The sequence below is a fragment of the Nymphalis io genome, chromosome 6 (genome assembly GCF_905147045.1).
Source record: "Nymphalis io chromosome 6, ilAglIoxx1.1, whole genome shotgun sequence".
NCBI lineage: Eukaryota > Metazoa > Arthropoda > Insecta > Lepidoptera > Nymphalidae > Nymphalis > Nymphalis io.
This window is the reverse complement of record NC_065893.1, coordinates 5813083-6386218: the sequence shown is the minus strand read 5'-3', so window position 1 is coordinate 6386218 and position 573136 is coordinate 5813083. Positions and strand designations below refer to the sequence as shown.

General features: G+C 32.2%; 14 protein-coding genes and 5 long non-coding RNA genes across 26 annotated transcripts; 12 read left to right on the top strand and 7 right to left on the bottom strand.

The window, feature by feature from the left end:
* Positions 1-2249: 2249 nt before the first annotated feature.
* Positions 2250-34201, bottom strand: LOC126768855 (intermembrane lipid transfer protein Vps13). 2 transcript variants are annotated; one of them, XM_050487208.1, is made up of 61 exons: positions 33896-34201; positions 33729-33815; positions 31880-32077; positions 31480-31703; positions 31118-31256; positions 30572-30770; positions 30058-30343; positions 29017-29131; positions 28690-28924; positions 28208-28341; positions 28010-28133; positions 27770-27922; positions 27493-27667; positions 27148-27341; positions 27000-27069; positions 26415-26565; positions 26021-26298; positions 25509-25646; positions 25328-25430; positions 24305-24537; positions 24066-24221; positions 23011-23250; positions 22671-22886; positions 22125-22394; positions 21879-22048; positions 21564-21703; positions 20786-20949; positions 20446-20595; positions 20040-20259; positions 19296-19442; positions 18939-19132; positions 18659-18796; positions 17353-17505; positions 17002-17088; positions 16783-16916; positions 16599-16707; positions 16233-16457; positions 15356-15512; positions 14994-15112; positions 14576-14800; positions 14203-14418; positions 12739-12780; positions 11048-11251; positions 10837-10974; positions 10610-10756; positions 10180-10328; positions 9765-9896; positions 9383-9598; positions 9123-9288; positions 8822-9044; positions 8137-8312; positions 7855-7974; positions 7647-7756; positions 7373-7568; positions 6761-6910; positions 6490-6579; positions 6149-6318; positions 4772-4898; positions 4469-4594; positions 3993-4115; positions 2250-3651 (listed from the first exon to the last, which is right to left on the bottom strand). In XM_050487208.1, the coding sequence occupies exons 1-61, from the start codon at positions 33993-33995 to the stop codon at positions 3577-3579; spliced, it is 9846 nt and encodes a 3281-aa protein (XP_050343165.1). In that variant the 5' UTR covers positions 33996-34201; the 3' UTR covers positions 2250-3576. The 2 variants fall into 2 exon arrangements, with proteins under 2 accessions (XP_050343165.1, XP_050343166.1); XM_050487209.1 differs by lacking the exon at positions 12739-12780.
* A 2745-nt stretch (positions 34202-36946) lies between these two features.
* LOC126769084 (uncharacterized) lies at positions 36947-39866 on the top strand. The gene is made up of 3 exons (XR_007669328.1): positions 36947-37105; positions 37988-38518; positions 38940-39866. It is a non-coding gene; the product is annotated as an uncharacterized LOC126769084 (long non-coding RNA).
* A 2615-nt stretch (positions 39867-42481) lies between these two features.
* On the bottom strand, positions 42482-49258 carry LOC126768913 (CTP synthase). The gene is made up of 10 exons (XM_050487335.1): positions 48889-49258; positions 48631-48801; positions 48270-48487; positions 47594-47758; positions 47113-47234; positions 45661-45915; positions 45135-45427; positions 44579-44807; positions 44327-44415; positions 42482-44195 (listed from the first exon to the last, which is right to left on the bottom strand). Exons 1-10 carry the CDS (start codon positions 49061-49063, stop codon positions 44098-44100), a joined length of 1815 nt encoding a protein of 604 aa, XP_050343292.1. The 5' UTR covers positions 49064-49258; the 3' UTR covers positions 42482-44097.
* Positions 49259-50014: 756 nt separating this feature from the next.
* On the top strand, positions 50015-50778 carry LOC126769049 (U1 small nuclear ribonucleoprotein C). The gene has a single exon (XM_050487599.1). The coding sequence runs from the start codon at positions 50174-50176 to the stop codon at positions 50666-50668; it is 495 nt and encodes a 164-aa protein (XP_050343556.1). The 5' UTR covers positions 50015-50173; the 3' UTR covers positions 50669-50778.
* A 2907-nt stretch (positions 50779-53685) lies between these two features.
* LOC126768865 (uncharacterized) lies at positions 53686-111012 on the bottom strand. Its single transcript, XM_050487239.1, has 7 exons — positions 110411-111012; positions 62164-62254; positions 61835-62012; positions 61505-61707; positions 61186-61389; positions 58198-60743; positions 53686-55546 (listed from the first exon to the last, which is right to left on the bottom strand). The coding sequence occupies exons 1-7, from the start codon at positions 110697-110699 to the stop codon at positions 54039-54041; spliced, it is 5019 nt and encodes a 1672-aa protein (XP_050343196.1). The 5' UTR covers positions 110700-111012; the 3' UTR covers positions 53686-54038.
* Positions 111013-116926: 5914 nt separating this feature from the next.
* LOC126769026 (uncharacterized) lies at positions 116927-275792 on the bottom strand. Its single transcript, XM_050487564.1, has 7 exons — positions 275726-275792; positions 246304-246474; positions 136393-136470; positions 135824-136005; positions 121854-122052; positions 118580-118686; positions 116927-117975 (listed from the first exon to the last, which is right to left on the bottom strand). Exons 2-7 carry the CDS (start codon positions 246347-246349, stop codon positions 117853-117855), a joined length of 735 nt encoding a protein of 244 aa, XP_050343521.1. The 5' UTR covers positions 246350-246474; positions 275726-275792; the 3' UTR covers positions 116927-117852.
* LOC126769015 (uncharacterized) lies at positions 177417-180569 on the top strand. Its single transcript, XM_050487553.1, has 3 exons — positions 177417-177602; positions 179056-179634; positions 180285-180569. The coding sequence occupies exons 2-3, from the start codon at positions 179056-179058 to the stop codon at positions 180498-180500; spliced, it is 795 nt and encodes a 264-aa protein (XP_050343510.1). The 5' UTR covers positions 177417-177602; the 3' UTR covers positions 180501-180569.
* LOC126768992 (uncharacterized) lies at positions 202001-216602 on the top strand. Its single transcript, XM_050487523.1, has 2 exons — positions 202001-202207; positions 214604-216602. The coding sequence occupies exon 2, from the start codon at positions 214604-214606 to the stop codon at positions 215594-215596; it is 993 nt and encodes a 330-aa protein (XP_050343480.1). The 5' UTR covers positions 202001-202207; the 3' UTR covers positions 215597-216602.
* Positions 220627-221720, top strand: LOC126769083 (uncharacterized). Its single transcript, XR_007669327.1, has 2 exons — positions 220627-220715; positions 220935-221720. It is a non-coding gene; the product is annotated as an uncharacterized LOC126769083 (long non-coding RNA).
* On the top strand, positions 222953-226329 carry LOC126769069 (uncharacterized). The gene is made up of 2 exons (XR_007669291.1): positions 222953-223061; positions 226032-226329. It is a non-coding gene; the product is annotated as an uncharacterized LOC126769069 (long non-coding RNA).
* Positions 228383-231469, bottom strand: LOC126769072 (uncharacterized). 2 transcript variants are annotated; one of them, XR_007669295.1, is made up of 4 exons: positions 231415-231469; positions 231207-231290; positions 231045-231120; positions 228383-230654 (listed from the first exon to the last, which is right to left on the bottom strand). It is a non-coding gene; the product is annotated as an uncharacterized LOC126769072 (long non-coding RNA). The 2 variants fall into 2 exon arrangements; XR_007669296.1 differs by having other exon boundaries at positions 231411-231454.
* LOC126769018 (3-oxoacyl-[acyl-carrier-protein] reductase FabG-like) lies at positions 235739-370622 on the top strand. 2 transcript variants are annotated; one of them, XM_050487556.1, is made up of 2 exons: positions 235739-235743; positions 369757-370622. In XM_050487556.1, exon 2 carries the CDS (start codon positions 369759-369761, stop codon positions 370533-370535), a length of 777 nt encoding a protein of 258 aa, XP_050343513.1. In that variant the 5' UTR covers positions 235739-235743; positions 369757-369758; the 3' UTR covers positions 370536-370622. The 2 variants fall into 2 exon arrangements, with proteins under 2 accessions (XP_050343513.1, XP_050343512.1); XM_050487555.1 differs by lacking the exon at positions 235739-235743 and adding an exon at positions 368181-368242.
* On the top strand, positions 253419-254479 carry LOC126769217 (craniofacial development protein 2-like). Its single transcript, XM_050487854.1, has 3 exons — positions 253419-253591; positions 253755-253987; positions 254079-254479. Exons 1-3 carry the CDS (start codon positions 253419-253421, stop codon positions 254477-254479), a joined length of 807 nt encoding a protein of 268 aa, XP_050343811.1.
* Positions 280544-351837, top strand: LOC126768936 (forkhead box protein O). Of its 2 annotated transcripts, none has more exons than XM_050487408.1 (9): positions 280544-281465; positions 283124-283335; positions 335577-335759; positions 335858-335958; positions 336917-337162; positions 337495-337691; positions 337826-338013; positions 338283-338801; positions 348443-351837. In XM_050487408.1, the coding sequence occupies exons 1-8, from the start codon at positions 281237-281239 to the stop codon at positions 338463-338465; spliced, it is 1539 nt and encodes a 512-aa protein (XP_050343365.1). In that variant the 5' UTR covers positions 280544-281236; the 3' UTR covers positions 338466-338801; positions 348443-351837. The 2 variants fall into 2 exon arrangements, with proteins under 2 accessions (XP_050343365.1, XP_050343366.1); XM_050487409.1 differs by having other exon boundaries at positions 280545-281465; positions 336920-337162.
* On the bottom strand, positions 356462-360756 carry LOC126769025 (dnaJ homolog subfamily C member 8). The gene is made up of 6 exons (XM_050487563.1): positions 360481-360756; positions 360174-360365; positions 359386-359514; positions 358759-358866; positions 358362-358496; positions 356462-358099 (listed from the first exon to the last, which is right to left on the bottom strand). Exons 1-6 carry the CDS (start codon positions 360532-360534, stop codon positions 357974-357976), a joined length of 744 nt encoding a protein of 247 aa, XP_050343520.1. The 5' UTR covers positions 360535-360756; the 3' UTR covers positions 356462-357973.
* Positions 362461-365169, top strand: LOC126769058 (uncharacterized). The gene is made up of 4 exons (XM_050487610.1): positions 362461-363021; positions 363487-363696; positions 364167-364278; positions 365055-365169. The coding sequence occupies exons 1-4, from the start codon at positions 362961-362963 to the stop codon at positions 365080-365082; spliced, it is 411 nt and encodes a 136-aa protein (XP_050343567.1). The 5' UTR covers positions 362461-362960; the 3' UTR covers positions 365083-365169.
* Positions 370623-373539: 2917 nt separating the features above from the next.
* On the top strand, positions 373540-374007 carry LOC126769088 (uncharacterized). The gene is made up of 2 exons (XR_007669333.1): positions 373540-373677; positions 373869-374007. It is a non-coding gene; the product is annotated as an uncharacterized LOC126769088 (long non-coding RNA).
* On the bottom strand, positions 373788-376573 carry LOC126769017 (uncharacterized). Its single transcript, XM_050487554.1, has 5 exons — positions 376422-376573; positions 375470-375552; positions 374865-375084; positions 374454-374726; positions 373788-374016 (listed from the first exon to the last, which is right to left on the bottom strand). Exons 1-5 carry the CDS (start codon positions 376455-376457, stop codon positions 373849-373851), a joined length of 780 nt encoding a protein of 259 aa, XP_050343511.1. The 5' UTR covers positions 376458-376573; the 3' UTR covers positions 373788-373848.
* A 30044-nt stretch (positions 376574-406617) lies between these two features.
* LOC126769039 (uncharacterized) lies at positions 406618-572900 on the top strand. 4 transcript variants are annotated; one of them, XM_050487582.1, is made up of 7 exons: positions 463697-463763; positions 465165-465402; positions 502121-502174; positions 511417-511446; positions 561162-561255; positions 570758-570920; positions 572026-572900. In XM_050487582.1, exons 3-7 carry the CDS (start codon positions 502123-502125, stop codon positions 572188-572190), a joined length of 504 nt encoding a protein of 167 aa, XP_050343539.1. In that variant the 5' UTR covers positions 463697-463763; positions 465165-465402; positions 502121-502122; the 3' UTR covers positions 572191-572900. The 4 variants fall into 4 exon arrangements, with proteins under 4 accessions (XP_050343537.1, XP_050343538.1, XP_050343539.1 ...); XM_050487580.1 differs by lacking the exons at positions 463697-463763; positions 465165-465402 and adding an exon at positions 406618-407077; XM_050487581.1 differs by lacking the exons at positions 463697-463763; positions 465165-465402; positions 511417-511446 and adding an exon at positions 406620-407077.
* Positions 572901-573136: the final 236 nt, after the last annotated feature.

Below are 573136 nucleotides of genomic sequence, written 5' to 3'. Positions count from 1 at the left end.
AATTCAAAAATACTATATCCACCGAAGAGAGACTTGTGATAACGATAAGGTAAGTAATATAAACACATTTAGTATTTTTATAAGTATTTATTGCTACTCTTAAACAGATCCGATAGAGATTTTAATGATTAATGTTTTCTTTTTTGTTGATACGCACGCATTTATACTGTGTCACCATCGCTAAAAAGATCTTCATATAAAGTAAAATCAGAATTCGTTGATGTATTAGACATAGGTGATTGTTGTTGTAACTCAGTAGACGAAGCATGAGCCTGACTACGATGTTCGGAAGATTGACCTGTGTAGTAACCTGTTGTTCATAATAATCAGCGGCATATGCACTTGACCCGACGTATTTTCTTATGATTCCAATTATCTCGTATTTAGCATCCATTTTGCGATGTTCCGGATTTTTTTTAAAATCATTAAATGATTGAATGACAAATGAATGATGAATAACAACAAGAAATATCTATCGCCGTCTTCAAAATTGTCTGCATTTGCATTGTTTTTGTTTTGCATTCTTTCAGCAAGAAGTTTTAAAATCTTATTAGTCTCATCGTTGCTCGAAGATGCTTTTTTAATTTTTGATGACGATGCTATTACAGAAGAATCGGTTTCAGGAGAATCAGATTGCTCGTTGGTACCAGAGTTGGAAGGTTTTGATTCATAAAGATTAGACAGAAACTGAAGCCGATCAAAATATACGTACTTCTGATGATTTTTTCCAACAGATCCACTTTTTAATTGTCGTCGCTTATTCAACTCTCGTGTATAGGAATCCCTAATATTTCTCCATTTTTTTTGGAGTAACAAGGCTGAAATAAAGTTTTCTGTTATTATTTTCAGATATTTATCAACTGGCTGTACTATGACTGATCTGCATCACTCTTACCAACATGGCGCCTCAACAATTAGTGGAGTTATTAAAGATACATGTCAAGAGATATACAAAGTTTTGAAAGATATCTGTATACCTGATCTTAAAAAGGAGGATTGGTTACAAATAGCTCAAGGGTTTGAAACAAAAGCAAATTTTCCTAATTGCTTGGGAGCTATAGACGGCAAACATCTGAGAATAATAAAACCGACAAGAAGTGGATCGTTGTATTACAACTATAAGCATTTCTTTTCTATTGTGTTGTTGGCTATTTGCGATTCTAATTATAAATTTAGCAAGTTTTTTTAGCAAGCTAAAAAACAATAATTTAGATATACCAAGTCCTGCCCATTGTCTTGTATTGGTACAAGACAATGGGCCACCACTACCTTTTATTTTTGTTGGCGACGAAGCATTTGCCGTCAGCAATTTCATACAACGGCCATTTAGTGGAAACTTTATGGAGGGGAAAAAAAAATTTTTAACTACCGCCTGTCACGTGCACGCCGGTACATTGAGTGTACATTTGGTATTATGACAAATAAATGGCGAATATTACATCGGCCATTAAATGTGGAAATATCGTTTGCAACAGATATTGCTAAGGCTATTTGTGTTTTACATAACTTTGTTCAACGCGAAAATACCACTATGCATGGTCAACCAATTCGAGTTAGGCCAGTTCAGCCACAAAGTTATCAGAATTTGTCAGCCACAACAGTCCGCGATATATTTACGGACTATTTTGTTAGCCCAAGAGGACAAGTATCGTGGCAAAACAATAAAATATAAATAATACTAATTGATTACATTATAATATAATAAACTGTTTATTGTTGTACCTGCAGTATTCTTTTCAGCTGCTTTTTTAGTTTTAAAATCGGTAATAAATTTTTCACATAAAACATCCCAAGCCTTTTTTTCTCCAAGCGATTTGAATAGTTGTCACATTTAGAATCCCAAACGGCGGGCTGCAACTCTATTTCATTTATAAAATCTTCTGTATTTAAATCATCCATAATTAGGTAGGTATGCACGAAAACGTCTAAGAAACACGATGCGTTAACAGCACTAGCGAACAACGACTGAGACAGGTTGTTGCCGTTCCGCCAACGGACGTGCGCCGCACTGCTGTCGCACGACTTTGCGTCGATACACTTTGTATGAAAAATCATAACCGCCCGTGCGCAGTACGATACCCGGACTGCAGCAGTTCGGCACCAATCGTCTAAATTGAAAGCGCCCTAAGCCCTAATCAATATTAAAATGTATATAAAAATGAATAAACGCCTTTTTAAAACTCATAATTGACATAAATACACAAAAAGGCTGATTACAAAACTTAAAATTAAAGGGTATGAAAAAAGTATATTTTTAAATCATTTAATATCAATCAAAAGAATTATACATAAGCTTGGATAAGACAAAACTATTAGTAAAAAGTAAAATGCTTAAAGCAAAAAGTATACAATCTCAGATTTGATAGACATCTGAACACCCCCTCAGGGAACGTTTAGGCAAACATCGATAGAATTCTGTCTAGAAGTGAAAAAAACGCACCGTCGTCTAACATCCCAAGTTCGCTTTATCTAGCAAGTAAACATTTAAAAAAATATAAGTATTATAAAAATTAAAATATCACGTCTCGAACTTTATAGTTCTATCCAAGTTAGCAAATACAGCCAAGTGCTTATAATCACATAAGTCCGCCAACTATATAAGTAACGTGGTATAGAATATTCAAATAACAAACATAGATAAAAAAGAATAGAAATCCGTTAAATGTTTATAATCATCAACAAACACAGTCGTATTCCACAAGACTTGTACGCACTTGTTATAAGGCACTGACACTGGTACATAGTCAATGAATGTGTTTACCAAATTTTGTATTTTTTTTTAATATACTTAACTTCTCACAACTAGATTATTTAACAAAAAATTAACTGAACCTTATAAAAACAATATTATAACAACGATAGCTTTTTAAACATATTTAGTTTAATTTATCTTTAACTTTCCATAAACATAGAAACTATTTGAAATTACAATGTTTCAAATACAATTTATATTGTTTATTACGTTAATATCTATAGCATTTTCTCTTAATTACAACTAAATGCGATATATTCATGAATTAAACGCAGTTATCTGTAACAATTAAATGGACAAAAATATTATAACGATGTATGATGGTTCCGTTGAACATATTTTTATATTTAAAGTCAAAATAATATATATACAAAATTCTATCCGACATAATACAAACAAATATTTAATACAAGAAGTACAATCAACAGGTTTGGGACGGCGGGGTAATCCAACATAATAAGAATCTAACAACAAATTTTATCAATTTTTTCCTTTCTAGAATTCTCGCCCAATTTCAATAGATATTTTATCATAGATCATATATTATTATACAAAGAACCTATTTATGTTTCATAAATATGTTTTCCTTCAATATACAGTTATCTAAAAAAACGAAACATCTATAATGCAAAATATATTTCGCAATACACGTATAAGAGTGACTCGTAATACTGAACCTCGTCGGCTCAGGGGAAACCTTTAGGACCGAAGTGGTGCAGATTAAAGTGATAGGCGAGAGTAAGCAACGCGGTGCGGTAATCAAATATAAGTAGAAAGAATTCTCCGAGCCATTCGGCCGGAGTCGTTCTTTCTACAATCTCATGTCAACGAGTCCGCATGAGGCGCTGGCATTGTGCGAGGAGAAACTGCTTCTGCTGCTCGTCGTACAGGAAGATGACCTGTTACGAAATAGTTATAGTAAACATCGGGTACGTAAAATTGTCTTTTTTACAATTAGTACATATGAACATATCGGTAATCTTGATGGCATAGTGAATTGTACTATCAACTACCCTATTCCAATCTGTAAGTGTATCTACTAACTATAAAGTTGCTGTTAAATGCATCCATCAGTATAATTTAAAGCTTCAACCAACCACACGGTGGTGAAAAACCAATCCACCGCCAAAAGCATACCCAAAAAATGTTGATATCAGTTTTTTTGCAGTGTAATAATAAATTGTTTAGGATAAAAGCAACGCCAACATTGATATAGTCAGCAACTCCACAAATAACAGACCTTGCCCGAGCCGGAGCTGGGGAACATGCCCAGAACCTTCCTCTTGGCGGTCGGCACGTACACTCCCTTGGCCACCGCTGTCGGCACGTCCGGGATCTCCGCCCACAGGTACGTCCACAAGATCTGCATCAAACATTAAGCACACGGTTAAACTTGACACGGAGTTTTATCAAAAACTTTAGACTTACTGCGGTCTACACGTTTTAACCGATGATATACAGTATCTCAAATAATGATGTATAATACGAAATAATTTAAATAAAAAAAGGAAAATATGGCTTTACCCATTTAAGGTTAAACAGAATAATCACTTAAAAATCTCGATAATTACAAAAAAAAATATATATAAACGTATATATAACGTAGTAACTAGTAGTATGTAACTTTTAAAAATCATTTTCTTATGCCATATATTATAGTTTATTTATTATATTGCCAGCAATTGGGTACTTCATCGATGAAGGTTCTTAAATTACCTGCCAACCACCAAAAACGTTGTTCTTTTCCAAATAGAGCAGTCGCTTGTCAGTACACATAACCACTTCCTTGGAAGGAATCACCCACACGTGCGCTTCGTATGTGTCCGTGCTAACAAATTTACCCTACAGTAAAAAAAACACATCCATTAGTTTTATAGTTAAACTTGAAGCAAATAATATTAAGCCTACCAAGTTTAACATTTTTTATTAAAGTTTATAACCTATATTCTAATTCTTATGCCTATTAAACTGATTAGTTATTATAGATCTTAAATATAAACATATGTAAAACACAATTACCTTTTCAAGTTCGGATAGCATTTTGTACCCTTCAGCCTGCAGTCTGGAATAAGGCCTGACGCCAGCGTCGGCCGCTAAGTACCGCGCAGCTCTGCGCTTGGTCACTTCCTCAGATAGGTCCGCCGCTCTTATGTTGTACATAATGGTATATTAATAATTTTTCAAATTTTAAAATCGCCGTCTACGAAATTCACTAGCAATATTTAAGAAAATTAGTATATGAATAATATTATGTCAAATATAATTTATATAATAGTGTATCTATTACATAAATTATATTATGTTTGTAACATTTATGTTAATCTTGACATTTACCACCACCACCAAACATTAGTTTAATCTAATAATACACAAACCAATGAATATGCATTACAAATGTACATTGCTTAGATTATTACACCCATAGGTTAGTCATTGGTTAAATATCAAAAAGGATAGAGGGTTAGCTGTATATTAAGTCGCGCAAAGAATGAAAAGCCAAAGATCTACCGAAACACCATCTAATGTAAGTTTTGTGTCGTCTAGTTTTATACCGTATCAAACAACTGAAATCTATTTAAGTAATACTAAAATACCCTATGTATCTAATCTAACTCGGATGATTTCGTAAAATAGTCCACGTTCATTAGCAAATTGTACACGTTCTAAAGCCGAGTCTTCGGCGGTCGCGGCAACCTTCTAACGGAGGTGAGCAGCCCGGATGTGAAGTCTACGAAGCCGCCGACGGGCCGCACGAGCAGGCCGACGGCGCCGTGGCCCAGGCCGCGCACGAAGCCGCCCGCGCCGCCCGCCTGCGCGCCCGCCAGCGGCCGCGACACCACGCCGCGCACGCCCTCCACCACGCCCTGCCGCGCCACACCGCTACACTGCTTGGATACCTACCGGCCTGCCTACACGCCTCATCGCGACTGGCGCACCTTAACGACCGAGTGCCGTGAGTTTTTAACTCGCAATTATTAACTTTCTGAATATTTTATATCAAAATACTAGAATCATATTCATTTTTAAAGCAATTATCATTCTGTTTATCATTTATAAATTTCAGTGATAAATAAAGAATATATAGTTTTAATTTTAAAATATAGTTTTATTTTTATACATTTATAAACATGGCAACTCTCAAGCCATTTATTTAGAAAGAACGATACGTTGTTATATGCTGTCAATAATTATATGTAAATGCCCTTTTACCTCTAATATATTTTAATGCACTATCACAAAATCTAGATTAGGCCACTCTGAATTTTCGCCAACACATAATAAGCGCCTCCCAAAATGCATAAACTAAAAACAATCCACTAAATAACACCAAACAGCGAAGCCAAGGCGTCATGCGTAGACAAAGCATGCATAGATCGAGGCGGACGATCAGATCACCTCTTGACGGCATCGAAGGAGCCTGAAGCGAAATCGACGACGCCTGCGGTGGGGCGTGCCACCAGCCCCACGGCGCCCATCCCCAGGCCCTTAAAGAACCCTTCCACTCCCTGATCGCGGGCGCCCTCGAAGGGCTTCGTGAACACGCCCGTCACGCCGTCCACCACGCCCTGTTTGTGTTTATATGTTCGTAAACACGGCGTGTGAGCTCCATGCGCACCCGCAGATGCGCACGCAAACAATTGTAACAAAAGAGACATACCGTCTTTTTTTGTAAAAAAATAGTCATAGCCTTTGCGATTGAATTGAGTCAAATATTTAAGAAAATTTTCGATTCATACCATGACAAGTCCTTTTCCGCTTCTAGCGAGCCCCTCTTGTAAATTCGCGGGTGGTTTGTTGATATTGTCTCTGCGACGTCGCTGATAATCCTGAAAATTAATATATTTAATTTAATTATTTATATCAAGACTGTAATATTCACTGTATCAACAAAAATTTTCAATAGTTTTATAATAAGTTGGAACGTTTGAACTCAATATCATAAAATTTTAAAAACAAGGAATTAAGGAATGTCAACAAGTTTTTTTACAATGCGCAAAGAGCGAGTACCTTGTCGAGAGAGAGCGCGGCGAGCCCGTGGCCCATGGCGCCCGTGATGCGCGACACGGCGCCCGCCGCGCCGCCCACGGTGTGGCCCACCAGCGAGCGCACGCCCAGCATCAGCCCCTCCGCGAACTCGCCCGGGCCCTGGATCGCTCCCTGCCGACGCGAACGCGCTTTAATACGCCGCCACTACTACTGTTAGCCAATAAAGCCGTGACATACCCTTATTTATTTAGGTATTGGATGAATGTAGTAGCGAATACGATTCATAAATAAGTCATAAAAAATACAAGTCGTAAAAATTAAAAAATATTTTTTTTACTATAACGCAATATAATACGGGTTGGTCAAAGATACTTTACGTTAAATGCATTATTTCTCTTCACAAAATAAAAATAAAAGTTCAATATACGGGTAGTAATGTATAACGTAAGTACTGGGCTCTTCTTATCTTCATTACTAATACAAACTTTATGCTTAATCTAAGATGAAAATAGAAGTAATATTCGTAATTCATAGAAAGGAATCGTTACTAATAAAGTAAAAGTAAAACAGAACACAGGTCTGCATGACAGATTATTTTCCCTTTCAATCGTGCTAATGAATATTGTCGCTAACCTGGAAAGGCTCGTAGAATAAGTCCTCTACACCCTTTTTAAGTCCGATGACTAGCCCGTACGGATTTCCGATCACATCTAACCCGAGCACCAGAACATAAAGTTGTTTCAGAGCTTGTCCCGTGTAGTGGCTCTGAACTTGACCGATCAACTCCTTTTGCGATAAAAATTCATAATTTCTTTCATAATATGACAATCTATAAAAAAAAAAAATACTTGTTTTATTTCATATAATCATTAATTTCGAATCACCCGTAAAATACACGAAAGCTTACTTGAAAACAACGTCGTTCATATCTGTCAGAGTGACACCAATACTCTGTAGTACTGTTCCTACGAATGTAGGTAGTTGCGTCGCTCCACCCAATGAAAACGACACGTGCACCTACAGTATAACGTCAATATAATTAACAAATAACTATATCTTACACACAAATGAAATAACAATTAGTATTGAATCCATATTACGTATTCTTTAATTACCTTAAGCGGCGATAAATGTAAATCATCATAGAAGTTTTTCAGATCTGACGCAGCACCTATCGCAGCCAGGGCCTCTAACGGTTGTCTTGCTTTTTCAATATCCAATTGGAAGGCATCCAACTGCAAATTATATTCTTTAAATGAGAAAATCATACATATGTATAATATATGTATATTATATATGCATAACTATTAATTAAAAAAAAAAGAGATTAATTAGTAATAACAAATAAAAGTTCGTATCATACATACAAAGATAATTAGAGCATTCAAATAACTTACGGCTTCCTGTTCCGTGAGCAATCTCTGCGGGAACATTCCCATGAGGGCATTGATAAGGCCCATGTCGACTTTTACGTGGAATTCCTGAATTAGCACTTTATAGTACTTGTACTGCCGCACGCTCGTGTGCTCCATAATACGCTCCACTATCGACACTTCAATGAACGGTTTCGTACCTACCGAGTAAACGAATTCCTCAAACTCAATTCCATTTAAATAATATTTATAAATATTGCGGTATTAATCTCCCATGTAAATTGTTGGCGGTAAAATTTTGCTCCTCTCATCAGGCAAGATCAGCAGTTGTTTAAAGTCAATTATATCCATTTAAAAAAACAGAACATTAGCAATGATCGTTTTTTAAGGAATTACTAATATTTCTATATACCCCTCCAATTAAGCGTAAAGCTTGAGTTAGAAGTGAGGACAAAAATAGCCTAAGGGGTCAGATTAACAACTGCGATTTTTACATCGCTAGGCGGCCAGCAAACATTGCGCAATTGACACACAATTCAATCCAATGGAAATACAACTAGCTATTGCAAACTATAATAGCACTGAGCTATACATTCTAACGGTCATATTCAGCTCTCGCAAATACTGGAATTTAATTACAGTTGTAGGATTGCTGTCTCTAGGTTATCCTAATTATTTCTTGTCAAATTATTATAGTCGCGCTCGGTACCGGACGGGTCGTCGTTAGCGACGGACTTGGGCGGCGGCACGGGCGCCAGCACCACGGGGAAGGTGGGCAGCGGCAGCTGCTGGTCCACCTGCAGGCGGTGCAGGCGCGCGTGCACGCGGCGCGAGTGCGCCGTGAGCCCCACGGCCGCCCACACGCCCGGCTCCTGCGTGCGCCGCACGAGGCGCGCGCTCGGCCGCACCAGCCGCATCTCCTCGAAGTCGATCTGCATGTGTTTGGCGCAAATACATGTGTAGTAATTGTCGCGACACACGCGAGTCACTATTAATAAGGTGTTACCTACCTCAGTTTTATCATCAATCTTTACTCGTGGCGGCACCCGAGTATCACTAACTATTTTCTCAGCGAGATAACGTTGGTACGCCTCCTCGAACTGTATAGCTTTAGGTCCTTCGATTTTTTTATATCGTCGTGCGCCAATTTTACACTGCTCCCATATTATGCCTGAACTATAAAATTACAATAATTAAATTATGTAATATAACGTTTTAAAAAACATTCGAACGTATTGCCTATTCATATAGGATCAACAGATGAACGTACTTGGATATGCTGACGTAGAGTATCTCCGTGAGCTCCGGGTCGTTGACGAGCGACAGTCCGAGGCCGTGTATAGCGAACACGAGCTCGGTGTGCACGGGCTCGGCCTCGCCGATCGTGTGCGCGCCGCTCGCCAGGATGGGGTCCTGCGTGAACAGCACCACGCGCTGCAACCCGTCCAGGAACGACACCCACCACACATGCTGGTTTTCGTTAATCCTGTACGACATCATATTTTTAAGGAGGAACTACATTACTCTACCAGTAGTGATAATATAGTTATATTATTTGTTGTTTAAAGGTTATATAATAGTTGTTAGATCATCCTTATAAGGATAATGTTCTGCCTCAACACTAATACTATGTAAAGTATATTTTTACTCACATAAAATCACCAATTCCATCTTTTCTCAAATCATTTTCGATTTCTTTCTTCTTATGCGCTTCGAATATTAGTATACGTGGACCGGCTGGATTTTCCCAAGTATATAGCATTTGATGCATCGCAGGTATTTTTCTAAAAAAAACATATTATAGATGATAAAACTATTAACATGACAAGTACATTCAATAAATTAAAATTATAACGGTGACATATTTTTTAATTTTATTGGAAGGTAGACAAGGAAATGGGCCACCTGATGATAAATGGTTAGCGCCCACGTTGGCGGTATAAGAAATATGATATATCATATTTTTTTATACCTACACTATCAATGCGCCATAACCATACAATAACCAACGGAAAAGTGACATATAACCGTCTTCAAACGCAAGCAGTCAGTAGAGGAGACGCTCACCGCACGTTGACGTTCTCCTTCTCCAGCACGTCGAGCGCGTAGGGCGAGTAGTTGACGAGCAGCGCGGGCGCGTGTCCGGCGCGGTACTGGCGCACCGTCACGTACGTGCCGCCCTCGCTCAGCTGCACCTCCACGTGCAGCCCGCCGTACTGCGACAGGCGGAAAGGACGTAGACTACTTTTGTGATTCGGTTATGTTTAAAGGTCATTTAAAATGGCTACGTACGTCCTTATATCGGACATCAAACTAATCAGGATAAATCGGTCTGTAGCAAATTGTGTTTAGAAATCGATTGGCTCAATCATTTTAGAAATATATCATGTATGTAATTCAGAATTACGCTTTTACGCTATATTTATTCCAGTTTGAAAAATGAATATGAATAAAAGTCGATTATTTTCTATTTATAATAATTTAAAATAAAAGTCACCTCATTGTTAAGCTTCAAACAAACACTGAGTTGCTCAGTGTACAAGAAAGGTGCGGCGTGCTCCTTGGAGCCCGACACTCGCAGCAATAGCAATTTATCCTCTCTTTCAATCACGGGCCAGAGAGGTGAACTAGAGTTTTGTTCCACCTACGGAATAAAATAAATATTTTTAAATTATTTAACAATATTCTAAAATAAAACACGGTTTTAACATTTCATTGTCCTACCTCTTGCCAAGGATCCCCTGATCTATGAAGTTCTTGATATTGAATTGGGAACGGACATTCATTAATAATAAGGAAAAATGGGGTAAATATAACCATTTTCGTCAAGCTGTTGAACGTCAGCTGGTTGGTTACTGCCACCTGGGAAAATAATATGATTTAAATTACACCCAAAATTATAAGCTAATAAATTAAAAACAAACTTTTAATAAACCTCGTATGTTCTTCCTTCGTTTTTGCACGTTACAACACCAGAACTGCCAGGCACGTCTAGTGAAAACTTATCTGACCACTCTCCAAACTCCACTCGTATTGCGGCCTTCTTTTTTCCAAAAAAGTTTTTCGCTCGGAATGAAAACAGTATCGGTTCCTTGTAGTCTTTCGGGTGAAAGATTACATTGCCTGTTTCGTCAACGTTCTAGAATATAAAAAAAAAATAACTTTAAAAAAAATTGATAACGTTTTGAAGTCTATTCCATAACCGTTTTATATCAAAGACTTGATGCATTATTATTGATATATTATTATTGTGCAAAAGGATTTCCATTCATTTAAAGGCCAAAAAATATATATGCACTCCACCATGAAGTTCCTATAATTTCTTATAACATAACACAATATTAAGTCACGATGAAAAAAAAAATGAAATAATCACATTGTATTAAGTTCATACGGGTTTTAAATAAAGGCATTAAAGAAAATCTTCTTCTTTCATCATAAACATTATGACAATGTAAACAAAGAAGTGTCAATATATATAGTAATAATAAGTAATTGCAGACAGAAAATAATAACAAAAGATAGCGACTTTTAAATAAAATATTTGATATATACTAAATATATATGGGGTCGGGAAGTGTTATGTGCAATAATAAAATTTGTTTATTTTTTTTTTCAAATTACTTTAAAAGTTTTATTTCGCTATAATCATCAACTATTTTTAGTTAACATTGTTAATATATATATACAGTCAGTTTTTAATATGTGTTTTATTTATTATTTATTTTAATAAGACTACTGAGCACATGAGCCACTTGGCGGTAGGTGGACTTAATAACTTATTGTAATAAATATAAACCAATATTTATACCGCTAATGTGCACACCGATGTAAGATATTATGTCTCTTATCTATAATTACACCAGCTCACTCACCCTTTAAAAGAATAGATATGAAACAATGTAACAGGGTATTAACGATTGTCGGTGGAATGCTGTCACCACTAATGTGTTATGATTGAAGTATTATGTTTATAAATTGTGAAAACGATTAAACAAGCAAAACATGCGGTTACTAAATCAGATAAATAAAATATACATAAAAAAAATAAGTAAGGTCATAACTTCTAGAGTATTACTTAAAATTTGGTGCAAAGTCGACAAAAGGTTATGTCCAGAAACAAGAATTGATTTTTTTTCATAGTGTAACAGTGTTTAGTTCGTTTTAAAACAAAAACCTTACCTATACGCTAAATTTCTAAATAATCTAGTAATAAGCTTAATTTTGTTTGCACTCACCGGCAAACATGACGCGCGTCTAATTAATCTACTGCAACGAGAATGTTTTATCTGTAATTTAGATATTTACATACTCTACAGATAGGTTGAAAAACATTACGAATATATTGGGGACTACTTAAGTTTACAAGTACACAATAGATGAAGTATGACCCTACTAACCATGCATATAAGAAATAATCTACACGTATTAAAAGTTTTCTACTTAATAACTCAACTAAAAGTTGATGAAGATTAAACAAGTTAGAAAGAAAAACATTATATAAAGAATTGATATCTAAGTAACAATTGTTACAAGCGATAATATATTAAAATTAATCGTAAAGTAAAAGTCAAAGCATGTTACAAATACTAGTTGCAGATTATTTCAAACCACGTCTAAAGGTACCTTGTTGGGTGTGCTGGAATCTTTTTCTGGTTTCTTTGATTTCTGCAAGCATTAATTAACATGGCCCTTGTATTATTGTTCCCACCAAAAAGATAAAAGATACAACTCGTCCTATCTTTCAAAACCGGTTCTCTCCGTATCTTTTTTTTTTATAGATTAGGAAGGTGGACGAGCATATGGGCCACCTGATGGTAAGTGGTCACCAAACGCCCTTAGACATTGGCATTGTAAGAAATGTCAACCATCGCTTATAGCCAATGCGCCACCAACTTTGGGAACTAAGATTTTATGTCCCTTGTGCCTGTAATTACACTGGCTCACTCACCCTTCAAACCGGAACACAACAATATCAAGTATTGCTGTTTTGCGGTAGAATATCTGATAAGTGGGTGGTACCTACACAGACGAGCTTGCACAGCTCTTTCTTGTAGAAATAGCTAGTTTTTTTTAATAACGACTTCAATATTTGCTATATAATATATGTATGTTACATTTTTTCCTTGAAAATATATAATAATTTTCCAGAACCAATACTAATGAGAGAATTTTAAATGAACCTATAATTTAACTTAGTGAAGTAAAATATTTTTATTTTCTCAAGTAATTAAATTTATTGAAATGCTTCTAACTTAAAAGTCAATGCAAAATATATATTTTATATATGTATTATAATTCGCTATATATATCTTTATGTAATTTTACTTATAAAGCTTGGTTATTCCTTCGGAGATGACTGATAACTGTTTATCTGTTTGTCTTGTTTATCGTTTATTCTTAATATCTTCATTGTATGCCAAAAATATGATCCCGATAACGTTATTTTAAGTGAATTCAATAAAATCAATTGCAAGATATTTTTTGTTTTTCAGTTTTTTAACTTTTCAGTTTATATATTTTTCGTTTACCATTGTATAAGTTGTGTAGGTAGTTATAATTTTTTAGAAAAATATATATTGCTTTTTTATATGTCATTGCTTCCATTATTCATACTTATACTTATTTCATTTTTGTTATTATATTCGCTAAGCAGACTGACAAGTCGGCCGTCTGATGGTAAGTGGTCACCACCGCCTGTAGCTGCGCTTCAAGAAATATTAACCACTCAACTGAGGAACTAAGATGTTTTGTACTTTGTGCCTTTAATTTCACTGGCTCACTCGCCGTTCGAGCCGGAATACAACAATACTAAGTATTGCTGCTTGGCGCTAGAACATCTGATGATTGGATGGTACCTACCTAGACATGCTAGCACAAGGCCCTACCGCCCCCCGACTTGAACTTGGGAAAAGAAGTAGAAAGAAAATAACAATCTAGAGCAAAAAATATCATTAGAAGGTCATTAAATTATAGCTGAACTACTGTACTAATAAATTGTTTAGACATAATAAATAATAGTACGGATAGGACAGATTAGTACCGCTAATAAGTTACATACTAAATGAAGAGAGGGTTATATTTACGTACTCGGTAACAGAGCGTGAAGCCGGTCTTGTTGAGCATCCAGAAGGGGCAGTAGAGCGACAGCATCTGCGTGCCCTCCAGGTCCGCGCTGTGCACGCCCAGCTCCAGCGTCATGACGGACGGGCTGTCGTGCGACTCGAACGACCACACCGACAGCTCCGTGTCCTCGTCGGGCAGGTTCTTGGTGCATACCCAGCATTTGTCAAGGTAGCTTTGTATCTGTATGTATGTAACGCGATGTGTTTGATTTGAGACATCACAAAGTGTTCCTGCCTAGTGTGAAAGTAACTTCCTCGAAAGCACAGACATTTACACCTAAATTATCTTAGTCAGACAATAACAGCACTTTGTCTAAACAAATTTAGTAGGAACTTACCATAATAACAACGGAAGCTCGATTAGGTGCCAAATGTGACAAATGGAACATCTCGCCGGGACTGAAGAGCTGCGTCCGTCGTAGGCCAAGTTGCGACACCAACACAGGCACCGGCAGACAGTTTTGCAGTTTGACGGCAGGTTTCAGGACGATGTCGTAACATGATGATGCGAATGTGTGACGGTTCGAGTGCTCGAAAAATACTTGCTCCATAGTTCCTACAGCCTGCAAGCACAAAAACATGATAGCAAAAATAAATATATTAATACTACTGCATACACAAAACATCACCGATCAGATCAATTCAGAATCGAATCAAACATACCTTTTTAATAAATTTAATATGTGATAATGTAAAATTATCAGAAGTTTAGTATATATATCGTATATTTTATGTTTTAAGTTAAAAATAAATTACCCGTAAATAGAATTTTTCTCCACTATTTTTATCTTTAGAATCGCATTGTAACAATTTCGATAACTTCACTTCCTGCTGTAGCTCGCGCCATATAAACGGCGATACCGAAACGGTGAATCCTAAAACATATATTCAGAAAATAAGTTTAAATTTATCACAAAAGTATAAACATCAAGGAAAATTATTTTTAATCGCTATGTTGTCATTTACTCGTGTCTATCATAAACTGACAACGTGAGAAAGCGATGAATGCAAAATAAATTTTAACTAATCGCTAACTAATAATATATAAATAGCTAATAAATTTTAACAGTGTCGCTCGGTCGTACGCTTCAGTCAGTAATGCGGTGCTAGGATCAAACCTTCGACGGAGAAGAAGATCTCGGCAGTGGGCGTGTGGACGGCCTGCAGCGGCAGGCGCAGCGTGTCGCCGGGGCACACGTCGCCCAGCAGCCGCACCTCGTTGCCGCTCAGCGTCATGTAGTACACCGACACGTTCACCGACAGCGTGTTCGTTACCTACGATCAATACCAATCATTATAATATTTGTAAATACTGCAAACCATTGCTTCAGTTACCATTCTAAAGACCAGTAAATCAATCTGTGTATGCAATTTAAAAGATACATAAAGACAAAAGGTAAAATATACCAGTAACTTAAATGCTGAGATGAGCAAAACTAAAACAAAACAACGAAAATTTATGTATATCGCGGATAACTTTAATAATCATATAAACGTATATATGTATTATATAATTACATTTGTGACACAAATCTGTTTTCGTATATGACGGCGAGATCGACGGCTGAGCGATACTGCTGTCTCCATCTTGAGTAGGTGGTACAGGGTCCATTGCGTAGTGGCGAAAATGATAGTGTATACTTCGTATAACCTTACTTTAATTTCTTTTAAACACAATAAACACAAACAAAATTAAACTAGGTAAACCGACAGTTTCGTTTTGGAGAAATGACCTGGTCGGCGTTCCGAATCGTAATGTGCCGTTTCAATTCCTCACTTTCCAACACGACTCCGTCCACGTGCCGCCTTTACAATAACAAGTGATGTCACGATGTTTATCCCTTCTCTGGTACTATGGTACTCAAATCGGCAACTTAATATTAAACGATATCGCTTACCACGATATATACATTAGATAGATAAATCTATTGCAATAATTGAACAAGTTGTACCACATTATAGGCAGGGATATCGTTTTGTGGCAATGATACGCACCTGCACAATACTGCGCAAGTAGATGTGCAGCGCGGCGTCGTGCATGACGATGTCGGAGATGAGCCCGCGCGGCTCGGTGGCGGCGGCGTGCGGCGCGGCGGGCGACGCGGGCGTGGCGGGCGTGGCGGGCGGGGCGCGCTCGCCGGTGTGGCGCCTGCCCAGGGCGAAGTAGCGCTTGTCCGCACGCTCCACCGGTATCACGATCTCCTCGTTCATCTCCAAGATCTGATCGAAATTACAATAGATTTTTAAGTTGTGATAAATTGATATTGATCGAACATAATAATTAAAATGCTATATTTTCAAGAAAATACACTTCTAAACATCGTTGTCGCGATAATTGGTCATTTGTTATATATTACTGACCTTTACGTTAAGTTTAAGAGGCGGCGGTGGCTCATTAAGCTTCATAACATTAAGTCCGCCATGTTTAAGTTGCAGAGGAACACAAGCACCGGGCTCCAATACAACTTCCCTGTTGAAAATAAAATTGCGAATGAACATATTTTATTGAATTAATACATCAATCTATATATTTGAGATGAAATACCTGTAATCGGAGACAGTATATTCTTCGGTGAGAAACACGGAGAAGTCGTCGTTGTTTTGTAGTGTCAGTTTAGCTGTTAGTCCCGTACAGTTGTGTAGCACGTAAGGTGCACCCAAATATTTTTTACTCGAGGTCTGTTAAACAAAAAAGATAAATAAATTTGTTGTTATACATTCAACAGTTCATGAGTAATTAAAATAAATAATGTAAAATTCTTACATTTTCTTCAACCTTCGCTTTAGCAATAATCGACGTATCTGTGTCTCCCATGGCAGCAGAGAAAGAGTTGCCCAATTGTGTTAAGACCTGAAAAATAAATATTTCTTTGTGAAATTTTCAATTATAAATTATTAAAAATGTAAATTAACTCGTATGGGTAGGGACTAGGGTCAGTACGGTGAGTTCAGTAAGTAATACGGTCAAAAATTATAAATCAATGATATTGAAAAAAATATATGTACAACATACTATCATAAAATACAGACATTTAAATGAAACAATGTAAGCTAAGTCGCATTTGTTACGATGTATAAATATATAGTCATCGCTCAGAGTACTCTCAACGTGTACCTCCATGCCGCTCCTGGTGACGGTAATCTCCAGCGGCTCGCTGCTAGACACGGTGACGGTCTTGCTGGCTTGTCGCTGCGCCACGGCCTGCATGTTGGCGGCCTCGTCCGTCGTGTCGATGGCCTGAGAGGTCTCTTGCGGGCGCATCACCACCTGCAGCCGGCACAGTATTACGATAATATTAATAATAATAATCATTTATTTGCATAAAATGTTGTTTTACAAATGTTATTATTTCTTTATAAGTATCTAATACATTTCGCCCACGATAGGCACGCAAATATATTTGTTAACAAGTAATTAATATTAAATATAGATCACATCAATTATACATTAAAATAATTATATTAATATATGTATAAAATGATAGGTACATAAAATAAAAATTGGTTTAAAATTTAATTAATTAATTTAATTTTACACCAAGGAATTTTCTATCATTGTTTTCTTCAAGTTCCGTTCCACGATAACCAATTTTTAGTTTTATTTTTTTAGTTTTAGAATTTGAAAATTGGACAATTCGCGTTTTTGATATATTGGCACATAAATCATTTGATTCTAGCCAAGACAACACTGATTCTATAGCTTTATATACATCATCCTCAAAGGCGACGTTAGTTTTAGTATGAGGTACAGCTAACGCTATGTCATCGGTAAATAAAACACATTGATATTTTATAACATTGGGTACATCGTTAATGTACAATATAAATAACATTGGACCCAAAACGCTACCTTGTGGGACGCCATAGTTATTTTGTAGATTGAGAGTTTTATAAGTAGTTAATTCGGATTTGTTGTTTATTTTTGATATTTCTACATGTTGTGTACGGTCTTTTAAATAGATATTTATCCAAATTAGAGCGGGTCCTCTTATGCCGTACTTTTCACATTTTATGAGCAGTATTTTGTGATTCACAAAATCAAATGCCTTTGGCATATCAAAGAAAATACCAACTATAGGCACTTTTTTGTTAATATTTTCTGTTATAGTGTTTACAAGGTAAAAAGCTGCTAAAGTCGTTGATTTGTTTTTTTTTTAAATCCATTTTGTTCTTCTTTTATTATGTTATTTCTATTTAAAAAATCTGGAATTAATGTAATTGATCACCTTTTTTATATATTGGATTTATGATAGATATTTTTTAAATTATCTGGAAAAATTCCCAAATTAAAGAAAAAATAGTTTAATTGAATTAAAAATTATATATAATTAAAATTGTAATTATATATAAGTAATATAAATTTATATATATTTTTTTAATATTAGTTCTTTTTATTGACATAATCGCCAAAAGATAATCACCTCCATTTTGAGCTCCCAGGGAACGTGTTTGTATTGCGAGTCTTTGAGTATTTCCACGGGCTCTATGAGAGGTTCCCACATTGCGCGACCGATGTTGTAGTACGATACTTGCATCGCCCACGTCGACTCCATGTAGAACTGAATTATTTATTTATTAACTTGTTACATTTATTAACTTTATTTTAGAAAATGTTAAAAAATCTACTTGAGAGAGAAAAGTGTTATTCAATTTTTCTGTGATGCAACTAATACATATATATATACATTTTTAAACACTTACATCAGAGCTCCAGTCTTTAACTTGGGCAGTAAGTGAAGCTTGCAGCACAAGGACAGGAATGGTCTCATTACCAATCTCCATTTCCAAGGCCACGACTATAGAGGGGCTAGACATGAGGCATATTTCGCCGACTGGCGGTTTTGTTACCACTTCTTCTGTGTCTTCTTCCTCGTCGATCGCTTCTATGCCTTCCTCTGTACGAAAAAAGAAATGTAAAAAATAAATTACATACATCGCAAAGATTAGGTTTTAAGCATTGAAAAACCATATTTTCTTTTGTTATCTTATCAAACTCAATCTGAAGAATACTAATAAATAAATAATAATAAAACTTTAGGCCAGCCATTTTTTTCTTACCTGTTTTTAGGAACCAATATGAACTGGGTTTAAACGGTTGAATTTCCCATAGTTTATCATAGAATATTGGTTTGTTTTCCAGTTCGATGTTATCTTCCTCACGACTAGTCACCGTCGCTAGCGCACGGTTCAGCAAAGCTATGATCTCTGTTTATAAAATAAATAACATGACATCAACCTTGTAACAATTACTAGCAAATCATACTTTAATATTGTAAAGAGTTCAACTTTAATTGTTTGTTTATTTCGATTTCACGGAATTACTTTTGATTTGATATGACAGCTTTCGACGTATATATTGAACATTTTTTTAGGTAGAACTTATTACACCAATGTTGTCACTGGAATAGCCGGGTCGGACCTGGTGTCTTCTAAGCAAATACTCCCAAAATCATAACAGATACATAAAGATTCGTATGAAAGACTTTTTTATCTTCGAAATACTACATAGTATAACATATTATACACTTGAGCATCTATATTAAAAAAATGCAAGTAATATCTTGCAATACAAAACAAGGTACGCCGTTTAATATCCAATATTTATAAAAATGGACCAAGTAAAACAACAAGCGCGGTATTCAATCTCATCGGGTCTGTAGTTTAAGAGATATTGTATAATTACTGCGTGCGGTAAGATATGTTAGCACAGGCGGGTAGACCGTTTGGCTCGACATCGACTATCGATATCGATAGATATTGTGACATTCGTGTGTATCGGAGACGGCAGGTTCGAGGCAGTACCCGGCGACACGGTGATCTTGATGTCGGTGAGCGCGATGTCGAGATGCATGCCCTGCCCGGGCGGCTGCGCCAGCGCCAGCGACAGCGTGGCGGGCGCCAGCAGCCAGCGCGCCGCGCCCGCCGCCGCGCCCAGGCGCCGCGCCGCCACCTGCAGGCCCGACACGCCGCCCTCCGCCACCATGCGCTCCTCCGTCTTGCGCAGCTTGAAGCGCGCCTCCATCTGCCGAGCGACGCACTGTGTCACACTATGTAATACTAAGTATATATACTACGTTTTAAGCTTGTCAATGATTCAACGGCGAAATCGATCCGAAAGAAAACTGAAATCTAAAATATTTTATATGGAATGTTTCATGTTATAAATAACTTTATATTTTATGGATAATATTTACAACTGAATACTAACATTTAAAACCAAAGCCTCACATTCCTTCTGTTCCAGAGACTCTACCAATATGATATCCGGCTGTTCGATCTTAATGTTGACAGTCATCATGGAAAGCTTCTGCGGCTGCTCTGTTAACGACGGCGCTGATACCACTGACACTTTTTTCTTCTACAGATTTAAAATATTAAATTATTTTTTTATATATCATTTAACCTTTAAGTGTTGTTAGAAGAGTGATTACTTAATAATGCAAAATGAATGATAGCCAGAAAAGGAAAATCGGTGTTTGGCTAAGCACCCTTTACATAATATTTATAAGTACTACAATAATTAAGTATTATTATTATTATTTACTTACCGTTACAGCTTCTGAAGATTTTTCAGTTTGTGAACGAACAACTTTTATTTCCTCCTTAGGTTTATCTGGAGTATCATCACTTAACCCCGTTGTCATGAATTCAGCTATCTTGTTAAGGAAATCAATAGCTAAGATTAGGTTGAAGCTGAATATTCTCATATCGACTGAAATAAAAATGAGAAGTTTTTACAATAGAATATATAAAGTAGAAATACTTTCACACTTTTTAAATATCCTCCTGCTGAGCAAAACCCTCCTCTCCTCTTGAGAAGAAGGTTTGGCGTTTATTCCACCATGTTGCTCAATAGAGCTCAAATACATTACATAATTCAGCTTAAAATTAGGGTGACAGTGATAGTGATAGTACTATTCAGTGAGCAAAGGCGGTATTAATGATATAATCTTCTCTTCTCCTTCCTGCCCTTATCGGCACAACGTGTATTTTCCTTCTGTCACTTGTCATCTCAGCTCTTACCCCTTTCATGCACATATCCTTTCTTACCTAAACCATCCACATTTTCTTCGGCCTCCCCCGTCCCCTATATCCATCAACATTCGTACTCATCACCCTTCTAGTAACATGCTTTTCATCCCTCCTCATCACATGCCCATACCACGCTTATATATTATGATATAATATTATGCGAAAAATAAAACTAAGTACATTAAAATATCAATATTTAAACATTGTGGAAATACTCTTCAATATTTCGATGGGTTTCGATACATATATAATACTTTAAAAAAAATTGCGTTATGAAAAAAGTGTTTAACTAACTGAATGTATCGCCATTTTTCAGGGTATAAGTAATGTCGATCATGCTGCGTATTTTGTCGGGCTTCTCCATGATTGCGACTGAATTTTCATCAGATTGACTGAGTTTGTTTTCCTGTTTGTCGCGACGTCTTTCTAAATACCTAGTTATACAAAGAGCTTATGTTAAAATAAACAAATAATTAAAAATATATATTTAACGATTCGTTACATGTGAAGATTATGTTCCATTTATAAATATTTGACTACTAAATTTGAGCTATTAGTTTGTTTTAAACAATCCTATCTATCTGAAACTGTTGAGTAAGCTGATGTTACCTTGTTATTTTAGCCCCTCTCCCAGGCCGTGTGTCATCTAATGTGCAGTCAACTAGCAGAACAGATGTATGCATCGAGCCGTCAGAGAACATTCGTCCCTTTACCGACAGTAAGGCCAAACAAAAGCGGGCTAACTCCACATCATTAACAAAGATCGAATCGTCGGACGACTAGAATTAAATAAATGCAAATTAAAATATGTCAATACTAATTAAAAACAGCCTTAATTAAATAAATATATCTTACGCCATGTGTGTTCATGAGGTCGATAAGAAAACTGTCCATGGTGAATGAGAACTTTATCGTAGTTCTTGGCATTTTCGTCTCAGTTGGGGTGAATACTGCTACTGTTGACTTCATTTGGACTTTACTTGTTTGACTCTTGAAAGTGGTTTTAGATGTTGTTTTCGAAACAGCTGGTTGAGGTTTAATTTCTTCCGTTTTTGCTTGACCTTCTTGAAGGTTTTGATTAAGAATTTTCATGATGCTTTTGTAGTCGCTGTGGCCTACTGTTATCTAATGAAGAAAATTCAAAACATTATTAAAATATATCTTTGTTTATTGTTATTGTTTGTATATTTTTATCACAATAACAAAATTATACTCATATATAACAAACACATGTGGAATCTGTGATTCCTCACTTTCATATTTCGATGTAACGGCAATTAGACACAACTGTAGAGTTCAGGTGCAAAACCAAAGACCCTGAATAAGCTGCCGTTAGTATAATAGCTAGGGTTTAATTCAAATTATTAATTATTTGAAAGTTTTTTATACAAATATGCTTACCGCAATAGTTTTCATTCTTCCTGATATGTCTAAATCGGGAAGCGCCTCATACCACGAGGAGAGACTTCTCTTCACGAAAAGTTTAAAGCTGGTCGGTCGCAAGAGCTTACGTTCATATAATATTTCTTGAAAGTCTTCTTTAAACGTCACACATGACACTTTCATATCTTCCAGATCGAGCATCAATTCGTCTACTGTAACTTTGTTACTGACGTCCTATTGAAAGAATTACGGCATACAGAATCATGTTATAAATAAGTTGCGTTTATAGACGAAGTATAAAAAAAATCGTAAAAAAATGAAAAAAAGGGATTAATAAATGGCTTTACTAAGGACTGACCGCGACGGGCAGGTCCACGAACTGGTTGTTGAGGTGCATGCGGCCGAGGTCGAGCAGCAGCGCGCTGCGGCTGGCCGAGTTCTCGGGCACGAGGATGAGCGGCGCGGCCAGGCGCACGCGCAGCGCCAGCTTGGTGGAGTTCTCGTACGCGCTCTGCACGTTGGCGCGCGCCGCGTCCGCCGCCTGCGACGACGCCGACAGCAGCGCCGAGCGCGCCGCTTGGAAGTTGTTCAGGAACTCCTGCGGACACGATCAGAACATATCTACGCGTCGCTACGCAGGTATCCTTTTTGGGAACAAGATTTTTTTTTGAAAGGCAGACAATCAGGTGGGCCATCTCAACGTACACGAAGTTATCACCTTCGCCCATGGAGACTGGTACTATGAGATCTAACCATCTAATCTAACCAACGCCCTTAGACATTGGCATTGTAAGAAATGTTAACCATGGCTTTCATGGCACCTACCCAGACGAGCTTGCACAAAGCCCTACCACCAGTAGAGTAGAGTCTCATCCTTCTACCTATAATTACGCTAGCTCACTCACTCTTCAAACATAACACAGCAATACAGAATATTTTTGTTTATGCTGTCAATGAGGAGTGAGTGGTAATCACCCAGGCGAGCCTGTGCAAGGTCCTATCATATTATTTAATAGTTGTCATTGCTTAGAAAAAACATATTGAAATGATTCTCTGGATAAACCATAGTAAATATTGTTTTGAATTCGGTGTCATTACCCCAAAAGAATAATGACACTATATATATAACGAAGGATGAACCTCCGTAGTATTTTTAAAAAGAGTAATTGCTGACGTCACAATTATCAACTTCTTCACGATTGCTCATAATTGGTTCGTTTGAATAAGAAAAACAAGTATTTGTTGATCTTCGTATATTTTACGTGTGTGCACTTGTTAACAAATTAAGTATTGAAGTTACAATGCTGTTTTACATAAATGCAGATTATAACAATTTTAAAGTATACAAATCAATTATTCTTGTTTTATAGTAGGTTAACAGTTTCGCGCCGATATAATAAAATTTGCACTTACCAGCATCGATGAGACGAACCAGTTCAGAAAAACAATGCGAAGACAGTTAATTTGTGCATCTATCGACATGTCCACGTCACTGACGCTCGGGTGTTGATCCTTATTGTATATTACGATTTGTACGTTTATGACGTCACCACCGAGAACTTTTAGTATCTAAAATTATAATTAAATTAAAGTCCCTTGCATATAAATAATTAATTTAAGATTAGAAGGTTATTATTATCATAATCCATTACCTCCTTATGTACAGTTGCAGGGTTCAAATCCTCGACTTTAATGGACGCAACTGCACAATCAACTTGCGTGTACGAACTCTTCAGTATGAGGCCGGCGGCGGCTCCTTGAAGCTTCATTATAGATAGCGGTCGAGTATCCGTCGCGAAACCAATCTCTACGGCTCCGATTTTAATATTCACTTTCAATTGAATGCTTTCCACTTGTTTGCGACGCGAGGGTTTTGTTACGTTTACTGAAATTATTAAATATATTAGATATATATCGCAAACAAAAATAACGTATTTATCATAATTTATTTGAACTGTAAATTCATTCTCAAATGCTGATTCTTCAATATGCAATATTTATTTTATTAATCGCTTGTTATATTTAAATACATTTTCATCATCATCACATCTATAAATGCTATTAATCGAACTATCGCTGTACTTCTATAGCACGGTAAGTTTCCTATTACAATAATGGCGGATCCACTTCTCACAACAAGTGACAATCCGATTCAAAATCTCCTAACGAGGTTTGAGATGAATCCTCTTTCACTTTAGCTTTCAAGTCATCAATACTATAGCCTGAAGTCTCTAACTGTTTATGAAACACTTTGTTGAAATCGTTATTTCCAAAACCGATCAAACCAAACGACGTTTGATGGATCCGAGAAACTTACATTATGAACAGAGAATAAAATATAGTAAAAGATAAAGGCAAGAGACAAGATTAGTCCTAGACACCTTGTGTGGCAGCCACATTCATACATTTTACAGTATACGATATATCTACCATAGATTTTTAATAATATTTTTATTAAACTACTATATGTCAAACTACTATGATTGTGATGTAAACACTTATGATTTTCAGACCCTGGGTTGCTACTAAGAATATCTCAACAGAAAGTCCCAATAAATTTAAATGGCTCGGAGTTTGAACCCTGGACCTCGGGAACTGCGGCTCGAACTAGTGCTTAGACCAACAAGGTAGTCTGAGACAGTCTATATAAAATATATACATTAAAAAGATTTTACCTTTTAACTTGGCAACTGACAATTCCTCATCTTCCATTATTGTTTCTAATGGTCCAGCATAAGCGTATCTGTCTACGGAGCTCTGAATTGCTTGTAATCGCGTCTACAATTTAATTCTCAAATTACGGTATATGATCATAATTTAAAAAACGTTTCAAATATAACACCCATGTTAGTTTACCTGATACTCATTAGCAATTACCAAGATCTCCTGAAGACCTTGAAGGTGTAGTAAAACTCTCAAAGTTGTAAAGTCGAGCTCAATCATTTGTTCAACAGAACCATAGTGGCTTCTGAATTCCGGACATTTCTTATCCACCTACAAAATAAATAAATAATAATAATAAGACGTATTATTTGACGGCCAAGAAGTGATTAATAAAATAATTTTGAGGTCTTTAATATCAACATATGTCCTTTTCTGTATCCCTGCCAATATGTATACAAAATTTAGTACGGAAGGATTGTAACGCTAATCGTTAATACTTTATTCGACGTGGTTCCGTTTTTAAGGGTGAGTAAGCAAAAAAGTCATACAAGGCATAAGGGCTTTAAAATTTTAGTCTCCATGGCTGGCGGCGTTTTGACGATATAAATAATAGTTAATAATTCTTACTGTATCAAATTATTTCAATAACTTGTTATCAGCTTCTTATTGTAAATTAAAAAATCTTACTAAAAGATATTACTTACATTATTATAAGTGACAGTGAACAAATACTGATTGACATTCGCCTGGTCGACTATTTCGTCCCCTGTGCTAACCACTTCTGGAGTTTCTATTATACTTATCGTGCTATGTCCAGTTCTGTGATGTTGCATATTAACCGAACCCAGGCGGGCTGTCGCTTCAAGTGTAAATGTCTTTTGAGTAGCTTTCAGTTCTAGCAAGTTCAAAGAAAACACCAAAAACTTCTCATAGTTCTCGTTAGCTGGTAATTTACTTTTTCGATTAACGCTTACTATTAATTCTGTAAAAAAAATAATTAATGGACCAGTATACATATTAAGACATCAATGACGAAAAATAGAAACTTTAAAAAACGTAAACGTAACTAAAGCTATAATCGTTGATACAAAATATTACCTTTCATAATAAAGAAAGCCTCAACTTCTGTTAATTGTACGGATTGTTCGTCGTCTTTCCGTTGTTTAGAACGCGCTGTATCCCTTTTTTGTTTTTCTACTGGATCAAGATATCTCAACAACGACAGGCTTGATGCTTTCGAATCACTAGCCTGAAAGATTTAATAATTTCATAGTCACATACTGTTTCCACTCAAACTATGTACATAAAACATGAATGATACACGCAAATTATTTACTTTTTAATGTACTAAAACTTGTTATATAAGTAACGCAAGCACTTATTAAATATTAACTAACTATTTTTCTACATACGTATTATGTATATAACTAATACGAAACAAATTGAGTGATGTTACAAACTGTCTATTTTTTTTTAAATAATGTAAAATTACCGCACCACCTCCTTCTTGTATTATAAGAGTACTTTCAATAACACGACCGGATATGGTGAATGCAAGTTTGTGGCAAAATATCTTTAAAGTAATAATAAATAATAAATTGAAGAAATAAAAATATGTTTAACAGAAATTATTTTATAGCAAAAATATACTTATAATTTATAAAATATTAATTAAAATTTTACCTTGAGCTGTGTCGCTTCTTCGGACTGTGGGAGGGGCATGCTCACTAATATTTCGCATAAAGTTAGCAATCTAAAAATAAATAAATGAATTTAAAAAAATTCTCAAACAACTAACATATACAAATATAAAAATAAACCAAAGATTTACCGATCTTCCGATACGCTAATTGCAATTTTTTCTAATTCACCCATAACTTTAATTTTAGGGAGTCTGGGGTCATCCGTTATTAAGCATTTGTGGATCTGTATGAGTAGGTTGGTGGGCTGCAACAGATGCAGGTGGGTCGCTTCGTTAGAGGCTATAGCCGATTGCCAATCTTCAGTCGGCGATGCAATGACGATCTGTAACAAAAAATAATCTTTAATAATTTCAATTTAGATTAAAATCGACAATTCAAATACCTCGACCACAGATAGAATTTAAAGTATTTAGAAAAGAAACGATAAAAAAACACGTGATGATTGTTTAATTTCACAAGTCGAGATCACGCGCCTGCATCTCGGTGAGGCGCAGCGCCATGCGGTCGTAGCTGTGGCGCGCCACCTCGCGCAGGATGTCGCGCTCGGCCAGCCCGGCGCGGTGCAGCGCGTGCACGTCCAGCGGCGCCGCGCGCGCCTCCGAGCGCACGCTGATGGCGCCCAGCTTCACCACGGCGCACGCCTCCGACCTGCAACATGCTGACGTGTATAGACGACCCTCCACCGCTACGTACTAGTCCACCGTTGACGATGACAGACTCCTCTAGACTGAATTCGTTGTTCTTTCTCACCCGGTGTATATTCCCGTTTGTGGAATTATGATGAAAGATGCAGCTATGTCAATATCCAGATCGATAAATGTATGATGATGAACTGCATACTGCATTCCCAGGGCAGACTTCTCTTTCAAATCTGACAATTTATTTTCGGCGGCCGCTTGTAACCTGTAAAAAAAATATAAATGTTTTTTTTTATCATTTCTTTTTCTATGTAAAATAATATTTTAATTTTATGAATTTAGATTTACGTACGTGGTTAAGGCTGTCGACTCAGTGGGAGGTTTGAACACGTTGACTATCTCAATGACGGTATGTGCATCGTAAACTATTTGAAGCGGGCGAGCCTGCACCTTCACTCGTTGATCACAGGTGCCGTCTAATGAACAAAAATATTGTTATAAAATATTGCACCCATTATTGTACGAGACAAAAACATCATAATATGCTTACCTAGTGGGTTTGTTTCGAAAATAACATTTAACAAATTAACACCTTTTGTGACTTCTTTCGAGGTTACCAATTGAGGTTCAAAGTTATCTTGATGTTTGCCAGTAACGGTAAATGCCCGCATTTCGACATCGACTCTGCAAACGAATACAGCGATAAAATATATTTAGAAATGATTTGGTATCTTTTACCTGACTACACACGATACGGATTCTCGCCGGTATGTAATTATATAAATATGTTCATGTGATTCCCCATAAACGCTAAACAACTTTAATGCGTCTTGATCGTCCACTGTTATAAGCTACGTGGCCTCACTTTAAATTCAATGTGTCGCATTATAGAGAAAATAAGGTATAGCAAATAATATATATAAAAAATATATATTAATTACACTTTCACGTTCTTTTTGATGTAAAGATGCATTGCAAGGTCCTCCACCAATCAAGGTACGCCACTCGACGAGTGTACACTAACATACTCACCGAAGCGCGTTGGCACTGGGCCGCTGCTGCAGGTCCACGGCCACGACCTCCAGGCAGGCGCGCAGCACCTCGTCCGTGTCGTTGACGGACAACTGCAGGCGGTCGAGGCGGAAGTGCCCTTCCACCGCCACGTACTCGACTGGCAGGTGCAGAGGCGCAGTGTTCTCCTGGTAGTCGATGGCGCGGAACAATTTCTCTTTCTCGTCTGCCGTCATCGCTTTTTCGAACTGTTTCACTGAAAAAATATAGATATAATTTGCTATTTCGCCTTACCATAAAAAATATATATTTAACGAACTTTTATCATCGACCAGTTGATAGACTTACTTATTGCAACGCCTTCGGTCAGCTCTTCATCTTTTGAGGAGCTTCCGCCCCACCAACCGCCGAACCAGCCGCGGGATTTTTTCGCTTCTGCCTCTAATTTACCTAATCTCTCCACCTGTGTTAACGGTGTTTTTATTTTTTGGTTCATATTTATAATTTAACATTTTGAAGTTTGCTGGAAATTATGGTCTTTGAAATTGAAACAAGAAAAAAAAACGAAATCTAACGTTAAATTCATTATTTACTCTGCGTTTTTTGAAAACCGCTTAAATTGATACACTGAATTACTACGAAGTTTATTATCATCGAATAATTCGTTATGTTTTGAATTATTAATTTCAAACAAATAGAACAGTTTTATTGAGGTTAGTGGGGCCATACGCCTTATTTTATTTATTTGCTTTATCTTATTTTATTTGTCATAAAGACATGAAAGATTAAAATGTTTTTTTTTATCCATTTTTGGAATCAATATTTTGAGGCCAGTGGGTAAAAATAATAAAAAGGAGTTGTTATCATAACTGATTTTATATAAGGAACTATTTATTTGGTAACAAAAGAAATTCTTGTATTACATAAGGATATTTATGTAAAGAGCGTCACGGTAGCATGCGCAATCGAACCCGTGGCGGTCCTCGTTAAGACGGAAAGAATACCGCTAGTTTTTTAGTGGGTATTCCGATGTTCGAGACGCACTCGGCGCCTTGGACACCGGCGAGCCCCACATACCCTCAATATTTGTGTAATAAAATTCATACGAGAAAAAAATATGTAGACACATTGATAATATTTAAAGTACTTTCCTTACAAGTCTAAGGCATTTCTTTCTAAAAGTGTGGTACATTTTTGAAGATAAATAAGCAAATCTTATGTTTAATAAAGATTTTGTTTTTGTATGTACTATAGTCATACACATCATCATTGTATGCAAGTTGTTAACATTGAGCTTCTGAATTGATTTTGAATTGAATAGTGAAGCTCGCATATTTATTTATATCCTCATTTTAATTATTTTTTTCTATTAACAGTCTTACTACCTACCTCCATTTCTATGCGTTGTCTAATCACAACCAAGTTGAAAAGGTCCAACGTTTTCTCAGCCTGATCTAGCACACATTGATGCTCAGAGGCCACTTTGCCTTTACAAGTTAACTTGGTCTGGTATGCGGAGGCATAATCTTTACAAAGCTGCCGATGAGCCATCATATGGTTCCAGTCCCAATTTTTTCTACGTCTCCTCACTTCATCTTCTAAAATACATTTGTAGGCAAAATTCCACCATTCTTTATAATGTCCTTTATACATTTTTAAATCTGGTCGATATTTCCTATAAAGAAAATTACAATATGGATTTACTTCACTATAAGCATAAAGCTTTATGGATTTGGCATAATTCATTCATATAAATGAATTTTATATAGGTCGTTGAACCTTTTATTGAATAACCTACTTTTGGTCAAACCAGGTTCTTAGAAAAATAAATGATCTCTTCGCTAAGAATATAATATATTTTTATCATAGAGATAAAAAAAATTTGGTAAATAAATTTAATTACCTGTAAGGAGCTCCTTTAGTCATCCTATCCATAGAATCTGCTAATAGCATCATATCTTGATACTGCAATTTAGTTAAGCTGACTGATAACTGTTCCATATGCAAATTGAGTATCACCTTTGGTATGCTGAACTTAGGTACGTCTCCTTCTGGCTTAGGGTTTAGTTTCAATTTAGCTGTAGCATTTATCGGGCCCAAGGCTGTTAAAAAGAAAAATACCTCATAATTCTCAATTCCACATTAAATTAGTTCATAAATAAAAAAAATATTAAGTGATATATTAGTTATATATAAATATGTAATAATAATGTTCTCCAGACCGATTTCGGCCACGGCGGTCAATTTCAAGAGAGATTAGCCAACTGCGCAGGACATATTATAGTGCACAAATGTGTGCGCAAAAACACAGGTGCACTCTTTTTTCCCTATTGGTCTGACCTGTGATTTGAACTAAGGACCTTCGAGTCTGCGGCCTTACATGTAGCCACTAGACCAATGAGGCAGATAAATATGTAATTATTATATTGTAGAAAAAAAAAATTATTACCATATTTATAGATTGATGGTTTAGATGATTTTGTCGCAATTTCTGTTTGTAGTCTTGATTTGATATTTTCAGCATTACATTTTGAATATAGTTCTGTTGCTGGGTTCCAATAAATTGCCAATCCTTCTAAGTCGAGAATCTGTTATATAACACACTTTTTTTTAATATTTACTAAACAATAGTGTTTGTATGTAGTAAAAATAAGAACTGAAGAGGTTCTAACAAAGGTTTAAGAATATGTTATCTTACTAATGTTTGTATAAGCTTACAAGAAAAGTATATAGTATTGAATGAATATTTAATTCACATTTAGTTAGAATTTACTAATTAAAGTTCAAAGCCTTAGTCTTTTAAATATTTACTTTGAAAATTTTTGTTACAGCCTCCTGTATTACAGTTTGTTTCCAATTTTCACCCGTAGTATGGACGGAGAGATTATGAAGTGTAAAACCAAAAGAAAAAGGAGCTCTAGGGTTTGTAATGCTGTCTTCATATCTGACATGAATGTCAGTTATTTTAAGTTGCACATTTTTGATAATCTGAGTCACCAGTTTTTCAACAAATGTTTCATCCAACTTATTTTGATCTGCAATTGTAATAACACATGATAGTATATATATACTTTCATATAAATTGTTGGGGAACTTTAAATTTAATTGATTTTCGTAAAATTCTAATTCGAAAGTGCTTGCAAGAAACCCCTTTAATAAAGTATATTTTGATTTGATTTGAGTTAAATATACAAATCAAAATAAAAGAAACCTTTTTCTGCTTCTTTCTTCTTGGCCTCTTCAACTCTAGCAAGTTCGGCTTGCTTGGCAGCCAGTACCATTTTTTCTTCTTTTTCGGGATCATATTTAATTTCAGCAATAGGATTCACAATAAGAAATAATCTTTCAATAGTTGCTTCTACAGATGCACCATATAAATTTTTCCATGGTATTTTGAGTACGAGTTTTCCTGTTTCAAAAATATTATATTTATTTTTAACATAATAATATGGAGATTTTTAGTTTTGGTTCTAGTTGTAGTTTTTAGTTTCATTATAATTTTAATCTATATTTTATATACAATTAATATAAATTTGTTTATTATCAAAAACTAAAACCTAATAAATATTCCACTAATGCGCAAAGGATCCCTTCTCTTGAGGGGGAAGGATCATTGAAGAAATTCTTTTATCATCATTATCATACAACCAACTAGTTATCATTTTTATAGTTTTTGCAATCCCATTAATGAAGAAGCTAACAAACAATCACATGAAACATTATAAATTAAATTGTTCTGGTTAAATATCCTTTAGAATTTAAAGTATATAAAAATATATTTAAAATTAAAATAAAAGCATAAGAACATACATATTCTTGGATAATTAAATAATGTTGGCTAATAAAAAATAGTTCAAAACTAAAAACATCAAAAGATGCATAAAATTATGTAGCCAAAACTAACTTCTCATTATCACAAACATCCAGTACAATCTACAAATTGACCTCCAAAATCAACTATATGAGTCATTGCCATAACCAAAGATTGCTTCGAGGTCATTATGTTGCTTCATAATATTTAGATGACAGTCTAAATTGCATGCTAAATACTCATAACCTTGCAATATTATTATTGATAAACTGATAAGTATAAATAGTAAAACAATACCTAAACATTATAATTGCATAAAATGCTTTTACAAAATTAATGTTTTGTTTTTAAATTGTTATTGACTTTCATGCTACTCAGATTATTTAATGCTTATTGTAAGCATGATTTGAATATTTATAAAAAGTATGCCGTGATAGCCCAGTGGCTAGAACATATTATCCTAACCAAATATTCAGGTTCAAATCCAAACCATGACTGTTCAATTCATCCATCCAGCAGTGGGGCAATTACAAACTGTAACTACTTCTACTTAAATAATGATGATATCCTCTTTTTTTTTTTTACTATTAATAGGCCAGCGTTTGACCGTTGACTTGTCTGATGTTAAGCATCGACACGGTCTAAGATGTAGCAGGCTTACCTATAAGAAACCTGTTTACTCTGGATTAGAAGACACCAACATAGTACCTATCGGGAAATAAGGACTCAGGCAAAGCATTCCAAAGTTTCGCAGTGCGAATAATGAATGTAGACTCAAAGCGCTTCGTACTCTTGACCAATTTCGGCCATTAAGAAAGATTAGCCAACTGTGCTTTATATCCAGCCACTAGACCAATGAGGCAGTCAGCTAGTCACATAAATAATAATCATTTTGTAAACATTTTTTTCAAAGCAAAATGTTTTCAATGAAAAGCCTTATTATTCTGCACTATATATTGTGCTGATAGTAATTTAAAATATTTTAATTATTATTTAGCAACAAAAATCATAACAATACAAAATAGGATATAGACTATTAATACATTTAAGGCGATTTGAAATTGCAACATTCGAAATTATTTTTTAAATACAAACTTTATATAAAAAAATTGAACTCATTCATACTAATAAAAATTATACCACTATATTTTAAAAACACCATTAGTAAATAATACTTTTGTAATTGCTCTGGTCTATTAAATTAGTTTTAAATACATATCATATTTTACAAAGTACATAAATATCAAACCTAAGTGTCCATAAACAGTTTGAACAGGGATGTTGAGTTCTTCCAAGGCATTTTGTTTAAGTATTAAATTTTCAAGTACAACATCGCCTGAAAACAAAATATTGGATTGTAATTAATACATATCTTTCAAGAGCTAGTATGACATCATGCTTTGAACTCAAACTTACCGCCCCATATTCCAAGTTTCAACTGCGACCTATTTAAGTTTTCGACGTAATCGCCAAGAAACCTATTAAGCACATCTACAACGATTGATTCAAAAACCATTTTAATGTATTTTTAAATATCAGCGATGATAACCATTATTTTGAATATATACTATTTTGAAAAGTCGTGTCACTGAGATAATAAAACATTATTTTAAAACAGAAGAATATTGTTCATTTAAAACAACTTATTTATCGTTTATATTAACAGAATATCCACGGTCAAAAAATTATAAGCAATTCGCACAATACATTGATTTTAAAATAAATTTTAGTTTTAGCAAACCAGTGATGTTTTAATTACCAATGTTACACTCGATTTTTATTAATCGATACATCGGATTAATCGTTTTTAAAATAAAGAAATGTTAATCGAGAGATTTAATGTTGCTGAATGCAAAAATTTTCATCAAAAATATTACAGTACAGAACAGTAGAAGCAACAAGACTTCTACTGGTGACAAGAGGGCTGGTTCATTTTACGCCCTGAGGGCGTTCAAAGAAATAATGCTGCTAGCATTCTTGCCATCATTCTTTGCGGTTATGATTTGTACGGTAACAATATTTAATTTTTATTTGTATTTATTTAAGGCTTTAACATATACTATTATTATTGTATGTCATGTTGGTAATCTTAAATAAATTTAAATTTTTTTAAATTTATTTAAGATTATAAACGAGATTTTTCTCGTTTCGTTTTAAAACCTGAAAATACTTATCCCCCAAAATAGGGAATGCAGTCTAACTATCTTTGTCTCAATCCGTAGACAGAGAAACAAATAAACCAAGGGGCCGTGAAACCGCGATTGAGACAGAAATAGTTTGTCAATGTTGCCTATAATGTTGCCGTAGTAACTGCATTCCCTGTTTTGGGAGATAAATAATTTTTGGGATTTAATTAAAACAAAATAAGGTTATTAAATTTTACTTGGTGTTTGTTAACTGGTAACGCGATAAGGGACAAAAGATTTGATAATTCTATCTTTGTCTTAACCATTTGTAACGTAATTTTCGTTCTCTTTCTTGTGTAGGTGAGAAGGAAATCGTCATTGCGTCTATTAGTTTCTCTGTCTACGTCTTAATTAATCGCGGTTTCATAGTCCTTTGGTCTATTAATTTCTCTGTCTATGATTCGTTACCTGAGAAAGAAGAATCATAGAAACCACGTAGAAAGAAAGACTTTTCTCACGTAGAGAGAAAGTTTCACTTCTATCATGTATACGATGCTGCATGAACAATAACTTTTTTTACTGTTTTCTATTTTTAAATTGTATTTTGTATATTTGCTTGTTAAAATTAAACTGTCTCTTTATTTACCTATTTTTTAATAGATTTTAAATTATATCGATGTTTTAAAATCTACGATTTTTATGTAATGTATTATTTTATGTAATAATTATCTGTTAAACAGGTTATTCAATATCAAAACTGCCGACAAAAACGTAGTAAATCGTAGACATAGAAACTAATAGACCAAGGGACCGTGAAACAGCGATTGGGACGGAGATAGTGTGCCAATGTGTGCGTATAATGTTGTCATAGTAACTGCTTTCCCTGTTTTAGGAGATAAAAAATAATATTCAGGATTTAATTAAAACAAAACGAGGTTTTTAAAATTTTACTTTTAATATTTATTAATTTTTTTTTTATTAATATATTTTTTTGTTTTCCAACTACACCCAAAAACTGTTGCATTGTTTTATTTTTGTTTCCGTTATCAATAGTGCTTCAGCATCTTTATACGGAACTGGATTAACATTCTCCTCAGATGATGAAATTTAAAATACCCAATTAAATTATTAATACCTCTACCTCTTGACTCGGAATGCATAATATTATAAATTCAAGAAGAATGTAAAATGATGTTGTCATTAGGAAATTAGAAATAGGAGTAGAATAAATTAAAATAACATATTTATAGATAACGAAGCACTTTAGTCTATTATTGGACTCCGTATTTATTTGTTTACATTATATCTCTGTCTAAACCATTTGTAACGTAATTTTCGTTCTCTTCCTTCTTGTGTAAGTGAGAAGGAAATCCTCATTGCGTCTATTGGTTTCTCTGTCTACGCTTATTCTGCTTATACTATAATTATTTATCATTAAGTGCCGCCAGCGTCAGCTAAAAAAAATGTCCTAATTTTCGATAAAAAATATCGACTCTTCCACAATGTAAGCAAATAAATACGGAGTCCAATAATAACCTAATGTGCTTCGTTATATGTAAATATGTTATTTTAATTAATTCGTTCTCCTATTTATAATTTCCTAAGGACAACATTATTTAACATTCTTCATGAATTCATAATATTATTAGATTCCGAGTCAAAAGGTTAACATAGAAATATATGTGGCAACCATTCTTTATTAATAATTTAATTGAGTGTTTTAGATTTCAACATCTGTGAGAAGGTAGAGGAGAATGCTAATCCAGTACCATATAAAGATGCTAAAGTACAATTGATAATGGAAACAAAAACAAACAATGCAACGGTTTTTGGGTGTAGTAGGAAAACAAAAAAATGCGTAATAAATATTTAAGAGTAAAATTTAATAACCTTATTTTGTTTTAATTAAATCCCAAAAATTATTTATCTCCCAAAACAGGGAATTATGGCATGAACAGTTATTATGGCAACATTATAGGCAACATTGACAAACTATCTCTGTCTCAATCGCGGTTTCACGGCCCCTTGGTCTATTTGTTTCTCTGTCTTAGAGAATAAGTCAATCTTTCCAAACGTCATACGTCAAGCTGTCAGATTGGTTTTAAAAAGTAATACACTTTAGGCGGGAGGCAGCGCGAAATACGGTCAACCGTATCACTAATATCATTTTTATAATAATAATTTATAAACCAGATTTTAATAAAAGTATTAAGTCAATAGTTCTTATATTTTTCCAATAAATGTAATAAAATTGATTTTGTTTTGTTTATATCAGAAGTGGGATACAAACTCATTTCTTCTTTTGTTGAATTCTGGTTAATCTTTTCTTTATGTTCTTATTATTATTATTTTTATAGTTTGTAGTTTACGTTTTTGTTTTGTGATTATGGGGAAGCGCAAGTATAGCCGATCTAAGGATAAAAACGTTTCGAAATATCGTTCTTGTAGTCCTCTACCAGCAGTTCGCGATCTAGAAGTATTTCGAATAACTCGGAATTACGTGAGTTACAAACAATTATTGATCGACTTAATGTGTTAGAAGATAGATCGGTACTGGCATCATCGAATTCTAATGTCGAAAATAATAATACGACTAGTGATACTGCTACAAAGATTGTTGAGGCTTCATTCTTCCAAGACTAGTTGTTCTCGCGACTATTATGTGTCAAATTTCGACCCTAATGTACACAATATTGATTTTTGGTTTGATGAGGTAGATCGCGCGCAAAGTATTAACAAATGGAGTGATATAAAATGTTTGTCGCGTGTAGGGCACTGTCTAAAGGGTGACGCTAAGTCTTGGTTAGATGATTGGGTAACCACGGATCATTCATGGAGTAATTTTAAAATTGATTTTAAATTCTTATGTGTAAAAAATGTTGATGTGGCTAGTATTTTGTATGATGTTATGAGTACAAATTCCGACGCTTACCCTACATTTGCGGAATATGCTCGTAGATCTTTACTGCGTTTACGTATGGTAAAAGAGGAATTAATTAGCGCAATTGTTATAAGAGGAATTAATGAACCACATATTAAAGCGTCAGCTATTAATAAAAAACTTATGTCGTGTGAATTAGTTACAACTAAACCAGCTTTAGTTACAACTAAACAAACGACGCATTTTACGTCATATAAGTGTTTTTTATGTGGTCAAACGGGACACAAACAAGCCGTTTGTTCGACGAATCAAAAGCTATCTACTACTACAACAATAAACAATAATGACGTAAAATCTAATACAAAATTAACTTGTGCGTGCGTAAAAAACTCGGTCATCATATAAGCGTTTGTTTTGCTAAGCAACATTCAGATTAGAGAAAAAGCCACATTAATTTTTGTTTATTACCTAAATTATATAATTCTAAGGATGTTGTTGCAGTGGTTCAATGGAAGCTTATTGACATCCTTATAGACAGCGGTCCGTTATATGTGTCGCTTATTTCATCCTCCGTGGTTAGTCATTTAGCATGTATTAAAAGTCCGACACGGACATATTATCACGTGAGTATTTTCTTATGTTACCCTCTTAATTGAATTTGAAGAAATTGCTCTTGATTGTTGATTTATTAGTTGAACCTAGTGAAAGTATGAACGCACCTATTATAATAGGTACAAATGTCTTCAACCACAAAGGTACGTGCAATGTATTCAACCACAAACGTACGTGCGTACAAAATATTTCCAGCGTTTGTGTTGTAGTCCTGCCCCTGCAAAAGTTTCAATTGTAAAAGCGAAGGATCATTTTATCAAAACTGTATTGGTTGGTAAAGATTATAAAAGAACGAAAATTTAAAATAATTTTCAAAATTTATGATTGTTGTATTCGCTACTTCAATTTAACAATTGAAAGTTCTAACGAACTCCTTGGAGAAAGAATGGATACCTGACGAGTGTGCTGCATTCTTTGCGAGTAAGTAGTTATTTGTGTTTGACACTACTAGACCTTGTGTTATGTCTAGTCCTATGAGTATTTATACTAGACCTTGTTGTGTTATGTCTAGTCTTGTGTAAATATCTACTAGACTTTGTTGTGTTATGCCTAGTCTTGTGTGAATGCATACTAGACCTTGTTATTTTATGTCTAGCCTTATATGAATACCAACCGACTTAGACCTTATGGTGTTATGTCTAGTCTTATGTGAATACATACTAGACCTTGTTGTATCATGTCTAGACCTGTAAACACCTTGTTGTGATTTGTCTACTCACGTGTGGACCTACTTTCTTGGTGTAAATACTAGGTTTTGATATGTCTAGTCATCCTTTGCTTTTTATGCTATAATATCAAAATGCTTAAATTTCCAATGCAATTAATGATCGTAACTTTTCAGGTAAACAAACTGATGAATTAATTTAATCCCTAAAGTATAGGTGATGTTCTGCAAGTACATCTGGCCAAAATATTTCTATTGATAGTGACTCAAATAATGTGTGTGTAACTGCAGTGTTGGCTGAGAAGCTCACTGAAGAAGATTCGACAATTATTGCAGTTGGAGATACCTCCGCCGCCGATCATGTGAACGTGGATGATGTTTGCATGACATACATAAGAGCGGAGGGTTTGGAGGAACCACAGACCTCTACATTTTTCGAAAATGTGTACGACAAATCTTCTTATGACTTGGAAAACTTCACGAACAAAATATTAAGTGATCACGGAAAGCGTCAAATTCTTGATATGGGGCCTTTACAGCCTTCAGGACCTTTTCCAACAGACATCAACCAGAACAATAGGTGTTTTTCAAAATTGTACTACGTTTCGTGTTCTAAATGTGGGCCAGTTAATTGTTTTTGGTTGTGTTATTCCAAAATACTAGACGCTGCCTATTGTCAACCCTGCTGGTTATTTGCTTCACAAAGGAATAATGTTTGGTGTACGGGAATTCGAGATTGGAAGCATTTATCAGAAAGAATTAAACAACACAGTTGTTCGAGTGGCCATTCGGAAGCATTTGCTGTGTATGAATTTTGGAAAAAAACGATACTAATACTATCGACAAGGAACTTGAAAATTAAATTCGCAAAGAAGCATCATTTAAGAAAATGGTTCTTCAAAGGTTATTCGATATAATACTTACCCTAGCAAAGAGTTCTTTGGCTTTGAGAGGACATCAAAAAGACTTAAGTCAGGAAGGATACCACCGAAATTTTCTGTCATTTGCCCTACAAAGATAGTAAAGCTAGGAAAAAATTGTAAATATAATTGTTATTTAGTCAGTTGGTAGGCCCGACCTTTATATAATAAACCCTTGAATCTTCTCTATTTCGTTTTATTAGCCAAACCTGCACCAAGTATTAATTGTAATTTATGTTGTTACTGTTTAATATTTTTATTACCTGCCCTGCAGTGCACAAAAAAGAGCTTAAGTAGCTTAGCATTTTTAAAGTATTTGTATATTTCATATTTTTATTTGATAAAACCTAATCAGTTTACATAGCAGTGGGACCCCATTTTTTAATTTGCCCCGGGGCCCTTGGCTACGCCACTGTTTAGAAGATACCACAGGCATTCGTGACATGCCTCAGGTGGATGCAGTTTCTTTTAAGTACCAAAATACCTCCATTATCAGGTTTGATATCTTTATCTGACACTTCTAGAAAAGGTTATTTAAAAAACAAATTGACAACATGTCACAGAATTATAGATAGTAAATTTAAAAAAATAAAAATTACAAACAGTAAATATGCGACTGACTAAGAAAAATCTTTCTTTATAAAATATAATTAATTTGCTTCAAAAGTATCAATCGATCGATGATTCAATATTTTTAGATTTGACAAAAAATGTATAAGTTCCAGAAGTGTTTAATGGAATGTTATTTTGAATTTATAAGTTAAATGAAATAACTATTATATAATATATTATTAAATTTAACTATTATTTAACTAAGACTAAAATACTAATATTTTAGTCTTAGTTAAATATTTACCGCCATCAAAACTATATATACACATACATACACATATAGTATATATATACACATATATACACATATAGTAAGCACGAAATTGTCACCATAATGTTTTTAACCTGATTCTTAGATTTTAAGTTTAATTTTAGAATAAGTATTTTTTTAACTTATATAAAAATGACTAAAGTTATTTAAAACTTACTTGAAACTTATTCAAGTAAGTAGTAAATTTTTTTTTTCACCTATCTCCGATGACAAAACTAAGGACTTAAATATAATTTAAAATAAATATTTTGCCATCATAACCAAACTTTATGTTTAAATGTTAAGGATAATAATGAACAAAATTTGTTAGTGCTATTAACCTTTTTTCTATTCGTAGTAAACAATATGTTTTGTTTGTTTGTTTTTTTTTATTCACACACGGCCATCTGATCTCAAATTAAGCAGAGCTTGTACTATGAAAACCAGGCAACTGATATACTACTTTTCTTTTGTAAATACATACTTATATAGATAATTACACCCAGACTCAGGACAAACAGACATGTTCATGCACACAAATGTCTGTCCTGGGTGGGAGTCGAACTCATAACCTTCGGCATGAAAGACAAGTATCTACCAACCACGCCAACCGGTTAGAAGAATGAAGGAAATGCGTAAGAATAATGTGCATTAAACAACTTTTTTTTTTGTAATTGATCTTTAATCAAGTGATCGTAGGTGTAGACAAGAAAATATTGTGCAATTCGACTACACTTTGTAATTCCGACTTTAAAATATGCGTGTAAGGTTGAAATTGTTTTGATGTATGTTGACCAGGAAGTAAAGGTCACCCAGGACCGAGAGGTCGTCTGGTTGGGGGGCGACGGCAAGTTGGTTCGGCGTCGGATAGGCTGCAGCGTTTCATAGGAGTCGGTTCTTGGCCCAATTCTGAGGAACGTCGGCTTCGATTGGCTCCTGAGAGCCCCCGTCCTTCCCGGTATGGGGGTGTTCTATTACGCAGACTACACCCTCATCACCGCGACGGGACTTTCGGGAGGCTGACCGCCTGGCCGAGGTCGGGACGACTCTCACCGTGGATCGAATGGAAAAGCTGGGCCTGAGGGTCTCCATATCGAAAAGGGCGGCTCCTCTTCCACGGAGAGGCCCCCCCCCCCCGATTATCACAGTCCACAGGACGGTGATCGCGGTGCAGGCCCAGATGTATATGATACCTGGGCCTGATCCTGGACGGGCGATGGAGCTTTGGGCATTTCGTGCAACTCGGCCCGAAGCTCGTCAATGCCGCCGCCGCCTTGGGCCGCCTTCTACCCAACGTGGGAGGACCGGGATCGCTATGTCGGTGTAGTGAGGTCGATGGCACTGTACGGTGCCCTGATATAGGTGGACGCACTCACCGCACAAAACCGGTCCCTCTTGCGGAAGCCTAAGAAGGTCATAGCAGTAAGGGCGATCAGGGGGTATTACCCTCGGAAGCGAGGTGTGTTGGTCGGAGATGGTCTCCTTCTGTGATAGTGTTATATCGCAAAAGGAGGCCGCCGAGTGGGAGCGGGAAGAAGATGCCGCTTTAGACCCGCTCCGCCGGAAAAGTCCGAGGAAAAGAAAGAGGCGCTATGCGCACTTTCTCCCCCGCCACATTAGGCACCGCCGGGACTAGGGGGGTAACAGTACCCTGGGAACCCTCCCTAGAAAATGGAGGCACGTATATGCGGGCCGGCCGGCAAGTAAAGGTCGTAACAATTAGATCCCGAGATCCTGGATTCAAACTCCGGGTCAGGCCAATAAAAAAGTATTAGGTGTTCAGGCGAAATAATATATTTAATAGCAGCCTGGAGTCAAATAGTTGTAAGGCACACGCTGTGTGTACACACCCCCAAGAGACCTCGGAAAGCAAGAAAACTTGGTCTTGCACCTAAACCCTTTCAGTCGTGTCGAATATGAAAATAAAAACGAATTAATATAGATTATAGTTTATTATGACATGTGTTACACAACAATCATTTTTCCTTACAATTCTACCAAACACCCATTTCCGGCATTTGTATTAGTTTGATATTGGAATGACATTAATTGTTTAAGCATTATTAATTATACACAATATAGTACATTATAGAGTACAGTACTAGAGTACAGTAATAACCCATATCTTATTTCACATTAATAAGTACATACATACAGTATGTAGTAATAGGAAATTTGGGAAAAGCTCACCCATACTTATACTTACATACATACTTCTATATTTAAATATATGAAAGCAAACAGAGATAACACAACAGAGCAATTTTAACTTCGTAATATTTTTTTCTATTTATGATTTAAAAAATGCCTCACACTATGAAAATTTTGAAACATCCAGACACTAATGAGGTCCGTCCAATTTCTAGTTCGTCTAGTTCATTCAAACAGTATTTTGAGCTAATGGTTGTCATTTTAATTAAAATGAAAATACTTAACTAATTGGCACAGTTTCATTCAAAAATGAATTAAAAAATAACTTATAAGAGATTCCTAACGAATAGCTTTAACATTACAAAATAAGAACTACAAATATTAAAAATGATTATTCAACTGAAGGATTAATATGAAAAATATATTAGTTAAAAAGATCAGACAAACAAAGCAGTGTCTATTTTTTACAAAAAATAAAACTACAAACTATAAGGACACTTTCATCCCAGTCATTGTTGTTACACAACAAAGCTTTTCTTACAGATAAAATACACACAGATTTAAAAGTTCTATACACACATATCTAGTATACATATATAAATCTTATCTATGTGCAACGAGTTTTAAAAGTGTTGATAAAAATTACTCGAATTTAACATTTAAAGATGACTTAAAAATTCAAGTAAATATAGAAGTTACTTTGAAATAACTTTCAAGAAAACTTGTTGAGGCAATATAATCCCAATAATCCATTGTAATGGTAAATCCATATGAAATTTAAAACATACATACATAAACTTGCAAATAAGAATAATATAAAGGAATATTAAATATATATTTTCTTTTATTAATGTAAATACAAGTAACATTTAAAAAGGATACAAGTTTTGTATCTCTTATTCTTTTTATGTCTATAATTTATGTTATCACTGATAACCAAACCTTATTTTATAAAGAAAACAGAATATTATTAATTAAAATGAAATCTTGTTATATATGATATTCATGGTTATTTCGTAACCGTTAATAAGTGGGAAAGAGAATTGATTATATTTATAATTGATTATCGAAATATAACAAAAAGTTATCAAAAATAACCTGTTTTTTTTTTGTGTGACCTCAATAGTTTAAACAGTTTTTTTTTTAATCTAGACAACAACACAGTTGGTGTTTTTTTACCTACAATATTTTAAAATAGGAATTACGTACATCCTTGCTGTAAAAAACAAAGTTATCCTTGTGTCGCATAACGTATCCTATGCATGTAGGATTAAATTTTAATAAGTGTCACATTACTTATAATATTATAATTGATAAGTAACTGATTCTAAATTATTTCTTCTACTTTTTAAATAGTTTTTTTTACAACAAAACAGCTTAACTCATACCTAAAATAACAAATTTAATTTACGCCATTTAGTATGTCTGTTCCATTTTCAACAACCTTCTTTTCATCTATTAATGTAAGTGATGATATTTCTTCTGATATTTCATCTTCATCTGAAAATTCAATAAGAGGTTGTTGTAAAAGTATCATGTTAAATACTTTTTGAATCAAATATTGATTTTATAATGTTAATTATTTATATCAATCAGCTTTATATTAAGAAAATGTGTTGAATTATACAAACCTGAACTGACATCTGATTGATTTCTGGGGCTCAAACGACATCCTTTAGATAAATAGTTTTTCAATTTTCCAATCGAAGCCAAAATTAGTCTGCGTGAAGAAATATATAAAATGTTAATAAACATTTTAAAAACAAAAAAAAGATGAATAAACAGGTTAAAAATATAGCTTAAAACTTAAAAGAAATAAATTAGAAACGAATAGTTGAATACGTCAAACATATGATAGATTAGTTAACCGTCAAGTTAGTTACCCCAAAAACGGTGGGCTCGGTGATAGCGGGCGCGATAGGTACTCCGGGTGGAACTGTACGGACACGTAGTAGGGGTGCGTGTCTACCAGCGCCACCTCCATGCGCGTGCGAGTCGAGTCGCGCCCCACGAACCGTAGTCCAGCCGCCTGCAGGCGCTCGATATATTCCGGGTTAACTTCGTAGCGGTGTCTGTGACGCTCTTCTATCACGTCCTTCTTATATAACTTTGCTGTAAAAGTCATATCTTAAATTTGTTTCTTTGTATGTTAAGTATTCATCAAATACAGGTTTTTGCACAACAAATTGACATTAATGTATATCCCCAACTTTACTACATATTATTTACAAAGTTATAAAATGAAAAAAAAATACCTACACAGTGCCTCGGCTATTGAGTCAAGGTCAAGGAGGGACCTTGTCGTGCCGAGGAACAAATCATTATGCAGTTGTCAAAGTCAAATGACATCTAATTAATTGATGTTAGTATTTCGATGACTTTGTGGTATTTATTTAACATGAATGTAACCAGCTAATTTTACAATATATTTATACTTACACACAACACTAGGTTCCAGATAAGTCTTCCTGTTCCCCAACCTCATGGTGCCGCCGAGGTTGCCCGGATGGTGTTCCGGCATGTCAATAACTAGTTTATCCTCACAGTCCGGGTTTACTTCCGTACTGTTAGCACCTTTTAATCCCAGCACGTTTCTAGCGAACTCAATAACAGCCGCTTGCAAGCCGAGGCATATACCTAGCATGGGCTTCTGTGTCTCTCTGCACCATTGGCATGCTTCTATCTTGCCTTCAATACCTCGCTGTCCAAATCCACCAGGAACTATTACTCCGCTAAAATATAAATAAGATCCGTAATAGATAAGAAAATCATTTATGGTGTGTTTAATATACTATTGCTTTACACAACACACAACACAACAACTGACTGTACAAAACAAATTAATTTTAACAATTTTTTGTACACAACGATGACAGTACATACAAAATCAATTGTTTGGAATTGGTTTTAAATTTTTGCTTCGTCGTTCTTACAAGTGACGTTAAATAACAGTTTGTCTACTTACTCGCTCTTACAAAGATCTTGCCATGCTTTGTGGTAGACGACAGGATCATCAATTTTTGTTTGCTTTTCCAAATTGACAGCTTCAATATAAGTTAAGTTGAGCTTACAGCAGGCCGCGATAGAAGCGTGTTGCAATGCTTTAGTAACACTTGCATAGCTGTCTTCTAACTTTGTATACTTTCCAACAAGAGCGATGTTTACTTCTTTGCGCAAATTATCAACACGCTTCGCAAGGTTACGCCATTTTTGCATAAATCTAGTAAAAACTTATATATTACTTATATGTATTTTTTTTTTAAATTACACGTAACTTAACTAAGGACTGAGAACGGCTTACACAGCGATCTCGTCATTTTAATTGTCAACACAGTGAAATCATAATAATTACAAAAAAAAATTGTCTTCACCTTTATAGTAGAGCCTAATATTTTATCATAATAGAAATAGACATGATTTGACATGAAAGGTCAATTATATTTTTACGAATTTGACTCCATATTGAAGTGGTGAGGTCATATTATAATAACAAATATTTCAAATTTGGCTATACAATTATGAAATATACAGATATGGATGGCACGGGTATTAGCGACGTACGCAACACAATTATAATCTGCGACTGTTTAGACGCCGACTATTTGGGGCCGGATTAGGTAGAAATTAACAGTAAGCAAAGCCCCTAAAGGCTAAAATGAATAAAAAAGCACTACGAATGTTACTTGGCGGAACAGACATTTACAGCTGAATCGACAACAATTTGACATTGCAAATAGGTGCTGGTCACAACTAATGTTAAAACTTTTTATTTTTTAACAACTATTGTCAACACAGACCAGAAAATGACACAGGAGGTATTACACAAGTACAGTACACAAGACAGTGTTTGCGAAAACATAAATGGTAGAGCTTTGTGCAAGCTCGTCTGGGTACGTACCACCCACTCATCAGATATTCTACCACAAAACAGCAGTACTTGGTATTGTTGTGTTCCGGTTTGAAGGGTGAGTGAGCCAGTGTAATTACAGGCACAAGGGACATAACATCTTAGTTCCCAAGGTTGGTGGCGCACTGGTGATGTAAGTGATGGTTGACATTTCTTACAATGCTAATGTCTATGGGCGTTTGTGACCACTTACCATCAGGTGGTCTATATGCTCGTCCACCTGCCTATTCTATAAAAAAAAATGCAATCTCTACACCCTCACTGTCATAATTCGATGGGATGTTAATCTAACATGACCGAAAACAGAGTCCAGGTGAGTTTGTATGTAGACATATCCAAACTCACCTGGAGTTTAGTTCACAAGATCCCAAACATTCTATTTGTTTAAGTAAATAATACAATTATTTATTTAATAAAAATAAATATGTATATTTAATAAAAATGTTATTTATACTTAATACTCAAAAAAGAATGAAAAATGTTTCAAATATAATATATTTTATAACATACCTCGATGGTCTTGGTAAGGCAATATTCAACTGTAGTCTTTCGTTTAAGTATTGGACAACACCCTGAGCTTCCATCAGGAGTGGGACGTGGTAAACTGAAGTAAGGTCATGGATGCATATAACCTTGAAATATAAAAATGTTGGCAATGACATTAATAAAATATATATATTACACTTATTTTAAGTAGAACCCGCATCAAACGTGACTGCTCCACTCCTGTTGATACTATTTATGTCAGGCTATAACCTCAATAAATAACCTATCTAAAGCAAAAAATATTCCCAATAGTACTGATAGATATTTTAACGCATTACTAAAGACAATTTTAAAATCCTTAAGCTTTAAATTTTTAAAAACATTAAAAGACCACAACATACAGCCGAATTTGAATTCCACAAATATTTTATATATGGATGGTGTTTTACTATTGAGGGGTATTTTTTTAAGTTATGTGTCTATTTGTTCTAACAAAAATATTTACCTGTTCTGGTGCAACATGGCAGAAGTTTGATATTTTTTCTTTGACATTATGGTTAATAGGTTTTTCAGAGCGACATAAAATCAAATCAGGTGACAATCCGAGACCACGTAATTCACGAACTGATGATTGTGTTGGCTTAGTTTTAGGTTCACCAGTTGACCTCGGCTAAAAATTATAAAAATACACTATTATCAATTTGAGAATAAAATATTCAATGTCAATATACAAACATAAAATTTTGTTTGATAAATCACGACAATTTACTTTATTGGGCCTAAGAAAGTTTGAGCTATACATTACAGAATATTTTAATATAAATAAGATATAAATATTATATCAATATACTGATTTAAGTTTTTTATTAATTTTTTTATTGAAGGTTTGCTAGTGGATGTTACATAAATAATATTTTAATAAATTATGTACTAAAACTAAAAACATTTTATGTACACTCATTTGAAAGCAAACACTGCATGCATAGTGTTCTTGAGTCGATTACAATTTCATAAAAGTATTAGTGCTTGATTAATAAGTAACAATAAAGAGTAAGTTTATTGTTACTTATTAATCAAATCTTAAAGGTTTTACTAAAATTTAAATTAAAAGCTAGTATGCACTTATATGAGCTTAATGTTAAACTGATTAAACAAAAGTAATATCATCATTCTTTATCTACCATTGGTATTAAAGAGACATGAGCACAGCAAAAATTCTCCCTTTTTACTCGAAATTGAAACTGTCTAAATGCTTCTACAAATGACATCCCTTCTATATCTCCGATGGTGCCACCCAATTCTACAATACACACTTTTGGTGGTGTGTTTTCTGGTGTTACAGGGATATGAGCTACTCTTTGCACCCATTCTTGTATAGCATCGGTTATGTGTGGTATTACTGGAAGAAAAAAATATTTTGGTTACATTCAAAGGCATAAAGAGTTATACATATAGTCTAGACTTATAAATTTAACATGTGTATCTTAAAAATGATATACAGTTTGTTTTATGTGAAATAATAAGTTATTAAATTATTTATACCTTGCACAGTCTTTCCCAGATAGTCTCCTCGTCGCTCACGTTCTATAACTTGCTGGTATATTTTACCAGTTGTAATATTATTATCCCTATGTAATGTTATATCTAAAAAGCGCTCATAGTTGCCAAGATCAAGATCAACTTCCCCACCGTCATCGAGTACGTAAACTTCACCTAGGAAATATAAATAGACAATATATTCAAAATGGATTTGACGTGCGTAAAAATTTAAAACCATAATGATATTAAATTGAAACTAACCATGTTCATAGGGAGAAAATGTTCCTGCGTCGATGTTAATGTATGGATCAATTTTAATTGAAGTCACATCAATTCCACAGCTCTTTAGAATCGTGCCAAATGAACTTGCAATGACACCTTTACCAACACCACTAATAACTCCACCAGTGACCAAAATGTACTTCAAATCCGGCATCTTGGTACAAAAATATTTATTTTTTTACAAAAGCAAATAAAAATGGTAAAAAAATAGGGTAAACCAGAATCGCGTATATATTATATTTGTATGCGCACATTTACGTTATAACCACAAAATTACACGCGCAAAACACAACACTTATTGCGAACCGCGCGGTTGCTGTAAATTGACAATTGGGAATTGATTAGTTAGGTAGGTAGCAGGTATACTATTTCAATTCATCGAATACTTAACAATTGACAGTTGACACATTGATTGAAATTGAAAGTAATAAAATTATTACCAGTTTCAATACAATTTCATTACTTCTTTATTAATTTTTTAATGTGAAACAGTGCTATCAGCGCAGACATCTCAATCGCGGTTTCACGGCCCCTTGGTCTATTAGTTTCTCTGTCTACGACTATCAGTCATAAAATTAAATGATAAAATAGGGACAACAACTACATTAGAAATTCTAGTACCTTTAATACCCATGAGCTTATGTTACCTAATGAAAACTGTACTAAGGTTTTATATTAAACCAACAATAAACATATTTTATTGTAACGCTCTTTATCACTTTTATATTTCTCATTTTGTAACATAATCAATAATGGTTTTTTTTATATTTTTTTGTTAATAAGTCTTCGTAATGCACTGGTTACACGGTTGTATGTGCCTCGCCTAGTCTCGTCCCACGGTCGCATATGTATTTGCTTTACATGATATAAGTTTATAGTTATATATAATTGTCATTTCAACATAAATATTTTACGTTACATAATAAATTTTAATGCTAGCTTGTGATGCAAAATTACGGGTGAAAATATTTTATAATCAATTTGAACTGGCAACAATAAAAAAATATCATATTGATTATGCCGCATAATATAATACTATGTGAGCGGCTTTATAGTTTATCTGTTTATCACGCTTTGTAGAAATAAAAATGACAGAAGACTGACATTTGACATTTAGTTTTGATATACTTGTGATCAACAAAGGATAATATTAAGTAGGCACCTAAATATCTTTTAGAGCCTTAAACCTTCAATTCTAAAAATATAAGTATATATATAACTGACGTAGATACACACAACTTTAAAATCACTTTAAAAAAAAATCATGCCTAAGTATTACTGCGACTATTGTGATACATATTTGACGCATGATTCCCCGAGTGTAAGAAAAACTCATTGTACTGGAAGAAAACACAAGGATAACGTTAAATTTTACTATCAGAAATGGATGGAAGAACAAGCGCAAAACCTTATTGACGCTACGACAGCCGCATTTAAAGCTGGTAAAATTGCACAAAATCCATTTGGAAATAAAGGTGCTGCTATTCCACCTCCCTGGGACCCTTCCGTTATGGGTCCAGGAGGACCAAGGCCACCAGTACCAACACCTGGTGGCCCACCTGGCATGATACCACCACCATCTATGGGTCCTGGTGGGCCTATGGCTCCACCTATGATGATGGGTCCACATGGTCCTATGCCTCCAATGATGGGTATGAGGCCACCAATGATGGGTCCACTCATGGGCCCAATGGGCCCGATGGGCCCCATGGGACAGATGCGACCACCTTTAATGAATGGACCTTCTATGATTAAATAACATAAGGTGAAAGTTTCAGACAATGAGTGCGAGGAGGGACTGTTTAAAGTTGAAATATAGTATGATTGTAAGTTTCATATACTTGTGTCAAATAAATAAATAATTATAAAGTATGAGTTTTTATTGATTAAGTGAGTAAAATATGAAAGTAATCTATAATTAGTTTTATACATTTATATTCATTAAGATTTAGAACAGTTAAGTTACATTAGCAGTCGCAAATTTGTACATACATACAATATACAGTTTTCATCTGAGAATACACTGAATAATCCATATTTTTGTTGTTTTATAATTTTAAAATTTCTCTAACTGCATTGTTCAAAATAACTAATACATATTATTGATTAATATTTAATTAAACTAACCGAGATGTCCCAATGATTTGATGATAATTGTAAGAACTCGTGAATTTTAATCAATGATTGTGGGTTCAAACCCAAGCAAGCACCACTGAATTTTTCATGTGCTTAATTTGTGAATATAATTCATCTCGTGCTTTCGGTGAAGGAAAACCTCGTGAGGAAACCTGTATGTGTCTAATTTCACCGAAATTCTTCCACATGTGTATTCCACCAATCCACATAGGAGCAGCATAGTGGAATAAGCTCCAAGCCTTCTCAAAAAGAGGAGAGGAGGCCTTTAGCCCAGCAGTGAGATATTCACAGGCTGTTACGAACGCACGATACCTTTTAAATGCTTGAACAGAATTGGGTGTATCGTATCGTTGGAATTCCTACATCAACCCCAGTGACACTGGCTATAATTTGTTTAAAAAAACAATAGTGCAGCTGTGTGTTTTTAATTTATTTTCCATTTAAATAAGTAATGTTATTGATAGATACATGATAAGGTACAATGTAGTCAGACTAACTTTTAATATATATTTAATTTGATACAAAAGTGTAAGTTGGTGTGCACTTTTACATAATATTTGTTGTAATTAAACTTTATTTCCATTGTCTTTTAATTATTAAAATATATATATAAATATGTTCTTAAAGATAGATGTAAAAGAGAGGTACATTTTTTAATGTACAACTACTATAAACAATAAAAAATGTATATATTCATAACATTTTATAACTACTTTTGACAAAATCCTTTAAACTTATCGTTAGTTAGTACTGTACATATACTATATTACGAGTTTAAAGGATTTTGAACATATGGGGTTACAATATCACACTTTAAATTTAATATACAATTTACATAGATATCTTGTTAAATTCATTGTACTATTTCTGAATGAGAAGACGTTGTGTTCGCTGGTAATGATGAAGGAGGCGATATTTCTTGTCGGATAGAAAATATAATTCCTGTCAGATCAACCAACAATAACACAGCACTTATCATTGGTAACACTCCATCTAGCACGAGTGCGGCGTGTTGTTTACTGATCGAGCTTTCTTTTAACTCCTTGAACACGATGAAAGATACAGTTATTTGAATACTACAGCACGCCACGAGAGCATATATTTGTAAAAACGGAGAAGCATAACGTTTATGTACAGCTCCAAACACAAAAATACCTATGAACAAGTAAGTAGTAAACAAAGCCGTAGGAGCAGTTAATGCATGTGATATTCCTAATGTTGGCGTTGCTCTTTCGTTTATCAGGTTAGCAGTATTAACAACCAAAATAAAAAAACGTAGCTTTATAGAACAACGTTCTGCGCTCATTGAATTGTTTACACATACACTTGAATTACACTTCATGGATTCTATCAATATGTATTACTATTGTTTTGTAATTGATTCTTGAGTTGTTATTTGATTCTATAATAAAATAATTGAGTTCCAAAACAAGCGAACTGCTTTCGATGATTCCAGCACCAACTTTAACCGTTTTGACCATTTTTGATAGAAAAATGTCAATGTACTTAAAGTTACACGTCATTTAAGCTTATTTTGGTAAGAAAAAAGTCCTTAAGTAATTTTATCTTCTTTTACCTTTTACTGCACTGAATGTAGCGTTTGTGTTGGCAGCATATGTACAAGGCGTAGACTGAAAAGCAGCCTAGCTGAGACTACGACCTTTTCACCAAATTATCAAATATCATATTGTTAACTCTTTTTTTATGGTTTTGTACCTTAACTTTTTTTGTCTTTGTTTCTTTTTGGTGAATAAAGTTATTTATTATTATTATTATTAAGCCTTGTAATATGTTTTTTTTGCACACTAGCATCAACCCTTTTACAATGTTTATTTTGCAAAGTTCCCACAGCTGGGCAAAGGTCTTCTCTTCTTTTGAGGTTTCGAGCGTATTATACCACGCTGCTCCAATGCAGGTTGGTGGATACACATGTGGCGGTATTTCATCCAACACATGCAGGTTTCCTCATGTTGTTTTTCTTCACTGCGTAGCGCGTGATAAATTATATACACAAACTTGCTAATCGCCCCTGCTTCGAATGAATAAATAATAAGAAAAATGTATTTTGGATAGGATATGCGTAAAATCTGTTCTTAGTGAGCGTCTACGTCAGGGGAGGAGTAAATGTGACAAATATCAAGTTAATTCGGCGAATAGTTTAGGAGATCTCATGATTAGTATTATTTCGCTTATATATATATTAAGTACGTGAAAATTCTGAGGTGCTTGCCCGGTTTGAACTCGCAATCTTCGGACATGATACACGGGTTCTCGTCACTATATTCTCCATACTCTCGGGCCATATTCTCTTATCTGATAATCTTTAGGTAAAAAATAGTAAGTAGTCTTAAGTGTGTTTATAATAAAACTTACTTTATGACTGTCGGTCAAAATGTAATTTAGTTATCACAATGTTCTCTAAATATTTTTCTCGTAAAGATCGTAACATTCATTTAAATTATTAAGCAGATGTAACTTATTTGTTGAAAATGTAGCAATGGTTTTTAATCCATAAACTATATTTTATTTTATTTTGTCTATTACACGGTGTGTCAGTATTTGATATAATATTACGTGGCTACAAAAAGGAACACTATTTATTTCATTACGGATTAACTTATTTAATAAAATACTTTAAAATATGTTCAAAACGTTTAATTAAATTTTTTAATAACTTAAAAACCCAAAACTCAAAATTAATTACATAGTACGTTTACACAATAAATACTTACGGATTATTTTGTAATTATGCTTACAATAATATCTTAATTTTATAAACTAAGATTGGCCCCAAAAGAGCTATTTAAAAAAAGGATAGAAAACAAAATATCGTCGATAAGTAGATTGAACACTGGATGTACATTAATAATACCATATCAATGGCACACTAAGCAAGAACAGACTAGATTAAAGCTTCTTTTATTATTTCATTTCCATATTTACAAATGAACAAATGGCAATAAGCACCTCTTCAATACAGTAACTTATAATTATCATAAGGCTGTCTCCAACGTTGAAGGCGAAGTTTTTTCCCTATCAGGTGAAGTATTATTTCTTAAAGCCGTACCAGAATTTAAGCTTTTAAAGGATGTCAATTGTGGTAAAGGTTTTTCTGGAGCACTTTTAAAGAATTCCGCACGTTTGGCTTGCATTATTTCCGATCTAGATAAAGTATGTGAATTGGTATAATCATTGTCGATTGGAAAGACGCCTTGATTTATAGAAATATTTAAGCTATGCTCTTTATTTAATTTATGCTCATTTATCGGTATCAAGGACCTCCGAGCTCCAAAATGTTGATTAGTTAAAATAGGAACTGTTTTTGACGGTGGGTTTATTGGAGACGTTTCAGATTTCTCTCCTGAGCTATTCGAATTTTCATCTTCATTGTTTGCTTCAGGTATGGGCGTGGAAAGGACATCAGATCTCGGACTTGAGAATCGCCATTGCGATTTTGGAGATAAAAGAATTTTTGCCGTATTTTTGTGATCTTTTAATAAGCTATTTGTCCTACCTGGTGATAGTGGTTGGTTGTTAGATTTTATAATCTTTCTGTGGCTATAAGTTTTCGGAGAACCGCTTAGATCAAGAATATTAATTTGTGACCTATTTCCTGGTGGTGTCATGGGAATTTGTATTTTTTCTTTTGAAAGTTTCAGTTGCTCGACGGCGGAAAGCTTATTTGACTTATTCTGAACATTTATTGTATTCAATTTCACACTGTGCTGTAAAAGTAATTTTTTAAAATCTAATCTTGATGTTTGTTGCAGTGGGCCGTATCTATCTGCACAAGATTCTTGTTTATGTGTATTAAAGGTTCCTAAAGGGTAAGCCCCTGTGTTTTGTTTATCTAGATTTATATTGGACCGAGTTTTATAGTCTCCTATGTAGCCAGTTTCTGGATAGCGTTGACTGCCTTTATGAAAGAATGATGCCTCAGAACTTACTGGTGATAAGTTGATTGTGTTAAGGAAAGGTGAATCGGCTATTTCTGATGTTTCCTTAATATTGAGCTTCTTCTTACTTTTATGTATGACTGCATAAAGTTCTTCATTTGTCATCGTCGATTTAACAGGAGAAAGAAGCTTGGAAGTTATATTTACTACATTCTCTTTATTCGTTGGAGTAGATGATTTGAATGTTGCTGATGTTCGAGGATCTATTGGTGATATCTTTATGGATTGTTCAATGCGAGGCGCAAGTTGTCGATTATCTGATTGTGAATCTGTAGACGCATTATTTGGACTATTTAATGACCTTTGATCCATAACGATTGTTCTTTCAGCTGATATAGTCGATGTACTTTTTGGTAATGTCCAAAATTTATTTTGAACGCTAGCATTTTCATTTTCATAAATAACAACACCATGTTTGCCACGAAGGTGTGCCGTATGGTACTGATGCATGGTTGGATAGAAAGGGTTTAAGTCGACAGTGGGAGATATATCTTGGTCTCGAAATTGATATTTGGATGGTGTGCCAGCATTAGATTTTCGATAGTCTGAAATGAAAATGGAAATTTAGTTGTTACAAAATTATTCAAGGGTTTTTTACGTAAACCATATTAATTGAACTTGAACATGATAATATAGGCAGCATACGTAACATTTCACAAGAAATACAAGCAGTTTTAATTACTTGTCGCTTTAAAAAATTGTTAATTTAATATCCGTTACCCAATAACATTTATAAAATAACTAAATATTATAATTACAATATTTTTCTCTTAATTTTTAATAGTAACAATATTTAAAATTGCATTAATAATAATACATATTCTTAGGTTAACTTAAATTTAATTTAAAAATTTGCATGCAAAGTGGAGACCCAGAACCCATAACTAAGTGAATTTTAAACTACTGTTAATTCCATATTTCGGTTCAAATATATTTTATGGATGTAAAAGTGCATGGTATTTACTAAATTATTAGGTTTATATTTATAAAATTTTAATAACCATTAAAAATATTAAACATAACTAAAATTAATTATTCAATGTCGCAATTATAATTAAATATAATATTACACAAGATATAATATTAAACTATATTTTGAAATTGCGTAAATAAATTAAAAGCACCAATAACCCGTTTGTTTACACTTCACAATACTAAGATTAACGATCATATTCATTATATTTATTGACATAGTTCAATAAAGTCATAAATCGTTAATGTTTTTGTAAATTGCATTTTATAATGTAAAAGTGACAAGTTTTTGGCATTTTAATTTTCAGTTTTATTAGTATATATACATGCAAAGAAAAAACCATGCTAAAAGCAATAATAACATTACCTTCGAAGAACTTGATCTTAACAAAGTTGCAACCATTGGAAGCAATCTCGTTCGTTGTGAAAAGCGATGTTATGATCAGTAATATTAATTAAAATACATCTTTTCTTTGGATAATTAAAAATAAAACCTTATTCTTTAATATTCTAAATAACTTAGTGCCAATTCTAATGTATTGACCTTTAAATCAGTTAATATATGGTTATAATGAAATTGAGTTAATATTATTATTCAGTTCTCAAGATTCTTTTTCGTATTTGTTTTATGCAGTGTGATTGGGCGCAGTGTTTATAGACTTAATTCCCATTTGTCATTTAAATACGAATTAAATTCTATTGCGTGATGTTTCTCAGTTTTATGCTTCAAGTTGTCATCTTAATCATTTCATAGGTAAAGTAAAAGAACATCTTATAACAGAACTTAATTCTTATTATTAATTAATTGTTAAAGGTGCGCGGCAACTTGAAAATGAGATGGGGTGAAGTGCGGATGAGAGCAACAGGAGTGAAATTAAATGAAATAAGTGCGTTAATTTACAATAATTGTATAATATTATTTACAATAACACATATTGACAAAAAATAATGTCACACCATGCACTTCATACAAAAAATAATAACTATTCGTAAGCTGTGCACACACGGGTGAAGGAAGCCACCATGCATTTAATTGTACAAAATTGTATTTAAAATTTTAAACATAATGACAAACAGATTTTGCACATTAAAATTCTACGATAAAAGATTTTAAATTCATAAAATATAATCTATCACAGAAATAAATTAGCTAAGTTAGGCAAGGAAGACGAATAAAATCCTAATGGACGGAAATTACTACAATTAAATCAGTGAACCTATTTATATTATAATTACATTATATTTAATAACATTGCTTAAAATTATTTAACTTTATAAATTTAAAACAAACAATTTAATTAAAAAAATCTAAATAGATTAATCCTTAATTTATATATATTAATAAGAAATTAGATTTAAGCGTAAAAAAGACGGGTAACAGCCAAAAAGGATAACGGTAAAATATTTAATGAAGTGCAAGATAATTTTTACCAAATTTCAGTTCCATAATCAGATTCTGAAATTGATAAAATTCGAGCTCTATGCATCGATCCGTCATAAGGAACAGTTACTTTACTAGGGCTAAGAGGACAAGCTGGTGGAGAATGTAATAGACATACATTTTCAGGTTCGGAATCTAATATGGCACTTAACATATCTATAGCCTTGTCTCTGTTATCCGGGACTAAGGCAATAGTATGTCTTTTTGGTAAAGGTGTGTTTAACGGACTCAATGCTAAAGCTGATAATTCGGCTTCAAATTTGTCATCGAAATTATTAGGGATATTGTTGACGCATTCACAGATGATACTACGTTTACCGTTTTTATGATGTAATTTAGGAGACACCGTGGATGGATAGTTTATTTGTTCGCGAAGCAAATCAGCTGCAATTTCCGCTTGAATCATTTCAAACGAGTTTACCTTTCTAGCATTGCTGCTGAAGCTATCGAGTTTAAGTAACTTTTTTATGGGCATCAATGGCGAATTGGCAAGTTTATAGCTATCACTTCGTTTTATCTTATTACACAGAGATTTGTCATAACTTTCATTATTAGGAACGCTTGAATTTACATTTTCACCAACATTATTTCTACTTATAAACATTTTCATTACTTCGGCTACTTTTTTACTACCAGTTTTATTAAAATCATTTACGCATTCATTTTTTAAAATAACCGATGTTTGGAAGTTAGGCACAAAAGGAATTATTTCTTCACTGCCAGAATATTCTAAATTGGAATGATTGACTTCAATCACGGGTGGTGAGGAAATTTGAGTCTTACCTGTGGTATCATCTTTCGTTGGAGATAAGCTGACACCCTCTGCATCATGTATATTTATATATGCACCAGTTCTTGTTATAGCTTCGACTACTCGTGGTAGATTTTTAGTTGTCTTATTACCATTATTTAATTTATTGTTAGTTGAAATTTGTGAAAAAGTAACAGGAGTAGCTGAAATTATTGTACTTGGCTTAGGAGGAGGTAATGTCACATATTCCGTAGTTACAGTACCATGAGGATCTATTGGTGCCTTAATAATCATTTTTCCTAGTTGCGGTGACGTTGGTTTGCTTAATGGCGGCGGTGATTGATATGGAAAATCTGTTTCGTCTGCGATTTTTACTACATCTGCACTTTCTCTTTGGATAATTGTAGTTGTAGGGCATATTTCTTGAACAAATGGACCTGGTTCAAATGTCGTGTGAGCACCATTTCTTCGTTTTAAAGTATCTGAAGAGTAAATTACTTGACCTTGAGAATCAAGAGTTACTTTTGCGCCTTTCTTTTGTATTTCATTTAATACTTGGGACTGTTTATCTTCTAAGCTATTTTCTAAATAATCTTTAGTTTCATTTAAACAATTTGGGAGTTCATTTAGGGAAACATACTCCGTTTCGGGTAATTTTCCAGATAAAACGGCTTGTAAATTCTTTTTAACAATATCGTTGTTTGCATAAGGGCCTCGATTTATGCTGAGTTTTTGATTATTATTTTTTACGTCTGCAATTGTTACATAATCGCCGGAATCGTAGAAATCTTCCAAGGCATGAACATCTTTAGCAATTGGTGACTTTGTGATTTTGTTTGAAAGTTTATTCGGCAAAACCCCCTTTAATCGACACATAAAATTATTAAAAGTATGAAGAGATTTTAGTTGATTTTGGGGTCTACATGGTTTTCCTTCATCAATTGATCGAATGTCCTTTTGTTTTCCTTCATTGGGTAAATCTAATTTTGGTCTACTGGAAGATTTTCCTATTTCTTGTCTTCCGTTCTTATCTGGACATTTACTGCTAGTTTCACTTTCATCGTCTGAGTTAGTTGGCGTTATAACACACATCGATGGAATCCTAGAACTGTTTATAGTTGTTTTGAATCTTATTCTTTCAATTCTATCTGTTCCTTCAAGATCTGATGATTCAGAGTAATCTTGTTCGGAGAGGCTATTTTTTCCTTGAGCACTTGATACAGAATCTTCTATTGGTGAACTAGAGGTATTATGTCCAGAATCTGGTGAACTTGTTCCTGTACTTTTCTTTGTACTTTCCATATCTGTTTCAGTATGTACCTCTACAACTGCTGTGATTTCTCTCTGAATGCCAATATTTTTTGTAATTGTTACAGTCGAAGATGGCGGTGACTGTACTTCAGGCGAGGAATGATTAGACATTGATTTTTCATTAAAAGAACGCATTGTGTTGTATCGTAAGCTGCTAAATGGAGTTTTAGAAAACACAGTCGTATTGCTTCGGTCTAAGCTTGCACTGATGTTATTATTTCCTCGACTACGGTTAATTTTTGTTAAAGAGCTCTTTCTTTCAGGTACGGTTGGGCCTATAATTAAAGATTTATCACTTTCAGCTGCCATTAATGTTGTGCATACAGTACCAGCTGAACTGGTTGTTGTACTTGTAGAGCCTTTGCCAAATAGTTCGTATTCATTTTCAGCTGTTAAGTTTTGACTATTAGAAGAGTTTGAAAGAGCAGTTGTTGTGTGAAGAGGAGTACTTGGAGAAATTTCTTCTTCTTTTAATGTTTTAAGTCCTGAATCCATATGAAAAGAAGTATAATAACCCTCTGTATCACAAGAAAATTCTGAACTTGTTTCTAAGTCCTCGTGTAAGTCATGAATAATATCCGGTGTAAGGGTACCCTCACTTGTAACACTTCCCGAACCAGAAGTATTAAGGAATTTTCTTCTACTTATTATGGAACTGGGTGGAAAGTTATGATAGTTGAGAGAATTGTTAGATGTTGTAGCAGATGTGCTTTTCGGTGGTACAGTTGTTGTTGTGATTTCGGAGCCTATGCTCGTTCTTCCAGATTCGGAACTTGCGGACCAATTGCCACTAGATGAATGTGGTTCGTCTTTCCCAATGCCTGATCGTCTAGATCTTCGTTGTGTCGATGTCCCTCTTAATCTTACTCCACTGCTGACAGTTGCTGTTGTTTGAACATTCATCGGTACTCCGATACTTTTTTCCGAAGATGAGTACGAGGCACATCTTAGATTTGTTCGCCTTTCTTCCTCTTCAGGTCGTTTAATACGCAAAGTTACATTTTCTAAAATTTCATTGTCTTCATTCCTTACAGGTGATTTAAATTCTTTAGATTTATCGAGTTTAGAGTCTTTGAAACTGTCTCTACTAGCACTAGGCGATCTACCAATCATTTTTAATCTGTTTTTACCCCATTGTTTCAAACTATTAAAATGACTTTTCTTATTATTTAGGTCTGTTGGACTCTTCTTAAGTAAATCGCTTGATCGGGATCTGATAACAGTGCTATCTTCCATTTCTTCAGAAGCCACAGCATTTGGAGTATCACTATGATCAAACAAACCAAGCAAAGCATTAGTCACACGCTAGAGGCCTATGAATAAAATCTTTGAACTATTTCGCTTGGTCTTGTATCAGCGACATATTTCAAAGATAAAATTAATTTTAAAGCTAATGAGAGTATGACACTATTAGTGTTTAAGTGCAAAATGTTTATTGTTTTATCTTTATTTCGTTAAATATTAGGAAGCATAAGTGAATAACGACAACCAGTAACAAAAATAATTTATTCACAGAAGCACAAGATGTCATCGATAGGTTAAATGTGCCAAAATTTAAACAAATTTAAAGCTTCCACACGATACTGTGCTTTAGGTTACTAACGTTAATTTATTTACTAAAGATTACATTAACCACAATCATTTTAGAGATATCAGCAAATTATTTAATAATGTAATCTGAAGTATACAGTGCATTCTATAAAGCTTACCCAGCTATAGCCTCTCTAAGCTCTTTCTGATCAGTGCCCGAAATGGTGTTTCGTCTTTTACCCCGAGGTTTCCTCGTTCGCGTCCGCCGCTTCACCGTGTCTGTCTCCCCAACGTTCATCTCTACGTGGAGCGATTTCCGTGAACTACACATTCTATCGAAGAATTTGCCAGACGTGTCTATTGCCACTACTTCCGGTGGGAACCTAGAAATGGTTTTGAATTTATAACTATGAATGGTATTCACCGTTGTAACTCGAATGATATTAATTTTACACATAGCTATAAAAACTTATTTAAAATGGGTAACGATGAACTTACTTGGAAGCGATAATTCGCAACTGCTCTTCTGGGCTAGGTAACCGGTGGTCGATGGGTTCGTCGTCTCCAGAGCCGCATTCCGAGAGCTCGTCGGGCGTAAGAGTGACACTGCTAACTATACGCATAGAGGAGTCTGGCAGTGCTGTTACGTCGCCCATAGCTTCTCTTGACGTCCATTTTCTTAGGTGTTCTACTACTGATGGCTGTGTAAGATTGAGAAGTGGTTTTGAATATATAATTCTAAATAAAAATGGAATGTTTAAATATATTTTATGCAACACACAAATACTTTTTAAGGTAAAAAGCGTACTAGAATCATAACTGACTTACAATGTGAGTTTCGATGTCGACATCTACTTTTTTAAATATTTTTCTTCTCTTCGAACTTAAAACGGGCGTGCAAAGAAGATACGGGGAATGTTGCGAGTCTCTTCTTAGCTGGTCAAGGATAGAAGCAGAAAGACGGTCGGTCGTAGCCTTTTCGTACAAGCTTCGCAAGCTTGCGGGCCTGGAATGTTCGAATGTTGTTAAAAGACATAAAACATAGACTTTAATAGATTACCTATAATAAAATGAAATTGTAATTTTATATCCATCTATAAACCTTAGCACTTAATTGAATAAAATATAAACGGTTTAAAATTCATGTATTTAATTACCTTGTATCTGTAGTGAATAGTTCCTTTTTGAGGGGATTACTGGCCGTGAAATTAACTTTGCGCGCTGCAAAATCAGACAGGCTGCCCTCAGCTGAAACAGTTTAATAATTCAATTACATTAAAAAATAAAAATATCTACTGTAAATTTTGCCTATTGACTATAGTTACAATCAACTATTTAAAAAATTGGACACTACCTACAAACAATGGCATTATACATTCCTGTATCGCTGCTAATAAATTATGGATTCAGATTTGGTTATATTGGAATATTATGTTGCTACAAACATTTTCACAGGAAAACATTAATTTCGTATTGCTATTTGGCAGAATAAGTGATGAATGGGTATGTGGTACTTATCAAGGTGAGTATACTCTGAACCTTAAAACTAGTTAACTTATATTATATATATATATATATATATATATATATATATATATATATAGATATTTTACTCATTGTTTTTAATTTATTTGAGGAAAGTAGAAGATATAATCCACTCGCGCTCTTAAACACTGATACTATATTATGAACTATAAATCACTTCTACATCAACAGCGAACGAAATTTGCATGGTGTTTATTGTGCCTGTTAATACTCTGGCTCGCTCACATTTCCGAACGGAATACGACAATATTGCTGTTTGGTAAAAGAATAAATAGTGATTGGGTAATACTTGCTCAAACAGTCCTGTCAAAGTTATCGGTAAAATAAAAATATTCTAAACCATTATTTATGATTTTTTTGGTCTTTGTGTTTGTATTACAATAAGTTTTTATTTGTTATTTTGATATTGACTACAATAGCCTAAAGCACGACGGCATTGGGATCTAGTGTGGAGGGGCTATAAAATCGAGTATTCAATTATCTAGAATACGAAGCTTGAATCGTAGACTAGTCGCAGGAAACTAGTTCCATATAAACGGATTGTGAGATTGAATAATATTGGATCGCAATAAGAAATGCGCAAGTGGAACCCATTGTCAGACGGCCTTGGCTCCCAGCGGGCCAGGACTATGCACGTCGCTTCGTGTGTGGTGGATTATGCCAACTTACGGTAACGGTAATAGGTGACGGTATAAAAAATACAAATAAATAAAGTATTTGGATGTTCACTCTACTAAAAGTAATGGAAAAACAGATAGATATGCCATTTTATTTTTCTATGTAAATAGCAATACATTTTGTCATGCCTACCATACCTACTAGGTACATTACAATTAAAGGATGGGCGTTCCATTGAAATTCTGTACTGGTAAAGCGGAAAGGAATGTAGATTGAATGCAGAATAGTAGAAATTCCCAAGAATGCAAGGAATTTAATGAAACGCATTGAACGGCTTTTTACAAGCAGGCAGGCCTCTTTTATTACGATAAATAATAATAATTAATCAAATTAATGTAAAGAAAGTAAAATAATGGTTTATAATATAATATTTATTTTAAGTTATATTCTAAAAATTTAATAAGTAAAAATTATTGGTCCCTTAAATATAAGCAGTATAATAAATAAACAAAAAAAAAAACAAATATGGTATCGTAGCGTTAATTTGAAATGATAGTATTATTTTAATGTACAGAGAGCAGCTAATATCCATAACCGTAGGCCAGGATTATATGGTCACGACTTTGAGAAGGACTTCCAAGAGCGCAGCCCTTATGAGTTAGTATTTACTATGTGAACCGGTTCCTAAGGGAATATAAACAAAACATTGTAACTCATACTATTTACGAACTGTGTATGTGTAAGTACAACATTTTTTTTATTAAATATAGTAAAATATAATCTTGGTTTTATATAATAAAAATAGGGCTTAATATCATATTGAACTAAGTCTTGTTCAAATGATTCACTTTTTATGTATTTTGAAGAAAAAAAAAATCTTAAATTAATTTCTATATTGCTAATTCTGACATAGCCTTGTTTTATCGAAATTAAAAGTTTATTTTCGACGTGTTTTTGTAGACAAAAAAAAACAATGTAAAATTACTAAGCATTTCCAAGGTTTGAATCTTAACCACAGACTTCCAAGGCATATCAGATTAAACCACTACCATCTGGAAGGCTTCTCGAATAAGCTTGAATTTTGTTGCTTAATGTAACAGATAGAAGTCCAAACGGTACAGAATATCACAAATACTTTAGTAACGTTTTACGAATCATTTAATAATGGAACTACCCATGTAATGATTCTTTATCTAAATATAACAAAACTTTAATACTTTATTATTGGTAGTATCTATACAATGCCTTTTATAAAAATATTTATATTAAATTATGACGTTTGAAAATAATTTCTAAAAAGCTATGTTATATTGAATACCGGAATAATTGGTCAATCTTGGATTGACATTACAGAAGGACATTACCTAGTAATGAGTCATTTGTCCTTCGTATATATCAGGACTGTGGATCGCTGAAGTGCAAATCAGTGTGGATTTATGCAAGACTTCTAATTTACTTTTCTTCTTTCTTTATTCAGAGTTCAGTTCAGTTCAGTTCAGAGAATAGTTTAATAATGACGTTACAAGCTAAGCTCGAGGCTGGTTATAAAAATCACGTCATTGATATACATATATATTGATAGAGCGTATGTTTATCATAATGTATACAAATTTAACTGTGTGCTTTTAAGAATATGATAACATGTAAGCCTAGATAACCATGAAAATAAAATGTTATTCATTTAAAAAAAATATGTTATCTAATATTTTAGATTACCATAAATTTTCTACATTTTATAGAAAACTGAGATTCGGGTCAAGAGGTTAGTTATGTGGTTAGTTTACATATATTTACGTTATGTTTCTGTTAGTCTTGGGTTTTATGACGTTAAGGAGGATCTACTTAGTTGAGTATCGTTAAGACAAAAGATTTATCGTACTTATGAAAAGAAGTGGCATAGAATATATAAAGTACGAACGAGTTAAATTATCTATTTACAATAATGGCGCTTGTAACGTTTACAAATCGTGGTAGTCATAAATGTTTCTTATTTATTGCTAAAGTGATTTAGTAAGAGACATACCATCGGCAAGTTTGGGAAACATTAAATCGTTGAGTGTTCGCAGCACAGAAAAAAATCAAAAATTGAAGGAAACACAAACACTAATTGAAGTAGTGTTATTTGTTAACATTTAATAAACTGTCGATACAAGATTCTTAACCTATTCCATAATGTTTAAAAAGAAACTCAAATCTTTCTCTTTGGCCACAATTCAACTACTGCAAGATTTTAACAAAGCATAATATAAAGTAAGCTTTGCTTCGTGTCCTAGTTACGTGGAAACAACACAAGATTAGTTCAAGATTGATCTGATTCAACCCCATTTTCTGGTGGATACATGCAATTTGAAAAGAATAATTTTTAAAATTGTAGCTTTCACAACAAAACAACCGTCTTAATTTGGAGTAATCATGTGTAGAGTACACATTATAATATATAAAACTGTAAATATAGTACGAAACTTTCCACACAAGGTTAATTGTGGTTCTGTGAGGTCTACATGATGTGTGAACACGCGGATATTCTTGACAACTTATATTTTATGCTACAAGAACGATGTAACGAAGCTGAAAGTAGAGATTTACTAGTTAACTTTCGCAATCAAAAGAGATTAATACTCGTAAAGATTATTATCTTAACTACATGTAATGGTTAGAATTTCCAACCGCGGTGGCAGTATCCGTTTTAAGCCTCGCGGTGTATTTACCAATACTCGTATAAATTTATGTTTTAATTATTGTTGCGAAGTGTTGCAAATTACCTTACTTTATATACTAATAATATGAATAATGGCCTCCAGACTGATTTCGATCACGGCGGCCAATTTCAAGAGAGATTAGCCAACGGCGCGGAGGTATTATAGTGCACAAGTGTGTGCGCAAACACAGGTGCACTCTCTATTCCCTTGCTCTCATAATCCGAAGGAGTTCTGGCGCAGGACCAACGGGTTTACGTGCTTCCCGAGACACGGGAGTGTACACACGTCCAACTTCCAGACTCCGGGCTGCTACTGAGAATTTTCGACAGAAAAACTTAATAACTTTTTAATGGCCCTGGGATTTGCCACTAGACCAACGAGGCGAGAGCTGTATACTTTTATTTATAGTATCTATATAAAGACTAAATCCACAAATCGATTGTAAATAGAATTAGTCTAAATTTTTGTGTCTCATTATTACTTTGTTAATTTTCATTTGCAATATTAAAAAAAAATATATAAATGCATGGTATTCGAAGACAATGAATAGTTCAGTACAGTTAATTGTATAGTTATTGTATTCAGTTCAGTAGCAGTAGTATTGTTTGCTAACGGATTTCATTTTTATTAAATAATTTTTTTATATTTAAGAATTTTAGTATATTTTTGACTATTTATTAAGTTTTGTGAGAAAACTTATTAAATCTAAAAAAATACTGGTATATGATGGCGTACTTTACAGTATCTAACTAAAACCTAAATTCATAATATAGACACGGCGAGGTGGCAACTATAATGGCAAACGTCGCAAGTATAAATCACCGGACAGTTGACGCTCGCCCGCAGAATTCTGAACAAAGCAGCCTCATCTCTTGAATAGACCAATAATTTAAAATAGACCCTAATATATATTCACTTGCTGTTTAATAAACATCTCATTTAATGAGAACTAATAAGATAATAATTTAAGTCTACTCATGATATAATAATTGAAATGTATAAAAGATTTTGTTACCTGTACATACCTTACAAAAGATTCTAAAATTTTTCTAAAGTCAACATTCGATGTTCGATGATTGTGATGTGCTCGCATGAAAAACGAACTATTTACGTGTAACATTTAAGACGGATCTTAAATAAAATAGTATCTAACAGTCGTGTTAACAGGTAGAAAGCTTTTCAATTACATATGTTTTACAGATATACTTAATAAGATCCGTAATGTACACGGGTTGCTAGAACTCCATTACGTAGGTTCAATGACCAAAGATGTTCAGGTCATAGCAATCGGTCTTAACTGCGCCATATACGATAAGTAATAAAAAGTAGTACAGAGAAAATTATCCGCAACGAGTCATGTATGCTTCCGTTTAAGGATAACAGCAGGAAGCGTTCCAGCAGGTTCAAGTATAACGTTGAGAGTAGAATGTAGTCTAGTAGAAGAAAAAAGTAATGACGTTCGATTAACTGCACTTTCAAAAAAGGATTAAGAGACCGCCTAGCAAACTTATAAATGGTTCTTTTTTAATTTACTTGTTCAAGGTAATTGTTTACTTAAGATTAATTCCATGTAAAGCTACATATTGTAACGCTATTTAAATTAGATTAGAACGGAAGTTGTCAGAGTATATACACGTGTTTTTTTTTAAATTATTATTATTGTATTTGTATCTCCACAGACGTGTTGTCCGTGCCATTGGTGTATCTATCTTTCATTTGTATTAATGTTATTTAAATGTGCCTGCATTTTCTTATGCAATCTTAAATTTAGGATTAAAAATTTCTAGAATTGTGATATATATGTATATGCAATTAATGAAGTTAAGTATAAGTTGCGAATTGAAGTCGTAGAGTCCAGACTTGTAGGTTCAAATCCAGAATATCCTTGATAATCGTCAATTGTGCCCTCTACACCATTATTCCCTATTCACCCAACGCGTCTTCGGCGTAAAATACGAAGTTTTTCATGTGATGCGATATTGTAATAACTTTATCGTGCAATTGTATCTTTCCTGTCGGACCCTTTATTGGTGGTAGAGCTTAGTGCAAGCTCGTCTGGGTAGGTACCACCCACTCATCGGATATTCTAAGAGCACAAATACGGTTGTGGTCTTGTACGTTAAAGGTAGGGTTGTGCTGTTTGATTTTAGGTAGTAATTTTACGTTGATCGATTGCCATCATTTTCGATAGATCACAAATGACTAATAAGTGGACCAAACGTCAGCTGATGCACCCGCGGTGGGTTTGGCTGTGGGAGGTTGCTAAAGTGGCAAATTAAAGAAAAAAAAGTAATAGTACGCCGGCTGAAACTTTTTTCATGAATAGTTAACATCGTACTGCGCTGGAAAAAAATCGTCAGCAGCACAGTAGAGTGGGGGTATGCGTCAGCTGGTCGCAAGATTTTATAAAAAAATATCAAAAATAATAAACTCATAGTACGCCGGGTGAAACTTTACTATGTCATTGTTTAAATATTATATTGGAATATACGAAAACAATCGGCAGCTGCCTGGGTAGCGGTGGAAAGACCGTCAGCTGACGCAGTACAGATTTGGACGAGAGGTAGTGTTTCAAATACAAAAGTCATAGTAAGCCGGCTGATGTTGACATAGATAGTTGATCTTATATAGCTAATAAGCAAAGTGGTGGTAGAGCTTTGTGCAAGCTCATCTGGGTAGGTACCACCCACTCATCAGATATTCTAACAGCAGTACTTGGTATTGTTGTGTTCCGGTTTGAAGGGAGCCAGTGTAATTACAGGCACAAGGGACATAACATCTTAGTTCCCAAGGTTGGTGGCGCTTTGGTGATGTAAGCGATGGTTAACATTTCTTACTATGTCTATGGGCGTTGATGACCTCTTACCATCAGGTGGCCCATATGCTCGTCCGCCTTCCTATTCTATAAAAATAAACATTTGATGAGGATGACCATCTCGTAATCTAGATCGTGTATCTCATGTTTTGTCCTTCTCCGTTGCCATACTTGGACCGGTTCCTCTGCCTGTGCGTGTCAAGTATAGGACCTTAAGCTGGTCTTTGAAATTGCAACGCCGCTGACTGACTTATGACTTTCACTCAGTAGCAACCTGGAGTCTTTTTTTTTTTAAATATATAGGCTTGCGCTTGACTTATTACACCTGATGGAAAGTGAGATACAGCCTAAGATGGAGCGCGCTTGCCTTAAAGTTGAAAGTGTGTTCACTCCTCGGAAAGCACGTAAAGCTTGCGCCTAAACTCTTTCCACTCGTATATCGGATTTTGGGAGTGAGGGAATAGAAAGTGCAACTGTATTTGTGCATATGCTTGTGCGCTATAATTGTCCTGGACAGTTGGCTGATTTCTCTTAAGATAACGCCTTATTGACTTATATTGCAATATTTTTATACTTAAACAGTTTTCTCCTTATAGGAAGTATACAAGACTAAAGAGGTTTACGTATTTGCACCTATGAATGATGACACTGTGAGCCCGCATCACATTAAGCCGATAGTTTTACGAATAGTAATAAAATACTCTGAAACAAAGAAGCGGATTCCAGAATAGCTTCCATAAAATAAAATTTGCGGTTTGTTTAAAAATATTTCAAAGAAACGACTAACAAGATTCGAATTGGTCAAGAATCACGATTCTTCCTTATCATTTTATTATAGTTAATCAAGTTTTTTGAAAGTTTTTTATGGTACCCATTTAAAAAAAGTTTTAACTTAACAAAACAATTCGTTTTATAACCCAAAAAAAGAAATACTAAAATTAATATTTTCACTAAAATTCATACTACATATATACTATTAATTTCATTTTGTATACAGAGGAAATCTATAAATTTATCGTAGCTCGTAATACAAAATAACGTAATAAATTACAATTATGCCTCAGGAAAAGACCTGTCATCGTAATGACTACAGCGGAACAAAGTATAAATTACAATGAAAAATATAATTATTTATTTGGTATAGGTAATATTATTCGACAAATTAAACAAAATGACGTTGCATTTTTTTTATTAATATTTTAGCCACATTGTTTTCTTATTCGAATTTTTAAAAGAAAATGTTATGCACACGTTGAAATTTGTTGTTTTAAGTTGTTCTGTCTCATCTGAGCAATTTAGAGGAGCGTATCTATATTCAATATTAATAAAAACTATATCACTTAATATACCTTTAAAAGTGAAAATAAAAATTAATAAAAGTAAATAAACCGCATAAAGTTGATTTCATGTAAAAATGATAAAATATTTTTTTTAAGTTTTTAGCGCAACTGTTCACTCAGCTAATTTTTTAATTAAACATTAAAAACATGTTTTTAATCATTCCTATAAAAGAACATTATTAGAATGTTCAGGCTTATCATAATAATAGAATTGAGTTATTGTAATGGAGAATCAAAATTAAAAATGGTTTAATTTGAGTTGGTTCTGTATCTATTTTATAATTAACTCAACGAAAAAACGTACAAAATAATTAAAAAATACTCGTAATTTGTGTAGGTAACTGGAACTACAAGCTTTTGCAGACGTTAAAATCGGTTGAAACGTTCAGTGAGTCAGTCATAAATTTACAAATTCAAGAGTGTATTTTATTTCTTACAATTTACACTATCTCCTTGTCAATAAACGTTAATACTGATACGAAGATGGGCACAGGAAACTTTTATATCGGTCAATAACAGTTGTTCTTGTGAAGAAATAGCTATGCGAGTGAATTCTAAGTGAAAGGCGATATTTTTTTAAATATTTTATAAACTAGAATTAATTTAACTTATTTTTTCCATAAGTTTAATTTATTAACCACCATACTAGCGTGATAGTTTGATAAGATTTCAAATCACACAATAGATTGCGTCTGCTTTAAAGTTTGTTATTGGTACGCTGATCGGAAGCACATCGGCTGATAATATCGAAGGCTCGTTAACGCCCAACTTATAAATTTGAGCGCAGACAATGGATATGCGTGGTAACCACAGAGTATGGACATAATTTAGCAGCTTCTCACTACAAGGAATGTTGTCTTATCAGATATATTATAAGATTTATTTGCCTAAATAAAGTGTAAACACACAAATGTAATTTTTTTTTATTTCACACCAAATAGTATAAGTATCCAAATATAGTGATGATGATGATGATGAAATAAAGTAATATTATATAATATAACTATAATGAACACTAAAAAACTTTCTTTAAATTTATACTAAAAGTAATGTCAGTGACCAAGTGCCTTCCTGATGATACGCAATGGGTCCGAAGATAGAAACCAACTAAAGGCTCCAGTATTTTTAACCTTTATTTAAAGGAGCTTAAAGTTTCTGTTCAAAATACAATTTCTTAATCTAAAAATGTTTTACGCTACATTGCTTCGGTCGCAGTGGGGTTTCAGGCGACGTGCCCTCGATTTTCATTTTATTCACGTCCAATACTATTGGACTATATATTGAATCATTTCGCGTTTTTAATTGCATGCGAGCTTTTTGGAATATTTGTTTTATGTATAATAGATTGTGGAGTGTTTAAGCATATGATACATAGGTACTAAGCATAAAGGAAAAAACGTCATTTTAAACATCACTTAAAAATAAAACATTACTGTAACCACATATTATAATACATGTGAAATGTTAACCTATTTATTAGTCGTAGAATAATAATGATTAATTCGTAATATAAGAATATATTCATATATTCTATAACTATTTTTTTAATTAAATATTATAAATATATTTTTTTAATCATTACATTTAAAAGTTAGTTTAAAAAGAAATTAAATAAAAAAAAAACTATTTACCATAACAACATTTAACGGTGAAAGTAGACCAATTTCTATGTTATTGATGTACTAGATTCGCCGTTGGTTCAGGTAACACTATAAAGTTTCAAAATATAACAAGTGCTAAAAACCGTGTCAGGCTACTAGCTCCATCAACTAAAAAGTCGGGTTAGTGGTTGCATGCGATACCCTTTAAAATCTTAAGACGCTTTTATACAATGAATATTTCCGCATAAAAATAGGTCACCGACCGTCTTTTAATAGAGGTAAGACATTGTCCTTGATAAATAAAATATAAAAAAAGAGAAATAAGTCACATTGTTTAATTTTACTTTTCAGGAGTTAATCTCATAATAATTCCTTGATAACTATATTAAAACGAATAAATCATTATATTCATTCTATTGTACCATTAAAAAGATTGAAAATTATTCGAAACATTATGTTATCTGGGTAGTGAGTTCTGTACTACCGGAATGATACTAAGAAAAGAACGGACAATGCATGCCTACACGCGGTCATGATTTGCAAAGATTTTTTTTTTATTTAGATTTGTAAATATTTAAAGCTTTATTGTAAATTATTCTTATGTAAATTAAGTATGCATTACTAGTTAAAAGGTCTTCTCAGCTTAATAAAAAACGGGTTGTTTGACATTCTGTTATTAATTTAAAATTCACCTGTCGTAGAATTACGACCATTGCTGGCAAACAGGTGCAATTGAATAGGTACATGTAGGTAAACCTATATCGTAAGTTTAATTACTACTAAATATTTAACCTATTCTATTCTTACTTTTTTCATATTTATATATTTTTAAAATGAATTATATAGCAAAGACAAAGTATGTTGTAAAGATTTAGAGGTTTTTTCGATATAAATCGTGCAGTATCTGAGATATATTTTATAGCGAATTTTTGAAAAACTACAATACATCATCTTCAAAAATACAAATAGAAAATAATCAATAATAAATTATATAAATGGTTGTTATGTTAAGTCCGAATATGTTAGTGGAAATAAAACGTATGAAAAATAACTAGTAACGATAAAGAAACTTAAAGTTTGGTGTAAGCTTTGCGTTTCATTTTTTATTTAAGTAACGGATAGCCGGTATCGCATTAATCGAGAATTTGTATATTTAACTAACATGGAGGTTTAATGGCAAACTTTACAATGTGTGAACGATTTGAAAATTTCACACGTTTAGTTACACGTCTGTTGTATCCATTCATACTATAACTTATTTACATTCTACCTGTTTTAAACAGAACCATTGTTGCGAATTTTAATTCATAATCGTTTTACATACATTTTAAAAAAGGTCTTTGTGGTTACTATTCATAATTATCGCGAGGCAATACAATCATTACGATTAGCGTTTCTTTGTCTTTTTTTTGATATTTGTATAGCGATGGCGGTCTGTGAGATTCATAAATAAGCTTTGCTATTAACCATAGTATATACAATATACATAATTTATATAGAATGAATAATAGATGAAAAACTTTGAAACATCACACCTGCAGCTAGCGTTAAAGTTTACAAAAATGCAATATTTACAGTTTACATAAGTGCTTAAGGGGTTGTTGTTAGAAACAATAGGACGTTAGAGCTCATCGCCAAATGGGGCTCTGATAATCTTGTTGAGTTTAATGCCAAGAAAACACAGGTATGCGCTCTCACGGCGAAAAAGTCAACATTTTCCCCTCTTCCCTCCCTCTGTGGTACTCCGCTGGTGATGCAAAGCAAAATCGCCATGCTGGGGATTGACGTTCGCTGCGACCTTAGTCCAAGGGATTACATCGAGGCTGTTATAAAAACAGCTTCACGGAAACTCGGAGTTCTGAACAAGGTGCGGCGCTTTTTCACGCCACAACAACTGTGCCTGCTGTACAAAACACAGGTACGGTCTTGCGTGGAATATTGCTCGCACCTTTGGGATGGCTCCGCTAAGTACCTTCTTGAGGCCTTGGACCGGTTGCAGCGACGTGCCGTACGCATTATTGGCAACGTAAAGGTCACAAACACCCTTGAACCTTTACAATTGCGTCGTGAGATAGCAGCACTGAGCGCTTTCTATCGACTGTATCACGGCGAGTGCTCTGAGGAATTATTCTCTCTAATTCCTGCTTCCCCCTTCCTTCTTAAGTCCACGCGAGCTGGTTCTCGATGTCACCGCCTAACTGTGACATCAATTCCATCGCGAACAAAGAAATTTGGCAACTCCTTTCTTTGTCGCACTTCCAAAAAATGGAATTCCTTACCAGCTCACGTGTTACCCTCCTCTTACAACCCGGGTTTCTTCAAACGAGGCGTGAAGAGGCATCTTGCGGGCCGGCAAGGCGAAGGCGGCTAGTGCAGAACGTTTTTCCCGTCTGTACTGGCCGTCGTCGCGTTTGGACTCTACTACCACTTACCAACAGGTGGAGTAGAGTCATTTGCCCTCCCGGCGAATATAAAAAAAAAAAAAAAAAAAAAAAAAAAAAAAAAAAACAAGCACTCCGAGAGAATTCTTGTGTTTCACTTGCTTGTAGTAAATAGTGCAGGAAACGAAACAGGGCCAGAGCGCTGCATTAGCGGTATTCAGTGTTTAAACACGGTTCAAACAGACGCTTTGAAGTGCCGATGACCGTGGTTATTCGACGTTGGTTCATACAATAGGCCTTCATGCACTCAACACCTTCGCTTTTTAACATCTTTCGCAGTGTGTCTGGTTTGTTTTTCATGTAGAATATATATAGTTTAGCTGAACGCTGTAACTTCACTACATTGAATAGTTTGTATTATACTTACGGGCTAGACATTTTTTGAAGTTCGGATGTATTTTAAGGAACATCGACTTTATCTTTGCTTTGCAGTTTCAACAGTAATATGCAAGTGATTAGAACGTAGGATATTAGCAGATCCACTTAGTCGTTTTTAGAGGGAATGAACTTCATCAACAGAGGCGGGCATGAGCAATAAATATATACTATATACCTTATTTTTTTACATAGACGAAGCGCTGACATAAATTGCCCATGCAATGTTCTTTATGTTTCTTATTTCACAATTATCAACTATTAATAATATCTACCGCACAACTATTGAGACATGTTAAAATTCAAATATACTGTCATATTATGAACATCTCCAACGTGTAAACAAAAAAATGGCGAATTTCAATTACAGTAACATTACAGTATAGTAGTAGTACAGACTACCATTGATATGTATGAATATTGTCTTTATGAGTTTCAAATGAGGTTTATGGCATAACCGGACTAAACGAAACCAGACAAATATTCTTTATCCTTTTTTTCTAAAAACAGGTGAGATAAACAATATACAAACGCAATGATAATCCTAGCAAGTGGTAAGTATGCCAAATGTAGGATTACACAAAATTTATAAGGAACTCTTAAAGTAAACTACATAAACAATGTCTGATCGACAGTATTGACTTAATCACGTCAAATTGGTTTATGTGTCGGGATAATTAAAAGATCCGTTAACTAATAACAGAATAAAACGGATAACAGATATAACTGATATAATAGATATATTTTAAATGAACTTAAGCCACAATTACAGTTTTATTTATAATACAGGTAATACAGTAAATTATAAATATTAAAAAAATTACATTGATCATAATTTAGGTTCGTGTTAAATTACGTTGAAGGTATTGCATTTACACGTAGCTCACGATAATTATACGAAATGGTGTTATTAGTTAAGTCTTTTAATAATTTAATATAAAATAATACTTGATATACATATGTACCAAGCGTTTTTTGCATCAACGATTGAATTTTAAAGAAGGAAAAGTATAAAGTTATATTCACGCTTAACTATATAAATAGAACAGTTTTGTAAATCTATGATTTGATTTTAGATTTTGATTGCGATCAATGTATAAAACGATTACAAATATCTAAATTTTATTTTACTATAACGAATCATCATAAATGAGGAATCAAGGTTATTAACCCATTCGTTTTACGGTTACGCTCTGATACCAATTCCGTTGGACTACGTTCCGTTGTTATTCGTATTTTAGTAATTTGCAACCGTTGTGGGAAATATTCGAAGCGCTAAAACGTTGCCTAGGAATAATAGCAGCTAGTAACAAAGCGTTATGGTGCTTATAAAGAAATGAAATGGAGATAAAACGTGTTATTATTTCACAAATTATCCTTTTCAAATCTACTTCGGAATAGAACACAAAATCGTATATATTTAAATACAATATATAATATTTAAAATTGTTTTAATTTTTAAATGTTAACAGTATGAAAGTTTAAACAGTAGAAAATAACAATGACAGTTTAATAATGATGACTCGCTAAACATGTTTATTATATTATATATATATATATATATATATATATATATATATATATATATATATAATTTAAAACGAACATAAGCTGAATTGTAATTTAAAAAAAAATTACATTTTGTTATAAAGTTTTACTTTTCTGCCCGTTCCACATCGGTATTATTATTCATTAAGAAAAATATAACGTTTTAGTTATTACATTAACACTTAACAAAAAAGTGACAGAATGGGTATTCTGTTACGCCAGAATGGATAGGCTGTGCAACGGTAGCTCACATTCTTACGGTCGATAGTTCCAAGTATGGTGTTAAATAAATCAGTACGCAAAGGTACAGAAGTCGTTTCACCAAATCGGGATAGAGGAATGAGGAGCGATTTATTTCTTTGGAAGACATCGAAAAGCTCCCGTTCCCATGTACGCAATAAACGAAATGGAACAGGATTATTATAAATTATCATTACGTCTCATGTGTTTTGTACAGAGCTGTTTGTGTGAAAAGTAACAAGCTATTATTTTTCGTCGCGATGATACCATACATCCTTGCCAATGTTTCGTGAAATTCATGGACGTTTTAGAGAACCTTCGCTAAGAGTCGATTCATGTTGTGGCTTCTATGCGAATAATGATGGCTAAAATAGAATCAGGTGTATTTTTATTACTTATTTTTATGATAATTGGTGGTTGAAAAGTAAAGAGCTCCTGCTGGATATAGATATTTAACTAGCTTAATAATGTTATTAAAAGCGTTAAAAAACTATGACACGATGTATTTTTCTATTTATCCTCATTACTAAGAACTCACTTTCAGGTTTAACTTTATATAAGGGATAATAAAACTTAGAACCGCTTCATTAAACTTTTCATTACGTCGTCGATAAGATAAAACTCACAATCCACAAGCTCATAATTTGCATTTATGTAAAATGTTCCCTCTTGAGTTATTGTACTTGTTGTATTAAAATAAGCAATACAGATATTATATTATTATTATAGTAGTATGTACGTAAAAGGTAAAAACAACGTTCGTTCAATTTGGTATTTGTTGGAAAGGTCCACAATGTCTCAATAACGAAACGTGAAGCAATACGAGTGATAATTCACTGGGGAGTGACTTTCGAATTATGGTGTTGTCGAAATTCCCGATGAACCCTTGAGGATTGTCTGTCTCGTGCCAAGTCACGAAGGTTGCTGGTCTTACGACATTTAACAGTTAGACAATTATAATAGATTCAAATGTCTGTAATATATTTATTATCTTTCCCGACTTAAATAGTTTTTAAATAAATAATATAAGCAAAATAAAAACAAAATTAGTTTATGGCTTCATACAAGATTAGTTTCTTGCAAACCGTCTTAATTGAGGCGTGCCGGTCGACAACTTACAGTTCACGACTAGCTTCAGGCACCGGGAATCCTCTGTGGGGTCCGCCGGTTTATTTGTATTAGGTAGGTAATAGATTTTGTATTTATTAATACAACAAACGCAGTATTTAAGGTCACGATGAATTTTATTTCAAAATTAAATAACTTACTTTGGAACTTTTATTTTCAGTTTAACTTTAAAGTAAATTGATGGAATGACAAAGAAAGAAGAGCGAGGTAGAATTAATTGCTACAAAACTTTGTTTAATCTAAAAAGAGTTGAGATCTCTTGACCTGAGCTCGCGTAATTACGGCGCTGTTACCAATGAAGCGAGGAGCAGGTGACTATCACACAAGATTTGTTTTTCATATCTACTTATTTTTTTTTGTAAAAATAAAATCTACCGAAATGGTTTATTATTTTCTTTTAATTCGACAGGAAAAAATGTACTGCATAATAGGATGCAATAGGTACCGAATTAAGTTAACTATTGAGTTTTAAATAAAATTAGTAAGAGATCTTTATAAGTATGTAGTTATAATATAAATAAAGTAAACAACGGCTGTTTTTGATTACCTACTAACACAATTTTAATTAAAACAAATAATTTGAACCAAGTGAGAGTGAGTGTATCTTGTGAGATACAACAATGAACAATGCGACAAAGCGACGATATCCTCGTAACACGATCTCCAATAATTTGCTTAATATTTTTTTTGTCATATTTCATTGTTAAGTTTTATATTATTCTTAATCATGAATAGAAAGAATGGTGTTACTTTTATTTTAATATTAAAATTCTCATTTCACCCTCTATTTCTCACTATTTTTTTTCAATCTAGCTATGGGTATCAACACTATGAACTCGCAAGCTGTAGCTAGCGGGAAAGAGCTTACATGGTGACAAATGGCAAGCAAAGCTTTTACGATCAAAATCTTAGTCGTTTTGCTTATTCTTTATCGTAAAAGAAAAAGCTTTTTCATGTCAAGAACTGTCGATACGAAAGCAGCATTGTTCCTGCTTGGACGTATGTACAAAGGAACAGCATAAGGCAGTGTGGCAGTACGCTTTTTGCACCTCTTTTAATCGAGAAATTCAATGCAATCGTATGGCAGCGACTATTAACAAAGCCAAACAGTTCTGCTATGAGTGATTTTATTCTCATCCATTTATATGCTTTGCAAAACGGAATGGCTTACATTTATATCGTATACTATTATACGTAACTTTTGATGTGGGATATGAATGGTTTAATTTATTTAAATGAAATTATTAAAAAGGTTTTAAGGATTGTAAAATTTGCATAAAACGTTAAAATTTATATGTGCAATACACATATAAAACGCAACAAATTATATACCACTCTAAGTAATAACATGTAATATGTGACAAAAAAATAGTGAAATACATACAAGTAATTAAATTAATCACGAAATATAATAATTTCATGTTTTATTGGTCTGTTTAGTCAGAGCTCAGTGTTATCAATATTACTTTCATTTCATCCATTACATGAAACAATAAACATACTAAAAGTATTTTAAAGGTAAGTACATCAATAAAGGAAACACTAAAATTGAAATATTGAGCAACCAATTCATCTTTCGAGTTCTCGTACAGTGAAAGCGGTCAAAAGTCAAACAGATAATTGTTTGAGCAGGAAATTAAAAGCATTACGCAAGTAGGGCAATCTACGGCATTCCCTGTTTATGACAATTGACAACACTGCTTATTTTTTTTTTATCAATACATTCTAAGCGTTATGTCTTAAATTATTTTTTGTATACATATTAAATAAGTTTAAAGTTCTGTTTGAATTTCCAAGGCAATTTAATTGTTTCTTAATCGCGGAAGTTCTCCGATCTTAGATTGCAAAGGTGAGGCTGTAACATTTAGCGTGCGGGAAGACGGTTGGTTGCATAATTGTGGCACGTTTGAAATTATATTGCGAGAGAGAATACGGATACATGCATCATTATTAATTTTGTAAATATTTCAAAGTAAGTCATTACCATATGATTTGATGATGAAAGAACGTCTATTATAATTGTCTTAAATTTGTCACACAAGTACATTTTAAGCTTAAGGTTTACTTAAGAAATCAAAGTGACATCATTGAATCATTTATTGATGAAGCTCGAGTTTCTAATATATGAACTTTAAATAGGTATCTGGGCAAAGTCATTACCACGAGTGAACTCTTCTTGTTTGTTTGTCTGGCAGGCGTCTGTGTCACGTGAGAGTGAGTCATGCACGTGGGCGTAACAAGCACACGCCCGCGCACCAAAGTTAAAATACATAATTATATTTCATGTTCCAACCTATTTCGATCTCTTCAATTACTAATTCATTCAACTTTCTAATATAATAATGTTATCACAAACACATAAGCTAGAAACTAGAAAAAATACTCTATGTGAGTTTACATTTCTTACTATTTCATACAAATATATTTTAAGGAAGCTTGCAAGTTAAGTTACATTCTGTGTAATAATGTTGAAATCGGATATCATAAAGGGTTCCTGCATTTTTTCTTTTGATAAATTCAAGCTCGGCAAATCTTGGCAATGGCGCGGCGGCGGGGGAGGCTGTTTAATATCGTGAAGCTTGCCTACTGCAAAGGTTTATGATTACAGTGATTCTCATGAGTAAATTGCTGTAAGAGTGGTGTAGTGGGGAGAAAGCATACCGAAAATTTTGACATCTTTATTGACTTCACACATTGATTATAATATTGTTCGCTGTGTTGTATAAAAGATAATCAGTAGGTACAATTATATATCTATAGTAAGAATATATATCATTACGTGCAATTTAACATGAACTTTTATTATTATAACACAACATTTTTATTTACCTGAAGTTTGTTGGATGCTTTTTTCGGCTTATAAAGAAAAAAACGTGTTAAGCCATTTTTGGCATAAAGATTGAGTTTCAGTATTTCATAAAAATACGAATGCCACTTTCCCGAACAAATAAAGGCAACGTATTAAAACTAAATACTTCGATAATTCATTACGGTATAAGATGTAAAATAATGTTTTAAAATGAAATTTGACATTTTACAATTATTTAATTATATATATAGGGACTGCATGTTATTACGTTTTAAAGAATACATATTATATGTGTTTATAATATTATGAAATTATAATTTTGTGAAATATTGATGATATTCAAATGAAAATATTCAGTTTTTTTGTAGAACAAGACAATTGTAATAAATAAATAATAATAAAGCTATTGTCTAATAATAACAACGTCAAATACATCGAAATAAATATATACCGACAAAATATAAGAAGTCTTTGTGCTAGCTTGTGCCTTGTAGGATCGTAAAAAATATTAAATTAACATAAATTATATTACAGGATAATGGCAACCATGTCTGATCGTACAAGTAGCATGACTAAATCCATAACAACTTAAAACAAGGCCACTCCAGCAACATTTGGCGTAGTTATAGCAAGGTCAATCCACTAAAGCGTCTACAAGAAAACCTGATTTAGCTCCGCCTTAAATTAGATCACATTTCCTTCGGGCCATGTTAATCATTTTTATAAAACATTATGATTGAAAAATTACATAATATTTTTATTATCAACAGTAATGTACTTTTAAGTGTAAAATTATTCTTATAATATTTCAATTGATATTTCTCAAATGTTTCTTTTTATTATTCAAAATGTATTTTATGGATATAAATCAAGTTTTATTAAGGACAGAATAACGCGATAAATTATTGGCTTCCAGTAGCGTAAATGAAATTTCATTTGTAGAAGATTTCAATGTAAATCATACGACCAATAGAATGTAGAAGAGGGAAGACATTAGTAAGTTTATGCAAATGGTGGAAGGTTTAAATTGCCAAATCCCGCTGAAAGCCCATTGACCCACGGCTTTCACATTTGCATAAATGTTAGTTCTTGAGGGTGGACAATTAAGACGAATTAACAATAAAAAAGGACAAGTAATCTATTGGTTGAAACACTATAACTAAAAAACAAGAAACGCTGTTTGTATAAACTTTACCGTTGTACCGCTACAAGTTAGGAAGTTATAACAAAAGTGGAACTAGTTTCTTACTTCTATAGCAACTAAACTGTCACTTTGATATATGACGTTACAACTTAAAATAAGGTATGTATAATTCTGACTATAGATATACAATTTTATGATCGTACAAGAAGCGGCATGTTCCCAACCAGCAATTAACGTTGTATGAGACAGTGATTTGCGATAACTGCGCAGCACCCAGCTAGATAGACACGCCGACATTACTGACGTTTCAGTCGAGTACTTGGACAATAGAACGGTAACTCTGTGAAAACAAACGCACATATTACCATTTTTAAAAAAGACTAGATTTGTGGTAATACTCGGCAGACAGGCAAATATTCCACTGGATAGTAAGTGGTCACTAGCATCATTGGCATTGTATGAAATTTTAAATATCTCTTGAATCATCAATGCGTAGTTTTGCTAGATATCTTATATAAAAGATTTTTTTGGATATTACTTTTGGAAATATCCAAAAGATCATAATGCTTATTGCATTATGATCGATATCAGCCACGGCGAAAAAATATTTGAAGCCCAGAATTCGGTATCTGGTGCCTACCAGATATAAGATAGTTACACCAATAAAACAAATAATCAGTTAATTTCAACAAATAAACGTCGAATTTCACCTGCTGATATTATTTCCCAGATTTTGCTTATGGTTTTACTACGAATCACGTTCTTCATGATTCTACACGCAAACATAGGTCTATGTTTGTTTTGAGCTTATATAAATAAGCGATGTTATGCGAGGGATAATATTTCTTGTAAAACATTCATTTGAAATCTATACACAGATAATATCGTGCTGCAAAGCGGTGATGTTATTACTTGTGTATGTACTCGTTGTCGTTTTTGTGAATCTTTACTTATTTTACTTTCTGATTTTGGTATTTTTCTGAACTCATTTAATCGACCTAATTAATTGAATTACTAGTATTAAATACAAAGTTAATTAAATTATACAGGTTGATCCGATTATGTAATACAGTTTGACTCGAAAATCGTATTTCATTTATCTATAATAATTTAAATTAGTAAACTATATTATGTACATTGATTATCCATTATAAAGAGTTTAAAGCCTCTAACACTTGTATTTTATATACAATATTAACTTAAACGTTACATTTATATATTTTATTAATAGCTGAAGTTAAATTTATTACATAATAGTTAAAACTGAATACTGTTTCTGACGTATCTGGAAATATTTAAAGAATATAAATAGAATAAACAAGGATGCTTAAACATAGCTCTAGAAATAAACGTGACCTCTTGAGTGTTGATTTCTTAAACGGAAGTTAAAAATGAGAGTGTAGAGTAACCGTATCCTGTTCTAGGTTATTTATAATTCTACATCTAGCAGGACTTGATTATATATTATATGACTTTGACTAATAATGTCTAAATATTATAGTCAACAATTTAAAGCCGACATATTTTTTTGTTATCTGCCTACCGGGCGCCCGGTATGAAATTTAATTCGTTGAGTAATTTCTCATGTACTTAATATGTCAATTTAATTTATCTCTTGTTCGAATTCTCTTGCAGCGAAGGAAACATCGTTAAGATTGATGTAGGTTGAATATGTCTTATGATATTTAAATTTACATAAATAAAGTCGCACTGTAAAAGTCTTAGAGAAATGTTCTACTTTCAAACGTAAAATAATTTATGAGAATACTTTACCACACAAAAGGTCTTAAAAACACTTTTCATATTTGAACATATATATTTTAAGATTTCAGATTTGGCATGCTTCATGTTTATATAAATGTAATACAGTAATTTATTATAACATGCGTAAATATACTAATAAATAAAATGAATAATTGGAGAACGAATTACAAGAAGGTACCCACGCATAATTCTAATCAGACTTCTTCGCATTTTCTGAAAATATTTTAAAACATTTTCTATTTTCACATCGAAGTTCATTTTCAATATTTTGTATTGTAAAGTAGACTTTTAGTTAAAATAGAAAGTGATAGCTTAGTAATTGTCTTCATCTATGAAATGATCATGCAAGAAAGTAAAATATTCAAGTACCCATTAGAGCATTAAGATTTATCTAGTGAATAAATTGCAATCGATTCATATCTCCCTGTTTAGACTGGCAAGAAAGTTGTTATTTACGTGGCACTTTTATGCATACAAACAGACAAACGAACGCTTCCTCTGTGCCCTTTCTGTCTCGCCGCCACTCGTGACTAACATCGATGTAGCTTCAAGATAAGCCAGCGATATTATTTACACGTCGAATCGTTATTCTTTGACCGGTCAAATAAATGGTAAAAAGAAAATGGTCTCGTCAGACTGCACGGGAGATAGTGTTGATTTATAGTTCGCATTGTCTGTAGCTTTAACTGATAATTCAATAGGATAAGTATAACAGCCACGTTAGAGTAAAATTAAAACTATTTGATTTATAGCAAACATATCGACACCATAGTCTATTCCTATCGAAGAAAAAGTAAAAATAAACAAACCTTAGATTTACGTATTCCATGCTATTTGCTATTAGCTTTGCTATATTATGCGCATAAATCTAGATGAATGTAGCTTTATTTATAATACAACACTATTACACAGAATTACTTATAACCAATTTAATTTTACTTCCAAAGTTTCAATAACAACTTCGTCGACATTCAAGATGGCATTTTTTCATAAATCCATAATTGCCGTTCTTCTACTCAGGTGTAGGGATAAAATAATTATTTGAAGAACCTTTTATTTTCGACAGTTAGGAAGCGGCTGAGACCAATTTGTTTCGCAATGGGGTCGTCGTGCTCCATCGACACAAATGAAGGGTCAGTAGATATACCTTAATTAAGCCCGACAAATTCGTTATCTTGTTGAATTTACTCTATAAAGAAAAGGAAAATTAAGGGATTGTATTGAATACTTGTCGGTGGACTAGTACCTTACATAGTGGTCAGGTTAACAAAGCTAATTACAAGTTAAATACTATAACTGTAACCTTGGTTTTATATATACTGTTGTAACAACAACTTGACTTGACTCACATTCCAAATCACATGTCAACTAATACATACAGTAACAGCCTGTGAATGTCCCATTGCTGGGCTAAGGCCTCTGCCTTTTGAAGGAGAAGGTTTGGAGCTTATTCTACCACGCTGCTCAAATGTGGGTTCGTGGAATACACATGTGGCGGAATTTCAGTGAAATTTGACACATGCAGGTTTCCTCACGATGTTTTCCTTCACCGTCAAGCACGAGATGAATTATAATAACAAATTTAACATTCTAAGGTCTAAGTGACTTATATGTGTGATCGCCAACAAGTAAAACAAAATATCTGTTTTTCTTTTCCTTCTATTCTTAATACATTACGCCTCAAACATATCTGTATTAAAATACACCTAGCCGCACAAAAACTACGCGCTTTAATTTTTTTTGCCTTAAAGGATTTCAACCCGTGATGCTTAGTGTACAAGAAATACTGACCAATAAGCAAATACTCGTAGGTTATCACTTTCAGTTATACAATAGAAGAAGCTCGTAATTATAATAAGAACGTTTTTTTGAAAGGCATCGGTTTCCTTTGAGGTAACGACAACTCAACAGTATCGGTAAACGACAGTCTAAAATGTTAAGATATTGTTTTCCTCTTTACTTGTTTATCTTTGAACAAGAATAAACCCCAAAAGAATTTTTTTATTTATATTGTGTCAACAAAATAACTTAAAGATAAAATAACTGTTTAATATTGAACATTCTTAATGCGGGAAACTATTTATTTACCTTATATCTTTTATTGCTATTGGTAACTTAGTAATAAAATAATATTTCATTAAATTATTACTATACCGTATGTAACTGTCAATATACCAATTTTCTTAAAGAAATCTCTGATGGAAGCTTTGGCTCATAGTTTGTATGGCTCTTTTTTAAGAATGAATATCAACAGCTTTACCCCAAAAAAGATGAAAATGATGCTTATAAGCCTGACTTAGGCTTATAAGTATCCTACTAATACAATAACAAATTATATGTACTGTTACCTTATTATTTTCTTTATTATTCATGTAACGTTGAAGGAGGTACTTACCTGTAAAAGAAAAATAGCATTAATTACAAATTGTTTAAAATAATATTTAAAACAGCTTTTTAGAAATAACCGATATTATAAACATATATTTCTATACATATACTATTAAATAATCAACACGAATGTGGCTATATTTATTTATCGTTATTTTGTAACCCATGAATATTGGATAAACTCAACAAATTTCCGTTCAAAATTGTTAGAGACTATGAAAAGACCAATAACATCGGTCATTGTGGTCAATAACAAATAATTGAAAAATTCTCACAAATTCAATTGTTGAGCCAAGCGAGAATGCTTTGAATGATTTATTAAAGCCCGAGGTTAAAATACCATAGCATGTTGGGCTGGTACAGAAAGTAAAATATTACCTTTTCCGTTTATTTTCGAAAAGATAAACGATGCGGGACTCGTGAACGCAAATTCAAATTTTATGATTTACAAATAAAATTGCGTAAAAACTTTTTCGTTGCATTGCTTATCGATGAGTAAATAAGATTTTTTAAATACACAATCCATTAACTTTATGCCGTTCATTGTTTAAAGTTTAGGATATTAAAATAATAAGAAATTAGGTAAACGATTAAGTCATGAAAGTATAATGCACAATGAAAGTTTTAATCATCTTTCAATGGATCATTGTGGTGTTGTCGGCGCCTGTGCGTTCGACCGTATAATGTTAAATGATTGTAATAGGAATGAAACGATAACTGAATAGAGCCTAATTAAAATCGGAGGGGATAGATAAACTGTATCAGTCACGACTATAGTACACTCGAATTGTTGACTCACAGATGTTCATTCGTATGTTGCAGGCTGCTTGCAAATTTGTAATTTGATATCATTGGTTTTGTTGTTATTGTCCTTTTATTGATCAATTTCAGTTTTATTTTTATTAAAACAAAATTAACACCTTCGCTCTTTATTGCCGTTTTAAATGAGAAGCTCATGTGATGATTATTGCAATATATATATTATTACAGAAATCAAGTAAAAAAATATATCCATCAAGGAGTTTTTTAACTTAAATCCATTCTATAATATCGCGATTCCATTCTAAAGATACGCATCGCATCTGATATTTTTTTTCAAAATGACAAGTTTTAAAAGTAGTTTTGATCACAATTTAGGACCCAATTTGTTAAAAACGCTTCGCATAATACCAAATAGACATATCATGCTAAACTATGGTATCCTAGGGTATGCCATCTTGAAAAGCTGAAAAGGATTTCATTTTATATGAATGTGGCCTAGAGACTCATCTTAGGCTAAACAGTTTTTTAACCTTAAACTTAATCTGTATGGCATATTTAAAAAAGGGATATAGTATTTAAAATTAAAAATTGTAATTTGCTTGGAATAATTATTAATAACATTGGCTTCATATAAGAAGGGTAAGGGAAATCCTGTTTGAATTTTTTTATATTTTAAAGAACGTCGAACGAACGAAAAAGTCTAAAATAATTAAATATAAAATTCGAAAATAATAATCTTTAACTTTACGGTTTAATACTAACATCTGGCATATATCACTATGCTCTTCCAAATTGATAAGCGTGATAATTTGAATGGCCACTAATGCACCGTTCTGTATATTAAATTACATTAAAGTCATTATATTGAGATTACGATGACTGCGTACATTCATTACGTACTATTTTCAACGGGAGGGGGCCGTTCTATAAAATAATCATTAAATTTTGACAGGCCTTTTGTACGGTTAGACGCGGCACGTGTTCAAAGCAAAACACGTTAATAAAAGAACGCGATTTAATTGCGATCAGAGGAAGCAAATTATCAACATCACTTAAGAGTTTGCTTTTATACGATCATGTGTTGGCGAAAAAAGTCGCTCCTATCGTGATAAAGACCCGTTTTAACAATATAATGGTAGTTATTGCCTTGAAAACCCCGTATGTTTTGATGAATACAGTCAATAAAGATTAATAAAAAGTTTAAAAGATAAATTCAATGTAATTTGTCTTTTACATACATGAAAATATTGGAAATAAAGTCTATGCGTATTAAATTTTAAATACAGATTCAAGGAACCCTAATAGCCGAGTAATTTAACAGTATCATTCCTAAACTTTTATAGGCATCGAATTTAAAATTTAGGGACATAATTGTCTACTGATCTTGAGCACTGATGTAGAACGATAAAGCACATTATAAATTTATTACGTTTTGTTTAAAAGGACATCCATCCGGAAAATTAAGTAACATTACTTAGCATAATGTTTATTTTTATCGTTTAGCGTCGACTAAAATTAAGAGTTGAAATATTAATTTTATTTCAATTGAATAATAGAATTTGTCCGCAAGCAAAGCTTTTATAGTCGAGACACGTGCCCGCCCAGCTGTTGCGGTAAAAAACGACTGATACAGACGATACTGTGGCGGCTGATATGCCTATTATTATTCATGCACATATTCTATCGTCTATTATTTACTTTCTATGGAGTTTGTGAGCACTGTCCGATCGAACACATGGCCTTTTTATTGTAAGCACACTTTTGTCTGTTCATATGTTCCCATTCTATGTTGGGTGACGTTTTAATAGCAGAAAATAAAGTGACATACTTTATTTTATACTTTACTTTTATTAATCATTATTTAATGATTTTGAAATTTCATCCGTATTCGGTAAAAGTAGGTGAGCTGTTATTTTTTCCAGAATATCATCGAAAATTACCAAATATTTGTTTTAAATAAAAACTTATTACTTTAAAATAAAAATTTCCTACAAGGACTGAATATCGTTGAAATGTAAAGATTTATAATACTTTATTAGTTATTTATTCCAAAATTTTGCCGTAATTATTAAATTATTTGAAAGGTCAAGAAAGTTCAATAATATGTAATAATTATGATAAGAGAAGCAAATAATTGGAGTGCTTTACTTTGTTTAATAGCAAATATTTTTTGTAATACCCGTAAAATAAGCCGTTATCTGAAAAAATAGCTCGAGATAATAATTGTATATGAATTGAAAGCCATGTGTGTGCGTTGCGCATGAATGAACCTCAATTGACATAACAGCATGTGGTATCTGTTTTGATAAATTAAAAAATAATGCATCTGTCAGTTATTCTAAATACTGATTTCACTTCGGCCATTTTTATTTTTTTTAATTTTATTAATTAATATTCATTAATTCATGTACATTGGCCTCATTTTTAACAGTTTTTGTTAAAAACATATTGTACTGGATTCAGTGGAACATAAATTTGAAATAGCTTATTTGGAACGTTTTTAGCTAGCGGCAACAAATCTTCGCAATTCGATAAAACGTCGCGACCCTAAATTCTTGACGCATGTTTATTTTCCGCTTGATTGCTCTTCCAGGTTATATTTAGATACGTACCTTGCACTTACTAAATATTTACTGGACTTATTTATTTAAGACGATTCAATAATTGAATGAATCAATTACGTTATAATGCGCTATCGACATATATCTTGTAAACATAATGGCCAGCATTGTGTGAGAAAAACAAATAAATTTACCTAAGTAATACTCAAGGGAGATTGAATATAGTCGTGTTATTAGTCTTCATAAGACATTATTTTAGTACTCTTACCGAAGTGGGAAGAAGTGTGGAAGAGTTATAGGGTTGTAATATCCTAATGTGCTGTTTATTCTAGGATTCGCGAGGTTGACGACCGTGCTAAGATAGCTACATACATGGCGGTTGGCCAGCTGCACTGGTTGAAATTCGACGCCTGTGAAGTTATTTATTAACAAAATGTTACCACAATAGGTATGGGTAATAATAGTAATAAACGTCACCAATTATATTTATACTGGTTTATTAAACGCAAATAATTGTATTGTATGTATTAAAACATTATATGGACTACGAAATTTTTACCTTGAAAGAAAAGAATAATAACAATTTAAACGTGTGTATAATTACAATAGAAATTTAATGGTCTCTTTGATGGTTTAATATTCCACAAGAGTATGAATCAGAGGTGGTCGTAAAACCTGAATGATTCCAGTTTCTTAAATCCGTTAGCATTGTAAAAGAAAAGCATCATTCTGAAAGCGTATCATATATCACAAAAGGTAGAGTTTGTGAAACAATAATAATTTTAAATTTTAATCTAAGCACGTATACAATACAATAAGATAATTAACAGATGTTCTATAGTTTTCGGATAAGATATGTAGGAATATATTTCAGCAAATAAACTAGTTATGTGTATTATATTTTATCGGAGGGTGTGCAGTGCTCACTATTAAAATACATAGTTTAGTTATCGACTATAGTTTAATGATCGCGACTTTGTAGGCTCAAGAAGTAATCAATAATTTTGCTAAAATGTGGAAAAATCTATTTTTAGTTGCACCGATGCAAGATGAGGCAATTAGTACTCCCTTTGACAGACACAGTTCCTCATTCGATCATTTAAATTTTAAGTATAACGCCAATATTGGAGATATTTCGACAATCCCATAGATAACTCTGATGAAACTGACAGCAAACTGATGAGCCTAAACTGGCTTGTAAGGTCAGTATCCGTTAATAATATTTTTTGTGATTATTCTAGCTCGTTGGCTATTTACAGGTTTCACTATACCTGACTTGAGAAAAAATTAAATTTTACTTCGTAATAATCTACATCTGTACTTATATTATATATGCCAAATTACGCTTTCACGGCTAGAACACTGAACCGATTTTGATAAAATTTAGGATGAAGCAAGCTTGAATCTTGAGGCTGGACATATGCTACTTTTTTACAACAAACCCTCCCCCAATACCAACACCATCCCCCATTACCTAATATGCGGCGAAGCCGCGGACGAACACTAGTTTGTTATACACCAGCTATTTTTTGTAAGCAATTGTTCTATTGCTAGCATACCATTGGTATAGCAGCAACCTTTACGCAAATGTCAACAATGTTTCAAATCAATCTGGTGAATACTTTAGGAACGTATGTGACATAGGCTGCATATCCTGAGGTTCTGACTTCGAATTTCGGCTCGGCAACCGATTATGAGAGTAAGGGTGCATCTATGTGTGTTTGAGCACACACTTGTACAATAATATATCCTTTGAAATCGACTAGTACTTGAGATTTTGTCGAGGCCGAAATCCAATCAGGCTGACTACACTACATTAGCACAGTCTAATACATATAATCTTAAATGTGCCTCTAGGTCATTTTGACTCGATCTACAAGATCGACTACATATAACTTTGATATAATGACAACATTCAGGTTAATATTGATAACGCATACTACATTACAATATATTATCTTGTACGAAGATTACATCAATAGCTAATAATAATACATAATTGGTTTATATGTAACGTAAAATCAAGTGTGAATATGTTGCAAGGCAAGCCGCATGCCTCGTGTTCATGTTTAGGACACACCATTAGTAAGTGTAGACGTATTTGTTGTTACGTTTATAGGTTACAGCGTGAAATAAAATAATGAAGGGCGAGAAGTGTGTCTCTCTTCACTTCGCACCTCGCACGCATAATGTCATGTAGTTTGATTACCTTTAACAACATGACGTGGAGATGGCTATTTTTGTTAACAGAGGGTGATGCATGTTTAAAAAAATAAGTTCCCAAATCTATTATTCCTACTTATTTCAAAGTGAACAATACATTTTATATTTACATTACATTAAACTTATCAGTTTTAAAATCACTATTTCTACATTCAATATTTGTTATTGAAATTAATTGTTCAAGTAAAAAGTTTTTTTTTTATTAAAATTTATTACAAATGTATGTATTGCATTTTAATGCACCTTTTATGTCGTTTCAATTTAATTTAATTGATGAGGGAATAATAGTGCACAGCCAATATAGGTTATTTGTAATCTTCATTGGTGTTGGTGAAAAATACCACGCGTTAAAACATGGATTTTTTAAAATACTACTTTTTAAAATAGGTAAATAAATGAAAACGTTAAAGCTAAAGAGATAAGGACCACAACGCTTCGCTTAGAGTTGTAAAATAAAAATGGCTATCAAACAATTTCATAGTTATTAATTCATAGAAGCGTTCGTCATGTTTTCGTAGTATAATTTGCAAATATTGGTTTGTTTATGATGTGATATTTTTTATTTATCGAGACTTAAAAGAAAGTATTAAGTAACTTCAAAAATATATGTCGTATTTAAAAATTTGATGTAGTGTCGAGATTTTTAATGAATGAATACCTCGGAAATCGCCCACTCGTCTAACTGTAATCCACCTAGTGAACGTTACGAAATTTTAAAGAATGCGACTGGTTTTGTACTTCAATGAACGAAGTTGATACTAATGACTTACATTTTTTATCCGTGTAGTGACGGAGATATAATACATTTCACTGCCCCTCTCGTTCCCATGGGTGTCGTAAGAGGCGACTAAGGAATATCTGAGCGACCATCTGCTCATCTGGTGGTAGGATGTTAAACATCCGCCTGGCTTGTTACCACCGTACGCATGGTGAAAAACTCGTGAAGTGACTTGTAGCCGCGTTACGAGGTCAGCCAGCGTACAGCCAGTGCCCGAGCGAGTATTGCCGCGATGGGTGTTGGTCCAATGGAGACGGCTGTTGAACCAATGCCGGGGGAAACTGTATTGACCTGCCGGACAGGGAGACCCGAAGAAACGGCTGTTCCGCTGGCCGCCCGTGGCATAGTACAGGGGCCCGAGCGTGCCTAACCAGCTCGTGAGGCTGGCATAATCTCGGGGTGGACCGTCGTGCCGGTTGGTGACCGGAAGGTGGGGTCCTGGCGGCCACTTCCGGGGGGGTTCGGGAGTCCTTCCGTCCGGCGGGTCAGTGTATTTTTCCTTTTGGCAACCACTTGGGGAAACACGCCTCCACACTTTGCCTAACCCTATCGTGGCAATACGTCGCTCGCTTCACGTCTCTTTTCCATTTTTTTTTCTCAAATGGTAGCGCAACAAAATAGAAATAACGGTCGTACAGCGGTGCACACCCCCACCATACCCTCGCTGTTTGAGGTCGAGTTCTCTAACATCCGTGGACTCCACGCTAACCTCAACGCTGTCCACCACCATCTCGAGACAGCACGGCCAGCAATGTTGTTTCTCACGGAGACACAAATACTCCGTCCTGCCGATACCAGCTACCCTAATTATTCCGGCTATACGCTTGAAGAATCCTTCAAAGCGAAAGCCGGAGTATGCTTCTTCGTCAGGACGGATGTTTGCTGTCACCGACTGCGCTGCTTGGAGGACGCCTCCTTCTCCATGTTGGTGGTACGTGTGGACCTGGTTCGTCAGAGTCGAGTCTACGTGTGCCTCTACAGATCCCATAATGGTGACTTGGAGACAAGCCGATTATTTGACCACCTTAGTCGGGTGGCAGATTCTGCGCAAGAGCAGTTTCCTAACGCGGAATTAGTGTTTTTGGGGGATTTTAATGCTCACTATGAATCATGGTTGAAATCCCTCAAAACTGACCATGCTGGAAGGACTGCTCATGCTTTTGCTCTCACACATGACTTGACCCAACTGGTTGATCAGCCCACCAGGATCCCAGACATTGATGGGCAAGCACCTTCTCTACTGGACCTTCTGCTGACTTCTCACCCGGTGGAATATCAGATTGTGGTTCAAGCTCCTCTTGGTTCTTCGGATCACAGCCTTATATCTACCAGAGTGCCACAGGCCAAGCTGCCGCCACTAGCGGTATGCAAACGTCGCGTTTGGCACTATAAGTCGGCAGATTGGGACGGTATGCGCGATTACTATGCGTCGGTCCCTTGGAAGGAACGTTGCTTCAGAGGGAATGACCCGACAGCTAATGCCGCTGCTGTTGCTGACGAGATCATGGTGGGGAATGGAATACTACATTCCTAGCTCAGATCTCGTCAGTAGGGGTACGCGTAACCGTTGGTTCACTCGTGAATGTACCGATGCTGTATCATCTAAGCAGGCGGCATATCGCAGGTGGATCAACGGCTGCATTAGCGGGGTATCTAACATTGATTCACTGAAAGCAAACTACAATAAAAATTCCAAGTCCTGTAGAAAGGCATACACGCGAGCGGATGCACAGCGCATTGTACAGATTGGTCATGACCTTGTTTCGCATCCTAGGGGCTCCCGTAGCTTCTGGCGTCTGACCAAGTCTGTGCAAAACAATTTCTGCCAACCTTCGCTGTCACCGCTCAGAAATCCGGACGGATCGCTAGCTTACAGTCCGCAAGAGCAAGCTGATCTCCTGGCTAAACTCTTTGCCGATAATTCCGTCATCGATGATTGTAGTGCGCTGCCACCTACAATACCGTCATGTGGCCATCACATCACGATGCCTGACATCAAAATCAGGCAACGTGATGTGCGTGCGGAGCTACTATCACTTGATGTACGGAAAGCTAGCGGTCCCGATGGAATACCAGCCATAGTGCTGAAGAAGTGCGCAGCGGAGCTGTCTCCTGTTAACGCGCCTGTTCCAACTTTCTCTCTCTTCGGGATGTGTGCCGGAGGCTTGGAGAAGAGCTAATGTGCAAGCGGTTCTCAAAAAGGGGATCGGTCTGACCCGGCAAATTATCGGCCAATAGCGATCACCTCAGTACTTTGTAAGGTGATGGAACGGATTTTAAACAACCAACTGATCCATTACCTAGAAGATCACTGTCTAATTAATGATCGTCAGTACAGGTTTCGACCAAAACGGTCCACGGGTGATCTTCTAGTGTACGTAACACACCTCTGGGGTGAAGTTATCGACAAGCATGGAGAATCGTTGGCTATCAGCCTCGATATCTCCTAGGCTTTCGACAGGGTCTGGCACAGAAGTCTTCTCTCCAAGCTGCCGGCATATGGTCTGCCTGCTCAGCTATGCACTTGGATTGCCAGCTTCCTACACAAGCGTAGCCTTCGTGTTTTAGTTGATGGTTGCGCTTCACAATTCCATGTAGTGAATGCTGGGGTCCCCCAGGTATCTGTGCTATCTCCCACACTCTTTCTTTTGCATATCAATGATATGCTCTCTCTTGGGAACATACATTGCTATGCAGACGATAGTACAGTGCATGGTGGATACCACGGACGCGCAGTGGCTGGGCGAGCGGAAATTGAGGAGAGGCGGAAGGATCTTGTCATTGAACTCGATAGGACGTTAGAGCTCATCGCCAAATGGGGCTCTGATAATCTTGTTGAGTTTAATGCCAAGAAAACACAGGTATGCGCTCTCACGGCGAAAAAGTCAACATTTTCCCCTCTTCCCTTCCTCTGTGGTACTCCGGTGATACAAAGCAAAATCGCCATGCTGGGGATTGACGTTCGCTGCGACCTTAGTCCAAGGGATTACATCGAGGCTGTTATAAAAACAGCTTCACGGAAACTCGGAGTTCCGAACAAGGTGCGGCGTTTTTTCACGCCACAACAACTGTGCCTACTGTACAAAACACAGGTACGGTCTTGCGTGGAATATTGCTCGCACCTTTGGGATGGCTCCGCTAAGTACCTACTGGAGGCCTTGGATCGGTTGCAGCGACGTTCGGTCCGCATTATTGGCGACGTAAAGGTCACAAACACCCTCGAACCTTTACAATTGTGTCGAGAGATAGCAGCGCTGAGCGCTTTCTATCGACTGTATCACGACGACTGCTCTGAGGAAATATTCTCTCTAATTCCTGATTCCCCCTTCCTTCTTAAGTCTACGCGAGCTGGTTCTCGATGTTACCGCCTAACTGTGACATCAATTCCATCGCGAGCAAAGAAATTTGGCAACTCCTTTCTTTGTCGCACTTCCAAAAAGTGGAATTCCTTACCAGCTCACGTGCTTCCCTCCTCTTACAACCCGGGTTCCTTCAAACGAGGCGTGAAGAGGCATCTTGCGGGCCGGTAAGGCGAAGGCGGCTAGTGCAGAACGTTTTTCCCGTCTGTACTGGCCATCGTCGCGTTTGGACTCTACTACCACTTACCATCAGGTGGAGTAGAGTCATTTGCCCTCCCGGCGAATATAAAAAAAAACATAAGAGTGATATAATGCAAACGAATTCCAGGAGAAATATAAAAAAATATGTGAACAAAAATATATATAGAGTAAAATAATTTCATTACAAATCCCATAATGTAGATTATGGGAAATGTATATAAGGCGGTGGTATACACTAATTATATAGTACATTTTTCAATTATTTTATTTGTTGTATCAAATTAATTTAAATAAATGTAATGTCCATGTTCATTTTATGCTTTTTTAGAAAACGACGATACCGATGACATATTAATAAATAATTTAGCACCTGAAACTAAATCTTTTAAATATATGTGTATAGTAACTACCATTTTATACCCAATATTTAATTATTTTTTTCGAATGGACTCGTTGCTGTTGGCCAAAGTGGCCTCGACAGCGTCACCAGGCACAGGGTGGGCGGCGAGTCTTTAAGGTACTTAGCCAGTTGTTGGGAGCTCGCTCAAGAGCTCATAATACGCGTGTCCTAAGGGCGCCTTCTGTGAAGCCGAATTCTATCGTTGTATTATTAGTAAGACCTTGCTTTCAATTTTGTGCCATTATTGTCTAAATCAACTATCTTACACCTGCGTTAGAGGGAAGGAAATCAGGTGTTAGATAGCTCGTGTTCAGAAACGGTATAAGTTATCTCTATTCCAAATTTTATCCAAATCCGTTCAGTACTTTTTGCGTAAAAGAATAACAAATATCCATCGATCCATTCTCACAAACTAGTTCTCATAATAATTATTTTTATCTTCTTTAAACATCATTTATCCGATGAAGGCTTAAATTTGTTATAATATAAAAATTAAAACAAAGCGAAAAGTATACTGTAATTTGTATTTTCTGTATAAAAAACTAAATGGTCAGTTTAAAAATGTATTATACAAAAGTCATAATTATTGAGGATTATTTTGAGGTAATAATTTGAATGCGAATGCAAAAGGACATTTATATGACATTTTGTGTAAATATAAAAAGAAAAGCTTTTTAAATTATGCACAATTTGAACGTAACCAGCATACGTACATGACATAATATATAGTTAACGTTTTTTGGCGGCAAGCTTACGCTTCGTTAGGAACGTGACTGTTGTAAAGAAGTGGTCCTCATCAGCTACATGAAAACTCGCTACTGTTATAGTCATACTACACTATTATTTTGAAATTTGTAAATCAAGAAACCTGCATATGATAATGATAATTAAATATTTTTTCTTTGTTTTAATAAATACTTTATAGTTTTAATTAAATTAAATATATCACAAGGAATAGACTTTTCGATAACTCCAAAAGTAGAAAGACATCGATTAGAACATTTTACCTGTATGTAACGTTGAATAATTGTGATTAATTCCTTTGAATGTAACTTGCCGTAGAAAGAAAATTATCTACACGTAATTATCTAATCATTTATCTAGCGTAGGACGATACGTCTGATAACATATACCTTATGTTCACCTAAATTCTTTATAACGTTCAGTAAACATATAAATTACTAAGAACGTGCCATTGAAGATCAAATAAAAAAACTGACTCTTCAATCGCTTTTGTCTGTGTATTGACTTATGCGTGTTATGATGCTACAGACGAGTCGGGGTTCATTGATTGTATATTGATTTGATATTAGATGAATGATGTACACAATGTTCCTTTTGTATTTCAGTCAGTTCATCAATTTAATACCTTTCAATATCTTGATCGGTTCTCAGTTATCATCAACTTAATTGACTGGGTGTTACTTTTACTTTCAAGATATTGTAGCGATCCACAGTCCGCTGGGTCTTTTTTCAATGACTTGGAAAAACAAATTGTTTGCACGGTAAATCCATCGGAAAATGTATAAATATTGATTTAAATACAAGGGTTTTATTGTTTTTTTTTTATTGCAAGTAACATTAGTATTTTACCGCGGGTAAATATTGTAAGAATGTGATGTATGAGAGTCGTATCGAAGGCTAAGGTGTCAAGTGGCGGTCCGTACAAGGCATTATATGGAACGCTGAATGTTTGCTTTCACTGCTTATGTGTGTGAATGTTCGAAATATTACACCCACGTCTGTGGCCGGGATAAACATGCGATGAATTAGGTCGATTGCATACGATGAGACATAAAAACAAATGTAGCGGATAGGGCTTAATGCATTTTTTTTAGGTCTGCGTAAAAAAAAAGTGTATATTTGATTTATAGCACTATAAAATAGGGGGAAGTTATTTAACATCAAAAAACTAAGAATAATCGTATATACTAAGTTGATAGGGCCGTAATCGAATAAAAAAATATAAGTCTGTCCTTAATTTTACAAATATACATATTATTATATTTTTATTCCATACATCAATAAGTCAATGCGTGTGGTCAGTCGGGGATGTTTATATTGTAGTAAGCGCCCTGCCCACTCCATCCTTCCTACGTTCCATTGTACGTGATCAAACCTTATTTCCATCACAATAGTCGGTTTGGCTTAGCGCCATGCCCTCGATATTTTACCAAAAGTACTTTTAAGAGCTCTATCAATTCCTACTTCTAAAAGAATATTGCATGCTGCATAGACTTGGCTACCAAACACCCTTGTATGCGCTTTATTAAAAATTCAACCGATTACTAGCCAAATTCTGCTATCGCCAAAGATGTCGCCACAACTTTCAATTGGGTATAATTATATTAATAGCATTCGAAGTCATACACGTTCAAAATTATTTCGATTAAAACTAGTTCAATAAAATCTTTTATGATTTTATTGATGTTTAACGAGGGTCTTTCGTTAACATTTAAATAAATAAATTCAACAGTTTCGTAAGTGCGAGCATTAAGGATTATAAACAGTTATATTGGTCTTAATGAATAAAATGCAAATGAAGGAAGTACTAATAAAGATAATGCCTTTATGTTTGAAGCAAAACGATTTTTAATACATTAAAAAATCACTTTTTTCAATGATACTTCAGATCTCGATGTATGGATATTGGGCATATTTACATACACTACGAGTGAGATTTATTTATTTTCTTATGTGGTATAAACTTTAGTGATCAATCACAAGCTTATTTTTTACCATTAACTTATGATTGTAGCTGGATGTCAAATTTAAAAATTACTAAGAAGATTAATATTCGGGGGTCGTTACACTTGCTGTGGCATCCTTGAAAGTGATCCATCATAAAGATTTCCTCTCCGGTTGCTTTGCTGTGTACGGCGCTAAATTAAGCGTATGAAACGAAGTCTAATGACGGAAATATTATGTGCTAGAAACAGTATAATATATTATGAAACAAATAATAACTATTCAAATTATATAACATCGTCGTGACTAATTATACAATTTTGATAGTAAATTTAATTTCGAGTGAATTCTTCCAAGATTTTTTTAACGTTTATTGCATTCGTGTATTATTATATTATTAATAATAAAATGTATTGTGTTGATATTAAGAGTAATTACAATTTGTTGAATCTAAATAGCATTAATTATGATTATTCTTAGCACATTTTTGCATAAAAGATAACTACATTTTTATACACACACTAATGATATGACTATTATGTGCATATTTATTTTTATTTACATTTTATTATGAGCAATATTATAATACATATATGAAAGGCAAAAAAACAGTAAACAATCAGTTATAAATAAGGTTTACAAAGTATTGAGTATCGGATGTCGCAATGATTGCTCGACACGAATCGATATCAGTTATCTTGCTAGCTGTTTGTCTTACGATAAATGATCCGACGCATTATATATATAATATGCATTCGCGTGCATATCATATATTTAATTACACTATCAATGTTACACAACATATCAATATTTTATTATGACAGCGGAATATTTCCTTTTTCAACTTTCGGTTATTGAGTATTATTTGCTTCCGGCTACTTATTTAGATTTGTGATAAGTATTTTTTTATCAATAATTATATCATAAAAGTTAATCGTTAAAAAATTTAAGCTGAAAGCAAGAAAAATATATTATATGATGATGATGATGATGATAATATATAATAATATGTTTAGATAATTATATACCTGTAAATCTGTATACTTTCAACGAATTACGAAATTCTCGATGTAAAAAAAAACTAAATTGTACGCAATATTAACAATCCATATAAATAATATACGATCCACGTTATTTCTTCTACATATATATTGTATTTTAATTTAAAAAACTCATCGAAAATAAGCCTCGACCACTTTTATAATCTTGTCTTTTTTTGTAAATTTAAATAAAATACATTTACAATTTAATCGATTGAAATATCTGTTAACTTGATTTGATGATATTATGTTAATTAGAATCAGAAACATTTCGGATAGGAATCTGTATTTTTTGGTTGTTGTTTTTTAACTGACATGCTAATATTTTTTTAATTAGATAGTAGAACAGGATATGTATGGCGGGATGTTTATTTTACAATTACACTATACTTACATGCTTAATTTTGTGATTTTCTATAGAATTTCAGTTCCCTAAACAGCTAACATTTGGCGTTATTTAGGTAAGTATAAATTTATACTTTAATAATGTAATGAAATACCGTCATGGTAAGGATTATAGGACTTCGCAAAACTATAGAGCACGCGTGTCTGGACTCGCGTCGCTTTCGGTTCAGTGGGCAGTGGCATAGCGCAGGTGGCGGGCTAACGGTCGGTTCTCGATTCACAATGAAGCCGGTTGCTTGCAGCCAGGGGACAGGGACATTTGCGACTGCCTTCTTAACGGTCTTATGGCATCTTGTATTACGCTGGCGAAATGGTTTTAAATATATGGATGTATGAACGGATGTATGAATAAATAAATATGTATGGTGTAGAAGCGGTGAGGTTTTAAAATAGTTCCCAGTATATTAGAAATACTGGCCGTTTTTAATTATTTTTATTCGATGGGGATTTCGCAAATGGCCCAGTGGACAAGTAGATTCAAGTCCATGAAAGCAAATCAGATTTATGTATCGAATGATATTTTGCTTTATTGTACTTGAGGTTGCACTTTTTCAAGGATTTTGCTTGTATCTTTAAATTTGTTGTAGCCTCAATCAACGCAAATAGGTTTAAATATATTAATTATATTCATAACTCGTCACATAATTGTGTTTTATTTTCTTTCTTCGCACGTGATCACAAGCTTAGAGAAGTTAAGATTAATATCAAATCACGAAAAATCATGACTGGTAATTTAACTTGGCATATTATTTTGTTACAAAGCACGACTACTAAGCATATGTAATTCATTCGAGCACAGGTTTTGTGTATAATGTACGTTGCTCATACGAGGCTACATTGAATGTTAGACATTGCATTTATTTTACATTTCAGTTATGTTTAAAAAAACAATCACTATCGCTTGTCTATCAAAAAAAAAGATCACGCAAGTTATAGACATGAGGTTGATAGTAGGGTGGCTCACCCTTCTGTACGGACTCGTTTTATGGCTTTTAATAATTTGGTGTAAGCTGCACTGATTGTTGGCCCGCAGCTGCTTGCATAAAGATTAACGACAATCAAACAGTTTTTTATGGTTAATAAAGGTATTGCATGCATTTAATATAAAATTTCGTCAACGTTAAGGTCTCTGAAGTTCGTTTAAATCATAAGCCTATAGCTGTTTCACGACTTTAAACTTATGAAGTATTTAGTCATCAACCTTGTACAAAAAAACTTTTCTTATGATCATTAAATCATGTAATATTTACTACTGTATCCAAATATTTTTCTTTTCTTAATGAAATGGTAAGTTTCACGCCCATAAATGGCCAATAATACGCAGGGACTTAAATCGTCTGCCGAAACCAGTAACGGCAACTTGCAAGTGACAGGGTTCGTTCACCGCAGTAGTCAGGCGACTACAACGAATAAATCATGTTACCTGAACTGGGAAATGCTGATGTAACTTAATTGCCGAAGACAAATATCATACTAACATGTAAAATATTTCATATGAGCATAATTTCATATTAATTATTATTTCAAAGCATTACACGAATATGTTTGTGATGATTTGATGAAAAAATACAAAAAATATGTTATAACGTTTTGAAAATATACCTATAAATTCGAAAAAATCTAATTTACACAAATAATAATGTCTATATTGGTGCATGTTACATGGCAGGTGCGTTTTTAATAACTACTGATTAACACACATTTTATGTAGAAAGTGTAATTCCATAACAAACACGTTTTAATTTCATCTACATCATATCACTATTAGTGAAACTTGTTTTATATATTTTTCAAACATCACAAACTCTTTTTTTATAGTTTTGTACCTTAATTTTGCCTTTGTGTCTTTTTAGTGAATAAGTAATTTTATTATTATTATTTTCTAGTAATACCTATTCACTGGTTTAACTTGAAATTAAGTGTTCTCGTATTATGTATGTGAAGGACTACATATTTGATAGACATAATGTGCCTTAAGAAATAGACTATGTAGCAGTAGACACAATATATATACTAAGGGCGACCTTGTAAGTTTCGACGACTCGAATTCTCAGCACTAAGAACAACGAAACTTATGCTATTTACGACCGCCATTACTGCGACGTGCATCGACTGTTATCTAGAACATACATTTGCAATCGGAATTTTCATCTTTATGTCGCTGTTAGCGGGCTTACAATGATTCACGATAAACGAAGGGTATTATTATCGTATAAAAAATAATGTGAAATATGATGTGCAACGGACATGCTAGCAATGCTATCACATTTCATTGTCATGCAATAATATTATTTTTAACGTGTTAGCGTTTTTTTAATTTGTATAATTATTATTTATTTGGCTTAAAATGATGCCAGATTAGATAACACATTCGTGGCAAACCGAATAAGGACAGACATATACCATTATTATTTTATACTACCATGCCAAGGTCATATTTTCCATCCAGACAGTCAAGTCACGCTATGTAATAAAGTTCTTTAGTGTATCGTCTAATTTTAATTCGTTTCATCGCAGCATGGTTACAATGAAAAGCGTTTTTATAAGTGAACTATTGTTATTTCATTTTTAGTTTCTATGTCCTTCTAATATATATATATATATATATATATATATATATATATATATGTAAATGTAACATATTCAATTGATTGAGTTTTATATAAGCCATATTCTTTTTTAAAACGATAAAATCTTGAATACTTTGAATATTTTGTTAGTAATTTATTTCACCCTAAACTGGTATTATACTGAGAAGTCAGGATACAATAATGCTCATATGTACGTGTTTGATATCCTGTTCGTCTATTTTAATCGCATTGCCATGTCTAATAACGTCATTTTCTCAAGGATGTTGAAAAAAAAACATCCATTCAAACGGATTTAATGTATACGAATATAAAAAAACAGTCATTAATATTTTAGCTAGATAATAATAAATCTTAGTGGAACTTGATTTTTTAAATAAAAATGTATTAATTATAACGTATAAAAACAGGATAATACATACATACATTCTTAATTAGTAGTGTATGTATTATTACTCAGTAGTCAAGTCATGTTGATTAATTTGTCTTACATACATTACATTCTGGATGACCTCCAGCACGCATTCAGCAGCTAAAAAATTGCAATTTAGTACTAAATAACGTGCTTTAATGGTACCTTTGACCAATTAGAGAAAACTTAAAGAATTTGTGTAGGCAATTATTTCAAAAAGCTATATCCAGTGTTGCTTTCGTATTTGTATTATACTAATATTATAAATGCGAAAGTAATTCTGTCTGCCTGTCTGTTACGCTTTCCCGGCTAAGCCATTGCACAAAATTTGGTGAAATCTGGTATTAAGCAAGCTTGGACCCCAATGAAGGAGGAGGCTACTTTTTATACCTAATATAATTTAAATATAAATGATTATAAGCCACATTTTATCCCCTTTAAAAAATAGTGTTAAATATTGTATTTCCTGCTTAATATGCATGCATGCAAACGAAAAATAACTTATTTCATACTGTTTTGTTAAGTTGTTATCTATCAATATCACTTATATATCATAATTCGAGTGTATTATCATTTAAGTGGATATAATTTCGCCCGTGCTCTATCTTACATTCCAAGTGAGTATGAAGTAAGCAACATGATATGAGAGATCTTATGTAATTTATTACGAGTAACTTATACCCAGTTCTAAGATTTCAAAATATTGGGGTCACCTCTTGTTAAAAATTTACTTAAATATTTATGTAATATGTAATTCGGGTTTCAAATCAACACACGATGGGATTTAAAAACATGTTAAGTTTATTTCAAGATACATCCGTCTTTTTTTAAGAAACGAAATAATTGACTTTTAACAAAAACATACCTTGTACAGACATCTACGGAAATAGTTAAAAGAGGGTCAGGAAATATTTAATATACGTTAGGCGGCCCCACCTATAACCTCACTAGTGGTCTAGTTGAATCAATTTTTCGTTTATTCTGAGAGACAAAAGCAAAGCACCGAACAATTGCTTATGTAATCTTTGACAGTCACACGCTGCGCGTGTACCGTTGCGCCGACCATTGTACCTAAAAATCTGAATAATGGAGCTTTCCTGCTTTTGTTCCAATAAAAATACGAAAATTTCGTAAGGGACAATGGAGCATGATAATATTTCGTGACAACGTCGTGTAATAAATAAAATCGTAGTATGTGGAAGCGGAAACCTGTACAGTGCAAGCCTTTTAAGTCGTTGTTAAAATCGGTTAGACATTGATTAATGATACTTTTTGGACAGAGTATACCATGAGCTGACAAAGGTTAAGTGATGAGCAATGATTGTGTACTGGTGATAAATCTATTCCACTATTCAAGATTATTTAAGTAACGCCCCATCACTCTACTTCCTTCCATAACGGTAAAGTGTGGTTAGACACTGAACAAAAGGCAGGACTTCCGATCAGCTGCCACGCACCCCATTTTTTATGTGGCTTCATCTAACATGTACAAGTTTGTTAGTCACAATATCACTAAGGAAACTACGATGCGTCATTGATTGAAATGAAAAGTTATAGTAAAGAAATCGCACAAAAAATGGAAACATTTATATAAGACAAATGTCTATTTATTTGACTGCAATCTAGGTATAGAAATGACATTGAAGTCTTTCTGTGTAATCTCATCAATTATATTTCTGCCAAAGAGCAAAAATTTATATTACTGTGTTTCAGTTTAAGGGATCTCATCGTTTAAATGTAATTAGAGGTATTCCTATGGTAGTAATGCATTGGCGGTGAAGGGAATAATTATAATTCTATTACTGATAATGTCTAACATCGGTGGGACATTTGCCTGCATATTATAAATTCAAATAAAACTGATGTGTATGAAATGTCAAACAAACTCAACGCGACATCAATTTAAGTTATTTATTTACTGATCTAATCAGTAAATATAATATAATAAGTATTTTGAGTGTTTTATAAGTAATCGGCGTTTTTTTTTAATAAAAATATCCCACAAAGAACATCGGTAACGACAGTACGTAAGCGCATTAGCGTCTGCACCATATGGTGTAAACAGGAGGGTACGCTAAGTTTATTGCCAGCGAATCGCCGAAAAATTGCATCATAAGCCCCATTGCACACTTAAATGGATTCTTAACGCCTTTGCGAGCTTTTAATAACTTTTTTTTTATATCTTTGGTACATATAGGCATAAATTTTAATCAATATTATAGTTACAACGACAACGTTGTTGTTGTATAGTTAAACTCCATAGGTAAAAGGAATTTGCTTTTAAATCGTAAGTACGTCGAAGTTGTAACAGATTTCACGAAAATCGTGAACTGAAATTCAAGTTCACTGAAACAAAGTTTGACTTTTATGTATTTCAAGAATCAGTTCGGCATGTTGAGACATGCCAGTAACCAGTCAGTCCCGTCGTTTCAACGCGAGTATATAATTAGCGTGGGTTTTTAAAGGTCATTGTCACAGCCTCGCTGCATAGATAGATCAGAATTAAAATCGGCCTATTGTTCTTTACTTCTCAGCGGACCTATTGTTAAGTTGTTCAACGTCTAATATAACTATGAAGTATTAAACATAACTACTTAATAAAATACAGTATGACACAATATATAGTAAAAACACGTACGAAGTTCAACCTCGTAGATATTTAGGATATTTTACTGTCTTAAAAAGTTTGATGTTATGTATAATGAGTAGCGAATGCTACCTTGTTCGTTGTGCGCGCGTTTTTTTGATAACAAAATATAATAAGTTTAAAACGTAAGTATATATATATATACTTGTAGAGGATATTATTATTTCACACTTTATTATATCGGGGTAATTTACCTAAAATAGACTATCAACATGATGTGACCTCAAACGTCTGGTCCAGTCTTTTTTATTACAATTTTAAAACAACATTGGATAATGTTTTCGTCCTTTATAGGAAACAGTCCAGTCCAATAGTAAATGTTAATGTTTACGAAACCGAGGTCGATTGTAAAAGCTAGCACTTATTTGATAATAAATTATCGTTCTAGCAAAGTACTCCTTACAGAACTTGGGTGTAATTACAAATAAATCAAACTTAACTGAAGCAATTAGTCATGTTAACTGCTACTGATAATATAAACAGTATTCAAACGACGCCGACATTTATGACAGTTGTCCCTATACAAGTCCCTATGCCGATGATATTTTTTCTCCTAAAATATTTTTCAAGATTAATTTACTTTAATTAAATATATATCATAATAGGGTTAAATTTTTATACTATTCTTAATATGTTATAATTTATCAGTATTCCATTGTTCGTTTATATTGATTTCAGATTCTCATACATAGTGAAAGGTAAGGAAAAAAATATCAACGAATTTATTTGGTTATGTAATACAATAGTTACATTAGTGAAGGCTACCTGGCTGGCTCCATTCTTAGAATTTTTGAATAACAAAAACTGTTCTTCCCTTTTAGTGGTTCTCATAATGACGGATGAGAGGGGTGAACATCTCAAGAGTAGTTTTTGCTGCCTCTTGTATTTCTAGTGGCCGATAACAAAATCCAGAAATAAATGACTTGAAAATTAAAATACCCCGTGTGACTTTTAAAATTAAACTAAAAATAGTCGAATGTGATAATTTTACTTATTTCATAGTTGTTGTAATATCAATATACGGTGATAACATGTTCGAATAACTTCTTAATTACTATAGAAGTTTAGCGACACGTCTTGATTAGGCGTTAACTTTTTTTTTAAATATACATTGGTATAATATAACTTATTAGTATAAATTTCAACCATTGCAATTTTTTCGTACACGTTGTATCGCTCGCTACGATTTTTTCGTTAGAATTATTTCATATAACATACTTTAATTGTTCTGATCGCAAAAATCATAGCTTAAACATTTCTTTTTAGTAGTTCCTCGAAGTCGTTTTTACACTTTTCATATTTACCTCTGAATAAAATTAACTAGGTTATAAAATATAGGTTATAAAAAAATTGTAAGGTAGTTAATATTATTCAATAATAATATTTTTATGCCTTTAATAATGACGGAGCTTTGCTGATGGAATTATAAACTTAACTTACTTGGGTATGAAAGTCTTTAGGTAGGCATAAAGCCGTTAGACTTAAGCTGGGGTTCAGATTACACGACGAAGACTTGCTCAATACGGAGTGACAGCAGTCATTCAATAGCTTGCAAAACTATACCGCTACGAGGAAAAGTTCTATTGGGGGCGTAATGTGACACCGTTGACTGTGGCATTAGGTGATCAGTCATTTGGTTTCGATCGCGAACGTAATAAGATAAATAATTAACTTTGGAATTGATACGTGGAAGCGTAAATTCAGTCAACTGAGTCGACTTTAAAATAATACAATATGAACAATCATATTATATTAAATAACATTATTGTTCCATTCCTTTAATTATAAATGTAACCTTATGATGAAAGATCAATTTTATAATAATGTGTTGCGTTTAATTAAAAAAAAAATAATTTAAATTTTTCAACCTTTAAAAAACTAACAAATGAATTATTAACTATACATAAGATTCGAAACGCATTATTAAATAAAATAAAATGAATATATTATGTTGTCTTAGTGTGTGAATTATAATAAAACAAATATATCATGTCACTTAAAAGTTTTTTTACTGGAATGATTTAAACAGTTCTCTGTAATCTTGCTTAACAAACTACTAACTAGCATAGCACAGAATTTTATTGCGAACTCTACATGGTTTGTACTGCTTATCTCGTTACTTTAAATGCACGTATCACTGATCGAAGATCTGATTATGATAGACGGTTCTAATATGATTTAAAAACTGATTGATTTTCCTATAAAGTATTTTTATTATAATACTAATATTATTATTATTTTTTTATAGGATAGGAAGGCGGACGAGCATATGGGCCTCCTGATGGTAAGTGGTCACCAAACGACCTTAGACATTGGCATTGCCAATGCACCACCAACCTTGGGAACTAAGATTTTATGTCCCTTGTGCCTGTAATTACACTGGCTCACTCACCCTTCAAACCGGAACACAACAATATCAAGTATTGCTGTTTTGCGGTAGAATATTTGATAAGTGGGTGGTACCTACCCAGACGAGCTTGCACAAAGCTCTACCACCAGTTAATGTGAATATTTGTTATTCTGTTTGTATATTGGTTATTCTGTTCCGGCTGAGTAGCATAGAGACATGCCATCTCAACTAGTGGGTGTCGTTGGATCCAACTATGGAAATATTTGTTAAGTGCATCCTATCAATCGACTACGTAAGTGTTTCAACCATTAGTATGGTGCCAGAAAACCAACCCACGGATGCTGTAAAAGATTACCAAATCCTTTCCCTCCAGTTTACAGACTGCACTGATCCTTATCTACATAAGGGCAGGCAAACGATGATGCTGGTAACTCAACAAGAACGATTGGTCTGGTTATAATTAAATCTGGTACGTGAAAAGTAGATTGTTATATTATTTACCAATGACATTTATTAGTATGATAATAATCAGCAAATCTCAGACAAGTATTGTACAACTTTATTTGTATTTATGTCTTATCAAGGATTGTGACATCTGAAATGCGGGTCACGGGAACTATAATTTACTACAAGCAAAGTATCATAGACAACTACAGTATATATGATACGGTCATATCCTCTCATCTAAGGAATATTATTTAATTGTTAAATTTAGAAATACTTGCTACTTTATTCTGAATTCCTTCCATTGATGTCCGAAAGAATTACGACGTTTGAACGACGACGACGTTAAGAAGCTTAGGTAACAAATAAAGATTTTGTTAATTTTCACTTACAGTCACACGTGGGTATTTGTAAAACTGTGTATTGTCAAGCTCTGATAGGGTGTGCAATATGGTTGTTGCGAAAATGCAATCATATGCTCTTGGATAGACTAAAGATACATAGATACACGAAAAACCCAAAGCAGACCCGCACTATCTCTTATTTTTGTCAAATAAATTCGCACCAAAACACTGAGTATCTCAAAATTGCAAGTAAATGTAAATTAGTAAATAAAAACTAAAATTCTGGACAATACTGAATAGTTATATCTAGTCGGTTGCAGGGTTTATACTTTTTGTTCAAATTCCATTTATGCATATCTGATTTCGCAAGCGTTTAATTAATTCTTACGCTATGAACTCGTTTCCTAGTTACAAAGAAAGTTGATAAAGGCTTTATCGTACATTGAACTCATGCGTTGACGAAGTTAATATTATAATTCTACCTTGTTTGTAATATTTTAATTAACTACTTAATGATAATTTTGGCCACTTGATAAATTTACATTTATGATTTAAAAAAACGATTATTATGAAAAATATTTGAAGAATTTGGACCGCAGAGCACAACAATTTATTAAATTTTCACAGTTTTCACATCAAATTTTCACAGCCATTTCTTGAGATTTTTCGATGTATCATTTCCTTATGAACTATGGGATAATATATGGGATTACATATGATTATTTTGAGGATTTATATACGTTACTTAGTCAAGTGTTCGGGATTATTGTTTATCTTACGTAAATAGCTCCCTCTTTTTCAAGTTCAATGTTGTCTCTACAGATTTATTAATAGAGACAATTAATATTACGACGTTATGAAGTAAAAATATAAACTATTTGAACTGTATAACTATTTGTTCTGAACCACGAATGATGTCTTAAGGGCTACCTGTTAACTGAAAATAGTCGTAATTGGTATTACGGCACCGCAAATAAAGTTTATGTTTTAGATAACAACTCGGACACGATTATCCACACAAATAATTGCTTTGAAGTATAGTATAAATAGTCAAACGGTTAAAGTCGTGTGCGGTGCCGGCTTCATCATTGAATGGTCTTGAAATTATCTCAAAAGTTTTTATGGTCTCCATTGGAATCTGGATGTTTTTTCCCATTGCAGGCCGCTCGAACGCCCAAACAGGTTTTTAGATAGCGCTCAGTAATGCATCAAGCTGGAACTTTTTGTAAAGGCGGCATGCTTAAGGAGTGCGAAGTAATGAGATTTCCAAATGTCCATTTTATATTGATATAAATAAAGGGAAAAGTCAACTTAAAAGCAATCGCAGAACATGAAAGGTATCGTATTCGATATAGTATCGCGTTGATTGCAGTAATAATGACCGTTTTTATACTAAATAACACTACCTATCGAGCGCCATGTCAATCTTGATTTGTTTAGTTGATATAGTGAGTTTTTTTGTATCTACTTTTGTTAAAATATTATTGCCATAGTAACATTCCTTTTTTCGTTCTTTGAAATATATTCATACACAAAACAATAATTTGAACTGTTTAAATAATTGCGTCGAAACGTAAGTACGACTCAAGAAACGAACGTTATTTATACATCGTTATTTTTATTAAATAAGTAATATATTCTACATAAACCTTCATGCAATGTAATTTTACTTATTATTAGAGAATATTTATGGTTGTCAAACAAAAGTTAAATACTAGTTAGTTGAATATGTTTTTGTATTACTCACGAACTGGTACTTTCTTGGGGTCATAATTTTCGACAAGCTCGTGAATTTTTTCGATCTTCGTTCGCGCAACCTTCGACCTCTCAGTTATTCCTTCAAGTTGCGACGTAAGTTCACTGAAGATGTCTTCAGCCAGAAGGACTAGAGAGGCAAGTTGACGTAGCGCGTTACTTAAAGTGCAGTTGGTCACCGCTTGAAGTTCCTCATCCGTGACCCTCGGCTTTCCGTCTTCATCTCGCAAACTCGTTCGTGAGAGAAACTTCGGCTCCACCACGCGTTGCACAAAAGGCATCTCAAAAGAAGTTCCCAAAAAACTTTAACAGCCTATTTATCCATTCCCGAGCCGCGAATTCAACGTAATTCCGTCATCCATTCAACACATCACACAAAAAATGTCAGGTAACTGCCACTTTGAATCAACCGACATCCTAAGCGATGAACTTTCACTAATTTTACTTAATTGTGTTGTTTATAATAACTTTATCAGCTGAATTGATGATAAAAATAGTACTTTGTTCATAAAAATAAATTAAAAAAGTTTGTTACAAACTTTTCATATCGACGATATCCCGCCATTTTTATAGACACACAATCACATCAGTCTACAACCGAAGCTGCCGGTCCAATGAACATAAATTGAAGACGTAAAGTGTTGCTACCATGTTCGGTTTTGTAATTTCCTCTTTTTATACATATCATATTTAATACTAATAAAAATATATATAAATTTAATGAAAGATTAAAATGCACAAAACTTTAAAATGAAATATTAAAAAAATAATAATAATTTAAAACAAATAATTTCTTTTTTCAGTAAATAATATACTATTTATATTGTATGTATTTTATTATTAATACGGTTTTATTATTATTTTTATATTTATAAATATATATAATATACTCAGTTGATTTGATGTTTACATGTTCTGGGTAAATTACAAAATGATGGTAACACTTGCATCTCCTACGTATGCCATCTATCGAACGAATTGAAAAGTATTATGTCGAGTGGAGCCTTCATATTCTACTAGATGGCAGAATTAGTCAGTGATTATTTTTGAAAAATATTAAGTTTTAGCCATAAAACTTTTATTATTTTATGTTAATTTTTTTGTTAACCACATGATATGACAAAATATTTAATGAATTAAGTGTTCGATATAATATTTAATCAATTATTATTGAACTAGTTTATAAATGATGTAACAGATGGCGTTACGTTACCACAGTAAATAGTACCATAAACGTCTAATAGGTGGCACAAATTAAACATAATACTGTAAAACTTATTTTTATGCTTTGTACATTTAATAAAAATAAATGGAATAATAAAAAATATAAGTATCTATAGACTAACAACATATAATTTCATCTAATAAATAATATTTCATAGTAAAAACTAACTATAACAATTTTTATAAAATTATATTATATAGGAATTTGTAAGTTACTAACTCCAATAGGATTGCGTGATTGTTAATTTCAAAATTTGTAATTCAAATTGCAAAAGTAAACGCCAATTTTTTATTTACAAAAAAGCTCTTTAAAAATGATATAGTGTAATAAATTGAGCTAAATTATTTTTTAATTAAAAATTTATAATATTTCTATTAATATAACTATATCAATATTTTACTATCATGCTGTTACAGGTAGACATGGGAGGTAGATATGGGAAATATACAATATTTTCTTCTGTCAGTTTTTGTACCGATTATTATCTGCTACTACACTATATAGATTTGAATCTTCATTTTAAAAACGATGTACCAAATTAACACATAAGGTATAAATTTAGTGCCATCTTGTATTTATGAAATAAAATCTTATAATAGGTGCTATATATAGATCTTATTATATTTCTCGGATTTGGTTTCGCGTAAATTCGAAAAAAAAAACAAAACATTATTTATATTTAAGTTCTTTTAGTTATTATTCATATAAAGACTTTAAATTCGTTTTAATTGATATAAGATTAGATTTTATTACTAAAAACTTTTATTTATAAAAACTAACTAGTACCTAATAGTATGGGGAGATCAAACGATTACCTACTACTATTACTAATAGATTATAAAACTAGTCAACTTACCGGCTATAAAATAAAATAAAAATACTCTTAGCGCAATAAATAATATATTTATTTTATACCAAAGCATTTTTCACAATATATAGATAACATACTACATATACAATTGTAATATTCCTACAAAATGATTACATAATCTATCGATGCTAACAAAATTCTAGCATATAACATTAATTAGCAACAGATATTTTAAATATTTACTAATAAGTTAACTAGTTCAATGAATAAGAGTCACTTACATTATAGTTCTTCATCTATAACAAGAATAAGATATGATTGAATATTTAGTGATATAATATATGTATTTGAGACAGAGTTACATTGGAATGTGCGCTATTGCAGTACGGTATGGCTAACAATTATCAACTATTTTATACGAGTAGGTTAACAAAATAAATGAATAATAACAATAATAAAAAAATAATCGTTACGGACTATAAATCATGCTATAACAAATAAATACTTAGTTAAGAAAATTTTGTACGTGTTATTAAGATGATTGTTTTTGAAAATGGTTTAGTTGTTATTATAAACATCAGAACTGAACAGAACCTAATACTCTGAAGTTAGGATATTAAGAGATTACTGCACGAAGAGAAGATGTAAAGAAGAGGAATCACTTCGATGAAAAGACGAATAAATATGTAGTATATTTATTCGTGTGATAGTGAGTAATGTGTGATCAATCAATTTGTGGATTACAGGTTGTGCGGGTATTTTATAGTATATAACAAAACATGAAAGTTTTAAAAGCTATAGCAGCAAGATTTTATGTATATTGAAATATACATTTCTACTGACATGGAAATGTCATAATTGGTTATTTGTTTTTTATAATAATAAGTAAGTATGTTCAAAATTATTAAAATTTTAAAGTCAAAAGTTTCTGTTCGGACTAACCATCAAAAGACCCAGACGCAATCTCTTTATAATGATAAGGTCACATGACTTTACGTAAAGCGATAAAAGGTTGAAGCCAGTTTTAGTAATGATGATTCGAGAATAAGAACATAGATCCTGTTTAGTACAATTAACTACAATTACGGAATTATTATTTTTATTATGATTTTATTGCAATTTCTGAGTGGCTAACTAGAATTTTAAATAAATCGATATAATCAAAGGACTCGTACATTGCAACGATGCGTATATGCCTCTAATTAAAAACAAAATAGACTAATCTTATAGTTAATTTCAAACGGGGTTATTCTTAGGATTACAATTGTCTTAATTAGTGGCAGTTATATGACAAACTAAGATTACTAGAATATTTTTACAGATAAGTTATGTGGTGATTAATAGTTTAATACATGTAAATAACGTATGAATCAAACATATATTTATTTTAATACAATAAAGTCAACTATTGAGAATATTCACTCAACTAATTTTTAGCCTCACTATTTGCTTTCATATGTTTTAAATCTTAGATGAATTTATTAAAACAGTCTTAAAACTAACGTCCATTAAACATTAAATATTACTGCTAATAGAAGTCGAGATTAATATTAAATAATAGGTAAATGTACCACATTACTGGTTGTAATGGCAAATTAATATTTCAGCCTGATTTCAAAATAATACATAAGTATTTGATAAATGATAATTGGTGGTGTGAGCTTATTCTAACAAAATAATACAAAACGTTTGTGATTGTTTCACTATTTTTCTAATTGTTCATTTTATATCTTATCGTTTCTAATTCCGAGCGAAATTTCTTGTTATTCCAAAAACACAAAGTTTTGCATGATTTAAACAAAAGAATATTACAATATCTAGTTTCATTCATCACACTTGTTTATAGATATGGTTCCAATAGAATAAATTGAGAAATGAAGAATTGTGTTAAATGATAATAATATTTTATAATCAAAATTGTATTTTTTATTAATCCTATTTGATTTTTTGCTAAACTAAATAATTATATTTTCTAGATTATTTAGATAATCAAAATAAATATCAATTAAAAATATAAATACTTACATATACAGAACTTTCAGAAAAAAAATCACTGTTGAGGGTCTTGCAGGATTTTGTTTCTTGTATTTTCCATAAAATTTATATTACAATGTATCAAAATAAATATTTGATTAAGTATCTGATAATAATGATGTCCATTCTTATTTCTGACTACAATAAGCATTCCTTCATATCCAATGTTTTACTTCGCGGTATTAGAAACATAAATAAAATTTCGTGAAGTTAATTCCGGGAACTATAAACACAGCATGCACGGTAAACAGAAAATGATTTCAACACCAGAGCAAGTCAAACACAACCTTTCTATAAGTAGTTACGTTATAAAAAAATTCTAATACCTACTTGTCAATTATAATAGAATAAAATGAAAATGTAAGAAAAAAAATGCAATTTTTTTTCTTACAAAAAACAAACAAAAAAATTCAATTTTTTTTCTTTGTTACGATCGGTATCAGTATATTCATGAACAGAAATTGTAACTTTTAGTATTATGTGCGAAAATGATTGTTTTCCTGATCAATTATTAATAATGATGGTCAATGGCTTCGAGAGGAACATTGCAAAAAAAACTGTCTATAAAATAAGAAACCGTTATAATATCTGCTTGGTCAACTTATGTTGTTAAACTTCTCATAATTATGATTGAAAACTTATACGATAATTACCTGTTGGTTCCTAAGTTAGATACGACTTTTGGACACTTTGTGTTTGTTTTGTAGTTGAATTTTTATGTTTATAATGTAATTCTACTTGCATAGGTAAAAATCATATATTAAATTACTTTCTCTCATATTATATTACAAAAACATCGCAGAATAACGTACATTTACTTTAATTATTTATTATTAATTATTAAAAAGTATTTCTAGCCGACATACAAGTATAAAGTTAAAGAGTCAAAAATTATTAATTCCAAAACATTTTCTATATGATAATATTAAAACAAAATAACTTAAAAAATGACAAGATCAGATTCAGTTTTTGTATTAAAACCTGCCTTAATGCTAGTTATATTATAGGTTTATGTTTTTAAATACTATTCAAACATTAAACACATATATAATGGCCTTATCATTCATCATTGCAGCTTATATATTACATACACGTACATTTTGGTCTTAGCAATATTAAAAATTCGACTACCATGGCTCACACAGACAGACGTAGCGAAAGATTTTCTGTTGATAAAAATCCATTATTTTATTCTATGTTTAATGATTGTTTAAGGATATAGGATGGTCTATAGATAACTAATGTCGAACAACTAGTAGCACTAAGAGAAATATTTTAGTTATAGGTAGTAATATAAGAAGTATAAACACAAATTAAGCACATGAAAATTCAGTGGTTGTAACCAAAAGCCGAGATGGCCGAGTGGTTAGAACGCGTGAATCTTAACCGATGACGAGAAAACCTGTATGTGCCTAATTTCACTAAAATACTGCCACATGTGTATTCATATACCCACCCGATTTGGAACAGCTTAGTTGAGTAAGCTCTAAACCTCTCAAAAGGAGAATAGGCCTTAGTAAAAAAAAATAAGATTTGGTGCCACGGATTGTTTACGTCATCACTTATTATATTAAAAGATTACTCTTATGAAAACATGTAAGCACATGAAGTCATATATAATCAATTTATAAAATAGTTATGTATATTTTTATAAAATAAAATTTTAGTTAAAGGTTTCTTAAGCATTGTCAATGTTTTTTAATTTAACATTTCGTACATATTCTATGTGTTTAAAAAAATAATCATAAATAAGTTAATTTAAAAAAATAATACGATATGTTTTTTCATAATACATTTTATAGGATAGTAATTAATTTCATAATAATTATGTTGAAATGACTTTTACATTTTTACTTTAGCCTATTACAACTTTTTAAAAATAATTGAATTATTTTGAAGACGGAATATTATTTTTCTTTGTTGTTTTTTCATCTTTTTTTAATCTTGAAGGTGAACATGATATTGTTGTTATTGTGTACTTTTTGTTTGTTATTGTTATTACATCATTGTAATATTCAAAATTAAAAGAATTTAAACGCTTACCTAAAAACTACGACTACGATATGCCCACATGAAATATATTTGTTAATGTTTACTTATTGTAATAACAATATCATTAAAATGTCTACTAATGATGATTATATAAATATATAATGCAAATATATATGGATTTGGGTATTCCATATACTAAAAGTTTGATATGTTTTGTAGAAAATAAACAAACGAGTAATGCTAAAACGTATTCAGATTTCCTTATTAAACTACTACTATTATTCTAAAAGTGATAAAATTGTAAATATAAAAAAATAAGTAGCTTAGAAAATACGGAATAATTAATACAATATTTAAATTCTAATAAAAAATACTCTAAATTTTTTACGGCCTAACTAAAATATTCCAAAATATGCAAAATGCGATGCGATCTAAATATCCTATACATAATTATATTTTATAAACGACTATCTTATACATGGATGTTTATTGAAACAATTACATTACAGTGACGTGTTAACATTTAGCATGCGCTTTTCCTTAAATTTAATTATTTTTGTCCCAGTTGGATATGTGTCTTTTGTTAATAATGATTGTTTTATGAAGTTAGACATTTTATAATCAAGCAAAGGTAATCATAAAAAATTTTGAGGTATAAGAAAAAAGGAACAAAAAAGGACGAGTACTTACATACTATATTTATCTAACTTACATTAATCACATAATTAACAAATAATGTCCAATAAATAGTGTAGCGCAAAATAAACGAGTACTCGTCACACTACACGACGCTAGCAACACAATATGTTTTTCCATCTTTCACCATTTTTCCTCATCCGATGATCTTATTAAATAGTCAGCTTGGGCAGAGGAAAGTTCAGGAAGGAGTGAAAAATTAAAAATAATATTTTATTGAACTCAAAAACATTATAATGGATTACTCCGTCCTTAAATTGATTGCAAATATCACGAGTCTTATTGCTATCATTTAAACAAATGGAGTTTTGATATTATAATTCATAACGAAAGATATATGTCAATTCTGCGTTGAAGGCTTAGTAATGCAAAGTAAACCACATGTCCATACGTTAACAGGATAAGCACGATGCTACGTTTAGATGATTTTTTAAAAGCTGTGCAAACTAAGTTTGCGAGACGCGTTGGTACTTAAAATATTTAACTTTAATGAGAAAAAAATACCATGATGAAAATATCTGCAATAAAGCTGACAAACATATATCGCGCTTAATCCGAAATTGGCAAAGAAATTTCAACCTGTATCCTCAGAGGGATTCCGAGGATAACTCAGCTAGCGACGTCTCGACCGCGAACGGTCGGTGAAGGAGGTCCTCATTTATTTGCGCACACCGCGCTAAGGGTCCACCTCGTGGCATACCTCCATGTAGTCGGGGTCGTGCATTATATCCTTTATCATGTCCTTTAGCATCGTGTACCGCGGAAACATCGGGTAAATCTTCGAGCTCATGTACTCTGACTGAAAAGTTAAAATACTTTCATAAAAACTACATTGATTGTATTAAATTGTTCGCTTTATACTTTTAGTAATTAACTGAGAAAAATTATTAAAATTAAATTCAATTTATACTGAAATAAACAATCTAATTAAAGTTAATTATTGTAAAGAAAATTTTAATTAAGCAATTCAGTTAAGTATTATGTTTAAAGTTTAAGTAACTTATTTACTTAAACTTTAAACATTAGACCCTTACATATGAAATTGGCGTTTTGTTTGTACTTTGTTTTTGATGAACTTAATTCATGCCTTAACTTTATTATTTCGTTAAAATTCTTATCAATATATCACGGCTAAAATATTTTTGCATATTATAATTAATACTAATACTACATTAATACAAATACATAATTAATACAAATATTTTGCTCATATTTTTTAAGTGATATTGAATTGCTTAATTATTGAAACCTAGGAATTTTATTCAATTATACATCAATTATTATATATGAGTAGATAATCGATTTTGAAACTCTTAAAGTATGACTACACAATAATTCATTAAATAATAACAAGTGTTTGCGTGACGATTCAAACAAGAAACAAGTAATATTTTAAATATTACCTTAAGCTCTCTGATAAGATTCCTTAAGCCCGAGTACTTCTTAAGCAAACGATACAAATCATTTGTCATTTGCGTGTTCTCAGTCTCTATTTGAGATGTCGTCATATCTGAAAATGTCCACCAAATAAGAATTAAAGGGCAATATAATAGTAGGGCAATTTTCTTATAAGTTTTTAATCGACTTCAAAAAGGAGGAGGGTATATATATTTATATTCGTTCGGGCAAGACTTCTTTGTTTACAAACTTATTTTAATAATAATTTTTTTTCTTTGTTACGATCGGTATCAGTATATTCATGAACAGAAATTGTAACTTTTAGTATTATGTGCGAAAATGATTGTTTTCCTGATCAATTATTAATATGGTCAATGGCTTCGAGAGGAACATTGCAAAAAAAACTGTCTATAAAATAAGAAACCGTTATAATATCTGCTTGGTCAACTTATGTTGTTAAACTTCTCATAATTATGTTTGAAGACTTATACGATAATTACCTGTTGGTTTCCAAGTTAGATACGACTTTTGGGCACTTTGTGTTTGTTTTGTAGTTGAATTTTTATGTTTATAATATAATTCTACTTGCATAGGTAAAAATCATATATTAAATTACTTTCTCTCATATTATATTACAAAAACATCACAGAATAACGTACATTTACTTTAATTATTTATTATTAATTATTAAAAAGTATTTCTAGCCGACATACAAGTATAAAGTTAAAGAGTCAAAAATTATTAATTATTATATAATTATATTAACTTATTTTAATAATTATTTTTACGTTAGATTCAGAAAAACTTCACAGTGGTACCGTTAAAATTTCAGTGTTGTAGAAAATATTGATTTTATACTTTCAATTACTTGCTTTTTAGTTGAACTTAACGAATTAAATTTACTTTTGAATTAATTTTTTTTTTCTTATATTTTTATATATTTTTATAGGTTACAGCACGGCCTTGAGAAATGGTAATGTATGAGCTATTATGATGTCTTTCACAAGGCCCGGTTTGTGTGCGTGACAAGGCCATATGACCGCTAAAATCATAGGGCCTGTAAATTAATGGATTTATCATAGAAGATACAATAATTAAAGAAACTTAAAAATTACTTGAAAACAAAATGTAAAAAGCGTGGTTTGTAAAGTGCAATAAAACCTATTTTAGGTTCTGAAAACAAGTCGCTTACATTTTTTTATATTTCTGAATAATACGTCTAACAAATAGGTACCCACAGGGAGTGCATGACACTATTGTTTCCCTTGCCATACTTTCCAAAATTTTATCTTGATTAGCTATCCTATGGGTGTGTTCAATAATGACGCCCTCCCGATGGAGTACAACTATAGCAGTAAGCAAAGTAGCAATTGCGCAGGGGATATTGTAGTGCTGAAATGTGTGTGAGTGCAAATGCAAATACAACTACAATCGCTATTCCATGGATAGAAAAATTCAATTCTTTCTTATAGACCTGGGAAATGTATATATAAGTTAGCCACTAGAATAGAGAAGTATTAGAGCTAAGGATTATTAGCATTTTCAGGTTTCGTACTAATTACATTTAAGTATCCTAGTATTATCTTGAATTGTTTTTACAATCAAAATTCTGAAGCAAACTTTGGCTGTTCCAAGTAAGATTTTTCTCATATAATAATTATGAGCAAAATAGTAGATATTTAAATCTCTCGATTATTATAGTATCACGTTCTTTCACATAATTTATTAAAGTTACCTTTTTTAAACAGCAACCAATCAAGCTGACAAGGCTTATGGGTGCCAAGAATAATCGTTAGTCCGATACCATACACCAAATAAATAATTAATTTCAAATGTTAATATTAAGACAAAGCCAATCCAAAATCACTTTTTTTACAAACTATTGGTTTTGATTATATGACGTGATTTAATCATGACCGATTTCGACCATAGTGGCCGTTCTCAAGATGTCTACCCAATGCGCAAAGCATTAGGTGCACAAGTGTGTATGCAAATATAAGTGCACGCTTTATTCTCTCACTCTCATAACCAATGTGATGGATAATTGAGCACGACCGGTCAAGTATAGGCGCCAAACTTCCTTTAAACGGGTTTACGTGCTTTCCGAGGCACGCCAAAGAACAGGAATGTGCCAAACTACAGACTCCGGGTTGCTTCTGAGAATATATTGGTTGAAAAGCAATGACTTTTTTATTAACGAGGCAGTAAGCGAGGCATATATTGCTATGTATGTATGACATTTACACTACTTTGAAATAATATTAGATTTTATTTATTTTTGTTCGGTATGCAATGACATCATAACAGAAACAGACGTAGCGCCAACCATATATTCAACATAGCAACCGTGGTCTCAATTATTTGGCCTTTATTCAAATAAGTATTAAGTCTTAAGGATGATGAATTGGAATAGCAAAGCAGATAAGACTCCAAATATTTTTAATAGGAGTCTTTGGAGTGGCACATTAACATCGGGGGGCTAACACTCTTTTATTTAAATTAAGCGTTTAACCTAACTGAATCGATGTTTGACTTTATATCATTAAATGTCTTCAGAGAAAGATGTTACGAGAGACTAAAACAAAATAACCTTAAAATGTTGCGCCGACTTGGGAATGTTATTTCCTAATAGACATCTGTCGACTAATTCAGGGCGCGATTTGGGAATTCCTATTTCAATAAACGTTTGGAATAGTTGGATTACAGCCAGTTATATTAATGGGTGCGTTTTAAATTCTCATCATTAAACTTTTAAAAGAAAATTCTTGATATGAATATAAGCTTTACATTGACTAGTAAAACAAAAAACAATTAAACAAATTATGCTTAAAAATATTTACATTCCATAATGCACTTATAAAATTTTAAAAATTCCAAGCAGTTTTAATTTAAATAATTTAAAGTTAAAATTTTGTTCCACTGATGTAATGAAACAAGTAGTGTCGAGAAAACGCAGAATAAACTATCAAACAGTCGAAAATTGGAAATAGATATGGTCGCTACTCTTTGTTCGATTTAAAAATTGAGCTGGTATACTGGATTTGCTGTAAACATGGTTTTTGGTCTTCCTAGTTTACCTATGAAACGAAAAAGGCGTTGAAATACTCGCTGTAAAGTTTTGTAGGTTGTATAATGTAGTTTGATATTATTTAGAAAAAAAATTAATTTCTTCTTGAAATTCAAAAAATTTTTAGAACATTACTTTTTGTCTATCATTATTCTTCTTTGTTTTTTTAGTGTAAGCTACAGATATATATAAATAAATATATATAATATTACCATTCAGTCGTTCTATTCGTTCCCTTCTATCGGCAGCTTCTTCAGCAAGCTTAGAAGACGTCTTGACACCCTCACCAGATTTTTGTGTCTTTTCCATGATAGCGCAGGCTCGCAGTACGAACGCAGGTACCGTCTCCGCCTTTTCTTGCTTCGGAATTTCTACAAGAGACCAGTACTGAGTCTCTAGTCGGATGACATCCTGAAATAATTAATATGGGTTTTATGATTGAGATCAAACATTTTTTTAATATTAACTGTGAGCTTTCATTGTTTATTATATTTTAGTAATTATAGCCAGTAAGCTTCTCGGCCTTACTTCCTACGGGTAAAACTCACACAAAATTACCCATTTTATTTTCTCCAAGTAAAGTTGTAATTTCGAAAAATTCTTCCTTTGCGGATACTTACTTTTTTATGTAAGAGGGGGCAAACGAGCAGGAAGCTCACCTGATGGAAAGTGACTACCACCGCCTCTGTAAATCTGCAACACCCGAGGGTTTGCCGGTGCGTGGTTTTACTTAATAAAATAAACATATGTATTCAAATTTTTGCATTCCAGACCCTGTAGTTTTGGCTGAGTGCTTATAGGCAGTTAGGACAAACGATTTTGTACATATAGTAATTTAACTCTTAAAATATTTACGAGTGAAAAATTTACGAGTACAGTGCTTTGTTGCAACAATAATATTGTTTTTAAACATCCTAACAATGTTATTAAACGGTTATATTTGCAAAAGTGTATGCTGTATAAGCTGTATATATTATTATTTGTGTAATAAAAATAATAAGAAATACGAACAATTGTTACATATCATTTTGCTATGAAAAAAGATTTAAAGTATCATTAGAAGTGAATTATTTTCTACATAGTTTTTTTTACCATGTTTCTACGTAGTTTTTTTACCATGACCCATTTCAAATTAAGTCCAATGGTAATCGCAGCTAACGGAAAAAAAAACTTTGAAATTAGCGATATTTTAGGCATTTCGCATACTGAGTTTTCAGTTTTATATTAGGCCGGTAACACTGGGCTTGTAGCTGTAGTAGGAACTGTCTATTGCGCGGCACATTAATCACAAACTAAATAATTTATTTCTATATGAACAACATTCCTATAAGTCCAGTTTTCTTTTAAATTGTCTGTCTTTACGAATAACATGTAATAGCTAATATATAGTTATCTTATATCATATAGATGTTAGCTTATATCATAGACTATTCGTACCTATATATAAATGATGTTCCATTTTATTTTTAAATTCATCTAGTATTTAAAAACGTACATACTGTTAACTCTAAAGTAAGTTGCCATAAAATTTTGAATAGTCGAGTACCGAAATCATAAAGACACAAACTTTTTTATTTAACTTAACTACAATACGAACTACGCGCTTGTCTTAATTAAGGACACGATAGAATATTTCTACGCTACAAGATAATTATAAAGTACAGCAGTGCGCTAGGCAAGTTCCTATAGGAAAGAACTAATAATATATTATTTAAAAAATATAAAATTTCTATTTTAATGATGAAAACGTTCTACCTAAAGTATTATATTTTGTATGATACTAGAAAGCTTTAATGAGAATAAACACTCAGTTTCCTATTATTATTTCCATTTTGGTTTCATTCTTCACTATTCTTAGTATAACTTGAATAAAACAGAAATTTCTTTTTTATTGTAATGTTTGGCTGCCGAATATTCAACATTTTAGACGAAGTGTCGAATATCCGGTCGACAATCTCAGTAACGGCTTTTCTGTTTTGGGTACGGTTCACTAATGTATTGTGGCAAATTTCACTTAAAATTTAGTGTTGGTTTTATTTCAATCAGCCTATAAATAAAAAGCTATGTCAATTTAAAAAATCACGTCGAACATTTATTCGATAAAATAGCCATAAAATAACTGTTCAGTTTAATTGGCTGAAATTTTACCTTTATAGGTACAAAATGATAGTCTGTAAAATGATGATGATTGAAAGTTTATAGGAATAAAACAACAGTTAAAAAACGGACAGTTTCAGAGATTTAGAGTCTTCCCATGTAAGTTGAGCTCAGATCTATTAATCATATAAAATAGGGTTTAGCTTATGCTGGTACATGTCGGTTAAACATGTCGGCGTTTTTCCTTCAAACGAGTGAAGAGGCATCTTTCGGGCTGGCAAGGCAGGGGCGGCTAGTGCTGAACATTCTTCCCGATTGTACCGGCCGTCGTCGCGTTTGGACTCTACTACCACTTAGGAGTAGAGTCATTTGCCTTTCCGGCAAACATAAAAAAAAGCGCGCCGATTGCCGGGCTGTTGTGTACATCAGAACGACTGTACAAAGTGACAGATCAGCTTTAAAATACTAACCAGCATTTAATACCTTTTTAGTATCTTTTTTAATTGTTTGTTACCTATAGCATTATCAATGTAATTTTATTTTAAAAATGGCCAGTCACTCTGACAAGGTTTATGATTGTCTTTGCTTACATATTTAGTACCTGAACATAAATTTTTATTAGATTACTAACTCAAAAAATAAAGATTTTATTAGCAAAATAAAAAAATATCGATTGTGAATTATTGTATAAAATAACAAATTTTTTATATATTTATTTGCTTTTCAAAAAGTACGTAATTCATATGTTTAAAATGACTCAAATGTGGTTCTTTGTTTTACTATTGATTATCGGACTTCTTAATGTTGTCCTTTATATTTTTTTGGTTTCTTTTGCATTATTTGCAAAGGCGTTTTTATAAACATGGCATTTTTTTATGAAATATATCGAGATAAGATAGAGATACACATAGACACATCAACAGTTTTTCAGAACAGTTCAGAATGTTTGAAAATATTCATACTTAAGTATTTGTTTTCGGTTTGTAAATAACTTTGTAAGTTAAAGTTTATAGGTTAGGGAGGTATTTCGTTTCGTCACGGCATTTTTTTTTGTCATTGTATTGTTCAAATTATATTTAGATGGTTAGTTGATAATAAGTACTTAGTTTTTATATACACAGATTTAGAGTTCAGTTTTAAAAGGACACAATTTCCTGAGAAGGTATCGCTAGCAGTCACAATAAATAAAGCACAATAAAATACATTCAAATAGGTCGAAATAGATTTAAGGAAATGCTGTTTTTCTTATGGCCAATTGTATGTTGCCCTTTCTAGATTCGGGTGCGGCAAAAACCAATACATACTAATATCCCACTAAAATTAAACTAAAAATGTTATATATACAAGTCTGCTTTTAGTGATTTCTTTAGGTTATAAGCGGGTGAAACCGCAGGCGCTCGTGTTATGTTATACATTTTTCTGCTAAATACAATTATAAATAAAAAAAGTCATTCATTTAACAATCTTAGTACAGCAGTCACCGGATACAGTTACTTATAATAAAATGCATGTTATATAGAACTCCAAACGCTGCTTTGATTGGTAAAGTACCATATCCTTATAATCATTATTATATTTAAAGGGAAATCAAAGGGGAAATGCTGCTAGTATTCTTGCCACCATTCCACGCGATCATGACTTGTACTATAACTATTTTTAATTTTTATTTGTGTTTAATTAAGGCTTTAATGTATATATAAAATAACTTAATTAATATCGTAAGGAATTAAATAAAAAGGGTGTTTGTGTCATCGTACTTATCCTTATCATGGTGAGACAATGTTATTTGGTTTTTTTTACAGAAAATAAATAACACTAGACTTCACTAACAAGATAACTTTCAAACATTCATTATTTCACAAAAAATGCGACAACATGTCCCATCGTGCTCGTTAGTAGTTTTGAAAGGTGAGCGTGTGTTGAAAACTGCTATTTGATTTTCAACCACAGTATTCAACGATTATATTAAATAATTCCAATTTATTATTAAACTAAATCAAATTAACTTACCTGAGCTTGCAAATCTTTGAACTTGAAATACAATTCCTTAACATAGTTTGAGAATGTTGTAATTATGTGAAATAGTTTGAGAACAATCTAGAAGTGCAATGGTTTCAAAGTCCTAAGATAGAAATCTTGCGAATTTTCCTTGTAACTGCAAAGAATTGCTATTACTGGACTGAGTGCAATCAGGGCTTAAAGTGGATAAGTTTGTAATGGAACGTTTCCAGCTTCGGCTGATAAAGACTATCATGCTTTGTAACCACAACATTAAGTGTTTGAAAATTGTGGCATTCACACCGAAGGGAATATTTTATTTATATTATACTTTTGCGGAATATACGAATATATCTTTATTATGAATACTTTTAAATAATATAGTAAAATATATTTATGTTCTTTTTAAATTAGTTTGATTGTGAAATATTTATTATTGTTCATTTATATTATTAAAAATTATATATCTCTTAATTGTTTTTAGAGAGATACAATCAATAACTAACTCGTAAAACCAACTAAGCGTTTCATGTAAGTAATGAAACTTGGCTTTGCTGTAGTCGTCGTCTATAGCAATTATCGTCGGAATAAATGAAACGTAATGAATTTTAATTTCCTACCGCTTGCGACAGTTTCCAACGGTGAACAAATAATCCGTTCTAAAAGGAATTCTATTGTACTCACGATTTGATTCTTAACCGTGTCTGGTTCTTAGCATACTGATAATAATTACTGATTTATGGCATAACTTTAATATTATCTACATCGTGTGCATTAATTCTATTTGTTTTAAAACCTGTATGCATAATTTAATATAATATTTATTGTAGTATGCATAATTTTATTTGCACTTTTAACATAAAATCTTGTTTGTTTTATCTCATTGAAACTGTAAAAAGTTTTGTTGTCATTCTTTGACTCATTGAACCCTCAAATAAGTAGGTCTATTCTGTAAGAGCAAACTCGAATCTCAACGCAGAAATTGGTCTTGAAATGTCAGAAAGTGATATGCGACATTGACCATAATAATTATAACATTTTAAGAACACACGCATCAAAATACTATATCACCATAGACTTATGACTTATGATAATTGACTTAATTTGAGTAATGAAATAAGTTCTTAGATTGCACTAACAGAATAGTACTGAAGATCACAGCAAAACAAATATTGCTAAACACTAAGCATCTGACGAATAAGAAATGGTACAATTATAGCGAACCAAGCCAGCGTTTATAAATTACTGCACCTAAATATTGAACAGGGATTCATTCATAACGTTATCATTTGAAGATATGAATGTTAACTCTATTGTTAGGGGGACCATATATATATTTAACGTCTTAAAATTAATATTTTTTTGTTACTACACTCATTTAATTACTTCTTTTGCAAGAGTAGGTTTTATTCATTTATGAATCTGATTATATTTGACCACATATTGGTTGGTCTATTAGTGATCGGGATCAGACAGGTAGAGCATTGATGCCTTTTTAGTGATTCTAGTATAATGAATGTTAGAAATATACATTTATGTATTTACATTAATATATTTAATAAATACAAATCGAATTCGGAATGTTATTTTGTTTTATATATATATAAAAGAATAACTGACTGACTGACGTTAACTCAAAGCTCAAACTACTACTTATATAGTGCTAGCACTAAGGAAGAATTTTAAAGCTCTAGCTAATAATTTATAAAGTTTTTATTTCATATTATGATTTTAGTTCAAAAACTGGGAGTGTTTTGCAGTATTTCTTACAATTTTAGATTATACGATAAACTCAATTAATATTTCTTTAGCCATCGTGTTCTATAAGAAAATGTTATTATATTTTTATATATCCTTAAATGAAAATCAATAATATTGTTACCTAACACTACAATGAATATTAAACACGCATATATAATAGAAGCAGGATGAGATAAATTAAACGAATACAAGAGTCACTTGTAATTGAGGCGAAGTACTCACAGTGTTAATTCCAAACATCTACACGAGTTATTTGCTTCATATGATTTTATTTAATAATATAGCTGTAATCACTAACATGAAAGTATATGTTTTGATTGTATATGTGCCAGAATAAAAACCATCTAAATCTGTGTACAACACTACTATAACTAAACGGAATCATATAATACATTATGTTGTTAACAACAGTTGTGTATAACCTGAGTTGTATGTATTTTTTTTCTAAAATCTATGTGGAGTTGTACGCGAATACGTTTTATTCGCGCTTGTTGAAATTAGATATTCTTCAAACTCAAGTTAGAATTTAACCATTCATACTCAGAAAGATGCACAACACACACTCTCAAACAAATACAGAAAAAATAGTGTAATTAAACAACAACAAACAACAATCTCTGCGTCGCCTATTTGCATTTTTTATAGATACTTTTGTTCACATAATATTTATTTTAAATTAGCTTTCATATTGTTTGTTTTTCTTTTTTATGGTTGTGTGTTGCTACTTCTGTTTACTATTATTTTGTAAAATACAATGGAAAATACTTGTTGTCTCTATTTTCTCAATATTGTATTTTAATTTTCACATACTTCGTATAATTGTGTTGTTTTCCTAAAATAATTAAATAAATAATATTATGTACAAGTACAAAAAAAGACGTACGCTACTTCCATTGCTTAAATTTAAAACGAGTATAATATAAACTAAAATTATAAATAAGATATTGTAAATTAAAACATTCTCGAAACTCGCTACATCATCTTAAAAAGTTTGATGCATAATTATTAAGTAATACCAGTTACGCATTGCAAAAATAAAACCTCGTCATTTATTAGTATTTCATACATCATGCATGCTCCTAAATATATATGTAAGTCTAAATAAGGGTATACTACAGCTTAGTTGTACCGCTCATATATATCACCATTACTTAGGTCTAAAGACTTGTCGCAAGATAATCTCTAGAATTATATATATTAATTAATTATATGTTGTGTGTATTTCTTTAATATATATTGTTTTATATTATATGTATACAATATATTGTTACATACGAATTATTTACATAAACGCCTTAAATGTATGTATATAATAAAAAAAATAACGTCTTTACAAATCATGTACCTTGGAATGGTGCTATTCGTTTGATGGTGGTAAGAATGCTAGTAGCATTTAGTCTTTGCCTCTAGGCGAAAAATGAATCAGGTCTTCTGTCTCCAGTGGTGGCACTAAGAAGTCGTGTTATATTTTTAATACTGATCTTATAACACTGATGTACAGCGACATAAGGCAACAATGTAATGGTAAGTAAATAAATATTTTTGATGGGGTTTGCGTACAGATCTTCTGAATTATCTCGTCATTAATTATCTTGAAATTATATCATTTTAAAAGTAAGCCGAAACTATTAAATAGATAGGCTCCAATCGATCCATTCCGTCATAAATAAAAGTAAAAAAAAGAGAAATAAAACTTAGAAAATAAATATTTTCTATATTTTGAAATAATTTCCAAATAAAATATAAAAGTTACAATTATTACTTGTTACAACGAAAAAAATAATAATTAAAACACTTCTTCACTAAAATGAATTATTATCAAGAAAGAAACTCTTGCTTTTATAATAGCAAGGAATTTAAGTCATAAATTTTATGTTTTACTTTTTTGAACTTTTTTAATAAAAAATATGTAGCAGAACTGTAAAACAATTAGTGAATTAGTTATGCTTAGTTAAGTACATTCTTATATTAAAAACAACGTTTTATTATAAGAATTTATTGGTGGTAGGGCTTTGTGTAAACTCACCTGGGTAGGTACCACCCACTCATCAGATATTCTACCGCAAAACAGCAATACTTGATATTGTTGTGTTCCGGTTTGAAGGGTGAGTGAGCCAGTGTAATTACAGGCACAAGGGACATAAAATCTTAGTTCCCAAGGTTGGTGGCGCATTGGCTATGTCAGCGATGGTTGACATTTCTTACAAGGCCAATGTCTAAGGGCGTTTGGTGACCACTTACCATCAGGTGGCCCATATGCTCGTCCGCCTTCCTATTCTATAAAATTTATATATCCCGCACGACTAAAATAACAGCAGACTTCCTTACACTTAAGTTTCCAAGAGCAATATGAATATAGTATTTTTTTGTAAGATTTCATTAACTAAAAAAAATGATGTCTAGAAACTATCAATGGAATCTGATTTTTCATCGTTATCGATATAAAACAAGAGCAAATCATTTACCAAAATGCATGCCAGCTCCCTATCCATTAGATTGCCCGTTGAAAGATTTTTAACAGGTAAAATTAAAGGCTGCCAATGTACAAAATGCTCCAAACAAAATTTGATTGCAAAATGTATACTGAACAGAAATATTTTCTTACTGCGTTATTAGTAAACTGGCAAAGCTTGGGGTTTAATGAGTTTGAATTGCAATCTATTATTGGAATTGGTCGAGAAAATCCTGACTCGTATTTCGAAGTCGTTGCTCAACGTTTGGCTGAAATTATGGATTTGTAAAGTGATTCAAGTATTTTTTATTTTGTGATGAATAATTTTCGTTAACTTATAGTTAAGAAGGTAAAAGATCTTCGGCGCAAGGCCGTTCAAGAATAATTAATTAATTTATGTAAACATACAATTTTCTTGCAAAATACTTGCGTCGCCTAGATAGTGATAATGATCCAGGAGTGAAAAAAAATCTTTAGATATGAAAAAACAAGTAAGAAAATATAAGTATATAATATAGTTTTTAGTTTAAATTATAAAAATAAAGAATATTTATATAATTTTAAAATAAGAGCCTAAATATAAACTTTCATTACTCCAACTTCAAAGTAACGTTATATATACTTTTACTCTATTCATTTATCTCCTTGGGAATAGAATTTGAACACTGTAAGATACTTTAGTGGCTATTTACATTAGTTGGCTATATTTATAGAGCTGTAGAACCCAGGTTGAACAATAACCAACAAGTTATTTATGCCAAACAATTCGCAATAAAAGCCCAGAACTTGGAAGTTAGAATGTCATTGTTTTTGTTTTTGAGTCTGAATTCCGATTTCCGGTCCATAACTTCCAAACCATCGGACAACTGAGAGAATAGTTAGTGTACTTTTGTTTGGCGCATACACGTTGTGCACTACATAGTTGAATAATTTTCGTTGTGAATGGCTGTCGTGGCTCAATCAAATTATATTTTATTAAATCATTTATATAATCATGAACTGATATAAAATTAAAATATGTTTATCGCACACATTTTCTGTGTGTCAATAATAAATTACGAGTATATTCCTTATTTTTTCGGTATATCTAGAACTCATATTTTTATTTCATGTTAAAGAGAAGAATAAATTAAGCCCTGTCACGTCTTCATATTCTATGACAAAGATCGATTCAAATAGAAGTCGAGGTCGAGTTCTTCGTTTTATTTTTTCGTATTCACCTTTTAGCATTTGACTTCATAAATAAATTTTCGCCTAGAATGGGAAGGATATAAAAAGGCGAGGTAGTTGTTCATTTGCAGAAATGTCGTCGTATTTTTTTTGCTATCATATTCTTATTCGAATTATTAGTAGTCTAATACAACACGACCGTTGCATGTATAAAAAAATTGTGTACATGTTTTACTAAATTCTAGCTTTAATATTGCAAGTTTAAATAAAGTTCATTTTCTTATTTTGGCTTATGCATCGTAGATCAATTCTTTTAGATTTGGTAAGAAGTTTTAGAAGAAATGTTGTTGTTACGGTATTAGTAATATATTCCTAGGTGGTTATTAGTTAACCTTTTAAAAAAGAACAAATTATATAAGAATTAGAGAGTATAGATAGATATGGTATATATAAGGAGTATAAGCTATGATTGTAAATAATCACTTATGACTTATTAACATCTATATTGTTTTCTGGAAAAAATTTACAAAAGAAAATAAAAACTTTATGACTCATTGTTATTATATTTTGTGATAAAAGTAAAGGCACAGATGAGTTATCTGGGCCTGATCCTGGACGAAAGATGGAGCTTCGGGCAGCACAACTGAGCCCGAAGTTTATCAACGCTGCTGCTGCCTTGGGCCAGCTCCTACCCGACGTAGGAGGACCGGAATCACCATGCCGGCGCCTATACTCCATCGTGGTGCATTCTATGGTCCATTGGAGGTGCTCGTAGAAGTGTACCGGTTTCGGATGGAAGCTCGGGCGAGCAACGACCGTCCAGGATCCTCGGTGGGGGGGGGGGCGAATCAGGTCTCTAGTCCAACGAGCGTTGATTCGTAGACTGCAGGAGGACCAGAGGTCCCCATCAGCAGGTCTGGCAACAATGCAGGCGATCCGCCCCCACTTGAGCCATTGGGTAGCAAGGAAAAGCGGCAAACTTACGTAGAGGCTGATGCAGGTGCTTACCGGACATGGCTGTTTTGGTAAGTACCTTGGCCCTCGAACAGACTGAGAGGATACCGCTGGTTTTTTAGTGGGTATTTTGACGCCTTCAGTGCCGTGAACCCCACATAACCCAACCCCGACCCCAACCTAACTCAACCTCTTGTGGGGTATACGCGAAAACGCTTTTTTCCGGCGACAAAAAAAAGGTACATAATTATTATATTAGATATATATTATACAAGAAATATATCTTTCAAATAAATATTAAAGTTTAAACCTTGAACGTTTTTTGCCCAAATTGTTTTGTTTATATTCACGACACATATTGTAGATGTAATAATAAGCTGGAATTTTATGAGAGCTTTTAACAGATATTCGAATACTCGTACGTGGCCTGTATACAATTCGATTGAGATTGGTTTACTATTATACACACGAACTTATTTTGATTGTTTTCTCAGAATTATCGTCTCGAACTAAATAGTAGTTTTGTTTGTTCAAATATAATACAAACTTTCATCCTGAACCGAATTTGTAGTCACGTTGTAGAACAACGGTGTAGTTATGAGTAATAATTATAGCCTTTAACTATATAAATATGATTACCAAGTTAGTATAGTATATATACTTATATATTACATATACTTATATACATTTTGCAAGTTTATTAATAATATACTTAATGCTAATTAATGTATGTATTCGTCGAATATGTTCATAATACGTAAATCGTGTTGTTTAAAATGTAGTAGGTTTAGATTACGTTTGATCTTACTGAGTAAAGATTAATACAAATTTACAGACAGCAGGTATATATATCTGTAACTTATGTTACAGATACGTATCGAATATCCTTGTACTCTACTATCATTTTAATGATAAGATAATGTAATTTTAATTTTATTTATATGTGTATTTGTGTGTGATATATGTGTATTTTATCTTTATATTATTTATATTCGACCGCTTTCATGTTTTCTTAATGTGGGCATACACGGACACGTACCCATTCATTTATGTTAAAAAAAAAAAAATTATTTCGAGGTCGATCGTTCAGTGTTTATATAGTATTATGAGTAGCAAAAAATTATATACAGATAATTCATACGTATTTTGCTGTCGGCTTCATGAGATGCCATGAAAGCAAATAATTGCTCGTTCATTATATGCAAGTTATAATTGGCAGTAATCAATTGAAATTTAAATGCTTTTTTCACGACTGTTGCGCAAAAAGCAAATATGGATAAAAATTACAATAGCAATTAAAATTGTATGTATATATATTATATATATATTATAGTTTATCTTATATATATATAAGATAAACTAAAACAAAGACACCTCACAGCTTTATTTAGCCACTTTAAAGAAGCAGGTTTTAAAATTGGCTGAATTTTTTTGTCTATGAAACGCAATATCGTTCGAATAGAATGTACCTCAGGGGCTACATTAAAATTTAGTGCAATTTGAACTTAAAAGAGAAGAAAAAAATGTGAAAAGCTTCATTATTTATTATGAAGTATTATTTACTTATTTTCTTTATAACAAATTATAACACTGTTTCAATGCCGTGGTTGTCAGCTCTTCGAAAGTATTCAAGCATATTGTTCAACCCACTAAAGAACAAAGTAGATCTTTGGAAGCTAAATTCTGAAACTTTTAGGTATTTATTTCGTATATAGGTATATATATACGAAATAAATAAACCGATGAAAGATGATCCATATACGATTGAACGTAACATTCATTTTAACAAAACTTGAAATTAAGCTTTACCCGTTATTTTCCTAACTGCGAGAGCAAAGCTATTCGGAAACTGATCGACAATTCGTACATTTTCAGTTTCTCGATATCTGATTGAATTTAGGATCGGTTATTTCTATTTGTTTTAATTTAAACAACGACAAGAAACTCTTCGTAAATATTAATCTGGTTCCAAAATTAACAACTTAGAATATCTTTAAAAAATTATGTAGATAACTAAAAAGAGCTCTATAAAACTCTAAACTTTTTTTTTAATTTCTTAATACCGTAAAATATTTATACCCAATAATAATTAAACAAACTCAGAAAACATGAAGTTTTGGTTTCAACTGTGCACAATACGCAAATGCACGACATAGTTGTTTATTCATGATTTTCATATAACCCGGCCTCGTTGTTTTGCATTTCTCTTAATGAATGGTATAATTTACAAAAGTCTCCATTATTAGATACTGGTAACTCCTTTTATTAATTGTTAATTGGTGTTAATTTATCCTCTAAGTTAGGTATTTTTGATGTAAGCCATTTCTGTATTAGATTTCATTATTTATATCAAGTTCTGTGTTACAGGTTCACTTATTTAATAGAAGCTGAGTATAGAATTAATTGATATCTAGATATATGTTATGATTTTATTAAAATTACACATATTTGGTAGCAGAGAACTGCAGTTGCTTAAAAGTAAGCGAGCCGATATATATATCTACATATTACTGAAATATTACACTCTGCATCCGTCGATTATCACAAAAGTAATACTTAAATACTTAGGTAATACATTTCCAATAATATTTATTTGCAGAAGGTTTGAAAACCATTCAGACAAATTATAGTTGAATAAAAAATATATGGTGCAATTAAAACATTTTTTTTAAGGAATAGGTCACCACTCATATACATTGGCATTGAAATAATGTCAACCATCGCTTACATCACCAATGCGCCACTAACCTTGGGAACTACGATATTATGTCTCATGTGCCTGTAATTACACTGGCTCCATAAACCGAAACACAACAATACCATGTACTGCTGTTTTGCGGTAGAATATCTGATGAGTGGGTGGTACCTACCCAGACGAGCTTACGCATAGCCCTACCACCAGTATAGAGAACAACAACAATGAACAATAACATACTGAATTATAATTTATGTATAACCAGAAAATAATTTCAGAGACTGAAATTAACCTACACACGACCCACGGTCAATAAATAATAATAGTAGATGACGTAAGCGTTGTATTTCTGTGAGATATTAATTAAGCATTACAAAACGCATTTGTGTTTATCTTGACACGATGTCTTGTCATTTTACTGTCTTTCTTTTAATCTTCATTTCTAAATGAATTCAAGCTACTATAGTTGCTAATTGTTAGCGAAGCGAAAGTTTTAATTTGTCATTCTACAATACTTATTTTTAATTTATTTTCTAGAGATAAAACATATCATGTTATTATTATTGTTTCTATATCTAATTTCTAGATACCTGAAACGATTTATACAAATAGACCACAGTACAATCCAGGACATTATTTTAGCCTATTGAAATTTCGTTATTTAAAATAATAAAGCTTATATATACTACTATGTACTTATTATATAAATATATATATATTTATATAATAAGTATCCTTGGCGTACGTCTATACACTATAAAAACAGCGCAAATACATAATGTTAGTATCGTATTACATATAAAAATTTATGTTTCAGAGAAGTAGTAAACTAGTAACCACTGACCTAGGTCTAAGTCAAGGCCTGTCATTAAAATAGGATATTAATCTTTACCTTTTGTATATAAGAATTTGGCTTTTACACAATTTTTATTTTAAGTGTAATTGATTACCTAACATCCGCCCATCTGGTAAATCGCAACTCTGCCTTTGGGAAATTATTTATATCTTAAACAGAACATACAAATTGATTATTTTAATAATACATTTAAACCAACCTTGATCATTGCCTTGAGTAGAGCGTACCGCGTGAATACGTTTCTTTCAGCCTTGGACTCATTGTATCGCGTCATAAGTATTATTAGAGCTTTCTTCGCAGTGTCGTAGTTTTCATCGAGACGGACTCTGACCACACGGAGTCTTTCATTCGTCTCAATTACCTCTTCCTTAGTCTGGCCGCCTATTTTTGTACAAATAAATTAAATTAAAGTCTTTATATTATCTATTTAAAATATCAATGCTGTTATTGTTTAAGTCTTAAATTCTTCGATATAAATATAGTATTTTAAGTTTTACCTCAATCATTTTGCTTTATAAACCCATAGCGTAAAATTTATTTTTATAATTATTTTTCAAATGCAGGCGGAAAAATATGTGTTAAGTTTGTTATACGGGGAATCCAACATTACGATTTTTCGGTTTCAGTCATATTGACAGTAACAGATGAAGGAAGTCACTTTCCGTTATTAATATTTGATTCAGTTATGCGCATTAATTGGCAAGCATTAATTAATATTTCGTGAATATTATGGCATAAAATATAAATTAATAATAGTTATAGACTTACTGGAAGTGCCCTCGTCCTTGACATCTTGAACGATCCGGCGTACGCTTTGTGTAAATTTACCGACTAAATTGGTACTGGCTGTAACAAAGAGAAAACGAGGCTGTTAGGTAGAAATACTAAAAAATATTATTTATATTAATTGTAATCATTGCTTTGAAGTTATATTATATTTGCGTTGGCTAACATTTTTAAGAGAGTTAGTTTCTTGTTCGGGCTTAAGAATATTGTCTCATACATAGTTAAAACAAAGTTTGTCGGACATATCGTAAGTTTGTAACACGGATATGCACTCAGACGCTCGACTAAGCCGGTCATTTGAGAACGATTGCACGCTGAATGAAGAGAGAGTAAATTCATCGAGCAATTTGCTTAACATTGTTTTGTTACATCGGATATCTGAAGAGTGTGGTACTTCGGCTAGGTAAAAAAAAAACAAAACAAATAATAAATATTATAATAAATTTTGTACAAGTTTAAATGTAATAAATACAAAAGTAACTTTGTCTGCCTGTCTATCTGTTACGCTTTCACGGCTAAATCACTCAACCGAATATGATTAATATTGGAATGAAACAAGCTTGAACCAAACAAAAGACAACCTGACAAGACTCAAGCCGCTAGCGAAAACTAGTAATTTACACTTAAGTCTGGGATGAAGATAAAACACGGGTATGTTCAGTTTTCTATAAAAAAACACTAAGTAATATTAAGACTACACGCACTGAATTACGTTTTAAATCAATTTGCAAAACTGCAACTAAAACAAAATGTAAGTAATTTTGTGAAACTTCGATAGTTACATATTATTATAATAATTACAAGTTATCTGCAACAATATTGATTTAAAGTAAAGAATATAACATATCCTATGATATGTTTCATCATATATGAATTTTAAAATAGAAAAGCTTATAAAAATATCTCTAATAAACCTTTTTTAAAGTTTTCATGGGTAGATATTGAAAAATTAAAAACTGAATAATACCTAATTATTTTGATATTCATGTGTGCGGTGGTTCTAACCAAAGGAGGTTGGAAGAAAATTTTCTGATTAAACATTTTTTCTATTATTTATTTTCTTCTATAGGGCTATATTAAATTTAATGTGATAAGTCACATTAATATGTGCCTATAACCAGCGGACGATAAAGACGCTTCCAATGATACCATTTGTCAGATTGTTTAAAAGTTATGCGGAAATAGATGAACATACTTACATATCGGTCAAAATCACAACAATACTTTTTGTTTCGCTGTAGTCGGGTAAAAAGATAATATAATAACAAATCAAAACTCATTTAAGCTTTCAATATTTCGATGATTATTTTACAATCAATTATTATGGCCTTTACATTATCGCAATAACAAGTTAACAATTTTAAAGGCATTGCTACAAGTTAAAAAACACAAATACAGTTATTGTTAAAAGCAAAATTTAATTTGGGAACGACAGTCAGAGAAGACTTGACGATAAATGCAACAACGTTTAAACGTCCAAAACGTAATTATAGATTTTATGGTGAGTTATTAATGTTCCAAATGGTGTCATTTAATTTGAGTATGTCGTTACAGACTTAATGCCTTGAGGACAAAACAAGCAAGATCTGGTCTGGTTTTAAATATTTGTTAATTCTTTTTTTTCCAACAGCAGAATGATTTAAATCTTATTACCTACCAAAAATAATTACTCTTAAATCTTTTATGCGCATACCATACGAATAGCCGTTGAAATTCATATGTAAATAAGTAAACGTACTGAAGTAAAGAAATCTATGTTCTGACTCTGGGCTAAACCCTAATCTCTTTAAGAAAAGGCACATCTCAATAATTGATCTCAAATAATAATCTAATCTAAAATCTTAAATTAATATTACATTACATATAAAGTTTATAAATATAAATTTTAAAGTCAAAACATCTATTTTTATGATACTTTATTAAAACTAACTTGCAATTTACTTCAGTAATATTATATGCCGGCAATAAATATGTAATTTTAATTAATATTTTTAACTACGCTCGCATTTTATGACAAAATTTATTATCTGACATCTTAGAAAAAAATATAAAGTACTATAATTACCATCCTTCAGCTTTGTAAAATTTTAATGTCGTTCAGCACATTAAGTTTATAAAGGCAAGTTAATGTTTTATATAATATATTGATTATATTCTAATATTCTTCTTATTATAAATTGTTAGATATCGATATTCAATATTTAATGGTGATATTATTCGTAATATAAATCACGGTCAAATATACATATAAACGCGGTAGCTAATGTTCAAGATTTTTAGCGAGTGGTAGTTCCACGGACGTGTCGGCTGCTATTCAGCTGCGTCCCGAAAGTATGCAGCGTGGTGCAACCATTATAAAACTTATTTATTATTTTTATAGCAGTTTCCTCTAGGACAAAATCGTAACGATACATGGTATGACAATATATTTAAAACGGTACAAATAAAATAACTATATCAAATAATATAACTACATCTAACTCTATTTAAAAAAATATGTTAACTTAAATGTTATTACTGCTCGTAGATTTGCAAATATTAAAAAATTGCAAGTAGTTAGAGCATTTAGATTTATTTTTATAGGTATTAAGATTAAAATAAAACGCTACATTCGGCATGGTTATTAATCGACCTTTCGGGTGGGGCATAATTCCATAGAGTTTTGGGTATCGGCCATTCAAAATTCATATATAACCAGCAGCTAATGAATCCATTTAATAAAATCGTTATTTGTACTCTAACAATTATTTTCATAAGCCTAATGAACCTTGTGAAATAAACGGTCCGTCAAACTTTTTTCATTAGATGAAATTGAAACAACTTTTATTTAGGGATTTAATCTTCGGAATTATTAGCTCGTGTGAAAAATCGGACATGGTTTTTTTTATTTAAATTAGGCAAACTGGCATTACTTGTTGGTAATTGCCTGTTATTCCACAATCTCATTCACCCTTTAAATCGTTGGCTACCGACCCAGACGGGCTCGCACAAAGCGCTATCAGAAAAAAAATACAAAACAAAACTCAATAACATTGCTATTATTTTTATTTGATTGTTTTGTTTCTACAACATTTGTCCATGACTATTTAAATCGTGGGGGTTTTGAATCGTTCTCTTATGCATCAGTACATGAACATCGTCGTGACTAACATTAGACACGGATTTTACAATGTATTATTTATATGAACAATTCAACACGACGTTTATTAGTTGAAATCTATATTTTTGTTTTTATAGCAACTTTTTCTATCAGGAGTTGATCGATGTGAACTCTTAAGAATGTATTAAATATACGAAAAAAGAGGAGAGAATTACGTTTATATAATTATTTTGTAGTATTCATTTATTACTTATAATATATTCTGTCTTTCTGTATGACATGTGAGATGGTCCATACCTATATGACAAGCAGTACTAAACTTTCGTGTGGCTGCCATACAGGGAGCATTAAAGTAGCGTCGTAGTGTAAGGTCGAAGCTCTTCTCCTTAAGGACAGGATGAGTTAAAGGATGCTTTTGTAATATTTATTTCTAAAATTAGTCAGTTCATAATTAACATATTTCATTAACATGTTATATGACGACAAAATTACTAAATTCTTTATCTCGTTAGAAATTTTGTTGAAATATTACCCTGCTTCTATATAAAACCCGCCACAGTTGAGACTAATGTGAATTAGTCGAGTCTCCATATTATAATGCTTTCTAAGATATCTTTCGAAGTTCGTAAATTGTCCCTATTTTATTAAAATGATGCTTATATTTTCTTTAATAACAAAGTTTACTGGTGGTTTACTGGTGGTAGAGCTTGGTGCAAGCTCGTCTGGGTAGGTACCACCCACTCATCAGATATTCTACCGCAAAACACCAATACTTGGTATTGTTGTGTTCCAGTTTGAAGGGTGAGTGAGCCAGTGTAATTACAGGCACAAGTGACATAACATCTTAGTTTCGAAGGTTGGTGGCGCATTGGCGATATAAGCGATGGTTAACATTTCTTACAATGCCGATGTTTATAGGCGTTGATGATCTTACTTACTTACCATCAGGTGGCCCATCTGGCTCATCCGCTTACCTATTGTATAAAAAAAACTTTAATATATTTTATATAAAATTTTAGTATCTGCATTTGACTCATTGTTGTTACTGTTTTAGAATCAATGGATGAATACTGAAAGTGTTTATTCTGATTAATCATAGTTTTTCGTTAAATTGGACTTTTGTTGGAAATATATTTAATTCATTATATTTAATTTGTTAAAAATAAAGGAGGAGTAAACCGATATTATATACTTTTTCTTAATAATTATTTTTAAATAATTCCTAAACAATTTTATAAATTAACTGATGAAACATATCAGCTACATCTGTTTATATACGTACGTACGTCTACATGAATATTCTTTAACAACTTTATAATAGTTAAATTATAGAAATGTTAAAATCATTCGCGTAAAGTATGAAAATATGACACCTCAACTTTTTTTTAAAATAAAGTGTAATAAAGTGTAATAAAGTACAGTTGACTTAGCTGCCAGCTATACTTACGTTATCAGTATGTAACAGACCGTGAACCATTTGAGCAGATAGTAAGAAAAGTAAAATTATTCATCGCTAAAATAATAAAAGGTATAAGGTATATTAAGAAAGTAGTTCAACTATCGATTATTTAAAATAATTAACTTGCGTTATGTAATATTATATTTTGAAATAAAACGTCTTTCAATTTAGTTACCAGAAGGGATTACTTGCAACAAACAATTGTAACGAAATCTGTTTAACACGAGATCGCTTATTACTTTCAAAGTATAGCACCTACCGGCATCTTTTTACCAGTATTTGAGGACAGAAGCTATTACTCAGTTGTGCATACTATATTGCTGGCGTAAATGGTACTGTAATCGCACACAGCACGACGCAATTCAAGGAGCCAGTAACTGCAATTCATGGCCACTGTTACCGTAGGAATGAGGCTACAGCCCGGTTCAACTCCGTGTTCAGAACAAGTATCACGTTGACTTATCAACAATAACGACAATCATCAAAAAATAATAATATAATTAATAATAGGTATTCTATTTACTACTAATAAACATCATACTAGGATGATATAAGAATCCGTTTTAATGATATAATTGGTAGACTGAAAACGGGTCTGAACATCTATCAAAATGTTTTCCCTCAAGTTCTATGTAAATTTTAAGCGGCTACAAAACCAGTGTCTGTTGGACCGTGTATACGCAGATTTGTATTGATCACAAAATTTGCTGAAATTTGTGTAGTTATAGTTAAAATATTATAAAACCAGAAGCTGATAAAAAATAAGGACGATTCGATCAATTGACGTGTATCTTTGAGTACAAATCCAGTAAACCATCACTTTTCATAGTCTTAAATGTTGTTGATAAATTATATAGTGCTCGGCGGTGAAATTGTAAGGAATGTGTCTCCACCGACCCGTAATGAAGCAGTGTGATGTAATATGTTCTAAACCTTTTTAAGATTTGCCCAGCACTATGACAAGTTTACAATTTAAGGAAGGTTTCTATGAAGAATCCAAAGTCTACTAAGAAGCATCCAGAGTCTATCATCATGGCTCTATTTTAAAAATGTAATTATGTGTAATATAATGAAAAATCAATCAAGATTAAACAGTATTTAAAGAATATATATAAGATGTTTTTCATAGTGTCATAGTGTCCAGTAAACATAACTCAGGTCCTCGGGTAACAAAAGATTTTTTTATTAAATTATCTTTATATATCTTGAAAATATGTATCGCCTTAGTAGCATGTATAGTAGCCTGTTAGAGAAAACATGAAGAAGGGAGAATTTATATGTATATAAAATGTATCATAACAGAAGAGATGCATCCTAGAATTAATATAATATATATATGTAAATGTTACATTAAAGTTAGTACGTCACCTTATTAACGAAATGAACAGGACGCGTTTAGGCTATTACTTTTTCAGATTGAAATTTTACACAATTACAACATTAGACAAAAATAACCCACTGAGTTTCTTTCGTCGGTTCTTCTCAGGTCAGTATTTTTTTTTCCGAAACGTGGTAGTTTTTATTTTGTCTATTAATAAGTAACTATAATGTTTACGTACATTGTATTAAGACATTTGAATTTGAGACTTATTTTAGTCTAGGTCTCTTTGTTACAAAGCGTTTTATATTAGAGTCTGATAATATCTTATAGTTTCAAGTTAAATGGTAAGGTCACTGTAAAAAAATTGTAATATTTAAAAATAGAAGGTAGTGTGGATTAGTAGAAGTTTAGTGTAGTGTGGATCTTTTAGAAACTACACAGTTTCTAAAAGATCTTTTAGAAACTACACAGTTTCTAAAAGATCCACACCAGTTACCAATTTATATTTATAAATACATATTCTTCGCTGAGGTAACTATGACTGTTTGTTCTACGGATTTGAGTATATAAAATATTAAGGTACTACTCTTTAGTCTTTAGTACAGGTTAGACGCAATAATAATTCTAATATAAGTCTACATTTTTTTAGGAAAAACTTACTAACGAAAACGTCAAACAACACGTCACGAACAACTACAAAATAAGTAATTTTTGATGATAATGCAGTCTCTATAATTAGAATAGACCCCATTGTTTTCCATATAAAACCTTCTGCGTTTTTTGCTATACACAAAAACTTGTCTGTTATGTGAGTGAAGGTCAATGAAAATATAATTTACATTCACAGTTGGCTTTTTCTGTCGTCTTCACATCATTGAACCGTTCCTTTTAAAGAAATCCAGTTGGATTTGTTGGCAATATCGTTTCTAGTGTCCCCGTTGAATACTTGCTGTCTTTATATAGAAAAACTATTTTATTTATTCATTTACAAAATCGAATTACCTAATCCATTATACAAATCGCTTGTCAAATTGAGGATGACGTTAAAGAAACGAAAAGGGTTATGTGTATAGTGAACTGGATTATTCCTTCTATAACTATACTAACCTAATTACTGATCGTTAGTAGTTTTATAATAATAGAATAAATATTAGTTATGAATATAATATTGCAGTACAGTAACAGCCTGTTAATGTCCCACTGCTGGGCTAAGGCCTCCTCTCCCGTTTGAAGAGAAGGTTTGGAGTTTATTCCACCACGCTGCTCCAATGCAGGTTGGTAGAATATACATTTTTCAGAATTTCAATGAAATCAGACACATGCAGGTTTCCTCACGATGTTTTCCTTCACCGTCAAGCACGAGATGAATTATAAACACAAATTAAGCACATGAAAATTCAGTGATGCTTGCCCGGGTTTGAACTATATATCTATAGAATGATTGATGATATCATATTTTCTATTATTGTGATATTAGTCATTCACTTTCCATGATCGTCTAGATGATGTGAAGGTATCATCAGTTGATCTCGATTGCTTCAAACAATGTCTATTTCGATCTCGGCTGTCTCACGTGAATGGGGTTTAAACAATGAACATTAACCTCGAAATCTAATCTCTGTTCTGTAACGGCTAACAAAGGTCTAAATGTTATTGCGAGTTGTATCAGCTTTATCCGTGAGACTAAACTTTCTGAATAACCTTTTTAAACGATAACCTTGAATTGATTTAATAGCACTAATTACAGCTTAGTAAATTCAATACAGAGTATATTATTTTTGATAAATAAATTACCATGAATAATTATTCTAAGGATGTGAAATAGGTTTATTGAAAAAAAGGCAATTCAATCCAAGCTAAGGAGTCGTTTATTTCTTCCACATGTTAGGTATAAGCATAAAAACGTATTCTAGCCTGGTATGTTGTATGACCGGTTCTGTTCTCGCACTTCGAGAGAGCCATTCTGCAATTCTTCCGTCTTTTACAATTCACTTCTATTTAAAGAGAACACTCGACTTTCTTTGTGAAAGTTTTCGTTGTCGAAAACTGAAAGAAGTTGTAAGTATTTTGTTTTAATTTAGAAGATAGTATAGTTGTAAAATGAGTTTTTCTTTATAAGAATGATTGTATTGTATTCATAAGTAATACATGGAAAATAGCAACGGCATTGACTAGCTATTCAGTTAAAATAATTTGTAAAATGACCTCTAAAAATGTCGCCTTCATTTCAAAATATAAGGTAACAGTCATTGAAAACACGTTAAATAAATAAATGTACGTGTCGCTATGGTCTGAATTTCAATGAACGCAATTTGATATGTATGAAGATAAACATATGCTGTTCTACATTTACTGTGTTTTCAATTGTTAAAAGAGTAATGAGACTCATACGTTATTGTTAAATTCTATTATACGGACACATAATAAAATAATATACTTATTTTGTAAAAAGAAAGAATTATATGTATTATTCCTATAGGAGATTAAGGAAATAAAATATATCTTTAATTAATAATGTTAAATTGATTTTTCAAAAATGGTCGTAATAATTTAGTTTTTTGAGATTAAAAGTTTTAAATGTATTTCGAACAGTAATTCAAAGATTTAATAGAAATCTTTGTACGTAATGTTGGGACGAAGTTCTGTTAAATTGAGTTTCTATTAGGGATACATCTTGCATTTAGCCCTAAAAGTTACGGAACGGAAACGTGACCTTAACTATAACTACGTTTAGCGCACCCTTGATTAGTGTTTGTTGTTTTACAAATTACCTAAGAAACATTTGTTTGGGTTTACTTAGGATAAATGTTAATTGCAATTTGAAATATTTATACTTATTTATTTACGAATAGCAGTCGTTTTTCTTAGAGTATTATGTGAATAATATAAAATATACGCACAAGGAGAAATGTGAGGACTGCAGTTTTTAATTGAAAATTAGCTACCTCTCTAGGCTTTGCACGGGTAGAATAAGGGTCAACGTAAAAGTTGATGTTTTTTTAGACTAAAGCCTTCGCTGGTGAACGCAGAATATCTCACCAAAGTTTTATCACAATCGGATGAATAGTTTAGAAACGCATACAGGACAAACATTAATCATTATTTATTGATAAGAAGAAGAATATTAGTAAAAACAGTCACCTATCAAACACATACTAAAATGTATTTACAGCTATTGTAAATGTAAATAGAAGTTTGAAAGGTTAAGCGGCTCGCAGCGACAAAACGCGTTCTATACGGATCTTGTATATCATAGCCAAGTGTGCTCAATAGAATCAATATGCCGTCTGCATATTGAATTTTGCTGCATCGTATACATAACTTTATCTCATAGCATCTATGGTCGCTGAAATTAGATATTTTTATCCATTGAAACAATGTACAAATATAATTGAGATTTAGTTAATAAAATAATATAGATTGTTTAGAAAGAAACAGTTACAATCATTGTATAAATATGATGAGTAAAGATATACTTATAACACCGAGTTTTCGACTTTACAAAGTCAATTAATGCTTCCGGTATTCGTTTCTATAATAAGAATCTACAGTTATTTTAACTTTTCCTATTAATAAATTTAAAATTCATATCATTAAATAAGACATATTACTCAACACAAAATTATATTACAATTATATGCTAAAAAAAGCGTGTAGTTAGTATTTATTAATTTCCAAGCATTATGAATAAATTTAATTGTATTTGATGGACTCTGTAATTAAATAAGTGAAAAGGGGAAACTACTGAGTTACTTTTAAATTCAAATTATTTATTTGCAAAGTTGTTGGTACACTTTTGATGTTACAAAGGGTAAAATCCCGCCACAAGAACATATGAAATGGCAAATGTCATATATATATATATGTATATACTATAAAAAATACTACAATATCAGACTACCTTATTTTAATTTAGAGAAAAAATTTACATTTATAAATAATATTTTAAAATTTCAATTATTTATAATAAATTTCATTGTTTAAGAATTTAACTATTTATTGTACTACCCTATTTTAAATATTATTTTAAATTATAATAATATGCGTTAATTAACCAATGCTTTAGTTTTAATTTAAAACAATTTAAGTTTTTGTATTGTGTTATGTCATTCGGCAACTTTAATTTAAAAAAAATTACAGCCTTAAAATATAAGTTCGCACTGCATAATTTAGTGCTGACTTAAGGAAAGATTAATTCTGTCAGAGAATCGAGAATTAAAATTACTTTCATTTACTAAAGTAGCAAATACCTCTGGATGCACTTTTGACATGAACACACATTTCATATATGTATAAACAAGGGAGAGTCAGTATTTTCAGCCTTTTAAAAAGGGGCGTTTATGATACTAGCGAGCTAACATCAGATATGCTTCTAACGCATCACTTTCGTACCAATAGCACCGTATTTATATAAGAAGATTTTTCCCATAATGTTATGCCATCATTACATATCCATGACATGCTTGTATTGCAGTTTTTTCCTTGCCGGTTCTTCGTAGGTAGAATCTACATTCCGAACGTAACTATTTAATCGCTTAACGTAATTATTTATGCAAGTAATAGTACTTGAATAAATAATTATTTGATTGAACATTAAAATAATTTAAGCACACATACACGTATTCACTACACAAGAAGCTACTGAAAAATACATCTGTAATTGAGCTGCAATCATTATACGAGGCAATAAATTTCAAACTAAGAACAACACAACATGTTCTTTTGTTTTAATTCAGGTATTCCAAATATAAAAAAGTAAATTTAAAATATTCTTTGATTAATGTGACGACATTGAATTGACATATCTTCAAAATCGTCACAATCGTCATGGCCGTCCGCAAGATTAGTAGTTGCTAGGCGGAAAGCAAGTCTAGGTAGGTAGATAGTGCTTTGTTTTGTTTTGTACACCAATATCTGGCTTAGTGGTTTAGTGAATACAAGAATATTTTCCTTTACGCTTTTCTTCAAGTGAATCTACAACATTTGTATAAATGTGATAGCTGAACTGAATGAATTACTTTAAATTGGAGAACTAGTAATTAGTTTTGCTGGGATCGCAGTCCGCAATGTTGATAGCTTCGTTGTAGTTACTGTTTCATAAGATTTATTATTTGTTTGATTGTATTGTTATTATGTTTGTAACACTACATAAATGCCATACACTGTTCGCAGTTAAATATAATATTATAAAATATATTATCGGTACAATTTTTTAGCGATAACTACTAGCATTATAACAAGATTTTAACTAATTATAACATCGTGCTTATTTCGCTAGTGTTGGTCATTCATTTGTTCGTTAATTTTCATGCATATTATTTTAATGTTCTATCAATTGTATATAGATGTGTTTCTTTACTCTTAAAATTCTTATGGGTAAATCTACCGAGCAGTAAAAGAAAAATAAATAAAATGAAAATTAATTTTATATTTATTTCCTTAATAAAATATTTTTTGATATATATAAGCATAATAAAATTAATGACATAATTAAAAATAGTATGTAATTAAAAAAAATAAGCTTTTTATTTTTATAGCGACAGGAGTGACCATGAAATTTACAGTAATAATCATTTTTAGTTTTATACATGTATTAAAACTAAAAATGTTTTATAAAATAAAAATAAAATGAAACTTAAAATAACAAACAACCTTGGTCATGTATTTACTTATTACTGTTAACCAATACAATTATACAAATATAGCCGACAGGAGTGACAATATAATCTTCTGCTGACATTATAAATTAACTTATTTTAACTTGAAGAAGTCAATTATAGACACAATAGTTTACGTTATGATTTTGAATGATAATTGTGAATGGAATTATTAGTTAAAGCAAAACGATTATAACGATATTTATATATATAGGCCTCTGCATCTTTGACAGATGATTTAAGCAGCATCGCGAAGGCACTTGCGTTCATGACTGAAGAAACGATATTTACTGGTGTAATTACTGCCAAATTTAAAAAGGACTTGTAAGCTAACTATAAATTTCCATAATACTCTAAAATATCTTTTTAATTTGATGTCATAAATTTTTGATAAACCAAAAACCCAAACAATGCGAATGCATTGTAAATTAAGCGTACTTCGTTTTAATCACTACAAAACTTCATAAGGCGTCCACGAACAGTCGACAAGTGTGTCAAGTCACGTATAGTTGACAATAAAAATGATATTAATATTAAACAGCACATACACAGCAGAAACAGATATCCCATTATATATATAGTAGAATGACATTAAATTTTTTTTTGAATAATAAAATAAATAATATAAATTGTATATGATCTTTTGAAATTTCATCTAGTATGTGTTGCAGTAAAGTAGTTTTTAATTTATTCCGAAAGGAAATAATGATATTTAACGTTAACAAATTTAATAAAACAAATTAAGTCAAAAATTGGATTCCTAGTTAAGCTGAATGAATGCAAACGGGATAGCGAATTGTTCAAACAACTCCTGAAAATTAGGATTTGAATTTGCATTAATTTGCATGCCAACGATAGTCTACCGACGGCTATTACTTTTCTATTTATTTGCATTTGTAATTTTTAGTCCGTTTTTACGATTATCTTGAACAGGCAGGCAGTCAGACAAATAAAAATGATTGTATTGGTAGGTCGCAAATATCTGCTGTTCCCTTAAAATAACAGACAGACACTTCAGTTTTCTTAGTTTGTATAGATAAAATTGAATAACAAAAATATCGAGTTACAGAAACAGTCACGACACTGGTAAATTTAACATTGAACACAGAGAATCATTTTCATCACGGTAGGTACCATGTACTCGTAGGTACCATATACTCATACTTATACTTAAAATTAAAATACGTATTTATTGCCGTATTTCAATTTTAAGTATAAGTGATCACTTATCAGTCTTTTTGTGGGTCTTTGTTCACATATGCATAATACACTTGTCAACTAATTGACATAATAGTAGAATGAAGTTACTTTAAAAAATATCTAAATATGTTTGACTCTATATGCCTCACAAGTATACCTTATGTTAAAAAGCTAATATCTACCTGCTTCCTGTTTGTTTTATGATTCAATTAAAAAACCTCCGTCTTTAAACGGAAAATACTTTTAATCAGTCTTTAAAAGGAAACCGTTAAATTCTTTGAAACACGGATTTATGTGTGCCTACTTAACATTTCACGATATTATAACGATAATTCTTAGATAAAATCCTTATAACACTAAAATATTTTATGAATAGATAAATAATTTATTTATCTCTAATGAGTTTTACAGACTATCAAATCTATCAAGTGAGATCCTTTTAAATTGCATAGATGTTCGAGAAAAAAGCTGTGGTATTGAAATCAGTTCATAAATATCCATCCAGTATAAATGTATTGTTATTCTTTTTTTTGTTATTGAATAGATAGGCAGACGACCATATGGGCCATCTGATGGTCAGTGGTCACCAACGCTCATAGACATTAGCATTGTAAGAAATGTTAACCATCGCTTACTCATCGCCAATGCGCAACCAACCTTGGGAACTATGATGTTATGTCTCTTGTGTTTGTAAGTATACTGGCACGCTCACCCTTTAAACCGAAACACAACAATACCAAGTACTGCTATTATGCGGTAGAATATCTGATAAGTGGGTGATACGCAGACGAGCAGTTGTAGCAATTGTTACACAGTTGAAATACCAGATCCGTGTTACTACCCTCAGACAAAATATACTCAGTAGTTACTTTGGAAAGTTATAAAAATGTTAGCGTTAAAATTATTAATAGTTCTTTTAAACTGAAAATATACTACTCGTATAAATAATCCAAAATAATTTAAAATGCTAGCACACTTTGTAATAATACCACAAATAAATATATCTTCAATATTATCTCCTTACGCGGATGCCTTATATCGACAAGGTCCCGCAGCCTCTTCTTCCCTGAAGGTACTTTTTTGCAGGTTTCCACTGCGTGAAAGTAAAGTCACCTCATTGCGTAAGGCATTTCATATGGTCCACCTCAGCATTCGTAAATGCTAGACTATTAATTACTTTGTTAAAAATATCCCAAATGTAACCTTGGAGCGAGAGAAGGAGTCTTTAGCAAAGATATGACAAAAAGCTTTAATAATTCGGAATGACGTAATATTCAAATTTATGAATACAGTTTCAATTATTTAAAGTTATTACTTGAGAATCATATATAGATATGTAAGTATAGATTGCTATTTTATAACAACTGTAAAATAAAAAAAATAAAACAAGCTTAGTAAATAAGTTGATATAGCACCTTGAAATGTATATTTTACCTAATATATTAAAAAAAGTAAATGTTTTTATTATTAATAATACATAAACCTTATATCTATTATCTTGTTTTTAATTATGGTTGGTTGAATAGTTAAGACGAGAAAATGTAGCAAACAAACAAACACTTTCGCTTTTCTAATATAAATATGGATTTTCCTGAAATAGAGAACAATTTGAAAGTAAGCTTTGTTAATTACTAGTGAAATGAAACCGATACGATATTAAAATTAATAATAAATAAAAAAAGTTACTAATAATTAAATAATAAGTATTAGTAGCAGGTTGTAATAAATTGTCAGCATTATGTTCAAACGGAGATAGCTTTGAATTTCTGACTTCAAAGTTACAAGTTTAACTTTAATCTGTGCTCGAAGTTCAATAGCAATTTCTTAAAGTTATGATTAATTTAAGAGAATACAGATATTCTATTAAATATTATAAATGTGGAAGTGAATTTGATTATTTGATTGTTAAGCATTTCTTAGGATATAGAAAAGGACATAAGGTACCTAACACGGGGGCGTCACACGCGGTCAAAGTTGAAACCAGTAACCTCATACAAGAAAATCTTTCAAAACCAAGACACATTATTTGCATAATGGTAACATATGTGAATAATTTCATTGTATAACTAGTCAAAACACCACCAGTAGTTTTAAGATTAATAAAATATAAAGGTTCTTTTACGGAACTAAAGATTCACAGACACTCAATATTATTCTAAAGAAACGTGACATAAGATCGTGCATAAAAAATATTTAGCATTTAGTAATAAAATTCTAACGTTTTCCTTATTATACAAGGTTATTAATTAATTACACACTTTAATAACAAAGTAACATATTAAAGCATATGCTGAAAACTCAGTGGTGCTTGGTGCTTGTACAGATTTACATCTGCGATTTCCGGTTCAGATTAACTAGGACTTATCTGAACTATGTGTTAATACTGAACTCTGTTCCAGTCAATCCTAAGATTAAATGTGCACAGTAAATGTGTTACTGAGAATAAATAAATATATCCAATATCAACTACTTTATATTATTATAGATTCATACATATTGACATAAATATATTACAAAAAAAACACACTTTTTTTAATTCAGAATTCGATAACACACAAAGCATGGTATTGTATATTATTATAAGTTTTATGACGGTGTCAATTTATATTATTATATTTACTAAACAGCGTACGAAGATTAAAGTAAAGATAGTTTAGAGAGTTTCGTAAGATATTGTTCAAATGATCTCACCATACGAGATAGTTGATGAGATTACGACCAAGGTTTAAAATAATTGAATTTGATAAGGGAACATACCTACAGCTATTAAATTGGGCCCTACAATATTCTCAGTTTATTTGAACTACAAGTGTGAACTTTCGGGGATTGTTGATTCACTTAATGCTATCCGCATTAAGTGAATTAATAATGAAATTATTATGAATTAACGAGCGCTGATCATTATATCATTTTCGGTCCAGATCATTCCACATATAACATATTAATTACGACTTAATTAATAGTCTACAACTGTTTAATGCTGTGCACAGTACATTTAATTGCAGGTTTAAAAATAAAATCAATGATTAAAGTATATATTTTGTTTCAACTTTTAACAGTTAAAACTTGAGCTGTAACATTTATATTTAGTAACCTTATGCGATGTTTATTAGATCTGGTCAATCAGTTTTAATTTTAATAGGTATCAACAATTAATTCTACTATTTCTAAATAAATTATATTTAATTTCAAATTTACATGTACTGAACAAAGACGGCGACAAATTTGTTAGACCGTTAAGAAGAGCCATAAAAGACATTGTGGTAACAATTATGATTAATGGTTTTTATTGGACTATTTCCATTGTAAGCATAACTCAATGAATTTCATATCACTAAAATAAGCAGAATTCCTTTGTGGGCTATTTATCTTTTAACTAAAACAATAATTATAATAACTTATTTACCTAATAATTAGAGTTAGTATCTACCATAGTAACATATAAAAGTTTCTATAATATGTAATTTCAAAATTCACACTGAAAATTATTAAGAAAAGTGTTATTTTAAAATGAAAGGAAATAAATTACATAGTTTCATTAACAATGTATTATCAAAAAAAGGCGACGTAAATCGATTTTCTACTATAATCTACATTACATTTTTAACTAATTTAATCTTCAGAAGATCTAGACTTACGAATAACAATTGTCAAATGAGCATTAACGTATAGTTATAAACGAAGTAACAGCTATATTTCTCTATTATGAAAGATTCTTAAATGGAAGTAACTAAATTTCAACGGACAAAATACTCAAACTAATATAATCATTATTTTAGCCTTGACACATAGAGACTTATTAAAATAACAAAGCCTTCACCATTAATAGTAACTGGTAACAAAGTTCGTCGCTTTAATATCTAAAGAACGTCTAAATAAATCCCTTAAAGGAGGAAATAATTATCTAAGCATTAATGTTATCTTATTTTACATTAAATTGCAAGCTTCTCTTCTAATGCTAAATTTTAAATTTAATAGGTGTTAAAATAAAGTATTTTTTTATAATATTCATCAAACGAGATGAGAAATTAGTTTTTTATGTCATTCTTAATTTTCATTAAATTATTATAAATAAATAATCAAAGTTTTTATGCAGTTAGTATTATTTTTGTATGAATACAGAAAAAGCTACAATATAGTATTTATTCTCAAAACTTGGTGTAACTAGTTCAATTTGAAGTTGTATGTAGTTTTGTATTTCTCCGTAACAAAGAATTGTTTGAAATTTTCCTAGTAAACTTTAATATTTTGAAAGCGGCAAGTTTAATCTGTATGCTTCTGTAAGAGGTTTCAAGTGATTGAAAAATGCACGTTACCGTTTTGCTTTCGTACTTGACAATCCCAATTTTGAATAAAGTTTAATATTTCTATAAGTTTTTTTTCTTAATTGTTTAAATGCATAGGGTCATGAAGATTCGCAAAACTGTAATTATTCCATGAGTTGCTAATCGCATGATCACTATCACTAAACGTAAAAGCAGATCGCTTTTAGATAAATACTGTCTAAATAAATCCTAGGGTTAATTTGATTAATTATTTAAATATTTATATTATTTTTAAGGTTTAGAAATTATTTACATTGAGAATTCAAATAATAGGCATGATGACAGTATTAAAGAATTAAAAAATAAATGATTTTAGAGAAGAAACTATTTAAAAAGGATTCTAAAAAATGATCCCATTTTAATATACACATTGAGTTTAATAAGATTTTTAATAAAATAAAAGTTTAAAATTTTGCAATCGGCCATTTTATTTGAAACACCAATCAGAGCGAATGACGTCACGCCTCTGTATCTATAACCGTTTCTCTTGAACAGTTATTGTGTTTACGCTTTTCAAAATTATTTTGCATCATTTAATTAGTTGAGTCGATTATTCGCGTTTTTGCGAAGAAAATAAAACATCCAAGATCTATCAATGATGGAAGAAGTTTTTGTTAAGGCAAATTCCTCTAATTTGCTCAAGATTTGTTGATGTTAGGAGAGTTTCTTTCAACAAATAAAAACTTTTGTTTGATAAGTTCCTTAGAGATAACGTCATAAGCGCACTTAACCTTCCATTTTTCTATCGCCTCTGTAACATATATTATTTAGACTGTATTTGATTTTAAATATAGTTAACAAAGTAATATAGTTATAAGTACATGAGCGAGAAAGCTCTGAAAGGGCAACACTTGAAGTTTTTCACCAAGCCGACGTTGCCACCGTATTGAATCTTAAACAATACCCAAGGTTTTCTTCTCATACGATCATTAAATATTTCAGGAAATAAACTGAAATAATGATCATTGTAATCGTTGTAGTTTTTATTGCAAAAAATAAAGAGACCTAACTCATATATTTTTTTTATGAGTTTTGTTGAATAAGTTAATAAATAACCTCTTTGCAATAAGTGTAACGTTATAAATATATAAAAAAATGTTTGATACTTTTTATAAAATACATATATTGTAGGCTCGTAGCAAGATGAAAAATACTGTCAATCTGCTATGAAAAATTCATGAATTCAAGTTATCAATTCCTTAAAATACTTGCGTTATAGATCCCTTTCTCCAATCCCTTAGCGGCCTATCATTCTTTCGAATGAATAAAAAAGCGGCTTTCACTCAAGATGCTTTATTAATATTATAGTAGAGTTTTAACTTATAGATATAGAAAATTACGCACTAAAATAATTTATATAATACGTACAAATTCTGAATCATTAAAGTTAACTAAAATATTTTAATCATATTTTAAAACAAGATATCTGTTCCAATATATTTTACATTTATTCATTCAACCTATATAATGCATCCTTCAATCGACAATATCAATAATAAAAAATTAATATTGAATAAGATGATTGTTGACTTTTAAATATCAAAGAAGTATAATCTGTTAAAAGATTTTCAAGGCAAACAAAGAAACTTAGTAATCATTATGTTCACGTAATGTATTATTAGATCTCATTGTAATACCTAATCATATGCAAACGAATGTGCGAACGAGTTATTTAAACTTTAATAGCGCTTTTTGAAGGATCCATTAATAATTAAATGCATTTAAATGTGTATATATTATAGTTAGAAAGTTTTATGGCTATATTAAAAATCGTTCATAGATATGCCAATATTTTTTTTATATAAAATACATATATCTTAAAAAGAAGTGGGATCGGCTTTCATTGATTTTCATGCAGGATACACAAAATTTAATTTTTAATAATTTTTCACGTATCTATTTTGTAACACGTTTAAAAAAAACTACTCAGCTCGTGTTCTGACACGGTAGAACGGTTATAGCTTAATTTTATGTGTGTGTAACTTCGATCACTAATTCGAAAGTGTGTAACTTATCAAATGACGGTTTGAAAGTGCTATTGCCTACTTTAGGCAAGTGACCTTATTTGTGTTGTATTAAAACTTTTTTCTTATTAATCGTTTTCGAAAACACCTTAAAAAATATTTTAATTTTCATCATTCTTAGCATTTTCTCTTCGCTTCAAAAACAATTTGGACTATAGGAAATAAGTAAGCAAAACATCCTCTGTTAACTCTATTATTCGCTATTATTAAACTATCTGAAATAAGTTTTTTAGTTGGAATCAGCATATTGAATAATATAATCAAGAAAACCATTGAGGTATTTTTGCAATATGTCTCATATATAATGAAATATTTTAACGACTTTTTTTTGTAATTGCATTGCAACACCTCAATCGCCTAATAAATCAGTTTGGAAGGAGACGTCGTGCTGAACAGACTTGTGGACTGTGACACTTTTCTTCGTTAACATGGGGGGTTAGGTGAGGTCTGTGCGGAGCATATTTATCGGTAACGCCCGTGGCACCCCTCGTTAAAACGGAAAGGGTACCGGTAGTTTTTTAGTGGGTATTCCGCTGCTCGGGGCGCACTCGGTGCCTTGGACACCGTCGAGCCCCACATACCCCCCACTGTTCCATGTTCATCCATGTTAAAAAAGGTCAACGATTTATATCCTCTTCTCAAATTAAGTTTATTTTGTTATATTAATTAGCATCTTTAATAATAAAAATACGAATACTTTATGTATTGTTCATGGGACTGCGGTAGAAACCTTGAGGTGAGTAACAACAACAGCTGTACAAAGTTTCCATTTAATTGAATGCGATATGCTATAGCGAGTTGCGAAAACAAGCATTAATCTATACTCTATACAAATAAATAAAATTGAAGTGTCTGAAAGTGTGTAAATTAAAATTACTGGTGGTAGAGCTTTGTGCAAGCTCGTCTGGGTAGGTACTACCCACTCATCAGATATTCTACCGCAAAAAGCAGTAGAATATCTGATGTTCAGCAGTATTGTTGTGTTCCGGTTTGAAGAGTGAGTGAGCCAGTGTAATTACAGGCACAAGGGACATAACATCTTATTCCCAAGGTTGGTGGCGCATTGGTGATGTAAGCGATGGTTAATATTTCTGACAATACCAATGTCTATGGGCGTTGGTTACCACTTTCCATAAGGTGGCCCATATGCTCGTCCGCCTTTCTATTCCATATAAATGGTAAATATTACTATTATTATTATTCGCGAGTCATCAAAACAAAAAAAAAAAAAAAATTTTTTAAGTGTAGACTACGGCTGATACTTATTAATTTAATTATTTTATATCTCATTCCCTTGGCTAGGCAGCTTGAGCGTGGCATATAGAGGTTTATTTGATTGAAAAAATTGATAACCTTGCATGACCATATATTACTGTCATGATAAGCGATATATTTTTTTATGACTTTTTTAGTAATTCATTTAGAGTTTTTATGATAAAAGTTATGAATTGCTAAATATTCTAATATCATTCACAGAAGAAAAGCAAAAGTATGGTTACGTTTGGGTAGAAACCACGTAGACAAATGTCCAAAAAAAATCCAAATTCACTTGAAAAAATTACTTTAGTTGAATTAAGTATAAAATCTTCTAGAAATCATCATCATCAATATTTTCATCGGTGATTTCATAAGCCATTGACTTCTTATTATTTTGTGATATATCAGCATCACCAGTACAGATTTCAATAAAGTTACATTAACTTATGAAATGTCAGTCTCGATTATTGTACATTATTGCCTCATATAAATCAGCTTGATGTTTGCACTTGTAGTAGTGTAATACAAACAGTGACTAAAACCAAAATAAACCAGTTTGTATTTACAAGTAGCGTTAGAAGTGTAATTTTATATATCATTATTTTCATAATAACTAAATGCACCATGCGTTCATGCTAAACTTTATAAGGGAGAGTAAAATTTATGTCGCAAAAAATACAATAATGGTATTAAGCTAAGGAAAAAGGCAACACTATAACTGCAAACAAATGTATGTTTATATATATTTATACTATTAAGCAATATCGGAACGAATTAATTATCATACGTGATATTAGGTACCATAGGTACCATAGGTAAAGAAGTGAAATAATATAAAAAGTAATTGTTAATTTATTTATCTGCTGACGCTGCACTAATACAAACGCAAATGGTAATTGAAGTGTTTGGTAAAATTTAAGTGACTGTGATTTAAATACGACCTCTTTTTAATTAAATTAATATCGCTATTTGCGAGACACCAAAGCTAAAACATCTATTTTTTATTTTATTTTAGAGTATCGCCGATACCGAATCATTTAATATGTCATTTTGTTTAATGTAAATAGGCGTTACGTACTTTAAAATGGCAGATTCTAAAAGTTTTTCTTTTTCAAAAACTGAATCCTACATTGGCGAAGCGGTGGGTGTTGCAAGTAACAGATAACTTCAGTTACTAGGTGATTTTTTTTACAATAACTTTAACGCATCCATGAAAAATGTATGTGTCCATCATTTCGCGTCGAATACAACTAAACAAATTTGATTTCTAGACTATTTCTATTATCTCGACTATTTCTCGCATCGCGTCGCCTAAGCCCCGTGCGATTCACGCGGCAACATTCGCAGTTCGCGCCGCCGGCGCCGGTCGCCGCCACACTCGTACATTTGCATATTCATTCATTCGCAAGACTTAGTCGTTTGCACCGCTTGAATGTTTGCTGCAGCGATTTCCCACCGCCAGGCCGTTCATCGCTGCAAAAACATTTTTCATACTACTGAACTTTTCCCCATGCGTGACCAAAGATATATTTAACCAATTTTAAATTTTTAGACGTACACAATTTAGGACGTATGGTATACAAGTAATATCGCTTTCAACCGTAAATTGGCGTGAACATTGCATATGAAAAAGGTTTTTGATTATCTCTTGCGAAAATTTTTATTTGCCTATAAATATACACATGCTGAATATCAAAAATCCTCTTCAGTCATTTGGAAGCTCCGTTTGAGTATTCACATCATATTTAAAAAAAGTTATTCTCTATATTTATAAATTAGATAAGATGTAGCGTCGATTTTTTTGCAACTTTATTAATAATATGTATAATGCATACATTAAAGTAAGTTATATCGTGTTGACTAGACAAAGAAGATTCCTTAGAACTTTCGGATTATGTTAGTTATATATTTTTATACCTTTTATTAAATAACCAGTACAGTAACAACCTGTTAATGTCCTACTGCTGGGCTAAGGCCTCTTCTTCATTTTGAGGAGAAAGTTTGGAGCTTATTCCACCACGCTACTCCAATATGGGTTAGTAGAATATACATGTGGTAGAATTTCAATGAAATTAGACACATGCAGGTTTCCTCACTATGTTTTCTTTCACCGTCAAGCACAAGATGAATTATAAACACAAATTAAGCACATGAATATTCAGTGGTGCTTGCCCGGGTTTGAAACCACGATCATCATTCATTCAAAAAATTAAACATTCTCAAATAAGTCTCCTGAAATATAAGGGTCCGTTCACACAGACCGGCTCGGAGAGGAGAGCAGATTTTTATCACGTTGGAAACAGTGTTTTGAGTGATTGTAGTAAAGTTTATTTTTGCATTTGCACCTTTTTTGTCATTAAAAATGCCTGAACGCGCTTCGTGTGAAGTAATAAAAGGAGCCGACCGGCTCCGCTTGCGTGCTCTTTCTCGCTCGCACCCGCTTTCAGATCTCTTCCAGCCGGTCGATGTGAAATAGTTGGCGGCTCCGCTCCGGCCAATTCCAAGCGTATACGACCCGGTCTGTGTGAAAAGAAAAAAGCAGGCCGATGCTCTCCGAGCCGGTCTGTGTGAACGGACCCTAAAATGTAATGTGAACATTTTTCTTACTAACTTAAATACATAGAAATAGCATTATTTTCTTATCTTACTATTAATTTTAATTATAATTCGAATTTTAAAGGCATCAATATGATATTTAATGCACAATATCATAATAGGACTAGCAAGCAGTACCGGCTTCTTACGGGTATAATTAAGCTCTACATAAAATGTTAATATCTTAATACATATAACTCTATTGGTTTACGTAGCGTATGCCAGTTTTACCGATATCGTTGGTGACCACTTGCCATCAGGTGGCCCATGTGCTCGTCCGCCTACTTATTCTATAAAAAAAAGACTTAATGAATTATAAACCTAAGCCGTCCATTGGTGAAAATCGTATGAAAATCCGATCGCTGATTTTTGAGGTTATCGCATACAGACAGACAGAGAGACGAGACGGGTGAGACTTTTTTTATAACATGTTGTGATAAATTTGCAGCCATCTGGCCATTGCTATGTTATAAGTAGGTTGACAAAAACATTGCAATAAAAAATCAGTAACAAAACAAAACAATATTTACTTCAATCCAACAACATTTAATAAGCAAATGTTTGTCGTGTCAAATCAAAATAAAGCTACTACTAAGTACTGGTCTACCAGCTACTATAATACTATAATAAAAAAGAACAATAAACCATTAAGAAAAATAAATAAATAATAACTTATGATAATTATAAAACAAATAGATTTAATTATTAGGTTGCGTTATATAAAATGACGTTTTGTATACAATATTCAAAATATTGGATTGGAGACACTTGTTATTCACATTTATAAAACTTTATAGTTGACGAGCCGGTTGGCGTGGTTGGTAGATACTTGCCTTTCACGCTGAAGGTGGGTTCGATTCCCACCCAGGACAGACATTTGTGTGCAAGAACATGTCTGTTTGTCCTGAGTCTGGGTGTTATTATCTATATAAGTATGTATTTACAAAAGAAAAGTAGTATATATAGTATATCAGTTGTCTGGTTTCCATAGCACAAGCTTTGTACAAGCTTAATTTGGGATCAGATAGCCGTGTGTGAAAAATGTCCCGGGATATTATATTAGGATATTATTATTATAGTGTTGACCATTTTATCAAAATACTTAAAGATAATTTATTTACTAAGCAAAGTAAAATTGTAAAAGTTTAACTTGATAAAGAAAATTACCTACTTACACAAAATATTCGGCTTCACAAAAATAATGTATATGAAAATATAATTAGTGTTTTTCGTATTATATTGTAACCTCCTTTGATTTAATAATGCTGGCACTTGGTGGTGTAATTTATATTGCCTATATTATTGTCGTAAATTTTTGTCTGTAAATCAGTTATTAATTAAATAATATATAATTTTATTATAAAATCAGAAGTACCATACAGTTGCATATTTGTCTTATATAATAGATTTATCAATATGTGTGGGAATGTCAATGCTCAGTCACGCATCAACGACTCGGAGAATTATAATGGCATTTGGTACCGAACTCGATTCGTGGAATAGGGCGTAGGATAACAAAACAGAATCTAAATACGCTTTATTTAAGAACGCATAAATCTTAACTCTTATCTAATATGAAAACACCGATGAACAGAACAGTTGAAATTTTTTTTACTGCTTGGATCACTCAGTATTTATTGTTATCTTATCTTGCCGAAAAAAATGACTATTCGTTTGAGAATAAAGTATTGTTTTTGTTAGCTGGATTTTATTCCAAAGATATTCCTGGGGTACCTAAGGCTTGGCGAGCATGTTGGCCACTTTGATTTAACATCATATATGAAATAAAATAAAATAATATGCAGTGTATGGGCCGAACGGCATCATAATCTGTTCTTAAATGTCCTTTACGTTAGGTAGTCAACCTCCTAGTTATATCAACCTCAACCTATTTAGTTGAATATCTATGTGCCTGCTTCAAAACAAATGCTGCCCCATTTTATTATCTTTGATGATCTACCGTAAAAAAATCTAGATTTACTTTGACTGGAAGAAATATTGTCTGGCTACAACTACTATCTAGAATAAGACTAGACAAGATAAAAGTGGGATTCGTTAGAGAAGACTACTCTGCTGCACATACTACTGGTGGTAGGTCTTTGTGCAAGCTCGTCTGGGTAGGTACCACCCACTCATCAGATATTCTACCGCAAAACAGCAGTACTTGGTATTGTTGTGTTCCGGTTTGAAGGGTGAGTGAGCAAGTGTAATTACAGGCACAAGGTACATCAAATCTTAGGTCCCAAGGTTGGTGGCCTATTGGCTATCGAATTTCGCTTCCTGTGTATAGAGGTCACGATTAATTGGACCATATAAAATAATGTGCCCATAACGTTTTGAATAATCTGTTTGTACATTTTTTTCTGCTGACATCGTTTATTATTGCAAAAAATTACAGACTTGATATTCGCAGTGTGAGCAAATTGATTGTAAGTACTCTCATAGAAAGTCACAGCTCCTTAAAGCTGATATACTGATATACCTACGAATATGATTAACATATTTTTTGGACGAAAAATAACGAAAAATTACCATGAAACGGAATGTTATGATGAATTATAATATTTCAAGAATTGACGCGACAAAATAGTATATCAGCATAACAGATTTAAGCTGATATACTATTTGCAATTTCTTAGATAGTTTCGTGTTTGTGTAAAATGAGAAAAAATAAATGAATTATTCAGTCTATATTTTTGGCAATATACTCGTATCGTATCGATACGTATAAAAAATATTCAGTATTGTCGTAAGTACTTATTAATAATGTAAATTTTTATGTATTGTAATTAAAAATGTTTGTCTTTAATGTATGTTCGTTAGTATAAGACGATCGTCGGTGTACCGACGTACTCGTCGTTTGGTAAACATACTAAGGTGATTGACACTAACTGAATAGAATTTTCCCAAGGTTCAGTGATGTCATGCCTCAATTGAGGCCGCAGCAATATTTTGGGAGAACAAAATTGTATAGAATCAAAATGTATTCAGTTGTAGCACTAAAATGTTACTAGTGTCATTATGTTTAATTTTAGAAACATAAAATCTATGACAAGGAACTGGAATACTGAAGGTTTATTAAAATTATTTTCATACTGAAGTGGTTAACACTGTTTTTCAATAAAGATCCAGGTATATTCGAATAATATCTGCTATTCAATTGGTTGTTTGTTTCCAATTAGTTTAGCAAAATTAAACTAAATACATTTATTATGCTTAACGATAATTTAATAATATAGTAACCTGACAGGGATATAAAAATCGCAGGTTTAATTCTGTCCTCTCGCCCTATTATCGTACTTTTTTTTCTCGCTGCAAAAATGCGTTTTTGCGTTGCTTCCGCGTGAACTGAGGTTAACGGGCGCACCGGAATACCCAATAAAAAAAACAGTGGGTCCCGCACCCACCCCGTTTGGCCTACCCACGCGGGCCTCAAATATCTAAGAGTCTATTTATATATATATATATATATATATTTAGCTCCTAGCCCCAGCGACGCTTAGCTAGGTAAGAAAGCGCGCATAGTGCCGACGCCTTCACCCGGTTTTCTTCGTCGTAGCGGGGCAGCAGGCACCCTGCTCCACAACCTTCTTCTGCGGCCTTTTGTCGTACTTTTTTTTTAACGCTGGAAAAACGCGTTACGCGTTTCCGCCAAGGATCAGTGTGGGGCTCGCCGGTGTCCAAGGCGCCGAGCGCACCCCGAACATCGGAATACCCAACGGTACCCTTTCCGTCTTAACGAGGAGCACCACGGGATCGCTTTCGCATGCTACCGTGACGCACCTTTTGTTGTACCTAACCTAACACAAGTTTTACGCTTATATCGAGAGGATCGATAAAAGTATTACTAATTACTTGAAAGCAGGTAATGCTCTATACAACACATAAAAAAAGATTTATATATGATTCTCTTTACATTAATTGTAAAAATACAATAAACATTAGTAGTAATTAACTTGGTGGTAAATCTTACCGTCTGGCTTTCCAAAGGTTACCGTCTGGGTAACTTCGCCACCCACTCATTTCAAATTTAATTATTTAACTTCAATTGACGGAAGTTCTGAGTAACGCTTGATGCTTTCTATAGACTAGAAATAGGATTCTGCGGAAATTTACGTCATGGTCGGACGTGGTTTACGTAATTATTTTTTTTATTTTTCATTAGATTTTATTTGTTATTAATTGCTTTAATTTTTGTATCCTTTTCAAACATCTGTTATATTTAGTAGTATAATATTAAACGAAATTTGAGATTGATTGTTTGACACTCTAAAAGTCACCTCAGAAAAAAAGTCAGGCTTGACCTATTTTTTTCTGTTCTGTTATTTGGGAAAACTGAAAAAAAATGGTGATAATTTTTTAAATCCAATAAAATATAAAAAAATAAATAGCTTGAAAAGCATTTGTTGATTAAAATTCTTTAACGTTGCTCTCAGCTATAAATGTTTCATCAATTTTGTCAAACAACTGTGCAGTGCACCAGCGATTTTAATTAAGGCCTCTACTGAACCTCATCGATAAAGCTTTGAGTACATTTTTCTCTTTTTTGTTAAATAAAACTATTAAATATTTTCATTTTAATATAAAATATTATTACATGAAACATAACATTATAGCAGAAACAACGTTTATTGAAATTTTATAAAAATAATGCACTTCAAAGTTATAGAAAAAAAGACAATGCTAGAAGCATTGTTGTATAGCATTGTTGCATCTAATTAAACTATAAATTAAGATAAAATTAAACAATTTAATGCAAGGGCTTAAAATCAATCTCAAAATTTTTTTGATTCGTATGCATCATGTATTTATATATATGTTTTGAGTTTTCATGAATAGTTAGTTAGCTTGCTTAAAATTATAATTTTTGCTATTTTTTAGGGTTTGGAGTAATTTTTTTTCTATTACTTGCTGCTGCTTTACTCATGCATAGCATTTTCAGGTATAAGTCATGGCAAAGATATCCTTGTCCTAAAAAATGAAATTAATACACCTAATATTGTATAGATTATAGAGGCATTACAATAATTCAGTATATCCAGTAACAGTAACAGCCTGTTAATGTCCCACTGCTGGGCTAAGGCCTCCTCTCCCTATTTGAGGAGAAGATTTGGAGCTTATTCCACCACGCTGCTCCAATGCGGGTTGGTGTAATACACACGTGGCAGAATTTCAATGAAATTAGACACATGCAGGTTTCCTCACGATGTTTTCCTTTACCGTCAAGCACGAGATGAATTATAATCACAAATTAAGTACATGAAATTTCAGTGGTGTTTGCCCGGGTTCAAACCCGAAACACGATCTGACGATCGTGGGTTCAAACTCACGATCGTCAGTTAAGATTCACGCGTTCTAACCACTAGGCCATCTCGGTAGTATATCCATTATTCTTTAATTACTGGAATAAAAATTAATTGCACTAATATCATAAATACGTTTGTGTTGTGAAAATTTGTTACTTCTTCACGTTTTTATTTCTTACTTAACGCGAGTGAGCCGCTATTTAAAAATATAATAAAATATACCTACGAATTATTTTGTTACATTCGTACGTAAATAACAAAAACGATTATTCAGAAATAACAAAAAAAATATCCCGTCCAATTTTATAATATTCTTCAAATGTAAAAAAACGGAGATGGCATAGAGGTAAAAACAATTCATTTCATCGATGATTGCGGGTTTGGACTCGGGCAAGCACCACTGTTATTATTTTTATTTGTATAATTCATCTCGTGCTTTTTGACGTCGGATGAAAATCTACCACATGTGTATTCACAAACCTGTATTGGAGCATTGTGGTGGAAGAAGCTCCACTCCAAGCCCTCTTTTCAAAAAGAGATTATGCCTTAGCCCAGCACAAACGTTACTTTTTTTTTCTTTATTCAAATTATAAAAAGGAATTCGAGTGGCTCCTTTTGAAAACATAATTCTGTATTGCACAGACATAATGATATACATATAATGATGAGTATAATTTATTGACGTCAGAAAATAAACCAATACGTCAATCCAAAAATCCGTTGCGAAATCAGCAAAACTGATAAGTCGGAATCTATTAGTTGCACGTGCGATAATAATTGTAGGAATTTATATTTCTCGTAGCAAATATGTTTATTCATTTATCTGATTATCTAGCACTGCTTATGTCTCTGCAGTAAGAGTCATAAATATCGACGGATTATTATTATAGAAACGAAACGAACGAACCATGTCCCAGGATGGATGACTTTAAGAAGTCGGAAAGTTGGTGTTATAAGTTTATCTGTACTTCTCGTGTACATAGAATGATTGTCACTAATTATATCAAATATATTATTGTAAATATTACCTATTATTATTATTGTGAATTAAGGCAGGCTTCAATCTGGGTCAGAACGGTTGAGAGTTCCTCGAAAGTTAAAGTTGAATCTCCAATTACGCGTTTAAGGTGTGTCTTGGCTGATTTTATGCCTGCTTCCCATAGACCACCAAAGTTAGGTGCATTTGGTGGGATGAAATACCAAGAGGTTCCGACGTTTGCAAGTGCCTGAGCGATTTCTATAGGGAGCTTGGATTGGGCAGTGAGGAACATGTCTCTTAACTCCTTTTCCGCTCCTACGAAATTAGTCCCGTTATCGCTATATAAATCGACGCATTGGCCTCTTCGAGATACAAATCGTCGAAATGCGGAAATAAAGCCCTTTGAAGATAAATCCTGCTGATAACTGCTTCCAGATATATCGCTTTGGTGGACATACATATGAAGAGGCATATGTACCCCTTATATGATTTTGATCCTCTGCCAGGTGAGAACCTTATATTTATAAACCCAGTGAAATCAACACCAGAAGATTTAAAGGGTCTTGAAGGTTTCAGCCTGCACTTTGGTAGCTGACCCATAAGCTGATTGTTATTTTGTTGGGAAGAAACATAATAATGAATATATAAGTATACTTTTTAAAACCATCCCAAATGAAGTCTCCAGCTCCACGATTATAAATAGACTAGATAGATAAATAATCATTATTCTAGCATTAGTTACATAAAGATCACTAATATTGAGATAAAAATCTCAACTTCAAAGAACACATCAATCTAATTACAAACAGAATTCGGAAATTAATATATATTTTTAAAACCCTTTCAAGTATTGCAAATGAAACCGTTGTACGAAATGTTTATTTTGCTCTGTGCCTTTCTATTATTACATATTGCATAACTTCCTGGCTTATGACTGCAAAAACTAACTTAAAGCCACTGGAAATCACATAAAGTCATACTGAAAGTAGCTACCTACCTTCTAATCACCTTCCCAACTTCACAGTTGTATAATGAATGTCCCTAATGTACGACAGAATTTTATTCTACAAACGATTCTTTTACAGCACCTTGTAGGGGGTGCTACAAAAAATCTAACAAACGTCGAAAGGACAAAATCTATGTAGTTCCAAGAGCGCATACTATTTTCAGTAGACGATTTTTCCATGTCCTAGCTCCATCTATTTACGATAAGATTAGTAAAAATTATTATACGTTTTTTACTTCTACACAAAACTTATGACGAAACAGATAAATACCTAACCTAGATGTTTACGAAAAGAAGCACACACACAAACTTAGACATACGCACACACATAAACACTCAAATATTATTGTTGAAATTTAACTATAGAAACTAATATTGTTATGGTCTTTAAGAGAATACATATTATTAATTATATTGTTACCAGTTATTTAATAACCTAGCGAGGCGTACAGTGCTACACCCACCTTATTGGAATTAAATTAATTTCTACAAACCAAATTGTAAAATTTAACTACTATGCTCAATCTCTATTATGAATAAAGATATATTTTTATTTAATGTTTTTAATTTGGGTTTCTTAAAATTAGATAAGGCTCAAGACTTTTTGTTGAAAATTAATAAAGTATCATCATATAAAAATAATACAATATCACAACTACAAACAATTAAAAAAAACAACATCCAAATATGTATCCTCATTAATTGTTGTTGAATTCTTTGACTTAATTATGAGCCAATGAGATCTAGTTTATGTTTATGTTTTTTTTTAAATGTTTTACCATTAACAGCGTAATGTTTTAGCTCGTAAAAAGTGTTTTGTGCTACGAAATGCATCGTATTCATGTTTAAGAACCGCCATTTCGGTATCAGTTATCGAACAATCGTTAATTAAATCGAACTTTTCGTTATTAATGTTACAATTTTACCAAAGTGCACTAGATGATGATATAATTTTAAATGTTTAACTGAATGACGTAAGCATACAAATAGTCCTACAACCGGGAGTTCTTAACTAGCTGATCATCATCTTGCTATTCATTGTAATAGTCCGTTGCCATTAAGCTAAAAATATGTTTAAATTTATTTTAATTATATTCTTATATCAAAAAAGGAGTAAAAAGATTTATATTTCAGTCGAAATTAGAGGTAAATTGAGATAGACCCTTTTTTAATGATCGGTAAAAACGGCCTGTCGGCTCTCTTAGCCCTTGTCTAGCCGCTGTCAAGCTATTTGCGAAGAAAGTAATTGTTTAATCAATTAAGATGTAGTATAAACGAGGGCTGAAACATAATTATTATCAGCTTTCTGTCAGTCACATAAATTGAAATCAAAATTAGTACTGATAAATATTGTAAAATACTAATCTAGTTTTTAAATGCAGCTCCGCTCTATTTCATGTTTTCGGAATAAAAAGCATATGGTAAAAAGGCCTAGATTAACTCTATGTAAAAACCACGTCGGTCCAGCGCTCAAAACAGTCCAGTGTATTTCGATCCGCACACAGAGCTAGGTTCGGTAGCGGGGTAGAAAGTTACAAAAAAACTCATTTTCATACTTAGTTAAAATTTTTAAAGACCTATCTACACGTATGTATATTAAATGTTTTTTTCATGCCTCGGTTATGTGTATACCTACCACCTTTTTATTTTTAATAGCACCTTTCTTTAAAATTTAACTTAAGTAAAGTCAATAATCTCTAAATGAAATTAACTGTACCAGACGGACAAGAGAATTTTGTTATTATAGATAGTTGTAAGAATACCGTTTTTCCCAAGGGCCCTTTACCGCCGCTGTCATCGGACTGTGATGACCTCACAGAAAGAGTCTACGCCGATTCCCTATAGTCAAAACTGCTTACAGGGACTGTTGTACAGTTTTACCCCAAGCTTTACTCGTAAATGTAGGAGTTACAGGAAAATTTGTAATTTATAAACTACTCGTATATAGGAATCTATAATAAATAATAATAATGTCCTCCAGACCGATTTCGGCCAAGGCGGCCAATCTCAAGAGAGATTAGCCAACTACGCAGTAGATATTATAGTGCACAAGTGTGTGCGCAAACACAGGTGCACTCTCTATTCCTTAACTCACATAATCCGATGGGACGGCAATCCGACACGATCGGAAACAGTTCAGGCGCAGGAACAACGGCTTTACGTGCTTTACGAGGCACGGGAGTGTTCACACTTCCAACTTCCAGACTCCGGGCTGCTACTGAGAATCTTTCTGACAGAAAAACCCAATAACTTTTTTATGGCCCGACCTGGGAATTGAACCCAGGACCTCCGGGTCTGCGGCCTTAAGAAATCTATAATATATGTAGTTAATATTGAAAAAAATAAAAATAGTGAAAGAAATAGTGGATAACATATCATAATCACATAGTTACAGTTACAGATTTTGTTGTTTTGTTTTTTTGTTTTAAATTAATTTGGTAACTGGGTCGAAAGCATTACGGTTAACAGTAAATAAGACTAGAACTTCTAAAAAAAGTGCCTGTTAATTTTGTCATACATTAGTAACGCTAATGATAAATGATTATCCGTGACATTATAATATCGTGCAAATGAGTAAGCTAGTCTTACATCAAACACATATTTTGCCGTCACGGGCGTTTCCTATATTTTAATGATGTAATATGGCTTTAGTAATGCATATATTGTAATGTATATAATATATTATATGTTATGAATACAATTTGCATATTAAGTTTAGGTAATATATAAAGTATTTCAGTTTCTTGGGATAGCTACAGTGGATACAACCAAAGATGTAGAATGTAGTCGCCCGTATAAAGGAGCGTTTTTTTGGTGTCGTACAATAATATTGAATATTGTATTTGTAATTCCATGTAATAGTTACCGCATAGTGACCGTTATATAGCGCTACAATGTGTGCGTTGGGGCGTATATACATACATTGGGGCCTGGCAAATAATTTATTATAATGCTTAATTTTCCAAAGTGTTAATTATTACTTAATATTTCATTAAAGATAATCTGACTGCACTTAACGATTTCTTTTATACAAGGAACTCAAAAAATATGTTTATAATATGATATATGAGTTCTTTTGCTTCCTGTACAAGTATATTGAGCGCTTTGATCAGTCCCATATTTGCATTAGGATGTTTTGTACTCATGGAAACCACTAAAGGGTCGTCTTGTAATAAGTTAACGTATATTTTTGCCATCAAGCTTAGAGCGTTAAGCAGAATATTGGGTACGCTTATAGTTTTATCCTGTTTTGTTGTCAACTCTTCCTGTACTCTTTTCTGTGAACTGCGGCAGTAAGTAAGTACATAGCTTACCGGAAGTAGGTAATGGAGTTTTTAAGGTTCTCCGTAAGCAGTGCAATCTTCTTACATCTCGATCGCACTAGTCGGCTTCGTTCTAGCCCAAACACAGTCTCGGTTAGCGCGTTGTAATTTCTAAGCCTCATTGTTTATCTAACGGCGGCGCCGTTCATTAAGGTGGCTTGACCAGGAGATATTGTTATACTACTTGTGGCATTTACATTACATTAGCAAATACCTATTTTATCAATGACATACATTATATTGACTAAAGTCAAGGGGAATATATTATTAATTAATTATCAAACAGACAGCCAGATTGACAGATCAGGTGATTTTTAACTTTATAAATGTGGATAAGGTGCTTTACTATAACTTAGATTTTTTATTAATATATTTAAAACATCTATTAAAAATTACAAACAAAACGAAAGTCACACCGCTGAAATTAAAATCATAAAGAAATATTTGCAGTGACGTTAGTTTAAACTTGAAGCATGATCTTATACATGTCGAGACCATGACGTCATTCATCACCATATCCATAATACGAACACATGTTTTCAAAGATTTCTGTTCTAAATAAAGAACTGGCGTCGTCTAAAATCTAAAATCTATGTAGGAGTTATAATAAGACTTTTAATCCTTAATTAATTTTTAAACAATAAAAAATGCTGTAAGGTCATTTTATTTTATTTTAATAACTATGTATGTAATGTCTTATAATGTTGAACTTGCCAATAGGTACATACATATAAGAATAAGGACCTCGGCCAATCTCAAGAGAGACTAGCCAACTGCGCAGGAGATATAATAGTGCATAAGTCAGTAAGCAAACACAGGTGCACTCTCTATTCCCTAGCTCTCATAATCCGATGGGACGGCAATCCGACACGATCGGAAAGAGTTCAGACGCAGGACCAACGACTTTACGTGCTTTCCGAAGCACGGGATTGTACATACTTTCAACTTTAAGACCCGGGCTGCTACTGAGAATTTTCTGACAGAAAAACAAAAACTTTTTATTGACCCATTTAATATGTTTTGTTTGTTTTAGAAGATTCATGAATACGATTATTACAGAAATTATTAATAGATCCCATGCGATGTGTAATAACTCTATAATGTTATGTACTACAAACTGTGCTTGATTAATATGTCTTTATTTATAACATAAAAAAATTTAACCACTTATTAACCTAAGTTTTAATTTCAAATTCCCGATAACAGCTTCGCCGGCATTCAAAATGCATAATGAATATCATATCTACTGGTGGTAGGGCTTTGTGCAAGCTCGTCTGGGTAGGTACCACCCACTCATCAGATATTCTACCGCAAAACAGCAATACTTGATATTGTTGTGTTCCGGTTTGAAGGGTGAGTGAGCCAGTGTAATTACAGGCACAAGGGACATAAAATCTTAGTTCCCAAGGTTGGTGGCGCATTGGCTATAAGCGATGGTTGACATTACTTACAATGCCAATGTCTAAGGGCGTTTGGTGACCACTTACCATCAGGTGGCCCATATGCTCGTCCACCTTCCTATTCTATAAAAAAAAAATACATTATTTAAGATCTCGACCAATGACAACGATGACAATTCAATGTTTGGGCTATATAATAGGCTTACTATAGTTATGATTATTTTAAAGATATAGATCATAATTATGATTGTTGAAAAAGTTGTTATAAGGAACTTAAAACCAGTTATTGTATAAATAGAAGTTTTATACGATTAGAGATGATTCATAATTTAACTTATTCATTCAAATCAGTAGCTTAAGAGAAATAAGGGTTTTCAATAAAACAAAATTGAGCACATATGTCTTTATATGTATAACCTAATATTATGAGCAAAGAACGTAACCACGCTGATTACCAAATAGCAAAGTTGGGACAAATGTTTGCTGGTTGTAAAATTTTATGATTCTGTAAACATTATTATATTTCGAGTAAAATTAATGTTTACGATAGTATGGCGCCATTTTAATTTACATACCCGTCAGTTTATTTTAATTATTTTTGGTATATTCATGTCATTTAACAAGTCAGCAGGATATTCATCCACGTCTCTATTATTTCTAATTTTAAAAGCTTCGTTAACTACAAATCGAATCATCTACCGATTTTCAAAATGTTTCGGTTACACACTGCACAAACTGACCCGCCTTTAAATTGTCGGGTACACATACTCACTCCCATTTAATGTTATTAAGCAGTCAATTAAACCGTTGGCCGATTATAAATCTGTAGTCTCTGGGGGGCTCTAAGATACAAAAAAATGAGAAAAAAATAGACTTCCAATAAATATTTTCTACAACATTTGAAGTCGCCGCCAAGTAAAACACAAATAAATTAATAGTAAAAAAAAAATGATATAAAAGCTTGTCGCAAGATTTAAGTACTTGTAAGTACTTAGTTTAAAAAATTTTAATAATAAAAATAATCAGATCAAGTTAAATAACTTGAACTTTTTTATTTTTTATCTACACATGTAAATCTCATATATTGGATTTAGAGTGACGTCACATTATTTTTCGAGTTAATCTCAGAAATTTGGCAACACCTTTCTTTGTCGCATTTCCAAAAAATGGAATTCCTTACCAGCTCACGTGTTCCCCTCTTCTTACAACCCGGGTTCTTTCAAACGAGGCGTGAAGAGGCATCTTGCGGGCCGGCAAGGCGGGGACGGCTAGTACAGAACATTCTTCCCGACTGTACTGGCCGTCGTCGCGTTTGGACTCTACTTCCATTTACCATCAGGTGGAGTAGTCATTTGCCATCCCGGCGCATATATAAAAAAAAGCAAGCCCTTTCATTTGATACTCATATTGTAGGAGTACATTAAAAATAACTAGTCCGCCATCTTGGGTGGTCCGCCATGTTGGATTTAGAATGACGTTACACACGCATGCATTGCCATCCAAACATAACGTGTATAAAAAGTTTCAACTCAATCGGTTGAAGATGTCTACTTCAAAATTGAGTTGCAAGATTCCACCCGAACAAGCATACATTGAAAGTTAAATAAAAGCTTTTAAAAAATAACGGTTTAAATTCCTTGCTATAAATAGCGAGCAATCGAAACAATATTTCGAGTTACTTTGAAAGTTTTCGACTGTTTTAATATTACTTCCGTTGTCACAAGTTACAGAAGTAGTTTTTGTTATGTTTTTTTTCTACTATATTATTTAATGTGTGGATTTGGAATCAGGACTCTCGACCAGCAAGCCCTGATTCGCAGGTGGGAGGAGGATCTGAGGTCCTTATCAGCAGGCCTGGCAACAGTGGAGGCGCCCCTCTTGAGTCGCTGGGTAACTAGAAAAGGCGGCACACTGACCTTCAGACTGACTCAGGTGCTTACTGGACATGGGTGCTTCTGTAAGTACGTGCACGGAATAGTCAGGCGGGAGGTAACGCCCTCCTGCCACGAGTGTGGTACGCCTACGGACATAGCAGGCCACACTCTGATGGAGTGGGCCGCTTGGGGGCCTCAGCGCCTTTCTTTGGCGACTTTAATCGTCGGAGACCTTTCGCTGCCGAGCGTGATAAATGCCATGCTTGGTAGCGAGAGGTGCTGGATGGAGATGGTCTCCTTTTGCGAAAATGTCCCGAGGAGCGGGAGCGCGAGGAGAGTGCCTCCGCTGACCCGCTTTTCCGAAGAAGACTGGGGAGAAGACGTCGGCGCTATGCGCATCTTCTCCTCCCGCCGTGAGTGTCGCCGGGGCTAGGGGGTCTCTGTACCCCGGGAACCCCCTAGGATTTGGAGGCTCGCAGAAGCGGGCCAACCGTCGGGACAGCATTGTAGTATGCGCAAGCGATCCCGTGACGTCCCCCGACAAGACGGAGTGGGTACCGCTGGTTTTTTAGTGGGTATTCCGGCGCCTTTAGCGCCGGTGAGTCCCACATACCCCCCGTGGTACCCCACCTCATGTGGGGGAAACACATAAATTTGTTTTTCCAGCGAGAAAAAAAAAGGACGACTTGTTCATTAGCAAGCAGAATATCACATCGAATGGATCGATTATACGAAGCTGATAAATAAAACACAGTATAAAAACATACAATGGGTCATCTACCCTGAAATCTTGCTAAAAGCAGCTTCCGCGAAGACTTTTAAGTCATGTTAAATAATGGGCGGTCAACTAACGCACTCTTTAATTTTCCTTTATTACTTATCTATTCAAGGTACGGAAACTGTTGAAATTTAGATTTTTTATAATTCAAAAAAATCCCATCTGTTCATCACGTAGTTAGTTAGTAGGTTAGTTGTAATGGCCAGAAACATTGATTCTACGGGCAACGGTAACTGTAAAACACTAACTTTAATTTCCATAAATTACGATATTAGTTATTAAGGTGTGATTATATAATATGAGAGTATGATATAAAATTTACTTTATTTTATTTACTGATATAAAATATACTTTTTTAAATAATATCTGTTTTTAAATTGTTTATATATCTATTTTCTGCTTCGGCAGTACTATTCTGTAAGAACTCACTTTATTACTAACTAGTGGACTGTAGACAACCGACTTATGGTGATGTACTATTTTGATGCGGGTGTTCTTGAAATATTATAATCATTTGGGTCAATGTCGCATATCACAGTCTGACATTTCACGACTGATTTCTGCGGCGAGTGTCGAGTATCCTACAGAATATCTTTACTGTCACGATCAATTTTACAAACACATCGCAAGAGATGAAGCAAAAAAAATATGCTCAAGCTTTATCTGCCTAGGGATTAAATTGTCCTTTGTTGTGCATAGAAGCACAAGAAATACTGCTTTTACAATTACTACATTCTACGTATTCATTTATTAAAAGTATATTGATTACTAGTATATATATTTATTTTCGTGTAAGCGTTGCTTTTTTCTATATTGTTTCCTGTTCCAGCGACTATGAATAAAAGTAAAGTTATCGAGGCAAATGCATGATACGAGCACATACAAGCGCAATCCTTTTTATTACGGTACCATTGTTTTACGAGTGGGAGCAACTATTAATTCCTCTTAAACATCCAGCTGTGGGGCCAGTTTAAAATTTCGAAATAGGGCTAAAGAATATCTTGTTTATATTTTTTTAACATTTACGGTAACTTAGCACAGAAAACAGTCATTCGGTTTCATGAAAAGGGTACGGTAATTCATTTGCTTTCCTGAGTCATATTTTAGTTTCATTTCTTTTCTCGTATACATAAAAAAAATAACATTTTGCGTAGAACTAGAAACTTAGCGCGCCTATAAAATAACACGTTAAAAATATATTATTTCTGTTATAAATCGACTGTATCGTTGGTCTAGTGGCTAGCTTATAGGGCTGCGAATCATGAGGAACTGGGCTTAGTCTCCGGGCCGGATCACTAAAAAATCATTGAGTTATTCTGCTAAGAAATTCTTTATAAATTAGAAACAACTCGGAGCTTGCAGAAGCTTAAAGCTGTGTTTACAATCATGTACTTTGAAATAACCTAAAGATCTTGGTCCTGACTCTGTTGTTCGTTAAAAAGACCATGGCCAGAAGAACACTACCGTCATCATACTCCATGATATCATTAAAATGAATTGCTCCCCAGACACGAAGAAAATAAGATAAAATCGGCGTTTTTATTTATATTTGTATGTATGATACATTGTTTTGATAAGGATTTATGGCATGAAATAAAATTGAGGAAACGTACATATTTTTAAACTTCAATGGACGTTATAATTGTAGGACGTTAAAATATGACATGTTATAGTTTTTTTTATTATATTATATGTAGGCGGACGAACATATGGGCCACCTAATGGTAAGTTGCCAACAACGCCTATAAACATTGGCGTTATAAGAAATTTTGACCATCGCTTACATCGCCAATGTACCACCAACCTTGGAAACTAAGATGTTGTATCCCTTGTGCCTGTTTATTACACTGGCTCACTCAGCCTTCAAACAGGAACACAACAATACCAAGTACTGCTGTTTTGCGGTAGAATATCTGATGAGTGGGTGGTACCTACCCAGACGAGCTTGCACAAAGCCCTACCACCAGTAGCTTTGATTGTATCAAATTATTCTGGTAAAAATGTTTGCAAATTCATATGTATGACATATGTTGTTATGAGGCCAGATAAGCAACCGTCCCAACAACATGCTACACGCTGATTTGTGCTAGTTGTGCTAGTGCTACTTCTACGCCATTATAGTGATGTTATTTGTGTGTGTTTTTAAGTGTACGTAGGATACTGTTATGTTCTAATAATAATAACTCTACCGTAAATTTTCGTAGTCTTGATTGGGATATACAACTAGTATTTTTCTAATGTATGTATCTATTATTACTAACAGTGACACAAATTTGGTTTAATTTGAAATTTTTTTTTTGTCAAAATATTATCAAAATATTTCTCTTATAACAATAATCTCTAGGAGTTAGAGAATATTTCTAGCTAGATCTTTACCCAATGTAATTCAAAAATTTGTCTTAAATAGTAATGTGGCATAACAAAATTTTCTTATAATTTAAAAAAAATTATTTATGTTAATAAAACCATGAAAAATGGCTCTTTATGGACAAAATAAAACAAAATAGTTCACTACTATGCCTAATTTTCAATTCCAAAATATATATCACGGCCTCAAAATTGTGATTTAAGAAAAATAAAATAAAACGATGGTGGAAAATCTTAAGAACGCAGCTCGCGTTCTTTTCTATAGCGACACCTCGTATCATTTAATGCTATAATGTTAGTTCTTACACGAAAAGCATCGTTTACCAAATTTAGTTCAACCCATTCAGAACATTTTTTACAGGTTAAAGATGAGGACATCTATACCGATGTACATTATCACACCACAACTGCTAAGCCAAGTCCCCAACTGGGCTTCTAAATTATTTCTTTGTTCTGTTTTCAGTTGAAACACTTAAACCTTGAAATAATAGTGCAAAAAACTTTATTTAAAGTATATCACCCCATCGTATTGCCTCTATAGGTAACAGGAGGACTGGTGCATTTTCACCCAGAGGATCGCAATTGCATTCAACGGGAAAATACTGCTTGCATTCTTGACACCATTCCACCCGAACATGTTTTGTATAGCTATTTTTAATTTGTATTTGTATAATGTATACCTTAGTATACATTAATACCCTCAACTAACAAAGATGAATTATAAGTGAAAAAAAAAACTGTTATTGGTTATATAGTAATTTACTAGTTCCTTAGTCACTACGAGTCAACTTACTATAGTAAAATATTTTACGTTACTTATAATTATTCGTTTCTCGTTCTAATTGTATCAGCCTCACAATAACAAATTATATAACAACACTAGTGTGTTGCATCCGTTAAAAATGTGTATGTTAACAGTCATCTGTGGCATGATAGTTCATGCCACAGATAACTGTTGTAACATATTATATAAAAAAATGAGTGAATGACTCATATTGAAAGAGTGAGTAAATGTACGATCGTGTTAGTGCGCGCACCGATTCCCCTTTTTAGTCAGTCGTTCAACGTAACAGCAAGCAAGAACTCGTGCGCGTTGTTTTTATTCGATTTAAAATTTATACGAACGAATAACAGTTAATAATAAGAAGAGACGTTAAACATTTACACAATTACTATTATTGAGAAGAATTACACTACAATTGTTTGAGGCTACATTACAAGGTATCTTAATTATACATATTTGAAGGTTAAGTATGTACGACATTCCTAAGAAGTCAAGCTTGTATTTTAAATTAAGTGATATTTAAATATGTGAAAAAACAACAATCCTATATCAATATTTAATATATATATAAAATAAATATATAAAAATATTTTATATATATAAAATATATTCAAGAAATAGTGCTAATTTACCTTATTTTGTTTATATACAGTGTCATTAATTTGTTAACCTACTTTATTCAGACTGTGGTTACTGCTCTTCTTTATTGACGCTTGCACGTCTATACTGATTAATATTAATGGTTTGTTTAGCAAACTTCGCCCGTAACATAAATACTGAAAGTATTTCAATGACGTTCGTTCGTCGTATGCCCGCCTCATATAGGCGATCGTACTTTTTACCCAACTGACTTGAGCTTACCTTACGAGAAACTTCGAATATATTTGTATAGTTAATTTGACCATAATAAGTAAATTAAGCCAAACGAGTAAGAGTACCGGAGAGGCAATATGATATTGAGACCGCGCTTTCTATGGTTTGTATCAATAATGAAAGATAGATCAAAATAAAACTAACGATGTTTATACTTAACATGATTTAAATACTTTGTGAATGTTCGCGATATAATTGAAATTCCGAACCAGTGTTAGACTTGCATTTAATCAATTCTGTAGAATGAGGATTCAAAAGTGCTTGTAAAAACCTATTTAAATAAACTATATTTTGATTTAATTGGGTAACCTTATGTCCAGATCGCACACAGCTATTAATTACTAAATATTATAAAATACTATAAATGCATATAATAATATGATATTTTACGATTTTAATTGCTAAATTTGTATTTATTTACATAAATAACTTCATTTTATAAAATTATTAATGAGGTCGTTGGAAGCTAGTTTTACAGAAAGGAACATCAAAAGTCATCAAATGTCACCTTATTTGTTGTTGAGGAGCCTTATTTTTCCGGTTGTCACCGATTCTCATGTTTACTTAAATACCTTATCTACAAAAGATACGGAAACCTATTAGAATTATCGGACTAACAATAAATTTCATCGATTGTTACTCAATAGTGAAATAATATTGCTAGTTTTTATTTAGATAAAAACTTTGCAAATCAAGTCTATGGAATATTAAAATAAATATTTAGATGGATTTCTTAAATTAAAAAACTTATTTTTAGTTTTTTTGTATTAAATTTAATGTGATTCTCAGGCTGAGTATATTTAGTTCAAAAGATAAGATGATTGTCATTTTATTTTTCCAATAAAAAATCCTTACATATACAACATCACAGTAATATAATATAAGGTACATTACATGTAAATCAGTACATGTAATATCATACTATAAGGATCTTTGTTTTTGTATATTCTTTCGCCTTTTTTCTCTCATGTTTTACTTTTAGTAAAATGTGAATTAATAAGTGATTTTCTTTTTTAGATGAGGTGTTTAATATTTTTAATCCCGATATTATGTTTTGCGAATGGACGAAACCTTCACGACTTTAACGAAGACCGGGATACCGATATCGGCGACAGTATCGATTTAGTAAAGAACATTCGAGATTCCAATAGTAATCAAATGAGACATCGACGGAAGTCAAGACAGTCATTCTACGACTTTTCTCCTTATTATTACGATAATAGACGAGAGTACTTTCGTCATCAAGATGAGATGTTGAACCGGATAGTAAGGCTATTGGATGAAATTTCCATACACGTTAAACGACCGGCAACACCTCCACCGCCACCGCCACCGCAAGTTGTTTACGTGCCATACCCGGTTCCATACCCGATGCCTCAGTGGCGACCTTGCGCTCAAAAACCAACTAAAGTAAATTTAACCGATAGATGGCCAGATATGGATGACGCTAACATGAATTGGGGTCTAGTGCCTGATGAAATAGAAGATATCGATGACGGCAATGATGGCTCTAGACCTGTATCGTTTGATCCCATTGAAACGAATGAGTCGGCACCAATTCCGCCACCTGTTGAGCACGGTAGCTCGCAAGCCGGGGTAAGAATATTTGCTGTAATTTGATTTTACTAATGTTATTACCGTTACAATATTAATAAAAAAAATCGTGTTCGTTACATTGTATAAGTTTACCACTTAACATTTAAATTAATAAGTAATAGAAGAGAAAAATTTAAAAAATATTATTTTACATAATTCATTATAATTCATAATGTTTAAAATCATATGGAATTGTGCATTGATAGTACTCACTAATTAGGCAATACTTCGTATTGATGTAATATCATTCTTTTAACAGTGTAAAAACTCTACTTGCCAGAATAAAAAAATCAAGCAGAAGTAAAATACAATCAAGAATATTCTATTAGAAATTTTATGAAAATGGAATCAACAAATACTCAAATTTTCGAATACAACAACTATAAGTTGTAAAATATTATTTAATAAATAACTTTACTTACATTGTATTTTTATTTCTGTGGTTATCTACTAATTTATTGTTATAAAACAATGTAAATTCATTAAATATTGCTCAATTGAGGACAACGTGTTATGGTAATTTGTTTTTTGACTGGCTGGACATATATGAAAAAGTATTTCAATTAATTCTCAAGAAGTATATCTTAGCTTCATTTATAAATTGCTTTCGTTCAGGCCGTACATTTTTATAATCAGAATACTTGTTACAGATGGAAGCCACGACTGAAGCACCAGTAGCGAGGCCAGGCATTTGCCAGGCCGCCATTATTTTATGCTGCAATACAGGAACCAAACAAGTTCAACAGAGTTGCTTTGCTAAATATGGCTGCCCTAAGACATTTTCTACCGGTCTTTCGTGTAAACCAAGAATAGTAAAAGAAGTTTTAGAAGAATTTGCAAAAGCATATGCGCCCAATAATCGTTGATTGAAATTCGAAGCGAATATCATCACGCAACTAGTAAGTGTAATAAAATAAAAAACTTAAATCTCTTAAGAATAATAACGAAAAAAAAATCAAAAAATCGTTGTGACTGAAGTTACAAAAAATTCGGTTTTTAAATGTTTTTACCGAAAACAACAAATATGTTAAGGTAAAATGTCATAAAATGGTAACTTGGAAACCACAACTAAAGTAAAGTACCCACTCACGAACGTAGCGAGAATTAACGATTACAGGAAACCTTAAAATATTAATGATCTTAAAAACATTGCAAAAATACTATTATAATAAATTATATAAATATAAATAATAAGAAAATCGGTAATATAGCAAATTTTATAACAGCTGCTATGCACATTTTTATACAAATTTAGTACTTAGTAGGAAAATATCTATAGAATCTAAAAGTACCTAACCTAGCTTTTTCGCGTTTCATATATACCTATCTTAAACTATTTATTTTTATATTAAAAAATTGATAATTAATATTGACTGAAATAATACAAACCAATAGATTATACAAATTCATCAAGGAATAAATTTTAGTAGTTCACGATTATTACTGCGGTAGTTTTTTTTCCAAAAAACTGCTTGAGGAAAACTATCACATGATAAAAAATATGAAAAGTATCAACAACAAGCGATAGAAATGGTCTACTAAGTATTTTGTAGCGAAATAATGTGTACATCATGTATTACAAAATATAAATACAATTTTTTTGTAAAGTTGAAGAGAGCTATTTGTTCAAATAAGGAATAAGTGCAAGGAGGCAATAATATTTTCTGCTTTATAAAATGTATTTGAAATTACCATATTAAAAACAACAACTAATTGCGTAGATATTTTAAAATGGACATTCGTAATTAATGCCAGAAACATTAGATGGCATAGATGATAGCATACTTATCATCACCATCTATCTCACCTTTTGCATACAATCATATCATAACCACTTTTTTTATTTTACGTTTCGAACTTTCATGACGTTTGCTTGTAAAAACGTTTTTAATGTTTTTGGCATTAATAACGTATATCCATTTTACAAATAGATGACAGCATACTTAGAAATGAAAAGAGCGCCTTAAGGCTACGTACGCTACAACTTTGAAATAAATAGGCTGCTTGCTGATTATTGTAGGATCTTAAAGAATCGTTGCTAGTCTTATATTTACTACTGTATGAACTCATGCCACTTGCTGTGCTATTCAGTCATATTTGCAAGTAGGATGTTTTGTTATAGTGATCCCTTTTATAAATATGTAATGGTTCGAGGTTAAAACATTTAAAAATTGTATCTCTAGATAGAACGCGGTATTGTCGAAATAATCCGTGTTCAAATGGCGTAACTAAGTTATAATTTAAAATAACTACAATTTAATAAAAAATTTAAATAAACCCCGACACGAAACTCTTCTAAAAAGTAAAGTAAAAAAAAATATTGTTTGTTAGCTCCTTATCTTTATTATATGTATACCTAATGTTCAAAACCAATCGGACCTGTAAATGTCAGTAAGCCCCTTTTGTCTTTCATAATTTATAGCTAAGAACCATCTCTATGACATCAGGTTTCAAACAGAAAAATCCATTCGTTTTTAAGCTATAATGCCATACATGCACAGATACACAGATAAACACATTAAACTTATGACACTCTTTTTTCGTTGGGGGTTAAAAAGTAGCTATTAGGTAACTCATCAGTATTTTTTTCGATTAGTATTAATTCCTATTTTATGTTGAACATATATATGTATTGTTACTTTACTTTTATCAAGGGAAATAATTAGGTTAGAATTAAGATAAATAAACGTCAATTTTAATGCATTTTGATACCGGAACGATTCTACTTATAATCTTTATCAAAAGAGATTAAAATATTTAAATCATTATACTAGAAAAAGTTTTTGAAGCTTATTACTGAACTGGGACACACGTTTGTTTTCTTGAAGATTAAATAGTGCAAATGATGAGACAAAAATGATTTAGTTTTGCCTAAATGTTATGTGTGTATTGTGTGTACTCGTACTATAAGGCTTTAATCTACTCCAATGCTTAAATCAAATTGGGCCTATTATTATCTATATCGTAGTCATGACTTTTACGCCATACCTGAAATCAATGTTCCTTATTTTATTTCTGTTATATAAAAATATAATAATAGATTAGTCTTATAGTTTATTATTTATAAGTATAAAAATTACGATTAACAAATATCATCACAAAATTTGGCGGCTACAATGTTGACTCTTTTTAAACCGTTATCGTGTTATTCTTATCTTTTTCATCTAATAACAGCGAAGGCTTAATTACATTTGTTCAGATTAATTTACTGGTAAATTTTCACCTTGGTCATAACCTACTAAAAATGAGAATACGATTTCATAAAGGTTTTTGATATTTTATTCAAATTTTATATGTAACTTGACAAAGTTAAATAAAATCGTATAATTATTTTATTGATTATAATTTATAATTCGCCAAAATGAACCAATTGAGCCTAGACGTGTTTACAAGTAACCACTAAAGAAATACACTATCCACGCTCCGGCCCCATCATCATCAGATCAGCTCAATGGTTGTGGATGGAAGTATTTGTGAAGATTTAAATACAACAAGAATAAAACTAACTTCCTATATTTGATTTTATTGTTAGTTACATATAAGTGAAGCCACTATAAAGCGCATAAAAAGCATTTAATTTGTTTTCATTAAACATAATCCTAACGTTAAGTTTAAATGGCAACTAATAATTTGTCTAGTCTATAGACTTTAAATATTATTTAATTGTCACTTGTTTTAGTTGTCAATAATTTTCAATCGGTTTGATTACAATAAACAAATATTTTTGGCATACTATATACTAAAATTACTTTAGTCAAATAAATGTCGTAGTTATAAAATTTATTATATAATAAATTACTAGCAGCTAAAGTGTTTTTTTTTTAAATAACATCTTCCACATCATTTTATTATTATATTCATAAACCTTAAAATATAAGATACAGTCCACTCCTTAAGACACAATATATTCTATAAATTATACCACTTTTAAAATTAATTTATGTTCTAAATTAAAAAAATATACATTGAAGTTATGATAAAAGTTTTTTTTAAAAAGTTCCTTCATTAATATCCTCATATCCAATAATTTTTTTTCTTAATCAACTCCATACTTTTGTTGGCACTTCTCAGAGATTAAAAATTTTTTATCACATATTACAAAATTCATTACTTTTTAAAATATATTTTATAGGTACATACCGCGATCTTACTTTACTTAAAGCGTAAAACTAAGTTCTCTCGACTTTATTATAAATTATTAAATAAAATTAAAAAGTGTTTGTTCATATTATTTTATAAAAATATTGTTTTCAGCATTCCTTAAAATGCGAAAGTTCGAACTATCCAACGTTCATTTCCTACTACTTTTTGCGTCAAGCACACTGTCAAGAAAACGTCTTACCTATCTTATCTATAAGAGCAAACTACACAACAGCTTCGCCCTGAAAATATATAAAGAATATTACAATTTACTTATAACTTGACCAAAAGTATGAGTCACTTCACATATAAATATAGATTTACTTATCTTGTGAATATTACTTTAAGTTACGTGATCGCTAACAGCAAATAGGTACCAATGATTATATGTACTAATATTTTTATTATTATTAATAAATTTTTATTAGATTATTATATAAATATTATTTTCGCATTAAAATTACTTCCTTAAATTTTAAATAGGTGCAAAATATGCTACAAATAATATGTACATCTATAAATATATAGAAGTGATAAAATACTATTAACTGTCAGAAGCTATTCTGACTTTTAGAGTTGATAATAATAAATAATATTGCTAATTATTGTAAATATCATATATAATACAGATTACTAGCAACTCACTAACTATTTTATAATTCCGGGCTGATACTGAAAATTGGTAGATTTTGAAAGAAACCCGGGTCCAGAGAGAGAAACAGGTTTGCGATTGGAATTCTTAACAGGGATCGCAGAAGATTTTAATACAAATACTAAAAGGGTGGTATGAAACGTAACAAATACTGCCATTGTATATTTTTTGATTTTGTAAATAAATTATTATTATTATTATTACTATTTTCTTCTTTACATTTTAAGACAGCGCTGTCAACTTAGCATGCTTTTTAAGGCATAGTAGGATAATTGATACATATATTATTATACAAATTAAAACAAATAATGATTGTCTTCTTTGTCAATTTTGGGCCAATGCAGTAATTTTCAAGGGAGACTAGCCAGCTGTGCAAGACATAGCACATTTATACGGAAACAAGTTGTCTATTAATTGTCTATCATAATTCAATGAGACGGTATATATCCGACTCGACCGAAAAAAGTTCAGGTGCATTGCCAACGGCTTTAGATGCTTTACGATGTTCAGTTTAAGTACTGCCTGTCAAATTTCGGGCCGCTACTGAGATTTTTTACAATGAATACCAATATCATTATATTGCCTCGACCCGACCCCTCACTTTTTTTGACACGGGAAACGGGTGGGTATATTTAGCCGCACTCTTTGGTAGCAGAATTATTACATCCATATAATATGAACGTCAAATATATAACGATTATGTCATATAATATATTTAAGTAGTAATTCTAATAATTCCGACGCTAAGAATCGACAATTCGTAATTTATCGTTTTGTTATATAAAACAGATTGATTAAAAAATGGACCTGATCATAGAAATTAAAGCATTTAGATTTTTTTGGTACTTTTTTCAATAATGTAGTGATGATAACCCTAAAGTTTATTAGTTTCCTCTTAAAGTTTTTATTGTTTGATCTCTATAACCCGCCAAGAACAAAGTACTTACACGTTTTACTATAATATTACTCATAGTTTTATATGTCAGCAATTATTATCAGATTTTAGCGATGATAATCGAAGTATACTTATGTACTTCGACGCCCATGGTTTAACTAATAAAACTGTTCTTATATAAAAACTTATGTATGAGTATTATCTATACTTTAATAAAACACTTTTTTTCACTTGGTGTCACATCTTTGTTCCCGAGATTGGTGGCGCATTGGTAATGTAAGGAATGGTTAATATTTCTTCTATTTTATATTATATATCGGCAGTGATGACCACATATGTGGCTCATTTGCGCGTCTGTCTATCTATTTTATAAAAAAAATCCTTGTAGAATACTTCTACAAAATTATAACGATTAAATTTAAACTCCACTTTATAAAATTTGCGGTTTATAAATTTAGTAGTATTTTTATATATATACCGTATATATAAAAATACTACTAATACCACGAAACAATGATAAAAATAGTGTATGAAAAATATTTATTTTGAGAGCGAATTAATCTTGAACGTTGGCATTACGTACACCACATTTTACTGCGGAAATTGGACATGAAAAAAACAAACACAGTTGGTTTAATTATATTAAACAGCCTAGTCAATCGTATTATATTATTTTTATCTTAAACATGTTAACGATGAATATTAGTCATTTAGACTTTAACCATTGAACCAGAGAGCAATCGTTATTAGCGATTCGCTTCATATATGTGTCATAAGTTATAATTAATTGATGTTTGTTATTGTAGTTAGTCATAAAGTAAACAGTCTTCAACATATTGAAACAATATTGTCCAATACTCAAATCACGCGTAGCTTAAGCGGATGTGTCTGGTTGAAAACTAAATAAGAGCAACTCAGTTTTGGAGTAAATATATTCAATTCGATTCGCACGATGCAACAATTGTGATCACCACTCCAGTCCTTGGACTCTGACTGGCTCTTGAGCCAGATTGCTTAAATTTTTATATATCAATAAATTTAAACTCATTGAGTGAAAGGCATAATGTTGAAAGTTACTTTAAGACCAATTTGCAGTACTAAAATAGTTTTTTTTTCTAATAAGAAAAACCATCCTAGGGTCGAGATAACGCACTGGTGAAGAACAAGTGAATTTTAATTGAAGATTAGGTACGGCTTCAAATTCAAGCTGTACCACTGAATTTTCATGTGTTTAATTTGTGTTTATTTTCTGCTCGGCGATGAAGGAAAATGTTGTAAGGAGAACGTCATGTGTTAGTAAAAAAACTGCCACATGCATACTCCCCTGACCGCATTTGAGCACGTGGTGAAATAAAATGCAAACATCTCCTCAAAATGAGAGTAGGTTTTAGCCTAGCAATGGGATATGACAGGCAGTTTTTTTAGTTTATAGTAACTTTAAAATTAAATGTCCTAGCGATAAAATTAAGGCTAGGTGAAGGCGAAGTTAGCGAAGTCTCTGCGAGCATAGGAAATAATGAGTGCTCGGAGACAATAGCGTCTTTGCTCTTAGATAAAATTATAAGTTTGAACCCAGGTGTTTGTGGTATTGTGGTTGCCAGTTAATTTTATTTATTTTTTAGTTTATCATTATTTCGTAAAATATCAGAAGCAGGCATGTTTAAATTTATGAGAAGAGACTAATACCAAGGTGTCTTTTAAAAAGAGTGACGACGTCACAATCACCATTTCCATTAGGGTAGTTACACAGATAATATAGCACTAATAGGAAAAAGTCAAGTGACTATCAATATCCTTTTACTCAATAGAAGTGCGTATTAAAACACGAGAGGTATGTCCGCTCGCCACACCACACACACCACAGCTCGAACAAGAATGTGTCGAATATTGTCGGGCGCCCAAATTAACACCTAACTATGACCCGTACAAGCAATGTTTTAAAAAAATGAAATTAGTAGTGATTTTTGACACTTTACAATTAATTAATCTTGACAAAAAGTGTCACGCTGGTATGTACACATTCACAGGCTGTTACGGATTACGGATACGAATATGAATTTTTCAATTGTAGCCTGAAAAACCAAGTAATCAAATATTATTAAACATGAAACTTGTTTACGAATCATCCAACAAATATAAAAAAATAAATAAGATAAAAACTAATCTTTCTCATATTTCTTTTTTTTGGATCTCTTGCACTCCTCGCACTGGCACATTTTTAGTTTTAATACATCACCTAAAGAATCCATAAAATAAATAAACTTGAAATAACCTCATACATCTTTAAAAACCAGAAGTCATATTAATTAAACTTTAAATTAAAACCCCCGACATTAAAAAAATTTCTAAATAGTAAAAAATCAAATTTGTTTGTTAATCTACCTAGTAATATATGAATACAAATATCGTAGTGCCGGTAAACCACAATTTCAAATCAATCGGACCAGTGAAAGTTGGAAAGACACTTTTGTTAAGTAGGAACTGAGCTGCTAATCTTCAAATGCCGGAATAGATATTCATAATTCGTAGCTAAGAACCATCTCAATAACTTTAGGTTTCAAACAATAAAAAACCGCATCAAAATCGTTTCAATAGTTTAAGATCTACGTTACAGTTACACAGATATATATACAAATAAAACTTATAACACCCCTCTTTTTACCTTGGAGGTTAAAAAAATAGTTAATGTTCGGCTTTAGTCGCAGTTTTTGAATTTGGTTTATTAGTACTTTGAATCTTTTAATCTATTTATTTTATTGTAATTTGGATTACTCTAGATCATGTCTGAAAAATCAAGCTTTTCCAGCCGCTCTTAATTAAAAATATAGAACAATGTGTTTAGATATGCATAAAACTGAAAATGTCGCTCAATATCATTTTTGTTTTCACTTGTCGATATAATTTGGAAAACAAAATGAGTCAAAGTATGCTATTGTTATTACCGTCACATTTGGACGATGACTCATTCATTGCTTCCGCAGTTTTAATACTTTATTGTTAAATGTTTACTCATTGTTAGAATACCATGTAAAGTATATCATTAAAATAAAAAAATATATATATATTTATTCAAAAAAGTGCTTACAAGTACTTTAAAAGGTCATTTAACAGATTCAACATATTGACAAACTGTCCATCCGTCCGTAGGTACCATAAAATCATCACTTATTCTACCGCTAAAGCAAGGACCCACATGGTGTGGATGAAATACAATCCAGTGGCGAAGGATGCAACGACGAAAAAGTGACGGTGGCACCGTGTCAAATTATTCCTTGGAACATTCCCCTTTATACAGAGGTTGGAACACAAAGAAAGCCTTCGTATTTCCGAAAGTTTGAATGATTAAAACTGATTGTTAGTAGTTGGTCGTCGATAATTCGAATTGCCCATCTTTGGATAGAGTCAGTTGAAAAAGGAGATGGCATGAAGGGCTCCTGCTCAAAGATGAGGACAGTACTCCACTATAAGGACGAGCTTGAGCAATTCTACGCCGTCAATGTCTGTAGATTCCCTACGCGACATTATGGGAAGATGTATAACTAGAAATGTATGTTTTGCAATTTACACTAATAAATATAAAATTTGTAGTTCTGTTTTGTTTTATCTTGCTGAAAAATATTCTCGCGTTTTCAACACATGTAGAGTGGGTATGTGGAACTCCGGCGGCGGCTGCCCGAAAATACCTAGTAAAAAACCACCGGTACCCACTTTTGGGGGCGTCACGGGATCACTTGCGCATACTACTATGTTCCCCGACGGTTGGCTCGCCTCTGCTGACCTCCAATTTCTAAGCGGATCTCCAATTACCAGGGCAGATCGGTGATTTACAGGAACATTTACAATTCTAATTTTGTTTCTTTGATATCCTCCTAACCGGTTTCGACTACAGCGGTCATTATCAGTAGAGACTACACTAATGCATACTGTTATTATCAAATTTGTTCGAAAAAGATAATACAAAATAGGTAAACGCACTCGCTGCTATCGACACAACAGGAAGGTAAATACAGCATTAAGCCATGTACTGTTACCATATATGTAGTGTTTTGTATCACACAAAAACTCCAACACGGTATTTGTATATATATGGAATATTTTACCCTGAGCGAATGATTCAAATCAAGCCATTCTATTAAAACAAAACCCAAATATGTTACAAATAAGGGGGTTTTACATTGTTATATAATAGAATAATAATAATTAATATTATTTATATTGACTTGCATGCAGATGGATGGATGGCCCCATTTTTCCTCTAATTTGGGATTTCTATAAATTGGCTAAAAATTGTTGAAACGATGATTGTTGAAAATCTCGGAAAAATCAAGCCGATTGGGAGCTTTACTGACAAGCGTAAACCAATAGATTTATATGTATTATGATATAAACGTTTTATACAGACTCTTATTCTACCCAAGCGAAGCCGGATAGGGTATCTAGTGGATTATAAAATCAAGTTAAATCGTGATTATCTTCACGGATGTATTGACTCATGATATTTTAAATACCTCGAACACTTAAACCATTAAACGTTTTAATGTGTTATTGTAATTATATTCCACTTTTAAAAAACGCTAAAAGCTCACGTTCGTTAAGCATATGAAATATGTTACTATGGTACTGATATAACAAAAAAAATGTCAACGAGAATCCAAAGTGACTGTATTTGTAAGTTTCTTACAAATTCGAAGGCCACTTTGCGTTTTGTAAGCCAGCAAACGTGGATTAAGTCACGAATTAGCAGACATCACCATTGTTAAGGCAGAGTTTTGCAATGATTGGCATGGAATATAAATCTAGGTTGGTAGAATAATCAAGTATGTTGAAACATTCTTCAAAAACAATGACACTTAATAAAATAATTATTACTTTTCGGTCAACTTTTCAAAACTCAAAGATATGTATGAACCCTTGGACTATTTCGCTTAATTGCAGGGGTAAATAGGAAAATTTCAGTTATTTCCTTAAAACGACCACTTACATCATTCTTTTTTAAAACATAGTTATTTCTGATTGAATTATTAATATATATTTCCGATATTTTTTACCGTCATTATTGTAACCGTGTATTTATACTATTATATAAAGCTAAAGATTTCGTCCTTTTGAACGCACTAAGGTTGGGATCTAACAGACAGATATGTTACAAATATTATAGTTTGTGTTAAATATTGATAAATGTTATAGGATAAAGATATGGCTTGGATTTTTTTTATAATTTTACGACTATAAAAAAAATCCAAGCCATATCTTTATCCTGGTTTATCCTGGTGGTAGGGCTTTGTGCAAGCTCGTCTGGGTAGGTACCACCCACTCATCAGATATTCTAACGCAAAACAGCAATACTTGATATTGTTGTGTTCTGGTTTGAAGGGTGAGTGAGCCAGTGTAATTACAGGCACAAGGGACATAAAATCTTAGTTCCCAAGGTTGGTGGCGCATTGGATATGTAAGCGATGGTTGACATTTCTTACAATGCCAATGTCTAAGAGCGTTGGTGACCACTTACCATCAGGTGGCCCATATGCTCGTCCGCCTTCCTTTTCTATAAAAAAAAAAGACTATAATTTACTCGTAGAATTTTTTCTAAATAAAAAGCGAGAGTAGATAATATTGTCACTTTATAAGATATGTCATCAAAAAATTAATGTTCCCAATATAGGTTTCCCCCACGAGAACAGGAGGGGGGGGTATGTGGGGTTCGCCGGTATCCTAGGCACCGAGTGCGCCCCGAACATCGGAATACCCACTAAAAAACCAGCGGTAACCTTTCCGTCTTAACGAGGAGCACCACGGGATCGCTAGCGCATGCTACTGTGACGCTCTGACGGATGGCCCGCCTATGTAGACCTCAATTCTCGAGGGGGGATTACCAGGGTACTGAGAACCCCCCGACGACGCCTATTGCGGCGGAGGGAAAAGGTGCACATAGCGCTTTTTCTTCTCCCCGGTCTTCATCGGCGGTGCAGGTCAGTAGCGGCGTCCTCTTCCCGCTCCCGCTCCGCGGCCTTCTTCTGTGACATCACACTTTTACAGAAGGAAACCAATTCTTTGACACCTAATGTTTTAATGTTTCATAGTTAAATTAAAAACTACTCGTATATGAAGTAACAAACATTGTACTAAAAAAATCTTTTTAGCATTTATTATTCAGAATTACTAGGTAATATCAGTTTCAATGTTAAATTATTATATTAAAATTAAGTACTTTTTGGGTTCGTTTTCGAATTATTCTATAAAAATATGATAATATAAAATATACGTAAATTAAGAAAACACTTTAACTAACACTTTAAACTACTAGGTAACAAACTGCTATTATTAAATATAGTCTAACACAATTTTACCGCAATAAATAGGATATTTAATAAGTTGACCAGTGACCCAATATAAATACTAAAAACTTTTCATTAGAAATCGACAAAATAATCTGGAACTAAAAATAATATTAGTAATCGTGTGTTTTTTGCAGGCAAAATCAATCACCAAATATTATTATTTTAAGCATTGAGTTCGTTCCTTATTTCTTTAACACATTATACAAGTTTAACCTTGATAATTTAATAAATATATTATTTTTAAATCAAAAGGGCAATCTTCAATACTTCAAATGTTAAGTGGTTTTATGTCAATCTGCTCCCGTGACAAGCAGATAAAATGAAAACAAAAATACCATCTAATATGCATCTTGATCTTAATCCCATAATACAATCGAAATTATTAATAACACATAATCCTCAAGATAAAGGTCACGTTTAGTTTGCTATTACAGTCAAGTTTAATTTATACGAAAATCACTGTCTAAGCTAAAACAGAGAGTAGCGTAATTAAAGACTATATTATGTAGCGTAAATGAATGCAATTTTTATAGCATTCATCATTGCTATAAAAATAATATAAAATTGTTAAAAAATTAACGATGTTAAATAATGATTGCACTAAAAAAATACATTATAATCTGGAAGTTACTTAAAAACCAATACGAGCATGTTATTTTAGCCACACCCCTAATGACGATGTCATTACGCAAATGGTATTCTGCGGTTATGTTGAAGAATGAGAAAACACCTGTTTAATAGACAATAACTTGTTTTTATTTTATGTAATACGTATATAAATATATCTTATGTAAATAAATAAAAAAATATTTATTGTTAAGCAAAACCTATTTGTTTTATTTTGATTAAATCATTTTATAATAAAAGTTTCTAAGCTGTACCATTTTAATCCCCCAAATAATAATCAAAATTATCTTAAATCTTTTTTACACAAAACCGTTTTATTTTATATATCTTTTTCCGATGTTGTTGTATTGATCTGTTAAAATACCTATATAAAACTTTAGTTAATAAGTTTTTATATGGGTATTTTTAAAATATTATGTAATAATAAATATATACTCAAGCACCGCAAATATTCACTTTTATCCAACAACTATGAATTTGCGGGGCTGTGTTTTGAAACATTAGGCCCATCCCGGTCGTTTGATACAAAAAAAAACATAAAAGATCTTTCTAAGAAACTGGTCCACACTTCTGGTGACCCAAGAGCCGGCGCTTATTTAGCCCAAACGCTGAGTCTAGCGGTGCAGAGAGGCAATAGTGACAGCATCTTGAGTAGAATGCCACAGGACAATCTTTTAGACGGGGTGTTGTTGAAGTTAAAATTGTACTATGTATTTTGTTTTATTATTTTAATTTTATATATTATAAAAATGACTGTACATAGTTTTTCATAAAAAAAATAAGTACTATAAAATTCAATCAGATTATACAAGTTATTTTTGAATAATCAGTCAAAATATTAATGATGTAATTAATATGTTGTGTCACAATCAAGTTCATCATATCGTATCATATAAGTAATAACAACAGAATTAAAATAAGTAATAATCGACAAACAATGTAATAATACAATATATTAATGATTATGGATATCTAATAACGATATAATATTGAGAATAATACTCTCTCACTATATATTAATAGAGGGACACTCGAAGTAAGCATTCGATTTCATTAGTCATCAACATGTTTGTTATCGCTTGACACTGGATTATTAATGTTTCAGATGTGGTTTTTTTCTCGTTTCACGTTTATAATGCACTAATAACATTAATGTTAATATATGTATATATTTTAGGGCTACGATGCCACACCCGCATTGACAACGAACCACAATAATGTATATTATACACATAAAAACCGCATCTACGCCGTGTGAAAATAGCAAATTCTCGCTTGAAGAGTAGTGACTAGAGACCACAGTTCAATATGCTATAATCGCACCTGTGTCGGGGTCTATTTTTATGAAACAATTAATTACTATTAATCAGAAACATTTTAATGAATCAACAAACAATGCCTAGGACAGTTTAACCAATCGTGCAAGTATAAATTTAATATTTATATTCATGTATACTGCAATATAAAGCTTAAATGCGATAACCTCGGGATCTATAAGTCCGATTTAAATAAAAAATGCATTAGATATCCTGTTTAAAGTTTAAAGAGTATATTTATAACGTTTAATACGCGCAAACATGCGCGGAGCAGCTAGTGTATATAAAGTTGCGGTCTAGTTCCGATGAGGCTGTGGCACTATACATGAAGCTAAGGCCTCGTGCATTTTTGTACAACGGCTTATATCGCTCCTAAATCCTAATGCGTTTTTGAAAACCGACATCGATCATTTAGATAAAGTTATACTTCGTATATAATATGCATTAATATTCTTTAAGTAGTTTTTAAGTATTTACGGCCTTACTTACAAACGTTGCAAAGCGGATGATTAGTTGAAGAAGAAATCAGTCGCTAAGAAACTTTTATTAAGTAAGGTTTTATTAAGTAAGGTCGTTAATGTTTTTGCTTTGAATGAGGATAGATGGTTTAGATATGTTCCAGACTATAGATTTGAATACTTATGTAGTAAAATCTGCTAGATAGTTGGCTAGATCTATACAGATTTAGGTCGGGGTTACAAAGTTTTTATTAGGTTATAGTGTTGAAATTATATTATATGTTTTTATATTATGTTCTCATGTTAGTGAATGTGTTTCTTGATGAGAATAAAGTTTCTTTAACCTGAAATTGTTAACATTTGAAAATTCAATTCAGAAATAAAACATTTTTAAATCCATGTCAAATTGTTGGCAGCTAAAATACATTAAGAGTTAAAGACAGTATGTACGGTTTGAGTGGGTTTAGGTTTTATACAGTGAAGGGAAATATAAAAAACAATCAGTAGACTGAATGTTTTTAAGTTATAATTAGTTTACAGCGTAATTAATACTATATTAAAATGTATCATAATTACATTTTTATTTTATTTATGTTGTGTAAGATTATCGTTTTCTATATCCGACCTATACGCAACATTGTAATAAATTTCATATCCTCGTACTACAACGTGACATCAGGAAGCTTACTGTATCGGGAAAACCTTTACTGCGTGACAAGCACTATGTAGGAGTGCACGAAGCATCCGATACACGTTTGACTCACTTTGAAAACAATTAACCCTTTTAAAAACCATTACGAATGCTATTGACGTAATGCTTATATTAGACAGATTGTTCTCGCTCTTGAAAAAAATGCCATACCTAAGAAAAGACCGGCATTTATTTGAATGTTAAACAGGTAGTCAGACTGGCAAATCTTTATTGTATATTGGCTTACTATCCATTCAAATAGGAAAACAACGACACTAAGTGTCGCTGTTTTGTGGTAGAATAAGCGATGAAGGTGGTTCACGTAAACTTAGAAGTAGATTTTTTTTTATAATTGGCCGACAGATGAGCAAATACACTGCCTTATGGTAAGTGGTCACCACCGCTCATAGACATTGGCGAAGTAAGAAAAAATAACCGTTGCTCGCCTCGCCAATGCGCTACCAACATTGGGAATTGAGATGTTATGACCCTTGTGCCTATAGTTACACTGGCAACAATACTAAGTATTGCTGCTTATCGGCAGAATATCTGATGAGTGGGTGGTACCCACCCAGACAGGCCTGCACAAAGCCACTACCACCTGGTAGCAAAAAACGTATATATTAAAAAAAAACGTACGTATTAATATGCTAAATGAACCTGGTGACAATTCATCTATTATGACAATAAGGATGTATATATTAATATTGTTAGTAAGTTATAGTTCGTCTAAGAATATCAATAAAATTTTAGTAGGGGTGATTTTTTATAGTATCCTAGTGTGGAGGGAATCAGTTCGTTATTTAAAAAAGGAATTATCAACAATGACATGTCAATTCTGACCTCTGAATTCATAATATTGTTTTACCAACAATATAAAAATATTATAGTTATAGTCATAGGAAGGTTATAAAATAGATAAAGCAACGCCGCACTTACATAGTTACGTATTTGTACCTTTTTTTATCTGGTTATATTTAAAACAAATGCATAATCAATAGTTATTAATTTAAAATAATCGAATGGCTGTAGAGATGGAATAAGAAGCGATTATTATTTTTATAATTGTTGAAACAATAAAATCGTATTGTATATGAGTGTGATAATTTAATGAAGCAATTATATTAATTATAATTTGTGATATTATTTAAAAACGAATTCGTACAACATACTACATACAAAAAGACATTTACAACCTTAATATCTACTTACTAACAACAGCGACGTTACGAAGAAGCTTCTATGAATTAAATAACTTAATCATTATACATCGATATCGGACAACAAGTAGGTGCAGCTGAGAAATCAAGTGATATGAAAATTATCAAGAATTGATAACGAATATGAATGCTATACTTTGTTCATCGAATATAATGTAAAATATTGAAAATTGTATTCAATAGCTACTCAGAATTTTCTGATATAAAAATATGTTGTGTTACCATTGAATTATTTCTCTTAGATAACTTAATATATTTTATTAGATGATGATATTATTGTGAGAATCATAGAAACATGATATTCGATGATTTTGCCTCATAAATTGCGCTGAGTTGCATCTGTTATGACCATAAGCTGATGCACTTCGATACCTTAAATAAAATAAGTAAATAAAACACCAACAAACAACGCAAAACAAAGTAGAAAATAAAATCAAACATCACCAATATCAAAGTATTTTCGAAGCGCAGATTTTTCAAAAAACAATGAAGCGTGTCATATAATATTTTTGAGGCTAAAGTTATAAATAATATTATTTGATTTTTAATTGTAAGTCATTAACTTTTATCGTTATCATATAGCTGCTAGTCTTCCGTACTTTATAATTATCATAATCTATCAATTTGACTAAGCTAATATTAACTGAAAAATATTATTTTTGACTGCATAAAAGAAAATAAATAAAATAAGGATGATTACTCATGAATATCAAACCTATTGTTATCCATGCGCTTTGTAAAAACTTGTAGGAATGTAAAACATTAAAAATTGTATAAATTTAAATTAAGCCATAAGTTAGGTGATAAGAAGAAGATAGTACTACTAAGTGAAACGTTAGCTATATTTATATATTTGTTAACCTTTGCGAACGATGATAATGTAATATTTTAATGAGACTATACTTGACATTCACTAAGTAATCTCTCGCTCCTAATTGATAAATTCATAACATTTTCATAAATATATTAAGTAAATAAAATTATTATTCGACCAATGCTAATGCGGTTTTAGGGTTACCACTGGCTTATAAAAATAAGAGTTCAATTTAAAGAAAATAAAAATGTTTTGCTGTTATAACAGCGAGGGTTTCTTTCATGATATTATTTCGTGTTAGTGTAGAAGACTATGACTGTTTTAATATATTTTTCACTTGTAGCAAGTTATATATAGATTTTTTTTATATTATATTTGACAGTAACATTAAAATGTAGAAAAAATTTAATTTTCAGTATACATATTATAAATCGGTAATTCAACTATATTTAGTTGAATCACTATTTTCTCAAACAAAAAATTATTTTACACTTTTTAATTACTTATACCTAGAATAATTGCAGAATCGAAAAATAAGAACCAGAAATTATACAATTGCGAAGTCTTATTTTTCCAAGACATAATAAATAAAATAATCCATAATCCATAACTCAATTTACGCGTTCATTTTGTGCCGTTGTATGTCTTTCTAGTCCAGGTCCAGTCCAGTCCAGCACATTTTTGATCATATTTGGGTAACTACTGGGTTTTGGAATGGTCATAAGCCTAACAATACCTCAATCATTACACAATTCCCTGGTATATCTTAAGAGTCCAAGGTTCAATTCTTTTGATACATAATGGGACCACTTTCAATATATACTGAAGTCAACGCGAAAATAATAAAAATATAAACATACATTTTTGATAACCATCTCTTTTTTTGAAGTCAGTTAAAAAATCATGAAAGTTAATTACCTTTTTAAGCTTTGCTTTGCTTTGCTATTAGTTTGTGGAATATATATTTGGTACCAACCCATTCGGGCTTGCACAAAGCCCTACCACCAAGTGAACATGAGTTAACTGTGTTTGCCATATACCAGAACAAAGAAAAACAATACGAAAACCTTACTTTATCTTTCGTTATTATTATTTAATACATTGCATTCTTAACTCCTATAACATAAGAATCGCTGGAGATAATAAAAACAACTACCTCCATATTTAGTTTGAATATCAAGCTTAAATTTTACATATTTATTTTGAAGTATTGAGCACTTACTTAACAAATATTTTTTTTGTTTTTGTTAATCAGCTCTAATTCGAATACGGAAACGGTACATCTAGACACAGATGCATCCAGACAAGCTATGGGTATGCTTGTTAGCCTAACTTACTAACCATAATATAATATCTACAAATCATTCTTGTCATTCGACTTGGATTTGCGAATAACCATAAATAGCTATGGTACATGGCAGTTTACATTTATTAATAACATTTTTATTTATTCATAAAGGTAAATTGTAATTTCAAGTAATGCATTTTGTATTGATTGCAATTAAGTTTCAAAATAAATGTTTTAGCAATCAATGAATATATCATTCAAATAAGCAAATTATCAATAATTTGCTTATTTGAATGAAAATTAAATATATAATATATAAGTATTGTATATATTACTAAAACATTAATTTCTCAACTTTTCTTACAAGAGTTAAGCAATTTGCAAGAATAACAACAGTAAATACTTGTAAATATAACAGTATTTCAATGAACCAGAATCTTCGTAATACCATCTCGAGTAACGGTAACAAGCTGCTAACGGAATTATGTTTTCTTATTTTGCTCGGTACACGAGGAAATTACGAAATGAAAAAGGCGAGAATTTAACTATGAAATATTGTTCTTGATTTTTGAATATAATTTCAACCCTTACTTAAAGTCCACATGTGTTTACGCTTCGAATTCGATAAAACTAATCTTTTATTTTTAAAAATAATAAGATAATTAAAGTATAATTTTCGTTGATCACGTGTTAATAAAATTAGCAGAATTCTATATTAAATTGCGATGATTTTTTGGAGCGTCAGTTTATATTATTAAAATAAAAACCGCCCTTTGATCGACTTAATGTAACGATATTTTCTGTACATTACAACTGTGTAATTGTCCGCTAGGTCAATGTCATGTTACCGAAGCACCTGTTAACATGGGCATTACGTCTTACTTTTTTTTACCCACAATCACGAATTTTGTCTTCGTAATATTTTTGCTCTTCCACAACAACATGAAATTTACCCTTGCTTACCATTTGAATAATGATATATTATCTAGCATTAATAACGTCTAATGCCGAGATAGCCTAGTGGTTCATCATCATCATCATCATCATCATATCAGCCGAAAGACGTCCACTGCTGGACAAAGGCCTCCCCCAAGGATTTCCACGTTGGCCGGTCTTGCGCTGCCCGCATCCAACGGCTTCCCGCGACTCGTTCTAAGTCGTCGGTCCACCTTGTAGGGGGCCTGCCCACGCTGCGTTTTCCGGTTCGTGGTCACCACTCGAGAACCTTTCTGCCCCAGCGGCCGTCGGTTCTGCGAGCAATGTGCCCCGCCCACTGCTACTTCAATTTAGCAATTCTTCGGGCTATGTCGGTTACTTTGGTTCGCCTGCGGATTTCATCATTTCTGATTCGTTGCCATTGCCTTTTAAGTGACCTTGAGCCTTCTTATGAGGCCCATTGTGAGCGACCACGTCTCTGATCCATAAGTCATCACTGGCAACACACACTGGTCGAAGACTTTCGACTTGAGACACTGCGGTATACCTTGTGGTTAGAACGCGTGAATCTTAACCGATGATCGTGGGTTCACCCGAGCAAACTCCACTGATTTTTCATGTGCTTAATTTGTGTTTATAATTCATCTCGTGCTTGACGGTGAAAGAAAACATCGTGAGGAAACCTGCATGTATCTAATTTCACTGAAATGCTGCTACATGTGTATAAATAAGCTCCAAGCCTCGTCAAGACCTTAGCCCAGCAGTGGCACATTGACAGGCTGTTACCATATAATACCATTTACTACGCTGGTTAGTTCATTCTCGCCATTACTTAAAAGATAGAACTAATTAACATTTTTATTCCTCCTTATCGTAATATCATCATTACGTACACAACTGGTTATTACTCGTTAAAAACAGACGCATACACAATTACCAATATATTGCCATACTATAGATCTACTTGCTACTGAAAACGGGAATTTTTGATTTACATGTGGTGGCAACTTTTTTAATTTGATTTGTAGTTGTCACAAATATTTAATATTATCAAACGAATGATTAAATATTTCTTGTACGATGTCATGTTGGTTAATCCATTGTTGACGCAACTAACACAGCTGATAGAAATTGGGTACATTACTATTAAAAAATACAATTTGAACAATAATGTTTGAGTTTTTATAACCTAAAATCTTGGTAAAAAAGGTTTACGAGGCATAAATAAAGTACCTACAAGACAGAAACGAGGAGAATGATGTTTATTACCTTACCTTTCAAATCCGTTTTCACTTTTACGGCGGTTTTCTATTATATAGATGTACTTACCTAAAACAAATAAATTACCTTAGATAATAAATTTATATTAATTTAAAAGAAGAATAAAATATTTCAAAAGCGAAATATACGGTGTCGTAGCATATTTATAGCGGCACGGGTGGTATGATATTTATTAACATGAAATTAGCTACATATTTTGATATGTCTTGGGGTTCAGAGACAGATGTAACCATTTAGCATTTTTGTATTAACTTAAGAAGGACAGATAAAGCAATAGGCCAACTGAAAGACCATATAAATTGTTACCGTAACATACAAACCACGCAATGTAAAATGTTTATATCGCTTGTGCCCGTAATTGCACTGACTCACTCACCAATCAACAGAAACCCAGCAATTCAAAGTATCGCTGTTTGGATATAGAGTACCCACTCAGTCCTCAATGAATATCTTCGTCTAATCTAGACTCTTAAAATGTATAAATATTTTTTTGTTTTAATATAACAGTTATAGTTTACGCATACTAATATTTCTGCTTACAAAAGGCAGTATGAAGATTTGTACATAAAAAATGGCAAGCTGCGTATTTCAGCATACCAATTAACCTACTGTTTCTTCGTTAAGTAACATCATCAACATTTATATTTCCACAAACATATTAATATATTATCAATTATATTTCGAGTAAAATATACTTAATATAGTCTTTATCGCCATAGCGCTTAAATTCAAAATAATTATAAATTATTTGCCAACACCTATGTAATACGATCTGTTGTGATCAATGTGATCTGTAAGAATACGTTTCAACGTTGCGTGTATTGTATTATTAACGACCTTCCTAAGATATAATTATAAACGCCACGACTTTTACATAGTGATCGGGCTTTAACAAAGTCCGTCTGGGTAGGTATCACCCATTGATCACAGGCGGTGATGACAGGCATTTACCATCAGCCTACCTCTCATCCAGCCAATCAACCATTTGCCAGTCTGCCTATCTAATTTATAAAAAAATTGTATTAATTTAAAGAATAAGCGTTTTTTCGTCAATAAAAATAAATGCTCTACATTTGCATAAGAATTGCAGAAATCCAACAACTTAAAGCAATTTGGCTAAAGAAAGTTAACGGGAAACTGGTATCGGCGAAAGTTTGTTCGAATGTGGACTTCTCGTCTTCATATAATTCGTTGTAAAACCGCAATGACATGGTTTGAAATGGGGTTAGACATATGAATATTTTGGCCGACATTATTTCTTAAAATTTATATTTTAAAATGTTATGAACAAAAAAAAAAATAGAAATCAGGAAAAGAAACACTAATATGATTTTTTTCAAAGCAAAATCAATTGTTCTAATTTATTTTTCATTGATAATTTTTAAATTATCAATAAATAAACTTAAAAATTATTATATATGCTTGTGTTAATATTATGTTTGTATATAACATAATATTAATACAAGCAACGTATTATTAAAAGTAATTTTACTGATAATTTTCTTAATAGCAATTAGTGGAATTGTATTAAAATTTAAACTAAATAATACTAAATTAATATATACATATGTATATCTTCAGACAATAGGCTAAATGTTTAAAAATTGAATGTTTTTGAACGAACGTTCACTTTATGAATGTGTGTTTTAATATCTGTGCTGCTATGAACACTAAGAAAATCATCATTATACATACATACATACATATAAACGGTTGGTTATGCACGCGGCCTCGCAGTCAGTTGTGTATCTAATCTTGATTCGAACGAGTGGTTTGTACTGCCTTCTTCCTTAGATAAACAATGACGTATACATATCAACAAAAATAATTGAATAAAAAAGTGTCAAATCGAGTGAATGTGTTAATCATTTTATTAAATTCAGTAACATTGGAGGTCAACACGAAATAAAAAACAAGGTAAATAAAACTTAAAATTAATTATAAACAATACATGTTTTAAATTTATACATTTTGAATAGCAGTGTTTTGTTTATAAAGAATCTAATAATGAAAGTGCTTTCATAGCGTGGAATTTTTTGAACAATGTTTTGCGTGTATATCGTATAAGCGTCATGAGGAAAAAAGGTTATGATCAATCGCATCTGATGGTGTAATCGTTATTGGGTATTTTAATTGCAAATTAATAACGTTACCAATCATAAGTAGTGATGATAATAGTGTTATAAGAGACATTATTTTAACTATGAGTCTTCCGTATTTAATAAGTATGACCAGAAATAAAATATACATATATAGTATATAGTACGTCAATATCATACAAGTTGAAATCTAACTTAATTGTTATATGTATCAGAATACTATTCATAAATACGGTAAGGTAAAAATGTTTCATTTATAATCAAGGTTTACTACATAGTACATAAACAGTTACATACCTCTTGCTCTAAATGAAGATTTTCAGAAATTCAATTTTAATTATTATACATTTAATGTATTATTCAATACCCTTAGCGATGCCTGAGAATAACTTACAACACAACTTATAAATCGTATAATATTAAGTGATAAATTCTTGTAATCTACATTCATTTTTTGTATCTCCGAAACGGGTCTAAGATTTTGTATTTAGATAAGGTATTGTAATATATATATTACGATACATATATATATAAGTCTGGCGAAGATAGTTATCGCCTAAATACAGACTACTTAAAAAACGGCTTAGTTTAACATTTTTAGTATTCTAAAATAAATCAAGAATTTACAAGACAAACGATAAACGAAACAAAGAATTTACAAAACGTAATTAAATGATTAAAAGAATGTTACTAGTTGGTATCTACTGGTAAACAGTAAATTAAATGCAAATCATAAACAAGAGTATATAAAACAAAGCAACAAAACGTCTCAAAAAACTCGAGATTTGTAACCTCAGTCAATGCCGTACTATTCTTCAGTCATATATAATTACGAGTTCTAATCTTTTTTCATTTTTATTTAAATATATGCATATTATAGTGCAAAAGTGTGTGTGCAAAGACAAGGGTACTTTCTTTTCCTTCACTCTTATAATCCGATGGGACGGCAAATCCGAAACGGCCAGAAAGTATTTAAGCGCAAGACCAACGGTTTTGCGTACATCCCAAGGAATGAAAGGAATCACTTAACATCCAGACTCCGGGCTGCATTGAAAGTTTTTAACGGAAGAACCCATTTTTTTATTGGCAGGCCTCGGAACCCTGGACGTCGGGATCTGCGGCCTTCTAAGTTATATGTAACTAGCGCACTTTTAAGATGTTCTGACTGATTTTAACATAAATTAGCTTAACCATCGCGAATCTGATTACGACAGTAGAACGTAATTAAAAAATAGAAACGAATTATCATTTTTAATTTTAATTTTCAGGTAGAGCTAGTATAAATAATATAAGAATCAGGAATCACTAGGATTATTATGCTATATTACTTTTTTAGTATAATTAACATTTAAAATAATAATTTTATGTTAAGATACAAGTATAGCATACATGTCTGTCGAAATATTCAGCACGATATTTTACTAAGGCAAAAGAGTATAACGTGCTAAATAATGAAGACAAAACATCGAATCATCATCATCAAAGTTAGGACTCGATATTAAAATGGCTATCTTGTGTACTTTTATCTTACGAGTATGTACTCGTAAAACGTAAAGCTTTTTAGAAAACATAAAATTCTAGAAGTAGAATTCAGTTACACTAAAACAGAGTGTCTTCCTTGTCCTCTATCCATTATATTCATCTTGTCTTTCAACTAGCAACACATATGTATGTCAGCTATAGTTACATTTACGTATATTTTTGGATCAGAAATATATACTGACATGTCTACATTTTTACATACTCGACTTAGTAAAATGAATTATATGAATTATACTAAATGACATCTAAGATGTCTTAAAATTTGAAATGTAATTTCAAATTTTATTTAATTATATTATATATATATATATATATATATATATATATATATATATATATCTAATTTTTGTTAGCCAGTCGTAGAGGTTACACGTTATTAACATAATTCAAAGTATCAGTGTCAAGATTTACTCAATTCATTGTAAAATTTATTTAACCAATAAATATTAAGTTTGTTATATCGACATACATCTGCTTTGTAACGCCGTTATTTTACAAAGATTAGCAAATCATACTCGCCTTGGATAACGTTAACAAAAAGATAGAATTGACTAATATCTCCCACCGTTATGTTAAAATATTTCGACGGGCCTGCGAAGATACTGCAGAAACTTCTTAAAATATTTTTTTAACATTAACAATGCTTGCAAAACAACATATCATCAATATTTTAGTATGTATTTTTGAATTGATATCTCATTTGTCAGGTAAAATCATTAAAGACTCTGGATAAAATGGCTTCTTTTTTAAAGTCGAAAACGTTTCTTATGGTTTAGTTTTATTGATTTTGTTTTGGAAAACAAGATTTTTAAGATTACTGATTTATGTTACTGATGTATTTTAAAACGGTGTGAGAAATTCGGATTTAAAAGTTATCCAGTATTGTGCTAATTGAATAAAGCAGGTGCAGAACAAAACCATTTAAAAAAATCGTATATGTTCATTTCATTATATTACATAAATATAAAATAAAATAACAAACATGTAAATATAATGTTTGATAATCAAAACTATGAACATCGTAAAAAGCCGTTCTTTAAAATAAACAACTTTACTTTTAATTGTTACTTAGCGGATTAACTATAAAGAGCCAAGATGGCCTAGTGGTTAGAACGCGTGAATCTTAACCGATGATAGTGGGTTCAAACCCGGGCAAGCACCACTGACTTTTCATGTGCTTAATTTGTGTTTATAATTCATCTCATGCTTGACGGTGAAGGAAAACATCGTGAGAAAACCTGCATGGGTCTAATTTCATTGAAATTATGCCACATGTGTATTCTACCAACCCGCATTCCAGCAGCAGTGGTGGAATAAGCTCTAAAACCTTCTCCTCAAAAGGGAGAGGAGGCCTTAGCTCAGCAGTGGGACATTAACAGGCTATTACTGTACTGTACTGTACTGGATTAACTATTTATTATTTTAGATATTGTTTTTTTTGTAAATAAAAAGAAATCGTGCATTTTTTAAATGAGGGTATGATTAAAAGCAATAAGGAATTTTATTAATATTAACAATAGTACAAGCGATGCCTTAAATTGTATTACAGTTAATAATTTATTGACATATATCGATAGAAAAAAATTAAAGTGTTAAAGGTGAGTAAACCAAGTATATTTTACCGGTCATAAAGGTTGTTTACCAAATTGACTAGACGTCCTTGATATCACATAATATCCTGCTGTATCAGATAACGTATTATTCTAAAAATATATTATTGCTTTCAAGTTTGATAATTTTGAAATGATTGCCTAGTTCGAGACACTGACAATGGTCAGTTATAAGCATTATCAATAAAAATGGAAATACGTCCTTTATTAGTATTTACAACTCTCATCAGTAAATAACATTATTAAAATGAAATAACTGTACTCATACACACAATTCATACTATGAAATACACACAAAATTAGTGTGAGTAAAATAATATAAACATAAGTTTTTATTTTTTACGTTATAAATATATTTGTTATAATAATAATTTAGTGTAAGACATTAATACAATATGACACGATAATCTATTACTATCGATTTTAAAGTCGGCGAAACAAATTTTTACGAATAATATATGGGGCGAATAATAAATTTTACATACATATGTTTTAAATAATACGGCACTGAATGTTGCTGAAATTAGGCAATTTTTGCTTTTGCTAGCTCGCTCCAGCAGGCAAACTGGACAAACAAAAAAACAATTGAGGTATGGTTTTGAGGGAAATTTAATACAATTTATTTTTATAAGATTCTACTTTGTCAGTTGTGGTGAGTTTGTGCCAAGAACTTAAAATGAGAAAAAAATGTACGTTTTTTGCGACTTTCTTTGTGAAGCCGTGGGAAGTATGACAGCAGCTCAAAAAAGAAAAAAATCTTCTGTATTTCCAAAAGTAATAAAAGCAAAATTTAAACAATCACGATTCTGACATTTTTAATCTAAAAGGTCTGGCTGTCATTTTGTGACTTTCAAAACTACAAGGTCCTTCATTTTTAGAGTTAAATCGTTTAACGTACTCTGAAGATACATACATAAAATATACATGCAACGAATATCACCACCCCTTCTCATCCCGTGGGGGGCGTAGAAGTCGACCTGAGGGAATATATACCAGAGAACGGGCAGCAGCGTCTCTCTGAGTACTATGATTAACTTACTGCGATCGCCAACCCGTCTGCCAAGCGTGGCGATTATGGCATATCCCCTCAATGATTCGCGCAACTAAACCACGGCTCCTAGTCCCCGGCAGCCCTGCTATTCCTAGCCTTGGTAACAGCTGTGGTAACGGCGAGGCAGGGGGTGCTAAGAGTCCCCAGCAGATTTCGTATTACCAACACCGATGACCTCTGGCCCTGGCAACATATAACACGCGTACACTGCGGACCGACGAGAAGATCATCGAACTGGAGAAAGAACTAAGCAGGTTACACTGGGATATCGTCGGATTATCCGAAGTCCGAAGACAGGGGGAGGATACGATGATCCTGAAATCCGGTAACCTTCTCTATTTCCGAGAGGGCGATCAACTGTCTCAAGGTGGTGTCGGGTTCATAGTCCACAAGTCCCTCGTTAACAACGTTGTGAAAATCGAGAGCGTGTCGACTAGGGTGGCGTACCTTATACTCAGAATCACCAAGCGGTATTCTTTGAAGGTCATACAGGTATACGCCCCAACTTCGACACACTCCGACGATGAGGATTTATCTAAAGCCATACATACCAATAAGACTCATTTCACTGTTGTAATGGGGGACTTTAACGCGAAGCTGGGCAAACGATTCGGTGATGAGTTAAAGGTGGGACCACATGGAATTGGAGACCACAACCCTCGGGGCCAGATGTTGGCCGACTTTATGGAGAAGGAGGGACTCTTTATGATGAACTCCTTTTTCAAGAAGCCAAGTCAACGTAAATGGATCTGGGTGAGCCCTGATGGGAAAACCAAGAATGAGATAGACTTCATCTTGTCGACGAGAAGACAAATATTTAATGACGTCTCCGTGATCAATGCAGTCAAAACTGGGAGCGATCACAGACTAGTAAGAGGCTCATTAAATATCAATATTAAACTCCAGAGGTCCCGACTGATGAAGTCTACGCTCCGACCATCACCTCTTCAAATCCGAAATCTCGAAGCCTTTCAGTTCGAACTCCAAAACCGATTCGATTGCCTAGCAGACTGCGAAAGTGGACACATACAACGACAGGTTTGTGGAAACTGTCCGTAAGGCTGGGTCTAAGACCCTCAAGACCAGCCGTACAAAAGGAACCAAAAAGATCTCTGCCTCTACTCTACGACTTATGGAGGAAAGACGGAAAATGATTCTGACGTCCCCAGCTGATGCTGCCAGCTATCGGCTGATCAACAGACAGATTTCAAAGTCTCTGACTCGCGACACTCGCCAATTTAATACAATGCGCATTAAAGAGGCCATTGAGCGGAACAAAGGCTCTAAAGTGTTCGCCAGGGATCTGTCTGTTGGGCAGAGTCAACTGACAAGGCTGAAAACTGAGGATGGCAGAATAGTCACGTCAAGATCTGAGCTATGGAAGAGGTTGAGAAGTTCTACGGTCAGCTGTACACGACGGCTCAATCACCTGTCAGTAGTCATGCTGCAGATCCCAGAGCAAGACTAACTCGACATTATACTGAAGATTTTCAGGACGTCAGTCTTTTCGAGATTAGAATGGCTCTCGAACAACTCAAAAACAACAAGGCACCTGGTGATGGTGGTATTACAGCCGAGCTTCTCAAGGCGGGTGGTACACCGATCCTCGGGGTTCTTCAGAGGCTTTTTAACTCCGTCATAGCCAAAGGTCAAACGCCAAAGGCATGGCACAGAAGTGTGGTTGTACTTTTCTTTAAGAAGGGTGATAAAACCCTTCTGAAGAATTACAGGCCCATCTCACTGCTGAGCCATGTTTACAAGTTGTTTTCGAGAGTCATTACGAATCGTCTCGAGCAGAGGCTTGACGACTTCTAGCCACCCGAACAAGCCGGATTCCGGAAAGGCTTTAGCACCATAGACCACGCTGCGGCAAGTTATACAGAAGACTGAGGAGTATAACCAGCCACTTTGCTTAGCGTTTGTGGACTATGAGAAAGCCTTTGAAGCCTCTTCAGAGGTGTCAAATTGATTATCGGTATATCAGGGTGTTAAAGTCCTTGTACGAGAACGCCACTATGTCGATCCGACTCCAGGATCAGAACTCAAAACCTATCCAACTGCAGAGAGGTGTAAGACAGGGAGACGTGATATCTCCGAAACTGTTTACTGCTGCATTGGAAGATGTTTTCAACCTTCTGGACTGGAACGGACTTGGCATCAATATCAACGGCGAGTACATCACTCAACTTCGATTTGCCGATGACATTGTAATTATGGCTGAGATCTTGGAAGACCTCGGCACTATGCTCGATGACCTCAGCAGGGTTTCCCAACAAGTGGGTCTAAAAAAGAAACATGGACAAGACGAAAATCACGTCGAACATCCATGTTGCACCCACTCAAGTTAAAGTTGGAAATTCTGCACTCGAAGTTGTAGACAACTATGTCTACCTAGGTCAGACCATCCAACTAGGTAGATCCAACTTCGAGAAAGAGGTCAATCGTCGAATTCAACTCGACTGGGCAGCGTTCGGGAAGCTACACAATATCTTCTCATCCCAAATACCGCAGTGTCTCAAGTCGAAAGTCTTCGACCAGTGTGTGTTGCCAGTGATGACTTATGGATCAGAAACGTGGTCGCTCACAATGGGCCTCATAAGAAGGCTCAAGGTCACTCAAAGGGCAATGGAGAGGCTTTTGACTCTATTGAGACCTGGTCTGTTCTGGAGTCCTTACAACAGTGCCAAATCGATTGGCGATACATCCAAGTGCTGAAAGTCCTGCATGACGCTGCTGTTATGACCGTCAAAGTACAGAATCAGCAGTCTGACCCTATCTTCTTGCATCGAGTAGTGACACAAGAGGATGTCATTTCACCGAAATTGTTCACTAATGCATTAGAGGATATGTTCAAGACGCTGCACTGGGAAGGGCGGGGCATAAACATAAACGGCGAGTACCTTTAGCACTTGAGATTTGCAGACGATATCGTCATCGTGGCAGAAACCGTGCAGGACATGCAATATATGCTGAGCAGCCTGGCTGATTCTTCTGCTCGAAATGGTCTCCGGATGAACTTGGAGAAAACCAAGATAATGTTCAATGAACATGTCAGTCCGGAACCAATAGCTCTTAACGGAGTTCCTCTCGAAGTTGTTCAGGAGTATGTGTACCTTGGGCAAACTTTGCAGTTGGGTCGAAATAACTTCGAGGGGGAAGCACGAAGAAGAGTACAGCTGGGCTGGGCAGCGTATAGAAAACTCGGTCAAGTCTTTTCGTCACAGATACCGCAATGCTTGAAGACAAAAGTCTTCAACGAGTGCGTCTTACCGGTTATGACCTACGGAGCCGAGACGTGGACACTGACAGTGCGTTTGGTCTACCATTTTAAGGTCGCTCAGCGAGCTATGGAGACGGCTATGCTCGGAGTTTCTCTGTGAGATCGAATCAGAAATGATGAAATCCGCAGGCGAACCAAAGTAACCGACATAACCCGAAGAATTGCTAAATTGAAGTGGCAGTGGGCGGGGCACATTGCTCGCAGAACCGACGGTCGCTGGGGCAGAAAGGTTCTCGAGTGGCGACCACGAACCGGAAGACGCAGCGTAGGCAGGCCCCCTACAAGGTGGACCGACAACTTAGAACGAGTCGCGGGAAGCCGTTGGATGCGGGCAGCGCAAGACCGGCCAACGTGGAAATCTTTGGGGGAGGCCTTTGTCCAGCAGTGGACGTCTTTCGGCTGATATGATGATGATGATGAAAAAAAATTATATCGATGTTATTTATAAATTTTTTTAACTTACTGGCAGTTTTTTCTATTGCAGTTTAATATGTAATTTGAATATTTGTTTTACTTTTTGGTTCGAACAAATCATGCAAAGGCAAACATTACTTCAAACGCATTTTTACTGTCAACCATATGTAAATTAAACAAATGCCACCGGGTATATAATTAAACGAAATTGTTTTAAGCTAGAGTAGTGCTTATAATTAATACTTATAGATACGTATAAGTATACAAAAATTTTATATATTACAATTGAAAATAAACAAACCGAATGGGTTTTTCTTTTACGATAAAATTTTATCTTAGTTGCATATAGTTGATTGATTTTTACATAGAGTAAGTAAATAACTTTTTTTCGCAAAACTTGCCTTTAAAACATTTTTTTTTATTTAAAAGCTTCTTCTACTTAGGTTTATAAGCATTAAACGATACATCATTTATGTCTGTATATATAACGATAATTCGTTCTGATATTGTTAATAAAGCCTTGCCCATACCCTCAAATTTATGATTCTACATCAATAGCAAGTAGTAGTTTTATATTATAATAACGTTTGTGCCTAGCTTTACATATGAAAATTGTTTAAAAAATATTCGTTAACGGTTTTGATCAGTGATATTTTTACATAAAGCCCGCTTTGGTTTTCCGCAAAAACATTTTTCAATTTATTTAATATAGCTTTTTTTCGCACTTCATATTTCAGCAAATTCTATTTAATACAGGATTTCACTTTTTCCTTCTTTTCTTAATTGTATTTCCCGTTTCTGATTCGATGTTAATTATTTTTGACCAACGTAATAACTTATTTTATATGGAAATATTTATTAATAGGGGAAATTCTATCGTTTTTCGAACAAATTCAATTTTTTTATATCTATAAATTTTGTATATATAAATTAAATAATACGTATATGATGCCTCCAACCGTAGGCGTAATTGCTGTGACTTTAGACAGTGCTGTATCAGATATTCCTGTTTGAGTTGAATGACCAGTCGACGACTCTTTCAAGATTAAAAACATCATTATTTTCGTTCTAATCGAAAAAGTAAAAGAGCGACATTGACTTTAACAGTTTTTTATTTTCAAAATATGAATCCTGGCTTAAATTAACGCTTAGAAGAAAAGCAAAGCAAAGCAAGAGTTTAAAATAAGTAAATAATAATTATAGCTAAAGTAAAAACATAAAACTTAATTTAATGAATTGTTATTGTCATTAGTGGGAATACTCACTACAAGTAACAAATTTTTTGTATGATAATTTTTAGTAAGTACGAATACCTATTTGTTTCTATTTTTTGTTGGTTTTGTGACACTTTTAGTCAACATTAAACACCGTTTAACTTTTCTCAAAATTCTATACTCGTTACTTAAAATAATTTACATTAAAACTCTCAATCTTCTAATTTAATACTTTAGCAATCGAATTCAGAGGGTTAATGTAAACGGTAAGATATCTCCCGAGACTCAGTAAATGGGGTCTGGGGTCTAACAAGGATCTTTTCGTGGTCCATTTCTTTTTTACAATCAATTATAATTAATATTTACGGCATGCCAAATCTGAGATTACACCGACTGGTGCGACTTCTTTCATTTGTACAGAAAAAATACAACAATAAATGCACATTCTATTGTGAAATTTTAAGTACTTTTAAATAGTAAATAAACAAAATGTATTATTTTTTTTATAAATGGGAAAGTATTAAATTTTACAAACTCAAAACAATTATTTTACCTTGGATGATAAATTACAATAGGAGCAAAAATTTATAAGTTAGCGAGTACACTCATTTGCGGTAAAAAAATGAGACTGCTACTGATGTGGATATGGCTTGCCTGTTTTACTTTAGGATAGACTGACAATATAAACGTATTATAATAGCATAGCTTTGCCATAATGTAACCGCCATTTAATATTGGTCCTACAAAAGGCTATTCTCACAATTTATAACCTGGACCCGCAAAAGCTTCACTAAGAATTTGAAATTGTAAATAAAAGTGTGTGGGCATCTCAATAACAAAAAATAGTATTTTTTTATTATTCATAATTCAATAATTATATATTTTTGCGAGCTCTATTTTTCATATTGAATAACAACACGCTTCTACAATGAAACTGTCAGCCATTATATGCAAAGTCAAGTTGGCGATCTACTTAATTAAAATGTAAAATTTATTACCTTGAACTTTTTCGCAACAACAAATCATCTATATATAAAATTATAATAGGAACAATATACACACACAGTTAAAAAATCGTGAATTGGCCTTTAGACTTATTTTATTCATTTAAAATAGATAATAAGAAAATTAAAAACCTTGGCAAAATGTATCAGCAAAGTCATTATTTAAAATGTTGAGCCTGTAGCTATGTTAGCCGTAGCTTCTATTTGGACCTTTATCTAATATAATTTATTTGCTTACTAGCTAACGCTTATAATGCATGCACTATCTCTTGGAATGTGTTGTTAATATCCTATAATTCTTTATTAATATACAAGATGGTAGAACTATGTCCGGAAACCTCAAGGAAATGCCATCATGAACAAAGTTAAAACTCAATCGGATATACAATGCATATATTAAATTAAGTAATAAATTGATAAATTTTATTTTTTTAAATAATATTTACTTTAATTCACATTTGCATATCATAGCTTTAAAAGCTTTTTTTGTAGTTCCTATACCTAAAAAAATGATAGCACTTTGTATTAATTATCACATTACAGTTAAAATAATAACACCATATTTTTACAATATTTTATTAAAATATGGACGATAAGAAAAATAAATAAATAAATACAATACTGCGGTGTTGCGGTCTCGGCTTAGGCTCTTTTATCAGCTTTTTGGAAATAATCGTGTTACTGGCCGGATACTAGTGCTCTGGGATAGCGGCCGGGCCCTATCGTGGGACGCCCCATACACATATTCGTCTCTAATACTTTTTTTTATATGCGCCGGGATGGCAAATGACTCTACTCCATAATACATAATACGATATAGATATAACTATAATATATTCGTTTTAATTGCAAGCGGAATCATCTTTGGGTCACTAATTACACACCATCTTATTGCCCTAGTGATTGGTTTATTTTTGTCCTAGAGAATCGAAATTGCAATCCAAAGTGAAAATGCTAGCATATTTTTCTTCCATTACACATTTATGATTTGAATACTAGCTATTTTTAATTTTGATTTGTATATATTGATTGAAGTCCTCAATGTAAATAATTCTTATATAAAAATTACTTTGAATATTTTTTTAAGAATTCTATTAGGTTCTTTCTTTTATAAAAATACCAAAAATTAAGTGAACAAGTATATATGTAAGTTTCGTAACATAGTAAAAATTTAACCCACAATGGGACAAATACTTTAGACGATTATGATTTATGTTAATCATCTAAAAGTTCTTTAGAATTCCAAACAGTAGTTTCACCGAGATTCCGTTGTTCCGATTGTATGGAGACAAAAGCGACATGAAAACCTAGAAAAACTAAAAACTTCGATACGTACTGTTACTGGTAGTTTTTATTTTTCTTTTCGTTATAATTTGAATCCATACCTAAACGTACACAACATTTATCAAGCTTAAGAGTAGATAATTTTTTATCGATACCGTGTAACAGTGTAAACGATAAATTAATGTTGGATATTTGAAAACACTTGAAGTTATAACGAATGTAGAAGTCCAAAGATCACTGTATAAATTTTATTTTATACAATCGAATTCACTGTATACAAAACAGAACGCAAATGAGTAAATAGAGTAAAATCAAAGCAGAAAGTTACAGTAATTAAGAATATATAAAAGTTATACGAACTTTAAGGACAAGAAATAATTTAATGTAATTATAGGATAAAATAATTAATGAAGCTAGCTATTCAAAAAATGGCACATTTGACGAGTTAAATATAACGTTATTGTACTGGTTTTATTTAATTGAAATAAAATACATATGTTATATTTGTAATATGAAGTTAATATTTAGTATATACTAGTTTTCTTTTGTGTTCGCCCGCGTTTGAGGGAGAGGAGGTTACGCGTAGAATTTTGTGAACACGACCTGTCAAATTTCTTATTTTAAAAAACATTGTCTTTTATATTTTGTGTTATAAAAAATTAAACATATTTATTGTTACAAAACTTAAGTTGTTAGAGGTAGAAGCCTAAAAATTATTAGACAGGTTAATTTCGTAAAAAACATATATATATATTTTTTATTTGAGCCCCTTTTTGTTTTAACATTAGCTAATATATTAACTTTTAAATTTACAGATGGTGAAAATATTACCAATGCTGCTCAGCTTCTTTGCACTGCAAGCATCTTGCAAGGCTGCTCCGAGTGAAATTAATTTAGTCATTCCTGAATATACCGAAAGAGACCCAAAACTTGACAGCATACCAAATGAAGTAGCTGATCAAAGTTCAGTTGAAAACGATAGTGAAAATAACCAACGACAAAAGAGATTTTATGATAATTCAGACTTCGGATATCCACCCTTCGGAATCCCTTCAAATGTTCCTTATTTGGGTCAATCTCAATACTCAAAACGAGATGAAAGTCAAAATACAGGTGTTCACGGTACTGTAGATGTCTTGTCGTTGATCTTTAATCGCTTACAAGCAATACTTAGCGATGTCAGACAACGTCCACAACCTCTGCCTCATCAAGCGAATATTCCGACATTTATTCCAGTTCTTTATATACCACAAGCCGGTTGCAGCTGTACCACTAATAGTCAAGTTCCGTCACGCCCAGATAATGGTAATGATCAGACTCAAACAAATGAAGAAACAACACCTGCTTTACCTAATAGATTTCCCGAATTAGACGATACACAACAGAATTGGGGGATTGTAAGCGGTAATGAATCAGATGTAAATGTCGAGAGGGATGGAAACAGGCCAATTTCCTTTGATCCTATTATTCCTCAAACACCCCTGGATGTACCTGTTCCTCCCGTAGAACATGGTAGTGTACAAGCAGGAGCTGAGCCTCAACTAATTTCACCTACCACTCTTAGACCAATTGCAAATAGACCAATAGAAAATAGACCAGCTAAAGGTGACAGCAGGACACCGTACATTACCCCTAGTATTTGTGACGCAGCAGTAGTAAGCTGCTGCTTGCGACCTCAGATAACGCCTAATTGTTTTTCCCAGCAAGGTTGCTCGGATCCTTCTCGATACGGTAACCCATGTGATCCTGAGGTAGTATTGAATGTCGTGAAAAAGATGGAGCATTATCTTAAGCAAAAAAACGGTTAATTTAAAAAACGTGTACAAAATATTTAAACATTTCCTCGAATTGTTTAAATATTTATTCTATAGTGTTGTAATATTGTATCATGAACTGCATCAGTCTATATATAAATACTGCAATTGTTATTTTTATTAGTATTATTCAAATAACAATGAAAAATTAATAAATACGGAATTGGATGCTTACTTTAGGTAATGTATCTTAATGTATACTTTAAAACTTTTTTTATCTGTCTTTGTCTGATCTGAATACAAACAAAAGTAGTATGATCCACTTCAAATGAAAAGTTTATAAGAGATATTTTATAGCACAGTAATTGTACGTTGGTGAAGCTTTTAGTCGGACTGACAATTTATTACACTATTGAACTAGAAGACACGTTTCATCTATCACAGCTATAAACAACTATATTATTTTTTAAACGAATGAAAATATGATTACATAAATGTGATATGTGTTCCTATATTTATTTTAACGAAGTCGCCGCCGCCACAAACCTGTAAAACAATTTAATAATAATATTATGTTATTTTATATAATTATTTTAATTAAAATAGTGCCACTTGTGAGCAAAGTCTTTTAAACGACGCTATCTTGCTTGACTAGCGCATTTAGGAGGCTTTCCTATATTTAGCATTCAAATTTTAACACATACATACAGGTATATATTTAACTTAATAAAGATTTTTTATTTATAGAAGAAATAATCATATTTATTATCAATATTATGTATATTATAAATAGTATTATTTTTAAATTAGTAAGCTAAGCTGTTAGCCGAATTTTTTATACCGTTACTGTTTTTTTCTGGAACAATAAATATTTTGCACATAAGTGAAAACATACTTAAGCATCTTACAAAAAAGGTATTATTATTTAAAGCGTCTATTTTCTATTATGTTTGTTCTTCCTTAGCCGAATAATGCTATAAAATACTCATTTAAATAAATTCGAATATTTTTATTTGTATGTTAATTTTAAGGTTTAAATAAAACAACGAATTCTATAATCTATAAATCATTAAAATCTATGGTAAAAAAATGTAGGTATGTTACACATACATTTGTAAAATACAACAATTTAAATAAAACATTAAATTGTTTTGTTATATTATTTAAATACATTTTAATTCAGTAATCATCGTCTACGAGATACGAGTTGTCCATTTACGCAAAAACTACTTTCTCGATTAATTAGAAACTGTTCAAAGTCAGCTAAAATAGCCTAGACAGTAGGTAAATATCTTAGAATACTATAGAAAGCTTAAACTGTCGTCAGACAAACCGCATCCTAACCGATTTTTAAAATATAAAATAATATTGGAAATACTGTAAGCAAAAAAAAATCATTAATAATAAATAAAAATAACAAAACCCTCACACTTCTAGACCTAGTTTAAATTAGTGTGCGTCTCAATTTGTTTCTTATACAAGTTGAAAATACTGTGTTTAACTCATCTCTATAAAACAACTACATAAAAAAATAACTCGTTTAGTCGTTTATGTCAGACAACGTCGAAGCGCGTATCCAAATTACGCGAGGTCCGTCGGCAACATGAAAAATTCAAATCTTCAAGCTCACTATCGTTACCCTAGCATATCTCTCTTGTTTCTATGGTTTAAGAACGGAAGTAATATCCAGCTGTAAGTATCTCGACCTTATTACAGTAAGGAATTTGAAGTACATAATTAAGTCGAAATTACAGGAAAACTTAATGTGCTCAACAAGGCTAGACAGTATTTCACGTCAGCTCATCGTCTAAAACTTTACAAGGCGCAAATTCAGTCCCACATGGAGTACTGCTCTCATCTCGGGCGGGAGATCCCCAGTACCAGCTTCTCTCTTTTGACCGCATTCAACGTAGAGCAGTTAGAAGTGTCGACGATCATGTTATTCGTTCGGTTACGTAATTTTCTACCTATTCCTACCAAAATTGCGTTAGCTCAAGCCATCCTCCTGCCCATCCTTGATTACGTTGACACCTGCTATCTTAACCTAAGAGAGGAGCAATTAAATAAACTCGAGCGTATTCAAAATCTCTGTATTCGGTTTATATTCGGACTCCGCAAATTTGACCACATTTCTTTTTTTTTTTTTAGAATAGGAAGGTGGACGAGCATATGGGCCACCTGATGGTAAGTGGTCACCAAACGCCCTTAGACATTGGCATTGTAAGAAATGTCAACCATCGCTTATAGCCAATGCGCCACCAACCTTGGGAACAAAGATTTTATGTCCCTTGTGCCTGTAATTACACTGGCTCACTCACCCTTCAAACCGGAACACAACAATATCAAGTATTGCTGTTTTGCGGTAGAATATCTGATGAGTGGGTGGTACCTACCCAGACGAGCTTGCACAAAGCCCTACTACCAGTATTTTTGAATTCCTTAAGGACTCTCACGGCCGCTCTCTACGATCTGACAATAATCTAATTCTTAAAATTCCTTTTCACTCAGAAGAACTGCATGTAGAACAGTTCGCCTGTGGAATTCTTTACCACTCCACTTAAGACGATCTCAACTATTAACACATTTAAAATCCGACTCAAGGGGCGTATTATTTATCTTTATAATTATCAGGGAGTGTTGTTTTATTATCTGTCGCACTTTATTGCTATTTATTATTATAATTACATTTTTTTTAATATATATTATATATGTATGTTTATGTATATATTATTTATTTACATGTATGTATATTTAGCTTTTCTATTTTTCATATCCTTCACCCAAAGGTTGTTTGGAAGAGATCGCTCTTTTAGCGATAAGACCGCCTTTTGTACAAAATAGTTTTCGTTTTTTTTTATGTTTGTGTTTAAAATGATTCTGTAACTCTTTTGGTGTACAATAAAGCATATTATATTCTATTCTTTCTGTAGAGCTTGATCCTTTAGATCTGCATAAAGATGTTGGATCACTCTGCATCTTCTATCACATATATCACGGAATTCTCTGAGGAATTGTTAGTATTAATACCGGACGCTGAACTTCACCACCGGTCATCCCACCAGAATTCCACATTCTGTCTTCACCACCTTGACATCTGGATTTCCACAACTACGCAATTTTTAAAGAATTTCCGGCCTCGCACAAACACTTTGTGGAAGGAACTAGATTTCGGCGGCGACTTTTCCGATATGACATAGAAATCTTCAAGGAAAGAGCGTACATATTCCTTAAAGGCTGGCAATACACCTGTAAGTCTTTTTGAAATACAAAATATATTTATAAAATAGAATGTCTATTTAATTGATATAGTCTTTTTTTAAATTACTGTTATATAATATCATTAATCTATTCAAAACTAATTTAAAAAATCCTCCACAATTTCTCTGCTACTAACTATTTATACTTAATTTACCAAATTATTGAAAAACAGTCATAATATAAAAATCCTTTTTATCATTCATTTATTTCTTTAAAGCTACTTCATATTTTCATATACTTCATATTTCAACACGATTACGGGACCAACCTTCCACTTTGAAAGAGAAGTCAAGCAAGAAGATACATTATCGTCGCAGCTTTACGAAAACTGGCAGCTAGGCAGACATCGTCGTTGACAATAAAAGATTAACTAATCTCCGTTTAGCTAAAATGTTTTCGACATCAATGTCAACTCGGAGGCTAACTAACCTTAGCAAGGCTGACTCTAAGGTCAGGCATCTCAGGAACATGTCGATTACTAAGTTGATGACAAAAAGTCTTAATGATCCAATAATAATAGGGACAAGGAAAATAATTCAAATACATCGATGAGTACCTCTATCTTGGCCAAGTAGTCTCTTGCTAAGGGAAACAAAACAAAAAAAATGCTAGACACACTGAAAACGCCTGGTAGACCATTATTGCAGTTTACCAAAGATCAAAGTATAGTATTCTGGTAATCAAATTATCGGAGCGGGTTAAAAATAATAATTAGTATTATCGCTATTATCATTTGGAAAGTTGGTACTCTGAAACAGAAAGCCAATAGGCCAATATTGCAACTAAACGGGTACCTTTTAGTGGCCAACGACAACGCGTCAGACCTCGACGGATTTTGCATCGCAAAAAATCTCCAGTCAGTGCCTGGTGTCTTTACTCGTATCGCAGTTCAGAGTATAATATTTTATCGTTTTTTTAGAACACACGTGTTTCAAGAACTATTTGACTTTTACCCTTTGAAGTAATTAAAGAGTTGAAGTTTAAGAAGTTAGTCCCTTGTGCCTGCAATTACACTAACTTACTTATCTTTTAAGCTGGTGCTTAAAAGTAACTTACTTATCTTTTAAATTAGTGCTTTTGTGATGAGTTCATGGTACCTACTAAGATGAGCTTGCAAAGTCAAGTCAAAACTACATTATTAAGTATGTGTATGTCTATTGTAGTACAGATTGAAATAATATTTGGATCAAAATGTGTATTTTTTAATAATAAACTTTGAGATATCTACAACAACTATACCATTACACAATTATCAATTTAAATTTTGAATTAATCAGTTTTTTTTAAACTGGTCTTTTATTTGTAGATTTGATATTGAATTTTATGAAATAAAAAGTTAATGACACCGTATTAAGTATAAACTATTTTTTCAGATAGTAATATTTAGTTAACAATCAATATTTTGACACAAATTATTATTTGTAATAACGTCACTTAAAATATTAACTATTTTACCTATAATCATAAAAACTTATGGAACACGTATACGCATTTCCTTGAAGTTATCTTCTTACGTCATTATTAGTCAATACCGACTAATCTTGTACGATTTCCGTCACGATTAAGACGTCAGTCAATATCGAAATATTAGGACATTATCTAATTGTAGCAATGACGTCTGTCCTAATATAAATACTAATGGGTGTGTCAGACAAACTATCTGCCTATGTTCATACAGAAGAGGGAAATATATTTTTTCCAGCAACTTGTTCCACTAATCTGCATTGCATCTTGCAATACATTTATGTGTCCACTATATAATGACGCACAGTCTGTCTATCTATTTCAACAATACAAACGTGAGAAGCCACTCATATTTATAAAAACCATCGGTTCGATCGGAAGTCGTGGAAAATTAAAAATATTATTTACAGTACATAATTAACTGAGTATTATACGGATAATAAAGAAAGAAGTAAGTTTTCACTTCAGTATATATCAGTATCTTTTTAACCATAGTGTTTCCTCATTCCAGTAGGTGACTAAACAAAATGTTATTTTAAAATAAGTCTAAAATTCTTTCGAGTAGTTTTTATAACAAATCTGATTTTAAATATAGGGCTTGATACTTAATAAGACATCTTAAGTTTGAGTTCGTTTAATCGTGCAACAATAAAAAGCAATTTCGTTTTAGATGGAGACCTACAAATGTATAAGTTTTGTATTCTTATTATTTTGTATAATAAGTGTACACACTGCTCCAAGAATTTACAAAATAATTCATGTTGGTCACTCAAATATATTATTTTCTGATGAAAGCAACATTCGCAATCTGGACTCAACAAAAGATATTCAAAAAGTAACCAATCTATTATCAGGAAGTCAAAATCAACAACAAAAATTACAAGACAGCAACAAGCTTACTCAAACCATTTCTGCAACCAATAATGTGAAATTATTCAATAGATTTCCACATATGGACGATGTTAGACAAAATTGGGGAATATTAGTGAACGGTACAACAATTGAAGAAGATGAAGAACTATACAAAAGACCAATTAAAATACCGATACCATCTACAAACAATCCTATAAAACCACTGAGTAACACAGCGTTTACGGAATCACAAGCAACACCATTGTTCACAGCACAAACGTCTCCGATCTCAGAAGTAACTGAAAAATCCCAATTAACCTTAACATCCGGATTGAAAAGGAAAAACAAACAAAGCTTACATCCTGTGATATTGCCCGTGTTGTTTGTTGTATAAGGAACTATAATTTAGGACAATGTTTTACTTCATAACTGTTATATGAAAGTCATTCCCACAACAGTTTGTGAAATAGGCGAAATGCAGGATAGGAATAATGAGACAAATTCGATCATCTGATTACTCTTTTCAAGGCATATTTGTTTATACGTCGTGTTCTAAAGCATATTGCATTTTACAATTAAGCTTTAATTAAATGTTTTAACTTTACTTTTTAATTTATTTTAGCTCTAAAAACCGTTAATTTATCTAATACTTCAAGTCAATGTCAGTAGAACATAAATGCGTATTATATGAAACGTATTGTAATGTGAGTTTATAAACTTTTATTATACAAAAAAAAACTAACTAATAACAAATTTTAGGCTAATTGGCACAAATTATTTATTTTTTACTTATCGGGAAATAAATTCATAATGTTTTTACTGTAGATTTTTTAGTTCAATAAAAGTTAAATACTTAAAAGAAATAGCTGTAAACATCTACCTCTCATTTGCAAAGTACATAATAAAATAATTTCCATTATGCTAGTGAGTACAAACTATGTCATGCCAATAACTTCCATAAATTTTTAAACTTATTTTTATTACTTATGAATGTATATTATACATTTTACGTATCAATGCTACCCATTACGTATAGCATCTAACTCAGCCGAATAAACAAAAAGAAAAGTACAAGAAACCTAATGTGTTACTATAGGTTATAGATTTTTTTTTCAAATGTTGATAATTATGTGGATTTGTTAATAGATTATCGATTAAAAATTTTCACACAATTATCACCAATTGAAAAAAAAAAGTGTTTTGAACGACAACAATTAGATTTCACTTCATACAGGCATCTTCGCTTTAAAATACATGAACTACAAATCGTTCAACGCTTATATTTCAAGTTTATTAAAAAAAAACTTTAGCTCTGTGGTTCTTGACATTGTTAAAATAAAAAAACACAGTACAACAAACAGGACACAGTAACAAGTTTTCTTTCTTAACCTTTTTCAAATGCTTTAAATGAATATAACAGTTAAATAAAATTTCCATCCTTAGTGATTAAGTAAAGTGGGCCTAGACAAGTACATCAATAATTGTAGAAAACACCAAGCTTATGGTATGTGTGTGAGTTACACATACGAAAAAAGGTGACTCAAAAGTTACAGAAACTTTTATGGAGTCATCTTTAAAAATTTTATGTTATAAAATAAAAATGACGAACATATTATGGTAGTAATTATATTAAAAAAAGAAATATTTTCTATTTATACAATAACGACAGCTTAATGTACATAAAATATATTATTTTCCACATTTAGTATTTCCAAACCCTTACGATAACATCATAACACCAACGCCGAAAAAAACATTTGCGTTATAATTGCGTTGGGATATAAAAAAATCCCGATCGCGTGAAATTCCACAATAAGCTATTATTATATTAGCGGTTAGTCTCGAGAACAACCAGACACAAGTAACACTTATAAGAGAACGGACGTTTGAATAAACAAGTTGTCTGTTGAATTATTAATATTTACGTGACGGAACAGGAATTAAAGTGAGTAGTGAATTTCCATTATCCAAATACAACTACGGATGAAGATCGTAGTTTGTAACTTAAGATATTAAGTGATGAAGGAATGAAGTTTTATTGTTTCGGAAGTTAAATCGAGGTCAACTGTTAATTTCTGTTGTGATTAACTCTGTAGGTAAGCTCGTTACATGCTAAGTTCATGTTATTACTTATTAAAATAGTTTTATCTGTATTGTTAACATATACTCAATAAGGGAATTAAATATTAATGTTAACAATTATTATATTTAAAAAATAAAAGCGGTTATGCTTTTCATATCAGTTTGTACATAGAGCAAGATATTTGAAAACATGTAAAGTATGTTAAAAAGTTGTATTTTTACTCATGTAAACTGCATACTCTTTGCGTCATTCAAAACAAAATATTAGTGCATAATTTTATCCACAGTGGGAAAACCCGATTAACGTAACCTCTGAGTCATTACAACCGTCAGCGGTCGGTGTTGCTTTATTTAAAAAACTTGTCTTAACCGTTAATATTGATTGCTAAGTTAAAATATTTTATACAAGAAAAAATTATCATCAACAAAATAATAGTAAAAACTTGACTGATGACCTTAAAGTCGTGGACTGTAATTTTTTACACTGTTATTTATATTCAAAATATGTCTAAGTATATTTAGTATGGACCTGTCGTATATAATTTAAAACTTAATAAATTGAAATATTATAACATACCGCCACTAAATTCTAACGTAGGTTTTTCCGAGACCTCGTGTTTTAATGACGCAAAACTGTTACCTCATCACGACTAAACCACTGAGCGATCATAATAAAATGTAACATAGAGGAAGGCTGCTATCTTGATTAGAATATAGGCATACATATTACCACAATACAATTACGATACTACTAATGAAATAATGACTTACATAATATGTGTGAGCTCATTTTAGTTCAGTAGGCAGATGCCCTATTTAAGCTAAAAAATGATTGTATGATGTAGTTATAATTATTTATTTATTTATTTATTTTTATTTTTTTATTTTGGGAAACATACAGCATAATATAATACATAAAGTTTAGTAACAAAATAAATTTCACTTAAGCCAACAAAGTTTCCACTTGTACAAACAAACATGGAGTGAACCTAACGATAACAAGTTATTTAACAATTTATTAAGATATATGAATAAAGTATTAAAAATAATTAAAACAGAAAAAAAAACGATAAGTATATTACTGACAAATACAGTTTTTTAGAGCTTCTTTGAACTTAAATAAATTTTCGTTAAATATATCTATACTAGTGTAGCGTTTATTATGATTGTCACATGCTCTTACTAAAAAGCGATTTTTAGCATAGTTCGTTCTACACATTGGGACATAAAAGGTATGTTTTGAACGGGCAATGGAATGTGAGCACTTGATATAAATGTTGTTGACTAAGTACATTGAATCGACAAAATTATTTACAATTTTGTAAAGAAAAACCTGATCTTTGCATTCCCTGCGTTTCTCAAGCGACAAAATATTAAGCTTATTATATATAAGCATTGGACCCAAATTTACGCGTTAATCTTCTAATAAATTTATTCTGAACATTTTCGATAGCCATAACATACTTAGAGTATTGTGGATTCCAAACCGTTGAAGCGAATTCCAAATTAGATCTTACATACGAGTTATACAACACATTATATGTATTGATATGCTTAAAGTCTCTTCCCTGGCGAAATATGAAACCCATCATACTGTAAGCTTTTGCGATAATTTTATTCACATGCCTGTCAAATAATAAATTAGAATCTAGAAGCACTCCTAGGTCCCTAACCTCGGTTACCCTCTTAATTAAATGATTGGAAATTGTGTAATCAAATAAAATTGGATTTTTTTTTCTAGAAAATGTTATTACATTGCATTTATCAAAGTTAAGATGTAGGCCATTAGATGAACAATATTGCACTAAAATATCCAAATCATATTGCAAGTTTGAGCAGTCATCACTTCTTTTTATGATTTTAAATAGTTTTGTATCATCGGCATATAGAAGTATGTCAGGATTTTGAAATTTTTTTAGTATATCATTAATGAAAATGTTAAACAATAGGGGACCGAGGTGAGAGCCCTGAGGAACCCCAGATGTTATGGGGACAAAACTAGAAATGTGTCCCTTGACAGCGACTGCTTGAGTTCTGTCACGGAGATATGATGTTATCCATCTTAGCAAATCGCCGTGTATACCAATATATGCAAGTTTTTTAATTAATAGCGTATGTGGAATTTTATCAAATGCTTTTGAGTAATCGGTATACACAGCGTCAACCTGATGTCCTCTCTCCATGGCTGAAAGAACAACATCGAGAAACTCAACAAGATTAGACTCAACTGATCTTTTATTTACGAATCCATGTTGTTGGGTAATGAGCAGAGGTTTTATTAAAGGAAACAAAGTATCGTAAATAATCTTCTCAAATAATTTAGGTATGATAGATAACATTGATATTCCACGATAATTTTTGACATTATGCTTATCTCCATTTTTAAAAATGGGAACAACAAGCGATTTTTTCCAAACAGGTGGTAGTATGCCTGAATATATGGATTTGTTAAAGAGTAAATGTAAAGGGATTGTTAAAGATTTACTGCATCGTTTTAAAAACATAGGATGTAATCCATCTGGGCCACTGCCTTTAGACGAGTCAAGTTTGGAGAGATATCTTTCAACGGTACGGCATGATACATTAATAGTACTAATTAAGGACTGACTACTATGCTTGTTTAAATAATCAACCTCGGGTTGATTCACTTCTACTTCAAAAACTGATTTAAAGTAGTTACTAAATAGATTAGAGATCGATGGGCCGTCGGAGCCAACCGTATTATCATGAAACATGAAATAAAATAAATTAGGGCATCTAAATGATTTTCATAAAATTTAACACGTCAATAAATAAAATTGAAAAATAATTTTGTATTTTTATTCCTTTCCAGAAATGGCGAGTTATTGCTTTTTAATAGCTTTGATGATAATTGCTGCGCAAATGAATGACGCCCGAAACATTGGAACTGCTCTAGTCAAGGTCGGAGATAGCAACAACAGTTCTACGCCGTATATCACATACGAGGAATTACTGTACATTCTAAAATATAGACATGGTGAGGAAAATACAAGACCGAAATATTTAACACCGTGTGCGCGAGCTATTTTAGGGTGTTGTAACAACAAAATAATGAATGAATATTGTTCTGAATCCCTAAAGTGTGGATCTTATTTCTTTGATGACAATCCCTGCGAAGACAAATTTATTATAGATGCTTTAAAAGCAGCGAGAATATTTTATGAACAATTCAACAATATACCAGCGTAAATAATGTTCAAAATGTAATGTAATGATTAAAGGTAAGCAGAGAATATCTGCCGAGACTAACCTCAATGTCTTGCGATGAGGTAAACATCTGACAGGATATTAACAGAAAATGTTCATGAATAATACGTAGAATAAAAAAAATATATATATCATTCCACATGCTAGGATTCGATCAAGTAACAAGACAAATAATGTAACGATGGAAGACGGAAGGAAAAAGAATGAACATGAATGGACTATTTTTAGTAAACAAAGCAATGGCATACATGTAATGATTTGAATTAAGCAACCAGGTTTTACAGAAGGTTTTTATTTAATGTATAAAAATGATTCTTGTGATCGTAGAAGCATTTCTAATAAATCTTATGATATTATACTCAACCCCGGTGGATTTCTTTCACCGATTCTTCTCTGGTCTGAGGTATTAATTGAAGAACTAGTGGTAGGTTTTAGACAAGTGTAATGCTTCTATATTAAATATAGTTTTTGATCTACACATAAAATAAAGCAGTAGAAACCATGTGTCTGTACATTAAATAAATTCATAAAAAATCGAGTGTGGGTGATGAAAATTAGAGTAACAGTACACGAAAATGTATTTCTTTAATGCATTCTTATAATACCTAATTTCAAGCGAACGAAATCGCGTGGAGCAGATAGTTTTTAATTAAATTAAAACATAACTCCATTTTTTGTGATATTAAAATACATTGTACATAATATGTGCGATAAATGAAAGGTAAATAAGTAAGTAAAAGGAATAAAATGGTTTTTATTTTAAATATAAATATGTATTTTTATGTATACTCAAACTGTTAATGTAAATATGTAAATAACAAATATTTAATATACTTCTTCGTAGAAAAAGATTTTTCTGTTAACAAAGAGTTCTTCATTCTATAAATTATAATAAGAAAAATAAATGCAAATAATAAGTCCCCTTAAGAAAGAGAAGCTGAACCTAATACTTGTGTAGTTTGAGTTAATAATGCGAAAGCCTATCTGGCTCAGTGCCAGATCATGGCAACAAGTGAACAAATATTGTTACTTAAAACAAAGTTAACTTTTGAATACAAAAACTACCTTTTAACGAAGTGTTCAAAAACATAGTTTCTACTTTTGTTGCCAAATATAACTTTCCTGTTGTCTGTTTGAAAAATGACCCTTTTATTGAACATTGTACAATTAAGGACAATATCCAAAATTCTATAGAATTTTGTACCCTCCAAAAGTCGAATGACCATGCCATGTGTAGCATTTTATTGTAGTCTTATTAGTGATAACTAAAAATAAATGTAAATTCCCTAATTTCAATTCATTCATATGAATGCAAAAAATACGCCATTCTTTTCAAAATAATATAAGAACAAATCCTGATTAATTCCACCAATAAATTCAATATATTATTTCAGAATGCGAAAAAAACCAAATGTGTATTAATTGATTACGTTTGGCTTATCTACATTGTTTACCTAAACCTTTGAGAGTTTTTAATGTTACTAGCAGTCTATGCATTTGTGTGTAGCATGTAAAATAGTATTTATTTTTAAAAAAGTATACGGCTGTTCATGTTTACTACAGTTCGAAATTTCTTTGTTGGTATTAAAGTAACATCAATATTCTAATCTGCTATTGAAGTAATGTAACATGTAAAGGCCCGATGAAAGTTGTTAGGTACGAGGCGCCTAAGATAAAAACACAAATTCTTCCAATGTAATAATTATGTGAAAATCATTCGGTTCCGAAAGTTGTCAAAATCTATACACATATGTAATAGCATGGTTTGGTCAAACAAGACGCTCGTAATAATAAGGGTGCAATACAATGATACGTACCGTGCCCTGATGTAATCACCACAGAATTGCAGTGCTTGAAACTGGTTCGCCTCGGTAAGAATACCCGCGATAATACGCTTAAAATAAGATTTCGTAAGCGAATACATCACTCAAATAATAAATAAGTGCAAACCTTATTTCCCATTATTTTGTTTTTACTAAATAAAACAGGTATGTATTGAATTTAAATATACAGTATATTTTGTAAATTTATAAACAAAAGTTATGCTTGTACAAAGTATAAAGCAGTAGTTTGATCAAATAGTTGAAAAATAAAATTGAGTTAAGTTTTTATTAAAAAATTCAGCATACAATATTCACCGCTAACCCTGTAAATATTTACAGAAAGCAATTACGAGGCCGCGGGCCTTTTGTTATATTTTGACCGGCATTTGTTCCATACAGAAATTAATTAATTAAATATTATATAAGCGTATCAATTAGAATTGACAGATTTATAGCACAATTTTGTCAACATAAATAACCTATCCTTCTTGGCTTCGCTTGCATTTTTCGTTAAAAATGTACAAAAATATATGATGAACAATAATTGCCCCGTTAATGCATGAAGAAACACGATATGATGCTGTTAGACAGTCACGTCTATATCCGCTAGAATGTCCAAGGTCGGAAAGGGCCCTAGGACACCTCGCATATCGCGAGAATATCGCGCGATATTCCACACTATACGATATTGCGGAGTTCCATCCGACGCCGATGGTCCCCGCTATCGTCACCTTGCGCTCGGTAGCTAGAGGACATCGGATACACAAGTTTCTCAGAGTTTAAAGATTAAGTCATAAATAAAAGGATATATAATAGCCAAGTGTCCGGTAAAAAATATGTAAAATAAAGTTATAGTCCTCAATCAGCCGTATTTTTGCCGACCACCTCTCTAGATTATTTGACTCAAAGACATGAATTTAGAGCTATTAATATTTTGAAATAATAATAATAATATTTAAAATATTCAGTGTCACTCAAAACTTTAACATAAATTTGATTAAAAACCGGAACATGTTAATATGTTGTTACGTAAGCGAATGAGTACAGGAATGGCGTTGCATAAATGAGTGTGGGTCCCTCTTCAGCTTTTGTCATTATCATCATACCACTTCACACTTGCAGTTTGAGTATAAACCAACAATCTAATTGTTTGCATGTTGCGTAACACATAATCTGATTTAAAAAAGAAAAAACAATTTTTGCCAAAAATAAAATATAACGACAACAAAAACAACAACAACATCTGCTCACAAAGTAGAGCTTTTTGCTTCTAAGATATATCAAGATTTTTTTTATTGACATCAGCATATTGAATAATATTTTTTTTAAAGGTACCCGGGCGCCTGGGGGCCCTTCTATTGTTTGCTTCACTCGTGGCTATGTGGAGCTTTCCTCAAGGGCTGAAAGTGATCTCAAACATCTCCCCCCGCACTCCTCGCGTAGTGCGTACGGCAGCGCTAGGCATCACGGTTGACTTCCTCCAGGTTCTCGTCCGGAAATCGTTTCCTCCAGGCTTTGAAGGCAAGCAGGATCGTTCTGATGATGCGTTTGCGCGCGTACTTGCGAAGAAAGTCATACATAGATTTTCTGATTTACAACATTTACGTATTTATGAAATTGCTTAACATTTTTGGTAGGCGCTAACAATTTAGCAAATAGTATAGGATAAATAATATGTAAACCGTAACGAGTATTTTAATACTGAGAGATTGCTTTCTTAGATTCATATTATTAATTTTCATTTACGGAAATGAAAATCGCAACATCCTGTGCCGAGCTCTCTAACTAGACGTTCAAAGCGATTCAATGATCGCAACGTCTACGTGGGTACTATAGCCAAGACAGATTCGTTATAGATTACAATCTTACCTTACAAGGATTATTAGGTATGGGACGTACAAACAGTACGCCAGAATAATTACTGACATGCCGTTGTAACGGTGTCCTGTAGGATAAGATTAATTTACTATCCGAATTAGTTTACGTAGCTAATTGTGAAGCTAATCTAGTGTCGTACTTATATTGTTAAAAACGATTGGTACGTGTGTTATGATATATTATATTAATTTGTTTGTTGTGATGAGTTGGCATCGGTTAAAATTTTAACCGATGCCAACTCATCACAACAAACAACAGTGATAGATTTAAATAGATAAGCAGGATAGTGCAAACCCTGAATGCAGTGTCACCATGAGTGAGCAAATAAATAAAAGCAGTGCGAAGCAGCAAAAGCACCAGTTGCAAAAGCAAGCCACTGGACAAGCAGCCTCTCCTCCATAAAACAGCAGAGCCTCCAACACCTCCAAATCAGCAACAATTCCTCGGTTGAGTCCACCGAACAATATTAAATTACTTTGTAATGCAATATACAAAGTATACATAAAATTAAAGAAAAAATAAACACCCTGTGAACAAAACAACTTATTATCTATCTTGCATAAACACTAAGAAGGTTCTAATAATGCCCTAGACACAGGTACAAAGAAAAATAAGTTATTAAAACCAAGTAATAACCTAGACAATTGAGGTTATTAAAGATAACTTTTAAAATGTTAAAATATGGAAAATTATTGCTTAATTTGCACTAAAATAATATAAGAAAGCAAGAACTATATTTAAATTAATGAAACAAGGCTTTTAAACAATTCGAATCACATTACAATTCAACCCAGGTCACCTAGTACATTGGCAAAGTCTATGTTCAGTTTTTGAATAATATGTGAAGAAATTAATAAAAATAAATACTGAACCACGTGGTATATTGATTATATAATGTAATTTAAGCATCAACTCACCTCAGGAGTGTTTAAATATGTAGAAATAAGGCAATATATGACTTATATTGCACGTGGCACGGTTTTGATACAAAGACTGGAATTAAACGAAGAATCGATTAAATACTACTCAAATAACAAATAATATGCCTCGACTAAACGAATACAATGTGTTTTACTTACGGTTTGGTAACCCGAACCTCTCAAATAAGTTTTACAAAGTAGATGACGTAGGTAACCCTCTGTTAGTATAATTTTGTATATAATCTGAAACGAATATAAAAACCAATATACGAAATGTACAAAAAATATATTCAATGCCAATTATCCACTTTATTCAACGAATATACTTAAAAAAAGGAATATATTTAATCGTTTAAAACTGACATACGTCGGTAAGCGAGCGGCGCCTGCTCAACGATCAAAAGGACGACGAACGAATGACGACGACGACGATCAAAACGAATGTAGTGCTGCCATCTCTCAAACAGCATAGATAATAAATGTCGAAACAATTAATACCGATTCGATAACCGTAATTTATTTTATAAAACGGTTAGATTAGGAAATAAAAAAAAACAATATTTTAATAAAAATTAAAATATTGAAAAATTAAGATTTATAGGGTTACAATCCACACATATAATTAATCTGTAACTGGTCGCTGTCTGTACATGGAAGATAACTATATGAGTAAAACTATTACCGGGGTCCTTTATCAACGCAATAGAACCTAAACCAATGATTGTTAGAATTTTTGACAGTTTATCTGTTTGTCTGTGCGTTTGTGCACGCTAATCTTAGAAACGGCTTAACGGCTTAACTTAACTTAAAATTTAGTGTTTGTTTTAAATCGGCTTATAAATAATAAAGTTATGTCAATTTAAAGAATCACGTCGAACATTTATTCAATACAATTGCTATAAAATAACTGTTCTTCCAATGTAATGTAATTGACTCAGATCTATATGATCATATTAAGTAGAGATCAGCCTATATAGTAATATATTGAAAATAGTACAAATCGTAACTGAGTGGTATGTTAGCATCATTTTCCCTTTGAATAGCAATTCCGATTTTCTGGGCAAAAAATGAACCAATAGTTGATAATAAGTACTTATTAAAAAAACAGATTTACGTTTTAGTCTTTAAAGTACACAATTTCCTGTGAAGGTATCGTTTGCAGTCACAATAAATAAAGCACAGGGAAATACATTTAAGTGTGACGGAATAGCTTTAAGGGAATTATGTTTTTCTCGTGTATGATTTCAATTGTACGTTGCCCAATCTAGATAAATATAGAATAAATACTAATATCCCACGAAAATAATACAAAAAATGTTGTATATGCTAAAATATTATAAGTCTGCTCTTAGTGATTTTTGAAGTTATACGCGGGTGAAACCGCGGTTACAGCTAATCATATTATATGTTTCTTGTTCAGTTGTTTATTAAGAAAATGTGTCGATAAAACGTTTTACAACTCGCAATTGTGTAGTGCTTTCTGTAACTTTATTTGGTAAAATCGCCTTTAATAGCTCTGCACTGCAAACAATTCATGAATGGTTATATATATTTACTTATAATACTGCATTAACTTTTTTTATGTATGTTCTTTAATTTAACAACTCGAACAAAAAATTAAACCATAAATTTTTAATGGATCCATAATGAATGCCACAGATTATTTTCCCCCACCGATTTCGACGGCGTCCTAAGCCAAGGTTCGGCCTTCGTTTCTCTTGAGTCCCTTATGTGGCTCCCGACATCCGGCTTGAGTTCAACTCGCCCATCCGGCACGGTGACGCTGTAGGGGCCAACAATAATACATAATCCGAAAAAAAACTAGATTATTCAAGATCTCCACCAATTTTATCATGTCAATTTAAAGTCAAAGTTGTTTATATGTTTGAGTTTTTACTCCTCCTTTGATTGGAATAATCTATTTTATAGTTTAGTATTCTGTGTTTCGCAGTACCATTATGGTAGTGTAATAAGCGAAATTGTAATTAATTAGCGATATCCTGGCGGACTGGCTTCTTTAATAAGTATGTTTGTTGCTTTGTGTTTTATTGTAGTAGCAGTATTTTTATATTTTAACAGATGACAAAAAGCCGCCTAGACCAGTTGTTTTATTGCATATTTTGGTATATAGATCATTACTAGAGCGGTCTTGTACATATATTTGTTTCGGCAGATGAATTATTGACCGTATTTTCGTTTCACTTTTTTCACTGCAAGTCTATCAGACCGATATTTGTTGGGGTGCTTTGGGCCTTTCTTTTATTTTCTTCTCACTCACTGTGCCTGCCAGTCACGAAAACAAAAATATGTTAAGGTCCGTACAATGAATATGTCCTATCCGCCACAGACGTTGCTGTTTAAGGTAGGCCGTGAAGCTAAGCTTTTCGAGAAATCATTCGTTAGAAGCAAGCAAACGCTTAAGTACTGAAGCGTTAAGCGCAGGGTAAATATACATCTTGTATATGTATATATATATAGCACTACGATAATACGTTACGTATAGATTAACCTCTATAATGCAATGTAAGTCAGGTTTCCGCCACAAGTCATTATAGTCATTATTCTTATCCTTTGAGCAACAACAAAAAATGATTCATACCTATTTCGTCGATGGGACAAATAGAATATTTTCGATTAAATAGACAATGTTAATTTGAACAAAACGGTGAAAATATAATATATACATACGAAATTAATTTCGTGAGTACGTTGCAACGTTGCCAACTTGCAATAACAATATTCAGCTATTCTCCATTCCTCTGGAAACAAAAGCGTTCAATCTGTAAGCGGTGATGGAGTATTTCTCGCCATTAACTCCGCTTTGATATTCCTGTTCGCTTGCAGTTTACAAGATAAAGTATGTCTATTACTGCTCTTTTATCGCCAGTTTAGATGTTTCATACATGACAGCATCTACATTCTGTTAAAGTTAACTTAAAAAATTGAAACGTTGAAAACAAAAATAAAGCTATAAAGAACAGGTTTTATACCTTTTGGGAAAACCATAATTCTAAACCAATAAAGATATGCAATTATAACAATTATCTCGTAAATTAAGCTTAAAGCTTATATTAAAAATGTACATATAAAAAGATTATTTGATAAAAAACTATAGATAATAGAAAGGTAACGTTAATATTCGTTGTTGTTCATGCAGCATATATAAGAATAAATAGTGAATAGGCATTGCCATATTATTACCATTGCTTAGCTTTTCATCTCAATGATATTGCCAAATGACTATTCAAAATCCTTAGTAAAAATCTTATTAAATAAAAATTATTGGGTGAGGACAAAAAAACAGATAAGTAGATGTTCGTGACTTGAGAAGAGTTAATGAAACGGATAATAATGATTTTAGTAATAATGGTTGGTTGGTAAATTATTATACGAGAGTTTTTTACCCTCACTAAATAAAAATATATAATTGTTGATTTATTATATGTATGATTATATATATATATAAAATCGGTATAGCATATCGTGACGGTAAGTTAGTCCAAACTCCAAAGTTATGAGTTTTTGCGTTGACGAGAAATAACAGTTTACTAGACTTGAGATGTTTGTCGCTAACAAACAATAACAAGTATGATAAATGTTTCAGAATAATCATAAACAAGACAAATTACGGTTACAATATTAATCTTATAAAAAAATAATACAAAATCGAATCGAATGATTCGTTTTATATAGAAATAGAATGGACACATGTCATTTAGAAGATATATTGAAGCACATTGCTTGCAGCACTTGGCGACCGGACTCAATTCCCAACGCTACTCCAGCCAAATTGCGTCAATTGTATCGACCGACATCTCAATTTCAGCAAACTTTGATCATTCGGGCTTAAGTGGGAGTTACTAACACTTATATATATTAATGTACGAAATAATACGAAACGTTTTAAAAGATGCTTGATCAAATATTTTGTTAAAGGATGTTTCTTTCTATACTACTGTAGTGTGGTGTGATTTTTAAAAAGCGTTTTAATAAGTTATATACGTGTTATACTGAAGCATTACACTATCTTACAGTACTTCTCTTATTATGGAAAAAGCTATAGGTATAACTACTACTACTACTACTACTTGGAGACAGTAATATATTCAACAATATACTAGTAGTATATTGTTGAATATATTACATATATATACAATATACTACTAGTATATATACAATATACTACTAGTATATTGTTGAATATATTACTATTCGGTTACTATTGGCCAATAATTTGCCGGGTCAGACCGATCCCCTTTTTTGGGAACCGCTTGCACATTAGCTCTTCTTCAAGCCTCCGGCACACATCCCGAAGAGAGGGAAAATTGGAACAGGCGCGTTAACACAGGAGACAGCTCCGCCGCGCACTTTTTCAGCACTATGGCTGGTATTCCATCGGGACCGCTAGCTGTCCGTATATCAAGTGATTTCAGTTCCGGACGCACATCACGTTGCCTGATTTTTATGTCGGGCATCGTGTGGCCACATGAAGTATTGTTGGTGGCAGCGCACTACAATCATCGATCACGGAGTTATCGGCAAAGAGTTTAGCCAGGAGATCGGCTTTCTCTTGCGGACTGTGAGCGAGCGATCCGTCCGGATTTCTGAGCGGTGGCAGCGAAGATTGGCAGAAATTGTTTTGCACAGACTTGGTCAGACGCCAGAAGCTACGGGAGCCCCTAGGATGCGAAACAAGGTCGTGACCAATCTGTACAATGCGCTGTGCATCCGCTCTCGTGTATGCCTTCCTACAGGACTTGGAATTTTTGTAGCTTGCTTTCAGTGAGTCAATGTTAGATGCCCAGCTAATAGAGCCGTTGATCCACTCGCGATATGCCGCCTGCTTAGATGATACAGCGTCGGCACATTCACGAGTGAACCAACGGTTACGCGTACCCCTACTGACGAAATTTGAGCTAGGAATGTAGTATTCCATTCCCAACATGATCTCGCCAGCAACAGCAGCGGCACTAGCTGTCGGGTCATTCCCACTGAAGCAACGTACCGTACCAGTCGGTGACAGCAAACATCCGTCCTGACGAACAAGCATACTCCGGCTTTCGCTTTGAAGGATTCTTCAAGCATGTAGCCGGGATAATTAAGGTAGCTGGTATCGGCAGGACGGAGTATTTGTGACTCCGTGAGAAACATTGCTGGCCGAGCTGTCTCGAGATGGTGGTGGACAGCGTTGAGGTTAGCGTGGAGTCCACGGATGTTAGAGAACTCGACCTCAAACAGCGTGGGTATGGTGGGGGTGTGCACCGCTGTACGACCGTTATTTCTGTAATGCGCTACAATTTGGGGAAAAAAAACTTGAAACTTGAGCTTGAAGTGGAAAAGAGACGTGAAGCGAGCGACGTATTGCCACGATAGGGATGAGCAAAGGGTGAAGGCGTGTTTCCCCAAGTGGTTGCCAAAAGGGAAAATACACTGACCCGCCGGACGGAAGGACCCCTCGCCTCGAGGAAGCCTCGCGAGCTGGTTAGGCACGCTCGGGCCCCTGTGCTATGCCACGGGCGGCCAGCGGAACAGCCGTTTCTTCGGGTCTTCCTGTCCGGCAGGTCAATACAGTTTCCCCCGGCATTGGTTCAACAGCCGTCTCCACTGGACCAACATCCATCGCGGCAATGCTCGCTCGGGCACTGGCTGTACGCTGGCTGACATCGAAACGCGGCTGCAAGCCACTTCACGAGTTTTTCACCATGCGTACGGTGGTAATAAGCCAGGCGGATGTTTATCATCCTACCACCAGATGAACAGATGGTCACTCAGATATCCCTTAGTCGCCTCTTACGACACCCATGGGACAGAGAGGGGCAGTGAAATGTATTCTTTCTCCGTCACTGCACGGACGAAGCGATTTGAGTCTACATTCATCATTCGCACTGCGAAACTATGGAATGCTTTGCCTGAGTCCGTATTTTCTGATAGGTACAATGTTGGTGTCTTTAAATACAGAGTAAACAGGTTTCTTATAGACAAGCGTGCTACATCTTAGACCGTGTCGATGCTTAACATCAGGCAAGTCAACGGTCAAACGCTGGCCTATTAATTGTAAAAAAAAACCATCCCTATTGTTCCCATTGTCATATCATCAACTGGAGTCGTACCCAAAAGCCTACAACGTAGCCTTGATATGTTACAGGTTCCTCAACACACTCATAATTTACTCCAAAAGGCAATCATCCTGAACACATGCCGCCTCACTCGCAAGTTCCTTACAACTTCATCCATCTCATCTTCTTATACAATCACCTAGACCCTACTCACTCAGTTTTTGTTACCTCATACGAGGGAAAATGAAAAATAAAAATATAATAATAATAATATCCTGGGACATTTTTCACACACGGCCATCTGATCCCAAATTAAGCTTGTACAAAGCTTGTGCTATGGAAACCAGACAACTGATATATTACATATACTACTTTTCTTTTGTAAATACATATTTTTATAGATAATTACACCCAGACTCAGGATAAACATACATGTTCACGCACACAAATGTGTGTCCTGGGTGGGAATTGAACCCACAACCTTCGGCGTGAAAGGCAAGTATCTACCAACCACGCCAACCGGCTCGTCAGATATGTCTTGTAGTTTTGAAGATATGGAATATTTCCGGTTACATGCTATTTTTGCTATTTGGGCGTAACGAGCGCAGAAATAACTTTACTTTTAATTTACTTTGAATATGACTTATACACTCTCTGAGATAGTGTATAATAGTGTTTCGCTGCTGTTAAATCCAATAAATAGCGAGTAAAATTATCTAGATGTTACATTATATATATAAAATTAATGAAGTTTTGATGTATATTTTAAGAAATGAGAAAATAACCCTATTTTGTGATGACTATATTTTGTTATGGAATATCTTCGATATAACTTAAATTGGAAACATTTTCTAACAGACCATGGGCACGAATAAAATTTCTTTTTATTCGATTTCGTCGAAACAAAATACCCTTATTTCTATGTGTTGTCTTACAGTTTCCCCAAAAAGTCAATATATCGAAGGTTTCTAAGTATATATTAATGATAACAATATCAATAAATTTAAAGGTATTTTTATTTCAACAAATAAGTCATTTAATGCTTCCTAGAAAAAACATATTTCCAAAAAACAACGTAAATTTACTAAAAAATCATTAATCATCATTATTCAAAAAGTGTACATTTTTAAGCACTAGAAATAGTTTTGTTTCAAATTTAGCTCAACATTTTTAAAATAATTTATTTTAAGCTAATTTTGTCACTCAACACTATAAAAGAAAAGTATCTTCGCAACCGTGACAATTATTTTAAAAGTTGGCGCTACTAATCAAGTTTATTAAATAGTAAACAATATAATTCAATATACAATTGACTCAAATAAAATCTAGCTTGTTAACACAAGAGATAATAAAGAATTTTTGCATTTTTTTAAATATATGTATACTATATATGTATATGTGTCAAATTTATACTACCTGATCCGAAAGAAACTGGGAAAAAACACTTTTTATTGTTATACTTTACAATTCAACTTATATTTTACAATCCAACGATTCAAAGAACGTTAAAAAGTACGTTTTTTGGAATCCTGTTGTAAAAGCGTATGCATTGTCCCATAAAGTAATTATCACAAACCTTATGTAGTCAGGTAACATTCGGAGCTACATAGTGTAGAACTTCTACAAAAATATTTTATTTCAAACATATTATCAATATTATGCAGTTGATATTACATATTACATTACTATATGTAACTATTTATGAGAGAACATTGTTCACATCGTCAGATATTAATTGCCGTCTTTTTATTTTTAAAGCAACAAATGTAACAGCAACACTATCTTATTCTTGTCATATAAAGTTAAGGCAAGTAATTTATATAAATGAGGAAGACAAATGGACCATGAATTAAACCAATCAGTCCAACAAAGAGCCCTGAGAGATATTTTTCCATTTACATCATTCTGAATTCGATTACTTAATAAAGAAGGCCTTATATAAGTCACACATATAAGTCACAAAATAACTCTTAGTTATCCTTTGAATCTTTCCAGACCTCAAAAATATTTTTAATGTGTTCAACACCGCCATTGATCATCAAATAATATTGACAAGGGTCCTTGTAAAAACATATGAGATTAGATACAGTAACAGCCTGTAAATGTCTCACTCAGCAGTGGGCCTCCTCTACCTTTTGAGGAGAAGGTTTTGGAGCTTATTCCACCACGCTGCTCCAATGCGGGTTCGTAGAATACACATATGGCAGAATTTCAATGAAATTAGACACATGCAGGTTTCCTCACGAAGTTTCTTCACGAAGTTTTCCTTCACCGCCAAGGACGAAAATTCATGTTTGATTTAATAGTCCATGCTTGTACTATTAAATCAAACTGCACACTGTTGTTAAACTCAATATTTAATTAAAGCAAAGAAATGTATTGTACAAATAAATAAACAAAACGGTTGCGTGATCTAGGATTGGGTACAATGCCATCTACTGGTGGGAAGCGCAAAACAAAAAAATAGTATGACATATTATAATTTTGACTTGAGCGAAACTATACCGCGATTCAAGAGTATACTAGCGCCATCTATTACGCGTATGCTTAGTTATAACTTACAATATGAATAAAATATATTAATTATTAACTTTTATCTGACAAATTAACATTGAATTCAACATTCCGCCCACCAAAGAACTTGTTCTTTTGGTAGTTCATATGAACTATATAAATTCTTACATGACAACCGCCCACCGTGATACACAGAAACAAAAACAAAGTACAAGAATATATCAAATGACATATAACAGTCTTATTAAAATAACTTAACCTAACTTACATACTATGCTTTAGTAATGCCCATACATTAAATAGCACTTGGCAGAATAGAAACCTTATTGAGTGGACGTTTGATCAATCCATTTTTAGTTTTAATAGTCAATACTCTAGTGAGTCCATCATGGCCAGAATGCTTTTGTTCTATTTTGCCTAGTAACCATTTTGTTGGTGGTAGGTTATGATCCTTAATCACAACAATGTTGCCTATATCCGGATCTTGCTTCTTCGTGAACCACTTGTACCTTTGATTGAGGCTAACCAGGTATTCTTCTGACCATTTTCTCCAAAAATCATTTACCATCTTTTGTGTCAGCTTCCATCTCTGCAAGCCAGTTACTTGTACGTCAGTCGGAGCCTCATCGGGAATCGCAACCATTTGCTCACCGATTAAAAAATGACCGGGAGTTAATGGCTGTGGATCTCCGGGGTCTTCACTCAAATATGTCATAGGCCGTGAATTAAGGCAGGCTTCAATCTGGGTCAGAACGGTTGAGAGTTCCTCGAAAGTTAAAGTTGAATCTCCAATTACGCGTTTAAGGTGTGTCTTGGCTGATTTTATGCCTGCTTCCCATAGACCACCAAAGTTAGGTGCATTTGGTGGGATGAAATGCCAAGAGGTTCCGTCGTTTGCAAGTGCCTGAGCGATTTCTATAGGGAGCTTGGATTGGGCAGTGAGGAACATGTCTCTTAACTCCTTTTCCGCTCCTACGAAATTAGTCCCGTTATCGCTATATAAATCGACGCATTGGCCTCTTCGAGATACAAATCGTCGAAATGCGGAAATAAAGCCCTTTGAAGATAAATCCGATACTGCTTCCAGATGTATCGCTTTGGTGGACATACATATGAAGAGGCATATGTACCCCTTATATGATTTTGATCCTCTGCCAGGTGAGAACCTTATATTTATAAACCCAGTGAAATCAACACCAGAAGATTTAAAGGGTCTTGAAGGTTTCAGCCTGCACTTTGGTAGCTGACCCATAAGCTGATTGTTATTTTGTTGGGAAAATCGTAAACATTTAACACATTCGCGATAACATTTTTTAACTCTTTCTCTAGCCCGTACTATCCAATACTTGGAACGTAGGTAATTTAGCATGATTTGCGGCCCACCGTGCATAGTTTTATAATGGGCATCAGTTATTAATAATGAAGTAAGATGGCTATTACTCGGTAAAATAACTGGATGCTTTACATCAAATCTCGCTTCTGACTCCTTAATACGGCCACCTACTCTCAAGACTCCATTTTTGTCTAAAATGGGGCAGAGAGTATGCAATGAACTTTTTCTTTTAACTTCTCCATGAGACTTTATCTGTTGTATTTCTTCCGCATAATAAATATGTTGGGTGTTTCTTATAATTGTCTGAAGAACTTCTTCCATTTCTTTCACAGTAATAATTTCAAACTCTTTGATCCTTCGTTCTTTTGATAGTATTACTCTATTTTTCCTTGATGACCTTAATATTCCTATGTATCTCTTACAATATGCTAAAATCCTGACCATTATTGTTAAGTTTGAAAATCTTGTCCAGACAAATTCCTGTTCTGATTGAATGACGGCTGTTAAAGTCTTTATGGGCCGCTCCTCAATAGATGTGGAGAAATCATTGCGAAAATCGTACGTACAGTTGTGGTGCAGGCAGTCTGGACCGTGCCACCACAGCGTGAGACCAGCTAAATCAGCTCCTTTTATACCCCTAGAAGCAAAATCTGCAGGATTATTAATTGTTTCGATGTGACGGAACTGACTGGAATCTAGCATGGTATGAATTTCCGAAACCCTGTTACTAACAAATGTATTCCATCGCGTCGGTTCTCCACGGACCCAAGCTAATACCACTGTGGAATCTGACCATGCGTATAAATCTTCTTTAGGTATTTGCATAATTTGCGAAACTTCGTAAATCAATTTAGTCGCGAGCAAGGCGGCGCATAATTCTAGCCGAGGAATACTTATTTCCTTTTCAACTGGAGATACCTTTGTTTTGGATGTTACCAAATTAACATGAACATTGCCGAATGCATCCGTCACTTTCATATAGACAGCACCAGCGTATGCTGCCTGAGATGCATCTGCAAACGTATGTAATTCTATTTTATCACCCTTATGAGACTGTAACCATCTTGGTATAACAATATTTCTTACGTTGTGCAGATCTTGACGAAATGAGCACCATTCCTTATACAACTCGGCGGGTAAGTTCTCATCCCAATCTAACTTAGCCTTCCATAATTTTTGGATGAATATCTTTGCTGTTATAATTACTGGCGAAATCCAGCCCATTGGATCATATAATCTAGCAATATCAGAAAGAACCTTGCGCTTCGTAATACGTTCGCATAAATTTGGTAGTTGTAGTGTATACTCGAAACTATCAGTGGTTTTATTCCAACTAATACCCAACACCTTAATCGTATTATTGATCTTGAAAATTAAGGGTTGGTCTAATCTCTTGCATCCATCTTCAATATGATTCATTAATCTCTCACTGTTACTACACCATTTTTGTAGACAAAACCCACCTGCACTCATCAGGTTATTCATTTCTTCAAATATCTCTACTGCTTCCATCTCCGTCTCACATCCTGTTAGCAAGTCATCTATGTAATAATCCTGAAGAGCGATTTTAGCTGCACGAGGGTACTGTGCTTCTTCGTCCTTTGCAAGTTGTTGTAATGCCTTTACAGCCAAATAAGGAGCACAGGCAGTACCAAAAGTAAGTCTCAAAAGTTTGTAATGTTCAATAGGATCTTTAGGGTTCGATCGCCAAAGAATGCGCTGAAAGTCAGTGTCCTTCTCCTCTACTCGAACTTGTCTGTACATTTGTACCAGATCTGCTATTATGCAAAAAGGATGACGTCTCCATCGCATCAAAATGTGGCGCAGATCTTGCTGCAGCTTCGGTCCAACAAGAAAACAATCGTTCAAAGACACCTTGTTCATGCCCTTGCAAGACGCATCGAAGACGATGCGTACCCTTGTTGTCTCTTTATCTTCTCGGATCACTGGATGATGAGGCAAGTACACTGCCTTTGGGTTATGTATGTCTTCAATGTTCTGAATCTGTACCATATGATTTTGGTCCTTGTATCCATTAATTACGCGTTTGTATTCTTCATATAATGGTGGATTATTTTGTAATTTTCGCTCTAAGTAGTGGAATCTACGCAAGGCTATATCTCTTGTCTTACCTTCAACACATCTTGGCTTATGTTCCTTGAAAGGTAAACGCACCACGTATCGACCTTCGTTATCTCTTGTAGTAGTGGCTTCAAAAAATTGCTCACACTTGATTTCTTCTTTCGTAGACTTCTTCAAAATTGCATCAGGCTCTCTTTCAATTTCCCAGAATTTTTTTAATAGGTCATCCTCTTTTACTCTTATATGAAACCCGACTAATTGTGGGTTTTTTGAAGTGACATTGTTTCTTACTCGACCAGATAGAACCCAACCAAATTGTGTCTCTTGCGCTATCGGGCCCTTCTCTGTTGGATGTTTCAAGAGGCCCTCTAGAATTATGTCTTCATACACTTCTACTCCTAGAATCATATCGATTTTTGCAGGTGATCCATACTCAGGGTCAGCCAAGCTAAGTCTCTTAATTTCTGGCCAGTCGGTAATCTTTGTTTGACATGTTGGTAAAAATGATGTCAACTTTGTTAATACGTAGGCATCAACATTTATTGCGTGCTTTGATTTTTGGTTGTGAATTGACTCTAGGCTTAAAGACACCATGCTTCTTGACCTTGCCAACTTGTCACCTATACCAGAGACTAGACCATTGATATTGGTTCTCTTTAAACCCAGTGATTGTGTCGTTGCTTCGTTTATAAAAGAACCCTCTGAACATGGATCAATAAGAACTCGTATAACTTGTGAGTACCCATTTGCGGAACTTGCTCTGACTATGGCAGTTGCCAACAACATCTCCTTCTGATTCCTTTTTGTAACCAAATGAGCTATCACTGGTGTCTGCCTCTCAATACTATCCTTATTGACCGGTTGAGCTTCTGGTAAACTTGGTAGTTCGCTCCTCTCCAGATGCAGCAAAGTGTGGTGTCGTCTACCGCAGCGGCGGCAACAAGTTGACGATCGACATTCTTTAACGGAGTGTGTAGGTGCAAAACAATTGAAGCAGAGTCTCCTTGATTGTATTACTTCAGTTCTCTCTTTAGGAGTTTGCTTTGCAAATTGTTTGCATTGATATAACAAATGCTGACCCTTGCAAATAGTACAAGAAGGATTTGCTCGTTTATTATCTTCTTGGGCGGTGGAATGAAACACCTTTGGTTTGGTGTTGTTGGAATGTACATTTGGGGATTTTACCATGGACCTGTTGTTGCCACAGATCATTTCAAATGTCCGGAATCTTGACTCTAAGAAATTTACAAGTTGATTCCACGTTGGTAATGTTTCCGAATCTAACTCACTGACTTTTGCTTCCCACAACTTTCTTGACTCTGAGTCTAGTCTTGACACCACGATGTAGTTAACGATTACATCCCATGAGGTGGTGTCTATGCCCATGTTTTGCAATGATTTAAGCGATGAAGATGTAACATCCAGTAGTGACTTGATGGAACTTGCAGAGTCAGTGGCATTTCTTTGTGAGAGTAAACGCTTCATAATTTCGTTGCAGTTATAGCGTTTGTTGTTATAACGGCGAATCAACTGCTGATAAGCGTCTTCGTAATTAGAATCTGTTGTGGTTAAATTCCTTAGTAATGTTTCCGGTTCTCCTGTTAGACTACTCTTTAAATAGTGCATCTTCTGTACTGGACTCAATGCAGTATTTTGATGAATTAATGAGGTGAACATATCATGAAATGTTTGCCATTCCTCATATAGTCCAGAAAATTTCGGTAATTGGATCTGTGGTAATTTTACCTTTGTATTCGATAGGACCGATCCTTCAGGACCAAGTGATTGTGGTGAAAAGGTATTTGCACTAAACAATCGGAGATCATCTTTAATTCTAGCTTTGTATTCAGTATAAATAGCTTCGAATCCTGTGTACATATCATCGGTGAAGTATGGCAATTTAGCCCTTTCCTCTCTCTTAATGCTGCCAACTATATCACCGTGTATATTCATGAAGGTTTCGAACAATCTATCTAAGTTTTCTAGTTTTGATTCGATATAAGTTACTTTCAATCTATCTTTGGGTGTTTTTTTATAATTTATGAAAGCTTTCTTTAATTGCTCAAACGTATCTTCCTGTTTCATTAGTAACTTCTCCATTGTACAATTTCCAAATACTCTCTAAGTTCTTTTAAAATGATTTTTTTTAAGCGTTTTCAAATGCAAATTTTCTAAGTTAATTTTTTAATCCAAATTTTCTAAGTGTTTTTTAGCGCAAAATTTTCTAAGTCAATTTTTAATCCAAATTTTTCAAAGTGTTTTTTAGCGCAAATTTTTCTAAGTCAATTTTTAATCCAAATTTTTCTAAGTGTTTTTTAGCGCAAATTTTTCTAAGTCAATTTTTAATCCAAATTTTTCTAAGTGTTTTTTAGCCCAAATTTTTCTAAGTCAATTTTTAATCCAAATTTTTCTAAGTTAATTTCAAGTTCAAATTTTACTAAGTTAATTTTAAGTTCAAATTTTTCTAAGTCCTTTTCAATGCAAATTATAAGTCTTTAACACAACTCACCAAAGTCCACAGTTTTTATCCCGAACATACACTTAAACACTTTTCACTTAACACTGTCATCTAAATTCCACACACTTCCCGGGTTTCGGCACCAGATGTCCATGCTTGTACTATTAAATCAAACTGCACACTGTTGTTAAACTCAATATTTAATTAAAGCAAAGAAATGTATTGTACAAATAAATAAACAAAACGGTTGCGTGATCTAGGATTGGGTACAATGCCATCTACTGGTGGGAAGCGCAAAACAAAAAAATAGTATGACATATTATAATTTTGACTTGAGCGAAACTATACCGCGATTCAAGAGTATACTAGCGCCATCTATTACGCGTATGCTTAGTTATAACTTACAATATGAATAAAATATATTAATTATTAACTTTTATCTGACAAATTAACATTGAATTCAACAGTGGTGCTTGCCCGTGTTTGAATCACCGCCAAGCACGAAAATTCAAACACGGGCGTGTTTTAACCCACGATCATCGGTTAAGATTCACGCATTCTAAACACTAGGCCATCTCGGCTTGATGTGATTATATAGCATTAAGATATGAATATCATTATTATTTGGGCTTAAAGTGACTTAATGAAATTTAATGGTTTAATATGTTTTATGACACTGAAAATATAATATTTTAAGGACTGCAAATCTGTCATTCGTCGTCGAATAACTCTAATAAATCCGTCATTAATCGTCTTACAATAACTTTATTATTTTTAAATTTAAGTTTGATAGTATATTTTATGTAAACTTACATTTTTGGGAGTCTGTCTTGTGCGGAGATTTCTTGTCGCGCACCATGGTTGATAAGGAATTGTGTGGACGTGCGTGCGGGGACGGGAGCCGGCGCGGGTTAGCGCTATACTATCGCCCACGGCGTGGGCCGCCGCTCATTGCGACTGTATTCTCGTGATTATGCCAGATACCTAGAAAATAGATAAGTATTCTTTAATTTATTTATTTTTTAATACGGTAGCTTTAACAAATGAATATATAATTATTTAAAAAATGTAGGCGTTAAATAAAATAAGCCAATATCACAAAGTTACCAGTTTTAATACAAAAAAGCGGATTTTAATATTACTATAATTTGATAATAACTTTCTATTAAAAAAGTCATCGGGCTGTATAATACGCCACAATCCCGATCCCGAGCTTTTCCATGGCGCCATAATGCAAAAGTATTTTAAAATTAGTATTGTCGATTATTACTACTATATAATGTTTTTGCCTGCATTAAAAAAAATCAAAATTTAATTGAAATTATTTTATTGTATCTATAAAGTGATCCTCTCTGATGTTTTTGTAAAACAAATTTCAGTTATTTCTGAAATTAGAAGTAACTAAAAGTGGTTATTTTAGAGAATTAATAAAATGAATTTGTTTAAGTACAATTATACCTTATTTTTACAATTACAAATATAATGTTATAGTAATTGCAGTAATTGTAGTAATAAAAAGTATGACATCTAAAACTAAAAACTATGAAAATAACCGGAAAATGGACATAACTCATACAACACAACGATTATAAGAGTATCTTGTTAAACTACAAAATCCTAAAAGAAATCATATATGTAATTATTTGCTAAAACAAAAGAGGTATAAAATAAATAATTAATCCCTTATACCGCCCATACACGTAGGTATTAGGTACGAAAAGACAATAAGGCTCGCGTAACCATTTGCTTAATATACCTATGAGAAGTAAAATGATCAAGTAAAAGCTTTTATACTTTAACTTGTAAACAAACATATAATACGATAAGAGAGTGATAAGACTTTCACTTTGTTGATTCTATCACCGAAATCATAAAAAAGCTCTCGAATGCAATTCATTTACGTTCTCCTTTCACTCAGCAAATTAATAAAATATTTTTACTAATAATAAACACTTATAAAATGTAACCTTAAATCATAAAAGTAGCAGAGTTTGTCACATCATTGAACCGAAATGTTTATTGGAGCGAGAAAATTCATTAACCTTCCGGAAAAACGATCAAAGCAATTTAGAACCCATTACGTCGATGTCGCTGTGCCGAGGGCCGACTAATCGCTGATGCTGTTGCCGAATTGAGATAAACGTACAGCGTTGCTAAATCACCAGCTTACACAAATTACAAATTAATCAAGACGTTATAAACAAACTTTTATTTTGATTACCTTCATTCACTAATATTACTTTCTATTCAATTAAATATAATATATTATATACGGTTCGGTAATTAATATTTATTTATTAGGTTTTTTAAAAATCAACTAATTGAAAATGAATTCAGTATTTTATGGCTTAAAATTCTAAAGGGTTTCTAGACATTTGAAGGCAACTTGCCACGGTGGCTTGGCTTTGATCCAGGAGACAGGGATTCTGAGGATTACTTTAAAATCGATCGTCTTTGAGTTTGCATAACATCCTGAACCTTATTGTAACTTCACCACACACTCGTATTGTATTATGTATATTAGAAATAAAATGAAATAAGGACTTTGTTCTTTGGGCCTTGAAATCTTCTTTAAATCTGTCAGATAAATAAATTATTTCTAATCTAATAATGCCAAGTCGTAATAAATTTTTTTTATATATACCAAAATACTATATTTTGGTTATATATGTATACATGTAATGTATTTTTTTCTTTAAAAAATATGTAATTGTTGCGAAAAAAAAATCATAAGCCTTTTATATCCTAATGAGCCTATAAAGAGAAACATCATTAGTGATGAACATTAGCTAGCTCCTCACATTATTCAACAAATCTCAACTTGTCTAACGAACATTTGATGTGTGCGCATCTACATATCTTTTAAATCAGGATCTGTATAAATTTTGTGTTGCAAACTCGTGGTATATGACATGTAATTTTACAAATATAAACGAGCACTTTATATATTTCGTAGGCCAATTTCACAAGGCATTAATGATAAAAGTAAAGTAATTTTTTTTTATAATTCATCTCTTGCTTGACGGTGACGGAAAACATTGTGAGGAAACTTGCATGTGTCTAATTTAACTGAAATTCTGCCACATGTGTATTCCATCAACCCGCATTGTAGCAGCGTGACGGAATAAGCTCCAAACCCTTCCCTCAAAAATGGCAGAAAAACTTCAAATTAATAATAACAAATACATCGAAGAATATGATGTTGAAAATTTAAATACTTTAATGCAGAGCGATTTGCATTAGCATTTCTTCAGAAACATAGATTAATATCAGAATATCTAGACCGTGACAATCGAGGAAAAAAAATCGCGTTTAAAAATTTTAAAAATTCGTGTAATACTCATATTATTCAAGTAGACTTACAAATATTTTTTTAACATTGAGGGCAACATGTCAATTTAAAATTGTGCTTTAACAGATTTGGATAAGCGATGTTAATTCCGCAAATGATGTAAATAATTCTGCATTTACTGGTTTACACATATTTCGTCACAACGCATTTCAGAAAATGTAAGGATGAACATTATAATGTAAGGATACTCATTTTTTTTAATGAATATTATTGTAAAAGAGGTGTAAATTTATACACACAAAATTTCAACAATTTGAAAGTTGTTAAAAGAATTCCCCTTAACCAAAAATCATTACTTGTAAATTGTTTGCAGGAGCTTTGGTACTGAGCATCGATCAGTGTTATCTTATCGAGACCACAACTCTAGCCGAGCCGTTCTCCCAAGATTTGTGATTTTATTAACAGTAAACAACGGCCTCCTGTGAAAATGAACTATAAAAGTGTATATTTGCTACGTCGTGAAGAGCATTATTGTCAATGTCTATATTTAACACTCTATATGTATTTCTATATAATAAAATGCTTAGACATAAAATACTCTTGCTATGCAAATGTATGTTAAAAGCTTAAGAGTATTTAGTGTTTTTTATAATATGACAGTATATTTAACATCCGTAATATCAACTGAAAAGAGAAAGCGGATTAAACGAGGTCACAGGATTCGATAAGACATCGAATTTTGAAACATTCAATAATTATCAAAGTATTCAATGAAACGATGAAAAATAATACAATGGTAAAAGTAAAACAGCAAGCAGAAGGATACGACATTGACACTGCCACAACAAGTACTAATTTTGCTAAAAATTCTGTGAAATGGGAATTCATTTCAAATTGTACAAAGCTCTTACAGTGTCAATTTCTAACTGAAGTTTCAAGGCCACAATTTTTTTCCACTTGACTTGAGCTGCCACTCCATATTTTGTTTTAATTCATTAGACGAGCAACTTATAGTTCGTGATCACTTTTTCGTGAACATTATAATGTAAAGTTGCATTATTAAATGCTTTGCCAATGCGCTGTGAACCATGACGTTCGTATGGTTAAAACCCTTGTTTCTCTTATTCACCCTTCATATTGAAATTAACTGGGCAGAACATTCGAACAAAGGAAGTATACTATTTGATGGAAAATAATCATTGCGTAGATTATACTTGCCTATCTAATCTGAAGTCTATATATAAGTACAATTTCATAAAGTTTTTTTTTACATAACTTTCCGTTACACGACTAGATAATTATTAATTTTCTCTAATGAGAAAAAAAAATTACCACATTTAGCGTCATTGGTTCAGGGACTCTCATTATTAAGGATAAAATCTTATAATTAAAAGTCTAGATTTATTTAGACGCTCAATTTAGCGATATCATTGGAGCCATATATCTCTTAAGCCTCAATTTCAAATAATAGCTGCTGACTTTAGAATTTAATACAGATATTAATTAAATGTATTATTTCAGAACACCGATAACAATTTTAGTTTAATTATAAATAACATTTTTAAAAATCAAGAACGGTGTTAATAGTATCATACTTACTTTTTATATTTTGTCTATTCATTACAATGTATGCAAAGTAAGTTATTGTTAGTGTAGTTTCGTTATCAGTTACAAAATGGGTGCTAGCTTCAGCCTCGATAAATACCGTTAAAGCTAAAATAAAACGGATAGATGCACGCTGAGTTTGAGGTGATAATTTTTAGGATTATTTGAGCCATTTTATAATCAATCGTACTTTACCTCGCAGATACTTAATATACTTTACTATTTTTTTATGCATTAATTTATATTATTGCAGGAGTTATTTAATAAATAATTCAGTCATTAAATAAAACACATTTTGTTTATTTGCTTTAAAAATTTAACGGTAAATGCCGGTATTCACGGTAATGCATAGAACAATTTGATTTTGATTTACTATTTTGTCACATAATGTAAATTGTAAAATAAGTTCATATCAAATCCATAAATCTGTATTTCAACCGACAAACTAAGCGCTTAAATAAAGCTGATATACAATATTAAATGGTGATTGTTGGGCTGTTGTCGCCAACACTCCTTGCACAGTATTAACATTTAGTTATCAAGTGTGCGAGTATGGTCCAATCGCTACAATACATGAACCGTGACCGACGAATGCGGGGTAAAACCCGTACAAGCACAACTAAATTTTAAATAAAATTTGTGTTTATAATTCATCGTGTTCTCGGTTCATGAAGAAACCTACAATTTTCAGATGAAATGACTACAAGAGCATTGGAGCAGAGTAAAGGACAGCGCTCCAAGCATTCTCCTTTAAAGGAGAAGGGCTCTAAGCCTAGCAATGGGTAATTTAGAAGCTTTATTTATTGAAATTAAACAAAAGTTTAAATCGATGCTATTTTTAAATCGAAAGCTTCCGTCGCAATAAATAGCATCAAACTTCATTGAACAGCGTTCGCTTTATCTATAATCACGGGAGACATTTATTGTGGCCAGCACTTTATCAGTTTTCATGTTTCATAGGGAGTGTGGAGGCTTTGAATTTATTGTAAACATAAATGTCTATTTATATATATATAATAAAGATCTGGTTATATACAAATCATTAATTGAGACGTGATTGAGATTTATTAAATATACAACTAATTTTTATTATTAGTAATAGTCTACTTAATCAATTTTTGACTGCAAAGTTAATTAATAAATTTTAACATAGCCAATAAAGGCCGATAAAAATTGAAAGGCCTTTACCAATAAAGATTCACCTAAAAGTAACATTAAATTAATCATAGTTATTGTATAAATAAGAATTATTAATACATTACATATAAAAATATAAAGTAGTCCATGACAATTTCCAAGGCGAGAATTCCTGGTGGTGGTTTTATAAGGTCATACATATTTATTATATTGCAGTAAATGTTATATTACTTTAAATCAATTGAATATCTATATAATAACTAACTAAAAGGTGTCGATTAAAGAATGTCTATTTAATTTGTATCAATACGTACTAAATATTTTAAGAATGTCAACCACATTTATAATTTATAAAAAGCGATTGTTTAAAGTTTTAGAGGCATTTTAGTAACGTCCGATAAAGATGAGGTGGGTCACTAGTGCGCTTATAAAAAGGCTTTATTGTGGAAAGAGGTCACAACTTTAGCTATGAAAAGGTTAAAAGAAAAGTCTTCCAGCTATATAAGATTTTTTTGAACAAAAAAAATGGCAGTAAACTTAAATGGTATATATACTACTAATGTTTTATATGAATAAATAACATTGTTGTACAATAGTTAATAGAAAACCATCCTCAGTTTAATTCTACTTAATTTCTCCAAACAAAAGGTGCTTAATATCAGAGGGACATTAATTAAATTTAGATCTGTATTTATTTTATACTGCAACACTAAACAAAATGGCCGCGGTTAAAGCAAAACCCGCGATACGTAGGTCTTAGTGAATCACCCATAAACTCATGTCGTTTTATTAAGTTGATTGTTTTCCTTATCAGATATGTAATGGTTTAGTAAACTTAAAATACATACTACCATTTTTCGGTTTGGTTTTTTTCTCCTATCATAACTATTTGAATTTTAATATTGGTTAATAAAAATCGATGAAATATCGAAGCTTTTTCAATAGTCTTATTTTTTGTTTTATCATTGTGGATTATTTAATTGAAATCAATATATCAAAAATCAATATTGAGATATAAAAAAGTTATCTATCAATGAGTTTTTATATTACGGTTACAAGGGTAAAAATCAGCATTTTTAGCCAAGTCTATTCAGGTCCTCAAACAAAGGTACGAATTCCTCGCAATAGCTCTTAAATGAGTAATAAATAATTTTATAGCGTTCAGATCTGCAGTGGCGAAGGAGGCGAAAGAGCAGATGTGCCGCTAAGGCCGCAAATCAAGAAATTTAATTTAACAAAATCTCCGTGAGTTAATAACACGCTACAGCAAATAGTCAAAAATAAAATTCGAGTTCTTTTAATATTAATAATAATGTTAATCGTTATTGTATTATATTTTAATAGCAATAGAGCCTAGTTCTCTAGACTGATCTATTTTCATATAATACTATTTTATCAATATTAAAATGTTACTATCAAATTATGGACTTTTGGGCATGGGCATGGCATGGCATGGCATACATGTCCATTAACCCGGCCCCTGGGGGAGTAGAGCCACCTTCTTTACTCTTCACTTGGGCAATTCCTGCCTGGCGCGTCCACGTCGCGGAGGTCTTACACTCCAATAAGCCGGAGTGTCTAGATGGCGAAGTTCAGCAGGGATCCAGCTCTGCGGGGTATAATGCAGAATCTGTGCCCAGCGTTACGGGTGAAGACCTCAACGGTGGAGAAAAGCGGAGACAATAGTTGTCGGTACGGTCCAACCAGCGGAGGAGGCGAGCCACAGGGGCGTAGTACCTGAATCCTGGTGGAGGGCAGCGGTAACCACCAGTACTGTGGTGAAGCGCAAGAACCATATGTTCTGAATCGGTTCACTAACAGATTTCTACGGGCATCAAGTCTGTAGTACCGCGATACTACATTATCTATTCCCACGAGAGTTGGACGATGAAAAATGCAAGACAATAGAAACGTGCGTTTGCCTGATGATCCGCGTAGCGACCGGCGCTTTGGGTTTTCCGGGACTCAAAGTGTGAAATTGGCTACCGGCCGGGGGAATGTAGGCAACCAGGCATCCCCCGGAAAGCAAGACTGGAAGACAACAATTCCAATTGCGCAAGAACACCCGTATAGGCACATGGAATGTACGAGGACTCCTTGATGAGGGTAAATTACACATCTTGGATCATGAGCTCCAACGATGTGACTCCATTATTACCGGTTTAAGCGAAACTCACTGGAAAAATAGTGGCCACCGAGACTTAGTTAAACATACCATCTATTATTCAAGACACGATTCCAGTAGTTACGCTGGAGTGGCCATTGCAATTTCCAAACAATGGACTAAGGCAGTTCTAGGTTATAACCCTGTCAGCGACAGAATTATAACAATGGAGCTCGGTGCATCTCCCACCCCATTGAATATTATACAGGTATATGCACCCACCAGTGCGGCGAAAGATGAAGATGTAGAAAGTTTCTACAATGACATTGAATCTTCAATAGCAAAAATACCAAATAGTAGTAATAAATAAAATAGTAGTAATTATACTTGGCGATTATAATGCAAAGGTGGGTGATACACGGATGGATGTGGGCTTGCGGAATATTGCAGGCAAGTATGGTCTCGGCGAAAGAAATGCTAGAGGGGAGAGATTACTCCAATTCGCAGCTGACAACAACCTCACCATCATAAATACAGTATTCCAGCAACACCACAGACGGCTGTATACCTGGACGACCCCTGATGGAAAACATCGGAATCAGATTGACTATATACTTATAAGATCTAGATGGCGAAGCTCAATTATGAACGCACACACACTTCCTGGAGCTGACTGTCAGTCTGACCATCAACTTCTCGTATGCAACCTCAAACTTAAGTTACGTAGCTCCATACCTCGCAAAACTAGCAAGAAGCTAGAAATAGTGGACCAAACTGCTTTTATTAACAAACTATTAGTTGATAGTACATATAATGGAATCCAATACATGGAAATCCAAAGCACTAGGTGATGATCCTGACTCACTCTGGCAATCTGCAAAAGAGCAAATAAAAACAATTGTTCACTCAACACAGCCTACCCGAACTAAGGTTAAGCACCAGCATTGGATGTCAGATGACACCTGGCGACTCGTTGAGAAGCGTCGTAAGATGAAAGCCAAGGGTACATCTGTCCAAGACTTAAATTTGATGAGTGCGCAGATTCAATCTTAATCTCGCAAAGATAGTAACAACTATCTCAAAAACATCTGTCTAGAGTTAGAAAAAAACGTAGAACGCAACGAAATGAAAGACTTGTATAAGAAGATTCGTAGCATAACTCGTCAATTTAAACTCAAAACTTGGGCTATCGAGGATTTCAATGGAGTTACTGTAATCGAAATCAAGGATATTGTTGGTGTGTGGAAAGGATATTGCGAGCAACTATTTACGGATGACAACATAGGATTATCATGCAAGTTTTTCTCACAGACTGCATATAATACCATGGAACCAGCTATACTGAAAAGTGAAGTTCGAGCCGCAATCGATCACCTGAAGAGCAATAATGCTGTAGGAGCTGACGAAATCCCAATAGAAATCTTTAAAGCAATGGCTGAATACGGAGTTGATATGCTACACACTATCTGTAATCGTGTCTGGGAAACAGAAAAGTAACCAAAAGACTGGACACACTCCGTGTTTATACCATCGCATAAGAAGGGATCAACAAAGAAATGCAACAACAACATACTAATAGCCTTGATATCACACGCCAGCAAAGTACTCCTTCATATCATCAACACCAGACTGCAAGCTTTTCTGAAACCTGAAATAGCTATGGAGCAAGCAGGATTCATCAAGGGTCGAGGGACAAGGGCAAGCAGATTTTAATTCTTCGACAGATAATTGAAAAGTCTAGAGTTTAACAGCCCGCTCTATATCTGCTTCGTCGACTTTCGCAAGGCCTTCGACAGCGTGAAATGGCACAAATTATGGGACGTACTCATACAAATGGGAGTACCTACCCACCTAGTTCGTCTCATTTGCCGACTATACGAGGACGGGACTGCGACTGTTCGTATAGACGACATTGACTCAAAAGGCTTTCAGACACATGCTGGTGTTCGGCAAGGCTGCATACTCTCTCCACTCCTGTTCAACATATATACGGAGTGTATTATGAGAATATTTTTGGAGCAAGGGGACAAGGGGGTTTCAGTAGGAGGTCGTAAGATATCCAATTTAAGATACGCCGATGACACTACTCTTCTCGCTCAAACAAAAGAAGACATGGAACACTTGCTGACACGCCTGGAAACAATAAGCCTCTCCTTTGGACTTGCGATCAATAGAGTCAAAACCAAGATGATGATCGTGGACCGTGCTGAACTGAATCACCCAGATATATCTATGATTGACAACTGTGAAGTAGTTCAAAGCTACGTGTACATCGGCTCCACGATCACGAACACTGGTGGATGTGAGGACGAGATTCAAAGATGTGCTATCACAAGGTCTGCTGTTGATAGGCTAAAAAGAGTCTGGTGCAACCGCAATATAACAAAAGCCACCAAAGTCCGCCTGATGAGAAGCCAGGTCTTCCCTATATTTCTTTACGGCGCAGAAACATGGACGGTTCGACAGAAAGAACGACGCAAAATTGACGCACTCGAAATGTGGTGTTGGCGGCGACTGCTGCGGATCCCTTGGACAGCATTTCGGACTAACATCTCGATCTTGGAGGAACTAAATATCAAAAAAAGACGACTGTGCAAACACGAATTCTTAAATACTTCGGACACATTGTTCGAAATGAACACTCCATGGAACGACTCGTTGTCCAAGGGCAAGTGGAAGGCAAGCGGTCGCGCGGTCGAGTACCCAAGCGTTGGACAGACATTATAAAAGCTGCAACACAGACCTCCATAGTCCAATGTTCTAGAGATGCTGAAGACCGCATCAAATGGAGACACAAAGCGGGGGCTACATTAGCCAAAAACGATGCGTCATCGTCAACCACGACCACCCTGTCAAGAGCGAACGACTGATGAGTATCAAATTATGATTGCAACAAAAATGTAACAGGAACGTAGACAGAGAAACAAATAGACCAAGGGGCCGTGAAACCGCGATTGAGACAGAGTTTGTCAATGTGTGCGTATAATGTTGCCATAGTAACTGCATTCCCTGTTTTGGGAGATAAATAATTTTCAGGATTTAATTAAGACAAAATAAGATTATTAAATTTTACTTTTTAATATTTATTACACATTTTTTTTCATTAATTTTTTTTTTGTTTTCCTACTACACCCAAAAACCGTTGCATTGTTTGTTTTTGTTTCCGTTATCAATTACTTTGATATAGTACTGGACTGGACTTAGCATTCTCCTCAGATGTCAGAAAGAATGGTTGCCACATATATTTCTATGTTAACCTATTGACTCAGCATCTAATAATATTATAAATTCATGAAGAATATTGAATAGTATTGTCGTTAGGAAATTATAAATAGGAGAATGAATAAATTAAAAAAATATTTACATATAACGAAGCACTTTAGGTTATTATTGGACTCCGTATTTATTTATTTATTTACACTGCCGACGAGTCGATATTTTTTATCATAAATCGGGACATTTTTTTTAGCTGACGCTGGCAGGCAGGCTTACATGATAAATAATTATAGGTTATGAATTGTAAAAACTGGAAAATCCTTTTATCTTCAGGATTTTAATGCAATATAAGGTTCCGTCAAGCTATGGCATAAATATGCACCATTAAAATAATGCACCATTGTATAACCATCGATATGATATAAGGATTGTTTCTCGGCCTTTTCACTGGATTAGAATTGTTTTCTAACATAAAAATAAGCGAAAATTGAACAAAAAACACAATGAACGCACCAACTGTCAAGTTCGGTACTTGAGTAGCGAAACAAACACCAAAACTGGTTACGCGATAAGGGACAAAAGATTTGATAATTCTATCTCTGTCTAAACCATTTGTAATGTAAATCGTCATTGCGTCTATTAGTTTCTCTAAACTGTCACTTTGACATTGACGCGATTGAAACTCATTGCAATCGAAGTTACGTAATAGACATACTGCTTATTTTTGTAATGTTTTCAGAAATAACTTACGACTCATTTTTATGGGTAAATCACATGGAATTGTACAATTTTACATGATAATAATAAATTATTTGTCAAATATCAGTTATATTTATTTTATACCTATAATAATAATAATATACCTACCTGTAACAGGCCGATGTGTGTACATTAAATATATTGGAAAAAACGAATCTGGGGGTCTTTATTAAAGCAATAGAAGCCAAAAATAACAGTTTTTAAAAAAAAATCTCTATCCGTCTGTCTGTATATTTGTACCCGCATGACGCAAAAACTACTGCACGGAATTGAATGAGGTCTAACTTAAAATATTGGCTAAATTTTACCGCAGAAAAATATCTTATTAGCACTTGTGCACAGCTGCATGAACAGATAAAAGAGAGAGTTGGTACATCCTGGCTGGCCGAGGCCAGTCTGGGTACGGGCCTCGGGGTTGCCCCCTTTACCCGGGCTATTCCTCCTCGACGGTTTTGACCGTCGCGTCATTTCATTCAGGCCCAAAGGGCTAGGGTCTCTGTGACCCAGTGGCTATTGAAGCCAATGAACAGATAAGTTAGTGTCGTGTACAGTTGTTACTCAAAAAAATCATAGATGGCGCTATTTATATTACAAAGGTTTGTCTCAATCGATCTGAACCGATTATCAACACTCTCATACAATAATAACAAAACAATATTTAGCTTTGTTTTATCGAAAATTTAGCTATAGAAGAGAATACAATAAGACATACAAAGTTAAACAGAAATTACAAATAACAACAAGGCGACCTACTTCTAGGTAGCTTTTCCTATTGCAAAATTTATTTATTTATCTATATTAATATTATAAAGACGTAAAATTGGAGTTTGTTTGTTATGGATAAACTTAAAAACTACTACACCGAAAAAATCCCTTTACCTACAGAATGCTACTTTAAATTAAAGCTAAATAATCAATAAGTAATGCAATGTTTTATTTAAAAAAAATAAGAGATCCATATGAAAATCGTAATAATGTAACCAAATGTAACCAAATGTAACTGTATATATATTTTTCCAATAAAAGTCGATATTTGCGAGCGCTACGAATACTATTGATGATGCCTAAAATAATGTATTGCATGTTTATAGTATTATTATCAGTCATTATTACCTACAAAAAATCCACGAGGCTATACTTCTACCTATTATAATTAAATTACAATTTTTTGTTCATATTAGTTAATAAAAATATGGGTAGAATCGAAAGATGATGATTGTAAAATGCTTGATAACACCAACCACTGTCACTAGATATACACACCAAGCAATGAAACTTGTACGCACGCTACGCCAGTCGAACATCGAATGCCCCCCACTCCGCCCCTGTATACTACACCTGTATACTACAATGATGATGCAATTAAATAGCATTGTAATAAACGTTGATTATACATATGTAAATTCATATTTAAAATTATATAAATCGGACCTTTCGTTTAGAACTAAGGACTGGTATGATAACGCAAAAAGTAAGAAAAATGCCGCGGTGTAAGCGAAGCACGGATAACGGGAGCGAACAGTACTACGCTTAGTTTATTATTAATGTACACCTTGTATTATTTGTCAACTACAAATAGTTGAAACGAACACTTTTTTTTTATATGCCCCGGGATGGCAAATGACTCTACTCCACCTGATGGTAAGTGGTAGTAGAGTCCAAACGCGACGACGGCCAGTACAGTCGGGAAGAATGTTCTGTACTAGCCGTCCCCGCCTTGCCGGCCCGCAAGATGCCTCTTCACGCCTCGTTTGAAGGAACCCGGGTTGTAAGAGGAGGGGAACACGTGAGCTGGTAAGGAATTCCATTCTTTGGTAGTGCGGCAAAGAAAGGAGTTGCCAAATTTCTTTGTGCGCGATGGAATTGATGTCACAGTTAGGCGGTGACATCGAGAACCAGCTCGCGTGGACTTAAGAAGGAAGGGGGAAGCAGGAATTAGAGAGAATAATTCCTCAGAGCACTCGCCGTGATACAGACGATAGAAAGCGCTCAGTGCTGTTATCTCGCGACGCAATTGTAAAGGTTCAAGGGTGTTTGTGACCTTTACGTCGCCAATAATGCGTACTGCACGTCGCTGCAACCGGTCCAAGGCCTCCATTAGGTACTTAGCGGAGCCATCCCAAAGATGCGAGCAATATTCAACGCAAGACCGTACCTGCGTTTTGTATAACAGGCACAGTTGTTGTGGCGTGAAAAAACGCCGCACCTTGTTCAGAACTCCGAGTTTTCGTGAAGCTGTTTTTATAATAGCCTCGATGTAATCCCTTGGACTAAGGTCGCAGCGAACGTCCATCCCCAGCATGGCGATTTTGCTTTGTATCATCAGCGGTGTGCCACAGAGGGAGGGATGAGGGTAAAATGGTGACTTTTTCGCTGTGAGAGCGCACACCTGTGTTTTCTTGGCATTAAACTCAACAAGATTATCAGAACCCCATTTGGTGATGAGCTCTAATGTCCTATCGAGTTCAATGACAAGATTCTCCTGCCTCTCCTCAGTTTCCGCCCGCCCAGCCACTGCGCGTCCGTGGTATCCACCATGCACTGTACTATCATCTGCATAGCAATGTATGTTCCCAAGAGAGAGCATATCATTGATATGCAAAAGAAAGAGTGTGGGAGATAGCACAGATCCCTGGAGGACCCCAGCATTCACTACATAGAATTGTGAAGCGCAACCATCTACTAAAACACGAAGGCTACGCTTGTGTAGGAAGCTGGCAATCCAGGTGCATAGCTGAGCAGGCAGACCATATGCCGGTAGCTTGGAGAGAAGACTTCTGTGCCAGACCCTGTCGAAAGCCTTGGAGATATCGAGGCTGACAGCCAACGATTCTCCATGCTTGTCGATAGCTTCACCCCAGAGGTGCGTTACGTACGCTAGAAGATCACCTGTGGACCGTTTTGGTCGAAACCCGTACTGACGATCATTAATTAGACAGTGATCTTCTAGGTAATGGATCAGTTGGTTGTTTAAAATCCGTTCCATCACCTTACAAAGTACTGAGGTGATAGCTATTGGCCGATAATTTGCCGGGTCAGACCGATCCCCTTTTTTGGGAACCGCTTGCACATTAGCTCTTTTCCAAGCCTCCGGCACACATCCCGAAGAGAGAGAAAGTTGGAACAGGCGCGTTAACACAGGAGACAGCTCCGCCACGCACTTCTTCAGCACAATGGCTGGTATTCCATCGGGACCGCTAGCTTTCCGTATATCGAGTGACTGCAGCTCCGCACGCACATCACGTTGCCTGATTTTGATGTCAGGCATCGTGTGGCCACATGAAGGTATTGTTGGTGGCTGCGCACTACAATCATCGATCACAGAGTTGTCGGCAAAGAGTTTAGCCAGGAGGTCGGCTTTCTCCTGCGGACTGTGAGCTAGCGATCCGTCCGGATTTCTGAGCGGTGGTAGCGAAGGTTGGCAGAAATTGTTTTGCACAGACTTGGTCAGACGCCAGAAGCTACGGGAGCCCCTAGGATGCGAAATAAGGTCATGACCAATCTGTACAATGCGCTGTGCATCCGCTCTCGTGTATGCCTTCCTACAGGACTTGGAATTTTTATTGCAGTTTGCTTTCAGTGAGTCAATGTTAGATGCCCCGCTAATGCAGCCGTTGATCCACGCGCGATATGCTGCCTGCTTAGATGACACAGCGTCGGCACATTCACGAGTAAACCAACGGTTACGCGTACCCCTATTGATGAGATCTGAGCGAGGAATGTAGTATTCCATTCCTAACATGATCTCATCAGCAACAGCAGCGGCACTAGCTGTCGGGTCATTCCCACTGAAGCAACGTTCCTTCCAAGGGACTGACGCATAGTAATCGCGCATACCGTCCCAATCTGCCGACTTATAGTGCCAAACGCGACGTTTGCATACCGCTGATGGCGGCAGCTTGGCCTGTGGCACTTGGGTTGATATAAGGCCGTGATCCGAAGAACCAAGTGGAGCTTGAACCACAACCTGATATTCCACCGGGTGAGAAGTCAGCAGAAGATCCAGTAGAGAAGGCGCTTGCCCATCAATGTCTGGGATCCTGGTGGGCTGATCAACCAGTTGGGTCAAGTCGTGTGTGAGAGCAAAAGCATGAGCAGTTCTTCCAGCATGGTCAGTTTTGAGGGATTTCAACCATGATTCATGGTGAGCATTAAAATCCCCCAAAAACACCAATTCCGCGTTAGGAAACTGCTCTTGCGCAGCATCTGCCACCCGACTAAGATGGTCAAATAATCGGCTTGTCTCCAAGTCACCATTGTGGGATCTGTAGAGGCACACGTAGACTCGACTCTGACGAACCAGGTCCACACGTACCACCAACATGGAGAAGGAGGGGTCCTCCAAGCAGCGCAATCGGTGACAACAAACATCCGCCCTGACGAACAAGCATACTCCGGCTTTCGCTTTAAAAGATTCTTGAAGCATGTAGCCGGGATAGTTAAGGTAGCTGGTGTCGGCAGGGCGGAGTATTTGCGTCTCCGTGAGAAACAACATCGCTGGCCGTGCTGTCTCGAGATGGTGGTGGACAGCGTTGAGGTTAGCGTGGAGTCCTCGGATGTTAGAGAACTCGACCTCAAACAGCGTGGGTATGGTGGGGGTGTGCACCGCTGAACGACCGTTATTTCTTATTTGCGCTACCATTTGGAAAAATAAGGAAGAGACGTGAAGCGAGCGACGTATTGCCACGATAGGGATGGGCAAAGTATGGAGGCGTGTTTTCCCAAATGTTTGCCAAAAAGGAAAATATACTGATCCGCCGGACGGAAGGGCCCCCGAACCCCCCCGGAAGTGGCCGCCGGGACCCCACCTTCCGGTCACCAACCGGCACGACGGTCCACCCCGAGATTATGCGTGGCCTGGTGGGGCAGCCTCGCGAGCTGGCTACGCACGCTCGGGCCCCTGTACTATGCCACGGGCGGCCAGCGGAACAGCCGTTTCTTCAGGTCTCCCTGTCCGGCAGGTCAATACAGTTTCCCCCGGCATTGGTTCAACAGCCGTTTCCACCGGACCAACACCCATCGCGGCAATACTCGCTCGTGCACTGGCTGTACGCTGGCTGACTTCGAAACGCGGCTGCAAGCCACTTCACGAGTTTTTCACCATGCGTACGGTGGTAACAAGCCAGGCGGATATTAGCATCCTACCACCAGATGAGCAGATGGTCGCTCAGATGTCCCTTAGTCGCCTCTTACGACACCCATGGGAAAGAGAGGGGCAGTGAAATGTATTCTTTCTCCGTCACTGCACGGATAAAACTTTTAATTAAATATTTTTTTTTATTATATAAAACTTTATAACGATATATAAAAACATATTGGATTTGGTGCGGTAACGGGCCACCCTTTCCAAGAGGTCTGTCACATAATATAGGACAAATGTACGATGAGCCACCACTCACATATAGAAGCCAAAAACAGAAACTTTTAATAAATAAACGCATAAAAAATACGCAGGGCATGTGCTTTATGCATATATATTATTATATGACCTTAGCACTTCGATAATAATAACGTCCTCCGGTCCGATTTCATCTATGGCGAATTGGGCAGGACTTATTAAAGTGCACAAGTGTGTGCGCAAACACGGCTGCACTCTCTATTCCTTAACATTCATAATCTGATAAGACGACAATCCGACACGACCGGAAAGAGTTCAAGCGCAGAACCAACGACTTTCGTGATTTCCGAGGCACAGGAGTGTTCCCTGTCACCCGTCCAACTTCCAGATTCCGGTCTGAAAAACTTAATAACTTTTTATTGGCCCTGGGATTTGAACCTAGGACCCCGAGGTCTGCAGACCAACGAGGCACTCCCTTAGCACTTTACTGGGTGGGCGAATAGATCGATTGGCGAATGTTTATACCTTATTAATTAAAAAATAAAAAATTAAGTTATGAATAGACAGTTAACACTTATTGAAGCAGACATTTATTCTTTATTATATATATTTGACGCTCAGTAGAACACTTGTTTGTGTAGGGCAAATATATCATATTTTAAGCCGCATAGCATACGTTCGTGTAACGGGATCCACTGACAAGGACCTACGTCATTTTACTAACAAATGATATTTCTCTAGTACTCTCTCTTAGGCTTAACATAGGAAAACAGCGTTACCACAAAGTAATATGGCATCCACAGTATAGTAGTAGTTCAACAGTACGATCGAGCCACAATATCTAAGCATAGATTTTTTATTTGATTAAACTAGGATTTCGAATATATAACCTATAACCTTTTAACAGATATTCCGGAAAATAGCAATACTTAGTAACGTTGGATTCTGGTTTGAAGGGTAAGTTGACTATGTTCATATACCATAATGTGGCCCATGAGCACGCACGCAAGATATAAAAATCAAACGCTTGACTGAAATCCGGCCATCACGTCGCATGTCATGAACTAGTTACATGCGCAGGAAAAGTGCACAAGTGTTTAAAGGCAATATACAGATAACGAGTACATATGAGTGTGACCATGCGCACAAAGTTCTTTAAAGCATAAGCATTATTTGTGTATTTAGTCAAATAACATATGATATAGAAATACCCGTTATGTAATTAGTAATTAGCTAATATAAATTTGGCTTCTTACAATTCTAAATCTCAAATTACATTAAACTTTGCAAATAGGTTTCATGTATATTTAATTTTAACGTTTTTTTGAGCTAAAAATTTCATAAAAATGAAATCAAATAGTAACAATAACTAGAGTAATATGATGTTGCGAATAAAATACCTATAAATGATTATTTTAAACCATTTTCTTAAAATTAATATATATTAATTTAATTTGTGCCATTGATTGAGTGATTTGTTAATAATTTAGGTAGCTGTCGTTTGTAATATATAACTACTAAACATCATCATATTAGTAATACATTTTCCTAATATGAGTATTTTTAATGAATAAAATATTTCTTTTTCCGAAAAATCCGAGAATAATATTTATTTTATATCATTGAATGTTTCTCCTTCATTATTTATACTTGGTGTATTGCACTCTTCATGACTAACTTTTGCTTGTATGTACTATCTAAATCAATTACAAAAAAAGAGCTGTAGCTTCGAGACGTTTTTAACAATGGACTTACACTTATATATGTAATATATATATAGCAATATTATGTGTTTTCATAATCATTTTGCCCGTTTCAATAGTCTTCGTGTTTATTCAAATAACGGTAAAGATAAACTTAATAAAATGTTTTCGACTCCGCAATAAATCCTTCCTGGGGTGTTCGTTTATATAATTATATTCCGCAGACATTTTAACTTTGGCAATTTATAAAATATACATAAATACTATATAAATAAGACCATACTACTTAATACATTATAGACAATAAAATTATGCTGATGTTTGTATTCGTTGATTACAGGATATATAAAAATTATACGGTCAATTATGTAATTTTATTTAAGAAAATGAGTAGTAAATGTCTGTCCTTCTCGTTAGAATCTTCATTCCAATGGTATATTCGATTTAATCCTATAAAATTAGTATTCACAATGAGTCTACTTGTAGAAATATCATTACATATTGTAAAATAAAGTATCCCCGTTGCGTTTGACTGTCTAAGCGCGATGAACTCTAAAACTTCACCATTGGACGGAGTGATTCAAGAGGAAGGTTTAGGTGTATAATTGATTAAAGATATGCAGCAAATGCATTTATTAATAGATCATCTAAACAGTACAATAAAACATTTATTGAATGTGATATATTTCATCTCTCCCTTAAAAAATTCAAACTGCAAGTAAAAGAAATATTATACTCTCAAGAGCCTTAATTTACTCATGCATTTTTAATTAATTAATTATAAATTGATTATTTATTATTAAATTATGTTTTCTTGATTTAAAAATTAAATTTATATTAAATTAAATTATATAAATGAATTATATAATTTCATGCACCAATCAATCAATCAACAGCCAATCGTTGTCCACTGCTGAACATAGGCCTCTCCCAAGGTGCGCCAAAGCTCCCTGTCCTCCGCCTTCCGCATCCAGTTGGTGCCCGCCACCTTCTTAAGGTCGTCGGTCCACCTGGCTGGAGGGCGCCCTACGCTGCGCTTGCCGATTCGCGGTCTCCACTCTAGGACTCGTCTGCTCCAACGGCCATCGGTCCTACGACATACGTGACCAGCCCACTGCCACTTCAGCCTGCTAATTTTGCAAGCTATGTCGGTGACTCCGGTTCTTTTCCGGATAATCTCATTTCTGATCTTATCCTTCAAAGATACTCCGAGCATAGCTCGCTCCATAGCACGCTGAGCGACTTTGAATTTGTGGACTAGTCCCGCAGTTAGTGTCCACGTTTCGGCACCGTATGTCATGGCAGGTAAGACGCATTGGTTGAAGACTTTCGTCTTCAAACATTGCGGTATAGACGACTTGAGGACTTGACGAAGGTTGCCAAATGCTGCCCATCCCAAGCGAATTCTTCGATCGGCTTCCTTCTCGAAGTTGTTCCTACCGACTTGTATTATCTGTCCTAGGTAGGTATATTCACTAACAACTTCGAGAGGTTTCCCCTCGACGTATATCGGTCCCGGCACGACATGCCTATTGAACATGACCTTGGTCTTGTCCAAGTTCATACCGAGACCGACACACCGGGAAGACTCGCCTAGGCTACGCAGCATTTCGGTGAGTTGTTCCAGCGACTCTGCTATGATGACGATATCGTCGGCAAATCGAAGGTGTGAGATGTACTCGCCGTTTACATTGACTCCATACCTAGTCCAATCCAGCGTTTTGAAAACGTCTTCCAACGCGTTGGTGAACAGTTTCGGGGATATTACATCCCCCTGTCTCACCCCTCTGCGCAGTTGGATCGCCTTCGTCTTACAGTCCTGGATGTGGACAGTCATTGTAGCGGCGTTGTACAGACATCTCAGTACCTCGATATATCTCCAATCGATATGACATCTCTGCAATGAGTCGAGCACTGCCCAGGTTTCGATGGAGTCGAAGGCTTTCTCGTAGTCCACAAATGCCATACACAGCGGCTGATTGTACTCTTCGGTCTTCTGCACAATCTGCCGAACAGTATGGATGTGGTCCACGGTGCTGTAGCCTGATCGAAAGCCGGCTTGCTCTGGGGGCTGGAACTCGTCAAGTCGTCTGGCGAGACGGTTCGTGACGACTCTTGAGAACAGCTTATACACGTGACTCAGGAGGGAGATTGGTCTGTAGTTTTTCAAGAGGGTTTTATCACCTTTCTTGAAAAACAGTACCACCTCACTCCCGCTCCACGTTTCCGGGGTCTTGCCATGTTGGATGACGGAATTAAAGAGGCTTGCTAGCTCTTTCAGGACCGGAGTCCCGCCTGCCTTAAGCAACTCTGTTGTGATTCCGTCATCTCCCGGAGCTTTGTTGTTTTTAAGCTGTTCTAGAGCCGCCCTAATCTCTCCTTGGTCAACGACCGGGAGCTCCTCGGAGTAATGGCGCATAAGAGGGGCGCGCTGGTCATCAATACTGATTCCCACGGGTTTATCCGATCTTGAAGAGAACAACTGCCCATAAAACCTCTGTACTTCTCCGATAATCTCAGGCCTAGAGGTAACGACCCCACCATTTTCAGTTTTAAGTTTTGTCAGACGCGGCCTCCCAAACTTGCGAGCGAACACTTTCGATCCCCGATTTTGCTCAATCGCAGCCTTGATGGCACGGGTATTGGAGCGTCGGAGATCGCGTCGCGTCAGCGTTTTTATTGTTCGGTTTAAGGCCTTATCTGACAAAAACGATGGTAGTTCTCGTCGTTTTCTCATGAGCTCGAGTGTCTCAGCAGAGAGTTTTGGTGCGTTGTCTCTTCTCTGTGGCGGAAAACACTTGCGGGATGTGTTTTGCAGTATTTTGACCAGCGTGTCGGTTCTCTCATCAATGCTGCTTATGGTTTCCAACGCGGTGAATTGATTTTGAAGTTCCATTTGGAACTTTTCGGAGCCTTGAGCAGCTTGGAGCATGGTAGGTCGGAGAGTAGACCTCATCATTCTCGATCTTTCGGCTTTTAAGTTGATATTTAGAGTGCCTCGAACCAAGCGGTGATCACTTCCGGTATTAAACCTGTTGATCACTGAAACATCTCTAAATATGTGCCTTTTATTCGAAATGATAAAGTCTATCTCGTTCCTTGTCACGTTATCGGGGCTTCGCCAGGTCCACCTCCTCTGAGGCTTCTTTTGAAAGAAAGAATTCATCAAAAAAAGCCCCTGCGCTTCGAGAAAGTTTACCAGCATTTGCCCCCTGTGATTTCTGCAGCCCAAGCCGTAAGGTCCGACTTTCGATTCACCGCTATCTTGTACTCCCACTTTAGCATTAAAGTCTCCCATAACAACATTGTAGTGGGCCCTCGAGGTGTCGTTGAGGGCCTTTGCGATGTCCTCGTACATCGCTTCGACCACATCATCAGAGTATGTCGAAGTTGGCGCATATACCTGTACAACCTTCAGGGAGTACCTGTCGGAAAGTTTTAGGACAAGGTACGCTACCCGATTCGACACACTACTGATTTCCACAATGCTGCTAATGAGATCCTTTTTGACAAGAAAACCGACACCACCCTGGGAGAGGTTATCACCTTCGCGGAAGTAGAGTAAGTTACCGGACTCTAGAGTTATCGTGTCCTCCCCCTGTCTTCGGACTTCAGATAACCCCAGTATATGCCAGTTTATATGACTTAACTCTACTTCTAATTCGGCGAGGTGATGGTCCAGCCTCATCGAGCGTCCATTATACGTTGCCATTTTCAGTCGTTTTATACGGTAGCCTGCCGTGAACCGGTGATTCTTAGCACCCCCTGCCCTGCCGATACCGCGACCGCTACCTTGGTCGGGCCTAGCGGGCTTGCCGGTAACTGGGGGCCTTTTTTTTGGGCGCATCTGCCATTAAGGGAGGGGTTTGCCCATACTCGCCGCGCTGGGCAGGCGTGTTGGCGAGCGCAGTAGGGGGTAAGATGTTTATGGGAGGGGGGACGCTGCTGCCCATCCCCCCTTTTCCCCGTCCCTCAGTCGCCTCTTACGACACCCACGGGATGAGATTGGGGGAGTACTATTCTAAGCCGGTACTCCACGGCTGCACCTATTAAATATAAAAAATGTCTTGTTTTGTAATTACTTATGATTAATTTATAAATGGAAACTGTTTTGGTTTATGAATTGTTTTATATTTTTTATTTTATTGTAATTATTTCACTGTTTGTTTCCTGTACACTAAATAAATAAATAAATAAATAAAGGTTTTGTGGAAATTGTTAAAGAAATCGGAAAAAATAGTCGTTTAACACTCAAAACATTAACAGTGTTATGTATTATGATATAAAGGTTTATGTAGACCCCTATAAAGCCGGGACCGCTACGACGACGACAGGGTTAGTACAGTTTAAGAAGAAATTCTATAAAATACTTTGACTCAAAAACTTACTTTACCGAAATCAGTTTAAAGTTTTAACTTTTAAAAGTTATGTTGTGCTTATTTATTGAATTGATCCACATTCTTTTTAAATAAATATGCCATCAACAAAGAGTTTTACCCATGTTAAGCTCATTGTATCTAATTTTAATATGGGAATGTTAAAATTTCAGGTTCTAAAAGTGTTATCATCTGCTTAATTTGTTTAAAACCTCGCTTGGCGTTGAAGTAAAAATCGTATGTTAACCAGCTTGCCTGTTGTATTTAAGCCGACAAATACTGCTACATTATTTTTCTAACAAAATGCATTGGAGTAGCTTGTTGGCATAAGATCCTTCTTCACTCCAATAGTAGGAAGCTTTTGCCTAGCAATGTGATATTTACAGACTGTTACATTTTTTTACTGAATTGTAAACCAGTTCATGACATAAATTAATATGTACCATTTCTTGTATTGGCTCAATAGACTATCGGATACCATCCACCCATTAGGTGGAGTTAAGTCATATGCCTATCCGGAAAGTATAAAAACATAGGTACGCAATAGATTAATTATATTTCCTCATATCACATTAGCAGCTTACAACACACACTTGCACTGAAGCGATTGCGAAAGAGATTGAGGGGCGTCGTCGTAGATCGAACTATTTATAAGCGACTTAAGTCAAATCCAAACCAAAATCTTTATTAAATATAGATGTTACAAATGTACCACCGGTTCAGAAATAAACAACTCGAACCTGAGAAGAACTGGCAAAAGAAACTCCTTACAAAGAATTACCAATGTTATATAAGATCAAGTAACAAAATAATGCAATGTAATGATGCCTTTACAGAGATCCCCTTGATGGGCCGTTCTCTTTATATCGGAAAGAAATTGATATATCATTAACACTTACAGTATTAAAGCTTATATTAAATTCTTCAACTTTGTTTTCCAGTGATGATTCAGCGATGGTAGGAGAGGAAATAAGTGATTTATTATTAATCGGCTTATTGTCAGCAGAGAGATTAGAACCTGATATGTTATTTTGACTCTTCCGTTTTCGCAATTACTAATTTTCCACATCAATTTAATTTTATCTGGTGTGCCTGGTTTTTCTTATGTGCAACTTACTAACTTGACCATTTTAATTGACATAGAAAAAGACCGGTTATATTTTCTCATCCTTATAACGTTCATTCAACCTTTGACTACTCTTGTGTCTATTTCGACAATGAATAATGTGAGAAAAACTATCTTATATCTCCAACCATTAGAACACCTCTTTATAGATATTTTAAAAAGATGTGTACCTCCTTAATATATAGTCTAATAATATATTTGAAACGATTTCGAAGCGAAATTAGTCAGTAAAATATTTACTGGAGTTATATTTAACTTCAAAAAAATGGTGAAATTACCCATCTCCTTTTAACATGAAGCTAACATTTCATACTATGTAGAACATTCGAGTTAAAACAGTAATGTATGCAAATTGCATTTAGAGTTATTAAAATGCAAACGACTCATTTTCCACGCAGTAGATGCATTTTATATTTAACTGAAACTGCATTTAACTTTATTATCGGAAATCATTGAGACTTATACCTATTATTAGTTCACCAATAGTTTTTCTTAGATTTTCAGTTTCTACACGAAACGTATTCTAAATTGTTAGATACAAAAAATGTGAGTTCTACAATTACATAAACACGCTTCTTTGTTTTACTATTTCAATATAAAAACTATTTATTATTTTGTATGGAAAATGGCAAACAATGAAATCAACATTGATGTTATTTTTATTACATTTTTAACCGACTTTAATAAATGTTCTTTGTTTATCTTTATTAATTTTTTGTGCAAGTTCACCGATTTTGAAAATTCTTTCTTTTACGTATTACATTATTTCGTATTCTTATATTCCGGTTTGTAGGCGTGTCCGATGAGTGAACCAATGTAATTACAGGAGTAGTTACACTGGCTCACTCACCGGAAGACCTGATTGCCCGCCCGTTTACCTATTTCATAAAAAAATAATGCATGCAGAAAATACAATCAATAAAATCGTAAAAATGAGAGTAGAATAAAAAAGAGGCTATTCTTAACTCTTTCTAAATATTTTTACAAAGCCTAGAACTCCAATATAATTTTCAAATACCTTAAACAAATTATAAATCATGTGAAATTCACATCTAAATTGAATTCAGTTAGCGTAGTTATTATCCAAGAGCCGTTTTGTAGGCCCTTGTACGAATCTAGGACTAGTGACGCCTGTAGAATAGAAGAAAAAAAGAGCGACGCGGTAAACTGTTGTGACAGTTTCGCAATGTGCAATTACTAGTCAGACGCGGTCTCTATTAGAGTTAGCGGGAAACTGGTAAAACAGATTATAGCAGTTTTTAATATGGACATAGTAATTTAAAAAGTGATAAATATTTTATGATATTTTTTTTTCACTTGATTAAAAATAGTGTAAAGAGAATTAGATTTACTTAGGTAAATAAAAAAAAACTGTCGTTTATGCATTGTAGAAAAAAGCTTCCGTCATAGTTCGAGTACTTACTGTCGTAGTTTATTTTTTTAATTTAAATAGCTTTGTATGTAATTATTATTATTATTTAAGCTTTACATACATATACTTGATATGGACGTTTTTATGTTCTTCTTGATAAAAAAGTACCAAAATAAATAGGCAGTTAAATAGATAAAATAAGAAGTAACAATAAGAAGTAGAATAGACTACTTAAATAAGTTATAGCACTTATTTTGTACAAAACAAATGCATATATTTATTAATTATATTCATAAGTAGTCTGAATACATTACTACAGTAATATGATTAGCATCCGCATGAAACTTTCGTGAGTCTGTGCATGCATTAAATGTATGATAAGAAATGGATCTAAAGGTCTTATTTGAAACGCGACGCAGTGCATTAAGTATGTGTAGCGTGAATATATTTAAAGATGTAATTGGTACGATACAAGCCATAATTTTTTTTGTTATAGCTAGGTGGACGAGGAAATGTACATAGACGTTCCTGATGTAAGAATTATTAACCATTCTTTATATGCGCTACCAATCTTGGGAATAAAGATATTATGCCCCTTGTGCCTATAGACACATCGGCTCATTCACTCTTTACACCGCAACGCTACTACAACAATACTAGGTATTGCTGTTTAGGGTAGGTAGAATATCTGATGAATGGGCGGTACCTACCCAGATAGGATTCCACAAAGACCAACCTAGTAATTGATAAAATTTGAAATAGACTTTGGTGAATTTTTTTTATGTACATGCCTCGGTATAAATCAATCACTTTGTTTCGAATGTTGTTTATTTGTTTACTTACCGTAAAAAATAATGTAAACATACAAATATATTATATAAGAGTCTAGATAGCCTCAGAGGATGGACCTCATTTAAAATTCGTCCCGGACTTGGCGTTGAAAGGATAACATGCTAAGGTAACCTGCAGGTTTTGTATGAAGGACATAGTTCACCTATAAATAGAATTATAAAGACCTATAACTGCGTAGACGTGGACAAGGATGTAAACATCTTTACCAACAATATACTTAAATTTAGAAGGTCCATAATGCCATTAATAAGTAATACTTAATTATTCATATTAGTTTTCATTATTATTTTTATTTTAGTTTATTAATTTTTTATTCATTGTTTTTCTTTTGTTTTGTAACTTGAAACTGTATAATTTGTAACTTGTCTTTTATTTGTTTTTTTTTTTGTAGTATAATGTATATGTTGCCTTATTGTTCACGCAGTTATCACCTGTAATTGAGGTACCACTTCTTTTATTTTTTTATTTTATGAACTGTGTGCTATCATGTAACTGTGTGTACTTTGTTGGTGATCTAATAAATAAAAAAATAAATAAATGAAATTCTGTCACATATGTATCCGACATATGTGACAGAATTTCATGAACAAATTTTAATATTCAAATTCTATCCACTGGTACATCGCTGCTCATCAATCAAAGCAATTGTAGATCATAATAACGAACAATAAATTGTAAATCAAAGCGCTTTAGTTAATCTTTAAATAATCCACGTTTGCAGAATTGTATTTAAAAATATATATGAATTTATATTCAAGCATAAGACCGAACGTTCATTTACTTTAATATAACTATACTTAACATCCGATGTTACATCGCGCCGTTGAAGTTGAAGGGCAATTAACCCAATCACTTCACAAATTGCCTGTCCTGTCATGCGCTTCCTTTAGGTTAAACACGCACGCGAAATCGATCTAAGCTGATGATAATGAGCTTTTGTTATATGTAATATAACAAAAGCTCATTATTATCAGTTGTATATATATATATATATACAACTGATGATATATATATATATATATATATATATATATATATATATATATATATACATAAATATATATATATATATATATATATATACATTGTTGTATATATATATATATATATATATATATACAACAATGTAATATATATATATATATATATATATATATATATATATATATATATATCTTACTACTAAATAACACACATCACACACATCTCGATCGATTATTTTCCCGAGGAAAAAGTACGCGTGTGTAAAAAGTATCATTAAAATCGTTAGAGCGGTTTTGTAAATACTATGATATGCAACTTATGCAAGCATTGAATTTCTCCCTGGCTGATAAACTATGTATTAGTAAGAAAATCATGTAACTCCGTTGTTCTGTTTCTGCCTGAAAGAAGGACATACAGAAGATTTCCTCTTGACCGATCTTTAAAAAAGTATTTTTGACTAGTCTCTTCGTTTTGAGTAGTCTTTCGAAACGGCGTGGGTTTGTTAATATATAAAACAACTAGTTTTCGCCCGTTTGTTAAGAGGGATGGTTATTTGGTAAAAAAAGCAATTATATCCTTCTTTAGGGTTCTTCAAGCTTGCTTGAAATTAATTAGGCAGTTTCAAGTTCAGTGGTTTAGCCGTGTATGCATAACAGATAGACACACAGAGTTACTTTCGCATTTATAATATCAGTATAGATATAATTATAGCAATAATTCTTACGATCATTAAAAGTAAAAAAAAATATAAAACTTTATATCACATTTAATATGTAATAATTTTTAAATCTCTACTCGAATACAATTCGACTGTTTCGGAACCTCACTACGAGGTATCCATGTTATACAGGTAAGTAATAAAGTCCATAAGTTGTTTATACATTAAATTATGAACCTCCAATGAATTGAATATTAAATGCGCCTTGATTTAACAGGATGGGATGAAATAATAATATGTTAAATATTATTCTTACACTCTCCAGAATTTAAACTGTCCAAGAATATATTCTAAAACATAGACAACATACATGAAATGAACGTTTAATCCAACCTAATTCGCATTTAGCAAGAAAGCTATTTTCTTAAATCGATCCCTTTTTGTGAGAAAATGCTCTCGTTCTCTGATTTTTTTTCTTCTGTTAACAATTAATTTTAATATTATGTATAATATTTGTAAGCGCTAAAATTATGGCACTAAAACGCTTTAGACACGATAATTAAATCATTTTACAAATTAATGTAAAACATATACAAAAGTAAAAGATAAAATTCTCTTTTTATTCAGAACTAGCTACCCGTTCCAGGATCGCAAGGGTAGAACAAGGGTCAACAGAAACGTTTATATTGTAATACATATAATTGGTTGACTCTATCTGTTGATGTGACGCACGCCAGTAAATCTTCAAGTCGGCATGATAAATAAAAATTCAAAAAACAAAACAAACTCTTAGGAAAATAATTGAGCAAGAGCGAACATGCGGCTAATATTAAGAGACTTATATTATATATTAAGAATAGAGCCGAATGAAGGCTTAGGCAAAGGAAAAAAGGTTAAAAATTATTCAGAAACGTTTACAATGTTGTACAAAAATAAAATGACACGGCGAAAATAAAAATTATTTTGCAGTTAGGTATTAATGTAATACAATGCCAGATTACACATTTTACACGACTCTTATTACTTCAATTTTTATTGTAATATTGCTTAAATAATAAAATACTTACAATAATAATATGATATCTAATATGTTGCTTTTAAAAATAATTATTTTTTTTACTAAAATCCAGCCCATGGCTCTGCCTTTAATAATTTTAACATAAAATAATATAAATAAATTTGTGATATTGTCGAATATCTGTATGTAGTGGAAATTAATAAGTATTATTATATTATGATTGTACTCTTATTAAACAGAAGATATCCGGAACTGCGCATGTTTATCCATTAATTATTTATTTATAAGCAAATTTATAGCTATGTACTGGAAATTAAATGTAGGGTCGTTCGGAAAATTCGTGTATAATTCATAATAATCAAATTGCGCATTTTAGCCCAACATATTGTTCTATTATGTATTATATAATGGTTATTACATTTATTACTCGAATTATATCGCATCATCAGTCGTAATTTTAACACATTTCATATTTAAATATGAAATGTTTTTAAAAACAAAAACCATAATACTCTTCATCAAAAGTAACAATTAAATATTGCGGCCGATATGTAAATATTGGAGCGGAAATAATACATAAATGTAAACATAGCAAAATTAAGAAAATAAATTTTAAAAAATTGCCTTGCAAAAGTTAATAACAGGCTGTAAAAGTTATAATTAACCTTGCGTAAGTAGTATAAGTTTATACTTACCAATCATTCTATCCGCCAAACGACTTTTTAATATCACCAGTTATATAATAGTTTCAAAAGTTTTCTCACTTATATTCGAATACAAATTAATAAGTAATTTAAAATAAAATTATCAAATATTGGATAAATAACACAATTAATGAAGATGCTTAGCAATGTCTTGTTTATCAGGCGTTACACAAAGGAATAAAGGAAAGCAAAGTTTCAAAGGAAGTTCACCCTGTGAGTGTCCCGAAACGACTGAACATTATCTGGGGTGGATTTCCTCATTTTCGTCCGACCATAGGGCATTTTTCATACCCTTGCAGTAGGTATTTTATTTTACCTTACAACGCCATCTGTATTTTTATTGTGGTAGTAAATAGTACATCCACAGTTGCTCAGTTATGGCGCACGGCGTGTATATAGCAGTAAAATTACTATAGAATAGTTGACAAGAAAGTTCCTTATATTATCCAAAGATGACTATAGTGCATATAAGATTCTATTTTAAAAGTACTTTTTTAGTAAACAGAAAGTAATGATATATTTTTATAGATTAAGAATTAATAATTTATATTTGAAATATACCTGATGTATAGATAAAGTAAGATGTTTTTCATAAATTAACAAAATACGTACGTTATAGTTAGCTGATAGTCCGTAGGTAAAAATTGCTTTTTATGAATTTTAATGACAGATATTTCACGTATAACTGAATATTCACTTTTAAACAATAAAACGTTCAGTTTCAGTAGTAAATAAATAAGTTAAAGTTACTCGCAATCACTCTAAACGTAATCGTTTTATTTAACGTAATCGTATTAAAATTCGTAAAATAAATGTGTTGTTTGCCTTTCTATCGAGCAAGCTATTGAAACATCCTAATAGTTAAGCTTTTTAAGTGTATCATAATAGTTGTATGCATATATAAAGGCTTCATGCCATGCTGCGCGGCTGCATCGCCGCGCGTGCGTCTTTTATTCTAAATAATCTGTCTAATTAATATGTATGTGGCAACTATACAACAAGTGCGATTATTTAAGTTCAAATATGTTTTAACTGAATATTTATGTCAATTTATCAAAAAAATAAATAAATAATGGAACTAAATTATAAATAAAATAAATAAATATGTGCAACCAAATTTTACTCGGTGGCAAGGCTTTGTGGTAGCCAGTCTGGGTAGGTACCACCCACTCAAACCAGTAGAATATCTGATTCTACCGCCAATCACCAATATTTAGTATTGTTGCGTTTCAGTTTTAAGGGTCAGTGAGCCAGTGTAACTACAGGCTTAAGTTTGGTGGCATGTAGACGATGTACGGAATATTTAATATTTTGTAAATCACCAATTTCTATGGACGTTGGTGACCACTTATCCCCAGATAAATCTATTTGCCCATCCGTCAACTTGATACAAAAAAGTTCAAACACAGCAGCCGTCGAGGAAATAAAATTTCACAGTGGCATGACTGACATATTACTGATGATCGTAGGCCGTAGTTCTGCAATGATTCCTGATAGCCGTTTCCTTCGTCGTTTATAAATTTAAAAAAAGCTGTCATTTACGGTGGATTAGGAAGAAAATGGGAGAATGAGGCCATTTACTGCTCTCTGAATCGCAGAATCGAAATCGAAGTTTTCGAAAGAATACGCAGTCTTGGAATAGTTCGAATACTGGACTATAGCCGAACGTATGTGGCATCGCTCGGCGTAAGTTACAGTTAAACAATAACTCATTTATTTTATGCATATGGAGTTTCATGTGAGTAATAGTCTTAATGTGATTAAGCTGTGGTAATGGTGATCCTAACAAAGGACTGGGAATTGTGGTATTGAGTTGTTATAAACAATTGTTAGAAATAATAAATAAAGTTAGTAAATAAAATAACATATAATTATTTAGGTCTATGGCAGTGCATTAACATTTATGACATACTAGCCGTGACCGAGGTTTCACCCGCGTATAACTTAAAAAAATCACTAAGAGCTCTAAGAGTTATAATTTTTCAGTATTTACAACATTGTTCGTTTTTTTTTCGTGGTATTTATTCGGTTTTTGCCGCACTAGGGTCTAGGAATTGGAATCATACGTGAGAAAAACAACATTCCCTTAAATCTATTCCGACATACTTGAATTTCTGTCTTACCTTGTTCTTTATTTATTGTGACTGCAAACGATAACTTCACAGGAAATTGTGTCCTATTAAAACTAAAACGTAAGTCTGTTTTTTCTTTTTAATAAGTACTTATTGTCAACTAACCGACTACGTGGTTTATTTTTCGCCCAGAGAATCGGAACTGCTATTCAAGGGAAAATGCTGCTAGCATTCTTGCCATCACACCACGCGGTTACGATTTGTACTATTTTTAACTATTTTTTAATTGTATATATTTAAGGCTTTACTTCACTTATTAAACCAACTGACTAAGTATAAATTTAATAAAACCATGAAAAAAAAAATATGCGGCAACGAAATGAAATACCTACCTAAAATATAGACTTTAACTTACACAGTTATTTACAAACCGAAAATAAATACGTATGAGTATTTTTAAACAAATACCCTACTCAACTACAACCCGTTGTAAATACTGTAAAAAGTGCTAAAAACTGTAAAAAGTGCTAAAAACTGTTTGTCTGTTTTCGGTCTTGTCTAGATATCTTATTGAGTGTTATTGTTTAAGCTCTAAACCTTCTCCTCAAAAGAGAGAGGAGGCCTTAGCCCAGCTGGTAGCCCTGATGTTAAGCATCGACACGGTCTAGGATGTAGCACGCTTACCTATAAGAAACCTGTTTACTCTGGATTTGAAGACACCAACATTGTACCTATCAGGAAATACGGACTCAGGCAAAGCATAGTTTCGCAGTGCGAATAATGAATGTGGATTCAAAGCGCTTCGTACGTAGGCGGGGAATTTCCACTGTGTACCTATGGCGCTTTGGTCGCGTTTGTCTGGCCGTTCGATGGTTAAAAGGGGCGTTTTCGATGGTAAAGAGGTTTTGATAAATCGCAAATAGCCATATTAACTTTAAAAGAGGCAGTTATTTTGAAATCACAGACAGACAATTTAATTTTTTTTTATATCTATAGAGTATAGATATAATTTAAAACAAAAAATAATAACATATAACTAATAAAAGAAAATAACAACCGAGAAATATCTAATCCTTTTAACTTACTGTAAAAGGGATAAAACTTAACCCTAAATAAATTTAGAAGTAAAAAGTAATAATAATGTATAATCTATTCAATTAAAAATATGTATTAACATTTAACATAAAACTACTAATAGAAAAGATTTACTACCGAGTTAGAATTGCAAGCCTTAATGGTTAATACGAAAACATTTAATTTAATAGTTTTACTTAGTTTAATTAAGAAATGAGTCTTTAACTCACTCTCCACCGCGATTCAGAAATTGACGTTTTTAGCATACTGCCATCTATAGGCTAATGGGCAAAACATCTATACCTTTTTCTTTTTTTTAACGCTGGAACAACGCCTTGCGTTTTCCCCACGGGGACAGTGGGGGGGGGGGGTATGTGAGGCTCGCCGGTGTCCAAGGCGCCGAGTGCGCCCCGAACATCGGAATACCCACTAAAAAACCAGCGGTACCCTTACCGTCTTAACGAGGAGCGCCACGGGATCGCTTTCGCATGCTACCGTGTAAAAAGGGAGTGCGTAGGCCGGGAACCGAATAAAAAAAAAACATCTATACCTATACTAATATTATAAAAAGGTAAGATAATGGATAAAATCAAAAACTAATAAAATTATTTTTAAAAGTATTTCAACACACCGTTTAGTCTTTATTTCTTTAAAATCGGTTGAGTCTATCATAAGATATAAAAATTTAAGTTTTTGTAGTTTTAATATATGTTTTGTATTGCATTAAATTGCTTAGTTTTATCTTTATTTATCGTTTATTTAGATGTTCACGTGTAGGTCACGAGATAGCGGACGCCGCGAGTGAATCGCTAGTGACCTATAAAATTCAAAACAAAAATATTAACTTAACTAACTAAAGCCTTATGCAATTAAGTGTTTAATTTTGTAGATTACTTAGATTAAATAAGAAAAAACTTAAAATAATCTAATGAAACGACAACGCGATATTGTAATAAACACGATTTGTAATAATATGTATGTTAGAAGGTCACTTAATTCCGAAAAATCTGGACATCGCGATTCAGAAATTGATATTTTGAGTATACCGCCATATTTTATAACAACATAAAACGCACTTTTTTATAACTTTTGATAGATTCAACCGATTGTGATGAAACAAAGACTAAACGGAACCTTGAAATACTTCTTATAATAATTTTGTTACTTCAATTTGTAATTTTTAGCCGTTTCCGAGATTAACCTTGACAAACAGAGAGACAGACTGCAACCTTAAAAGCTAGTCTCAATCAACGAGATCAACGAGATAGTACTACTACAAAATACATGTAATATGTCTGTAACTAGAAATACAGTAAATAGTTTCCTATAAAATATAAATTAAAGGTAGCCAATTACAAATAAATTGTACCTGAGTCGTAAAAACATGAAACTTTTCGCCTATTGATTTTGATAAATAGTAACATAAACGGCCTGTAATATGGGTTGGCGAGTTATCACTTCGTTAGTGTACTTGTGGAGTAAAAAAGCAAGTGCGGCCGAGATGGCGAGCCGAGCGGCAAGCGGTCACAAGACGCGATGCTAGTTCTCCATCAGCGCCCTCCTCCGTCCCTCCGCGTCGCCCGCGGCCAGCGCGGCGCCCGCGAACGGAATTCGCACGGCCGCGGCCGCCTCGTGCCTCACGAGTCACGAACTCACAACGCCGTCACTCAGTGTACTACCGACCGCTCTTGCTCGAGGACGATTCGTTGTTTCTCGTAAGCGGCATTTATTACGCAGTTACGAGATTTGCCGACCGCGTGGGCATTTGCAAGTTACCCTTGTTGCGCTCGTTTTTCGGATGATACCAAAGTGCAATATCCAGTGATACATATAGTCATTAATATGAAACAAAGTTTTCTAATACTGCCAGACAGACCAGTTTAAAAAAAGACACTAAAGTTTGCAATTTTTGTTTTTAGTGTTAGTGATAATTACGGACAACTTTAATTTTGAGCTATCTTACAAGGTTAACACTTCTAGCCCGTTAGCGATGAATTGGAAAATCGGCGCGTAGTCGCTCACGTGGTGCTCGCCCCGCCCCCACCTCGCTCCGCGCTTATATTTAGCGAAAATCGCCTCTAGGGAGCGGCCCGACGGCAGATACGTAAACGCTCATCGCTGTTTATGCACGACGCCACATGTTATCGGTTTCGTGTAACAGAGCGATAAGAAGTTAGATAACCTTTGCGGATCGCGGACTGAGACGGACTGATCACGTTCTGGAAATATAAATATTCACTTTAAAATATAAACTTAAGTTGTGATGGTAAAAACCAAAGTAGATACGTGCCATTGAGCATTGCGTACGACACACCCACCAAAAAAATTCCACAGCCTATCAACATTACGCATCAAAATGACTCTACAAAGAGGAAGTAGTTATCATAGTCCATGGTCTTCACAGACAGGGCTCTCAGAACTTGATGGAACTATGGTGGAATTGGACCCTGTGGGAGAATTAGCAGAAGTTGGCTTTGAACCACAAACGCGCGCTCGTTCTAACACGTGGCCACTGCCCAGGCCAGAAAACTATATTGAACCCGAAGATTCTGGCTCCAAAAAGAATTCCAATCAGAATCTAAGCGGTAAATATGTGGCAATATTAAACTAAAATTACTAATAACATAATTACTATAGACAAACATGTATTGTTGTTGTATTGAAACATTTTTACTCAAACAATTTAGTACAAAATATAAAAAAAAGAAAAATATAAGCCAACGATTATAAATAGATTGTGTACCAATATTAGATTTGCTTTCATAATTATACCTACTTGCTTCTATCTAAGTCTTAGTTCTTATTTCAGTCCGATAGTCTTCCACGTTAAGGACAATAATATGCTAAATTATATCCTATCATGAGATGATAAAATGTTCTTAACCACCTATGCTCATAAAGAATAAACTCTGGTTCGACATTTAACTCTATTTTGTTTTTATCATTTAAAATAAATGATAAATATATATTTACTTAAACTAAAAAAAGTTATTTATATGTAGGGATTTCGAAATGTATAATTACAGAAAATTTTATAAATTACTTTTAACGCCTACTTACTTATTTCTACACAGTCTATTTTGAATTGTTATTTTAAAATATGAAAAGACTTTATTTTGACAAACTTGTTTGTTAATAGTACAAATTAATTTGACACGGACTATAAAAATCTAATAACGATTGTACTAAATATAGCTAATATTATATTGTTTATTAGTTAAGCATTCTCATTCAATACATATACCAATTTAATAGCATTAGGATATTATACTAAATCCCAATTTGCCTAGCCACTAAGACCACTTAGTTTCTCATTAGATTAGACGTCTGGATTAGAGTTACCAAGTTATTGGATATTTTACTGTCAAACAGCCTTATTAACGAGGAATGTTGAACTTTGATATCATACCGTTGTTTGTTCGCAACAAGACCACTGCCTATAAACCTATGTAGTAGAAGTAATAGTCTGATTTCAAAATTATCATAATAGGTAAAGATAGTGTACAAAACAAAAGACAGACACTTAAATGTTGCAATAAAAATACATATGTTATTTAAGTAATTTATTAATCGTTAATTATGCAACTTCAAAAAACTTAAAATCGACCTGGCTTCTTTACCTAAAGTTAATACTTCCTTTTGTAGCAATAAATAGTTTTTTTTTAATTTATTAGTTAAAACGCTTTTAATTGATAATTAATTTTATCGTTAGCTGATAAGAAACGAATTCCTCCAATAATAAAATCATCTTAAAGATTATTGGATAAATAACATTATGGTGACTTATAAGAAAATGGGATTTTATTAAATATAAATAAACAAAGGACGTAAATATAAATGTAGTTACACAGTGTATGTATGTGTGCAGTATACTTACGTAACATACTGAAAGGTAAATAATAAAATGGATAAAAAACGACAATATCTTATACAAGCAATTCTACTATACTATAGTATATAATAAGTTATATAGTATAGTATATAATAAGTTGAAGAAAATATCGTCTATATCGTCGTAAAATCTTGGTTTGTTTTTAAATTTACTAATTTAATTTTATAATTATGAAATATAAAAACTTTGTAGAAGATACATTTAGATATAAAGTTTATTATTCGGTGTTGAATTGGCTGTATACTAGAAAAATATTAGCCCTTAAGGAGAGAAGTACATGAAAATATTAGACCGTTAAAGCAGATTCTCTTAAATATAATGTATTATAAATTGAACGTGAGTATTTTACAGGTGCACCACCTCTGCCATCTTCAGTTACAACAAAAAAGAACTCTTCGCGACGTAACGCTTGGGGCAATCTTTCCTACGCTGATCTCATCACACAAGCCATAACCTCCTCTCAAGACAACAGGTTAACGTTGTCTCAAATATATGAGTGGATGGTCCAGAATGTGCCATATTTTAAGGATAAGGGCGACAGTAATTCCTCTGCTGGATGGAAGGTGAGATTATTCCTCTTAAGTTTTATTAAATGTGCTCGATAAAAGTAAATTATGATAACATTTATCGATTTCAAGTTTACACATACACTTGAACTACGATGTAATCGATATTTTTCCACGAACACACACACTTTTTAATGTTTCGCTTGGCTTTGAACCATTAATTCTGTTGGATGCATTACAATATGAAAACGCCTTACATACCTAGTAAGACAAACTCAAAAGTAAAGATCATGGATGTAATGAAAAATTAATTATTTCTTAATTGATATGCATATAATTAGTTACACAGTAATTATTTAAAATTATATTTACATATAGCGGGAAAAACAATAATGATAACAATGAAACAACAACAGTTTTAAGTGCGTACCTATTCATGATATTAGGCGTCTTGCCCACTCTGCGAAAATAATTAACCAATAAAGGCTCTGGCTTCTTTTCAATAGTTGAACGCAAGCTATCGGTGACTTCCGTGTATAAGAGTTGCCAACTTTTGTAAATTATTTATTTAGAATTTTATAGATTCTAAAATGTACGAGGTTAGCTTCATTATATGCTATTATTACTTTTTATAATTTTTTAAGAAAGTGCTTATGTTAATGTTATCGTTATGTATACTTTGTGGAGAATGTACTAATGTTAAAGTTAGATACCGTGAGAAGTAGAATGTTAATAAAACGCATACGAAGTTATCTAATATTTTTTTAACATTTCGTCTAAAATGGAAATATATTAAATATGTTTTAATCGTAAACAAGAAGATTTACTTTTGATTAATTTCTTAGTATTGAGCACTACGAAATTTGGACGAATTACGCAGTGGCAAGCGTTATCTCAATCCGAACTGCGACATGACCGATATAAATGATAATAAAAACACTATTACTCTTGACGTGATAGCTTCACACATGTCCATTGCTCTTCCGGCAATGACGATTGTAAATGTTACACTTTATAACAAAACAATGAAATTTGAAACACCCGTAATATCCACAGGTATGCTAACAAACTATGCGATCAAATAGGTAGAACAAGGAACGCCTTCTTAAAAATCAAATAAAAAAAAAAAAATTTTTTTTCACTTTTAAGGTAATTATTTATTATAAATATAATAACATTTTCGTTGGCGACCTTCGGAAATATATCAGTGGAATTGATTAATGAGTATGCATACAATACTCATTAAATCGTCTTGGTTCTGATGTCCGATTCTAACGATTACCCACTATAAAATAACGTTTACAATTCAGCGGACACAAATCATGTCACTGTTTGCGTAAGTAATCAGCAACATGTAAATATTATGTGTTACGTTCTGACATATGTCAATTTTGTATTCGGCGAGAGAAATAGACGTATGCATTCTCATAAGCTGAATGAATGATACTCGTGAAGTACTGGTGGTAGGGCTTTGTGCAAGCTCGTTTGGGTAGGTACCACCCATTCAACAGATATTCTACCGCAAAACAGCAGTACTCGGTGTTGTTGTGTTCTGGTTTGAAGGGTGAGTGAGCCAGTGTAATTACAGGCACAAGGGACATAACATCTTAGTTTCCAAGGTTGGTGGCGCATTGAAGTAAGCGATGGTTAAAATTTCTTACAATGCCAATGTCTATGGACGTTGATGACCACTTACCATCAGAAGAAAAAGACACGTGTTTTTTGCGTAACGATTGCGTCTTCAAGTTACATATAAAGAAAATAATTCATTTGTTTTCTATTTTTGCGGACTACATTGTGGGAAAGTTTCTATAAACAGTTTAATTTCGTGTCGCATTCATAATAAATTACGTTCGTCCTACGAACTAGATTCCAAATAAGACATTTGTTTATTATTTATTTGTATTAATTTTTTTATCGTTTTTAATAAAACAACTTGACTCGTAATTATACAATTATTAACCCTATAAACAAACAATACATTAGCAAGTATAACTACCAAGAAACTTTAATAACAACAACAACAACATAATATAAACACAAAATGTAATATTAATATTAGTTTTTTATAAACGAAATAATTATTAGAATTTATTTTCTTTCATTTCCATTAAATTTATTTTATTTTAAATGAACGTTAATTAATAAAAATTAGCCAATGCTATAGTCGCGTAAATGTAAATAAATAACAAAATTTGTATTTGCAGTTTTGTTATCGCATCTAATCTCGTTGAATAGTAAATGAATGTTACCGTTACACTGTCCCGTTATATACCTTCGTAAAATCTTGTATCCTTATTCTTACGCATTCTTCAGATTATTGAAATATCTATTTACGTTTGGTAACCAGCTCGATATAGTCTGGACTATATCGAACTGTACTATATATATTGTACTATAGCTTACAGCTTCGAATAACTACACTGGCCTCCAAAAAAATCGACCCACCTACATTTTTTGTAAAAAAGCTATCGTATGGTTTTAAACTACCACATATTTATATTTTTAAGATTGATAATGAAAAAATGCAATTGTAGGATTGTACAAAAACAGAAATAGTGCGCAAAAAATAGGTTTTTAGGTAAATATGTGACAAAACACGAAAACACAAAATTTTACGCAATTTTATTTTTTTGTGTACAAAACGATTATGCCGTTTGTTTTTAAATTTGGGTGCCTAAATCTTACTTTAATATACTACTTTTAATATACTAGGCCTGCATACGCCTATTAAGTGACCTGATTAGCTTTTTAATGTCTTCCTGTGGGGTCCGTTGCCATTCTTCAGTTAGGGCAGCTTCCAGTTGATTCAGGGTTTCTGGAATTGGATTTCGTGCTCGAACCGTACGTTTTAGCTGGTCCCAGAGGTGCTCTTTTGGGTTTAAGTCCGGACTATTGGCTGGCCACTGCATAACTGGAATTTCGACTTCCCTGAGATAGTCTTTAACAATTCTAGCGACGTGAGGTCGTGCGTTGTCGTGCATAAGTTGGAAATTATCCCCAATATATCCAGCGTAAGGCATCACATGAGGCTCCAGAATGTCCGTTATGTAAGTTTCAGCATTAACAGCACGATTACGGAAAAAAACCAGCTCTGTGCGTCCCGTCAAAGAAATACCTCCCCAAAACATTGTAGAGCCTCCACCAAATCGGACTGTTTCTCGAATGCAACACTGAGAGTAGCGTTCTCCTGGCCTTCGCATGACGTTACGTCGTCCATCAGAGCCTACTAGGGACATTCGGCTTTCATCACTGAACAATACTATCTCCCATTGGTCCATTGTCCAATCGACGTGCTGCCTATCAAATTGTAGTCTTGCTTGTCGATGGGATGCTGTGAGTTTTGGTCCTGTTGCTGGCTTGTGAGGGGTTAAGTTTTGCTCTCGAAGTCTTCTTCTTCCAGTATTTTCACTCACAGACACTCCACGACTTTCTCGGAGTCTACCTTGAACGTCAACAGCCGAAAGATGTCGGTTTCTTAAAGACGTCAAACCAATAAAACGGTCATTGGTCGGGTTCGTGACACGCCCCCTGCCAGATCCTGGTCTCCGGCGATACTCCCCAGTCTCCAAGTAGCGTTTGTACACTCTTCGCACCGCTGAACGACTTAATTTTAGTGTTCTAGCCACATTTCGCTGACTTAACCCCTCATGAATAAGAGCTACGACTTGAGCAGCTTCTGCTTCAGTAGTATCCATTTTTTATGTTTAAACTTATTAAAATTATTGTTTCAACAAAGTTTCATACACTTAATCAATAATAAACATCGAACCGAGATGACTCCGCGTTAAGAACTGGAAATAAACTAACCATGCACTTTGTGCACAAAGTAACGTTTTCTTATCAATACTTTAAAAATATTCCAAATATCCTCAATAACACTTACAACTCCTCCAAATCAATATCAAGTGGATAATAAAATGTTAAATGTATGTCCCATAAGTAAAACAATCCACCTAGGTCGTCGCATAGTTAAGATAACAACTTTGTAAGTAAAAAAATACGGGTGGGTCGATTTTTTTGGCGGCCAGTGTATATAATAAAAAGAAGATTCTGTATTCATTGTTGATATTATTTATATGTATATATATATACATATCAACAATGAATACATTATGTATATATTCGAATTTCGAACGCATTAAAATAACGATATTTTTTTTTGGTGGAATTACCTGCTTATATTTCAAAAGACTTACCGATATATTTTTTTAAACACGTTTTATTAGCGCTGATTTAACAATGCATTATATGTAAAATTTATATGTATACATATTTATGATCTTAATGATTAATTGAGGTTACATTGATGTACAAGCGCCTTCTATCTAACTCTGTGGATATTGATAACATTTATGTCTTATTTGCACAGTGACATTACTTGTGTGATAACAAAATAAATAATATCAAGCGCTCATTCGTTGCAATGCCTGCATAGTTCATTAAGATATTATAAGTTACTATATTCCTTTTATTAAAATGTCGAGTTTTGTACTTGCTGCATCATATTCTCCGAGTCTGATATAAAACAATAATAGTATCAGGGTTAAACTTTGTAAATAAAAATTAATTTGTAAGTAAAAATAATAAAATAATATATACTAGTTCAGTGTCACATATATCGGTACAAAGTGTAGATTTTTTCGATGTAATCAGATGAATAAGGAATTTATGATACAATTAAACCCATTTAATCAAAATTTTATTGTACACATTTCGAAATACAACAAATATTCAAAGCTTTACTAACAGGAGTAACTATAGGACAATTTTTTTATTGTATTGTACATTTCAAAAATTATTTCTTCACGTTCCTCTTTAAATAATTAAATATTCACAAAATATGATCGCCATAACAGTCATGTTATCTTTTTACCTAGCCCAGTTGTATTTTAAATGCAAGACACGAATAGATAACTGAATATTAGATGAGAGATAGAAAACAAAACAAAACATGCACTAGGCTATTGTGTTTAGGTTTTTAAAATAAAAATGTATAGTAAATTAAATGTTTATTTCACGTTTTTAACAGGTTTTGTTCTAATTATAATAGCCGTTTCGTCTGTTCCTTTATTTGATGACGACACTCAATTGTGATGCTTTAATCTGCGTACATTAAATATGAGACAATATTTAATATGTTATAGGGCTCGTAATTTCCATTGTAATATTATTATTCTGAGCATGAACTTACTGGCAATATTTATAATAAAAGATAAGAGAGACATTGACACATTTTTGCGAAACATTGAGATTATTATCAATTTATTTTATTTTTAATTGATTTCAATAATAACATGGAAATTCTTATAATAATGTGTATTAATTTGTTTCTCCTCTAAGCGTAAATTTATTTTTCTAAGTTCTGTTTTGACTTCAGATCGAAGATCTTGTTATAGAAACTGGTGGTAGGGCTTTGTGCAAGCTCGTCTGGGTAGGTACCACCCACTCATCAGATATTCTACCGCAAAACAGCAGTACTTGATATTGCTGTGTTCCGGTTTGAAGGGTGAGTAGCCAGTGTAATTATAGGCACAAGGGACATGAAATCTTAGTTCCCACGGTTGGTGGCACATTGGCTATAAGCGATGGTTGACATTTCTTACAATGCCAATGTCTAAGGGCGTTTGGTGACCACTTACCATCAGGTGGCCCATATGCTCGTCCACCTTCCTATTCTATAAAAAAAAAGAATGCAATAGACGATAAACTTTATGCCTTAACGCGGCTGTATTTCAGCGTTTTAATTTCAAATGTTATGCTTTTTTTTTCTAACTGTAACTTGTTGACATTATATCGTGGCCATTATTTGCAAATTTATTTACATCACATCAATTGTAACCTTTACAATGTGCATTAAAAATAATTATTTATTACGAGCATAATAACTAACAGGCTTAAAAATAGACGTATGTTTTTAATATGCCTATCAGACAATCTATGAATAGAATGACATTGTATTATAATTTACTCAAAACTGTACCATAATATGTAATAGCAAGTTTTCTTGTTTAACACGGAGAGCCATGAACGTCTTGATTTTACTACTAATTGTCGTCTTAAGAAATGTTTAGTAAAACCAATAAAGGCCTTCAAAAACATTTTGTCAAGTTAATGGGAAAGCTTAGAGATTATTCCAGCACGCTGCTCTGGTCCAGTTAGGTGCGTTTTCGTATGGCAGAATTTCATTGCACACATGTTTCTTTACGATATTATCTTCCACCCAACATTGCAAAATCTTTTTTTTTCTTTTTGATTCTTATAGATATTCGTATGTAGATGATTTAAGTAACATTTTTTTTCGTTTGTAGTAGCTCTAATAAAAAAATAGACAACATCGAAAAAAATCATCCCCGGGTATTGTCGGCACTCAAAATTATGCCGAGACGACGCCGACGTCGTCTCCGCCGAGCAGGATAGACCCTGTCCCGTTCCTGCTCCGCCGTGTCCTTCTGGACCATGACGGTGTCACAGAAGGAGGCTACGGCCCCCCATGCCACAGTGGTGGCGTGGACCGAGACGATATAGTGAAATCTAAAGCAACAACACAGGATAGAATTCTTAAGTTCATCGTGCATAGTAAATCGATTAGATATAGTAGACGGTATGACCGCCGCGTGGATCACTGGCCTTGGTATCGTTTGTTTAAACGATATCGACCCAATTGACTATAGAGCTTCGGAAAGATTTAGTTAGTTTGCCATTTATATTGGAAATATTGTGATAAGAGTCAAGAGAATATGAAATCATAACGGATAATGGACATAAATCGATAATTTATGAATAATTAAATATCATTATCTAATGTTGTTTATAAACCAATTGAATTAATCTCGATATATTGATTGGGGAGTAATACTTTTTTTTACGCAATATAAAACATATTTTATTATTTTAAGTTAAGTGCCACATTAGGCTGTCTTTGTTAAACGTTGTATTACTTCTATAAAATAAAAATCGCTTATCAGAATATATGTTGTGAAGATTAATATCATTTTATTACTACATTTTAGAAAATCTTAATGCAATACACCAAAAAAGGATTTGATAGATTTGAGTAGTCGCCTGTATGATGTCTTTTCCTTAGGAATGATTTAACTGGTCGGTTGGTTTTCCGCTAAAATATAAAAATAACGTCTTTGAAGCGCTAAATAATGGTACGGATAGTGATGAGAAGTGATATACTATAAGACAAAAAAGGCTTCGGCTCTTACGAAATCCTCGGTTCGAGAAGGGGTAGTTTACTATCCATTGTAGGAAACTACACGACATCGTTATGTGAGATAAATATATTTAAAAAATTCACAGATCAAAACTAGCATGTCGTTTCTCTGAATACAAAAAAAAAATTTTAGTATAAGAGTACTTGTTGCATAAAGAATGTCTGCGCATAGCTATGCCACACAGGGTCCGACAGATGTTTTTTAAATTACTACTTAATTACAATAATTGACGCTGAAAAAGTAGAAATAGTTTTGTAAATAGTTCAAGGTTCGTCTTAAAATACTTTTCTATATATTTAAGTAAAAATAGAACTGGTAAAGAGCGAGTTTTAGTAGCTATTTGTGAACACTTCTCATTTATATGATCACTTTTCTATATAAAGCAAGAATAAAGTTAGGCTTTATATGTGAAGTCGCAATAAATGATAGTCAAAATAGTTATTATGACAAAAGTATCTTATTGTGGCTTAACATTACAAATAAATAAAATTCAATTTAATATTTGTTGGTTTTTTTTATACTTTGTTTATATGACGAATGTTAACAACAAATAATAATAATAATAAGTAACAGTAATCAAGGGTTTCCTTCGTATTGACGCAAATTATGAAACATAAGAATTATCACAAACCGTTTTGACATATTTCCCGCATTAGCTTACATTTACGTTATTTCATATTAGCTAAACCCGCGGCTTCGTGGAATTTATTATAATGATGGATTGAAGTTATTTTAAATTACAAACTATATAAATTTTTTTAGAAAGCAACTAAAAAAAACTGCAACTCTTCTCATACTGAAAATATAGAGCCTGTGCTCAGCACTGCAGCAGTGCTAGTACTTATATGTTGATCCAAATTTAGGGTAAATTTTGCGATTCTAGCAGAATCGTTTAACCTAATCAAATACCTAATCAACAAATATTAAAACTAACATTTATACTATTATATATTAATCATAAAAAGAAAAAGAATCACTATTTTAATAAGTCGATGTTAGATGGAGCAAGTTAATTTTTTTAATAAAATATTTTTTAAAGAAATAATGGTTTATACATGTTTGTTACCTTTGTCGTTTAGCGTAAACTTCTAAAAGTATGTGTCAAAAGAGTTTTTTTGAATAAAATATCGCCCCACCTGGAAACTGTAACGAGTTTAGTAATCTTAGTCATAAATTTGCCGATACAAATTTGTTCTACTTTTCATATACAGGAGGAATATTTGAAGGGGCGACTGCAATAGAGGTTGCAAGTTACGCCACCTGCCCAGATTGATTTATACCTCTTGTTTGTCACAGGGCCGATTTATTTGAATTTCTGCCAGCCAGCCTGTAGCCGCCGGATTAATATCAACCAGAACTCCTCTAAATCCAGCTCTACTTCGGGGCAATAATTCAATATTTCATCTATCGGGCCCAGACCTACTCTGAATTAACATACAAACGTCAATCGTTTCATGAATAAAAAATGTATTGGATTTAGTTGAATGACTAGCGCGATGACTGCGATTCTGTGGTCGGGAAATTCGGAATCGGCTATAGCAGAAATATAAAAAAATATCCATTTACTGATTTACAATACCACTGTATTTAGGCGGTTATTTATATCTTTGCTTTATTTTAAATAGCAAACTGGCAAATGGGCCTACTGATGGTAATTGGTCACCACTGCTTACACGAAGCCCTACCATTAACGATGGTTCTTATCAATTAACTGAACTACAAGAATAAAAATAATAAATAAATAAGTAATATCTTCTTAGATAATAATTGGCTTAAACTTTTTAATTTTTATAAAATCTGTTTTATCCCTTAAATAAATACTTAGTATATTAAATATATAGTATACTGCGGCGTTTCAATGCGATTAGTTTGTTTGTCCTCTTTATAATTAAAATAGATTTTAATTTCTTTTTACTTCTAGTAAGTCTAATTTATTAAACGTACTTGTAGAAACGTCGACTCAAAAAATTCCACGAGAGTTCCATCCAATGAAACTAGCTAAACCGGTATTGAAAACCACATGACTCTTAAAGCCACATGTCGCAGGTACTTTTATACATATGTATGTAAAAAATAAAGCTAAATAGTCAGGAGTTATTAGTTTATATGGGTAAAATTTGCGACGTTACTTAAACCTAATTGGTTGTTTAGTTATGCATTGATTTCTCTCTTTCTGTCATTATTGATTTGACTTTCAAAAGAGAAAGACAACATTTTTTAACAAGTCACTCCCTAAATAGCATTTATAGTAAAGGCGTAGTTGTTGTGTTTTAGTCAAGATGGTCTAATTGATAGAAAACGGTACACCTTTATCAAATGTTAGGCTCGTAACTCTAGTCGATTACAAAGTATACAAATTTGTATTTACGGTTTGTCGATCACTGCAATATCAGTATGAGTCGAGAGAATTTCCTATACTTTCATAACAGTGGATTAGTGGATCATTGTTAAAGCTTAAATGTTATTGATGTTATATAGATAAATAAGCCATATCGTTTAGGTCCAAGTTTCCAGACATTTACGAGGTATAACTTCAATTATAAAAAAAATGTTAAAAGAATATTACTGAAGGAAATAAATTTCGTGTTAAATGTTGTTGTGGTTTTATACATCCGATGAATAAACGATATACCTACACCTATAGGAAATTCTCGTGTCTGTCTATCACGGCCTATCTTAAAAAAATATTGCATGAAAACATTTTCATTTTGTTACTTGATAGTGATAGTAGACCCAATTAAGGATGTATAGCATAAATAATGACGAATTCGGGGATCTTTTTGTTTTGCAAGAGGGTTTTTATCAAACCAGACGAATAAAATGATTGTAAATCAAGGGCATCGCGCGGCTTATTAAATGAAGGGGATTGTTTTGTGAAATACGGAATATTAAATTGTTTGAAGCTGTATATTTTGAACGTTATTATAATATAAAGAAATAAAACGGCTTAAAAACTAAAACTCGACTATGAAAAATCCTCCTCGTGTGATTAAGCACCACTCACTCATTAGATATTGTACCGCAGTACTTACTATTGTTGCGTTCCGGTTGTAGGGATGAGAGAGCCAGTGTAACTACAGATACATGGAACACAATATCTTAGTTCCCAAGGTTAGTGGCACATTTTACATGTAGGGGATGGTTAATATTTCTTACAATGCGAATATCTATGAGGTGGTGACCACTTACCATCAGTTGGCTCGTTTGTACGTCCGCCTACTTATTCTATATAAAAAAATCTATCATCTATTAAGAAGACAACTTAAATTAACATCGTGATGTTTACATAGCCGTGGTCTTATGCCACTTTGCCCTAAGGATCGCTTTCTACTGTAATGATGGATTTTAATATTGTGAGATAAATTCTGCACACAATTTATAGTCTAAGATACGTTATTAGAAATATATACCCTCATCTGTTATTTGATAATGACAAAGCTTATATGTCAGATAATATGTGCCACATTTTTGAAAATGCAAACTAATACTGTTGATTGGGGAATAAAATAAACTTTCATTACATTAAAAAAAATTAAATAACTGATGAGGGTATATTAATGACGCCTGTATACCTGGATGTATCTTGCAAACATTGATATATAACGTTTTTTTTATATATCAATACTATAGTTGTGCTAAAGAGAAAGTAAACAAACCTATATTTTTCCAATTCCTTGTGTAAAATTCTCTCGGCTAATGTTCGATTTTCATCAATAACAAATCGGGGAAGTTTATAATTTAATTTAAATAATTTATTTGACTTTATTATCGTTAAACTATAAAAATGTCTTATATATAATTTGATTTGTATTTGAAATTCTAATAATTTTCTTATTGTGAAAACGCTTTTGGTTTAATTATTATTGGGCCTCGACCGCAATGAATTCTGAGCGATCCTAATTACTGCAATTATAAAATTACGAATATGATGATAGACTATTATCAATTATACCTTTAAATGATCTTAGATTAGCCGATATCAAGTCATGAACTCAGACTCTAGGGTGGCTGAAAGGAATATCTTTTATTTTTATTTGTAACACAGTTATTTATTTAAAAAGCTTGATAACGCCAATAATAAAATATATAAAGATTAACATGACAGAATTTAAATTTTAATCTTCATCTGATTTGATGCTTCATGAATATTTTGATATTATTAGCCCCGATAACGATAACATGTGTAAAAATTTATGTAATTTTATTATTTTTGTTTCATTATACTACATTAAAGTATGCTTGCTTGTTCTAGATTTTCCACGAAATTAAGCGGATAAATATACCGTTAAAATATAAATTTTATAATTATTTTTTAATCAATGTACAGTTATTTTTATAATATATAAAAAAAACCAAATACGCATTACAAATTTGTAGAAAAAACACGCCGTCTAAAAGGTTATCCTGTGTCATTGTACCCAAGACGCTGGCACTATTATTGCCTCTCTGCAACGCTAGACTCAGCTTTTGAGCTAAATAAGCGCCAGCTCTTGGGTCACCAGATGTTTGGACCAATTTCTTTTTTTGAGTGATTTTATATTATTATTTATTTCTTTATTTATAAAAGTAGCAAAGCGAGCGACGCAATGGTAGTTACATTTTCTCATTCCCATTTAGTGATATTAAGGAATTAACTGTGTTTAATATCCCATCAAAAACATAAATGTGAAATGAGAGGCAAGTTCAATATTATCATATATACCTTGGTTGTTGACTTCAATGACAAAAAAAGTGAGATCTAAATGGGTGCCAAGTTCAATGGTTAGTTTTGAAATTTATTTATAACAACATAAAATATTTTATAACAATAAATTAATAATATAATATTGATAATATATTGAAGCCTGAACTGAAGGTCTGACTTGGCTAGTTCTCATATCATTACTTTTTGTGTAGATTGTTTTATCGCATCGTTCCCCAACCCGTTGCTCCTCGGCCACCGCACCGTGCGCCGTGCGTCCAAAATACCTATTATTTAATTATTTATAAGTAATGATCTTACACTATTGATATGCGCTAAATATAGAAATATTAATTAATACTAAATGAAAGTTAATAACGTAATAAATACGAAAGTCGACTATACTATTGATCTATAGGTCAGTCAGTGATAAAAATGTCGATTTTTAACGTTAAATCTAAATAACTCGAACTCGTCTTGACACGCTACCGCGTGTCTAGATTTTCTACATACTTCGTACTATCATTCAGTTATTATTGTTATTTTCCTCATTCTTATACTATTTTTTATTGTTCCTATTTTCATTATTATATAGTAATAAAGTAACTCTTTAAACGATTATGTATTGTATTGCATGTGGCAAAATTATTTGTTAATGGAACAAGCGGTTCTGACCTATAACGGTTTCTTACACTAATCTCATTTAAAGTTATTAAATTACAAATTGTGACATTTTAATTATAAATGTTGGTGATTCAATAAAAATAAGATTTTTTGTAAAAGTAGATCAAAACGAATTTCTACCAATATTTATAAATTAAAAACCCGACTACAGAAATAAAACGCGGTTCACAAAGTACGTAACAAGAAAATATTTTTGTTTGACATTCTCATATCCCTTTAAAAATTTTGATACCTTTTTTGGTAGGTTTGGTAAAGTAATACGCTATTTAAACAGTATATATCAGGGTGATTTAGAATATATTCTTTTGAGGTAGGTCAGATTTAGAAAACCAGTAAAACACACATTTTTACAAATTAGGCTAAGAGGAAACAGACTCACAAATCGTACGTTTTATGCATTTTTGTAGCTGGTTTAATTTTAATTGTAAATAAAATGTTTATTAATTTTAGATTTATTACAACTAATTCTTCAGTGTTTCTAGAACAATAGTCATAATGGAATAGCGAGAACCAGTTAAAATGTCGTAGTGTCAAGCATATATAAGAACTTTGCAAATGTCATTGAAAGTGAATATTTTATTGTATATTTAAAATAAAGGTCTCAATTTTTTTGTTTATTTCATTTAATTCTTGATTTCTTGATACGCATTAAAATTGACATCTCGGCAATGTGGTAGTGTTTATGTTGCGGCCAGGCACTGTGTTTACAAACATTAAATTGTTTACTCGGCTGACAACGCAGTGTAAACGGCGTCACGCGTCGTCACAGTTGCGTCACGACTACCACCTTAGAGCCGCGGCCCAATCCAGTTCTATTGCGTCTTATAAAACATTGCGATTAATAACTACGGTGCAAATAACAAAACAATATATCACCCGTTATTATTATTAACTGTATGCGACTCCAAGAACAGACGCAGACAAGTTGCTAAATATTAATTTGCGTTACACCTAAAAATGCAAATAATTTTTTTTGCAATGGTTTATTTTCTTTTAAATATGGTACCTAAAATGTATAGTGGCTTGTAAAATTATAAGTTTATTTTGCATCAATAATTATAAATACACTTTCATGTAAACAATATTACAAATGGAAACTGCACAATATCTCATTGACTTTAAATGTCCATGCAAAAATTAAAAAATATATATTTAAATTGTCTATTTCTTTATTTCTTATTGTCTTATTTGTCCCAAATTGTGAATTGTATCCCGGGACAACACGTTGATATCCTCCTTCAAACCATGTTTTGTCAACATCGTCATAAGAAATTGAAACCTATATGATTGACTTTACCCGCGTTATACGTTACTTTTTTGCACCGGTAGGTCGTTTCGTGATGTTATATATACTTAGTCCGTAACCTTTCTATAATAGAATAGATATATCTAATGCAAATTGGCATTGGAGATCATGTGGTTAGCGCGTTCAAACAAACAGAAAAAAAACACTTCAGTTTTGTAATAATATAGGTAGCACTGGACTAACTTGATGTTTTTGAACTTCGCAAATTGCTATTGAATACATGTATAAAATGGGCAGAAAAGCTGTTGACTTAACCGATCGGTTATAATACATAAAACAAAATTCTATTGATTCAATTCTCAAAGTAACTTGATTTATCATGTTCTGAACTAAACTACCGGGTGATAAATTGTAATTAATTAAAATGTATTTGTATTTCAAAATCAATGGATTGTTTTGGTGCATGAAGAAGGATCGTGGATAGTTTTTTTATAAATCTTCGCTAGTTTTATAATAGCATACTGTAGGAACGTGATGTATTCATAAAAATTATTCGATTAATTCTAAGACCGCAAATTATTGCGTCAGAAATATTAATTCTTTTTATAGGAAACCACAACGAGGAAAATTTAATTATTTTCGTTATTAGTATGACACTGCCCGATAATGGAGGCCGCGTAAGGTCTTCAATTACAAGTAGCATTATAGTTTGTGTTCTAATTATAGTATAATTAGTATTTGAATGTCTTAGTGTAATGGTTTGCTGGTGGCTTTGTGCAAGCTCGACTTCGTAGGTACCATCCACTCATCAGTGTCTTTGGGCAATGTCTTTCGTCCACCTAACTGTAATATAAAAAAAAAATTGAACGCTATTTGCTAGTAGTTAATGAAGGTAAAAAGTCAACGCTATCGTTCCCCAGATAGGTACAAAGTACTTGACAACCTGGTACACCCTCAATACATTGGAGGGCAAGATAACCAACAAGACATCATGCCTTGAATTTCTACTAGGAATGAAAGGGTACCGCTGGTCTTCAGTGGATAATATGACAATCGAGCAGGAGTTTCACAGTTCTCACCTAAAGTGGGTTATAGGATGGATTACGTTACTGCATTTTGTCAAAAGAAACAAAAGCTAACGATAATGATCGCTGTCTGTACATGGAAGATATATAAGTAAATTTATCATTATCGGTGTAGCCTTTATCAAATAGAACCCAAAACAATGATTGTTAGAATTTTTGTCTTTGCGTTTGTGGGCGCTAATCTTAGAAACGGCTTAACTGATTTGACTGACTGATTTGGGGTTTTCGCTAATGTGTTGTCGCAAACTTCACTCAAAATTTAGTGTTTGTTTTATTTATATAGGTTTATAAATAAAGTTATGTCAATTTGAAGAATCACGTCGAACATTTATTCGAAAAAAATTCTATAAAATAACTGTTCAATTGAATTTGTTGAAACTTTGGCTACCTATAAATGATATATATGTAAAATGATGATGATTAAAAGTTTATAGGAACAAAACAACGATAAAAAATGGACAGTTTCAGAGATTTAGATTCTTCCAATGTACATACATTGGATCAATCATATATAATAGGGTTCAGCTTATGCTGTTACATGTAATAGGGACCTGCTAAACCTCTGTCTGTTTTCGTTTGTAATGTATTTTGTTAGGTTAGGGACGTTAGTGTTGTAGGTTATTAAAAAAGCTGTACGTATTACGGTACTGTACATATGAATAAAACAATATATAATACATATATACAAATTCTAAAGTAAGAAGCATGAAATGTCGTTTTTGTTAGAAAAAAGTTTATTACAGCGTTTTTTTTTCATCAGTGAACTTACAATGATGAAAAAAACGCCGTAGTTACGTTTTTATAAGCATGTCATTATTTACAATAGACAGTTTTAGGTTGTTTAAAAATATTCATACTTAAGTATTTGTTTCAGTTTGTTCGGTTTCAGGGAAAACCAATAAATACTAATATCCCACGAAAATAAAACTAAAAATGTTATATATACTGAAATATTATAAGTCTGCTCTTAATAATTTCTTTAAGTTATACGCGGGTGAAACCGTAGGCACAGCAAGAACAATAGTAAAGTTAATGAATAACCATTTTAGAATTAACTTTGATTTATATATATATATATTCTTATACTAAAACTTGTATGCAACCATAATTATGCAATAAGTGACTAGTGGTTATACCATAAACATGAATTCACAGCATGGTTCTATGAATCACTCTCAATATAACACACATAAAATAATCGTAGAGCACTTCTAATTCTTCGAAGTATGATAAAACAGAATTTAAAGATTTTTTCAGTAAATATCAACGACAATCGAAGTTATACACATAACTTATAAAACAAGTAAAACGACTTTAAAAAAAATAATCAAAATCCGTGTCTACAATATAGGAGGAAAACGACGACACAGAACAACTTACGCATTATTGTATCATATATGTAGTATATAAGTATGCATAATTTGTTATATTATGTTAATTTTGCCGCGAGTCGAAAGGCTGCTGGCCTTGAAAGGCGCCGCGTGTCCCCGGCGATTTACTTATCGATATGAATACAAGTGCTCACTTATATTTACGTACTCATGTTTGGCACTTACATTTCCGGACTATTTTGTGATGTAAAATATATATTTTTAATGATTCTTTAGATTAACATTTTATCCGTTATAAAAACAAAAAGTAAATAATTTAAGATTCGACGCAAAGTATGTTAGCCTTGTACAAAGCCCAAATATTTTAAAAATATGTTATCAGTCTCATATAGTTAAAAGTATTTTAGTAATTGAAAAGAATATCCCATTACAAAGCTTACCATTGAATTGAAAACCTATTTATTTTTAAAGATACAAAATATATAGTAAATAATAAAATATCTTATGTGCTATACTAAAAACTGTAATACATCCATTATAATATAAGATATAGGTATATAATTCCCTTGAAATATAATGTTATAGAGATGCTTCCGTCTAACACATATATTTTTATGTACAAGTAAAGTGTATTAAAGTGTAAAATAAAAATACAATAATTTTTATAACAATACATATATTATTATTTACAAAACAACAATCAACTCCTAATAGTTATTTAGCTGCTACGCAATAAGAATTTATCAATTAGACTTTTACTCTCGTTTGTCCAAAGCCCACTGAAACGTTTGCACCGTCGACCGTGAACCGTGCGCAAGAGCATTCTCTCGTAAACTATGACATTTTACTGACATTGCGCATCTATTGCTTGTCTGACATTTGTAGCGTACAACCACCTTGTGCAGAACTTGCTTTATCGGGTCGGTCGTTCCGATGTAGTTTTTGCTGCTACCTAATATTTTTGCATTTTTTAATAATTGCTCCTCCTTTTTTTTTAATTAACGTATGAAGATATAATTTTCAATAAATACAAAATGAAGATTGACAGAACGTCTCGAAAACGATTAACCGGCCATGTCACGTTACCCTTGAAAAGTAACACTCCTGACCGGTTTACAATCTATTTATTGTGGTTCGTTCACCGTTACATACTTGGTGAGCAACAGGGATGCGGTTATCGCGCGCTATTTTCTCGTTTTGCTCTTTATAAAAAGCTAGCTGACGCATTGACAACGAGAGTTCATTGAACTGAACAGCTGCGGTAAAACATTACTTAGTACGTTTATGGCTACTATAGCTCATTTCCACATACTTAGTAATTAAGCATGTGTAAAAATAACTTTTCAAATTATTCATAATATTTTCAGAATATTCACATACAACGGTATAGTGTACTATGTTGAAAAATAAATTTGTTTTGCAGTTAATCATGAAATCTATTGCGTTTTAATTAAAACTACAAATGAGAAACGATTTTCGATTTCATTTGTTTCTCAATTATACAAAGTATAGTTTGTTTGATATAATATCGAATTACGAGAATTCAAGTAACGTTATTGTTACGCTGTAGCAATGTAATAACCCCACGTGAAATCAACAAGTGTTTCGTCTACGCATGCGCTCCCTTCCGTCTTGGGAAACCAAACCGCCGCGAACTTTTCCACTACGAATTCCCCATTATGTAGTTAACATTCTGTTTTGTTACTCTACTAAATTAGAAGACATTTTTTTTTTAAACATAATAATGTTACTGTTACACACTGTAACATAGTACTGTTTGTTTGCCTTATCTAATGTAAGAAAGCAAAACGCTAATCTTAAACAATAATGATCTTAGTGTGATAATGATACTGATACAATATTTTTAGGAATTACATTAGACTCGAACCTCAGTAGTATTCTCATTTTTCCTCCATAACATCGCAGCGTTCGCGGATGGAAAAATAGAAATCTAACTGATGTTGATACTAATTTATTTGTACACTTTGGTTGCTTTCAAAGAATATCTTACGGTATTCTGCTTTGGGATAATACTAGTGATACTGAAACTGTTTTTATTCTGCAAAAGAATCCTATTCTTCGATTTTGGAAATCTCTTCGCGATGTTTTTTTAAATAATGAGGGTATACTTACACTTGTGTCACAATATGTTTATAACAATATTATGTATGTTCACAATAAGTCGATAATACAGATCATTTAGAATAAAATGTCAATCATTGTATAAACACGAGGAGTAAAGATGGCAAAGACCATTAATGCTTCCTGGAACACGGTATTCGTTTCTATAATAAAATTCCACAGGTATTTAAGCTATCTTTATATTTCATTCAATACTGTCATGTCACATGTATATGACGATTCAAAAGTGCTTTTATGAGCCTACTTGAATGAATGATTGTTACTCCGGCATTTAATGACATAATAATGTCCTCCAGACCGATTTCGGCTACGGTGGCTAATCTCAAGACAATTATGCAGGAGATATTATAGTGCACAACTGTGTGCGCAGACACAGGTGCCCTCTCTATTCCCGATAGTTATCTCATAATCCGATGGGACGGCAATCCGACACAACCGGTAAGAGTTCAGGCGCAGAACCAACGGCTTTATGTGCTTTCCAAGGCACGGGAGTGTACATACTTCCAACTTTTAGACTCCGGACTGCAACTGAGAATTTTCTGACAGAAAAATCCAATAACTTTTTATTGGCCCTACCTAGGAATTGAACCCAGGGCCTCCGGGTCTGCGGAATTACATCAAGCCAGTAGACCAACGAGGCAGTCAGTCATCAAATTACATAATAGACTGTTTAAAAAACAAAACCGACTTCAAATAAAATAAGAGCCAATAAAAATTTTATCCCCTTGACTCTTAACATGACCGACATGTTTTTTTTTTAAATTTAGAACTAAACTATTTTCGTTTTTGTATACCAATTTATATCAGTAAAAAGTGATAATCGCTTTAACACAGCGTGAATAAGATAAAAAAATTTCACCATCTAAGAGGTGGATATGATAAATACAAAAAGCATTATGTAAATTTTGATAACTAAAATAATTTTAAAATACTATTCGTCTTTGTTATGTATTACCTTGTTAAAATTATTTGCATAGTAAAAACATATCAATATTAGCGTTGTAACATATTTTTTAGGAAACGTATACATATATGTTTCATATTTACATCGGAAAAATCAACAATGCTTAGGAACTTGGACCTTTAAGGCAATGCACCTGCAAAAGCCTTCCGGTGTTGCACATGTCCATGGGCGGTGGCTCTTTCCATAATGTGAGCCTCATACCCGTTTGTTCCCTCTCACTTAAAAAGAAAAACTTAATATCAAAAATTTACGTGGCATTTGTAAATAACATATTATATTTGAAATATTCTGGATTTTCAAATGTAATGCAATAATATTTTGTGACAAAACATGTACAGAGACCGTGAGGTCTACTGTTTGCGTTAGTGCTTTTCCCACCGATGTCGGCGCAGTGCTTACCTATTTCAACTCTAAAAATTACTTCTCGCCCGCCGTCTCCTCCAGCTAGCGTCCGCGTCCCAGGAATCGCACAGGAAACAAATATTTTGCGTTTTATAAACGGTCGGGTATGAAATCGGGTCCTCACTCACACCATCTTAATAAAGTAATCTTTGTTAACACGATGCTACTTAGAAATATATGCTACTTAAAATATAAGAACTTAGTGTACGATATATATAGATACCAGAGAAATATTAAAACAACGTAGAACAAAAGTTGAAAATTAAAGTAACGAGTTGGTTGGTGTCATTAAAAACATACGAAAAAAAATTCTTGTTTCGTTATGAACGTAGTAAAAGTGCCTTTTATTTTTAAATGTTATTGGGATTTGTGACTTTGAATATATATGTAATAATCACATCAGTTGCGTCAGAATCGACCTACGATTTTACGGAATCATTAACTGGTATAATTTATCTTATTTTTATCGACCTTACCGCCTTATATAGTTAGCGAGAGTAGATCTAGTTACGAATTTCTCATACATGGCCACGTAACATCTGAAACTGATTAAAATTACCAGTTTTACGCAAATATTTTATAATTTAAAACATTAAAAATATTATTAATTAAGCCTTTTTTATTTACCTTTAGCTTAATTAGGACGATACAAGAATGTCAATAGGATTAAATGTTTTGTTATTTCTAGGTATTTTTTTTTTAAATATATTGTTAGTCGGTCTAAGACGTAATGTGGATCATTCTCCATTCAATTAAGCACCAAATGCGTGCCGCTAACGTAAGTTTAAGCAAGAAACTTAATTAAATAAAATTACTGACAATTATATCTTTATGACTGTATAACTCGCAAATGATTTTATCAATTACACGTCCTACACTACCTTTTTTTAGTTATGCCTTTAATGGAAATATTTATTGAAGGTATCATTTATCTAACCCTTCGATCCTATGCTTTTCACATTGTTTGGCTATTTGTATCTATTAAAATAATTTTTTGAATGAATATAAAAAGATGATGATAAAAACCGTCCTACCATCAACCAGACATTCTTTTAAAATCTATAAATACGTGACATTATGTACACAAAAGTAAATTGTGTCTGAGCCGTTTTTATTTATGATTTTTTTATATTATAGTTCTTCTTAAAATCTTCATGGAAGTGTACGCCGAAGCAAAACAAACGCCCGTGGACCTACTTCAACAAACTTTATTTATTTATTAAATCATCCTAATCTGTCATAGAAAAAAACAAATCTGTAATCTAGTCGGTATCAGGACCCATTTAAAAAAAATACTGATAACATTAATTTAATAATAGTCCTTATAAATTTTTTTAAACGTAATTCAAAATTGTTAAAGAATTGTTATTTGTTCTTTATTGTTATTGGCCAAAAAATGTGTAAAAATTGGATAAAATATAGAGATGATATTTGGGTTGGATATGACTAAATTGTACATTGATAAAAGTAACACCCTGTAAATGTCCCACTGCTGGAAACGTTTTAATAATTTCATAGAAAAATACGTTGGTATAAAATATTCCCATTATACAAGTCACTATTATTTTCTAGCTTTAATTGGAAAATGTTAAACATAGTAATAAAATCTCTTGGATAATCGTAAAAACTAAATAAAATAATTGTAATTCTAATAAGTAACTTGCTAAAAGTGTGCTGGAATTAAAAAAGCATTACAAAAAAATATTTCTTTGTAAGACGAGCTACATATTAAAATGATCGATGACGCGTACTTGAACATAGTATTTACTAGCCACCTATCCTTATTACAAAAAGTACAATTAAGTGTTTTATGTAATCCCAAATGAAGAAACAAACAAATACTATAATCAAACTTCTCTTTATACGGCACAAAGTAATGTCTCATATCTCATCGCATGCACCTACTCTTTTATTTCTAGTAGTAATTTAAAACATCTAATATATCTAAATATCTCTAAATTTCAAAGCGCAAACAATTTTTAAAAGAAAATTAATTGAATTTAATGTTTAATTACACTAATAAAAATCTTTTTATATTAACAGATTTTGTTAGTACTGCTTATGCGTTCTCAGATATGCACGGCGTTGGCTAAATACAGATATTAACGTAAAAAATAAGATAATATTGTACCAGTTTTTCTGTTCTAGTCTACACAAATTTGTCTTTATTTCTGTATCTACTGGTAAATATGATATTTGTTTCCTAGAAATGCCCTTCAAGTCCTATAAAAGTCTTACAACATAAAAACAGAAAAAACGCAGTCTCGTGTGACAAATTTGTTATTATTTTTTTAATTTTGTTGTGTAATAAAAACCTTGATCGGTGTTTTAAATATATAAAAGTCGCACGGATCGTAATCATTATGAATCATTAATTTAATTTATTATTTCTAGGTACTTGGTTTACTGTTACAGCGAAACAGTTTTTGATAATAAAATCAAATTGTTAAATAATTATAACTTCAAGTTATAATTATCTCAAGTAGATATGGAGATTGGAAACCTTCAACGTTCGTTTATATCAGAATTATCCTTTCATACGTTCGATTAAAGTTTATTCCGTGTGATAATTAACACCCAATCCGAGTATCGAATAGGCCACAGGCCACAGCTGCTGGCGACAGTTTATCGATAATTTCATCTAGATCGCCACCGATCACGCGATATAAACATCAAATAATTGACATTTATTTGAAAATTGCATCGTTAAATGGCTTGTCCATTTTAGTTATAACGCAGGCGTTAAAATTATAACTTCATTGTTAAATGAAACATCACGTAAATAAAGAGCGCGTGCAACTTATTATGGGTAATTGAGAAGGAACTTAACCGCTTTCTCGACAATAGGTTTTATACGAAAATTTACGGATAAAATGTTGGATCGAAGTTCAGTGTCCCTTAAAAAAACCCTCGACGAATGTATTGATCCTCAACGATGTTTTATTAAGATACAGTGTAATAACAATTATTTTCTAACATTATTATGGTATAACGAATAGCTATTCAATTGATGGTTCGCTTTTAAGCGGTATCTGTACTGAAAGATCAAACTGCATCTGCTTTTCGTTAACATTACTTTTGCATAAAAATTTTCATTGCAAGTACATTTTAACATAAAAGCGTTACGCTAAAATTGTATGAATAATATGTCCATTGAAAGCATGATTATCGTTTAATACAGGGGACCCTCCCTTGTATTAAACGATCTATGATATTACGCATCCAGTTATAAGAATTATGACTGATCTTGTATAAAAAATATTGGGATCTTGAAACGTGTGGCATTACGTAAATAATTATAGAAATATGTATTGAATCTAATTGATCGTTTATTTGAATCAACAAATATGTAATCACAATTATTTTTTTGTCATTTGTTAATATTTTCCAATGACGTTGACAAGGAGCGTAGTTGTAGTTTAAGGGTTACCAGTTAATAAAATTTTCTTACTTTGAAGGAATACATCAACGTAATCGGTAATAGCGTACATGTTTAAAAACTGCATATAAGAATTTAAAAGAGGCCTTATAACTTCAACATGCCTAATATTGAATACCTTCTACCAAGCCAAATATCTGTTACTATTGTTAAATATGACTTTGAATTTAGATTTTGTCTTAAAGCTCTGCTTTTATTGGGATATAATATTCTGTCTAGGGAATGGTTGCCATCAAGAAAATCAAAAACAATGAAAAAAATGGCGCAGTTTTCTTTCACATCAGCTATCCCATAAAGTCCATCACGATACTTATATATCGATATCAAGACTATCAAACGACTTTGTCTTTTCTTGTTTTTTTATTATTCCCTGGTGTAACTATGTTGTTGTGTGGTGCTTTAGCAATTGTTCGTGACTAAGTACAAAAGCAAACCACCCGAAGAACACATTCTACTATCAAAATCACTATCAAAAGATGACATTTGACAAAATGTCAATATTTATTCTTTTTTAGCCATGTGCCAAAACATCCTTTTAAGATTGTACTTAGTAAACTGACATGGAATGGACGTCTCGACTTTTGACATTGTCACACCGCACTTGCCATGTTTCGTTTATAGTAGAGCGAGTAAGAACAGAAAAGTCTGTAAGAACTCACTTCATTAGTCACCCGTGAAATGTTGACAACCCACTTATGGTGATATATAATTTTGATGCGTGTATTCTTGACATGTTATAATTACTATGGTCAATGTCGCATATTACTTTCTGAAATTTCACGACCGTTTTCTGCGGTAAGTTTCGAGTTTGTTCTTACTCTAAGTGAATGATACTCTTCTTATTTTATTTGTATCATTATTAAATGACTTCGATGACTTCTCCATTAATAAGCTATAAACATTTAATTAATTTCTTGTTTTTATACTTAGTTTTACTATTTTAAAGCATTTTTTAAATAAATTGGTTTACTATTTAAATCATATTTTGTTCGACAAAACAAATATGTAATACACTAAATAATATTATCTTAATTAAAAGTTTTCTTATTTTTTTTTTACTTAAACAAACTAAATTATTGTCAGAAAAAAAAACTTAAATGCTAGTTGTGATCATAATACTGATAATGTTTCACTTTCATAGATTCCCAAAATAAAATACTATTATTCCGTTTCATTATAGGAACTTTTTAATTAAATTGAATTGGTTATAATTACATAAATCGACATATGTGATGTAGTTTTGGCGTATGTTACATGGTTGCTTTGCTTTAAAATAAATACGACAAATTTATTAAATTCATAACCTAAAACATTAGTGGTCATGTGTCACTTAACTTTGACAAATGCAACTAAGATTATGTTTATACAACATTTGAAAAATACCGCTAAATTTGCCGTTTTGTCATAATGCAAATTTTTATGCATTATGCATTTTCGAACTAATTTTAATTTATTATCTTTGAGATGCTCTTTGACATTTATCTAAGACTTCACTTTCCTTCCGGTCATTGGTTCGTAATGGTGATCTAAATTAGTTTTTGTAACTTTTATTTTTTGTAAACTCATAATATTGTTCAAAAGTATTGTTTTTATGAACAATATTCTACATTTTGGTGAAATTAATTAAAATTCTTGGTGGATTGTTTTAATCGTGGATGTGCTATTATCTTGGTACACCTCGTGGGAATTAAATTCGAATGGATCCTTAAAAAACCTACCCTTGGAAAATATATTTCAAGAGGTCTTCATGATATTTCTTTGGAAAGACTTTGAAGAGGTTAAACTTTAATTAACTAACTTAAAGAACTGGACTTTCGTATGTAATTTCTACATATTATTTTCGCCACTGTAGTGGAACCGCGTGTGATTTATATAAACTGTAACTTAATATTTTATTTAAAAAAGTTGGCATTCAAAGGATTCAAAAAATATTTACATATTGAAACTTTGTATTTAAATTAGAAAATTAAACTTTGATAATATTTATATTTATAACATTAATTTTGTATTCATTTAGATAACAACTTATTGTTTTGTTAAACTTATTTTGTAGAATTTCACTTTGGCACTTGTTAAGAATTAAAAAAAAAAGAATTTATTAGATATAACTTTATTATATTAACTTTAAACGGATGTAATCATCCAGGCGTCCGAGCATTTTGCATTTTGGAATTCCTAATTTAGAAAATAGATTTACTATCCATTTGGTAAAGCTAATAATATGTGTACTTTGTCTGACTTCCGGAGCGCTAGTCTTTTGAGGTTTGCTTAATTTCTATTTTTCCATCTCTACCGATTTTTATTTTTATTTGCCTCTCTAAAAATTTAAATTTAACCAATTTTACAATGAAACCCTACACCCATATATTTTTATTACACATATTATCAAAGTTTATATATTAATTTGTATATTTTCACATAGATATCATTTTCTTATTATAATGCTAAACTCCTGGGATCTGCTATTTATAGTTAATTAAAATGTCATTCGGCATTTCAATTCATACAAATACAGGTGTTAATGAAGTTCATTTTTAATGAAGTAAATACTGGTAGAACTTTATTGCTCGCTTGTCTTAGTGAGTAACTCATTGAAATTAAAATTTTTGCCACATTTTACTATAACTATTATATTATGTAAAACTCAACTTAGGTATTCTGTAGGTATAGATTTGTCAAATCACAATAATTGTACTTCTTATGTGTGACGGTCGATTGAAGGTACGATACAATGGTTGTTTAATCTTTGCCATTTATTTATTAAGTAATACAAACAAACAAAATTTTCTCTATAAAGTATTACAACGATGATATATTTCCATACTCAACGGTATGTAAGTACGGCAACGTCGCATCGTCAGTTATACGTGAGGCCGCGGAATAAGGGGATCCGCGCGGGGTACAGCTAGCAACAGGCGCCTCCACGTGCTACGCGGCCTTGCCACTGTGCGCGCCTTTTTAGATAACTAACTCTAATCACTCACACCAAATTTTTTATATAATATTTATGCTCGCTCGTTTAATACGATCGTCCGTAACTGTAAGTATCTCTTTCCTCCATAATTTATTTTTGTTATCATTTTCCATCCAAACCTAATGATTCAAAACTATAGTTTATAATGTTTCGAATATATCAATAATTAGTCTATTTGAATGTAATAGACGGAGAATATATAAGCACAGTATGTGATTATTTTTTAAATCGATCGTTAGACGATACTGCACCGATTACGATATTTAGTTTTAAATATATAAATATAAAATATATAAATATAGATAGAAAAAATATTTAGCTTCATATTATAATTAATCTGTATAAAATATAATGGGACTAATTTCATTAGGAATAAAGTTAATTATAAATTAAACTGCGTTATTTAAAATTTTGTAAAAAATTAGCAAACCATCAATTTAGCTTTTCATGAAATTGTTTTCAATTAAGTTTTTTATAATTGTGTACATAATTATCTCAATTGTTATTATTGTGTACGTATTTTACTTTACGAGGTACGTTGTGCTTAATACTTTATAAATTCTCTCTGGGCCCTGGACATGTCAGGGTTATCGTTTTGGGATTGACAACTCATACGTTACTGATAACTTATTGTAGTAAAATCTGTAGATAATTCAATTAAATTGATTGTTTATTTATTTATATTTATTATACGATTTCTTAATGAAAACGATATTAAATATTCAATGAAACCTTAAAAATGTACAATCGATTGAATACTAAAAGTACTCCATAGCATGAGATAATATTTTAATTATTTTTAGTAATAGTAAGTTAATAAACAAAATACATTCTCAGAATATGCATCAGGTAATTGAAAAAGCAACACTACTAGTGGTGAGGTTCAATGTCGAATCGACTACATCACTATCACTCACCGAACGATTTTAATATTATCTACTACTCCCGTTTTACCCATACTGTAGACCTATGGGCCTGAGGATCTAGAGGCGCGGCCTATGTTAAAAATGAATTGAGGTCGTCTTTTAACTCTATATTTTTTAAGAGTATGTTTTAAAAACAATAATATTTATAAAATCTAAATAACATTATAGTAGTTACATCATTATTATATAGATGTTGTTATAAAACCTAAGTTGAGATGTCCTCGAAACTTGCATCGAATAGGGACTTTCGTGTCTTAGTCCGGCCTTGTTTTCATACAACCAACGATAAAACTTAGTACAAACATACAAACATATTGATTGAAATATATGATACCAGTGTACTTCTTACCTTGTCACTGGTCCGGTGTGACTACTTACCATTAAGTGACTCACTTGCTGCTTGCACGTAAATTAACATAATTCAGTAAGAGTTTCTTGCCACGATTCCAAGCAGACATGATTTGATTTAGAAATTATGTATATTTAGGTATGTTTTTATTTATAAAATACTTATTCTTTGCAAGAACGCAAGATTACAATACCTTAAACTTTATCGAACCTCGATCTTAACCCGAAGATAGTGAGTTCAAATTCATGTGGTTAAGGGCCTATATAACCTCAAATGGCTTCGTTTGATGCCGCATAACAATTATCTTTCTCAATTAATCACTATTTAAATAATATGTAGTAAAGATGGTGATAAATATTAATGGCTATATGTTCTGAAATCACGATTCCACAAAAAAGAAATTTGAATAAAAATAAAATCACAGACTTACCGAGAAATTTTGATTTGATTAAATAAGGTTTTTAGTTGAGCCGAGATGGCCCAGTGGTAAGAACGCGTGAATCTTAACCGATGATCGTGGGTTCAAACAAGTGCAAGCATCACTGAATTTTCATGTGCTTAATTTGTGATTATAATTCATCTCATGCTTTACGGTGAAGGCAAACATCGTGATTAAACCTGCATGTGTCTAATTTCACTGAAATTCTGCCATATGTGTATTCCACCAACCCGCATTGGAGGCCTTTAGCCCAGCATTGGGACATTCACAGGCTGTTACGGTAAAGCTTTTAAATAGTTATTATAAATTAAAATTTGAAAAAATTGTACCATGTACGATCAAGTCTTCTCACCGGCCGACCCGCGCCGCCGAAGACCCAAGGCCAACGATTCATTGGCACCTTGGGCTTTGAATGGAGATATCGTGTCGCTTGCACAAATACATGTTTCATGCGTAATGTGTAACGCGGTTTCTATTAAATGACAGCAGTACGACAGTATCGAAAATAAAGTGTTTCTTAATGATATAATACATTTTTATGAATTCGTACCTGCTGTCTGTAGATATTTTATATTTTAGTTGTTGTTCAATTAAAGTTACGATGCCATGGCAATATTTTTAGTGGATGAAGAGTAAAAGACAAAAGTAAATTAATTTAATTTAATTCCTTGTTTAATAGCTGACTTTGTAATCATGAGCTTGTTATCCTGCTTTTATGGAATAATTAAAACTATTCCAAAAACAAATTGAAAATAAGTAAGAAATAAACGCGTATATTTCCGAAATGTAAATACCGTACAGATTTGCGCTACTGCTTCGCTGTGCTATTTTAAGAATTTACTCAAAAAATGTTGGCTTATTTCAATATTTTGCACATTTTAATTTCCATGTTAAATGTTATTGCGTTGTCTAATTGGTATACAATAACTGTGTAGTTTATCAAGTATCATTATTAAGTATAATATCAATGGACACCTTAGCCGCGTCCCTTACTCGTGCAAGTTAGATAGTTGCCACTATGCGGTGGGCGGTAAAGCGGGGGCAACATTTTATTTCGAGCTGGAGTAGTATCGATTCTTGAATTTTATTTGTAATTCATCTCGTGCTCATCAGTCGTGAAAAATCTATATTTACGACGAAAATTCAGCCAGGTCAGTATCTCACCAGAACTTGAAAAAAACCTTCACAAGTGAATCGTTATTAAAGCTGTGGACTTACAGGCTATTACTTTAAAAGCTTATAAAAATTGTTCGCCCTATATACGAAGATGCACGTCACTGTGTGCATTAAATAATATGTAGATAGAAGTCGATACGGAAATCATTAGCGTTTTGTGGCCTTCACTGGCCACAGGACTTAAACACGTCGTACTGATGCCCTATTTTCCTGGTGATGGAATCATAAATTTATTAATTATTCAATTAAATTATTTTTACTATTACATTTAATTAATTATATCATAATTATCTAGTTCTAAATTATCGCCCCATAAATTATTTCATCTAATAAGGTATTCACTAACCTGCAATACTTAATAGGTCATGTCCGATGCTTTTAATTTTGTGTGTACTGTTATAGGTACTACTTAATATATTTAAAGGATTTTTAATTAAAAGTTACATTATTAATATGTAAATTAAAGAAGGGAAGAAATATATTACATTAAATGATTATAATTGGTACCTTACTTATATAATATAGGTGTAGTCGGAAGGGCAAATGGGCTACCTGATGGTAAATGGTCACCACTTTAGGCGCCCTAAGAAATTTTAACTATATCTTACATCACCAGTGCGCCACCAACCTTTTGAACTAAGATGTTATGTCCCTTGAGCCTGTAGTTACACTGACTCACGGACCCGTTCCAACGGAAACACAACAATAATAAGTATTGCTGTTTGGCGGTAGAATATGTGACGAGTGGGTGGTGGCCTACCCAGAGGCACCACCTCTGGGTAGGCCACCTCCCACTTGCATGCTTGCACGAAATCTTTAAAAACTTAATACTTACAAATTAAAAAAAAATCTGAACATTATCTAATTGATATAATTATAATATTATAAAATAAACATAGTTATAATGTTTATATTATGAATAAGTTACGTATCATATATATAAATCCTTTTTTTGTTTCAGGTAAACTGCCATTATTTTATTAGTGGATTCAAATGGGTGAGGTTATGATTAAATTTTAAAATGTTGAATAAAGTGTTAGAAGTTTGAACTTAAAAACTCCCAAGTAACTGACGTCAGACCAATTATACATTGTGATTTTATGTCCAGAAATTCTGAATAGCAGCTAGGAACTACGAAGTTTGTCCCTCAGAAAGTGAATCAAGATGTTGTGTCCTACAGGGCTATTCTGTAAGAAAAAACTGGAAACTCTTGAAGTCTTGAAGGAAATTGTCAAAAAGTGATATGCGACATTGACCTTAATAATAATTTTAAAATTTCAAGAATACACGCATCGAAATAGTATATCACCATAAGTCGTTTGTCAATATTTCATGGACGAGTAATGAAGTGACTTCTTACAGAATAGCACTGCAGATCTCTTTACGTTTGTATTGATTTATATATATATTATAAATATAAGATATCACTACATAATATAAAATCCCCTGTCTCTGTACGCGTTAAATTCAAAAAGTATCGAACGAATTTTCATATGGTTCTTAGCAATTGACACCATTTTTTTTAATTCAATATATATAATAATAATAATAATACTTTATTTCAGATTAAACAATCCATATTAAATTAAAATTAACATTAAATTCAAATAAAATTAAAAAATAATAACAAATAAATTCAAATAAATAATTAAAATTAAATAGATTAGTAACGAATGCTTAAACTATGTTAGTACTTAATCCTAGAATTAGACCCGCTTCACATGTACACCATTCCAGTGTTCCCAGAAGTGACTGTCCAATTTACAAGCCAATGTGCTGAGGAGGGTGTTGGTACTTTTCGAAGTTCTGCTCATAATGGAGGCGACACGCTTGCGTATTATAGAGAAAAAATCGTCCACGCGAGCATCAGCGAACATTGCCGACGCACTACAGTGTCGAGGTTTCCTCAACACCGCCCTCAACACATTGTTGTATTGGACGCGTAGGGCACTGTAGGCCCTCAGCGTATAGTTCGTCCACAGACTGCACGTGTAAAATGATTGGCAATATGCTCGAAACAGGGCCAGCTTTACAGGTGTCGTACACCGTGCAAATCTGCGAGCCAACATATTACCTCGGACCGACAGAGCCCTACGCTCACGTTCAATGTCACTGTTATCACTGAGGTTTTCATTAACTATGTGACCAAGGTATCTGAAATCAGTTACCTGTTTCAGGGGTGTGCCATATAGTCTTATGTCAGGATTACAATTTATCGGCTTGTTCCTATCCCTGAAAAGCATAAATTCACTTTTCTTCACATTATAACTGAGTCCATTTACCCTGGCATAGTCCTCACAGATCTTTAGCAATTTTTTGAGACCATTGACTGAAGGGCTCAGCAGAACCATGTCGTCCGCGTAGCTGAAATTGTTCATAGCCACGCCATCGATGGAACATCCAACTCCGGCTCTACTCAGCCTCCCAATCAGTTGGTTCACATACAAATTGAAAAGCCTGGGCGATGTGAGGCCACCCTGTCTTACTCCGCACTTCAATTTGTATGAATCGCTTAGTGACTGTCCCCATCTCACCACGTTCGTTTGGTTTTCATACCAGTACTTAAGCAATGAGATTTGATTAGATCTTAAGCTAGTTTCGGTTTTGAGCTTTTGCCAAAGAATTTTATATGACACTCGATCAAAAGCTTTAGACAGGTCCAAAAAACAAGCGTATACCGGCGTTTTCCTGTCAGTGTAGTACCGCACAGTCTGCTTGAGGCACAGTATTGCGGTCTCAGTTGATAATTCAGGCTTAAAGCCAAACTGCGCGTCGTGAATTTTGACTGAATTATTTAACTGTGCATCAAGAAGACTGTCCAGGACCTTTGCTGTGATTGTCGCCAGTGATATCGGCCTGTAATTTGACCCGTCTGCCACATCCCCTGTTCTGTTTTTAACTATGGGCACCACAACAGTCATCATCATTGCATCTGGTAGATAAACATGGCTACAACAAAGATTATAGAGTAACCTGAGAACTCTGGAAAGGTGAATACCGGCATACTTTAAATGATCGATGCTGAGGCCGTCGTGACCCGGCGATTTCCCACGATTTTATAATAATGAAATAATACCGATGTCCTCCAGACCGATTTTGGCTACAGCGGCCCATCTCAAGAAATATTAGCCAACTGTGCAGAACATATTATAGTGCACGAGTGTGTGTGCAAATACAGGTACACTCTCTATTCCCTAACTCTCATAACCAAAGAATGAGTTCAAGCGCAGAAACAACAGCTTTACGTGTTTTCCGAGGGACGTGAGTGTACACACTACCAACTTCCAGACTTCCGGCTGCTATTAAGAATTTTCGACAGATTATCCTTAAACCTTTTTATGGGCCCGACCTGGGATTTGAACCAGGACCTCCGCGTCTGTTGCCTTACATTTAGCCACTAGACTAATGAGGCAGTCCATACCAACGGCTTTAAGTGCTTTCCGAGGCACGGGAGTGTGCACACTTCCAACTTCCTGACTACGGCTGCTAATGAGTTTTCGACAGAAACACCCAATAATAACTTTTCATTGACCCGATCCTTAAATTGAAGTCTGTTAAATTGTCTTTATCACTATGCAATGGAACTTTAAAAGATATCGTCGATTTCAAATTACGTGCAACCTAAACTTCGTTTGCTGCGAATCGGGCGAACGGATAACTCGAAATTCAAGTTTAATGCGGCTCAAACCGACTTTAATATTATTCATATTTCTCATTTATTAACTTATATAAATAAAAGTTATAAAATAAATATACCGAATTAATATTTTCTTGCTAAACACATTTTTCATTTTCTACATAAGCTAATTGCACCCGTGCAATGTCGGTGGGTTCGCTAGTTTAGTAATAATACATGAAACACTGTTGACACAAAATAAAATTGTGTTTTAGTCCAAATATTCCCCAATAGCACGTGTGATTTAGCAGGTGGTTATAACAGAACTATCTACGATAAGAACATTATTATTGAACCCGTTTTAAGGACGATTATTTCTTTATCATGAGTTGTTAATCGAACTCGTGGTCACTAATAAAATGTGTTCGCTATTAACATTTTTGTATATGTAAATTTTTGTAATAAAATCGTTGCTTGTAAATAAAGAAGTTGCATAGAAAATGATAAGTTACTTGAGAGGCGGTTTTATCTAATAAAAATCAGTGAATAAATTACTTTATTTAATTTTGCGGACCGTAATTATATTTCGTAATGTTCCTGTTTACCAGTCGTTGCCAAGAATATGCATTTTTCTAAATGCATTAGGCGAATTAGTGCAGTGAGCGGTACTAAAAAATTCAATTTGCCTTTTACGCTGGCCGGTGGAGAAAAACGACGCTGCTCGGAAAAGTTATATTAATTTTTTCCGGAATCTAGCCAGAGGGTTACACGTAATTCGATTACTTATAGAAAATCGTTAAATGCTATGGAGGTAGCAAAAAATTCTAGATGAATTTTCTAATCTAAATTATTTATTAGGTTGAAAAAAATATCACTTTAGCTTTGAAACCGCGTACTAGAGATACTTTAATAAATAAAATCATAATCTATGAAGTATAGATTATGATTTTATTTATTAATATATAAGTTCACTAATATTATAAATGCGCAAGTAACTCTATCCGTCTGTTAGGTTTTCACGGCTAAACTACTTTTGATGAAATTTAGTATGAAGCAAGCTTGAACACAATAGGATATCTTTTACGCGAAGTTGGTGTAGAAGTTAAATTCTTAAATTTAATAAGGCTTAAGTATAAAGCACAAGTTGCTCTTCGTGAAATGAGTTTTTCATACAATAAACTCGTGCAAATAACATAGTTGATATGAAGATGTTGAGGCAGTTATATATTTTTTGTTTTTCTTATAAATTTAGACATAAAGCGAATTATTTTTTCTCAAGCAGAGTTAACATTCAGTTATCACTATAGTAAATCTATTATAGTTCATTTTCAAACTTGGTATGGAACATTAATAAGCTTGTTTCTTCAACTTATAATACAAGTATTTATTATATTATGTTTATGTTCATCTTCTTTAGTAATATTTTTACTAAACATTAATATATTTTATTAAATATATTTCAGGAGTTATAATACACCATAACGAGAACTTAAAATAATAATCATAAAAAGTCGTGCATGATCTTTGATCTTGATATTTCAATAGCTAATTTTAGATAAACGACGGAATTACCTTCACAAAGTTTTAAGGAATGGCAAAAGCGGAAACCTTTATGACGCTGACAAAAACCTGCGAAGGTTAAGTCGACATAAGACCCTAAACTGGTCTTGTTGATTATTATTACTCAGTAGTTATCTAATAAATGCAATATTCAGGGCTATTTACGGCATGAGAAAATCAAGTTATTTAATCGTTGACGAGTCAAACACAATTTAGTCACAGCTTAAAATACCATAGTTTTTTTTTAAATTACTTCTTTACTATAGATATATTTTATTCCAGTTAGCCCAGTGGCTAGATGTATGACCGCAGACATGAAGGTCCTGGGTTCAATTCCCAGGTCAGGCTAATAAAAATAATTTTAATTATTTTATTTATAAATATAAAGTCGATAATAGTTAATTACACATGTTTTGCGTACATTAGACATATGTACTTCAATAATTCAACAGTATATGAGCCGTTGAGCGAGTTGAGATTTAGTTATGAGCCTAACTACAGGCTATTGGCATTGTCGCTTCAAATTTTGGTTTAGTCGCAGAAGAAAATGGAAAAAAGATGTTATACCACGGAGTGTTGCTAATAATACTTTTTTTAGCAAAATGTTTATAAAATATAAGTGCTTTCGTTACGTTAAGTATGGTTGAATTTCTTCCTTACCTTTATCTTAAATCTAGCTTTAACTATGGTCACTTTTATTAAGATTTCTACATATTTTCGCTTGAACTGCTGACCAGACAATAATTTAAATCGGTGTCAATTCGCCCCAGTACCGACAGTGCCTATTAGATTTGAACATTCAGCAATAATTTATAGGTTAAATAAATCAATTACGTTAAAATATATGGGCGATGATTTTGATATAACAACATCATTCGATCCATATAAATCGATTTTCTACCATCCGCAAGAAACCGCGTTTCCATTTATACATACAATTTGCTTAATGAATTTGGGGCAGAAAAGAATCAAAGTTTTCTTTTGTATACGTTTGCTGTATGATTTCTCTAAAGGTTAGCTACTACTAACTTAATGTGCTCGCACATTATACGAAAAAAGCCATAAAACCAATCCTTTGATATTCGAGGGATTTTACATTTACCTACTAATATCAAACCAGCCCCGTAACCTACTGTTTATCGCTTCGTAGTAGGTACTTTTATCACATTATGACAAACCTTTCAATTTATGAAAATTTCAAATCTTTCTTTCTTTTGCTATTTCCATTTTTACGATGAAAGTACAAAAAAACATAAATTAAATCGTAAAAGTCATAAATTCTAAAAGACACTAAGATAAAAAGTTTTTGTTTTTATAACGCTTCTTTTTTATTAGATCATAGTATTTCCTTTATTATAATGTCATTGAATTCAGCACCAAAGTCATTGAAGATGGTAATTAATTCGAATGAATCAAATCTAGTTTCGCTTGAGTACTATAAACCGACACATTTTTTTTCGTCACTTATTACACTCGATAACGGCCTCTAAAGAAAATGAAAGCCTTATAATCTGTTGGGTTTATATTAACAAACACAGTAAAAATGGGATTGTATTTGGCTAATTGTTACGTTAAGTCAACATGGCTCAGTGGTTAGAACACGTGAATCTTAATCGACGATTGCGGGTTTAAACTCATGCAAGCACCACTGATTTTTCAGTGCTTTACTTGTGTTTATAATTCATCTCGTGTGTCGTATGAAATTCAGTCACATGTGTACCAAACCTTTTCAAAAGGCAAGGGGCTTAAGCCAGCAGTGAAACATATTACATATACAGTACATTGCCATTTACTTTGTATTACAGATTAATAACATAATATAAATAAGTATAATAAAAATACACAATTTTTAAAACAAATTTAAAAAATATATTTTTGAGGTTTGTTCTTCATATGAGAATATTCCATAACAACACATGATTATCCCAACCACCAAAATATAATTCCAAAAGTTATATAAATTGTTAGAAACAAAATAATATTAACATATCAACTCCTCGTTCGATATTGGATTAATAATATTTTGGCTTATTTTTGGTTTATTTGTCAAAATTATATCCTACTGAAATAATGTCCACAGTACTTAACAATCTTAAAATAGGAATTGTCCTTTACAGCTAAATTAATTTATAACCAGTAACAAAAATTTTAATTCTTGTTAAAATTACAATATAAAAGGTTGTTAATTATACTTTTTTTATTTATAATATAAATTTTTTCAATCGAAATTTAAATAGGCAAATGTTTTACTCCTCTGTTTTAGTTTGATAGCTATTGACGAGCTGACGAAATGTTTGATACATCCAAATTCATTAATGTTTTCTTTAAGGCGAATTTCGACTACTACGCATACATACTACGCATACACTATTATACTTAATTAAATTAAGAGAAAATGTTTTGTACAGAAATAACTTTTATAACAGATTAATATTTAGTGCCTGGAAATATTAAGGATCATATATTCATTTTATTTGTACCTACGTAATATTATATTACGTCGATACGTCGCCTGCGCAGTACTGCCATTGGCAATGTCACCTTGAAGTTGTTGCGTTGACTATTTTGAGGTTATTGACCAAAGAATCTACAATTTAACCCTAAAAATAATACGAATTTTATGCTTTTACGTTAAATAGTTAAGAAATGTGAACTTAAAGAATTAGATATTACTTAATTACTAAATAAATTTAGGCTTATTTTCATTTGCTTATAAAATATTGTGTAATAAGACAATACTAAAGGAAGAATAAAAACTAGTAGTAGTGGTAATAGGATAAATACTACCATAAAGTAATTAAATATTTTATATTACTTACTGTTTATAATGATTACTAACTTTATGGTATGATCTTAATGTACTTTAATATAAGTGAGTAACTTCTATAACCAAAAGTAATTGTGATAAATCAATTCCATTAAAATTATAATATAAAATTTTAAATGTTTTAATTATAAACATCACTAAAAAGCGAACGAAGCATTTTAATTTCGTTTCTATATAGATAAATTGACTGTCTTAGTGGTCGAATTAGGCACCTCATATTACCTTGGAAAGAATTATAGGTCAATTATAAGACTGGTTGTCAAACAGGTTTCATAGAAGAATTTGCCTTCGCGATAAATGAACTATCTGGACCATAAAATTGTCTTTTCACCGTTATATAAAATAATATTACTTGTATTTACGATAATTTATAGACATAAGAATTCCTGATGTAGAAAACTCGAAGAAAATTCTATAGGTACAATGACATGTTTTGTACATACTATTATAATATATACCTAGAAACTCTACAGTACGTTTTTAAGTATATTTGCTCTCTGCTATGCATTATATAATTAACATAATAACGTAACATTGTAATAACAGTTCAATAAATGATTGCTTTAAAGCAATGGTGGTAGGGCTTTGTGCAATCTCGTCTGGGTAGGCACCACCCACTCATCAGATATTCTACCGCAAAACAGCAGTACTTGATATTATTGTGTTCTAGTTTGAAGGGTGAGTGAGCCAGTGTAATTACAGGCACAAGGGACATTAAATCTTAGTTCCCAAGGTTGGTGGCGCATTGGATATGTAAGCGATAGTTGACATTTCTTACAATGCCAATGTCTAAGGGCGCTGGTGACCGCTTATCATCAGGTGACCCATATGCTCGTCCGCCTTCCTATTCTATAAAAAAAATAATATACTCACCTTTATAGGTGAGTATAGATTATAGCAATTTGTCTAATATTTATATAATATGTAATGTAACGTTCCATTGGCAGGAACGACGCTACCTTCTACACTAATTGCAGATGAGCATTTACCTGTAAGAATTATTTCTATCTTACATTTACTCTTCGTTGAAATGTCAGACTTTATTATAAATTAGAGAGAGTTGTTGTTTTGTTACATGGTGAGTTTAGACTAGAACATAGTCTAAATTCACCTTAAGACGATCCAATACAGATGATAATTAAACTTTTATTTTCGCGGGTGACCAAGCATTGGACAAGTCAAGGTTGTTTGTTCCAAATTCGAACCGGCTCGATCAAATTAGCTACCGCTTTTAAATCCCAGCTGCTGATGAAGACGTTTTTTTAAATGTTTTCTTGTATGCTTTACCATTTGTGAACATCATCGTTTTTATACTTGAAACCTTGAAATAACTTTAAAAAAAAAAAAAAACAAATCTATCAGTTATGAATTTTAAATAAATTTATATTATTAAAAGTCCTTAATAAATAAATGAATATTGACTATTTACTATTATAAAATAAAATATTTTGATAAGGATATATAAATACGGTGGAACAGAGAAATCGAACTAAACTTTACGAATTTATAATTTAGTAATTACATAGATCATATAATACTATTGCTATTATTTAATTTAATAATATGAATATATTATATCATAAAACGCGTAAATCTTAAACGATGACTGTCGCTTGGCCCATGCAAGCTCCACTCAATATTCATGTGCTTAATTTGTTTTTATAATTCATCTGGAGTAAAGGAAAACATCGTGAGGAATCATGTATGTATCTAATTTATCCACCAATTCGTATTGAAGCAGTGTGTTCCAAAAAGCTCCAAACCATCTCCTCAAAAGGCCTCCTGTCTTTGTCCAGTAGTGGGATACTGCTACTTATTTTTTTTGTAATTTTACTCCGATAATTAATAAGTTTAGTATAAAACACTTAAAATTCAATGTGATTTTTTTATAAAAATGAGAATGTTAGACATTAGTAGAATTTGAATAATTTATAAAGTACGTTTTAATAAGTCAAGGTGCTGTCACGTCAAATTGATGTATGGCAATTTGGTATATAAATAATTCATTGTGTATAAAGCGGAAAGCTTTGTAAACGACCGACGAGTACGGATAATTTTCCCAATTAACATAAAGACGTTGTTACTGATGCACTCATGCAACATGCAGTGTGCGGAACGAGCGTAATTTGCATTAAAACTCTACGGTAAAGATTGAGTACTTACGGCTCCTTTTTGAAAATGGAACTTAAAAAAGCCGAATCATGATTGGTAACTATAAAATCCATTTTTTATGGCTTATGTTGTGCCAGTTGAAAGTCAAAATGACCGTTTAGTTTTTTATCAATATTTTTTTTCATTAAATAGATAGGCAGGCGCGCGAATGTGCTACTTAACGGTAAGTGGTCACCGCTTATAAATATAGACGCTGTAAGAAATATTAATAATTTCTTACAACACCCAAGCCCCATAAACCTTGGGACCTAAGGATGTTTTTTCCTTTGCGCCTGTTCACTCACTCTTCAAACCGGAACACGACAATACTATCTATTGTTGTTTGGCAATAAACTATCTCATATATGTGGTACCTATTACCCGGCCTTGCACAAAGTACCAAGTAAATATGTTTAGTGAAATTGCTTATTTATAATTTCATAATTATGTAAACTTTACAAAAGAAAAAACACAATAAATAAAAAATCCCAAAGCTTCGAGAAATACAATAAGCCAGAACTATTTGCTTAAATTAAATTATAAATCATATATAATATTAAGTTTGTTTTGTAAAGCTATTTAAAATTCAAGTGTTATCGGAAGTCAATAAGAGAAAGTATGTTGTATGATGTATCCCTGAATAAGTAATGAAAACGACAAATGGAAAGGCGGTGACATTGTTAAATATCAGCTTTTCCAAGGGTAGTACATATAATAAACTTTTCAGACACGAAAAGAAATACCGTGTTTTAATTTTAAAAAATATTACACAAAATGCATGCATTTAAGTTAAACATTTTAAGAAAAATATTTGAATTTAAGGTAAGAACTAAATAAGAATATACAACAAATAAAAGATTTTAAAATGAGCATTGCAAATTCGCGTGATAGAACCTTTATCGTTGTTAAAGTACTGTCTGCATTTAGCGTTCTTTTTAAACTTTGTTCGGTTTCTTTTTGTAGTTTGTCGAAGTTTTCCTCCCTGTAACATTTTAGCGTGGAGTATTTTCCACGCGGCAATCACATCGAGTTAATAAGTTCCCGTTTCGATGGCTCCTGCGTTTTAAACTTTTAGGATATGAGATAACAAGCTAAGAAAGAAGACGTCGATTTGGCTAAGTCCACTTTGATATAACCGGATTATGCAATTTCTTTAGACAACACCGCTTTTTTTAAAATAATTTCACTAATCTGTTGTTGGTTTTGTTCCAGAGTTTATAAATGTATTTGTTAAACATAAATTTTACTGTTATTTCGCTTCAATAAAATACTTCAAACGCATTTTATTAATTTAATCATAATTTATGTGATAATAATCAATTGTTGTAAATTACTTAGTTGTTATAAGGTCATTAAATAATATTGGCAAGGTCATAAAAACTTTCCATTAACCTTAACGTGCCTCAATTTAATACAAACGCATTATATTACGTTATATATGTTTATATGCACATTATATGAACATTTATTAGGTTGAATTATCAAATTTAAAACCCAGCTGAATTTATTAATAGAATAGATAATAAGACGTGGAAAATTTTATACGTATCTACATTATTGCGTTGCCCGCTGCGGACAACGTCTAGTGTCTACTGACTAAAATGAATGAATGGAATTTACTCGAATGTAGCACTCTCCACGCGGTCCACTGTATCGATAACGGCCGATACTTGCCGAAAATTGCCGACCACATTCAACAGTGTTGTCTTTTAAATCAGCAAAATGGTAATTACAATTCATTATCGATATTGAATCGCAATGTATGACACTGATTAGTTATTGATGTTAAAGCGTTTTTAATTATTGAACAGCAACTTCAATTCAAGGTTTTTAGTAACATTTTATAAAAATTATGTTTATAGATTTAGGAACTTGAAAATATAAAATAAATAAATACAAGCAGTTTAATAATAATAATAAGCGGTTTTTCAAATGTATTGTTTTAGTAATTTAGTAATACAACCAAACATAAAACACCTAAATATTACGGTTAACGTAAACAAAATTAAACACATATAAGGTTTTTATTAATACATTTTAAGTTGTTGTAATTCTCGGTCGGAATCGGATATCTTTTTCGGAAATAAATTTTTTTCTCCGATATTGTTATATTCTCGCTTCCCTTCCCCTTAGCATCGCTTTGACAATTTAATTTTCATGATTTCTCCGTATTTCAAATCGGGCAATTGAATTTATCGACGGTCTTGTTCTATTTTTGGAAAAAAACTTCTTGGTAGATTTTCATTGAAACAGTTAGACTTTCTCTTAACTCGTGCTTAGAAAAACTCACTTGAATAATTATGACGTGTAACGGACGTTAAAAAAATAATCAAGAAAAGAAAATCATTAGTGACAACATATTATAATTTACTTAAGCATCAAATAAATCAAAATAGTAAACATATATATCAATTACTTTAATTTGCAAAGAAATTATTGCTGATAAAAAGGATTTTTCTTTTTTCTTCTCAATTGCTTATAAGGTCTCGGAATACCAATAAATAGAAAACAAAAACAGCTTCGATTCCCGTTCAAATTCTTTCCAATTACTCAGCTAATGAACCCAGTTCGCACCTTACCTATGGTTCCCTTCATATTTTTTCGGCGCAGCACCTAAATTACCCTCGGACCTAATAGTTTTCACCTATTACCGTAAGCGGTCCGAATTTATCGCTTTCGACTGTTGATTTATCTGCGAACCCACCGGATTAACTACCGCTAACTTGGCGATAGTTAAGACTGCTATCTCTGATGTTTCAGAGAGAAAGCTCTTTCCTTTTATCTAAATTGGTGCGCTACCAATAAAGATCCGTCGGCGTCTGTCGTAAACCATTCGCCCCATACGCTTCATTATGGGACAAAGTTTTAGATATGATGGTACCGTTTTATTGTCCACCGATGTCGCGAGATCTCTATCGATAATGGGATTTGGTGTTTCAGTATCGGACTCGACGTCTTCTATTCTTATTTAACTTCGGATTTCATATATCCATCTTTTAGTGTATATTCAAATATTATATAATGTACATTTTCGTATAAAGCTTTGAGTTAATTTTTAAATAAAACAGATAGGAGGTTGGTCAAATAGGCCACCTGATGGTAAGTGGTAACCACATAGACAATGACACCGTAACAAATATTTTCAGACGACCTTGCACAATACTCTAACACTAAATACCATCGAGTTACACAAGTTTCATTTATGAATTTTCACAAAAGACATATTTCTCTGATATCAGACATATGATCAATTGCAACTCTAATATACTACTACGGTTCATTATAAGTGACAGATTGCGGAAAACATCTAGTATTTTTAAAAATATAGTGGTAAACACTACAACACTGAAATCACGGGCTTACTTTTGTTGAAACTCAGACTATTTATTCTCTAACATCCATGCATCCATACAATTCATTACTCGACATACATCTGACCCTTTTATATTATATATAATATTAATTCTTGAAATGAAAGAAATCCTAGCGCATGATAAAATCAACTGTCATTGACGAAGTCAATCTCGAGGGCAATAAACGTTTTCTTATAACGCTACAAATAAATGTTTCCAGTAAGTAATGAGTCCAACTACTAACACAATTTACTAATTCGATATAAATTACAATTTCAGTGGAAGCTAATGTGACTTTAGTGACTTGTCGGATGCATATATAAATTACAGTCGAAACTTTCCCATAAAAGGCTTAACTTCGACGACTACGGATATAAATGCACTCTTTCTAACGCAAAAGTCGTATTGTACGTGCGACAGGGACGCACATCTTTTCCTAATTGAATTTGTCATAAAAATTGAAAGTTTCTTCGCTACCAGGGCTACACTTTACGAACTACTTTTAATCCATTCTCTTTTGAAGGGAACTTCTAATTTATTGTGAGTGCTAAGTTTTCTACGAGTATTCTAGATCGTACTTCTAAGTTTATCCTTGTTCATCCATTGATGTAATAGTAATAATTTAATATTAAAGTTATTGTTTTCAATCTATGTTATGTTATATGAAGAATATGATATTTTTAAAGTAGTTATACATAGAAGTATATTTTTATAAGGCTACATACATACACACATACATTATTTTTATAGTATTGTCACGTGGTCTACTGACAAATAACTTGAAAAACAATTGCACCTCGAAAAAAAACTACTAATTGAAAAAAAATCAAAGAAAGTTGTGAAAACATTAACCATTTGTCTATTGTTAACTTATATTAATTGACTTTTATTAAAGTACTATTTATAATAAAAATAATTAACCGTTGTTAAGCGAAGCTTACTAAAGAGAAAGGTAAAGGTGAAATTCTTAACCAATAGACTGGAACTAAATCGAAAAGGGCCCATAGGCATTCGTGTTACATTTTGGAGCAAAAAATTTTAACTTACTATAACTAGCAGAGTATAAAAAATGGTTCTTAAAATCTACAGCAACTATATACAACAAGCATCCGTTAAGACGTTTTTTCATTTTACTTATCAACAATATGTATAAATGAATTTAAAACGAATTCATTTTCTCACTATAAGCATTGTTGACAATTTTTCAAATGTTTTTTTTTTTCAAAAATATTCAATTTTCTCATAAACAATTAAATCTGGTTTTTGTTACAATTCTAGGAAAGAAACTATTCTAGTTAAATCATATTCTATAAAGTGTATTTACAGCAAAACTAGTCTCCGCCTGCGGCTTCACCCGCATGTGATGGCAGGGCGTGTTAGGTTAGCCTGTGAAACCACACTATGAAAGAAAGGAAAACTTTTCCTTTTCTTTAGAAGTATCTCCATAGATTCGCCTTTTTGCCACTTTGTAAAGCAAGGGCTTCACAATTTTTAAAAGTTAAGGTTTTCTCAAATCCGTTTTCATAATTTTATTGGCAGGCCATAAGTTATATAAATTAATATAATAAACCGTTTCCATAGCCTAATCTTAGACGTGATTTTATAAGTTTTACGCAATTATAGAGTTAATTTAAACAAAGCAAGTGTGTTTTAAATGTACTGATTAAACTCTTTACGCTACAGGGTACCCATTTGTTTCCCAAAATGACACATTTCCAAAATACTTTTTTAAATGCAGAAACTTATTTTCTCTAATAATTCACTAATAAATCAGTTACTGATATACTTGCTCGACATACTTTGTGACCGTTTGGTATGACGGAACTATTTCAATCTAACTTTTAAGATTATCACTTTCACGTTTGCCTATCTTACCTGCTTAGAGGATGCGGCTGATGTACACTAAAATATAGCTTTATATCGCAGTGAAAAAGAGGTTTCAACACATTATAAAATAAGTAATTACAAAATAAATATTTAACCTCTGAATTAATTAGGTGTTATAAAGGCAAGACATATTTAGCTGATAATGTAGATACAATAATAATGTATTATATATATATTTTTATATGTAGATATATAAAAAAAAAGTTTAAAAATTATTCATGTGTTCATATAAAGAAATGGAGTGTCAGTGATCAATTAATAAGACATAGCGTAAGTGCGCTTGAAGTATTGAACTAGCATTACAGGATTGGCGTCGCGGTGTCGCGCTTTCCCCCGCTACCGAAAAAAGTTGCAAGTTGCTGGGCGGCGCCGGAGAACATTCAAATTTATCGATTGTCCCGCGAGCCTCATTACGCCATCCCTCAAAACATACCCACTCGCTAACCTAGCCCTTCTCGAACACTATAGCTACATTACTTTTTATTCTCTTTCGACGCCCGTATCCTTTTTTCATCGGCAGTTATTATTGTCCGTTAAACTTTAAGTGCTCGGCGGCTAACTTTCGATGTCTTCGTGATTTACGAGGCGTCATTTCCAAGTGTTTTATCGAGCATAAATGTAAGTTCGCTACTTGTTGAGATTAAAGGTCGGATCTCCCGATTTGTTATCGTCTTAGTGGGTCAATGTTTTATTATCAATTCGCTCCGAATGTAGATTTCGCGTTTGTAGAGTGTTAAGTAGAAGAACATATATATCTCACTGAGGAAGGAGGAATGTCGTCGAACAGTAGTTTCGCATCTCCGGGTGGTGGGGTGGGGGGCAATGATCCATTAATCTGGCAGAAGCCCATGTGGCGCCACCGACATACCTGCCGACGCGACGCGCGGACGCCTACCTAACGACACAGATCGTACATTACACCATGTGCAAATATGTATGAAATTATTAAGTTTACAAGTCGATCCAGCTTTAGCCGTCATGACATTACATTTTATATTTAGAAAGCATTTTATTATTATTTATTATATTTATTATTTTATACAATGGATACATTCTAATTTTATAATTCTAATAAAAAATATATTTTATAAAAACGTATTATTTTCGCGCTGCATTTTTGATAGTTTCTGAGTATGATATTAGTAAGCATTCGTAGGCCCCAATTCTCTTAGTGGAATGTGTTACTTATCCTCCCGATGTTCTTCAAAGCACGACTACCTTACTTTATTTATTGGTTCTTCTATTATTACATACATTTTTATTTCTATTTTACCAATAGCAGATCTATCAAATCCTCCTATCACAAGGCGAGAAAAGAGGTCATCGACCTTCTATCATGATGCATGTCGTTTACTTGTCAAGTAATCTTGTCTCGATAAAATTTACCGAACGTTTCAGAACATAGCACAAAAGTGACATTTGAAATACGAACACCCCTGAATTTAAATGCGAACTCACACGATGCATCACGTCACCGAATGCGGAAACAGTGGCGTCGCCTGCCACCCATTCCACGAAAATCTGTCGCCATATTTCAATCGTTGAATTGACACATAGCTTTTCGAAACCATAAACTTTCACGCGAAAACTTTAACCTGGCATATTTACCTTAGAAATTCCTTGGTACAGATAGCGCGACTTATTTGACGAGTAAAAACTTATAGATAGGTCATGTTCCGACCGGTGTGGAAGTTTTCACATAAATTGGCGGTCATTCGACGCGAATATGCTGACTGAGGGAGTAACAAATATGCCAAGTTAGGTTGTTATAACGGCGATATGTAAGTTTTGTGATACTTCGCCATTAAGTTTATGGAAACGACAGCCGAGATAATATCGCACTTTCTGAAAGCTTTGCGTAATTCTTTCCTATACTGTGCCATGTCTGATAGGTAGCGATATAATCATTAAAAGATTAACATAGTATATTACTATCGAATGGATGAATCATGAAATATCTAGTTATATTTTGAAAAATTCAAATTTAATCTTTCAAATGGTGACCCTAATTGTAATTTAATTAGGGAGCAGTTTGATCGCAGCCGACGGAACGACAATGCCGCGTTAAAATGATTAATTTTTGTGGAACCGCCGAAGGTGGCCGCGAGTACTTCTTCTGAACCGACGATTAATCATGTTCCATGCAAACAGCGTTCGCACCGGCATTGTACGAGGATCCCGATATTTTTTCTGTCTTACACAATACCATTAAGAAACTGCTACCGCTAGTTGGTCGCGCTCTTCCCACCGTCTCGTCGAGCCCATTGAAGGATTGAAAAGGTGTTTGCGTTTCGTTACAAGAAAAATAGAACACCCCTCCGTTTTAAAAAATTTTTCGTCATCACTTACGTTTCGATAGTTATTATGGCGAAAATGAAATGTTTTAATTCTCCATCGTCATTCAGACACAATGAATCTTACTAAAGAGAATTTTATTCAGTCATTCTTTGTTCATTGAAAAGAAAGAACCTTCTAAAGATCCTTTTCCTCAATGCAATCTGATGCATGTTGTTTAAAAATAATTTAAATTCAATATTAATAAATAAAAATCAAAAAGTTTCTATGTTATGAACTATAACATAACTATAACATAACAATTTTTGTTGTCTATCAAAATAGTTTGTAATTAAAATAAAATATTAAGATCTTTGCGGAGTCTTTTGCTGAATATGCTTGTTCATAAAACCAAATTTTTAGTTATTTCTTCACTGTATAGGCCATAAAATTGTTAAATACCAGAATATTAATTTAAACGACTTTATTTAATGTGTATAGTATTATTTTATCATATTTATTAGTGTAAATAGTTATATATACATATATGTTTGCTGAGTCTTGAACATAAATATTAAGAATAAGTTTTGGTGTGTATATATTTTATAGAAAGATTAACCCAGATTATATTTTTAAAATCTCTTTCATATTGTTAATTAGCGAAAAGTCTGCGTACAACACAACTATTATATTTAGATCTTAGCTATTTTCTGTATTATGTTTGTGGTGTATAATAAAATATAAAAATAAAACATTCACATCATTTCGAAGGAATACGAGTTTAATATTAAAGAACAAATTTTTATATAAACAAGGTAAAATCTAAAAAAAATCGATAAATGTCTTATTTCCGATAATAAGGAAGCTAAGGAAACATACTTAGGATCTTATAATTTTAATCATTAAACAAATTGGCACACTACGAAGCGTCTTAGGCGGGGTCAAGAGCGGCGGCTGTCAGATTTAGATCTGGGTTCTCGCCAACAACGCGACCGTTCCTCCTCAGCGCGTAAACTTAATTTTCTTTTTATTGCTTGAGCAATTAGTATTGCTCGTTTAGTAAATAAAAAAACAAAACGCTTACGTCCTACCTATAAACGTTGCTTAGCAGCGGCTGTGATTCAATTAGATGTATGTGATTGGAGGTAAAGAAGTATATATTGACTTCTTGTTATAATGAGCTCTTGATATTGAATAAATAAGCTCGTTACTTTATTATTGTATAGTCTTTATTTGAATTTGGTATTTATTTAATAGTATTATTAAACTTTTTTTATTCTTTTGTTAATTTTACTTATAAAACCAAATGTTAGCTATATGGTTTGTTCAAAATATTTATTTATATTCATCGTGTATAAAATAAATACTGTCGGTAAGATAACATTTTAGATATAAATGTGTTAATTATTGTTTGTACACTGTAACTACATAATTTAATATATTTTACAAATGTCATAAGATATAAATAAAAATTTAATCTTCTTTGCTTTTAGTTACACATATTCAATGATTTTGTAGTTTAATTTACCTAAAAACGCAGTGGTTTATTCCCCTCTGCTATTCTGCAATATTTATTTTGATACATACGGAGCATGACGGAGCAACTGTGTGATAGTTATCTTACTTACTCATATTTTTTATTATTATAAATAAACGCGTATTTTCGCGGTTTCTGTATCAAATATATCATATCAAATAATTCTTTATACAAATAATTATAACCTTTAAATCGACATGTTATAGTATTAAATAAAAGCTTAATCTATCTTAATGCAATCATTGTTATCACATCTTAAAAGTCAAAATATTGTATTTTTAAAATACAAAGTATAAGAATTATATTATGAATTTGTTAATTCATAATTTCATACCAATTTACCTTTTAATAATATTTAGGCTTGCATTAAATTTGTATTTTTAACAGTGAAATTCTCTTGAAATACAAACTTAACATACATTGTTTTTAAAAATCTTTAAATTGTAATATGAAATGATTCGGAATGACGTATTCAAATTGTCTCTACAGATTCCAACCTCGATTCAATCGAATTACGAAAATTTCAATGTTTTATTAAGTTAAACTTTGCTGCGGTGGTAGATCTAAGTGAATTTATTTATACTTAGTTATCGTCTTTTGGAAAAGTCATCTTGCTAACGTTTCGGTAAGTTGAATAATTAAATTTGTCAGTGTCGGTTGACACGCTGGTGGATTTTCTTCCGAATTTTCAATGCTGTCACGTCTGACTGCCTCCTCTTTGCTCCATTCTATTGTGTTATCGTGATTCTCCGATTTGAATTATTTATTGTACCACTTCACACTAAATTTATTTGTAAAGTCTTGGTTTTCCCTAAATTTAAACTTATTCAGAGAATACATAATGACTGTCCAAGTTCTGCGAGACCATATAGACCATACTGATAAGCACGGAATATAATATTTTTATTTTAATTACTTTTATGTTACTTCAAGTTTATATAAAGACTAACAGGATTTATGCAAAGAGTACTTGCACTACCTACCACATTAAACGAAATAAAGCACGTTGCACGTTCTATATTCTATTCATCCCGTAAACGTTTTCAATTTTTGTATGCGCATTAATTTGAATCTGACGCAATTTCAGCGACAAAACACACATACTATTTTCGTGAGATAGCAGCACTGAGCGCTTTCTATCGACTGTATCACGGCGAGTGCTCTGAGGAATTATTCTCTCTAATTCCTGCTTCCCCCTCCTTCTTAAGTCTACGCGAGCTGGTTCTCGATGTCACCGCCTAACTGTGACATCAATTCTATCGCGAACAAAGAAATTTGGTAACTCCTTTCTTTGTCGCACTTCCAAAAAATGAAATTCCTTACCAGCTCACGTGTTGGGACTCCTCTTACAACCCGGTTTCCTTCAAATGAGGCGTGAAGAGGCATCTTGCGGGCCGGCAAGGCGAAGGCGGCTAGTGCAGAACGTTTTTCCCGTCTGTACTGGCCGTCGTCGCGTTTGGACTCTACTACCACTTGCCGTGTCAGGTTGAGTAGAGTCATATTATATCCCGGCGAATATAAAAAAAAAAAAATACCACGGGTATACGAGTACCTATATACAAATGTATTTGAAATTTAACTTTTGTGCCACTTTAAAATTGAAATAAACAAGAAAATAAGGTTTTCTTAAAAAAATATTTTTTTTAAAAACAAAAATCAATATTTAAAAATTTAAGTTTTATAAGTTTTTTTAATAAGAATAAATTTAACATTTCATGTTTGATGCAGATAAATAAATTATCCGAAAGTTTAAATTATGAAAACATTACAAAAATGAAACTATAAGGTGCTATATTATAACGTATTTTGAAGGTTTATAATCCGTATCACCATGTGTAGGCGTAGTATTGAATTATTCAATACACAATCGTTTAGACCATTCCGTTTCCACGTTTCTTTTATAAAATATTCTTCGCTCGAAGGTTAAATTTATACATACTACTTGTAATGAATAAAGAACCTTGAAATAATATTTATTTTAGTTTTTTTGTGATATGATAAGTCCCATCTTAGTAGAACCATAGATTATTTTAATGAATCCAAATTCAAACTTTAAACTTGCTTGAGTTTATTTATACAATTAATGTTGTATAATCAGTTAAAGTGCATGCGACTTAGTGTCTACTTGATCAAAGTAAATTTCCTTTTTGCGTTACAAACATTACATGTAGAAATACAGTCAATTCGACGTCGAAATTTTCCTCTCTTCGCGAAAGCATAAACCTTATTCTTTACGTTATTATATATTTTTAAGTGTACTTCTAGAAAAATGCATGTTATGTTATGTAATAACATTTCTTAGAAGTTAGTATAGTATATATATATACATTCGTAAACAAAACCTAAAATGAAAGGCGTTGTTGTAAGTGATAGGTATATTTATTATATTTGTGAAAATGATTTGTATTGCTTTTTATTGCTAATCCGCTGAAGCCGTAAACCACGGAAATCATAAGCCATTGATTTTGAAGATTGTGTTACACGATATTATAGCATGGAAATTCGACAAAATTTAAGTCGCTCAAGCATTAAAGGGGACGTCGACGGAGACGGTTAATTCACCCCATAAGGGTCGCTGCGGCGCCAAAGATCCTACCGTACACGAAGTTCTAAGTACGATCTCGCATGAATCTTGTCTGCGTCTGTAAGTGAACGTTACTGAATATAACATTGAAACAAATGCAAAATATTTTTTAATTTTACTCCGGTTGATAACTAATTCTGAAATACTTTTGATCGATTACAATGCGGTTTCACTAACAAAATAAAAACAATAGGTTTATTTATTTAAAATTGTTTTAATATCATAATCAAGTAATGTTGCATAAATACTGAAAACACCTTACATTGGAAGTATTGTTTGAAGCAAATACTAAAAAAAGACACATGACCTAACTACGAGTAAGCTATGTTACTCTGTTATTATTGATAACGAAAAGAAAACAAAATATAACTGTTAAATAAGTGGCAAAAAAAAGTAAAAGGTCACAATATGTGCGTGTTGTGAATATGTCCGTGATATCAGTCTCCCTTCTGACAAGTTATACGATTACTTTTATTCAAACGTCCCAATTATAGTAGTGGAATTCTTGGTAAGGGCTTCTGGCGACAAATCCATCAGATACTCGACAGGCCATTTGTTGCGCGCTTTTCACGCTTGATAAATCGCGCGACTTGTCCACATTTAGTGGATTTATGTACGAGTCCAATTGTTGTACATTATTCGTAATTGAATGCAGAAATACATTTTGTCTTATCAGTATAACGGTCAACGTTTAAATTTGGTCGATTGCGTGATGTTGGTTATAACTGTCGTTATTATTCGAAAAGCCACGGCCTCATACTATTGATACGGCTCGTTTAAAAGTCGGATCATGGTCTCGTTGAATATAAAATTTTCCATAGTCAAAGAGAACACAGTATAAATAATGCGTTTCAGGATAGTTTTGAAATAACTTAAAATATAAAGCAACATGCATTTTGAGTCAATAATTTTGAGTACGGATTTTATTTAAGCGATTATTTACAAATTTAAATGTTGTAGATTCATGCGTTTGTGGTTAAATTTATGCATTCCAATATTTCACCGATATTTTCGGCTAGATACTCGTAGCATTCATGTTAAATAGCGCGTGAAAACAGTAAACTATTCCTTGCTTTACAGAGCACTTTTTTAGCAATTTTATGATTTAGCTTGAAGTTCCACGTATTTACATCGGAATGAACGATACGAGAAAGTGGCAGTTCTCACAGGGCACGGCGAAATTATTTACGGTTTCTTTTATTGCTAAACTTCATTCGTTGCTGTGGTTGCTTTTATTCCTTCAACGGAAAAAGTTGTGAGGTTTTATTACCGGTGTGAGATAGGACACGTTATTGCACTAACTTTGAGTTGGAATTAAAATAGATTTTTTGTAGTCAATAAAGAAGATCCATACACGACAATATTATTGACTTAAAACTTTTATTAACTCTATAAATACTATGTATGATTTCGGAACAAGTTTAACAATGTGTGGTGATCTGTTACAGAACTCGATCCGGCACAACCTGTCCCTCCACAATCGGTTCATGCGGGTCCAGAACGAGGGTACAGGCAAGTCGTCATGGTGGATGATTAACCCGGATGCAAAGCCTGGCAAGTCTGTGAGAAGACGTGCTTTATCGATGGAGACTTCAAAGTCAGAAAAAAGAAGGGGCAGAGTTAAAAAGAAGGTAAGATTTATCACTTGGAAATAGCAACGTTTACTCGGATTAAGTAAAAAAAAACTGTTAAAAAAACAAAATATTAAAACGTTATTTTACATGTACAGCCTGAAGGATTAAGAAATGGAGTCGCTGCTGACGCTACGCCGAGTCCGAGTAGTTCAATATCCGAAAGTATCGACACTTTTCCAGATTCCCCGATACACAGGTAAATCATATAAAATACAACCTGCTCGCTCTTAATGGAAATGCAAATTATAGATGTTTCAAGAACCTAAACTAGTTGCTTCAAATAATGTTCCATCAGATGTTTAAACGTAAGGGGTGATGTATGGCATCAGGCCAATTATGTAAACGGACATGACCGTAGTGGACTGCGATACTAATTTGACGTTAAATACATAATAATTTACATATATAAGTAATAAAATTGCGAATTCTGCCAAGTATTTCAATGCATCTATTATTTACATTTACAATTTATGACTCGCATGAGAAGTTCACTTTACGCACACAATAAAAACTACCGATCGACATAACGTATCGTTGACCACGCTAATAAAATTGAGTTATAGGAATACTGTGACTTTGTGATAAAAGGTTTTAATTCATTCACGACCATTAGATGATGAGTTATATGGATTCTGAATCTCGTCATTCTCTCCTACATTAAACATTTTTATTGCCGAATATACGTCAAAATTAGGAACATAATTGATATTTATATTGAACATTTTTTTTGTTCTATGACCTCGTTTGAAGACGAAGTCCGTAACATTTCTTATCAAATTATATTCTGTCATACTTAGCACTAATAAAATGTTTCCTTTCTGACCATTTTACCCGCTATGATGATCGCTTCATTTGGCATTCATTTTAGCGGGCCTTGATGGAGGCATTATTTGCATGTTATGAGGCATAGATTTGCATGATGTCTATTATACTTTATGTGTAGGTTTATTTTTAGAAATAACTAGGTTCTAGTTCAGTTGTTTTTTCTGCTAAGAATTTTCATTATTTGCTTTTCAAGCATCGATATATCACTTTACAGGACACACTAAACTAATATTTTATTTTACTTTTTTGAGTCAATTTTTTGATAATTGTATATCGATACTTGATAATATATATATGTATTTCTTTTACGCTTTTTCGCTTTGCCGTAGCAGCAGTTTTCAGTTATCACCGGACTTCCGTCAGAGGGCCTCGTCCAATGCGTCATCTTGCGGTCGGATGTCTCCAATACCTTCTTTAATAACTTCGGAGCCAGAATGGGGATCAGATTATAACCCTGTAGGAGACTTTGTTTCGACCAGTGATTTCTCTTCAGCCGATTATACTCAAGACCAAGACCTAGCAGGAACTCTTGCCGATTCAATGAAACTACACGGAACAGACCCTTTTCTAAATACGTAAGATTTTAAAATTTATACGTTTAGGCTAGGTTCAATTTATTTGAGCGTCATGTTAACATGCGAAAGCGATCCCGTGGCGTTCCTCGTTAAGACGGAAAGGGTACCGCTGGTTTTTTAGTGGGTATTCCGATGTTCGGGGCGCACTCGGCGCCTTGGACACCGGCGAGCCCCACATACCCTCCCACTGTTCCCGTGGGGTAAAAATGTTTACTTTGTCTAAAACGCCATTTTAGATACTGCTTACTTAGATATGTAAGCGCACTAAAACAATTGAATTTAAGATTTTAAGGCTTACATCAGAACTTGTTATATATGGGTTGCTTTATCAGGTACGTTCCCACAACTTCGTCATCGTCATCGGGTGGAAGCTATCGATTCGCGTACGGCGCTTGTCAGCAACACCCTCATGGCGCCTGTGCCTGTGCGTCGTTATATCCCGCACATCCCACCCATCCGCACCGACACGCGCTAGACCATTTTGTAAGACCATCGCCACCTGCCGATCCCGCTGATATTATGCTTACGGGCAAGTATTTAATTTTAACCACATAATTAATACGAATAATTTTGAATTATTATTTTTCACGAATGTTAATTAGATATTGACTGATGTATAAATTAATTATTATGTTTAAGTAATAATATACCTCTTTACATTAGAAAATAGTCAGACACAAATGGTGACGACGGCTGACCCTACGCTCATGAACGGTGGTGTAATGGTGCAGACAAGTGCCGTGGGCCCCACAACGGTAATGGGGCAGATCATGGGAGCTCTTTACACTGGTCTCTCGGAGGACTTGAATATTGAGACCTTGGAACACAACTTTGACTGTAACGTCGATGAGGTACTTTTACGCAAATGTTTTTGCTTACCATTGGTCAAAACACAAACTTATATAATATGAGATCGTTTCTTTAACTAATGTTATTTATTCTTATTAAAGTTTATATAGGTTGCATGCGCTATGTTCATATATTATAAATACATTGAGACAATGACACCATCATAAATACATTAAACAAACATTTTTCAAAAATGAAATCATCTAACAATTATTTATATTTAAGTGACAAAGTTCGTCTTACACTGACAAAGGTTGTTTGGTTCCTGCAGGTCATACGACATGAACTCAGCATGGACGGTACACTAGACTTCAACTTTCCCCAACAAAATACGGCGATGGCGTCCGAAGCGGAGAGTCAGTTCGTAGCCCCTGCACCACCGGTGCCCACAACACTCTCAGGTGGTGGAGCTCCCCACACCACCTACTCCGGACCCCCCTCTTGGGTCCACTGAAAAAAATTAGTTACCTGCTTATATGTTGAAATATGTAAATGCCATATTCAACACATATTTATCTTTTACGACACGACATACGACACAAACAGATTCTGTTCGAGTTGTTAATTTTGCATATTAGTCGAGATTTTTGTTTATCATGTTAACTAATGTTAGAATTTTATTTAGCGTTAATGTTAAGCCGGCCGCTGCCGATCGTTGTTAAAGTGTCAATTGTGTTAGCGTAGGTAATAGTCGTAAGCTAGGTGGAAGCTTGTGATATGAATAGTTTATTAATAAGTAGAGGACCGAGGAGGGGGGCATGTGATGGGACCTTATCCTGTGATCAAAAAGGTAATTATATATACTTTAATTTATACAATTGCGGTAATTTACATTGCTCCACATTGATTTGTTAATTTTTGTAGTGATTTTCTCTGGTATACGTGCCTGGTATATTATCGTAATTTTCTGCATTAAGATAAGTAAACCGTACCTATAAATATAAATCGGATTGGATATAACACAATCTACCTTATATAATAGAACTACTAGTAATAGCTTTTCTTAGATTTCACACTTTAAAAATAATACAAATGGTATGTTATAGATGCATTAGCTTAGTTGGTTTAGTGTCACAAGTGTAAAATTATATATAGTAATAAAATGTAACACTTGATGATGTACTACTTGCAGCAGTCAGTACAGTTGCAATAAATCCTCCGAAATATCTGCGTTAATCCGCCCAAAGTTTCCAGTTGAGTGTCCAATAACTCAGTATCAACGGTATCGCTACTAACAAAACTATAACTTTATTGTTTCGTTAAAACAGCGGATGGCAATCTGACCCCATTTTCGAGAGTTAAGACTAAGATAGGAGAATCAGAAGTTTAACGTTCGTTTTGCAATTTTTGTACTCTTGGAACGCGCTTGTATTTATTGTAAACTACTATATTTATGTAAAATCAATACATGTACGAACGCGGTACATGATAAAAATATTAGTGATAATTTTTTCTATTTATTATTAATTTAAATAATCAAATTTTAAATTTAAAGTTTTAATAATAAATATTTTTAATTAGTGCAAATCTCATATTGTGTTTGTCAATACGGTCACCATTAAAATTAAATCAAATTGACAGTTGTTCATTATAATAACAAAAATAGTAGTATTTTATTATTAACAAGTATTTTTTGCATATATTTTTTTCCATGAGTGCAAATATTACGGCGTTTTATATTTCCTCTCTTTGTACGGAGATTATGACACGTGACCTCCTTTATTTATGAAAGAGTGTAAGGAGAAAAAAAAGATTGACGGTGCCCGAATTTTAGCTGCCGGCGTATGAGATGAGTTTGACAATATAATATGAAAACAAAGCATAGAGTACACTTTTTTTTTTCAAACATAACATGAAATATAACTGTGCAATTACAGGTAGTAAAAATTACTTTAGTAATTGTTGTGAAAGTATAAAAGAAAAAAAAATATCATAACTTATAAGCTTGAAAAGTTATTTAAAAATAAGTTGACTTTTTAAAACATCCAGTTCTATTTTTACATTGATATAACGGTTTTTATATTTATTTATTACCGTTCGCATGTTCGCAGCAAATACGCTTGTCAGTCCTGACCTTTAGGTCTCGTAACGTTTGTGTGCAAATTATATTTGGTTATGAATAAATAATACAAAGTTGAACAAGGCATACTAAAAAATCGTCTGATAACTGACATGGTCAGAAATAAAAGTAAGAAGATATTATTTTTTTTTATTTCAGTGTTTCATTTTATTATTTGCAAGTTTTGGAGCTTCTATAGATAACGTTTCGATCAATTAGATTAATTTCTAATAACTACGCTTTATATAAGCAACATAATATAGCCCAAAATATAAGCTGGTGATTTAATCGCGTAACCAGCAAAACAATGCATTCGCAAAGTTTCATGAAAATCGTTTGTCATTTGCTTACTGGTATGAATAATAATAATTATAATTAGATTGCGATTGAACGTGTTTTGCGAGCACCCGTGATTCAATTTCACTACTGAATGGTCCTATTTGTGCGCTAATGAGAGAGACCGGAGCCAGTAATTAATCATATCATTTTTAGCGTAAGCGTGCCCGCCGCTTAGAGTCGAGCGATCAGCTTCAAATAATGGAATATCACGAAAAAATTCGCTGAATACGTCGCTAGATTAAACCCGCTTCGATAATGACTTGTTTTTTAGGGTTGCAAAGAATACGTCTTCAACAGGCGGTGAGGTTTTGTTAATTTTTTAATTCTTTAAAGTAAGAAGTTAATGGTGAATAAGACCTCAACCAACAATTTAAGTCATTAATTTCATATATATATAGCGGTCATAATTCAATTAGATATTCAAATTAAAAATACTTTAAATTAAATAAATTAATTATTTAAATACGTGCTTAATGACTATTTCGGAAATGAATCAAATAATATATTTTTTATAATAATGTAATACGAAGACGAAAAAGAATGGTGACATCGGTCAACACGACTTTTATAATATTAACAAGCTGATTTTCATAAAGAGTCGTTTAAATTTTTGAACTCATCCCGCATTCCAGTCGGCTAGCGACGTAATTAGGTACGGACCCACCTTTACACACGATTTCACGGCACTTGTTAAAAGTTTTCAATTGCGTTACGAGGGGGCCTTTACACGGAATTTATTCATTATATTCTTGCCCCCCACCACCCCCTACTTAATAAAACGCTTCTTTGCTCTCTTTTTATTTCCTCTTTCCTCGGTGTCCCCTTGTACTTAAGTATTTTAAATATTTGCCGCGTGGCCTCTAAAATGAGTGATGAATTAAACATTAATTTGTATTTTTTTTTAGAATTTATTATATTTTTCTGTTAGACAATTAACTTTTATCATTTTTATTTTAATATAAGTAATAAATATATCACATAAATACGTAGCGTGTAAAGTATATATAATACAGAAAAAAATATTGATATAAATTATGGATAGCTAAGTAATATTCTTTTTCGTGGTTGGTGTCAGCTAAAATAAAACGACAAACCACAATAACGGATAACGGTCTCTTTGATTAAGTGCCATTACCGTAAATCAAGTCGTTGTCATTGGTCATAATATCGCAGATTTTCGTCGACACACCCCCTCCTGTTACTTATTATCTATAATATTGAACTTATTAAAAGTTAAGTAATTCAAATTTAAGACCACATCTAGTAATAAAACTTGAGCCTGTCTTCTATACGCAATTTACATGTTGATGTCTTTGCGCTGTCAATTTTAAAAGTTGTGTTTCATGTTTCGCATTCAAATCAAGTCTGCTGGATGAAAGTACCATATCCAACAAGTTGGCTATTTATTGTTTGACAGCTTAGTCGACTTTGATCGGTTATTTAAATGAAGCCAACGCAGTTATGGCTGTCAATTTTGTAGGGATTTTTATACGTAAAGAATTTTCTACGATGCTTTCTTATAAAATAAATTATTTTGTCAGATAAAATTAATTTTTTTTCTGATTGCCAATTAATGAAATGTGTAAGATAATCATTGTATACTTAGTTAATAATTAGTATTTTCTTAAAAGGTTATAATAGTATATATGTCAACGTGTAAACCTATTAATTGAGCAGGTAATTACAAGACAAAAACTCTTAACAAGTATTAGTTTTGTAGTAATTATTACAGCAAAATGACAGTTGATACTTAAAAATCTTTATATATGAATTATTATTAAGTACTTTATATTTTGTGTCGGAACGAATGTGAAACGCCGAAGGATGTAGTGCTTTAAAATTCTTCCGTTAGAGTGTACAAGTTGAGTAGTGACGGATCTGTACTGCTGAAGGTTTAAGATTTTTACGGAACGTCAAATGTAAAAAAATATAACGAAATAAGGGTGATCGCCATAATGTGGTCGAGAAAAAACGAAACAACGTGAACGTTTTCACTGGTGGTAGAGTTTTCAGCAAACTCGTCTGGGTAGGAACCACCCACTCATCAGATATTCTACCGCAGAACAGCTGTACTTGGTATTGTTGTGTTCCGGTATAAAGGGTGAGTGAGCCAGTGTAATTACAGGCGAGGGACATAACATCTCAGTTCAAAGGGTTGGTGGCGCATTGGTGATGTAAGCGATGGTTAACATTTCTTACAATGCCAATGGTTAATGGCGTTGGTGACCACTTACCATCAGATGGCCCATATGCTCGTCCGCCTTCTTATTCTAAAAAAAAAAGGTTTTATCAGAAAATGTTTAATATGGACACGTTTTTTTCTATTGAATAATAAATAAATTACTATAATTATAATACAATATAAAATTTATTGAACAAGCGCTAAATTTATTTGATTGATTGTTTTTCTTTAATATACAAAACAAAAAATAAAAAATCACAAAAACTGTTTATTTTTAAATTCCAATTTAGATGAAGTTTGTTTTGTCTATTGTAACTTTCTTTGTTTTGTCTATTGTAAGTTTGTTTGTTTTGTCTATTGTATGTAATAAATTCAATGTTTATTCAAAGGATGCCTGTGAGTGAGAGCGTCCGATTATCGTTTATAATAAAAAAAACGACTCATGGACATAACAGTTTGCCTATGTATAGTTCAAATGATTATTTATTAAGGTTTTTCTAATCTAAATAATAATTTGATCCTCAAATTCAATAGCCACCTTAAAGATTAGCAGGGAGACTTATGAAGGGCAAGCCAATATTTGTAAACATTTTAAAATTTAGATTCAGATTATGTCTTTATGTATGAACTATGATTAGTTATTAAAAAACTTCAACCTGTGCACTTGAATTTTCGTTCATTGCTTCAAACTTGTTTGTCCGTAATGACACTTTGTTTTAAATGATATTATTTAAAGTTTTCCAACATTTACATGAAGTAGGAATATCTGCAAAATATTGCAAATAATAGGAAGTTTGAGAAGATCTTTAATCAAGCAAAACACTCAAAACCTCGCAAAAGCTTGTAAGAACGCTTCTTTTAATTTGGTAATGTGTTGTTAATTTAAAAAGCAAATATTTGTTATTTAGTGTGTCAATTTCTCTTATGTTAACTTTAAATATCACAATATCTAACAAAACAATTAAATTTCTAGTATTTGTTAGTCATTAGAATGAATATCCTAAACGATTTATGTAAGCATTTACTTACGTACAAGAGACCATGTTCTAAATATGTTTACGAGATTGTTATTATTATAAAAAAATTCACTCGAAAACAGTTTTTAAGTTTTACTATATTTTAAAAAATAATTATAATAATTATTTATTAAAATCATTTTAAACACCGTTTTAAACATAACTTGTACATATAACCAAATTATTTTAAAATCATAATAACCAATTGTTAGGTTCAGATTTGTGATTGTAACTACATTGCGATTCAAAAACTTAAACGACCTACTTGTTATTGTAATATTCACGGCTATCTTTAAGTTTAGTAAAACGACACACGTTTTCATGTTTTTATATAAAATGTGCATAATTTCTTTATAGAACGTGTGCAATGTGGCGAACTGGGCGTTGGGCGTATTCGCCCCGCCTTCGTGCAACAGGTACCCTAACCCGCCTCTCTAGTCCACAGACGTTTACGAAAATACTAACATCGTTAAATACTATTCTGTAACAAGAAATATGATTATACATTTTTGGATAACTTTGTATATACGAAGGTAAATTATGTGATATATTCACAGTAACATGAATAGATGGAAGTGGTCGCTACACACGAAGTTGAAAGCAAAGGTTTTTAAATTGTCAAACGATAAGTTTTTTTTATTATTCTATATAATATTTACCACCACGTTCAGTAATATGTGTAAGGAAATTTCCTTACACATATTGCTGAACGTGGCCCCGCTCTTAATTAACACTATACAATGTTATTACATAATAATCATTTGAACTGTAATTTTGATTTTACTGTAAAGTTGATTGTTGTTATTTTTAGATAATGATGTACACTTTAAAACAGTATCAGCCGTTATTAAATAAGAGTATAGTCTATTCCATTGACAGGAGTAAAAGTAAACAAGTTTAGGATAACATATTTCATGCTAATTTGCTAATATTACAGTTCATGTATGTTATACACTACAAACAGTTCTTGATTAATAAATATATCTTTAACAATAATATAACACTATGACAAGTATCTACTTATATCTATTTCATTTCCGAATTTCCATAATAAAATTACCAATTCCATCATCTCCATTTTATCACGTATCTACAATACAAACCATAGATTATTTTAGATCTCGAATATTCGTGTCATGACAAATCAAGATATAAATTTGTTTGTTCTTGTTATTGTTGCTAATATTGCCAACTATAAACCCTACGAAATATTTTAATAATTTAAATACTGCCATAATTTATATAACCTAAATAAAATAATTAAATTTAATTAAAATGTCTACAAATTTTAATGTAGCCTTGGAATGTTAACTCTACTATAAGAACAAAGAATAAGAAACACGATTACATTCATTCGATACAATATACCTTTTTTTAAACCTTTTATTTAACTTTTGCTTATAATTTTATGTCACCGTTCTTTCATTAGTGTTGTTATTTTTATTTCTCTTTATTGTTATTGCAACAATCAATGAAATAAAAAATGTTATCAACGCCTACTCCTACTATATCTCGTATTGAAAGCGAAAGCCTAATGGTAAAACAATAAATTATTGGGAGAGTCAATAAACACATTCCCTCTTTTTCTGCTCCATTTAAATACTATAAAAAATCGCATAACTGAGTTTTAAACGTGATATTTTTTTTATTGAAATAAGAATAATATTGTAAACAATATTATGTATTATGGATAAATTAAAAACTTCTAATTCATTTGATTAAACACCCAGACAAAGAAATGAACGAAGTTAAAATAGGCCTGAACTTTAGGGATAACTTAGAAAAGCCGCCTAAAAATCCTGTTAAATTGAACCACATTTTTTTTCATCTTATTGCCATGGATTTTCGTTTTTAATATTAATACACTTAGATGATACTATTTAGTCATTATTTAATGTTTTTATTTAATCAACAATGACTACATGACCTCGTTTTCGATTCGATAGGTATACACATATTTAACACATAATATGCAACAACATACATGACCATATTATAATAAATAAACATATAACGTGTACGAGTACACGTTATATAATAGAATAATGAAAAAAAAGTAAAGCCAAGTGATATAATATAATTTAACAATGAAAATGTAAAACATCTAGCATAATAGAAAATGAAATACATTTGACCTACATATATAAATAACTAAAAAATAGATAGAAAATCCTTTTCCAATCGACGCGCCGTAAAGGAAACGCGCCCTAAATAACATAAAAGTTAAGAGGTCGGTTTCAGTATGAATAAATTTACGCCACCGCCCCCTCACCGGAATTACTCGATAACCAACGGCGCCTATGTTTTATAACCCATGACATCCGAAAATAGATTTATCGTCACACGATCTACGTACAAGAATTTTTAAAGATTTTTTTTATTTTATAGTAATTTATAATATTACTCAGGTGTTCAAATCTTCTAAAATACTATTTATTTTATATAAGTATTTGACTTCTTTAAATTTGATTAAAAAAATCAAATTGTTAATCGGGTAATAAATGTTTTGGAACCATTTAAAAAATAAATAGTTATGTGTAGTTGTAAGTATATATACTGGTGGTAGGGCTTTGTGCAAGCTCGTCTGGGTACGTACCACCCACTCATCAGATATTCTACCGCAAAACAGCAATGCTTGATATTGTTGTGTTCCGGTTTGAAGGGTGAGTGAGCCAGTGTAATTACAGGCACAAGGGACATAAAATCTTAGTTCCCAAGGTTGGTGGCGCATTGGCTATAAGCGATGGTTGACATTTCTTACAATGCCAATGTCTAAGGGCGTTTGGTGACCACTTACCATCAGGTGGCTCGTCCACCTTCCTATTCTATAAAAAAAAAATATAATCGAATACTTATATGAATTCATGTACTCTTGTAAATTCAAAATACATTAAAAAAAAAAGTCAGTTGTGTTCACTATATTCTAAATACTATTTTATGTTATGTTTTATACTATTTTATGTCATATATTACTATGTTATAAACATGCTTGATAACGTTATTTGTCTTTTGGTAATCATAATTATTTGTAAATCATTGTATAAAACTACAAAAAATATTATCAAAATTTCCAACAACGGAGAAGGAATATGTCCTCCTATGTTGTTGCAAATATGTTCAAGCGAATATATTTTATTTTCATTTTCGAAAAATCATGTCGTATATAAGGCCTTCGTTTAGACATGTTTTATGTTGGGTTTTATTTCGGGAAAAGTCAATTATCTACATCACATATTAAGAGACGCGCACTTTATTCTGAGCAATGAACGGAGAGAAAGTCCGTTACATTGCTGAATATGCGACAGATTTATCGTGGCTCGGGGTGATGTTACTTTAAATATATGTCGATAAATATAAAAAATTGATTAACCTAAAAATTGAATCATTAATTTATTAATATATTTAACGTCAAACTTAAAAACTCTTACTTTAATTTAAATTGATGCTTATATGTTTGCTCTTTTTTATTATAATTTAAAAATATCTGAATACGACATTTACTAAAAAACCATTTAGGAATATTATGAACATTAGACGATTATGGTCGCTTATTAATATTAACGAATAATTATTATGAATTCGAGACCATCCACTTACTAATTCAATTGGCTTTGCTTTTTTATACGTTGTAAGTTTATAAGGTAAATTAATCATTACGACATATCGATACACACGTTTGGGCTGAATACTTTGTACAGCACTATAAGGTCGTCACCTGGGATGCGGGACGCGGGGCGCGCAGACTGGCGTCGGAGCGGCGGGCAGGTTACGATTTACTCTCAACCAACTCAGCAGAAACTCTAACTGAGAGAATAGCTGATAATCCATATCCACAGTCGCTGCGTGGGAATTAAGTCATGATGTCGGTGACGCAATAGCTCTGCCCTATTATTAATTATATTTCCTTATACTCATGTAGTCTTTACCGAATAAAAAATCAGATAGCATTTAATGTGGTTATTTTAATGACTACAATTTTAATGAGTTCTGGGTTACCATTATTTATATAGAACATAGGTACTTTTCTAAAGGTTATGAACCTATATATCTAATGCAACGTTGTTCTTTTTCAACAGTTGAAATCTTCTAAGAAGATCATAAAAAAACTATTTTTTTATAATGAATTATGTATTATTTTTCATAATAAATATAATGACCTAGAAAAATGGATTATTATTATTAGTGGGTATCTGTTTCTATATATGTATGTAGCACATCTTTGATGTAAATTATTAAGTTTAAAATAGATACATACGGACCTTCCAATGCAACTGTAATTGTCAAATCTTTATGTCTGGTAAAAAATTGTTGCAATCAATAAATTCAGTAATTATTTGTTCTTTGACTTCTATCGACAAGTAGTAAAGTGAACTATGGGTTCCCGACTATTTTTACCCGTCTTATTGCATAAAACATATATAACGGCTAACAATTTAAATTGGTCGCATTATCATTGTTTGAAACTGGACACCAATATCTAAACGTCAAAATTGAGAGTTATTACTTTTTGTTAAAAATTAATATTAAGGTACTTAATTAACATATATGTAATGATAAGATGTAATGATAGAAATACAATTGAAAAAGAAACCGGCGCCTACAAACTTGAAGGGAAACTACCAGCCATTGCAAATCAAAATATTAATGTGATTCAATTACATTAATCACCATAAATATATAATTTTTAAATAAATATGTATATATGAGTCTTCAGTTCAACATTTATTAAAGAAACATTATATATTTATATTATGCATTCAGCGTTAATATTTCGCCCAAACATTTTAGTAAAACTGCCAACTGTATATTAAAAATACATATGTTATTTGTTTCAGATTTAACTAGGCCTTCATTGATGATGCTGTCCTCTTTCTGAAGAAATTTTAAACCGTGAACAATTAAAGCAAATTTTTGCTACGAAAATTGTTGCAAAGTGAAAAGTTGACATTAAAATCTATTTTATTGGGTGATAAATGTTAACGTAGTGCGTTTTATATTTGAAAAAGAACTGAGGTAAAAGTAAAAAAAAAAATTGTTTGTGCGTGTATATTTTTCTTATAAATATATAAGAAAAAAGGTGAATAATTTGTGAATAAAAGTTATATAACTATGTATATATAATTATTTTATATGGCACGAATTTTCTGGACTACATTTTAAACAAAAATAGTCAATACAAGGTGTTTTTTACCTGGTATGGTCGTCCGAGATCACAATCGAAGCCCTTATTTATGTACATTTTAATAAAAAAATACCATATAGGTACTTCAATTGATTCTTAAATGTTTTATGCGGGCCAATTGTATAAAATTAAGATAACTAATTTATAGGATGATATATAAATGTTATTTGTATTTAAAATTAAATTAAGTACACTTGCGTTTTAACAGAATCAGTAGTTTCAGTATTTGGAATAAAATTAAATTTACGAAATAATGAACATGTTTATTCTTATTTATGATTGAAATTAATAAAACGTAATAGTAGAAATGTGAAATATAAATAGTTTAGTTGGTTAATATGATTGTATCAAATTAATTTTAAACATATCGTATCAATTATTAATTTTACAAGCTACAGGTTATTTCTTATTTTGATCAATTAAAAGGAAATCAACTTCAACGTGGATGAAATTCATGTACATAAAAATATATCAGAATGAACGATTTAAAAATCATGTATAAAAATGTTGTTCAAAAATTGTCATAGTATAGAAGACGTGTATTAACATAGCGATGAAAAGCACAAACAAAAGTCAATATAGTCAGATCTCTAGTCCCAAATAATAAATATTTCGTATAAGCTACTTCTTCAACTGTAGTAGATATTAGCTGTTGTAGTGGCGAAGACTTTCGCGTAAAATTACTCGAGCAAAGCTAGTTCACTTTGTAAATTACTTCAGTGGACTGTTTGTGATAGATTTATCAAATAAGTGTTCAATTTAGAAAAATAAATGTTAGTCAATTCCTGTTATATTTGACGTCCATATAAATGTATATTAGTGCACAAATTACTTTTATACATATTTTGCGGATGATACCTATAGTTTTTTCTACATGATGTTCCCAATCAATCATCAAATCAAATAGTTATATATTTTATTGTGAAATGTTATCCGCTTAATTGCCGCTTTTTATTCAATAGCAATTATAACATATTCAATACAGCTGATATCGGTGCTATAATTAATATTTTAATGAAAGATTTTGAACGCTTTGTTTTTATTTTAAATAAGAATGGACGAATAATTAACTTCCAAAGTAGTAACGCAGTATGCTATAATTAAATGCTACGTGTATTTTACTTGACCTTAGAAAACTTGGGACATCGGACGTTTTAGAGTAATATAAGTTTTAACATAATTTTATAGAATCTTAAAATAGATAGGAAATTTGTAGTTTTAATTAATATTTGACTTTAAGTCATTTATATTTTTAATGTAGTATTTGTTTCCTTATTTTTTTAATTCATAGTAACCATTGCCAAAACAAACATATTATCTGTAACATTGTGTAACCATTATTATTATTATCGTATTAAATTAATTAAAAAAACTAAAATTAAAATGTATAAGATGATCGGTTTTGGTGGTATCTCAAATAGGTAGGAAGAACGTTAGTTAATTATTATATCATATGGTTGTTATGCGTAATATACATTTAGAAAGTATATGAGCTAAATCTTGGTGTCAATCCATATGGTCAATTAAGTATGGACATGTAAATGTTTCACGGTTAGAATTAAACGTGAAACATCGCATTATGGTTGTAATGTGCTTTTAATCTTAAGATTGTGGAAGAAAAATGTAATTTGTACAAATTTATGAAAGGTTTTAAGGATTTTCGTAGCATTATAATTATTAAAGAAATTCATACTAGTAACAAAAATATAACTTAGTTCGATCACATAGAAAATTAAAATTATTTACGAAGGTATGGCGGCTTAACTTTATTAAACAGTAGTGAGGTGACAAACTGATTGTAAGTGGTAAAAATAATTTACAATTAGTATATGTTATTTTTTTACTCATTAGGTACATAGTACATTTTAATTTCATAATAAATGAATCAAGACTATCAAGCCCGTTATAGTAACGCTATTGTCAACTAGTAGTGCTCTGTCAATGATGCCGTCTATATTTTTCGTTATTCAACGTAGATAACTATTTTGAGCAATATAGGCTTTGTACCTATATAAAGTAAAATAATATTTATATTTTGTTAATACGATAAGTAATATGAACATAATAAAAAAGCAAAAAGTAGTTAAAGAACAGATTTTAATGGATAAACATAAATTATTAGTAAAAATAGTCAGAGCAAAGTTAAATACTGTGAAAGATTTTTTTTGCATAGTTGTTCAAGAGGGTAATTTAAAAAAAAATGGAAAAAGTTGTGTATTTATTGTTTTTGGATTTTCTATGTGATTAGAATATATTGTATTACTAGTATTTTTGTAGACAAATTATATGTACGATGTATATGCTGTTGTATTTAAAAGGACTAGGGACATCATGATTACAATATTATTACTTAGAATACAAACTAATTCTGAGCATTAATATTAAATTTAAAAACTAAACATGCTCAATAAATGTACATCATGAAGTCCATTAAAAATTTTCATTAATTAATTAACCTTTTTTTTTATATTATCTGTTCATTATTGTTTTCAGAATTAAGAAAGTTTATTGTTATTTTCTTTATAATATATGTATAATGTGATTTAAGTTGTTTAACTTAAGTTTTTTGTTATAACGAGTTCAATCGTTATTTCAATAACTGTAAGACTTTTTTGTATATTAATATAAACATATTAGATGTTAGAGCCTTAACTGACCTGCAGTGCTTATAAATTCATTATATCAACTGTAGTAATGATATTCGCGACGTATGTAGTCGTACCTATCTTACATTGCTTGTAGAATTGTCTACTAAATGTTTATTTTTATATAAAAAAATCATTGCTTGTTTTATTATCTTAAGATCAGGCACGCCAACCTACAGACATCTAATAATTTTGCAAAACGTTATAAATTATGTAATATTATCTTATGTTTATGACGTAACAAATTGTTTTTGTTGGTTGCTTATTTTTAATGAAACAATTTTAAGACAAAATGTCAAAGAATTAGATAAGAAAATTATGGGTTTAAATGTAAATATATAGATGACAACATGTATGTTGCGATACATAATACTTATTTATGTATTAAATTTGTAATATTGTTTTCAAAATTTCATTGGCTGTATATTTCAACCTTTTTTTGTTCAATTTCCCTTAGAAGCAAGAAATGTTAAAAATAAAAAGTATGTACATGTCAACAGTTCTAATGACTAAAATAAAACAATAAATTAAAAAATGTATTTATTCTGTCAATAATTGATACAATGGATTCATATTCTGGTTCTAACATACCTACATCTAATAGGATAAATACTTTTTATTGCCAGTTGTCTTTCGAAAATAGTGTCCACAACGATTAATTTATTTTTTAATTTCTTTTACATGGATACCTAATTTTATTATACGTACAAATAGATGCAAATGAATAATCGCTGACTAGAGCTAGTTAGCTAATACTATGCCTATCAGTAGAAACTACATTTGAAATAGCACATGTCGCTACCGTTAGAGAAAAAGTTATTAGGTATGAAAAATGAAGCTTTTACTTAAAATTGCCGAAAGTTATGTATTACTGTATTTTTTATTTATGAATCTATTGCTTTGAATATTACGTAATATATTAGTTAGTATTATAATAGTCGAGGGAAGATATAAACGTGATATTTAAAAAAAAATACAATTCGTATGATATTCTGGAAATGCATTATTTTCCTAGTTTTTGCACTAAGAGTAACGATAGCTTTTTAGATATTTTTTTATGTTATAAACTACATTTATCAGAACCAGCTCGTGTCAAGTTAAATAATAATAAAAATGATGGTATATTTCGTCTGTCGGACTTAAAGACTAACTATGTATTAGGTATATAATTAAAACATAAATTAATAAACAGGCACATATTACACATAATTGTTTTAAAGATACAGCTGTTTATCTAGGTTTTAAACAGTCTTAAGTGTGGATACTTGTATCCCAAATCCCATTTTAATGAACCATTTAGAAAATAGTTTAATATGTAAAAAATAATAATTCTAAACAATAACAGCTATCTTGCAAGAAGGAGATCACGCATCTTCGCATTCTTCTACCATATCGCTTGGAGGTGACGGGAAATCAGGAGGTCCCCAATTAAGGTATAAACTATCCGTGTAAATTGCCATTCCAAATGAAAATAACCACCTAAATGAAATATATTATTATTAAGAAATGATAATTTTATAATATGTTAGAATCAGTACGAATAAGTAATAAGTAATGGGCTTTTTGCATTGGACACCAATAAACACTAACAACAGATATGTATTATATATTGTTACCAATAGGCATGATGACTGAGGACTGATTTTAAAATAACCTTCTATAATGTAGGTACACGTCTACTATTACTGAAAATAATTTTATTTCAGTAATAAACTAACGGCTTATCAACCAACGAATCAACTGATTAAATGATGCAAAATTAATTTTGAAACGCATAAACAAAACAACTTTTCAAGAGAAAGGGTTATAGATATTGATGCGTGACGTCATTCGCTCTGATTGGTGTTTCAAATAAAATGGCTGATTGCAGAATTTTATACTTTTGTTTTATTAAAAATCTTATTCATCTCAATATGTATATTAAAAAGAAATCACTTTTTAGAATCCATTTAAAATAGTTTCTTCTCTAAAATCATTTTTTAATTCTTTAATACTGTCATCATGCCTATTATCTCTTAAGAACACTTGAGTTGAACTTAAAAAGTGTTTTGAAGAGCGTTTTCAAACAAATATTGATTTAGTGTATATAGCTGCCCAGTATATAGAAGCAGAGATGGCCCAGTGGTAAGAACGCGTGAATCTTAACCGATGATAGTGGGTTCAAACCCGGGCAAGCAACACTGAATTTTCATGTGCTTAATTTGTGATTATACATAATTCATCTCGTGCTTTACGGTGAAGGAAAACATCGTGAGGAAACCTGCATGTGTCTAATTTCACTGAAATCTGCCACATGTGTATTCCACCAACCCGCATTGGAGCAGCGTGGTGGAATAAGCTTCAATACCTTCTCCTCAAAAAGAGGAGAGGAGGCCTTTAGCCCAGCTGTGGGACATTCACAGGCTGTTACGGTACGGTACGGTATATAGCTAGAATCTAGACTAGATATATGTATAATAGTTAATACGTATATACCGGCGTAGATATATATTGCCTTTTACCTTTTGAGATATTCTTATAAAGACTTGGAAAAAAAACGAGTTGTGAGTTGTCGATGCATTAGCACAGTACGGCCAAATGAATGGATTAGGTTGGTGGTAGGGCTTTGTGCAAGTATGTCTGGGTAGGTACAAGCCACTCATAACTTGTGTGAGTGAGCAACTGTTATTACAGGCACAAGTTCGCATTTTCCAAGGTTGCTGGCGCAATAGCAATGTAAGAAATTGTTTATAGTACCTATTTCTTACAGCGCTTATGTCTATGGGTAGTGGTGACTTATTACAATCAGGTGGCCCAATTGCCGATCCGCCTGGGTACCGGAGATAGTAATTAGTAAAGATAATATTATACATTCGAAAGTAACTCTGTCTATCTGTTATGCTTTCACAGCTAAACCACTGAACCGATTTTGATTAAATTTGGTATGAAGCAAGCTTAAGCCTCGAGGAAGCTTTTTTGCCTTATACCTGCCTCCCTCTCCCTTAGACGCAGGATCGAATGATGAAAACATTATATTATGTTACTGATTAAAAAGTTGCCGTCCAGTGAGACTTTTCCTTAATATAAATTATTAGTCAATATAGTCGTTGTGCAAGCATTCGTACACTGATATCCCCTACGAAGTTGGCTATTTTCCTTTATGTATATATTGCTTATAATGTTATCATTAGATGATTAAATATCACAAACACTTTGTATAGTACATGTTACAATAATATAGATCATGTGAAAGACGTGTTATTTACTCGTGTTTTTTGGATTACCAACTGTAATAAAATATATATTCATACCAGGCTAATCCACCAAAGAAATGCTTCATATAAAAGCTTTGCTTCTGTCTGTACCAAGGATCCCATGGTCCGCACGGTACGGGTAGCTCGTTCATGTGAGGTTGACATCGGGCTAGTATTTAGAAAAAATATGTAGTTCACATGATTTTTTTTATAAGATCACTTTGTACCAATTAACATTCAGGAAGGTGTGAAATTCTTAAGCATATTATGGAGGTGCGATTGAAAAAATTTGATTAATTTCTATTCCAAAAACTTTAGGTTTTAATATATGTAATTACTAAAGTTGTAAACACCGTTTATAATTATGAAATGATTGTCATTATAAGAATGGTAAAAAAGCAAAAATTTATTGTCAACAGCACGCGTTGCCCACGCGCTTCCGGGACTTTTTTATTATATTAATTATAATACATTTTATAAATTTGATAGCATTCATGCCACCATTCTACATAGTCATTATATTTAATTGGCCTATTTAGTAATATTGGTGGTTGGTATATACATTTTTGGCCACTATTAATTTCCATTTGCATTTTTAAGGAAATATATCAAATTAATTTCTTTTGTAACAGCTAAAAATAATAATTGACTTAACACTGAATAGGATTCTCTTGCTATGCTGTCAGTTTTGAAGAATATTTTTTTATTATTCATTATGGTAAAACGAAATCTGTATTCACTGTATTTATTGATAACAAATAAATAAATTAAAAATATTAACAAATATTTTTTTACTACTTAAAAAGTGAAAAATTAGGAGACTAATACGTCTTTTAATTTACTTGCTAGCTTGTTATTCTCTTATGCAAATTTGTGTTCATATTTTAGGTTGTAAAACGAAAAGTTACTTACGTGGTTTATTGGATAATTTTCTACTGTGTAATAGGTTTGAAAATCCCTTTTGAATGGTTATTATTCTTGATCGCATAATGCTGTTTTTGTGTCAGTTATCAATTCAAGAGACATCTTTAAAAATTATTAATTTTTGAATGTAGACGTTTTATAACGTGCCAGTAGTTTGACTTAGGTATTAAATGACATTTTCATTTATCTTCAGTTTAACTTGTTCATTTCGATCGTGTAGTATTTAAATAAATTTCATTAAATTATGAAAATTTCTTACAAATTATAATAATAATAAATTTAAAAAATATATCAACGGGCTCTGGTCCCGAGTTCAGTTAACAAAATGAAATCGTCGCATTTCCATTCCATGATAAATTTGTCAGTTCAAGTACTTAGTTCATAATAGCAGTGTAAAACTACCTATATTTGCAGTCTATTTCTTTGTCTTTATTTCTAGATAACTCAAGTTGTTTTCGACAAAAATACATACGGACAAAGGAATTCTTTTATGGGGTAATGTATAAGGTTCTACAACAGAATCCCAGAAAGCCTTCAAAATGCCTGTGGCTAAAGGTTAATAATAACCACAGTTAAATTGTATAAACAATTAGTGAGTTATTGGATGATAACACACTATGGTAATGAAACGATCGCAACCGAGCTATTTCTTTTTATACTGAAATATTTTAAACTATTTACAAGATAAAATATATTTAATAAAATTAAAATTCTCAGGTCAGGGTATTTTTTTTGTTATTTCTAATTTGACAACCAATAACTAAGTATAGTGCTTCTATATTTAAACAAAGGATTTTTATTTAATTTGGAATTAATTATATGGATAAATTGGTTCACTTTTAACGTTGTCAAAAAAAAAGAAAACATCTGTAACTGTTTATTTAAATCTTTATTATTTAAACGAAATTATTATTTATCAGGTCAACTTACAAAGTATTTGATTCATACTAGATAAAGTACGTATCTTTTATACTACTAGATTCTCAACCTCACGAACTATATTTTGCTGAAGGGAAATGTTTTCATCTGAATCTTATTAGCAGTCAGTATCACAGTAAGCCCAATAAAATAGGTAATAGGTAGTTTGTCGATTAAATATTGCGTAGGAAACGGTAATCGTCAACTAACAATTAAGAGTTGGATAACTTATCATTCGTTTCGAGGACGAAGGACTCTAAGAATCTAAATGAAGAAGAGCATTCTATAAATTTTCCTATTTACTTCTTGCCATAGAGCCAGCTCTTAGGTCATAGAGCGATCGTTGTCAATATAATCGAAAACAATATTGGACGGTTATTTGCAATTATTTTACAACTAATTGTAAAATATATTTTTTTTAATTTTATGCATAACGAAACATTTTTTTTTACATTATTATTTAATTAAGTTAATAAAAATGAAAAATACTACAAGACAAATTCTTGGATACTTGTAATTTTTGGAAATTCAAAATATTTATTTATTTCAACTTGAAGCAATGTGCAGTTTCAATCCATAGACTAAGAAATTGTTATTAATTTAAAGGTAAGCATTTTCCTTTTCAATTTAAATTTACAATGTCTGTTCAAGATCGAAATACATTATGCCTAATATTATTTATCTTCTCGTTAACAGATGGCGTTAGATGTATTTTAAATCGCGCTATAAAACTGTTTTTTTTGTTTTCAAAATACTAATTAAGTTTTTTGTAAATTCATAACGAGAGAAAACAATTACACTATCTGACCAGCAGTACATACTCGGTGGTTTTATTTTGAAGTCTCACAGTACCAATACGACCGGGGACCCCAAGAAATGTCCATGGATAGAGGAGGCACTCTTCTGTCTCCCAAGACCACCCTTAAATAGTAGCTCGTCTGTTCTTCAATAGTATATTATTCTTGTGTTCTTATGATAATAACATCAAATTAAATTTGTAAATTCATATTTATTATTCAAGATACAACTTTTAAACTTACATAGATTGTAAACTTTTTAACTTGAAAAATAAAATTACTTCTCTTGAATTGAAATGAATAAAATATTTATTCTTAGTACCTAATGTATCCTAACACGATCAAAGCAAGTTGGTGAATTGAGATTTATCGCTAAATATATGCCAATTTTAAATCTACGAAAACTGTTACTTTTTTGTAAAGATATATTATATTTTGCTTATTCAGTTTACTGTTGAGGGTACAAAGTGCAAGATTTTGTTTCATGTATTAGGGGGCAAACAGGCAAAGTGAGACTCTGATGGAAAGTGACCATATATCGTCCACTACTCAATTATGAATCAAATGTTACAACATGTCACCTGTGTATTTTATCATATATCAGTACAGTTTTCATAGATTTTTCATTAAAATAGTAATGCTAAATTAAGTAACTTATAAACTAGAGTTATCTACTTTCAGGTTTGGGTTTCGGAGGTTTAAAACCCATTATTTTTTTCTTTTTTTTCTCTTTCGTACCACCACTTCCAGATTGGAAGCTTTTCCAACTATCGACGCGGTTTTGTCGTGATTCCTGAAATTGTGAAATGAATAAAATAATTTGAATTGTAATTTATTTTATAGTGGCCGAAAACCAGCAAGGGCAATTCATAAAAGTTTGCCGATTCCTTTTCTTTGGATTAGTATAATAAACGACGGAGAATGATTCATCATCATTCATCATAACCAGAAGCTTTTATTGCTTTAAAATTGGGATTAATAGGCAATTTTTTGTATCTAATCCTATTTATTTATATTTATTCTATAAATGGAAAAATAAATAAATTTGATATTACCTCAAAGTTCTTGGCCCACTCTTTTTCAAGGGACATTTGTTCCTCCTGTTCAATTTCTGCTTCACGTTTACGTTTTCTTTCCTCCATATCTCGAGTCTCTAAGTGTTGACGCTTACGTTCCATATCCGCAAACAACTAAAGTAATTTTAACAACACTAAGATTATAATTTTATACAATCCTTATTATGTTTGACACATGCAGATTTTCATATAATGTAACTAATCAAAACATTAAGAGAATTGAGCACTTTAAAAAAGTATTTTTATTTATGTTGTCAACCTGGAATATCTTCTGATTAAGTTCCAATATGTTTTGGTTTGTTTATATTCTTATACAAATATTGTATCTATCTCATTAAATATAAATTATTCCATCTCATGACTTAATTATACACACCTTCATGGTCATAACATAAATTGCATGTTTATATTTGTCAGGATCATCTTCTGGTATACCTTCAGTTACTTTACCATCCTTCTTTTGTTTTTTGCGTTTTTGTTCTATCTGCAATTATTAATATGAAATTGAAAATTTTATTTTTGATTACTGATAAATATATTTTACATTATTAAAGGTAAAATTTTCATGTTTAAATGTCTGTATATTATTATTATTTATTATTCAATACAACAAGAATTTAGTAAAAAAAAAAATGGATAATTTTTTGTAAACCTTACTCAAGTAGCAAAACATAATGTTGTGATGGCCTTAAGGACAAAAATGGAATTTTAACATAACAAAGTTGCTATGATTCTGTTAAGCTCTGATACCAAACAAGAAGTCTAATGTCAAATTTAGCAATAAGTTTAGTATCTTCTAAATATAGAAGATAATGAATAAAAACAATAACAGTCTTGATAAAAAAAATGTGGTTTGGGAAAAACAACTTTGAATCATTAATAATTGGGGCTACTTATATTGGAACACAAAATAAGTAGTTGTCTTATATCTGCTTCATCTATAAAAATTAGTGTTTATAACATAATGATTAGTAAACACAATATTTTATTCCATAACTCTTACCATATGATCTGTGCGTTCTTTAGCTTCTTCGTAGATATCTAAACTTTTTTTCCTTGTTTCTTCATTTTCTAAAGTTTTCCAGGCTCTGTTTATAATTTCAAATGCCTGTTGAGCTCGCTCTGAATCATCCTAAAATTCAAAATATGAAAATCTCATTTTTAGTTTATTTAAAAATTCACCTGTAGTTGTTAAAGTATTCTTTTCTGGTATATGTTCTTCATCTCTTTAAATATCATATAATAGATTCCAGACAATGTTTGAAAGGGTTATGATCTTTTATATAATTGGTATAATAAAAGTTTAAGTTTTTTCTTACTGGTAATAAGTATTCAAAATTACTCTAAATCCTTTCTTTGTTTAGATGTTTGATATTATAATTAATCAAACATCATTTATGCAACCATTCCTTACCTACATACAAGCAGCTCTGGTTGGCGCAGGGTATGCAAACGTTCCCATCTGTGGATAAAAACCAAATGTTGACGGATATACCGTCTCAGCGAAAAATCTAGGATCTCCTCTGAATTTAAGCAACTTACTACATATGATATATGTCAAGACAATGTGGAGATGTGAATTGTAGCAATGTTAAAAAATACATACAATTTTAACAACTGAAATAGCATTTAAGCTATTGAGTTCACATTTAGTTGTTGTTTTAAATGTATAATGCAAGAAAACATTAATATGTATCTACAGTTAAATAACATAGTGTTACAGTCTATTATGAATGGTAAATTTCTCTGGGTAATTTTATTTTAATTTTCAAATTAAAACATTTTACTTACTATATTTTTATCTGGATGTACTAGTATTGATAGACGTCGATATTTCTTTTTAATTTCATCCAAGGTGTTTTCTGGATCAACTTGCAATACTTCAAACGGATTTAAGTTGAAATAAGTTGATCCTGGTCGAAGTAATCTCTCTATTTGTTGCTTTGGAGTTAAAACCGAATCCCTTTTTTCGATCTCCTTAACCTAAAAATTTATATAAATATATAAATCAAATGACAGTTGTAAAAAAACTTTATTAGACATATATATAAATATATATTATAAATATATAATTTTGTATAATTTTAGGTTACATTACCTCGGTATAAAAGTCTTCGAAAGATTCTTTTCCGCTAGATGTAGTAGACGACATTTTCCTTAATTTCAATATAATACCATTTAACCGAATGCAAACGGAACTTACTCTAAATAATAATAAATTTCAAAGTTATTTAAACTTTTACAGGAATAAGAAAGCTAAAACGGAATTACGGATTACGAAATGATGTGATTTGACACTGGCTTGACAGCTTGCCCACAGCATTATGCATCGCCAATTTGACAGCGACCATAATGGTATATGCTACTGCAACAAATACATATTCATTTTTTGTTTTATATCATAGGTAGAACGAGCGATTGGGCCACCTTATGGTAAGTAGTCACAACGTCCTTCAAACCGGAACACAACAAATACAACAATACCAAATACTGCTGTTACCAGACGAGCTTGCACAAACCCTACCACCAGTGAAAATTAAAATGAAAACTGGCGTACAATTTGAATATAAAAAAATTAAAGCTTATTATATTTATTATTTATTTAATACTTATTGCACAACATATAAATAAGATAAGAGAAACAGTAAACAATCAAAGGAAAAAAAATAAAAACCTCGTTTTGTTTTAATTAAATCCTGAAAATTGTTTATGTTCATGTAAATATAAACAGGGAATGCAGTTACTGTATGCAGTAACTACATTCCCTGGTTTGGGAGATAAACAATTTCTATATGATAATTGGAGATATATGGCAATATTATACGCACACATTGACAACTATCTCTGTCTCAATCGCGGTTTCACGGCCCCTTGGTCTATTAGTTTCTCTGTCTACGGCGTAAACTAATAGACGCAATGACGATTTCCTTCTCACTTACACAAGAAAGAGAACGATAATTACATTACAAATGGTTAGACAGAGATAGAATTATCAAATCTTTTGTCCCTTATCGTGTAACCAGTTTTGGTGTTTTTCTCGCTACTCAAGTAGCGAAACAAACTTAACAGTAGATGCGTTCATTGTGTTTTTTGTTCAATTTTCGCTTATTTTTATGTTAAAAACGATTCAAATCTATGAGTGAAAAGGCTGAGAAACAATCCTTATATCATATCGAAGGTTATATAATGGTGCATTGTCGTATTATTTCATGTTAAAGCGATAGCAAGAAGAAAATTGCCGGCGTTTGTTTTTACGAGTAAGTATGTCTATTTTGTCCCTAAATATAGTTTCTCAGTAATGTTTATTTATGTCATAGCATGACAGAACCTTATGTTGCATTAAAATCCTGAAGTTAATAGGATTTTCCAATTTTTATCATTTATAATCTATAATTATTTATCATGAAAGTGCTGCCAGCGTCAGCTAAAAAAAATGTCCCGATTTTGGATAAAAAATATCGTAATGTAAGCAAATAAATACGGAGTCAAATAAAAACCTTAAGTGCTTCATTATATGTAAATATGTTATTTTAATTTATTTGTTGTATTTGTAATTTTTTAACGACAACATTATTTAACTGTTTTCATGAATTTATAATATTATTAGATTCCGAGTAAAGAGGTTAACAAAGAAATATATGTGGCAACCATTCTTTATTAATAATTTAATTGAGTATTTTAGATTTCAGCATCTGAGGAAAATGCTAATCCAGTATCATATAAAGATGCTGAAGTACTATTGATAACGGAAACAAAAACAAACAATGCAACGGTTTTGGGGTGTCGTTAGAAAACAAACAAAATATTTTAATTAAAAAAAAAAAAAAAAATATTAAAAAGTAAAATTTAATAACCTTATTTTGTTTTAATTAAATCCTGATAATTATTTATCTCCCAAACAGGGAATGCAGTTACTATGGCAACTTTATACGCACACATTGACAAAAAGTATCTTTCTCAATCGCGGTTTCACGGCCCCTTGGTCTATTTGTTTCTCTGTCTACGTTCTACGGATATTGACTAACTGAATAGTGATTTACTAAAGGACATAGAAAATCATAGAGTAAAATATAACAAAGGACCGCAAAAACTATTTCTATGGAAACTAGCACCATCTAACATAGAGGACGAGTCAACTAAGTCACATAAAAACGTTTGAATTGCACTAGATGTCGCTACAGTGCCCGATTGTCATGTTTTCTTAAATTTTTATTTTTAAATAGCTAAATTCGAAAAATCAATACAAAAATATTGTTTATAAAATGAAATCAAATTCATTTTACATTTTTACTACGAATAAATTTATTCAAGATCACACAATTTTGCAATGGCAATACTATGTGATGTGTCGAAGCTTGAAACTAAACGTTAGAAAACTTGAAATATTTCTTGTCGAGTTTGTTCGATGTGTTGTGTGTGCGTTGTTGTTTCTCCTTTGATATAGATTTATCACTTTTATTTTGACCCTTGCGCGCTTAACGAACCCTGATAGTGCTTCTTTTATTGTTATTTGGCTATTTTTTACGGACACAGTCTCATACTCTTCACTTGACCAACCCCGGCAACGTTTTTAGGCTGATGATGGCGAAGATACCGAAAAGCCCACGATCTAACTGTTATTTCGGGTGTAATGCAGAAGGTAAGTAATACAATTGAAATTATAAACGTGTGCATAGGACGACTGTCGTAGTCCCGTCAATTTGTATATAAACTACCAGTGCATTTCCTTTCCTTCTTTCCTTTTGGGTAGGTGCAAACCCCAACGCATTGCAATGTTAAAAAACAGTGCTCATTGTTCCGAAGTGGACTGATACATTTGCAGCATACAGCATAATCAACTATTGGATTATGTGTGAATGATCATTTTAAACTCTTACATTTGGCCATTTGTATGAACTAATAACTAAATAGTAGCCGAATATTGTGGATTCTCTAGTTTTTCCATTAAATATTTTATCTTCACAAAAAAAAAATCCTTATATAAAATTTCTCCTTACAATTTTTTATTTTTTTTTACCGAAAATTGACATCAGTATACTTGGCGTGTAATTATAATGAGTTTTATCATCTTTAACTGGCTTTAATAAAAATTATTAAATTTCAGGTCCTCTGCATCATTTCCATAAGCCTGAAAAATATGTAGAAAGGTTTGAAATCTGGAAAGCAGTGTTAGAGAATGACACTACAGAAGAAGGAAATATGTATATCTATAACCAATTAAGGTTATGTAATAAACATTTTGAAAATTATTGCATATTACCAAGCAAAACTAGGCTAACAAGAAATGCTATTCCAAGTCTGTATATTAAGAAAGGTGAGAGTTGGTTGACATACTTATAAATATCATTTTAGTTAGACACTCACTGTCAACATATTAAGAGAAACAAAATAATTTATGATTAATTTATGACTCAACTTTTTAAAAATTCCTTCTTTATTGATATATTATAGCATGCATGTATGCAAAGCAGGATGAAGGTAACTAATAGTACTTTCAGTGGTGTACTTGTACCCCTTCTTAGTTAACCACACTAATATTATCAAGAAAAAAGATTTGTTTTTTTGTTTGAAAAGGATTTGGATTACATTTGACACACAGATAGCTGATAAACATATAGGCAACTCTTTGTTCCAAAAAAAATGTCCACCCATATAAAGTTGGGACAGGCCACTGCTAGATAATATGCTAGATAATTTTTATTTGTAACATGAATAACATCTTAAGACTTTATATAAAAAGATTACTTGTAGAGAAAAATTATAACATAATTCTTATTATTACAGATGATATGTCTATTTGTGCATCAACATCCACAGAAAAATCTATTGAGACAGGTACTGCAGTTTTGATGGATAAGGCTACTAAAAAAAGCATAAAGCAAAAATTTTTTTTAAGGTTGGTACAAGTGATGATACATTTGTCAGTCTGATTCAAATACGTGTGAAAAAATATGCGTGTAATCAAAAGTTAAAAATAAATTATATTGCTCCTATTTCTTGTCTAGTGTGTAAAAAATAAATCCTTATGGTGCTACTTCATCTGTATGTCGCAGCGGTACATTTCAGTAACTACAAATGCTTATAAGCTTAATATTTAAAATAGTTTTAAAAATTTATGTCAAAATTTCAAACTGATACTACTAGGGCATGTGAGGTATCATATGAAAGGGTTTCATGTGGAATTCGTTGAATAGTGCTTTAGATAAGAGAATTTATCTGTCATAATAAATTCTGTATGCAGAATATATTTATTTTAATCTTTGAAACGCCATTATAAACAAAAAAATAATAAAAATATCTTTTCAAAAAGTTTTTATTTTTAGTTATTTCTACTTTTTTATTTTATTATGTAGGTGTGTGATATGTTAACTTGTTGCTCACACTTAATACGAGATAGTTCACTAGATACACTTTGAATTTTAAGACCTCATTATTTTTGTTTTAAGAGATACACTGCTGTATCTGATAACTTAATTCTTTTGACATTTTTAATGTCGAAAGTTTAATGCTTATTATATATTTGCTCATACTTGCTAAACACAACCTGTGAAGGAAATTAATTTTACCACCTAATAATTTTACCAACTTTAATTTTTTTAATATTGAAATGCAAAAATTATAAGAAAAATATTTTGATTGGCTGGCAATTCAAATAATCTTTCCTTGTTACAGAATGCAAAATCTAACCAGCGGAGTGTGAAGACACTGCTGATCTACTACTCGTCTTTGACAAATTATATGACTCTTTTAATGGCCACCCATACCATGATACGGCTAAAGTTCTCAAGGGGTGTCGAATTCGTTTGAAATCGAAATCGAATTTCATTTGATAGGGTGGTAAAAAATCGTGATGGCACAGAACCAATTATGTATGAAAAAGTGCTATTTGTTCAAAATTGGATACACAACATAAATACCTTTAAGGAAATGTGGAAATATATAAATGAACAATTTAAAATCACGAACATATTAACCAGAAATTTTAATCAAGATCCCCTCGAGAATTTCTTTTGCTGTATCAGAAGTAATGGAATCAGAAATGTTAAACCCACATGCATGCAATTTATGAACGCCTACAAGACACTGTTGATTAATAATATGAATTCATCTCATTCCATTAGTGCTGATTGTGAAAAAGATGACTATCAACCGCTAGTCAATGAAATTTTTATTATCAGAGAAATGTGATTCTTTAGATCCTCCTGAATTTGCATGTGAAGTTGATTCTTTGATTACCACAATGCATGAAATTAAATCTACTGACTCAATTTTGCACGAGGAAGCAAAAAAATATGTCGCAGGCCACGTAATCAAAAAAAGCAAAAATAAAATATTTAAAAATTGTAAAAATTGTTTGCTTGATTTGCTAAAATTTTGTTCAATTACTAAATGAAATTTATTTAATGATTGTTATATGTCTAAGCGGTTTCTCCTGAAATAACAAATTTAAAGAATAATTTTTTTTTCTTTATAAATTGCAGGTGTGATTTCGCAATGATTACTTGTAGCAACCATAAATTGATATTAGTTGATTATTTAATTAATTTAATAGTCAATAGTTGGTGTAAACGAGTTAATAGACTTTTAATAGGCAAAATTGTCGATTTTGACAACAATGATAAAATAAAATTACAGGCTTTCAATTACAATAAAAGTCATAGGCAACAAAAGTAATTATTTACTTATGTTTTCTATATACATATATAGTACATATTGTACCTTATTATAATTTATTACTTAATTATATTTTTAAATAAATTATCAACTATAATCAATTTGTTTATTTTAGCAATGTAAGTAAATCATAAAGAAATCAAACCTACAATTTACCGAATAAAGTTATTTTTTTTAGATTTGTAGAGGACGGCAATTCCAATACTATACTAGAAATTAAACTCAGATAGGAGTCGAGCTGAAATTAGAACAAAAATAAGCGTATTCGTAACTGTGATTTTCGTAATTGTATGGACAAGTACATGCTAGACTTAACTTTCAGGTGCACACCATGATTTTAAGTAGCGCGATAAGGTTGTCGCAGAAATGTAACGTATGGGTTGTTATGTCAATGCGCTTATTTAAAAAAAAAGCGCGTTTTTAAAATTGGGCTGTAAAATATCGCGCGACACAATCGTGGTACACGCAGTCACTTATCGTGGATCTGACTAATATGATATACAAGATAGAGGGTGACGAGATCTCTTCATTTCTAAGCATTTTATAATTGTTAAAAGCAACTTTTGACTGTTTTCATTAATGTATGCATAAACTAAATACCGATCAATAAAAAAAATTCTAGCTTTTTACCATTGTTCATATTCAAAATTCTACTTAAAACCAGAAAAGACAATGTGATACATTTCTTTCTAACATTTGATTTTCTGTTTTAGTAGATTTTTTACACAATCTCCCTTGAAGAAAATTAATTAAAATTATATATATTTGCGCTCTAAGAAATCAGCGCCATCTAGCGGAGAGGACGGGTAAATAAAAATATCTTCAACATCATCAGCCTAAAAACGTTGCCGGGGTTGGTCAAGTGAAGAGTATGAGACTGTCCGAAAAAAAATAGCCAAATAACAATAAAAGAAGCACTATCAGGGTCCGTTAAACGTGCCAAGGTCAAAATAAAAGTGAAAAATCTATATCAAAGCAGAGAACACAACGCACACACAACACATCGAACAAACTCGACAAGAAATATTTCAAGTTTTCTAACGTTTAGTTTCAAGCTTCGACACATCACATAGTATTGCCATTGCAAAATTGTGTGATCTTGAATAAATTTATTCGTAGTAAAAATGTAAAATGAATTTGATTTTATTTTATAAAAAATATTTTTATATTGATTTTTCGAATTTAGCTATTTAAAAATAAAAATTTAAGAAAACATGACAACCGGGCTCTGTAACGACATCTAGTACAATTCAAACGTTTTTATGTGACTTAGTTGACTCGTCCTCTACGTTAGATGGGGCTAGTTTCCGTAGAATAATTTTTGCAGTATTTTGTTCTTCAATGTCAACTATTTCCAATTTGTGTATTTTAGCAATGTAAGTAAATCATAAAGAAATCAAAAATACAATTTACCAAATAAAGTTTAATTTTTTAGATTTGTAGAGGATGACAATTCCAATACTATACTAGAAATTAAACTCAGATAGGAGTCGAGCTTAAATTAAAACAAAAATAAGCGTATTTGTAAATGTGATTTTCGTAATTGTATGGACAAGTACATGCTAGACTTAACTTTCAGGTGCACACCATGATTTTAAGTAGCGCGATAAGGTTGTCGCAGAAATGTAACGTATGGGTTGTTATGTCAATGCGCTTATTTAAAAAAAGCGCGTTTTTAAAATTGGGCTGTAAAATATCGCGCGACACAATCGTGGTACACGCAGTCACTTATCGTGGATCTGACTAATATGATATACAAGATATAGGGTGACGAGATCTCTTCATTTCTAAGCATTTTATAATTGTTAAAAGCAACTTTTGACTGTTTTCATTAATGTATGCATAAACTAAATACCGATCAATAAAAAAAAATTCTAGCTTTTTACCATTGTTCATATTCAAAATTCTACTTAAAACCAGAAAAGACAATGTGATACATTTCTTTCTAACATTTGATTTTCTGTTTTAGTAGATTTTTTACACAATCTCCCTTGAAGAAAATTATTTAAAATTAAATATATTTTTAAGAAACCAGCGCCATCTAACGGAGAGGACGGGTAAATAAAAAATAGCTGATTCGTCTGTGTCGCATCTATTCCAGTGTATATGTATTATCTATGGTACTGATATTACTGTGATACTGTCAAATTGTCATTATGTCTTCCTAAAACTTATTGCGAAACAAGGTTGGTTCTGTTACCTAGATAAGTTAGATATCTCTGTTTCATATTTTATTCATATTCAAACAAGATCGATTATTGGTACCAGTCACCTGATTTTACTTATGTTGTTAAATTGTAGTATTAACACCAGTCAGGCTGTTGAAGTGTCGATGTAGTATTTTATAATGTGACCAGTGACGTATGCTTAAACAACAAGTCGCGCCTTTTGGCTTTGCGTGGTTTAAAATATTGTGTAAATTTTTATTTTTATTCATCTTCATTCATTTGTTATTTTTATTTACATTGTTAAAAACATAGTTATTTCGAATATTCGTGCCCATACCGATTGTTTTGTTTTTAAAAATATAGTTTTTCAATACTCTTTGTATGGGTCAATCAATATTTAGTACCTGTTTGTTTCCATGCGAACTATTCGTGCGTGCATTTATTTTATGCGTTTTTTTTTATTAATTTTCAGCAGTTCAAATAATATTAAAAAATGTTATGGCCTAAATTTAAGTATCTACAAAATAGTCTTTAAATCAATATAAATAATTTCTAAAAGAGATACTTTTTTCCTTTATAATTTACCTTGAAAATGGGTGCTACGTAGTATACATGTACCACGGTGCTTATTCGTAAATAATAGGTATAATCTCATGTTATCGCGTAAATCTTGCATAGGTACTACCTGATATAGTTTTAGCAACGTTCGTTTGGAAAGCTTCAGGGTAACGGGTGCATTTTTCGCTCAAACTACGTGGGTATAATATATTTAAAAAATACATAATATTACGAAGGTTTCAGATCAATGAAGTCTATAGTTTTTGCTTTAATCCGGAAAAAGTATCAAATGAAACTTACATCTTTATAATATAGTCTTTAGACAAATTTTTATTTCTTTTAAATGATGTAAGATTTTTTTACTAAGAAATGAAAACTTTGAACTAGAATTATAAAAAAAAACCTTTATATTTATAGTCAGCTATACTATGTATAATATAATAAAGCTAAAGAGTTGGTTTGACTTGTCGAATTTGAAAAAATCTTGCATTTGATAGCGAATTTATGGAGGAAGGTAGGCTATTTAACATAACGCTACGGCCCACGGGGGGCGGAGCAGGAACGATTATCGTGAGTAAAACTGGGCGGAGCAGCTAGTTTAAAATATTTTTTGAGTAAAAGCCATTTAGAAAATTAATTACCCAATTCATGTAAATATTATATAAGCTATGTTGCTAATTTGTATATAATTAAAAAAAAGGTAATCTTATAGGTAAATGTCTTATAGATTTATCTATGTAACTTTAATCACCACATTTTATTTGAACAACCAACAAAGTATCTATTCCTATATTACCGGTTGTAAGTCACAGCTAAAGATTCGTCTAAACCGCTGGTTGCTAAGTTCTCGTGAGAATTCAATTATCATCCGGAAAAATACTATCAATAGTCAATGTAGTCATGTATTAAAGAATAGATAGAATATTTATAATTGTTTACGAATAATTTGCATTACTAATTTCATTTTTTATCAGGTATGATGTTTTCTGGTAAAGTTGTTCTTGTCACCGGTGCAAGCTCAGGTATTGGCGCCGAAACTGCTACAGAATTTTCGAAATTGGGAGCTAATGTTGTGATAACTGGAAGGAACCAAGATGCACTAAGCAACGTCGCAAAGCTGTGTCAAGAAATTTCTCCTACAAAATCGAAGGCACTGTCTGTCATCGCCGATATGAACAGTGAAACTGCCATAGAAAATATAATAAAAACTACTATTCAGCATTTTAATAAGCTTGACGTTTTGGTGAATAATGCCGGTGTCTTGGAATCTGGTACAATAGAAACCACAACATTAGATCAGTACGATAGAGTTATGAATGTGAATGTTCGAGGTCCTTATTATTTAACTATGTTGGCAGTACCGCACCTCATTAAAAGCAAAGGCAGTATTGTAAATGTTTCTAGTGTCACTGGAATGAGATCATTTCCCAATGTTCTTGCTTATTGTATGTCTAAATCAGCCTTGGATCAATTTACTAGATGTGTAGCTCTTGAACTCGCTCCAAAGGCAGTACGTGTTAATGCTGTTAATCCAGGCGTAATAACAACCGGCCTGCATAAGAAAGATGGAATGAATGAAGCACAGTACGAAGCATTTCTAAAAAAATGTGCTGATACCCATGCTATAGGAAGACCGGGTTATGCAAAAGAAGTTACGTCTGTCATTGTGTTCTTGGCTAGTGACGGTGCTAGCAACATCACTGGTGCTACTTTGCCTGTTGACGGCGGTCGACATGCAATGTGCCCACGATAAATATGAAAATATAAATAATATGAATATTATGGAGATTATTTTTACAAAACAATGAATACTAAATAAAAATTAAACATATGTATTACATGACTTTAATTTTACTTCTACTAATGCATCAAACTGAATACCTCGAAGTCTATAAAAAAATATAAAATGCATTTATATATACATATTTCATATTAGCCATGCTAAGACATTCTTTCTGTAGCATTCATATTGTATTTTTAATTTAGTATATTATTTAAAATCGGGCGCTTATTAATGTACTCACTGGTACCTAATTTAAAAAAATACAATATAAAATATATTATCATCGGGTGTGCTAGAAGAAAATTTGCATTATGTTATATAATTAAAATATCTATATTTTCTGAATGGTATGTTTATTTTAACAGTAATATGACATTTGCTAGTTCCTAAGCTGACTGTTTTCGTTTACACACTTTCGTTATCTTTAGGTTATCTGTGTGTCAATTCGTTTATTCTTTGTTCTTAACGCATTGGATAATCTGGATAGTTTCGTTTGCTATCGCTGTTGATGCCATCGTAAGTCCTTCAGTAACACAGGTTACGACGACATCTAGACCGTAGTCGGTAGCAGTTTTAACTTCAAAAGCCTAAAATAAATAAGATTGTTTACGATGATAACTAAATACGTTATATAAATCGATTAAATTGCTTTCTTGATTTTTTGGGCATTTACCTTTTGCGAAACATTCCAAGTTGCGACGTCAATATCGGCGAGGATATCTTCTTTCGCTTTATTTAAACACTGATCACTGTTCTGTCCGCATATTTCTAAGCTCGTTTTAATTTTATTTTGAACTGAATTCAAAAACGTTGTGTCATCGGTGTCAAGTGAATTGCGCGATGCCTCCATTTTAGTCATAAGCTTCATATTATTTGATATGCAAGTTGTTACATTGATAAATATTTCCTTTAATAAGGTTTCTATTATATTTTTGTCTTCCTATAAATAAGAATAACTTATTAGTTACAGTCGTCAGTCCGGTATTAATTGTCCAACAATTTTGTTTGAAAGTTCAATGTTTTGAGTAATTTCCGGTAACCGTTAATTTGTGGGACAATTAAATGCTACTGAGGATGTACATAATAACTGCTTTGTTACGTATTAATACAATAAGTACCTAACCCTTACCATACGGAGTACACCGATTGGCGTAACATTACTTCTCGAAATTAAAATTTATGAACCTTTTGTTCAAAATGTGCAATACTCGTATGTAGAAATCGATCACGGTAGTTGTCATCGAATCGTTAAATGCGTCTTTTAGAAAGTACGCAAATTCTTATTCAGGTGCGGAATACGCCGTATTTTGTAAAAATCTAATAATTAACTAGGATATTTTATTATATATATGTTTGTTAATAAATATTATATATACAGCTTGCCTACACGTTGTATATTTTATAACATAATTATCATTAATTTGATTGTTTATAATAATATTTTTATTATAAATTGTACTAAATAATAATAGTAATAATAACTTAATGATCTTTATTAAAATTGTGTTGGTTATCGTTCACAACATATAGTAGGAAATGAGATGATTTTTTTAACTTATCGATATCTTAATCTAAGAGTCTTGGTCTTTTAGTTATTTTTAATGATATACATTTTTCTTTGTTAGCAATAAATAATATTTATGAACTGTAATATTAATAAAAACTTACCTTAACACAATTTTTTACGTTTTTCCCCGTAGCAATAACATGTTCAAATATATTTTTTAATTCCTTTTTTAAGCTTTCGAGTTTATTTTCGAAAACTTTTGTAATCAATTCAATTTTGTCTTTTATTTTTTGCACATAATCCCTGATATTCTTTTTTGTATTATTAGTAATATTTTTAAAAGCTTCCCAGGCGCTGATAATTTTTGATCTTATTTTAGTCCATATATCTAATAAATCTCGCTGAATTCTATCATGTCGGATGTCTATATCAAAAATCTCAATAGAATCTTTAAAAGCAATAACGTTGTTTTGTAACTTGTTTTGAAAGGATTGCTATAAGAACAAAAATATAGAAAAAAAAATATTGTTAAAGTTCTAAAAAAGTAAGCATATTTCTAAGATTTTAAAATAAATAAAGTACCTCACACCCCGCAAGTAACACTAACGTGAATAAGAAACTGTTTCGCATTTTGTTATTAGCTACAAAAATAGTACTAAAATCTCTGCACAATTGTCCTTATATATCAAGTCAGGATATTTCAAGTACTACTTTGGGAAAATATTTGCGCGGTTTTGTTCCAAGGATAAAAGTCTCGATTATAATCACAATCATTAATTGTCAGGTTATTAAACTTTGTTAAATTGTTTGTTATTTGATATCAGTTTGTATCATAGTAATAATATATCATACCAATAGTTTGCAATCGATTTCCTTATCTATATGAAGTATGGGTGCCTTTGTTTTACAAAATTGCTCCAAAACATTTTTATACAACAAACGATCATTGCATAATCAGTCTTAGGTTAATTATGAGGTAATTAATGACAAACATATCAAGTAGAAGTTGCAGTCTAATAAGTTTATTTGAACTAGCTATTAAGTAGTCTAGTAGCTATTAAGAATGTCCTATATGAAGAATATCATATAAAATGTGAAAAGTTATCTTCTCGAATCTTTTATCTATGTGTACTCTATAGAATTAATGCCAGCGTTCATTTTAGTCAAACAGTGAACTGTTCAAGAAAACACATTCGGTATAACTTTTCGTATCTGTTGCTCTTTTTGATGTATTGTTTTTTTATTATAATCCCTTAAAATTTATTTAATTTATTATCAATATTAATAAATAATAAAAAGTAAACTGAAAATTCTCGAATTGGTTCATTTATATACATTCCCATAAATAAGTACTTGTAATTAAAAAATCAAAAAGTGTGTAAAATTTTGTTTAAGTTTGTGTGTGTAATCTAGTTGGTACGTCTTTTTAATAAATAAAATAAACTGTGGGACACCCAAGCTAGAACAGTTTTGGAAGACTATCCAGAAATATCTTGTGTCGGTAACTCTGATAGAATTACGGCCGAATACTGAAATGTCACTCAAATATTTAAGTGTAATTATTTGAGACGCCGTTAACTTAAAATTTCGCATACTCAACATAAGGTAACGTGTTTTTTGCTTGAAAAACAGCATTGTAGGCTTAATTTATTAAGAGAAGGATGAATGATTCAACTTAAGATTATGATAGTTAAAGTAACACAAATTAATTTGATATATAATTTTTTTAATGCCAACAATATTTATGTAAAAATCTACAAATCATTTTTCATATATTCAAGAAGAGGTATTTCCAGATAATGAAGTAAAAACTGAAGACGCAGAGCAAGTTCCAACTTCCATGACGATCTTTGCTGAATTGACACCAGCTTCAACGAACTTGGTACCTGCACATACCTCTAAAGCAGCTGGTAATGTTGTGATACCTAAATTGATGCGAGATATCTGTAATACCAGAAAAAAAAATATTTTAATAAACTGATTTAATTATTATACTGTTTCTTAAATTATATGATTAAATTAATAGAACCTATGATTTTTATGAGTCAAATGTGAACTTATATACGTCTCAAGTAATAAATTTACTGACAATTAATTGTAAGCTCTGCGTTGAAAAAAGAACATCGTGAGCAAATTTGTAATGAAATAAGTTTTCTAGTATTATAAGCAGCTATACCTGCCACCACGAAATGAACTGTTCCATTAATGGTGGATGAAACTCGGGTTAAATCTTTGTAAAAGGAGATGACTGTGCTAACTATGTATGTGACTCTCCTAAGTAATTAAAAAAGTCTGCATTTATTAAAATCGGTTACGATTTTAGTCAATTTCAAATTTAACAAGATTACATTTTCACAATTAAGTAAAATTAAAATGATTACCAAAAGTCCACTCTGGGATAAGAAAACTGCTCCTTTGAATTCAGTTCGTACAGCGATACCACCAAGACAAGTACCTGTTGCTAAAAGACCTTTATTGCTTTCGGTGCATTCCTTCAATTCAGTCACAGAGTTACGTGTATAATCTGTCATATTCGTCGATAGTTCCTTAAGTTCATCAATCATATTTCCGATTTCCGAGACGCGATCGCCTGCACATTGTTTTGATTTTTCAACAGCATTATTGAAAACATTATCGAGCTCACTTAGATGAGACTGTAAACATGTTTTTTTCTTAAGTAATAATAGTGTAGGTTAAATAAAATAAATATTTTTTTTTCAGTTTGATTATGAAATTTATGTTTAGGCAAATTACGAATTAGGAGGTTCTAATATAGAAATTTTAACACTCACATCAATACAGTTGCGAACTTCTGATCCAGCATTTACAAATCTGTCACTGACGCTTTTGACGGCAAGGTGAACACGTTCACGGAATCTCTGCAAATCACTGACTAGTTTTTCAGCGAAAAGTTTCCTTTGATCTTGAAGTCCCGCTGAGAATATTTTCACAGCATCCAAAGCTTGTTGGCCAGCACCACGAAGATTATGGATTAATTCTTCAACGAGTAGCCTGCGTAAAAAAACAAGTAACAAAATGTCCTAGCAATTAAGATAAATACCTAATATATTTATATGCATATATTGTTAATTTAGTATATTACGTCGTCAATAATATTGTGTATTTAAAGAATAGTGTCTTAGTAGTTATCCAAAAAAGTGTATTTTAAGAATAGAGTCGTTAGTATTTATCCAAAAAAGGAGAGAAGGCCTTAGCCCAGAAATGGGACATTCACATTCACAGTAGTTATCCGCAACTTAATATATTATGATAGTTGATAAAAGAATTATGTTATACAATTTGCCAAGAACGTCTTCCAAGTGAATCGATTTGTTAGGTTATTTGCATGCTTACGAAAAAATATCAGATAAAGAAAGAGTTTTTTAAATTAACTCACTTTGTGTTTCCGATGAAGTTTACATCACGGCGTTCTCGTAGTAGCAAGTCGATATCAGATGGACTTCCCCAAGATGAAGAAACCTATTAATAAAAATTAATGTCACAGGTATCGAACACAAAACTTCAGGGCAAATTTTAACGGAGTAAATAAGTATAGGTAAAATTTATTTTTATGTTAAGTGAATAACATGTGAAATCAGATAAGGATATAAACTTAACTCATAGAGAATACGTACTTTAAACAAGGACTTAACATATGATAGATATATACATACATGTTTAAAAGAATACGATACTTTAAGAGGTCTTTTAACGTCTGTGATCTAAAATATCTTTTGCTTTTCTTTGATTTTGAGTATCTATAATATGCTTAATGATTTGGTGTCTTTTTAATGTACTTATTGTATACAAAAAGTAAAGTAAAGTAACAGCCTGTAAATATCTGGGCAATGGCCCCTCTTCTATATGAGGAGAAGGTTTAGAGCTACTCCACCACATGCAGGATTCCCCACGATGTCTTATATAATTCATCTCGTGGTGGGCGGGTAAGGGAAGCATCGTGAGGCACCCTGCATGTGTCCCATTTTACTGAAAGTCTATTACATGTGTATCCACCAAACCGTGTTAGAGCAGCGTCGTGAAATGAGCTCCAAGCCTGCTCTTTAGTAGAACTATTCTGTAAGAACAAACTAATTGAAGAAAACGGTCGTGAAATGTCAGAAGGTGATATGCGACATTGACCATAATAATTATAACACTTCAAGAATACCCACATCAAAATAGTATATCATCATAAGTCGGTTGTCTACAATGTTTCACGGGTGCGTATGAAGTGAGATCTTACAGAATAGCACTGCAGAAGGCAAAAGACACTTACAAGCTATTACTTTATAAGTAAGTCGTTTTAAACAAATTTAAAATAACTAGAAAAAGGTTAGTTTAAGACTCACCAGAAATATGGTTGCAATTAATAAAGCGAACTTCATCTTTAATTGAATCGAAGCAATTCTTTTGAAAATGTGATGGTGTGTGGTAATGATCCATGGTTTTATATGATATTCTTGCAAAATGCATTCTTTACTTAGTTACTCTAAACAAATGAATGTTATCTTATCTATTATTTATCTATATATTTCATGGGATATTACAAATTAAAGTAAACACATAAAATTGTCATAACTTTGGAATTTTCTATTATTAGGTAGGTAAATTGCAAAAAAGTAAAAAAAAACTAAATTTATTATTTTATTTTGTAGTTTATTGACATAAATTGCCTGATCAATTTTAGTTATGTCAATCGCAGTCCAATGCTTGACATAGGCCTCTTCTAAGGTGACCGCAAGCTCTTGATTTTAAGCTTTCCGCTTCCAGCAGGGAACCTCGTCATTTTCAGGTCATCGGTCCAAATGGCTAAACCGACTACTATTTTGTCGATACTAAGATTTACACAACTGGCCTTTTGCCTGCTCATTTTGCAAGCTACGTGTATGATGATATTAAAATACATTTTAATTGAAGATATTCCTCAAATACATTTATAAATTATTGAATATAAATGTTGACGAAGTCCGTCGTTTTTTCTTGTATTTTATGTTACCCTGTCTTGTTTTTATTAACAGCAATTAAACGTATACATACCTATTATTCCAAATATATTCAAAGGTAGGTAGGTAATAGGTATCAGAGAACTGTAGAAAAAATGTGCGTAAAAAAAAACCATATCTTTTTCAAACATGGAAATATTACAATCATGGAAAAAACGATGTCGAAATATTTGCTTATTATAGCAATGAAAAACGATTATAAATGAAACATTTTAAATATGACTTATATGTTGCTCATAAACAAACACATGATGCAATTAGTACTGTGACAAACAACCCATTGTAATTTGATAAAACCCAAGGCTTTGCAGATAAGAGCAAATAAAAATAATCGGTTTATTCAACACTTTTAATGCTAACCATTAAAAATGACGCTATTGAGAATTACTTTAAAGATTAAGATATTGTAATAATCTATGTATATATTAATACGTGAACTTAAAAAAATCGTCACTTGAAATCTGTGACATTAATGGCTCCAATTTATGGTTGAATTTCATTGAAATATTACATTACATACATACATACTATGAATAAATTACATTTTAAATCAGAACAAAAGTGTGAAAAGTTAGCGATTAACATTATATCATGCATTATATACATGATGCATATTTTTGTAACAAATTGTTTTGAACACAACTTCCTACCAAAGAAATTAATTCCTTGTAAATTTCAATTTCACTAAATTTTCATTAGATAAAGTTTTGCTTTTTAATTTTATCCAAGTTTTTCCTGAAAAAAACCGTTTTCGATATACGTGAAATTAATTTATATATACCAGAATTGATAATTTAATATTATAAGGTATAAGATTTTTTTGAGACATACAAGGCTCGAGGAGTGAACCGGACAGATTTAAGGGGTGGCAAATTTAGGGACCAAAAAATAAATGTAAGATTGGTTTTTAATGTCTTGTCAATAGTTTCGCCTCCTTACATTTCATTGTAGATTTGAGATATAAAAAGTATTTTTTTCATTAAATTCCAACATAAAGAAACTAGGCACTCATGCACTCATAATTGTATGGTTATTGGTGACCCAGGTTGCAAAAAACATAAAGCCTATACTTGTGTTAATTCGCCACTGGCAATTGTCAATGTATTATTATAACACATATTTTTAATTATTATTATAGTTTAAAGTGCCTGTTAAAAATAATAAGGCAACAACTTTTGTTATCAATTTATTTAACGAACATTTATTTTTTATCAGGCGTTAAATAATTTAACATTTAAGTATTACTTACTTTCATATATTCTGTAGTTAATGTTATGTGTAAAATATATATTCATCATTTTATATATTCATCAGGGCACTTTACTTAAAATAAAAATTTATTTTATACTTACAAAAAGCGTGTTGTTCTATAATTAACGCAATAAAATAATAATAACACAATAAAGCAATAAAATAAGGTTTATTAAAAAGATTGCTAATAAATTTTATTAAAGCTAGTTGGTAATTGGTATATGAATTAAATCGCCGTATGAATTTTGGTTAAAACACAATGAGAGCCTACCTATTTTATTTGCATTGCTCATTGTAATGAATTCGTTCGATTGATACCTTATTTATGCGATTATTAGGAAAGTATATAAATATTTGTTGATAGAATTTGTAACTGAATGTGGGATAATAATTATTTACATGAACCGAGATGGTCCAGCGTCTGGAACACGTGAAATTGAAGATTGCGGTTACAAACCTGAGTACCACTGTATATTCATGTGCTTAATTTGCGTAATATATAATTCTCCTCGTCCATGGAATCCATCGCTGAAAGAAAAGGTTTAACACCTTTTCTGTGCGTGCCTGTGACAGAAGATAGTAATGAGACAAGCAGTAAGAACAGTTAATCACGGTCGCGTTTTAAGTATGTTTGTGTATAGAATATCACTCACTGCATCGATGTGTACTTGTTTTGCTATGATAAGTAAACGCTAACAAATTCAACTTAATATTTAATATTTGTAAACCAAGAAAATTAATTTTCGGTATTATAATGAATATAAATTGTATACTTGAAAAAGAAGAAACAATCGGATTGATTTTACTTAAATACTAAGCTAGAAACATTTTCATAAAAATTATATGTTTCTAAAATATTAAACGAACGAAGTTATGGACGAAACTCCTCGTTAAAGTAAGGTTCGTAAAGTTACAACTTTCCGATGTCCATAGATTTAGCCACGAAATACCACCGTAGTATATGTTGTTGTATTAGGCAATTTTACACGAGCATTCTAGTCACGTATAAGGTTCTTTACCAATTTTAAGCGAATTGAGAAACATCGGGTTTCATAAAATATTTAAAATCTTGTTTATACAGGTTGTGTCATTGTAGGATTTGAGTAATTACAGTCACGTGGTAATTAATAAAACATTTATAAGGACAAAGGATTAAGCATATAATATATATATATTTATATATATATTATACTTAATATACACATATATATATATATATATATATATATATATATATATATATATATATATATATATATATATATATGTATATTGTGTACTATCAATTTAATATTATATAATAAATATTTTTAACACGACCGTTTTGAATGTAACAAGTGGATAATTTTTATAAAGTTCGATTCAATAAAACCATATGATACTATTTCTTTAATGAAACTGCTAATAACTTATGTATATTATTAAAGTTTTATTAGTCATTATATATACAAGTAATTTTGAAGCATTATAGAACCTGTAAGAAAACTTGAATTCCATATTATATAATTCGTAGAGTAAAATTAAGTAAAAAAGTGCGTCAGAGTACTTTACTCTTGACTAATTTAGAGACGATTTTAAGGATTTTTAAAAATTGACGTTCTAGTAGTAAAATTAAAAAAAAACAAACTAATAATAAAATATGACTCAAATATTTACGTGTCATATTAACCAGTCATCTTAAATAAAGATAAAAAGTTATACTGTAAAAAAGGAGTTACTTAAACTATTTCACACATATTTTGAAATAAATTTATTAAAAAATACATGTTGCAAACATTTTTTATTATTTTCTATACTTTCTTTCCCCTCTATTTCTTTAATATTACTTTTATAGGTATTCAAATAAAATCAATATACATTATGCAAATAATCTTTTAAACGCACTTTTGAATTTTACAGGATTATAATATTCAATGTAATTTTACCACCGGAATGTCTATTTTACCGAGAATAACCGGCAAGAAACTTAATAGTAACTCTTTTCCAACATTTAAAATACAAGTTACGTCAATCAAATATAATTAAATTTACATATACCTCGCTCCATTAAAAATATTTTCGTTGAATTAATTGTTGATTATAAATGTTCGGTATATTATTCATTTTGTTTTGTTTTAAGCGCTTTCACTTCGCTTAACAATTTTTTGAGAAGTTGTTATATATGTTGCAGTTTTGTTGGTTTGTTAATGACAGTTAAAAAAATAGACATTGACGTCATTTTTGCATTTCTAACCAAATCTTAAAGTGAAGAAAAACGGTAGGTTACGTAAGTAAGGAATACGTAAATTTTGACATTGCTAGTATGTTATATTATCAATATTTGGCGTACGTATTGGCGTTAATCAGGGTTGTAATATCAGTCGGGGTAAGGACGTTGGGATTGTTCCGCCCCAGTCGCTTTGTAATCGGAGCGCAGCGACCAATCGAATGAAACACCTCGGTTTTCTAATAGAATATAATTAAATGTAAAAACAAGACATATTTTCATTTTATTTTGGTCCAGCTATGTAGTTGAGACGCAAGAGAAGCAGAAGAAGAAGAAGATGGCAATAATGTTTTAATAGTTTTTCTAGAGAACAAGTTCATTTAATATTTATTTTAGGCATTGTACGAGAAATAAAAATATTTTATTAAGTACACAATGGAAAATGTTATCAGATGGAAAATTAAAGCACTGTGTAATTAAGTTTCATAATTTTGTTTCTACGTAGGCATAAAAATGAAACATTTCTATGAAAAATCAAATTTTTTTGATTACAAATAAAATGACGCCAAAACTTGCCGTCGAGCAGAAAATTTCCGTCTCCTTATTTCCACCAGCCCCAGGATCACTTTTCGCCTCGATTATCGGAATTGCATTTGAAGTGAAAAATGTTGCTAGTATTCGTCTTTATTCAGTATTAATTAAACGTTGAAGTATTCTTGCTATCGTACTTATATACTTTATCCAACAAAAAATAATGCAATAATAAGTAATTAATTGAAATTAAAATGATCGTTAATTTTTTTTTATGAATGAATTAAGGAAATTGCTGTATATATGTCGATGCTTAGAGTATTTTAGTGATGTTGTTATATTTCAAACATATTCAAATATTATACCGTCATGGTTCAGTGTTTAGACGACGTTCTCGTCACTCGGAATCACCGGTTAAGATTCTTCTTAACCGGTGATTCCGAGTTCAAACCCGAACGAGCACTACTGATTTTTCATGTGATTAATTTGTGTATATAATTCATCTCGTGTTCCGCGGTGAAGGTAAGCCCCGTGAGGAAAACTGCATGTGGTGCATTGAAGTAGCGTGGTGGAGTTAGCTCCAAAAATTCTCCTTGAAATAAAGATGAGGTCTTAGCCCAGCTGTGGGATATTTATTTGCTATTACTTTGCATTTTACTTTTTTTTCGGTTCCTTATTTTAAATTATTGTTTTTGCAAACGAAGTAAAGACAATATTGCTTATCTTATTCCTTGAACTTATTATAAAATGCAAGTGATAAAGTCTTACACTTTATACTTTAAAAGCAAAACTTTTCTCTTAATTTAATAAGAACAAGCGTTGAATTTCCAAAACTGTTTTAACGTCCATTTGATGCTATGAGTTTCAATTTTTTTTCATTTCACTGCATTGAGATTCAAGTTATAATATTTTCATTATGTACTTTTATTTCTATTGAAATGAACAAAGTTACAAAAATATTTTCTAATAATATGTATAATATGAAGCCGAGATGGCCCAGTGGTTAGAAGGGATTAATCTTAACCGATATTATGTATAATGTTATATACATATGTACGAGTATATGTGAATATATGCGATGACCGTTGCTTATCAACACAATCATCAATTTTAGAAACTAGCGGAATGTTTAGTACATTATATACATACATAATAGAACCGTAACAGCCTATGTATGTCCCTTTGCTGGACTAAGGCCTCCTCTCCTTTTTTTGAGGAGAAGGTTTGGAGCTTATTCCACCACGCTGCTCTAATGCGGGTTGGTGGAATATGAATAATACATTCAATAATATTTTCGTTCTATCATTTAAAATTGATTATTGTAATACCTATTTGTAATTGTTATTTGTGTTATTATTATAATAATAATTATTTATTTATTTTATTTTAATTAATCTCATCCAGTAAATTTGACTATATGATATTATTTTTTGAGATAAGTTGTTATATTTAAATATGTTATAACTAAGTAGTATTTTTTTTCTTAATTTTTTTTTAATAGAATAAGAAAGCGGACGAGCATATTAGTCACCTGAAGGAAAGTAGTCACCAACGCCCACAGACATTGGCATTGTAAAAAATGTTAACCATCGCTTAAATAACCAATGCGCACCAACCTTAGGAACTAAGATGTTATGTCCCTTGTTCCTGTAATTACACTGGCTCACTCACTCAGTCATTTCGCGGTTTTTATAAATTTTCTGTATCGAGCGCTTCTTACTCTTTTATAGAATATTTAATCGACCAAAAAAATTAATAATTGCACTTATTATGCTGATAAAAATGCTAATTAATTTTAATAATCAAAGAATCATAAATTTATATTTTATTAGACTAGACATGACATGACATGAATTTCAGTGAAATTAGACACATAAATGTTTCCTGACGATGGTTTCCTTCATCGTTCACGAGATGAATTATACACACAAATAAAGCACATGAAAACTCCGTAGTGTCTGGATTTGAGCCTACAATCTACGCTTAATATTAATGTGTTCTCGCCACTGGGGCATCTCGGCTATTATAACTTAGTTTAATAATACGACACGTCCGACGTCAGATTCACTAATCTGACAGACATGGAACAGTCTGATGAATATAGTAATTATTTGAAAATTGTATGTATGTGTATTAATATAAAGTACATTCATTTTATTAAGTCTTTTAGCAAACAAAAGCATATTAAGACGACACGTTATGTTTTTTCATAATCAATACCTGATTTTGCTTTCATTCAATTCGATTGAACACTTTTTAAAATATATATTTCTAAGTAAGTGATTGTCGCACAGCCGGCTAAATTCAAAAATATAAGATAATACGTTAAAACATAAATATAAATTGTTATAGTAAATCACCGTAAGATACATTCGGAAATAATTAGTATTCAAGATACTCTCGTCACCTATTTAGTGGTAAATAAATATAATACATTTACCATAACAAAAAACTTAAATTTACATACAAGACGTGTAAATCAAATCTTCAAATTTTTACACGCGCGTACTTAATAAAGCCATTGAAATCGTATAAAAAATCGCTTAAAATATATACATATAAAAAATGCTTTACTGAAAATCGAATAATAATAAAAATATACAGTCTTGATATGTGTATATTCTCATCCTCAGTTCTTTACATGTAATAACTATTAAAAATACATTTATTTTTAATATACTTTAATTATATTCATTCAGTTGGTTAAGAACTTTTGAACTCAACGTAAGTCGTTATTGAAGATAAAATAATTTGAATAACAATGGTAAGTTGTAATGACAAGGAGTGTTACATAAGAGTTACGTCATCGTAGCCACCACTAGCATCACTTGAATAGATAAATAATTTTATAATGCGATACAAGATGGTGCCATCAATATATGTAGATGAGTTAATCTATGAATAGGATACTTAATATACATTCAATAATATTTTCGTTCTATCATTTAAAATTGATTATTGTAATTGTTATTTGTCTTATTATTATAATAATAATTATTTATTTATTTTATTTTAATTAATCTCATCCAGTAAATTTGACTATATGATATTATTTTTTGAGATAAGTTGTTATATTTAAATATGTTATAACTAAGTAGTATTTTTTTTCTTAATTTTTTTTTAATAGAATAAGAAAGCGGACGAGCATATTAGTCACCTGAAGGAAAGTAGTCACCAACGCCCACAGACATTGGCATTGTAAAAAATGTTAACCATCGCTTAAATAACCAATGCACCACCAACCTTAGGAACTAAGATGTTATGTCCCTTGTGCCTGTAATTACACTGGCTCACTCACCCAGTCATTTCGCGGTTTTTATAAATTTTCTGTATCGAGCGCTTCTTACTCTTTTATAGAATATTTAATCGACCAAAAAAATTAATAATTGCACTTATTATGCTGATAAAAATGCTAATTAATTTTAATAATCAAAGAATCATAAATTTAAATTTTATTAGACTAGACATGACATGACATGACATTTCTGTATCATTATATTATGACGACACTATCCACAGATAATAAATGTAGTGTTTTGAAAATATACTTATTCTACCATCAACCAGCACTACCAATGTATTCCAGTTTGTAAGGTGAGTGAGCTAGTGTAATTACTGGCACAAGGTATCTTCTTAGTTCCAAAGGTTGGTTGCTCATTGGCCATGTAAGGAATAGTAAATATTGCATATTACTTAGAGCGCCAATATCAATGACGGCTTTGACCACTGACTGTCAGCTGGCCCATTTACCAGTCCGCCTTCCTATTATAAATAATAAAAAAATATATATGTTTATTTTTATTTGTAAATGTACTCTAAATATAAACAGTGGATTAATTATTATTAGAGATGTATAATGTTTTAGTGTAATTTTTTAAATGAATGTAACATTTTTTGAAAATATAAAAAAAAAATCTGATAATTTAAGTAAAATAGTTGCGGGCAACCGCTTCGTTATCAATCGTTTTACAAAATGATCATAATATTATACGTAAATAGATAAGCGAGGATCTTTAATAAGCATAAGATGCTTTGCATATTTAATTAAATGCTCTTAAACAGCCAGTACATCACAAGGCACGGACCTTCTTGTCATATTAAGGAAAAGGATTCGCAGCTTTTATTTCTACCATACAGCTCAACAAGTACACATAAAACAATTTGCAAGTCTTAGAAATTGTGCCGACAAACGAAAGTTTTCTTGCATGGTTCGCCTTCGCCGAACATGAGATGAATTGTAAGAACAGCACTTAACAAACTCCCGCAGTTGAAGTCCTTACCACCGAACCACTTGTTCTATACTTTGGGCATTAACATTTATTGGTGTAAATAACAATTATCCTTTAAGTAACTAATAGTCAGCTAAATATCAGATTGTTATTATGTGGAACGTTATAATATGAAAATATTACTAAGAAATCTCAAATAAAGTAAGCGAGAAGAACATAAAAACAATAATACGTCTGAGTCTTTTTTTCTTATTAATCTATCGCGAGAGTAATTTAGCAATAAGGACGGCTATTCTGGACATCCTTTGTTGAGATAAAAAGGGGTTGGGAGGTCGTTCGAGAACATATCGCTAGGTTGGACGTCCATGCATGATAATATAATAAATTTTCGCAAGGCTGTTTCGTTTTGCAAGGATCTCATTTATGTATACTTAAACATATTATGCGTTACCATTTTTACTTTCAGTTTATTTTTGCGTCAGTTCTCAGTACACTATCTAATATGTTCATGAATATATATATTCTAATGTTAGTAAATTTAATATAACTACAGCTATGTATTCGGTGGCTAGATAGCTTAACTTAGTCACATGACTGAGGGTCACATGAAGAACGAACTATTATTTGTTATTTACATTGGAGTTATGTAATAGGAGTACTTACTTCAAGTTTAGCCTTGTCTCCTAGCCTTGCAGGCTATAAGCTATATAGTTGATTTGATAGTACAGTGTTATCGATTGACAACGATTTTAGTCATTTTAATTATTATGTCCTTACATATGAAATTGGCGTTTTGTACGGGAGGAATAAAAAGTCAATTTTTTTTTGTAAAATATATTTAATTAATCAAATTATGCACCGTTGTTATCTATGCACTTTTGCCATCTCATAGGTAGTTCATTGATCCCTTTACTAAAAAAACCATGGGGACGAGAATCAATAAACTCTTTGAATGCGGTTTGGACTGCCGCATCGGAGTCCAATATTTTTCCTTGTAAGAAGTTGTCCAAATTCCGGAAAAAATGGTAATCTGTCGGAGCAAGGTCCGGGGAGTACGGTGGATGTCGCAGACATTCCAATTGTAGCTCATCGAACTTAGTGGTTATTAGTTGTGCAGTGTGTGGTCTTGCGTTGTCGTGAAGCAGCAGTGGCCTAGAGCGATTGACCAATCTCGGTTGTTTAGCAACTAGTTCTCCCTTTATGGTTTGCAGTTGCTGACAACAGATATCTGCCGTAGTCGTTTGGCCAGATTTTAGAAAGCTATAGTGAACGACACCGGTGCGAGTGCACCAAACACTCACAAGTAACTTTTTCTGAGTCAATTTTCGTTTAGGGCAGGATTTGGCTGGGTCTCCAGTTCAGCCATTGCGACGAGCGCTTCTGATTATCGCACAGTATTTTTTTTTATCACAAGTAATGATTCGATTCAAAATCCCTTAATTATTGTGTCTGTTGAGCAAAGTAACACAGCAGTCGACGCGTGTTTGCAAGTTCGATTCACTCAATTGATGAGGTACCCATCGTTCAAGTTTTTTTACTCTCCCGATCTGCTTCAAGTAGATTAATACAGTTTTATCACTTACCCCGAAGCCTGCAGCTATCTCTGAAGTGCTTTGTGATGGATCCGCTTCCACAATAGCCTTTAATTCTTCATTTACTGGTGGTAGGGCCTTGTGCAAGCTCGTCTGGGTAGGTACCACCCACTCATCAGATATTCCACCGCAAAACAGCAATACTTGATATTGTTGTGTTCCGGTTTGAAGGGTGAGTGAGCCAGTGTAATTACAGGCACAAGAAACATAAAATCTTAGTTCCCAAGGTTGGTGGCGCATTGGCTATAAGCGATGGTTGACATTTCTTACAATGCCAATGTCTAAGGGCGTTTGGTGACCACTTACTATCAGGTGGCCCATATGCTCGTCCACCTTCCTATTCTATAAAAAAAAAAATCCACTTTGGTCTCCGGCCGTCCACGGGATTGGTTCTGAAGGTCGAAATTTCCAGAACGAAAACATTGAAACCAAAAACGTACCGTGCTTTTTTTTGCGACACCAGCGCCGTACACATCATTAATCCTTCGAGCTGTTTCTGCAGCACTGGTGCCACGGTAGAACTCGTATTCGTAAATATACCGATATTTCATGTTTTCCATTGTGCGGTAATAAGCGATGCCAAAGAAAAAAATAATGAGGAAAAAACAAATGAATGACAGTTTTCAAAACTCAAATGTACCAGCTAAATGAACTTATAAATTTGAATTTGGAATTCTTAACCAAAGAGGAGATGTTTCAGATCAAAGTGGTCAGTACGACAAAACGCTAATTTCATATGTAAGGACCTTCATATGTAAGAAGTAATATATTCATTATATAGTAGGACGGAAATTTACAATTGTTTTACGAAAAGTTAAAGAGTGATTAATAAAATGACTAAGGGTGTTTAGATAGTTCAAGAATCGAAAAATCTTTTAATAGACGTAATAATGATTAAGCAATTAGAGTATATCAACAACATATGTTATGTACATTTAAAGTGCATTTGCTGTATCCGTGGCCACTGTCTAATACTTCATTGTAATGTCTTAATTTATTTATTTATTTATATATTTTGAACAAATTATACATATCTTAAACAATAAATACGATAGGAACTACATTAGTATAAAACTGTGTCGTAGCTACTATCGCCTTTCAATTCGACAGCACATTTATTTATTATTTGTTCATTATAAACATAACAATCAAATATCATTTAATTTAACAAAATATACTATATAAATATATACATCTAAATATATATACTATAAGGAAGGGATGGGGTAGGAAGACAGAATAGGTTAGGTCAATGTTATATTGATCGTTTTAGTAATGCTTCAGTCTCGTCATAGCCCAAATTGAGAAGCCAGTTGGTCATTTGAATTTTACACTGGTAAGTCGTAAGTGAGAAAATATTGTTCTTCTTATTTATTCTATTATATAAAATTGAGCTCAAATAATTGTATTGGTGACTTGCCATCGCTGATTTAAATGGAATGGTCTGGCAAACCCTATCACTTCTGCGTTTGTTAGATACAAACTTATTATAGGGAATATTTTTATGGTTCCGAAGAATTGTTTGCAGTATATAACAGTTGACGCACTGTGAGAACTTTGCAAGATTTATATAGTTCAATTGTAGGGAAACGGATAGGCTGAGAGATCATAATTATTAAAAAAAGTCTTTTTGCTCTCTCTAATCGAAGTATATTGATCTTAGCAGCACCTCCCCACGCTGTGATACAGTAAGTGATATTAAATTGTACAAGTGCGTAATATACAGTAAAGTCTGGAAACAAACAGATGCCCTAAGATATCTAAATACATACATTATTTTCCTTATACGTGAAATTACAGATTGAATGTGATCATTCCAATTTAGCCCCTCATCTATTGTTACTCCGAGATACTTAATGGTCTTAGTGCGAGAGATTTTATTACAGTTGCATGGAACCTGGTATTCAGAACAATTATGAGCGACTACAGGAAATGACGTAGCCGGTAAAGTATAGCTGAAGCCAAAAGTCATATAATGCGTTTTATCTATATTAAGAGTCAATAAGTTACAGGACAGCCAGTTCATTACGATAGCAAGGGCCAATTCTGCCTTATTTCGAGCATCTGACCAATTCTTACCATGGACAATTAGTGAGGTGTCGTCGGCATATGTTACGATTTTTCAGTTTGGTAATTTAAGCTTGCACAGATTATTAATGTAGACCAGGAATAAAGTCGGCCCTAGTACGCTGCCTTGAGGAACACCATTGAAAAGATCTTCCTCATCACTTACTTGATTATTTATAGAGACATATTGAGTTCGTTCGCTAACATAACTTTCGAAGATACTTAAGGCCAATCCTCTGACACCAATTCTATACAATTTCTGTAGTAATAAAGGTATAGAAACGGGGTCGAATGCTTTCGACAAGTCCAGAAAAATGCCAATGGTGTTTTTATTATTATAAATGTTTTGGACCGTGTCGTTAATCATACTCATTACGGCATCTTCCGTGGATCTGCTAGTTCTGAACCCGTATTGATTATTAGCTAATATGCCGAAATTGTTTAAATAAGAGATAAGCCTACGATTAAGGATCTTTTCCAGTACTTTCGAAAAAGTGGTCAGGACCGAAATGGGTCTGTAGTTATTGACATTGTCCTTCGCTCCATTCTTATGAATAGGGTGGACGATGGCCTGTTTAAAGACCCTGGGGAAAACTCCTTTAGTCAGACAAAGATTAAAAATATGTGAAAGCAAAGGGGTAAAAATAGGTTCAGAAGTTTTCACAATAGATATTGTAATGCCGTCCCAACCCACTGCACAGTTATTTTTTAGGCTGAAAATAATAGATCTGATTTCAGCTTCATCGACGTTATCTAAAACCATTGAGTTACGCATAGGAAGAGTATTGGGGAGGTATGGGCTATACTTCTGCTGTGAGACTATTGTACTAGAAGCCAAATTTTTCCCAACATTAGCAAAAAATTTGTTAACTTTGTTTAGGGCACTAATTGTGTCAGAGCATGCCTTTAACAGGTCATCAGAGGTCTTTGATTTTTTGTTAGGTATATTACCAAACAATTTGATCAATTTCCAAGTATTTTTGTTGCTCTTCCTAGCTTTCTGAAATTCGTTGCATTCGTATTCGGACTTAATTTTTTTAATAAATTATTGCAGAAGTTTTTGTAACGGATATATGTTATTTTAAAAATAGTATTTTCTGGATTTTTTTACTTTTTTTATACAGTTTATCACGATTGCGAATGCAATGAAGTAATCCAGGAGTGATCCAGGGCTTGAGGATTCTTTTCCTGCTAGGAACAGGAATAAGACGCGTGTGATTTTTAACGATGGAAGACACTGTTTCCACAAGTTGCGTGGCTGATTTCTCCGGATCAGTTGAATTAGAGATGGCCGAAAAATCACAGATCGCAAGGTCAGCAACGATAGCGACCTCATTGACACGAATATAACTACCAGCGGATTTAGTAGGTTTCAGTTTAAAGTCACAGTAAAAAATAACCGGAACATGATCTGTAAAAGGAGCGTCAAACATAACAGTGGTGGTGTTTTTGTTACTTCTTAGGACGACATGATTAAAACACTTCTCATTTCTAGTTGGAGTGACATATGCAGGCAGCATTCCATGGATGGCAGAGATGTTAAGGTAACCCTCCAAAGAGGCTCATTATGCATACTTAAGAAAAAATAGGCTATCGACTATTTGATATAAAAGATATTGTTTATCAATTCAGATCAGAAATTCAGGCGTCTGTCGATTTTTTGTCACAGAAATATGATTCAATTACTAATCAAATTGAGAAACTAGAAATTGAGAAACAAAGAAATCTTCAATATTTACAACCCACTCACCAGATATCTAATCTATCACAGTGAATTAATATGATAAAGTATTTGTTTATGTAGAGTGTAATATCACGAAAAGAAGAAATGAGCTAAAATATTCGTAAAGTTGTACTCTTTGAGAATATATTACCGTTCCCAAAGCGTTGAAGATAATTAATTCTTCGTTTATAGTTTTAAATACTATATCATACAACTTCTAATTCTTCTTCTTAATTGCTACTACTGATTATCACCTAGTTATCTATCACAAAATAAAGAATAAGTAAGTAGCTCGCATTCGAGGCAATCCATTCTTGAACTAGGCCTGATCATCACCGCGTTAATTGCATATTAGAACCCATTATTTACGAGTTACGTGACAAAAGTCTAGTACAGGTAAATCAGCTCGGGATGTTTTTGCGTTTGTAGTGGTGTTATTACACAGTGACTAAAATCAAAATAAACCAGTTTGCACTAGCCACCACTTGCTTCTTATAAGTAGCGTTAGAAGTGTATTTTGTTTATTGTCGTTATCTTACTATAATATTACAATAAAATATACGGGGAAGGTGAATACTACTGTCGCAAAAAATGTCACAATGAATATAAATGCTACAATGACCTTAGCTGAGGAAAAAGAATATCATAATTACAAAGGATAAGAGAAATGGTTATCTACATGCTATTGAAAAGGAAAAGTAATTTCAGGGTAGAGAGACGAGATCCTAACTACAGTATCAGAATCAATATAATATAATTGTCAGCAACTGCAAACCATGAAGGAAGAACTAGCTGCTAAATAACCGAGATTGGTCAATAACTCTAGGCCACTGGTGCTTTACGACAACGCAAGACCACACACTGCACAACAAACAACCACTAAGTTAAATGAGCTACAATTCGAATGTCTGCGACATCACCGTACTCCCCGGACCTTCCTCCAACAGATTATCATTTTTTCCGGAATTTGTACAACTTCTTAAAAGGAAAAAAATTCAACTCCGATGCGGCAATCCAAACCACCTTCAAAGAGTTCATTGATTCTCCCCATGTTTTTTTTATTAAAGAGATCAATGCATAGATAACAACTGTGCACTTTGATTAATTAAACATATTTTACAAAAAAAAAATACTTTATTTTCCTCCCGTACAAAACGCCAATTTCATATGTAAGGTAAGTAAAAATATATTTGTATATATTAAGAGTGTTAAACTATTTTATTATGAGATATACAATACTTAAAGTGCTATAGTGTTTTTCGTTTGATAATATAAAATGATTCAATCTGAATTTATAAAATTCTGGTCCGGATTGTATATTGATATATAGCACGCTGGTGCAATGACTGATGTTTTTGATCAGAGAGGTTAGCTTACCTTGAACACTGGCATAAACATATCCTGAACATTACTTAATACTAATGTGAATAACTAAATATTAATATTTGTGAAGCCTATACAAATAATAAAGCATTTAAGATAATAGTCATATTTGTTGAGCAAATGTCAAAAGGTCATTGCCCTAATCTAGACTGATGTACTAAGTCTATTTACGGTAATTTATCAATTGACAAAACGGGGGAACTCAGATGAGGAGAACTAAAGTAATTGATTTATATACTTAAAATAGAATATATATTTGCACAATATATATGTAATTATATATTAAGTTTTATCTTTTATATAAACTCTTAAATCAAAAACATTTACGATATTATATATTAAGAGCATATGGTATTTAAAATAGACTAAAATTTAGTATGCATTTAAGGGTCCTCGGATAGTACTTGTAAGTGTTCTCCATGACCCATTTACATACATAATCCCATAAAGAATATTAACTATACTATACTCTGTCTATGGTTTATCAGTCAGAGGGACTAAGATATTATCTCTTGTACCTGTAATTACACTGACTCAATATTCCTACATAGTAAGCGGGTCGTACCTACCCAGACAGGCTTTCAAAAAGCCCGGTCACCATTAAATATATCCAGATTCTTATTATTTTGACAGTATGAAAATATAATATGTATGAAATAGATTAATTACAGAATCAACGTAACTGACACTTTCCATTGGAGTAGAAAGGAGAATGTTTTGTTTTGAGAATGATTTTGCAAAATTGAACTATGCATATTTCGTTATTGTCTCATGCGTTAAATTGCTTTTACGGTAATTGTTACTATTATATATATATTATATTGGTATTCATTCGTGTTTTAATTGAATTTTGTAATTAACATCGCATGTGAGAAATATATTCTAAAGTACACTAAGTGAAGTAAATAACAAAACTAAATATATGATACATGGTTTAAGTCTACTTTGTACATATTTAATTACATTTTTATTCTTTTGACCTTATTCCGTTACTTTTTGTAGGTGTAGGCAATATCAGACGAATTTTCTTATACTGTAGATTCGACTCTAAAGTGCTCCAACAATACAGCGATATAGAAATTCTAGGAAGTATTCAGTATTCAAACACACGTCCTCTAACTCTTTTATAATATGTAAATAAACAAAAACCTATTATAATTCTACGTTATATACAGATTCAGACAATCTATTACTACTTTTCTTTTTTTTTCCGCTGGAAAAACGCATTTACGCGTTTCCCCTACTTGAAGTGGGGCTCGCCGCCGCTGAAGGCGCCGGAATACCCACCAAAAACCAGCGATACCCACACCATCTTTTCGGGGGATGCCACGGGATCGCTTGCGCATACTACCGTGACGTCCCGACGGTAGGCCCGCCTCTGCAGGGCTCCAAATTCTAAGGGGTTCTCGGGTTACAGACACCCCCTAGCCCCGGCGACATTTACGGCGGGAGGAGAAGGTTTGCATTCGAGAGAAGGTTTGGTTCGCTCCGCGGCCTACTTCTGCGACAAGACGTTTTCGCAGAAAGAGACCATCTCCTTCCAGCCCCTCTCGCTACTGATCATGGCGTTTATCACGCTCAGCAGCGAGAGGTCTCCGCCTACAATGGCCGCCAGGTAATGGCGCTGAGGCCCCCATGCAGCACACTCAATCAGGGTGTGACGCGTCCCACTCGTGGCTGGAGGGAGTGACCTCCCGCTTCGCTATCCGGTGCAGATACCTACCGAAGTAACCGTGCCCGGTAAGTACCTGCGTCAGCCTGAATGTGAGTGTGCCATGACTCCGTTCCACTCACACAGCGACTCAAGTGGGGACGGACCGCCTCCACTGTCGCCAGGCCTGCCGAGGGGGACCCCAGGTCCTCCTCCCACCTGCGAATCAAGGCTCGCTGGGCTAGAGCCCTGATTCGCTCCACCTCCGCCAATCCTGGACGGTCGCCACTCGACCTCGCTTCCACCCGGAACCGGTACACTTCCGCAAGCACCTCTGCCTTGAGTTCCCAAGGCGGATCGCTCGCGAGAAGTGTCGCTGCCGTCCATGACACTGTACGGTAACCACGTATCGCTCTCACCGCTATGACTCTCTGTGGTCTCCGAAGAAAACCTTGTTACGAGCAGTGAGAGCGTCCACCCAGATGGGTGCACCGTACAGCGCCATGGAGCGTACCACACCAGCGTATAATCGCCGGCAAGGTGTGTCCGGCCCTCCTACGTTGGGTAGAAGGCGGCCCAAGGTGGCAGCGGTGTTGATGAGCTTCGGGCTGAGTTGGACAAAATGCTGCCCGAAGCTCCATCTTCCATCCAGAATCAGGCCCAGACACCTCATCTGGGCCTGCACCTTAATCACCGTTCCCTGGACGGTGATAGACGCTCCTCGAGGGGGACCTCGATGTGGACCGTGGAATAGGAGGGCCTCCGTTTTTGTTACAGAGACCCTCAAGCCCAGCATGCTGATTCAATCCATCGTGAGCGACACTTCGACCTCAGCCAGGCGGCCTGCCTCCTGAAAAGTACGTCCCGTCGCCGTGATGAGGGTGTCGTCCGCGTAGCACAGCACCCCCATCCCGGGAAGGACGGGTGCCCGCAGGAGCCAGTCAAAGCCAACTTCCACAGGATTGGGCCGAGAACCGACCCCTGTGGAACGCCGCAACCTACTCGACGCCGGACAAGTCGCCCATCGCCCCCCTCCCAGAAGACCACCCAATCCTGGAAGTATGCCCCCAAGAGCGTTCTGAGATAGGAAGGCACCCCGTGATATCGAAGCGCCTCCCTTATTGTCCCGAAAGGAAGACTATTGAAGTCGTTCGCCACGTCCAGCGATACCGCCAGGACCACGTCCCCTCGGGCCACCGCCTCCATGGTCCGGGTCTTCAGGGTGTTCAGGGCGTCGATAGTTGATCGACCCGCCCTGAACCCGAACTGAGCCTCTGAAAGACCCGGTCCTACCTCCTCGAGGTGCTGAACAAGACGGGCAGCGACAATCTTCTCGAAGAGTTTGCTCGTCTCATTCAGCAGCACAATTGACCAGAATGCCGAGGAAGAGCTTAGTGGGCAACTTCCTTCGGCAACAGGACCAACTTTCCTTCCTTCCACAGCTTCGGAAACTGCCCACTAAAAAGACACACGTCGAACAGTTCCCGAAGGCTCCCTCCTAGGTGTTCCAGGACGTCACGCAGAACACGCCCTGGAACCCCGTCCGGACCCGGCGCTGTTCTGGCCCTCAGTCGATCAAGGGCCATCTCCATCTCTCGCTCTATGATATTTGGTGGACCTATATTGTCATCTGTCATGGAGCGAGGGGCCATATTTGGTGGGACGTGCTCGCCTGGGTTAGGAAATAATTCCCCAACCAGGCGCAGGAGGAGATCCGGCGGTAGCGTTTCCGTAACAGGAGCGCCGTGTGTACTTCCCTTAACTTCCCTCGCACACCACGATACGGGCGCCCCCACGGGTCCCTGTTCAAATCCACCTCCTGGACCACTTGTGGCGGAATCCTTTCCAGCACAATCATAGCGCTCGATGGGGCAACGATCGATGCCTGCGTGGCGGCTGGAGTCACCCGCTTAGGTGCCGGTGCGGGTTTCGGCAGTGGGGCCAGAGTGGACCGCCTGTGCGTAGGTTGGTGCTGTATTCTGCGGCGGCTTTTGCCTTCAGCTCTGCCTTAGCCCGAGCGAGGCCACTACCACGCCCCTTAGACGACGTTTTGCTGCGAATAGCAGAATTGCTCTTCGCAGTCAACCTCGACTCCGTCTCCGTATCGGAGTCGGAATTAAAAATTGATAGGCCATACCGACATGGCTTATGAAAACTTATGACCGACACCTCAGTGTCGACGTCCATTGCCGAAAACAACAAACAAAAATCGAAATAATAGAAAGAAATAGAAACGACCCAAAAAAAAACAACCAACTATAACAAAAAACAAGCTCTATAAAGACCTAATTCAAAACAACAAAACCAATCAATACGCGAAACAAAAGTCCATATACCAAGCAAGAATGTCCAATGTGTCGCATTAGAGATAACAAAACCAGTTTACAAAGCCAGATGCCGTTTATTCATCAATTCGAACAATCTTAGCGCAGTAAGAAACAACCTCGCTCAACGACGTCCGAAAGGCGAATCCAATCTATTACTACTATGTCAACATGAAGTGTTGTTAAAATATAAATTTACTTTATTATATATTGCTCTGGTAACACTGGTATTTATTAAAGCAAGAACAGAGAGACGATACATGCTGACAAATAACTTGGACTAGATCAGACGAGGACTTGACATCAAATACCAATTATAATATTTAACCATAACAAAATCTATAAACTTTCGTAACCACATTTCGTAACTCATTAGTGAAGATGTAAAGCGATTAACGAGTTGGTATTTCCAAACGACAGACATAAGGCTCCCAAAAAGCGGTCATTTTGTAAGAGAACAAATGCATTTGTAATTCGTCTCAAAGCAGTCACGGTTCTAAGATATCTGGAAACAGCGTCAAACATAAAAGTTTTGACTAAATGAAAGTTGTTAGCACATATGACGTTTGCGTCATATCGATTGAAATATTCATTTACGAGTATATTTACTATTTCCATTTCATTTATTTGCATTAAATTAAACTCGCTTAGAACAGCACATTAAATTAACAATTGCAATACAAATAGTGTGTTTTGAAACATGACTGTGCTGATGATGATTGTCCAAAGTCATTGATTTAATACTCAGATAAATTTTATTCTCCAAAGAATACTGTCAATATTTGAAATCGTTGAAATTTATGCAGTTGAAGTGACTCAATTAATATAAAAAATCAGCTATATGCTTATATCATCTACAGAAAATGAAGTCGAAATTACACGCCATCGTCAGATGAAAATAAACTACAAAGAAAATATGTTAATTCAGAAATATCTGTATAAACTCCTTCATAAATACACATTCTCATGCATTACACGTACCGTAGACGTAGTCATTTATATAATGGTCAATTTTCAATGCACATCTGGACTCTACAATTATATTCACTCTATATAGACACCATAGTCTATATAATAGATTGTCTACATAATAGAATATAGAATAAGCATATTGTTATATATATTTTTTAAGTATTGTTATTCAGTTGCGTGCTATAATCGCAAGCAAACATATTATATTGTCAATTAAGTAAAAATATATATTGCATTTTGTTTCGACACTACTTATTTTATTACTGTTTGGTTACCGTTGCCTTGTTTATATGGATAATTACACTTATAGGGATTAAAGTCAAAAGTAATTTTAAGAATATACTATTTCATTTCTATTAATCTTAACTAATCAGTCGTTGGCTTTTGGAATAAGCATGCCAAGGATTCATTCAATTGCGGAATGATAAATACTCGGTAAATTAAATATCTGTTTACATAATATAAAAAGGCATTCGTATAGCCAAGTTTTTATTAAGTGTAGATTGTAAAATAAATTTATTTTCATACATTTTAATTTCGACTTCAGACACTACCTACGTTCTAGTCACTTGACAGCAATTCTATTCGACTTTCTCTAGAAAGTAAATGCCCGCACAGCTGTGTTCTAAAATGCCTGCGTGAATCAATTAGTTATCTCATTGCAATTTATATCCTACACTCGCGGTAAAGTGCAGACAGCGGTGTATTTACACTGAAAACATATACTTTTCAAAGAGAGCTAGAACTTTAAAATGTATTGTAATAACAAAACTAAATGATATCTAGAAATAAAGATCAATATAATTAAAATAATATTTAATTATAATTTGATCATTGTGATACTATTTCATTGTTAACCTTATCTACAAATACAATATTTTAATTATGAAACATATGATTTTAGAAAGGGTGGTTAGGAAATGGATCTTTTGATGGTAGATCACCTTTACCCATGTACTGTTAATGCAGTACTCTTAATCCAGTTCGTTAATATTATTTATATGACGAGTAAGTTTTTTTTTATCATACAAATTTCATTCAAATTACTAATAAAATACCATACAAATTAATTTTTAGATTTGAGTTATTATATATACATATATATATATCTATATAATATATATATATATATATATATATATATATATATATATATATATCTATCATTAAAAACTCAATATGGCTGACGAGCCATGTTATCATAAAACCCGTTATATTTTACATTTTTATCGTTTAATTATCAACTGGATATACGTTTAATTGAAAAATTGTTTATATCATTATCGTTCACTAAAACTTGTTTTCAACTTTACAGCCAGCTAAATTACATAAAATAATTTATTAATTTATTTGCACTATGTATAACATATTATCGATGTTTTGATGTCAAGGGTAGATCAGAGCTTAATAGACAAGCTTTAAGCAACCATCACGATCTTCAACATACATTTAGTGTTGATCTAGAACAAGGTTACAAGTTTATCTTAATCGCTAATTACTCATTTGTTCCAACATTTTTTATAACTTCAGGTATTCAATATAAAAATAAAATAACCAATTATAGTTATTTATATATTACTGTCAATACATACATATATTATACTGTTATTTGCTAAATACTCGTCAATCAAAACGGAAAACACGGAAAAACGGAAAATACGGAAACTACCGTTAGATTATTTTATATTATAAAAATTGCCAGCAGATTTATTGTATATAATAGTTGATACATGTATAATAAGTCTTCATTATTCTTAGTAATTTATTTAAAAAAAATATTACATATTGAATGAAACTAGCCTTTTATTCATTATATTTTGGGAATAATTAAAGTACCATTTAGTAACAAACTGATAAAGCAGGTGTTTGAAATGGAATTATTTAAAAAAAAATGCTTATTTTAATTAAATTTCAATACCAGTTTGTTATTTTTATTCTAATTTTATAAAGTTTGATTTTGACATTTGACATTGATCATATAAAACAGAGCAAAAGTCCCAACTCATTTTTTTACGATATTAGGAAAAGTCTCTTCAGTGGAGACGAATTCTAAGCGTAAACTATCAGGCTACTCGATTGCGGTTAAGTAGACATTCATGTCTTATAAATCCGTTAGAATTATGCATGTTTCCTAGCGATAAATAGAAAATAGCACTTGATAATTTTAATGACCTTTGATATATATAAAATATGTATGCATGCAAACTAAAACATGAAATTAACTAAGATTACAGCAACCCTTATGGCCACCCTTATAAACCCAGCAACACTCCACACGGGAGGAAAAGGTGCGCATAGCGCCGACGCCTTCTCCCCGGTCTTCTTCGGCGAAGCGGGTCAGCGGAGGCCCTTTCCTTGAGCTCCCGCTCCGCTGCCTCCTTCTGTGACATGAAATTTTCGTAAAAGGAGACCGATAACATCGTGAACCTGCATGACGGTTGAAAATCTCACCACATGTGTTCCAAAATATTCTAGTATTATTGATTTTTGTCCCGAGATTTATGAATTATATATCACAGAGAAATTAGACATACCATATTGATCTGACATTGTAAGACCGATTTCATTGAAGAGATGTACTACTAATTAACATATATAGACTTTCTGACTCGTAACATAGGGTTTTATCGATAATTATGTAAACATACATGTTCTTAATTGAATAATTTTTTGTAATGAATATAACAGTTTCAATCAAAAATATAATTATTTTATTTTATGTATATACAATAGTTGCACCTCCCGACGTCATATGGGTAAAATAATGATAGATTTGCGTAAAATCAGTCATTTGTGAGCGTCTTTGTTGCGAACCTATGTATATATTCGGATATCTCGTGATAAATAAGTTAGTGGTAATCATATATTTATATAAACAATAGCAGTTTAAGCATCGCATTGCAATTCCAGCAAATATGAAGTTATATGTTGTATTTTGGAAAAAAAAGTTAAACTCGAAAAAATAAGCATTTTGAGAGAATATTGTCATTCTTATTGTCATAGATAAATATTTCATATATTGTCATATGCCTTATTAAAAAAAACGTAGAATAAAATATAACAAATCACCATTTTATGTTTAAGTGATTTCTAGTGTTATGTCATTATTTGTTCCATAAAAAGGTAAAATATTATTGCATTGAATATAATCCTTAAAAAGTTAAACATAGTGTTAGTGCAAAAACTTTATAAAAAATATTACACCCCGTCTTTTTGCTATATATAATTATTTTTTATTTTTATTTGTATTTATTAAGGCTTTAATGTAGATAGTTAAACATTAGATTAGAAACATACGTTAAATATGTATTAAATGTTGTCGCAAAATTCTTTTTCATATAGTCGTACTTTCTATTTGCTTTTGACTTTAGTATTCTGCGCAAGCGCATCACCAGTTAGCGCGATTTTAAGAGAAATGTAGTCAAATGTAAACAACGATGTGATTTATTTAAGAACTTTATGGATGTCTACAAATATAATTTGGTTTTCTAATAATTTTAAGAATATGTGTACTAGACAATGTTTTAGTAAGTAAAACAATAAAATTAATTTATTTTTTAATGTCCAACACTTGAATTTTACTCACGCGCATATAATCCACAAACTTTTTGTTATAGCAATTTGAATTAAAGCTTGGCGTACATATTGTGTAGTTATGCTCAAAGATTAAAAAACTCACGCACTTCGAAAGCCTCTCGTATCTTTTAACGAGAAGAATCCAAGCAAGTATCGTCGGTCAATTTGAAGGTATTTCGAATCGGCGTTCACAAAGGGTATTAAAAACCTGAAGAGTCAGTTGCCATGTCTTAGCCCCGAGGTGGGTTATGGAAGCCGTTTTATAATTGTAAATTTGTCAAATGAATTATTTGCGTACATGAACTCCCGTTACGTTTAATTTACTTAAGTGTCAAGTTTTAAAACTATATTAAGTGTTAAGTGTCGTAAGGGGAGACCTAGGGATGCCATGCAAGTTATGTTTTTCACCGCTATTAAATTATCTGATACGATAGCCTACTTTTTATTTTACCGTAACGCAAATTTACTTTGATTTAGTGTTGTCTTATCGACTTAATTTTATAGTCAACGGACCTGTTCGCAAACTTGTTTTTGTGTCGACGTTAAAGAAATTTGCTTATAAAATATATTTTTTTCAATGGACTCCTTTACACACGAGCAATATTTATTAAAAAAAAATTATTGTAATAGTGTAGTAGAGACTAATGCGAGTAGAATTATATAATTTGCAGGTAAATTTGTATATTAGACATTAGTCCTACAGCAAAATCATGAAAATGAAATTTTCGTTTGTTTAAATTACAATATTGGAATTTCACGAGTAGTTCATATTCACATTTAGCTTACACTTTTTCGATCAGAACTCATATCATGAATATATTTTAATGTTATAAATACGGCTTATATTTGTGCACACGAATTGAAAAACTCTTAGGGCATTTTATCGAAATAAGTATTTTTTTTTTCTTCAATCAATAACTAAACAGAACTTTATTTTTATTATTTTTTTAGAGTTGCATTTAAAAAAAAATATTCTTAAAATATTTTAAATACATTATAAATTTTATACCAACGATATGTAAAACAGTAATTGATATTACAAGATGTAACAACCCTGTAAGTAAATAATATTGTTAAGGCGCTGTTAACTTAAAATACAATAAAAACATCTGTTCCAAGTAATACCTACATTTTAATACAAAAACTTAAATGCTAGAGCATTCGACCCATGATTCTAAAGTAATGAAAAATTCAAAAAATATATGGCAATTTAAACAGATAAGAACCTATAATAGTTAGTCAGTAAATTTAAAAATCGAATTTGAACACTTGAAAAATATTTCAAGTTATTTTAGTTGCATGTGTTTTGCTTTTCTTAACTATTCTTTCATTATTTTGGATACGCTTTTAGTAAAATAATTTATCATAGACAGTTACGGCTAGAATGGAAACAGGCAGTATTGATTTTCTTCAACGCAGATGTGTAAGTGCCGTTGCAGCCCTTTCTAGTCTCAACTAAGGTCGTGTTCGAGTTTAACGACCGCCTACTTCGGTCAAAAGCGATTTAATTGAAACACCATAAATGGAGCCAGGCCGCACCTGCGTGTTGATGCGTGAGGATTTCCACAAGGCATTTAATGACTACAGAAACAATCATGTAATTACTCTCTCAAAACTGGAAGTTGTGCAGCACACATCTTTTGTTTGAAATAAAAATCTTTTTAATTTACTCGAATATTCTATATATATATATATATATATATATATATATATATATATAATAATAATAATAATAATATCCTGGGACATTTTTCATACACGGCCATCTGATCCCAAATTAAGCTTGTACAAAGCTTGTGCTATGGAAACCAGACAACTGATATACTACATATACTACTTTTCTTTTGTAAATACATACTTATATAGATAATTACACCCAGACTAAGGACAAACAGACATGTTCATGCACACAAATGTCTGTCCAGGGTGGGAATCGAACCCACAACCTTCGGCGTGAAAGGCAAATGTTCTACCAACCACGCCAACCGGCTCGTCATATATATATATATTGTTTGTAAAAATATTTTAGGAAAAATCATTGAAATATTATCGAAGAATTTAATTACTCATTAAGTCTTAAAAGCAGAATTTAAGTATTTGTGAAACGTCTTATGTAGTTTAAGATTTTTATTTTTGTTTGTTATTTAAAAGCTCCGCAAGTTTTGAAGTTGATTTGCTGAAATAAATCTAAAATTAATCACATTACACTTAAATTTTAGTTAAGTTTACATTGTGAGCTAACTAAAGTAATTTAAACGTAAAAGGCAATAAAATAATTGCTGTCATATATATTTATAACATTCATATGCCAATATCATTTGAGAATCATTGTCGCTGATTTACAAACAGAAGACATTATTTTTTAAAATCGTTATCGGTCTACCTTTTCGTTATATATCTACGTACACCACTAGATAGATTATAATTAATTTCTTTTAATGCCACTAACACCTTTTAAATACCTCATCGCTAGGCGATGTTATCTGTTTTTCTATTAAAAAGAACTCCTGTGGAGTAATTATATGCCAGAATATCTGATAGATAGAGGTTATGGTGATTTCTTTCACCCCCACGCAAGAGATAAATGCTTATAATTACTTATCAAACACCTGAAAACTAAGGGGTGTCTGTCTGGATATTAAATCACAATCTTCAGTCCAGGCCATATTTTGGTCATATTTTCAGCACAGTGATTGAAGTATATGAAAGTTTTTATCCCTATAAAATTTACGGCTCCTAAAGGATAGTTTAAATACTATATTTCACTTTCAATATATATGCAGTAGAACTCCTAAGAACACCAGCACATCTATTAATCAAATCGCAGTTGAATTAGTAGATAGTTTTGTTCACAACACTCAGTCATTTGTTATGAAAATACGTATTTTACAATAGCATTACACTGCCTATAGAGATTACACTATTAAATTCGCTGATGTTTTTTTCAGATTGATTTTGAGGTAACTAATTACTGTATGTATAAAGTTAATTTAAATCATTTGGTACATTTTCTTTATGAAAATCGAAATAGTCGTATATTGTAGTCTATCCCGTCAAACTGTAGAATATTAATTCTTAATATAAATGGATTGTAAGGTACATATTGTTTTAAATTTAAAATCTAAAGAAATCCCAATATATATTAAGATAATTTACTATAAATACCTACAACAGGACTGCTTATTATAGCACTTCTGTAAAATTATATAAAACAAAAGAGGAACAGAGTTTCTCTTATACGATTCACTGGACGAAAAATGATGCAGCCAAACCTCTCTTCCCTGTGTCCGGTTACTAGTTTCAGGAATAAAATTGGTCATATATGTTTTAGAAATGTTATTTTCCTATTACTCCAAGGATTTATTATTATGCGAAAACTTTAATTATCTAAAACTGTCTCAATATTTTTGGAAGGTACCGCTCGGAAGCTGACCTACCTCTTTAGTTGATAGAAGGTAAAGGCTATTTTCACTACTTAAATTTTACCCAAATTCAAAACCTTTCTTACCCAAAATAGCGTGATTCGGCCACTTAACCATCCAAACAAGCCTTGTAACGCCACAATATTTCAAGCCACTGTACTGAATGGTGAGATTAGCTTGTGTTCAGAAGTACTCATCAAGATATAAAGTAAATTTAGGTCCAAAGAATCTTGTAGGATTGCATCTATTTTACTGGTAATGTCAGGAAATATGATGTGGTTTTGACTCTGGTTTGGACATGCCATTCCTAACGAATTGTTGATGGCCACGGAGATTACGTAAAGAGGCTGGGGAGATAAACGAATAGCACTAATTGCTGAGAAGAATATCGTTTTTTACCCTGACAAAAACTTTGACGTGAAATTTCGAAAACATAAAATGCTAATAGTTATTTGTTGAAACGAAATTAGTTACTTTTTATTTATTTTTTCTTTAAGTTGTAGTAGCTAATCCTTTTTAATATCCTGAAGCTTCTACAGTTTTTGTGGTTAATTGATATTTTTTATTACCCAGTACTATAAAAGTGTTGAGACCTAATTGGTATTATTCGATTTTACTTTACATTATTTACTTTTGTTTACAATATTATTAAAATATTTTATCGACCCCATCGAAGTCGTCGGTTTCTTGTATTCACCCAATATTTAGATACTTCACATTGATCTGATCGTTCTAAAATAATTATTACAAATAATATTATTTAACGAGCTCTTACTTCTTTTTCTTAATTGATTTAATGTTTAGTTAAAAGCATTATCAGAGTTCAAATAATACCATTATTATGAAGGTCACTATCAACTCCTTAGCAAAAATAAGCCATTTTCTAATTATAGAGACAAAGCCTAAGAATAAAGTTTATTGTTATTATACTTTTGTTTCTTCTTAAAAGTATTTTATATTTCACATAAACATTTTTCAACTCTACTTTTGGTATCAATGCTGACGAGTTGAATTTAAAGTAGTATTCAAACTTAATATTGACGATCTTCTGTTAAAACTGGTATCATATCACATCAAAACATTACATTTTAAGAAATTCAAGGAATAATTTTTTGGTTAATTAATTTTAAATCAATATGATCTTACCTCATTAAACAAAAAAAATGTTTTATTGAAATATTCAAACTGATTATGATTTTTTTTAATTTTATAAATGATTGTATTGTGTGTTTATGGCCGAGATGGCCCTGTGGTAAGAACGCGTGAATCTTAACCGATGATCGTGGGTTCAAACCCGGCACCACTGAATTTTCATGTGCTTAATTTGTGATTATAATTCATCTCGTGCTTTACGGTGAAGGAAAACATCGTGAGGAAACCTGCATGTGTCTAATTTCACTGAAGTTCTGCCACATGTGAATTCTACCAACCCGCATTGGAGCAGCGTGGTGGAATAAGCTCCAAACCTTCTCCTCAAAAAGAGGAGAGGAGGCCTTTAGCCCAGCAGTGGGACATTCACAGGCTGTTACGGTTACGGTACGGTGTGTTTATGTGAAAATATATAATTTTTTTACAAAGAAGATTAGCAATATTCTAGTTTAAGTGAATGCATTCCACGCGAGATGCCTTCGTGCTTTATGGATACTAATTGTATACGATCGTGTTCACGAGGACAATATGCGGCGCGCACAAAGGTATTGAATGCTATTAACGTTTGATAAATTTCCGTCAACACTTGTATTAAACGGAGGTATATCAAAATATTTTTATTAGACTACGAAAAGAGTAGACGTATCTTGATATAATATAACAAAGTTGTGTGTAATTCATAAGGTCATAAGTTAAAATTTTTGACGCCAACCTTAAGGTAAATAATTAAACTTTAATTTCCTTATACTCGTTACGAATATAGAATATAAAAATGAATATAAACGAAAATAGTAAATTTTTGTTAGTAAATAAAACTATAAATTATAATGATAGCGAAAATTAAATAATAGCATAAGTTTTTATCCAGATACATGGTAAAGCGTGTATGTACAGTTCTTCTTGGCACTTGTACGAGTACAAAGCATATGCAATTGTTGACACGCACCGCTCACTCGAAAGTTCGTCTACAGGTACAGCATTCAGGGTAATCAGGTACCTTGACCTTGGGACTGCATTGCGGATATTTGTTATTTTTCCATTTTTCCGTAAACTACTTCACTATTTAGCATCGAATGGAGTTCACTTAAAGTAATAATTTTAGATAATCTCTTTTGATGTTGAATGATTTGTTAAGAGGATATTGTTTTTGTTATCTATAATTTGTTATCATTGAGAGATAAACATACAAGTGTTTGATTGAGCGATCTGACTTCATTGTAATAAGATTGTAGGTCATGCTGATTAGACCGTGTTCGTAAAACGAAACCCACTACCATGTTAAGATGATAATAATGAATGTCGGACGATGAACGTTGTTTTATCCTGTGCTTGGGGTTTAGGTGGCGTGATATAGAAACCAGGCTTCCATAAAGTGTGGACGGCAGCCGAGGTCGGGAGACAGGGAGTGGTGGTAGCCGATCGCATGCCGCATTCAGTGTACAGTCGCGCGCCACAAGTGTTGCGCGCACGCATCGCTCTCTGCAGCCGACGGAACTCGCGCACTTATATCGTCTTATCGATACTTTCTGTACTCCAAACGTTATACAGAGTTCTTATGTGATGTGATATCTCATTATTTAATGTAAATAATCTTGCAAACAAAAAACGATGCATCTATAGCGTTGTGGGCGACAATCGTCGCAGTGACAGATTGATCGGCACTGTCTTTAACAGACTTGATCCATGTGCGTCAGTCGGGTATTGGTGTCCAAGGAGATAACGTGATGTGACAACGATACGTATTAAAGTGGCAGTGGAATAGTTTTGTGAAAGTGTGCAGCGAGCGTGAGTGAACAGACGGCTGCCGGCGCGGCCGGCGCCTTGTCACAATGTTGAATTGCACCGATTTGGAATGCATCCTGCACCACCACCATTATTATGCCCATCTACACCATATACATCACTTGCAAAATGCGCAGGAATCAGGTAAGATAAAGCGTGAACGCAATCATTAAATACATAAATTATACAGGTTTCTACAACCATCCTTGATAAACAATGGTGGCATAAAACAATGACTGTTTGTTTAAAATCGAACAGTGAGTGCTATTGATAACAAAATGAAGCACGTATTTTTTACATTCTACTTTAAATATTTATATCACTTCGACAAGTATTAATGTCCAATTGTGTGTCCTATTACCAATAATTGTTTAGGAAAGCAGCGGGTTTGAGAAAATACTAATTATTTACATACACAACTTAGGCTAATGATAATATAATTTTTATAATAAAGTAATAAGCAAGTCTTGTTTTAAAAATAGAAAAATAGTATTGTTGACGACCAGATAGAAGTGGTTATCTCTAAAGATACCTGTAGACACCAATCGGTTTCTCTATCAAGATCGATGTTGTTCCAAAGAACCGGCCCGGTAATGCGAAACGCATGTTATATTTGCTTAAACATTTTTTTAGTTTATTTTCTCTTTTTAATGCCTGTCGATTAACTTTCAAATATTTTTAAAACATATCTTTTCTGAGCTTAGCCGTGAAATATTAAAATAGCAGTCATTAATTATCAAATACAGTGTCACCAGTTAACGAATCGTAATTTTATTTAATAATGATTCTTTGATATTATAGTTATTCGAAAGCAACTGTTGAATTTGTTTCTCGTAACTGAAACACAGATTTTGCAACATTAAATTTAATTGTCAGTACGTACTTTATCGCAAGCAATTTTATATTATTTTATTGCCAAGCATCAAACTTGCGTGAGTTTCCACATACGCGCCGTTTTTTGGCCAATTGAGCAAATAAGACATTTGGACATGGTATATTATCTTTTGTATTGAAGTTTATAATGATTATATATTTAATTTTACACTTCACTGTATATAATTAGACTTAACGAGCTAATATCATTAAGTCTCTCTTAACGATACAAAGATATATATTTACATTGTACATTTTATTTAACAAAGATTATTTTTTTTAATATTCATCTTCATTTTACGCTCTGTTATTTTATAATAACATTCATTTATTAATTAAATAACTTAACTAATAATATAAAATGATGTAGTAAAATCAAAAAAGTATGTACATATATGAAAACAAATTAAAAGCGTTTATAATTGAAAATATACATTAGATAAGTGTTTATAGGTGAGTTTTTCATACGTATGGCTATAAAAAAACTATATAAGTAAGTAAGTAATGTGTAACTACATAAGTAAGTAAGTGAACTAAGTAAGTTCTTATAGAAATAGATGTCTTTACCCCCATTTATGTTAGCTGTACAATTATATTGGCTTACAGATAAAAAAATGATTTATATAGATTAATTCTGACCATTTAAAGGTTACAGACCAAATTTGTTAATTACTATTAATATTTTTCATACGTGAACTTGGAATTTAAAATACACTCGTATTATATACATATTACATAAAGACCGTGATAGAATTGCAATTACTTTATTCAGTGTGTCTATAATGATGAAGCTACTCATGTAGTTTGTAACGGGATCTTGTCGAAACTTAACTATAACGGATACAAAAAAATTAAAATACTAAAATCGATATGCTTGACTGAGATGGAATTATTCATACATAATTATGTGTAGTATAAAACATAATTAATGTTTGTTTATTTAAAACTTATAGTGGCCATTAGTGACGTCAGCTTGCTATTTTCTCATTAAAATCAATAAACTTTAATGAAGTAATGTGCAACTAATGCGTGGCTTACCCTATTTACACAGACAGAACTAATCAGCTGTCAACGGAGATGTAACAGGATTTAGCTAATTTACTACTAGGAGAAAATGTTGATAGCTTATGTAACTGGATTTGTCCTTTTCCAACTTTAAGACTTGCTATTGTATTAGACAGAGACGGAGCTCTATTCTTACCGAACGAGACAATGTTAATTTTATTCTGTCCTTTTCCAACTTGAAAAGTCATTATGTTTTTTTTAAGTAAAATACAAAAGGAGGCTAAGGTAATTTGTTGCTGCCGGTATCCCATATAAATAGTAAATATATAATATAATACGCTTCTGCTCCGCATTTTAGTACTACTTCGAACAAACGAAAAACGTTTGAATAAAACAAGGTTTCAATTTTTATCATATTATGTATATATTTATAATAAGTAAATATTTTTCAAAATCGACAAATATTTTCGAATGATGAAATTTATGTGAGCAATATATAATCAAACAATAAAAGAGGTTATTATGGAAACTCGAATTTTGCACAACTTTATTTAGTCAGCGCAAAATTCTTTTATTATTAAAACGCTGTTTAAAATAAGCTTCACTTGTAATCATTTAACAAACTCAGTACCTACTTGTGTATATGTAGGTAGTCGATTTAGAATTACTTTTTATTGCTGTTGAATTTGAAATTGAGTAGTATAAATATACTACAAATGAAGTTCCAAATTAATGTTTTATGATTCATATAAATATATTTCATAAAACGTAAATTTGTTACATTTAAGCAAACATAGTTGAAGAAGTTGGATATTGGAAGTTTTCAATGGCTAGTAATAAACCTAATACGTTTGAGGGGTTCGCTTGGTTTGATTTTATAAGCCTCGTAATTTATAGAAGCGCTTACTTTTCTAACTTTAAAAATATTTTGAAATTTTAAAATTATTAAATAAACAGTTTTAAAACAACGAGTGATGTTTTAAAAGTGTTAACTTACTACTGATATTAATTGGATTATTTTATTAGTGACTCACACATACGTTACCATAACATATATGTATGACTGGATAAGTAATATCTTGTTTAATGTAAACTAGATTTGGTTGAATAACAATACTATTATTATAGTTATTTATTTTAAATAAAATTTTTCGATTCCCCGGCACACTTCTGTCTTCTGCCCTGCCTGCCTGCCTGCCTTTTTATATTAAGTTTTTATTATGCATTGTTATTGGACGACATTTGCTTTTATTTGGTAGGTCTAATGGTTTTTAGGAAAGAGGCACATTTGAATACCGCCGTCACCATTCGCCCCCACTATTTCAGTCAGTTTTATTTAAAGTTCCAAAAAGAGTGTTGGCCAACTAAATACACAGATTAAATATTTTTATACATGTAAATAACTAAAGCATGCAATTAGTACTTATTATAGCAATATTGGTATAGATAGTTACTTCAATGCATAGTTCATGGTTACTTGATAAAATCTTGCAAGAGTTATTCTTTTATCTATGTTGCATTAAGATTTTAACGTAAATACATTATTATAGAAACGATTACTGTCACTAAAATGTAACCGATCTTTAACGATATCGAGTCCGGTTAAATCAGATGTTAGTAAATTTCCAATATTACTCAGTTTTGATAAGAACAGAAGTACGTTAAGCAATAGATGGATAGATATATATGCATATTTAATTTTGCATGTTAAGTAACATTCGATTCATTTTCCTTAATAAAAACATATGGTTAATACGATATTATAATAAAATGGTTTAATAAAATGTACTTTTTAATTGCCTGGGTATTTAAATAGATTTTATTATTTATATACAAAAAAAAAGTTATATAAATGAGTAAGAACATTCGAATAATTTATGTTTTTTAATAATGCAGACTTGGTTAATACTAATAATTTTTATTTTTTTTTCTAAAGTTGGAAAAAACTTGCAGGAGTACTGTATATTTAGATTTATATTATTGCTGATAATTAACTCGACTTAACCTGTTTTAACGATACACCTGGTAAAGTCAATTATTTTCTTATTATTTATATAGTAAAAGCCTAATTTATACTAAGTTTTGAAAGAAATAAGATTTGATTTTTTATATATTTGCTTTTAATGATTAAACTGAACAACTATTAAGCCGATTATAAAAATTCTTTCACCTTCAGAAAACTTAATTATCAGCTAGTAAGTACATAAGCATTTTATTAAAAAAAATAAAGATGCCTACGTAAATTGCAATGTAACTCAATGTATCTACTAAGATAGATAATTGTTCAACCCGGACGAAGTCGGGGCGGGCCGCTAGTGGCCGTTAATATAAACGACAATTATGAAGAAACGCATACTTAAATAATTTGTATTGTTTCCAACCTGCCATTGAAATTTGTACGATATTGTTATTCAATTAAGAATTATTATATACTTGTTTGACAATAGCAAATTAAGTGTGAAAAATTGTTGAGAGCTGTTATTGTCAGCAATCGTAAAGTAGAATATACTGTAAAATATTTTGATTGAATACAAATAATATAATTAATAGTTTATTTTAAGTATTCTTCACTTGGTTATGTTTTTTTATAACTTTTAACGCTGTTTGGAACGATTTTGATCGTCAGGATTAAGTTTATTTATTATTACACATAAAATAAGTATATTGTAAAAAGAAAATCACTTCGTTCTAGCGTTCTAGCCCGGATTTGATATTACGATATTTATTTTAAATTTTTATTTTTAATAATAACTACTCGTCCCAATTTGATTTGTTCTAAAGACTGCCAACGCAGTGGGTAAGAAACCCACATAACCCAGTTCCTCCCCGGTCCAGGTAACTTTGTGAAGGTTTCCACAGCGGCAAAAAAGTTCATATTTTTTCGTGCTATGCGTCATGTGCCCAAAATATTGTAAAATCCTCTTTCTAATAGATGGAAGTATCTGTGTACCTTTCTTTACTCTCATCTCTCATTATCTGTAAAACAGGGCTTTGGCAGAAGCTTCTGTTAGCATAGAAGAATTGAATACAATTACCTAATAAGCAATAAAATTAATAATTACTTTGACACGATTTACTTAATGCTCGTCGAATCATTCTGCGGTTTATACGCCTTTTGTTGCGTTCTATGAATTAGTTTTGTGACACACCTCAGCTTTAACCTGTTAGGCGAGTGGATCGATTCGATTTGACTTTTTTCAACAATAATTTCATCGATACGGCTTACTTAATAGAGCAAATGTTTCGCATACGCAAGTCGCTTTAAAACTTAATTATTTTACCTAACGGAATCATCGCTGTAGTCAAAACAAGTTTTAATCGTGTTTTATTTACGATCACTCATAATAATCTATAAGTGTAGATTATTTGTTTATTACAAAGCTGGATAGTTGTATTTTTAAACCTTAGTAACGACTAGACTGATTTGAAAAAATCTTTTTTCGTTATTGAACATTTTCGTTGAGGCAAAGTAAGTCAAATTATATAGATAAAAGTATGTATACATAACTTGACCCTAAGTTAGTAGAGTATTAATCATTAATTATATGTAACAATAATAAAGTGTACATTACTGGTATGTACATGACAAAACAACGCGTGTAAAGTCGCGCAGCGGAGTTAGATGATACGGAGTTAGATGATAATAAAGTACTGTACATTTATAGCGTTTGGTACGCTATTTAAAATATAAATTTTAGTCGGTAGTTACATTAAATACCTGTCATCATGATAAGTCAATTCCAATGCTTTAAAAATAAATCGCTTAAGCTCTTATACCTAAAATATTATTTTTTTGTAAGTCGTTCATTACATTATTATCGTTTCATTGAAATTTTTGTATTTGTAAAAAATATTTATAAAAACTCGTTAGAATTGATCATTTAAATATATTTTATCAATAGTTAATCAATACAGTATTATATTATATTAAAACAAAATATACTTTATTCACAAAGAGACCCTTACGATCGTTATTTAAATAGATTAAATTAAAGTTACCACCTGAGAGTAGATTCCCTGAGAATAACCGGCAAGAAACTGTAGTAGTTGCTCTTTTCCTTCTATTAAATAGTAATATTATTCAAGTGTAATTAAAATTATTATATCTTTTGCATGAAATTCTACAAATATTTAATTAAATCTATGCTTTTTATCATTTATCTTTTATTGAGTTAAATATCTCATTTGTTAATGTTTTTATTAACAATGCTAATCATGCTTATAGAAACGAACAACTTGGTTAAGGATCACTCACCAAAAATGACAAATATGAAAGAATTTTCGTGTTACGTGGGATGGTGGTACGGCTTACTTGTGGTAGGGCTTGTGGAGCAAGCTCGTCGGGGTAAGTACTACCCACTTATCAGATATTCTACAGCAAAGCGGTAGTACTTGAAATTGTTGTGTTCCGGTTTGAAGGATGAGTGAGCCAGTGGAATTACAGACACAAGGGCATAATATCTTAGTTCCCAAGGTTGGTGGCGTATTGGCGATGTAAGAGATGGTTAATATTCCTTACAATGCCAAAGTCTATGGGCATTGGTGACCACTTACCACCAGGTGGCACATATGCTCGTCCGCCTACCTATTCTAAAAAAAAATGGTCGTCCAATTATTATACTAGGACAATACCGCATTAAGTTAACGTCAAACAATATAGCAACGTTTAACTGTTTAAAGGTTTGTATAAATGGCGTTTTATCCTATGATACATAATTTAATAGTAATAACACAAATTGATGAACTGATAAATTGATAAATAGTCTTAAAAGGTGTTATAACCGTTTGTGGTGTGATTAAGAAGCTTACAAAAATAGAAAATCTGATCAACCAATGAATAAATAGTAATAAGGAAACATATTTTATGTATAAGTATATATAGAATAATAAATTGAGCCGAATTGACTTACTATAATATTGTTTTAAAATACAGAAAAAGTGTTGTCTTATTGCTTTGTAGTGTTTTATTATTATTATTATTTCGGCAACCGCAGTCATTGAGCTTTAGAAAAATGTCTAGATACTTTTTCTTCGATAAATTTTAGTCAGTACAATTTAAGGCACTACTTAGACCTTATTTTAACATCAAGATATATGTTATTTATGAAGCTTCCTACAAGCACTTTGTAATTGTTATTTTGAAGATTAAATTAAATATAAAGTGACTATCGGGTCAGAATATAGACCCTTCCGAAAGGACTATATTTTATACGGATTATAACGAAAATCATTATTTAAAATTATAATTTATGTATCTTGCATAAAATCATCAAATCTAATTTTAAACCTTTTTATGCAATGACATTAAGTAGTTCCTAAGGTTGAATTGCAAGGCAAGGCAATGAATTGATGGGTAACATTTCTTACAATGCCAATGTCTATGGGCGTTTGTGACCACTTATCAGGTGACCTATTTGCTCGTCCACCTACCTATTCTATAAAAAAAGTAAGGCAAGGAAGTATACAAGAGATTTGAACAAGTGAACTATTCAATTGTAAGCATTATATTACATTACAGTTCATGCGCACTTGACCCTGTCTAAGAATTTATTAAGTCATTGTTAACAATTAGCGTAGGTGGAGCAGTATCCTAAGTCACAGATCTCCAGTTGGGTATTCGTATAAATTCCATTCAATTTTTATTCCACTTCATAATCATTCAATTATTTTACTTGGCGCAAGCCTTGGGTGGGTACCACATACATCAGATATTCTAGCACAAAACAGCAGCACTTCGTTTTGTATTGTTCCGGTTTGAAGGGCGAGTTAACCAGTATAACTACAGGCACAAGAGACTAAGGAATGGTTAATAACATTATGTGGTCCACCATTTGCCCGTCCACCTATCTGTTTCATATAAATATTACATATTGTTACATATATATACATATATATATATAATACACAAGAATCCAAATAAATATATATATTATTATTATTTATACATATATATATATTTGGATTCTTGTGTTATGTATTTTTAGATTATTATTTTAACTTTTAGATGATAGCTAGACTACCCCATTTAAACACACACTGTGTTATTTGAGCTTACCGTTTACATGACCTTTCCATATTTAAATCGAGAATATTGTCTCGTGGCGTTATACTCAGAAGTCAGCACACTGGTCCCATTGACTTTCTGAATTGCAAGCTTTGAGCACCAGGTATCGGGTCACCAGAAGTGAGGACCAATTTCGTATTAGGTAGCGTATAAATAAAAAATACAAAATGTACATAAAAATGGATGTTATATGTTCGAGATAAATAGACTTTCTCTTCGGTTTATTATAGTAAGAAAATATAAAAATAAACATTTAATAGAGAAATAATTTAATTGAAATATCCACTGCGCAATTGTCAAGTCACCATTGAGAACGGCCGCCATGGCTGCTGATATCAATCAAGAGCATCGATATTATATATTTTATTTCTTCCAAACTACATATAACACTTGAAGTAGTGATGCAAAATCTTTTCTAAAATTTATAACATCCCGTCTCTTTTAGGACATATAACATGGAATATGTTCAATGTTATAAATCCCGGGTCAACCATTACTAGCAAGACGGTTGGTTCATTTTTGGCCTGAGAATCGCAATTCCGATTCAACGGGAAAATGCTGCTAGCATTCTTGCCACAATATCACGCGGTCATGATTCGTATAGTAGGAATTTTAAATTTTGATTTATACACATTTATAGACCTATAAGCTTAATGCCTTGTCTCTATAAATTATTTAATTCGATATTGCTCCGGAGAAACTCAGCGTTAGTCGATGAGAACTAATCAGTAAAACAGGCGAAACAAATCATTGAAAAATATACTGAATATGATAAACCTTTATATATTGCTTTCATTGACTATTCCAAAGCATTCCACACCGTCTATCGCGACTTTATATGGCAAGCATTGAACGAACAAGGAATAAATAAGGAATGTATAAATCTCATTAAGGTAATATACAACAACAGTAGAGTACGAGTAAAGCTAGACACAGTGGACGCATTCTTTCAGATAGAGCGAGGAGTAAAACAAGGGGACCCGCTCTCGTCCAAACTGTTCATTGCAGAACTCGAAAGTAAATGCCGACAAACAGAATGGGAGTAAATGAGAATTAAGATTGATGGTAAACATCTAACTCACCTTAGATGTGCAGACGATATAGTTTTGTTATCGGAAGATCTTATGCAATTACAACACATGCTGTAATTACTTAGATATAACAGCTCTACGGTGGGTCGTGAGATAAATCAAGAAAAAACAAAACTTATGACCAACAGAAACAAGATCTTAATTTCGTTTAAATCAATTCCTATAGAGTATGTGGAGGACTACATCTACCTTGGTCACTTGATATCATTCAAAGAGTGCACCAGTAAAGAGATAGGCTGAAGAATATAAAGCACATGGAACAAATATTGGACTATAAAGGAGATCTTCAAAGGGACTCTACCAACGAGATTAAAACCCACAACAATGAATATATGCTTAATGCCTTGTTTCAAGTACGCCTATAAGACATGGCCGCTAACAAGAAATAACATGGAAAAAATTAGGATCTGCCAGCGCTCCATAAAACGGAGCTTTATAAACATAAAATTAAGAGATAGAGTAGAGAAATAAGGAAAATTATCAAAGCAAGAGATGTTATCAAACAAATATTGGAGCTCAAATGGAAATGGGCAGGACATTTACAAAGACTGGATTTTAACAGATGGACTTAAGTGGTGACCATCTGGACACCTAGAGATAAAAAACGACGGAGATGTAGGCCCCTGAAAAGATAGAATGATGACATCATCAAAATAGCTGGGAATCTTTGGCCCAGGATAAAAAGGAAAGAGAGAGACGAAAGGAGTTGGAGGAGGCTTTTACCGCAAGTGGCGGTCCTTACACCGACGAGGAGTAAATAACATTATTAATATTAGGATATAAGTATTGTAATATTAATCAACTAATAAAACTTCAATTATTGTTATTTAAATAGTGTTTGGAATAAATAAAAGCTTTTTACATTTACATTACACATATATAAGTATAACATAAGTTCTCAATGTAAATAACTATTGAAATAAATGCATTCTTTCAAATTTAATTAAAACTGTTGTCTATTTACAAATAAATTATTGAAAGTTGAATATGAATATTGAAGAATGCATCGATGACATTTGTTTTAATTACGGTTATAAAATATTTATTTTTGGAATTTAGCTTATATGCATTATACTGACAGAACATTTACTACTATATGCGATAATGTTCGTTTTGTTACATTTCAAACGATTTGGTATTCACAGAAGGATGTTAATTTATAACTAAATGTTTAAAATACCGTTGAGAACTTGGTTTACCGTTTTCCTATTTTATTTCTTAACAACTGTAGTCTTTTAACGTGAAAGCAAAATATTTGCTTAACGACTTATGTATGTCTTTTCATATGTAATTGTTTACTATTTATTAGATTTGAATTCACAGATAAAGAGATAATGTAAAAAAAAGGCTTTCAATAAATTTTTTCAAGCAATAAAAAATGAAATTAAATAATTAAAAAAACTATGTCAAGTATAGTGCATACGTTCGTAAGTAATTTGATTATAAGTATTACCATTAAAATAACCTACTCATACCTTGTTCTTCACATTTTTTTATTGTTTTTCTTTAACATGTATTTTTCTTAACTATACTTTCCTTTACGGCTCAGCACGAAATCAATTTTATTGTTAAAATAAATTGAGAGGCTTGTATTCCATTGATTTAGCGTCACGAAATCCAACAACTTTATTACAAAAAGTCGTTTCAAATAAAAGTCATTAGCATAAGGTTCTTAATATTTTTATATTATAGCGTTTGTTTGAGTAACTTGTCTTACCCGAACGAAGACGAGTTTATCTTCGATTATTTATTTAATTTATTATGAAATATTGATTTTACTCAAAAAAAAAAGAAATGTTATAAAAGTAGAATAAAAAACTATCTAACTAACTCTTCTAAACCTTCCAGTTTACTATAAAAAGGGATACAATTTAACAAAATTTAGGTATATTTTAGATAAAAATAAATACACATTTGATTTTTTTTCATATATTTTTAGCGCCAATGTTTTTTTTTAAAGTATAGGCAGGCGGACGAGCGTATGGGCCACCTGATGGTAAGTGGTCACCAACGTCCATAGACATTGGCATTGTAAAAAAATGTTAATCATCGTTTACGTCGCCAATGCGCCACCACCACCTTGGGAACACAACAATACCAAGTAATGCTGTTTTGCGGTAGAATATCTGATTAGTAGGTGGTATCTACCCAGACGCACTTGCACAAAGCCCTACCACCAGTGTAAGATATTTGATATTTTTAATTATGTTACAAAAAAATATAGTATTTATATGACGTCGGCTACGTTTCGGTTACTTGTTTCATCAGAATACTTACCGCAACTTTAGGTAATGTGTTATTTAAATATTTCGCATTCACAAATTTATGAATACTAATAAATTAGATGAACGACTACTTTAAATAATGTACTTCGTATCGTTTTCTATGAATATTCATTATCATTCAGTATTCATATCGTTTTCTATAAATGGATATTAAAGTATTATTCTATTATGAAATTCTATTACCGTTGTACTGACCCATAACCTAGATGGATGGATGAATTTTTGAAAAATAAAAAACTGAAGCGAGGTCGACGCGTGGCATTTGATTTCGTTAAAAGTAATTATTAATATCCGAATAATTAAAGCTTATGAATGAATTATATTAATATGCACGAAATACGTAGGACTAGTAAACTTCTATTAGTGTCTCAGTGTAATTCATCAGGCGCTGCCATTTGGGGCAAAACCAACTGGTCAATTCGAAAAAAAAACATTTAATGCCTTTTTATATTTTACTCCTTTATCTATAAATGAAGCTACCAATAAACTACACTTGATCGAGATTCAAGACAAAAACTCTCTAATTTATTATTCTATATAAAAGATCAATGATCTTTCTTTAACTAATTTTATCAGTTATAGAGCTATGATCGATGCGACAAAAATTAAGATAATGAGACATCGCTAATCAAAAAAAAACCGATTTTGCAAGGCATAAAGCGTTATGTATTGTAGGTCATGGCAACATTTTTCGATTGAATTTCAAATAGGAAATTAGTTGCTTCTTAGTTTTAAGGACCTTCGATATGTATGGTTCATAGACCCGATATGGTAATTTTATTAGCTAGAATTTATTCATGAATATTGTAAGCATTACACATTTATACTATTTAAATATTAATTTTATTAACACCTGCAGGTAACTTTTCTTATCTTGTAATAAAATTTCTTTTAAATAATACACTCAAAGAAAACATTCATTGTTGATATAATAGTGTGCTACGCGGACGAAGTCGTGTGTATTTGAGCTAGCGTAATATATCATTATTCAAACACTACATTCCGTGTGATAGTGTAAAGTTATTATTCGTTTAGCGCAGGAGGTTAAATATTTAATATTTTCTTTTAGGTTTTTTCTAATCAAAGCCATTATAGGGATTTTTTTTTTCAAAATTTAAGAGCAATGACATAAAATTTTTTTTCTTCATTCATATATTTTTTTATTTAAAATAATTAATTTATTAACATAAAATAAAAATAAAAAATAATTATTATTAGTATAAAAATAATTTAATAATAACTAATTATTAATTGAAATATATTTATTTATTTAATAATAACTAATTAATAATTAAATATGATTTTAAAGTACATACCGGTATATCTATAGATTATAAGTAAAAATACACTCTGAGCCGACTCTAAACAAAAGAAAGCGAATGATAATAATGATCATGACAGATTGAAGTTTTTTGGTACATATGTAAGGAATTTGGATGATCGTTTATATAATCGGGCAAGTCACAAAACAAGAAGCGCATGATTGGGTAATGTTCGCGAATTTAGGATCTCGCTTATTTATGCACAATTTCGTAAGTCTATCGAAGGTCCAGTTCGGTGCAAATGGCACTTGTTGTATAAGGCTGAATGCTGAAACTCGTTTATTCGCATATAATTTTAAATACAGAATTTAAATGTATCAAATACTTGTATAAAAATTATGTTGATTTTCTACATATTTTAGTACATGATAAATTAAATAAAAGTTTATTAATTAATAAAAACGAGTGTTATATAAAAGTTACGTAAAAATTTATGTTCTTGCAAAGTAATATTTGACACTTGACAACTTAAACTTTTTATTAGCATGGTTTATTTTTTATAGAATAGGTAGGCAGACATGCATATAGGCCACCTGATAGTAAGTGGTCAGCAACGCCCATAGACACTGACATTGTAAGAAATGTTAACCCCATCGCTTACATCGCCAACGCACTCACTCACAATATTCTAAACTACTTTCCATGCGATTACAATAGTGAGACTATTACTTTTTTTTAAACGTGACAAATATTTCATGTAATAATAAAATAGCTAATAATTTAGATGGGAATTTATTATGCCATAAAATTTCATTAAAGCTCACTAATTAAGATGTATGTGGCGATACGAAGTAACTTTGTGATTTAATATTTAGTGTCGATTTATTTTGACTTTGAATAAGTGGAAGCGAGCACACAAAGAAAACGGCTAAGAATTGTATTGAGCTGTGCCTCAGGTTGTACAGAGACATTATCTAAATATGTCATTTAATAGAAAATATTTTCAATATGAAGTATAGTTATGCAGTCGTGGTTTAAATTATGAAGGTTTAAAAATATTATTGATTTTGTCATTCCATTTTTATCAAGATTTTACAATATCATCCTCAAACATATAAGAGCATATATGTTGGATAGGCTGTTAATATATATTCGTACAGAATTTTATTTGGTTAAAAAGCAATTTTATAAGCCTATATCATATATTTAATTAGACAGAAAATGAAACATTATCGCACTATTTTATCATTTAAATAAATTATTAGTTATAAAATAATTTAATAATAATTTCTTGCAACAATACTAAGTGCTGCTTAGCGATAAAATAAGCGATGAGAGGGTGATACCTACCCAGACCTAGAGGGTTTGCACAAAACCACAACACAATCGACTTCATTTTAGACTTTATATATAAGGGTAATGTAATGGTCAAAAGCCGAGATGGCCCTGTGGTAAAAACGCGTGAATCTTAACCGATGATCGTGGGTTCAAACCCGGGCAAGCACCACTGAATTTTCATGTGCTTAATTTGTGATTATAATTCATCTCGTGCTTTACGGTGAAGGAAAACATCGTGAGGAAACCTGCATGTGTCTAATTTCACTGAAGTTCTGCTACATGTGAATTCTACCAACCCGCATTGGAGCAGCGTGGTGGAATAAGCTCCAAACCTTCTCCTCAAAAAAGAGGAGAGGAGGCCTTTAGCCCAGCAGTGGGACATTCACAGGCTGTTACGGTACGGTTACGGTACGGTAATGGTCAATTAAATTGTTCATACTTGTAATTTTTAAAGATTGTCACTTCTGTTTTATAAATACTTCCTCATAGTTAACAATGTAGTTTACTTGTAGTGGTGCTGGAAACATTGAATTTTCATGTGCTTTATTTATGTATAAAATTCTGCCAAATGTATTTCCATAAGCCAGCACAGAACTAGCATAGTTTCCACCAATTAAGCTTATGAAATTATAAAACATTATGCTTAACGGGATTTATATTTTATTTTATAATTTATTATTAGTTTTTATTGTTAATAAAATATAGTGAAACAAGTTCTGAAAAACATAGTGAATTGCTAAAAGTTTATGCAAAATAATATTTTTTTTATTGAATAGGAAGGCGGACGAGCATAGACGGTAAATACGCCCATAGACATTGGCATTGTAAGAAATGTTAACCATCGTTTACATAGCCATTGCGCCACCAACCTTTGGAACTATGATGATGATGTTATGTCCCTTGTGCCTGTAATTACACTAGGCTCACTCACCCTTCAAACCGGAACACAACAATACCAAGTACTGCTGCTTTGCAGTAGAATATCTGAAGAGTGGGTGGTACCTACCCAGACGAGCTTGCACAAAGCCCTACCAACAGGTATATACAGATAATATACATTTCTACGCCAGTTATACTTTTTAGTTGAAAATAATTAATATTGGTTCTAAGGTATAATTTTATAAATTATATCATTAAATAAATAACAGGACGAAAAATGTCTTAGTATTTTCCTCATGTTCGTCATTTTCAATAATAATACTAATTATTAAAAATTTCCAGTCAAAAGTTTTTGATATTTCAAAATCATTTTATTTAAATTACTATTAGTTTGTAATAATTATATCACCATTTGTTCACTAGGTATGATTCTGCAAAAAATTTACATTTCATTCGTGAAATATTGAAACCGAATTAAGATTAATAAGCAATTTTGGTTCGTGTAATATTTAATTGTAATTATTATAGTAAATGTCACTATCATTTCAATTCCTAAATTTTCACGATTGTGTTCTGTGTATTGGATTAATGTAAAAAAAATATTGATAGTGGAAACAGTCTTACATTCCTTCATAATAGTAATTTTCTTGCAGGCTTTATATTTATTTAAATTACTCTAATTTTAAACCTTAAAACCAATATAAATATATAAATATTTGACTTATAGTCATATATGTCGCACTTTAAAAAGTTGAACAATACGGTAAGATGTATAATAAAAAATGTATAATCGATTGATATTTCAAATATAATACAAGTGTATCATTTTCAAATCAAAATAAGTGATCTCATGCACGTCATTAAAATCAATTAGTCTTAACTTTTTCCCGTCTGTTTGTTCGGGCTAATCTTTGCAACTTGAGGATTTTGCAGAAAGTGAAGTAGGCTATATTATTATTGCGCAATATGTGTGTAATAATATAAAAACTCTATAAAATTTTACACAGATGACGTTGTTGGCAACATCTACGTAGTTATTTAACGAATAAAAAACTAAGTGTGCTTTGCAGTCGAACTATGTGAGTGGAGAGATAATAAATTTATTTATAGTTTATATTCGCCATTGTGACCCTGAAGAGCCGGTCGGCTATAATTATTGTAAGTTTTAATTTTATTTCTTTATACAGAAATTACATTATATGTAAACGAATGCGAACGAAATGCGACTGAAGGCATTTATATGTAAATTAATTTGGTATAAGAATACATTTAAGTTTTATCTATTTATTGTTAATAAGCAAATCATTCAACCTTCACATAGTCATAATAAAGGCTTTGAATATGGTTAATTATATAAAAAATCTGAATAAAAAATAATAACAAATATTATAATAATAAAAAGGATTTAATCTTAGTATTATTGATGTTACTCGTATATGTTAAAACGATGTTTTATTTTCTACGAGAATTAAAATAACTATATGATGAATTATGTCAGGGTAATATTTGATCGTCTAAATTTATATAAGGTACGTTAAATGTTATAACATTTATCACTTTATTGATTTATACTTCTTTAATAAGAATATGTATGCAACGATGTTAGCGTTTGTATATATGGTGAACGGCGATAAATACTTCTGCATCGTAATACAATTGTCTATTTTTAATTAAATACAAAAACACAAACCTTCCTCGAGAACTACGTCATCAATGATGAGAACTTCATACAAATGGTTATGGTAATTATTAAAATTTTTGCTCTCAGACAGACAAATTATCTATCTTATAACGTCATCACCATAATATGCTATGCCTTCATTCCATTTACTTGGGTTTGGCGTTGTCTTATTAGCTGCACGAAACGAATAAATGCAGGATTTGGCAGGCAGGTATCTGATGCATACCGTCTTTGGGATAGCTTTTGCTGGTGAATTGACTTCCCATCTTCACACAGGTGGTTGAGTATAAGCGCCTCGATTGATAGACGTGTATGACAAAAATTGCCTTAATCTCCCAGAAATTAGGATATTTTCTTGGACCATATCAAACCAAGTCATACCAAGGTCATGTTCAATAGGCATGTCGTGCCGGGACCGATATACGTCGAGGGGAAACCTCTCGAAGTTGTTAGTGAATATATCTACCTAGGGCAGATAATACAAGTTGGTAGGAACAACTTCGAGAAGGAAGCCGATCGAAGAATTCGCTTGGGATGGGCAGCATTTGGCAACCTTCGTCAAGTCCTCAAGTTGTCTATACCGCAATGTTTGAAGACGAAAGTCTTCAACCATGACATACGGTGCATACCTGCCATGACATACCTGCCATGACATACGGTGCCGAAACGTGGACACTAACTGCGGGACTAGTCCACAAATTCAAAGTCGCTCAGCGTGCTATGGAGCGAGCTATGCTCGGAGTATCTTTGAAGGATAAGATCAGAAATGAGATTATCCGGAAAAGAACCGGAGTCACCGACATAGCTTGCAAAATTAGCAGGCTGAAGTGGCAGTGGGCTGGTCACGTATGTCGTAGGACCGATGGCCGTTGGAGCAGACGAGTCCTAGAGTGGAGACCGCGAATCGGCAAGCGCAGCGTAGAGCGCCCTCCAGCCAGGTGGACCGACGACCTTAAGAAGGTGGCGGGCACCAACTGGATGCGGAAGGCGGATGACAGGGAGCTTTGGCGCACCTTGGGGGAGGCCTATGTTCAGCAGTGGACAACGATTGGCTGTTGATTGATTGATTGATTTGATTGTTGGACCATATGGTATGGAAACTATTTTCTATTATGTGGTTCTAGACCAACGTTTTTATGATGAAGGTATTAATAGAATTAAAAAAAAATATTGGCAGTTGCGTACCCTCCATTTTATTATGCATTTATATATCAAATTGATTTGCATTTTTGTACGTTTCAGAACTGGTAAATATAAAACAAAATATCTTATGTATATAAATAAGGGTATTATCTTAGTATAGATTTTGTAATGAAGCTTATGGAAATATAAACCAAATAAGTTTTTATATTAAGATTACATTATAACGTCGAGTTGGCAATGAATAAAATGAAGGAATATTTATAGAAATCAAATGGTACCAAGGGCGCAAGCTTTAAAGTAACAACAATTATATATTTATATTAAGTTATGAAAAAAAACTTGCCAGGAAAACTGCATTAGAAATTTTGTGTCAGCATATGTCAATGTCTTGGTTTAGTAAAATTACCGCCAATCCGCAGAGGAAAGGCGTCGTGGAAAATTACGAATAGTTTTCCTTAACTCATCTCATGACCAGCAGTAAAACATTTAAGGGTCATCAATAAAAATATGCGCTAAGTTCTATTATTCAATAATGCAAAGGAACTCAAATAAGATGAGAACGTTACAATAATAATAACTTGATTTAACACAATATTATAATAGGCAGTTAATAAGTCATCTATAACTGTATTAATTGATATATACGATGATTAATAACTAAAGCTATAAATACGTACGTGTAAACAAACTTTTTTTATTTGTCATTGTAAGTGAAGATAAAACCGTTTACTAAAAAAAATTTTGATATAAAAGGAATTATAAAGTTCAAATTTTAATAATATATATACTGAAATAAAATTGTATTGAGCATCTAATTCTAAAATCGTCATCGTTTTGTAAACAGCACCGAAGTGTAAGATTACGAATCATTATGCCAATGATCTAAGGAGCCTTGACTCGACAGAAGTCGATAAAAGTAAGTGGCGTTCTAAATAAATAGAATAAATAAGTCTGAGCGGCTGTTATTGAGACTTGTAGGTATTCGATTTAATTATATTGTATAGACCTTAGGTAGTCCTAAAATTTAATAGTTTACTTGTAATATTTTTATTGGCATTTTTACATTAGGTATAGCTTTTTAAACAACTTATCACAAAAGTCGTTGTTCTCAAGGAGCATTTATATTTTAAATAATGTATAATAATATAAAATTAAAGAGCCGAATTTAACTTAAGGATAACTAACCTGGATTTTCTGTAAAGATGAATTCAATGAAAAATACAGTTTCTACACTGCGTAGTGACACATTCAAAGAGTTACGAGTATGTTATAGTGTTATAAATTAGACAACGTACTTTATTTGCGTAAATAAAACTGTTATGCATAATTTATATTTTCACCAAAGAATGTTTAATTTTAATTGCCAAATAGGAAGATTTACGATAGACACATAGTATTGTTGCTACAGTAAGAATCAAATTGCATTTTTGGTTAAAAACGCAGTAGTAGAATTTTTTAGATGGTCGATTTTTTTCGGAAATATCTTGTAATACTGCATAGATATTTGATAATACTCTAATAATTTAATATAATTATATAATACAATTATGTCTGTATAATATAACTAGCGCTTTACTCGCGGCTTCGTTCGTGTCATAATTCAGAATTGCTAAGTACCAATTTCCAAAGCTCTTTCTTTAGTAATGAAGGATTTCACTACCTTAAAAATGTAATCATTTTAATAATATCCTTCCTTAGTGATAACCTATGCTTAAAAGGTATGTACATTTTAATGGTGCTAGCCCCAGTAGTTTGAGCTGTGCGTTATAGTATATGTCAATCAGTTCTTTTATATATTTAGATTATACTCGTATTATACAGACATAATTGTATAATATATATTTAGATTATACTCATATATATGGGTTGGCATTTTACCGCCGTCTACAAATGTAGTGAAAACTATCGACTCTACTTAGAAACGTTACTTAGCGGCTGTTTAATTACACTTATCTCGCTCTTGATGTCGTTAATAATTTTACATTTGAGAGGTGAAGACACAGTATTGCTTAACTAAAATTACTCGCTAAACAACGTTTATAAGTAAAATATTATTAATATATATATGTACGTACGTTTTTAATATTTTAAGCCATAAAAAGCAATTATTGTTTGTTTTTATGATAACTTGACAAGTAATGTTATTTGTTATTAGTGTGTTACACGTGTGACTATTTGCACGTCAGTATATATGTAGTCAATAACTATTCTAATCTAATTTATTAGTAAAGCATCATCTCTCTAATATAAAAATTTATTAATAGACGTTTATATATGAACATTCTAAGTTGTAATTACGCAAATGAGTAATGAGGTAAAATTATATAATAAAAATTTATAACGAACGATAGTGTTGTTACGTATGTTATATTATATTATGTTAGCAAAAATGTTAGTTTAATAATAAGTCTAGCTAGATTTTTAGATCGTCGAAATATTATAAACGGCCCAAGTTGTTTTTAATACATATAGCGATTCAAATTCAGTTAAAGATAGATGTGATGCGCTGATGATGATGAAAACGCAATGAGTGGTTTTGACTTCTTGCAATAAATTCTTCCTGTGCCTTCTAAAAATTAAAGCCGGCGTACAAATAATTATAAGATAAATTTAAAGAACATTTTTAAATTGTGTTTAATATTGTATGTATATAAACTAATTAACAGTTAATAAATTATATTTCTTTTTGTTTTGATTATCAGCTTCTATTTTTAGATCTGCGTTTAAATTTAGTTATAAGTTAGTCATAAGATATGTGTTACCCACTATTTTCTACTAACTAATAAAGTAAATGCTTCCGTCTATATAAATATATAGCTTGAACGGCTTCATATGGACTCGGACACTAATTCGAGTAAGACCAATAAAACGAATAAGTATACGAAAAATTAAAAAAACGAAATAATTTTAAATATTAATAATTTAATAGACAATAATCGAAAATATACAGAGTAAAGAACTCATTTAGTAGATTTTCTTGAGAGGTCTTAGTCTTACGTATTTTGTGTGGTATTTGTATTTTTAAGTGTGTTTTTGAGTCCCATATCATAATCATTATTGCAACGCATATAAGAATTATATGACATTAAACAATTATTCAACCACGACCACAGTAAGTTGGTTATGTTAGACAACACTCAACCTCTAAGTACCTGAGCGAATGACCTTCGTTCGGCTATAATAATAATTAGTCTTTTTTGCGAAGTTTGCGTTTTTAAGAAATTACATGGATAAACTTAAAATGTCCTAAATTTTTATCTAATTTAAAAAATGAGCCCAATCGTTAGAGCCGTTTCCGAGTTACACGAAACGAATATACGATACATGCATTAAATATTTTACAACACAGGAGCAGTAAGTAAATGGTTTCGCTAAATATATTTCTTACACAAACACGGCACAGTTACACTTAATCGCCATATAGTAGATAGTTCGCCAATCCTAGCTTCTTCAACGTTACGTATTATATTGCTAGTCACACTCACACTGCACAAGCTTGTTTAGTAAAACCACCAAGCAACAATGTTTTGTGTTATTGTGTTTCCATGAGAAAAGATTTAGTTGTTTTCATGTCATAAGATACGTAAAAACTATGCGCTAAGAATGGTAGTCCCGTGATAAAGCAACGCATGATTTACAGCATCTTCTTTTCCATGTATAGTGGTTGATACGCCCCACCTGATAGTTAGGCTTCTGATTATGAAATTTAGCACGAATTAGGTTAGCACGAGTTCATTGAACTTTATAAAAACAATGATGATACAATAACTTGGTCATGTTAGAGTGTTTATCGTTTGAAACTGCGTTGAGTTTTTCGCGGTAAATAAAAATACTTACTTGATTTCTAAGAAGACATTGACATACATCTGGTTATCCTTATACGATTTAATATTATTGTACTTAGTATATTAATATATAATCAGTCACGTGAAATGACATGATTTAATTAATACATATTTCAATAATGTTCAATAAAGTCACTCGCTTTACTATGTAACATTCTGTGACTTTGAATAGGACATGAAGAAATTTTTTCCATGCTGTGATGGCTATGTAAGTCCATCTGTGTTGACACGTCATTAGTTATTCTACACGTATTGGCAAGTATAGGCTTATATTATCTATATAAAATATATATAACGCGAATGTCTATGTGCGGAGATAAAAACTTTTTATCAAGTAGATCATTTTTGTTCTTCTCGTTGCGTCTTTATTAAAAACAACATACAATATGAAAATGAATACGTACTTAAATGCGATACAAATAAGTTAACTCAATCCCCGCCTTGTCATTTACTACACAATGTTTGTGTATGGCTTCCTTATAAGAATGCTATGTTTATAGAGTTAACGTGGGAACTGATAATAGACAAAGCCGTCGCCCTAGTCTTCCTCATTCTAATCATTATCTGCGTAAATAGTATACAGCGTTAACATACTTAAGATGTTTTTAGTTTATATTTAGTAGTGATCATTACTTAATAGCTAACGTTATGTAAATATAATTACTATCATTAATATTAAATGACGACAATTATTATCAAGTCGGCGACTTGATTTAAACTTGTTCGTAGTCTTCCCGAAACCTGTCGAGCATTCCTCAATAAAAAATGTATACGTTGCATTTAATAATAATTAAGTATATTCTGACTAAATACAGTTCATTTGGTAGTAAAATGATAACTTATGTATATGACTATCTATAGTGTGTATGTGCAACAATGCAATAAATGCAGAAATGGGTGGGTAATAAATTTTCATAAATCTTTTCAATGAAGACGTAAAATTAATAGCTGTTAATAATTACTCATTTATATAATATATGTAATATATGACGAGTGGGTTGGCGTGGTTGGTAGATAGTTGCCTTTCACGCCGAAGGTTGTGGGTTCGATTCCCACCCAGGAGAGACATTTGTGTGCATGAACATGTCTGTTTGTCCGGAGTCTGGGTGTAATTATCTATGTATGTATGTATTTACAAAAGAAAAGTAGTATATGTAGTATATCAGTTGTCTGGTTTCCATAGCAAAAGCTTTGTACAAGCTTAATTTGGGATCAGATGGCCGTGTGTGAAAAATGTCCCAGGATATTATTATTATATTATTATAATAGAATATCTTCAGTTAAAACAGCTGGTACAAGCATAAAATATTTATAGGTAGTTCCAACCATCAGAATTTGCAACAACTGAGTAGTTTTTAATTGCATAGCCCAAATTAAATTAGTATGCGACTGATGTATATATATATATACCTCAGTTTTTGCATGAGGTTTTCTTTCGCCATCGAACGTGAAATTAATTATTATAGACATAATTTAAGTACACGATAAGCCAGTGATGCTTGCCCGAGTGCAGTTTGATCACGCAATATTCGATTGCGATTTAAGCATTTTAATCACTGAATTATTTCAGCTCTTATCACTTCACATATATTTAAAATCTGTTAGCTTATAAGCAACGTAATATCGCATTAAGCTTGCAGGGAAAGAACTAAGGTTTTATTTAAATTCATTTAGTGAATTTTCATCGTGTAATTATCTGACTGTCTGTCGCATGACCAACATATTTTATGACATACAAAACATTATTAACAAAATTTATCTAATGTTACTAAATATATTTATCTTATTTTGTTTTTGATTAATGAAGCGATATAACGAAGTTTTAGGTACTTTTACTGCACATTTCTTTTACTATTCTTAGCGGCATTTAATCATTGTAATGTAACAGCAACAAGTAAGTATGTAATATGTATATTCTATCATCCAACATTAGTCAAACAACTAAGCAAGGAAAGTTTGTCAACAAAAAACGTAAACATTGATCAGACAGTGACATCATTCCGATCAAAAAATATATAGCGGTTTTACTCCGATGAATACTGCAAACGAGTTTCGTGGACTTCTTAACTATACAAGTAAGGTATTATATTAAAAATAATGTCAATACGTAATAAATAATTAATATTATGAGATAATAATATCGGGAAATGGATAGGAAACAAATTCGAGTTATAGAGCAAATATATATATACTGGTTCGATTTCACAGGACTGGTTTAAGTTCCTGGTTTATATAATTATATTACAACTATATTAAACCCATAGGATTAATACTGGCTATCAATTGATTACTTAATTTTTATTAGAGGTCACATTTTGCATTTGTAGTAATTAAAACATTCTATTTGTATTTAATAAGTACCTACTTAAAACATCATTTTATCTTGCTGAACGTATCGGTATTTAAAATATTAATTTCTTTCGCTAACTTTTTTCGCATAGCACTTAAAATTTTCGCGCAATTATTATTTCTTGTTGAGTAATAACATATCTGTTAAATAATGTTTTGGTTAAAATCATTCAAGCTTGCCGATAACAGAGTTCAATTTATGTTTTTGTTAAATGTAATACAAAGACTGTTGAATATTGAAAAAGAGATAAAAAAGGGACGAGTTTTTATAGAAAATTTCATTTATATATATATTATTATATGTGTTTCTATAATAGTTATTGTTTGAGTGTCTGAGTCAATTCAGATGTCACATACAAGTTTTAAAGTTAGCGTGGATACTACAAAGAACAGTTTGATAATTTATATAAAGAAACAGTTATTATTGGTCTAAAATAGTGTTTGTGTAGAACATGTATAAAATCTATACTTCGTGTTATATCAAGAAAATTTTAAGTTTGATAACAACCGTATACTGAACTCGGTCAGTGGACCGTATCCGTTACAAATCGACTCATAATTTACGATATTTTAAGATTTTTGGATACGCAAATCAGAATCAACTTGGAACCCATTCGGCAGTTACGTCAAGGCAGTGACGATGTTCACAATAGCTGTGAAAGTATATTAGAAAGCGTAAGTCGGTGGGTCAGTCTCACGTACAAGTTATATCAGACAGGGTTTACGTAACAATTAATTTTCTGGGTAATCAGAGCGTTGTTATGGTACCGATTTATACTCACGATGAAGGTCACAAGTTTTTGGAGTGGAATTTAGCTTTAAAGTTAATAATTTAATATAAATTAATGTGTTATCAATTTGTATAACGTTTTAACTCTAGTTAATATGAATTGAATATTTAAGACACTAAAATGAAATAATGGAAGATCACTTTAACGGTTATTTTTTTGTTAACTAATATTATATATTGTTTATATATGGTATATGTTATATAGTTACAAATATACTTTATTGTACAAATATCTCTTATCGGCGAGATTCAAAAAACTCTTCCAAGCAATCTTTGGAGACAAATGTGCACAAAGATATTGAAGTGCATGACTGTGTTCACTAATGCAAGCATACTCTCTATTCCTTCACTCTCATTACCTGATGAGGCAGTGATCCGACATACAAAGAATAGTCACAAATAATACTGGTGGTAGAGCTTTGCGCAAGCTCGTCTGGGTAGGTACCACCCACTCATCAGATATTTTACCGTAAAACAGCAGTACTTGGTATTGTTGTGTTCCGGTTTGAAGGGCGAGTGAGCCAGTGTAATTACAGACACAAGAGACATAACATGTTAGTTCCCAAGGTTGATGGCGCATTGGTGATATAAGCGGTGGTTAACATTTCTTACAATGCCAATGTCTATAGGCGTTGGTGACCACTTACTATCAGGTGGCCCAAATGCTCGTCCGCCTTCCTTTTCTATATAAAAAAGGCGCAAGACCATAAGCTTTAGATATCTACTGCAGACTAGACTCCAGAGCAATCTGGAGATAGTTACAGACAATTTATTGATAGAAAAACCTGCGTTCAGCAAGCCTTACAATGTCGACCCCGAGGCGATTGCTTTAATTTTAAGAACGTAGTAAGTTGCAATAAAAATAATTATTTTTTTATATTCCTTTAACATATTTACTTCTAATGTTTGCTTTTCGGGACTAGGTAATAATAAATCATTCTGATTCTAATACTACTCGATAATATAACGATTGTGATTAAAAATGATTACGTATCGTTTACACCTGGCTATGCGTAGTAAAACTAAAAGTGCAGTTGACGTAACTAAGTCACATGACACTAGTTACGTCAATTCAATTCATTAATTATTTCCTTTGTTGCAATTCATCAAATGTTGAATTCACAGTTATCCTGAGTTTAATTTTATTAATGTAGGAAACTGATTATTATCTTCCGTTTTCGAATGTGCTCTTATCTATGTTTAGTGTCATATTTTTATAACAACTCTTGTATATAACATAACATAACTATAACAAATATGAATTTCTGAACAATATAATGAATAACAGACAATTGACAACAGCCAGGTGACTATTATGATATCTGCCTAGTAGATTTCGTATATTTTTTAAAAAATTAGAATTTTTTTTATTTTTTATTAATTTATTAGTGACACAAATACATACAAATATCGAGTGATTACTTCATATAATTTAAAATATTATATTGAATTTCGCAATTTTTAATTATTAAAAAAAAAGATCGAAGCTTGATAGCGAGACCTGAGTTTTAAGGTCAAATAGTATATTTTGACATTTAAATACTTAAATATAATGCATTTTTTGTTCACATATCAGATTAGTGTAACTGTCGATAAAAAGATCAACTAGTGTAAGTATTAAACGTAGCTATTTAAAGAACTCCTCAGAAGCGAGCACAGACGCGTTCGGTTGCATGCAAGGTTATTTAAAAACCTTTTCTTTTTTTTCAAGTTTACTTGTGTTACGGCACCTACTAAATCAAGTACTTAATATGTATTGTAATTAAAACTATATCGACTCAAATTGTTAAAATAAATATTGTTTTAAATTATTAAGCCGGTTCTATTAATTTATATAAATAAATAAAAAACAATTTATATAAATATAATATTATTTATCTAAATAAATACTTCTTAATTAACTTCTCATTAAACGCTTAATAGAAGTTCATCTTTAATTTTTATTGTCCAGTAACTTTTAAGTAATTATGGAAATGAACAAAAACAACTATATACAAATGTGAAAAAGCTATAAAAAATCACACAAAAATGGTCAAGGTTGAAAAACTGATGTATATTTTGCGCCATAATATTCTATCGTGGTGATAATATGTATAAACAAGTATTACATAAAAAAACAGAAGAGAAACTTCCTCAAAAACATTAAATGTCAAGAAGTTGGAAGGCTATAAATACATAATTTTAATAATTCTTGGTAACAACATGCCACAGTTGTCTGCGTTCATACTAACAATTTACGAAATCATTATGGCATGGCAAAACAAAAAACATTTACATAAACTAACTCTTTCGTTAAACTTGTTTGTTACGCCTTGACATACAGTCACATTCACTCAGAAGCTTCTAGAATTATTTCATACGGATATAAAAAATTTATCTCATTTTAAAGCAATTATTTAAACAAAAAAATGATTGAAATTTTAGATAAATTGAAATATTTTAAAATCCGGTGTTAAGTTAGTTAAAAACAAGTGATATCAATTTAAATCATCATTTTTAAATTACAGCGGCATACTATGTTACATTACGTACGTCAACGGCAGGTTTATTAGTTATTTATAGTCACAAGATATATGAGTTAAAGCATTTAAATGGCAAGTGGTTTTTACAGATTGGCATAAATTTTTACTAGAGTTTGTGCAGGCCTGTCTGGGTGGGGATATCCCAGTCACTAGCCTAGTTATTCAAAAAACAGCAACACTTTATATTGATGTGTTCTGGTTAAAGTAATGAATAAGTTAGTGTAATTTCATAAGGGACAAGATATGTAAGAAGTGGTTCTTACACCGGCACCACACCGCACTTCTTAAAGTGTGATAGACACACCTATGGGTGAATGTGGTTTACACTCTTTGTTTGTTGGTTTGTTGTTTGCATGCTTTGTTTTTTCTTAATTGTAATACGAGGAAAAAATTCTAAAATATAAAAAAATAAGTTTTTTTTGTCGGTTACATTATAAATGATAATTCAAAACAAAGATTTAACTTCCAACCTAGATAAGGTTTATTTACTAAATCAATAAAATATATAAATATAACACGCAATAGTAAGAATCAATTTGTTTACAGGGATCATGTTTGATAAGTTTATTATTTATAAGTCTTTAGCTCAAGGTGCTCATATCAAGTTAGAAGTTATATTTTGGGTCAAGGCGAGCTGATGTGCTTGAAAGTAGTAACTGCAAACAATGTAGTTTAGACAATTTAAATCGACCATTATATATTTTAATGAGCCAATTATGATATGTATGTCATAATTACTAAACATATTTATCTCGATATGAACTGCTATCCTACAACTTCCTGTATAATGTTTTTGGGAGACGGGGCTCTTTAAATATTGGAAACCGTTTCCTTATTAAAATTATGTTATATGTTGAACTAAGACTACAGTTTATCGAGTTTTATTATATATATATATATATATATATATATATTTAATTTAACATATATATATATATAATTTAACAAACAGTTCAATTTACTTGTGTGCAAAGTATACGATGAATATTTACAAAACATTTTAAATTTGATTATTTATTACTCTATGCAAACAAATATTACTCATATTTTATTAGAATTAATCACTGCTACACCAAGATAATGGTATATTCTTTTATTGTATGTGCACGTAGTAATCGGTTGCTATTGAAGTTATTTTAATTATCTATTCAATTTGTTATTTATGAACATTCATTATTTATATAAATAATCTATTTATTTCAACTTACTCATCGATCTCTTTCGTGTATACCTCCTAAGTTTATATTGCCTTAATAATTAATCGATAATTGCCTATTTAATAAAAATAAAAGCCACCCAATTAAAAATAACATATCGTCGTATCATTAAAAATTTGAAAACTATAGTTAATTTCACTCGCCACGATTTCATTAGAAATTGAACTTTGTTTGCATTGTGTATTATCAAATTGATTGTGCACGCTGTTGACGAAAGAATACAAACATACTTCGAGTACTCTATCAAAGAAACAAAATTTAAGCTTAAACGTCCGCATTGAAATACAATCTCTTTTACAGATAAATCACAATATGTAACCTTTATTGTATTTAAAAAGAGATGAAAGAAGCGATAACTTTAGTGCAATTTATTTGTAAGTTCACGATTACTTGGTTCGATACTGATAATAAAACAGATTTATCTACATCAATTTAAAAAAAAAGCATGTCATGAACTTCCTAATGCAGTAATACAAAGTATATAAGAACATTTTGTTGAAAAAGAAATGAAAACTGCTGCGACTTTGACTAAAAATAGACAATCGATATCTGTACCACACAATCACACCACCCAAAGATCGCGTGGTATGGAATAGCTTTGAGTAATCAATAAACATGGTATAAATGGAATTTAGAACACATTTAATATTCATTTCAAATAATTGTAGGTACGTTTTATATATACCGATAACAGCAAACGCGACGAAACGTTCATTGTTCCAATTCAAAATATCTTAACTTGACTATTTAATGTCATTTTTGTCATTTTACGATTTTAAAATACGTGCCTGCTTTGACGTATTAATTGACAAAGTTTTCCATGTGCAGCTTGTTAACATTTTTATTTATATTATGTTTACGTTAGTTATATCTAACTTGGTTTGTGCTCTGTAACTCTTAGATAAAGAAGCTAAACATTATGAGTTTGTTTGTTCTCAATAATACTTTTTTTTATAATATTTTTATTATATAGATAGGATGGGCAAATGTGCAGCCTGATGATCAGGAATCGTCACTACTCACAGACATTGGTGCAGTAAGAAATATTAGTTATTCCTTACTTCGTCATGCACCATCAACTTTGGGAAATAAGATGTTATTCCCCTGTACCTGTATTTACGCTGGCTCACTCACCCAAACCGGCACATAACAATATCAAGTTCTGCTGTTTTGCGGTAGAATATCTGATGAGTGGGTGGTACCAACCCAGACGAGCTTACACATAGCCCTACCACCAGTAAATTTCTTACAATGCCAATGCCTATGGGCGTCGCTGACTACTTGCCATCAGGTGGCCCATATGCTAGTCCGTTGATCTATTCTATAAAAAAAATAAAGCTATTAATTCTATCAATTTCAATGTAAAAAAATGACGGCATGTGAGGATGATTGACTTGTTTAAGTCATTTAAAGTAATACAAAAATAATCTGACCCGAACTTCTACGTGTATTGACAAACTCTTTCGTCATTGTGAAATGTGTGATGTGTTAATTATAAACAAAATAACCTCTGACCACTGCGGACACAAAAATTCCGTTGAAGATAAAATATTATTTTTTTTTACATTTTTTCCATTGAAAATAAAATAATCACTTAATCAGAAATGTATACTGAAAATAAATATTAAGAAAGTATATTTAACGCTATTAATTATTATTTATAGAAACGCTATCACGTAAGTTTAAACTTAAAGGTGTTAGGTGTGTTAGGGGTAGAACTATTGATTTCAAAGCCTTATACCTCACCTTCATACATCATCTCATTTCATACATATGTATAAAAATTCAGTAAATTTCCTTTAATGGGATAAAATTTTCTGGAATTTTCGCAAAAATGCTTGTGCCAATGGGATCAGTTTCCAATTTTTTCTATTATTGGTAAATATAAATGCTCTTTTTTTATTTACTTGTGATATTGCATTATTTGCTGAAAAACTAGTGATTCTAATCAAAAAATTAGTTTTTAATATTAAACAAAACACACTGTAATATTATTATGTATGTTTGATATTATCTCACAGAAATGATATAAGGAGAATCTCGAAAAATCTTCAGATACAACACAATATTTTTAGGTACATGTTCATAGGTATAGGTATAAATACATTTGAGCAAATTATTTTTGTATCTGTTTTTATTGTTAAAACTGCATATATAAGAATAAATTATTCGCTAAAAAAACAAATGTAATTTTGAAAATATTCATTAAGGACAAACAAAATTAATTTACAATAAAACAAGTTCTTAAATCAGAGTACCTTATTACTTTACGCAATCGTATGAAGGGACCATGAGCTTTTGTTCTTTTGCCCTTGTTAAAGGAAATTAAGACATTAATTCAATTATTTTATATACAAAGCAAACAATTGCACTTCAATATTGTATTGCTTTTTTAATAACACTTGAGGTTTCGTTTAACATTTGCAATAAGTTACCAACGTAAGTAAACTATTTTATCGTCTTTACTTATTCTGTCCTTATATAACCTAATTTACTGGTGGTAGGGCTTTGTGCAAGCTCGTCTGGGTAGGTACCACCCACTCATCAGATATTCTACCGCAAAACAGCAATACTTGATATTGTTGTGTTCCGGTTTGAAAGGTGAGTGAGCCAGTGTAATTACAGGCACAAGGGACATAAAATCTTAGTTCTCAAGGTTGGTGGCGCATTGGCTATAAGCGATGGTTGACATTTCTTACAATGCCAATGTCTAAGGGCGTTTGGTGACCACTTACCATCAGGTGGCCCATATGCTCGTCCACCTTCCTACCCTATAAAAAAAATAATATAAAAACATATTAGCAATATATTTTGAGCTTGATTATACACAATAATTAATTTTAAAGTACATATATTGTTCTAATTAAATAAAAAAGTAAAATAGTTAAAATACAATATTAATAATCTCTTATACCATACATAGTTTATATGTAGATAATGCGTATTCTACTTTTTTCATCTATCTGCATGGTTCACATATTGAATCTTTGAAATTTTGCTTAATATCTCTGAAAGTCCTGATCGAAAAAAAAATATTTTTACAGTGAATTTAAGTAAGTTATATTCCACCGCTGGCAGAGGTCTCTTCAATTTTTAAGGCGGTAATTCAGCACTCATTCCACTAAGCTACTCTAGGGAAAGCTATTGAAAATACATGTGACACGTGCAGGTTTCCCTTCGATGTTTTCTTTCACCGTCGTGGGTTAGATAAGTTATAAACACAATTTATGTACGCAAAAACTCAATATTCTTGCCCAGTTTTAAGCCCGTCGGAGTGTAATAACCTCGAAATTAAATATCCAACCCATTAAAACAAAACAAACCCACAAATATCTCCTTACATATTTATACATTTTAACTTTTTCGATTACGTAATTCAATTCGAGCCAAATACGGTTATAAACAGACTACAAAATCATGGCAACACTAATAACTCGGAACTGCTTCCACGTCCAATATTAAACAGGTTTCTTTCATATTGGCTAACTCGTTTTCGCAAATTATATCTGTGATGCCAAAATTACGGTTTTTGTGCAACAGTAACGACTTCTTCCGTCTTTTAACCGACTACTTTAATTACATACAGTCTTGTAGGTATGGTTTATGAATCGGTTGATTCTTAATAACTTTAGTGGAAAATAAGAGAGATGTAGATTATGACTTACACTAAATAATTCTTAAATACATATGTATCGATAGGATATAATAATGGTAAATTTGTACAATATTAATGTAATAAAATGAAAAAAAAGTTATTGTAGTCAATAACTATTAGTATATAAACTGCTGATTTTTCTATACTAATTATATACGAAGTAAAGTTTGTGAGTTTGTGAGATTGTAGGGGGTATTCTCTGGATCTACTTAACTGATTTTGAAAATTATGTTACCAATAGAAAGCTAAATTATTTATCAGTGTCATAGACAATATAATAACCCGAAAAATGAAAAGACTTTTTCGTGGTAGTGGGATTTGCAAAGTAAGTATGGGAAAAAACAATTGAACGAAAACGTTTCTTACGAACGCTGCCTTAACGATGAGAGATATATGATTGAGTTCTAGAGAAAATATACTAGACTAAATATACTAGAGAGAATAGACTAGACAATATTATAAAGACCTATATAATATAATACATTATATATATAATAATAATAAGATAATATAAGAATAAGAATATAATAATAATAACAATGTCCCCCAAACCGATTTCGGCCACGGCGGCCGATCTCAAGAGAGATTATCTCCAACTGCGCAGGAGATATTATAGTGCACAAGTGTGTGCACATACACATACACAGGTGCACTCTCGATTCCCTAACTCTCATGATCCGATGGGACGGCAATCCGACACGACCGGAAAGAGTTCAGGCGCAGGACTAACGGCTTTACGTGCTTTCTGAGGCACGGGAGTGTATACACTTCCAACTTCCAAACTCCGGGCTGCTACTGAGAATTTTCTGACAGAAAAATCCAATAACTTTTTATTGTCCCGACCTGGGAATTACACCCAGGACCTCCGGGTCTGGGGCCTTACATCGAGCCACTAGACCAACGAGGCATAAATCTGTTATAAAAAGTAACAGAAGCGTGTCTCCATAGGTTGGAAAATAAATTATGCTATAATAATAACATAAGTATTACGGTGTTGTAGCAGGATTGTATAAAACGTAAAAAGCTGTTTGATGTTGAGCAAGTTGCAGTCTTTATAAAGATAATTCGTTTATAATATTCAGGATGGCTATATGCGATTTCCAATGCGAGAAATTATTAATCTGATATAATCGGTGTAATTAATCAAACCTATATTATGTTAATAGACGTGTCTAGAGTCATAATATTAAAGTGAATTGTGTCAAGTTTTCTACATAGATAAAATTTAAAATCATATTAGTAATATATAACAAGGCATATTATAAATCGATACGATCTCCTTGAAAACGTCCATTTGAATAAAATTATACATTAAATATTATGTTACAAAATAGTTTTTTCATTTTATTTAAATACTACCCACTATCATATTTCACATTATAAATTATAATTGAACACAACAATTAAAAGAAAATAATAACATTGCTTTCTAGATATAATTAAGTTTTTATGTACAGACATTTTTATAAAATACAAAATAAAAATAAAAAGAACAAAATACATATTACAAATTTAAAGCAAAAACACGCCGTCTAAAAGATTGTCCTGTGGCATTGTACCCAAGACGCTGGCACTATTGCCTCTCTGCACCGCTAGATTCAGCCTTTGGGCTGAATAAGCGCCAGCTCTAGGGTCACAGTCAAAGTGTGGACCAGTTTCTTAGAAATATCTTTTATGATTCTTTTTGTACCGGACGACCATGGACCCAATTTTTCAAAACCCAGCCCCGGAAATTCATATTCGTTGGATAAAAGTGAATATTTGCAGCGCTTGAGTATTTGAGCAGCTCAGCGGCTGCACTGGCTTTACGAGACGTGTTCTTTATATGAGATACTACCAGCGTATCTACGCAAGTTGCATCCCACACAAGAACACGTCCATCGAAGAATTAATAAAATAAAATTTAAATTAATCTCTTTCTAGATTAAATAAATAAAAAAATATTATGCATATTGGGATTTGAAAAAAAAAGTATATTTTAATCACGTTAATGTGAAAATTCGTGATAAGTTGTACCTGCACTTTAAAAATACTCGATTCAAAAATTAATTAACTTAAAACCCGTTAAAGCAATGTAGAGCTTAAAAGCACGCCTAAAGCTAGTAAACTTTCAGGTTTCACCCCCATGTCTCTTATACTCGCCTCGACACACTCGATCTCTTGTAAATGCTTATTTCTATCTAAAACTGCCTTCGTTATTTGAGCGCAAAATATTCTGCCAATGTCTCATATTAAAGAATGGCACATATGAGATCAATAGGTTTCGAATTTTGAAATATTTAGTAATGATAATTATGAACTATTTAATAGTACTGTAGATATTTAGAATAACATGATAACCAAAAAGTTTAATTAATGAAATACAATATATAAATAGTATAAAATATGATAACTAATAATAAGTGCTGTCAAAAACATTTCCGTAGTCCTCTCGTCTCAACAGCGCCGCAGCGACTGAATTAAGGAACAAGATATTGTTTGTTTGAAGTATGGTAGTAAGAAGAGCTTAAAAGCTATTTGGGTTTGTTTTTTTTTTATAGAATAGGAAGGCGGACGAGCATATGAGCCACCTGATGGTAAGTGGTCACCAACTCCCTTAGACATTGGCATTGTAAGAAATGTCAACCAAATAATAAAATAAAATAAAACGGTTTAAAAGAAACTGTAAAATATAATTCTTTATTCGGTTTCTATCTCTGCGAGTATAGATAATGATGATCAGAGGATATTATTTCATGATTCTTTCCTATCGAGAAAATTATATTATTTTATATTTCTGGCCTGATACAATCTTTGAGAATAAAATGTAGTTACTACTTTCTTTTAATTTACTTTGAACTGGATTTACCCATACAAAATAAAATAAACGATTAGCAATTTTGCTTTTCCAAAAAGCGTAGTAAAGCTTATCTACATACCTTTAGTTAAATTTTGTATCAATAATGTGGGACCCGACCTTGTAAAGCAGCTACTCTAACCTTGAGTTATCAAAGCTGAAAATGATTCCGCCAAAGAATGTAATTATGTTTTAAAATTATTATTGCATTTTATTTGAACGTGCATCATATTTAAAGGTCGCCATTGCGAAGTAAGCGTCCAACAGAAAAGAAGAAAATATTAAAATTATATTGTTCATTGTATATAGATCAAGCATAATACAATTAAAAGGTTTGATTTCCACGTAAAAATATAAAATTTATAACTGTAAAATAAACATAATGTAGTTAAACACAAGTTCAACATAATTGTTTCCATACACATATTAGCGAAATCATTATTATTTCTGTATAATCATTTAACTGTTTAATTATTTCACTAAAATCATCACACTAATAACAAATTATATATAATTTGTGTCACTCGTAAGTAATTTTAACATTAAGTTAAATAGTCACTTATTGAATCTTGTTGCAGTCGTCAAGGCTTATGTAATCACTTTCACTGTCTCGGAGTCTTGCGAATTATTTTGTCTTAGGTTTTAAAGTTGCGAACTTGTTTTATTCAACGTACGTATGTTGGTCATGTCGCAGTGAAATTTGCCGAGTCCTCATAATCCACATATTCTTACTTGGACGCACTGGGTCGTTAGTTGAAATTGGCTGACCACTGACCGACATTTGTATGTTTTTATTTGCTTAAATTTGAAATCATATATTCAATGTTCTGTATACAAATTCTGCGAAACTGATATTATTCTTTGCAGCTTAAATTGAAATAAACGAAACTTTCATAAGACTGGCTTTGTAAATTATTTTTAATCTAATAAAACGTTTTGAATGGATGTAATTTATATAATGTTATGATATATTTAAAGGCTTATGAATGTTATAAACAATAAGTATAAAAAAAAACAATAATCGCCTGTAAAAATATAATAGCAACGCGAGTATAATATTCTTTTGATATTCTGACATTAATTTTGATAATAATAATAAGTGTCGCGACGAAGATTTTTATAAATTTATATATTTTCCGACAATATTGGTTTTTATAATGTAATAAAATCTTCTTCATTTATTTAAATTAAACTTCGAAACAAATGACTGTATAACATCTTTTATAGCCATATATAATATTTTCTTAATTTTTTAAATGTTTAATTCGAATTTCGAATTACGTAATGACGATGTGGAGATTGGATCTCGTAAATTACACGCTCGCCATCTTTATTTACCGTACCGCTCGTCAAATGTGTAATTTATGAAGCGTCCGATTGCAACTCTTATTGAACGGGTTAAAGAAATGAGTTAATTTTTACGTTCATCAAACATAAAATAACTGTGCATAAACCAAAAATCTAATTTCCTGACTATACAACTAGTTAACGCTAGCTGCTTCGCCTACGTATGAGAGGAGGTGCATGTGTTTGGTATAAAAATGATGATTTATAAAATAAGCTTGAAAAATATTAATGTTTTTGATGACGATCAAATTGATTATTGTGGTCTTGTTTAAATAATAACAAACCTGCATGTGTCTAATTTCACTGAAATTCTGCCACATGTGTATTCCACCAACCCGCATTGGAGCAGCGTGGTGGAATAAGCTCTTAAAAAGAGGAGAGGAGGTCTTTAGCCCAGCAATGGGACATTCACAGGCTGTTACGGTTACGATTATATTTATTGCATTGTGCGAATATATAGGTATTTCCCATTAAATCAACACTCATGTCTGACCTACCCTATTACTAAATGTAAACAAGGCACGCTCTCTTATTTCCAATGCTAATACTTCGAATGGTAGTTGTCTACTACTAATTCGACCATATCGTGACTAAGTTGACCAAGTATTTAAAACGAAGTACATATATGATACTTTTTACCCATTAAAAATATAAACTAAAATGAGAAAATAAAAGAAAATAAATTCTGAAGATAATTACGCAAATAAATTGAGTTGAATTTTTTTTGGGGAGGTTATATTAATCAAAAAGTTTTAGATAATATACAACCATACATATGTAAATTTTGTGTTAGTGTGCAGTAAGTTGTAAATATTTATAGCGGGATAACCACAACATCGACAAATTCGATTTTTAATTGATTAAATGTTGCATATTCGAGATGTAATCGGGTTGTAATACTATCGAATACTCAAGCCGTTGTTTCGATGTCAACGCAGTAGACACACGATGTTATGCGCAGGCGCGTATATCGAATGATAATCGGATTAACGGTCATTCTGTTATATATGTTCAGTGTTGAATGCAGCTTTTATGATGCTGCATAGCTGAGTAACTAATGTTATGAACAATTAAATGTTAGGTTTCAGTAATTGCTTAATATGATTAAATAATGTTCTAGATAATAATAGACTAAATCTGCATGATTTGCATGATTTTTTCACCAACTCACCGAATTTTGGTCACGGTGGCTAATCTCGAAAACTAGCCGTGCACATGTGTGCAAACACTGACAAGGTGCACTCTCTATTCCCTCACTCTCACAATCTTTTAGAACGGCAAGCCGACGGGAGACAGGTCAGACTAATGGCTTTGTCTGTTTTTGAATGTATGGGAATGACACACTGCCATATTCCTAACTCTGGGCAGCTATAAGTAATATTTAAAAAAAAAAATTCTAACCAGGCTCTGGTTCTGCTTTCTTATAAAATAGATAATTAAAGCGACTTTTGTTTCATTTACATATTTATCAAATAGCCAAATGATATATACTTGTTAATAGTTTCGTGTAAGGTTTTTAGTTTCTTTTAAATGCTATGTGATGATAATATTTTCATACAAAAAAATACCAGCTGTTCAAATACAAAGTTAGTAAAGGCGCTTAGAAACTTACATGCCACGGTAATGTATACATACACACACAAGTGGCAATCTCTTGAAAAACGCTTCGTTTTTGATGCGTGGTGTCAATAAAAATAAAAAGTTTGCATATAATATTATATGTTGCATAGTGTTTGGAATATTCAGGTAAAATAATAAATTCGATTTTAATTTGTTAAGACATGTAATATGATTTTGAAACAAAAGTCGCTTGTTGATGTTGTCAAGTCGTTGACAAAGAAGACTCCAGGCGATATAATATAGAAATTTTTTTGCTGAGAAGTCAATCGACTGTATAACAATAGCTGCAGTTCCCTCTAAACAAGTTCTAAGATAGTTAAATTTGTTTATATCACTAATGCCATCATTAGAGTGTATAAGACTCGTGAAGGTGTCATGAAATTCTGACCAAGCCTCAAAAGAACCACTAAATTTTAGCAATTGAATAGTCGGTAATTTAACAATATTATGATTATGTATTACAAGAAAAAAAATTATCGCTATTTACGTCTTTATCTTTGCAATCATTGGATTTAATATGCTTTTGGTTGTGCAATTGATATCAGTGAAAATAAAACGTTTCAAATTTGTTTTTTTCATCCAATTATACAGTCATATCATGGACTAAATATTCTATAAAAATTCAATCTTACCGACACGTAATTGCAGTTCATTGAGTTTACATTGACTTAATAAGTCGCTTAAGCTGTTAAGATAATTCGTCAAACATCCCTTGTAAGTTGTTCGTTCTTTCTCCTCTCTTTCCGCCATTTTGGGTACCTATGTTATGGCATGTTTTAATTACAATAATAGAAAAGTACCTATGCTCTTAATGTATACGTAATTAGGCAAAGACTAAGGAAACAGTTACTGATAGGTTTTAAACCTTATTTCAACTTAATTCCTTGAACAATAAAAAATAATCTAATTATGCTGAAATTAAATACAAATGTAGTGGTACCAACCTTCTTAAAACATGAATTAAATCTTACAATTTAAATAAATTTTATATCGTCTTAACACCATGCAGATGATATTCAATATCCACGAGATCGATGTAGGACGGATTTTTGTATTTCCATATGTCGTAATATTATTTGTATTTTGTGATAAATACAATTATTCCATTCAATTTATTAATATCCGGTTTGTTCTTGGATCAATTTGGAATATTCAGGTAAAATAATAATTACGATTTTAATTTGGTTGAAACATGTAATGGACGAGAACAATATGATATAACAAAAAAAGAAAACAAAAGAAGAAACAAAAGAAGAAAAAAAGAATTTTAAAATTATAATTTTTTCTTAAAAGTAATACAAACTCTTTACACGTTTATAATATAAAAATGACATTTCTTTCTTATTTGTAATAACATACTTATTTATATATACGCATTTTAACTAAACACCGACAAAGACAAATTGTATCTCTAAAGTATGATCTACTGTAAGTAATTTATAGTTAAGTAAAACGATGGCATAGTTGTAAAAACTTTATGAACAGTGAAAAAGGCATACCGGTCTTAATTATCTTTATTAGTATAGTTGCGATAAAAGAAAGTTAAAAGATCGTGTAATGCGTATAAAATGCAGAGTTACGTCATGTTTATAATTGCAAATTAAATATGTGTAATTATATTATTCAAAGACATTTTCTCGTACATCATTTTATTTAAACAGAAGAAAGGCAATAAAATTAATTTTTAACAACAACGACATTTTAGGCGTATTATGTAAAAAATAGTTTTAATAATACAAACATAGAAAACAATTTTAAAATTATATAAGTGCGTATTAGTCATTATTATTGTGTTAAAAATACATATATATATATGTGTAATTCATTTGTGATGACGTTATCCACGGATTACCCAGAGATGACGACAAAAAGGGACGTTCAAATATACATATGACGTGACGAAGACTTAACAAAATCAAAAATTGATAATTAAATCGCTAATCCTTCGACCTTCCTAATGACATGAAAACGAACAGTTGAACCACATTTGAAGACGAGGGGAGGTGAAGGAATTAAATTAATAGTTTCAATTGGTGTTGTTATAAAGGAGTGATAATAAATGTGTGGGTGGCCTGAACAGAACTTTATAAACCACTCAACGAATCATCAAGAGCTTGGAGATTCAATTGCTAAATTTCACGTTGTCACCTAGTGATCTGTTGGTCTAGGGGTCTCAAGTACTGCGTTTATTCAACTGGAAAGAGTTTGATACCGAGCGGAACACATACAGTTTAAAATTTCATAATTTTGTTTGACGTTTTAATAATTTCAGTTTATTATTTTATTATTATTTTTTAATTTAATATTTTAAAATGTAATTTTCACATTCACATTGTTCGGAGGGCCTTGGTTTTGGCGAATGTCCCATGCGTCCTGGAACCACCAGGTCTCAGTCGCTCCGATGGCAAGAGACCAGATGGCTTGACACTGGTCCCAAGGCAAAGGGGAAGAAGTTTGATATGGGATGCTACCTGTGTCGATACCTTCGCGGCCTCTCACCTGGCCCACACAACACGGACGGCTGGGGCGGCTGCTGAGAGTGCAGCAGCGAGGAAGTGGGAGAAGTATGCCCCCTTGTTTAAAAAATATTTATTTGTGCCACTAGCGTTCGAGACGTCGGGATGTTGGGGGTCGGATGCCCTTACTTTAATAAGGGAAATTGGCTGTCGCCTTAGAGAGAGGGGATTTGACAGTCGCTCCGGGTCCCACTTGGCACTAAGGTTCTCCATTGCCATACAGCGCGGAAATGCGGCCTGCATTATGGGCAGCTTTGCGTCGGGTGGGAATCGGGAGGGACTATTTTAAATTTGACTAAAATAATAAAAATTAATAATGTAAATTTAATAATAATAATAAATAGTGATATTGGTCATTAAAGACAATTATTACAAGCTTTTATATAAAATATATTATTGTAATAGTTTTAATAATATCAAGAATTCATCAAATTATTCCGAAGTGTAATTCGGAATGTGTATCAGATGTTATTCTTTCGAATTATATCGTGTACGTTTGTTTTTCTGCAGCCCATAGAAATCGACTGACAAAAGTCGCGGTAACCGGTTCGATTCGTACCCCAAATTAGGACATCCTTTGAAGAAGTCGATAAACACGAAGTATTAATAACTAGTAAAACAAAAAACTTTGCTCAAACTTAGAATTAAATTTTACAAAACATTTTTTTTTTAAATTTCTAACACATTTCAAAACATTTTTTTAATTTTATTTCATATTAAGTATAAACAAATACAAGTTTAACTTTTATGTTTATTTTACTAGTATTTAAAGCGGCATGAAATCTTTACGGCAGACTATTCAACATTAATTTAGCATTTGAACCTGCTAAACACAAAATGGGCTATTCAAGTTCAGCAAAAATGATTCTCGACGGTTAGACGATTTACTTACGCAATGTTTTAACTTGCATCTTGTATGACCTCGATTGAGTATTTAGCGAGTTGTTAGTTGTATGTAAGATCTTGATAATATACTATTAAAAAAATGAGCAAGTATAATATGTTTTTAAGGGAAAAACTAAGGCAAGAAAATGATAACGGAAAAAATGTTATTATAAAGTTCACCGTGCGTTAATAAAGATCGTGTTTTCAAGATTAGTCCATTACAATTTTTCATTGTTACATATAACCTTTAACATTTGTTTTTCTGTAAGTACTTAGCAACTTGATATTCGTTCGTTGTACTTGCCTTGGGCGCGGCCGACGACGCACTGCCTCGAACGTTCGAGTGTTCGAAATGTTCAAGGACTAAAGTTGTTAGAAGTGTCACATGATCCCTGAACTAATATTCAGACGAAAGAATAAATATATTTCTTAATTGTGTATGCAATTATCTGCATCAAATGCTAATCGAATTAGAAGTCATAACGTATAGAAACTAGTTATGTTAATAAGAAGAAAAGAGATATATCCGGTAACATTGCAAGGTTGTTCCGTTTGTTAGTTTAATCATGAGCTACACTTGACATATATGCAGGTATTATTTTTATTATTATGACAGTTTTACTATGACAATTTCATAAAATTATCAATAAATTCAGAAATCGTATTTACAAACACGAATCAGCCAAGTGTAATAAGAAATGTTTTTGTTTTCTTATAAAGTGAAACTGGTCTAGTTGATTAAAATCGATGTTCTGTGCCTTCTACGAGTCAAGAGGAAAATGACATACAATCGACCACTTCCGAACAGTTATCCTAGGTCAATCTCGTTAAGACGTTTGCGCGTACACGGAACATTGTGTGCATGTATGAAAGGTACATATGTACGTGTAAATGTATGCATATCTATCAGGACTGTCCAACTTTTAAGTCGCTTAGAACAAGTTAACAAGGTTACACGCGATTTTTTTCATATTATAATAATACTACAAAACTTTTACTTTATTTTTTTCAACTTAAAAATTTTACATATTAATAAAAATATCCAATTAAGATTACGCGATCTATGCGGAGAAATATTAAATATATTATATTTTATATAAAATAATACACAGTAAGTGAAGCACCGTGTAACAATTCTCATAAATATTCAATATGCGATCAATGTCAATAATATTTTCCCCTCATTTCTTATTTATTTATATATTCTACGTTATTGCAATTTGCAATGTTGCATGGGAATATTATCATAATTGCTATTATATACATAAATTAAAAATAAAAACTTGTAAAGTCATGTAGCAATTGATCAGTGACCACAGTTGAGCGTTCATGTACTGGTTAACCTGTTAACGGTTAATGAGGTTGCGCAACCAAGTTAACGAAATTCAAGTAATTTACTAGATAACATTTGCGCTCTAGTGAAGATAAAAGTATAACCAATCGTAATAATGAAGTTTTAAGCATAATGTATTTTTAATCAACATAAGGTTATGTATAATATGTATGTGTATATTAAACTGTTGTCACCTATGTTGTGTTGTAAGCCTATCTCAAGTTTATACTAGTGGGTAGTTCAAAGAAAAAAGCTAGTTTTCATGGGTAGATGTATTTAGTTCGAATCAAGAAACTAGTTGGAACCAACATTGATGACCAGCGCGCGCTATTACTCTTAGTTCCTGTACGTTGATCGAGGCAAGATTAGGATGACTCTAGTACAGATTAAAACAGCAAAGATTCAGATGAGGATGGAATCATAACAGAATTATTTACAGCCGGTATGACTCTGTAAATATTCCCTGTTAAAAACTAATTGGTACTTACATAAGAACAAAAACTTACTGAAATATTGCGTATCATAAGCGAATATTTCGCGTCTCAGTTTTGGTGGGAGCATGTTTAAAACGATGAAGGTCAGGTTCAACAGGTGTGTTGTACCTAGACCGAGATACTTCAAAATTAAACCTCTCGAAATTTTCAAAAAATACTACATAGATCAAATTATACACATTTACATGAAAAACTTCGGAAGAAGTAAGACGATCGAAGAATTGAAAGAAAACATTGATCAAGTACGCCGCTTATACCGCAACATTAAAAGTCAAAAGTCTTGTACCAACTTTTGGAACCAAAATGTTATGTCCCTTGTATCTGTACTTACACTGGCTCACTCACCCTTCAAACCGGAACGCAGCATTACAAGTATTGCTATTTAGCGATAGAATATTTCGTGAACCTACCCAGACAGGCTTGCACAAAGCTCTACCACCTAGTAAAACAGCAATTTTAAGAACGGATTTAAAGTGAGATGAACTAATAGTATTTTTATATTTAATTTGTTACACAATATTATAATTCTTACTTATATAGGTTATAAAATACTAATTTTTACTTAATATATTTTTTAATATTAATTTTATCTTTTGATTAAAATATTGCCATTTGAACTATATTTATGTAAGCAAATTTATCTAAACATAAATGATATTTTAAAGCGTATGAAGTGACTTTATCCGCTGGGTATAAGGCACTATTCACACGGCTTAATTTTTCGGCACAAATGACGTGCGTTTAAAGCACTTTTAATGACATTCATAACATGCACGCTCAGAAATTCAGTGGTGCTGTAAACGCCGCGTATATCTCCGCGTAAAAAATAATACGCCGTATGTACGCGCAAAAAATCGTTGCAGACGTGCTTTTCGACGAGATTCTTCAACAGTAGTACAATGGCATCGGTCGAGATAAAACTGTTTATATTGGCTCCGGCTGCTTTTGCTGCTTTTTAAAAGAAAAACAATACGTAAAAATAAACAGCTCTATTGGGTAGGCCCACTTACCAGCAAAAGGAGATTGTGTGGTCATTATAATACAACGTTTAAGAAATTGGTAAAACATAGAAGATAGAAAACATTATCTTATGTTATCGTTTGCCATTTACGTAATTCCAAAAACTTTATTTGATTTTAACACCGGAGTTAACCTATCGAATAAATCGATTAACATGCGCGAAAAAAACGACACAAACGTACACGAAAAGCGCATTTGAAGCTCATTTATATCGCTGCGTCGGGTACGCAGTTGAATATATACAAACGTAGTAATCTGCTTTTCGGACAGAAAAAAATCTTCGTGTGAATACGGCCCTAATAGCTACTAGGTAATAAATAAATTTACTAACTGATAATTGTGTCCATACGTGGCTTCAGAGTATTTAAGTAAAGTGCAGGTTTTCTTTCGGTAATTTATTGACTGTACAACGCTGTATAAATGACAGATATCAATAAATCACTTTCAAAACAATTATAAGTAAGTATGTTTATGTGAGAATATCAATTGTATTAAAAAATTAAACAAATAAAAGACTATTTTTACTGCGTCTTGTTTATTGCCTACAATATAATAAATTTTACAATGACAAGGACACTGTATCATGATCTAATACTTAACATTAAAAATAAGATTTAAAAGCTAATTGATTTAAAGTTATTTTATATTTGTCCTGCTAACTCTTGTAAACATTTCAAAAGAAATATTCATTACCAGTAACGAAACCGATTTATTACTTTTTAGTGAAAATAACTCAATTAGGTTTTTTATTTATAGTTTTAATATTTACAAAATACCGTCAGAAGTGATACTACGATCGTACTTCATTTATTAATAACGGAGTTCAATTATAATCATCATCCGTGCAGTGACGGAGAAAGAATACATTTCACTGCCCCTCTCTTTCCCATGGGTGTTGTAAGAGGCGACTAAGAGATATCTGAGCGACCATCTGCTCATCTGGTGGTAGGATGCTAACATCCGCCTGGCTTGTTACCACCGTACGCATGGTGAAAAACTCGTGAAGTGGCTTGCAGCCGCGTTTCGAGGTCAGCCACCGTACAACCAGTGCCCGAGCGAGTATTGCCGCGATGGGTGTTGGTCCAGTGGAGACGGCTGTTGAACCAATGCCGGGGGAAACTGTATTGACCTGCCGGACAGGGAGACCTGAAGAAACGGCTGTTCCGCTGGCCGCCCGTGGCATAGTACAGGGGCCCGAGCGTGCCTAACCAGCTCGCGAGGCTGCCCCACCAGGCCACGCATAATCTCAGGGTGGACCGTCGTGCCGGTTGGTGACCGGAAGGTGGGGTCCCGGCGGCCACTTCCGGGGGTGTTCGGGGGCCCTTCCGTCCGGCGGATCAGTATATTTTCCCTTTTGGCAACCATTTGGGAAAACACGCCTCCATACTTTGCCCATCCCTATCGTGGCAATACGTCGCTCGCTTCACGTCTCTTTTCCTTGTTTTTCCAAATGGTAGCGCAATTAAGAAATAACGGTCGTTCAGCGGTGCACACCCCCACCATACCCACGCTGTTTGAGGTCGAGTTCTCTAACATCCGAGGACTCCACGCTAACCTCAACGCTGTCCACCACCATCTCGAGACAGCACGGCCAGCAATGCTGTTTCTCACGGAGACGCAAATACTCCGCCCTGCCGACACCAGCTACCTTAACTATCCCGGCTACATGCTAGAAGAATCTTTTAAAGCGAAAGCCGGAGTATGCTTGTTCGTCAGGGCGGATGTTTGTTGTCACCGATTGCGCTGCTTGGAGGACCCCTCCTTCTCCATGTTAGTGGTACGTGTGGACCTGGTTCGTCAGAGTCGAGTCTACGTGTGCCTCAACAGATCCCACAATGGTGACTTGGAGACAAGCCGATTATTTGACCATCTTAGTCGGGTGGCAGATGCTGCGCAAGAGCAGTTTCCTAACGCGGAATTGGTGTTTTTGGGGGATTTTAATGCTCACCATGAATCATGGTTGAAATCCCTCAAAACTGACTATGCTGGAAGAACTGCTCATGCTTTTGCTCTCACACACGACTTGACCCAACTGGTTGATCAGCCCACCAGGATCCCAGACATTGATGGGCAAGCGCCTTCTCTACTGGATCTTCTGCTGACTTCTCACCCGGTGGAATATCAGGTTGTGGTTCAAGCTCCACTTGGTTCTTCGGATCACGGCCTTATATCTACCAAAGTGCCACAGGCCAAGCTGCCGCCATCAGCGGTATGCAAACGTCGCATTTGGCACTATAAGTCGGCAGATTGGGACGATATGCGCGATTACTATGCGTCAGTCCCTTGGAAGGAACGTTGCTTCAGTGGGAATGACCCGACAGCTAGTGCTGCTGCTGTTGCTGATGAGATCATGTTAGGAATGGAATACTACATTCCTAGCTCAGATCTCATCAATAGGGGTACGCGTAACCGTTGGTTCACTCGTGAATGTACCGACGCTGTATCATCTAAGCAGGCGGCATATCGCGCGTGGATCAACGGCTGCATTAGCGGGGCATCTAACATTGACTCACTGAAAGCAAACTACAATAAAAATTCCAAGTCCTGTAGGAAGGCATACACGAGAGCGGATGCACAGCGCATTGTACAGATTGGTCATGACCTTATTTCGCATCCTAGGGGCTCCCGTAGCTTCTGGCGTCTGACCAAGTCTGTGCAAAACAATTTCTGCCAACCTTCGCTGCCACCGCTCAGAAATCCGGACGGATCGCTAGCTCCCAGTCCGCAGGAGAAAGCCGACCTCCTGGCTAAACTCTTTGCCGACAACTCTGTGATCGATGATTGTAGTGCGCAGCCACCAACAATACCTTCATGTGGCCACACGATGCCTGACATCAAAATCAGGCAACGTGATGTGCGTGCGGAGCTGCAATCACTTGATATACGGAAAGCTAGCGGTCCTGATGGAATACCAGCCATTGTGCTGAAGAAGTGCACGGCGGAGCTGTCTCCTGTGTTAACGCGCCTGTTCCAACTTTCTCTCTCTTCGGGATGTGTGCCGGAGGCTTGGAGAAGAGCTAATGTGCAAGCGGTTCCCAAAAAAGGGGATCGGTCTAACCCGGCAAATTATCGACCAATAGCTATCACCTCAGTACTTTGTAAGGTGATGGAACGGATTCTAAACAACCAACTGATCCATTACCTAGAAGATCACTGTCTAATTAATGATCGTCAGTACGGGTTTCGACCAAAACGGTCCACAGGTGATCTTCTAGCGTACGTAACACACCTCTGGGGTGAAGCTATCGACAAGCATGGAGAATCGTTGGCTGTCAGCCTCGATATCTCCAAGGCTTTCGACAGGGTCTGGCACAGAAGTCTTCTCTCCAAGCTACCGGCATATGGTCTGCCTGCTCAGCTATGCACCTGGATTGCCAGCTTCCTACACAAGCGTAGCCTTCGTGTTTTAGTAGATGGTTGCGCTTCACAATTCTATGTAGTGAATGCTGGGGTCCCCCAGGGATCTGTGCTATCTCCCACACTCTTTCTTTTGCATATCAATGATATGCTCTCCCTTGGGAACATGGCAGATGATAGTACAGTGCATGGTGGATACCACGGACGTGCAGTGGCTGGGCGGGCGGAAACTGAGGAGAGGCGGGAGAATCTTGTCATTGAACTCGATAGGACGTTAGAGCTCATTGCCAAATGGGGTTCTGATAATCTTGTTGAGTTTAATGCCAAGAAAACACAGGTATGCGCTCTCACAGCGAAAAAGTCACCATTTTACCCACATCCCTCCCTCTGTGGCATACCGCTGATGATACAAAGCAAAATCGCCATGCTGGGGATGGACGTTCGCTGCGACTTTAGTCCAAGGGATTACATCGAGGCTATTATAAACAGCTTCACGAAAACTCGGAGTTCTGAACAAGGTGCGGCGTTTTTTCAAGCCGCAACAACTGTGCCTGTTATACAAAACACAGGTACGGTCTTGCGTTGAATATTGCTCGCACCTTTGGGATGGCTCCGCTAAGTACCTACTGGAGGCCTTGGACCGATTGCAGCGACGTGCAATAAGCATTATTGGCGACGTAAAGGTCACAAACACCCTTGAACCTTTACAATTGCGTCGCGAGATAGCAGCACTGAGCGCTTTCTATCGACTGTATCACGGCGAGTACTCTGAGGAATTATTCTCTCTAATTCCTGCTTCCCCCTTCCTTCTTAAGTCCACGCGAGCTGGTTCTCGATGTCACCGCCTAACTGTGACATCAATTCCATCGCGCACAAAGAAATTTGGCAACTCCTTTCTTTGTCACACTACCAAAAAATGGAATTCCTTACCAGATCACGTGTTCCCCTCCTCTTACAACCCGGGTTCCTTCAAACGAGGCGTGAAGAGGCATCTTGCGGGCCGGCAAGGCGGTGACGGCTAGTACAGAACATTCTTCCCGACTGTACTGGCCGTCGTCGCGTTTGGACTCTACTACCACTTACCATCAGGTGGAGTAGAGTCATTTGCCATCCCGGACATATAAAAAAAAAAAATAATTAATTACTTCAAAAATTTGATTATTGAATAATAGGTTGCTAGACAACCTAACTTGGTATGTCGATGTATAAAAAAAGTTTAAAACTCTTCAAAGGTTTGGCTTGGTGCCTTCTTTAAACTTTATAATATAAAAAAATATTTAATTATCATATAAGATTTCCCAATAAATATTTCTTAATATATATTTTGAGAAGTGATTTTAAAATTAAATTAAATAAGTTATCAACTTATAAGACATGCACAATACTTATGTATCATAATATATAAATACGTCTATGCTACGATATAAGTTTTATGTAATTGAGGTACCTAGCAGGTGATTGCTAATACACATTATATTCACACATAAAAGTAACGTGAATCACGATTTTGTATGTAAATAACAAAAATACTTTGTGTAAATATTTTGACCGAAATATAACTTGTTTATTCGCCAGTTATAGTGCACCACAAAATGTCTGTTGCCTTAGTAGATAGAATACATTGATTTTAAATTAAGATTGCGTATCTGAATTTTAGCAGATCGTCTTGATCTGCTTTAATAATTCAACTAAAAAACCAAACGGAGGAAATTTGCATGTGATCAAACCATCAACGTACAACAGGAGAGTACAACAGGAGAGGACCTTGAACTTGAACTTTAGAGTTTGAGGCTATTTAAAGGCGTTTACTGAATGAAAATGAATAAATGGAAAACTTAACATTTCCATCACATTGATAACAAAAAATAAATGAAACGTGAATGATCTAAAAGAAACCTTCTCTATAAATTGCATCATAGTTACGAAGAACATTCGTTTAAGTTTACTGATTTGATTGTAAAGACTATATGCTCGTAGATTAGCCGATCCCGAACCGGAACCGGCCATTAACTCCGGCTGATCCATATTTAATTATGAATAAATGAACTGGCATTTACAATTTACAGATTATAATAATAGGTCCTTTGCTTAACTATACTTACCACTTACTGGTGGTAGTGCTTTGTGCAAGCTCGTCTGGGTAGGTACCACCCACTCATCAGATATTCTACCGCAATTCTTGATATTGTTGTGTTCCGGTTTGAAGGGTGAGTGAGCCAGTGTAATTACAGGCACAAGGGATATAAAATCTTAGTTCCCAAGGTTGGTGGCGCATTGGCTATGTAAGCGATGGTTGACATTTTTTACAATGCCAATGTCTAAGGGCGTTTGGTGACCACTTACCATCAGGTGGCCCATATGCTCGTCCGCCTTCATATTCTATATAAAAAAAACTATTAATAAGCAATGAATGATTTATAATAAGATTAAGCCATAGAAATTGAGTTAACAATTAAATTATTTCTGTGAAATTGTACTTTAAGTTATATTGTTTCAATATCTACCTGTCTATCGATAATATCAATTAACCTTGTAATTTTTTTTCAGGTACATACACCATATGAAATTGCCATGAATTAATTTTGTGTAAGTAGTTGCTTACTGATTAATCGCTTAGATATGATATTGTTGATAGTGTAGAATATACTTGACTTTTGCGTATAGGAGTTTTTTGTTCAATTTTCCTTTTTTTTAATTTATTAATGTCAGCAATAACTACGAGTCCTAACTACGAGTTGCTACTCAGATTTTGAACATAAGACCCATTATCTTTTAACTAGCCACTAAAACAATGAGACTGTTGATGACTGTACTAAACTAACAAATTGAATTTAATTAGTGGATATTAATATAGTGGATATTAAATTCAATTCGTTTATAAATATTTTTTAATATAAATGTTAAGTACATACTTGTATATAAAAGAAGAACTATTTTTGAATTTGCTTACTTCCAACTTATCTTTATTATCCTTTTATTATCACACAATATAAAGCGTGACTTGAATTGTTCGTAAATACTCAATCTCAACCTGAGCAATTTACGTCATGCGTTAAGGAAAAATCGTGATTTACTACTTAGAATTTCATGTCTTTGGACTAAAGTGACTTTATATTGATTAGTTTTAGTTTGCCAACTACTTCTTAATATGTATATATTAAATGGCTTAATATCAACAAGGTATTTTTATGGAAACTTTGGAATAATAAACAATTATTCGAATCTATTGTAAGATAAATCTTCACAATATCATCGTATATTATCATGAATGCTTGTTTTTCATGAAATCATTTGCTTGTTTTTTTGAAATTTATTGGTTTTACTTAATTTATATATACAATAAATTTATATATATAACTACGTGGAAAAACGCAATATAAAAATTTTAAGCGTTTTCAATCTTTTGTTTATATTCAATATTTTTAGGAATGGTTTGATGTTCGCCTAAATAACTGAATATGCGGGCCTGGTAGACATTATTATTTAAATTATGTAAAAATATTCCATTCCGTTCCTCGCAAATAAACAAACGCAATGGACATACAAAGAATAAATTCTGTTGAATAAGTAATCACAATTATTTAATGGATGTTGTGTATTTTGAACTTCCTATCTACCCTGTAAGTAAAACTACATATTAAAAGTAGTTGATATAATAACAGGCAGTAAAAATTCGAAACACGTCCCTGATTTCACTTAATGGTTGATTAATTTGGTTATTAGTTTGCTAAAAATATTAAGCCAGCAACAGCGCTTGTCGTGTATATTTGTTTTGTTTAAAGGGGAGTCACCGATATATTATTTCATGACCATATTTTTAAGAACGTATTGATCTTCGTAAGCCGAGATGGTCCTGTGGTAAGAACGCGTGAATCTTATGATCGTGGGTTCAAACTCGGGCAAGCACCACTGAATTTTCATGTGCTTAATTTGTGATTATAATTCATCTCGTGCTTTACGGTGAAGGAAACATCGTGAGGAAACCTGCATGTGTCTAATTTCACTGAAATTCTGCGACATGTGAATTCTACCAACCCGTATTGGAGCAGCGTGGTGGAATAAGCTCCAAACCTTTTCCTCAAAAAGAGGAGAGGAGGCCTTTAGCCCAGCAGTGGGACATTCACAGGCTGTTACGGACGGATTACGGATTGATCTTCGTTGTCATTTTTAACACCTAGTAATCAAATTACAAAACATTTAACTATTTTCCTTAAATGTCTTAATAAATTGAATGTAGATCTTATCACTTTTTTGTTTCGTATTAGTAGATAATTAACGCCATGTACGTCGATTAGTCAATGAAAACGTCAACCTCTTGAACCATTTTTTCTTTTAATTTCTTTTAAAGGTTATAATTTATTTAATAAGTACTAACCTGCGCAAGATAAGTAAAACCTGCGCAAAATATATATTGATATTGATAGCGACATTTTCAAGTGACAATTGAAGAGAAAAACAATATTTCATTAAAAAAATATTAAAATAATGAATGGTAAAAAAGGTTTTTAATCTGAGCAAGAACTATTGCGTTTTCACGTGTATTTTTCATGCGATGAAATTCTGAATTTGTAGTCACCGACTCGCATTTAAGCAGCATTATTGAATAAGATCAAGGTCCCCTTGTGGGAAAACACAGGCCAATCAATTAAAGAAATTCAAAAGTGAGGTATAAGTCATATACGATGAGCCAGATTAATATACAGTGCCTTAATTATTTATCTCCTGAAGAATATAAATTTAATATCGAGTTTGTGATCACTGTTGGTTCCTACAAGATATCTTATATTGAGAGTTTTTTTTAGTTACATAAAACCTATTTACAAATTATTCATTATTGCAAATGCCAGGTGTTACATAATAATGACTTCACATCTATTTGATTATAAAAGCGTTGGCATTTGGAGACAATCAAATATATTCAACTGAACGTCCTCAGGGTATTAATAAAAGTACATCCATCAAAGTCAATCCTATGTATGTATGTCATCACGTGCTTGAAATATGCTTTAGATATGTAGAATATAAATTTGTTTTTATAATATTAAAAAGAATATACAAAAATAAAATAGTGCTGGTTTATTATTAAATTAATCTCAACTAATTCAACTTTTTATCGTTAGTAAAAAAAGGTAGGTACTAAAACTACCAGTATTTTGTATTAATTCTCTAATAAGTCCTAATTTATATTAGTACGGCAATGAAAATTGATGACGTCATTTAAAACAATTTATGACATCTTAGATATTCACCTTAGATATTGTTTTAGTTTCATTTATAACAATGTTTAGGTTTAGTTATTTTAGGTTTATTAAAGAAGAATACTGAAAATACCTATGCATTTCTTATACACAGCAGAAAACGGAATGAGAAAATTAGTAATAGTTAAGTGTTCGTAATTATAATTATAAACGTCATTAGAACAAGGTATGTTACGCAATGTCAATGCATCTGACTTTATTTTTAATTTCGTACTCTACATGCAGTCAACCTACTTACTACTTACTTCCTATTTGAAGAAATTGATGAACAAAAACTGAATCAGGTTTATTATAAAGAATAGAGTTAGATTCGGCTTTGAAATACGCTTTCATTTGTTCTCGAGATACGCGATGCGAAAGAAATATTCAAGAACTACATACTCAAAGTTACACACACTAACGAATACCTTCTACAGTGTATATTAGTAATGTAAATTACTACCTATGAAATTTAAAACACTTAAATTCTACATCATTTAGAAATTAGAAATCAATACTATAGTAATCAAAATTATATCGACAAATTAATGGAAAGGTTGTTTCCGTATTGTGGGGAAAATAGAGATGAAAGCGTAAAGCACAGAAAAATAACAAACCATTAATGTCCTACTGTGCAGAGGCTTCTATTTTTTTATGAACGTCATAAAATTATTTCCGACATCCGTCCTTATAATGTTTTCCTTTACCGATAAGCATTTTTTTGTCAGAGTCCTTCAGCTAGTTTCAAGAAGAAAGCCATCTTTACATCTTGTAAAAAAAATATTTTTTCTGTATTATTACAAAACTTAGGATACAACAGATTAAGCATGGCTCCCTTTAATCTCGTGTATGTATGGTTACTATATTTAACATGAATATAAATATTTATTTTCAAAGTTTCATGACTTGTGAGGAATGTCACTTTTATTGACATAAATCTTAAGGAAAAGTGGTATTGAGTATCGTGCAAACATTAAAATCACGAGTGAATTTTGCCTGAAAAACCTAATGCATATTGATTTCGTACTCCTGGTATTTCCGCTTTGTACTATGGGACAATACCGAGCGTATTGCTTGTACTTATTATTTATATTAACTTTACCCCATTTTGTTTAAAACCAATTTATGTTAAGCTGCTTTACATTTTAGACCTTACTAATAAGTATTGATAGTCCGATAAATATTTATGCATTATTTTTTCTTTATCAAATCCGTAGGTTCACATTCAAATGAAGCAGACAAAACATTTTGTAACGATTATTAATATACTAACTATATGAAGTTAATAAAATGTCGTTTTGGAAGGAGGTAATAATATAAAATCGTGTTATTTATATTATCGCTATTCCCAATAAAATAACAGAATATTGCTCTATTAAGGATAAGTTTTGCAACAACCAAAGTAGTAGTATCGATTTAAACCAACTTCTTATTATCGTATCGATTGAAAACTTCATATGTAATTCGTATGACAGTATAATAGTTTGGTAACATTGAGCTGATCTGACAATGGAACCAAAACGTTTTTTTAAGCTTTTTTTTTTTAAAACTTACCGTAACCGTACCGTAACCATACCGTAACAGCCTGTGAATGTCCCACTGCTGAGCTAAAGGCCTCCTCTCCTCTTTTTGAGGAGAAGGTTTGGAGCTTATTCCACCACGCTGCTCCAATGCGGGTTGGTAGAATTCACATGTGGCAGAACTTCAGTGAAATTAGACACATGCAGGTTTCCTCACGATGTTTTCCTTCACCGTAAAGCATGAGATGAATTATAATCACAAATTAAGCACATGAAAATTCAGTGGTGCTTGCCCGGGTTTGAACCAACGATCATCGGTTAAGATTCACGCGTTCTTACCACAGGGCCATCTCGGCTCTTTTTAAACTTAAAAATCGTTAATAGGTACCAAAAACTTATCAAATTTTAGGCTCGTTTTGCTTACTTTGACGTGTCCGATACTGATACTAACAAAGTCTAAGCCGAGTTATTAGCTATAACTTATTTGTTAGCATACAAATTTATAATGGTATTTAGTAATAAATAACTTTCAACAATATTTCTTTAATATATTACTTTACAAATCTATTCATTATAATCTGAAGCCACAATTTAGTATTTTTATTTTCATATTTTATTACAGAACTATTTACATTGAAGCTGTACTGTACAAATCGTGACCGCGTGGAATATATTAAACAATTTATTATTTAAGAAGTGTAATTTTTTTCTAATTTAACAAAATCACGTCAATGACTCACTCACGTCATTCCTTATGATTTATAAATAATGAAACGCCTGCATTTCTCTTTGCGTCCATCGACTAAATTACTCTTGTCCTATTAAAAGCGAATGAGTGTTGATGTCTGTGACTCAATTGTTCACTATTAGTCATAAGGAATACTTCCAAACATACGCTTAATGAATACTGGTTAATGCTTAAGTAGATTTATTCACATAAGTCAATAATTATAATTGTTTATGTTGAAAAGTTCATCACCAAATAAAAATTCTAATTCATTTTTTTTTTTTTATAGAAAAAAGGTCAATATATAAAAATGTCCATTCCACATACGCACGTTGAATGATATGTCTATTTTTAATATATAGCTTATCTATTGAATGTAGCTGAATATTAAACTGCCTTGTTACTTGATACAAAAAAAAAACTACAATAATTCAGAAAAGAAAACACTGACATTTTACTTTATTTTAGTTTTTAAATTATCGTGTAAAAACATAATAACTTACACAATACGCTAGTGGAGTAAGCTTCTTTCGCTCTCAATCCATCTTCTGTTGCAGACTGTGTAAAGTTAATGTAATGTGTTATAATATATTGTTTTATATTAACGTAATAGAAAGATATAAAGTGAACATGCCGGTCGTAGTTCCTATATTTGTTATGTGGTTAGATCTTAAAGACGTGCAAACCTGCTAATAAGCTTTAATTTTATTTAAACTTCAAACATTCAATAAAATTCTAAGATTAACTTATCACGACTTAGGTTGTTTAAAATAAACAAATGACAAGTTAATATAGAAATAGTCCACATTATTCTACGTAACGTTTGACTATATGTAGCCTTATTTTTTGTCAATAATAAGGGGTTAGAGAACTACTAACACCTTAATCTGGAGCCATTGAATTCTGTCAAATAGCAATAAGTATATGTCTTATTAATTATATTGTTGTTAAACAATATATTACGACTAAATATTTTCTAAACTGCTTTGACTACAATTAACTTGATAAGGGCAAGCGAATGACGAAGATAGTATTAGTCTGTCACGTTGATTTTTATTTTTCAAACAATATGATTCGATGAATTTTATAGCATTTGTCGTATTTTTATCATTGGGCGATACGTATAAATTTTTATTTTTGAGAAATACATGTTTTTTATGTGTCAAACCTTTTTATTTTAGCAAAGTTTTGAATCTTATATACGAGTACATGCTCGCAAGATATGATATCGAAATAAGCTGAAAATGCCAACTGAACTCAATCTAATAAATATTTTACTTCAATATTTTACGTCTCCATTACACCTTGTCAATTTTATCAAAAAAAGCTTGCTGCTTATTATATCTATTATGTTAAGAGCACTTACTTAATATGACATTAAGAAACAACCTAGACAAAAGCCTCTTTACTTGTTAAGGAAAAGGTAATACTAGGCTGTAATAATGCGCTGCGATTAATGAACGCATGTCATTTTTTCCTTCTTCAATAAACACGTGATGATTGCTAAATACAAATTTATTTTCACATGAAAATACTCAATAATGCCTGCCCTGGTCTGTAACCGTGACCTTTCAGTTAGATTAATGTGTTTTTTGTTTGCTATCTTGGCATAATTTTTTTTATAAGAATTTATTAACATGTTAATTGTAGAAAAGATTAAATAAGGTAGTTAAGGCATAACCAGAATTAATTGATCCTCAAAACCATGTCACTAACATAATTATACGAAATTGTTCAGTTTGCCAGTATCGCTTGTCAGTAGTTCCCATATGACATGTGACGTATATTGGACACTAGCCAGATTTTCCGTCACAGCCTTAGACCGGTAAACTTGATCGAAACGAAAATGTAATTAGTGTTGTAAACAATAGTCGAGACGCAAGGCGGCATTCGTGTGACGAACACCGCGCAAACCGCACGCGCGGTCGTAACTACTCAGGTACTTACTAATTTATCGGCAATAGTATACGTTTTGTGTCATATTGTTTGCTTAACTTTTTACATTGATCTAGAATGAGACGTAAATTCTATGCAATAGCGAAGAAAGTGATAAAACAAAGCCCTTATCGCGCTCTCAGTATCGGATGCTCTTGACATTGCCTCGCTCGTTCCCGCGAAAGACGTAGCGATATGTCGTGCGTTTCAGTTTTTCGTATTTGAGATTTCCGTGTCTGTGGCTGTAGCTTGTTCGACTTCATAAATATTCATACAAATTTAAATAAATGCGAAAACCACGTAATTTAAAATTATTTTTCTAAGATCATTGTTATGGAGATGCTAGTGAAGTGGCGAATAAGACATAAATAGTGCAAAACGCGATAAAAATAGCGGAAATAACGATTCAATTAGCCTGTCGCATAGAATATATTCGAGCTGGTTTAAGTATGTGAAACGAATGTCGGTTTGAAGCAGAACGAACTTATCCTTGCTCCGCTTATTAAGGATAATATTCCATGATTCATATAACGAATAGAAGTTTTATACTTTTTCTATCACATCAAGGAGAGAACGACAATGATTTTCTGCCGGTCACGTGCTGTCGGTGCGTTCGCGGCTCGGTGCATTAGTTATTGATGATGTGAACTTGAAAATAATAAGCCGTTAAGTCATAACGTTTTTACGAGGAATAAAGATTAAAAGGCATTCGTAGATTATATGCCACATTCTCAGAATTGATTCTATATAATATATAATATAATTCTATATAATATAATCGATTCGATATGTCTAATTAACAAATAATCTTTAAATTTTTAAATCGTTTTGTTAATCGGTGTGTCATAAAATCGCATTAATTTCATTTAATATATATTCATAAACATTAAATTACTTCTAATCAAGTTAATTTGTCGTTTGACATAGTAAAAAATAATGTGATATTAAGAGCAATCATGTGACATCAAATCACGAGGATGAAAAAGTATATGATTGCAATTAAAATCAATCACTAACTGTAACTTTAAATAAAAACAACATTCCGTAACGCTTAAAAATAAAAATATCATATTTTTTAGAATACCTTAGATAAAACAATTTAGTATAAAACAAACCTTCTTATTTCATTCTCATTATTTCCTTCTTATTTCATTTTCATTTTCATTATCAATAATTACCTAAATGTTTTGTTTAAATAATTAATCATTTTCAAAAATTAGTAGTTAAAGAATAAGTCATGTCATTTGCATAAAAGAACATCCGTGAAATAAAATAAAAAATACTAAGAAGGCTTGATATATTTTGAAATAAATGTCTCTATTATCTGCTTTTTTAGGATATAAATTTTATTCATATACTAAAAGCAGCTAGTATTTAATCTCTGATTTGACAATGTTTTTAACAGCATTTAAATTGTCGGAAGAGGAAAATTAAGTTCCAACATAAAAACTGTTCTGTTCGTTGCCGATCAAAAAAGTGTAAATAAAAAAGCGAACAACGAATTGTAAACAAAGTGGTTGTGATGACAGTGCGCCTGTGAGTTCTGTGATAGTTCAATTAGTGGTAAAGAAAACTGGAGGTCGATACGTATGAGGTGTCAGTTGCCGTTCAGCTGACAACAGATGTTATTCCTGCTGACACCGGTAAGTTGATATTAACTATCCCAGTTTTAGCCGAATACAATAGAGCTACCCTGCCTTCACCCGTTTTGTAACAGCCAACTAGAGCATGTTATTAGCGTTTAGCGGAGGCAAAAACCGACCGACCTAAATAAACATTCTTAGACAACCGAAAGCAAGCTCCGACAGCAAGTCCTGCCGAATCCCTTTTCACGCGGTGCTTTTAAAACACACTGAGCCGACTAAATACATAATAAACGAATGATACACTTACTTTATTTGTCGAGGAATGCTTGACATGTTTCGGGAAGACCACTCATATCGTGGATTTAGACGATAGATAGAGACGTGATATAAACCTAATGAAGGTGTTACATGCCATATAATAAAATGAGTTTATTGATCCTGTTCTAAATCAACTTTTTATTTTAATTAAAACAAAAACTGTTTCAGTTCTGTTCTAAATTCAAATCAACTATTTAAGGCTATTAATTATAGCACACATATAGCAATAAAATCGTGATATCATTTGATCATTTGTAGCATAACATGAATGAAACATTTATTTTACTTCACGTATCACACTCGTTGCACATGTATTGATTGTTTGAAACTTTCCAAGGAATATTGTACAATACAGCTTAAGATATTAGAATTAACAATTCCTTACAAAATGTGCAATTCAGATGTTCTCATTTAAATAAAAATGAAACTCATTATAGGATTGTCACAAGCATTTACAGTAATAGAATAGAATATTGTATCTACAACTAGCATACTTAAACTAATCGTCAGGTATGTAACTTAATAAATGAAATAGTTCGGTCACCATACTTCGTTAATTACTTGGTAACTAAGACAAGTACGCGGAAATAATTATTGTAAGCTTATTTACTCGTTTGATAATTTAATAAATTTTTGCGTGTCAAATGATTTTGAAAAACATAAATTAACTAACGTTTTGGTAGTTGCTATTTTCAAAGCCTGTTAGCCCTTTGCGCAGGGTATATTAAAATGCACAATCATTTGCACCAACACAAATGCAAACTCACTTTTTTTATAACTCGAAAGACGCGTTCTGGCGCTGAACCAATGACTTGCAAAAGCACGGAAGTCTAAACTTGGCCTACTTCCAAACGCCTGGGTTCTACTAAGAACTTATCCCCAGGTTCTGTGGATCTAAAATGCCTTATAAGGTAGCCACTAGAGCATCCAGATAGCTAGATATAGAAGTATCAAAGTAAGATGTTCTAATAGTGTGTCATGTACTATTAGATTCTCATTTTAGAGTAAGAGTATATTCGAAGACTCTTATTTTATTTTCAAATTTGTATATATATATTATTGAGAGTTAATAAGATTAAGTTAAAACACTAACAATTTGGTTTGAAATTTTTTTTTTGCATTCTCTGTGAGGAGATTAAAGACTTATTATTTTAAGTCACAATTTTACGGGCGGAGCGGTAATCATAAATATAAAACGTAATGTAAAGTAATAGCTTGTGTTGTTTCTTTACGATGTTTCTTTTTACCGCCGAGCACGAGAGGAATTATAAACACAAATTAAGCACTTGAAAACTCAATTGGCTGGTCCGGGTTTGAACCCGCAATAATCGATTAGATTACAGCAAGTGTCAATAACAACTGTAAAAAAATTATCTCAATCGGATGCGTGAACGCACAACATTATTTTTAATAGATAAAATTTACTTGGATAATATTAAATGTATAATATAAAAATATATAATTATTCTAAAATCCGTTAGATAAGCTACAAAACATTCCACTACGAATATACTTGTAGGTTTATAAACCTGCACCCTGAACCAAATATAAAAAAACTATTGTTTTATAAAGAGGCTCTTAACACCAGTACAAAGGAAAGTAGTAAAGTACATCTTCATACGAGTACGTACGTGATAAAACATGTTTATAATCAATGATTGAGCGTCTTGTGTTCGCTATCAAATTGTTAAAATCGAGTCCAATAAAATAACAACGGTTTTATTATTTAGAATTTTGTAAGAATATTTGTAAGAAGCAAAAATAAAATACACTTTTTAAAATCATTCCAGTACAAAAATCACTAAAAAAACCGACTACGTTACATAAAGTTTTCAAGTTTGTAAGAAGACTCAAAATTTTAATTAAAAACAAAAAAATGCATAACTTTTTATTATGGTCAAGAAACACTATTTTCAAGAGTATTCTCTTCCTTAAAATAAAGCCATACGAAAGAGCTAAATTTTCTTATTCATCATATATTGGACACAGATAATTTTAAAAACTGGTGAGTTTAATAAAACAAACTAAAAAATTAAAATATATATCGCATATGTGTCGTACATCAACTTACACTAATTATGTCATTGGAAGCGAGGTCGTTGCCTACTTCCACATTCTGTGAATACATTCGTCTTTCTCTTGTGCATTACTGTAATTTTAGACCTTGGGTACCACTCATACACAAAATTCATTTATTCAACATATTCATTATTTCTCCTTTTTGTTAAGTACGTCAACATTTTACATATTGTTTTCAAGTTAATAGTTCTAAAAACGATTTATATGAATCCAGTCAATCAAAAGCAAATAATACAAAAACATTTCTTTATAATTCACTTGTCTTGATTTTGGTAAAATTAGTAATTGTGTAGAAAAATGTATAATACTTTGATCAACGCGATAAGCCGTTTTTTAACCTATATTTTTAACAAATAATTCCTATAAAATAAAAAGGTGGATACTTAAGTCTATATCTATATAGGTACATTTTTAACGTAAAAAAATTATTACTTAAAATTAATGTAATATGTATGTGGGTAATTCTAATCGTAAACGGTATTTAGCTCAATCAATTAGAATTACTTAACGTGTGCATTGAACTATGCGATAACGCAATTTTCACATACTTAACATTTTTCGACCTTATGTTTCAAACTACAACAACGTTCTTAGATTTTCCTAATTCGTTACAGATGAAAGAGGCTTTAGCTATAAACAGCGCTTGACTTCTTTAGCCTTGTACGAATTAAATGTTTACGATCGCAATCGAGAGCGACGCAGTAACCTTGTCAATACAACCGAGAGAAGATAATGCCGGATGAAATAATATGGAGAAGTACGTTATCACTTATAGTTTAGCAGGAGCAGTAGAGCTATTATTTAGCAAATTCAGTACGTCATTTAATGTCGCAGTTTAGAATTCACAAGTTTTAGTTTCCTGGCATATAGTATATTTGCGTCTTATTTTTATAAGAAAATTACGAAGAGATTAAAAGACTTATAATACTAAGATGTCATTTATAAATTTATACGTTGATATCTTACAATTTAGAAATATGTTAATATTATTTTCACCGCCGAACACGAGAGGAATTATAAACACAAATTAAGCGCTTGAAAACTCAATTGGCTGGTCCGCGTTTGAACCCGCAATACAATACAATTTAGAAATATGTTAATAATATTATTTTGAATAGAGATTCATTTTAATTTAAGTCATGAATAGCTGCAACGTCAATTTATCTTTCATTAGTTTATTAAAAAACCAAAAGAAAATTAGATTTTTTCACCTTGTTCCATTTTCACGTCCTAAAAATAATAGGTTAAGTAATGGCACCACCCTCAATCCCATTTAACGCACAGCCTTGACTTTATGCGTCATAGCCTCTCCCATTTCACCAAGAACCTTAAAGATTGCGAATAACTTATAGTATTAAGTCGAATATAATATAATTTTAGAATAAAAGTTCGTTACAAATAGTGAATACGTGTATATTGACTTGACAGTAGGTAAGTAACACTTACTTCCGTTACACGACTTAGATTATAAAAATATTAGCCGCTTGTGATCAGTCTCATAATGAATTGAGAGAAGTAGAATTAATGAGTAGTTAGTAAATATTACACTGCATAGCAAAAAAATAATTATATTAAAAAGTTATTCAATTTTTGAAGAAGTGGATTTTCGCCGTTGACCGTTTTGACCGTTGACGTTGAAAAATTAAGTATACTTTAATTTAACTTCGCATACAGTAACAGCCTGTTAATGTCCCACTGCTGGGCTAAGGCCTCCTCTCCCTTTTGAGGAGAAGGTTCGCATAAAACAAGAATTATCTTAAAACGTTAATCACTTAAATAACTTAAGTTAAACCAAAGACAAAGTTTTTGCGCTAAAAACTTGTATTATTTATAGGGCGTTAAAATTTAATCATAATTAATAATAAGCAAATTATTATATATTTTTAATTATAAATAATAAGTATGGGTATTTTTACTTATTATAACTCATTTACAGCAACTTTACATACCTTAAGAAAACACAAATGTCAAGTAAATTTAAAATATTCTTATCAAAGTATTTAATATTTATTTTATTCAAATTTAAACTCCTTTTTAGGAGTTCACATATGATTTTTTGATAAGACCCATAATATATTTACATTTTTTAAAAACCGGCGTCTAAGACTGTAATAATAAAAACTATATAAGACTCGGCAAACGTAGTGTAGGACGCCCTGTGGCAAGTTGAACCGACGATTTATAAAAGGTGGCTCAAGATCGGGATGGTTGGCGTTTTATGTCTTTAGTCGGCTTTAGTCCGGCCGTGGACGGCAAGAGGCTGAATAAAAATATATATGACTCGATATCATCGTCTAATTTGAAGAGATTTTAATATTATTTTTATTAAATACATTTTAGCTTGAAAAATTCAACCACCCGTATTTTTTGATAGGTCCTTGTGCAAGCCCGTCTGGGTAGATACCACCCACACATCAGATATTCGATCGTCAAATATGTGTTTTGTTTTCCGGTTTTAAAGATGAAAGAGTCCTCTTTAATTGAATAGTTGAGAATTTTCCGCGGCTTTACGTATAATTTTATAATCAGAATTATATTGGCTTTGTTTATGAAATGTTTCGTATGTAGAAAGCTATAAGGCAAATAAAACATCCCTTTATTGTTTTATTTGAATAACTTAAATCAACAAAGCAAAATGCTAAACAATATTTGTCAAAAAAATAAGAATAAAACATTCCACTTTTACAAAAGGTTCTTCATCGATGAATGATCGAAATTAATCTTCATATTGGTTATTTACAAAGACATCATGCAAATACATTAATGTCTCAATTTAAATCAACAAAGTAGACTGTATTGCAACTCTTTGTCCGTTTATTACTTTTTCATATCTTGAGTGGAGAGTGTACACACACCCTATTTGTGCTATTAACGTTTTACACAAGTTAACAAGTCGTGATGGATTAGAAATTGTTTGTAATCTCAGAACTGACACTGCAAGGAAATTTCCACTTAGTGTTATCGCTTATGTACGGACTTCCGCGTTATTTTAATCTTGTTAAAATAATTCGGCTTTTCCTTGACTTCGTCTCGACTAAGCTAACTAAGCAGTCACTTCCTCAATATAACTAAATTCAGTAATTTAACATTAATGACTTAATTATAATATAACATTTAATGAATGTTTTTAAGTTATCAAAACACCTTTTTTCAAGAAAATTTCTTAAATTCTTTTTCAAAGTGATGAATGATTAAGTATATTTACACTTTCCGGAAAAGAACCGGAGTCACCGACATAGCTTGCAAAATTAGCAGGCTGAAGTGGCAGTGGGCTGGTCACGTATGTCGTAGGACCGATGGCCGTTGGAGCAGACGAGTCCTAGAGTGGAGACCGCGAATTGGCAAGCGCAGCGTAGGGCGCCCTCCAGCCAGGTGGACCGACGACCTTAAGAAGGTGGCGGGCACCAACTGGATGCGGAAGGCGGAGGACAGGGAGCTTTGGCGCACCTTGGGAGAGGCCTATGTTCAGCAGTGGACAACGATTGGCTGTTGATTGATTGATTGATTGACACTTTATTTACATACTTTTATAATAACATATATTTTCTAAAAAAATATAATTTTTTTTATGAGCCATTTTTTGATGCGTGTAGAAAAGAATAATTCGTTGATTGGTATAATTCGATACGTGACTAGCATGAGAAGCATACGACAAGGTCCCATATCGTGATTGTAGTCCGTTTTGTTCGATTTCTAGCTTTAATGTCCTTGTTAATAAGTACTATAATCGTGTTTATTTGACACGCCAGTTACGGCCCATGCCCGTAAGGATAAACAGGAAGGTTTCTATTGAACGAACCATTTATTTGTTGAACTTGAACCAGCAGTTATGAATCATGCGGCAGGTGTAAAGGTCACATGTCTCTAGTGCATGACATATTACTTCAATTTTTTTACATATCTAATATATTCATATATTTTGATACTTTAATTTAATAATTTATCTGATGTGTAGTTGAGTTCTGTAAATTGTAAATAACATTATTATTGTTAAGAAAAAAAAAAAACATTTATAATTTATAAAAGCCCACAAATATGTACAAATTATTGTTTAGATAATAATTATAGAACACTTACGTTGTCTTGAATTTTATCTATTTAATTTTTTATTTTTGTAATAGTTTAAAGGTGTATTTAGATTTAATATTATTAATAAAAATTGACACCTTTTAGATTTCTTTTATTGTATAGGAATACTGCAACGAATAGATGCAGCATACAACACAATGTACACCTTTATGCGATTATGTACAAAATATCCATAAATACTTATATGCTCGTGCATTTCTTAGTGATCGTGTAACTTCTAAAGGACGAGACCGATTGGAGTAATATTCACATAAAAGGTTGTTTTGTCAAGATGATTCATAGCTATGTTAAGGTTCGATTGGTCGCATTAAGTTCTTATTTGTGGAGCGAAATCTCTCACATTCATGACATTTGTTGGTTTTGCGTCAAAGAAAATTAAATTCTGAATCCGAAAAGCACTGCAGAGTAGTTTTTAACAAATGTTATTATTTCTATATTTAGCAAACAAGGCCGCAACTTGTTTTGCTAATTGATAGATAAAAAATGTAAAGAAATAAAATACACGTATATCACTATCATTCTCGACATATTATAATATTTATTATGCTGTCATGCGACACATTTGCGAATGTTTTAGGCTGCTCACGAAGACAATGTATAATAAATTAATAATTTGTTAAAGAGGACGCGGGGCATATAAGACTAATCTAATCAGAATCAAACTAATCAGAATCAAGAAATATTATTAAGTTCCTTGCCGATAGAACTATTTCTATGAACAATAGTGTAGTTATAAATATTAACAATCGACGATACGACTTCGATCGTGATACCCGTCAACGCTATATTTGTTCCGGTTCAGAGTCAACTTTGAAGGTCCATCCACTACGTAAGAAATTAGCACCCGGAATATTTTACAGATCTAGACAATGTCAATCATAATAATAATAATATTTACATTTTCATTTCCCTAAGCGGCATTAGTATAATGATAACGATCAACCAACGTATTTTGCGAGCCAATTCGTGTACCATTGAAGTGTTGAACTTTTATCGTAAAAAATATTATATAATTATCCCCTAAAGTATAAATATATTTACGAATAAATCGTCATATTCTATTGATTTGTATTTAAAATTATAGTTATAATACCATTCCAATTACAAAGCAATTTAGTTTATATAGGGTATGCATTTATCACAGAAACACGACAAAAGAAGCGGAATTTTTAGACAAATTAGGTATGTACCCCTATCTAATTAATATTTTCCCAAACTATTAGTTTAATAGATTAATAAATTTCCACCTGGTTGGCAACATAAAATTACTCCATTAAAGCCAGGGCCAACAGTTGTAAAGTACAAAATGTTTTTCTTTGTAATGTGATTTGCTCATGAAACGACTAAACGGAGGCACCGGTGGCATGGAACTAATTAGAAGGCCAATGTACAGTTGAAGTTGTCATTATTAAAGATTTTATGTTCATTTTCATAAAAGTCAAAGTCATGCAAACGTATTCAAATTGTAAGCTTCAAGATTAAATTGTAAAACAATATATGCATATTGATTCCTATCACATGCTTATTACCTTATTTCTAACATAAATGAAACGTAATATTTAATACACTACTTTGTATGTTTAACGACAGCAAAATAAATTTACGAATTCTATATCACATACGTATTATTTTTACATAAATAGTTGCTAACTCAATACCTGTCTATAGCGATTATATTTCTAATAATTTTATAAGGTAATTATAAATGTACAACAAAATACACTTATTTTAGCTAAATGAAACAACACACAACAACGAATTTTATTTATAGATAAAATTTTCCACAAGCTAATCAATCAATCATGTTTACCAAAAAATATTAATTATTTAGTAAGCAAAATGTCCGTTTAATATATAAAAAAGTAAGTAAGTGTTCACTTCTTCTTCATGTGCCTCTCCGACTAGTAAAGGTTAGCACATACGGGTATTATTCTATTCCAATGAGTTAAGTATGAAGAATTGCATACGATATTATTGCGAATACTGAAATATTATTGATATCACAACTTTTAAAGTTCTAAATTCAAATTGTTTTATTAATTCAACAAATACCTCAAACCCGTTGCCTCAACCTTGGTTCGAAGCAATACATCAAAAACCACTCTTAAAATCATTCACAATGTTTACATAGATAACAATGTTTGTCATAACGTAGTTGTTTTTCAGTGATTCATGTGTAATGATAAGGTAGTAATTAAAAATGTCGGTTGAGAAATCAGTAAATACGTGTTAAAAGTATGCTTTGTGTAGTTTAATGTATTTTGACATGATTACATGTAAAGTATCGCGAAGATCTCTTTGCAGACTAAATTTTTAAAGCTTATACTTTAATACTATAAAATGGTTTGGCGATATTTTTGGTATTTGAAATATATTTAAGACTGGCTTTTAATATTACACAAACAAGAAAATTCTGAGTTACAAGCTAAAATAATAGAAATAACAATGTTTATAACAGTAAAAATAACACTATTCGTTTCTTATTATGATTGTTCCTTGTAATAACATTTTTTTGTGTATTAATTTGAATAGAAATTTAAAATTTGCTTTACTTAATACATCTTTAATTAAAATAAATTAATGTTACTATGTTTGTCCCGCAACTTAATTATTACTATATCTAACGACAAATTAATAGAAGATAAAACTTAAAGTAAATGTAAATGTCGTCATCCCTTACTACTGCTGGGGGTGTGGTGCATACACATGTGACAGATTTTTTGATATCTTATCTTCACCGCCGCATACGAGTTAAATTATACACAAATTAGGCACTTGATAACTCAGTGGTCTTTGCTCCGGTATGAACAAGCAATATTCGTGATTAACTAGTTTTCTAGCCAATGCGCCATGTCGGATACACTGGGTGGAATTATGTATGGCGTACCATTTCACTTATAAGCGTTGTTGTTATTGAACTGCAAAATTTCGACGAGCAACGAGACATTGTATTCTGTTAACAGAAATGGTCTCGTGACATTGTTGACTTTGACGTCAAGCACAAAACAATGAAAGTAATACGTTTTTAAAATATTAATTTAATATCATGCGTTTTGGCAAGTTGCCTCTGAATTTAATAATTCGTTGGTCACAAGTTGGTCATGTAATATTTTAATCGTTAGTAGAATAATTTAAAAGTATGAGAATGCATCTTTTCTTAAGCTCACATTTCGTTTCTATTTTAGACAAAATATTAAGATAAGATTGATTGACATCAATAATTTTATACAAAAATAAACTCAGTCACAGTTATTTAAAAAAATACTATATGAATATGTTGAAAATAGTGATTTTGTGTTGACAATTCATAACTGGTTTGAAAGAACAATTTAAATAAACATGAATTAATTATTTTTTTCTCTACAACATACTGGTGGTAGGGCTTTGTGCAGGCTCATCAAGGTAGTAACCACCCACTCATCAGATATTCTACTTTTTCTGATTTGAAATTTTGCCACAAGTGTAGTCCACCACCCCGCATTCAAGCAGCGTGGTGGAATAAGCTCCATACCTTCTCCTCAAAAAGGGAGAGGAGGCCTTAGCCCAGCAGTGGGATATTCACATGCTGTTACTGTTACTGTACTGTTACAATGTTTATGGGCGTTGGTGACCACTTACCATCAGGTGGCCCATGTGCTCGTCCACCTCTACCTATTCTATAAAACATTACTATTCTATATTTTTTACATGCTTAACATGAAGGTATATCATGAATTACAAGCGACAATGCCAATTAATAATTACTTACACTGGCTGTCAAATTAAATATAATACTTTAACGTATAAGGGAGAGTAATTAGTACATTAATATTTCGTTATATTTAATAGTCAGCCATATTTAGTTTTGTACGCTTTCAAACTATTCATCGTAAAAATGTTTTTGTCAAACTTTTTAAATGCTTTTCAATGGATTAAAAAATGATTATTAAATTATTTATCGTCTACGCAAAACTTCTATAATATGTATAATTATTTCAAATTCATGCCAAATGATGCACATTTTTTAGTTCGCGATGGTAAAACGTTTGAAAACGTAACTCACGTATGATTTTTTTCAAACTATTTAATTATATATTTGTTAATTAAGAACGTACCTACATTGTGAATGTTAAACTTTTGCTAATTTTGATTTTTTGTGACACTAATCATATTTAAAAACCGTATTGCGTTTGCAAATCGAATTAATATTTGCCAAAATAGGAATAATTTTAATTTTTTTACATTATTTTATTAGTATTTATTTTTACATATTGCCTGACTAATATTGATATTTAATGTATCCTACATTCATTCATACATTGAGATACATTCTTCCTATAATTACGTATACATTAATAATACAAATGCGAAAGTGAGTTTGTTTGTTGCGCTTTAAAGTCCAACCGATCATCATGAAATTTTGCATACACGTCAAGAGTTCAGAAAAGGATAACATCTGCTCCCCTTCCCCTTATACATGCAGAGCCGCGGGAAAATTAGTATTGTTGATAATTTACAAACTAAAACCTAACTCAAATTATACAAGGTGCAAGTTCGGCCCCACATGGAGTACTCGTCTCATCTCTGGGCAGGAGCTCCCCAATACTAGCTTTTTCTATTTGACTGCATTAATGTAGAGCTGCTCGAATTGTAGACGATCAAGCACTTTCCAACAGACTTGATCCTTTGAATCTGCGTAGAGATGGTAGATCACTCTGCACCTTTCATGGGAAATACTCATGACTTAAGATACACAATTAGACACGAATTAACATAGTCTTATTATACTCTACCGGAACCAAGCGTACCATGTAAGCACAAATCAAATAATGTATTTTGTATTGAAATGAAACATGGCCGCGATTAATTGATAAAAACATTAGTTAATATGCGGAATGTTACATTTAACACAATTAACAGTACACACATATAATATACATTACAGCTAAATGGTTCAATCAATATTCCGTAACCGTAACAGCCTGTGAATGTCCCACTGCTGGGCTAAAGGCCTCCTCTCCTCTTTTTGAGGAGAAGGTTTGGAGCTTATTCCACCACGCTGCTCCAATGCGGGTTGGTAGAATTCACATGTGGCAGAATTTCAGTGAAATTAGACACATGCAGGTTTCCTCACGATGTTTTCCTTCACCGTAGAGCACGAGATGAATTATAATCACAAATTAAGCACATGAAAATTCAGTGGTGCTTGCCCGGGTTTGAACCCACGATCATCGGTTAAGATTCACGCGTTCTTACCACAGGACCATCTCGGCTTCAATCTATCTATCTAGGCTAATCTAATCTATCTAGGCTTTAATCTAATGCGTATATACGACATGAGATGATTTCACTTTGACCAAGTCAATCAATATTCGATACATGATAAATAGACCTCACGGAACTGTCGCATTTGACATAAAACGATTTATTGTCTATACATACTGGTACATCAGGGATTATCTGAAGTGAGGTTGTTAAGAAAAACAAAAACTAAGTCTATCAGAAATAAAAACCACTGGTAAGGTACTTAAATTGAATATGAGAAATATAAAACTTACATAACATGTGATTATAGTATATTAAGAATATAATATATTAGATCTGAAGCATTAAAAGGATATTTATTATATTTAAAGAAATGTTATCTATAGTTTTAATTTTAATTTTGTTAACTAGAAAATATATAGACAATAATCCTCTATAAAACTGGCTTAATTTTTGTACGACAATTATCGTGCTGTCTAGGAGTTTCATTAACTCGCTACAAAGCGAATATGCTTTAATTAATGATGTATGGCTTTAAGTTATATAAATAACTGCATATGAAAAACCTACTTTAGTTGTACTTAATTTATACATTTCTTTTTAACTTGTTCCAACACTTCTTGTTACCTTAGAAGCCCCTAATTTAATTTATACAATACAATACAATATAATATAATATTTACTCGTTATTAAATCTTTGCGTACATTTAATGTTTGCGTATACTACTTCAACTATTTATGGAATTGTCTTATACAGGTACTTTTACATAGCCTGTGTAATACCTCTTTTATTCTATAAAGAAATAATGAACTAAATACAACGTTTTTTAAATATAAAACTTTATACCATACTCTACCATACTCAAACTCCAACCTACCTAAAAGAGCGGTTTACCTTCCTTGGCTCTCATACACCAATCAATTTACGCTCTGAGCAAGACAATAAATTGCTAATCCCTCTGAGTTGCACTAAAATATACAGCAATTCCTTTACGGTTAAAGCAGTCAAACTATGGAATTCCCTGCCTCGAGAAATTGTTAATCCGTGCATATTTTTAAGAGTCGTTTGCATAATTATTATCTATGAATATAATAAGAGCATGTTCTATTATTATATGTATATGGTTATTTATTTCTTATTTATATAAGTTTGTTTGTATGTATGTATATATGTATAAGTGTATATGTATATATATGTGTGTAGGTTGGTATATTACATATTTGTATTAAGCTCCTTAAATTTTAAGTATAAGTTGTTCGCACACTATGCCCGATTAGTGATCCTGGCTAAAAAACACATAAACATTTCTCTTTACAGAGGTTTCCTGGAAGAGATCACTATAATTGATAAGGCCTCCTTTGCATACTATATGTTCTACTTGCTATTATATGTTACTAAATGTTTGTAAAGTGTGTGCAATAAAGGATTAATAAATAATAAATAAATAATAAATAAAACCATGATAATACGATATTTCGGGTTATTTTTCAGTTGTGAGAATGTATTGACCTAATACACAGGTACATACTTAGTTCAAAAGCTGTTAACATTGACCTTTTTAGCATGTGGCGAGCTATGTTACTACGTTATTAAGCACGAAACGATTTTATCGTTATCAACTATTCGATTAAATGTTTTTGGGAATTATTTTTTTTATATAACATTCTAAGGGAACAATTAATATACGTAAACATGTAATATATAGATAAGATGCATAATTCTTAATTTTAAGTATGTTGAGAATTTTTAACAAAAGGCAACTGACTTTTTAGTAAGTATTACGGAAAAAAAAAATTATGGATACTATAATTTAAATATGAATAAATAAAAAATGAAAAAGACGTATTAACTACAACTTGAAACTATGCACGCTTGTGATAAGTTTTATAACTTGTTAACCTTTAAAATAGGCGGTCGTATTTATGTAGTTAATGAAATATAACTCGTTAAAAGAAATTAATTTTATGTTACATCTGTCATTCCTCGTGGTATCAACCCCAATACTTTGTAATAGTATCCAAACCCTTGATACTTTTTAATCGGATCAAATGAAGATACATTAAGAATTCTATTAAAAGGTGTGTACAGGTTTTAGTTATTTTTAGCCGACTTCAAGACGTTGCAAAGTAAGTTTTGCAATGGTTTGTGTGGTTAAGAAAAATAATGTTAATGTTTTTTGTGTCAATATTTGTAAAAATAAGTGTATAAACAACATAAAAGGTTATCTGATCACTGTTTTACATTTTCAACAGCTATAATTATTACATATTTTGAATATAAGTTTAAAGCGCTAAATAAAGTTACATATTATCACACAAGTAACAATAATCATAATGTTATTGATATAATGCTTTATCTAAAAAACAAAAAAATATATACAATAAATATTTTGTTTTTATAGCAAATATTTTGTTTTAAAGCATTTTAATAAGCAAGAAATATAAAATAAATTCCACAATAAATACCATTAAATAGAAGTATATTTAGCTGCTACTAAAAATATTATACCAATTCTTTCTATGTTGGTTTCACATTTTGAAATATTTAACAATAAGATGTTTACGTATGAGCCGTTAAAATGTGAGTGATAATATTTTCTCGAGAAAAAATAAGGACATTGACCCACCCGTTACTTAAAACAGAAAAAAGTATGTATACTTATTACTATTAGTAACGAGGCATTTATCAAGCAGCAAACCATCATTAAGCTTACGAAAACTAGCCTTCTCCCCGGCTTTACGTGTAATTTTTATTAAGTATTTTATTATTTAAGCTTAGTTTATTAACTTCACGGGAAAACAATATCTTTGACAGGATAAATAGTTTTATTTTTTTATTTTCATGTTAACCGCCTACAAACTGCATCGGTAGTATGGCGACTAATATGTTTTGGCTATGTATCTTGTATGTCCTGTATAAATGAACTATTAAAAAAATATTATAAAAGTAAATTTTATATAACTATCACCATATTTGTAAAACAAATTATCAACATAATAACAAACAATTATCATATTTGTAAAACAAAAAATCTTAAGTGTATTAGCAATGTCATTATATTAAAATTGTTGTTTCAGCTGTTTCCATTTTCATATTGAAATGTAATTTGTTTAACAACGATTAATTTATTTATATAAAACGAATTGTGAGTTTTATTTTTAAATTCACTATTTAACGATTTGCAACAATAGTCTTTACTACAAAGCTTTCTTTATGTTATAATTTGCAATTACTTGACATTACATAAAAATCGTTTAAATTTTAAATGTTATCTCTGAACACGTCAAGCCTCAAAAACTTTTATTACTCTTTGATAATTATAACCTTGACAACGTACATCAAAAACATTTTTAAATGAATGCTGAGTGGATCGCGTTTATTGTATTCTGGCGATAAAAGAGCAAAACCACGCCAATTCGAGATCTAACAACACAACAATACCAAGTACTTCTATTTTGCGGTAGAATATCTGGTGAGTAGGTGGTACCTACCCAGACGAGCTTGCACAAAGCCCTACCACCAGTAAAATCTATCTAATCTATGTTCGTTCGTTCATTCCTATTTTAAATTAAAGAAAAACTTAATAAACTCTTAACATTTTTCATAAATGCACTACTAATACAAAATACAGTCTAGTGTAGGAAAGAACTAGACAACAACTAAACAAATAGTTAAAAGCCACAAGAGCACGATAACATCGTGTCTGTAAACACGTTATATTATTATCCGAGGTATTAAAGAGATATCTCTACTTTAACGACGTTTGATCATAACAATATGTACGATAACACGCTACAGCATTCCGTAATTGAATCTTATGTATCTAAAATAAATAATTGTTTTTCATTACAGCCGGGCATCATAGAAAACTGCAAATAATCTTGTAACTAGCTAGCTTTACAAACTATATATGTATATATAGTGTACTCACGACTAAAAATATTCTTACAACATTTATAAATAATTTCCAGTTTAAACCATAAGTAAGAATCGGTGTAATTATATACACAAGATGGAACCCTGTTACTAAGCTTATACCATCTGTTTGTCGGACCACTATAGAATCATGTTAGCAAATTCTTTATTTCAAAAATCCAAGCCCAATCATCATTGTGCCAGACGCCAGTCTAAATCACACATTTTAATACATCCGTTTTTAATACAATATTTATAAGTCCCTAAGGCACTTTAGAGGTCATATTAAAAATATTATTATATACATTTAGAGATTTAGGTGGAGTCATTACGCTAACAAATAGCCAATTTGCCAAAAAGCACACAAAGGATAAAGGTCACGCTATTGAAACTTTTGACCGAAGAAATGGAACGAATGGCGTTACTCATACGAACCAGCAATTTAAAATGTTTTTTTTTATATGGTTTCATAAAGCTTTATTTTATCAGTAATAAGTACTTTATTCCGTAATAATTGATAGCTTTATCTCGTTTTCAGATTCAACGTTTATATTTGCAAATAAATGCTGTATATGATAATTATTACTAGTTATATCTGCTGCATAGCGCATACAACACGATTTTAACAATTAAACAATGACTTATACTTTACAGTCATAATACCGTTATTTATATTTAAATAAATAGTTTATTTAAAGTGTTATTGCTTCCTCAGATTGAATCTGTAAATTTACCGAACGACAGATTCGATTACATCTTACCATTTGGTAATAAAAAAAAAATAGCATTTATCGCAAATAAAAAAAAAACGGTGTTACGGTTGCTTCTACTCGTATTCAAAGGTGGAAGGTGGTTCTTCTAGTATCTTACCTTTGTTCAATTGCTTGTAGAAATACACGAAGTACTTCGAGCTGCTTAGCTTTTTAGTTAGTTAATTAGTGATTTTATGATTTTGTACGCGATATTTGCTTATTTGCTTATCATGAAATAATATTTGAGAGTCTTCAAAACAACCAAATTCATATGAATCATACAAAAAGATCGGTCGGTCTTCAATGGCTAATTAGCACTTAAATTTTTTGTAATGTGTTACTACTTAAGTAACGTATAGTTTTTCATTTTTAAACAAAATTTTTATCATAAGTTTATTTATACAAATCCGTCTTCAAAAGGGGCTTAAATTATACATATAAGCTCTTATGATAAATTACTTATTGTTTTTGTTTTTTTAATGGATAACAAAATATTAAAATTACTTTGTAAATGCAAACAACAAAACTTGTTGTTAGAAAAAAAAAAACGGGATCCTTCGCAATCGAATATTATAATAAAAACATACGTTAATAATAAAGTTTACACGACAATGTTGTCAAATTAATGTATCTCCACGATGAGTTTCACACAATGCAATAACTTTTTTTTTTTATATTTGCCGGGAGGGCAAATGACTCTACTCCACCTGATGGTAAGTGGTAGTAGAGTCCAAACGCGACGACGTCCAGTACAGACGGGAAAAACGTTCTGCACTAGCCGCCTTCGCCTTGCCTGCCCGCAAGATGCCTCTTCACGCCTCGTTTGAAGGAACCCGGGTTGTAAGAGGAGGGGAATACGTGAGCTGGTAAGGAATTCCATTTTTTTGAAGTTCGACAAAGAAAGGAGTTGCCAAATTTCTTTGTTCGCGATGGAATTGATGTCACAGTTAGGCGGTGACATCGAGAACCAGCTCGCGTGGACTTAAGAAGGAAGGGGGAAGCAGGAATTAAAGAGAATAATTCCTCAGAGCACTCGCCGTGATACAGTCGATAGAAAGCGCTCAGTGCTGCTATCTCACGACGCATTTGTAAAGGTTCAAGGGTGTTTGTGACCTTTACGTCGCCAATAATGCGTACGGCACGTCGCTGCAACCGGTCCAAGGCCTCCAGTAGGTACTTAGCGGAGCCATCCCAAAGGTGCGAGCAATATTCCACGCAAGACCGTACCTGTGTTTTGTACAGCAGGCACAGTTGTTGTGGCGTGAAAAAGCGCCGCACCTTGTTCAGAACTCCGAGTTTCCGTGAAGCTGTTTTTATAACAGCCTCGATGTAATCCCTTGGACTAAGGTCGCAGCGAACGTCGATCCCCAGCATGGCGATTTTTGCTTTGTATCACCAGCGGAGTACCACAGAGGGAGGGAAGAGGGGAAAATGCTGACTTTTTCGCTGTGAGAGCGCATACCTGTGTTTTCTTGGCATTAAACTCAACAAGATTATCAGAGCCCCATTTGGCGATGAGCTCTAATGTCCTATCGAGTTCAACGACAAGATCCTTCCGCCTCTCCTCAATTTCCGCCCGCCCAGCCACTGCGCGCCCGTGGTATCCACCATGCACTGTACTATCGTCATCGCATAGCAATGTATGTTCCCAAGAGAGAGCATATCATTGAAATGCAAAAGAGTGTCGGAGATAGCACAGATCCCTGGGGGACCCCAGCATTCACTACATAGAATTGTGAAGCGCAACCATCAACTAAAACACGAAGGCTACGCTTGTGTAGGAAGCTGGCAATCCAGGTGCATAGCTGAGCAGGCAGATCATATGCCGGCAGCTTGGAGAGAAGACTTCTGTGCCAGACCCTGTCGAAAGCCTAGGAGATATCGAGGCTGACAGCCAACGATTCTCCATGCTTGTCGATAGCTTCACCCCAGAGGTGTGTTACGTACGCTAGAAGATCACCCGTGGACCGTTTTGGTCGAAACCCGTACTGACGATCATTAATTAGACAGTGATCTTCTAGGTAATGGATCAGTTGGTTGTTTAAAATCCGTTCCATCACCTTACAAAGTACTGAGGTGATAGCTATTGGCCGATAATTTGCCGGGTCAGACCGATCCCCTTTTTTGGGAACCGCTTGCACATTAGCTCTTCTCCAAGCCTCCGGCACACATCCCGAAGAGAGAGAAAGTTGGAACAGGCGCGTTAACACAGGAGACAGCTCCGCTGCGCACTTCTTCAGCACTATGGCTGGTATTCCATCGGGACCGCTAGCTTTCCGTACATCAAGTGATTGCAGCTCCGCACGCACATCACGTTGCCTGATTTTGATGTCAGGCATCGTATGGCCACAAGAAGGTATTGTAGGTGACAGCGCACTACAATCATCGATGACGGAATTATCGGCAAAGAGTTTAGCCAGGAGATCAGCTTGCTCTTGCGGACTGTGAGCTAGCGATCCGTCCGGACAAGGACAATACTATAAAAGTATCCTTATAACTTAAAATCAAGGACAATACTATAAAAGTATCCTTAAAATTTACATACTAAATTTTAATCAAATTCATTAAATTTCAATTCTAACCAATGGATTGTCATTATAATTTCTTGGTTGTAAGTTGATAAGGCTCATTTATATTATTATTATTAGGGTCGAAGTGTGTTTTGAAAATTGTTTGGAAAAGGACTTGCACGTTTATCGTTCACCTGACCAACACATCCTGTAAATACTTTTTCTGGTGAGGTGGTTTTTGAAAACGCGATATTGATAACGCTTTAGTCCATATTTTAGACACATTCCGTCTAACAGCTGTCGTGATGTAGCGCTGTTATCCATTTTAGCCGTATAAATGTTCAAGTGATAGATTGCTATTTAATAACTATAATTTATTTTCTGATATTTTCCAAGAAGTTCTTACAAAATACATTTTTTTAAATAGTAAGCTTAATCGTGATATGTAGATATATTATATTCTAATCTATTACTCGTGGCATCACTGGGTATCAGTTATTGTATTAGTTTTCTGTTCTAAAGCTGATTAAAACAGTTTAATTATATACTTAAAGACAGACAAGGACAGGGATAGCGTTTCAATACCAATGGTGCATTGACTAAATAACGAAATAATTGGCCCGACTCGGGATTCACACACAGGACCTTATGATCAGCAACCGAACAACCTAGCTACTATACCAACGGGACAGTAATTTATAAAAGATTATATACTCTAATATAAGACCTTTGATCATAAAACTAATAGTATACGTTGTTGAGTGATTTATTATGAATTATAATTTCTGCAACGAACAATTATTTCTTAATCCTTTTTATGAAACTTTAATTACTTGTAAGTAATATTAATTAATTTTGTGACTATAATGATCTTTATTTATCCTGATTCCAGCCCCAGTAAACTGTAGAAGTAGAAATACATTAAGTGCTCTTAAATATCATAGCAGTTAAAACGTTATGCTTCTGAAAGCATGTTCAATACAATATCAATAAAAGTAGTTAAGAAGACAATAAAAAAGCTTAATAAAAAATTCTAAGCTTTAACTTTTTAAATGGAATTTAACATATTATGCTGTTTTTCATCTCTTAAAACCTAATTCTTAATTGTTGACCAATTTTTACTTCATGCAATTATGAGTCATGCAGAATGCTAAGCTAAAGAGAAACATACATACAGACAACACATGCATACACACGCACGTGTAGTACCGTACGTACAACTTTGTATGTCCAATACGCAAAATCCAAACCAAAGGTCCTAAAATCCATTGATAGATTCATCAGACAGTCATTTTCAAAGTTATATTTGTTTATTGTTAATTTTAATGTATGTATTATGTTATATATTTTTATTAACAAATGAAATATAAAAAACAACATTGTAGGTATAATATGAATAAAATATAATATATTTATAAGAATTTAAGTCAAGTACATGAGCGTAGCTATTTCATTTTTTTTTTTGACATTTCCCCTCTGTCTGGAGGGAACAGCCCTTCAATTATTCAAACCCCGCTGTGACGCCAGTGAAAAATTATTTTATGCTTTCTTAAGAATGTGCTATTGACATTGAATAAAGTTGAATAACAAATGATTATTCATTTTTAATGCATAAAAATATTAATAAATTCCTAGTTAATATTTCTGGCTGTCATACGTTATGATTCAAATGAATAGAAAACCCAATCATAACCAAACCCAAAAAAGTAAATATATAAAATACACTTCACAAGGTTGGGCAACCCAACGAGTCCATCATATTAAGGAAGAAATGAAAATAATTTACTCATTCTTCAAGACAGCATAATCTATCCAAAACAATTTAATAAAAACGTCTGATGACTTGTAATTATATAATCATGCTGTGTGGAAATTTAAATTATACACCTAAGAGTCGATTCATTATCCCTAGTAATTTATCATAAAATTGAAATGTTGACAAACTATGCAAATACAAAAACTGTTAAAATAATAATATAATATTAATAATATCCTGGGACATTTGTCACGCACGGCAATCCGATCCCAAATTAAGCAGAGCTTGTTCTATGGAAACCAGACAACTGATATACTACATATACTACTTTTCTTTTTGTAAATACATACTTATATAAATAAGTTAACCCAGACTCAGAACAAACAGACATGTTCATGCACACAAATGTCTGTCCTGGGTGGGAATCGAACCCACAACCTTCGACGTGAAAGGCAAGTATCTAAGTATCTACCAACCACGCCAACCGGCTCGTCATATCTAACTTATATACAAATGTCTAATTTATCTACAAATAGAAGTTAACTGGCAAGTGAATATAATTAACATTACAAATGTAATCGAGTGATCGAAAGTGCTGGACGAACATTATCAATTGATCATAATTAAAAAATTTAGGAAAACATTAATTTGCAGAAGTTTCAAACTTTTTTTTCTACTTAAATTTCAAATATGTTTATACATACACATAATGAAAGCTGTTGACAAACAAAAGAGCAAAAGTATAGAACTGTTTTGACGTAAATAAATGCATACGTATTTGATTAAACAAAATCCCTTCGTTGATTTCAAATACCCAACACTTGAAGAAATTACTTACTAAATAATTCTCCGACTATTGTTTTCTTATCAATCGCCGGTATCTTTGTTCCCTTATCAACAACGCACAGACAATCCAAACCACTTATACAAGGCCATTGCCATTTAATTGCTCGCTGTATAATGAAAAAGCATGAGCATATTATTAATATCAATTATAATGTTAAGAATAAATATCTGCCACTGGCAAAACTAGTTATTGCTTCGCTTCAATAAAAGGATGACATTCTAAAAAAAAACGGTAACTTGAACTAAGTTGCTTGAAACATACATATTACAAAAAAATGGGTATGTTTTTTTATCTGTACATGTTTTAAATAATATGTAATGTTTACATGGCATCATGACTGTATATGTAGGTTGAACGTAAAACTAGCTTTAAGCCAACTGCTAGAAATTTTAAAAGCATCTATGACTTCTTAAGGTTTATGATTAAGGATTAGGAGGAAGAATTATAAATAATCATATTTATTATGTAATAAGCTACCTACGATAACCTGTTAATTTACCTTCCAAAGAGAATATAGTCATATCAATTAAAGCAACAGTACGTAACAGTAGGTCATATATATATATATACGAGTCACGATTCAAAGAAATTACAGGAGAGACAAAATAGCCAATACTATTCGTTTAATAATATAATTAAAAGGTGACTTGCAATAAAGCAAATAATATTATTTAATAAAATGTAATGGAACGAACATGTCCTTACATCAAAATGACATTGCTAAATGCTAACTTATACAATGGTTTTGGTTTTCTTTAAAACTTATATATAAAATTAAATTTTATAGATTTTTAAGTATTTACCGGTTGTGTTTTTGACTTTTAATACAGATATTTATAAGCTATAAATATTTTGCGATAATAATAATTCAGATGAAAGGGTCGGATAAATATATTAAATTGTATTTGTTTACAAAATTTTTACTAACTCTATAACAACACATATTTATTAATAGTGTCTTAATTTATCATTTGGACACCCATTAAGGTTAGTTTTATGTCTTAAAGTGAATATATTACATATATTTAAAATAAACGTTTATCAGGGTCAAGAATGAAACCAGTTGTTAATATAAGCGCACGTATTTTTATAACATCAGACCATTCATGCAATGCAATGGATGAAAAATTAATTGGATAATTATTAAAGTATCGTTTTAAAACTATCTTTAAACATATTTTAGTATATATATTTATAATTATAATAATGAGGGCTTCATTATTATAACACTCATCATTTGTTTGCTCTTATTTTATATCAAATAAGACCGCGTAGTGAGAAAGCTGGTTGAAACATTTTGCAGACTGTAATGGACGGTAGCCTCTACGACGTCAACCCAAATCAGAAACGCATTGTTTCACAATTCATTCACCCAAAAATCGTTGAGGTGATATATAATTGATGCGATACACTCAAATAATTGTTTCGACGGCACACTTAGGTGACGATTAGTGAACTCTATATTTGCAAAATGTATGAAAATTTCCATTTATTAGTATGACAATGATGTTGCTTCGGTTGAATAGAACTAAAATAATAATGCTATCTCTTTCTAATGTGTAGAGTTAAAAAGGATATCAATATAGTCATACCTGACAAATTTAGTTAACAGATTCGACCACATGACTTTAGGTATGTCGCTAACTAGTTAAATTGGACAATAAATAAAAAAAACTGACAGTGCCATATAAAAAAATACGTTTCTTATTGTAATCAGTTTTTTTTAATCTACGTATATTAAAAATTAACATAAAGATATTAATTTAATAGCTCAGCTTAAGCATATTCAACGTTTTAAAAATATAAAATTCAGCTTGATGATTGTCATTTATCATTATCATTTTAGATATAATAGTTTTATTTCCTAGTATAAAATAAAGAATGAATTCAAGTCATTTATATATATAAAGTAAATTAAACATTATTATATTGACATAAAGCTAATTAAAAATATATGTCAAACTACCACCTGTTCGAAAAAGATAATAACCCTGACCTGAGAAAACCAATCTAAGAAACTATGCAGGTATTCTTTTGATAATTGCTTATATTTTTAATATAACAAAAAATACCAGTAGTATATAATAAATAGTAGAAGTGATCGATTCCTTTTTAAGGCAGCATCTATGAACTCATAAATAATTATGCTATAACCTTACGTATCATTACATTTTTTTAGTGTAGCAACAGATGCCGTTAGAACGCATACTGGGAACCTCATGTAGTAGAATAACAGGAGTAAAAAGTACATATTTTGTACAATACTACTTTTGATTTTGTAACTAGCATTATAGTAAGAGCTTTTTAGATAAATTTTATGATAATTTAAATCTTATTAGGAAATAGCAAACAATGTGTAGCCACGACTCTTATTTATATTTATAATATTATTATTATCAATAGAAAATCTTCAGTCAACATTGAATCAAGATTTATATATTATTTTAATGACGGTATTGTCAAATACTACATAATTTGTATTTTCTGTCGTAAGCGCACGACTTAACATTTGAGTGGGTGCCCTCGCGATCTATCGTCCCATTATACAGTATTAGTTTAAAGGGAAAAAAAGTATTCACAAAAAGAGCAAAAAAATTTTACACACATATAAGGTAAAAAGTCCTGACCGATTATATTATTAATCAACCTTCGCTTAGCAACATTATACTGCACAAAGAATAAATTGTGCTTTTATAGACGCAATTTTTACGATTTTAAGTACTTAATAGAGACTTATTACATGTATCCTTTAACTCATGCAAAGTTTTAATATTTTTACCTTTGTTTGTGAACGGCCGATACGTCCAAAGTATACTTCTTCCATTTACTCATATGTAAATTAAAATGTAAAACATACTTTACAATTTAAATGATCGTCCTATTTAATAACCTGCACGTGCAGGCTCTCTCTATCTCTCTAATTTCATTTTACCGGCTTTGTAATTTTTGTTGTATGTTTTGTTATGTGGATAATATTAGTTGTCGTTTATGTTTATTTAAAGAGGCTGGTTAGGATGTAGAATAAACCTTCCGCAATTAAATTGAACAAAAAGAACCTAAACTAAACTCAAAAAGAATTATCGAAGTCAAATTTGTAGTTTCTAAGATCAAAGCGTTCAAACATCCTTATGTTTTAAAAGTTATAATTTATACATTTTTTTTTTTTTTATAGAATAGGAAGGTGGACGAGCATATGGGCCACCTGATGGTAAGTGGTCACCAAACGCCCTTAGACATTGGCATTGTAAGAAATGTCAAACATCGCTTATAGCCAATGCGCCACCAACCTTGGAAACTAAGATTTTATGTCCCTTGTGCCTGTAATTACACTGGCTCACTCACCCTTCAAACCGGAACACAACAATAGCAAGTATTGCTGTTTTGCGGTAGAATATCTGATGAGTGGGTGGTACCTACCCAGACGAGCTTGCACAAAGCCCTACCACCAGTAAACATATATGTACATGTGTATTATATTAATATAGATTGGTCTTAGTCTAAGTGCTCATGCTTATATTGTGTAAATTTTCCAGCGCTGACACATGTTAGTCCAGTGGGGACCGTTAAGTGTGGTAGTGATTTTTTTTTTAGAATCGGAAGGCGGACGTACATATCGGCCACCTGATGGTAAGTGGTCACCAACGCCCATAGACATTGGCATTGTAAGAAATGTCAACCATCGCTTACATCACCACACCACATGCGCCACCAACCTTGGGAACTAAGATGTTATATCCCTTGTGCCTGTAATTACACTGGCTCACTCACCCTTCAAACCGGAACACAACAATACCAAGTACTGTTGTTTTGCGATAGAATATCTGATGAGTGGGTACCTACCCAGATGAGCTTGCACAAAGCTCTACCACCAGTAATGTGTGATGTTATTTGTTATTAACATCACACATCAAACATCATTTACTTTTTCTCGATAATTAGCATAGTTTATCAACTACTACGAAGATTTTTCTTGCACATTACATGCACAGCTTGAGCGGTCATATGCCAATATTGTCTATTTTAATGCCAAGTTTTCAAGTTAAAAGAAGGTTTTCGACTTTACTTATAAGCGTTGTTTAGCGCGTGATTAGTTAAACAATACTGTGTCTTCTTCTTTCGAATGTCAATTAAATAATGGTAGAAAGAGCATAATCAATGTTTAACTAAACAGTCGCTAAACAACGTTTATATGTAAAGTCCGATGAAGACTAACACTATGTAGCTTTTCTAATTAAGTCTTGTTGACTGTGATAACTTATTTACCATAAATAAAAAATATAAGCTAAAAATCTATATACTACAATATTTTAATTTGTAACTAGGGTAATTTATGAAATCCTTATATTTTATAATTGCTTAATATATACCTATTCTATTTGTTTATTTTTATTTTTTTTTCTTGTTTTATAATGAAGTCTATATTAAAATATATTTAATATATTTACTAAAACAACGAACTCACTCGTACTGACCAGGAGTTAAACATTGGGGATAAACATTGATAGTTTTTTATTTGTTTTTACAGATAATTCGATATTCATATTTGAAGTACTCGAAACCAACATAAAATCGAATTACCCAAATTCCGAACTAAGTATGGTACCAAAACTATATTATTTGAAGGAGCACAGCTTTACAACTCATTACCAAAAGACGTTATAAAATCAAATTCAATTAATTTATTCAAAAAAAAGATTAAAAAGTTATTTACTGGCACAAAATGTAGACTTATAAGTTATGTTATAGTACTTCGTATTTAATGGTATTTCTTTTCTTTGGCTTTTTTAGGAAATAAAACCTTAATCCTATCCTAATCTCAAACCTTAAACCTTAAGTATGCCTAGTTTATTGCAAAAATATTGTAATTTTTACGATAGTTACAGAACTGGTTACATATACGAGTATATCTGTCTCTTGTTAATAAGATGTTGCATGATATTTGCGTTTGCATGCAAAATGCAAATACATTTATTTTATATTATTTTTGAATCAAATGATGTAAACTGTAATCATAGTACAAATTACGCAAGCCTTAATTATCAGACATTAAAATTAACAGATATTATTAGGTCATCGTACTATGTGTATGACATCCAGTAATGGATGATTTCGAGACCTCTATTTTCAATCATGGCACGCTTGGACATCACCTAAAATTTACAAAATCGATTATGAAACGTGAATGTAGAAATCTAATTTATAGAGCGAAAACTATAACGAACGTATGTATATGGTTAGTGATCAAGAGTAAAACAAAAACTGCATTTATTTATTTTTAAGCTTTGACATATAAGAAACTTTTAAGGCAATACAATTAAAAAGTGTAAAAATGTTGGTATTCATATTTTTTCAGTCACATTTATCTTTAATAAACAATCAAACCAGTTGTACCACTATATCGTTACCATTGCTACTGGGTATGTCAATCTCTAACTGTAATTGCTTTCTTTTAAGAACATTGGTTAAAATAACTTCAACGGATATTTTTTATACATTGTTATTATAACACATCGGCTAGCTATATATTAATCATTTGCGTAACTGCTCGAAATTACTAGTCTCTTACCCATGAGTATGTCATAAAAGTTTGGACGCTAATATTATGTATATAGTTAAGCCGATATTCTTGCGTGTTGATTATGAATTTGAAATATCTAAATTTATAGCTTATAAAATAACTGTTTCATATAATATATTCCTCGTATTTAAATTTGTCACGATATTGGAGTTAGTAATCTAAATATAGAAAAGAAAAGACAGATTGGCTGACATATCAACGTATAACCCTAATACTGGAGCTAGCATAATGAAATTTCCTTTTAAACAGTAGGATAGGAAGGATTTTTGAAAATGTGACTCACATTTGAAGAAAGAGCTATGGAAATTGATATTTAGCAATTCTGAATTAAGACGCGTGCGAGGCCGTGGCCGTCAGGCGCTAGTTACCGATAACGTACGAATTTAAAAATATTGAAGCTTTGTGTGTCGTTTGTTTGTTTTTTTCGAAATTTAAGAAAAAACGAATAAGCCGAATGATATTGCAGTCGATTTCTATATGAACGCTGATAAAACTATAACAGATATACAATTTTAACTTTGAATAATTTTAAGATCTCTAAATTTCTACCGTGTAAATTCGTGACGTCAAATAATATCTACTTTTTATAGATTAATTACAAGTTAAAAATGCGAAATAGAAATGAATTGCTTGTAATGTTCCTTTTCATTGATATACATAACTAAAAGGAAAACTTAAAGGTTATTGAGACAGGATAATTAATAAAACAAAATGAATAGAAATTGTAATTGTCTTGTCTGTTAATATTTAGGAAATAATTATGTATTCGTAATGAAGTGACAACTATCTATATGAAAATAGTATTCTGATTAAGAACTAGGAAAAAAAACAATATTTTAAAATAAAATTAAAGAATTAGACTCTACTTTCTATCGTTAGTTTAGTATTAAATTTTGAATTTTTTGATTGTCATTTTGTTTTGTTGACATAGGAACATAAAATAAAATAAAATTAAATTAATATAGACTGACTATTTTGGTTCTTTTCTCACAAATACTAAGACTAATAACAACAAAAATAATAATTTTAATTACAAGAAAAAATCTTTTGACATTACTTTTTCTCACCCTTTTATAAATATATTTGAATAGGTTGGAGAATTTAAATTTATAGCAAATGTTAACGTTACCGAACGACACAGTATCGAACGACCTTCAAAGGTCGATGATATAGCCAAGGATACACGCCCGCTTTCCCAAGTATTAATTAAATTTAGAATTTGGTATGAATTAATGACAAGACTAATCTTAAGACTTACTCTACCTGCATTAACAACAATTATTAAGTTGCATTTGAATTAGTTCCGCATTATTGAAGTAATTGACTAAACACAGAATACAGAAGTATATAAAAAATTGTACCTCGGTAAGCTTTTGACACAATATCAAAATTATTAATCAAAATAAATAGGTTGATTTTTTAAACATTATCCGTAAATCCTCAAAAACTTACGTAAATACGATGATTTTAAACATTTTGAGGGATTTTTTTTTTTGATATTTAATAGTAAGCATGACAAATAAAAACATTAGGCGTGTATAATAATGACTGAAAAGGTTTTAGTTTGGCTGAATACGAATACGGTAAGTACTGGTTACAATGTTAAATAAACAATCATGTCGTGTTAGAACCGGGGTCGTCATTAGTAATAGAATGTATTTTTATATTGGTACTCATGCTTTTTGTTAAAAAACTTATAAAATATTGGATATGTGCTATAGTTATAACTTGCATTGTATCGATGAAATAATAATACATTTCTTTTGTATATATCAAATTAAGTATGCTAGTATAAATTAAAAAGGCTAAATGGACTCCAAAAGTTGCTAAATACTGATTTTGTAATACATGTGAAACTGATGTACAATGTATAAAATCGTTTCAAATCATTTTTCTTTTTAATTATAGATACGTAATAATTTCATATATTCTACTTAAAATGTAGCTGCAAAATTATATTAGTTTTTTCAATAACAATACACTAGGCCATAATATTATAAAACTATTGCTATACTTGGAAAGGGTTTCACTTGAATTTATTTAATAAGTTTCCTGAACTAGTTTCTTTTTGAATTTATGCCGTGAGTGATCTTCACTGTCACGACACGATAATATTTTAACTGTAATCTTATTTTTCCTACAAATAACCTTCTCTTTGAAGCATCCTTATAACATTAATTTATTTTTTGTAATTTGTATTATTTTAGTTCTTTAAACTTAAGTAAGAAATCCTTAAAGTTCTTCCAATTTAAGTATTATAATATGAGCTATTTATTTTTATTTGTGAAGATCGCAAGATAAATGTTACGAATGTTCTCTTTACTGCTTGCAAGATGGCAATTGACGGCCCACTTTATGACTACAAGTCAGGCATAATATATGTCTAATCCCGATAACTGATAGGTTAAAAAACATATAATTTATATACTGCCTATTATAATACAAAAGTTAGTACGACCTTTTTGTCTATTCTTACACTGAATTACTGGTCTCTTATTATTGAAATACTACACAAATTCTATTATGCAATAGTATTGGTCAATATAAATAAGTCTTATTTGTATTATCATAACACATTATTGTACCGTAACTTTTAGTTTTTAGCTATGTTTAAAAATTAAATTTTTTATAAATCGATGATTTTTATAGTTATATTATATGATTATAATATAGATTTATATACTACTATATAATTTAACTTTAGTTAAAAATTCTGGCAACTTCATTTGTAGACTTTCTTTTATCATAAATATAACAAAATTCATTTTAGGAAAAGGTGACTTTATTATAATCTGTCATCAATTAATAATATTTATTTATATATTTTTTAGATGTTTTAGTTAGAGAAACATTTCCACAATTCAAAAGCATTTTGCTAATATCTCAAAATATACAAAAAATTATGATATTGTTTCCTCCTCAGACTAGCAAACAAATTATAATCTGAGCTTGCAAATGAAAGACTTTTATCTCTTTTGATTGATTAATATTTTTGAACGTGCATTAAATGTCATTAAGTTATTAAATACCAATTCAATACATGATCAAATACGTACACATGGAATACAATGGTACTGACCTCACAGCGCGTTATTACCGGTGACACTTCTCTATTTGGCAACACAGCCCGTGACATCGGTATGAATACAAATTGTCATAATTGACCTTTGAATTGTTTGTTTTGAAGTACTTCCGATTTATATTTCATCCGAATTCCTTCCTCGTTGTTGTTTAGTATGAAAGGTTTACTTTAAAAAATACAATAAATCTACGTATTTAAACACAGATAAAAATCTGTTTTTATACTTTGAATTTATTTAAAAACTTTTAAATATTTGCGCTAAGAAATACACATAAATTGTTTTTATCAAAGTTAATAGTTTGTAAAATGGTACCGAGGCGAATACATTTTTTTGTTTGATACACGGCATATGCGCAAAAATAATCAATGAATGCTATGAAATAAATAATGTTAATTTTAACGCAAAAATTAAAGCAATTTAGTTTGATACTGATTTATTTATATAGTCATTGTGGGCTATTAAATGAATGTGTATTATTGTTAAGATACCGAAAAGATCGCGGAAATTTAATAATTCGAAATTAATATAAATCAAATAATATAAAGTCATTCGCAAGGTGCTTCTTCGTTAAAATACTATAATGAACCTTGGTTATTTGGAATAAAAAACTGGAAAAATCGAATATAAAACAGTTGTTCAATTCAACAATGCGTGACAAGATAATTGTGTCGAAGCTACACTATTATAACGCATCGTGTATTGTGTTGGCAAACAATGACCACATGGAAATGTTAGCGGAGAGTTTTTATGCCATCAAGTTCAAGGTTAATCGTGATGATGGTAATAATGATCTATTACACAAGTCATTTCAATCTCGAATAAATAAAAACTTCGATTCTATAACTTTCCAGACTAGAAGCGGACAAGAAAATCAAGACTGTATCTATCATTTAATTGCATATTACATAACTGTTTAAATTGTCTTGTCGTTTGGTCTCCGTAGAATCGACATCCCGATCCGGTTGTTACTGAAAAACATGACGTTTCAAAAGTCCTTTTAAGAGCCAACAAGAGAAAAGAATATTTAGATTTATTTATAAGTAATTACGGGAAAAAGCGGTATTATAAGTATTTATAAAAGGTTATATCCGCCTCCATAAGATACCATGGCCTCTGCTATGATTTAACCATTTAATGGGCTCTTTGATCTTGACACAACAGATAAAAAATGTTTTTCTTTCCGGTAACATTACTTGACGTTAGTAATAACTGCACGATTATCGCTCATTGACTCTTTAATGCCACAAATATGATAACTCACATTTAAATTGATAAAAAGCAATTTTATTTTAACTGCAATGTTATAAGTACGTTTGCAAGTTTTGTTGTAATACTTCTTAGAGGAAATTCGACCATTTTCTTTCTTTGCTATTTGTTACGACTTGTTTTTCGAACAAAATAAGTTCTTATAACTCTTTTATAATAGATACTAAAAAAATTATCGACCGCTGTCGTTCGTCGTCGGTTCGTTGTTCACAATAAGTAATAAATTAATATATGTATACTAATACATTTTGTCTTATAAATATTAGATTGTGGTAACAATCCAAATAATATCGTAAATAATCATTGCGGTTATTTTGCGGTTAATGTTTTTATGTAAGGAATAAAATATATATAATAAATATATATAAAATAAATATTTATCATTACATATGACATTTAAATTTGCTGATGTTTTATTATTTAAATATATGCAGTATTTGTTTTACCTTCGTTTTATGGTTTAATGTACAAGTTGATGCTTATACGAAGTCGTTTATATTATTTTTCATGTATATTCTGTTATGATTATCGGGTTTTTTCAATAACATACGTTAAAATTATCACGATAATTACGATGCATTTCAAAGAATACTTTGAAGTTTGATGACTACTGACGTATCCTCAACATCATGTTACTTAAACTAGTTGTATGTATTGGAATCTAAATATTTAAAAAACTTAATGCTATGTACATATTTAATACTAATATAATTATTAATATTAAAAATAAAACAATATATTTTTTCAATAATATATATTTATATAAAGTAAGAAAATATATTTCTGAATGTAATTTCAGAACAATAATAACGGAGCAAAAAACTACATTAATAATTGCTTCCCCTTGAACGTGTGAATCTCTTTATTCATCTTTTTAATTTCATGCAAATAACTGTTTTCCTTTATATGAATGACAAATTACTCACAACAATGGATTTAAATAAAAGCATTTTCCTACTGTAGCGGAAACGATAAAAGACAATTTATATTTACGTGTTTTAATTATTAAAATAATAGAAACTTGATGCTTTAAAATTTGTATTTAATAATTTGTCTGCATCAGTCTAATGAGTAGATATAAATATCGGGATTAATGAGCAGCTAATGGAATACGAGCTTTATACTTGGTTCTTTCCTAGTTACTACTACTAGCTATGTAGTCATAAGAAATCCAATGCGCACCAACACAAGCTAGGGGCCATAAACTCCCCGCAGTAAACTCTTCCAACGTGCAAAATAAATATATAATTACTGCAATCTGGAATGATGAGTAGCTTAAGGCTTAGAGTACGTGGCATGGATGGTATGGATGACAATTCAGGGACTGCTTCAATTAAGGCTAGAAGAGATTATTTTTAAATATAATATATATTGCTTTTATTTAATATATGAATACTTAAGCAATGTATGTCAACTTGAAGTTGTCCAATTATGGTATTGTCGGATCTTTACTGAGATTTCTAGCATCATATCTTACAGAAAGACATTTTTATGTTGTTGCCGGCGGTTATGAATCGGTTGAATGCGATGTAAAATCTGGAGTCCCACAAGGGTCACACCTGGGTCCACTGCTCTTCAATATATTCATAAACGATCTGCCTAATTGTTTTAAATATTCTACACCATTTCTGTATGCTGACGATGTCAAACTTCTTAAAATGATTGAAGAAACAAATGACACTATTCTTTTACAAGATGATCTGACAAGATTATACCATTGGTGTAATGATAACGGCATGAGACTTAATTCAGTAAAATGTTCATGGATATCATTCACCAGGAGTTTAAAAGAATTTCATATGTTATGTAATAACATAGCTGGTGCCCCTATTAAATCTGTGGACAGAATTTCAGACCTGGGAGTAATCTTCGACAAAAAACTAACTTTCATACCTCATATTGATGGTGTAATTAGCCGTGCCTCGAAAATGTTGGGTTTTGTAATAAGAAATGGAAGATTATTTCGAAATCCTAGAACAAAAATTATTTTATTTAATAGCTTAGTCAGGAGTATACTGGAATACGGAAGCGTTGTTTGGAGGCCACATTATGCAACACACTGCCTAAGACTTGAGAGGATACAGAAACGTTTTCTTTATCATCTTACTTTCTCGTTAGGTAAAGGGAAAATGCTTCCTTCTTACAAAAAAAGATTGGAATTTTTCAAAATTCTTTCACTAAGTGATCGGAGGGATTTGTTGGATTTAAAATTTCTTTATAAAACACTTAACAACAACTATGATAACTCGTTTTTGATATCAAAAATTAAATTGAATGTTCCCATTAGATATCCACGTAAACCAATAACACCATTAGTAAGACCTTTCCGCAAAACTGTTATAGTAAGCAATTCACCTGTATCTCGCTTATGTAGGATTTTGAATGAGCACAGTGCTGTTTTAGACCCTTTTGGAGACTCATCAAACAAGTTTCACAAAAAAATATTGTTAAAATTGTCAGCTAACTAATTTATTTTGTTTATATTTGTATTTTATTATTTTGCTATTATTGTTAATTCTTGTCATTTTTAACCTTGATTTACTAACAATTAATTATTTGTAAGTTTGTCATCTCCAACTTTATCTTTGCAAGTGGTATTCACCTTAATAGGTAATGCATTTAGTTTTAAGTTGTATTAAAATTGTATACCTTTGTACGTGTTGATGTATTTACCACTGGTGAATCTTAAATAAATAAATTAAAAAAAAACTTCTAATGCTATTATAGTTTGTTATTATTGAATATCTATAAATACAAAGGTCATGAGGTCAGTAATCTATAAGGAATGATCAGCATATCTTAGTCCATACAACTTTATCACGAATTAAATAAATAATTCACGTTATTTGAAGAAATCAAGTGAAATAAGGTTTATTTAATTAAACAAGTCTAGAAACTTTTTACAAGAGTTTGTATGAAATCAACTATAAAGATAAATCACCCTTTTTTCTTAAGTTGTTAACCTGATTAACACAAATTTAGCACATCAAAATTCAGTGTTGCTCGCCTGAGTTTGAACCCGCGATCATCGTTTAAGACTCAGGCTTTCTAACTACTGGGCCATCTCGGCTCCTTATTGTTTATCAAAACGATAATAAAAAAACAGGTACCTTTTATAAAATTCATTAGATTTTGTGATTTTAGTTACGCAAAATTTAAAATATACCCAAACAAGTTTCATATGTATAAAAAAAATAATTAATGTTTTATGAAATTGAAGTGAAATATTTAGTCCGGTTTTATCAACCAGTAGAATTTAAATTGATGTAGAGATAGTTTGAGGGCCGAAAAGTCACATATTAGTATTATTTCAATATACTAATGTTTGCATAATGATCGAAATTTAAATATATATTTTTTTTAAATGTAAGGAAAACAATATGTTTATGTAATTTTTGCATATTTTGAACATCTTTTACACTGATTTTTTATAATTTATTGATTGATAATTTATTAACGTCAATAAAAAACGATTATTTGTAAATTAAAAAACACAAGCACTATTAAATTTACAGCCAGTGTCACTCGAGGTGATGTTATGATTCTAATAATACCTTCGATATACATATAAATCTGTTCACCCATTTAAAAGTCATGGTGTAACAAAGAAACTCATAAATTTATATAAATACATAAACCTTTTTGTTTTGTCTTTGCTTTAATGTTAAATATATTTTATTAATTATGCTTCTGGATTAATTTAGAGTAGTTATATTTGATAAGTTCGAACAGTCAGACTCCAGCTTAATTGCACTCTGAGTCCATTACGAAAGGCTAAGGCATACTAAAACCAGTCGAGTGATACGAAATCCATTGCCGATCAATCTAGATTCAGACTAATAGTAATTAAACATAGAAGTACTAAGCTATTATTTATTGTAAGTAGCTTAAATAATTTTAAATTTTAATTTAAAATTTACATAATTTTAAATTACAAATTAAAGTTACTCAAATAAGTCGGTTGATTAAATTATTTGCGGGCAACCTAAAAGGCTGCACATAGAGCATTCCCTCACTCGCGCAGTCCGAGGGGACGTCAATCTTGTCAGATTTACATGAAGGCGAGAGATCAAGCACAAGATCAACTTGCTTTTCGAGGCAAGGGAATTGACGACTTTCTATCTCCAGGCTGCCTTTTTTTTTTAAACGCTGGAAAAACGCATTACGCGTTTCCCCCACAGGAACAGTGGGGGGGGGGTATGTGGGACTCGCCGGTGTCCAAGGCGCCGAGTGCGCCCCGAACATCGGAATACCCACTAAAAAACCAACGGATCCTTTCCGTCTTAACGAGGAGCGCCACGGGATCGCTTTCGCATGATACCGTCTCCAGGCTGCCTGCCTATTTGTAAATTCTTGCAAAAAAATAAATACTTTTTATGGCCCAACCAGGGAACCAGACGAAGCTATGTGCAATAAACACCCAAATATTGTTCTAAAGAAATATAATATCAAATTATAGGATAATTAAAGGCTGAAAGCTTCGTGTTTAAATCGTATTCAATTAAACAGTGGACTTTTAACGGCGTTTTGAATAATTACAAAGGTCTTGTAAACAGAATAAAGCACACATCAAATTATCCGAACAGGCCTGTCACTAGCGGTCACGCTTAGTTTACTCCGGCCTTCGCTGTCCGCAGACCGCGGTTATGAGTGATTTGATTATATAACGGATAAACAGATACGCGTAATTGAATCTAGAAATTGTATAATTTACTCATAATCGTCTAAGATATGAGACGTATTCTTTACTTGCATGGTATTCATTTTAGAAATATTTAATATACTTGTACTTATTTAGTATTGTTTCACTTTGGGTAGTAAGTTTCAAGTGTGGGTCAAATCTTGCAGTTGAAGTTTAATGCCGTTTAATTCAAAAATAAAAACTAGAGTGGGGAGTCAATGTTGTTATCGATGTATCGTATTAGTAATAATAAAAAAATTAATCTTGATAATCATCATTTAACGCCCCATTAAACCTTATGATGGCAGAAGCTCTAAAACCTACCAGAACACCCCTTTAAAACTTAAGAAGAAGGTTTCGTGTTAGATAGGAGCCGTAAAATAAAACCAAAAACAGTGTTCCAAAAACACTGCGTCAGTCCCACGTTAACAGAACGATGAATATTATTGAGTATTATTCTTATTTGTTAGTTCAATTGACATACAAATCTGCTTCTTTAAAAAGAAAATGAAGATGAAAACTTATAGAAAAGCTTAAGCCAAGAAGGCTTTAACTAGAAGATATTATTTAATTTATCATTCTTAAATTAAATAATATAAAATAAACTAGCTAAAAAAAAATGTTATTTTACAATGCTATTTTCTTCTTTGTTGCAGCAATGTCGGCCGACAGGTCGACGACAGATATTCATGGCTTACTCAACGATACTGGTATGTACCATGAAAATTTTTCGTTTATTTACATAATTTTTATTCTAAGTACGTTATATTATTTTTTTTTAATTTTTGAAACCGTTTCGTACTCATAAATATATATTAAATACAGCACAGTGACATCTGTGTTCTAACAATAATTTTACCTCGTCATTAACCCAGTACCAAGAAATCAAAGTAGATGTCGTTGTAACTTAGTATTGTAGGAACAACTAACGACATCTATCTTAAAAAAATTAAAATACTTTGTAACGATGAATTTCCGACTACGAAGTACTGCATCAATACACTAGATGTCGCTATAGACAGAACTTTTACAATATCCAACTATTAACAGTAGTATTTATTATACTTTGACAGATGGCATTGATGCCATGCGTCATGCTCTTAAATATATTTTTAAGGATTTAATAAGACATAAATATACTTTATTGGCAGACTACAGATTTATATGATTTAAATAAAGCTATAACAAACGAACACAATAAATATCTTTTTATTTATAAATATAAATATGACACTCGAAACTCATAATATATCGAATATACATATTATGCCTTTGTACATGCTAAAACTCCTAAATTTAAGGTAGTTTGTGAAAATTACCGGGGAATATTTCTATTGTGATGATATTCGATTTTGAAAATTATTTAATGCGCTTACTGCAAAATAATAAAAATATTGCATTGATGCAATTGTTTTTGTTTGCAGTTTATAGGATATAGGCCTCATATATGAAATTAGTATACCTAGATAGGTACTTTTGGCTGTTTTCTTTTGCAGTCAAAAGTACCTTACCAACTATTTAGGCATAATAGGTCATATAGCAAGTAACCGTTTGCTTACTTTGAAATATTCAAAGTTTAGCCATGAGTAGCTTACATAAATTTTATAATCAACTTCCTACTAAACGATGGAATAAGTATTTGTAAACGTTATATGTATGATTAATTTAATTATAATGTTATAATTGACGAGTAAATCTCATGTGATAAATGGAATGATAGTCGAATGGAAAATTAATTAATGCCAACAAATTACGACTTCTGTTTCGTGACGTACTATGACGCCATCACAGTTGACATTCATCTAATTTTATGAGCGCAGCTTCTTATTTATTTTTTCTCGGAAACATAACGAAAATATTTATAAATTGACGTAGTTCCTTAAGCAATTATATGTGTGTTTCATTTTTTTCATTGATCACTATAGGAAAAATGATACATTACTCTTGAAGGGTTTCTGGTTTATCGCTGTAGTAAACACTACTCTCTCAGCTAAAGCTATATGTACATATAGTTCACGTATTGTTCGGTGTGTTGTAATACCAGTTTAATGTATGTCTGAAAACCCATAGAAATGTTACAGCACATTACAAATCGGTAGGCTGTTTTTTTCTATAACCCGACTGGTTGAAATGCGATTCAATTATGTAAATAAATGTGGTAGATAATAAATAATCATTAAAAACTTTTATAAGTAACTCAAGGTGTTTCGGCTTTGTGCAAGCAACGTGTATGTATTCATTAGTCCATTCTTCTACTACGCCGTTTCTTCTACCACATGTGTTCCTGGTTAGAGTACCTAGACCTAGGCTACTCCCAATGGTTGGCGGCGCAGTGCCAGTGTAAGCGTATGCGTTTACTTCTTACAGTATAGTATAGTCACTATTGGCCAAGATTTTCGCTAATTATTATTTACTCGTCTTCCATACTAAATAAACAAATATATATAGAAAGAGACAGTTCGATAAGTTTTATTTTTAAAAATCTTAAGTCTAATAAAGCGAATGCTCCTCGGAAATTAACTTCGGGATTGGTCTTTGTAGGGGACTAGACCCCACACCATATAATTTTTTAAATTTTAAAAATAATAAATTCTAAAAACACGTTTTTTGTAATTACATAAAATATAACTTAAATATTAATGTTATAATAATATTATAATATTATAAAAATAAAAATATTAATATTATAAATATAATGGTAGATCGATATTTTCATTTATAATTTCATAAAATGTGCAAAAATATTTCGAACAGTTAATTTGAACCATCAAAATAATATGTATTATCATTAAAATTTTACGTTTACCAGAAATAATGAGTTTAATCGTGCAAAACGTGTACCCAGTCTTACGTAGGTAACTGAATATTGAAACACGTGTAGACAGTGTTTTAGAAACAATACTCAATTTCCCATTATTATTATTGTTATTGTAAAGTCCAATGTTCCGTCTATTAAATAAACTACTTCGTGGCCAATGGGATTAACCTATGACTTTCGATAATCTTATAAACTCCTACTAACAATAAATCGATGACAAGGTTTCATTCAACAACAAGTAAATAAATAGAGCAACATAATATTGGCTTATTTACAACGACTGGATTGGATTATTTGGATTTTTTAAAGTCCAATGACGTACGATTCATTAAACGCAACAGCTACATCAACAAAAATAGTTTCGATTACAATAATTTTCTGCGAAATTTTGCATTTGTCTGGCATTTTATAAATCGACTCTTTGTCGATCTGCCGTAAAAAATATTGGCACAATGAATAAAATTAGGAAGATATAAAATTAAAATGAGAGGGTAAGTAGTAGGTAATAATAATAGAAACTATATAATTTTCGATAATAGCTTCATAAAATATTTAAACTTTTAATTTTACATAAAATATGGAAACAATAGTATCGTTATAAATTTGTTATTTGGTTCGGAGTGTCGTCATTAATTTAGATTACTTACAACGACATAGACATAGACATCGACTATTTATAAATAGCTCTAATTATTTTGCAAAATGAATATTATTTGTTTGTACAAGCCACAGGGGGCATGATAATAGCTCTTCGGCGCTATTTTCAGCGGCAGATTTGCAAGACCCTTGACACTTAAGTAAATATAAATACGATAAGAAATGTAAACCTCCTTCCGAGTGTGTTATCGAAACGGCATTGAGGACGGGAAATTTCGTGATGGATTGCGTTAGATTAATTGTTATAAAATTGTTTAAAACGAGTTATTTTGTATTAAGCTTAAAATATAATGGGATGAGTCTTAGTTAATTGTTTTTCGATTTATATTTAAACAAATAATGACCTTTAAAAGGAGACAACAAATAATTCAAAGTAATATACTTTTTATCTGGTATTGAATTATTTAGTTCGTTTAAAATAGAAAGTTTCTAATTGAATTGTTAAATATTGACAGAAAAAATCTGTGATATCCAATTTAGTAATGTCTATACCGAGTGTTTAGTAAGCAACTCATTCCACCTACGCTTTAAAGAGTTTTGCAGGGTTTCAAAAGATATTTTTTTAATTATAACAATATACCTATATTGTTATATTTAAAACAGCAAGGAAAATATTTATTCAATTATAGTTATCAGAGCACTCCTCTCAAAATACGTACTCAGTTACTTTCATCAATCATCTAGAATATGATTTTGGGCGAAGTTTGTACTAAATACATTTTTGTCTTCAATTTTTAGTATTTTTAAACTTATTTATTCATAAAAAGGATCATCAAATGATGTTTTTTTTTCAATGAAAAGTAGACGGACGAGCATATGGGCCACCTGATGGTAAATGGTCACCAACGCCAATTCAATTCAAGTCAATTGGCATTGTAAGAAATGTTAATCATCGCTTACATCACAAATGCGCCACCAACCTTGGGAACTAAGATGTTATGTCCCTTGTGCCTGTAATTACACTGGCTCACTCACCCTTCAAACCGGAATACCAAGTACTGCTGTTTTGCGGTAGAAGATCTGATGAGTGGGTGGTACCTACCCAGACGAACTTGCACAAAGTTCTACCACCAGTAAATGATAATGTCACCTACGCAAACACATTTGTTTCTATAAATATCATTTATATAAAAATTAGCGTTTTAAACGTATGTTATCTACGTACATATAATGATAATTGATTTGATATTTTATTTTAAAAACATAATACTTTTTTCTATATAATAAATACTTATGAAAATATTCCAGCACACTTTCGTAGAAGTTTCATTAGCCAAATATACCTATTTGACCTTTGACGTCAATATATGTATATCAATGTTAAAATGGTTATACGAATAGCACTATGAATCTATATAAGGAACCAGAACGACTCATTTGAATCGACTGATGTATGTAGTTATCGCAGTTCATGTCAGATGTTTTTGGGGACACGTAAATAAAGCGCAATGTTTTTAATAACAATATGGGGTGATGTTTTGCAGCCATGATATACTTTGTTGATACGACTGTTTACGTCAATTGTGGCATATATTGACGTATTTTACGTTTTAAGAAAACAATTAATGCCCACGATATTGTTTTTGTATCAAATTATTGAAATACTTAATAATTTACTTGTGGGTAGGCCTTTGTGTAAGCCCGTCTGGGTAGGTGGATGGTGGACAGCAATAATTAGTGTTGTTGTGTTCCGATTTGAAGGATAAGGAGTCAGTGTTACTACAGCAACAAGGGACATAACATCTTGGTTCCTAAAGTTTGTGGTGATAAAATAAATGGTTAATATTTCTTGTATCGCCAATTTTATGGGCGGTGGTGACCACTTATCATCAGATGGCCTGTTGGCCCGTCCGCTAACCTATAACATAAAAAAATTATCCATTACATCGATAGATATATTATGCGAGATGTAGGTATACAATAAGAGTACCCGAAGTGTTTGTTTTATTTACATACTTACATTACATACTTCAAAATAACAAATATTTCAGTTCTTTATTACGTAAAGCTATAAACCTATAAAAAAATCAGTTCGAAGCTATTTTTACAATTATGTAGCTTTTATGTAACTTCACATGTAAGTATGTGTAAGTCGAAATGATCAAATCTTGCAACTGAACTTTAAACCAGTTCCCAACACAACCAATTAAGCAGATTTTTTAACATACGTACTTTTGCAGCAGCCGATACCTATCTATTATACTAACCATGCAGATATATATAAATTCAATTCATTTTAATACAAGGATTAAGCAAAAATTTGTTTCAAAAAAGATTTGTGTCCTTATCAGTCTTTACAATAAGATTCCTTTGAAATTAGGTTTTAAATAAATGTTTTTAAAAGTTTAAACGATAAAACTCTATTTTATTTATGTTATAAAACGTTTTGTAAATGTAGATTTTTCATTATTCATGGTCATTAACCCGAATAGTTAGCGTTGAAATACAATAAAGGCAGGAATTAAGGAAGGTCTGACAATGTCATGTATAAATATCATGTACTCTTCATTTCCTACCGTCATTGATATTTCCTTCAACGATTAATTGCCTCTGAATTAGATCCGGTTTTATAGAATTTTTTGAATTTTCTTCTTTTTCCTTTTTTTCTTTCATGAAATTTGGTTAAAAATTAATAATAATTAATTTAATTAAATTATTTACTAAAAAAGTCTAGTAAAAAATTATTCATTCATTCAATATGTTCTTATATTTTAAATATTCATTTACAGGATAAACACTTTTATCTATTAACCATTTTTTAAGTTTAGACCTTAAGAACCTTAATGGTAACTCTCTTAAGCTTTTCGGTATATTATTAAATATTTTGTAGCACATTATGTAGCAATTCTTTTGAAAAAGAGCACAGTGGCAAGGTGGGATTAATAACTTACTAGGATCTCTTAATCCAAGCCTGCTTCTAACACCTTTTTTTCGCATAAGTGTGGATATTTTTTTACAAACATGACTACATCCATAATATACAATCCAGCTAGGGTCAAGATTTTGTTAACTTTAAAAATTGGTCTACATGAGTCTAAAGGCTGAACTCCAAAAATAGCCCGTATAAACTTTTTCTGACAGATAAAAGCATTTTTAAAATTAGTAGAATTAAATGAAAGTTAAAAGTTTTGCTTCACAACTAAAAATCAATAAATTATTATCTGTAGGAACCGCACGCGCAATGTCAAACACAGTTGTCACAATCAAAAATATTTGTTAATAATTTCGTGTTTTCAATGGTTTTTTGTGTAGTTTTTACACAAAATCATTAACGTTGTATTTAACATCATAAAACTTTAAATTTAACTTTGTCGTAAATTCGTGTTTCGCGGGTTCCTGTCAAAAGTTTTAAAATGGCGGTTAAAAATCCAACGTTTAACCTACAGAAGTTGTTTATAACCAACGAAATAAATAACAATTGAATGTGGAAAAAGTGGCTACAACATTTCGAATTATATTTATTAGCCACTGGCCTAGATAAGGAGTGTGAAAAGAGAAAAATCGCAATTTTATTACACTCAATTGGTGGAAAAGGTGTCGAAATATTCAATTAATTCAACATTGAAAAAAAAACAAGAATTACTTTAAAAGACTTCATTAATAAATTTAACAACTATAGAAAGACATGCATTTTTCATAAGAAAACTACGCAAACACGAATATATAAACAACTATCACGAATCTAGAAAATCTCATCATCAGCTTAAAATGTGATTTCGTTTAATCATTGGTCCGTGATATATTTATAGCAAATATGTGCTCGAGTAGCTCGCACAACGTCAAAGATTATTACAACGGTCTGATCTTTCACTAGAGAAAGCTATAGCGATATCTAAAACAGTGGTCATCGCGCAACAAAACACAGAGCACATAAATAAAAGCACTGAGTCGTCATCATCATTGTCATAATCTATTGAATATCTAGTGATGAAGGAGGAGTAAAAGGGTGAAACAACACACAGGATAGAACAGAGAGGATGTGCATATTCTGGCGAAGTCGGATGGGTAACCGATTTAGATGAGAATGAAATTGTGAAACATGGTCATAATTGCCTAATCCATATATATACCGATAAAAGTATTTCAAAGTCTCTCAGTTTTATTAAATTGGTCTTCGAGTAAGGCTACAAAGCTTGCATCAGCATAATCAAAAACAGGAAGAAGCAGAAATCTGTGCGAGCATTAAAAGAAAATGTTTAAGACAATGCAAAGACATTAGAGCTGCAAACACTTTCTTGCTGATTTCATTCATATGGCGAGTCCAGTTAAGAGTATTATCAAAGAAAATACCAGGTTTTTAACATGATCACAATAAGGGATGACAATATTGTCAAACATTATGGATGGCAAGGAAGACAAGTCAACTTTTATCTTTGTTTCTGGCAATGTGATTTTATTTTATGGTTTTTTGTTAATTTTAGTAATTGTTTAGTTGTTATTGGTAGAAACTAGGCTGATGTATGTATTATTTTATATTAATATGCTAAAAGTGTCATAACATTGTAAGTTTCTCTTAACACAAAACCTACCAGAATGGTCAAATATATATATATATATATATATATTTATATATATATCAGGTGGAGTAGTCATTTGCCCTCCCGGCGAATATAAAAAATAAATAAATGAATACTTTTTAAACTTTAATCAAAACTGTTATTGTAGTTATATATTTTTTTCTATATTATATAAGTCCTTAAGCAGCTTATTAAAATGTATGTCCAATTCAATGGACAACATTTGTTTTAAATTGTCTTTTTTTTTTGTTTCAATAAAACATCAGTTTTTGTATGTATGTATGTAGATTTTTAAATTTAAATGTTACATTATTTGTTTGAAAAAGATAGGATATTAAATTAAGTAGCCTTAGCAAAGTCTGTGATTTTATTTAGTAATAGCCTTTACCCCTGGATAAATGATTTTTAGGAAGTTTGTGATTTTAAAGTAAGAACCATGAAATGTCATTCTGGTAAGAAAAAAAGTAAGGTTAAAGGCTTTTTTTTATTTTTAGATTGATGATTACTCTTTTAATAATCATCAGTGAACTAACTGTGAATTCCTGTAGTTACACTTAATATATTTTATAGTAACTTAAATGAATTGAAGAAAAAAATATTTTATTATATAATTGTTGCTTAAATAAATACCCCAGCATCTATCCACGCCGCCGGTTATAGTTAATACTGTAAATGAGCAAGTGTACCAATATATTTTTTTATTTTATTCTATCAAACTTAGGTTAAGCAAAACTATTCAACTCACTGAAAACTTTATTTATAATTAATAATTGAAGCACCTCTGTAAACGGTGGTAGGGCTTTGTGCAAGCCCTGGGTAGGTACCACCCACTTATCAGATATTTTACAGCAAAACAGCAATGCTTATGCTCAGTATGGTTGCATTTTGGTTTAAAAGATGAGTAAGCCAGTGTAACTACAGGCACAAAGGACATAACATCTTCATTTCGATTGCGCGACACGCGACTTCAACGCTAAGTTACGCGCCTGGGGAACCCCGCCATGAATCCGTTGTTTTCCAGCGTGAAAAAAAAGAAGACACACAAAAAAAAACTTATTAACTTTAAAAGAGGCAGTTAGTTTAAAATCACAGACAGACACTTCAACTTTATTTATATGTATAGATTTGACAATAGAATACCTAACATTCAAACTTTAATTAAATTTAAATAAATTATGGTCGATTTTCGACCACTGGGCGCTCACTAGTTATTGTTATTGCATCATGTCACATGTGGTGTTTAACTCATTATTTGAAACAGCATTCTGGTTTTCTCATTATTAGACTGAAATGATACATTTTTGTAAATAGTTGCTTGCCTTTTTCGAACTTTAATGTGTATTCCTGTTCATACAGTTATCGGCAAGTAATTTATGACTTTATAAATATTCATTTTTATATTTATATAAATTTATATGTAATTACTTAAGTTTTGACAAGTAAGTCATCTGGCATACATTCTGAGTCAATGAAGAAGTCGTCTGGATTGTACGACGTCAAATGCAAACCAACATTTAATTGCAAATTAGTTTCTCTGTCTACGATTGCAAATGAATACCATTCTACAATTTTTTATCCTACTATATTATAAGACATAACACAGGCACAGACAACACGTCTATGGAGATAGAAATACAAGACAAAAAAAGCATCTTTATATGTTTTTTTTTTGTTCTTTATGCATACTATTGTTTGTCTTATTTTTTTCACAATAAATAAAGTATACTATAATATATAAGGATTTAAAATAAATTACATTTTTAAATCAATACCAAATTAATTTAGGAATTAGCTTTAAAAAAATTAATAATTTCACTTAAACTGGCATTGTAATGTTGTTTCACATTCCACAATAATTTTTCGAATTTAAAAAAATACCATGCTTCATTATTAATGCTGTTGTTTTTAATTGTGGGCACGCAATCATTACCATTATTTTCACCATTTTTTTTTATTACAGAATCTGATCTCACCGGACTGTCACATGTTGGTAAGTGGAATTCATTTCATTTCATAATTATGTATTGTGGTGAATCACTGTTTACGGTGATGGTTAATATAATAAGTGTATCTTACTAGCGATCGACGAGAGTTCTTCAGTAGCGGAGCTGCCGATTGATAAAAAATGAAAAAAAATAATCCAGAAAGCAGTCTGAGATAAAAATGCATACATTATATCATTTATACTGGTACATTAAATTAAATTTGAATGTTAAATTAATTCGAATTATATAAGATATTACGTATTCGTTTGTTAGACGGTATAATAAGAGATGAACCCAAGTTGTTAATTTGCTTTTAATTTCTAAAAATAATTTTTATCTTATTATTCTTAAAATATTTTCTTTTGAGTATGAAACCACCATGTGACGTATCCTACTTTACTACTTCAGGGAGTTATAGTAATACAATAATTTTAGAAATTATTCAAGACATGACATGTCCCCATTAAAAGATAAGCATTATCATTATATCTTTATTATAATACTAGCACTCATTATCTTTCCGTTACATTACTCATAAGATAAAAGATAAATCAAATATGATGGATAAATTTATTACATATCGATGTTTTGATATTTTCGTTAATAAGCAACTATTATTGTATTTAACTGATGTCATAATTTACTAAGTTGTTATGATCGTATATAAACAAAGTTTGAGTTATCTTGTTTTCAAAGAATTATTTGATAAGCTTTTCAAAAAATAAACAATGATTAGCTCCTTACTTCGCGTAAATTTTAAATATGTAAGTATTTTATGTTTTTTTATGTAACATCTATAGGTGCATCTTCGGGATTAGACAGACTCATATGCTGTGACGGAAAACTGCATAACGCTCTCTTATGACGACATGCCTCCACCGCCCCCTCTCATGACGTTTGCCTGGCGCGTATACTATAAGATACTTTGTTGTCCTATATTATTATAACGATAAGAAATATATAATAATTCATCTCGTGTTCAGCGGAGAAGAAAAACATCGTGAGAAACCTGCATGAGTCTAATTTCCCTTAAATTCTATATTCTGTCATGTCATGCCGTTCGTGGCGTGTACACTTATGATAATAATAATAATATAATATAAGCGGTGATAATAATATATGTTTATATTTTCTATATTTAACTCGATACCGATTAAAATCTCTGGTCAGAAAATAATATATAAAAATTGACAAAAAAATCAAACTATTAATAAAATATTTTTAAAAAATGTATGTATTATATTAACCAGTCTTCTTAAATCACGATATATCTACTTAATTTTTTTCAGTTATTTTTTAGAATAGGATTGATGTGGGCACACTGCACAGGCAGAATAATAAACAGATATTTTAAACTTAAAAATTACGCATACTTTTCTAGATAATGAATATAATGGTTAATTTATGAAATATTTATCAAAGTTTTACTTTTATCTGTAGGCGTCACTACCTTAAGATTAGCAATGTCGACAAATGTTTTCAATTAACACGAGTAAATAATTTTCTTTTATACAACAACGAACTCTCATATGGGAGCATCGATCTTTGGCCGCAATTTCGTCGCAATTTATTTGTAGTATTGAAATTGGTACGAGACGTGACCATTTTATTTGGACTATTTTGGAGGTTGTTTGCATAACACGAAACCGTTAGATAACCTGTCAATCAAACGAATATGGTACAGATTGAAAATTGTTATGTAAAGAATTTGAACTAATTTCGAATTCTATTTAAAAACGAATTATCTAATGTAGTTTTTAATTGTATTGTCCATTGTAACTTATAGAATATATAAATAAAAAATAATGAAATTCAGTCACAGTTAATTTTTAGGTGTTACTTAATTGTATAAGATGGGTGCTGTGGTTTTCTATAATTTAGGGAGTATATAGACATAAGCTAGCGTAATGTAAGCTAGTGATGTGTATTTCTTGTTGGATCTTATCGTGTAGACTAAAATGTTTCATTACTTTTTTAATGCTAAATAAAAATCTGAAATATTTTTCATGTAACAATGAAAACAAAAGCCATTATGTAGACGATTGTTTGGCACCAGGTTCAAAATTAAGCTTAGAATTAAATAAGCGATGACATTGAACAGAAACAGAATGGACACAAAAACATCTTCCGCGATTGTATTTTTAAACGTGCCAATCATTTTATCATTTGAATTTAATTTCCTGTTTCATATTTATAAAATAAATATACATTTTTCTTTACGTAATATATTATTTGGGCCACAGTTATGGGACTTCCTTCAAACGTTAAAATAATCCGCAACTAATTCACTACAACAATGCGAAAATAACTAAAATTATTTCCTTAAAATGATGGTTTTTTATGTCTTAAATATAAGATGTTAAACAGAAACGTAACATATATCCTATAATGTAACAGCTATCCTATATTTGGAGGTTTAATCCATGAATAATTTTTTTAAAGCTGCTTTAATTTAACTTCACACGTTATGTAGACTTAGACCTAGTATACCTAATCGCTGATGACAATGCAAGGTATATATCGTGATTGTTTAAAATCACTAAATTAATTTAGTGTGACGTTCCTGATTTTGTTTCTCATTAAAGTGTAATTATCAGGATAATTAACATGAAGAGCTAACTAAACAGGACGGAAAATAGCTTGGCTTGGCTTAAAATTTATTTTGCTAAAAGTAAAATATTAAATCATTAATTCTATTTCTTATTATAAAGCAATTTATGTGTATTATACACATAAATTGTACGATGTTTAAGAGGTGTCGTTATTTGGTTAAAGATAATAATTATTGTGGATTAAAAGAAAAATAAAAAACTAAATTAAAGCACGCTTTAAATTTTCAAAATTGATAAATTTATGTGTACTCAAACGAATCGTTGATATTAAAAGAACGCGGTAGCAAGTTTTGCAAATTAAAAATAGTTGGCCTGTGAATACAAACGACTTCTAAGTTTAGTGGTACGCAAAAACATTGAATAACATCGTCTGCCTGTTACGTTACTTTATGATTAGCATTATTGCATGACACGGCTTATTATTACTAGCATGCGTTTCAATTAAGGTTCATAAGGGTAATTGGTGACGGTGACCTCGGAATGATAGTCCTTCAAGTAACAAACTAAAATACACAGCTGTAGTACGTACATTTTCTTATAAAACTTTTTGTTAAATACCTATATTTTTTGTATATGGTTGAATATGTTTATATTTAAATATAAAATTATAAATATATAGGTAAAAGCCTTTGTGTTGCTTTTATCCGGTGTTAAGTGTGTGTTACAAAAACAAAAAACAACAAACTCAGTTGCTGTAGTTGGAAACGGAAAGAATAGTTAATGCTTAATAATGCCATTATTTGTGAATTAATTTGCCTCGAACTAAAGGCAAGTACGATTTCGGCCATGGCGGCCATTATAAGGAAGACTAGCCAACTGAGCAGGACATATTATCGCACATGTGTATGCGAAAACACAGGTGCACTCTCTTTTCCCTCACTCGCATAATCCTAGAAGACGGCAAATCCGACACGACCGGAAAGAGTTCAGGCACGGGACCAATGGCTTTACATGTTTTCCGAGGCACACACAGGAGAGTACGCTCTTCAAACATCCTCGACTCGAGTGGAATGACTTTTAATTGTGGCAACTCAGCGCAGATTTTTAAGATTTTAAATGTATGCACACGTAAAATCCGGACACGAACAAACGAATTGCCATTGTTTTAACTCTTTTTTTTTTGGCGGTAGCAGTACAAACGTATATTATATATTGGAAGTATACTAGAACACTTTATCTAGCAACTCGCAGTGGAGTTATCTAGAACTTGTCCAGTACTTACATTGCCTGTACGGATTGCTACACGGATAGCTATACATAGGTAATCCCCTGGGTACACCTTTAATTTTCGGGACACACTAAACAGCATCATAGGTCACTCGGTCATACGCTTATTCGAGGTCAACATGCACCATATTATGTCATATAACACATCAGACAGAAAATTTATGACACTACAAAAATAATATTTGGGAACTACGCCTTTCAACGAAAAATATTATTTTTTCCTTATCTACATCACGTTACGTGTTAGTAATCACTAATCAATATATTTATTGTGTTTTTAGATATACACAAATATATCTAAAAACGTAAATATTATGTAACAAATTTAAAAATATGATAATAACAGTAACAGCCTGTTAATGTCCCACTGCTGGGCTAAGGCCTCCTCTTCCTTTTGAGGAGAAGGTTTGGAGCTTATTCCAACACGCTGCTCCAATGCGGGTTGGTAGAATACACATGTGGCAGAATTTCAATGAAATTAGACACATGCAAGTTTCCTCACGATGTTTTCCTTCACCGTTTATATGATAATAATATCCGTTTAATTATGTGTGTAATATTATATATTATCCCTCTCTCGAAACTTCGAATAATTCGTTTGATAAGAATAAACCGTTAGTTCATATTTGCGTTGCACTTGGCATTGAACCAGAAATTAGTTTAACTGTCTATTGGTCTCGCTAATTTGTTGCAATAAAATATATGTTATTATTTTATTTGGCATTATGAGTGCTTCTGGTTATTTTAGTTCCTTAAATTTACTTTGTATTTAGTAGTCAACTTAAATAAGCTGATGAACTTTTAATTGTGTGGGGATAACTACCAACTGTTAGAAACTTTTTAAGCTTCAGGTTTTTTATACTCTTTGTTCGTATCGCACAGAAGCTTTTAAACCATATTTTTATGCAATTATTATATATATATATGAAGATTGCTTCCTGTCCACTTGCTTAAGAGCTTATCGGTCACATACATTCATAATCATACTTTACATCAGTAATAACCGTCCACGTGTCTTTATATATACATGGATAATATTACCAACGATAAAAGTGTATCGTTATCAAATGTAAGTTCTTGGCTAGGGTCCAATAAGTTCTGTATTCTGGACACAAAGAAAAAAAGTGATTGTAGTATAAACAAAGGATTCATGTGTTTAGTTCCTTCAACCCAAACAAATCCTTTGAGTATAAACTGTAAAGGCACAAACATGAAGCTGAATGATTTGATATTTCAGGATGTTTACTTAACAAACGTAATAAATCATACATACGTATATTTTGTAACTCTGTGAACATATATTATTAATATTACCTTCATTTTAATTTTATGCTTGTATTAGGAGGCCGTGCGATAATGCTCAAGTCACCATGATCGAATAATTATCACAAAGCTAAGACACAATCATTTAACTGTAGATTTAAGAAGTTTTTTAGCACATTGTATAGTATCAGACACATTTTGTACGACGTTTTATAATGAATAGTCATCACCGAGCCAAAAATTCAGTATGGACAAATATATATGTAACAAATTACTGGATATTCTACTAAGCCGACAATGCTATTGACATAAAATAAAATATACTTGTAAATAATAATTCAACTCATATATGACAACGCTATCTTACCCATAAAACAAACACAAAATAAATACATGAAAACATCATATATATACACATATTATAAAACTGCAAAATGCGAGGTATTGGATGCAAATCCTAGGTCGGTATATAAAATATAATTGAGTTCGTATTGAGTCTGCCAAGAAATTCCTTAACCATCAGGGCGTTAGTCCTGCTATTAGGGCCGATTAGATTTTGAGATTGAGGAAGTAGAAAATGCATTTGTGAATGCGAACACGGATGCTAATACATCATGCGCAGATAGTCTGAATTTTGGGTTTTAACCATAAAAAGAAACTAATTTCGATGATAAAACTTCATATGATTTTATGCCTATATAAAGGCACAATAAATACGATTTCGGTTCGTACCAAGAAGAATATTTCTGTATTTGTTATCTATATAGGGTATGTACTACTCCTCTCCTTTTTTTAAGAAGAAGGTTTCGATTTTGTTCAACCATTGTAATGCGTGTTGGTGGAAATATTGTAATATTTGTTAATGTAATTTAATTACATATGGCGTCATCTTAAGATTGACTAACAGCGAATGCCTAATAGGCGTTAAACCTTTCTTTTATTATACAAAAGTATTGTTCGTGGGCAATAATGTATAAAAAAGATAGCAGGTAAAGCTAATTGTTATTCGAATGAATGTTACATATGTTAAAACACGTTTTTGAATATCACCAGCTGATATTGAGTTTCAGTTACCGATAGGACGACTAACAAGCAGATAAAAAGAGGTATAAAGCTTTTAAGAAAGGTCTTGACTCGAAAACTATTCGTTTTCTTTCGTACATATTTCGACTTAATTATAATAATAATAATAATGTCCTCCAGACCGATTTTTATAGATTAGCCAATAACGCAAATATTTAAATAACATTATAGTGCACAAGTGTGTGCGCAAACACAGGTGCACTCTCTATTCCCTAACTCTCATAATCCGAAGGGACGGCAATCCGACACTACTGGAAAGAGTTCAAGCACAGGACCAACGGCTTTACGTGCTTTCCGAGGCACGTAAGTGTACACACTTCCAACTTCCAGACTTCGGGCTGCAACTGAGAATTTTCTGACAGAAAACCCAATAACTTTTTATTGGCCCGACCTGGGAATTGAACCCAGAACCTCCGGGTCAGCGGCCTTACATTAAGTCACTAGACCAAAAGGAACTGAAAAAATGTAACAATGGCATAAAACTCAGCGTTTAATGTCCCTAATTTAATAGTTCCTGCGATTAATTGATGGCCGCAATTAATTCTGCGAATGAGATACGTACATAAATGCTAGTATTTTTAAATGTTTTCGTATTTTAAGCTTTATGTTAAATGTATTAAAAACTAGACTGGTTTCCACTACTTCAGGTCGCCTGTAAAATGTTTTGTTTACAGGTTATTTTTGTTTTTGCTACGACGCAATTTGTTTTCCTGTTTTGATGCCACAGCCAATTGAATTGCTAAAAAACATAATTGCTTTTGTTTTCTGTACAACAGTTTCTCTTATTATTATTTAACAAACAGACAGGTTGGCGTGATTGGTGGACGCTTGTCTTTCACGCCGAAGGTTGTGGGTTCGATTCCCACCCAGGACAGATATTTGTGTGCATGAACATGTCTGTTTGTTCTGAGTCTGGGTGTAATTATCTATATAAGTATGTATTTACAAAAGAAAAATTGTATATATAGTATTTCAGTTGTCTGGTTTCCATAGTACAAGCTCTGTACAAGCTTAATTTGGGATCAGATGGCCGTGTGTGACAAAATGTCCCAGGATATTATTTTTATTGTTATTTTTTATAAGTGCTCAAAAAAACATTTCATGAATTGGTTCGAGTTTCAATTTTGGCTACATTAGCTCTAACTCATATTGTATCTCAAGATACACTTAGCCATTTTTATCAAAATCTGTCAACAGAGTCAATAAAGTAGAGTGTATATTTATATGTATCATTCGTTGTTTGAAACTTGTATATTGAAATAAAATATCCAAGCTCCTATAATTTGACAAACTTTTTGTTTTATTACAAATATAACTTGCATAAATGCAAGTTATATTTATAGATTTAGATCGATATAGTTTTCAATTATGATTTTTATTTTCCAAATATGGAACCTTTATTAAATAATTATTTTATATGACGAAAATATAATTTAATATAATCAAAATAATAAAAATATCTAACGTTTTAGGCATACAAAAGTTCGTGGTGCAATAAGTTATATGTAAGGTTTCTGTAAAAAATAAATAAAACTACAGTAAACCATTAAACTTTAATATATATTATACATTTACATAAAAATGCATGAAATAAGATGTTTTGTATTAAACGAAAAGTATTATCTCAAGAAATATTTAGAACAGACACACTTTAACAATTAAAGTCATCTTCATAATTTGTACAAGACGAAAAAAGAACTGATGGTCTGAGCATGAGCAGCACGTACGTCCAGACATGCTTTCGCGAATGTTAATTTTATAATACATATTTATGTATCTATTTAAAACGTGAAGCTGTGATAACTATCAACTCTTAGGTGTTTCTTGTTGATAAAAGCAATTAGCAATCATTAATATAGGTAATTAATTTTTCGAGAAATGTTTGATCTTGGAATTGGCATATGAATAACATTTTACGTTGTTCTTATTATTTCAATAGATAGTCCATAAAACCGACCATAAATTAAAAGAAAGTTAAACTTGCAATTAGAATCTTCCATTCGTTTATTCTATAACTTTACTTCGAAGCGAAAAGTATTTTATTTACCAATTACCATTAACTTATATCGGGAATATATACCAGCAAGAATAATATTAAAAATAAACGTATTTAGTTTAAAATCCATGTGATGTTAGAGAAAAGAATGTGGTTAGAATATTTCGCAAAACATTTCAGAGTTTCCGAATAAACAAAGGCACACTCGGCCGCGAACGAAAACATACAGATTTTATAGTCGTTGAAAAAAAAAGCATTCGTTTTACAGATACATACAATTAGAGAAAAAATACAATCAAATACGCACATATTTGATATTCAGTCAACGTATCTGACAATCAAGGTCATCTTAGCTGAACAGGAAGAAAACCCGTAATGAATAGCGATTGTTTGTAGTATTGTAAGTTTACTAGACGTAATATTAATGGCGTCATATTACGTTTTTTGTAGTGTAATTGAATATATTAATTTGCGCTATAAACCTAATACTAATGGACGCATTTTAATCTTGTTTCTGTTTTTATAGAGAAAAAAGATGTTAATTGGTAATATATCTTTGGCTGTTATGGAACATTAAATAAATTATAAATTATTATTTTTTTAATTATAAATTGTTTATTTAATGTAATTTATTATAACAAACATTAAGTAGAATATTAATATTGCATATTTCAGATATAAAACAGTATATGACGCTATTAATAATAACCGAAGAGGAACAAATTGCATTATTAACGGATTAACCATGAAAATGCTGTATTGATGAGCGCGTTGCTTCAGAAACAAATGAATGCTATTTCCGTACAAAATAAAACGTCACCTCAGTGAAAAGACACGATTGTAAAGTAATCTGTAACTAATATTTTGTGAAGGATATGAATTACGCAAGCACTTGATGTTTTTCATGTCTGAGGCTAATAATGTGTAAGATACTTCTATGGATGACTATGATCTAGATTCTAGAATAATTCTAATAATTCTACATTTAACTTAGTTTGAGATTGGGTTTAAAAGTGCATCAAAATAAACTAACACTAGTTATTATTTTTCTTAGTAAGTAATGCATATTTTAAAGATTTTGTTTCATAAATAGTTCGAATATTTGTTGATATTATTTGTGTATCATTATTAAGTAAACAATAAAAAAACATAAATCAGTGATTTTATATTATTTTAATTTAAGCCATGGTCAATCGGTTTGATATATTATGCAATTTATAACAAAAATGTAACCCTCTGAAATAGTATATACGATGACGCTAAATACGTAACAAGCGTGGGATGTTTTCTTACCGCCAATGTCATAGACTGATACGAGTTGAGACGCAATTGTGACATTCTTTGGAAATTGTGTCAGGGAAAAGTAATACCTATTACGTTGAGTTAAGAATCAAGAAATATCGAGTCGAGTGCGTACGTTGTGAATAGCAATATCATACGACGACAAATTATTGACGTCTTTTTAATTTCGTTATGTATAGGTGGTATAGGTGTTATAATATTAAGGTCGAGGGCGACAGTTTTCAGGTGATTCATTTGCTTGTAATGTATTTATTTATTTGCCTTAAATAAATGAAGAGTAAATTATTTACTACCTTTAAAAAAATATAATTACTTTGCCATAACTTTTACTGGTTTTTCTTACTTATCTGTTAAATAAAAAAATATTAATTTTAAAGAGTAGAACTGAAACAGAGGGTGTTATTGTTGTTATATGTACTTAATTTTTTTATCAATAAAGTATTATTTGTAAAACTTGTGTGGAAAAAAAATAATCATTAATGCTTTTGTATTTCTACCAATGTAACGCATTCATTAGAGTAAATACTTGCGAAAGTCAATCAATAATAATTAATTAGATAACAAATATAATTAGGGTTATTTCCATAATAAGACCAAGGTTTTCAAGACGTAATTAACTAATGGAAGGTCAATTGACATCTAGCTGTATTATGTTAAGGACAAGGGTATGTATTTCTGAGGTCTTTAATATTAACCTATTAGTAAAATGTATTATGAATACTAGATTCATAAGTTTATTTCAATCTTTTAATTAAAAAAAAAATTGTGAACCTACAAGAATATCAACAACTTCCTTAACTTGTATATATAACGTAATTGTAAGGTCTTAAATAATAACTATTGTAAACCTAACATTAGATCATTTTGGTAAACTGGTATTAGTTATTAAAAAAAGCAAAAGAAATGCAAAGAATGCTATTAATAACAGAAATGAAAATAAACTTTTAACCTCTGTTTAAAACCATTGCGTATTGTAGAGAGAACGTTCTTGGCAATAGTAACCATTTAAATAAATATAAAACCTTTATCAAGTCACAATTACTCAATGAAACTTATTACTCATTAAATAAGTACTTTTTGGATAAAGATGCTCGGATTTAAGATAGGGTTTGATCAGGAACAATAATTGTAAATATTAACCATATTTTAAATATGACTTATTTTAATAGAGCACCTACGTGATTTTCTTACCCTTTCTTCTCACTTGAGGCTGCTTTCCGAAATGATGGTAAAGTTAAAATAGTCGCTACCACGTATATACTCTGTAAAAGTGTGCCTTTGCGGAGTCGGTCTTTTGTTTCTGACGTAATTCAAATATTATACCTACGTCATTTTATGAGCATTATTAGTACACGCAAAATAAAACGCTAATGGACATATTGATATTAATATATATCAATGTTTTGCGTGTGATACAACTTTTAGCTTGTATTGAATTGTAAAATACATTACACATTAATTGCAATTATTTATCGTTATTTTAAATGCGGTTTCTCTATTTTTAAATTACCCTAAAGCTGCGACTTAAGAACATTTGTAATGCGTGATACGACTTGCATGTTCTAAAACAAAAAAAAAACTATCTTTTATTTAGGAAACCTCTCTTGTTATAGAAATTATAGCTTTACATAGACATGACTTTCAAGTGCTGTATTTTTTTTACAAGAAAAATAAGCGTGAGTAAATTATATAATTAGTAGGAAAACATAAAAGTAACTATGTTTAACAATTAATTTATTTGTTTTGTTCCAACTGATGATGAAATGAAAATTTATAGATAAATTGGATAAAACGTATTTATCGATACATGGGGTTTTAAGGAAAAAAATAATCTGATATTAATAGCAACAACACATATTGTTTACTTGTAAAATATGTATATTGTGAAATATTTTTTTGCTATCTGAACTATCTGATAATTATTTTTATTATCACTTTACCAATACAATTAATTTGGTTTTCTTCAAAGTGTTTTTAAGTTTTATCTGTACTCACAAATCATTATGCTTTTATTTTCATTAATAGATAGGTATGTTTGGACAGTTATAAACAGGAATGAAATATAACCCGTGATTCGTGGAATAACTGAAGAATTTGTACACATTTGTTTCAATTAAAACATACCACGAAGGTAAATCTCAAACAATGACTAATTGAAATGCGCAATATTCTTACATTGACGGAATAGACACTATGCAGACGCCAGTTTCTTTGAAACATTTCGCTTGATTTGCGAAGACAGATACGAGTTAGCGAAAATCATTAAACACAACTATGATCTTGGATCACTAAACTTGCTGTGTTCAAAGTTAGACCTTATTCCAAAGGATTTTGATTTAATTTTTGAAATTAACATATTTGTTAATATACTGCAATCAAAAACAAACAATCATTCGAACGTACATTAAGGAAAACCGTGGCTTGCTTCCAAAATACGCACACGTTTTGAAGGTAGATTTTATCGTCCCATATGTATATTACAGTACATTTAATGTGGAAGCTCATTGCTAAAGGCGTGTTTATTTATAGCTTACAATTAAATTGATACTTAATTTTCTTTTAATATTGCGAAATTAAATTAACTAAACGTAAAATCAGATTAAAATTGACGAAATAAATTCATATTATAGAGGAATAAGAATATTTTGTAGTTCAATGTATTTTCTTTTATTTTCTTCCAAAACAAAAGGTCTAGTCACTTCTACAGTAATCATGGTTATTATTAAAAATATATATATATACTTATATACATATGTTCAAATAAACTGAGTAAATCACATATCTGTTACTAGCGCACAAATGTTTGCTTACAACCAAAATCAAGTAAGCACATTTTGTTTTTGTCTAAAGCTTTTCAAATGTTTGTTTACTGGATACACGTGATTATATAAAATATACCTTTATAATTTTACAAATTATAAGAAACACTGGTGTACAATATAATAAATAAAACATTTACCTCCAGATATATTTTATACAATATCTATTTTTTTTAACATAAATTAGACAATTTAATTAATTTGTGAATTTCGATCATCCTTTCGTTGCCAACGTTCTTGTATGCAAATAATAGTTAAAATTATTTATAAAGTGAAATCTAAATTAAATTATATTAAAACTACTGGTACCAATCAGTCTCCGAGTTTAGAGTTAATAACTTTATAAATAGGTCGCACGTGCATCGAAGGGCCACTCTGCAGTTAAGGATTGGGTTGTATGACGTCAAAAGTCTCTCTGCCAATGGTTATTTTTATCTGATTTTTTTTAGAACGCATAGAAGTGCATATACTAATCGTATTGCGACATAAAGTGTATCAATACTCTAATTAGGGTCAGTTATCGTATGATATCGTATATACATATGTACGTGTAGGTTAATCTTTGAAGTTGCGTTGCGTAAATAGAGGTTGAAGTCAAAAAATAATGATCTCCACCAATATTATTCAAACCCTTTAAGTATTTATATAATATATTAATATCGTAATATTTTATTCCAGAAGCATTATTTATAGGATAATAGATCGTTGATTCTTACAAAGAAATTCCATAATATTGTATATATTATGTTTATGATCTATTATTATTATAACTTTTTAATATTATCTACGTACATTTAAATGAGTATATACACCTATAGTATATACACCTAGATATGAATACTCAATTAGCCGTAAGGTCGGCCTTTATGTAAGCATTAGCTATTGTAACGCATCATCAGTCACTTAGCCCTTGCTCATAGTAAAGGATTATATATAGTGCCGGAGCCGCCCCTATGACGTCAATGCTGACATTTGGGCTGCGCCTAACCGTTTATATGAAATATTACGGGCTACAGCTGATTGTGTAACGGCACGCTGCGTTTCGCTGGGTTATATGCGGAATCGTTAATTAAGTTCATAAATTAGGGCCTTTTTAAAATTAGATATCAATGATAGAAAAGTTAAATAAATAGAAGAGTAGTTAAATACCACGTAAAATACACTAAAATACATGGATTAAATATATTTGCTCGTAAACGCGACACATTAACAAACATCTTTAAAAATAATTAAACTGTTACATGGTCATCATCATCATTTTAGAGAGACTAATCGTAGGAGACGTCAATTAATACGATGATATTAAAAAATATCAACAAAGTAATAGCTGGATCAAAATGCAGTTCTTATCAATATAAAATATGTAATTCTCAAGATATTAACAATAACATCCACGCGAACATTTAACGTCCATGCGACCTGCAAAGTGGCCACGACTCTAAATGAAATGAGCTGTGTATAATGTTTAACCAAAAAGATTTGTACCAGTCGTTCCCAAAAACGCTGATTGTATTTTCAAATTCGGCCAAAATGGTTTATAATATCGTTACGTCATCATGGCATTGGAGCGCAAACAACAAATCAAGATAATCAATATTTATAATTTACATAGGTCTGTCTATATTGAATATCAAAATTGTTAATTGATTTTACGCTCGTAAGATAACAATAAATTTGTTTCTTTAAGCAGTAAGCTTAAGATGTTCTTGGAGCTTACATATCCTTCGTTCAATGTTTTAATTCATTGTACTTTATAAGCAGCACTTATGTGCATTGTCATATTGTACAAATTAAATGTGCAATGAATAATAAGATAGGAAACAAATTTAGACGTGTCCCAGACGCCCCAAATGCGTCAGTCCGTGCGACCGTATAAACGAGAGGACCGTTTTATTGTGAGTCATTGAACCCAACGGAAACATACAAACACGCAGGTGAACAAACCCACTTGACTTAATATCGAAAAATGAAAACTTACGTTTGTTACGGATTTTCTTAAAAAGCTCTTTGTTTATATACTCGTACTTTTTGTTTTATTTATAAAGCTTACATTTTCAGTGACATGTTTCAGATAGAATTTATAATGAAATAATTTGAAATATTCGAATCCAGTTTAGTTCGATGACCAGTTCAAAGTTTTTTTATCTGAATAATTATTTGCTGAATTTTAAGACCATTTACTGTGCGTTTGTTTTATTCGGATTAAGTTTAATTTTTAAATTCGGATTAAGTTTTTCTTAAATATTGATTGGATTAAATATATGGTTTGTGATTTTTGAAAGGTTATACTGTTAAATTGATATCAATGCAAAAATGAACAGTCAAAATAAGAAAGTTAAGGTATATCATTATATGCTGTATATGTCTCTGATGTGTAGATATTAATGCTTCGTTGTATATAATTTTCCATTATTACTTTTAGCAATATTTATATTCCAATATAAATCAAATATTTAAGAGTATTAAAAGTATTTTTAATAATCCTAAATATTAATTAGATTGTTTAGCCTCATACATTTATAATCCTCCCAATACGTTATACAAACAAAGCTGAATGATTTTAGTTTTGTATGAAAATATTTCAAATGCAAACGATTAGAATGTTCTAGAATTCAATATAAACTTCACTGCCATTATCTAATTCTAAACTGAGAAATGCCGCGGGGGCGTTTAAATAGCAGGGAGTCAAATCGCTTAAGATCGAACTTATGTAATTGCAAAAGGACAAAAACAGAGCCTATGGATTTTTTTGTTAAACGCTTCCATCGATCCAAAACGCTAACACCCTCGAGTCTTTGCAATTGCGTCGAGAGATAGCAGCGCTAAGCGCTTTCTATAGAATGTATCACGGCGAGTAATCTGAGGAATTATTCTCCCTCATTCCCGCTTCCCCCTTTCCTTCACAAGTCTACGCGTGCTGGCTCTCAATGTCACTGACGTACTGTGACATCAATTCCATCGCGCACGAAGAAATTTGGCACTCTTTTCTTTGTCGCACCACTAAAAAATTGAATTATTTACCAGCACACGTGTTTCCCTCCTTTTACAAACTGGGGCACGGCGGGGGGGGAGGGTGGCTAATGTAGAACATTCTTCTCCACTGTACTAGTCGTCGTCGCGTTTGGACTCCACTACCACTTACCATCAGGTGGAGAGGAGTCAATTGCTTTTCCGGTATATTAAAACAAAAAAAAAAACGTGAGCGCAACGTTTGTGTTACTGATTATATTGTGGAACCGATCCACTGGCAAAAGTATTTCCAAAAAGGATTGGGCGTCAGGCAAGCAGGTCCTAAAAGTCTGCGAAATCCGGCTGACTCCCAAGTAAATGTAATGAAATGAAGTGAATTATGTTGAAAATGATTAATAACTAAATATTGATAATTTATCAGTAAAATTCATATAATTTATTGCTGTTTTTACTTTAATGATTTCCCAATAATATCAACAACGTATTTTCTAATCCACAAACGGCTTCTGCAAACCTGATCTACTAGAGTTCACTCCATTAACTATATTATTGCAAAGTACCTATTGCAATAATATATCTAAACTAGTAAGTTTAGCTATAAATGGCGTTCGATTTTTATACTGTTATTTATAAATATTACTTAATTTCAAAGGAGAAAGTTGTACTAGTAGCTAATTTCACCAAGCTGTACTAATGCGGGTTGGTAATTATTATCCGACACATGCCGCTTTCCTCATGACATTTTTCTCCTTCCCCGAGCACGAGTTGAAATTTTAACACAAATTAAGCACATGCAAATTCAGTTCTACTTGCCCGGATTTGAACTTGCAAGTCACAGCCAATACAATGCAAAATAAATTAAATCAATTAATATCAATAACTAGTAGGTTAACTTAATTAGGTAGCATAGATTGTAATTTTAATTTGATTGGAAGTGCATACTATGTCCGATTATTGTTTCTAGCATTTTTTTATTTCTTTTTTTTTAATAGAGTTTGCCTGGAAGAGATCACTGTAAGTAATAAGGTCGGCTTTGCATATTAAGATCTACCTGTTCTTTTACATACTATTTGTAAATTGTGTGCAATAAAGACTTAATAAATAAATAGAAAATTGTTTAATAAATGAAGCTGATAACATACATCTATAATCTAAATAATTATATAATAAAAACATTACATGACAAGCAAATATTTATACGATTAGCCATAGCATATTTGCGTTAAACTTTTACTATTTATAAAGCAAAACATATAATAGACATTAAATTGGCTAGACTCGATTCTATAAATAAAACAATAGCAACACGATTGTATCAAAAGCTATTTTTAAATTACATTCGCTCACTCATTGATTAAAGACGATACATTTTAAGTATAGGTAGGCAAGTTAGTCAATTTTAATAATGTGAAATTATTATATACCTACTGCAAGTAATCATTTTTTTATTAATTTGCTTAATATATTTGAGCTGTACCAATATTGCACACATATTTCGCCATTTTTTATGTATATTATTCTTCAGTACGTGTGTACTAACAGTCCCTGAGCTCTTCCTAAACGGCAAGATAGATTTTGATGATTTTTACTTGTGTTTGAGTAGGTCTGGATATAGAATGTAACCCACATTGGAATCGTTTATCCCCCTGAGGAGAACTCCACCGAGCCACGAGCGGTCGACAGATCCCGCTGCCTCTCTGATCCTTAGATGGACCGTCGCAATGGTGTTAATGGGTAGGAATCCCACATAACCCGGTGAGCCAGAGCCAGGGTGTCTTTCTAAAGGTTTCCACTACGACAGAAAGAATATATAAAATTCTTACTTCACCCGCTCGGAGGGCACCCGGGCAGCTAGTATCAGTATAAAATGGAAAAGGCACTAGGACGCTTGAGATAACAAAATTAATTTAACTTTGAAGTCAGACAGAAAAGTAGAAATTAATAAGCCTTAATAATAATACTAGTTCCGTCACTCATAAATATCTTTAAAAAATCCGTTTAAACGATGATGACGTTGTATATAAAAAATCTAGAAATGTCTTTGATCACAGTCAGTAATTTAAAATATATGAAGACTGACATTATAAGATTATATATCAGAAGTATATATCAGACGGCAGTCATGTTGCCAGACAGTCTGATGCGATACTTAAAAATAAAATACGATTGGTGATAACTCCACTTCCATATTTCATTTTGAAAACAATTCTATACAAAAGTTCCGACTGATATATCTATCTTTTTTATATTTTTATATAATAAAATAGAGAAAACAAATATTAAAATAGTTTTATTGATATCATATATTTTATAGATTATAAATGAAATACTTTTTATTTTGATACACATATTGTTTGCATACTGGGACTAAAATATCCAATGGTGTCCGTTTTTAAATTTTAAGAGTATCGAAATCGGTTTAATAATTTCTTTGTTATATAATAATGCAATTTACATTAACGCTTACTTACCTACTTATCTTTCGCTCACTTCCCGATTACTTTAAATCAAGTTACTCGACACGCAGTATTTATCCATTATCAAATTAAAAACATATTAGTTTAAAGGTTTCCTGTATATAAAAATAACCGTTAACGCTTTACAATTTTACCGATTTCAGAGAGTAAAATCTTTTTCTAAAAAACCCAATTTATTTTCTTTACGTATATTCTTTTCAAACGTATTTATTTTGGTATATACATTATAGCATATTTGTTTTTGTATATATCATCTAAGTAAGTAAAGTTTATATAGTGCAATATAATATTTATTATATAATATTTATTGAGTACTAACAGCCTTACTTATAAACGCTGTTTAGCGGGTGATTAGTTAAACAATGCCGTGTCTTCTTCTTTAAATACAGTAAATAAATAAAATACAGTAGAGGCCTTAGCCCACGGCTGGGCTAAGGCCTCCTCACTCTTTTTGTGAAGAAGGTTTAGAGCTTATTCCACAATGCTGCTCCAATGCGGGTTGGTAGAATACACATGTGAGATAATTTCAATGAATTAGACACACGCAGGTTTCCTCACGATTTTTGCCTTCACCGTCAAGCACCAGATGAATTATAATCACAAATTAAGCACATGAAAATTCATTGGTGCTTGCCCGGGTTTGAACCCACGATCATCGGTTAAGATTCACGCGTTCTAACCACTAGGCCATCTCGACTCTGCTTCTTTTGAGTATCAAATCAATAATAACAGAAAGACTAAACAGTCGCTAAGCAACATTTATAAGTTTCATATTATTTCTAGTCAATGAGGTTTGTCTTTGGCACTATTGGAACAATGGATTCTTCAAGTCTTACAGCAAGGATTTCTATTCATGTTTATATTACTATTGTAATGATCATCACGTGTAAATGTATTGTCGTCAATCCATTTCATGGGTTTATAGTATTCACTTACATTGACACAAAGACTATTTTCGCTTATGACACAAATAAACTCACATTATGTCGGTAGTCACGACTTTCCTTAATAATAAACTTCATAGTCGTTGTCACGGTGAAAGTTTTACTGGTTATAAAAACATTCGTGACTAGTCCTTGTGATGTAGAATTATAAATTAAAACAATTAATGACGTATTTTGTTTAAATTTAACTAAATTGCAATATTGTGTATTTTCCTGCCTGTTTGAAATTATATAAAATTATAATTTACGTCAAAAGAGATTGATATACCGCATATTGCGATGATTGTTTTAGTCGTCGCGTTTGGCCTTCTATTTATTTTAAGCCGGCTGTTCAAACGTTTCAAGACAATATTGTTACGTCTTGACGACCAATGGATTTCAATTAGTATAGAAATATTATTATAATCTTAGTCATTACAATTAATAAGGCTAAGTAAGTTATAAAATAAAATGTTGTCTACACTGACAGCTCTTCAGTTGATCGAGCTCAGACGTACTCAGCCATGAAACACGCAAGTTTGAAATACATATGTATAAAGACGATTCTTAAACGATACCTTGTAATTGTAGAAGCCTTGTCTATCTGCCTGAGTTGCCTTGTAGAAAATAGCTCACTCTTGATTTAAGCGGTGAAAGCAAACATTTGTAAAACATTACGTGTTCATAGCGTTTTTAAACGGAAGATTTTTTATTTAAATATTACAGAATACAGTACACACAATTATAACATTATCTCACAAAGATAATTATCATATTCTGCAAGAGTAGAGCGTCTAGGCAATGGCTTCAATGAACTCATTTGATCAAATAAAAAAAAATAACTTATGTGACAGCAGTTTTTACGTTCTGTCATAGCGGTAATATTTATTATGTGGAAGTTTTTACGATATACTTGTTTGCAAAGAGAGGAGGGGAAATCATTCATTCATTTAAAATGCAAGTCTTGTTGTTTTTTTTAATAAGCCTTTATTTTTATTACACACTTATACATATAAAAGTGTGTAATAAAAATTAAATTAAGAAATTTTATCTTTACGTAATATCAGGTAGCCTATTTGCTCGTCCTATCTATTCTAATATAAAAACTATGATAAAACTGTGAAATTATGTAGATAGACTGGAGAATAAAAAAAAGTCCAATGAATAATAAAATATTTTAAAATAGCAAGCACCAGTTGGAAACATGATAAAATTATTGTAGTTACACGTTCATTTCATAGCACGAAGTCGACGTGTAACAAAGAAAACTTCTGTAACCACAACTTATACAATACGGAATATTTTATATATAACAAAGCTGCTTGTGTTTCCAAATATATACGGTAATAATACTTACGCGTAATCGAAATTCATTACAAATCAAATATAATCGCAGAATGGCAACGTGCAAACAACTTACTATATTCAAAGAGTATTTACTACTTTTGTATTTCTTGTTAAAACGATAAAGCTGATTATAAGTTGTGTTGTTCCTGTAGCAACGATGTTCTTTAAATAACTCACGATAATGGGAGTTTCGGAGTTACTACACATTTATTCGGTACATATAATTAAAAAAAATTACTACAAATAATCAGTTGCTATGACACTGTTAAAGTGTATTTATTATTTATTTAATTATTATTATTAAAATAAAATAAAATTGTCATCTTACATTACATAACATTTATACGCTATTAGGCTATCTAACAGGAAAAAAGTATTAACTAAGTTAATTTCTTATCTCAGCAAATAATAATATATTAAATTGAACTAAAACGTATATTTTGAATATAGAATTTTTTAAAAACGAAATTAGGTCAAATTTTATCGCAGAATCATTGCCATAAGGTAAATCTTATCTATAAAACAATCTTAACAATATAATATACACATTGACACTCATGGCTGCGAAAAACATTTTTGCTTATCAATATATTTAAAATCCTTATCGGTAGTTAAGATTTCAACAAATATCGCACTTTATTTTGTAGACCACACAGATTCATTGCGACGTAAAATTAAAAATAAATTATGCGCTCCTTGTTCATTCGTTCTCATTCATTTTTTCTGAGAACTTTGGTTTGGGAACACGTCTGCCGTATCCAGTTACATATCTTTCATAATAATTCTTTCGAATGGGGTCACCAAGGAATTAGTTTTTGCTTTCAAAATTCAAATTTCAGAATTTAATCTTCAAATTCACCTATCAATTTCTTATTCGCCTTATTTAGTTTTGTAGTCAATGTTTTTTCTCTGACAATATTTATTACTCATTATTATTTTATTAGTAATTTACTTTTTTATTATTTAAATGCTATATAATAATTTCAGAGAACAATTTAAATAACAGTATGAACAATATTCCACTCTTAAAACTCTACTTTTTTCGCATATCGATATATATTATTCGCTTGAATAAGACTACTATTAATATTCGATTTTGGTTTGGAGTAGTTTGACGAAAGTGACATACTGGCCCATTTGTTTTTAGGTTAAGAGCTCGGTGGTCTGACGTCAATCCTATTTGAATATAGATAGTGTTTCCCACTGCAATAAAGGTAATATTGCGCAATAAAAATAATGTATGACATGAATTACAATTCAAAGTGATGAATGATGTTTTCGATGGAGTTTTCTGAACGATTTACTGCGTACGTATTAATTGAACCGGATCGGATATACGCGTATGACGTTTGTAACAAAATAAAATAATATCAAACTTATAAAACTATAAGTTTGGTTTTTATGTACATTCATATCTTGTATTATATTTGAATTTACTATAACTTTTTGAGTGTCATTGTTTTAGTCTGTATTTAGTGCCAGTAGCATTTCCTTTCGTCGTATACATGCTTTTGTCATGTGACTAACAGCCAGACTGCGACACAAACTATATCGCATTGGTGGGATTGTATAGCAATGTCTGGGTTATTATTACACCGTTTTGCAAAATATGCATTTGGCTTCGGTTCAACTATATTCTATAAAATGAGAGCCAAATAGTAAACAACACGTTAATTTTAATATACAAAAAACATAACGATTGTGATTGGTTGTCGAAATTGTTTACAAATTACAACATTTAAAAAAAACTGCATTCTTTATTTAAGTTTATAGTATGTACTAGCTGCCAGACACAAGGGACATAAAATCTTAGGCCCCATGTTTGGTGGCGCATTGGCAATGTAAGCGATGGTTAACATTTCTTACAGTGCCAATGTTTTAGGGCGTTGGCGACCACTTACCATCAGGTGACTTATATGCTCGTCCGCCTTCCTATTCTATAAAAAAAAAAAACTATATACAATCTTACTTATACTTTAATTTATTAGTGTGCAAATCATTAAATACAAATAATTATTTTGTTTTAGTAACTAGCTCTATTATCCCACACTTACTTTGAGTTATATTTAAAAGAAGCAGTAAAGTTTGTAAAATATATGATTATATTTCAAAGTTTTTATCATTTACAATTTATCTTTAACAGACGGCAAATAGGAAACTAATAGTGAGGTCACCTCCATATAACATATACACTGAGCACTATAAAAAATATTTCTCTACCTGTTAATAATAATGGCACGATCAAAGATGTTATGCGTCTGCAAAATTACACATACAGCATAAAATATTTTTGCAAAAAGTGCAGTAAGTAACAATGTAACCTACAAAAGCCAAGATAACCTCACAAAAAACAAATAATTGATTGTATATGACGTTGTTGATGATAGATGCCTACATGCTTAGTAGATCATTATAATAGATTAAACCTTCAAGAAGGTGATTTTAGCTATTTAAATTTCTTGCAATATAATTCAAATTTTAAAGCCAATATTTTAAACAAGTTACATACAGATTCATATTTATGTAATAATTATAACCTATATATATTGGTAAGTTTCTTATATAAAATTCTTATACAAATATTAAAAATGATAAGTACATTCTAGTATTAAAAGAAATAAAACAGGTAAAAAAGTTATCAGAACGCGTAGCAACAGCGAGATTTGTTACGGGGTCAAGACTCGGGAACCGATTGTTGCCCTTGACTTTTTTAGACGTCATCGTCTCGATTGCCTGGCCGATATTATACAATAGAATAGCTATATGTATATAATAATAATAATATCTCGACACAAATGTCAATGTGTGTGTGTGTGTGTGTATGAGGCAAGAGTAACAGTTTATATACTATATGTAAATAACAAATTATTGTAAGGTTATCGTAAATAAAATATGACGTAAAACAAATTAACATTAATAACAAAAAAAAATATTTGGAATTGTAAATATTTTTTTTAATCTCTGTGCATTACGCACTACGTCTAAATATAAATGTGCACAAAAACAAGAACAAAAATATTTTGAAAATCTTTTTATTTTTAATGATTTTTCTTTTTTACAGTTAAGTAACCAGTTCAAAGTCATATGGTAGAAACTTTATCTTTAGATATAAGTGAAAGCATTATTTTAGTTTATACGAAAATAAAATATTGTTCAAATTATATTAAAGCTATTTAAAATATTCCTATTCGTATAGTTTCTTAATATACATTAACACGCAACTGTACTTATTTTTCCTGTAATAAATTTGTGGTTTTACAGGGAAAAATGCACGGAAATACCCCACGATATTATTAAATATAAATCTAGTAAACTAATCGTATTGGAAAGTTCTCGTTGAAATATATGAAACGACTTGTCCGACTACATACCTACATATAACTGGAAAGTTTATCCCGTATTTTTTTATTTCATTATACTACACTGGCCGCCAAAAAAATCGACCCACCCGTATTTTTTTACTTACAAAGTTGTTATCTTAACTATGCGACGACCTAGGTGGATTGTTTTACTTATGGGACATACATTTAACATTTTATTACCCACTTGATATTGATTTGGAGGAGTTGTAAGTGTTATTGAGGATATTTGGAATATTTTTAAAGTATTGATAAGAAAACGTTACTTTGTGCACAAAGTGCATGGTTAGTTTATTTCCAGTTCTTAACGCGGAGTCATCTCGGTTCGATGTTTATTATTGATTAAGTGTATGAAACTTTGTTGAAACAATAATTTTAATAAGTTTAAACATAAAAAATGGATACTACTGAAGCAGAAGCTGCTCAAGTCGTAGCTCTTACTCATGAGGGGTTAAGTCAGCGAAATGTGGCTAGAACACTAAAATTAAGTCGTTCAGCGGTGCGAAGAGTGTACAAACGCTACTTGGAGACTGGGGAGTATCGCCGGAGACCAGGATCTGGCAGGGGGCGTGTCACAAACCCGACCGATGACCGTTTTATTGCTTTGACGTCTTTAAGAAACCGACATCTTTCGGCTGTTGACGTTCAAGGTAGACTCCGAGAAAGTCGTGGAGTGTCTGTGAGTGAAAATACTGTAAGAAGAAGACTTCGAGAGCAAAACTTAACCCCTCACAAGCCAGCAACAGGACCAAAACTCACAGCATCCCATCGACAAGCAAGACTACAATTTGCTAGGCAGCACGTCGATTGGACACTGGACCAATGGGAGACAGTATTGTTCAGTGATGAAAGCCGAATGTCTCTAGTAGGCTCTGATGGACGACGTAACGGCATGCGAAGGCCAGGAGAACGCTACTCTCAGTGTTGCATTCGAGAAACAGTCCGATTTGGTGGAGGCTCTACAATGTTTTGGGGAGGTATTTCTTTGACGGGACGCACAGAGCTGGTTTTTTTCCGTAATCGTGCTGTTAATGCTGAAACTTACATAACGGACATTCTGGAGCCTCATGTGATGCCTTACGCTGGATATATTGGGGATAATTTCCAACTTATGCACGACAACGCACGACCTCACGTCGCTAGAATTGTTAAAGACTATCTCAGGGAAGTCGAAATTCCAGTTATGCAGTGGCCAGCCAATAGTCCGAACTTAAACCCAATAAAGCACCTCTGGGACCAGCTAAAACGTACGGTTCGGGCACGAAATCCAATTCCAGAAACCCTGAATCAACTGGAAGCTGCCCTAACTGAAGAATGGCAACGGACCCCACAGGAAGACATTAAAAAGCTAATCAGGTCACTTAATAGGCGTATGCAGGCAGTGATTAGGTCAAGAGGAGGAAACACTCCCTATTAAAGTAAGATTTAGGCACCCAAATTTAAAAACAAACGGCATAATCGTTTTGTACACAAAAAAATAAAATTGCGTAAAATTTTGTGTTTTCGTGTTTTGTCACATATTTATCTAAAAACCTATTTTTTGCGCACTATTTCTGTTTTTGTACAATCCTACAATTGCATTTTTTCATTATCAATCTTAAAAATACAAATATGTGGTAGTTTAAAACCATACGATAGCTTTTTTACAAAAAATGTAGGTGGGTCGATTTTTTTGGAGGCCAGTGTATATAAATAACGATATAGGATTGCTATAGACAATACACCTTGTCACAAACCGCTACAGATTTTTATACTTATTTTTTCATAAAATTATTATTACATCATTTATATAAATTAAAAGTCCATAATAGAAAAATATAACATACAAATAAATATTAAATATAACATAAAAATATTTTATACAATTATTTGTGTATAAATTATTTATTTATTTGTAATAGCACACTTACAACATATCTAATACGTATATCTAATATGCATGTCAATTGCAAGTGTATATAGCACTTCCAGATTCAATTTAATCCAATTTAAATAAAAGTAACAAAAAACCATCAGTAATTATTAAAAATGTCAAAATTAAATAATAAATAATGTCATTGTTATAATAAAAAATCAATCGGCGAAATCATAATTAAAATTATTAAAAGTACTAATTAAAACTAATCATGCATTTTATAATAATTAAGTAACTTATTTCTAAAGATCAAGAGTGAGTCATAAAAAATGACAATGTCAGGTATTGATCTAATGATATTATTATATTTATTACACAACCGTACTAAGGGAGTTTGTTTACCAATATGAGACTTTACGCAAGGAGTATGAAATATTTTGTGGGTGTGAGTACTTCTGTGTGCCCCAGACGGAACTGACAACAGTATTCTCTCAATTAATTCTGAGTTGATTACCTTATAGTTAACAATATTGTGTAGGAATTTAAGTTCTAACATTTCGCGCCTACTGCGAAGAGAAATCATATTAAATTTTGCCAAACGTTCTTTGTATAAATGTATGTGTGAAAAATCCTTTTCATGAAAAGCAAGATGTTTCGTAAAGGCTCGCTGAATAGTCTCAATACGCCGAGAGTGTACGCTATACAGTGGGTTCCATATAACACTAGCATACTTAAGACAGCTACGCACCAATGAATTGTACAAGAGTAATTTAGTTTTCCCTGAAAAGCCTCGAGTGTTCCGCTTGATAAAACCAAGATTTTGAGCCCCTTTAACAACTATGTTATCAACATGAGTTACAAAGGTTAGACGCATGTCAATAGTGACTCCTAAGTCTTTAATTTGCGATAACTCTTGTAATATTTTATTTTCAATTTTCAATCGTATAAAATGTTTTTTTGAATAAACTAAGTCAAATTTATATGAAAATAAATCGTATCTTAAATAATATTTTTTATTCATTTTTAAATATTTTACTATGACTTGTCTGCAAAAAACATTTTTGGCGATATTAATTGTATTGAAAAGTAACGGTAGGTATATCCTGTCGATACTACTATACAATATACTATAATATACTATACTGTACAATAATTGGATAAAATATTTAAAAGTATGTATTTTAAAACAGTATTATTAAGTCATATAACGGATATGTTATCATCAGGCATAAAATCTGTAGTCATTTAAATATGAACAAAACAATTATGTTTAAAACATTAGCTATACTAAAAACTATAAAATAATAAGGACACATACCTAAACCTTCATCAAATTCGTGCATCTGGTAAGAAATCGTACAATACTAGACTAGTAGTGCTATCTTTTCCTGAATTATATTAAGGGTCACAAGGTGAAGTAGAAGAATTCCACTGATGGTCAGTGGAATTCTCCTATCATCATGACATGAAGCTATCATAATGTTATTATGTCACGGGAGCTCGATATATGTGCAAATTTTCATAAGAATCGGATCAGGAAAGAAGTTGAGAAAAATTTCACAAGATTTGAGACTAGAATAAAACTTTTCTACTGTTTGTTACGTCGAACTTTTGTATATTAAACAACTATCAAATAAACACATTATATAAATTTCCATCGTGATAATTTTCAATCAATTCATTCATCAATTTAGAATCAAACAAAGTTATTAGATGAATATTATTTTATCTTTATCTTTTTATTATACCAATTAACAATTTACTTATCGATAGATAATTTTGCATTTGTAAATAACAGGAACGCCTGTCTATGCATTGGAAGACGGAACTTTTTTCTTAGAATTGTCACTACCTTTTCTTTGGTTTATAACACCAATTCATCATCATCACCCACAACTCAATAAGATGGATTCGGAATATTAATTTTTTTCTCTATTAATAATTAAATTTCATTCTTTTTTTAAATATGTTAATCAATTTATTTAATATATTTAAGAAAACATATACAAAATTTATAAAGATGTAAATAGTTAATTAATATAAGCTGCACTTTATTCAATAAATGGTAGCATCATTACCATAAAAACAATAGGAAATAAAATAATTTTCTGCCTTTGAACATCAAGTGTACTAAGTATGTATTTGATTTTTTGGTGAGACCATACATATGGTTTTGTATACTCTAATATTAACCTTAAAGATGTTAAATAACATCGATACACGAATCACTTGATCTACATGAGTCGGATTAAAATTAAGTTGAATAATAATTATGTACATTTTAAGAGGCTATTTTTTTATCTTACTAAGAACTGCTCAGACTGAATAAGAAATGGTTACGTAACTTATTGACTGCTTACCAACGCATAAGTGTTTCTTAGAAGCTATAGCAAAAGTACCTGTCAATGAGTCATCAGTCATAATTATAAATTAAGCGTACTTGCATTTTTGTCAAATATTAATACTTATTTATAAATAGACTATTAAAAGTTTCGTGTTCATAGTAAAATAAACCATTGTTTGTCCAAAGGAAATAACCCATAACAATATTATTATCTGTGGAATATTTTTTACGATAAACCATCCGTGTTTTTTTATAAATCACTCGAATCTTCTTTATCACAAATACTATCATTTAAGATACAGTTTATGACGAGATATATCGTTTAATTAGAGATCACGCGTACATAAACTGAGAATGGATAAAGCATAGTACGAAGTGGTATAAATATCTATTATCAAGCTAATTAATGTTATCAATGTAAGGAGGTTCCAATCGTTCAACCTTCGGGATAATAACCTCGTTTTCTTATGACTTAAGCTTATTAAACAAATTGAGCTGAGGTTTAATCTATACACTAAATAATAATTATGAATTACTGTATACACTAAATAATAATTATGAATTATGTATTATAATATTATTATTATAATACTTTTATAATTTTTCCGTTGTAGGAAACATCTCATACTCAAGATATTATTATGCCATTTTTGAAGTAAGATCGCTTCGTTGTCAGTATTGATGAAATTTAAAAATACTCGTCAACTTTAAGCACATTTATTTTGCTTAGCATTTACCTGGTAAGTATGATTGAGAATTTAGTATTTGCTGCTGACATTTTATTGCTTTTCATCATAATAGATAAATATAAGGATTTATAAGAGCCAAAATAATGTTCTTCAGAAAAGAGGAAAAAACTCGAATAAAATGTGTCACGTTTAAATACCAGTTTAGTAATATAAATAGAGATTCAATTTCAAAACAAATATTTAGAAAAACCCTATTATAACAGAAAATATATTATCACCAGAAAAATTCTAAAGTGAAATGAAAAATAAAATTTAAATGCTAATTGCCAGTAAATGTTAAGGCGAGCTAGCATTAATAAGATAACTTCTTTTAATAATTATACAAATAAACTAGTCCAAAACCAACAACTACACCATCGCATTCATTTACTAAAAAAAATTTGAAATGATTATTTCTTCAGTTTTATGTTAATATTATTCTTACTTAGTTAATGTATTTTGTTATTATATTGAACCGGATACCAACAGTAATATGATAGATGAGGCACGTGGAGGCACATTTATAGATAATCTACGAGACATCGGCATCGGCACTAAGTTCACATTTCTTTTCATAATCAACTTCATGGTACACTTGCATGAATACGATTGCAAGTATACGATGGCGTGTCTGCTGCTAGCTCTATTGCTGCTGTCACGTGTCGTTTGAACGAGCACACTACAGCTGCGTGCAAGTTTTCTTAATAATTATTCATGGGTAGTGACGTAAAATTTTCAGTCACACTTTTTGTTTCCATGTTAAAGCCCAAAACGTTTCTAATTTATTTTGAATTAGTTTCTTAAACATCTTAAGAGACATTTTATATATTATTTTCTTGTCTTTATAGTGTTTCGTTTACATCATGCTATAACATCTATAATCAGACTAAGTTTTTATCTTTTTTTACTTAGCTACCTACTTTTGTTTTTTAGCTTACGCGATGGAATCTCTATTTTTAAATATCATCACGTGACAACAACTGATGCTACTCTGTCGAAACTTCGGACAAAGTAAAAAGTATGGTCGTTATATAAATAAAATGAGGTATTGTTTCACAATTTGAAAATGGCAAGGGATTTTTGTTATCTGCTATAATAAAAGTATGCAGTGAATCGGAATAATTGCTAATAATAAATTAATAACTTGTACTTCACTAAGTCATTGTTTATAAATAGAATCTTAATTATAATTCTTAAAATACAATCTTCGTACTTGAAAAGTGAAGCGTATTTCTTGATTATCGCTTATCTTTTCGTGAACTCTTTCAATGGTTTCACCCAGTGAGCATCATTATATAAGCCTCAAGAAAATTTTCCACTTTTCCTTTATAGATTTTAACAAATTACTGTTATATACCACAAAAAGGATTTTTTTAAATTTTTTTATATTAAAACCCTGTTTTATCTCGTTTTTGTTTTGTGAAGGCTTTTTTTTAAATTTCTGACAATAAAATAAAACTTGATTAAGCTTGATTTTCGAATATTTTTTTTGGAAATTAACTAATTTTCGCCGATAGTCACTTTCGTAAAATTTTACAAGTGTTGATCATGTTCTTTTACAAATTGACAATGTAGAACCTGGGATTAATAATTTTCCAGTATCAAAGCTCGCTGTCTTGCTAGAAATTATATTATGGATCAATGTGATTTTCGGTTCGTCAATTATTATTATTAAATTTAGCGAAAAATTTATTACGTAGCAATCGCATACTTTCATAATAATACAGTTATGTGATAAATTCATATGACGGTAAGTGATATTATATAACAGCAATTATTGTTTAGTTATAATTCTATTTTACTTGTATATTCTTTTTAATTTTGCACTACACCTACGTAAATTTCTCGATAATGACAAAATAATTAATAAAATCTGGCACTAATCTCTCTTCGTTTTATTCATGATCAGTACTCTTCAGTGTAAATATCGAATGGTATTATCTGTTAATGTAGGAATATTATAAATAATATGTACATAGATAGTGTTATATTACTAAACATTAAATTTTTACTGGTGGTAGGGCTTTGTGCAAGCTCGTCTGGGTAGGTACCACCCACTCATCAGATATTCTACCGCAAAACAGCAATACTTGATATTGTTGTGTTCCGGTTTGAAGGGTGAGTGAGCCAGTGTAATTACAGGCACAAGGGACATAAAATCTTAGTTCCCAAGGTTGGTGGCGCATTGGATATGTAAGCGATGGTTGACATTTCTTACAATGCTAATGTCTAAGAGCGTTGGTGACCACTTACCATCAGGTGGCCCATATGCTCGTCCGCCTTCCTATTCTATAAAAAAAAAAAAAAGTACTTGTAACGATAATTTAAGCAAATATTAACTCATTAAACTATACATTATAGTAGTACATACTAAAAATTTATAGATCTATGGTAAATTATATTTATAAAAACGGATTCATTTAAACCACAGTAACTTCTTGACATTTTACAACGACCGATCATGATAAATAATATTGCAGCAACACTAATACACTGGTCACGTAACAAGTAAAATGTTCCTCTGCGAAACAAAAAACTTCACAATATACATAACAAATACCAAACAAAAAAACTATTTAAGGAATTGAAATTTACATACAAAAAAATTATCAAAGCCTTATTTATAACGCATAATAATATTATTTCATAGTTTTATTACGTTTGTCGGATTTGCGTACTGTAAAAATATAGGTACACCGTATGTTATTGCAACTAAACCTTGTTATTGATAATAAATAAGCGACATTGACATACCGATAAAACATACAAAATGAATGAATTTACCTGACGAAACTCGAAAATAACGAAACAGTTCATTTTAATGAATCTCTTTCCTTAAAATGAACCCTTCATATTCATATGTTTCAAAATATTTCACTTGACCCTTCGAAATGGTTCGTGTCGATAATATACCAACGTAAATGGTTCTATGATTTTGTAATGTACTAAACTAGCCACATTTACTTAGTGGTACCAAACAACAATACTAAGTATTGTTGTGTTCTTGTTAGTCTTAAATGAGCAACTGTAACAGGCACAACATTTGGTTGGTGGTAAATTAACAATGTAAAGGATATTTAACATTTCTTATAGTGCCAATGTGTATGGCTGGCCTACTTACCATCAGGTGTCAAAAAAAAACAAATGTCATGTGATATTAGTAAGATACCTAATATATAAATAGAGTTATACAGACTAACAATAATTTACTAATGGATATACGTCATTGGACTTTACATATTATGATTGCATTAGTAGTTTCCTTATTTCTTAAGCTTGGGTATATTTTATTGGGTTTGTAAATTGCTAGTACCTAAAACTTACGTCCATAATCTATAGATTGCTCATGATTTAACAAACCTGTTTTAAAGGCAGATCATAGATTCAACCGAAGCCAGAACACGAATCTCATATTATTCATATTTGATTTTAACCGCTCTCTGTTCAATGATGAGCGAATATGCAGCCAATATGCTATCTTAGTCCTTAAATCGTTGGAATAAGGTTTATAATTAATAAGTAATCTATTTATGTGGGCCATAGTATGATTGAGAGACGCGGCCCTACCTTGGCATACTTGATTTAGTAAATGCAGCATTGAAACAGCGCTATAATTTTTAACGATTTTAGTCATAAATATATATAGTAAAGCTTTTTAGCGCTATATTCTATAAAATAGCACAATTAAAGTAAACTCCCACTAGTTCCTTATTGCATTGGTAGATACAGTTGATTTATTTTGAAGATATTTAGACATAGTTAGCTATTTTATCGGTATACTACTTATCCATAATGCCTGAAAAAAATTATTCTGACACATTTACGTATTAATATTTCAATGAAAAACATCCTACTGCTTAAACTAAAATATTTAGACATATTTATCTTTTTTTTTGTTACGACAATCCATTTGCGTATAAAGTATTAGCAACGTGCTTACATACTGGTTAATGTTTCCTAAAAGAGTTTATTTACTAACAACATGTATTGAGAAATCGAGATTCAACTTTGTCGTAAGCTGGTAAGGTGTATCGAAATTCCTGGCTGTATTCTATATTATATATCTTTAGCTGTCTCTGTAAGGATAGTTTCTCTGATTCTCTTACGATGGTCTAATAAAATGCATTCTAAGCTATTTCTTCTCTATTATAAAATACATATTTTCTTGTTTCCTCCGTGATATGAAAACATGTTTTATTTGTCTATAATATTCTTTCATTATGGTTTCGGAAAAAAATTTTTTTTTTGTTTTTATTTAATAAAAATAACCATTTATTTAAAAGGTAACAATTCTTTTTTTTTAAGATTTAGTTCTAAGAGTCTTGCAGACTAGTTTATTTTACATTTTACTTCATTAAGCGAACTACAAAACATTGAGTTATTTAAATTGTTTTTCACTGTCACAACTAGTAAAAATACAATCCAAATAATAAATGACCTTTCCAATGATGACTTAGTATTTTTTCATGTTAAAACTCGATCGTTTGACGTCTCAAACCACTGTAATTTGGGTTTTCCGTAAAGGTTTTGAATCAGAGACACAAAAAAGATGTATTTTTTCCATGAATGATTCATCACAAAAATGATTATGATTGTCACTGTTTTCATTCGTGTCACTCATACTTTTTTTGTATAAATAATTTTAAATAAAAAAAAATTGACGAAATCGACAAGCGCAAATCCCTTTGCAACTCCTTTATCGCCCAAAAAATCAGTACGGGAGTCAATTGTGCTAAGCTGTCCTATGACAATTTTCTCCGCAAACAGGTCACAGGCAGTGTGAGGTTTCTGCTCGGCATATTCGTCGTCGTCATATAAACCTCATGAATAAAGTCTAACAATGACTTGCGTATTCAATGCAACATGATTTAAACGATGTCATTGTTTAACTAAATTGGTACAACATATTTATATAAGTTTACGCATGAAAATTTCCCTCGTGTAATTGTTATTTTCCTTGTAAAAATGCTAACAATATTTAGAGAACTGTAACATAAATATTTTCCTATGCAATGCGTTTAACTTTAAAAAATTGGCTAAGTAAACATCCACGATTTTTTTAAATACTATCTAAATATAAAAACATTATGAAACTTTAACGATTTTTCCTTTGAAAAATAACGTATTCACATAAATAACTCATGTGTATTTAATTGTATATAAAATATTATTTTTATATTTTAATTTATATTCAATTAATAATAATAAGTCTGAACATTTTTGTTTATTATATTAAACGGTATAAATAAAAAGCAAGCGAAATAAATTAGTTAATACATTGATTTAACAAAAACTATTTATGATAACAAATTCAAAGAAACCGTCAAACAATTAAAAACAAAAAAAAAACTAATTATATAAATTATTTAATATGTTTGTTATAATTATACCAAGCCCTTTGCAAGCTCCATTCTAGAGAACGCCAGACATAGATTTAAGAAGACTCTTAGGAATCTTCCATTTCCTGGGTAAATTGTTATTAACTCATGCTACATAAGTAATCAATCAGTACCAACAACTGTCATAGAATTTGTCATTGAACATTATTATTTTGCTTCTGCATCATATATTACCATGATTTATACAAATACAAACTGTTTATTTATAAAAAAAATTATTATTATATGTTGTTAGTAAAAAGTGAGACTATTTATTTATTCTGTGTTCAATTGTTTTTACATGATTTTTTTAGATAGGTTAGTTCTCGTATGCTATAATCATATAAAATTAACGAATGTTGGTTTTTATTCTACAACGTTTTAATGATTTCCGCTTACTTTAAGAGATACTTAGATTGAGTAAAAATAATAACAATTCATTCTTGTTGTTTCTAAAAGCATTTGAAAATATATTAACGAATAAATTCTATAACAAAAACACTACAATTGTGTTACATAATAAAATAATTTGAATACGTTATTATTGTAAATCAATGAATGCATTTATAATTCTAATATTCCAATTATACCTTATAATTAAATGAAAAGAAATACTACTACGGATACGAAAACAATAAATATGCAGTGTAAGTTTTCTTCTCAGATAATAGAGATACACCAGTGATTGGCTTCGTGATGAGTTCACTAATTATAATGTAAGTACGCTGTTCTGGTCAGACTGTTCATATATAAAGTATAGGTAGGTGGACGAGCATATGGGCCACCTGATGGTAAATGGTCACCAATGCCCATAGACATTGGTATTGTAAGAAATGTTCATCATCACTTACTTCGCCAATGCGCCACCAACCTTGGGAACTAATATGTTATGTCTTGCCCTTGTGCCTGTATACACTAGCTCACTCACCCTTTAAACCGGAACACAACAATACCGAGTACTGCTGTTTGAATATCGTAGAATATCTGATGAATGGGTGGTACCTACCCAGACGAGCTTGCACAAAGCCCTACCACCAGTGAAAATATGTCGTGTTCACACAGCCATATATGTACGTTAGTTATATTAGGTTGAGTTTCCGATGCACTAGTTTCACGCATGGTGGAGTTCTTACATCCGCTATAGTTGTCCTCATTACCGTTCGAGCGCGTCAGGACGGCGCCAGGCGAGCCCTCGACGGTAACGGAAATCAAGTATATTGGAAAACCAGATATAACCTCATAACGGAATATATGTATATGCAAGCTGATATTTAATGTCAAGATAAATATTTAGTATCATATAATGTTTGTTATTCAACATAAATAAATATTACTTCTAAATTAATTAAATGCATAAAATTATAATAGGTGTATTAGTTCTATAGTTTAATATTTTTATATTCTACATGCGTAATATAAGCTAAGTATTTCCAATTAAATATTTACGTGAATATTAATTGCTTAAATTAATATAAATATAATGTACTCGGTATGTAAATTATACGAGTAGAAAAAATAATATGTACGGGTAATATTATGTCGATAAAGATATTGATTTGTGATTTCTTCAAGCCTTCAATATTATTAATTTAATAAAAATAAATTACCTGTTTTCGTGTGTCTAATATTTAATATCATACGTAATAAAAATGAATATATTATGGTAATATTTAAACAACAAACACTTGTATACACGTAACACAAATTGAGTTTAAAGGAAACGGATACAATATGGACACTTTATAAATACACAAACAGACTTCTTTCCGCCAGATGTTGAATATAATGATGTAAATATGGTAGATAAGTATGGGCTCGTTGTACTTTATGATTCATAAACGTAAGTCAGACTTCGCACATAATATTAGACAAGATAGTCAGAGATTTTACTAAGAAACTAACGCTAGGTACACTTCATGAATATGACCTAAGTAGAGTAGTGGTATAGTTCGTTGTACTAATGTACTATGTGTTCTTCATCATATACATATATTTATGCAGTATGTATATTTATATAACGCACACAAACGTACATACATCATTGTGCTTTAAATGCTATGCCATTTCAATATACTGTTTTGAATCGTAGTAGAAGGTAAGCTTGTCAATGCTTACATTTAGTGTAATGCGTTTGAATGCTAGTAGCTAATAATATAATAATGATTATAGCATATGGCCGAACCATTGCGATTCGAATTTCGACTCTAACTTTTAAATAAAACAATAAAAGTCAAAGTCAAAATATTTATTAGTAAGGTGATAATTATATTATATATATATAATTATTACACTTACTCACTCATAGTCAAAGTAAACGCCGTTTTGAGAAGAAAAGCCTCGGTCCTAGAAAAAGAACTAGTAACAGCCTGTTAATGTCCCACGCTAGGCTAAGGCCTCCTCTCCATGTTGAGGAGAAGGTTTGGAGCTTATTCCACCTCGCTGCTCCAATGCGGGTTGGTAGAATACACATGTGGCAGAATTTCAATGAAATTAGACACATGCAGGTTTCCTCACGATGTTTTCCTTCACCGTCAAGCACGAGATGAATTATAAACACAAATTAAGCACATGAATATTCAGCGGTGCTTGCCAGGGTTTGAACCCACGATCATCGGTTGAGATTCACGCGTTCTAATCACTAGGCCAACTCGGCCTAAAAAAAAAGAACTGATTAAATAAATTAAGTGAATGAAGTACATAATTAGGTGTGCTACTGTTTTAACGCAAAATGTTTGGGTTTGCGGTGGAAAAATAATGTAGAAGTTTTACAGTAAAGATTATAAGAAGTATTGATGATATTAATACATATATATTTTTACTAAACACTTTCTGTACTGGGTGGGCTGAACTGCTAACTGATATGCTAATCAATTAACATTTGTAAAACACAACATTTATAAAATCCTGTTATTGCTATAATAATGTCTGGTATTTTGAATCCATAAATATTTTATTCATTCTAGCTTGAAGTCAGACAGGAATTACTATTAAATGCAAGCCTTGACCGTTGACATCTATTCGGAACGCTAAGGTATAATTTTTATTTTAACTATTCAAGGGACTGAGGGTCTACTACGTAATAGCTTGAGTCATGCAATTTTATCATTACACTGCATTTAAAAAAGTATTTTTGTTTAAATTTCTACCAAGTATATGAAATTGTTTCAAATTAATAATTCAAACTTGGAAATTATGGTCAAGAAAATGGTAAATGTAGTCTTCAATCTCACTTCCAAAAAATGAGAACTTAAATTTTAATTTTTTTTAATGTTAAACTTTCAATTTTCCGTAAAAGAATAAGTTATCGTACCACTTGTTCCAAGTTATGTGAAAATTTATCCGTTATAGATTTCTCTATCTTTAGAACGAGTAACAATCAAATTGTATATAGCATACGTGTGCTGATAAAGGAAAGGTAATTATGGAATGTCACTCAGGTCACTTACTAGCGCGCATTCTTTTTTACATTTTAAGAATTAGAATAGAACGTATTAACGTTGTTTGGTGTCGATTAATATAATTCCTTGTGAGATGTAAAATACAGTCGATATTCTCATCCAGGCTGGTTTGCAACCTCCGGTTTATTAATCCGAGATGGCCCAGTGGTAAGAACGCATGAATCTTAACCGATGATCGTGGGTTCAACCCGGGCAAGCACCACTAAATTTTCATGTGCTTAATTTGTGATTATAATTCATCTCGTGCTTTTTTGGTGAAGGAAAACATCGTGAGGAAACCTGCATGTGTCTAATTTCACTGAAATTCTGCCACATGTGTATTCTACCAACCCGCATTGGAGCATAGTGGTGGAATAAGCTCCAAACGTTCTCCTCAAAAAGAGGAGAGGAGGCCTTTAGCCCAGCAGTGGGACATTCACATGCTTTTGCGGCGGTGCGGTTGCGGTTTATTAATCAGTTAAGTATTTTGATATTTCTATGTCTAATAATTATTTGCTAGCTATTTTTCTATTACTTTAAGTCGGGTGAGAAACAGGTTAAAGTTTAAAAATATTCAAAATTAATAGTGCCATGTAGGCTTTTATTAGTTTTGAAACGTACCTATGTATATATGGTTTAAAAAAAGTATTATATAAGTTATTAAAATAAATAACGTATATAAGACCTTTTTGGACACTATTGGGCAATGATCTTCTCTCTTTTTGATGATAACGTTTGGATTTATTTAACCACGCTGCATGAATCGTATTGGTGGATACACATGTGACACATTTAACAAAAACATATTTCTGGCCCAGTGGTAAGAACGCATGAATCTTAACCGATGATCGTGGGTTCAACCCGGGCAAGCACCACTAAATTTTCATGTGCTTAATTTGTGATTATAATTCATCTCGTGCTTTTTTGGTGAAGGAAAACATCGTGAGGAAACCTGCATGTGTCTAATTTCATTGAAATTCTGCCACATGTGTATTCTACCAACCCGCATTGGAGCAGCGTGGTGGAATAGGCTCCAAACCTTCTCCTCAAAAGGGAGAGGAGGCCTTAGCCCAGCAGTGGGACATTAACAGGCTGTTACTGTACTGTACTGTATATTTCTGTGTGTTAAATGTCAAGTGATGAATCATAAATCATAAAGAAACCTGGAACAGATAGTGATGCTAGCTCGGGTTTCAACCCACCCATCTCGAAGGATATAGTGGTTTCGTATCCGATCTTATAAGAATTCGCTTTCATTCAATAACAAATAATATTAAACTGCAATACAATACTATACAATTTAAGAAATGATTTCGTACTATCGGTTTACATTATTGTATATTAAAATGTGGAAGTTATATTAAAAGTTAACTTAATACATAATTACTAAATATTCAATTTTATACAATACATTCTATAAAACAAAGTTACGATGTATAACTTAGCAAAATTTACAATTACTTAACCGTCGTGCGTGCAATTAATTTAAATGATAAAAGTAACGTAATTATTATTATCATCGCTTTATTATACAACAACACACTTAAGAGTGCCTAAAGAAATTTATAATATTTATAAAATTAATTGATTGTACATAAAGGGTTATTTTACATTAAACCGATTATTATTATTTTTTTCATACATATTATCAGGGATACAACGGACATAGGGACTTACCTCACACCTGCCCCCTAATACGCGGGCGCAGTCACAGGCGGAAACTAACAATATTATAAAAGTAGGTTATTATTTTATAATTATGTTATACAACAAAAAGAAACCAAACCGCTAACGCAGTACCTGAGCGTTTCAAGAAAAACACTAACAATTTCCAACTAAACTTGTCCAATAGTAACAAATATATTATAAACGAATCAGTAAGCGCTGATGCATCAACTCGGAATCTGAGAGTGTACTCTTTAATAGTACCAATTTAAATATACGATATAGGCAACAAGTTTAATGTACGATCTATTTTAATCCTAAAGGGTAAGCGTTCCTTGGCGTTCGTTCCTCTCCCTTATTTTACTTCGGGCTTCATTTAGAAAATAATCGAACATGTATGGGTCGGTATCATGTTTCGAGTACATCTGATTCATACTAGTTTACATTTACAAAGGAAAATAAGATCTTAAGATAAATCCGAATGATTGATCTTAAAACCCAAATAAAATAGTGGTAATATGTGTCTTTTGATGTTCTAATATGTACTAGATCTCTGTTTATTTTTTTTTAATCTAGACCATCAATTTAGGTTGATAATACACAGATTATTTAAGGTCAAAGCCTCTTCAAAGTGAGTAAAATTAAACAGATTCTTTTTTTGAATAATTTTTTTTAAGCTAAGCAACAAAACATAAAACAAATAATCTATTATTAGGTATTATTATTAGGTCAATTTTAATCGTGGTCTAGTTGGCTGGTCATGTAGGAAATAATTATTTTGTTGCTGCCTCGGTTCAGTGGCTAGTTTATAAAGCTGCAGATCCAAATACAGAGAGTTCAGTAAGTTTTCTGAAAAAAACTATTGATTTCATTCAAGATTTATAAAGATCATAAATATTATTTGTTTTATTTTATGTTTCTGCGAGACTGTCGCCAGAGCTATTTAGTTCAATTTTCTTCTTTTTAAATTGTTTCTTCAAAATGTTATAGATGTGTTACCTTTATAATAGAAATAAATATTAACATCTACATTATTACGTAACTAATTAGGTATTTAAAATGATCTCTATTACTAATACAGGTTTGTATCTTTGTGAGACAACCGTGGACTACGCGTCAACTATGCTTACGACAGAAAGTTTTACGCCTTTATTTAAATCATTTACTTGTCCATGCAGTATATCTGTTTATAAGTCCTTCATTAAATAAATCAATCGAGAAAAGTCTCGTGTCATTCAACCAGGCGTATTACTAAATTAATATATCAAAATATGATTGAATGATATGTTTGATTACATGATAAAAAAAGAGTGAGTATAGTAACAGCCTGTTAATGTCCCACTGCTGGGCTAAGGCCTCCTCTTCCTTTTGAGGAGAAGGTTTAGAGCTTATTCCAACACGCTGCTCCAATGCTGATTGGTATAATACACATGTGGCATAATTTCAATGAAATTAGACACATGCAGGTTTCCTCAAGATGTTTTCCTTCACCGTCAAGCACGAGATGAATTATAAACACAAATTAAGCACATACAAATTCTGTAGTGCTTGCCCGGGTTTGAAACCACGATCATCGGTTAAGATTTACGCGTTCTAACCACTGAACCATCTCGGCTACACATGAGTCCTATACAACGAGTGAGTACAATGTAAATTAACTAACTTGTATTTCCCAAGCAACTGTGAATTGTTTTATTCCTGCCTGATTATCAGAAATGATCATTGCTTTCTCTTTAATGTGCCCATTTTCCGTCAAAAGAAATCATGTACCATAGGATAATAGTGAAAGTCGTTACTTTATTTAATTAATTAAATAATCGTGTCGATGTTGACATCAGTTATGTGAGCATCTAAATCAAACATATTGATGAATCGTATGCCGTGACGCCACACGGCGTAAACCAACCCCTCTCTTCTTATGCGCGTGGCCAGTATAGTATAATACATTTCGTTGTTCTATGTTATTATTATAAGAAAAATATTAAAATTCATCTTGTGTTCAGCGGAGAAGGTAAACATCGTGAGAAACCTGCATGAGTCTAATTTCCCTTAAATTCTACCACATCTGTATCCTCAAACCATCGCATTGGAGCAGTGGGTTGGACATTAGGACATTTACAGGCTGTTACTTTTACTTTTTTACTTAAAGGTTTTTTAAAGGAAACTACGCTTGTATTTATTTAACTCCATATTCTATAATTAGTTTTTTTTAATTATATATCATATAAGTGTTACATTTATTTAACCTTTAATTTCAATGTCTCACATAAACAGCGTCCTGCAACGGTCACGTTTTTCTACGTAAGATTCTTAAGGAATGTTTGTCCTTGTGAATCTTACGTAGATTGCTGCAATAAATATAGATCCTTTAAGATGATTTGAATCTTAGTAACAAAAGTGGAATTAATAATGATAAGCCCTGACCCTATAGAAATATATAAGATTGAAAGGTAACACGTCAGGGTATTGTAGTTCATATTAATTTAAAATTATTAATTTTTTATATTAATTAATATGACTTATTAATCAAATAATATCCATAACGGTATATATATATATAATAAGTAATATCCGGCCTGTCTGACCCTTGGAGGAGGGCTGTCGATAAATTTCTCGCAGATACTAAAGTGTTTGATTATGCATTAGAGCACAAATATATTATGAGTTGCACAGCATTAATTTTAGTAAAAAATAGGATCATTGAAAATTATTTTAAAATTATTTTTTAGCTAACTTAATAAATAGATGATACGAAAATTCAAATGATTTTTCGATTCCGTTACAAAGAAATAACCGTGACATCACATGAAATATTTTTTAAAATATCGTTGACATTCTTAACACGCGTTAATAAAATGATCAATGGCATAAAAAAGTTAAACAATTCTTAAAACGAGTCTACGACAGGATATTACAACTCTATATACATAATATGATGCTTTAAATACAAAATATTCTTATTCCTATTTAGTGAATTGAATTGAATTATTAAGTTTAATAAATATATAATAGAATAAATTTAAATGTAATATTTATTTTCTACATTAATTTGTAAATAATATCCCTAATATATACTCCAAACAGTCGAAATATCCTTGAGATATGTAGCAATATAATGAATGAAAATTGTGTTTTAGATACTTATGAATTAATTAAAAGGGCTCAATTGATTGAACTACCTATTATTTTTAATTTAATTTCATTTACTTTGTTAATAGATATCTTGTTAAATACTTATGCAAACGTTCATAAATTTAACAAAAAAGTAATCTTTATTAGTTATTTCATTTCTGTAAATCAAATTTAATATAGACGAGTTTAACGATTGGTATATTATTTATAAGAATTTGTAACGTGTAAATGTTAACACGGATATTATGATTAAATTGTCTATTTAATGGAAACATACATATATTTTTAATTAACACAAATTGAAATAATACATACTCGTTTTTGTAATATTGGTAATTTATCTTTTCTTAAAACGTAAATTGCTATTGTTTTATATATTGATATTATATAATGTTAGATAATATTTGTGCTCATACTTCATTCCGTTAAAATGTAAATTGGACGCCTTATAGTTTGACATGAATTTCGCTTGAAAGTAAGTCACTTTCGCTACCGTTCAAATTGATTACAGTAACGGTTTTATTTAACCAAACGAACTTTATTTTTGTCCCGATGACTACCGTATGTTTTAAACAAATATTGAATCATTTCTTTGTCCGATTCACTTCTTCTCTTGATAAATATAAGTTTTATGAATTTTGTTAGAGGTTTGTCATTCCATTGAACTTCTTTCTTATTTAAGTTTTTCTAGATTTATTATATTTCTTATTTAAGTTTTTCTAGATTTTTTAAATTTAATATAATTTTAAATTTTACATTTAATGTTTTTTGTTTATTTAATGAAGTATCAGTTACAAAATTTATCTTAAATAATGGTAGATAAAAATTGTATAGAATAATGTACGACTACTAAAGATACAGTAGGTACGATTCGTATTATATAATTCATGCATGTACGACGTGATGATAAGCTAATTATATGCGTAGGTTTTCTGTATATGATAAAATTTTAGGCTTGTGTACACGACTAATACTAGTAGGAAAGATTGACCTGAAATTGTAAAAGAGGATATTCTTCATTAATCTATTCTAATATAACAGTTTGTCTGTCTGTCTGTCACGCTTTTACGTCTAAACCATTGAATCGATTGTAATGAAAATTGTTTAAAAGCAAGCTTGAATCCGAAGGAAGGACATAGGCTACTTTTTATACCTAACGCCTGCAACAACACGCAGGAAAAGATGCGGGCGAAAGCTAGTTATAAATTAAAATTAGACTCGTTGAAAACTCGGCAGATCCTAATTACTTACCACATCAAATGAGACTGCAATTCAAATATAAAGTCGTCGACAATAAATCTGTGCTATAAGAAGAAAACTGGCTCAACTTAAGTATAAATATTGATATCTATAGAAAGATTGAATTCACTCTTAATAACCGTTCCAAATGTTGTTGAATTTTGTCGACTATTTTGTGATTATAAAGAATCTGTAACATTGACGCAATAATATTCAATAATGAGCTGTTAAAGTTCGTGATACAAACGTGCTTCGAACCGGATTTCGTCGCTTCATTATATGAAAGCACTAAAAAATGTCACGCGCGGCTGTAAAGAGAGATAGCCACCGGGTGACATACTCTGATATTGTTTTTATTGGACACTATTGTATTCATATTTCTTGTGCGACATATTAGTATTTGCTTTAAATTCAAAAATCAGTTACAATTATAAAAAACGATTCCAACCTGTTCCATATGTATATTTTGTGCTTAAGTCTCATAATCTTTATTTTGTATTTATAAATGCCTCGTTGGTCTAGTGGCTAGATGTAAGGCTACAGACCGAGTCGGGCTAACAGAGTTATTGGGTTTTTTCGTCGAAAATTCTCACTGCCAGCCCGGAGTCTGGAAGTTAAAATTCTGTACACTTCCGTGCCTCGGCAAGCACGTAATGCCTTAACGCGCCTAAACTTTTTTCTTTCGTGTCGTATTGCCGTCCCATCGGATTATGAGAGTTAGAGATTAGAGAGTGCCCCTGGGTTTGCTCATATACTTGTACACTATAATATGTCGGCTAATCTCTCTTGAGATTGGCCGCCGTGGCCGAAATCGGTCCGAAAGACATTATTATTTACTGTCATATTTTTGTAGGTATATGTTATTCAGTAATATTGAATTTATAATCAATTATATTGTTCATTTATAGCGATTACCAACTTTACTTCCAGCAATAATACAGGTTTTTGTAATTATTTATGTAATTCAAAAAATACCCCTGTATTTTGAAAGCGTGATGGCAGGCAATTGCATTTTAATTCCTTTGCGTTTAACTCTATAAAATAATGACGAGTAAATAAAGCGCTTTATTATTTATTTTTAGTGTACTTTTATGCAGAAACCGCATTGTCAGTAGTCGTGTTGAGACTATTGAGCCTTTTGTGGAAAAAGGTTACACGTGGAATGATAAAAACGTTAATCTAGCATATTTAAAGGCTAGACGGCGCCAATTATAAAGCTGTGACACACGATACGTGTAATAATGTAATTACTAATTATTTCAAGATATACTATACTTTTATTTGAATTTTAACGGTAAATTAATATATTACAAACCATTATAAAGCAATTTTAGCAAACTTATAACTTTAACTTTGTATGTGAACAAAACTCACACGTGAAATAAAACTATTTAATAAACAATAAAAACCTTTTCAAGAAACTTGCTTAAGTCGTGCGTGTGTGTGCTTGATAAAAATCAATAACGCTACGCAATTTAAGGTAATAATATTGCATCAGTTACAATAACAGTCGAATAGAATAATTACATAAGGTACATATAAAGTTGATAATAGAAACAAATAATTATAACATAATAATAATTTGAAATAATATTGTAAAATGTTTTAATATCTTATTACCTCAATTGGAGACAAGGCGAAACTGCCTTTAATACATATTAAAATACTATCGGCAATCTTGTCATCATTCTAACAAGTTGTATGACATGATGGTATGTTGAAATTGGGCTAAAAGTACCAATCATACCATACCAAGTAGTATCAACACTCTGGACTATACAGATAGGTACAGAGGTCTTATAAAATAGATGTAGACGAACGGTGCCCGCGGTTGCTCACATACAGCTTACCGTATTCGTTGAAGTTCTAGGGGGTTTTCGGAGTACCATGGCCCCTTAAGCCCGGCAACACTTACGGCGGGAGGAGAAGATGCGCATAGCGCCGACGCCTTCTCCTCGGTCTTCTTCGGCGAAGCGAGGCAGCGGAGGCCCTCTCCTGACGCTCTCGCTCCGCTGCCTCCTTCTGCAACATGATATTTTCGCAGAAGGAGACCGTCTCCAACCAGCACTTCTCGCTACCAACCATGGCCTTTATCACATTCGGCAGCGAGAGGTCTCCACCGACTAAGGCCGCCAGGGACAGGCGGTTAGGTCCCCAAGCGGCACACTCCATCAGAGTGTGGCACGCTGTGGCCCAGACGGTCCTGGACAAAACCTAAACACCGGTCTATCACAGTTTTTTTATTGAAATCTGACAGTAAACTAGTTTCTGTGATCACAACCAAACTCTCCATCTTTTATAATATGAATATAACATAGATTAATCTTTTGTACATTTTGTTTTTTACTACCAATTTTTTGTATCAGAGGACATTATAAGTGAACAAGTTTATTAACGTCAAATTGACTTTTAAATAACAAAGGATCGTCGTTCGGCAATTATATTGGGTTTTTGTAATTAATTATTTTTTCACACAGTATAAGACGGGCTATATAATGAAATAATTTCTAAGAATTAATACTAGTGTGAAAAATCTTTAATTGAATATTGTTGACAAAAAATTTTTGTAATGTATCGAGCTAGTATTCGCGGTCATTATCATTTACAAGGTTATAAGTATTCTGTTACGAACCAAACTAAGCTAAGTATACGTTTATTAATTAAACAAGTATAAAGTGTTACGAATTTGATATAAGTATTACGATTTCATAAAAATAAACAGCCGATAAGTAACGTACAACTATTCTCATTAACGCACCATCTCAAGGTCGTTTGGTGTAAGATTATATATATATATAATGTTTACACAATAAAATATAAATATGTATATCACATTCACAGATGACAAGTGTACATAACATTTACCAAACAAAATTCAAAAAAAATATAGATAGGACTTGGAATATTATTTCAAGGGAGAATCTCAACTAAGAAACTTTTTTTTTAAATCAGCCTAATATGAACTATTTGAAACGGGAAGGTAATAATGATAACAATATATCAATAATCGAATGTATATTTATATCTTAATACTTTTTCCAATTCACAACTGTTATTTTTCCCAGGTCGTGCCAATAAAAAGCTATTGGGGTTTTCTCTCAGTAGCAGGCCGGAGTCTGGAAGTTGGAAGTGTGTACACTCCCGTGCCTCGAAAAGCATGTAAAGTCGTTGGTCCTGTGCCTGAACTCTTTGCGGTCGTGTCGGATTGCCGTCCCATCGGATTATGAGAGTTAGGGAATAAAGAGTGCACCTGTGTTTGTGCACACACTTGCGCACTATAATATCTCCTGCGTAGTTGGCTAATCTCTCTTGAGATTGGCCGCCGTGGCCGAAATCGGTCTGGAGGACATTATTATTATTGTTTCCTAATTATCTGTATTACTTCTTCGAAGTCCTTGTAAGTTTATCTTAACAAAATATTTTATTATAAGTGTCCATAGTATAGAAGTGTTGTTTAGTTATAGTTTAATTGCTAGTTGAATTGTAATTTTTACTTCACTTGCCAAGTAAAAAAAAATCAAAAATCTATGCTTAAAATAGTGTCATTATAACTTATTTATAATTTGTAAATAGCGTGGCTGGATTAATAACTTTTTTATTAAGCTTGTAAAAATATATCTGGATCATTGTAGCCCTAGATGTTAGGAGCATTAACCCCAGATCGCGAGGACGATGCACTGGCACACCTGACTTCGAAGTACCTTGGTCATTATACACATTAACTGAGTCATTTTATGTTTATTTCAATGAGCATAAAATATAATTGATATGACTAAAACTAAATTGTAATACACATACTTAATCGAAAACAAAGGTTTTTCTATTACCAGTTTTTTTGTAAATATTTTCGAATATTCATTTTACAGCTTAAATGTTAATAATATTTTTTATTTTCATTTCTTGCTATAAACACATACGACGCAAGTGGACTTCTAGCATTGAATTATTTTATTGGAATTACTCGGTTTCGTAATTAATTACACTATCTTGTAAAATGGAAATAACTTAATAAAACGTGTTTATGTGTTGATCTTATCGAAATCTTTATTAAAACATAAATAAAAAAAAAATCTATTATGTAAAAATAGTGTGAAATATTATGGATACGTTTGGGGAAACTGGCTTTTATAGCTTTACTTACCTTAATATTTTATTTTAATATGTTATATTATATAACAATAAAAATAAACATTAACTAGGCAATATTAAAATCAAGTTACATATATATATATGGAGGTCGCTTTTCATGCAGGATATATTTTTTTACTTTACATAATTATGTATATTTAGGTCTAACTACTGATTTTTTACCATTATACTCAGTACAATTTACATTCGAAAACGGTTGCTGCTTCAAGTTTAATAAGTTATAAGATGACTATTCAAAAGTGCTTATAACAACCACTTTGAACAAAGTATATTTTGATTTATTAACTAAATGTTTATTTGGGCTCATAGCTGAAATCCTGGGTCGGGCCCATTAAAAAGTTATTGGGTTATTCTCTTAAGTATTTCTCATTCTTATTTTAAAGTCGTTTCATAATAATAACAATAATTACGGATTTCTCCATTATATAAACTTGAGATGAGTCGTTTTATTATATAAGTTATTTTATTGTAACTGTATACTGAGGAAACCACAACGCTTCAAGAACTGAAACTCTATTATCTAAATGTATCATACTAAACTTTTGTTATTTTATAAGTACGAGTAATTAGTTTTTTATAGTGTAAAATTATATAACATTGTTTGTAACTGTAGGTACTTTGATCAGCGATATTATGAATAAATAAGAAGTGGAGAATAAAAAGAATAAGTTAGAAGATATCTCGTTTAAGTACAAGAAATTTAGAAGAAAGGACGTTATTACGTAACATAAACAATATCGGTGTGAGTGATACCGTACTCTTTAACTGCTTATACTTCTCGCAGTAACAAAGAAAAGTTATCTTTTGAATATTTTTAGGAATTTAACCATTACTAAACGAAATGTTCTGTTTCTATGCTTGAATTTCGTCTGACAGTGAAGAATAATCTAGACGTTCGTTCCTAAATGTAATTAAGAATTTCTATAGATAGTCGCAGTACATATAACAATTCGTATGGATACATACACCAACCGCAGGGCGAAGGCATTTCACATGTTTCCGAATTCAGCTCTACAGATTGTATAGAGCTAAATATGATTTTGACTATTTTGAATTTGGAATGTATCACTATTAATATTAGGTAATGATGAAAAATAGTTCGAAAAATTTTACCAATCGTATTTTGAAGTATTTACTTTTACCAATATAAAAATATAAAACATTGAAAATAATGCCAAAGATCAGCGACATGTAATCCCTTTTGTATGTATGCAACTTTGTCTGTTAGCCTTGAATAATATTCGATTATTATTCAAATAACTTTCAGCCCTGTTACCATTTACATAAAATAAATCGTATGGTAGACCAAATATAAATTGTATTATTTCGAAATTTTAATAAGAACTTTGATAGATATATTGTTTTCTCTCACGAAGACTTTTCCACTTTCAATCTTTACCGTAGGTAATAAAATATGACTAATCTGTATTATTTAATTGGCGTAAGGACAGATTTAGAGATCAATGATATTGCTCAACTTGTAACAAATTACAATAGTTATTGTCTTGTCCGCAGAGGCATCCATTTTTGTAATTCTAGTTTTTTTCCTCATTATCGATTCGTCCGCGGCCTGAGGATACAATGCGGTACAATTGGTGCAAAGTGGTACGGTCAATAAAAACTGGTATGAAGCGGTTTACGTACGTTGAACAATAACACATAGAAATCCTAAACTAAAGTTATGTATGAAAAAACGTTATATACGGAGTTTACAAAAACAAACTGAAGTAAATAATAATAATAATATCCTGGGACTTTATTCACACACGGCCATCTGATCCCAAATTAAGCAGAGCTTGTGCCATGGAAACCAGACAACTGATATACTACATATACTACTTTTCTTTTGTAAAAACATACTTATATAGATAATTACACACAGACTCAGGACAAACAGACATGTTCATGCACACAAATGTCTGTCCTGGGTGGGAATCGAACCCACGACCTTCGGCGTGAAAGGTACCTACCAACCACGCCAAACGGCTCGTCATAATACTTCCATAATTTATGTCACAGCAATGTTTTTATTTAATTAAGTATATACTTTACATATTATGATATACAATCACGTTCAGCTCAAACATCTTTAGAAAATGTACATCTTATACATATGTCATTTTATAATAAAAGAAATACAATAATTATTATATTATATAAATTATTTTATTTAAGGCTTTTATTTAGATGATGAGATCTGCATCTCAGTAATAATAATTTTTAAACCAGTTTTTTCTTTGCGGTAAGATTGTATCCGATTCATATACGTATCCAATATAAACCACAGTATTTGTTGTTTATTATTAATTTTCTTATTCATATTTCTATACCACAAACATTCTTATTAAATTTATATGAACATTGCGTTTTTTACCCTGTAGCAAAATTAATAAAGTTGCAATTATTCTGTTTCAGATGCCCCGAATGATGCGAATTACATGATCGGAGGTGTAGTGATTGCCATGGCCCTCGTTGGCCTCATAATTGTGCTGCTGGCTCTCACAATCAAGTGAGTACAAAAAAATTATGTCTCTCTTTAAATTCTTGTAATTTTCTTAAAAGAAAAGTTCAGTCGCAATCAGTAAGTAGAAACCCAGAATATTTAGCTCACATATAACATTGAGAAATCAACAACTTTCTAAATGAAACAGTTTTAACATAATATTAAGTTACATTTTATTATAATTACAACAAAAATATACATGATACTCGGACGTAATATCAATTGTAACATTCTAAATCGTCGTAAAAATGTTATAAATCTTAAACATAAACCATCACTATAGTTTTTTTGAGTTATAACGCGTTGAAACATAAATGAGTTTGCAGTCTTTCTTCGTAATATTATATAATATATAATACCTGAAAATTATTTATAAGAAAGATAACTAGAAAATCCGTTTAGAACGTTATCTTCTAGAGTTAAGCTGAATATCATGAAGCAATAAAACAAAAAGCGTTTGCATTAGATTCAATCAAAGTAAAAGCAAAGTGAGATTCTATATTCATCAACGACTTTATAACATTTGGCAATCATATTTAGAACAATTTTCTCGAGGTCGTTACTACAAATAGAATACGTGATAACATACATAGTGAAATATTTACCATATCTATATAAAGTTTTAGTCGGTAGTAATAATTATAAATAGCCCATATAGGTATTAAGTACCAGGACTAGATTAAACCAAACCAATTCTAGGCAAATCTCATTGTCTTTTTCTTCTTAGTTAGACAGCATTTAACCATTAACCCGGCGCTAAGGTACTAAGTACTTCACTTAATGTATAAATGTTTCTAAAGGTGTTTGCCATTTAAAAAACTAACCTAAATCTTTTGTCAAAAAAAAACGGAAAATATTTAATTAAAACTATTTTGACTTAATTATTTTTACGGTTCCAGTTGGTGACGCCTGTACAAAACTGCTAACTATTAATTACTCCCTTTAAACTTTTATTATCTTGGTTTTAAAAAATAAGTACTGATACCGAACTCAACAAATGTTCAATCAACCATGCATAATTATCAAAGGTTAATTACGGAGCATTTAAGTCCTTAGTCACGGACGATGGTTTAAATTATAAAAAATAATATTTCATTCGGTTAATGATTTTTATTTAGCAACATAACTACATTTGGCGCTTTGTCAAGACTTGATGCATTCTCAGTCGCTAGTGTAATTTCACACTTGTCTGGTCACTCTGTGTCATTAACATATCAGATTGAATATTAATAATATGACATTTCGTCTACTCTTCTCAGATTAACTTCAGTAAATCGTGTTAATGAGGAAGCTTGTTGTACTTCTTTGAACTTTGGATTAAATATTTCCGTGGCGATTGTTACGTGTCCTATTAAAATTACCTAACATCTGTTCGATGACGTAATTGTTTGGGCAGAAACCGCTTCGCATTTCAGACAATTCTACTAATCATGAGCTCAAGGCAATAGAGCGGCCGAGTCAGATGCTTGTGTCCAAGGATTTATAAGTGATTATTGTTTAAGTCCTTTCTACTCTGAGCTATGTTTATCTTCTATTTCTATTTATTAATCTGGCATTATTGTTCCTTTGTATAATGGCTTATCTTTAAAAATAATTTTATGTTTGAGTACTCATATTTTGTGTGTGTATATTCACAGAGTACACTTCATTATATTAAATAAGATAAAAAATTGGATTGACGTTAAGACAATTACTGTAACCTAAGTTAGTATAATTAAGAAGTGGTAAATGTATATTTAAGAAGATTAAATATCTTATATATCTTCATCGGCAACAAGTAATTTATTAATAGTGTTTTAAATTTAAATAAGTGAATTGGACGAACAAAGTAAAAGCTTTTACAGAAACGAATAAACTAACATTGATATTTAAAACATACAGACCAACTTCCCTATATAAAACATAACATATGACGCATTGACAGATAATTTCGTAACAAGACTGGCAATGATTTATCTCCTCTATCAAAAATGATAAGCCCAGACAAAATCCCCAGTTTGACGATTTCGTTTGTAGAAACAACCAAAATGTATAGAAATTATATACATTATTTATCACATGACCAACAATTGACGACTGAATAAGATGTCGACAATCACTCATTTTTAAGCGATTAATCTATTTGTCATTGTCTTTCAGCCTATAATTGACAGACACATTAATTTGGACGAAAGCGAAGTTCTTAATCACTCCGACAATAATTGTCGAATGCAATTCGTCTAGGCCCCCAATAATGTAATTAACGTCTCACATAAAAAAGATAAAAAATACTTTGAGACACACATAGAATTAAGGCGTCAATATAACGAAGAAAGAATTAAAAATATATAAATGTGTTGATAATATTATTTTTGTTTGAAGGTAGATTACAGAATTTATCATCTTTTCACTGTGATTACTGTTGATTATATTATTATAGAATCGGAGCTCGCCCACTTCATTTGTTTAAATTGACGTAATCGCAATAATATTATTTCGCGGTTTATATTATTAATTGACCAGTTTTCACTTTTTTCTTCTTTGATAATTACAAATAAGTGTTTCAAACTGAAGATGATTACCACAATTATAAAGCGTTCGTTTCGACGTGTATTAAAAAAAATGTAAGTATTATTGAGTTGTCCAATTGACTTTTTTCTATAATGGTAATTCTAAACTGTATGAACATTGATAAACATTACTATTCATATTATGTTTTTTAAGTATTCTATATAAAGGTATTTTTATTAGCAGTTAATATTTGTACTTTTTATAAATTTGTTGTAGAAAAGGTAATAATTATCAACTTCTAAAATAGTGCGTATGAAATAGCCAAGTTGTCCAAAGATGGCGTCGTATAGGTACTTTAATTAGCACAATGGTGTTGTGAAGCCCTTGTTTTTTTTTAACGCTCGAAAAACGCGTTATGCTTTTCCCCACGGGAACAGTGGGGGGTATGTGGGGCTCGCCGGTGTCCAAGGCACCGAGTGCGCCCTGAGCATCGGAATACCCACTACAAAAACCAGCGGTACCCTTTCCGTCTTAACGAGGAGCGCCACGGGATCGCTTTGGCATGCTACCGTGACGCTCTGACGGCCGGCCCGCCTATGCGGGCCTCCATGTGTTGTGAAGCCCTACATAAGTGTTATCTAGTAAGCAAATTTATTTTACGCATAATAAAGAATAAGAAATATTAACAATTAATTAAATCATATTTCATTACATTGCTATTTTGGATGTATAGTTTCAAATTATAAAATATTATAAAGTAGGTAATCATCGTATTTTCAATTGATTATTTGTGAATTATTTTTGTAAGATATTGTAAAAATTATTTTATAGTAATTATAATATTAGTATTATTATACATCGATAAGATGATGTGATGATCTCTCATCGCCAGTGATGAGATGGCCTAGTGGTAAGAACGCGTGAATCTTAACCGATGATCGTGGGTTCAAACCCGGGCAAGCACCACTGAATTTTCATGTGCTTAATTTGTGTTTATAATTCATCTCGTGCTTAACGGTGAAGGAAAACATCGTGAGGAAACCTGCATGTGTCTAATTTCATTGAAATTCTGCCACATGTGTATTCTACCAACCCGCATTGGAGCAGCGTGGTGGAATAAGCTCCAAACCTTCTCCTCAAAAGGGAGAGGAGGCCTTAGCCCAGCAGTGGGACATTAACAGGCTGTTACTGTACTGTACATCGATAATAGTTTCAAGTGGGATGCAGAAGGCATAAAGGAGATGAACCGGTGCTAACACATTGCGAAATCAATAAAATGTTGAAAACACCTTAATCTAATTGTAAAATCATTGTTGTAAATTATTTTATAATCTCTAAGTTATTTTTTTACTGTTATTAGTATTTAGAAAAACACAAATATTATATAATATATTTGTTGTTGAACTGTTGATACAAAATTTGGATGTTACTTTAGGTAGGTACCACGCAATTGTTTTATTGGCATCAAGGAAGGAGCATTCTCATGGCTATTAAAAAATTGTGCATAGTTTACACGACGCTACTAGATTACGAGTAATTGAAGCATGTTATACAACAATGCGCCATCAAGGTCTACCTACCTACTTGGATTAAAGCCAATTTTACCCGCCTGGACATCATAGTTTAGCGGTAATAGCTTTGAATTTTATCTCTAACGTTTTTGTTCGCTGTTTTAAATCGCAAATCACCGCCCAACGGTATTCTGGAATAGTGCAAATAAATTAAAATAGCTTATTTTGTTGCGGTGATACAACCTCAGTGTACGAACGTTTTACAATATTATTTACAAACGATATTTAATTTCACTACTGCCCAAAGAAGGTGCGTAACGTTTTGATGATGATTATAATTATAATTATTATTGTATATAGTGCAAAAACTATGGGTAACTAACTCGACTGTAACTCGGTACTTACAAACTTTGCCCTTCTCGTATCCATTGATATATTAAGTCTCTTTGTCTTATTCAATATCTTCATGTTATGTAAACTAAAAAAGAATTTCAAGGGAATATCGATTTTATATATGCCAACTTTATTTTGCTATTTATTTTAAAAAAATATTAAGGAAAAAAAAGGTAAAAATATGAAACAGTACACTATGCGTCAACACTGCATAATTAAATGAGGGCGACCAACCCCTCTAACTAACCCTTTGTCAGCTGACGTTTTACAATTGATTATATATATTGGCCTTACAATTGATTTTAAATAAGTATTGCAAATATTAATGGCTATGATTAAGGATTTTTCAATTCACGGCGATTGTGATAGTGTTTTATCAACCTAATGAGAACGAATAATAATAATGCTGTGAAGGAACAATATATTACTATAAAGCCCTACTTTGTCTGTTTCCTTCGCTAATAAGAAACTTCTCTCTTTAACGATATTAACTTTCATCCAAAAAAATCGACTTACTTATTAAAAAGGTCGCTCATTACTTTGCTTGGCTTTTAAGTAATCTTAACATTAAGAAACGGTAAAAGTGTTAGGACCGGTTTAAAATACATTATAATAATATAATCAGTAATGCGATACGTGCCAGAATTACAAACTCGTCAATTTGAATGAAGTGGTTTGAATATGACTGCTAAATGTTATCGAAGGGCTTTCGCAGTGCGAGGTCGAGCCCCCATAACATAGCAATAAGGTAACGGGAGAGGTGCGTGCTTCAGTCGCCACCCACCGGTGCGGTGAGCGAGGCGTGGTGCTGGTGCCGACGCCTGACAAATAGTCATCGTAGAATCGGCGCGGGCAGTAGGAAGATTGTCGGCAGGCCGGCAGTCTGCGCCAAAACGTGACGAGCGCCAAACGTTGGCGCCTTTCCGCCCAACTGAGCTGTGTCAAGTGCCTGTGCTTTGTGCCCGCCATTCGATGCTCTTCGCTCCGATCGCCTTCGAGGCGATGAAGTGTAAAGAGGAAAACTGCGAAGTCGGTGTGGTGCTGGAGCACAACTCTCTAATCGTTCTGTCTGTCGACAAGACAATAATCTGCCTTTGCGGGAGAAACAAACACAACCCATTCGAACGCGGGTAATTCAATTTATAGATTTCTTTTATAGTATGGTCGATTTGTTTTTGCTTTAAGTATCCATTTTATTCTTGTTCCGGTTATAAGTATAATATGTAAAATTCAATTGGGTATTTCATTTGCAATGAAAAAGCCAGTGTATGCAGAGAAACTCGTTTTCTGTCATACTAACTGCCACAAGGTTGACACCTACCTGGTCAAGGCAAATTCCTTGCAGCATACAGCTTGTGAACGTTCGCATCGAACTAATAACAAATAATTTCACGTAATTTAGACAGCTTATTTTAATATCATGCCAAGCTTGCCACCTCAAACGTTCTGTTAAAACCTAACAATACCGTACCATAAATCAATCAATCACAAACAAAAAGTTTATACCTACTTAAAAGTACAGCAGGAACTGATCGTTGACCATAAGAAAGAACAAGGTCGTGATCATTCGTACAATGCCTTCTAAACTTAGAAATATAAGAATAGAAAGGTATCATCATTAGTTATATCTAGGAGGAATATACTTTATATCATTGTCAAGAAAAAAAACTTCATTTTAAATGCTACTAAATTCGGAAGTAAATAACGTTTTTCTATCGTTCACGATTAACTTAATGTCTTTTTCAAACTTGAATGCAGAAATTATAATGGATATTTAATATAATTGATTAATTAATCGTAATGTGTGATGAATAAAAAATATGGTTGCCCTATATAACATTAGCTAATATATACATATGTTTGTATTACAAATGTGGCATTAATGTTTTATACAATAGCCACAGAACAAAACATATGGTATGGTATGGTATCATAATAATACACATTTCATACAATATTTTAAGTAAATGTTTACTATAATTTTCGCAAAAACTAGTATAGTAAAGGAAAGTATTGATCGGAATTGTATATTTTATTACATCACTTGTTAGCATAAGATGTTTATTAAGAGTAAAGGTATTCTTGGATATACTCACTGCAACAAATATATCGTATGTATTTAATATATGAGCATTTTAAGCTTAAAAAATATAGAACTTGGAAGTATTAACAAGCGTAATAATTTCGCTTAATTTAATCATTTAATTTGTAATTATCTACGTTTGAAACAAAGTTTTTGTAAATCTTGATAATGCACATATAGCAATCGATTTCATAAATAACTATAAAGTAAGAGCAAGACGTACGGTCTGCGCACCTGCCACTTTTGCCTTGCTCTGATCCATTAACTTTACCTTTACCAAGGAATAGTCCATCGGGAATTTATTGTAAATCACATGTGATTAAATCTGCTAGCAGATAATTACAATAAAATAACCGTTGCTATATAACTATTCAATAGACTAACCTAACAACGTCATCACAAATAATTCTACTTGTACTCGTATATCGTTTCGTATCTTGAGAATTTATTTCTGTAATGCTTGTGAACATGCACATCAGGTATATATATGTATGTATAATATATACGTACTTATGTCGTATCGTTTATGTTTGAGTTGATGACTTTCTTCCAACGTTTATATAACTGCTGAGCTATACGTTCGTAAATACAAGAGAAGTTGTATGTAAACAAACCTCACAGAGACAGTATGCAACGTCTGAGAAACGACGGAAGCCAAGAGATATAGATTTGCAAAGTTTAATTTATAACGTTATGTCAAAATAACTTTCACTGTGATTGCGATTACGATTATGACGGTAAATTTAATTACACCTTTGTCCGCTATTTAAGATTTTCTAGACGCTGATATGTTGGTAGTTATAAAAGTAACGCTAGCAAAAACCAATAAATAAAAAATAGCATTTTTGTTTCTGAAATAAAAATAAATGACACTTGTTCAATTTTAAAATTCTTGAACACTTTCAAAGTTCGATTCAAAACGTTGACCACAATGTAATAACACTACAATAGACATATTACATACAAACAATACAAGCGTTTTGTATAATACATAAAATTTACACAATGTTCATATCTTATGTTAGACGTCGAGGTCGACAGTCGGCGAGAGTCAATCCAAGACAAAACTGTTATCTTTTTATGAAACGTTATCTTAATTTTTCGCGGACAAAATTTAGATTATAACATAGTTGTAGTATAGTTTACTTGTCGATAATGACGACATAAAAATAAATGAAATTGTATACATATATCGAGAGAATTATTATGTTCTATTAAATGTCCATTGATCGCAATCATCGGATCCATTATTCTGTTTAACAAGCTCTTTATAGTCTAGAATCAAGATCATATTAAAAATGTACACCTATTAACTCTCATCATGAATTGACGTCAATGGTTCCATGATATATCTCTAACGTTAAAAAATCCATAGTATTTTATAAACAGGTCCAACTTTCGAAAAATTAAACATCGTAATAACCGAAAAAATCCTTTTCTGATATTCATAATTCAAGGTGTGATTACAAATTATAAAACTAGATAGTCTATTTATTACATTTTATTCGCCTCCATCTTAAATGTCAAATATATTTTATATAAAAAAATGAGACATACAACCGCGATACTAAGTATCTGAACTAGTTACGTTAGATTACGTTAGATTTTTACTATTCTCTTAGCGCTACTGTATATATATTTATCAAATCACTATATTGAGTACTGACATAACACATTTAAATTATAATATTAACTATACTTGTAATACACTAACTAAAAATGTCACAAATTCTTGAATCAATGGCAACGCTACTGACTGACGATATCCTCTAGACACATCTCAAGGGTAACAGCTATTAATGCCTTACTACCTGTGTTTTTTACCCCACATTCGTGTCAAAGCCCGAAGGCTTACTTGTGTTGGGAACGGACTCAGGGCAATGCACCTTCCCCGATCTCCCTTGCCCTGTAGCCCAGCCCTACTTTGTCTTTTTAAGTTGAAGTTATATATATACGGACCTCCTCTTTTATAAACGTAAATACATATTTGTTAGAAAGAGATGCAACGTCTGTAGTCATTGCGTTTACTTTATCCGTAGACCCAGCTGTGCGTTAAATGTATACACCACTGTGCATTTGTATTTTATGGACTTTGAACTCAGTTGATGGTGAAATGTCGTATCCCTCAGATTTGTTACTATCGATGAAATCAATACAGGCCTGTTCTTATCTAGTGCAATAACTGAAGCAACAGTACGAGGCCGTGTTCATTGTGCTATACTTACGTTGCTATAACTTCAATTAATTGATATAAAATTATAATAATAAAATGACTAAATATTCTGGGCTTTTATTATTATTGTATTATGTAGAGAGCAATTAACTAATTAGTTTAAAATATTCCAATTTCCACTCACAGCCGTCGTCACAAAATCGTGGGGTTTGATCGTTATAACATTAAATTACGGACAAATTAATCGTCTAGATTGAGCAAGCGGGACAAATAAACGGTTAGGCCATTGGATGCGTCATTACCATGACGATAATATGAGAGCGACCGATGGTATCGCAACTGTTCATACTTCGTAGTTTTTCACGGAAAACGGCCACATCGTCAAAACTCTGCCCCCTCCTCCCTTCCGCTCTGGCGTCAGATGCGAATATATAAAAGCCATACGCGCCCCTCCACTTCAACTCAGACGCATGGAGTACTCCGTAGAGGTCGTTTGGCACGAGCGAGCGCTTTGCTAGGCACCTGCCGGCCAATCTTCACGATAACATTCTAGTCACCGCGCAGCAGAAGCTCGCATAACGCGGTCTACCGCGCGTTCCTAGGAGCAGTGATATGTGCAATAGTTCTACTTACAAAATAATTGTGATAATTTATTTAAATTAGTTATTAGTTTCACGCGTCGATTAGACCGCAATACGGCTGTGAGTGAAATTGTGAATTGAATATGTTGTGACTGCCCGACTGGAACTTGTTACCTGTGATCCAACCCAGTGTGTTTACTTGTACTTGTGCCGAAGGACCTTTTGTTACCATGGTTGGGAACAACGGAACTATGATGGCGATACGTATCGTCCACAGCAAGCTGCGCAAGCGCGAGGAGCACTCTGCATCGGTGCACCCAGCCGAAGCTGTGCTCCAAACCGCGCCGCAACAACCGCCTGAGCCTCTTGCCTTTCGTCAGCAGCCCTTGTGGCAGTTCCCACCACCGCTGCCTCCGCCTTACGTCTATCCTCATGATCAGGTTAGTAATGTTAAAAACAACAACAATTTTGTTAGATAACATTTGTCTTATAAGTCTCAAATTATATTCTTATAAGACAAATGTTTTATTAGATTCTTATTCTTGACCTAAATCCCACTGCGGTATAAAATGCGTCAAAATTAGCAACTTTCTAGTTCACAAGTATCATATCACAGGAGTTTCGAAAAGTTACAATAGAAAGAAAACGTGACTGGTCCAACCTGCGTCCCCACCACGTAAGAGAGAGTTGGTCGTTGCATGACGATCTAAGTGCAAAATAAATTTAAATGTCGGGACACGCTTACCGAGTAGAAAGCTGTGCAAGGCGAACATGTTGTAAACGTTCGACCTTCTTTCTTAAACGAACAAAGAAGGTTAATGCAAAGAACTGTGCTCTTAAAATTGCAGTCTCGTAAATGCTTTAACCTTAATATCACGGTCTAATTGTTGTCCCGAGTATTCTTTGTAAAGGTAGATTTTACATTGCGATATTTAGCAAACATTTGTAGTACATGACCACCCATATTGTAAATATACCGTTTACCAGGAAGCATTAAATGCTAACAAGACTGAATTCAAGGCTTACCTTATGTTCATAACCTTAAACATCTAATTTGTAATTTTCTTCATTCGCATCCTAGTGTAAAGAATAAAATATAGTAGATATTATTTAAAGTAAAATACGTCCTGGACTGATCACAATAAAACAGATTTACTGATTGAACATCTTAATAAACGTACATATACTAAAACAAAGCGCGGTTTAAATTGCCTGGCTGGAACGTTCGGTTAAACGACAGTTACAAGTTTCCGCGTACCTACTTGTTAATAATAATATTAAACGTTCGACGGGACGACCTTCTTTAAACGTTTGGATAGCAACTGGCTTAAAATAACTTTCAACAGACTTCCAGTTACACAATGGTTTAAGTAAGTGCAAATGCACTCGCGCACCGGGGTCTCTAACAGAAAGAAATGTTTGTTTTGGGTCTACGCATACACAGCACATTGTATACATAAACTGTATTAATCGTAGAAAACAATCTATTTTGAAACAAATTATTGCTCATAACAAAAGCTTATTATTTATTTTTATTATTTGCAGGACAACTTGATGCAGCCAATTGGTAACGAGCGGGCGAGTTTTCGCAGTTTACGCAAGAACATCGGCGGTCGTTGGAAGCGACTCGTGAAAAAGAAGCCCGAACAGGAAGTGTACACGATCCCGCCTGAGCTCAAACCTCAACTCAAGCAAATATATGTGTACTAAATACTTCCCATCGGAAACAAAGGCGTAGAAGCGGGACCTTCAATGCTGCTATAAAATAGACTTCAACCAAACGTTCAATGGTATAACCATTTATCAATTCATATCTTAGTAACTTAAAACCATATCTGTACTCGAACATAAGTTGAAAGCATCTTATCATGGGTTTTAACCCACTATATCTTTGAACATATCTCTTCGACCAATTTTTTCTAAAGACCAATGATAACCCTATTTCATTCAACACTTCATTGTGATTTTAAGCCTAGATGTATTAAATAAGTATTAGAACATTGAAGTTTGAGTGTTGTTCTGTTATTTTTATATTTGAATGTTGAATTATGAGTGATAGTCAAATGAATTAGTTTAATTTTTAATTTAAAGTTACGAATGAAATTAGGAAGATGCGGTCGCGCATACTAGTGACGAAAATCCAATAATTATGATAAAAGAAGCAGATGCCTTGAATGTAATTTTAATTAATTAAGGCATTTTATAGGTCATTAACTTATTATAGACGTGGTCGTTTCTGTAGTTGAATATCGATCAAATAGTGTCATGAAATATATTCGATCCATACACACATATGCTAACTTAACAACTTGTGAAAGTGATTATAAAATCTCATTGTTGGATACAGTATTTTATATCAAGCATTTGAGTTGCGAGCGAGACTGAAATATTGTTCAAATTAATCTATATAACGTAACGTAGCGTAAAAATGTAACGGACATCGATTCTATGTATCAGCTATTTAAAAATTATTTCTCCACTGAGAATTATAAACGACCTAGTTATACAGTTACGTTACTTGCACGCTTTGGTAGTATAATTTTCAGGTTTTCGCCCGGTCTTTTCCTACTGTGATATAAATTTAAAATGAATGAATAAAAGTTATTGATGATGAAATGTTGAGTTTTAAATTCGCCTTGACCTCGTCAATTATCAG

Coding starts and splice junctions, on each gene's coding strand:
- LOC126768855 (XM_050487208.1), bottom strand. CDS start 33,995: ATGGTTTTTGAATCAATCGTTGTAGATGTGCTTAATAGGTTTCTTGGC. Junction 29,132..30,057: donor GACAACGCATAGAAATGGAG/GTAGGTAGTAAG, acceptor CCGTTAACACAG/GTGGAGAGATTAGGTAAATT. Junction 9,289..9,382: donor CTCTACGTCAGCATATCCAA/GTACGTTCATCT, acceptor GTAATTTTATAG/TTCAGGCATAATATGGGAGC.
- LOC126768913 (XM_050487335.1), bottom strand. CDS start 49,063: ATGCCGGATTTGAAGTACATTTTGGTCACTGGTGGAGTTATTAGTGGT. Junction 47,235..47,593: donor GCCATGTTGCACCAGAACAG/GTAAATATTTTT, acceptor TTATATTTCAAG/GTTATATGCATCCATGACCT. Junction 44,416..44,578: donor CCGAGCCCACCGTTTTTGGG/GTAACTAACTTG, acceptor TTCTTCACGCAG/ACTAATTTTGGCTTCGATTG.
- LOC126769049 (XM_050487599.1), top strand. CDS start 50,174: ATGCCTAAGTATTACTGCGACTATTGTGATACATATTTGACGCATGAT.
- LOC126768865 (XM_050487239.1), bottom strand. CDS start 110,699: ATGCCTTTTGTGCAACGCGTGGTGGAGCCGAAGTTTCTCTCACGAACG. Junction 61,708..61,834: donor TCGACATCGAAACTCACATT/GTAAGTCAGTTA, acceptor AATCTTACACAG/CCATCAGTAGTAGAACACCT. Junction 61,390..61,504: donor TTGCGAATTATCGCTTCCAA/GTAAGTTCATCG, acceptor AACCATTTCTAG/GTTCCCACCGGAAGTAGTGG.
- LOC126769015 (XM_050487553.1), top strand. CDS start 179,056: ATGAGGTGTTTAATATTTTTAATCCCGATATTATGTTTTGCGAATGGA. Junction 179,635..180,284: donor ACGGTAGCTCGCAAGCCGGG/GTAAGAATATTT, acceptor TACTTGTTACAG/ATGGAAGCCACGACTGAAGC.
- LOC126768992 (XM_050487523.1), top strand. CDS start 214,604: ATGGTGAAAATATTACCAATGCTGCTCAGCTTCTTTGCACTGCAAGCA.
- LOC126769026 (XM_050487564.1), bottom strand. CDS start 246,349: ATGGTGCGCGACAAGAAATCTCCGCACAAGACAGACTCCCAAAAAT. Junction 136,471..246,303: donor CAAGACAGACTCCCAAAAAT/GTAAGTTTACAT, acceptor TCTTTGTTACAG/CCAGTACCAATTTAGTCGGT. Junction 117,976..118,579: donor ATCTTATCAGAGAGCTTAAG/GTAATATTTAAA, acceptor TTAACTTTTCAG/TCAGAGTACATGAGCTCGAA.
- LOC126769217 (XM_050487854.1), top strand. CDS start 253,419: ATGCAAGACAATAGAAACGTGCGTTTGCCTGATGATCCGCGTAGCGAC. Junction 253,592..253,754: donor CCAATTGCGCAAGAACACCC/GTATAGGCACAT, acceptor CTATTATTCAAG/ACACGATTCCAGTAGTTACG. Junction 253,988..254,078: donor AGCAAAAATACCAAATAGTA/GTAATAAATAAA, acceptor GGAATATTGCAG/GCAAGTATGGTCTCGGCGAA.
- LOC126768936 (XM_050487408.1), top strand. CDS start 281,237: ATGACTCTACAAAGAGGAAGTAGTTATCATAGTCCATGGTCTTCACAG. Junction 281,466..283,123: donor TTCCAATCAGAATCTAAGCG/GTAAATATGTGG, acceptor AGTATTTTACAG/GTGCACCACCTCTGCCATCT. Junction 337,692..337,825: donor CGCTGATATTATGCTTACGG/GCAAGTATTTAA, acceptor TCTTTACATTAG/AAAATAGTCAGACACAAATG.
- LOC126769025 (XM_050487563.1), bottom strand. CDS start 360,534: ATGTCGTCTACTACATCTAGCGGAAAAGAATCTTTCGAAGACTTTTAT. Junction 359,515..360,173: donor TACATCCAGATAAAAATATA/GTAAGTAAAATG, acceptor TTTGAATTTTAG/GATGATTCAGAGCGAGCTCA. Junction 358,100..358,361: donor AGTGGGCCAAGAACTTTGAG/GTAATATCAAAT, acceptor TCACAATTTCAG/GAATCACGACAAAACCGCGT.
- LOC126769058 (XM_050487610.1), top strand. CDS start 362,961: ATGATGGCGAAGATACCGAAAAGCCCACGATCTAACTGTTATTTCGGG. Junction 363,022..363,486: donor TTTCGGGTGTAATGCAGAAG/GTAAGTAATACA, acceptor ATTAAATTTCAG/GTCCTCTGCATCATTTCCAT. Junction 364,279..365,054: donor AAGCAAAAATTTTTTTTAAG/GTTGGTACAAGT, acceptor TCCTTGTTACAG/AATGCAAAATCTAACCAGCG.
- LOC126769018 (XM_050487556.1), top strand. CDS start 369,759: ATGATGTTTTCTGGTAAAGTTGTTCTTGTCACCGGTGCAAGCTCAGGT.
- LOC126769017 (XM_050487554.1), bottom strand. CDS start 376,457: ATGAAGTTCGCTTTATTAATTGCAACCATATTTCTG. Junction 374,727..374,864: donor AAGTTCGCAACTGTATTGAT/GTGAGTGTTAAA, acceptor ACATGTTTACAG/TCTCATCTAAGTGAGCTCGA. Junction 374,017..374,453: donor TATCCCAGAGTGGACTTTTG/GTAATCATTTTA, acceptor CTGGTATTACAG/ATATCTCGCATCAATTTAGG.
- LOC126769039 (XM_050487580.1), top strand. CDS start 406,981: ATGTTGAATTGCACCGATTTGGAATGCATCCTGCACCACCACCATTAT. Junction 502,175..511,416: donor TGGCTTACTCAACGATACTG/GTATGTACCATG, acceptor TTTTTATTACAG/AATCTGATCTCACCGGACTG. Junction 561,256..570,757: donor CTGCTGGCTCTCACAATCAA/GTGAGTACAAAA, acceptor TATCGTCCACAG/CAAGCTGCGCAAGCGCGAGG.